The sequence below is a fragment of the Pristis pectinata genome, chromosome 4, assembly GCF_009764475.1.
Source record: "Pristis pectinata isolate sPriPec2 chromosome 4, sPriPec2.1.pri, whole genome shotgun sequence".
In the NCBI taxonomy this organism is placed as follows: domain Eukaryota; kingdom Metazoa; phylum Chordata; class Chondrichthyes; order Rhinopristiformes; family Pristidae; genus Pristis; species Pristis pectinata.
The window spans coordinates 15858447-16435162 of NC_067408.1; the positions used below are offsets into that span (position 1 = coordinate 15858447).

Here is a 576716-nt window from a genome sequence, read left to right on the forward strand (position 1 = left end):
TAAAATGATCATTATCTTCAAAAAATAGCATTAATCAATCTAATGGGACTAAGTACTGAAAGGTCCGTTGGGTGTAATGGACCCCATCCTGGAATCTTAAGAAAATGCCGACAAAGATCATGAATGCGCTGACTATGATATTCCAAAATTCCCTAGATCTGGAAAAAACCCAAAGGATTGAAAAACAATATGCACCTCTATTCAAGAAAGGAGGGAGGCAGAAAGCAGGAAACTACAGGTCAGTTAGCATCTCATTGGGAAAATACTAGATTTCATTATTGAAGAAGTAGTAGCAGAACAATTAGAAAATTATCACACGATCAAGCAGAGTCAACATGGTTTTATGGAAGGGAAATTGTGAGGATGTATTGAGCAGGGTGGGCGATGTAGAAACAGTAGGTATTGTGTATTTGCTTGCTAAAAGACATTCAATAAGGTCCCATATAAAAGGTTACTGCATAAGGTTAAAAAAAAGCACATGGCACTGGGGTTAATATGTAAGTATGAACAGGGGATTGGCTGACTGACAGAAAACAGAGAGTCATGATAAGTAGGTTGGCAATCTCTAACTGGTGGGGTGCCAGAGGGATCTGTGCTAGGGTCTCAATTATTTACAATGTTAATTAATGACTTAGATGAAAGGATAGAGTATACTCTAGCCAAATCTGCCATAATTCAAAGGCATCTGGGAGAGCATGTTGTGAAGAGAACATAAAGGGTCTGCAAAGGGGGATGAATAAGTTAAGAAACAGGGCAAAAAGCTGGCAGATGGATGTGAGGTTGTCCACATTGGAGGAAGAATGGGAAAGGAGAATGTTGCTTAAATAAAGAGACACTACTGAACGCTGATGCACAGAGGGATCTGAGAGTCCTCGTATCTGGAACACAGGAAGTTAGCATACAGGTACATTAAACAATAAGAAAGTAAATGCAATATTGGCCTCGAGTGGAGTATAAAGGTATGATTTCTTGCTACACCTAGAGTGCTATGTACAATTTTAATCACCTTATTCAAGGACAAATATACTTGCATTGGAAACAGTTCAAGACAAGGTTCAACAGGTTGACTCCTGGAGAAGTTGAGCAGATTGGGTCCACGTTCTTTAGGGGATTATAAAAAAATAGAAACACTGAAGGTATGTTTGACAACATAAATAATAAAAGGATATTTTTCCTTGTGGAGAAACCTTGAACTAAGGGCCATTTAAGCCAAAGTTTAGGGGAAATTTCTTCTCTCACAACATGGCAGGCACGGTAGCATAGTGGTTAGCATAATGCTTTACAGCGCCAGCAACCTGGGTTCAAATCCAGCCACTGTCTGTAAGGAGTTTGTATGTTCTCCCCGTGTCTGTGTGGGTTTCCTCCGGGTGCTACGGTTTCCTCCCATATTCCAAAGACGTACAGGTTAGGAAGTTATGGGCATGCTATGTCGGCGCCAGAAGCATGGTGACACTTGCGGGCTGCCCCCCCCAAATAAAAATCACTACGCAAAAGATGTATTTCACTGTGTGTTTCGATGTACATGTGACTAATAAAGATCTTATCTTATCCTACCTTGTGAATCTTTTGAATTCTCTGCCCTGAAGAGATGTGGAGACTGAATCATTGAAGTTATTCAAGGCTGAGACAGATGTTTGGATTATAAGGAAATCAAGAGTGATGAGTAACAAGTAGGAAGATGAAGTTGAGGCCAAGATCAGATTGTCTATGTTGTAAGTGAATAGGAAAGGAGGCTTGAGGAGTCAAATAGTTTAATGCTGCTCTATATGTACTTTAGTTTTATGATGTAGCTCAAATCTGTTTTATTCCTGTGCAAAATTATCATGCTTTTTTGAATAAAATGATTGTTTGATTTTTTAAAACAAGCAAGATTCACAATTATGGTGACATTTTAGTTGTTGATGGTGATTTTTTTCACTACTTATTAGCAGGAAGGTTCTTACAATAAAGCAGATTGTTTCATAATTTTCAACAGTTTACAAACAACAACCAAACTGAAATCTAGTTTAAGACTAGGTCAGGCTTTGAGTGAGAAAGTTAGAGGTTCAACTCCCAATACAAATAGTTGAGTGTATAACCTAGTCTGATATTTCAGTACATTTCTGAGGGAACGTTATCCTCTCATGGATGTTATCTTTCAACTGAGGTACTGTAACAGAATTATCTGTGCCCTAGCGGTTGAGTATAAAACAACCCAAGGTATGATTTAAGCAAGAGCACTCTCTCCTCCTGCTGACCTGATGCACCATTATCTCTCAACCAAGGGCAGAGAGTTATACAGCATGGCAACAGGCCCTTCAGCCCACTAAATCCATGCTGACCATAAAGCACCCATTTACAATAATACTATTTTAACTTTCCCCTCATTAACTTCCCCCAAATTCTACCACTCACTTACCATACGAGGGGCAATTTATACTGGCGAATTAACTTACCAAACCACGCCTTTGAAATGTAGGAGGAAACCAGTGCACCCAGGGAAAACCTACACAGTCACAGGGTGAATGTACAGAATCCACACAGAACTACCAGAGGTCAGGATTGAACCTGGGTCACTGGAGCTGTCATACAGCTGGTCTACTAACTGCACCACTGTGTCACCCATTATCTGGCAATTCAAATCACTGCTGTTAATACAAAGCTGCTGTTCAGAAACAGTGTAATACGTGTCCCAATGCATTGTTTGTGAACTGCTTTATGATATTGTGGTAGCATCTAAAATATTATATATGTACGACTCCTTATTAAGATGTTACCTGAAAATCCATTTTGGATACCATTGTTTTATGTTCATTGAAGAGGAAGATGTAATCTCAAGAAACAAAGCTGCTATAAGCAAAGTGAAAAACCAGAGGGGACTTGTTTACCATTGAAAAACACTATGATGCTGGAGGAACTCAGCAGGCCAGGCAGCATCCGTGGGGAAAAGCAGGCAGTCAGCGTTTCAAGTCAGGACCCTTCTTCAGGACTGAAATGTTAACCGCCTGCTTTTCTCCACAGATGTTGCCTGGCCTGCTGAGTTCCTCCAGCATCATAGTGTTTTTCATCTAGATTCCAGCATCTGCAGTCCTTTATTTTTCCTTATTAGCACTTCAGAAAAGAAAAACTGAAAGAAATTTTGGATCTTAAAATCAACTGTGGTGAACCTTCAGGAATTTGGTCCTAACACAACCTTTTGCTTACGAAACCAAAAGGAATTGTCTTGAGGGAAAGTCGAGAAGATTGGATTCTTTAATGCTGAACTGCAGAAATCAAACAGTCTCATTCTGAAGACAGACTTAACGTCCTTTGACACTTCCTGAAATATTTTCACACAATGGTTCTTATCAGAGTGAAACAGCCCTAAAGAAATTGCTCCGGGTAAGTTAATATGTCAAATTAGTGATGGGATTTGGTCTGACCTTTTCTGCATCCATGGTTAAATGGTATTGTCAAAGAATTTTTCACAAATGGTCATCAAGTTAGTGACTCCTACAGAAATTATATTGCATAAAAATAAGCAAATTCAAGTCACTTGGTAGGTTTGCTCCTAAGATGCCTATCATAGGCTAATAAATTCTGAACCCAGTTTGTTGATGTATGTAATTAAAAGGTCCTCTTTGATTTCTATTGCCATATCCAATCACGTGTTGAATACTCCATATTAATTATTTAACAACTCCAAAGAGACATTGGTAAGATTTCTAACACTGGAAGCTGAAGATTATTCTGAGGTCAAAGTTCAGTTGCTAGTCCTCTGTTTTACATAATGAAACAAGTCAAAAGCACTCTGGATATCAAGATGCAGTCTCACTCATCTATACCATACGGGAAGCAACAGCATAAGTAATGCATCCTCTTAACCTTCCACCACACCCACCTAAAGGATGCAAAAGTAAGTTCAGAATATTGTTTCAGTAATGGTTTCAGCATTCAGTTCATTAGTTTTATAATACACATGCAAATTATGGCAGGAGCAATCAGCCATACAGGATTAAATTGTTAATTGAATGGAATATCAATGAGTCAAGTAAGTATTGGCTAGTTTATTTTGATTGCCAGTTTACCAGTGTTGATATATTGACACTGTTGGATTTGGAACTAAACTTTCTATAAATTAATCTGGCTGAGTACTCACTGCCACATTAACCAGGAGCCAATGAGTCTGATGAGAAGGGTGGCCAATGCATTTGGGGGAAAGGAAGAAAGAGTAGTTCTGAGATCTGTAGCTTCAGAGGCTGAGGTGGTCACCTTTTGGAGAGGAACAGTATGTAATGAGGGAATTTGATGGAAGGTCGTAGGTCTGAAATGTTAGGCCAGATCTCACTTGACTCAGTCTGTACCTCCAGTTCACTTCTAGCTGGTTAACCATAGCTGCACCTACCTTTTGTGGCCATGTGGCTCCCAATGCCCTGATGGTCTTATTACTGTCACTGTTTCATGTGGCAAATGAGGCCATAGGTGTTGAAACAAAGGCCCTGCCCTCAGAAACCTCTGATGACATTTTGACAACTCATGTTGTCTAAAACCTTCTTCTCTATGATCAGATACAGTTAGACCTTGACAAACACTTACAGAACTAATTAAAAATATTAAAGTTAAAAAGTTAATAAAATACATTTATTTATGTAAATATAACATGTAAATTAATTCTGTAAATTAATTAAACCAAAATAAAGTTTTAAAAAACACATCATATGGTTTTTATGGGGTTTGGTGGCTCTGCTCAGATGAATGGGGCATGCTAGATGTATCAGCTACAGGCCTGCAGAAGAGCATGGTCCAGCTGTTACTCCCCCCAGAAATGTTGCTTGACTAGCTTAACATTTCCAACATTTTCTGCTTTCATTTCAGATTTACAGCATCTGCCTTATTTTGCTTTTGGAGTATGTGAAGCAGGGTCTGCTTCATCAGAGAACAGCCACAGGGCTGTGCACACAATTCCATCACCAATGGCAGCTCGCACACATCCTCATCTGGCCCTCAAAATCACTAGGACAACTAAAATATTATACCTGGGGCTTATTCCTGTTGTGGGTCAGCTGGACAAGCTTGAATCACCCGGGTGATGGATATAAACTTTGACAGAGACTTCTTCCTTTGCATTCTCCAACACAAGCTTGGAACTTACCTCAGCTGGATGGGCTTCCAGTTGGTAAAGAAGTAGGTGTCATGCATCGTCAGGTAGCACATCATGTAGATCACTGCTACTCAGCCCGATATCATGGTGCTTTTCTCCTGTGCTATCCACATCACTGCGTTAAAGGCTCCAGTACAGAGGTACCAGTTGTCTTCAGCCTCAAGGAGATTCCTGTCTGCTTCTTCAAATGGTTGAAGCAAAAGGCAGACAGGGTCTATGGGGAGATGGCCAGGTTTGAGAGTATTTTATTTTAACCTACAGTTCAAATGGATCTAGAACAACAATAGATCTTTTCAATTAATCTTCAAGTTACGAGATTCAAGTTACATGGTAGTGTGGCAGTTAGTGTAATGCTTTACAGCGCCAGTGACCTGGGTTCAAATCCGGCCACTGTCTGTAAGGAGTTTGTACGTTCTCCCCGTGTCTGCGTGGGTTTCCTCCGGGTGCTCCGGTTTCCTCCCACATTCCAAAGACATACGGGTTAGGAAGTTGAGGGCATGCTATGTTGGCACCAGAAGCGTGGCGACACTTGCAGGCTGCCCCCCAAACACTCTATGCAAAAAGATGTATTTCACTGTGTGTTTCGATGTACATGTGACTAATAAAGATGGAGTCTTATCTTAAAGAACTTTCAAAAGTCCTGAAGAATAAAAGATTGTCACAGATTAATACTTTGGGGCTTCTTGTTTGGACAGTAAATTGCAAATACAGATTCTTCTTATATCTTTTTCCATCAAACTTATAGGTGACCTTCAGAACTCAGAACAGGGAACAGTGAGTCGACCTTCCACCAGGGCTCTGGTATTTCTGACAGATTCACACATCAGTTCACATTCATTAATATTTCAATTAATTTGCACTCAAGAAAATTCGTGCTTGCATCATAATTTAATAAAAGGCAAACATTTGGAGAGAGGGAGCAAGAAACGGGAATACATAACAAACCGTAAGACCAGAGGGCTTTGGAGTACTTGTCAGAGGTCCCTGAAGGTAGCAGGATAGGTAAATGAGTTAGTTAAAGAAGGCATATGAGATGCTTGCCTTTTTTGTCCAAAGTATAGAACGTAAAAGCAAGGAGATCATTTGACAATTGGACAAGTCCACCTGGAACCCTGATGACCCAAACCAGCCACTCACACTCATCCACAAACCCTTCAGCCTGAGGAAAAGCAAAGCACTCTGAACAAGCTACCCTCACTTAGATTTGTGTGTGCCAGTGCAAGTTTTGCTGTATGTTAGAGAAGATGATTGAAATTCACCAGATACACTCAAGAGACATACATATTTTGATTGGAGAATGAAGCTAAGTGCTTAAGAAATATGTGGGGCAGCATGACCCAGGGTGTGTGGATGGTACATGAATGACTAGTGGCAATTCCAGTAATAAGAGGTATAATAACATCAAAGGAGAGGTGAAACAGTGACGGTGGGGGTGGATGTTAAAGTAATTGGGGAATAATGACATCAGTAGTTCTAAAGGCCTTTGATGAGATCCTCACATGATAGACCTATAATATGGACACATCAAATATGGTGTCAAAATGAGCATCCATTCCCTTCCCCCTCCCCCCCCCCACCCCCCACCGTCCCCCGACCTCCCATTCTCAATGGGATCTGATCTTTTATAAATCAGATGCAATTCTCAGTTAAGTAGAGTGGGGCAGGTTATTGCCTGAAACTGACAGGCTGACATCTGGGCCAGTGGGCAAGGGAATGAAAGAGGGAGGGCGTACCTATGAAATGTGAGAATCTAGCGATAGAACTTTCACGTAACAGTTCAAGTGAAGAGTTTTGGCATCCAGTGCCAGGGTCAAGAGGAAGAGGTGAGGTCAGGAGGTGGGAAGGTTCATGCGGTCCTTCTGGGCCCAAGGATGAGGCTGGAAGACAGGTGGGGTGAGCACACTTGGCCCAGAAGAATTTTTGGGAGGCACCTAACTGCTATCCTTGGAATCCTCTGTTGAATTCACCATAGACCGGGTCTCCCCAGATCCATTTGAATGTAAATGAAGCCCTGGATTGTCCCCTTCAAAGCTACAAAATTAGGAGCTGAGATATCATCCTCAGGCAAGTGAGTGGTCTCAGTATCCCTGGTTTGCTAGGGTGGAGGGGCAGGTAGTGTTGAGGAAGCAGGGAGTTGGCAGGTGGACTTGGACAAGTTGGGAGAATGGGCAAAGAAGTGGCAGGTGAAATACAGCATAGGAAAGTGTATGGTCATGCACCTTGGTGGAAGGAATAAAGGCGTAGACTATTTTCTAAATGGGGAGAGAATTCAGAAATCAGAGGTGCAAAGGGACTTGGGTGTCCTAGTGCAGGATTTTCTGGAGGTTAACTTGCAGGTTGAGTCAGTAGTAAGGAAGGCAAATGCAATGTTAGCATTCATTTTGAAAGGACTACAATATAAAAGCAAGGATGAAATGCTGAGGCTTTATAAGGCATTGGTCAGACCACATTTTAAGTATTGTGAGCAGCTTTAAACCCATATCTAAGGAAGGATGTACTGGCATTGGAGAGGGTCCAGAGGAGGTTTGCAAGAATGATCCTGGGAATGAAAGGGTTAATGTATGAGGAGTGTTTGATGGCTCTTGGCCTGTACTCGCTGGAGTTTAGAAGGATGAGTGAGATCTCATTGAAACCTACCGAGTATTGAAAGGCCTGGAGACATGGAGACGATGTTTCCAGTTGTGGGAGAGCCCAGGACCAGAGGGCACAGCCTCAGAATGAAAGGGTGTCCCTTTAGAACAGAGCTGAGGAGGAATTTCTTTAGCCAGAGGGTGGTGAATCTGTGGAATTCATTGCCACAGACGGCTGTGGAGGCCAAGTCATTGGGTACATTTAAAGCAGAAGTTGACAGATTCTTGATTAGTAAGGGCATCAAAGGTTACGGGAAGAATGCTGGGGAATGGGGTTGAGAGAGAAAAATAAATCAGCCATGATCAAATGGCGGAGCAGACTCAATGGACCAAATGGCCTGAGTCTGCTCCTATGTCTTTTGGTCTTATGGTCTTTGCTAATGCTAGTGATCCAATATTCCCATTCCATAAATGACATGTCAGAGTACAAGTAAGAGTATGGAGGAATTAATGCTGTAGAATCTCAGAGGATTTATATTCTGATCCCAGTACCCCCTGCACTGCAATAAATTCCTAATGTCATGATTCTCTGTGAAAGACCTTTATTATACAACCATTTCTGTCTTGTGAATTGCACAATGTAAGGTATGAGAAATATAAAACACATTGAGTAATATATACTTTGCAGATTAAAAACCTGTTAAAGTGACAAAGAATCAATAATTCCAATTATAAGAAACATTCCCTGATCCATAAACATGAAGGCTACAATATGTTAGTTGTGTTTTTTTTATATATCAGAAACATGGGAGAAGTACAAGGAGAGGTTTTTCACTTAAACTCTCCTGGTACACGGTATAAGTGCATGTATCAGGAATTAGTCAACCCCAAACCTGTAATTTTCCATCCAATGATGTAATGATTGTGATACGTGATCCTAACATGGATGGAACAGCTGTGGCAGAAAATCTCCACAACAGCATTCGTAACAAGTCTGATCCAAAGCATAAATTATTGAGATTAGTGAGAGCTGGCTGCAGTTCATTTTTGTTTATTTCAGTGTTCCATGTTCAACTAATGTACTTATTAATCTAGATCGATATTTTACGTGGGAATAGTGTGGGAGGGGACTTGTATATATCACCTACCCATTTTACAATTGGAGTTGCCTTGAACGAAATGTCAGATGCCACAGACTCAACTGGCAGCCCTGTTGACTGTAAACTGCAGCACTAACTTTATCATTAATAAAGAACTCAGTGTTTACTCCAGTTGACTGTAGCCAATTCACTCATTCTGTTTCCACTGCTGTGACTAGTGGGAATGCCTTCCATAACTGCAGCAACTTGTCAATGCTTTGTCAACAGCATGGGATCAATCTCCATTGCTGTCCTTAAAAGACAAGAAATGAAACTGCAAAGTGTGCAATAGTTGTGAACTAAACCAAGTACTTGGACTGTAACATGGTTATTTAAGACCCAGGCTAAAAGCCTGCCTTAACTTACAAGAAATGGTGGTTATGTAATAGACTTGCTTAAAATCATTTATGTTTGAAAATGTGCAGTTTTTCAATCCATCATAACAGGAGACATGAATAACAACATTCAAATTATGCCAGAAGTAATTAGTAAGATCACTGCTCAGACACTTTTTAGTCTGTCATACCAGTTTGTTAATAAAATGATTAATGAAGATAGAGCTTGTGCTGCAGATCTAGAATTTTGGATACTTAATTGCAAGATCTTACACAACATGTTCATTACTGCAGATTTTGTATTACAGAGATCTATAAATCACTCATTGTGGGGAAATCCTTCTGTACCAAAGAATTCATGGTAAAGTTCCAGCCTTTCTCACTCCAAACTTTCTTCAATGCAGAAGTTTATATATCTTGACCTCCTTGCCATTGGAACAAGATGTCACTCTGTCAAGCTTGTGTGGTAGCTGACTGTGCAATAATCACCCCATAGAATTCATGCATAGACATCTTCAGCTCCTCAGAACTGGAGTGAAAACAAGTCATTCTTGAGGTACTGCCTAGGAAAAGAAGATAGACTTGACTGAGGTTTGTTTTCATCCAGGCAACAGCACGTGTTTAGCGTGCTATTTGTTTTCCTTATTTACGATCAGTAGTCTCAGTTTGTCTACATGGAGTAGTTTCAGGCTCACATGCAGGACTGTTACTACTGCGGAAATGTTTGCACAAGGGGTCATCTTCCTGCTAGCAAATACAGTGGAAGTATTTGTATTTACATTGTTTGATCTTTCATCTATTCTGCAGGTTTATTTCCAACTAACAATCCCATCACCAGCTTCTAGAGTAAACAGTTTAAGAATTTTTTTATGGAACCAAGATCATCAAGTTTAGGTTTTAGTCTGCAAGGACCTATATTATCAAGAGAACTTCAAACACAAAGAATGCAGAATGCTAGGAGGTATTTTAGATTCACAGTAGCTTTTATCAGAATCTGCCTCTGGCTGATCATATCTTCTTTCTAAACCCAGGGTAGTGAGCTCAGCTAGAGTATCAGTAATGTCAGGGCACGTGATTAATTACGGGAGCCAACCTTGTCATTACCTGCCTGAGTTATCCATCAGTGGCTGCGCCTTCCACTGCTTGGGTTCTCTCTCTCTTTCTCTCTCTCTCTCTCTCTCTCTCCCTCCCTCCCTCCCTCCCTCCCTCCCTCCCTCCCTCCCTCATTAAACCTACCTCTTTGATTTACTTCATGATTACCTGTCCTGTTATCACTTTATGTGGGTCAGTGGCAAATTTTGTATGATAATTCGGGTGTCACAGTTGCAAGTTAGTGGAGCTACCTCGAGAATTAGAAAATCAAAATTTAATGTTAGGAACAAATCATGTCATTTTACTGCTTCATTTATGGGATGTGGGCGTCACTGGCAAGGCCAGCATTTATTGTCCACCTCTGATTGCCCCTGTTCAGAATGGCTTGTTAAGTCTTTTCAGCAGGTAGTTAAGTTCAACTGTATTTCTGTGGATCTGTAGTCATATATAGATAAGATCAGGTAAGAACAGGAGACTTGCTCCCTCAAAAACAGTATTAAATCAGGTGATCTTTCAATGCAATCTAGACGTTTCATTATCATTAGCTTTTATTTTCATTCCAGATTAATTTATTAGCTTGAATGTAAAGTTCTACAGTTGCTTTGTTGAGATTTGAAGAGGTCTGGATCAAATCAGGCCTGTGGTCATTAGTCCAAGAGCTTAACTACTGTTTAACCATTCCATTGTACATTGATATCTTTTGGTACTCCTACAGACTTGGGGACTTGGGAAACAAACTTTGGTTCTCACTGTGCTGTCAAATGGGAAGAGCTACTTGTTAATGTGTTGACATGAAGTCATACAGAAGGTGTGTCATTATTGCTCAGCAATATGCCATGGTAACAAAACAGCCTAAGGATACAAAAATTCAATGTACGTAACTGTAAGCAGGTTGACATCTCATCTACTGCAAATCTACTGTGTAGACATAAAAGTAATAATTTATTCATTAGAGCAGCTCCAAATTAGAATGTTCACCCTTGTTAATCTGTTCCCATGAAGATTTCCAGCGATAACTCTGCTGCAGATAGATAAAGAAAGAAAGGCTTCAAGGCTTCAATTTATGTGGTTGCTATCACAAATACAGGACGTCCTATATGTTTAGCTATACCACATTATATCGTAGGCACTGGTGTAGTGTACGAAGTGCAGCAGCCTATTTCCACACAGCAAATCTCTACAACAACAATGTGATTTAACTAGTGATACCCACATCCCATAAACAAAGCAAGAAAACAAAATTATTTGTTCTTAATGTTAAATTATGAATTCCTAACTCTTGAGGTAGCTCCGTAAGCCATGCTAGGTTTAATGAGGGAAAGAGAGATAGAGAGTTTTTCAGCGATGTTGATTAGAGAATAAATGTTGGCTGCCTCAGCCATATTTCTATGATTGATATTGGGATAGATCATGCTAAATTCTATAGAGAATCCTTGGCTAGCTGCAGTGTGTGCAGACTTCCATGCCTGCTTGGAAGTCTGCACACATGGAACAACCAGAGGTCAGATCTGCTGGGTGCATCTGGCCTCCCACTCCATCCCATAACATCAATGAATCCAGGGACATTTCAGAATTTAGGCACTTGAGTGGCCAGGCACACCTTGCATCTGGCTTCTCAGCTTTATTCTAGCCGTAGATGATACATCTGACACAACCCAATGTAATCACCTATCTGGATGGAAAAGATAGTGAAGATAAGTGGATTGATGTTTTTTTTAATATTTAAACCATTTAAATGTTTTAAGTGGATTTGTCATTTTCTAATTCACCATTTTTAATTGTTTTAATTATTTGATTTTTTTCCTTCAGTTGTTTCTAAATGTCTCTGATTATCAGAGATATTTGAAAATAACAAAAAGTCTTTGATAGCACAACCTGTCAGAAAGCCATCAGGGCAGAGCCTTAATTACCACCACCTGCAGGCTAGTTGCCATTCATGGACAGGGTAGGTAGGTAGGTCATGGCAGGGCAGGTAGACAGGGTGGTGAAGAAGGCTTTTGGCACGCTGGCCTTCATCAGATATTGAGTATAGAAATTGGGATGTTATGCTGCAGTTGTACAAGATATAAGAAATACAGTAAGATATCTTTATTAGTCACATGTACATCGAAACACACAGTGAAATGCATCTTTTGCATAGTGTTCTGGGGACAGCCCGCAAGTGTCGCCACACTTCAGGTGCCAATATAGCATGCCCACAACTTCCTAATCTGTATGTCTTTTGGAATGTGGGAGGAAACCGGAGTACCCGGATGAAACCCAGGCAGACACAGGGAGAACATACAAACTCCATACAGACAGTGGCGGGAATTGAACCTGGGTCACTGGCACTGTAAAGCATTACGCTAACCACTACACTACCATGCAGACGTTGGTAAGGCCACATTTGGAACATTGTGTTCAGTATTGTGTTCAAGGAAAGTGCCATTAAGCTGGAAAGAGCACAGAGGAGATTTACAAGGATGTTGCCGGGACCCGAGGGACTGAGTTATGGAGAGAAATTGAGCATGTAGGGACTTTTTTCATTGGAGCATGGGACAATGAGGGGTTATCTTATAGAAGCATATAAAGTCATGAGGGGCATAAAAAGGGTGAATTCTCGCAGTCTTTTTCTCAGGGCTGGGAAATCAAGAAATAGAGGGCATAGATTTAAGTCAGAGGGGAAAGATTTAATAGGAACCTAAGCTGCCAGAGGAAATGGTTAAGGCAGGTACGTTAACAGCATTTAAAAGGTATTTGGACAGATACATGGATAGGAAAGGTTTAGAGGGATATGGGCCAAACACAGGCAAATAGGACCAGCTTAGATGGGAATCTTTGTCGGCGTGGACCAGTTGGATTAAAGGGCCTGTTTCCGTGCTTTTTTGACTCTATGACCCTGTGGACCATTCTGTCTCACTGAACAACCACAGCAGTGATATCATTAGTGCACCAGGAGCCAGGTGACCATAAAAGATAAATGCAACTGTTGGGTGAGTGCTCTGGGATAAATGCAAGGCATGCAGTGGACCCAGCAAAATCTAACCCATTATGATCACAGGTTGAAAAGACAATCCTACAACACAGCAGGAACTTCACTACCCTGTTTAAGAATCTCTAAACAAAGTTCCTGGCAAATCCACAGAATAAAGCTGATGTTTGTCCAATGGGAGTGTAGTCCCTCTCACAATTACTCGTCCTACCTACTTACCTAACATCAGAGTTTTAGAATGGGGATTTGGGAATCTCAAATTGCACTTTAGAGTACTTACTGCTAGACCTTCATGCTCTAAATTCATGCAGTTTACCATCAGAGGAGAGTCTACCCAGTATAATAATGTTTGTCCAGCCATTGGCTTTGAGAGTTATCAGGAGCTAATGGCCTGATGTTCCTCTTTAACGAGCTAATCTCAGCAGGCCCTATTAGCAGGACCATGTGATGCGATGAAACTGGGTACAACTGTATTATCATTCTGACTTTCAATCTTAAAGCATCAGTTTCGAATCACCTCTTCCCTAAAAGGTCACTTGCTTTCTGCCGTCATAGGTAAGTCGTGTTAGCTGATCTGCCTGGATCATGTAATCCTTTACTAAATTACTGAATTATTGAAGAGGCAAGTTATGGTTGAAAACTGTTTTTCAAATGCATTACAATTTTGATGCAACAGGTGAACTTTCAGGTAAGGCATCTATTGGGAAACACCAAGGATCAGCTGGAGCCACAAGAGAGACTGCAGATGCTGGAAATCTGGAGCAACATACAAAAAATGCTGGAGGAACTCAGCAGGTCAGGCAGCATCTGTGGAGGGAAATTAATAGTTGAGGTTTCAGGCCGAGACCCTTCACCAGGACTGGAGCTGCAATGATCACAGAATGGGAGCAGTGAGAAAGAGTCTCACAGAACTCCCGTCGAAGATAGGATGAAAACTTCTTCAGGGTAGGCATACCTCGTGGTTTTGCAGCTTGTTCTCTTTTGCTCTCCATGAAAGCCATTTGAGAACAATTTTGGATGGAGTGTAAAACCAGCAGGTTATTACAGTTAATGTCTAACCAGTCCAGCCAGTTTCCCACACACTGAATTACGTTAAAAATAGACCCAATGGAGCCCCACTTTCAGGAAAATAAACTCTCAGGTCAAATGTCAAAATATAACAGACCCACTTGTTTGGAACCCTTCTGTTCCAAATCATCAAGACTCAATCTCTTCATAAACAGAACTCTGTTAAAGACGAAAGGACTAACAGAAAGAAGTGGAAATCAGATCTGCAGCAGCTGAGCTTTGTATTCTTACACTTTCTCTCCAATGAAATCACTTTCTTTGCCTCTGCCTCTGATCTCAATTTGGAAGCTACTTTCATGTGTGATTCCTTTAATCTAACTAATAGACATTAACTGTAATAATCTTTTTTCCTATTGGGAGAATATTCTACTCACAGTCTGATGTTCAGCAGAGCTTAAAGATGATTAAAACTGAGATGAGGCTGTGCCTATCCCCATGCTTTTAATTTTTAATTAACCTGTCTGCACACAGCAGATGGATTGTGAGTTCCTCTCACAGTACTGGAGGCGGCAAACATTACTTTCAAATGCCAATGTTCCATTTCTGTCTTAGGAAGAGATAAAATGAACAGTAATCTACTTTGGGGTTGTTACTTTCTCTCAGGGTGCCCTGATGGAGAAAATTAAAACTAACCTCTCAGAACCTCAGTGAGGAGGTGATAGAGAGGAGTTATAGGCAGGTGGTCACGCCAGGAACATCGGAATCAGGCAACTGGGTCACAGTCAGGAGGGGGAAGGGAAAGGGGAAGGGGAAGAGTCAGGTACTAGAGAGTACCCCTGTGGCTGTACCCCTTGACAATAAGTACTCTTGTTTGAGTACTGTTGGGGGAGACAGCCTACCTGGGGGAAGCAACAGTAGCAGCGTCTCTGGCACAGAGCCCGGCCCTGTAGCTCAGATGGGTAGGGAAGGAGTGAGGAGGGCCCTGTAGCTCAGATGGGTAGGGAAGGAGTGAGGAGTGATAGGGGACTCTATAGTTAGGTGGGCAGACAGGCGATTCTGTGGACGCAGGAAAGAAACTGGGAAGGTAGTTTGCCTCCCAGGTGCCAGGGTCCGGGATGTTTCTGATCGCGTTCAAGATATCTTGAAGGGGGAGGGAGAACAGCCAGAGGTCGTGGTACATATTGGTACCAACGACATAGGTAGGGAAAGGAATGAGGTCCTGAAAAGAGACTATAGAGAATTAGGAAGGAAGTTGAGAAGCAGGACCTCAAAGGTAGTAATTTCCAGATTACTGCCTGTGCTAAGCGACAGTGGGTATAGGAACAGAATGAGGAGGAGGTTAAATGCGTGGTTGAGGGATTGGAGTCAGGAGCAGGGATTCAGTTTTCTGGATCATTGGGGCCTCTTTTGGGGCAGGTATGACCTGTTCAAAGAGGACAGGTTGCACTTGAATCCCAGGGGGACCAACATACTGGCTGGGAGGTTTGCTAAGGCTACTGGGGAGAGTTTAAACTAGAATTGGTGGGGGGTGGGATCTGTACTGGAGAGACTGGGGAAGAGGTGTTTGGCTCTCAAATAAAGGAGGCTAGGATTAAGTACCATAGGCAGGTGATAGAGAAGGGACGTGTTCAGACAGGCTTGAGATGTGTCTATTTTAACACAAGGAGTGTTGTGAACAAGGCGGATGAGCTTAGAGCTTGGATCGATACTTGGAGCTATGATGTGGTGGCCATTATGGAGACTTGGATGGCTCCGGGGCTGGAATGGTTGATTCAAGTACAGGGTTTTAGATGTTTCAGGAAGGACAGGGAAGGAGGCAAGAGAGGTGGGGGAGTGGTACTGTTGATCAGAGATAGTGTCACGGCTGCGGAAAAGGTGGACATTGTGGAGGGATTGTCTACGGAGTCTCTGTGGGTGGAGGTTAGGAACAGGAAGGGGTCGATAACGGTGCTGGGTGTTTTTTATAGGCCGCCCAATAGTGACAGGGTTATTGAGGAGCAGGTAGGGAAGCAGATCCTGGAAAGGTGTGAGAATAACAGAGTTGTTGGTGATGGGGGATTTTAATTTCCCAAACATCGATTGGCATCTCCAGACAGTGAGGGGCTAGATGGGATGGAGTTTGTTAGGTGTGTTCATGAAGGGTTCTTGACACAGTATGTAGCTAGACCTACAAGAGGAGAGGCTGTGCTTGATTTGATATTGGGTAATGAACCTGGTCAGGTGCCAGATCCCTCAGTGGGTGAACATTTTGGTGATAGTGATCATAATTCTATCTCCTTTACGTTAGCACTGGAGAGAGATAGGAACAGACAGATTAGAAAGGTTTTTACTTGGAGTAAAGGGAATTATGAGGCTCTCAAGCAGGAAATTGGAAGATTAAATTGGGAACAGATGTTCTCTGGGAAAAGTACAGAAGATGTGTGGCAAATATTCAGGGGATATTTGTGTGGAGCTCTGCATAAACATGTTCCGATGAGACAGGGGAGTCATGATAGGATACAGGAACTGTGGTGTACGAAGGCTATAATAAATCTGGTCAGAAGGAAAAGAAAAGCATACAAAAGGTACAGAGAGCTAGGTAACGTTAGAGATCTGGAGGAGTACAAGGCTAAAAGGAAGGAACTTAAGAAAGAGATTAGGAGAGCCAGAAGGGGACATGAGAAGGCCTTGGCGGGCAGGATTAAGGAAAACCCCAAGGCGTTCTACAAGTATGTGAAGAGTAAGAGGTTGAAATGTGAAAGGATAGGGCCTATCAAGTGCAGCAGTGGGAAAGTGTGTATGGATCCGGTAGAAATAGCGGAGGTACTTAATGAATACTTTATGTCACTATTCACCATGGAGAAAGATCTGGGGGATTATAGTAGGGACTTGCAGCAGCCTGAAAAGCTTGAACACATAGATATTAGAAAAGAGGTGGTGCTGAAACTTTCAAGTTAGATAAGTCGCTGGGACCGGATGAGATGTAGCCCAGGTTGCTGTGGGAGGCGAGGGAGGAAATTGCGGAGCCTCTGACGATGATCTTTGTGTCATTCATGGAGACGGGAGAGGTTCTGGAAGATTGGAGGGTTGCGGATGTTGTTCCCTTATTCAAGAAGGGGAGTAGGGATAGCCCAGGAAATTATAGACCGGTGAGTCTTACCTCAGTGGTTGGTAAGCTGATGGAGAAGATCCTGAGAGGCAGGATTTATGAACATTTGGAGAGGTATAATATGATTAGGAATAATCAACATGGCTTTGTTAAGGGCAGGTTCTGCCTTACGAGCCTGATTGAATTTTTTGAAGATGTGACTAAGCACATCGATGAAGGGAGAGCAGTAGATGTAGAGTATATGGATTTCAGCAAGGCGTTTGATAAGGTACCCCATGCGAGGCTTATCGAGAAGGTGAGGAGACATGAGATCCAAGGGGACATTGCAGTGTGGATCCAGAACTGGCTGGCCCACAGAAGGCAAAGTGTGCTTGTTGAAGGGTTGTGTTCTGAGTGGAGGTCGGTGACCTTCAGGGATCTGTACTGGGCCCCTTACTCTTTGTGATTTTTATAAATGACCTGGATGAGGAAGTGGAGGGGTGGGTTAGTAAGTTTGCAGATGACACGAAGATTGGGGGTGTTATGGATAGTTTGGAGGGCTGTCAGAGGTTACAGAGGGACATAGATAGGATGCAAAGTTGGGCTGAGAAGTGGCAGATGCAGTTCAACCCAGATAAGTGTGAAGTGGTTCATTTTGGTAGGTCAAATATGTTAGCGGAATATAATATTAATGGTAGGACTCTTGGCAGTGTGGAGGATCAGAGTGATCTTGGGGTCCGAGTCCACAGGATGCTCAAAGCGGCTGCGCAGGTTCACTTTGTGGTTAAGAAGGCATATGGTGTATTGTCCTTCATCAATCGGGGAATTGAATTTAGGAGCCATGAGGTATTGTTGCAGCTATATAGGTCCCTGGTCAGACCCACTTGGAGTATTGTGCTCAGTTCTGGTTGCCTCACTACAGGAAAGATGTGGAAGCCATAGAGAGAGTGCAGAGGAGATTTACAAGGATGCTGCCTGGAATGCGGAGCATGCCTTATGAAAGCAGGTTGAGGGAACTCGGCCTTTTCTCCTTGGAGAGATGGAGGATGAGGGGAGACCTGATTGAGGTGTATAAGATGATGAGAGGTATTGATAGGGTAGATAGTCAGAGGCTTTTCCCCAGGGCTGAATTGGTGGTCACAAGAGGACATAGGTTTAAGGTGCTGGGGAGTAGCTATAGAGGAGGTGTCAGGAGTAAGTTTTTTTTACTCAGAGAGTGGTGAGTGCGTGGAATGGGCTGCCGGAAGTGGTGGTGGATGCTGATACGATAGGGTCTTTCAAGAGACTGTTAGATCGGTATATGGAGCTGAGTAAAATAGAGGGCTATGGGTAAGCCTAGTAATTTCTAGGGCAGGGACATGTTCTGCACAGCTTTGTGGGCCAAAGGGCCTGAATTGTGCTGTACTTGTTCTATGTTCTATGTTCTATGTTCTAAATGGGAGAGGGTCCTTGGTGTTGCAATGAAATCACAAAACACTTGAATTGACACTTCCTACTTCATTCATCATGGAGTCATTGTGTTGAAAACAGCACGGAAATAAGCCCTGTGGCCCGCCACATCCATACTGACCTTTTTGCCCATCTGCACTCATCCTATTTGCTCTCATTCGGTCTGTATCTTTCTATGCCTTGCCTAATATAAGTGCCTGTTTTGATGACTCTTAAACACAGGGATTGTACCTGACTCCACCACCTCCTCTGGCAGGATAGATAGATAGATAGATAGATAGATAGATAGATAGATAGATAGATAGATAGATAGATAGATAGATAGATAGATAGATAGATAGATAGATAGATAGATAGATAGATAGATAGATAGATAGATAGATAGATAGATAGATATCTTTATTAGTCTAATGTACATCGAAACACACAGTGAAATGCATCTTTTGTGTAGAGTGTTCTGGGGGCAGCCCGCAAGTTTCGCCACACTTCCGGTGCCAACATAGCATGCCCACAACTTCCTAACCTGTACATCTTTGGAATGTGGGAGGAAACCGGAGCACCCGGAGGAAACCCACACAGACACGGGGAGAACGTACAAACTCCTTACAGACAACGGCCGGAATTGAACCCAGGTCGCTGGTGCTGTAATAGTGTTACGCTAACCACTACACCACCGTGCCTGCCCATGGCATGTTCCGGATACCAAGACTTTCCCCTCAAATACCCTTTAAAATTCCTTTCACTCACAAACCTATGCCCTGTTGCTATTGATACCACTACCATGAGGAAAATATTCTGGCTTTCTACCCTATCTATGCCCCATATGATTTTATATACCTCTAACAGGTCACCCCTCAGCCTCCTTCGCTCCAGGGTAAACAAACATAGCTTATCCAGTCTCTCCTCATAGCTAAAGTCCTCCAATCCAGGCAACATTTTGGTGAATCTCCTCTGTACTCACTCCAATGCAATCAGCAGGATGATGTGGTAGCTACGACAGTAGAACAGGGACTATAAGACACAATAATCTGCATTATTGTTATTATTATTACTTCTCTTTCTCCTACTTCTTCTTCCCCACTGAATCATAACTTTTATTTTCATTGACAAACGCACTCCAAAGCTTGGGAGTTGGCCTCTCTGCACCAGATATTGGCCTGTCTTCAACCAGAGAGGTTCCACAAGCTGTTGCACCATCTGTCTCCCATCAAACACAAGACTCAGGTAGTGTAGCATAGCGTCATTTTGCCATGTTGGCTCCCGAATGGCCAGTGGGGTACAAAGGAGATTTAGGGCCTTTCAGTTGTTCCATACCTCTGACTCCTTAGGAAGTGCTTAATCAATCTAATGCCCCTACTGACCCCTGGATCAAGATCTCTAGATCTTTCCTGCCACAGTTCCTTGTGAATAGTCGCAGCTTTAGTGGTGGATACCTTGTTACTGAAAATCAAAGTAACTGCAGATGTTGGAAATCAGAATTAAAAACAGAAAACAGGGTCTGATGAAGGGTCTTCGACCTGAATCATTAACACCTTTTCTCTTTCCATAGATGCTGCCTGAGCTGCTGAATGTTTCCAGCATTTTCTGTTTATATGCCTGTGTTACTTGCAAGCTACGAATTACCACATTGCAGAAAGATAAGTCTTCTTATCATGGTTCAGTTGATCATGGGTTGGTTTCCACGAAGTGAAGCAAGCTCTTCAGCAGCTGAATGGGTGATAGCTCAAAGGCTGGTGTCAAATGCATGCTGTAGAAAGGTGAAGCATGTGAACGAACTTCACCCCTCAAGGCAATCAATAGGACCTTGAGGATTAAGAACTACTACTTGTTCATTTTTTCTTCTAATGTACCATATCTCCCCATGAAGACTCCTCACTTGAAATCAGATATTACAAATGTTAATAACTTCCCCGTGTGTTTTTCCAAGTGGCTATTTTGCTTGCAGGAGGCTTCAAAGCTAATGCCCTTTCAGCCCATTCCACCATGGAGAGCACACTATTGCCTGTATAACTGCATATTGGTGCTTTAAGGAAAGATCATAGTGAGCAAGTACAGGATTTCTTTGTGTTCCTATGAAGTAGCATTAATACTACTGCCCTTCCTAAGATAATAACTCAACAGAGAAAATTAAGATTTCTGATCACAGTAGCTCTGTTGCCAGCTGTTAGGAATTCAGGAGTTATGGAATTTGTGGATATGGCAGCCATAAATTCAAATGAGAAGCAGTCTTCAGGAAACCTGTTCTAATGTAAATTGTGAAGAGTACTCTGCTTGAAATGAAAAGGCCAGTTTTTTAAAACAAACAGTGCTGTCTACAGAGCACAGGCTACTCAGAGAAATGGTCTACAAACTGACATGACCATGAGACATTCTCATATGCATCAGCCAAGTGGAAGACAATGGGGAATGTTAATTGGCCTTCATCAAACCAGCCAACAGAAACTATCTAAGTTATTTTTGAACCATTATGACTGAATTCAAGGAAACTTCCACACCATCTAAGTTATTTTGTCACTTAACGCATCAAACAATGGTCATAGGCATATTTGCTCTGTGTATAATTAATTGGGACATTTGTGTACTCAGAAAGCCAGCCCACACAACACTAATTTTGGGTCCCTGGGTTATCTATCCTCAAAAGATTTCAGACCATCCATGTGATTAACTTTGTCCTGTCAAAGGTGCTTGAACATTCAGAGGTGTCTTGTCAGTTACAGCATGCTCATATTGTAAATATGTAATTTGGTCGAACCATCTGTTAGACACAAAATATTGAAGTAGGCAATGTCATTGTAACAATTGTATTGAAGTTGTATTGAATCACCTGCTGTTATCTTTGTTCTTAAGAAACTTGATGTACTTTGAGTTTGGGATACCTCTAAATGAGAGGGTTTCTAAGAGAATGCCCTCTTGTCATGATGAATAAAGACCCTTTATATCAACAAGCTTCAATCTCCGAGTGACTCAGTTCAGCTGTCACAAAACCAGCCAACAGAAAACTTCAGTAAAACTTTTTTTAATGAATTCTAATAGTACTCAGAAGAAACAAAATAAGTTTTTAAAATTCATCTGTGGGACATGGATGTCATTTGACAATGCTGGTATTTATTGTTTCTTGCCACTGATGTTGAAACAGGAGACATTTAAGAGTCGACTATATTATGGGTCTGGAGTCAGAATGGCACATTTCCTTTCCTGAAGAACATTATTGAACCAAGTAGATCTTTATAAGAAATCAGTAGTTTCTTGTTTATTGAGGCCAGCTTTTTTTTAAATATAAGTTTCTGAATTTACATTCCCAACTGCATGGTGGGATTTGAACTCAAGCCCTTCATCAATGTCCAAAACTTTGGCTGCTAGTCCAGTACCTTAGCATTCATTACATTGATTGCAATTGTTGATAATAATTCCATAAGAGGCTAAATGAAACAAACAAGTGTTCATTTGTTAGAATAATCAAACAAATCAAAGTCAAAATTGCACTCTTGTGAACTGCACTAAACCTATGGGCAGGGGTATGAAGTATCAAAGTAAGTTTTGATGCAGCTTTACAGACCTTTAATGAGACCACACCTGGAGTACTGTGTGCACTTTTGCTTTCCATATTTAAGGGAGAATATACTTGCAATGGAGATGGTGCAGGGAAGATTTCACTAAGCTGATTCCTGGGATGAAGGGAATTCTGAGACTCTACCCAAGAGTTCTGAGGAGGCAGACAATGAATATATTTAAAATGGAGTTTGAAAGACAACTAAATGGTAAGGAAGACAGTGGTATGGGGAGGAAACATCGTGAAGGTCAAGACTAGATCTGCCATGAAGACAAAAGAGACTGCAGATGCTGGAACGTGGAACAAAACACAGAAGAACTCAAAGTCAAAGTCAAGTTTATTGTCACATGCACAAGTACATGTATGCACAGGTGCAATGAAAAACTTATTTGCAGCAGCATCACAGGCACATAACATCAGATAAGCAGCATTCACAAGAAAAACATAAATTAAACATAAATTATACATAATTTTTACAAGAAAGAACACAATTAGAACAAAAAAGAAACAAAGTCCATTTTAGTGCAAAGTGGACATAATGTTGCTATACTGAGGTAGTGATTAGGGATGTGCAGGTTGGTTCAAGAATTGAATGGTTGAAGGGAAGTAGCTGTTCTTGAACCTGGCAGTGTGGGACTTCAGGCTTCCGTACATCCTGCCCAATGGTAACTGTGAGAAGATGGCATGGCCTGGATGGTGGGGATCTTTGATGATAGGGATCTTTGATGACAGATGTTGCCTTCTTGAGGCAGCACCTCATGTAGGTTGGTATTGGTATTGGTTTATTATTGTCACTTGTACCGAGGTATTGTGAAAAACTTGTCTTACATACCGATCATACAGGTCAATTCATTACACAGTGCAGATACATCGGATTAGTACAGAGTGCATTGATGTAGTACAGATAAAAACAATAACAGTGCAGAGTAAAGTGTCACAGCTACAGAGAAAGTGCAGTGCAATAAGGTGCAAGGTCATAACAAAGTAGATCGTGAGGTCATAGTCCGTCTCATTGTATAAGAAGTCAGCAAGATCAAGCAGCATCTGTGGAGGCAAAAAAGCATAAGTCAACACATCAGTTCGAGATCATGCATCAGGACTCACTAAATCCTCCAAAGATGCTGCTTGACCCCCTGAGTTCTTCCAGCATTCTGCTTTTTGGATCTGTTATGATCTTACTGAATGGTGAAGTAGGCTCGAGGGGCCAATTGGTCTATTCCTGTCTCTCTTCATAATGGCTTTATACAGCAGTACAACTTTAAGCACTAGTGATCAATAGCTCATTGTTGAAATTAGCTGCGGCATATTGCTCTAAAAGTTCAGTGGGTGCAGTGCTTTGCTGTGTTAACATATTTCCACAGAGCAATGGAATGCCATTCATTCCAATTCAAAATTTAATCAGAAAAATTGCAAGTATTTTTGATCTTCCTCTGCCACTGAGAATGCGAGCAAATTGGGGAGTAACTCATTGTGGGCTGCTCTTACCCACTATATAGATGTTGATTTCATGTTTATAAATGGCTGGGAAAAGTCCATTCATTTATTTAACCTTTGTAACCTTCATTCATCATTAATGTACTCTATGGTCACAGTGGCCTTATGAAGGTATATCTTGATTTTCTGTCCTACTACCTTCTCAATACACTTTTTTTTGTTAATACTAATTTCTTTCAGCTCCTCATTCACTCTGGACTTGTTCTTCTCTGATATTTCTGGGAGGTTTTCTCCATCTCCTTTTGTGAAGGCAAGCACAGAATATTTGTTTAATTTTTCTGCAGCTTAAGCATCAGTCTCAGGTGTAGGAAATATTCCAGCTGAGTTACAAATGATAAGATAATATAAGATATTTTTATTAGTCACATGTACATCGAAACACACAGTGAAATGTATCTTTTGCGCAGTGTTCTGGGGGCAGCCCGCAAGCGTCGCCACGTTTCCGGCACCAACATCGCATGCCCACAACTTCCTAACCTGTACATCTTTGGAATGTGGGAGGAAACCGGAGCACCCAGAGGAAACCCATGACGTAAAGGAGAAGGCAAAAGTTTCTGGAAAATTCATATAAAGCTATTTCAACTTATAGTCTGTCTCTAGTATTTTAAGGTCTTAAAATTTATCGATATAACTGCAGAAGAAATATTGCTATGATATTGAAAATTAGATTAATCCTGAGGAAAGCAATTTTGTGTAGATTTCAGGGTATCTTAGCAACATTCAAAATTAGTCTCCTCATTTTTTGTTCTCCTAAGCACTTTTCTGCCAGTATAATACTCCCCTAGGTTATATTAACAACATACCAAAATTCAACCGCAGTGAGATTTTCAATATCAATGGTCACAAAACTCACTTATTTACTCACAGAACAGTCAAGTTTTATTACCTCCACTTCCCATGAAATTCATATTAAAAGGCCTACATTCCAACTGTACACTTGGTCCTCATTGAGTTCTGTGACCTTCTCTGACCTGAAATATTACCTCACATGTGTCTCTTAAATGCTTTGCACGTGGTGGTTAGGTTCATGGTTACTTTTCTAGTCTCAGAATCATTGCAGACTACCACTACCAACCTCTGCTACACACTGCAGTTTGCTGTTCACTGCTGCACTAGGGGGATCACCCCAGCTCCATACTCAAGAATAGGAGATTTAATTTAATTTTTCTTCAGCCACAGAATTGCTTTAGGCAGAGACTTTTACAAGCCTCCTCCAAAGTGCAACCATTTATAAACTACACTTCTGCTCTTACAGATATCTCCCTGACAACCTCCTGCCACGTGTGACTGACTGTAGTCCTGGAGGATCTCCATAATGTTCATGCACAAAGAACATGCTTCCTGTGGCCAATCGATCCATCAGCATATCTGGACCTTTTGCCATCCATAAGCCTCATTCATTCATTCAGTTAGTGGCAACACTTCCAGAAACTGAAAAAAAAATGTTGTTTTTATTGTGATAAGTCCCTTTAAGAATTTGCTGCAAAGATCACACCTGGTGGTCTACATGCAGCCAGATGCAAGAACTTGCAACACATTAATAGACAACAATAATGCCAGCTTCAGCACCACGTTATACAATGGATCCCAACAATCCTGTTACATAACCTCACAATTGAAGTTCTTGCTCTTTAAATGACTGCCGCACAGTGTCAGGATAATTTACAGCAATGTTTTAATGCCAAAATAATGATATAGAATAATTTTTGGCTCTTCTAGAGATATATTTTTCCACTTGGGCTTGTGTTCCTTATGATTACTGCTGCAATACAAAAAATTTCAATATCGAAGCTTCCTTGGTTTGGTTGGCTGCATATTGTGGATATAAATATCTTAAAAAATGTAGGTGTAAAAATTGGATCCTGCAAGACCCTTCTAGCCAACAATCAAAGTCTGCTAGTCTGCTTCATGAGATCACCATGAAACTGATGAATAGGTCTGGTTTGTGGCAGTTTTACCAGCTCACCATGGTATATTACATGCTGTTGACATGTCCACAAAAGGGACAGGTGCCTTGAGGCCCAGCTTCACAGTGGTGTGTGTGTTCACAGCTACCTGGAGTGCAAGGTGCTCAATTTCACAGATGGCCTGTCTGAATTGCTTCAGCATATAGAATGCCACTAAAAAGCCAATCAAGTGGAGATAGGTAGAACTCCAATCTAAACAGCCACATGCATCAGCACTTTAGTTAATCGTTTAACAGAGAGCTGAACCAATATTGCACTATGTCAAAATTTCTTGGGTGGTATCCAATTTTTGTCTTATATCTAGCTATGTTTCATGGGTAATCCCACAGGCATTTCCTTCCTGCACCGCTCCTACAGGCTATTCTTGCCTCCACCACCACTACAGGCAATTTCTGCTTGCACCATCCCTATAGATAGTGAGTTCCAGGCTCTCAACACCTTTTAGGTATAGATCATTTTCTCTTCTCTCTTTTTCTTTTGAAAAAAATTCTCTTCAGCTTTCTTCATTTTACCTTAAATCTATAGCCTTTAGTTATTGGCCTCTCTGCTAAGAAAAATAGGTCCTCTAATAATTTTATTCACTATAATAAAATAAATTCAGAATAAATATCACCAATAGCTTGTCCTGGTCTAACCACATAGATGCCATAGCTGAGAAAGCTCACCAGCACCTCTGTTTCCTCAAGAGGCTAAAGAAATTTGACATGTCCCCTTTGACACTCACCAACTTTTATTGATGCACAATAGAAAGCATCCTGTCTGATGCATCACAGCTTGGTATGGCAACTGATCTGCTGGGACCACAAGAAACTGCAGAGAGTTGTGGACACAGCTTGGTGCAACATGGAAACCAGCCTCCCCTCCATGGACTCTATACTTCTCACTGCCTCGGTAAAGCAGCCAGCATGATCACAGACCCCACCCACCCCGGATATTCTCTCTTCTCCCCTCTCCCATAAGGTAAGATAAGATTTCTTTATTAGTCACATGTACATTGAAACACACAGTGAAATGCATCTTTTGCGTAGAGTGTTCTGGGGGCAGCCCGCAAGTTTCGCCACGCTTCCGGTGCCAACATAGCATGCCCACAACTTCCTAACCTGTACGTCTTTGGAATATGAGAGGAAACTGGAGCACCCGGAGGAAACCCACGCAGTTATGGGGAGAATTTGTGCAGAAGATACAAAAGCTTGAAAGCACATACCACCAGGCTCAATGACAGCTTCTCTCCTGCTGTTATAAGACAATTGAACAGTTCCCTAGTATGGTAAGATGGACTCTTGACCTCACAATGTAACTCGTTGTGACTTTGCACATTATTGTCTACTTGCACTGCACTTTCTCTGTAGCTGTGACACTTTAGTCTGCATTCTGTATTGTTTGACCCTGTACTACCTCAATGCACTGTGTAATGAATTGATCTGTATGAACAGTATGCAAGACAAGTTTTTCACTGTACCTCGGCACAAGTGACAATAATAAATCAATTCCAATTCCAAATGACAACTTATCTTTCTCCTCCTAAACTCCAATGTATGTGAAACCTTTCTTACTCCACTTGAAGTCCAACAATGGAGATGAGTGAAAATGTGTCAGCCACTGTCTCTCGCCTTGTCTCAGATTTATGCCAGTCCTGCTTAAATCTGGACTAACTCAGCAGAGAGTGGCCACACCTAGCCTGACTCGACCCTTTATTCTACCTGATTCCCTCCATTGAAAGGTATTTGATAAGTGGCAACCTTAGCTCAGTGGGCACTCTCACCTCTGTGTTGGAAGATCCTGAGCTCAAATACGTTGCCAGAAATTTCAAGATATAATGTGGGTTGTTGCTTCAATTAAATATTAAGGGAAGAGTGTAATACTGGCAGTGTTATCTTTCATTGGATATTAACTGATGTCTGTCTTCTCCCTTGTTTAAAAATGAGGGGCTTTATTCAACATTGTATCTTTTCTACATATTGTTCACTTAATGGTTCCATTCAAGCATTGCTTTATCAACTTTTAGAAATTAATATCACCATTAAAGATATTAATACAATTGCTATTACTCTTTACACTCTTACACTCTAAAGTCATTCCTTTACCACTTATGAACTTGAGAATCTAAAGCTCAATGTGCCCCTATGGAATATATTAACCTGTTGAACATTAAGAGCTGGACCCTGTATGCTTTCTCAGGTAACTCCTGAAGATGCCAGAGAGCTATTTAAAGAAGAACAAGAGACCACTCCCTGTGTCCTATTTAATACTTGCCTGGTTAATATTTGGCCTTCAAACAATATAACTAAAGCAGCTTACCTCATTAAATGCTGCAATTACTATTTGTGGGAGCTTGCTGTGCACAAATAGGCTTCCATCTTTTGCCTACATTACACAACTGGCTACATTCAGACATACTTCATTGGTTATGAAGTGCTCAGAATATATGAAAGCTCCGCATTAATGAAAAATCTTCATTTTGCATTGAAATTGACTGTGCAACGTTCATTGAGTAAAAAGTGGAGAAGATTTATTCCCATAATCATTGGCACACTTATCTGAAATTAAAGAAAGGTTTGCAGATATCAAGCAGTATGTGGTTTTCTAATGCCATGGGATCAGAATGCATTTGCAGTCTAAAGTATCTTTATTGCTCATTAAGCAGTGAAAGTTGGAAATTGATTTGTCTCTTCCACCATTCCACTGCAGATATTTCCAATTCCAGCTGAAAGTAATGAGAAGACCAGGCCCCGAGTGTGCTTCGAAAGTTATGCGATCTTAAAGTAATCCCAGCAGGATCAGATGCATATCTGTTCATTTTATTCTGAACAGATGTGATAATGGTTATAGGCATCCATTAAGGAGAGAGTTCTGCTTCGTTTACCTATCATCATGACCTAATATTTATTAACATGCATCGTGGAATGTGTGAAAACTTTGCTCTTTGTTCTCCAGAGTCCTTAAAACTATCTTGCGTACTTTGACTGAAAAATATGGGGTTGATTTAGTCCCATAGTTTGCTTATTTGATTTTGGTAGTTGTAACATCTTGTGAAGAGTAGTCATGGTATTAGTTATGGTTTCCTGGAATTTGGGTTATCTTAAGGCTTTTCTGATTAGGTAAGATATCCTTCTTAGTGAAATAATGTCATTCAGGAACTTTTTATTTTACAGAAGAACTGTAAAAGACAGGGAGCTTATTGTCTGTGTGATACCATCAAATGTATGTAGCTAAAGAAATCTCAACTGAATCATTCCTAAATAGTCCAGATGTGCCAGGAGTTTCAGCTTTAAAGGATATTACCAAGTATGTTCTCAAAATAAACAGCCTCCATATGTAACAAATTCCAGCTCAGGATTACTCTTTGATACATAAATATACAAATAATCCATCCAGTAAGTGCCACATAGCTGTGAAATCTTGTGCATTATAATGCTTACACCTCTCACTTTATCTGAAAGCCACATAATCTCCTAACAATGGTGAAAGGTCAGAGAAAATCCTAGCCAGGTACCCTGACTGGTTGCATCATGGCCTGGTACAGCAATTCCAATGCACAGGAGCGCATGACGCTGCAGAGAGTTGTGGACACAGCCCGCTCCACCACAGGGACAGCCCTGCTCACCATTGAAAGCATCTACAGGAGGTGCTGTCTCAAGAAGGCAGCATCTATCATCAAGGATCCCCACCATCTGGGTCATGCCCTCTTCTCACTGCTACTATCAGACAGGAGGTACAGAAGCCTGAAGTCCCACACCATCAAGTCCAGGAACAGCTACTTTCCTATAACCATCATGTTCTTGAACTTGCCTGCATAAACCTAACCCTACCTCAGCAATGGAACACTACAGACCACCTCTTGCGCTACCATGGACTTGTCTTCGATTGTGTGTTTGCTTTTTGCACTAAGGTCTTGTTTTTGCATAGTCCCTTTTTCATTGTATGATATAACTTCTGTACAATTTATGTACAATCTATGTTCTGTGTGTTTTCTGTACTTATGTGCCTGTGATGCTGCTACGAGCAAGCTTTTCATTGAACTGTACCTCACTGTTCTTGTGTACATGATAATAAACTCAACTTAACTTGGATATAAAGCCTGGAGATTTCCACACTGACACTTAAATGATTGACACCAGTCCAGGAAAGCCTCCTGACCCTGTCTTGTACCAAACTTTCTCAGTTCTGATGAAGGGTCTGGACCTGCAACATTTAATTGTTTCTCCTTCAGCTGGTGCTTCCTGACTTGCTGAATGTTTCCAGCATTTTCTGTGTTTTATACCTACCTTTTGCAAATTTACATAAACAACAGCTAAAAATGAAATAAAAACTTAATATGCTAGACATCCACAGCAGTAAGGTAGCATCAGTCGAGAGAGAAAAACAAAGTTGAAGTTGAATGCTATGAACACTCCAAAAGAAACAGAGAAAAATAGAATTAACATTTCATGTCAATGACCTTTCATTTCTTTACAGATGCTGCATGACCTGCTGAGTATTTCCAAAGTTCCCTTATTTTATTTCGGATTTCCCAGCACCCATATTAGTTGGTTTCTGAGTTAAAAGCAGAGACTTTGCCAAGGATTGAGTCACCGAAGCTTTTTATTTAATCAGTAATTCAATCTAAACAGCACAATAGAAACAGAGAAAAATACATTTTGCACAAAACTGATTAAGTTCTGAAAATGTTTTTCCATCTTTGTGATATCTGGCAAGTGATAGTTTCTCTATGGTGTAGATTACAAACAAAAACATGGGACACACTTCATAACTGGTTTAGGACTTCATCATAAGCATTACACTTGTAACAAACTACCAACATGATGGATTTAATTGGAAGTAGTGGATGATATGTTGGAATACTCCACAACAAGTTTGAAATGATGAATATGTCTGAAATTGGATCATATGGGAAGAGATTCAGGTTTTAGAAATGGTTCTTCTGGGATTGGATTAAAAGGGTTTTGGATATTGAAATTTAATATGATGGGGCTGAATTGGAAGAGATTTATGATATCAGAATTCACCATAACATCTGATAAGGTTGAGTAATTTCAAATTCAGTTCAATAGGATGGTAATGGATGTAATATTATGATGCTATATAGTTGAGTATGTCCAAAGGGGTTTCAACGTTTAGAATCTTAAGTAGATGTGAATGGACAAGGACAGGTTATGTGTGCCCGGTTTATATAGATATATACATATATATTTCTAAAGATTTAACATTTAATGTTATAGTATCAATATCCAGAGGATTTAGTGGTGCCCAGAGTTTTTAAATCAAGATACGTTTCGTGCAATTGACCAGCACTACATGAGCTGCCCAGATTTCAGTGCTTCTTGATAACATTGATATCAGGATAAGGCAGAAAAACTACAATATTAACAAATCTTATGAAAACAGAAGCACATTTGAACCTCACTGTATATTCTGTGTGCCAGTATTTATCAGGTGGACGCTGACAGAGCAGTGACTATGGAGAACAGCTTCAGGTGAGGGAATAGCTGTAGCCTTTCCACTCCACTCCTCTCTGTCTGGTGTGTTATTTTCCCTGTTCACCTTGCAGCTTCCAGCTGACGCAGCTTTCTTCAGTCATTAATGGCCTAGCACACTATGAACTCCAGAGTGGCATAAATCGCAACGATCGCTTGTTAAAAAAAATGCACACTTTAAACTTACAGGAGGTGAGAAATAAAGAAATCTTTCATGGGAATAAGCAGTGATTATGTGGAAAACAAGCATTAATGGATGCTGCTTAACTGTAGGATACAAATCAGTCAGATTAGCAGGCAATTTTCAGCAGTTTATCAGCAGCAGGCTTCATAGAGCACGATAATTAAAATAATTCTTCATTCAACCAAAAGAACCAAAACTAAGCACACATGCACTAAAGTTTACTGATCGCCATCCAAGAGGAAAATCTTCCCTTCATTTGTAAAGTCTTGAGCATTTGGAATTGTAACAGTTACAATCTTATTTCTAGGGAGCCAGGGTGTAAGGTGTTCCATGTCTGCAGTTTTTCTCCTTCAGTACGGTGCTGAGCAACATGAATAATAATTGAATGCTCACCACATCCCAACCCCATTCTGTCAATTCATGCCTGCAGCTCCATGACACGCACAGAGAGATTGGGCAATTTTCCTCTGGCAGCTAACTGTAGCATTAAGAAAATAGGCAGAATTTGGCTCTGGATTGAAGTACAGTTCCAGTATTTCCTGATGAGTGAAATTATCTACAATTGCCCTAACAGAGTTTGAAGCCCAATCACTTGAATCAATATAATCAAAAATAGATAAATGTGGGAATAGATTAAGGTAAATACAGAGATAGATTCAGGTAGATATAGATTAGATAATATATATATAGATTTAGACAGATAAGGTGGATATAGAACATAGAATAGTACAGCACAGCAACAGGTCCTTCAGCCCATGATGTTGTGCTGAACTAATTAAGCTAATGATGCCTAATTACATTAATCACTTCTGCCTGCACATGGTCCATATCCCTCCATTCTCTGCACATTCATGTGCCTATCTAAGAGCCTCTTAAATGCCTCTATCATACCTGCCTCCACCACCACCCCTGGCAGCGCATTCCAGGCACCCACCACTCTCTGTGTAAAAAAACGTGACCCGCACATCTCCTTTGAACTTTTACCCTCTCACCTTAAATACATGCCTCCTAGTATTAGATATTTGGAATTGATTTATTATTGTCACTTGTACCGAGGTGCAGTGAAAAACTTGTCTTGCATACCATTCGTACAGATCAATTCATTACACAATGCATTGAGGTAGTACAAGGTAAAACAATACAGAATGCAGAATAGATTGTAACCGCTACAGAGAAAGTGCAGTGCAGGTAGACAATAAGGTGCAAGGTCATACGGGGTAGATTGTGAGGTCAAGAGTCCATCTTATTGCAATAGGGAACTGTTCCATAGTCTTATAACAGTGGAATAGAAGCTATCCTTGAACCCGGTGGTACATGCTTTCAGTCTTTTGTATCTTCTGCCTGATCGGAGAGGGGGAAGAGAGTATGTCTCGGGTGGGTGGGGCCTTTGATTATGTTGGCTGCTTTACCGAGGCAGTGAGAAGTGTAGACAGAGTCCATGGAGTGGAGTCTGGTTTCCATGATGTGCTGAGCTGCGTCCACAACTCCCTGCAGCTTCTTGCAGTCCCAGGCAGAGCAGTTGCCATACCAAGCCATGATGCATCCAGATAGGATGCTTTCTGTGATGCATCGATAACAGTTGGTGAGTGGCAAAAGGGACATGGCAAATTTCTCTAGCCTCCTGAGGAAGTAGAGGTGCTGGTGAGCTTTCTTGGCCATGGCATCTACGTGGTTGGACCAGGACAGGCTATTGGTGATGTTCACTCCTAGGAACTTGAAGCTTTCAACCTTCTCGACCTTAGCACCGTTGATGTAGACAGAAACATGTGCAATGCCCCCCTTCCTGAAGTCAATGACCAGCTTTTTGTTTTGCTGACATTGAGGGAAAGGTTGTTGTCATAACACCATGTCACTAAGCTCTCTATCTCCTTCCTGTACTCTGACTCATTGTTATTTGAATTGCAGTGGGTCAAGGTTTTCTGGGAGGCTGGAGTTAATGTGTGACATGACCAGCCTCTCGAAGCACTTCACGATGGTGGATGTCAGAGCCACCAGGCAGTAGCCATTAAGGCATGTTACCTTGTTTTTTTTTAGGTACTGGGATGATAGTGGTCTTCTTAAAGCTTGTGGGAACCTCAGACTGTAGCAGGGAGAGGTTAAACATGTCTGCAAATACCCCCACCGGCTGATCTGCACAGGATCTGAGGACACGGCCAGGGACACCATCCGGGCCAGGTGCTTTGCGTGGGTTCACTCTCTGAAGACTGATCTTACATCCCCAGTAGTGACCATGGGTTCAGGTGCATTGGAGGCTGTCAGGTTAGGTGGTGACATATTAATCCCATTCTGTCCGAAGCGTGTATGGAATGCATTAAGTTCATCGGGTAGGGATGCGCTGTTGTCGGCGGTGCTGCCCGACTTCATTTTGTAGCCCGTTATAACATGTAAGCCCTGCCACAACTGACGGCTGGTCTGGGACTTGATTTTGGACTGATATTGTCTCTTGGCATCTCTGATAGCTTTAAGAAGGTCGTATCTTGATTTCATGTAAAGGTCAGGGTCACCTGATTTGAATGCTGCAGTCCTAGACTTCAGTCAGGAGTGGATCTCCCAATTCATCCATGGTTTCCAGTTTGGGAACACCCGTATTGTCCTCTTTGGCACACAGTCCTCAACACACTTGCTGATAAAGTCTGTGATGGTGATGACATACCCATCCAGGCTGGCAGCTGAGCCTCTGAACATGGACCAGTCCATTGAGTCAAAGCAGTCATGTAGAAGCTCATTTATTTCCTCAGACCAGCACTGCTTGACTTTCTGTACTGGATCCTCCTGTTTCAGCTTCTGTTTGTATTCAGGGAGAAGGAACACAGCCTGGTGGTCTGAGTTCGAAGCTGGGAGAAAGATACCAGCTGTCTCTCTATGCCTCTCATAATTTTATAAACTCCTCTCAGGTCTCCTCCTCTCAGTTTCAGTCACTCCAGAGAAAACAGCCCTAGTTTGTCCAACCACTTCTTCTAGCACATGTCCTCTAATCTAGGCAGCATCCTAGTAAGCCTCTTCTGCACCCTTTCCAACGCTTCCACATCCTTCCTATAATTCCTTCCAGAATTGAATTCAATACATCAGATGCGACCTAACCAGAGTTTCATAAAGCTGCAACATAACTCCCTGACTCTTCAACTGAATGCCCCGACTAATAAAGGCAAACATGCCATATGTCTTTTTTACCACCCTATCAACTTGTGCGGCCACTTTATGGGAGCTATGGACTTGGACCCCAAGATCCATCTGTATATCAACACTGTTAAGGGTCCTGCTATTAACTGCATACGTTCCCTTTACATTTGATCTCCCAAGTGGATAGATTTATTCAAATTTGTCTTCAATCACTGGTACTTTTACAGACTATAATATTCAAGTCAAGTCGAGTTTATTGTCTTGTGCACGACTACATTGAGGTACAGGGACAATGAAAAAATTTGCTTGCAGCAGCATCACAGGCACATAGGTTCAGACATCACATAGAATATAAATTATACATGAATTATACAAGACAGTGAAGAGAAAAAAGACTGTTCAAAACAAGACATTGGTGCAAAAAAAAAGTCAGAGACAATTCAAGGATTTATGTCCATTTTGTACAAGATAACTCTTCCAACCGACTCCATGGTACCATCGAGAGCAGCTGGCACACTCTCTGGTTTTTCTCTAAGGGGACCAGGGAAGTATTTATGGCTCGTCACTCATACTCTTCCCAAAGGCTCTCCACACAATATGCCAAGGAAAGTATGAGTAATTACAAAGAGAGATGTGCAATAGTTCTGAGAAGAGACTAGCTCCACAAACTACCTGAGGTTGAGTAGATAGGACATTTATTCATTGGCATCACTGAAGTGGTTGCAAATTCCAGGCTAGACTCATGTACATAATGTTGGAAAACAGGGGTGTAAGTTTGATAAGAGTGGGAGTATTATCTATCATCACCCCTGCCTCCTGAGACATTGAAGAGATTACAGTGGAAGAAGATGCAGCTTAAGGCTCAGAACAAGATTTTAACCCCTGTAGCTATGCCACCAGGAAAGGCTTAGTAATGACACCTGTTAAAGTCAGTGTGGCCTTGATGAGTTGGAATATCTATGCCTCTCAAGGGCCATCTAATAAAATGAAAGATGCTTCCAGAAAAAAACTTAGAATTCTTAATTTATCATCTTTTTACAGTCAATGCCATGCAGATCCTTGGGAAAACCTGCTGTCCTGGGCTTGTTACATTGATCCAATAAAACTCACTATAAATGCAGCAATTAACTTTCAAGTTGGTGAGTTATAGCTGTCCAAAGCCAACAATGAGTTCATCTCATGAAATGGGAATAGTGGAATCATCATCATTTGCATCCTTAATCCTGCTATCATTTAATCTGTCATTCTTTCCAGCCTATAATAAACATTCCCTTTTTGCTGAAGAATGAGAAACACGATGATGCTGGAGGAACTCAGCAGGCCAGGCAGCATCCGTGGAGAAAAGCAGGCAGTCAACGTTTGGGGTCAGGACCCTTCTTCAAGACTGGAGATAGGAAAAGGGGAAGCCCGATATATAGGAGGCAAAAGCAGAGCAGTGATAGGCGGACAAAAGAGGGGAGGCGGGGTGGGCTCAAGGTGGTGATAGGTAGATGGAGGTAAGAGATAGTGATAGGCAGGGGGGAGGAGGGGAGAGCAGATCCACCAGGGGATGGGTCAAAGGTGAGGTGAGGAAGAATAAAAAAGGTAGATAAAAGAGATAGGCTAGGAAAGGGAAGAAGAGAAAAAGCATGGTGGGGGGGGGTTTGGGGAAGGTGGGTGGGGATTACTTAAAGTGGGAGAATATTGGGCTTGCCCTTTTCCTACCTTCAGTCCTGAAGAAGGGTCCTGACCCGAAATGTTGACCCCTGCTTTTCCCCGTGGATGCTGCCTGGCCTGCTGAGTTTCCTTCATCATCATTGTGTTTCTCATCTAGATTCCAGCATCTGCAATCCTTTGCTTCTCTATTCCCATTTTGCCTTTACTTCCCGCACTTTCCCTGCACCTTAAAAAAACTTCTTTTTTTCTTTTATTTGTATACTAATGCACTACTTGGCTTCCCCCTTCACTTTTCCCTGACTGAGTCTGTCCTTCCAGTATCAGTCCTTGCCATGTTTTCATTATCTCTTCTGACCTTTCCCTCCGGCCCTTGTCACCCGCAGAAGTCTTAGTTGCACTGCCTGTTTAGTGAAAGGTCCTCAACCTGAAATCTTTACTCTCTACAGATGCTGCCATTCTTCCTCACCATTTCCAGTACTGTAATAGCTTTACGCTAACCGCTACACTACCATGCCTGCCCAATATATGTGTCACAATATTAAAGCCATGAAACTGTTTCTTTATAAAAGTTAGAAGAAAGTCTAATATTTGAAACACAGCATATACTGTCAAATATCCAAAAGTGCTTAGTATAATGAATCATTTTTTGAGCACAATGACATCACACATGGCAGACATTTTATGGGAACGATGTCCCATAAGTAGCAGAGAGATGAATAAGGGATAGTTATGAAATTTTAACCACTTCATTAATTTCCACCATCTGATTTACCCAGTACACTTTTGTCCTGCAATTTCTTCTTGCAATTCATAGGTGATGTCCCAATCAAATCAAAAAGGATACTAAAGTCGATACTCCCAAACAGAATAGAATGTGTAGTCACAAAGGATTGAGGATAAATTTTCAGGTGAGGTTTGTTAAATGCCCTTAATAACTATTTAAACAGAGTTTTTATTTCCCTTTGAAAAGGATGTCAGACACTACAATTATTTAATGCACAAGTGACTTGTTTTAACCAAAACACACAGTCAAGTTTTGCCTTTTTTTCTATTCATGATTATTCCTGGATTTCATTCTGTGTCACTGCCCTCTGCTGCTTTTGTGTAACATTACATTAAATGAGCATGCATTTTGCAAAGTCACCTTGTGCAAGATGCACCAGCTCCATGTTGTTGTTTAGTTAAACTTCATGATAATGTTGTTGCAAAGCCTGAAACTCATGCCAATTGAAATGCTTGCTTTCTATATCAGCTACATATCAGTCCAAGCACAGAGGTTACTTGTGTAGTACAGTGGAAATGACATTAAACCAAGCCCCTGACAGTCCTCTCGGCCAGGCATAAAATGTTCCATGGCACTGTTTCAAAGAAAAGCAGTAAAGTTATTTTAATGATCTAAGATAATATTTATCTTTAAATCACTAAAACAGGTTTATTTAACACCTCCACTTTGCTGTTTGTGGGAGTTTGCTGTTTGCATATTTACATTCTGTGACAACACTCAAAATATTACTTCATTTGCTGTAAGCTGGATGTACTTACAGGTCTTTCATTCCTTAAGGGTTTGACTCCATTATTTGCAGTGTACCTTGGTAGATGCATTTGTCATTCACAAGCATGCATCTCAGGAAAGATTTGTTCTCATCTAGATCACTTCTCAACCTTTTAAACTCAGGGAACACAACTTGTGTTTATGCAGCCTGTTCTCCTTCCCACTGTCGTATCCCTCAATATGACTAAAATGGGTTTGGGAAAGTGAGTATTGAAAATGAATGCAAATATACACCTGTGAAAGACCATCCCTTTCCACACACGAGCATTTGGGAAATTCCAGACTTGAGAGTGCTCTCCCAGTACAGCAATGGCTTGGGCCAGAACTTCTAACCTGCCTGGAATGAACATTAAATGTGCAGTGTACGACAGACCAACAGATGGGCCACGCAGCTGAAGTACCTGCTGTGCATGAGGACCAAGGCATCATGAGCAATAGAAGAGATGTTGAATGGTTAATGTGCTCAAAGGACTTTGGTATTGGTATTGGTTTATTATTGTCACTTGTACCAAGGTACAGTGAAAAACTTGTCTTACAAACAGATCTTACAGGTCAATTCATTACACAGTGCAGTTACATCAAGTTAGCACAGAGTGCATTGATGTAGTACAGGTAAAAAAATCAATAACAGTACAGAGTAAAGTGTCACAGCTACAGAGAAAGTGCAGTGCAATAAGGTGCAAGGTAACAACAAGGTAGATTGTGAGGTCATGAGGCCATAGGTCATAGTCCATCTCATTGTATAAGGGAACTGTTCAATCGTCTTATCACAGTGGGGTAGAAGCTGTCCTTAAGTCTGGTGGTACGTACCCTCAGGCTCCTGTATCTTCTACCCGATGGAAGAGGAGAGAAGAGAGAATGTCCCGGGTGAGTGGGGTCTTTGATTATGCTGGCTGCTTCACCAAGACAATGAGAGGTAAAGACAGAGTCCAAGGAGGGGAGGCTGGTGTCCGTGATGCACTGGGCTGTGTCCACAACTCTCTGCAGCTTCTTGCGGTCTTGGGCAGAGCAGTTGCCATACCAAGCCGTGATACATCCAGATAGGATGCTTTCTATGGTGCATTGGTAAAAGTTGGTGAGAGTCAAAGGGGACAAACCAAATTTCTTTAGCCTCCTGAGGAAGTAGAGGCGCTCACTTCCTCCACTCATTCTACAATGCCATGAGCAGCAGAGATTGGAGAGGATGGGGGGTGGTCCAGGGTATAGGGTAGGGTGAATGAGTTGATTGAAGCATCAGTGAAGGAATGAAATACCAATGATTAGGTTGCGACATTGGAGCAGGTAAAGTGAGCCCCGATCTGACAGAGAATGTGGTGTCACTGAAGTGAACCAGTGGCTTGCTCCTTCTGGTTTGTGATGTCTCCATCTACATTTTATAAATAACAATTATGTTGTTAACTTCTTCAAATGTTCAAAATTCCAATAGGAGATAAGCAAAGCATTAGCCTTGTTGGGACAGGGCAGGAAAGAGTATTGTGGCCAATTTTTCTGCCTCTAGCAAATGCCCTATTCCCTGTGTACACAGGTGAGGCAAAAGTGGTGGAGACTTGTTTCACGGAGTTTCCACCCTCATTAATTTTGCTGTGGAATTTTATTTCCCAAAGAGTGGTATAGTGCAACACTGTGGTTACTAGTTCAGTTCCACTGAGGTATTTACTGCATTACAATTTATTCACTAGTCTACAAAATTAAATTGCATCAAATTGTTAGAAAAAGGAAAAAAACATTTATGTAATAAGGACATGACCCAAAGATAAGACATCTATCAATGGAATGTACATCTGCAGGCATTAGTAAGGGATATTATGTCAAACCTTTGAAAGTTATTGAAGAAAGAGTGCCACAGATTATCAACAAGTGTAATTCCTAATGGTCTGCTTTGTATTGAATTTGGTCTCCACTGATGATTTGTCAGATTTAAATACTCTCGGCAATCTAATCATCTCTATTAACCTGTCACAAAGCTTGGCCTGAGGAAATAGTGATTTTTTTTTAGAGCCCTTATCTAGTTTGGCACACCAGCATACTGAGGGAGCACTGCATTACTGGAGTCCACTATCTGCTGAGACAGTAAACTAAACATCTATCAGCTTTTTAAGGTGGATGCCAAACATCTCATGCCATCCCTTCCAACAAAGAGCAGTGGCCAGGAGAAAGTAATGAATTATCCAATCATATATCTTGTTGCTGTTTTTGGGAATCTGCTGTGATCCAACTGTCCCCTGAATGTCTTACATTGCAACAGTGACCAAACTTCAAAAGTATGCCATTGGCTGTGGAAGGGTTTGGAATGAATTGGCATTATGCAAGGTACTGTCCAGATCATCTTTCTTACACATGGCTGTCTAAGAGTTGGTTAATCAGTCCAATACTTTTGAACAGAGTATCAGGCTGTTTAACCATCAAATCTGTATTAGGACAATGTTGTTACATGGTCCATGGTTTGAAAAGAGTTGCCACTGTCACATTCAGCAGAACTCTTAAAAAGCCATTTGCAATGAAATGACAACTCTGGCAGTGCCACGTACGTAATTTGAAACTCACGTATTTTAAGTGGCAGGTTGGAGGTTACTTGTTTGTTCCAGCCAGTGATTTCATTTCAAACCTTCCTCCAAACTGCCGTACTGTCAAACCCAACAAGGATTCTGACATCTGTCCACAAAAGTTTTCAGGAAACCAAAGGGTTAGTGAGGATATTTGTTAAATCTTTATAGAGAGGGAGATCTGGACTGTCATTCACATGAACAGCCTGTCTGTACTCAGCGGCTTCTCCAGATAACTGCATTTGGCTCTTGACTTGAGAAGCTTTCAATGTTCAGTCCTGAGTGTAATCTACTGAATGAAGAATGCTCAAAAAGGATTTTGTTTTTGATTTGCTACACATATTATTTGCCATGATTTGCTTCTCAATTGGCCTGAAGTTTTTGGAGACACAGGAGTCTGCAGATGCTGGAATCTGGATCAAAGAACAAACTGCTGCAGGAACTCAACGGATCGAGCAGCATCTGTGAAGGGAAAAGATGCTGGGTCTCCACCCGAAACATTGACTGTCCTTTTGCCTCCACAGATGCTGCTTGACCTGTTGAGTTCCTCCAGCAATTTGCTTTTTTTGTGCTTTTGGCGTGATGTTTTTGCTGTACAAACACAAATCTTTCTCTCATTTATGTGATCAAAACTCTTAAACAATTGAAAAGTTGATTTAAGGACGTTCCAATGCTTTGATAAAATGACTCAGTGAAAGGACCAACTTTCCCAGATTTTAACTGCAGTCTCCCAGCACAAGACATTAAATTCAGCTTTGAGTATTTAGAGTACATTGAATAATAAGTAAAGTATCTTTGACTGGGTGGATAACATGATAAAGTAACACATATACTGTTGCTGGCCTGGATTTTTTTGTTTCGATTTTATGTTAATCTATCCTTCCACTTTCTTTGTCAAATTATGCTGGTTGGATCGTACACAGCATGGAAAGGGGAAATGAATATTAAAGTTAAAACAGTCTTAGTGTAGGAACACGGACTCAACTACTATACTCCTACATCAAATGTTCAACATCATTACTGAGTTTAGAGGAAAATAATCCCCATCACAAAACTCTCTTACAATAAATATCCAAAGATATCATTGACACTTAACTTGTTTCACGAAGAGGATTTTCATGCAAGAAGGAGCTCTTTCATTGCTGAATTATAAGACAGGACATTAACACTGATATAAAGAAATTGTTCAATTAGAGAGAAGAGCTTATTGACCATAACACAGGAACATCTTTGTGGTGAATTTGTAGTATAATACTCCTCAACTCCTGCCTCAGATATGACCTGGATCCACTTCAATTTGCCTACTGTCACAACAGGTCAACAGCAGATGCGATTTCTCTGGCTCTTCACTCTGCCCTGGACCATCTGGACAAAAGGAACTCAAACGTCAGGCTGCTGTTCATCAAATACAGCTTGGCATTCAACACAATCATCCCATCCAAACTCATCATCAAGCTTCAACATCTTAGCCTCTGTACATCCCTCTGCATCTGGATACTCAACTTCCTCATCAATAGACCGCAATCAGTGAGGATTGGTAACATCTCCTCCTCACTGCCCATCAACACAGGTGAACCTCAAGGCTGCATCCTTAGCCTCCTGATCTACTCTCTATACACACATGACCGTGTGGCTAAGCACACTTCCAATATCAGTTCACCAACGACACCACTGTTGTTGGGTGGATCACAGGTGGTGATGAGTCAGCGCACAGGAGTGAGTGGTGCCACAACAACGACCTCTCGCTCAATGTCAGTCAGGAAAACTAAAGAGCTGGTGTTTGAATTCAGGAAGGGGAAGGAAGGCAAATATGCATCAGTCTGCATTGGGGGATCAGCTGTAAAGAAAGTCAGCAGCTTTAAATTTCTGGACATTAACATATCAGATGACCTGTCCTGGGCCCAGCACATTGATGCAATCACAAGGAAGGTGTGCCAGCATTTTTACTTTCTTAGGAGGTTAAGGATGTTCAGCTTGTCACCAAACACTCGAACAAACTTCGACAGATGTACTGTTGAAAGTATCCTGACTGGTTGCATTATGGTCCGGTAGACAATTCAAATGTGCAGGAACATAAGAAGCTGCAGAGACCAGTGGACTCTGCCCAATATTGACTGGCACATCCCATTGGGCAGACACATCCCTCCCCACCATCGGTAGTATCTACAGAAGGCACTGCCTCAAGAAGGCTACATCCATCATCAAGGATCGCCACCATCAGGGCCATGCCATCTGCTTGCAGCTACCATTGGGCTGGAGGTACAGATGCCTGAAGTCCTACCACTGGGTTCAAGAACAGCTACTTCCCTTCAACCATTTTGTTCTTGAACCAACCGACACAACCTTAATCACGACAGTTTAGCAACATTATGACCACTTTGATCATTTTGCACTAAAGTGGACTTTGTTTTTTTTGTTCTAATTGTGTTATTTCTTGTAAAAATTGTGTATAATTTGTTAATTGATGTTTGTGAATGCTGCTTATATGACGCTATGTGCCTGTGATCCTGCTGCAAGTAAGTTTTTCATTGCACTTGTGCATACATGTACTTGTGCATATGACAATAAATGACTTTGAATTTGAATATAATATGTAATTAATTCATGTGCCTATAGAATGCAATATAATATTTTCAGGTATATACTTGAGTCAATGACTATGTTTTGGTATGTATGCCTGAGCAGAATTAAATACACACACTAGCTTTGAAGTTCCTGGTATCTCATAGATATTATTGTAGTTAAACCTACTACACTCCCAGCATAGTCCACCCAAAAGTACTTAACAATATATGAGCAACAATGGGCTCTTCTGCCCCTTGAATCTGTTCTGCTACTAAATGAGATCTCATGGCAGATTAACTTTATCTGCTTACTCTCCCATCAAAGCAGATAGCCATTCTATAGCTGGTCTATTCAGTCTTAGCATGTTAAACATCATTGAATCATCTGTCAACTTTAACTCAGCAGAGTACATGGAAGGCATGATGGCAGTTATTTATCCAGAGAAGACCAAACTAATGATCTGAAGGCATGAGCTGACATCCCACTGCATTAGCTGGAGAGAAATTAAATACAAATAAATAACTAAATCTAGAATTTAAGAAAGCTTGCATCAGTAACTACTTGATTGTTGTTAAATACTTATTTGGTTTACTAATGTCCTTCAGAGAGGAACATCTGCCATCCTTAACCATGCTGGCCTATATGTAATTTCAAACTTAACAATGGAGTTGATTCTTAACTGCCTGCTGAATGGTCTATCAAGCCATTCAGTTCAGAGGCAATTGAGTTTTGGCAAAAATGCAGGCCTGGTATGTTGAGATGTTCCCACTGTGGAAGACTCTCGAACAAGTGCACATAATTACAAAATTAGGGAGCAGTCATTAAAACTGAGGTGTGTAGGAACATTATTTTCTCAGAGGGTGGTGAATCTCTGGAATTTGCTCATGTTCATTTAAAGAGGAAGTAGATACATTTTTGAAAGATTAGAGAACTAAGGACAATACGGAACTGGCACAGTAAAGGAGATGAGGCCTAGGCCAGATCAGCCATGGTCATGTTGAATTGTAGGGCAGGCTTGAGCTGCTGAGTGGCCTACTTCTGCTCATGTTTTCCTGTGTTCTTATGTTTCTTCATGAGTAATATGACCCTGCTCTTTTCCAATTCATTTTACCAGTTATAAATGATATTGTTATATCCTTCTATATTGAACAAATCTTCAGGAAACAAGTTGGGTCCCTGGGCACTTTTCTGTCCTGTTGATTAAATCCAAATGACCATTCATCTGTCAGACATAGTTAGATTTGCATATTCATCAATTTGAGGAAATGAAGATGATATAGAAACTACTCAAGACCAAGTGGGATTTGGGCAGGAATCAACAAAAATCTCCCTTTTCACTTCACATTTGATTTTGAATTTTCTGAAAGAAAGTTTAAAATTAAACTCTCATCATACCAGGAAGTCTCATCGTAGGCTGGGTCAGTGGCAGGTGTTGGTGGCGGTGGGGGGAGTGGTGGAGAGGGGTAGGACAAGGTGTGAAGGCTGCCTCTCCCAATCACCTGGACAAGGCGGGCCCTGAATTTAAATTGTGTCCCCACTTAACTGGCTGGATAGACACACACACACTCACTTGCACAAGTGCACACACACACACATACTCACATTCATGTGCAGAATTGCACAAACATATAGTTGCTTAAACACAGCACACAGATACAAACATGCACGCTTCTCACAAACACACATAATCACAATCTCACACACACATCACACAAACATACATGCACAAATGCAAACACGTACTCACGTGTGCAGTAGATACATGCTCACAAATGCTCTTGAAAATATATTTTCATATACTGTAGTGTGTGTACCCTACATGCTTTCTAAAGTTTGCTATCAACACCAACTTTATTTTAAAAAATAACTAACAGTATGCACAGGAGCTCCAACCTCAGTGAATTCTGAAGCATTTGCCTGAAATGAGTAAATAATGACATTATCATTGTAACAGAGGGTCCAAGGGATAAAAATCAGCTCCCACCAACAGCATTAGAATTTGCTCCACTATCATCTTGTGCTTGTTTTTATCTATCTGCTCTAAACTCCATAGAGTCAGAGTCACACAACACAGAAACAGGACCTTTGGCCCACTTATAACCATGCCAGTCATCAAGAACCCATCTACACTAATCCCATTTACTGGTATTTGGTCCATAACCTTCTATGCCTTGGTAGTTCAAGTGTTCATCTAGATACTTCTTAAATGTTATAAGAATACCAGTAACAGTGACAGGGTCATGACCAGATAACAGTATAGCAGTGACAGGAGTGTCTATGCTTGCCTTTGTTTCTGATCGGAAGGTGGCTGGATTGGAGGACTCTCTGAAACGCCAACCCTCAGCCATTCCTGGCCAATTCCTCTCCATGCCACTGGGAACTTATTCTCCCACTGCATTGGCACGTGGTCTTCCCTTTCAGAGATCCAGACTCTGCCAAGATTTCTCAGTCCACCTGCATCGTGGGATGGCAAGAGGCCACCAACCGAGTGAGACCCTGAGAAGGAATGGGGTCTCCGCTTCACGTTGGCACTTGCTGTGGAGATGGCCTTGAGGTGGTGTTTGAGGATGTGAGAGGAGTCTGGCATGTGCGGATGGTAAGGGGGAGATGGAAGTTTGATGAGGGGTGGGGGTGTTCACAGAAGGAGTACAGCACTGACCTTTGGTCTCATGGTGCAGGGGAGAGGTTGTTATTGAGGTTGCATTGCCACAGACAGCCATGGAAGCCAAATCATCAGGTATATTTAAAGTGGAGGTTGAAGGTTCTTGATTAGTAAGGGCATCAAAGGGAACAGGAAGAAGGCAAAAGAATGGGGTTGAGAGGGAAAAATAAATCAGGCACGATCAAATGGCGGAGAAAACTCGATGGGCCGAATGGCCTAATACTGCTCCTATTTCTTATGATCATTTCAAAAGATGTTAAAGCCAGTTATAGAATTTTTAAAACTTGTAGATATACTTTTCCTTGCAAGTAGCTGACATGGAAAACCTTGAGTTTGTATTTGGGGTGGGAATGGGTATCCATCCCAAAAAAGGGCACAGTTGAGAAATATCTTCAAGGGTTTCCCTGACAAATATTGGGGAAAACCAAACATTACATATCATCAGCACACATGGCAGCTGGTCACATCTCCATGCATTGATAATCGACAAGACAGAGAGCAGTCGACTAGAGGCCCTGGTTGCTGAGCTTCATTGGGAACTCAGCAGGCCTTTCATGGACAGTGAGAGGTGAACATTTGATGTTGAATCATCAGCAAACATTCAGATCACTGTACAGGGATTGGTGATGGAAAAAACAAAACTGGTCAGGACATCAGAGATGACTCCCTTCCTCTTTTCTGAAGCAATGTTACAGAAACTGAAAGGACCACCTGATAAAGCAGATGTGTTCCTAGCTTATCTCTCATAAAAGCCAGAGACATATTGCAGCATTCCCTCATCACTACACTGGTGTCTCAGCCAAGATTAATGATTTTTTTCCCTGTCTTTGCCAAAGCATATTTCACCAAATATCTTCAAGATAAATAACAAAACAGAAAAAGAGAAAAGACTGCCAAAATATTTGCAGAAAATACCATTGTCATGCAAGCTTTAACAAGTGATTTAGTGTAAAACCTTTTTCCTTTATGTAATATGTAAAATAATGCAAATTACACTATACCCTCAAACTGTATCTTATAAATCAGATGTTAACAATATAAAAACCCTCATTGAAATTCAGATTGGATGATATTTGTTACATGCTTGTACAGAATAAATTCTTGGGATGATATGTGAGAAGAAACAAAGCAAAAAATATATATAAAATAATTCAAAACAAATTACTATAGTATAAACATACATAAATCACCAGAAGAACTGTGTTTGCAATAATGTGACTAGCCATTCTCCCTCCAAAGTAGCAGCAATTTATTCAAAGAGACAGTTTGGATTTTAACTCTAAGTTATTTATGCAATGACAAGCAGGCCATGGTCCTAACCAACAGGTCACACATCTAATCCCAGTACAGACTGGGACCAAACACCAAAGGCCTCTTCTCAATTTCCCTCAATGGAACACAGCACCTTACCTCCAATAAGCTTCCTGTTCAAGTTAATGTGCAGGACAAATTGGTAAGTATTCAATATTTGTTGCCTCTGTACATGGATCAAGATCACCCCAACCCGACTAATCGAGTTACATTATGTAAACCACACTTGCCCTCATACTCATTTGGAGGTTTAGCACCAAAATATCATTGATGCCTTCACTGAAGCATACAACAGAATGGCCTTTACACTCAACATCTGAAGATAAAGGTCCTCTATTAACCTGCTGCTGCTGTACTATTCTCTCCCCAACAATCAACACCAATGAAAAGACTCTGGGAAATGTGGATCGACGTCCGTATCTGGGGCACCACTTCTCATCAGAGGGAGATATTGAGGACTATATTCACCCATGCATCCTGTGTGCCAGCACAGGTTTCAACCAAATAAGGAAAAGAGTACTCAAAGACCAAGACCTCAAACCCAGCGTCAAGTTGATGTTCCCATCAGCACTTAGAGTATTGCATGCAATTCTGGTCACCTCACTATAGGAAGCATGTCAAGGCCTTAGAGAGGGTGCAGAGGAGGTTTACTAGGATGCTGCCTGGATTAGAGGCATGTGCTATCAGAAGAGGCTGGACAAACTTGGGCTCTTTTCTCTGGAGTGGCAGAGGCTGAGGGGTGATCTATTGGAAGTGTATAAGATTATGAGGGGCATAGACAGGGTGGACAAGCAATATCTTTTTCCTATTATTGAGCGATCCAATACCAGAGGGCACGCATTTAAGGTGAGAGGGGATAGGTTCAGAACAGACGTGAGGGGTACGTTTTTTACTGAGAGAGTGGTGGATGCCTGGAATGCGTTGCCTGATAGGGTGGTGGAGGCAAATTCATTGGGGGCTTTTAAGAGGGGCTTGGATGGGCACATGAATGAGAGGAAAATAAAGGGATATGGGCATTCTGTAGGTAGGAGGGAATAGCTATGTCAGCACAGCATTGTGGGCCAAAGGGCCTGGTCTGTGCTGTACTGTTCTATGTTCTATGTTCTAAGTTTATTGCCTACCAAGCAGCAATGTTCACTGCCATCCTGGATGCTTCAGAAACATGTATTAGATTTGATTAGATTATTGTCATATACAGCAGAGTGCAATGAAATTCCTTGTTCGCATGGAGCACACAGGTTAAACAGTGTACATAGCAACAGTAGGTACTACAATAAATACAACAATGAGCACAAAACAGCAGAATGGTGCAAAGATTGTAGTGCAATCTGAAGTAGTGTAAAATAAAATAATAAAGTGACAATAACCGGGAGAGGTAGGGTTAAGGGTACGAGAACAGGGCAGCATCACCAGCAAGGGGGTGTGAAGGAGGTGATTGGTTCAGGAGTCTGATCGCATTGGGGAAGGAGCTGTTCTTGAGTCTGGTTGTCCTGGCTTTCAAGCTCCTATATCTTCTCCCAGAAGGTAGAAGAAAGGAAAAGGAATGGCCATGGTGACAGGTTTTCAGCCAGCAGCTCAAAGGAAATTCTTAAAATCCCTTGCAAGGATAGGTTCACCATCATCAGTGTCCTCTCCTGTGCCCACATCGCCAGCATCAATCAGCTCCAGTGAGCAGGCTACACCTTCCACATGGCCAGCATCAAGCTTCGGAAACAAAGACTCTGAGCATCATCATGGCAAGAGATTTCCAGGAGAACAGGGAAAATATTTCAAGGGTGTTCTCAGAACCTCCCTGAATAAAATAAGACATGCTCACTGCCCAACAACCAATTGAGATGGTGGAGGAGCATCCAGAAACCACTGAGCACCTTGAATCTCTGAGTTGGGAGCATGCAGAGACCAAATGTAAACAGTGGATGGAATGCTCAATATCCCAAACAACCCATTAGGCAGCCCTTGGCATTGAGGATGATTTACTTCTACTCCACTCTTGTGGTTTGTGAGCTGACTCATGAGGCCAAGTTGGAATCAGAGTTTCTTCCTCAGATGGGGCAGGTGGTGGCCATAGGGGCAGATAGTTTGTGAGGTGGGGTACTCCTTCCATCGCTGATGCACTGCCTCTGTGTACATCGCTGATGCACTTCCTGATACCTGGAATCAAGGTTCCAAACCCAATCTGACTTGTTTTTCTCCAATTTGAGTGGTCATGGGCCAAAGCTCCCCAGGGGTGCCCACCCATCAACTCTGTTAAACAACCCGCCCCATCTGCTGCTACACCAAGGACTTTCCAGTAATGCAGATCCCACACAGGACTGGAATACAACTAATTTTTCTTTGACCCCAAGGGATTGCCTAAGAAGAAGAAAAGAAGGTGCATGACACAACAGATGCCGGCCAGTTCATGTATTATTTTACCATCACAGTTCTGTCTTGGCCTATATATAAGAAGCTAATGTATAAAACCTAATTTAGTTGCAATTTCAAAACCAACAAAGTCTTTGGGTGTCGTGATGAAGTTACTTTTCACTCCTAGGTCATTGGCACTTAAAGGAAATGCGTTAATCCTGCTGAATGTTTATTACCATTCAAAGACCTCTTTTTGGGATAGATAGCCAAGAATTTCAAGCTTATTGGCATAATAAAAGGTTGGCAAATGGATTTCACTTAAGCAAGCATCTTGTTAACATCCCTAACAGCAGCTCGGTTTTGTGGGAGCACGGTTGTTACTTCCTTTATTTATCTGGAAATCTCATTAAGAAGTGAGATCTTCAGACAGGGCAGTAAACTGGTTGAACACACAAATGATCCTGTATGGTCTAAATAAAGAAAAGCTATCTCAAGGTGGTAACACTAATAAGTTTGGAAGATTGCAATGTTGCTCTGTAAGATGTAATTTAGGACCTAAGTGCAAACCCATTTATAGTCACCGGTTATCACATGCATGGTCAATGATGTAACAAATACAGAGGATTAAGCCTAGACTTATATGGTGACCCACTCCAGCACTTTACAGCAAATAGAATTCTGTGAATTTAATTGGATTCAATCTCACGCATGTATAGCAACTGGATCATGTCTACCTACAGAGAATAGATCTAATATATCTATATGGAGTTGACGTAGTATCTTAAGAAGCACCTGACCATGGAGGTTTATAGGCGATGACTCCTAAAAGGCATAGTTTATGCATTCCATGGAATTGTAGATTTTACACATTTGTTACAGTGGATCAAGTAGGTTATATCTCACACAGAGTGATATTTCATGATAGCACAGTGTTCTCCATCAATAGTCATTTATTAGTTTTGTAATCATAATAAATAACGTATTAGTGGAGCAGAATATCATCTTTGATCAGTGGCACTCAAATCGAAGTCAATGGAATCATGTGTGCAGGAGATGAACATGACCAGTGTCTGATGTATTTGTGGAGACACAACAGACTGCAGATTCTAGAATCTGGAGTAAAAAACAAACGGCTGAAGGGAAAACAATAATCGACATTTCAGGTCAAGACCCTTCATCTGGTATATTTGTGCACGTTTGACACAGGTCACCAAAGAAAAATTTCTCCCCTTTTAAATTTAAACATGTCTTACCGGCTTAACAATAGTTATATTTAGTAACCTTGTGTTAAAGGTGGATGTGAGTAATGGATAGAATAATCATCACTTGCTGCATCTGTCAACATTCCAGCATGCATAATTGGCCAAAATGCAAAATACTCTGAGCTAATGGTTACAATTTACTCCCAGACTTATGAATTAATTGCATTTGGAATCTTGCTGTTCAAGGGAACAGAATTACTTCTTGGGCTTGCTGAAATTCTAATACTCCCTGTTCAGCCTGAGTGCCTTCATATGGCTTCCATCAGCAGCATATTCCATCAGCAGCTTTTTCTTTACACTAGCAGAGCTAACAGAATTGACAAGAAAAATCTGGGAAGAAATGAAGCAATTTGTCTTCTACCTATGACAGTGCAGAGGGGCAGAGGGTACTGTCAGAGACAGATGGACTCCAGATTTTACAGGCACTAGGATTGTTATGTTGGTTTTCACGTTTACAACATCCTATCCCCACACCACCACCTGCTTTCTTCACTCATCAAATGAATTATCTAGGTCATGGAAATATTGAAATGTTCACTCACATTTAAAAATATTGGCTAGGAATTAATTGGCCCATAAAAATTGATGCTATGCAGGGGATGCATGCCAGTTTGTTTGAACCATTATTACATGATATTCATGCTCACATCTTTTGCAAACACTTAAAAGCATGATTTCAGATGCTTTATTCAATAATTTCAGGAGTTTTCTACATCCATTGAATCTGACCAGTGCTGGCTGACATCACACCCGAGCCTGTTAAAGTGGAGGCAGACGCTGACTTCAAACACTGCTGCAAGTTACCATGCTGCTTGGCCACCACATCCAGCAGCCATGGCAGTACAGGTCATGAGAATGGGCACCCAGTTTTATGGACATTAAGCTTAAGCTTTTAATGGAAGAGGCAGAAACCCCAATGGAAGTTATGCACGCTGGGAGACCCAGTACATCATGGACTTGTGCCAGTGGAAGGAGCTGCCAGAAAGATTGCAGTGATTCCCAAGAACCAGCCCACAACATCTGCAGTATGTACCATCTGCAAAATGAACTGCACTTGCTAACCTAGGCTGCACCAAAACTACCTGCCAGACTCAACAACCCTTACCACCAAGAAGAACAAGGGCTTCACAGGAACATCACATCAAAGGTGCCTACCATCACAACTTGGAACTTAATGATTATTCCCTCATCGACAATGGGACCAAATCCTGGAACTCTCTTGCCACAGCATTGTGGAGGCATTGCACTCATGCAGGTAAGTGGAAGGGTATTCCATCACTTTCCTGCCTTGCACCTTGCTGGATGGTGGAACAACTCTGGGGTATCAAGGGGTGAGTCATTCACTGAAGCATAACCAGCCTCTGACCTTTCCTTGTGGTCATGTTATTTGTATGCCTAGTCAGTTGAATTTCTGGTCAATGGTAACTTTCAAGATATTGATGTTGGAGGATCCAGCAACGATCATGCCATTGAATGTCAGGGATAGGTGGTTTGACTTTCTCTTGTTGCAGACAGTAATTTTCTGGCACCTTTGAGCATGAATATTACTTGCTACTTATGCCTGAATATACTCCAGGTCTTGCTGAGGAGTTGCAAATGGAATTGCACAATCATCAGCAAAATTCCCCTTCTGAACTTATGATGGAAGGAAAGTGATGAAGCCTAGGACACTGCCCTCAGGAATTTCTGCCACAATGTCCTGGGGCTGGGATGATTGACCTCTGACAACTGCAACCATCTTCCTTAATATGAGATATGATTCCAACTACTGAAGTGTTTTCCCTTTGGTGCTCATTTTGCATTGGAGCCACACTTGGTCAATTGTTGCTTTGACATCAAGGACAGTCATTCTCGCCATTGGAATTCAGTTCTTTGATCCTGTGTTGAGGTCTGGAATGGGTGGTCTTGATGAAACTCAAAGTGAGCAATGGTGAGTAGGTTCTTGGTGAGTAAGTGCCATGTGATAGCACTGTTGATGACAACTTTGATCACTTCTGCTGATGATTGACAGTGGACTGATTGAACAGTAATTTACCATGCTTCATTTTGAGATTTATTTTATAAATTATCCTGCAAACTGATTTATTGGCTTAGCATAAAGAAGGAAGATGTACTTAAATAAACTGTTATTCAAAAGCATATCTATGTCATTCATTCCACAAGCATGACAATTTTGTTTATCAGTTCCCATTTCCTCTACTTTCCTAGAAAACTCCACTGACTCCACTGGGACCTCAGATGTCCCAAAGAACTCTACAGCCAATGAAGTACTTGTCAGTTCTCTCACTTTCAAAATATTGTAAAACTGGGGATAACATTTAAATGTCTGAACTACAATGTGGTAAAACAATTTGAAAGCCCCTTTGTAAAACCTGCCTCACTTTTGTCCCATGCAGTAAAAACACAATGGCTAACAACTATCACACAAATGATGAAGGTAAAAATCACCACTACAACCTAATACTGGACTACAGTTCCATATGTGCAAGTAATGCACTGCAAGCCATTCTTCCCATATCATTTTTGAAGAAGCATATTGGCAAACTGTTTAACCATCATATCGTATCACATATAAGCCTGAAACCATATTCACAAGGTGTGGCTTTTCTGTTGCTTTTTTTTGTCTGCCAGGCAGAAGGAAAAAAGATTTTCCTCTGCTTCTACATCAAATCAGAACAGCTAACTCAATTTAGAAGATACAGACTAACATTGTAACTCTTATGAACTGTTGATTCAATACCATAGTGAATAGTTCACTTACCAATTAAAGTGCTAATTCCATTTAACCTTAATAATTCTGATTAGTCTAGGTAATTAAATGTTTTATGTCTGTAAGGCTATATATTTGCTCATTGTATTATTATAGTCAGCTTATAAAAATGAGCAAGACATAAAAGGAGCACTGGAAGAAAACCTAGATCCTTGATAGCCCATTGTTCAGTCTCAATTGGCATGTTGCCTGTTGAGACAACACCATGGCTGAGAAATTCAGTTGCTTAGTACACATTTTATGTGTTACATAATTAAACTTCTGTATAAAATTGATGACTGAACATGACTAAGGTATTATAACGTCAACGCTTTTCCTCTGTGAAGTTTGCATGATGCTTAGCCACATTACAGTCACCGTGTTGGATAAATGGATAGATTTTGGGGAACAAGGATATCCCCTATACCCTTTGTTCCTCATTGGTGATGCTGGAGAGCACATTAATAACCAACATGCCAAAAGCCTTCTTCACCACCCTGGCTACATGTGACTCCACTTTCAGGAACCCACATACCTGAACTCTGAGGTCCTCCTGTTTTACAACACTCCGCTGGGCCCTACTGTTTACTGTGAAAGTCCTACCTTGATTTGATTTTCTAAAAAGCAACATTTCGCACTCATCTGAATTAAACTCCATTTGCCATTCCTCAGCCCACTTACTCAGCTGATCAAGATCCCCCTGTAATTTTTGATAACTTTCTTCACTGTTAACAATATCACCGATCTTAGAGTCATCTGCAGCCTTATTAACCATGCCTTATACATTCTCATCCAAATCGTTGATACAAATGAAAAACAATAATGGGCCCAGTACTGACCCAAGGCACACCACTAGTCACAGGCCTCCAGTACGATAAACAACCTTCCACCATCACCCTCTGCTTTCTGCCATCAAGCCAACTGTGTATCCAATTAGCCAGTTCTCCCTGGATTCTGTGTGATCTAACCTTCCAGAGCAGTCTACCATGTGGAACCTTAACAACGGCCTTACTGAAGTCCATATAGACCACCTCTACTGCCTTGCCCTCATCAAGCTTCTTGGTCATTTCATCAAAAACTCAATCAAATTCATAAGACATGATCTGCCACACACAAAGTCATGCTGACTACCCCTAATGAACCCCTGTCTTTCCAGCTGCATGTATAGTTTATCCCTCAGAATCCTCTCCAGTAACTTACCTCCCACAGATAGTTTAGGAGGGTAATAAGAGAATCGGGATGGAGTTGAAGGTCACGTGCAAGAGAATAGATTACAGGGATTGATGAGGTTGCTCTGAGAGCTGGCATAGACTCAGTGGGCCAAATGGCCTTCTTTTACGTCATGAGAAAATGAAAAATATGTGCTACATCTGCAGCATGAAACATTGAAAAAGGATTTGTCACAGAGCCAAAAATGATGTTCAAGCCACTGGATCCCAAAGCCCTAACCTAAATCTATATTTCTCATTGCTGTCAATCAATGTAAAAGAAATCCTATGTTGGCTGCCTTTTGCCTTGAAAATCCTATGCAGTTTGTATTTTGCATTAAAAAATACAAACTAATACATATGTGATTTACTATCCTCTTGACATCTCGATCTAATATCTTCATCCTCTGTTTGACGTATACTGAAATGTTCCCGAGCTAATATTGTACATTGGTGCAACTGACTCAGCAACAGTCCAGGCCCATGAATGAATGAATACTCAAACACCCTTATGAAGGAAAAAACACGAGTAGCCTGGAAATTGCAGATTGCAGTCAATTTTTCAACTGCTATCCTTTAGCAAAAAAATAATATTATTGCGTTCTCTACCAAAATAAATCAAATCTGTTTTCAATGCTGGCGAATATGATGGAAAAGGATATGACACAGCCTACTTATACAGGAATATGAGCATCAGATGTGATTTTATTATCAGCGTTCTTGCCTGAGTCAGAAGTTACATTGCAAACACAGGCACATAAAGTCTTGCCTGACCTTCTAGAGCAGTGCTGAACAGCTGTACTGTCAAAAGTGTTCCTTTTTTAGATGAGATGTCAACCTAAGCCTATGTCTGATGGAGGTAAAAGATCCCACAACATTATTCTGAAAGAGAATAAGGGAGTTATCCCCAATATACTTTTTCATATTTGTTCCTCAACCAACATCACCAACAACAGATTATTTGTCCCCACTCACCTATCTTCCCCCTCTCACCTGGGCTCACCTATCACCTGCCAGCCTGTGCTCCTCCCCCTCCCCCAACCTTCTTATTCTAACTTCTGCCCTCTTCCTTTCCAGTCCTGATGAAAGGTCTCGACCCGAAACATTGACTGTTTATTTCCCTCCATAGATGCTGCCTGACCTGCTGTGTGTGTTGTATTAAATTGTTGATTCTGGGAGCTTGTTAAGCACATATTGGCTGCCATGTTTCCTTTATTACAAACACATCATTAGCTGTAAAGTACTTTGGAACATCCTGAAGAAAACATGAAAAGTGCTATATATTTAGTGCAAAGATTTCCTTTAGTTTTAAAGCTAGCAGTTTTACCTCCCCTACCTGATGGAAACTAAACTGTGGGAGTTAAGGTGGAGTGTAATTTCTATCCCATTCCTACCTAAAGGATTTCTTTGTAGCTTTTTTAATGTGTGAGTGGGGTGTTAATAAAATAATTTTGTACCTGTGATCAGCTTTTGTCATTGTAATCCATTGACATAATGAAAGTCAATGGCATTAACAAATATAGATCTCAAATGCATGCTCTGTGCATCTTCCCCACCATTCTCACCCCCACCCACTTCACCTCCAGAAGGTTAAGTAGGACTAGAAATGACCTCATTGGATTTGTTACTTCTCTCTGGGAACATCACAAATTAAATAATGTAGTACAACCAGGTTCCTGTGCCCATAAAGTAGCCCATTATTCCATCCAAATCAAACCCATTGTTCTGCATCAAGTCTGGATGTAGCAAGATTACATTATTATAATTAAATGTGCTTACCTCTCTCCAAGCTGGAAGTGAAGACTCAAAGCCACTCTCTAGCTATTGTAAGGTGTGCCATAGCCGAAATAATTTGAGAAAGCCTGAATCCAGTGACATTGTTGTTAATGGAGGGCCCAGTAGAAATTCACTTACCTGTAATATTTAGTACAGAGATGACAACAGAAATATGACATGCCAGTATAGCTGGATCCAACATGTTTTGTAACAACACACTGATATCTGTGCATCTATATCTGCAAACAAAAAATGTAAAACTCTCTTCTTTTCAAAGGAAGCTGGGAGAGCACTAATAAGAACTGGGCACTTGCCTGCATTGGAAGCAAGACAATATTTCATGCTTTCAGTTACTATGTGCCTCAATTGGCCACAATGCCACCAAACTTTTCTGCATGTTCAGTTGAGAACCATGGAAATAAATTGTATTGTATTATAGGGCCAGGTTCAGCAGGTAGCCTGGCAAAGCTGTGCCACACATGCCACTGCTGTACTGTAAAGTGTCAACACCTCCAGTCACAGCAACTGCAAGTTCTGGCTGCCCTTTCGATCGTCATGCCTGTTGAGAGAACTCTGGGGTTACCAAACATTGCCCTCCATTACTGGTGTTGACAGAAGTGGATATAAATTGAGATGATGGCAATGAGATTAAGCAGCATTCCTTTTCAGGTCATTTTGGAAACCAAAAAAGACTAAGTCAGTTATTTATAACAAAGCTACAAATACTAGGCACTATGGTTAAACTGGGAATGAAGTACATGTTCAAGGTACTTGAGAAGAAAATCAAACAAGGTAAAAGGACTTTAATATGGTTGCTTTCTGAATCCTTGTGCTTTGTTTTATACTAACCATCTGTGACTTTATCATTATAAATAGTAATGAAATGTTAACTAAAGTGAAACTGCTTCTGGGCCTAGAGTAAGCACACTACAGGGGTCAGAATAGGCACAGTGTATTGCAGCATCGCTCAACCCCTCATTCGTCAACAAGCCCAGACAACTTACTGCTTGTGTGGCAGTTCTGCAAACAGAGAATGGAACGAACCATTTCCACCCTGCAGGATCAGTTGAGGAGATATCAAAAAAATGCAAAAATTTAATTTAAATATTTATTTAAGAGCAGTAGCTGTAATGTGTTTGGTTTAAGTTACTTTGGTTGGCTATGGGTGGCAGCATTTGATCAGCTATTCTCCGTATTGTTGATACAATGTTATAGTGTAGAACTTGTCTCAAATCACTGTCTGACGAGAAGAAAAATTAAGAAGTTTTGGTCATCAGTTTAAATAATTGGTTATTCTCCAGTATTGTAATGATGAGTGAAAGAAAAATACTGAGACAGGAGCAGTTAGCTCATCAGTTGGTACTATTTTGGCAAAAGTCAGAAAATATCAGACCCATGCAAAATGGATGATTAAGGCTCTTAAATATCTAATTATTTGAAAAGATGTTGAATGGGCCCAGATACAAAACTCCACCCCTGTAATTGCTGATACTCTCTTGCTCTTCGACCATGAGCTCACCCAGACTTGCTATCACAGCCTTATGTCATTCATAGGCACTTGTCTCCCCCACCATCTTGTCTCACGTGGCATCCAGCTCTGTTTCCAGGCCTCCCAGTTTGGCCCCAGCAAGGATCCAAGGTATACCCCTTCCCTCCACCTTTTTATACTGGCCATCTCCCCTCTTTCTTTCAGTCCAGATGAAGGCTCTCAACCTGAAACGGCAACAGTCCATTTCCCTCCACAGGTGCTGCTGGACCTGTTGAGTTCCTCCAGCTCTGTGCATTGCTCCAGACTCCAGCATCTGCAGTCTCTTGTGTCTTTCAAATACACCTGCTGCTATGGAATAAGGATGTCAATGGTTACTGATGGCCTGGCACTTCAAATAGTAGTCAATGGGGATGTGCTATGAAGTGCCATAAAGGGCTAATCTCTTGGAAAACACTGCATCCAGCATTATCTCCACCTCAGTTGCTGTCAGATGACAGCTCAAGTATTGAGCTGTGTCATAACTTGTCTACAAGTGTTTCTGTGCCCTGTCTTGTGATCAGAAAACACACTAAACCTGGCATTCAAAGGTGGACAATGTTGGCACAATTGGGAATTATACAGCACACCTCAATAATTTAGTAAGTGTGCGGACACATCGGGGTCTATTCAGAAAAATTTACCTTTTTTTTAAATATAGTATTATATTGCCTGAAAGCTCTGAAAGCTCCTTATTCATATACATCTCTCACTTTCTTTCTAAGATACTCCTTAAAACCCATGTTTAATGAAGTTTTTGTCACCTTCTACAGTATCTCTTTGGTATTGGTATTGGTTTATTATTGTCACTTGTACCAAGGCACAGTGAAAAAACATGTCTTGCATACCGTTCGTACAGATCAATTCATTACACAGTGCATTGAGGTAATACAGAGTGCATTGAGGTAGAACAGGGTAAAAACAATAACAGAATATTGTATGTAGTTCTTTATGTAGTTCTGTAAAATATTGTTTGATAAGATGCTTGTGGAGCAATTTGTGACTTCACTATGCTAAAGGTGTTATATAAATGCCAGTTGATTTTATTATTGGTATTGGTTTATTATTGTAACTTGTACCGAGGTACAGTCAAAAACTTGTCTTGCATACCGATCGCACAGGTCAATTCATTACACAGTGCAGTTACATTGAGTTAGTACAGAGTGCATTGAGGTAGTACAGGTAAAAACAATAACAGTACAGAGTAAAGTGACACAGCTACAGAGGAAGTGCAGTGCAGGTAGACAATAAGGTGCAAGGTCTGTGAGGTCAAGAGTCCATCTCATCATATAAGGGAACCTTTAAAATCAAACAGCAGCAGAGAAGACCATTCAGCCTATTGTGCCTGTCTGGATTTGCATCACTGGAATGTGAGAGGAACATCTTCCTAAAAAACATCCTCACATAGTCACTGGATACTCTTCTATTTCTGATTTTCATTTTTGACTATTGGCATCCAGTTCAGGTGATGAGCAGGACTCAATCGTTCATACAGCCAATGACAAAATGAACTTAATTAATGTGACCTTCTTCGGCACTCAAGGGAGCACATTTCAGCAGTGAAGGAAGAATACTAATACCTTTAATTCTTGTTTACTTGGCCTTAGTCAAAAACCTCAGATCATCACATCACAAATGAAATACAATTGATTTGAACACTGAGGTGCATTAACTTGAAGACTTTATGCTGATGAGGCATACTAATTGCAGCCAAATAAATTAGAGGAGGTAGTTTTGTCCTTAAATTTTGTCATTAAATACCTTATACAAAGCTCAGAGAAGGAAATAAGCAAGCAGAAAGGACTGTGTACCAGTAACAGAGCTGCTCAGTACCAAATCCACGTGAAATAGATCCTCTCCATCTGAATTTCCTCCGCATACATCACTCAGGTGGAAACGAGTGTATAATGATCAATGCCCCCTTTGTTTCCTTGACAAGATTAGCTGCATTATCTGGGAAAGAAAATCATGGAGCCAAGATTTTAAGATCATGACTTTCTTCTAGGTCCTGACAAAATATGAGAATATGAACTCAGGCATTTTATAATGACTAAGATGTTGTTAATGAGCTTTATTAAATCTCCCCCCTCCCCATTTATAATTGTATTAGAATCTATGATTAGAACCAAGGCAGATATGTGATTATTGAAGGATAAAGGGAACAGTCTATAACCTCTAACGCCCAGCACCACACTTCAACAGAGGAAGACAAGAACTGGTGAAAAGAGTGATAATGTAAGTATGACACCAAATAACTTGGGCAAGCTCTTTGTATTCATATCAGCCCATTGTCACCATAATTCTCTAATATACCACATTTTACTAAGCATAGAGTTTTGTCATCCAATTTGCCAACATCTTTTAACGTACAAATGCTCAAGGCAAGTAAACTGTATAACAGCTGCATCAATATGCACATTCATACAAACATTTTCTTGTTTAATGAAATAAAATGAAAATGGATCCAAACAGAATCCAAGTGAAAACAAAATGACATTTTAACAGACAGGATAAATTTGTTGGTGTGAATGTGCATTATATGCATTAAATTATTACTTATAACAAGAAGTAAAGGAACTTATCACTGCCAGCTTTCTGCCAAACTGCCAGTGTTAACTTACTCTTAGTGAAAAAGGGAGCCACAACATCAAAATGGCAACTGAGCAGCAGAAAGAAAAGAAGGCAAAATAATGAACTTTGATGAATTTGCCCTATACTGTCTGCAGGTAGTAAACATAGACATTGGTTACCATATCCTTGTCGAAAATTAAGTCTGTGCACCTGAAAGTTCCTCAGCTTTAGCAACCTTGAGCATCCTCAATAAAATGATCCTGGGAACTCCTCAGTCATGAGTTTACCTCTAAAGGAAAACTGCAGATGCTGGAATCGGAAACAAAAAAAATACTGTAGAAAGAGAAACCAGCTAACATTTCGGGTCAATGACCTTTCCTCAAAACTGGGGGAGTGTGGAAGGTTTACAGTTTTCACAGCAGAGCTTGGGGGGGGGGGGGGGGGGGGAGTGAGGTATAAGGCAAACGACAATATGGAGATTGGTTAAGACAGATCAGATGACAAGGATCATGAGTACTGACCGTGAGCAAGACACTTCAAAGAAACGGAGTGAGAAAGGGACATAAGTATAATGATGAGAGAGCAGTTTACCTGAAGTTGAAGAAAAGCAGTGTTCATTCCAGAAGTTTGCAAAGTGACTAGGTAGAAGATAAAGTTTTGTTCATATAGTATAAAGCTTCACTATGGCAGTGGAAAACACCTCAAATAGACACATCTGTATAGGAGTGGAATTGAGAATTAAAGGGGAATGAAACAGGAAGCTCAAGGTCACTCCTGCAGACTGAGCACAGATTCTCCGCAAAGTAATCACCCAAGCCGCATCTAAGCCATAGAGTCATATAGCACAGAAATGAGCCCTTCAGCCACTACATCCATGTGGACCTTTTTACCCATCTATCCTAATTCCATTGTCCAATGTAGAAGAAGCCACATTGTGAACACTGAATGCAGTAGATTAGATTAGAAAAAGTGCAGGTGAATTGTTACTTCACCTGGAATGGTTGAGTCTCTGGAATGGTAGTAAAGGAAAAGGTGAATGGACAGATGTTACATCTCCTTCGGTTGCTTAGGAAGGTGCCGTGGCATTTATTGTTCAGAACAAATTACACATGAACTGGGGAGACAGATGTAGGCTGGATCAAGTAAGAATGGCAGGTTTCCTTCCTTGAGAAACAATAGTGAACCTGATGGAGTTATATTCAAAATCTAGTCGTTTCATGTCTACTGCTACTGAGCCAAAAATTGTTTTTTAATCCCAGATTTATTTAATTACTTGCCAGCTGCTTATGGTGAAATTCAAACTTGTGTCTCTGGATCAATGGTCCTGAGGGATAGCTGTAAGTCCCATAACCAGCCCTCTAACCTATTCTATTTTTAAATACACTCACACATGTATTTCCATCATCTTCCAGAAAGATAAATATTTGAGTGTTATTAAATCAACTGTAAATCAATAAAGATGCTTTTTTTTTACATTCAATGTATGAAGTTTGTAGTGAAACTTCAATAATTTCACAGAAAAGTAATGAAGTCAAAACAAAAAAACAATAAAGCAAATTGTAAATTATGGTGTTTCAGCTGTAAGCTAAATTTAGCATGTTTCAACCTGCTTTGCTCTCCAGATTTGTTCCAGCACAAGACAACTACAGCCTGCTTTTCTTCCATGTAGGTGGGACCCAAGTACTTGGCATCTGACCCAGCCTTAGCTCAGTGATTGGATATTTGAGCTGTCAGTCAAACAGGTATGCATTCCTGGCAGCTTCATTTTCTCCCATAACACAAAGACTTGCATTTACAGTATATACTGACTCTCATAACCATAGAACACCCAGAGGAGTTTACAACCAATCAAACTCCTTCTGTGCCACATAAAGATGCAAACCTAGAATAGTAAGCTATACTGATCAGGATTGACTGAACAAACTGGGACTCCTTTGAATGAAAACATTCAGACATAAATGTGAATTATTGCTGGCATGTCTTTAAAAACCTAAATTATTGTAACCTATATTACAACAGTGACCATACTTCAAAATGTACCTCATTAGTTGTAAAGTATCGTGAGACAACCTGAAGCCTTAAAGGATATTATATAAATGCAGGATTCATATCTTTTATCAAAGCAATGTGAATGCTGGAAATCTGAAAGAAAATAGGAATGCTGCAAGTTTTCTGACGATCAGTAATCCTTGTTTACTTTTTCCACAGAGGCCAGTCTGATCTGTTGTGGTACTCTAAGCATTTTCTCTTTATTTTCTTTCATTTATTGTGTTATGTTATTACAACCAATTCATCTGGATCTAATTGCAAACATATCAAATTTACTTTCATAACAACATCTTCATTTGTTAGACCATGTGAGTATGGAGACTGTGGGGAGCAAGGGACAGTTCTGCTTGCTGAATGTTGAGAAAAAGATGGTTCTGTAGAATCCTTAATTTCTAACACATGCTGCAGTTATATAGTTACCCAGAAAGATGAGCGGCACTGTGAAAGAGTAGCCCTCTTTCACTCTTAACATTTTTTTCCCATTTTTATACTAAACTCCACTTCCAACTATATTTTGCTGTTCAATTACCATACCTTTGGTTCATGGACATCCTGCCTGTGTTTTTAAATATCTGCGCAAAATTGAACTTGTTCCTGCAATGATATCATCAGTTCATTTATTTGCTTCTAATTATTTCTTACATTTTAAATTGTAGTCATATCAGATTGGCCTGTAAAGTCTTTCTATAAATGTAACATTTATGTGGGCTGTGTGATTGAATCTAAAATCTGATAAGGCTGATTCCGCAAAAGCAAAAACATTGAGGATTGTCCTGATTGGAGTCCTTATGTTCATGAAAGTATTTGATCAGGTGGATATAGACCAGAGGCCACAGGGAATGATGGATCTCTGGAATTCTCTGTCCCAGAGAGTTGTGGAGGCTGGCTCAGTAGAAGATCAATTTTGAAAGATCAAGGAATAGGGGATCTGGCACAGAAGAGGAGTTGAGGCCTGGGGTAGATCAGCAATGAGATAAGATATCTTTATTAGTCACATGTACATCGTAACACACAGTAAAATACATCTTTTGCGTAGAATGTTCTGGGGCAGCCCCCAAGTGTCGCCACTCTTCCAGCGCCAGCATAGCATGCCCACAACTTCCTAACCTGTATGTCTTTGGAATGTGGGAGGAAACCGGAGCACCCGGAGGAAACCCACACAGACACGGGGAGAACGTACAAGCTCCTTACAGACAGTGGCCAGAATTGAACCCAGGTCACTGGCGCTGTAATAGCGTTATGCTAACGACTACACTACTGTGCTCAGAATGAATCAGAATGAATGGAAGGAAAGTCTTTGGGAACTGGGGTGGCCTACTCCTGCTCTTACTTTCTTGTGTCTGTGTGATCTTTCTTTTTATTTGTGAGGCAGATCAAACCCAGAGACAATAAGTATAAAATTGTGACTTAGATATTCAAAAGGGAATTCAGGAGAAACTTCCATGACCAGGAAGTGTATGGAATGTGGAACTTCCTATCACAGATATTAAAGAGAAAAAATGCTAGAAATATTGTGGAGAGAGAAACAGAGTTAATGTTTCAGTACAATGATGTTTTATCAGAATTAGAAAAGTTAAAGTGATTTTCTCACTTTTCCAGTTCCAATCAAACATTATTGACCTGAAAACTCTATTTTGCTCTCCACAGATACTGCCAGACTAGCTGAGTGTTTCCAGCTCTTTTACTTTTTACATTACAGAGATTAGTTGAGGTAAACAGCAGAAATAGATTAAAGGGGAACCAGAGAACCATAAAGGAGAAAGGAATCAAATATTATGCTGATGGGGACACAAGAGACTGCAGATGCTGGAGGAACTCAGCGAATCAGGCAGCATCTGTGGAGGGAAATGGATAGTCGACTTGTTTGTTGTTCTTTATGCTGAGGAAGTTAGATGAAGTGGTTGGAAGGTGGTTCACCTGGACCATAAATACTGTTATAAATCTATTGGGTTTAATGGCTGGTTTCTGCACTATATAATCCATGTAACACTGTATAAAAAATTATATTTTAAAGTATGTTGTCTCATAAGTCTAGATATCCAACATGGTATGCTGGTCAAGAAAAATCTTGGAATAGACTGCTCCAGAGGTGGTTTAGGGCCTGAGCTCCATTTATTGAGTAAGAACATTGGTTTTAAAATGTTTTAGTTCATGCATTTCATTGAATCCAACCAAGGAGGTTAAACCGCTGTATTTCTTTGGACTTCTCACAAACCTAAATGAACAATTTATGATCATGCAGATGCCAAATAATATCTCTTACTAATACATAAAAAAAATCTTCTATCATCTCCCTTGAGACTTCACCAAAGAAATTAGTTCATACATTAATATACAGATTTTGCCACAGGAAGCATTGTTGTCAGAAGCAATAGCAACAGAAGTAATGTATCAGAGAGCAAAGAGAAGCATCAGCAAAAACAACCATTTTTATGCTACACAATGTTTAGTAATAAGCACAATAAACAGCTTGAATGGCCTCTCATCAATATAAAGCTCTGCTGTTATTATAAACTTTCACTATAATATGAGCATAAAACACATAATTATTACACTCCCATTATTAACAAACTTGTGGTGCATCAAAAACATCATTAAAAACTTATCAGAAGCAAGAGGCAATCTCTAATGTTAATTTTTTTTGCTGATTTTATGCTATCACCATGCACAACTGGGAAATTATGCAAATACTTCACAAAATAAGGCTGTAGGCAATTTGGAAGCTGAACTCAAATCAGCTTTGTGTTATCTTTCTGTGGGAGCTGGTTTCAGTGGACAGCACACACATTTTAAAACAGCTTGAGTCAGGTTTGGGAAACTTGCTTATTTTGGTATTTGTGAAGCCTTTTCAGCTGTCCAATTTAATGACAGTCCCTTAGGAGGTTTCAGTCTGTTCTAAGGCACTGTCACATGTCAATAGGAAACTACTGACATTTCCAGAAGGGACAAGCTTTAAAATTCAGATTCATTCAAATTTAATAAGATACAATTTTTCTATGCACTGAATATTTTTAAATGTATTTGCATAAATCTTGGGTAATGCAGATACTCGCTCCTTCATTACCACCTCATTCCATCACAGAGGTCTGTGCCTGTAGGCCATTCTAAATGCAAATTATGCATTGTGACTTACTATTGGAAGTCTTGCCATGCCTCAGAAAGAAAACCATGATAAGGGTGAGAACTATAAAAAGAAATTCTTAATTGGTATTTTTGATGTCTCTTGATGCATATCGCAATGGCAGTGCTCAGAGCTGGGGTCTGCATTTAGTAGCCATTTCCAGCACCAAATTCAACTGTTTAGACACTATGGCACAGTAGGAGGCAATTCAGCCCTTCAAGTACATTCAGCTTGTAACGCAATCCATTCAGATCCATTCCCCTGGCCTATCTCCTGTGACTTGCAATTTATTTCCCTTTTGAATGCCCTATTTCTCTCTGCTTCCTCCACTCTTACTGACAATCAATTCCAGACCACTCACTCGTTAAAGGGAACCTTTCCGCTCACCATCCTATGTCTTTTGCCCACTATTTGTGCGCCCTGGTCCTTGAACCATCTACTAATGGGAACAGCTTCGCTGGATTTACCACAATATTTACTCTAAACTCATCATGACTTTGTATCAAATATCCCCTCAATCTTCTTTTACCAAGTCCAGTCAAACCCTGGAAATGAAATCGCTCATTCCCAACATGAGTTTTTTATAACCTCTCTATGACATTCACATCCTTTCTAATGTCTGTTAATCAGGATGGGGTGCAATAGTCCAGTTGTGCCCTAATCAGTGTTTTACAACACTGCCCTCAATCTTAGGAAAATAATCTCCATTTAATTAATTGCGGCAATTTTAACTCTTCAGAAATTTTATGTCTCACACCCAACATTGCGTAAGTCATAAATTATGTGTTTATGTGTTTATTATGTCTTTTCTGTAAGAGACTTGTAAGCGCAGAGGTATTTTTCTGTGTTAATATAGATTTTTTTTAATGCCAAGTAATTAAAGATTGTTTCCATAAAGCGAGTTTATTTAAATGTTTTCATAAGCCTCAAAAACAGAAATTGACCAATCAGTTCTTGTCAGCAGTATTATTCATTTTACCCTGTTCACATAACTTAATAGCCACTTAACGAGTCAAACAACAGCTAAGGACATTAATTCAGCTCAAGAGACTGCAAAAACAGTAAATTAGCTTTTGTACAACCTGATTCAGAAATCCACTTAAGCAGGTTTTCATAAATTCCGTTACTCTCGCTGTCATTACAATGCTTAAGATGCCTGTACAATTATAGAAATTTGAGCCTGAACAAAATTAAGCACAAAAGGATGAATCATGGTAATTAGCAAAAGTCAGTAGGCACATTTGTTTCTGGGGCAAGATAAATTATGTTATATAAACGTATTTGCTAATTCTTTAAAATGTTTTACATGCCATTCTCTATGCATATGTGAGTAGGCCGAAGGTACAAATAACGGTGAGCCTCAGTGCTCAGGTCTCTTTTACATTGAGCCAACCAGCTGCACTCAACTATTCCGCAGCCCCAAACAGTTTTGTTTTTAATTTTATTTACAGCGTGGTAACAGGCCCTTCCCCCCAACGAGTCTGCGCTGCCCATTTTAATTGATTAATTGAGAATAAATGGATTGATTTGCAGCCTACATCTTTGAATGTGAAGAGAGACAAATGAGAAAAGAGGGAAATAAAAGAGGGTGTAATGGTGATACTGAAGGTCATCAGTGACTGTGAGGATCCACATATTGACCTGACACTATTGCAGAGACAACAAGCCAGCATTAGACATTTGAAAATGTAAAGAAACCCAGAAGACTCTTCTATGGCCCAAGTTGTAATGAAGAGGTGTTCAACAATCTTGTTCAGTGAATATGTAAACAAAACCTAGCCTGCCCTACTTTGTACCTTCATAGATAAACAATCTAATGTAGGAAATGGACCAGTTGGTAGAACAGTAATTGATTTAAACAGTGGAATTGTTGGCACAAATGGTAGACAATGGGAAAACGGAGACTGGTGGATGAAGCCAAAGAATATTTGGCACATTGTTTGCAAATGAATAGGGACAGAGTAGCAGCAAGCCTAAACAATGGGTCAGTTGATGCAGTGATACCTAAAACAGATAGTCAATCAATTAACACAGCTGTGATTAATATAAACAGTAATATAACTGCCACAACAATTGTTGAAGTGAAGACACAAACTTTGGTACAGTTTTAGACATAATCAACAGAAGATGCAATGATTGATTAAGCTGAAAATTCACCATTAAGGTGCTACCTAAATTGTAGGGTTATCTTCAAATAACTGCAGCTGAATTGCAAACAAGGCAGTAAAGTAATATTTGCTTTTGTTAATTGTGGGAATTTGAAAAGATCAATAGGCATATTCACTCTGGGAAAAAAGCAACTTAAACCACATAAACCACATTTTATATTTTTTGAAAGATTTACATCATTAAATTATGTCTGTGGAATGTTTTACCTCAGTAACTGTTGCTTTCTTTTTCAATACAGATTCCCCGGGGAACTGCAGTTTGTTGATCCAGTGAAGGGATGCAATTGTTTAATTTGCAGGTTCTGCTGCAGGAACAGGCATGTCTGGGGTTTGGTGGGCAGATGACAAGCCCCACAGTACTGCCCTGTGAGAGGCCTGAGATCCTGGGAACAGCTGAAAGGAAGTACAGCAGTCAAGGGGTAGATCAGAGGTGCCAAGACATCAGACATCCCAGACACCTTGGGAAGTGGCTGTGCCAAAGGTCAGATATCCAGGGAGACAACTGAGATGGAGGTCACGTGTCCGGGAAGCAGCCGAGTCGGAAGCCACATGACTTCATCCTCTGAGTGAAATTACTTTTGCTCCACTCACATTTCACTGCTACCTGGGCTAACTTATTTCTCTCTGTCTCAGATCTGCTGAAACGTTAGCTGCTTCTCTGAAATGTTAACTGTTTCTCTTTCCACCGATACTACCTGACCTGCTGAGTTTTTTCAGCATTTTCCATTTCCTGCTTTTAAATCCTATTGACTCAGTTTTTCTTTATGTCGGGTCCCACCACCTTACCATTAATGATCCCTTACCCAGACCCAGGAGCCTCATGTGCTGTTAACTGCCACCATTGAGTCATTTAAATGTATCCTATCACAGACATCCTATTTGTTCTACACATCCCTCCCCTAACTTTCTCTCCCACTGAAAACTAACTTGCCTCTCTCTCATTCCCAGTTCTGATGAATGGTCACAGACCCAAAACATTGACTGTTTCTCTTCCCACAGATGCTCCCTGACACGTTGGGTTTATCCAGCATTACTATTTTTGTTTGAGACGATTCAGCCCATTGCCTGATGTTAACTCACTTTCAATTTCAGCAATGTTGTCCTTCAGGAAGCACTTTATTCATCATTCACTATTGTTGTAATTGATTCAGGCAGTGGAACCTCTGCAGTGGTCAATGTGTAGAAGCTGACACTGTGATAACTGATGAGGACAATAGACAGACATTGGGAACTGAACAGGCATAGAAAACAATTACCATAATCATTGTTGATACAGATAATGGAAGTAATTCCCAAATTGATAGTTGTTGCAAACACTCATATTGATAGCTTACATAAAGCACAGGAATAATCACCACATTACAGTCCTGTTGCCACTAAAGAGCATATATCCATTGTGTTTTCAGACTTGTTTCTGAAGCCTGTGGGCAGGCTGTTATCTTCAGCCTCACCTGCACCTCTGAGGACATAGCTGTAAATGAGTTCAGGTATAATCATGAGTTCATGTCCTGCTGTTAACTTTCATGTCATGAAGGGACTTAAGCAAATCATTTTCCTAGCCAAGTTATCATCAGTTAGCTGTCAAACCTCAACATACAAATTTAAACAAGCTAAATGAAAAAAAAGTGCAGATGCTGGAAATCTGAAAACAAAACAGAAATTGCTGGAAACACTCAAAAGGTCAGACAACATCTGTGAAGAGAGAAACAAAGACAACTTTTCAGGTTGATGACCTTTACTTAAGTTTCACCTATTCTGTCATTGTTTGGTTTTAGCAATACCAAAGATAAAGAAGAACTAACTAAATATAGACAATAGAATCAATTGGCACAATGGTAATTGATAAGGAAAATGAAAACGAATGGCACAGTTGTAATTGATGCAAACAGTGAAGAAATTGCCACACTAATGGCCATAACATATTTGGAGCAGTTGGTGCACTTGCTGCAATGGTGATTTATATAGGCAATGGAAGAAGTGGTATAATACTAGCTGCTCTAGTCAACTTGCACATGCTTCATAACTTTAATATGTCAAGGTCCTTCATGAAAATAGAACGTGTTTAATTCCCATTGGAACAGGAAATCTGGTATACAAAATATAGGTGAAAAACAAAGTAATATAAGTTGTGGACATTCTAGCTCCCTTTCCCGGCTTCAATCACTTTTGTGGTTTGAACAGGGATTCCTAATCCTCTCCCCTTCAAAGTTGTCCTGAGATTTCTCATCTTCTTTTGTGGTTCCTTGGAGATTACAACCGGGGGAAAGTGTTGAGAATTATGTTGCATAAAACATTACGGTTGTATGGACTAGCTGGCCCTTTTCAGCCCATCTTGGTCATTTGATTGTAACATTAAAAGATGCTAACAGATATAAAAGAAAGAATTTACCAAAATTACCATTTATTACCAACGTTTCCTGAGCATTTACTGTTTTATTGTTGCCACAAATTGCACGAATGCAAAAGGAGAGAAATTGCCTGATATTTTATTGTTATAGAATATCTGTTGGGAACATTTTCAGCCAATGAGTTGGTGTAGAATGGAACATATTCTGGACTCTCAGTGAACAGTGGATTATATGAAACAAAGTCAATTTACTCAGAAAATAGATTCAATTGATGCTGGAGATTACAGCAACTTCAGTTAATATAAGCAGAGCATTTCTGTTTCAAAAAAACAGTGTGAATGGTTGCATGCAAATCACATGCATAAAATTAATTTCAGCCATTTGCAGCAGTGCATCCAACCAGTATGATTGACAGCAGAATTACCCAATCATCTTCTCTTTGTTTGGGAATGGCATTATGACTATATGCACTCTTATTGAGTCAGGTGGTGGAATCTCTGCCTGTGGTCACACATTTACCTGGGTCACATGTGAAGGGTCTACCTCACTTGCCCTTGACACTCTGGAGTCCAGAGGTGAGGTCTGAGTAGTAACTAGCCATCAAGTTCTGGTGCAGAAGTGGCCTGACTGCCTTTGAAAGTGGCCAAGCTGTTGAATCGGGTGGGTTGAGGTGGGGAAGTGGTGCTTTGAAAGCTGTGAAAGCTATCAGAGATTTTAATAATTTTAAATATCTTTAATATTCAGAGACATTTAAAAGTATTAACATTGAAGTAAACAACTAAAACTTAAACATTAATAAAACCTCTTTTTTAATATGTGAACTAAAAACATATTAAAAACTTGAATCTAAAACAAAATAAGTAAATAAGTTAAAAAAATAACTTCCTCCTTTGCATTATAAATCTTTTCCATCAAAATTCCATTGAAGTTAATGGGTTCTTGCTTTTTGTGTTGGGTTTCTCTATCCAAGATACGATTTCCTGGCGTAATCTCACCAGAGACTCCCAACGAAACTGGGCAGCAGCCATCCTGCAGAACGAGAGGAACCACAGGTTCAGACATTTGGTGTAAGTGCTTGGCTGAGGAGCCAATGGTCTGAAGCTACCATCACCTGGACTGTGACTGAATGCTATACGTCAGAATCCCACCTCAACAGAGACCGAGGGGCAATTGATGTCCTGATGAAGGGTCTCGGCCCGAAACATCGACTGTTTATTTCCCTCCATGGATGCTGCCTGACCTGCTGAGTTCCTCCAGCATTCTTTGTGTGTAATGTCATGGTCCACCCTTATTCCTCTATTACTATCAAGCCAGGAGATCAACCGTGGTTCAATGAGCGGTCCTGAATGGCATGCAGGCAGCAATACCAAGCATACTTAAAAGTGCTGTTGACAGTCCAGTGAACTGCAACACATAACAACATGCACGCTAAACATCAAAAACAGCATGCAATAAACAGAGCGGTGATCTCACAATGAACAAATTAGATAAAAGCTCTACAGTCCTACTACATCCAGTTGTAAATGTAGGTGGACATTTAACAGCTAACAGAAGGGTGAATCTCCAAAAACATCCCAATCATCGACAATAGTAGAGTCCAGTGTGTGACTGCTAAAGAAAAGGATAAAGCATTCACAAATATGTTCAGCCAGAGGTACTGAGCTGCTGATTCATCTCGGCTTCCACCTTAGATCCCCAGAGTCACAGAAGCCAGTCCCCAGCAAATTTACTTCACTCCATGTGGCATCAAGAAATGGATGGGATTACTGGATTCAGCGTAGACTATGAGGCCAGGCTATATCTCTGCTGCAGTTGCTTTAAATTCCTGGCATTAACATATTGGATGACCTGTCCTGTGCCTGGCAGATTGATGCAATCACAAGGAAGGCGCGCCAGCGTCTTTACTTTCTTAGAAGGTTAAGGAGGTTTGGCTTGTCACCGAACATTCTAACTTCTACAGATATACTATTGAAAGTATCCTGACTGGTTGCATTCATGGTCTGGTATGGCAATTCGAATGTACAGGAATGTAAGAAGCTGCAGAGAGTAGTGGACTCAGTCCAATATATCACAGGCTCAGCCTTCCCCACCACTGAATGACTCTACATGAGGCTCTGCCTCAAGAAGACAACATCTATCATCAAAGATCCCCACCATTCAGGACATGCCATCTTCTCACAGCTACCAGCGGGCAGGAGGTACAGAAGCCTGAAGTCCCACACCACCAGATTTAAGAACAGCTGCTTCCCTTCAACCTTGAAGGTTCTTGAATCAACCTGCACAATTCTCATCACTACCTCAGTATAGCAACACAATGACCAGTTTACACTTCAGTGGACTTCGTTTTTTTTTGTTCTGATTGTGTTCTTTCTTGTAAAGATTGTGTATAATTTATGTTTTCCTTGTGAATGTTGTGTATCTGATGCCATGTACCTGCGATGCTGCTGCAAGTAAGTTTTTCATTGCACCTGTGCACACATCTACTTGTGCATATGACAATCAACTCGACTTTGACTTTGTAGTATTGAAGTTTTGTGCCCACGTGTGTCCTGTACACAAAAAAACAGAACAAATCCTATCTAATTACTACCCAATCAGTCCACTTTCAGGCATCTGCAGTGATTGAAGCTGTTGATGACAGCACTAACTGTAGCACTTACCAATTACTGACTCACTGATACCCAGCTGCAATTTTACCAAGGACATTTGATTCCAGGCCTTATCAGAGCCTTGGTCCAAACATGGACAGAAGAGTGAATTCTAGAGATGAGGTGAGAGTGGGACTATTTTCCCTTTGATATTCTTTGACTTCAGTTTTACTAGGAAAGGACTCCTTTGACCTCAAAGCAGCATTTGATCAAGTGTGGTGTCAAGGAGTCCTTTCCTAGTAAAACTGAAGTCAAAGAGTATCAAAGGGAAAATAGTCCCATCGTTGGACTCATACAATGCAAAAAAATAAAATGGCTGTGGTTGTCAAGGGTCAATTATCTCATCTGGACTTCCTCAGGGAAGTGTCCTAGGCCCAACTATCTTCACTGAACGTTTCAAGAACAACTTCTTCCCCTTTGCCATCAGATTTCTGAATGGTCCATGAACCCATGAACACTACCTCATTATTCTTCTTTTTTGCTCTATTTATTTACTTTGTAATTTATAGTAATTTTATGTCTTTGCACTGCACTTCTGCTGCAAAACAACACATTTCATGACATAAGTCAGTGATAATAAACCTGATTCTGATTCTGCTGTGATATCAGTTCCTCCTATCAGAAGGTCAGATTACTGATTATTACATTATGTTCACTTGTTTTCAAAACCTGCATCATTTTTTCCATGTCTGTAAGCAAAAAGGCCAGGACAACATTCAGGAATGGTCTGATAAGTAGCACTAACATATAGATGGTTTGCACTATGAAAGTACAGACATTGACCATCTCCAACAGAAGAGAATCTAATCACTTATCTCTCAATAACATTACCATTGCTGAATCCCCCACCATCAACCTCTCCATAGACCAGAAACTCAGCTAGTCCACCCACATAAATACAGTAGCAAGTCAGTGGCTGGGTATGTTAAGACAAGTGACTCACCTCTTAATGTCTTAAGGCCTCACCAGCATCTACAAAGCACTAGTCAGCATCGTAAAATAATTCTCTCCACCTAACTGAGTGCACTGCCAACAATTCTTAGGAAGCACCAATTCCATCAAGGACAAAGCAGCCTGCTTGATTGGTAACTAATCAACCTGCCTAAACATTCACTCCCTGTTACTACAGAATCACAGATCACAGAATCATACAGCATAGAAACAGACCCTCTGACTCATTGTGTCTGTGTTGACCATCAAGCACCCATTTACACCAACCCTGCACTAATCTTAATTTATTCTCCCCACATTCCCATTAACTCACCCTAGAGTCCACAAATTATCTACACACTAGGGAGAATTTACAGTGGCCAATTCACCTACTAACCTGCACATCTTTGGGATATGGGTGGAAACCGAAGCACCAGAGGAAATCCATGCGGTGACAGGAGGAACATGTAAACTCCACACAGACAGCACCAGAGGTTGGCATTGAACACGGGTCTCTGGAGCTGTAAGACATCAGCTCCACAAGCTGCATTCGACAAAATGCACTGCAGTTACTTTCCCACACTGTTCCAACTGCACATCCCAAACCCACAAATTCTACCATCAAGAAGAACAAAGGCAGGAGGTTTATGGGAGCACCAGCACCTGCAGGTTGCAATCCAAGTCACACATCATCTTGACATCATCATTACTGGGTTAGATCCTGGAACTCTCAATCCAACAGCAGCCCAGGAATACATTCACAAGAGAAAGACAGCAACAGTTCAAGAAGGTGGCTCACCACCATCCTCTCAAGGGCAATTGGAGATGGGCAATAAATGCTGACCTTGCCAGCAATGCCCAGATCACAGAAATAAATAAAAAATAAAGCACAGTGACTTCGAAGGTGATCAATGGGATATAAAATACATTGGGACATCCTAAGGATGTAAACACAAGAGTTTGCTTGCTGTTGGATGCCTTAGTACAAAGTTACCAGGTGTTTAAGAAGTAGCAGTGAGCTAATGGGAAATGTTTGCAGATAATGCAGGCACAAATTGTGATCTGTTTATCTAATTCTTGGTACTAGGCAAAAATGCTGGAAATACTCAGAAGATTAGGTAACATCTGCGGAGAGATGTTTCATTCTATTATTAGATGTTTGCTTTACAAACACTGTGATTTTGTAATGCTTTTGAAAAGCAGAGACAGTTGACGTAGTTGTACATTTTAAAGATTTACCTAACAACAGGAAATATCAACCAAAAGATCCTCAATCCAATACCCATATTGCATCAGTACTGAAGAGCTTTACTAGTCAAGATAAATCTGATATTTATGCACAGTTACAAGGTTCTCAGCACTGTGGTGCAACGTTACTATAATAACCTTGACATCAAAAACTCTAATATTCAGGCAGTCTTTGTTGGGTATGGTCTTCCTAGGTTCATAGCACTTTAATAGCAGAAAATATCTTTTATAGAATCACTGAAGCAGGAGTGAAAGATTACACAGAGGCACTGCGACTGATAATGTGACAGGTATAGTAATGTGGATTCTGGTAATGGAGAAGCCCACCTCTCTGTACAAAAGTAGATTTCTGTACAAAAAGTAGAAAGTAGATTTCTGAAACTACTGTATGTCATGTGAGCCTACCAAGTCATAGTACAGCAAAGACACCTGCAGTTTTGAGATGCTTATGCCTGGCATGGCCTGGGCTCATCTGAGTACAGGAAGTATTTAAATCCTCTGTTGGCCATAAAGGACGAGATCGTTCAAATAGCACTGCAGTCCCAATAGCACTAACTGATAAACTAATTGGGTTTACTTTCTAGACAGGAAGTACAGGTCACCACTACGTAAGCAGGTTGCTTTTATACATTTTTTTTTCAATCTTTTTATTAGTTTTCAGATTAATACAGAATAATATATAACATCAATATTTGTACATGTAATACAAAGAGATCATGGCATAGATAATCATAAAGAACAACAAAATATAAAAAAATCTGTAGATCCAACAATCTCTTAGTAAATGAATATAATATAAAAGAAAGGAAAGAGAAAGATTTATTATATAAATAAAAAAAGAAAGAGAAAAAAAATCCCCAAATCAATAAGAAAAATTATAAATAATATATCAAGCCAAACTAATCTAAACAGAAAAATTTTTAAAAAAAGACTGGACTAAGATTTCTCAGTAGAAACAGAGCAATATTATGCCGTCAACTCCGTTCCTCTGTTTTTATACATTTCTGTTACATGTTTTATTTTGGTCTCATGAATGAAGACATCTTGCCCTTCACAAATCCACACTCTAACTCCCATCTGGTGCTGTATAGCAAAGGAACAGATGTTTAAAAGGGAAGCCTCTCTTACTGAATTATCTTGAATAAGAGCCAAAGTATTTATAATGACCCAGAAGTTCTGAATGCAGAGGCTATTAATCACAAAATAGGCTGTAATGTTCGGTAGGGCTTGTCACAGCATAACTTAAAACTACTCCTTTGAGGAAAGTAACAGCTCTGCCAATGGCTGTCCTTGGATATTTTTGCCACCATTTTTTTAACAGACAATAGCAGTAGATAATCATCAAAGTTTGCAGTTGTGTGATGCATGTGACAGATGTATTGTCTGACTCAGCAAAGTAATTACCTTCTTCAGTGCAATCACAAACAATCCTGGCACTTTTATTGTCTGACTGGGTTCTCCAAAATGCAGGATGTTATTGATGGTACAGATTTGGCTGGGTGGGCATTTTTCCCAAAGCCATCTACTTCAGGAAGAGAATGATGTTTTACTTCATGTTTCCCCACAGCATTATGCTGAATGTGCTTAAAGTAACTTGTCAGGTGTGAAGCACTTAGTGAAACTCTGTGGTTAAGAAAGGTATTATATAAATTTAAGTTCTTTCTTTGCTGACCTTCTTTGTACTCATAGGTGATCTGTAATCTTTGAAACATAGATCATGAGTCACTATATATTGATGAGCAAAGTGTGATACTGTGAGGCTGGCAAGATCTCTGTCCTCCCCTACTCCACTCCTGCTGATGTTTCAGTCTCCAAAATGAATGAAATGCTCATGTAAAATTATTAGGTCACTTTAGATTAGATGATTAAATGTGTCCATTGGCTCCCAGTGACCAAACAACTACAAGAACTGCTGTTCAGTCTCATTGCCTATTTTTGGTATCAGCCATGGCTCACTTGATTGCACACATGCCTTGGAACATTATAGGTTCAAATCCAATTGCAGAGACTTGAGTACAAAATCTGCACGAGCAATTCACTGTAGAACAAAGGAGATATCAGAGGAAATGTCTTATGAATGAGAAATTAAACCAAAGTCGTATCTGCTTTGTCACCTGGCACTATTTGAATAATGAATAGCAGGGTTCCAACCAGTATTCTGGTGAACATCTATCCTTCAACCAGCAAATAGAAGGATGATTCATTCTGTGGGATTGCACTGTATGGGATTTTGATTTGTGCATATTGGATGTGGTGATGCCCTCATTGCAATAATGATAACTCTTCAATAATTGGTTGTAAAGCAGTGGCTGTTGGTATAAAATCAGATCTTTTATTTGAACTCATGTAACTGTTGCAGGAACACTGGAAATAAATTTTATTGTCAACAACAGACCAGCTGCTCACTGTAGTACTCTATTTTTATTCCAGTATAGGTGTGTAACAGCACTTTATAAATGCAAGTCCTTCATTCTCATTGGAAGCAAATAACAGACATCTTCAAGTTTTTGGAATTCTAATGTGTAATATTCAATGCATTGCAAAAGTAGTGATGTTATGGTGAAATAAATTACAGCAAAGGCTTAGCAAAAAAGACTACAGACATACACAGAGTCTAACAAGCAGACTTCTCTGTTTCGCTGAGAAATATACTGAGGTTTGAGCTTTGCTTTGGATAAACGATTGGAAAGGATATTCAGAAGGAACTTTGCATGAAAATTACACAACTGTGCAAAAGCCATAGATTGATAATAATGGGGAAATTCAGCTATCCAATTATAGACTGGGCTAGGAATTACATTAGGGGTAAAGGGAAGATTTGCTGAAATACTGTATGTTCAGGAGAATTTGATTAGTATGTTTCTGTCCCAACATTGCTGGACAATTTTGAGAAATGGGCCAGTCTAAATGGAGGAAATATCAGAACAGTGATCATAATTTCATGAAATTTAGAATAGCTGTGGAAAGAAATATAGACCACAACTGGGTAAAAATAGCCAATTAGAGAAGGAGTAATTTCAATGGGATCAGAAGAGATCTGGCTTGGCTAAATTGGAATTCAAAGCTTGACAGGCAAAAATGTAATTGAATAATGAATCCTTTGAAGTTGGGATATTTCAGCCACAGTCTAACTACATGTCCATGAGGAAGAAGGGTCAGAAAATTAAAACCAGGGATCCCCAGATGACCAAAAGGATAAAGAATAAAATAGAGTAGAAAATAAGAGTATATGACAGGTGCCAGTTCTTAACAAAGGAGAGAACCAAGCTGATTACATAAAGTTCAAAGGAGCAGTAAAAGTGAGAGAGGCAAAGAGATAGCATGAGAAAAGACCAATAGCAAACATGAAAGGTATTTCAAACTATTCTACAGGCATGTGGAAGGGAAAAGGGTTGTAAGAGGAGAAGGGCCAATCAGAGATCAAGAAGGAAATTCATTCATGGGCTCAGACTAAATGAGTATTTAATGTCAGTTGTTTTTATCAAGGAAGGTGTTGTTGGAGCCTCAGCAAAGGAAGATATAGCTGACATTCAGGATGACAAGGAAGACATACCAGAAAGGCTAGCTGCACTAAAGTGCATAAATAACCTGGTCCAGATGGATTGCTGAGAAGTAAGAAAGGAAATTGCAGATGACTTGGTCACAATCTTCCAAACATCGATAGATTTAGCGTTGGCACACAGGAACTGAAAAATTCCAAGTAGTACCTTTAGTTCAGTAAGGACTGTAGGATAAATTCTGTAACTACAATGGTGGGGAAAGTTCTAGAAAGAATAATCAGAGACAGACCAGCTATCACAAGGACAAATGTGGACTGATTAGAAAAAGAACAGCTTTGATTGTGTTTGTCTAACTTAGAGTTAGCTGGACATAATTCGTTTTTAACAAATCCATAACATAATGTAGTAGAGAGGATTGATGAGGAAAATGCAATTGTTTCAGTATAAATGGACTTCCAAAGAATGTATAGTAAAAATATATACAGTGTACCCCCACGTAACGGAGAGGTTGCATTCCTAGAGAATCATCCATATCACAATTTTCCATAGCGTGAACCGTTTTTGTTCCCATTGACTCCCATGTTATAAGCGGAGATGCATTCCTACAGGAAGCTTTACTCTCAAAACTAATGCTCCCGTGTGTGCATGGTTTACAGGCAAGGGAATTCTGATTGTATTGTATGCAAAAGAAAAAGGGTTGTTGTTTAAATTAACTAGAAATGACTGTTACTTTGCTTGATAAAGTATCATTGTAGAAATATCAATAGAAGAGATTGCCTTGTCAGTTTCCAAAGCAAATCCCTTTAGTGACCTCCCACTATGAACCAGCAGCATGTGATCATTGTCTTTGGTGAACTAGTTCAGTTTTCTGTATACATTTTGTATTTATTTATTTTTCTTCACATAAATTCCATATGAATGAACTTTTTTTCTGTATCTCAATTACTTTAGAAGTAATTTGTGAATTCCAAATTTCCATCACCTGAACTGCCATAACACAGGAGTACACTGTAATATGATAAGAGGCTGGACATGAAGACTGAAGGGCATAAAATAAAAGAGGCTGTATTTGTGGGGAAAGTAAGTAATGAAAAATAGAGCAGAAGTGAAAAGCTGTTACTTGGATTTAAGGAAGTATACAGAGGAGTTCTCCAGGAGTACATACTGGGATCACACCTTTCCTTAAGATGTATATATTAATGTTTTGGATTGGGGATTGCAGGGCAGAATTCCTACATTTACAGCTAACATAAAATTTGGAGGCATAGTGAGCTGTGAAAAGGATAATCATGGACTTCATAGAGATATACACAAGCTGGTGAAGTGGGCAGAAAATGGAAACTGAAATTTAGTGTTGAGAAATGCCAAGAGTTACATTTTGATACAAAGAGTGATAATAGGTAATGTAAACTTAAGAGTGCAATTCTAAAAGAGAGTTCTGGGGATATATATCCACAGTTAATTGGAAGGGGCAGGTTGAAAAAGTGGTTAAAAAGTGTACGGGTTCCTGGAATTTATTAATGAAGGCATAGAGTAAAAGAGCAAAGAAGTTTTGACAAGGCTTGATATAACATTGGTTCATCTACATACTTGGTCCAATTCTGGATGCCACACCTTAGAAAGGCTTTAGAGAGAATGCAGAATAGTTAAGAACCAATGACCGTAGAATGAAGGTGACTGGCAAAAATCAAAAGTGACGTGAGGAACACATTTCTTTACGTAGTGGGTGGTTGGGATCTGGAAGGCACTGCCGTGGGTAATAGTGAAGATGTAGTGTTCAAAGGGAATCTCAACCAGTAAATTATCTGAAAGGAAAGATTTGTAAAGCTATAGGGCAAGGACAGGAGAAATGAGTAGTTAGATAGTTATTACAAAGAGCCATAGTAGACTCCATGGGCTGAATAATCTCTTTCCATGATGAAATCATTCTGTGATTTGGTGATTCAATGCCTGGTGATAGCTGAGACTAAAATATCTGTCATTTCTTAAATGTCTCCTTTGAAATCTTTTGGAAAACAAGAGGGCAGCATATTTCCTCATTCTGATCAACCCCTATCCATCTTTTCTTTTGGATTATATCCCTGTACTCCAAATGGGAATCCAGCACATTGCGGTGTGTTTTGATATGGTCCATGTAAAGTCTCTTTTTGATACAGTTTGGACTCTGCATGCATAAACATTGTCATTAATTTTCTATACAATGGTTTGTTACTTTGATTTGGATTACAATAACATATTTTAAGTCCTCTCCCAAATAAAAATAGTATAGCCTAAATGTTTTATACCTTTGGTTATGAATAATTCAATGTTACATGCGTAAGTTATGTTAGCCATGGGACTTCTGCTACAAATCTTCAAAATGAAAGGAACAACAGGATGTAGTTTACTGAACAATAATTTAATTACCTCTCCTTTTGTGGAATGTGTTTAATACCAAACTACTCACTACTGTGCAGAAGGCAATATTATTTGATTTAATAAGGGCCTCAGATGCTATTTTTTTTTCTTTGTTTGCCTTTGCTGGCAGAGACCCCTTTGCCTTTTTTTTTAAATTCAATTGCCTGTCACAAATATTTGAGAAAAAATTGGAAAAAAAGAGAAAAATTATTTAATCATACAGAGAAGAGAAAAACAAAATAAATGAGCAGAAGTGAGTTGATTCAAAAGAATGCTTCTCATGACCTTGGGACATCCTGGAACACTATGAGTGAATTCATTGTTGCAATAGGCAGATTATTTGAGAACAGCAATCTCCCACAAACAGTACTATGATAATCTGTTTTTAGTGATACTGAGTGAGAGGCAAATGTTAGCCAGTGTATTGGGGACAAATTCCCCTGTTCTTCGAAAAGTTTCATAGGATCATTTACATTCCTGAATGGCAGGTGAAGCCTATTTTAAAAGAAACCACCTCTGAGAAAGCAGCACTCCCTCTGTTCTGCTTGGAATATCAATCAAAGTGTAGCTTGAACTCAAATAGATGTCTAGAACATAGAACAGAGAACATAGAACAATTACAGCACAATTCAGGCCCTTCAGCCCACAAAGCTGTGCCGAACATGTCCCTGCCCTAGAAATTACTAGGCTTACCCATAGCCCTCTATTTTACTCAGCTCCATATACCGATCTAACAGTCTCTTGAAAGACCCTATCGTATCAGCATCCACCACCACTTCCGGCAGCCCATTCCACGCACTCACCACTCTCTGAGTAAAAAACTTACCCCTGACATCTCCTCTATATCTACTCCCCAGCACCTTAAACCTATGTCCTCTTGTGACCACCAATTCAGCCCTGGGGAAAAGCCTCTGACTATCTACCCTATCAATACCTCTCATCATCTTATACACCTCTATCAGGTCCCCCCCTCATCCTCCATCTCTCCAAGGAGAAAAGGCCGAGTTCCCTCAACCTGCTTTCATAAGGCATGTTCCGCATCCCAGGCAGCATCCTTGTAAATCTCCTCTGCACCTTCTCTATGGCTTCCACATCTTTCCTGTAGTGAGGCGACCAGAACTGAGCACAGTACTCCAAGTAGGATCTACTATGAACTGTATTCATGGAAGGGCCTACATCTGGATATTTTATTTAATATTCAAATTGTAAATAAGCATTGCTGAAATTCATTTTCATATGTAGCACACAGTTTCATAATTCACACCCTCAAATAATGTATAGAATCGTTTGAATGAAGTGAAACATGCCTACAGCCCAATCCTTTTTGTATCAGTGAGTATTTCTGATTGCATTTCTCATATCAGTGAGTCAGGCAAATTTTTGTAAATGGATGGGGAATTCTTCACAAGCTTTGTGCCAGGTTGGAATAGATTCTTTCCAATTTGAAACTAGTTTGTGCTGAATTCTTGGCCAATTTTCTGCTAAACTCTTGTTTTGTGCTCCAGAGTCACACTGGGAACCAGCTTGTGACTGTTTCAAATTAATTTCACAGAGGATTCCTGGCAGAAAAGAGATTTTTTTTTCAATTCTATCATCAATTCTGGACAATAAGATGAAAGAATTGTCTTCCAACTGATTATAAATCCACCTGCTCTGAATGAAAATTATAAAGGTGTCTTGACGGTATAATAAGCAAGCAAGGAATCAATATGCATCTTATAATTCTTTGAGGTTCATGAGATGGATATAAAGTTAAGTTGCTCTGTACTCTCTGTAGAACCATGTTAAGAGGAATATAAAAGCAGAAAAAACTTTCTGATTCTGGAAAGCTGAATTAAAAGCAAAAATTGTTGGAAACACTCAGCAAGACGGGCAGTATCTATGGAGGGAGAAACCAGTATATTGGGGAGAACTCCCACATTCTGATGAGAGATCAGCGACCTGAAATGTTAGCTAGGTTTCTCCCTCCACAGATGCTGCCTAACCTGCTGATTAGTTCCAGTGTTTTCTGTTTTTTTTATTTGAGGTAAATATCATAATTTTGTTAGCTTAGTGAATTATTAAATCTTTGGACTGGGTAATAATTGCGCAGTACCTTTGTAGAATGACATCGCTACAGAAATAAGCTAAGATCATAGCCCTGAAATTACTGATGCATGGTTTCTTGTTGTAGTCACTGTAAGCTAGACTGTTTTTCACAAACTTTATCTTTGTGTATCAAATTGCTGGAGTGCAAATTGGTAGGGTCAACAGAAAGTGTTTCCTCCTAAATTTAAAGTCAAGAAGGAAATGGAGCAAATAATGCAGAAAGAAAATGAGTAAAATGGAGTCAAAGCAGAAAAAGACATAAATAGGAAATATGAAAGGATTAAAAACATTAAGCACGTTCAAGGCTAAGATCGAAAAAAAATTGTGCTGTAAGCGTTTCGAAGATTGGGCAGGAAAATGAAGTTGAGGCCATAACCAGGTTAACCATGACCTTATTGAATGGAGAAGCAGGTTCAGGAGAAGGGATGTGGTTTACTCCTGATTCTGGTTCATATATTCTTGAGAGGGAAAATAAATAGAGAAAAAGAAAAATATATATGTTTAAGTAGTCTCTTTAGTTTAAGTACTCCCTGCAGCACCATGATCTCACTATTTCTATTGTTCTCTTTCTGGGTCCCGATGGTTGTGTATCTTGTTGGAATCGTTATTAAAAATCATTATCAAAATGAAATGGCAGTTCCCTAATGTCACCAACATTCCATGGATCATCCCATCTACTGCTAATACCATCATCTTTGTATTCATTCCCTCTAGACTCTTCTGGCTTGTGGTAATCCATTTCAGGGGTGTTGTAATTCTATTGTTGGCTCCTTCAGGAACTGTTGGATCATAGCACAATATCAAATGGCTCTGCACGTGGAGAAGCAACCAGTCAAAAAGTTCTGAAGTGTGATTGTTGTTTTTAATTCATCTCTGCCTACACAGAGCAGTCCAATTTGGATATCACAGGCATGCCCTTACAATGCACAGATCAGATCAAAGTACTCCAGTTTAGCACACCTAGTCATGGATAGTGGGGTCTAAGAACAACCTCATCCTCATTGATGGTGGGGCCCACCGTGTGAGTGCTAAAGTAAAAGCTGAAGCATTCAGTTCAATCAGAAAATCTGAATTCATCTCTGCTTCCTCCTGAAATCCCTACGTTCATAGATGCCAATATCCAACCAACTCAATTCACTCCACGTGATATCAAGAGAGCTGAGAGCACTAGATGCAGTAAAGACTATGGGACTTGAAAACACCCCAGCTGTAGTACTGAAGACCTGTGCTCCAGAACTAGTTGCATTTCTAGCAGCTTTTCCTGTACAGTTACAATATTAACATTAACCTAATAATATTGAAAACTTCACAAAAAGTAGGACAGGTCTAATCTCCAATCTAATTAATGCCAAAACAGTTTACTCCCAAGCATCAGCAAAATGATGGAAGCTGTTGTTGACTATGCTATCAAGTGGCACTTACTCAACAATAATCTACTCACAAACAACCACTTTGGGTTTCACCGGGACTATTTGACTCCAGACTTCATCACAGCCCTGGTCCAAACATGGACCAAAAAGAGGAGTTTCAGATGTGAGGTGAGATATCAAGGCAGCATTTGAATAAGTGCAGCATCAGTCCACCTTGGTAAAACCAAAGTTGATGGACATCAAAGTGAAAACACTCCAGTGACTAAAATTACACTTCACACTAAGGAATATAGTTGTGGTAGTTGGCTGTAAAACATCCCAGCCCAGGACATTGCTGGAGGAATTTGTCAGGGCTGATCCTGGGCCCAACCATGTTCATCTGTTTCACCAATGACCTCCCTTCCATCATCAGTCAGAAGTAGGGATTTTCGCTGATGATTCACAATGTTACATTGACAACTTCTTAGCAAATGAAGCAGCCCATGGCTGCATGCAGCAAGACCGAAAACAATACTCAGGTATGGGCTGATAAGTGGCAATGAACATCACTCCACAAAAGTGGCATTTGATGACAATCTCCAACAAGAGAGAGTCTAAACATCTATCCTTCATATTCAATGGTTTTACTTTGACTGGATGCTCTTCTATCAACCTTACGGACATCACCATTGACCAGACACGTAACTGGATCAGCCACATTAACACTGTGGCTACAGGGAAAGGTCAGAGGCTGGGTAAGCTGTGGTGAGTGACTCACCTTCTGACACCCAAGGCCTTTTCACCATCTACAAGGCACAGTTTTGAGTGTGGGGGGATACTCTCCACTGGCCTGGATGAGTGCAGCTCCACCAATTCTCGAAAATCTCAAAACTAAACAACCATCTGTGAAAGCTTATTTTTACAGTTTTTAAATCTCTAACATTCAAAGATATTTACAAACTATTGAACTGAAGTAAACAATGAAACAATTAAAACGTAATAAAACATTTAAAAATCATAATTTATTAAAAATGTTAAAGTAAAATAAGTCAACAAAAAAGCAACTGGCCTTCCCCTTTATGTAATAAATGTTTGCCTGACAATCCCCATTGAAATCAATGAAGTCTTGGATTTTGTTTCAGGTCTCGCCTGATCTGGGATCTGAGGGATAATTTCCCTGGTGTATTATCAGCGATTCCCAGTCTGATTGGATCCCGCCACTGAAGTCCATGCAGAGTCCAGCAGCAAAGCAGATTCATAAGTTCCATCTTCCGAATCTGTCAGTAGGTCCCAGACTCCCTCAAAACACATTGCACATGGGGATATCCAGGACATATGACATAAACAGGTAAATGCAGATGGCTCCAATTCAAACTGATGGCTAAGTTCAGGGCCTCTGAATCCTCCAATTCCAGTCACTTAAGTGATCTAATTTTACTTGTTCCATGCGCCTATGGCTTTGTAGGATCATCTCCAGAAGTATGAACATCATTCCTGCATCTGTCTGCCATCCACATAATAAATACTCAAGCCTTCTCCTATCAACACCCAAGGGAGCTTGCACCTATCCCCTCCACCTCACACTGCCCTGATGCATGGGGGGGGGGGGGGTGGGTGAAGGTGAAGTTGTTTTTTAATTATTGGTCCAGCTTTCCTTCATGCCCGTCACATGCACATTTCATTGATCGATGTCTTGAGACATAACTACTCCTGGTTCCTCATAGCTAGTTCAAAGTTCAGTGGGAGTCACTTCATTTCATATGTCACTTGCTAAAGTTTAACTAGTGCTTTCTCTCAAGGTCATGTTGGCTTGTCCTATTCACTGTATTGCAACCTAAGGTTTATCCTTGGTTACCAGTTGATGGTGTAGAAACTCATCCTCAGTCAGATGTACTAAATACCAAATACCATAACAAGCATTCTCTACTTCTAAAATTTAGCTCCATTGAAGTTAATGGAACCAAATTTCAGAACCATCGTACAGTGTACAACCATTATATCATGGGTTAGCATAAGCAACCAAGGACACATTTCTACCCCAATTTAATTTTTGTTGAGGTTTAGTTTCTAGCTTATCCAAAGTCATTTTCAGTCCACAGTGTTTTCTTATCTATTAAAATTTTCCTTGCAAGTAGTGATGTTTAAAGCAGATTTTTCCTTCTCCAAAAGTGTTGCATGTGCTCCCTCCAGCTCCACAGTTGACCACCACACACTCTGACTGGACTTAACTAAGTAATGCAAGTATTACTTAGGGGAGTTATCAATGGAGATGTGACTAGTGATAGCAGCTCCTTTCAATGGGGTATGAAAACTAATTATCTTCATTCTTCAGACTTTGATACAGGCCTCCAGTCTTCACTCAGATCCAAGCCCAAAGGAAATGAACTTGTACATCCTGGAATTCAAAAGCTGACTGCAGCTATTGTTCTCCTGCCCTGTCGTACTAGATGAAGTAAGTGTTTAGAGAGGGATGAGATGATCATTGCTTAATAATTTCAGTATGACTGAAATGTGCGGGATCTTTCATAACGAGATTTACATGAGCTATTTGCGTTTAGACCAACCACCAATGACTGGCTCACTATGGGGGTAAGGAAGTAGCTGGATTAAAACCATTGTCACATTTAATAAATGCTTTAACTACTCACAGTTGAAATTAGGGTAAAGAACAATAAATGATTGGGAAGGTTTAAAGAAGACTAATAATTCAAGTGTTTCACCACCGTGCTGAGCACACAGAATGTTTTAATTAATCATGTCTTTAGGGATCGGAATGGAGCCCTATACTCTAAGACTCTAATTACTAAATGAATATCCTTGTTGCCTTGCCCAGAGTGCTGATTCATTTGATTCCCTTTTCTCTGACACTCACTGTTCAGCTTGTGCAATGTCATTTTCATTCGAGCTGGTAATGGCACAGTGAAATACCACTGGAATTTGGATTTCAGAGAACTTCTCTGAAACCAAGAGATCTTTCAGGAATGAAAATAGCTCGAAAGCAGTGAGATGCTTTCTCCAAAAACTATTGGAAATCTCAAATAAATATTTTAAAAAGTTGCTGGAAATATTCAGCAGGCTAGTCAGCAACTGTGGAAGAAGAAATTCTGTTAATATTTCGGGTCGAAGACCCTTCATTAGAAGGAAGTGTTCTGATGAAGGGTTTTTGACCTGAAGTGTCAGCTCTATTTCTCTTCCCACAGATGCTGCCTGTCCTGCTGAGTATTTCCACCATTTTCTGTTTTTATTTTCTGATTTCCAACATCTGCATTTTTTATTCACTTTCACTTAGATTCAACTCCTTCTCTGAATGCAAGATAATCCTGTACTTGCAGACGTCCTTTACACTCTCCCAAATGTTTCACGGTACCTGAATTAGTTATGGCACTATGACTGCTGCAATGTAGCAAATACAGCAGCAAATTTGCACACAGCAATTTCCAACAAGCAGTAATGGGCCAGAATAAGAACAGAAGATGCTGGAAATGCTCAGTAGTTCAGGCTGCATCTGTGGGAAGAGAAGCAGAGTTAATATTTCAGGTCAAAGACCCTTCACCAGAACTGGGAAGGAGAGAAAAGAAGCTCGCTAAGCTGCAGGGAGGGTAGGGAGACAGGACATCACTAAAAGGGTAAAACTGTTGTGACTAAGCTGTAAACAAGGCTACCTGGTCAATGAGTGAATGCGAGCAGTTAGAGAGGGAGAACATTGACATAAGAATGTGGGAGTTGGGAAATGCAGGTCAGGAAGCCAAACCCAGTAGGTCAGGCTGGGTATATACTCCACTTCCAGGGAGGATAAAAGAAAAAAAGAGAAATAAAACAAAAAGCTGAACCAAAATCAGAGATGGATGACTGACAAAATGAGAAATCAAGTAGAATTCAGTACTGAGTCCAGAAGACTGCAATGTGCCCAGATGGAAGATGAGATGTTGTTCCTGAAGCTTGTGATGGGCCTCATGGTAACAGTACAGGAGGCCACAGACTGATAGGCAGAGTGGGAGTGGGATGGAGAACAGACCAGATATCGCTGATAGCTGAAGACTCTGCCTGGAGCTACCTTCAAGGTCTGTGACAGCACATAATGGCCTGTCATGCCTGTGATGAGAGAGTGGAAATCAGGAACTCAATGTGGTCAAAACAAGCACAAAAACCCAGGCTGATTCTTCAGTACAGTACTGAGTGGGTGCTGCATGACTGGAGATGCTATATTTTAGAAATTAAACTTAAGTCCCATCACCTCTGTCATGAAGTCCAGGGATCGCTCCTAATTCATATCTGACACCTCAGCTTTACACCAGTCACAGCTGACACATCTCACACAGCCCCTTTCATTTAAAAGAGGTCAACAACCTTCATTGCTAAGGTGTGACTTGTTTATCATTTATTGTACTTAAAATTAACTTCTCAATTCATTTACATAAATTGCAATTGTTTAAAATAAATGTATTATTTTCCATTTTTTACATCTTTTAAGAAATAATTTTTATATTTTAGAATATTGAAACATTTAGAGACAGTGAAAAGGCCTGCACCACCTGTCAATTAACAGTAAGGATGGGTGCAAATTCTTAGTTTGCATCACAGAGGCCTAGGTAGCACTCACAGGCCATTCTCACATGGGATAGCAGGAGCAGTGAGGGCTCCAGAACACTAGGGAGAACATTACCAGTAAAATGTAGGTGAGACCACAGTAGAGGGCAGGCACGATAGTGTAGCAGTCAGCGTAATGCTACTACAGCGCCAGCAATCCGTGTTCAATTCCGGCCGCTGTCCTGTAAGGAGTTTTGTACGTTCTTCCCGTGTCTGCGTGGGTTTCCTCCGGGTGCGTCCGGTTTCCTTCCACATTCCAAAGACGTATGGGTTAGGAAGCTGTGGGCATGCTATGTTGGCGCCGGAAGCGTGGCGACACTTGTGGGCTGCCCCCAGGACACTCTATGCAAAAGATGCATTTCACTGTGTGTTTCAATGTACATGTGACTAATAAAGATATCCTATCTTATCTTATCTTATCTTGTGGGAGGCAAAACCAAGCTGTGCCCGGGTCAGGCACGATCAGGTCTATTGTGATAATGATGCAAAAATCTGTTCTTATTTTAGTGAGGGTTAAATATTGACTAGAATCCTGGAAACAACTCTACTGCTCTTCTTCAAAGTAGTGACATGGGATCATCTGAGTCTTCCTAAGAGAGAGTAGATGGGGCTTAGGTTTAATTTCTCACCTAAAAGACAGCATCTCCAGTAACACAGCACTCAGTCAGTACTGCACTGAAGAAACAGCCCAGGGTTTTGTGCTTAAGCCTCTGGCCTTGGACTTGAACTTACAACCCTTCTGACTCAGAGGTGAAAGTGTTACCAATAGAGCTTGCTGGCTCATTAGCAAAAGGTTTCACCTAGTCAAAAGGAACCAGGACATTTACCCTTCTTGACTATGGGTCTTTCAAAGGTTTCAATTTCCTACCATTAACCAATTGAAATTTTAATTTATTCATTTTGCTCCTGGGTACTATGTAAAAGTTATTTTATCTTTCTCAGATTTCAGAACAAACTTGCAGGAAAACATAGCCTCATTCCAGACACATCCAATAGCATAACTTCCTTGCTTTTGTTTGATCAATGCTTCTATCAATGACATAAAGCAACCCATATACATTTCTTAACAGACTAATTAACTTGTCCTACAAGGTTTGTCCAAAATTACCTTTGCTCTTGATCATTTCAGCTCCATTAAAACCATGCCATTTTAGTTTTAGTTACCATGATAGAGAAGGAGGCTGTTCAGCCCATCATGTTGACCCTGGCTCCCAACAGAGCAATCCCACTCTTTCCATTCCCCCTCCTTATTCCCCAATACCCTGCAGTGTATTACCTCTCACATGCCCATCAACTCTCCTTTTTGATTTTTTGCCACTTACCTACAGTAAGGGGCAAGTTACAGTGGCCAGTTAACCAATTGGGGTATCTTTTGGGTGTGGGAGGAAGCCAGAGCACTCTGCAGGAACCTACACAGTCACGGGGTGCATTTGCAAGCTCAACACATGACAGCACCCAAGGTCAGAATTGAACCAAGGTCCTTTCGAGCTATGAGTCACCAGTGGTAACTGCAGTGTCACCTTGGTATCCTCTTGCAAAGTGCACCAGTTCACTCTTCGCTATGTTTAGCTTTAAGGGCCATGTGTCTGGTTATTTCACCTGGTTGTCTATTCTCTCGTGAAGTTGACACACATCCCCCTCAGTATATATTATATTTCAGAGTTTTATCTCCAGACACTAAAATGATGGCCATCATACCAGTATCCAGTTTGTGTATATAAATCAGGAAGAACAATGGCCCAAACAATGAGCCCAGGAGAACTGCCCCACTGCACAGCTCCCTTTGGTCTGAGGAACAACCTCTCCACCCTCTACCCTCTGCTTCTCACCAAGCTTTGAATCTGCACTCACTTTAATCCATGGGTTTTAACTTTATTTACCAGTGAGTGACACATTAATTCAGCTCAGTGTCAACAAATCCTTGTTACTTACAGAAGAAATGACTAATTAAAAAATGTAAATGGAAGCAGAAAGGAATCCTGATCATCAGACTCACATTGTATTCATGAATATAACTGAATGAATTTACATTAGATATATATTATGTGCAATGATCTGTTATAAAACTATATCCAGTTACCCTGACAACCAAGCAGAGATAAACTCAGTAACTACAGGCTACTGCATCTAAACCCTGTTGTGAGAAGCTTTCAGAAACATTGATCTAAAACAGGATTAATAGTCACCTGGAGGAAATTGGATTAATTAAAGCAAGTCAGTGCAGATTTGCAAGGAACAAATCATGTTAAACCAATTTAACAGAATATTTTGATGAGATAACAGATAGCATTGACGAGGTAGTGATTGGTGCACATTGACTTCCAGAAGGCTTTTAATAAGATGCCATATAACATGGCTATCAGCTAAGTTGAAGCACAAAGCATAAAAGGGACATTGATAGCATGGATACAAGATTGACTAAGTAACAGATGACAAAAGGAGGGATATAGTGGATGGTTGTTCTTTCAAACCGGAGCAAGGTCAAAAGTGGCTTTTTGGAAATGAAGTTGGAATTGGAATTGATTTATTATTGTCATGTGTACCAAGATATAGTGTCATAACAACAAACTTTCCCTCAATGTCAGCAAAACGAAAGAGCTGGTCAATGACTCCTGTTTACATCAATGGTGCTGAGGTCGAACGGGTTGAGAGCTTCAAGTTCCTGGGAGTAAACATTACCAATAGCTTGTCCTGGTCCTACCATGTAGATGCCATGGCCAAGAAAATGCACCATCACCTCTACTTCCTCAGGAGGCTAAAGAAATTTGGCATGTCCCCGTTGACCTTCACCAATTTTAATAGATGTACCATAGAAAGCATCCTATCCGGATGCATCGTGGCTTGGTTTGGCTACTGCTTTGCCTGAGACTGCAAGAAACTGCAGAGTTGTGGACACAGCTCTGCATATCACGAAAACCAGCCTTCCCTCCGTGGACTCTGTCTACACTTCTCGCTGCCTCGGTTAAGCAACCAACATGATCAAAAACTCCTCCCACCCTGGACATTCTCTCTTCTCCCCCCTCCCAACGGGCGGAAGATACAAAAGCCTGAAAGCATGTACCACCAGGCTCAAGGACAGCTTCTATCCCACTCAAGGGAGAACATGCAAACTCCACACAGACAGCACCAGAGGTCAGAATTGAACCAAGATTAGTAGAGCTGCTGTGAAGAAGTGTTAATGAATAAGTTTCCCCAAAGTCAATGCTTAATCATCCAGCTTCAAAGAGTTGATGGAACATTGGAACATATTACATCGAACACAGAACAGAACATAGAACGGTACTGTACAGGAACAGGCACTTGTGGCCCACAATGTCTGTGGCCAACACGATGTCAAAGTAAACTAAATCCCTTCTGCCTGTACATGATCCATATCCCTCCATACCCTGCACATTCATGTGCCTATCTAACAGCCTCTTAAATGTCACTATTTTATCTGCTTCTACTACCACCCCTGTCAACCGATTCCAGGCACTTACCATTCTCTCTGTAAAATAACTTGCCCTGCACATTTCCTTTAAATGATCCTCCTTTCACCTTAAATTCATATCCTCTGGTACTTGACATTTCTACCATGGGGAAAAAAGATTCTGACTGTTTACCCTATCTATGCCTCTCATAACTTTATAAACTTCTATCAGGTCTCCCCTCAGCCTCCAATGCTCCAAAGTTTGTCCAACCTCTCCTTATTGCTCATAGCCTGTAATCCAGAAGAGATCCAGAAGGAATTTTGCTTACCCTCTGTGAAATAAAGAATGGTGTGTCACACCAAGTGAGAGCACCAAAGTGAGAAAATGAAATCACAGAAAGGTATGAGGGAAGTAGAAGTAAAACACATACCCAATTCCTACTTACCAACTGTACTACCCAGGAATTTGAATTTTTATAGTTTATTTCACCAAGCTGTCATACATGGGGCTACACTATCTGTTGAATTTAAGACAGGCAGGACCAAATCAAGTTATTCTATATTGTATGAGATTATATGAGATTAAGTTCTTCTGAAAGCGATGTACATTCGACTGAATGATGTTCCAGGAAAAGACATCAGTCTGTCAGATTTCAATTTTAACTGAACATAGGCTGACTATCATCTATTAGCATTTAAATGGAAGATGTATGCCTGTTGAAATAGAAATTAAAGATCTCTTAACGTTGCTTGTAGAAATGCAAGGAAGCCAACAGTTGTCCCTCCATCAATGCTATCAGATTACTATCAAATCATTGATATCACTGGTGTTTGAAGAATGCTAATGTATCACAAATGAATGTTGTCTTCACCTTGACAGCAGTGAAGAGTTTGCAATATGTGAAGGAATAGTAAACAGCAGAACTTAAGAAAAAAGCATAAGAAGTGGGTGCAAGAATCCGTCACAAAGCTGATCGGGTCTTCTCTGTCATTCCATGGCTGATACTGTGGCAGATCCACTGCGGTGCACAAAACCAATATCCTTTGATTCCCTTAATGTCCAATACATTGATCCCAGCTGTTACGAACCAGCAACAAAAGAACCACACTGTCATGATTCAGTGTTAAAAACTACTTTATTGATAACTACTTATGATAATAAGAAAAATAAAAGTAAAAATGTTAGAATGTTAGAAGTAAAAATGTTGAACCTTGAACATTAACCCCAAAACTAAACTTGTCGTGTGTGTGTGGCAAATTCCCAAACTCCAAGTCTAGGTATGGTTCTTAAAGTTCAGTTCAGCAAGCCATAAGGTGAAACATGAGCAAAGTCTTCCTCAACAACCACCGTTGTCTGAAGATAAAACGTAAATGTAGAGAGAACATAGAGAGTAATTACGAAATCCAAATGTTCCACGATGGAACCCAAACGACACCTCAGTGTTTACTCGGTAGTCACTTTCTCACCCCGAAAAGCATCCGAATCCACACAAATTCCTGCTTCCCTCTACAGGTCAGCAACAACATGAACTCCACCGGACTACTCCCAATTTCCATACGTGGATTGTAGTGACAGACACAGTTATTGTTTCTCATCCATCGATAGAGAAAACTAACAGGCTGGTGTCTCTCTCTCTTTTCTCTCTCTCTCTCTCTCCACTGACTGACTTCTTCAACAACGTCATTATGTCCTTTATCTTCTGTTGACGTAAGCATGCCACACACACACACACACACACACACAAACCACTATGCTCTATCTTAAAGGGACATTCACCTAGTCCGTAACACAGCCTTGAATATATTCAGTGCATCCATTGTCCCCTGAAGTAGAGATTTCCAAAGATTTACAACCTATTCTGTAAAGAATGTTTTCCTCATTTCAGTCCAAGATGACACTGCCTGACTAGGCCTCTTTTCTGTCAATCCCTTTCAGAGTCATTAATCTCCTCTTCCAAGTCAACCTTGCTTAATCTCTCTTCATGCAACGGCCTCTGATCTCTGGAAATCAAGCTGGTGAAATTTCCCTGTACAGGTTCCAAGGCAGCTACCTATTTCTTTAGGTCAGGAAATCAAACTTGAACTCAGTAGCCCAAATGAGGTCTCACCAAAGTTCTAAGAAATCTCAACAAGATCTATATTTCTACTGTGTGGCAGTAAGGACCAACATGCCTTTTGTTTTCCTCATTGCTCACTGTGTCTACATGTTAACTTTTAGCTAAAGCACACTGATTCAAGATAATTGGCAAAATGAGGAAACCATATTTTATTTGATGAGTTGCTATGATCTGGAATGTGCTGCCTTCAAGGGTAGTGGAAGCTGATTCAACAATAACTACCAAATGAGAACTGGATAAATATTTGAAGGAGAAAAAAAAATAGGGCCAGGAAAAAAATAAAGCAGAAGCAGAGGCAAGATGGGCCAAATTGCCACATTCTTTACTTAATTACTCAAAGATTCCTACTACAATTGCCCTTCAAAGTAATTCAATGCATAGGAGGAATTGTGAGAAACCTTGAGAGATGTGAAAAGGTGCTGGATAAATGTAAGTTTGGTCTTTCCTGCTGGTTATTGAGGAAGTTGATAGCATTGAATAATGACTAGTTTTTCTAGTTTTTCTCCCCTGCAAGATTTTTTTTAAATTCCATTCACAACCAGATAGCTTAAAGGGTATAATAACCTGTGAGAAAAAAATCAAAGTTTTCTCATTTGCCCAATAGTTAACCAAAATTCCAGTTATAGAAAACAAAACGATTAATCTCCCAATGCACTACTCTCCAGAACTATTGGCTTCTCCATACAAGTGTTTCATTAAAAAAAAGTGTGTATAAAAGCCACAAGACTTTAAAGCACCTCAAATGAAGAGAAAAAATGTTGAAAATGTTATTACAAAGGGTCTTCAACTTGAAATGTTAACTCTTTTTCTCTTCCCACAGTTGTGGCCTGATCTGCTGAGTATTTCCAGCATTTTCTGTTTCTATGTTGAAAATAGTTGGGCAAGCTCTGTAGGCACAATGCCCAAAGTGAGAAAAAACACAAAATATTTTGCAACATAGTGCCTGATTTCAATAATATGATGTGATTTTTTTTTTCCAGACTTGATTCATCAATACTCGTGAGCTAAGGAGGCTCCAGAATCTTTGGATTTGACCCCATGGATTGGGGCAATGGGATATTGATGATGATGAAGAACATTGTAATCAAAGGAAGGAGCTGAGGGTGGTCAGCAGAATGGAGGAATCGGAAAAGCTGGGACATTTGCAAGGAGGGAGTGAAATCAGGTTGGAGAGCTTGTTTGATTTGTAAAAGGAGGAAGGTGAGGGATGATCCGGAGGGAGAGAGGAAGTAAGACAATTTGGGGAGAGGATTGAAAGGAAAAGGGGAGAGAATGGGCAATGGATCAAGGGAGTACACAGTCAAGTGAAGATGCAGGTGACTTGGAGAATTCAGGGACTAGGAGAGTAGTATGATTGGGAGAGGCAAAGTCAGAGGAGTCAATCAGGAGAAGGTTCAAGAGAGGGAGTGATCATGCAGAGTGTCTCAGCAAGTGTCCTGACGTGTTCCCCTGGGGTCCTCTTCACAGCAACAATACTGAGGGATGTGCAACAGTGAAGGTCCCTTTAAGAGGTGAGCATCCTCTTAAATAGTATCCATCTAAGTAGCACCTGAAACTGAAATCAATGCTATCAGAGGAAGCTGTTAGTTGAAGCACAAGCCCCAAAACACCAGAAAGCATTTTCTATAATAATGAGCGATTTATTGAGTCTTTCTAGTCCAAATGCTGACGAAATACCAAGATCACATCTTAGTGTTTCAGTGTGAGACTCCATTTTGGCCTCTTAAACACCTGAAATCACCCATAACATTACTGATCTGTGCCAAAGCTTCACACATGTGCCATACTTCAACTAAAGAAGAGGTCTTTTTTTTAGTGTCTCATCCTTGTTCCACTTCTGCTGGCTGAGCAGCTTAATTTTTACGGCTAGATCATGCTTAGAGGAAGAATTTTGAAAGAGCAGGTTATTTGTTAACTGTCCATTTATCATGAGCCAGCAGCCTAAGGGTGCTTCTTAGTACAAAAGATGCAATACCCACACAGCAAAATGCACCAAGCACAGCTAGCATAGAAATTTACAACAGTGCGATGTCATACTGCACCAAAGCACTTGCCCTAATCATTATTCCCTCGTAGTACAGTGAAGGGGTGGATCCACATATCGTTTATATATTGACATGCTTCTGCGTTGCCCTGATGTAAAGCAACCAGATTTCCTAGCTTTTCCCCAATAAGTACGCAAAGAAGGAAACAAAACTCTAAATGCTCTGATTATGTTATTTAAGTTCTTTAATGTGTAGATCAATGCATTTTAATACATATTAATCAAACTGCTTTTAATGCACGATAATTCTGCAGGAAATGATGAACACTTCTTTGATAAAATGACAGGTTCCGGAAACTTTAGCAGAAGGTAAATATGATTTGGGCCTCCAATTGCTAATTTGTGACTTTATGACTTCAAGGAGCTGGTGATTTATTTTTGTGGCTATGATATCAGCTATTGTGTGTTTGTTAACAGATTTTGTCAACAGTGTTGTCACAGGCAGGCAGAGGAGTTTGTTTGAAAAGAACTTCTGCCTTCAGGCATAAACCTTACCCCTGCATCACTGGCTGCTGTGGCTGCAGTCTGTTTTAAGGAATTAAGAGGAAAAAAAGATGTGCAGTAAAGTGGCGCTGAACCAAAAGATCAGGCGTAATTGTTCTGAATGTTGGAGCAGGCAATGGGTGTGAAAGGAGTTAAATAGCCTACTCCTTCCTCTACTTCTTACATTCTTATCACATACGAATGAACCACAACAATTCATCAGAGTTGTGAAACACGCTGCCCAGTGACCTTTAGAATAGTGCAGTATAAAAAGGAGCCATTTAGCCTTTTTTTTACTTATTCATTTTCTGAGATCTGGGCATTGCTGGCGAGACCGACTTTTATTGTGCAACTCTAGTTGCCCTTGAGAAGGTGATGATGGCCCATCTTCCTGAACTACTGCAGTCCTTCCGGTAAAAGTACCTCCACAGAACTGTTGTGTCAGGACTTCCAGAATTTAGACCCAAGGTTGGGGAAGGATCAGCAATATTTTTAAGTTAAGTTGAGTTTATTGTCATATGCATGTAAACATATGTACAGGTGCATGAAAAACTTACTTGCAGCACCATCACAGGTACAAAGCATTAGAGAAAAAAGATTCAAAAGAAAAATACAAACTAAATATAAATTATACAAAATTATATAACAAAGAACAATTAGCTCCAATAAAAATGTCCATTGTAGTGCAAAGTGGTCATAGTGTTGTTATACTGAGGAGGTGATTAAGGATGTGCCATTTAGTTCAAGAACCAAATGGTTGAAAGGAAGTAGCTGTTCTTGAACCTGGTGGTGTGGGACTTCAGGCTTCTGTACCTCCTGTCTGATGGTAGCTGTGAGAAGATGGCATGGCCTGGATGGTGCGGATCTTAGGTGATAGATACTGCCTTCTTGAGGATTTTGTAAATGATACACACTGCAGTTATTGTGATGCGTGGTGGAGAGAATGAATATTTAGGACAGTGGAGCTATCTGATTGATACCACTTCTCCTGTCCAGTTCCCCAATTTGTTCTCATTCTGATATTTACCCAGTTCATTTTAACAATTTCCATCAACATAAAAGGCAATGAAAATACTGACAGGTAGCATCTGTGGAGAGAGGGAAAAACAGAATTAATACTTCACATTGATGACCCTTCATGCATTCTATTTTGCCAATCATTTTAAATCTGTGCTCACTTTTCATTGACCCTTAGGCCACTGAAAGAGGTTTCCTTCTATTTTGTCAAAACCTGTCATGGTTTTAAAGCTATTTAAATCTCCTCTTGGTCTCCTCTACTTTAAGGAGAGCAACCTTGTTTCTGCAGCCTTTCCACATAATTGTATTCCCTCAACCCAAGAAACACCACCAAGGAGGGCAGTAGAAGCAAAGGAATCTGAAAATCAAAGCAAAGCAATATTTGGAGTTCTCCACACAACAACTTTAAGGAAGCACCATCACCAGCGTGACTGCACAAGATCAAGAAAACTGTTGTGAAAGATGGTTCTTTGAAGTCTTAAAGGACAAGGACTCTGGACACAGTCTTTGTAGTTTAAAAATGGTTTATTCACAAAGACAAACATGGGAACAGAATGAATGGGAACGGATGCACACTTGCGCACACACACAGGTGGCCGCGGAAGTGGGGAAATCGCAACGAGGGTGAGATGCGCACACACACACACAACAAACTTGTTACAAATGGTCAGGGAGAAACGCAATACGGTGCCTGAACCCCCTGCCTCTGGACAAGCAACGGGACTACACTACTGGGAATCTACTTAAAACGCTGCTAAACCCCGGTGGACGTACACACTCTTACCAGTGGTCCCTCGACAAGGTTTCATCCCCAGGAGCAATCAAAAAAGAGAGAGAGCCATGCACGTGTGGCATCCTTTATAGTGCTGGAGAGCTGGGTGGAGCTATCTCCGGTAATTCAACAAGTCCAATGAGTCATGGCCAGGTATGAGAGGTGAGCACGGTGACCAATGGCCAAGAGTGTGCTGCTAATGGCTGGGTGGAGCTAGACCCTGATTGACAGTGGTGTCACTTTCGACCAGTACTCAATGGTGTCACATGACAGCCATGACCTTTCACATTACAGAGACCCAACCTGCCTCTCATACAGTAATGCCTCTCACTTCCTGTGAACAAGGACTAAATGAACATATAAGCATCAATTGGCTGGAATAAGAGAAATAAAAGTAGGGAACATGCAAGCAATAGGGACAATAATGTAATATGCTTTGAGATGATCATTAAGAGGGAACAGATTTGGGGAAATAAAAAGGATGCTAATATTGACAAACAATGATACAGCACAGCAACTGGAAACACTTAAAGGTGTGTTTAACAGACAACATGACAAACATATTTCAATAGTGCACCATAAATGATTCAGACCACGGATGAATATAGACAATAAGGGAAAATATTAAGAAAGAAGCTAACACTAAGAAAAGCATGGCTGAGGTGAGTCTGATAGTGGAGAGATCAGGAGAGAAGTAAAAAAGAACAACCAGATAAACAAAAATAAAACAGTAAATGATGGAAATACTCATTAGGACAGGCAGCATCAGCAGAGAGAGAAACGGAATTAATGTAACAGGTTGCTTACTTTTCATTACAACTGGCCAATTCTGATCCAGACTGGAAGATCTGGTTATCTGTCATTGTTGAATTCAACAATGAGTCCAAAGGGTTGCAACATGACTAGTGTGAGGATGAAATGCAGTTCCTCAACTTTACATTTGGCTTCTTTGGAGCAGCATAATCTGCCAAAGACAGAGAGGTCAGATGGTGGTGGGAAGGAGAAGTAAAGAATTAAATGAAACTTAAATTAACAATTATCAACGTGCAACATTAACTCTGATAGTATCACTCCTGTCCTGCTGGCAATTTCAGCACTTTCTATTGTTATATTAAATGATATTTGTCGGGGAGACTGGTCAGGTGGACGTGAAATCAGAAATGATGTATGAGAGGATGTGGATTAATTTACTCCATTGAATTAATTACTTCTGATTGGTAAATCCAAGTAGGCACAGTGGAACTGAACTGCCGGCATCCACCTCTATGATACGCCTACACAGGAAGCCAGAAGCAGTCTACATTGGCATCAACTGGTCATCAACACACAATTGATTTTGATGTTGTAAAAATGAAGTATAGACATGCGACAAAGGAACTTCATGGGCCTGAAGCAAGAACACAGCATTAACAGTAGGATGAAAACCTACTCAAGGGTCACTTATTGGGGGAGTCTGCCAACGTACATCTGTCTCCAATGCTCCAACGAAACAGATACCTGTGCACTGTGCAGCAAAAGCTTGGTTTCTTTGCAGGTTAGGGAATTGTGAGGCCTACTATTGTGGGCCTGGCCCCAAGTATTTACCTCTGATCAGATTGACTTTTAAAAGGAATATAATTAAACATTTGACTTAAAAGAAACAGAAGGACTTTTGAGGAATGATCATTTTTTCCAATTTTCCAGCCATAATAATTCAAATGGTATAACATTGTAAAATGATTAGAATCTATAATTATGTTGATTTATTACCGAAACATGACATAGCTTTAATAGATTTCCCATTGTTTGTTGACGATACTTTAATTGTTAACTTGCTGACAAAACTTTATAAAAGTGCTTGTTACTTTCTGATACATTGATAAATGTAATTAAAAACCCTTAAACTACAGCAGTTGGTAAAACATGCATCTTAATTAACCTCAGAGAGAGGCGATCTTTTCAGTTTAGGAGAAACAAATGCTTAGTTAATCCATTGCAACCATTCCCACAATATTAACCCTCCAGTCCCACATTTGGGACAGCAGCTCTCTACTGCCCCCTTGCAGGGATGGGGTGTAACATCCATCTCCAGTGACCTGGTCTTGCCCACATTTGGACTCTGCATTAATGCCAATAGATCTTCAAAATCTTTGTCTCAACTCCTTTCACAGATGGCAGTGTATCTTCTTTTTGGGAAAAAAGTGGAAAGAACTCAGGATTTCAAGTGAAACAGGAGCTAAAAGGAATCCTCTGGCTCAGCAATGGATCTTTGTGCCTTTGTGTGAAGTGGTCACAAGCTACAACTGAGGACCAATGGGAATTAAAGATATTAAAAAAAAAACTTATTTGTTTTGATAAAAACAGGCCATTGTTGTTCCAAATGCCAGTCCTGAACTGGAAGATTGTATCTTCCAGATGTGAATCAATACAATTTTAGTGTTGTCAGAAAAAGAAACAAGAGGAATGTCAGGGTAAAGTGATTATTCATTTCATTGTCCAGTGCTGGTAACTGTTGCACCCATTAATATTGCCAGCAGGGGATGAATTCTGTTCACCTTGCGTGACTGTTTAAACAGAGATATGAAAAGATATGCTCCCTGGAAAATGAACATTCCTCTGATTTCATTAAACTTTCCTAACTCCACTTTCACAATGTAGTGTTACAAAAGAGAGGTTATTTGCTGCAGAATGGGTTACAACAGCACCACCTGCGTGGTGCATTTCATAGAGCCATCTAGTGCAGTCTGATATGTTTATAGTGCAGGAGGCACTATAATGAGTTGGGGTAGTACATCTCCTGTTGTGTAAGGGATCGCAATCAGTGTGATGAGCCTTCTGCATGTGTTGGCAGCCTTCCTGCATGGTGCAGCACTGATTTTCAGAAGGCTGTCCTCTTGCCCTGCATTCTTCATCAAGGACTAGCTTCCTGCTGCATAGCCATATGTGTCTGCTATAACACACTACTCAGGTGCAGAATGGCACCTATCTTTTGAATGGTTTAGCATTGACTGCAATATTTCTTTATAATTCCAAGCCACACAAGTTTATAGAAAGGTTGATTATGTTTTCATATTTCTTTGATGTAATGACACAGTTGATTGATAAGGGCAGCATGATAGAATATGGATATTTCAGAGCAGATTTGATAAGATACTTCACAAGATTGGATAAATAGTTGTTAAACCAAAGACTAGGACCAGTGGTCAAGGATCCATTTACAGACTTGTGTGAAAGAAGGTACACCAGGACTTAACCCCTTAAACCATGCTACTTATATTACAAATAAACGCTCATGATAGATATCTGCACTGTCATGTTATGGACAGGTAATCACACATTGTACCACAGAGTCATGCTAACCAAAAGGATATTTGGTTAGGTCACTGCATTAGACTTTTATATTTCACGTCCCGGTATTGGGATCTTTGTATGCGCCTATGTGTGTATGTGTGTGTAGGCATGTGCATGTTTGTGTATGTATTGGTATTGGTATTGGTTTATTATTGTCACTTGTACCGAGGTACAGTGAAAAACATGTCTTGCATACTGATCGTACAGGTCAATTCATTACATAGTGCAGTTACATTGAGTTAGTACAGAGTGCATTGATGTAGTACAGGTAAAAACAATAACAGTACAGAGTAAAGTTTCACAGCTACAGAGAAAGTGCAGTGTAATAAGGTGAAAGGTCACAACAAGGTAGATTGTGAGGTCAGAGTCCATCTCATCCTATAAGGGAACCATTCAATAGTCTTATCACAGCAGGGTAGAAGCTGTCCCTGAGCCTGGTGGTACGTGCCCTCAGGCTCCTGTATCTTCTGCCTGATGGGAGAGGAGAGAAGAGAGAATGTCCAGGGTGGGTGGGGTCTTTGATTATGCTGGCTGCTTCACCAAGACAGCGAGAGGTAAAGACAGAGTCCAAGGAGGGGAGGTCTATGTCTATCTGTGTGGTGTGTGTGTGGAAGTAGGTCATATATTCAAAGCTGATTAACCAGTGAACTTACTGGCCCATTTGTAGACACATAATGGGGTGATTGCACCTGTGTTCCCATCCCCAGAAATGTACCCAAGGTTGAACCATGACCCAGGTGGAATTGTGGCCTGTCACTTAAATAAGAGAAGAAAATCACCTAGAAAGTGAAAAACAAATTATTTCTGAAGAAGCCAAAATGTTTAGAAGAACTGAATTTGTGTGAGAAAGAAGGATAATTAGAGAGAGGGAATAGATGAAAGGCAACATGGCTTTTGCATACTGGTCCAGGAAATGGTGCAGTGAGCAGCTGCTCACGCTCACTGCTGTCCCCCAGAGGAAAATCGGACTTCCCTCCAGCATGAGTTTGCAGTCCACAGTTGGTTGCATCCCTTGCGGCAATCCCACGCCTGTCAGGTTTTAGCAATATACTGTGACCACTGGGAGTGCTGTGGTGGGATGGGCACGAACAAGCTCCATCCACTGAGCAGCTGAAACACGTCTCTGGCAACTGGATAAGCCACGCTCCTGCATTTACTGTCAGTCACAGCAGTCAAATCTTTGAATGTTTTTGATATTTAGAATTCAAAAGTATTCTGAACTATTAAAACCTATTGAAACTTCTATAAATTTTTCAAACATTTATCTGAACTTGCACCTAGACCCATTCATGTTTCACTTGGACGCTCACTGATCCATGTGCATTCTTAGCATTGCCTCAATTTAACCAAACTTGAGTTCTTCAGTACTCATAATGTCTTACGTAACTTCATTTAATTATTGTATTCCTGTGAAGGACCCTGAGATATTAGACTACTTGAAAGACCCTGTATAAATGCAGTTATTTGACACTTGGTAATCCTATCCCTCTCTTTTATAGTTCCTTTACTGTAGAACCTTCCAAAGCTAGCTGCAAACCTTCTGATATCCAGTTCCCTGCTGGCTGGGCTATGTATAACATACATGTAATTCAATGATATATCTACATAATACACATGTATGTGTGTGTATCTAATAATGTATCTAATATATATTTAGATACATGTAAATCTAAGATATGTACAGATTCCTGTGGTTATATTTACACAAAGTTTAACATGATTAAATGTGCAAATTAATATTTATGATTTGTTTTACATATGTTGTAAATAATCATGTATATATCTGAGGAAGTCAATGTAAGTAGGGCTGTTTATATTTTTATTTACACACTGTACATGTGCATGCATACATTTCTATCAATGGTGCATGTGTTTATATTTGAATGTGTATGTGTTTATAATGTGCGGGGATGTGTGCATGTATCAGTCGCTCTGTAATCATGTGTTCAGGGTGATGTGGGAGTGCGCTGCACCAATTTTTCCAGAAGCTGTGAAGGACTGTAACTAGTCTGCCACCAAGTGGTAGTCTTCAGGAGTGCAGATGCTGCTGTATTCCAGGTTACAGTCATTGAACTTCAAAATTAACTTAAAAAGAGAAAAGATATATTACAATTATCAAAGTCCTTAAAAACATGATTAATTAGTTAATGACAGTTGTGATTCATTTCAATTTATAATTTTAAATAAAAATAAGCTTTAAGATAATTGACAGAAAAATGCAGTTGGGAAAATCCTTTCCTGTGAAAATGACAAAAATGGATTTCATTTTTAAATTTCGAAAGAGAATTAGTTAAGCACCTTATGATGAGAATTTGTGAGGTTATGTTGCGGGAGCCGGAGAATGGAATTAATTTGTATCTCATTTTTTTCTCAAGTTTTCCTAATGATATACAGTATAAGGAAGCCATTCAGAATCAGAATCAGATTTATTACCACTGATTTATATGATGTGAAATTTGTTGTTTTGTGGCAGCAGTACAGTACAAAGACGTTGGCTCACAAAAATTCCCATCAATCCCATTCCCCACTTATTTCCTATTAATTATTCTCTCTCACATGTCCATTAACTCTAATTCTATCACCCACAAAAATTAGGTGCAATTTACAATGGCCAACTAACCTAATAACCAGCACGTCATTGGGATTTGGGAGGAAACCAGAGCACCCCCAGGAGGAACCCACACTGTCACACGGAGAATGTGCAGACTCCATACAGACAATAGTGGAGGGCAGAGTTGAACCTGAGTCACTGGAGCTGTGAAGCAAGAGCTCTAACCTTCCGGTGGGTCAACACAACCACAGTGGTCCAAATGGTCCAACTCTAGAATATGAATGTGGTGTAGATTTAAAGTAAGCTGCCTTGCTGGAACTGATGTACAGTCAGAAACTAGAAACCTGAATCAGAGCTCAAAAGGCATTGATTTGGGGTATCAGGTCCAGAGAAGCTCTGCCACATGCCCTGTGCTGTAAGCACCAACACAAACAACGAAAGCAGTGACTGAAGCAACCACAGCAACTGCAGCAGAAAGAGTGATGGCAGGACACAACAGGGGCTCCAGCAAAGCGATAATGGTGATTATTTCCAGGGGCAATGGGGAAGAACCAGAGAACAAGACTAATCGGTTCTCCTTTTCAAAGAGCTGGCAGGAGCACATTGAAAAAAACAGCCTTTCTCTTCCTACATCAGGTGAGTAGCAGTAATGTGCATCATCAGAGAGTGCAACTGCCAAGCAGGAGGTAAAGGAGCATATTTAACATGGGCACACACACTCTTTCTAAAATACTCCAATATATGTCAGCCTCTGGAACATTTTATAAATACTATCAAAAACAGAGCAGTCTGGTTAATGTTAGATTAGCTGTGATCCCTGCAGTTCCTGCCATCATTGTTTGTGCTGCTGTTGCTGTGGTTGTTTCGGGCACTGTTTCTGCTGGAGTTGGAGCTTTCGGTGAAGAGCTCATGAACCCGCAGACTCTCCGTACAAGGCACTGCCAGAGGCACTCTGTTACCTTCAGGCTCTTGGCTTTTATCCTGTTTTCCTAGCGGGAATGATGAAAGAACTAGAAGTATGGGAATGCTAAAATTAGGTCATGCAGAAGTAACTATATTCATCCACAGCATTCCCACCTCGTGTCATTTTAATGTACAGGTTCATAGAGCTATATAGCATGAAGACTCGCCTTTTGGCCCAACTTGTCCATGCCAACCAAGATGCCTATTCGCGCTAATCCCATTTGCTTGCATTTGGCCCATATCTCTCTAAACCTTTCCTGTGCATGTACCTGTCCAAATCTCTTGTAAACATTGTAATTCTACCTGTTTCCACCACTCACCCTGAGTAGCTTGTTCCATACACCCACCACCCTCTGTGTGAAAAACTTGTCTCTCAGGTCCCCTTTAAATCTTTCCCTTCTCACCTTAAACTTCTACCCTCTACTTTTAGACTCCCCTACCCTTAGACAAAGAAAGTGACTATCTACTGTATCTATGCCTCTCATAATTTATTAAGCCTCTATAAGGTCACCCATCAGCCTCCTTCTCTCCAGGGAAAACAGCCTGTCCTGTCTCTCCTTATAACTCAAGCCCTCCAGTGCAAGCAACATTCCTGTGATTCTTTTTTGCACTGTCTCCAGCTTAACTTTTTAAAAATTTTTTTTTTTTAATTTTATTTACAGCGTGGTAACAGACCCTTCCGGCCCAACGAGTCCGCGCCACCCATTTTAAACCCGTGCTTCTTTGGAATGTGGGAGGAAACCAGAGCACCCGGTGGGAACCCACGCAGACACGGGAGAACGTACAAACTCCTTACAGACAGCGACGGGAATCGAACCCCCGATCGCTGGCGCTGTAGTAGCATCGCGCTAACTGCTACGCTACCGTGCCGCCCACTTCTAGGATTACAGCTGCTTAGAGGTCACTCACAGCATTAAGATGTCAAATTTACATCTGGATGTGGTGAAAGGCACATTGATGTAATTTTAACTATGAATGCAGCAGTAAACATTGCTTTTGAGAGGAGTCAGTGATCTCAATATATCTGATCTACAATTTTAATTTGCTGTTCTGATACCTCACAGGAAGGAAAATCAAAGGCAGCCCATAGAGTATTAAACTCCAAGTGAAATGTGCCATAAGGCAAGGCCTGAAGACAAGTGTGATCCTTTTCTGGGGAATCTTTCGGATTTAATTTTTGTTCTCCCACCTCAGATATCATTAGTCTACAGTCTCACTTCCTGTTCACCAAGCCGCTCCTGCCTTATTGTGATTTAATCAATTGTAGTAATGTTGAGTGGGGCATAATATTGGCCAAACCACCAGGAACACATTGACAAGAAGGCAGTGGAGCCAAATACTTCCATAACAATTGAGAAGTATCTGGACAAGCAGTTGAATTGCCAACGCACAGTAGGCTATGGGCCAGATGCTGGCAAATGTGATTAGTATAAACAGGGCCTATTTCTGTATGACTCCATGACTCTTTTACTCTATACATAAATGAACTATTCAGGGATAATTTAGCTGCATAGAGAGATATAAGAAAAGATTGTCAGCAAACATGAAAAGGAGCCCAAAGATATTCTACAGGCAGGGAAACAGGAGAAGAGTTAGAGATGGAAAGATGGAGCTGGTTGGAGACGTGAAAGGAAATCAACTCATGGAGGCAGGGGGCATTGCTGAGGTACTATATATAAATAGTTACCTCATTCTTTACCAGAAGGTGCTGCAGGAGTCTCAGCAAAGGGATTCTCGAAGGGCTAAAGAGGAGGTAATAGAAAGTCTAGTTGCAACTATAGTGGCTAAGTCACCTGGTCCTGATGGGAGTCATTCTTGAACTGCAGAGAAGGTTCACCAGGTTGATTCCTGGGGTGAAAGGTTGGACATATGGTTGAGCAGATTGGGCATATACTCATAACAGAATTAGAGGTCACCATACTGATTGATATATAGGATCCTTAGGGAGATTGACATGGTGAAAGATTATTCTATAATTCATAAAGAGACAGGGTGGAAGTATCTAGAAGTAGGGGTCATAGGGGGTCATAAAATCAGGGCATTGTTCACCTCAGCTTCTCTCCTACTGAAAACTAATGTGTATCTTTCTCTGTGGCAGTTCAGATGAAGGGTTGAAGACCTGAAACATTGACTGGTTTTCTCTCCTTGGAAGTTTCCTGACCTGCCAATATTTTCTGATTTTGTTTCTGATTTCAATCACCTGAAGTCATTTTTGATTTTCACCATATATCATCCGACACCATATGGTGATTCACAGTTCGTTGACTATTTCTCTCTGCCACAAGTTACCCACTGATTTAGACACTAATAGCAGCCAATGATGTTAAATTCACTGTTATTTTGTCAGCAAACTTTGCTCTGTTGTTTTAGCTCTCAATAATTGTACATAAAATAACTCAAAAAAAAACACTCAACTATGGCTGCCTTTTTCATGCAATCAACTGAGAGTTATTGGTTGCAGGGTGCTGAAGTAACACTATCCTGCCATTCCAACCAAGCAAATAACATTCACAAGAATGTTCTCATTAGAAACAGTAGATGCTGTGTCAATGGGTGGGATGTGTATAGTGTAGGCTCTTCCATCAAGTAGAAGATAAAGGAGCCCGAGGGCACGTACCACCAGGCTTAAGGACAGCTTCTACCCCACTGTGATAAGACTATTGAACGGTTCCCTTATACGATGAGATGGACTATTACCTCACGATCCACCATGTTGTGACTTTGCACCTTATTGCAGTGCACTTTCTCTATAGCTGTGACACTTTGTACTGTTATTGTTTTTACCTGTACTACCTCAATGCACTCTTTACTAACTCAATGTAACTGCACTGTGTAATGAATTGACCTGTATGATCAGTATGCAAGACAAGTTTTTCACTGTACCTTGGTACAAGTGACAATAATAAATCAATACCAATACCAATACCATTAGGTTGAATGAGTTTAAACCATAGAAGGTTTAGAAGGAGACTATTTGGCCCATCATGTCGGTGCCAGTCAGAAAAGAACTATCCCACTTTCCAACTTTGCAGCACTGGGTCTGTAGCCCTGAAGGTCACAGTATTTCAAGTACATATTCAGGCATTATTAAATGTTGTGAGGGTTTCTGTCTCTACCACCTTTCAGGCAGTGAGTTACACAGAACACTGCCATCAAAATTAAAATTCCTCATCTCCTCTCTAATCCTTTTACATTTAGTTCTAATCTGTGCTCCCTGTTTTATTGTGACCCACTAATAGAAATGGATCATTCCTATTTACTCTATATAGGCTACTTGTAATTTTATATACCTCCAATAAATCTCCCTTCAGCTTCTTCTGTTCTAAATAAAAGAACTCTTGTCTACCTAACCTTTCCTCATTATCACAATTTTTATCATCCCAGCAACATCTTCTTAAATCTCCACTGCATATGCTCCAGTAAGGCAGCAACCAGAACTCTGCAGAGTAATCGAGCTGTTCTATCTAATGTTGGATACAGTTCTAGCATAATCCTCTCTTATATTCTACGCCTTGACTAATAAAGGAAATCAGCCTGTGTGCTATTTTAAACACCTTTTGGACTTGTCGTACCTTACATACAGATTCCAATGCCCAACTGTCCCATTACATCACTCAATACACAGCCACTTATGGCATTTTCTCTTGTCTAATTGTGCCAATAATTTTTAAAGTGATCTTAGAAAACAAATGAAAGACTCACCATGACTTAACACTGCTCTTTCACCACCAAACTATACATTTTAACCTTTATCTAGACCTCATTTCTAGGTTGTATCCCCAAGACAATGCTTTCTCACCCCACCACTATCCACTGGTAAGCGTGAGCTGTCTTGAACACTAATTCAGCACTCGTCATGCATACTGAAATAATGTTTGAGTCTTAAAATGCTCTACTACTGGGTGAGGAGGTGGCAAATTGAACCAGGGAATTGAAGTGGCCCATAATACACCATGCAAGGTTTATAATGTGATAGCCAGAATTTGGATCACTTCCGATTTAGAAGTTCCTTCGAGAAACTAACACTGTCAACAGAATGTGTCCATGATTGCATTTAATGCCTGCATATATCTCTTTATCACTAAATAAGACAGAGCATTATTTCACTCCTCCTTTTCCCACTGTCCAATTAAGTCTCCAATTTCTTGGTAACAGAATCATGGTCTTCGATCTGGTCCTTCATTTTTCTGAATCAAAAACAGAAATGTTGGAAGAACTTAGGCAGTCCGAAGCAGCATTTATGGAAAAAGAAACCAGTTAATGTTTCCTCAGAACCGGGGGAAGAGTGGAGGGTTTAAGGTTTTCAAAGCAGAGATGGGGGCACAGGGAAAGTGAGGTGTAAGACAAAGGACTATATGGAGATAGGTTAAGACAGATCAGGTGATAAGAAGCACACGTACTGCTTGCTGGGAGGCATTTTATAGAAACAAGATTAAAAAAAAGGCCATAAGCATGATGATGGGAAACGAGTAGCTTACCTGAAGTTAGAAAATTCAATGTTCATTCCAGAAGGTTGCAAAGTGTCCAGATGGAAGATAAAATGTTCTTCTGGTTTCCAGTGGGCCTCATCAATTCAATGGAGGAAGCTATAGATGGACATGTTAGAATGGGAGTGGGACTGAGAACTAAAATGGCATACAACAGGAAGCTCAGGATCCCTATCTTCAATTTTTCTGCTCCAGAGATTTCTTCAGGCATGACTTGTGTTGCCAGTTTATCAGAGATTAGTTTATAGCTGGTTGCTCTAGCTTCTTTCTATTGCCTGGGTCATTATCTTGCAGCCAAGCTGAAAAATGGTATTTCATGTGCACATGCTCAATATAATTGGCCATGTCTCAAATTATCCATGGAGACAAAAACCTCTAGGCAAAATCCGTGCAAGTTTACTGGATAAAGCTCATTAACTAGGATGTCCTGTAACAGCAGTGACTGTGGGGAGCTGCACAGAACTCATCTGTCAAAGTTTATCTGATTGATTATTCAAATAGCCATCTTGGTGATTTAAATCAGATGTTAATAAAAATGTATAGCTACTGTGAATCTACAAATGAGTAATACAATGTCTCATGTAGATAATTGCAAATGATTGTTTCTGAATATTGAAACTAGTCACTTGAAACTTCCTTCATGCTGCAGGGTACACTGACTTCATCATAAAAATCAAATCAAAGCATGTGAGCCTCCAATCAAGCAAGAAATATGATGTCATATTCACCTAAACTGTTATAAATGGCAAGCCCACAAGCCATGAATCAACATAAAAGATGATTAAATTGGGAAGAATGTCTTCTATCCGTGAGATTGCTTAGATTTAAATTACCTTTTTTTATTTTGTTACAGAATTTAACATCAGCTGCAGAAATAAAAAACTAGAAATTGGATTAGACAATAGCCTTTTGGTTTTTAATGTGTATATTGCGCACGGAAAGTGCCCATTTCCTGTCTAAGCCCCACCCCATCAGGACATAGATCTGGCTCTTCCTGTCATGATTCACCTTAATGTTGATGCCATTACCCCATCACATCTACCTTTATATGACAACATCAGCAACATCACTCAACTATGGAAATTGGCTCAAAAGTTCCTGATTTAAAACCTTTATTATTAATTCAAATACATCACACTAAAAGTTGGAAAAGCTGCATCATTTAAAGAATCTCCCCAGGATATCGTTGTGTTGAAAATCGTTCATCAGGTTATAAAACATTGTTGCCAATAGCCCTCAGTACAGAATGAGGCTTTTGTGAATTGATGAGGTGTTCACAGATCCCCTGGGTTGGGAGTAACTGGCTGCCATGATCACACAGGCTCAAGACCATCTGTAGCTCTGGAGCAAAACTGGCCCACCCCATGGTCAGAGAATGGTTCCTCCAGGAGGTACATGTGCTGTTAAACCCCTCCACCCACATTTCCAATGCCCGCCCCTTAACACTTGACTTCATCTCATTTCCTATGGCTGCTCTGGAGAGGTCACTTTAACAGCAGTGACCCATTTCCCACGGATCTCTATGTGGATGCTATTGCTGTTGCCTATCTAGGAAGCAGCAGTGTTTGTGAAACCTGTAGGTCTGGTTTTAATACCTCCTGCTGTGGTGCATGAGGATCACTCACACAGTCTGTCCTCAAGCAACCAGAAATGTACTTGTTTGATTGATCTTTGAACTCTGAGGGGAAAGTTTATTTCAACGCACTGCCAGAAGAGGTTGTGGGGGCAGATACATTAGGATCATTTAAGAGACACCTAGATAGAGACATGAATGATAGGAAAATAGGGGACTATGTGGGAGGGAAGGGCTAGATAGATCTTAGAGTAGGATAAAATGTCGGCACAACATTGTGGGCCAAAGGGCCTGTACTGTGCTCTAGTGTTCTATGTTCTAAAACCTTTACATTCGTGGTTATCACATTCAATAGTGTTAACATATTTTTTTAAAACCGTAGTACCATTACACCTTATGTGGCCACCTGGGGTGATCAACCCTTTCATTGTTTGAGGGGCTTCCCAATGTGACTCAGCCCCCTCCAAGTCTTGTAGCGGAAGGAGCCTAGATTGTGGTCCTTTCCCACAGAGCCTTCGCATTGGCTGCACTAAGCTTCAGTGCATCCATCAGCATGTACTCCTGTAGTCTGGGATGTGCCAATCGGCAGCATTTCCTTATGGACATCTCATTGTGCTGGAAGACCAACAAGTTTCGGGCAGACAAAAGAGATGATGAGTGCCCCTGGGAACAGCTCGTAGATCAGAGAGTTGTTCTCCACACCCTCTTAGCAAATCCACAGTCTATAGAGAGGTAGGTGACCTTACCTGATACTATGTGCCTGTAATGCTGCTGCAAGTAAGTTTCTCGTTGCATCTGTGCATACATGTACTTGTGCATATGACAATAAACTCGACTTGACTTTGAAAGGGGGTCTTGTTCATCTGACTAGTGTGGTCCACACATTCTCTCTCCAATTGTACAAAGCATGGAAACTTTAGATACATTTAAAGATAAGGTAAAGTATCTTCATCAATATATAGGTGTTTAGCTAAGAATTCTTGACCAAACCAAGTTGAGAAGCTGCATGATTAGCCATTTCTGACATCACTGCCTCTGCATGATTATCTTGTGCTTGTAGACCCTTGCCTTCAGTAACAGTCTGGGGTTTTCATGTCTAAGGTATCCTTTTGTCCATTTAAGGTCTTCATTACCATGGTGATACTGCTAGCAGGCTCATTATATCCAGCTACCACATTCTTCACAGGGGCCTTCTGGTCTTGCATTCCTCATACTCTGTTGCACAGACCAGATCTGACTTACTTTGTGAGGTAGAAATATATCTTTGTCTTGCATTGTGCTTCATAATGTAATATGCAAGTTAACCATTCAGGTCATGTCCCTGCATCCAACCACTTCACACTTACAGAGGATAAACCTCAAAAAAGATATATCAAAGCAAGCAGGTTACAATTTTAATTCTTTTTGGTGTCTTCCAATTGGGAATAAGGGCACAACACATTTGAATCTACCTCCATTAATATCCTTGGTAGGGCAGACCAACACCTAGCCGCATATTGTGTAATAAAAATGTCCTCATGTTACTTTTGGTTCTTCTGCCAATCATTTTCATTTGATATCCCTGAGTTCTTGACCCCTCTTCCAAAACAAACAGTCAAAATGGCTTAATGGGGAGTTACCGGCACATTAAGCTGCTTAGTCTGTGTAACAGTCACTCATAATTGCATTAACGGTAAGGTTAACACCAGAACAGGATAATCCTCTCTTACATTTTGACAATATTTATCCTTCAACTGACACCTCCCCAAAATAACAGATAATCATTTGTTATCAATGTCCTGTTTGTGGGAACTTGTTGGGTAAACATTAACTCACATATTTCTAACATGAAAATATAGACTTCCCTTTAAAACCATTCATTCCTGTCAAGGGCTTTGGAATGACTGAAGACCATGACGAGGGTTCTACAAATGCAAATCTTCCTTTTTTAATCAAATTTAATGTTTGTTTAGAATTTTTTACTTTTGTTTTCCCCCGTTCTGTCAATTAGATCCATTCCTGGGTGAGCTTGTTGGAAACGGGTGCAGTATTCCAGCAAGGAATATGGAGAAGAGGGTTGGTGCAATGACACAGCCTTGCTTGACTTCAGTCTGCATGGGGATTGTGCCTGTGATAAATCGGTAGGGGAGGACATGGCTTGCATGTCATTGTGGAGCAGACAGCGGATAGCACAAATTCAAGACTGTCAAATTTGATAAGGGTCTTCCACAATTCCTCTCATTTGACAGAGTTGATTGTCATTGCCCTCTGTTGTTGGATTGTCACATAGTGAAGATCATGTTCACTGTGCCTTCTGATACATTGAATCCACTCTGAGGCTCTTGGAGGTGCATGCTAGTCTGTGGGAGGAGATGGTGAAGGAGGATCCTTGTGATGACTTTCCCTGTGGCATACAATAGGGAGATCACTCCAAACTTTCAAACTTTGTTGTCCCCACTCAAGAAGCGAAGTCTCTTCAAGCTCAGTCATTGAGTTACAGCACAGAGATGATATTTGCCTCTGGGCACACTTGAAAAATAAGCTCCAAACCATCACTGAAGCTTATGAGATGACAGGCCTCTTGCACAAGACTGTCCCTAACAATCAAGATTAGACAATGCTTGATGAAATCATGATCAAATTGGATTATTTTTGTGTTCTTGGGACCACACCACTGCCAATTCCTTTGCCTTCCAGAGGAAGAGTGTTTGAAGACTGAGACCTTAAACCCAGCACCAAGCTATGAGCCCTGCCCTCCTGTATGCAATGGAGGCATTACCACCTACAGTTGTCATCTCAAAGCACTAGAGCAGTACTACCAATACCCTCCCTGCAAACTTGTTCAAGTTCACTTACAGGACAGATGAACCAATGTCAGTATCCTCTCCAAAACCAACATCCTCATCATTAAAGCTTTGATCATGGTCAACCTGCTCCAATAGGCGGACCTCACTGTCCATATGTAAGACACCAGTCTCCCAATGCAAGAATTCTGCCCCACTCCATCACTGCGAATCCCAGGACAAAAGAGAAGTGCACATTTAAGGATGTCCTCAAACCTCTATGAAAGAACGCAACATCCTCACTGACATATGGGAATCCTAGTCAAGCTGGTAAAGGAATCCTCCAATTTCCCTCCAATGTGAGAAAGTGGAAGCCAAGACCAAAGAGCAAAATGATCAAACAATAATCCAATAGACCCACCCAGCCTGTCAATTTCCACCTGCCCCCATGTGTGGCTGAGTCTGTGGTTACTCTATATTACTCATTAATCAGCTCAGAATCCAGAGAACTGGAATGGGAGCTTATCACCCTCCACCTCATGGGACATCTAAAGATGAATTCACATCTCCACTATTGTGAGTGGAGACGGAAAGAGTCTGGGGTCTACTTTCAGAACAAACTTTCTTTTTATTACAAGCTGATGTCAACAGGCGAGTCACTCGTCCTGGAACGAATGTTCCCTGATCCAAAGTTTCCATCATATGTTATTTCTTATCTACTTTTTCCCCTTTTATCTCTATCCCACATGTGCTGTGTGTACATAGAGTGAGGTAAGCCTTTTGCAGTGTCAAGCTTCAGCACCTATGTGCTACGTGAGCTGTCAAACTTGAGCACCTCGTGTGCCACATGAGCTGTGTGCAGTTCCATCTTTACCTTATATGTACAATCGCAAGCTTCCTTCCTGGAGTTTATGGGATTGTTGTTAGGCTGGTAACCAGGCATGAGTTTAATATAGTTCACTTTAGCCTGCACTTCATGGTTCCGGTTGGTTTGAACTGGTTCCAGACATTGCCTGCTACCAAACCTGCAGAGTCCCCCTTTATCTCTCTGCTACATGGTCATCCCCCTGTTCTCTGCAGAGAACATGGTGCTGCAGAGCCATTTCACCATTCCCTATTACATGAGACAAGACATTCCACTTCTAGTATATGAGTATTAGTGTGGCTATTGGAAATGAGTGTACAACGTGCTTTGACTTTTGAAACATTGTTATGCTAGCCACTGCTGTTGAGAACTACCTACCTTCAATAAAGGCTGTTCTGTTGTCAGTCACTTGCCTTAGTAAGCATCAACACCAAAAACCTTGTAGACACTAAACCTCTAAACCACCGTCTTGCTGGCAAACTGTTAATTCTTTGTTCATTTTCTCTGGTTCTCCATGTGTGTCAAAGTTAAAAACCCTGTTGATATCTGCATTATTTATTAACTTTTAAACACTAGCTTTGTTTGCATCACATTCTTTTGCAATGAAAACATGCAGTCATTAAAATTGAGACATAAGAGACTGCAGATGCTGGAAATCTGGGCCAACACACAAAGGGGGTGGAGGAACTCAGCGGGTCAGGTGTGAAGGGTCTCAATCCAAAGCATTGACTGTTCATTTCCCTCTATCAATGCTGCCTGACCCACTGAGTTCCTCCAGCTCCATTGTGTGTAGATGTAGTCATTAAAACCTCCTTTGTGGTGTTCTAAATCCCAGAGTTATTCCTTTTTCCATTTTCCAATGCCATTGCAAAAGGCAGTCAAGTTTCCATGCAATGTTTAAAACTCAATGCTCATAAGAAGTTCCTTTGCACCTTGATAATGTTATCTGTTATCGCTTTTAAAAAGAATTCAATATGATAAGTTGAGATAAATAAAACATCATACATTTTCAGTAGCTGTTCACTGCAGTACTACATAATGAGATGAACTAATCTGCTGGCCTGAACTGACACAAAGAGAACTCAAGCCAAATAAGTACTGAATATAGTTATTAACCAATTCTTTACTGTTCTATTGTCACCTGCTTTTTCCCTTCAATCACCAACAGATGGTTGATTACAGGAAGTAAGAAAATTAGTCATAAGAAATTAAATTTCTTTCCACGCATTTATCGGATTAAGTTGAGCAGAGGATATTTTCTGTGCTTTAAATAATTCAGATGCAGGAATTTAAGCTTCTTCTTTGCCTGTATAGGATCATTAAGAAGTTAGAAGGGCCTGCAGTCTCAATCTTTGTTTTTTTTTGCCTATATTTTTCTCACATTTTACCATACTAAACTGGAAAATGTGCACTACAAGTTTTATCCATGTCTTCTATTTCTCATGGTTTTGTTTCCTTAGCTTCTAACACATGGGAGCTATTGCATTACCCAATTATTCACTTCTCTGTCTTGGACTTTCTTGGACAGAGGAAACAACTGTGTATTAATGGTATGCACAGTTAAAGATCAGTTAACCACATCTATTTCTAACGATTAACATCAGTAATCTTTATTTAAAACACATACCACCAGGCTCAAGGACAGCTTCTATCCCACTGTTATAAGACTCTGAATGGACCTCTTGTATCATAAGATCAACTCTTGGCCTCACAATCTACCTCATTATGGCCTTGCACCTTATTGTCTGCCTGCACTGCACTTTCTCTGTAACTATAACACTATATTCTGCATTCTGTTATTGCTTTTCCCTTGTACTACCTCAATATACTGATGTGATGAGCATGTAAAACAAAGCTTTTCACTGTACCTCGGTACATGTGACAGTAATAAACCAATTTACCAAACTTAATTTAGTAATTTACCAATATGATTGTTAATTTGTTTGGTGTAATTAATTAATTGTACTTGTATCTTTAAAACCTAAATGTACCATATGATTTCACTTTTGATACATTGTTACACCAGGCACTCCTGAGGTGAGTTTACTGCCTTCAACAATTGTTCTACTTCTTTTATTTGCCTTTCCAAGTAGCAACACTAAAGGCGTTATACTGACATTGGGTTTGGAACTTTGCTGCTTGTTAGCAGGTCAATGATCTCATGTGAAGGAAAAAGAAAACAGGGTTATGTAAGTAGAACAGTGAAAGTGGCAAGCAGTGAACATGGCAGATATGTTGGTGAGCTCAAGAGATATGAGCCAACACAACCATTTGCCCTGATTATAGAATGATATCATCAAAGTGCCGGAGGAAGCCACAGTCAAAGATGAGAAGAGGAGGCAATACTGTTGCCAGTGGTGAGGCTAAAGAACTGAGATGTTGGTGAGCTGACTAATGTCCTGAACTGCAGGCATGGTCCCATATAAGGACATAGTGAAAACTTAAAAGGGACATTTTAATCCAGTGTCTCAGAGATTCTCGAGAGTTGCATGTCTGGCACATGCAACCAGAAACCAGAGGAAACAACTGATAAATATGATCAGGCTAAAAACACTGGAAAAGAAGTGCAATTTTATAACAGATATTGCAAGTTTATTTAATGTGCAATTAATAACTTAACTCCATGGGGCTCATTTTTGCTAATCAGACTTTTGTGTGAGATTTAATCAAACACCTTTGGAAAATCTGTGTGGATGACATCCATTATATTCCTTCCTCTATGATTTTATCAAAAACTCTTTTGGTCTGATCAAACATAATTTGCCTTTAACAAATCCATGCTGGCTCTCTTTTACCAACTTAAGGTTTCTGTCTGTGCTTACTGTTGTTTTTCCTGATTATAGTTTTTAAAAGCCTCCCAGCAACCAAGGTTAGTTTGACAGGCCTAGAGCTGCCTGGTATGTCCTTGTACCCTTTTCAACAAGGATGTCATATTTGTCATTTTTTAACGTCACTTGGCACCTCCCTTTTATCTAGGGAGGACTAGAAGCCCTTCTGCAAATTCCATCTCCCCTCTCTCAGCAATCAAGGATGTATCTCATCCAGACCTGATGAGAATAACTTTAGGAATATCTATCCTTTCTCTTGGATTCGACTGTTTTAATAAGTTTTTTAACATGTATAGTGTTTAATACACCTCAAGTGGCTGCACAAGGAATGGCCGCTTACTAGCTTATTGGTTCATCCATCAGGTGAATATGTGGTTTTTTCATTGGTTGGTTTGGCCACAATTACCTAATAGGTTTCCTGATTGGACTATTGTTAACTAAGGAGCATCTCTTATCTCAGGTATAAAAGGTGTCGCTTTTTGTTAATCTCTCTCTTGCTCTTCTCTCCCCTGGACAGAGCTCACCTTTTGTTCCTTTTGTCTCGGCTCATCAAAGCTAGTGCCATGTGCTCTGTGACTGTTTCTTTGTTTTAAACTTTTCCAGTAAAACTTTGTGAAGCGCCAAGTTGTCTTCAACCCATTCCTGGACTCCTGAAAGAACCTGTGGATTCAAAAATAACTGGATCCGACATTTCTAATACCTCCTTCTTATCAATCTTCACTCTATCATATACCTCCGCCATCTCCCCTTCTCTCCTAGCAGACCCTTGGAATCACAGACAACTTGCTTCCACTACAGTTCAGTTGGTTCAAGGTGGTTGATGAGGCCAGTGGGGACTCTCAGACTTGGCCACAGATGGAGCAGGCAGTACTTAACAGGGCAGGAAGGAGGATGGTTTGAAAGATGGTGCGCTCCTTCCACCATTTAAGTTGGACTTTATCATGCTCCCAATGAAAAGACACAAGTTTCTCAATGTTCGATCATCTGTTCCTTAGACCCTGAATGTTCCATCCCCTTTTTGAGTGGTTATGGGATGAGCCAAGGATTTTCAAGAGATGGGGTGGGGGGGTGGGGGGTAATGATTCACTTTATTAAGGAGCCTTCAAAAAGTTCTTTGAACCATTAAAGCTGTTTACCTCGTAACCTCTTGCTATGATGGAACTCCGAACAGAGTGTCTGTTTTGGGAGCCTGGTATAGGCATGCCAAAGGTGTGGCCTCGCCATTGGATCTGATTGAGTGTAATCAAGACCTCAGTGCTGGGAATGTTGACCCAGCAAAGGATGCTGACATTGGTTCACGAGTTGGAGGATTTTGTATTGACAGAATTGGTGATATCACTCCAGTGCTTTGAGGTACCTGACTCGAGAGTGTATAATAGGGTGAGAATTACTGCTGCCCAGTATATCATGAGCTTTGTGCATAGTTGCCACTTCCCTACAACATAGAAGAGAACTATTTAGCCCATTGAGTCTATGCCATCTCACAGAACAATCCCAGTCCTAGACTAATTTTTCCTGTGACAAATTCTCCCACAGTCTCATCATCCTCCCCCCACTAACACTGGCACAATTTATAGTGGATAATTATTCCACCAACCCATACGTCTTTTGGGTGCGGGAGGAAACGGGAGCACCCAAAGGAAATCTATGTGGTCACAAAGTTCACACAGACGGCACTGGAGGTCAAGACTGAACCTGGATCACTGGAGGTACGGAGGCAGCAGTTTCACTAGCTGTGAGGTCTTGACTTCCAAACAATTTGTTCCTCAGCAGGACCAACACTGTGCTGACACACGGAAAGCAATGGTAAATTTCAACATCAATATCTGCCTTCAGTTAAAGATGGTTTCCAAGAAAAGGGAAGCAGTTCACTTTTTCCAGAATGTCCTCATGGATCATTAGTAACAGGAGAGGGGCGGTGTTATACAGCGGGGGGGGGGGGGGCGGTGCGGGGGGGGGGGGGGGGGGAGTCTGCATTCAAGTGTTCCAGGTAAAACTCATATTGATCATCGATGGACAGGTGATTGGTAAGTATCACTTGATCGCATGGTCAACGACTCATTGCTGATGATTGAGAGGACAGATTGGGTAGCAGTTCACCTTTTTGGGAACAAGACATCCTTGGGCAATTGTCTGCATTGTTGGTTTGATGCTGATGTTTTAACAGTACTGGAGCAGCTTAGCTGGATGTGGGGCTAGCTCTGGAACGCAGGTCTACAGTACTACATCTGGGAGTTAGTCTGGTCCCATAGCCTTTCCTTTATTCCGTGCTCTCAGCCATTTCTTGACATCACACGAGGTGAATCAAATTGGCCGAAAACTGGATTCTGTAATGACAGGGATTGAAAGATGAAGCCAGGATGAATCCTACACTGGCACTTCAGGCTGAGCGTAGTCGTGAATACTTCAACTTTATCTTTGGCATTCACCTGCTGGGTTGCATCTTTGATGAAGCTGTGGATGTTCTTAGAACCTGCTCCTCCTGTCAGTACACTTGTACATACAGTATTACAACTTAGAAATTGACACTGTGATTTTGGAAAGTGCTGAGGGGCATTATATAGATGATGTGGGTGCTGTGGATACTGGAGCATTAAGCAACTAAATGCTGTTGATTAATTAAATGCCATGGATGTTTCTGGTTAAACCTATAAAAAGTTGAAAAAATATTTAGGTAAAATTGTCTAAGTTGTAGCCCTGTATTCAATTAATGTAAGTGAATGCAATTTCTTTCCCAAGATAGCACTGATTCATGAGCATTGCAAAAAATTGCTCTATAGCCTACATACTACAGAGAAAATTAATGAGAGCTTCAATTACTGTTGCTTTGAGCTGGAACATCCCATAAAAAAAAATAAATCCAATGTTCAAAACTTGTAATACAAGCCTGAGTACCTCTCCTGAGGATTTACTGAATCAAAGACTCAGAGTTGTAACACAGGAGATCACTATAGTCCAATAGCTCTAGAAGAGAATTCATGGCACTTTAGAACGCAGAACACATTCTATACGTTGGGCTTCTGATTCAGATGCACATCCAAAGCCATGATGAGTTTCTTGATCCCTCCCTCATTGAACACCCGAGTTATTCATAGTGCTCGATAATGCAGGTAAAGCTGCTCACTATCAGTTTCTCTAGGGGAATTAGGAGTAGGCAGTATGCACAGGTCTTGCCAGTGACATCCACATCTTGAAAAACTGAACAAGTGAACCAGTAAATGACACTCGGCACTTGATAAGCAAAAATTTCCACTACCGATTAGGAAGTTCCTGAATATTAGGAAGATCAACGCTGTTTCTATTATAACTTTGATCCCAGGCTATTTACTCCATATCTCCTGTGGCATCTCTCCGAAACTATATCAGTTGTTTGCAATCTCAGTGCTATGAATAACATATTTGTTTGGTCAGTGCCTTTTTACTAAGACCAGCTATTCTGTAACATCATCTCACTTCCATCCTGCTTCTGCTGATGAAACCCTGATTCATCCTTTTCTTATTTCTAGACTTGACTTGTTGGCCAATCTCTTTTTACTTCCAATAAACCTGATCTCTACCATCCATGTCCTGGCTTGCAAAATTCACTCACACTTGCTCACAGTTAAGCAATACTATAAATTTTAAATTCTTTCTTTTCAAATCCTTCTGTAAACTTGCCCCTCTATATCTGGGTAATGTTCTCCATTCCGATAATCCAAGATCTCCGCATTCCTCCAGTTCTTGCCTCTTGCTCATTCCTCAATCTGATGTCTATATCATTAGTGCCTTCAGCTGCCAGGTGCCTAAATCTTTAGAGTCGACTCATCCTTCTTTCTTTAAGACCCTCTTTGAAGTCTTTGAACAACCTTTTGATCAATTGGCCTAATACCTGCTTGTGGCTTGTTGCCAGATTTTGTTGGCAAATGCATCTATACTATGGCAATAAATATTATGTAGATTCAATTATTGTTGTTGGCTATCTGGATGAACTTTAGATCATCATCTGAATTGTGACCTACTTATTGGTAAGGTGGCCTTTTATCATTCTAAGTTGAATAAAAAAAGATAGACTCCATAATTCCAAGCAGTTTCTTCAAAACTATTTAAAACCTTTTATAAAAAAAACAGATTTGCAGAAGCAGAAGATATGGCCAACTGTTGTCAGAATAGAACATGACTTCATAACATAATGGGCATAATTTATATATGAAGCTCATGGAGTTATTACCGTTTGCATAGACATCCCACTTAATTAATACAAAAGCAAAATAATGTGGATGGTGAAAACAAAAGCATTTTCTGTGTTTTTTTATTCCTGCTTAGTTACAGCCCTTTATATTAAATAGTGCCCCATCAATAATTAATTGTGTTTGATGTTTTCAGTAGGATAAATATTTAACACTGCATGATGAATATTTAATATATTATCCTAACCAATATTCATCCCTCGATCAACATCATATTAAAGTCGAGAAAATCTAGTCTTTATTGTATCACTAAGGGAGCTTGCTGTCATCAAATTGGCTACTGTATTTTTTACATCACAAATGATTACAAAAAATCTCTTTGGAATGGCTCAAAATGGGGTTATTTTTATATAGTATTTTGAGTTAGTACTATTTAATAGTGGTTAATAAAATGGGCCACAGAATAGAACGCAGAGACGTTCAGTTTAGGACTATGGTTCCTTAAACCATGAGCTATGCGTTGAACAGTGCCATGGTGGAACCACCTTAAATGGATGGAAGCCAGTCACAAGAAGGCACAAAGAAAGTAGTCTGATTGCTTGTACTTGTTCAAATCAACACTGGCCACAGCTAAGCATATTGCATCAACTGAGTCATGCCCTCAGCACCTCATTGGTTCAGTGTAATGAGGGCTAATAATGTTCTAAGCTATAATTATTCCTCACCAAAGTCTCTGAGCCTTATTCAACTTAAAATATCAAATTGTTGTGATTTGTCCTTCCTGGTTTGCTCTTGATGAGAATTCATTCACGTGATTGATTGCTCAGCCATTGTTGTGGAGCACCAGGGACGCTTTGTACTGTTTTCTGAAAGCAACAAAGGTCCAAAAAGGGGAACTCCACATAAAGAGATCACTCGATCTCTGTGGCCTGGATCCATTCACCAGGAACCACAAATTCCAATTCTTATTTCTCTATGTTGGGTGAGCAGTATCATGGGATATGATCAGGTATTAAATATTTATGACAAGCGTTAACAATTTACAATACAGACAACAATAATATGAAATAGTACTGGTATTGATGGTAACATGAGAGCAAGTCACTTTCAGTCTTCCAATTAAGTAATCGGGGAGAGAAAGGTGAACGAGAATCATAAAATGACAAATATTTCCAAGAATTATAAAACAATCAATCAGCATTGAATTTGAATGTTACACAGTCAATATTAAATTAATCAACAATTTATTACTTCACATGAACACAACCATACTTATATCTGTTGTGTTTTCACTTTCATCAATTCTCAGTATTTATTCTTTGTCCTTCACCACAGGGGTGGGGAAGCCAAGCTAGGTGCTTGCATGTAGCGTTTCAATGCCCTCATGAAGTTTTGTTTGACCATGATAATGTGGTCAGTGACCTAACCACTACTGGATTCTGATATTAGGTTATACCCTCAAAATAGTATAACCTCCTTGAAGACCCATGTGGAGCAGATGGATGTCCCATTGCACTTCAAACATGTTTGCTGGTTCAGAGGTAGTTCTTCTAATTGCTTTACATTTTTGGGTACTCGTACCATTGTGTATATATGTAGGGCACCAGCAGTTGTGTTTAGAACAGTCTGGTGTTAATGGGAAATGGGAAAAGGGAGGGGGAGTGTTTTTCCTTCTTAGAGAAAGATGAATATGGCATGGCCATATTACAGCTTCATAAAGCACCCATTTAAGATTACTTTTCCTCAAAAAAATGTTACTCTTCTTCAGATCCCTGCTTTAAGCATCAAGATGATGCTCATCTTTGGACCAGTTTGTCCAAATTGGAGGCCTGGGGTACCAGAAATCAAAAAATGAGAATCCCCTGCCAAAGCTCCCAGCCAATTACAAAGGCCTTAGGCAACCAGTGGAGCTCAACAACCTAAGGCCATTCTATTAAGTCTGCTGTAGGTTGGGACCCAGCACACCCAGGTTTGGCTCAGTATGTGCCACTTCTCAGTATGGACCCAGCACACCCAGGTTTGGCTCAGTATGTGCCACTTCTCAGTATGGACCCAGCACACCCAGGTTTGGCTCAGTATGTGCCACTTTGGTTAAGAGTACATTGGGCCAATCTACCTTTATTCTCTTTAGAACTTGACTAACCTGCTAAGTTCTTCTAACAGTTCTCCACTGGAATTCCATTCCCCAGCTTTTGCTGTTGTTCCTTTTATTTTGTTGTTTTCCATCAGAATCAGATTTATTATCATTGACTTATATGTTGTGAAATTTGTTGTTTTGCAGCAGCAGTACAGTGCAAAGACATAAAATTACCATAAATTACAAAAATAAATAAATAGTGTGAAAAAAGAATAACGAGGTAGTGTTCATAGGTTCATGGACTGTTCAGAAATCTGATGGTGGAGGGGAAGAAGCTGTTCCTAAATCACTGAGTGTGGGTCTTCAGGCTCCTGTGCCTCCTCCTAAATGGTAGTAACAAGAAGAGGGTATGTCCCAGATGGTGAGGGTCCTTAGTGATGGATGCTGCCTTCTTGAGGTTCCATCTCTTGAAGATGTCCTCAATGGTGGACCTCTGATTGGCGATTGTTTAAGGGGATTTTAACCTTCAGCCATCAAAGCTCATTACTTCAACCAACCATCAGTTTCTCTATCCCACAACCTGAAGCAAAACTATTGTTTCAAGATCCACATGCAGGAGTTACTTACTTATAATGACAAAAAGGAGACCATTTGGGTCCCATCAGGTTCATGCCAGCTCTAGAAGAACAATCTCATCAGTCCCATTCCCTCTCTCTTTTGTTCCCTGTACCCCTGCAACTTATTGTCTCTCACTTCCCCATCATTTCCCTTTTGGTTCTTTTGCTACTTGCCTACATTAAGGATAATTTATCACACCTGTTCAGGGTATGGGAGGAAGCTGGGTAGCACCCACCAAAATATCCGCGTGTCATGGGGAGAACATGTAATCTCAAACGATATATTCTTTGGAATCATAGTTCAGTATAAGACCAGTGGAACAGTATTCACCACTTACTTTGCAGCTGGTTGCTCAAAGGCACAATATTCTGAGATAGGTTAACATCTGGGGCATAATCTGACTTCTGAAATGATTATCCTTTGGCTGAACTAGTGATTAAATCAACTACCTGGAGAAATAGCCAGTGCACGGAATTAAACAGTGGAGACTCTGTGAAATTGTTGCACACAACAAAACCCTGCTGCTTAGAAAATGCACTTCACCCTCTCTTGGTGGGATAAAAATGTGCTGCATATAGATCTAACAATCAGATCCACTGCAGAAACAGTGCAACATGGTCTGCTCCCCAGGATCACGTTCTAAGGCAGGACCTCTGCACTCCCTGTTAGGAGCTGCTTGGCAAGTTTGAAGCTGCTGGGGAAAGCACTGGACCATAAAAGACCTTATGCCATGGCAACCACAGAACAGCTGCATAAAAAGACTGTCATAAAAGTGAAGTAAAATATGTAGAGGAGCCCCCACAAGATGATCAACTCTGATAAAGTCCCATGTAGCAAATGGTGTCATATTACTGTGAGGTGCAGGGTGATAAATAGGGCAGAGATCATACATACAACTCTGATGAGACTTGTTTAAAAGACAGTTGAATGAAGGGACAGCCAGTGATACAATTTCCATTAACCTGAACACTGAAAAATGAGACTTTGTGCAAGACATTGATGTCACAATCCATCCACTTTATTAAGTCTCACACTGCAAATCTCAGCTTAATTCCAACTTTATCATTCTTCAAAGAAGGCAGTAGGTTGCACCCAAAAGTTCCAACTTGAGCCAGAATGGAGGAAACATGGGGTGCATTACTCATAACATTCTTATGCATGCAATTGACATTAGGAAAATGTCAAACATGCTCAGATGAATTGAGCACTGATATGCCTGAACCAAGTTCCTGAATGGTGTGTTTTAACCCAGAATTGATTGACCTAACCTGGGTAAAAGCATTTATCTGAGCAACTTCCAGGCTTGCATTTTACATTTTTATTTTTACTAACGATGCAAACATGGCTGTTAAAACAGCAAATGGGGAGATCAGCCTAATCCATTTGCACATCGTACTTAGGTCATAAATTGTAACAGGTAGTAATCAAGTCAAAGTGCAGCTCTCAAGAATGGAGACACAAGAGACTGCAGATGCTGGAATCTGGGGCAACAAACAATCTGCTGGAGGATCTCAGCGGGTCAAGCAGTATCTGTGGGAGGAAAGGAGTAGTCGACATTTCGGGTCGAATCCCTGCATCAGGACTGCCACAATCAGGGTTTCAACCCGAAACATCGACAATTCCTTTCCTCGCACAGATGCTGATCGACCCACTGAGTTGCTCCAGCAGGTTGTTTGTTGCTGCAGCTCTCAACAACACATGAAGAGATCTAAAAATAGAATATATATAATATACAGATAGATATATGGATAAATAGATTGATCTGAAACGTTAACTCTGTTTTTCTTCCAGACTAACCTGTTGAGTATTTCCAGCATTTTCCGGTTTTAATTAAAAGCTCCACCCCCAACCTCCCACCACCATAACCCTCCCAAAAAGTTCAGTGCATTTTCTAAGGCTTCATGTGGGATTGCTTGTTTAATTAACAGAGTTTGGAGACCTTTATTGAATTTATTAATGCTTTCATTGTGCACAGGTCAGACAAGGCTGCACTCCATTCTTATCACACCCTGGGCATCGTATAGCTCTGAATGACTCCTTGAATCGATTGGCAAACATTGAGAGTTTGCTTCCGTGGCACAAAGAGCAGGGGACACATCCTGCCCCATCACAGTGGAGGCACACGGGCTCTGATCCATCCTCCTGGAATAGATTTAAATCAGAATTAGACAGTGTGTGAATAGCCTTTCATTATTGACCATTATTTTTCTGTTTTATGCTTCTCTGTGCCATCTGTCATATGCTATTCAAAAATCTAAAGAAAGATTTATTCAAAATGACTCTATGATTCTGTGCTCTAACTGTTCAATGTTGTTTGAGGAAACCTTGAAGGGAGGTCTCCTTCCCCATCTTTCCACCTTCCATATGGGAAATCATTTGCTCTTCAGTCACTGATTCACTCATTTTCCTTTGGCCAGGAGTTTAGTCTTTGCAATCATTTTGCTTAAAAACTTGCTCTCCCCAATATAGCAGACCTGATACAAAGACTACAGGGGTGAAACAATAGCTCTGTTTCTTCTTGAGTATTTCCAGTATTTTCATTTTTTTCATGATGGGACTCCAAGATCTTTGACTTTGTTCTCCTGCTCACCTGCCTGCCACGTCAACAGTAGAAGACTGGCAGAAACCCTGAAGGTAAGAGGTTTTGCAAGAAACTGAAATGTCATTACTCAGCAATTCCCATCTTTTTAATTTGTTTTTCCAGGTGAATTTCATTTTTCTTTTGCTGCAGCAAGTTAGAAGTAAGGCCCAAATTAAACAGCTCCAACTACTAATACTGGCTGTTGGTTTGTTGATGATCAGCACAATTACTCATGGTCATCATTGCCCTAGAAATAATGTAAAATAGAACATCTGTTTGCAACACTTCTCTATGGCTTCAGACCACATAATGGTGGGTAATATTAAGACCCCTTGAAAAATTCTCCCTCTGAGTTACTTAACTTCTGATTTAGAACATAGAACATTACAGCACAGTACAGGTCCTTTGGCCCACGATGTTGTGCCGACATTTTATCCTGCTCTAATATCTATCTAACCCTTCCCTCCCACATAGCCCCCCATTTCTCTATCATTCATGTGGCTATCTAAGAGTCTCTTAAATGTCCCTAATGTATCGGCCCCCACAACATCTGCTGGCAGTGCGTTCCACGCACCCACCACTCTCCATGTAAAATAACTTACCCCTGACATTCCACTTATATCTTCCTCCAATCACCTTGAAATTCTGCCCCCTCATGTTAGTCAGTTTCGCCCTGGGACAGTCTCTGACTGTCCAATATATCATCTTATAGTCTTATATCAGACTATTAGTGTCGGATATTCCAACCCAGAAATAATAGAACACTGTGTTTAGTTTTGTGTTTTCTGAGGTTTGTAAAGAACACATTAATGGTAGAGAGAGTGTCAAACAATAAAAACTGTCATGGTTTGAAATACTGGGACCAAAACCACTGAAGCAAAAAATCTTTTGAGAAGATTCAAACGAAGTTATTAAAGTAATGAAGCATGTTGATAGACTGAATGTGGAAAATCTATTTCACCTGGTATGTGAGAAATACTCAAGAGGTCATCAGTTCAATTATAATTAAGAGGATGAGCAGGCAGACTGTGATATATCTTTGTAGAGAAGGTTACTGTGAAGTGCTTTAACCCAGGAGAAATTTAGTCATGATCAATTGACTGTTGAAGAGATAGTTTGAATATTTGAAGCTGATGAAGATGCGGGTCTGAGGGGATGGGGAGCACAGGTTAGTAAACCTCATCATGGATTATCTTATCAAAGTGCTGGCACATAAACATAACAATTGGGACTCCTTCCACACTGTAAATCTCTGTGATTGTATGAAATTATTTCACATATTTTAATTTTTGTCACTGATCATATAACATCTTATTGAGGTTCTATCTACCTATTAAATTGACTCAGAGTGAAATTAGTGAATTCATTGTGGTTTGCAAAGATATCTGTCAGCATCCTAGTTAATATTCCTTTTGTATCAACACTGCCCAAAACAGGTAATTTGGGCATTCATCTAATCATTGTTTCTGGGATCCTACTATGCCAAAATGGCTCCTTTTTTCCCTAGGAAGGAAGAGTAAATGCATTCATGAGTAAGTAATACAAATATACGTACAAACATACAAATTAGGAGCAGAAGTTGGCCTCACACCCCTCAGACTTGCTCTGCCATTTAATAAGATCCTGACTAGTTTGACTGTATCCTCAACTGACATCCCAATCAACCGACTGTAACCTTTCACTCCCTTACTTATTATGAATACATCTAGCTCTACCTTAAAAATATTCAAAGATCCTGCTTCCTTGTGGAAGAGTGTTCCAAAGGCTCACAACCCTCTAAGAGAAAAGATTTTATATTATCTCTGTCTTCAATAGGCAAGTGACCCCTTATTCTTAAGCAGTGACGACTAGATCTAGATCTCCCACGAGATGGTAAATTGGTAACTTTGTTTTGCACGCCCTCCATTTCATTTCTTCACATCAGTACATTGAGGTAGTTCAAGGGAGAAGCAACAACAGAATGCAGAATAAAGTGTTTCTCTGTAAGAGAAAGTGCAGTGCAGGAAGTTGATAATGTGCAAGGCCATGACGAGGTAGATTGTGAGGTCAAGAGCCCATCTTATTGTACAAGAGGTCCATTCAATAGTCTTATAACAGTGGAATAGAAGCAGACCTTAAGCCTGGTAGTACATGCTTTCAAACTTTTGTATCTTCTGGGAGGGGGGAGAAGAGAGAACGTCTGGGGTGGGGGGGGTCTTTGATTGTGTTGGCTTCTTCACCGAGGCAGCAAGAAATGTAGACAGAGGAATCATCCTCTCCACATCCACCCTGTAAAGATCCCTCAGAATCTTATGTTTCAGTCAAGTCCTCTCTCATTCTTCTAATCTCCATCAGATAAAAACCTAGCCTGTCTAATCTTTCCTCATAGGACAAAGAACCCACTCAATACAAGCATTAGTCTTGTAAAGCTTCATTGAATTGTTTGTAATGTATTAATATCATTCCTTAAAAAAGGAAATCAACATTGTACACAGAACTCCAGGTGAAGTTTCACCAACACCCAGCATGTCTGAAACATGGATATAACTGAAATGTCAATTATTGTTGGAATTGGTGTGTACCTATGCTGTTTATTCTGAAAGATCCCCTTACATGTCTGCCATTACATCTCAGTGATGGATCCGTTAACCTAATTAGCCAGTTCACTTTAGCTATCTCTACTTTCATTCCCTCATTTAAGTTTAAAATACTAGTATTGGACTCATTCTTCTCTCCCTCAAACTGAATGTATATTTCAACCTGTTACCTCCATGATGAGGCCATTAATTAATTCTTCCTCATTGCACAATATCAGCCTGCTCTCTGGTTAACTCCAGAACATGTTGTTCTGAAATATGAACTTTTCAATAAGGCTACTTTTGCCCATTTGTTTTTTTCCCTAATCTTAATATAGATTAAAATCCCATGTGATTAAACCAAATGGACTTGTAGAACATAGAACATAGAACAATTACAGCACAATTCAGGCCCTTCGGCCCACAAAGCTGTGCCGAACATGTCCCTACCCTAGAAATTACTAGGCTTACCCATAGCCCTCTATTTTACTCAGCTCCATATACTGATCTAACAGTCTCTTGAAAGACCCTATCATATCAGCCTCCACCACCATTTCCGGCAGCCCATTCCATGCACTCACCACTCTCTGAGTAAAAAACTTACCCCTGACATCTCCTCTATATCTACTCCCCAGCACCTTAAACCTATGTCCTCTTGTGGCCACCAATTCACCCCTTGTGAGACTTGTGATAAAGTCCTTCCCATATGCAAATCTTTGATCTAACCTCCAATCTAATTTTCCTGGCTCTTACCATATTAAGAGCTGACGGGAACTTATACCGTCTGCCACTATTCGATATGTCTGACTTTTGCATTAGCATCAGTTACTAAATGAAAGAAAGCAGAAAACCCATTGTTGGTGATCTAATTCTTTGATCACCAAAATCAAACCATCATTAAGATTGCAGATCATGATTAAAAGCAAAAAAAAAGCACATGATGAAAATCGAGCTCATCTGGGCTTTTATAATCGCTACTTGCCTGACACCTTATTCACAGTCTCTTTCCCAGGGTAGAGGTGTTCAAAACTAAAGGGTGCAGGCTTAAAGTGAGAAGGGAAAGATTTAAAGGTGACCTGAAGGGCATATTTTTCACAAAGAGGGCGGTGGATATATAGAACAAACTGCTAGTGGAACTGGTAGAGGTGGGTACAATTACAAGGTTAAGAGACATTTGGACAGGTACATGGATAGAAAGGGCTTAGAGGGATATGGGCCAAACAGGCAAATAGGAATAGCTCAAGTAGGCAATTTGGTTAGCATGGACAAGTTGGGCCAAAGGGCCGGTTTCCATGCTGTCTAACTCTATGATTCTATAATAGTCCAAAAGAAGCAAAATGTAATCATTGCAAATTAGGAGCTTTTATTTCTATTTATTACTGAATTGCTTCCAGTAACAAAATACCTAAGGAGTATACTGCATGCAACAGGTGATCAATGCTTTAAAATCCTGACTTTAACTATTCCATATTATGAATAAAATTACCTTCCCTTTTACATTTGCACCTTTCTTCCAGATAACATCGTTGTTGAAGAAGAGAAATGACAAGAGTCCAGCTGGGATTCAACCAAGCTGACAGCTGACATGAACATTAAGATAAACATTGAGGTTTTTATCACACAAGTTATCAATCTTTCACGAGAAACTTGTATCCATCTCCTGGTAGAACACATATTTGGAGATCTTTTATTAACCTGCTTCAAATTGAAAAATCCAATCCACAGGACATCAAGTTATTGAAATATTATTCTAACATCCTAAGTGGATGGCCATGTGAAGAATCAATTAGAGTCTATTGAAGAATATCTTGCATGAATAAGGTATCTATTTTAAGTGTAGATAACAGGTAAACACAGGACCAGCATCAATGTTAATACAATCTGAAAACTTTATAGCCTTTGAATATCAGAATAAGTCTAAAGGAAATCTATTATATTTTCTTAATATACTGTGAACAACTTATATTGGAATTTTTTAACTAAATTAATAAAATGGTACGAAGTACCTCAGCTGTCACTATTTGCTTTTTATTTTTTTCTTCATCTCCTCCCTTTCCATCCAGATCTGTTGCATCCTCGGGTGTCAGCTGAGTTTTGAGAAGTTTGCTGATGACCTCTTTTTGAGTTAACGGTTTCTTAATGATCCTGAGGTTGTTGGTGTAGATAATAATTTTTCCAAAATTCAATATGTTTGATGGCTAGAAATATTTAACAAAGGTTATATTGGAAATAAAAATTCTCATTTGATAGGCTTTCAGCTGTAATCAAGTCTAGGTCTTTCTGTTCATCAATGTTCCTTAGTCCCCCACAATATGCTATACAAGTCCTACCCCGATATGACTTCCCAAAATGCATCATCTGCTAGTGCTCCTTCCAACTTTGTACTAACGCGTTGTACATTGATAAAGATACATAATGATATAATCAACCAAATCAATACTTATAAACCAAGCAGCCGAAAATTTGAAGGCTAATACATGATCAGCACATTCTGTTAATATAAAGGAATCTGAATATTGTTGTGTGATGTATTAATGCTGAGTGTACTTGTGTGAAGTTCCTCTCCCCAGTATTGTAATCCCGACATGAATGTTGTTGAAGCAAGTATTTTCTTGACTCTCACTTTATAATAGAGAAGAATTTGAGAAAAATATCCTAAGCAGGCATATGATATTACTGTTCATTTTAATTTACCAAGCTAAAACTATAACAATAAAACAATAATGGGGTCTATGATACTGAAAATCATGAAGATATTTTAGTACGTGGAAACCCTTTGCTCAGGAAAGTTACCATATTGAGAAAGGCTACAGTAGGATGAGTATTTACCTGAGGTTAGTTAATGTACATTGAGAAAAGGCTACAGAGCTACAGAATGAACAGGTGAAATGATGGCCATAGTCCTAATAGAGGTGAGTCTTAATAACAAGTGGTTCATAGATTCATAGAGTTATATGCACATAAACAGGCCCTTCAGCACACCACACCCATGTCGACTTTTTCCTCAGCTGCACTGACCCCATTTGCTTATATTAGGTCCATAACCTTCTATGCCTTGCCTATTTAAGTGCCTGTCTAAATGTCCCTTAAATGTTGTGTAAATGGAAATGCATATGAAGTGACCCACACTCAATGATTTAGGATTGAGTGTGGGTCACTTCATATACATTTCCATTTACACAACAGCTTCTTCCCCTCTGCCATCAGATTTCTAACGGTCCATGAACCCATGAACACTACCTCGTTATTCCTATTTTTTTGCACCATTTATTTATTTTAGTAGCTTATATATTTTATGTCTTTGCACTGTACTGCTGCCACAAAGCAACAAATTTCTCGTCATATGTCAGTGATAATAAATCTGATTGTGATGAATAGTGATTGTATCTGACTCTCCCACTTCCACTTGCAGTGAGTTCCAGATATTAACCACTCTGAATATAAAACTTTCCCTTCAAATCCCCTTTAAAACCTCTACCTCTTGTTTTTGATACCCTTGCCATGGGAAAAAGATTCTGACTACCTACCCTATCTATACCTCTTATAATTTTATATACCTCTATCAGGTCAGCCCTCAGTCTCCTTCACTCCAGGGAAAATAAACACAGCTTATCCAATTGCTCCCAATAACTAACGTCCTCCAATCTAGGCAACATCCTGCTGAATTTCCTCTGCACTCTCATCAATATAGCCACATCATTCCTGTAGTGTGGCAACCAGAACTGCACTCAACACTCCAAGTGCAGTCTAATCAGTGCTTTGTAAAGTTGCAATATAACATCCCAATTTTTATATTGAATGCCTTCTCATATGAAACCACTCTATCTACCTGATTTGTCACTTTCAGGGAACTATGTGCTTGAACCCCAAGGTCCCTCTGTTCACCAGCATTCCTTAGCACACTACCATATACTGTATAGGTCCGACCCTGTTTGACCTCCCAACATGCAGTTGTCGGGATTAAATTCCATCTGCTAATGCTCTATCCAATTTTCCATCTGATCTATATCCTGCTGTAGACTTAGACAACCTTCCTCACTATCCCGAAGACCACCAACTTTCATGTCATCTGCAGACTTACTAATCATACCTCCTACATTCACATCCAATTTACTAGTATACATCACAAACAACAAGGGTCCAGCACCAATTCCTATGGTACACCACTGGTCACAGACTTCCAATCAGAAAAGCATCCTCCCAACACTACCCTTCAATCACCAATCCAAATTTGGATCCAATTAGCCAACTCACTTTGGATGCCATGTGCCTTAATCTTCTAGACCAACCTATCATGCGGGACATTGTTAAACGTCTTAGTAAAGTCCATATAGACGATGTCTACCACCCTGCCATTATAAATTTTCTTAGTTAACTCCTCAAAAACTCAATCAAATTAGTGATGCAGGATTTCCCCTGCACAAAGCCATGTTGACTATCCCTGATTAGACACTGCCTTTCCAAATTTACAGAAAATCTTTCCCTTAGGATTTCCTCCAGTAATTTCCCTACCACTGACGTAAGGCTCACCAACATATAGTTACCTGGCTTATCACTGCTGCCTTCTTAAATAAAGGAACAACATTAGCTATCTTCCAGTATTATAGATGTCATTCAATCCTGAGGATGTATCAACCCTTAATCACCCCATGACACACTTAACACCTCCTCCTTCTTAATACTGACCTGCTTCAGATTATTCACATGCCCCTTCCTGAACTCATTATCTTCCATGTCCTTCTCCTTGGTGAACAAAGATGTGACGTATTCCTTTGGAACCTTGCCCACATCAATTGGCTCCACCCGAAGGAGACCCACTCTTTTCCTGGCTATCCTCTTGTTTCTGATATATTTATCAAAATGAATAAATCTCAAGGGTGGAAATCTTGGCATATGTCCGTTCTCTAAAAGATCAAGCAAGGTGAAGGTGATATTGCTAAGGCTAACCTGAAAACTATACACCTACAGACTCAGTATTTTAACATAGGATTGTGCAGAATGTGACAAAAATTTAAGAATTATCTGTATAACAGCACAATATGAAACAGCCACAGAACAGGTATGCAATAATCCCTGATGATCTAAAGTTAGCACCACTGTCTTGTTAAGAAAGTGATGCAGTCACAGTACAATGAATGACTTACGCGAGTTGCTGTCAGGTTGGTGAATAGATTCTGACCATTTGTCATGCTGTACCTGTCTCCATCTCTGAAAACGTTTATTCTTTGTGCCCTCAAGCATGTTGTGGAAGGGGAAGTTTGGTGCCAGCTCTCCTGGATTTCAGCTTGCCCCATTCTGAAGTTTTCACTTAGTTGTGACTTCAGAGTCCTGTGAGGAGCCTCATCCTCTAGTTCCTCTGACTCTGACCCATCCTCATAAACCTGCTTCAGGACACGGCCACTGTAGGCAGAAGAGATGCGAAATCTCACTTTCCTGGGCTTGGGTTCAAACCTCTTTCTTAATTTACTGCGGAGTTCCTCCATTCACAACTTTAGTCAATTCAACTGTTAAATCTCCAGAAATAAAAAAAAACCTCAATGCTTGCGTCGTGTGCAGAGAGTGCTGTGGAGAAGCTTATTCTGCTCTCCTGCTAGCCTGTAATGTATAATTCAGTGGTGGGATCATATATACTAGGCTGATGCCAACTAATTAAACAATTACATGTGTGTGTAAGTATCTACAACACTGCAGGGCAATCTATTCTCAGGCAGCAATTAAAATGAGAGCCACTGTTGAAGCTGTACTGTTACATTCATTTTGTTAATTATACATCTGAGTAATAGACTTTCAGCTGAAACACACTCCATCAATGTGTACGTGTACATGTGTAATGCTTTTGAATTAACACCACTATTCCTGTATAGGTTTGGAATGTTCTACTGCTCCAGTAACCTTTGTTACATAGCCTACTTTAAAGTTTATGAATGAAATAAATTGATCTGTCTGACACTTGGATATGCTGTTGGAATTTTCCTTTTACATCTTCGATTTCTTCCAAAAACAGATTCAATCTCAAGAGTGGAAGTAACAGAAATTTTAGCAAATTCTACCAATAAAAATGGGGAAGGTTCCCAGAAAAAAATTCAGTGAGTGGAGGATAGTTGCATAGAAGTTGCGAACATAAAATCTTTCTCAGTCACTTACAGCAGGATTGTCACCCAAGTTAATTATCAGGAGAATCATCTTCAATCTGTCCTGTTGCGTATTGTCACTATACGTTAATTAATTGGTTTCCCTGTGTGCTCCGCAGTCCAAGCTGAACCATTGTTCTGGTTTTATTAAATGCAGGCACGAGCTCCTTCATTATCTGAAAAGCTGCACATTTCTAGGACAGTCAATCTCACCTCACCTCCATAAATCAGCTCTATAGTCCAGGTTGGGAATAAAGGTTGTAACAAGAGCTCCTGCTGAATAAACCAGGCTGAACATGAGCCAGCATCAGCGATCAAGTTATTGGCGAGCAAGTGGTGCTGGGAAGTGCCATTCGTGACATTTCTTTTCACTTTGGGTGCAGTCTGATTGGCAATAGTCAATCAAACTTCTACGGATGCACTGTTGAAAGTATCCTGATGCGTTGCATCCTGGCCTGGTACAGCAATTCCAATGCACAGGAACATAAGAGGCCACAGAGGATTGTGGACAAGGCCCAGTCCATCATGGGCAAAACCCTCCTCACCATAGACAACATATACAGGAGGCTTCAAGGAGCCCCACCATCTGGGTCATGCCCTCTTCTCACTGCTAGCATTACGCAGGAGGTACAGGAGCCTGAAGCCCCACCCCACCAGGTTCAGGAACAGCTGCTTTCCTACAACCATAGGGTTCTTGAACTGACCTGCACTGCCCTAACCCAACCTCAGAAACAGACCACCTCTTGCACTATCATGGACTTGTCTCCAGCTGTGGCACAATAATTTTTTTTCCCTTCACTGTCTTGTATAATTTATATTCTGTGGGTTGCCTGAACCCACGTGTCTGAGATGCTGCTGCAAGCAAGTTTTTCATTGTCCCTGTACCTCACCGTACTTGTGCACATGACAACAAACTCAACTCAACTGGATTTGTGAACAGGGGTTTGTAAACTGGGCAATGTTCCATAATTTCAGGTAGATGGCAGTGTTGCAGCTATACTGGAGAGATCGGCTGGTGCAGGACTGGAGCTCTGGAGCGATGTGTTCAGCACCTCAGCTGGGAGATGGTCTAGGCCTATAGCTTTTGCTTTATTTGATGTAATTAGCTGTTTCCTGGAATCATGGGGAGTGAATCAAATTGGCTGAGTGCTGACTTCTCTGATGCTGGAGGCCTCAGGAGATGGTCAAGCTAAAACATTCACTTGTGCTTCTGGCTGAAGGTAGTTGCAGCTGTTCGGGACATGCCTTTTATACTAATGTGCTACACTTCATCATTACCGAGGCGAATAATGTTCATGTAACCTCCTCCTTCCATTGGTTGTTGAATTGCCCATCACCATCCAGGGCTGGATTTGAAGCACTGCAGAATTTTGACTTGATGCTCTGGCTGTGGGATTGTTCAGCTCTGCTGTTTCTGTTGTTGATCATCTGATGCTGCTTTCTCATTAGGCTGGCACATCACCTTTAGGTATGTCAGGTGCTACTCCTGATATACTCATCTACGCTCCTTGTTGAACCGGGCTTGATCCCTGACTTGCCTGTGTCAGAACTTTCATTATGTAATCAAATTTGCAAGTTTTCTAATAAAGCCATTTTCTCCCCTCTTGCTTGTAACACCCAGATTAGTAATGTCAATCTTGAACTTAATAGTAGGTCATTGATCTGAAATGTTAACTATTTATCCCACGAGAAATACAGCCTGAGCTGTTGGTGCTTCTGTAGCGTTCTTTTGCTTTTCAGCTTTCTGATATTTGCTCTATATTGCTCTTGTGACAGTATTTCTATGTATGATTCATTTGCCAACCATGAACAAGTGTTGAGGCTTTCAGCAAAACCTCCACCATACAGCCAATTGCATTAATCAGCCCTGTAGCTGATTTCTTTCCTTGTGGCTGAATGATCTGAGACAGGTAGACAGCTGCCTACATCTGCTCTTCTCAGTCAGCAGTGATCCCTTTATACAATGCTTTTTGGCTTTGCACTTGCCACAGTTCACCTCCTTCACGCAGCTGAATGGCTATTTATATTCTGCCTCAGAGCTCCCTGGAATTAAATTGCGTGTCTGTACACAAATCTTTGTATACATGAAGGAGAAGGCATTACAAGTGATTCCAGCAGAGGGAACTCTTTGCCTGCCTCAAAATGAATCTTGTTTCATTCAGGAGCAATGGTATTATCAGTGCTCCCAAATGGGTGTGGTATTAGCTGAACACTGCTGGAAATTTTCTGTTACAAATATCTTTGCCTCTCCTGCTCCCAGAAACTGGATTATCCAACCTTTGCATCTCATAAGCTTATGTTGTATGTGGCAGTGTGCAGAGATTCTCCAATAGCAGTGAAGTAGTTAACGTTTGTCTTGTAATTCGATCAGTGGTGCAGTTTCTGTTCTGGATCTGCGTGGCGTGATCTCACGGCTGGATGTCTAATTAGGCTGGGGTTTCTTGGCAAGAAACATAACCCCCTCACCCCCAACCTTTTTTACTACCAAGAGAGCGCAGAATTTGTCTCTTGTTTTAGTTTGTTTGGAAATTAATGTGATCTACGTCCACTGACAAGGAAACTGCATGTTTAAATTGTATCAACACAGTGACAGCATATGAATTGGAACAGAAATCAAGATGCAAAACCAATCGAAGGAATCAGCTTTGCAGTGATTTGTGAAGATTATGCACAGGTGTCTGGATATTTCCAGCAGCCTGGGCTGACCCGACTTTGGAGAAAGGATTTGTTGATGTGATTTCCATTAAATCTATTCCCTGGAATGAAGAGAGATCTCACATTACTTCTTTCAGGCTTCAAGTCTTCCATACACTTCAAGTGACAGGTCGGTAGAACCACAAAATATATCTAGGTGACACTTAAGAAAGCTGTTGTCTGTGATAAATAATCCAGTATGTTGCAGCCAGGATTGTATCCGTAACAAGGAAATTCAAGCATTCTTAAATAATTGGTTGAATCAATCTATAACAAATAAGTAACAAGTACAGCAAGTGCATTTTCATTCAACATGGAATGAAAATTGCAAAGATTAGAGCTCTAATGTAAACAGAGAAAACATTTAGAAATTGATGCTGATGAGAATTTTGCCACTTCAATATTTTATACTGTATAAATATGAAAAGGTGTTCTTTCAATGGTTAGTTGCATAAAGTGGCAGAATGTACAATCTGTGATTTAACTCCCGTTTTAACCACACTGTCAGATAATGTGCTGAGGTGGAATCCAGGTGCTTCCAATAAAGAGGAAGCAAAGAAAAACCGGACTTAATTTCAGGGGCTTCTCTGAGACAGCTTCATAGCACATGGATCAAGTACAGGTTGATCCATTTGTCTCTTTGTATCAATGTGTAATGGGGAAAAATACATTAACAGATATTCTCAATTAAGATCACATGGACAAAATCAATAACAATGATGATGGCAGTTGAAATGCATCTCAACCTTTGTTGTTCATGATGAAATGTGTGACGCTGTGCCAAGTAAGAATGCTGGTTTTGGGGCGGTGGGTACTGTTTCCCTTTTTCATAACACGGCTCAATGGCAGACACCCATGCCTCAAGTATAACATGCCTTAGCTGCAGAATTATGCTGTCACTTGTACTGACTTACCAGCAAGGATCTGATGGCTAAAGACAACTTTACTGACATGGTCATGTTATACTTGTTGCATGCTTTAGATGCCACAACCTCTGATACAGCTGGGAACACCAAGGTTAATGAAACCGTATCTGTACACACGGCCCTAAAAACCATAATGTCATTCATCATTTATGTGGAACAGTTGGTTGTGTTGTTTCCAATTTCAAAGGGGACCAAAGTGTTCAGCTTACCTAGTTGCTATAGATCACCATGACTAGAATGCTGTATCATCAGAAGTATTCCAAGAAATAAACTGCATGACATGCTGGTAAAAAATGTATGTGGGTCAAAGAACTGTTGCTACAAATTGTCATGGCATGCAGTAGATTCTGGGGACCTGTGTTGGCTCCTCGTGTTAAAGTGAAATTGATACAACCCTAATCCACCATAATATGGGCGACACAGTGGTGTCGCTAGTAGAGCGGCTGCCTCATGGCGCCAGAAACTCTGGTTCAGTCCCAACTTCCAGTGCTCTCTGTGTATTGTTTGTACATTCTCCCTGGGAGCCTGTTGGGTTTTCTCCAGCTGCTCTGGTTTCCTGCTACATCCCAAAAATATGCAGGTTGATACGTTAATTGGCCACTGTAAATTGCCCCTAGTGTGTAGGTGAATGACAGAATTGGGGATGAGTTGATGAGAATGTGGGGAGAATTAAAAAAAAGGGATTAGTGTATGATTAGTGTAAATGGGTGATTGATGGATGGCATGGATTCAATGGGCCAAAAGGCCTTTCTCTGTGCTCTATCTCTCTATGACTCTATGATCCTATTTCATTGCTATCAGAGCACTAAAGCATATATCGTTTCTGTTGTGATCACATACACCTAGTAATCTTCATTAAGTTCCAATCAATTTTCTGTATCTGTCCAGGATTGGTTTTGCTTACTTTTTCTCAGAAGGAATTTAGTGACAATTTATACTGGGTTTAGGGCAGTTCAGTTTAGGGAAGCTTTGGTTTGCTTTGAGAATGAGTTGAGATTGCTTCAGTATTAACATAGGAACCTCACATGTAAAACGTTTTTCCATTTCTTCATTTGTCAATTTTATAAGGTTTGAACAAGACAGTGAAGCAATCTTCTAAATTCCAAGCTGCCCAAATCTCTTCACAGCTACCTACAACCAAGGGCTGGAAATCTTTTAGTCATAAATCTTCACAAGGTGGTAAACACCAGAATAGTGTAGTTGTCAGGCAATCATACAGATTTGTACTACCATCAGAAAGGTTTACATAAACTTAGGAGTGTTACAATGTCGTAAAGTATTCAAGAAGTGAAGATTGATTATGGTAGATGTGTGACAGGAAGTGATATGTATACCTTACGAAGGTTTTGCCATTTCGAGTATGCAACCACTATAACCTGACCATGTCAATAAAGTTGTTTTGAGCCATCAGACAAGCAAAGGCATTGAAAATTTATTGGAAGAATTTTGCTTGTACTTGATGCAGTAGGTAATGTTAAAAAGAACTGCATAAACCAGAATCTTTTATCTTCAGTTCCCAATGAATGCTAATTCCAGTGAAATATTATTTGTGGCACTCAGTCTTGACACCCCTGTACATGAAAGGAAAAGACACCAGGAATTCTCATTTCTAGTTTACATCCAGCAGCCCCTCGTTAGAAAGGTGATTTGGGTTAACTCCAAGACAATCTTCTGCTTTTCTCACATGAATCAAAATTCAGCAGGCTGATTTCAGGAGGCAAGTAAATTTCTGGTGTCCCTGGCTTCACAGCTCATTCTTGGAAGAGGGGGTTTACACCTTGGGAAACTTTAATTTTAAAAAAACTGCAGAATATTGTGGGAGGACCAATATTAATCAAGTGGACTGTATGACACACTTCTATAGCTTCTATCTCAGGAAATGAGTATCTTGTTTGGTTCCTTCACAGTATGCAGACGTCACTGCAAGGATGACATTTATTGCATAATGTGAGTGACCGTTTGGACTGATTAACTTGCTGGCCTTTTTATTGTCAAGCAACCACCTTTTACGGATCTGGAGTCAGATATAGGGTTGCCCAGATATTCTTCCCTGAAGGACGTTAATGGAGCAAATGAGTTTTTATTCCAATTTATTAATTTAATTCCAGATTATTGAATTAACTGAAGTTCAATTCTGCAGATGCTCTGGTGGAATTTGAAATCTTACCTTTTGATCATTAGCACATGTTTCTGGATTATAAATTGTGCAATCAAGCTCCTCCTGGTCTACAAAGCAGAGGAAACCACCAGTATTTGTCAGCATGCACCAGTCATTGCAAAACGTACCAGCAGCTCTTCAGCTAGAGTTTTGAAAAGACTTCTATTTTGTGTACCCATGAAGATCACTTTATAATAATGAATACATAAGCAAGTTCAAAGCAAATAGTCAGTTATAAACCTTCTTTAAGCCTAACCCATTTTCCTGCTTGATTTCCAGGGTGATTGTGTTTTGATGAGATGGTATTGTGGAAGTAGAATGGATGATCTGGCCTTGTTGGACCTGCTGGAATGCCCTGTCTGCTTTGAAAGGCTGGATGCCACTGCCAAGGTATTGCCATGCCAGCATACTTTCTGCAAGCCCTGTCTCCACAGGATATTCAACTCCAGGAAAGAACTCCGGTGCCCAGAATGCAGGACTCCAGTTACATGTAGCATTGAAGAACTGCCAGTTAACTTGCTGCTGGTTCGCCTGCTGGATGGCATTAAGTATGGGCAAAGCAATGGAAGGGTCATTCCTCCTCAAACGGCTCAGGATCCTGCAAATCAGGACCAGGGAAAAAGAAGCACAGACCCAGTGAATTTGCACACCAGTCTGGTGAACACACTTCCTGGTGTCAGGAGCCCGACAGATAAGGTAATACTTAAGCTACTTTATTTTTAGCATCCAGAAAGCGATTTATCACGTTTCTTTTCAGGGTGCGAATATCACCACACTTATTGCCTGTCCCTAAATATTCTGAGAGTCACTCATAGTAAAGGGCCACTTTTATTGAACAATTTCATTGATAACTGTTGCTTGAGGAATTTTATACAAATTTTCCTGGATTTCAATAAAAAACGTACCTCACGTCTGTTCTGAACCTACCCTCTCTCACCTTAAATGCATGTCCTCTGCTATTGGATTTCTTAATAATGGGAAAAAATATGGGATGTCTTGATAGCTTAGCATCGTGTTTGTGTCTTTAGTCCCCTTTGAGATATCCTGGGAGCATCAGTGAGCAATGTTCTGCATTCCTCTCCTCTGCTTTTGGTTGCCATGCTCTGATTGTCACAAATCTTGAAACAAATGTTCAAAATGTTGATGAGATGTAGTGTAAATTGTCATGAGAATGAAGTGAATATGCCTTTTATGTAGAGGATAGTTGTTCCCCGTCCTCTGCAATCCAATCCTCCCAAAACTACTGGTGTCTACAGCTGAACAGTTAATTTTAGAGGTTGCAGATGATTCCGTTAGGTTCAGCTATTTATACTTTATCTGGTCCAACATCAGTCAGATTCTTGAAATTATATTTTGATGGAAGAGTGGCAGTGCCCTGTGGGTTAACGCACAATTTTCTCATACCTGCCGCTGGAGTCAAATTAGAGTCACCTGAAAGAAGCAAAAATCTTCAGAGAATCAAACAATATAGGACATTGAACAGTACAACACAGGAACAGGCCCTTCCCTCTCGATGCCTGCGCCGAACACGATGCCAAGTTAAACTAAATCCCTTCTGCCTGTTCCTGATACATATCCCTCCATTCCCTGCATAATCATGTGTCTAACAGCCTCTTAAACGCCACTATCATATCTGCTTCCACCACTGTCCCTGGCAGCCTTTTCCAAGGACCCACCACTCTCTTGTAAAAAAAACTTGTCCTGCACATCTCCTTTCAAGAAAAATAAGTACACACAAAGCCATTTGACCCATCAGTCAGAAAAGGACTACTCAGCCTAATCTCATCTTTCAGTACAAAGTTTGTGGCTCTGTGCTTCTCTCTACTAATCAAAACGCTCATAAAATATGTTTGATAATTTCTCTTCATTGATGTAAGCTCACAGTATGATATATTGAAAACTGACTCTGATCATAAAGACTAATCAAGGGTTGATCTTCAGAGTGACAGACTTGAGACAAGGGAACCCTAATGTACATCTGATTATAGCGTAAGGGAGCTTAGATTCACATCCTTTCATGGTACACTAGAGCACTTCTAATGTAATTAAATATACCAAGGTGCTTCATGTGATTTCTATCAAATCAAATTTGATACTGAGCCACACAAGGAGATATTAGGATAGATATTTAAAAGCTTGGAGAAAGTAGGTTTTAAGAAGGATGACAAAAGGTAGAGAGTGGAAGGGCAGGGAATAATTAAGGGAAGGATTTCCAGTGTGCCAGGTGAAAGCCAATAAAAGCTCATTCATCACTGATGAGGTGATGAAAAAGAGGATGCACAAAACTAGAGGAGTGCAGAATGTCAGAGTTTTGTCGGGCAGAAGGAGATAAGGTGGTGTGTCATGGAGGAATCTGAAAATATCGAAGAGAACATTAGTTTATATTAATGCAGTTCAGCAAGCAAAAGGTGTGAATGGGATTTGGCATTTGATACATGAAGACAGCAGACATAAAAGCCTCAGGACTTAAAACATCCCAGACCTCAATCTGTGAACATCCCCTCTGCCTGTTATAAATATTCCGTCAATAATTATATTTAACCTCATCTTTCTTTAAACAGGTGTCCCCAGTTTCTTTAATTACTCCTTATCCTAACTCAGCTCTGACATTAGACTTTTGCTAAGCTGTTTGGTCCAGCTGTATGCCACAATATATGTTCCACTTGAGCCTCCTGCCAACTAAATCCATTAATATTTGCTCTTACTCCTTTCCAAGTCGCATTCTTATCCAGCTTCTCCTTAAACATCTCTGTTTCTTGTGATTACTTGTCTCTCATACTCACTGTTTTTTGTCTGGAGTATTGTGTACAGCTTTGGTCACCCTGTTATAGGAAAGACATTATCAGACTAGACAAAATGCAGAGAAGATTTACAAGGATGCTGCCAGGACTCGAGGGATTGAGTTACAGGGAGAGGTGGGACAGGCTAGGACTTTATTCTTTGGAACATAGAAGATTGAGCGGTGACCTTTATAGAGGTGTATAAAATCAAGGGGGCTATAGATAGGGTGAACACACGTCATCGTTTTCCCAGGGAAAGAGAACTAAAAATTAGAGAGCATATGTTTAAGGAGAGAGATGAAAGATTTAAAATGAACCCGAGGGGGTGACTTCTTCATACAGAGGGTGGTGCATATATGGAAGGAGCTGCCAGAGGAAGTGGTTGAGGTGGTTGCAATAATAACACTTAAAAGACACTTGGATAAATACATGGATAGGAGAGGTCTAGAGGGATATGGGCAAAATGTAGATAAATGGGACTAGTTTGGCGGGCACCATGGTCAGAATGGACAAGTTGGGCTGAAGGGCCTGTTTCCGTGCTGTATTACTCCATGACTCTATGACTTTTTTCTACTCTTGAATTCCCATTGCAACTGTCCTGGGAAGTTATTTGCAATGGGTTTATTTCAACATGCCAATCCAGCAGAAAATGCGAGGGAGTTTTCAATTACTGTCAGCTGCCTGCCCAGAAAGGCAGAGAGTAGATTTTTTTTTGTAGATATCTTTATTAATCACATGTACCTCGAAACACACAGTGAAATGCATCTTTTACGTAGAGTGTTCAAGTGTTGCCACGCTTCCGGTGCCAACATTGTGGCAGGTGGTTGGCAAATTGGTGCAGATGTTTGGGCGATCAGAGGTTGCAGTTAACATGATGCAAAGGTTCACCATCTGGCAGGAAACTTTTTGTGAGTGTGCTTGGAGAAAGTCTCACAGGATGGAAGTGGGCAGGGTGGACAGTGACTATATTTTTAAAGAACAGTGGGAGAAATCCTGCTTCAGGGTCTGAAAGCAGAGATATCTATTTAGTTTGGAGGCCCACTGTTGCCTTGACAATTGCTGACCTGCCTTCACCTGAATGGGAAAGTTTGAGCAGGTTTCTAGCGTTAGGCGCAGTAGTGTGGCAGTTAGCGTAAAGCTATTACAGCTCCAGTGACCCGGGTTCAATTCCTGCCACTGTCTGTAAGAAGTTTGTACATTATCCCCGTGACTGTGTGGGTTTCCTCCGGGTGCTCCAGTTTCTTCCCACATTCCAAAGACCTACGGGTTAGGAAGTTGTGGCGAGACTTGTGGGCTGCCCCCAGAACATTCTACGCAAAGATACATTTCACTGTGTGTTTCGATGTACATGTGACTAAAAAAGATCTTATCTTACTTATCTTAGAGACAGATTAAAATGCAATCAGAGTCTCAGTGAAGTCATTGGACTCTCTTTTGCATAAATGAGTAAGGCTCCTGCCTCAGGAGGATAAAGAAATTTGGCATACCCCCATTGACCCTCACCAATTTTTATCGATACACCATAGAAAGCATCCTATCCGAATGCATGACACAAGAAAATCTAAAGATTCTGAAATCTGGAACAATACACAAAAAGTGCTGGAGGAACTCAGCAGGTCAGGCAGCATCCATGGAGGGAAGTAAACAGTCCACACTTCGGGCTGAGACCCTTCATCAGGACTGGAGAGGAAGAGGGCAGAAGCCAGAATAAGAAGGTGGGGGGAGGGGGAGGAGCACACGCAGGCAGGTGACAGGTGAGTACAGGTGAGAGGGGGAAGGTAGTGGGTAGGGGAGGGGGAGAAGATGTAATAAGCTGAGAGGTGATAGGTAGAAGAGGCAAAGGGCTGAAGAAGAAGGAATCCAGTAGGAGAGGGCAGTGGATCATGGAATAAGGGATGGAGGAGGAGAGGAGAAGAGATGGGCAGGTCATCAAGGTGGGGGAAGGGAGCCATAAGAATAAGGGAAGACAAAGGAGTGGGGGAGTGAAAAGAAAAAGAAGGGGTCGGGTTACTGGAAGTTAGAGAAATCGATGTTAAGGCCATCAGGTTGGAGACTCCCAAGGTGGAATATGAGGTGTCGTTCCTCCAACCTGCGCCTAGCCTCAATGTGGCAGTGGAGGAGGCCATGGATAGACATGTCAGTGTGGGAGTGGGATGTGGAATTGAAGTGGGTGGCCACCGGGAGGTCCTGGCTGTTGTGGCGGATGGAGCGAAGGTGCTCGACGAAGTGGTCACCCAATCTGCGTCGGGTCTCACCGATGTACAGGAGGCTGCACTGGGAGCACCGGATGCAATAAATGACAATGTATCACAGCTTGGTATGGGAACTGCTCTGCCCTAGACCACAACAAAATGCAGCGAGTTGTGGATACAGCTCCGCACATCATGAAAACCAACCTCCCCTCCATGGACTTTGTTTACACTTCTCGCTGCCTCAGTAAAGCAGCCAGCATAATCAAAGACCCCTTCCACCCCAGACATTCTCCCTTCTCCCCCCTCCCATTGGGCAGAAGATACAAAAGCCTGAAAGCTTTTGGCTCAAGGACAGTTTCTATCCCGGCCATATAAGACTATTGAATGGACTATTGAATGATAAGATGGACTCTTGAACTCACAATCTACCTTGTCCTGGCCTTGATCCTTATTGTCTGCCTGCACTGCACTTTCTCTGTAACTGTAACACTTTATTCTGCGTTCTGTTATTGCTTCGCCCTTGAACTACCTCAATGTACTGATGTGATAAAATGATCTGTGTGGATGGCATGCAAAATAGTTTTTCAACGTACCATGGTACATATGACAATAATAAACTGATTTGCAAATTTACTTCAGCATTGGAACTGCAGTAAATAGTTAAAATAGTAACCAGTGGAAAGGCCAAATATGGAACTTTATAGACACTCATCAGGTCAAGCAGCACCTGCTGAAAGAGAAAGAGTTCCCCTTTCAGGTTTAGAACCCTTCATCAAACACTTCACATCTTCAACCTGAGAAGTTTCCTCTGTTTCTCTTTCCGCGGATGCTGCCTGACCAACTGAGTGTTTCTCGCGTTTTTGGTGCTTTATTCTGATTTCCAGCATCTACAGTTTTTTGATTTTCATCTATGATTGAATGTTATACAGATCTCCAACTTGTTCCATTTGGGTGAAGTCAGATAAAATCCGCCCCTCCCCCACATCCAATCTGTATCTGATTGGCATAAATGGTACACTTACAGGTAGCTGCAAAGTAACAGTATCATGCAAGTGTTCAAATTATTTTGTCCTCTGCCTGATTCAAGTGCTTTGGTATTATATCCTGTTATTTTTATTCTTGTGTTGCCTAGGTAACTGGATCAGACTATCTAGTTTGTGCAATTGGCAGGTTAAGTCCAATCAGTAGTCACTTGGGTCTCCCGAGTATAGCTTGTTCAAAGTGCATCTACGCAAACCTTTTACAATGCATGATCAAACTGAGCTCATGCAATTACAAAGTCCAGCAAAGCTAACTGTTTGCCTTCCCAAATAAATTATTAATGGACCAAAATTCCTAGGGTATCCAGATGCTGGCTCAGTACATTTGCTATTGATGTTTAAGGCAGTCATCAACAAGGGGAATTGGATTGTAAGATACATCTCAAGGAGAGCCAAAGATCACTGCATGTTAGAATCATTTTTCCTCATTATACAGTATATGTTTGAGCAGTGTTACGATGTGAGCATTTGCAGGAACTATAATGCATAATGAGGCAGAAGGAAAACTGGGCTGTCATCAATTTATTTTTATTGAGATAAGAGGGCAAAGTTGTTTGTAAAAAATGAAACTATGCTGCTCACAGTTGTAATTATAGAACTGTGTCAATCCTAATTGAAAACATGGTTTGTGTGCAGTGTCATAAGTAAAATTCAGCAGTTAGCCCCACTCTGGTTTTGTTAGGATCCTCAAAGCAATAAACACCTTCACTGTGCAAACTACCAGTTCAGCTCCATTTATTACAGTGGTAACTAGCCTCACTGTTGGCTACCCTCGTTTAACAGACACATGCCATGTTTTAGCTGTCTGCTCTGCTTTTATCACATTGCAATGGTACATTGGCAGAGTTGGTAGAGATTCTGCCTCACAGCTCCAGTGACCCCTGTTCGATCCTGACCTCCGATGTTAAATTCTTCTTGTGACCATGTGGGTTTCCTTCAGGTGCTCTGGTTTCATTCCACATCCCAAAGATGTGCAAGATGGTAGGTTATTTGGGCACTGTAAATTGCCCCTATTGTGTAGGGGAGTAGTAAAATTTGAGGAAGTTGATGGGAATGTGGGAGAAAAAAATGAGATTAGTGTAAATGTGTATCTGTAGATCAGCATGGACTTGTTGGGCCAAAAGTCCTGTTTCCCTGATATATGGTTCAATGACTCTGTGACTTATAGCACCAGATGCCATTGCAGTACCCATAAATTCTACAGGGCTAGTTTCATCAGATTCACCAAATGCCCTCACAGTGCTAGGTAATTAGATTACCCTTACATCAATACTTACTCTTGCAGGGTCAATAATCATTAAGGGGTTGACGGCCTCGAAATTATTTAAAGCCGGGAAAGATGCATTAAATCAGCAACCCAACAAACATGTATGTCGATCAAATTGGATCAATCAGTTCCCACATTTTAGATGCTAAGCACACAAAAGTTCATTTTATTGGTATTGGTATTGGTTTATTATGGTCACTTGTACCGAGGTACAGTGAAAAACTTGTCTTGCATACCATTCGTACAGATCAATTCATTACACAGTGCATTGAGGTAGTACAGGGTAAAAACAATAACAGAATACAGAGTAAGGTGTCACAGCTACAGGGAAGTGCATTGCAGGTAGACAATAAGGTGCAAGGTAGATTGTGAGGTCAAGAATCCATCTCATTGTATAAGGGAACCGTTCAATAGTCTTATCACAGTGGAATAGAAGCTGTCCTTGAGCCTGGTGGTACGTGCCCTCAGGCTTCTGTATCTTCTGCCTGATGGTAGAGGAGAGAAGAGAGAATGACGCGGGTGGGTGGGGTCTTTGATTATGCTGGCTGCTTCACCAAGGCAGCAAGAGGTAAGAGTCCATGGAGGGGAGGCTGGTTTCCGTGATGTGCTGGGCTGTGTCTACAACTCTCTGCAGTTCCTTTTGGTCCTGGGCAGAGCAGTTGCCATACCAAGCCATGATGCATCCAGATAGGATTCATCATACTGGTGTTCTATTTCCAAGTGAAGATATTGTGCCATTAGACCAACATTTCCTGACATAATCCATGTCCGAAGTTATCCTGGCATCAGATATGCATCAAATGGAAGCTCCAGCCCACAATCATTGTAGAACAGTCTCAGCAGAATGTGAGGCACATCACACGAGTTTGTTGCCTTGCTTGCTCTTTAAGGGCATCCTGCAGGCACTGCCAGAACTCATTGGAGAACTGAGCTGTCGAACTCACTGGTTGCTGCTCAAACACCTTTTCAGTTCTTAGGGTGTGCTGAAACTGTCAGTGAGAGTTTTCTTCAGCAATAAGAATGCTCTTTCAGTGGTGACTCAGCACAGACATTGCCAGCAGGTCTCAATACTGCTGGCATTGTTATCTTCATGGCTGATCATTCTGGATAGATCAGGCACCTTGGAGCAGGAATCAAAACCATGTCCAACTACAAAGAGGTTTAGAGGGATATGTATCAAACGCAGGTAAATAGAACTAGCTTAGCTAAGATAAGATATCTTTATTAGTCACATGTACATCGAAACACACAGTGAAATACACCTTTTGCCTAGAGTGTTCTGGGAGCAGCCCGCAAGTGTCGCCACGCTTCCAGCACCAACATAGCATGCCCACAACTTCCTAACCTGTACGTCTTTGGAATGTGGGAGGAAACTGGAGCACCTGGAGGAAACCCACACAGACACAGGGAGAACATACAAACTCCTTACAGAGAGTGGTCGGAATTGAACCCAGGTCACTGGTGCTGTAATAGCATTATGCTAACCACTAAGCTACCATGCCTGCCCTGGGTGTCTTGATCCGCATGGATGAGTTGGGCCAAAGAGCCTGGTTCCATGCTGTATGACTCTATGACTCTATGCCCAGAGAGCTTTCAGAACATCACATGCTACCCGTACCTCTCAGCCAGTCCCAACTGAGACCTTCGTCCATGCCCTCATACCTGGACCCTCTCCCAGTGGAGGTCAAGGTCACGTAGACCCTGAACTCCCTTGCCACAGGGTCATCCCGAGCAGCCACAGCAGAGCTCTGGCACGTCACCCATTTGCTGTTCATTGCTGCATCAGAGACTCTGCTGGGCACTGCACTCATTAATACTGAGGTGTGTAGAAATTTCTTCACTCGGACAGTAGTCAGTCTCTGGAATTCTCTGCCCCCAAGGGTGGTGGAGGCCAGAACATTAGATATATTTAAGGCGGAGATTGATAATTATTTGAAAGATCGAGGAACTGGGGGCTATGGGGAACTGGCACTGAAGAGGAGTTGAGACTAGCATAGATCAGCCATGCTTATATTGAATAACAGGGCAGGCTTGAAGGGCTTGGTATCCTACTCCTGCTGGTGGGTGTTGGAGAGGTCAACCTGGAAACTGGTGGAGAGCAGTGTGGGTTGGATGGTTGGAGACGATCAGTCTAATGATTGAGAAACAAAGGACTGCAGATGCTGGAATCTAGATGAAAAGCACTATGATACTGGAGGAACAGCAGGCCAGGCAGAATCCATGGAGAAAAGCAGACGGTCAACATTTTGTGTCAGGACCCTTCTTCAGGACTGAAGATAGGAAAAGAGGAAGCCCAATATATAGGGGGGCGGGGGAAGCAGAGCAGTGATAGGTGGACAAAAGAGGGGAGGCGGGGTGGGCACAGGGAGGTGATAGGTAGATGCAGGTAAGAGATGGTGATAGGCTGGTGCAGGGGAGGGTGGGAGGGCAGATCCACCAGGGGATGGGTCAAAAGTCAGAGGGAAAAAGAAGGGGTAGAAAGAAGAAAGATCAGCTAGGAAAGGGAAGAAAAGAAGGGGCATGGTTGGGGATGGAGGTGGGGATTACTTGAAGTGGGAGAATTCGATGTACATGCCATTAGGCTGCAAGATTCCAAGACGGAAAATGAGGTGCTGTTACTCCAATTTGCGCTTGGACTTCTCCTGGCAGTGGAGGAGGCTGAGGACTGACATATCTGTGATGGAGTGGGAGGGGGAGTTGAAGTGACTGACAATGGGGAGATGCAGATCGCGGTATCGGACAGAGCACAAGTGTTCTGCGAAACAGTAACCTAGTCTGCCTTTGGTCTCGCCAATGTAGAGAAGTATTTCCTCAATATCATCTACTGCACTCGGTGCCTCCCTTAATATCATCTGCTGCATTCAGTGCCCCAAGTATGGCCTCATCAGCCTGTTTATGGGTGGTAAGGAGGGCAGGGTTGGAGATGGCCAGCCTAATTATCAGGGAGGGATGTTGGAGAGGGTAAGCCTGGTGACTTAGGGGGGTAGAGAGGATTGGGTAAGTGACTGAGGAAGCGGAATAGAGGATGGTGCCATTGAATCTGCTCACATTATCCTGCTGTGCAATACAATCCAGACCATAGCCACACGCTGTCAGTTAAGTAGATCTTGAAACTTCTCCAGTTTTAAGATCTACGAATTTAGCACTGTGCATTTAAACTGTCGTCATCTCAATTTAACATGAGATCTCAAAGGTCTTAATCTGTGAACTAATATGCCAGCAGAATGTGGAATATCAGTACACCACAATTCATTGTGCCTCTGCTCCTGTACATGACTGCAGAAAGATTTATATCACAGTCAGTACCATCTATAACTACAACAGATTATTGTGTGCTGTATAGTGTGGAATATCTTCTTTAAAGCTGATAGCTATAATCACCACTTCAGATTGTTGACTGACTCCTTGTATATCCACAGTCCACCCACACATACCGTGCAGTATTGAAAATGAACAGCTTGGATTGTTAACATTTGTCATTGAGGTCGCTACATTGTGCCTCACAGAGGAAGCACTTGGAAAGAACCTTGGATAATGGTTGTTCCTTTTATTCCATTATTTTCCCACTTCACTGCCACTAAAGCTATCCCTAGATTTGGTTATTCGTGTTGAGGAGTTTCCAAGGCAACCAATGAAATCTCTTGCCACTCTCCCTGGCTGGGAGAAGGAGAGGATGTAAAGTTTCTTTGAGTCTGAGGTGTTCAAGAGTGGATTACAAAGATTCATCAGCTAAATTCCCAACCTGGTGTGATAACACCTTGTTAGCAATTTGACACTGCCCTACCTGACAAACAAAGGAGAGGTTTTCCTCACTGTGCTTGGAAAGAAGGTGTTTATGGTACAAAAAACAAACTGCCAGAGGAGCTCAATGGGTCAGGCAGCATCCATGGAGCGAAATGGACAGTCGACATTTCTGGTTGACACCCTTGATCCTTACTTACTGTAGAACGTAGAACATACATAACTCTTCATTTTTCTTACACTTACTGTGTAAGTATTAAGGAGGTTATTAAGGAGGTTCTTATTAAGGAGTTTATAAGAACTTATTAAGAAGGTTCATAAGAACATAATAAAAGCAGGAGAAGGCCATTCAGCCCCTTGTGACTGTTCCACCATTCAATAAGCACATGGCTTATCTTTTACCTCATTGCCACTTTCTTGTGCTTCCCCTAATACCCAGAAATCTACCATTCCCTGTCTCCATAGACTTCCAAAGATTCACCACCATTTGGATAAAGAAATGTCTTCTTTTCTCTGTCCTGAATTAATGAGCCCTCATTGGAGAGGCTGCAACCCTTGGTCCTGGACCCCTCAGCCAAGTGAAACAACGCTCCATCTACCCTGTCAAGCCCTGAAAGGATTTGGTATGTTTCAGGGAAATCTCCTGTTGTTCTTCTGAACTCAAGTGTGCAGCCCTAGTCTGCTTAATCTCTCCTCAAATGATATACCCGCCATCCTGGGAATTAATCTGGTAAATTTTCGCTGCACTCTCTCAAGTACTGCCTTCCTGTGGTCAGGACACCCGAACTGTACACAGTATCCCACATACAGTCTCACAAAAGCCTAATATATTTGGAACAAGACGTCTCTACTCTTGTACTCAAATCCTTTTTCAGTAAAAGCAAACATACCACTTGCCTTACTAATTGCTTGTTGAACCATTAGGTTAACCTTCAGTGAGACGTGTACAAGGACAGCCAAGTTCCTCTGCACACCAACACTTTCAATCTCTCACTATTTAAAAAATATTATATTTGAGGCAGGGGAGCAGGTAAAAGTCATAGAATCACTGAGACATACCACAGGGAAGTAGGGCCATCAGCCCACAGAGTCCATGCTGATCATCAATCACCCATTTGTACTAATCCTACATTAATCCCAATTTTTTATTCTTTCCACATTCTCTTTAACTCTCTGCAGATTCTAGCAGTTGCCTACACACTAAAAGCAGTTTACAGTAACTGATTAACCTACCAACACTTGTGATGTGGGAGGAAACTAGCTGTGTCACTTTCCCACCCCAGTTCTCACTGCAATGTTAACTGAAGAAACATAGGGACGAGAATTAGGAATTTGATCCAGTGAATAGTGGTAGAGGCTGATACAATAAGGACATTTAAAAGACTCTTAGATAGACACATAGAAATATGAAAAATGGATGTGTAGGGGGGAGCGGTTAGATTGGTCAGGGAGTATTGGTCGGCACAACACTGTGGCCCGAAGGGCCCGTACTGTGCTGTGCTGTTTTATCTATGTCCAATGTTAAATACAGTGCATTAGTGCAGTTATTTGCACAGGATGTTCTCTTACTGCAATATGAATGGTAAGAGGCCATAAGGGTCTGTTTTTACTTTATTTAAAGTAGAGGAGTTCATTTACAGTGTTTGGAGTAATGGGGTACTTGTTCCAATGTGTGTATTTGTACTCTCTTTCACATATTTGTCGTAATGGGGCACTTTTGATATTTTGAATTTGCAGTTAGTATTGCCAATCAGAGGGAGATTGTCAGATCAGACACTCTGTGTTCACAATTCACAATGTGGAGGCTTTTGTGCTCTTGCCTTTGATGTGTTGGCTGCACAAGCGCATGATGTTATCAGACCTTGGACTGTGCAAAAGCACCATTAAGGCAATCATATGCATCAGCGTAGGCGTGGCAGGGACCCACATGTGGAGCTTTGTGAACTGCTGTTGTTGCTTAATTACAAGTTCTGACAGAGATTATATAAACAGGTGTTAAACACATCAGAAAAATAATGCTAATGAATTTACTTCCTTCATTATAATTATTTGTATGCTAGTTGTACTGTGGCAGTGAATAGACAGAGATCTCCACAGGAATGTCACCCTGTGTGTTGTCAATGGGCTGATTACAAAGCACTTAAATGCTAATGCTACCCATGCATTATCAGAACTGAGATACCAGCCTTGTTATCGTATTGAATGTAAGTGCATGAAGTTACTGTAAAATGGTGACTGTGGCATTAGTTTTCATTTTCATGTATACTATATTAAAGATGACAGTCACAAGTGTTATCACATCAAACTTGTATGTCACCCAGGGAGCAGCAGTGTTGATATGACATTGGGTGACAGTACATTCCTTAACTCTGTAGAATATTGGATGCTTGTCATCATGTGTGTGTACCATTTAATGTTGAATGACAGGTCTGTTCGAAAATTGTGGAGTGTTCATGCCAAATGTTTTGATCAATTGGAATATATCACCGGTGAAACAATTTCACCTGATAAATTATGTACCTTTGGTGGGAAATGGATCAGCGGAGACAGATGGATATGGGAAATGAGAAAAAGTGAATATTGAAATTTGCACTAAAGGAATTAAGAGTGTGGAATCAGAGAACTTAGAACATTTCTAAATAATTAGGCAGTCAACATGATTTATCAAAGGAAAATTCTGTTTGATAAATCTTACTAAAGATTATTTCTCAAATGAAAAGAGTGCAAAAAATCGGGAGAGCAATTGTTATGTTTTACCACAAATGGATTGGAATATAATGTTAAGGAAGTCTTGCTGCAAATATGCAAGGTCTTAATGTGACCTCACCTGGAGTACCATACAGTTTTGGTCTCCTTCCCTAAGGAAGGATATATTTGCCCAAGATGGGTATGGTGATGACACAATGTTTAGATTATTGGATTAGTAACCCAGAGATCTGGACTAATAATCCAAATATATGAATTCAAATCTCACCATAGCAGCTCTGTAAGTTAAATTCTATTCAAAATCTATAACTTAGAAAAAGAAATAATATCTTAGTATTGATGATCACAAAAGTACCTGCAGGATTGCTGCAAAACCCACCTGGTTCTCTAACCTGTCATCCTTAACCTGAGAAGACCCACAGTAATGTGGTTGACTGAATCAGCCCAGCAAGCTGTTCAGTTGTATTATAACTGTATGTTAAAGCAGAGAAAGTTTAAAGGCAACTGGACCTTTATATTGACCTCGGTAATGATATTGACCCAGGTAACAAATTCTGACAGAGAAAATTCGCCCACAGCTCTATCGACCTTGCAAACTCTTCCTCACAAACATCTGGGTCTGGTGTCTAAGTTTGGACAGCTGATGTATAGACAAGTCAAGCAACAGCCTGATGCAGCCAAATCACAGAATGATTCCTTACAATGTGTCAGACTCCTCCATTACAATCCATCAGTACAAGTGGGAGGCAGTAGCCCTTGGAACCCTTATCTCCAGAGCCCAGGATGCCTCAAGGTATCAGGTCAAACATGCGAAAGGAAATCTCCTCCTGATTCCCACCTAGTGTTCCCCTTGATGAATGAGTGTTTCTCCATATTTTGGAAGAGTGACTGGAAGTAACAAGGACACAGATTGAACTCTGGTTGAAGGACTTAAACATTCAACATGAAGAATAGCTTGGTAGAAACACCGCTGGCTGAGTCCTGAAGGACCTTGCTGCCAGATTGGGTCTGCAGCAGGTAGTGAGTGAACCGATTCATGAGCTAAACCAATGTGACTTGATTCTCAGTAACCTGCCAATGATAGATGTACTTGTCCATAACAGCACTGTAGAAGTGACCACAGCACAGTCTTTGTGGAAACACATCAAAGACCTGCCACATCATGTTGTATGGCATTATAATCATGCTAAATGAGATGGACAGAATAGATCTGGCATCTCAAAACTGAGCATTTATGCAGGGGAATGAGACACTAAGAGCCACAGAAATATACACCACCATTTGCAACTCCTCAACAAATGAATCAGTCCATGCCCACCTGTAGCAAGACCTAGACAAGTGGCAAGTAAACTTCATGCTACAAAGTGCCAAGCAATGACCATCTCCTACAAGAGACCATCAAACCACCTACCACTGATGGTCAATTACATCACTATTGACTGGAAATTCAACTGGACCAGCCATTCTGTGGCTGCAGGAACATGTCAGAGGTTGGGTATGCCATGGTTTGATTCCTCTCCTCAAACCACCAAGCTTTTCCATCAGCTACAAGGCGCAAGTCAGGAGTTTCCTCTCGCTGCCTCAGGAAAATAGCCAACACAAACAAAAACCTCTCCCACCCCAGTCATTGTCTCTTCTCCCCCCTCGCATCAGGCAGAAGATACAAAAACCTGAAAGCATGTACCATCAGGCTCAAGGACAACTTCAATCCCACTGTTATAAGACTATTGAACAGACCTCTTGTACAATAAGATGGACTCTTGACCTTGCAATCTACCTCATCATGACCTTGCATCTTATTGTCTATGTGCACTGCATTTTCTCTGTAACTGTAACACTATATTCTGCAATCTGTTATCGTTTTCCCTTGTACTATCTCAATGTACTGATGTGATGAAATGATCTGTATGGATGGCATGCAAAACAAAAGTTTTTCACTGTACCTCAGTACCTGTGACAAAATTAAGCCAACTACTAATTACCAATTACATTACTTTTGCCTGGATGAGTACAGATCCAGCAATGCTCCAGATCTTTATGCAGGACAAAGCTGCCCAGTAGAATGAAACTCCACCATAAAAATCCATTCCCTCCACCTTCCTGCAATGGGTGCTTTCTACCAACAACACCAACTAAATACCTGCCCTACGCCATTAAAAAGTACGAGGGCAGTAGGCACACGGAAACACCACTACCTTCATGTTTGCCTCTGAGTTGCACGTAATCCTGACTCGGAAATATGTTGTTATTCCATCAGTGTTGCAGTGTGCCAATCCCAGGCCCCCTTCCTCAATTGCACTGTGCTGGTACCTTCAGCAGAGGGTCTCCGGCAGATCAAGAGGGGGCTCACCACATCTTCCCTGGGGCTGGGCAATGAATGCTGGCCTTGCTGGCAATGTTCATGTCCCAACAAATGAATGAATAAAAAAGGATTGCAACAAAGATCCAAAATCCAGATCTAGAGTCTTTTATCAAGGAAGTGATGCAAAATAATAATAGGACTGAACAGAGGCAACATGGATATATGAATGGGAAATCAGATTTGATGAAGCTAGATTGTAACTAGCAGAAAAGCTAAAGGAGATCCAGTTGCTGTGGTGTATTTGAATTTTCTGAAGGCCTTTGATAAGGTGCCACATCAATAAAATTAGAGGACATGGCTTCTGTTATGTTTGTCCTCGTCTTGTAATGTACTGTGCTGCTGCTGCAAAAAGCTTATTTTCATGGCATTTACAGCCTGTGTTTACTTATGCCTATGACAACAATTAACTTGAACTTGAACAAGAGTAACAACATCTTACTGCAATGATATAGGGTCCTGGTGAAACTCCACCTGGAATATTGTGTACCTGGTCTCCATAAGTAAGGAAGGATATACTTGCAATAGAGGGAGTGCAGCGATTAAATAGACTGGGCCCATAAGAAGAATTCTCATTGAAACATTCAAAATTCTTGGGGACTGCAAAGGGCAGAGACAGCAATGATGTTTATGCTGACTGGAGTGTCTAGAACCAGGAGTCCCAGTCTCAGAATAAAATCTCAGCCACACGGAACAGAGAAAAGAAGAAATTTCACAGTAAGTGCAGCAAATCTTCTCTCCAGGAGGGCTGTAGGGGCTCGGGCATGAGATGTACTGAAGATAGAGATCGATAGATTTTTGGATATTAAGAGAATCAAGGGATTTGATTAGTACAGGAAAGTGGCATTGATGTAAAAGATCAGCCACGATCTTAGTGAATGACAGAGCAGGCAAGATGGGCTGAATAGCCTCCTCCTACTTCTATTTCTTTTCTATTACATGGATACAACTGCAGATGCAAGAAATCAGGAAACACTTAAGGTAATGGCTTCCACAGAATCTGCAGACAGGGAAAAACTGTTAACATTTCAGATCAATGACTGTTCATCAGAAGTATTCCCATGAGTTTGAGAAGTGTTTGATGCTGGGAATAGAGGAGAGGAAAGGGCAATTGTTACGCTCATCCACCTGCACGAGATGATGCCATGGAGAGGGGAACCGATAGTAGGGATGACGGAAAAGTGCACCAGGGTGTAATGGAAAAAACAGATTCTTTAGAATGCTGAAAGGGGAGGAGAACAGATATGTATTTAATGAAGGCATTGCCCTGGAGTTGCTGAGAGTGGCAGAGGATGATCAGTTGAATGTGGAAAACAAAACAAATAAAACTGCAGATGCTGGAATCAAATCAAAACAGAAATGCAGGAAGAACTCCATCAGTCAGAAAGCACCTGTGGAAGGAGATAACACTTCAGGTCAGGGACACTTTCTCAGAAGGTTGAGGCTGGTGCATTGTAAAATCAAGAGAAGGGGAACCCATTAATGGTCTTTCTGTGGACCCAATGATAGTCAATTAATACTATTGATATATGAGCAATGTGAGACACCCAATCAGTGTAATATGCTTGAGAGCTGGACATACAGCTGACAAAGCTCTCCAGCAATATAGTTTCCCTTGTGTCATACCTGAGTCTGTTGTGGACTAGTTGACATAGATTAACTGTAATGATCAATCACCAATTCCACTGTCATTTTATGATATCTGTCATCAAGGTAGAAAACCAGTAGGACTGTGATCATCTTTTGTCGAACAATGTCTATGTTCCCAAGGTACAAAGGTACCCTTTGTTCTTTGGATCAAGGATGTTGCGGGTGGTGCGGAGATTGTGGAGGAGATAAAAGAAATGATTTTTGAAAAAATTAAGTTATTTCAAAAATATGTAAAAATCAAACAAAGGCAGTCCGTATCTGAGATGAGATTCCCTAAAGAACCAACAAAGTAATATTTCAGCAAGGCTATTCCTGGAAATTAAACTGTACCCAAATTAGCAACATAGCCTACATAGATTGTAGACAGTTAACAAAGCCAGAGTATATGTCCGTACAACACATTGTAATAAGCAGCTATATAGTTAACCCGCATAACCTTTTACATTGCTGGCAATCTGAGAACTTGTTTGGACTTTAAGTGTTTTCGTGACTGCAAGGATAAAGATTTCATTGTCAACAGTATTACCAGGGCAGAATTCAATTAGTCTATCACTGGGGCCTCGAGAACAGTACCTGCCTTTCTCTTCTAAAATAAAGACACTGTTTAATGAATGATGGATGCAAATGATGAAGCCAATAATCCAAAGCCCACAGGCTTCTCACAAATCATAGAATAGATTTATTTAAAATCAATGCCTTTAGCTAACTTTTCTGGAGCTCTCATGGTCTGAAACAGTGGCAATCAAAGTATCATCTAACCAGTGAAATTAGAGTTGTTGAAGTTTGCGGCAAAAAGGAGGCTGTTCGGCTCATCGTGCCTGTGACAAAATTACATTGTGTGAAGATAAAGGCACTAATCTATTTGTCTGAATGTCTTGCCATATTTTATACATCAATAGTACTGGGGTAATCCCTGTTCATCAGCAGCACAGCCGATTATGACAATCCTCTGAAGTGTCCTAGGAAGGCACTCAGATATATTAAAACTGAACTGCCACCTTCTCAGGGTAACTAAGGACAAGCAACAAAAGTCAATGATTCTCGTATTCCTGAGGGCAGACTAAAACAATGTTGATTGTATTACATAAACAGTCAATATTTGCACAATTAACTCCATCATGAACACAGACAGCCCTGTAATATACACAGTCAATGGCATAATAGATCTGTTACTGAAATATGTGACATCAAGGCAAAGTCAAAGTTGAAGTCAAGTTTATTGTCATATGCACAGGTGCAATGAAAAACTTACTGCAGCAGCATCACAGGCACATAGCATCAGATACACAACATTCATAACAAAAGCATAAATTAAACATAACTCACAGATAATTATTACAAGAAATAACACAATTAGATATGAAAAACTAAATCCATTGTAGTGCAAAGTGGTCATGGTGTCGCTATATTGAGGTAGTGATTAAGGTTGTGCAGGTTGGTTCAAGAACCAAATGATTGAAGGGAAGTAGCTGTTCTTGAACCTGGTGGTGTGGGACTTCAGGCTTCTGTAGCTCCCACATGATGATATAAGATAAGATTTCTTTATTAGTCACATGTACAACGAAACACACAGTGAAATGCATTTTTGCATAGACAGTTCTGGGGGCAGCCCGCAAGTGTCGCCACGATCCGGCGCCAACATAGCACAGCAACCAAAGTGGCATGGCCCAGATGGTGGGGATCTTTGATGATAGATGTTGCCTTCTTGAGGCAGAGCTTCATGTAGATACTACTTGTGTGGTGGGGATGGGTGTACCCGTGATGTATTGGGCTGAGTTCACTACTCTCTGCAGCTCCTTACATTCCTGCATCGTACCAGACCATGATGCAGCCAGTCAGGATACTTTCAACAGGATAGGCCCAGGTCAGGATCATCTGATATAGTAAAGCCCAGGAATTTAAAGCCTCTGACCCTCTCCATCCCCGATCTCCCAATGTAGACTGGTGCATGTTCACCCTCCTTGCCCTTCCTGAGGTCAACAATCAGTTATCTAGTTTTACTGACGCTGAGCAAGAGGTTGTTGTTGTGACACCACTCAACCAGATGTCCTATCTTGCTCCTGTATGCTAACTCCTCACCACCTGTGATTTGTCCAACAACAGTGGTTCATTGGCAAATTTATATATGCATTGGAGCAGGGCTTAGCCACACAGTCATGTGTGTATAAGGAGTAGAGCAGGGGGCTAAGCACACGGCCTTGAGGTGCAACTATGCACCTGTGTTGATGATCAGTGAGGAGGAGATGTTACCAGTCATCATTAATTGAGGTCTGCCAATGAAGCAGTCATACCCATTTGAATCCACAATTAGTATTCAATCAGTTATGGTGCTCAACATGGCCCAGTCACACTAAGGTAAAATAAGGTAAGATTTCTTTAGTAGTCACATGTACATCGAAACACACAGTGAAATGCATCTTTTGCATAGAGTGATCTGGGAGCAGCCTGCAAGTGTCGCCACGCTTCTGGTGCCAACATAGCATACCCACAACTTCCTAACCCGTATGTCTTTGGAATGTGGGAGGAAACTGGAGCACCCGGAGGAAATTCACGCAGACACAGGGAGAATGTACAAGCTCCTTACAGACAGCAGCAGGAATTGAACCCGGGTCACTGGTGCTGTAACAGCATTATGCTAACCGCTATACTACCGTGCCTAAGAGAGCTATTCATGTTATTTATACAATAAAAATCAAGAGGTATTGGTATTGGTTTATTATTGTCACTTGTACCGAGGTACAGTGAAAAACTTGTCTTACAAACTGATCTCACAGGTCAATTCATTACACAGTGCAGTTACATCAAGTTAGTACAGAGTGCAAGAGGTCCAATCTTGCTGTGTATTCATTGGGCACCAAGAAAGCTTTGCTAAATTAGATCAGTATTGGACAATAAGGTCTGTTGTAAAGTCAGTGAAAAGTATGAAGCTGCCTTGTTGGTTTTGGTCAGAGCTGGGATATTCAGGTTCTTTCCACTGGAATAGTGAATCTTTGATAAAAATGAGGTATTGTAACAAATTGTTTATGACTCGTATGTCTAGGGGCTTGGATTAATAATCTACCAACGTAAGTTTGAATCCCACTTTTGTAGTTGGTGAGACAAACAATCTGCTGGAGGAACTCAGTGGGTTGAGCAGCATCTGTTGGGGTAAAGGAACTGTTGACATTTTGGGTCGAAACCTTTCATCAATTCCTTCACCTCCCACCCTCCCCACCCACCGCAGATACTGCTGAACCTGCTGAGTTCCTCCAGCAGATTGTTTGTTGCTCCAGATTCCAGCATCTGCAGTCTCTTGTGTCTCCAGTAGCAGATGAAATTAGATTCAGTTAATTACATAAACCTGTAATTAAAGAGCTGTTATCAATAATACTGAACAGGAAGTCAGAATAAAACACAAATAATTTAATAAAGAAAACCTATTCTTTTTACCCATTCTGGCCCAGGATCACAATTAAAAAATAAACACTTAACTGTCCTCTTAAAGGACCTAGCAAGCCACTCAGTTGCATCAAGTTGTATCAAAAAAAGACTTAGCCCAGGTGGACGAGTCATTTTCAGCCTAGTCAGCAGTTCCAGGTATGACAAAGTCACAACCCATTGCGAAACCCTGCAAGGTCCTCTTCACTAACATCTGCAAAATGTTACAAAGTTGGGAGAACTGTCAATAGAACAGTGCAGGCTGACTAGCAGATTCAAACCCATCTGCAGATCCTTCCACCACCATTTCCCAGAGGCAGCAGCTCAGTTCGGAGTCCTCAGCTTTCAGACCTTACCATAATATCATGGGTTAGGGAACGCCTGCTAATGACCATCTAACCTTTTCTCAATGTATGATTTATTAATCCTGTAGCTGTGGCTATTTAAGTACAGGCAAGGCTTCCATTGCCATGTGTTAGTTACAACAAAATAACTCACGCTTAACTTGTGCTTATGAGGAAAATGTCATAATTGGTGTCTCTTCCCTGTTAACATTCTTACACTGCTGTAAATTGGCATGGGACCACTAAACTGTGGAACATCTTTTCATGTTTGCATCAATTTCAATGCCATTTTACAGACCACTGTATATATAAGCAATGTCACACAAATAGGCACTGGACATTTGGTGCTATGAGAAGCACCGTGGGTCTGTCAGTCAGACTATTTAAACCTTATCCTGAGCTACATTCTCAACAGACACCCTATGCTATGCTCTCATCAACAGATGTATGACTTTCAGAATAAATGGATTAGCTTCTCTTCACATGAATAGGTGACGGGGATAGATAGGCAAGGAAATATCATACCTTTCCTTTAAAGGAAGATTTAAAGAACTTCTGGAAAGAGTAAACAGATCTACTCATTGAAGTGTTGTATATTTTTGTGGTCTTTGCCAGATTCAGCTGTTGTACTGCATCTTTGAAAAATATTTCTTAAATAACAATTTCAAAGCTAGCAGAGATGTAAGTCATTCCAACAACAACTGCAGAAATTCTGCTTATTCCAGCTCTTAAATAATGGACTTCCTTTAGACATGAAGACATGTTGATGCCCTTCAGCATTAAAATGTTCTTTTAGTGCATGACAGGTTATAATGTTTGTTAAATGACAACACCATTTAGCAAAGTGCTGGTAGAAATCAAACTAGTTTAACCCTTTGGCACTTGGGGATAGAAGATACACTTTATCCCAGTTGTGCCTCAGTGAGAAACACTTTTGATTCCAAGACAGAGATTGTGGGCTTAAGTCTCATTCCAGAGCCTTGAACACAATTCTAAGCTGACACTCCATTGCGGTGCTACAGGACTGCTGCACTGTTGGAGATGACGTCTTTCGATTACAACGTTAAACTGAGATCTGGACTACTCCTTCAGATGTAGTTAAATGTTCAACCGCATAAAGTTGAAGAAAAGCTGGGGAGATCGCTCTGAAGTCCTACCTAATGTTTACTCTTAAACAACATCACTGAAACGTCATCTAGCCTCTAGAATATTCTTATCTGTAGGAGTGTGCTGTGCAGAAATTGCTGCTGCATTTCCCACGTTGTTACAGTGATGATGTTTAAAAAATGACTTCATCAGGTGTAAAGCAGTTTGAGTTCCTGAAGCAGTGAAAGGCACAATATAAACATTATTTTTTGCATTATTAACTTTCAAAATGGTTTATTCAACAGACTTTTGTCAATAGCAGTTAATGTTGATTGTATCTGAATAAAAAAAAGGGACTGATTTTTCCTAGTTTTCAGATGTCATTCAGTGCAGAACTGAATTGTGATGACTGGCTAGATGCAATGTTTATTCAGTCAATTGTGACCATAGTCATGGTGGCAGGGGAATCAGTCTAAAGGGAATTGTCTCAGGGTCTTTGGACTATAAGATCACACATGATCAGTGCTTCAGATTGCTTTCTAGCAGCTTCTATTGCAAAGAACCACATGTGGATGTTCACTGCTGTTAGAACCCAGCTATGCAGGATTATTCCACAGAGTTTATTGGGCTGGTGATGCCCACTATTTCAGACTCTACATAAAGAACGGAAATTTTATTGGGCACTAAATATGGCCCAGAAGTGCACCCTAAACAGATGTCACTACCTGCAGAATGGGTAGGGGAATGCAGGCAGGGAATAGGGATGGGGCCATAACCTCTAAGGACAAAGCTCTCGGAAAGTTTAGCTTACGCTGCCCAGAACAGAGATCCGTGGATTCAGCCAGTTCTAAACAAATGTGGATTGTGTAATATTGAAATGATATTCAAGAGCTTTTACTCAATTATTTGTAGAGATCAAAGAAAGCAGCAAATTGACTAGAACACCCATAGAAAGGGAGGTAACAGTGTTAGAGTTAAAGGCTGATTCACTGTACTTGGAAGCAGGTCATAAAGACCTCCAGGTTTCTGTTCAAATTCATGTTTTCAAGTTCATATAAAATCTGATTTGGAAATGCCCTGGAAGAATACTATTCTAAGAGGGTCTGTGTTTTCAATGTAAGGGACTGTGCACTAGACATGTCCTGATTTTTTTAGTTCCAGAGGAGCTTGTTCTGAAAAATAAAACTTGTTCTCACTGTTGTGGTATGTGCTGAAGGCTTGCAGAATGGTGAGGGACTGTAAAGCAGCAATATGGTGTGGCATTTATTCCATTCTGTCAGCAAACTTTGTCACTCCCAGCCTGTCAATAAGTGTCCGAGCATTGAGCTATAAATTAGAACCCCCTTTTCTTAATAAGACATTAGCTGTCAATGCAGGGAACACTGCAGAAACTGTGACTGGAGAATGTCAGTAGAGTAGAGACAGCTGTCCCTGCAGGCATATGCGATGACAGCTGGTGGAATTGGTCACAGTGACTAACCTGAGCCTGCAGTGTATTAGATTCATGCACAGGTCTTATTTTCACAATGTGGCCTGACCTGTGATCTTATTTCCCTCAGTGCCTTGAGCTCACTAGAAGAAACACTTCCATGTATGTATGAAGCTACAATCATTTGTAAGAATATTTCTGCTTGACTTAGAGGTGGCACTATTCAGCACAGAGATGCATGCAGATGTGTTTATAATACTGATACTGGGATTAGCTCTTTGCCCAGAACCTTTGATCACACATTTCTTTCCACTTACAGCTCCCATGTCAACTATCTCTATACTTTTAAGTGGTTAATGTAGCAGCATTGTTTCAGCTTATCATTTTACAGGAGTGTGGTAAGGAGATCACAGATGGAACTTATTGCAGCCAATGCAAAGAGCACCATTATATAGCTCCTGTTTATTCAGCAAGCTGTGCATCTGAGCAGAGTTCCTGTACATTTAGTGAAAGTGAAGGTTCCTCAAAGTAAAACTGCACACACAGCTCATGTGTTCAGCAGAGTAAGGGTGGCTCATTGCCAAGTACCTTGACTATATTCTGCAAGATAAAGGCCACTCACTGTATAATTCAGCAAAAGTAATTCATGAACTCTCCTATAATGCTCCTGCTTTCCATTAATAAGGGATGCTAATGCTGTTATTTTGTGGACTTCCTGAATGTTCAGCAGAATAAAAATTGCATATTATTTGAAAAGATGCAACTTTCTCAATCCCTGTTTATTTCAGGATTGTATGTTGTCTGGTTTTAGGAAGGATTATTTCAACCATGCCTGTCAGTTGGAAAGTGAGCAGGCAGGGAATTAAAATAGCCTGGTAGGCTCATCCACCAACCTATTGATCCTCTTACACCGTCTTCTATTTTTAACCAGAGGGTGAAGAACCACTACTGGATTCTTTTTCACAAATACAAATTGTTTCCATTGACAAAGTTGTGACCTAGCCATTAGTTTAATGAGTGGCTTGAGGAGTGAAACCATTGTAGGGAACTGCCAGGTTGGAAGTTAATTGCTCAAAGAGAGTGAAAGGTGTAACTAGACAGTTTGCGCAACATTTATGCTTTGGAAATAATTGGCAATGCAAGCAGAAACTAGACAAGCATTAAGTTTTATGAAGCACTTCTCTGAATTTCCACTCAAACTCATATTGGCAAACACCATATCAGCATTATTGAACAATGTTTTAAATTGTAAGTTCTAAAATAAATGCTTTAAAAATATTGCTAGATATATTTAAGAGTACTAACAATGAGTATGGGGTTATAACAAAAATAAACATCAGCTGGAACCAAACGTTATCAAATAATAAAAATTTACTTTAAATAAACTTATGCATAACCATTCGCTAATTAGTATCCAGTAACCAGCTTCTTAGTAACTCAAAAGAAGTATTCAAAACCTTCAGAATCAGAATCAGGTTTATTATCACTGACTTACATGTCGTGAAATTTGTTGTTTTCTGGCAGCAGTACAGTTCAAAGACATAAAATTACTATAAACTATAAAATAAATATATAAATAAATAGATACATTGATTGATTGATTGATAATGTGGGGAAAAAAGGAATAATGAGGTAGTTCATGGGTTCATGGACTATTTAGAAATCTGATGGCGGAGGGGAAGAAGCTGTTCCTAAATCTCTGAATGTGGGTCTTCAGGCTCCTGTACCTCCTCAACAAAAAGAGGGCATGTACTGATGGTGAGGGTCCTTAGTGATGGATGCCACCTTCTTGAGGCACCACCTCTTGAAGATGTCCTCAATGGTGGGGAGGGTTGTGCCCGTGATGGAGCTGGCTGAGTCTATAACCCTCTGCAGCCTCTTTCGATCCTGCACATTGGAGCCTCCATACCGGGCTGTGATGCAACTAGTCAGAATGCTCTCCACCATACATCTGTAGGAATTTGCAAGAGTCTTTGGTGACATACCAAATCTCCTCAATCTCCTCAAACTCCTAACAAAGTAGATCCGTTGGCATGCCTTCTCCATGATTGCATCAGTGTATTGGGCCCAAGATAGATTCTCCAAGATGTTGATGCCCAGGAACTTGAAGCTGCTCACCCTTTCCACCGCTGACCCCTCAATGAGGACTAGTGTATGTGCTCCCAACTTCCTCTTCCTGAAGTCCACAATCAATTCCTTGGTCTTGTTAACATTGAATGCGAGGCTGTTGTTGCAACAACACTCAACCAGCCAATCTATCTCACTCCTGTGCGCCTCCTCATCGCCATCTGAGATTCTACCAACAACAGTAGTGTCATTGGCAAATTTATAGATGACGTTTGAGCTGTGCTTGGCCACACACTCATGAGTGTAGAGAGAATAAGGCAGTGGGCTAAGCACGCATCCTTGACGTGCACCTGTGTTCATTGGCAGCGAGGAGGAGGTGTTATACCAATCCACACTGACTGTGGTCTCCCGATAAGGAAGTTGAGGATCCAGTTGCAGAGGGAGATACAGAGGCCAGGTTTTGAAGCTTGTTGATTAATACTAAGGGGATGATGGTGTTAAATGCCAAGCTGTAATCGATAAACAGCAGCCTGACGTATGTTTTGCTGTTGAGTAGGTGCTCCAAACAGAGTGGAGAGCCAGTGAGATTGCATCTGCTGTAGACCTGTTGTGGCGGTAGGCAAATTGCAGCACTGAAACATTATTATTATCCTTATGCCTAAAAGACTCACTGTAGTATTTAGACACTCTTTAATCCCACAAACAAGCACTATCAGCAATGGTGATTGATTTGATCAGGGGTATGGCTGAGCTTATTGCAGATCCAGCCTCGAGCACAGTGATTTTTAAACTATGATGGAAATTTAGTTTCTGTTGAACATAATTTGCATTTAAAATTCCACAATCTTTCTTGCTGGTTCAATTGATTTCAGCTTGAAAAGACTGGGCAACCAAGCAGAAACTAGAAATTCACATTTATTAGAACCATAGAACCATAGAACACTACAACACAGATAACAGGCCATTTGGCCCTTCTAGTCTGTGCCAAAACTTTATTCTGCTAGCCCCATTGACCTGCACCCAGTCCATAGCCCTCCAGACCTCTCCCGTCCATGTATCTATCCAATTTATTCTTATAACTTGAGAGTGAGCCCGCATTTACCACATCAGATGGCAGCTTATTCCACACTCCCACCACTCACTGTGAAGAAGTTCCCCCTAATGTTCCCTCTAAACTTTCCCCTTTCACCCTAAAGCCATGTCCTCTCATACCTATCTCTCCTAATCTAGGTGGAAAGAGCCTACTCGCACTTACTCTGTCTATACCCCTCATAATTTTGTAAACCTTTATCAAATCTTCCCTCATTCTTCTATGCTCCAAGGAATAAAGTCCTAACCTGTTCAATCTTTCCCTGTAACTCAACTCCTGAAGACCCAGCAACATTCTAGTAAATCTCCTCTGTACTCTTTCAATCTTACTGATATCCTTCCTATAGTTAGGTGACCAGAACTGCACACAATACTCCAAATTTGGCCTCACCAATGTCTTACACAACCTCACCATAACATCCCAACTCCTATACTCAATACTTTGATTTATGAATGCCAGGATGCCAAGAGCTTTCTCTACAAACCAGTCTACCTGTGACGTCACTTTCAGGGAATTATGTATCTGAACTCCTTAGTGTCCTACCATTTACTGTGTATGTCCTACCTTGATTTGTCCTTCCAAAATGTAACACCTCACACTTGTCTGCATTAAATTCCATCTGCCATTTTCTGGCCATTTTTCCAGTTGGTCCAGATCCTTCTGCAAGCTTTGAAAGCCTTCCTCACTGTCCATATTCATATTATATTCATAACATACTCTTTGCTATGATTGCATGTGTTTGCTGCTTATTCACTGTGGATAGTGATACTTGCTGTGTAATTAAAGGGCATACCCTATAATGTTCAGTGACATTGCACAGAAACAACATAATTAACAGAATGATAAACTAATTACATTACAGCGTACCAAGGGAAAGCACTTATTTGAGTGTGCACTGGAATATTAATATTTGAAAAAGCTCAGTTTAGGCATTACTAAGTGTGTTTCAGAATACTACAAACACTCTATGAGGAGGCCTGTTGAAGGCCAATATCCAAACATTTATCACCCTGCAAAGATTTTAAAATTAAAACCAAGATTTTCTTAGGAACTGCTCCCTTTCCATGACCGAAGACCTAGGTCCACATGTAATGCAGCTTCCAACCAATTTCCAGCAACATTATTGTGGTAGTGTGGGTGTGGTTCCTGGGAGATTGCTGGCCAGAGAGTTCTTGAAATTAGACTTTGTCATAAAACAGAACACTGGGAGTGAATCAACGGTCAATGGCTTGAAATGACCTGCAGTTCCTGTAAATCTGGGATTAGATCATAAGAGCAACAGAAATAAGAATTATCTGGCTCTTTGAACTTGCTCCATCATTCATTAAGATTATGACCAATCCCCTACCTCAGCCCCACCTTCCAGCACCACCTTCACTTCCCTTGATTTTCCAGAATTCTATTGGTTTGTGTTTTGAATGAACATAATGACTGAACCTCCACAACCCCTCAGTGTAAAAGAGTTCCTAAAGTTCACCATCTGTGAACAAAGAAATTTCTCCTCACCTTAATCATGAACAGCCTACCCCTTATTCTAAAACTATGACCTTTGGGTCCTATACTCCTCAGCCGGGGAATACACCATCCCTGAATCTAGCCTGTCAAATCATTAAGGAATTTTGCATGTTTCAGTGAGATCTTCTCTCATTCTTCTACACTAGAGAATAGAGCCTCAGTCTACTCAGTCTCTCCTTGTACAGAAAACTCACCATCTCTGGACCCAGTCTAATGGATCTTTGCTGCAATCCCTCCATGGGAGGTACATCGTTTCAAGTGTGATCTCTTCAAGGCCCCATACAATTGCAATAAAACTTTCCTACTCCTGTATACCAATTATTTCATAATAATGGCTAACAAACCATTTGCCTTCCTAATTCTTTGCTGCACCTGCACGTTGTCCTTCAGTGAATTGTATCCACACACATCTTTGTCATTTGAACATCAATACTGGCCAGTCTCTTGCCAGTTAACAAATATTCTGCTTTTTTGTTATATGGATCAAGTGGATAACCTCAGATTTTTCCTTATTATATTCCATTTGCCATGTATTCTCCCACTCATTCAGTTTGAGCCAAAGTCATACTACATCGTCCTCTATGTTCTCACCTAGAATTATGTTGTCAGCAAAATTGGAAATACCTCTCAGCCGAATTGTTGATATAGATTGTGAAAAGCTGGGGCCCAAGCACCAATCCCTGCGGTACCTCATCAATCACAAGCTGCCGACCTAGGATTTATCCATTTATTCCCACTCTTTGCTGCCCAATAACCATTTCTCAATCCATGTAAATTATATTACCCGCAATTCCATGTCCTTCAACCTTGTTGACCAACTTCCTTATCCAAAGCCTTCTAAAAACCCCAAATACACCATATTCAGAATCAGAATCAGGTGTATTATCACTGACATAAGTTGTGAAATTTGTTGTTTTGCGGCAGCAGTATAGTGCAAGACATAAAGCAGATAAGGGTCCCCCTTATCTGTTCCACCAGTAACATCCACAAAAAATTCCAGCAGATTAGTCAAACATAATTTTCCTTCATAAATCCATGTGGGGTCTGCTCAATGGTATTACTTATTTCTAGATGTTCTGTTATTCCAGTCTTCATTGCATATGCGTTAAGATTTGTTTCTCATTTGATTTTTTTATGTATTCACTGATTCAATTCCTGCCTTCATAAAAGATAGATGAATGACATTTTTTTTAATCTTAGTCAATTTTTTTTTATTTGGAGAAGAAGTTTACACAATCTTTCACACTCTATAGAACAGAAGTTATAACATGCATTTCACAGTGCACGCAAGTACTTGCAGTCAAGCCTCATGCCTGGGTTCAATATATTGCAATGAGGAACGCTTGGTGATGGAGCTGGTATTATCCCTAGGCAAGGAAGTTTGAGGGTCTGGGTGTTTCGATAGATCATAAAAACAGGAACCTGAAGAGACTGGCCTCTCCATTAATATATGCAGTTTAGTCTATCAATGAAGTGTTACTGCTTTTGACACTGCTTACAGAGAAATTCCATTATTGTTCATTGTAGGTGCCATGTGCAAGAGCTTTGTACACGTATGGAGGCCAGAAGCCAGGAGACCTGAGCTTCAAAAAAGGTGATGTCATCCTCCTGCGCCGGCAAGTGGATGAGAATTGGTATTATGGAGAAATTAATGGAGTGTGTGGGATCTTCCCTCTCAATTTTGTTCAAGTTATCCATCATTTACCTCAGCCCCCACCTCTCTGCAAAGCTCTTTATGACTTCACTCTCAAAGAGAAAGAAGAGGAAGTCAACAAGGATCTCCTGCCATTCCTCAAGGTAAGACATCTCAAGCTAAATTCTACATATTTTAGAGCTTAACACTCAACAATATCCAATATCTTCATAATAGTGCATAGTTTTTAAAGGTGACATTCTTCACACAACAGCTTTAGATGGGACAATGTGGGTGAAATTGGTCTATGATAGTATTATATAATGGTCATTGGGAAATCATCAGTCCATTTTATATCCTATCTGAATTTTCTTTCCATTGTCTCTACTATTCCTTTATCTTATTAAGTCATTTTATTTGGATTCTGAGACCAAGCTGCTTGCACACGTGTGTGCCTAAGTTCCAGTGAGCAAGAAGGGACAAAAATCATTCAAAGAAATATGGACACACACAGGTACATTCCATAACATTAAGAAAGTGCACATGCTTCTCCAGGAGCTGAGAAATATAAAGTCCTGTGCACAACCCTGATTACAATGGTATTTTCTAAAGTGACTGCATGTTTTTTCTTCCATTCATTCACTGGATATGAACATAATTTTTATTGTCCATCTCTACTTGCCCTTGAATTCAATGGTTTGTATTTAAGAATCAACAACTTTGCTCTGGACTCACATGGGATAGTAAAGGGGAATAATGGTTTGTATGTGTTCTAGCTAAATCCTTCAATGTTATGATGCACAAATTAATCAGATCAGACTGGTTAAGGACTGTGGATTTTCTTAAACCAGATGTGCTTTTATGACAATCTATTAAAAATACATAGCATGGAATTCAGCTCCCAGGAGCAAAGCTTCTTTCCCATCTCCTCAGAACCAGATGAATGAGTCATCATATGCATTTGTACTTCCTGCCAAGGACACCGTAAATGATATATCCACACTAAGAGAACCAATAGGGCACTTTTCAACTATAAGTTTAACGGAGTTTCAAACATGTCTTTCAGAATGATATTTTAAAAGTGATCCGGAGAGTTGATGAAAATTGGGCAGAGGGCAAGCTAGGAGAAAAAGTAGGAATATTCCCAATTTCATTTGTTGAGGTAAGTGTTACTGGAAATTCCATTAATCATTGGTAACTTTTATGAATCCTTTATATATATGCAGTGATTATGTCAGGAATGTGAATTCCATTTAAATAGAACCAACTTCATGAAAATTGGTTTTAAAGAAAAATATAGGAAGCAGTTGGTTAAATTATATTGGGGTTCATTATCACATTGTGACATTTAAAGGTCACAATGAAAGTTGTTTGTGGCCCTTCTCGATGTTTTTGTTTCCCAAAGAACATAAATTCATTTTTAGGACACTTGTTTAGCTCAGTCTCTTATTCTGCATCAAGTTAAGTGTTCTGATCATCTCAGAACAAATTTAAGGGCACATTTTAATTTAGCTGAAACAACTTTGGTATTGGTATTGGTTTTGGTTTATTATTGTCTCTTGTACCGAGGTACAGTGAAAAACTTGTCTTGCAATCTGTTCGTACAGATCAATTTCATTACACAGTGCATTGAGGTAGTACAGAGAGCGCTGGGGTAGTTATTAGTTAGATCTTACAAATCTAACCCACACTCACAATCAAAATGAAGTTACAACCTCTCCGGGCATCCATTTCTAAATCCACTTGAATCTTATGAAAGTTATCTGACCTATGTTGTGCCAATCACAACCTTTAGTCATCATGGAGACACAGGACACTGCAGGTTAGAAGCTGGAGCATCAACTTTAGTCAGCAATTAGAGATGCAGTTTGGAGCCCTGTTGAGAGATACACATTTCATGGCTAAAGACATTATTTTTATTTGGATAATTTTCTTTCGTAGAGCATCCTATCTTCCATGCCTATTTAAGACAATCTTCAACTGTGATAGTAAAGGGGAATAATGGTTTAGGTGCATTCTGGCTAAAGCCTTCAAGGTTACGATGCATAAATTAATCAGGTCTGGCATTTGAATTCTAACTGGAATCAACCATATTCAGTAAAAATTGCTTTTGATTCAGAACAAGGTGGTGGGTGGTGAGACAGCTCAAAGGAGCTCCACAGTATCTCCTGCAGAGCAGAATGGCATTGATTCTCCTTGTAGTCAAGAAAAATCTGACAGAGACGGATGTACAAATCAAATTCCTGACTTCCCTATTTTGGCACAAGTGTTAACTCATTTATAAAAGCAACTGCTCTACTAAAATTGTAGAGAGAAGAATGTTAAACAAGTGAAATGAGATATTTTCACTCCATGACAGCCAGGAGCAAAGACTAGGTGTCTTCTAACAGAAATTTGGGTCAGTGATAGGAAGAGTCTTTCCAATTTATTGCAAATGGTCTCTTGGTGGTCCCATTTCTTAGTTTCATTGCCAAATTTAGGAGCTGCCAAAAGACTCTATGGAAAGTAGTATGTTGTGAGCTTCAGCAAAATCAACACAAATTCTGCTCACAATTATTTAGGAAGAAAAGCGCTCTGGGCCCTTTTAAAACTGATAATGGTCATAGGTCAATGCAATTAAAGAAATGGTTGAGGTACTTGAACAATAGTTCACAAGACAAGGGAGCAGAAGCAGGCCATTTGGCCCATCGAGTCTGCTCCAATAGTTATTTTGCATCAGGATTTTTTGCAGAGCTATACAATCAAAAGACACTAGTGCTGAACCAGGGATGTGGACTCCATAAAATTAACATAAACAAAGTAATAGTAATGAAGAAAACTTTGGCATTAAAGATTAATAAAAATCCTCGGAACCAGAAGGTTTCTACTTGGGCTTTTAAAGGAAAATGTAAGAACACTGAAGATGCCCTAACTACAATCTTCCAAAGTTATTTATTCAAGAATCAATTTTTCAGAAAATTGTGCAAGTCAATTATTTTGGTATTTAAGAAAGATGAGCATCAGGCACCTGGAAACAAGTGGATCAGTTAACCCAAAATTTATTGTCAGAAAATAACTAGAGGTGCTCATTAAGGACAGAGTGACCAAACACCTTGAACATTTTCAGTGCATCAATAAGACTCACTGTGGAATTGTAATGGATAGGTCTTACTTACGGAACCAAACTGAATTTTACAAAGAGATAACTAAGTTGGTTGAAGACTGTAAAGTTTGAGAACAAATTTCATTATGTTCCTATGAAAGATTGTTATCTGAAGTTGAAGCTTATGGAATTGAAGGAAACTTATTGACCTATAAGTTAGAAACTTGGCTGAGTAGCAGGGGAATGAGAGTAGGAATAATCCGTGGTTGCTCAAATTGGCAAAATGTGACCACAAGTGAGCCATGGAATTAATGTAGAGCCCACAACTACTCACTATTAGCCATTTAGGGTAGAAAGCTACAATATTCAGGTTTACTGTTGATGAAGGATAGACAGCATTGTAAACAGCAAAGATGGAACAATATAATAAAAATATATTAACAGATTAAATGAATGGGTAAAATCGTGGCAAGGATGTGTTTCAATGTTGTAAACATGAGGTCATCACTTTCAAAACTAAAAGCAATGCAACACCAAAGGAACTTGGTGTGTGTGTGTGTGTGTGTGTGTGTGTGTGTGTGTGTGTGTGTGTGTGTGTGTGTGTGTGTGTGTGTGTGTGTGTGTGTGTGTGTGTGTGTGTGTGTGTGTGTGTGTGTATACATAAATCATTAAAGGCCATAGACAGATCCTAGTATAATCAACAAGTTAATGGAATACTGCCTTTATATCTAGAGATGTGGAATTTAATGGGGTGAAGTTGCGCTAAAGTTATATAAACCCCTAGTTACCTCATAGCCACTGCTACTGTGAGCCAAAATAAACAACAAAACTTGGATCAGATGCATTGGCCATGGAATAATACCTGAACTCCAAGGGTTAAATGAAGAAGAAAAAGTACAAGTTACTGCTATTTTCCCTGAAGTTTAGAAGATTAATGGTGACTAATATCAAGGAGAACTGATCAGCTGGATAGAAAGAAACTATTTTTGTTGGTTGAGGATTTAAATACAAGAGGGCACAATCCAAATATTGGAATCAACATGCTCAGGCTCAGGACTGCCACTAGACAAGGGTGTGAGCAGGACGTTAAACCTGCTTCAAAAGGGCATCAATCATACTGGTGCCCAAGAAGAACAGAGGGAGCTGCCTCAATGACTATCACCTGGTAGCACTCACATCTACTGTGATGAAGTGCTTTGAGAGGTTGGTCATGGCTAGACTTAACTCCTGCCTGAGAAAGGACCTGGACCTGCTGCAATTTGCCTACCGCCACAACAGGCCTACAGCAGATGCAATCTCATTGGCTCTCCACTCGGCATTGGAGCACCCAGACAACAGCAATACATACGTTAGGCTACTCTTTATCGATTACAGCTCAGTGTTCAACACCATCAATTAATCAACAAGCTTCAAAGCCTGGGCCTCTGTACCTCCCTCTACAACTGGATCCTTGATTTCCTTATCAGGAGACCACAGTCAGTGCAGAACAGTAGTAACATCTCCTCCTCGCTGACAATCAACACAGGAACACCTCAGGGATATATGCTTAGCCCCCTGCTCTAACTCTCTCTACACTCATGACTGTGTGGCTAGACACAGCTCAAAGGCCATCTATTAATTCGCCGATGACACCACTGTTGTTGGCATAATCTCAGATGGCAAATGAGGAGGCATACAGGAGTGACATAGATCAGCTGGTTGAGTGGTGTCACAAAAACAACCAGGCACTCAATGTCAGTAAGACCAAGGAATTGATTGTAGACTTCAGTAAGGGGAAGTCGGGAGAACATACACCAGTCCTCATTGAGGGGTGAGCGGTGGAAAGGGTGAGCAGCTTCAAGTTCCTGGGTGTTAAAATTTCAGAGGGTCTATCTTGGGCCCAACACATTGATGCAACCATGAAGAAGACACGCCAGCAGCTCTACTTCATCAGGAGTTTAAGATTTGGTACGTCACCAAAGACTGTTCCAAATTCCTACAGATGTACAGTGGAGAGCATTGTGACTGGTTGCGTCACAGCCTGGTATGGAGGCTGCAATGCGCAGCATCAAAAGAGGCTGCAGAGGGTTGTAGATCCAGCCAGCTCCATCATGGGCACAACCCTCCTTGCCATCAAGGACGTCTTTACGAGGCAATGCCTCAAGAAGGCGGCATCCATCATTAAAGACCTTCACCATCCAGGACATGCCCTCTTCGCATTACTACCATTCAGAAGGTGGTACAGGAGCCTGAAGATCCACACTCAATGTTTCAAGAGCAGCTTCTTCCCCTCTGCCATCATAACCATGAACACTACCTTGTTATTCTTCTTTTGCACTATTTATTTTTTTTGTAACTTACAGTAATTTTTATGTCTTGCACTGTACTGCTGCCGCAAAACAACAGATTTCACAACGTATGTCAGTGATAATAAACCTGATGCTGATTCTGATTCAGTTTTTGGAAAGGCAAGCAAGCAAGTCCTTCATGTTACAAAGCGAAAATGTGTGAGCATGTGTCCTTAAATTCAGATGTACAGTTTTTTAGATGAATATTGTTCAAGCCTTGTTTGCCTTGCATTTCGCATACCCCTGCAGTTAGGAAATGTTTTACATACAAGGGAATTAATTTCCATGAATGGCAATTAATGCTAGGTTGGCTGTTAATTTTACAACTGTGATTGAAAAAATTAACCAAATGTGCAATTCAATATGAAGGAAAGGTGAATTGGATCACATCCCAGTCATAATCTTTTTAAAGATCAAACAGGTTTAAGACGCTAAATTCTGATAAAGTATCCAAAAAAATCTAAAAGCAGTGAAAATATGTCTTTTAAAAATAAAATATTAACATTAAAAATGTAAATGTATTGAAAAAATGTAACCCTATTGCCACTTACATTTTACTGATCGTACTGTAAGTATGTGGGCCATGATTCAATGAGTTTCTTTATGTTCTCTTCTGCAGATGAACTCAACAGCAAAACAGTTACTGGCAACAAGAAAACCAGATGTGAAAAGTGTCAAATGCCAAAGCAGTCCATCAGCTGCCAATTCCAACACAACCATCAGACACACTGAGACTGGGAGGACGGGTCCTAAAGAGAATCGTTGCCACACAAGTGCCATAAATATGCTCAACAGAATCTCCCACATGTCACCATCCCACCAGCCGCTGCAGATTAGTTCACCTGTACTGATTAGCTCGAGTAACCCAGCAGTCGTGGCACAGATTGCAGAAAGAAGGACTCCATGCAGTCCCATCGCCCAGGTACCTCTTCTGTTTTAACTTATTGTTCTTGTGGCCAAAATAAAGATGGCATATTTAAGGTAAGATATCTTTATTAGTCACATGTACATCAAAACACACAGTGAAATGCATCTTTTTGCCTAGAATGTTCTGGGGGCAGCCCGCAAGTGTCACCATGCTTCCAGTGCCAACGTAGCATGCCCATAACTTCCTAACCCGTATGTCTTTGGGAGGAAACCGGAGCACCTGGAGGGAACCCACGCAGACACGGGGAGAACGTACAAACTCCTTACAGACAGTGGCTGGAATTGAACCCAGGTTGCTGGCTCTGTAAAGCGTTATGCTAACCGCTACACTACCATGACTGCAGCCACACAGAGCAAAGCTTAACCTATTTTGTGTTCTTTTAGAAACTTATTACAGATCAGGTCTTTATTTCATGTGGGTTGAATATGAAACCTATATCTATCCTCCTAAGCTTGTCAAAAACTGATACCTCATGTAAGTTGGGTCTGATAAATTCCATTATATTGCTTCATATTCAAGTTCAACTTGTAATTTCACAGGGTTGAGTGGCAACTGCAATGATCAAGAAGTTTATTCATTCATGCACATTAAGGCCGGTGCCAAGGGTATTGTTAACAATGACCTCCAGTTTACCATGAAGTCCTAGTATCTGGTCAAATTTCTGGAGTGGTGCAGGTGACATGAAATGGTCACTATTCTGTTTCACTGTGGGAAAAATATAATTGATTTTCAGGTACATGATACTGGGGAAAAACAACCATATGTAGCTGAATTACAAGTCATGTGATTCGTTGCCAGCTTACCTGAAGTGCTGAGGTACTGAGTGACATTTTATATCTCACCTTTCCTCTCTAAACATCTCTTTCGTTGTATAGCATAATGTTTAACCCAACAAAAATCTTGCATCAAATGGAATTGAATGTGTCTGTGCATAACTAGTTGACTAGCCTTACGCTGGAATCCTGATGAAATAATTCAATAAAATAAAATGAGAGCAGAAAATGCTGGAAACATTCAACAGGTCAAGCCCGTGGAAGGAGAAACAGTCAACGCTTCGGCTCTGCGACCCTTTATCAGAATCAAAACATTAACTGTTTCTTTTTCCACAGATGCTACCTGACCTGCTGAGTTTTTCCAGCATTTTCTGTTTTTTTATTTCAGATTTCCAGCATCTGTAGTTTTTTTATGATTTTCATTTTCCATAGAATAAAAGTTGTCACAAGGACTGCTGTGATCTGGATAGCTACTGGCATTGTGTGCTGGTGGTTGAGGTGAGCTGTTGGTCAGGTTGTAGTATGTGTCAGAGCTCAGCCTTGGATGCCTTTCTGATGTGTGGCTCCCACCATCATTGCTGCTGGAAGATCTGGCCACCTCTGTTGTTTATTGCAGGTGGATGGTGACTTTCTCCTTCTTGTGCTGCTTCATCAACCTAGCACTCCAAATGCACCTCTTCTTCCTCTAACTAAAAAGTAGGAAAAAATTTACAATGGGAAACCCAGGATGAACTGTCAGAAAAGGAGCTGAGGTCGGGGGGAGTGGAGGGGGGTTGGGGGGTGGTGGAAGGCAATCCTGTAGCGAAGAACACAAAGACGGATGTAGGAAAATAGAAGTTAATTAAACCTATTACTGACTAATTGGTTATCAAAAACAAATTGATCATTCTGCAAAATTTGTTTCACACACCCACTTGTCCCCATTAGGCTTCTGTTAAAACCAGATTGGAATTGGTTTATTCTTGTCACAAGTTCCATGTTACAGTGAAAAACTTAGTTTTGCATGCCGTCCATACAGATCATCTCAAAACATAAATACATCGAGGTAGTACAAGGGAAAAGCAATAACATGATGCAGAATATAGTGTTATAGTTACTGTTATGGAGAAAGTGCAGTGCAGGTAGACAATAAGGTGCAAGGGCCATCATAAGGTAGATTGTGAGGTCAAGAGTTCATCTTTAACATACAAGAGGTTAATTCAAGAGTCTTATAACAGTGAGATAGAAGTTGTCCTTGAGTCTTGAAATGTGCTTACAAGCTTTCAGTTGGTTAGCAATTGGGTAGGATTGTGGCATCAGAGGCTTAAAATTTTTGCTTCCTCCTTGCTTCTAACCCAGTCCTTGAGTATTAAAATTCTCCTCAACTTCTCAGCAGAGCCTACAATGACCACCTCTAGAAACCTTATATGCTTTCTAGGTTTGTATATTTTATAGCAATGAAAGATGTTGACTGGAAATATGAGCTGCTGCAAAGGGAGTTTGAGGGAAAATGAGGAGCCAAGATGCTGTGAGTTCTGAAGAAACGGGAATGTCCTTTCATTTAAATCGCTGAAGCTGGCAATCACAATTAGTAAATCTTTGCTAAAGTTTTCATCAATGCACAGGGTCAATGGTATACATTATGCAGTCCATATCAGCTTCTGTTTGCAAACTGAAAAAAATTGCAGATGTTTGAAATGTTAACTTTGTTTCTCTCTTCACAGATGCTGCCTGACCTGCTGAGTGTTTCCATCAATTTTTGTCTTGATATGCCTGTGTATATTAGTATGTTTGGATGTGATACCTCACTTTAGCACTCAGGAGGTGGTCCCAGGAAAAAGAGTGCCAATCCAACCATGCTAAAAGGGCTTATTATTGCAAGTTATATAAAGACATGTTACTGTGCTGCTTGGGACCCTTGGCAACTCTGCTGCAAACCTGACACGAATCCCTGCCAGCAGCCTAATGCTCTTGCAGCAATGAATCACCCACTTCTCAGTGTGAAAGCTGGGCCTGGGCAAGCAGTGCGGTGCTAAGATTCAGGAGTCAAGACTGCACTCTGGCTGGTACAGTGAGTGTGACCACTGCTGGTGATTGGCAGCACCTCCTCCATGGGTTGACAGAGTGCCCTAATCCTACGGTTTCTCTCATCATCTCCTGTGTCCAAGCCCAGGAAGTCTGAGAGAGAGACGTCCATCACAATCAACATGAGGTGATGTGAGATATTGTAGGATCCAGGTGGTCTGTCAACACATGGAGGAGACACTGTGAGAACACAGTGTACAGATGCTATTTTCAGTTTCTACCTTCACACCCAGATGTCCACCTGCATCACAAAAGCTTTCCAAACTCAAACCACTCTATTTTAGTCAGTTTCAATTGTTTTATATTGAGTCGATATTGAGATAGTGGTTGTGCCAGTCCTAATCAATGAAATTTTGTATCCAAGATAAAGATCATAGAATCATAGAAACATATAGCATAGAAACAGGACATCATGGGCCAACTCATCCATGCAGACCACGATGGCTACCAACACTAATCAAATATGCCTGCATTAGGCCCACACTCCTCAATGACTTTCCTATCTAAGTACCTGTACAAATGCCTTTTCATTGGTGTAATTGTACCTGCTTTTATCTCCTCCTCTGGCAGTCCTTTCCAGATAACCACCGCACTCTGTGTGAAAAACCTACCCCTCAGATCTCCTTTCATTTTCTCCCCTCTCACCTTAAACCTGTGCCCTTTAGTTCTAGAATCCCCTGCTTTGGGGGGAAAAGACTCTGATTATCTGTCCTATCTATGTCCCTCATAACTTTATAAACCTCTACAAGATCACCCCTCAGCCTGTTTCAGTGAGAATAAGTGAGGCCTATCCAATCTCTCCTTATAACTACAGCCTTCCATTCCAGGGAACATCCTAGTGAATCTCTTCTGCACTCTCTCCAGTCCAATCACATCCTTCCCATAGTGTGATGACCAGAACTCCAAGCATGGTCAAACCAATTTTTTGTAAAGTTGCAACATAGCATCCCAACTTCTCCATTCTATGCCCTGACTTATGAAGGCAAGCATACTAAATGCCTTCTTCACTACCCCATCCACCTCTGTCACCACCTACAGCGAGCTACAAACTTGCTCCCCAATATCCCTCTGTGCATCAACACTCCTAAGGTCCATACCATTTACTTTATATGTCCTACCAGGATCTGACTTCCCAAACTGCACTTCCTCATACTGGTCTGGATTAAATTCCATCTGCCACCACACTGCCCAACATTCCAGCTGTTCTATATCCTCAGACAACCATCTTCACCATTTACGACTTCACCAGTTTTTATGCCATCTACAGACTTACTAATCAGACCACTTACATTCTCATCCAAGTCGTTTATATATATATTACAAACAATAGATATTAATAGAGAGATAGACAAAGAAATATAAAGATAGAAATAGAAAAGGAGATAAATATAGAAAGATATAAGATAAGACGAAGAAAAGTAACAATAGGAATAGAAATGAGATGGAAAGATGGATATGTGGATGCAGAGTTGAATCCATCTCAGTCACACTCACACTCACACACACACACAATCACACATGAACTCACACAGATGTATACAAGAATGGTGGTGATGCAGTGGTTAAGATATTATACTAGTAGCCCAGAGGCAGCCTCAACATTACTGACAATGAGAAAAGGCTCGTGCTCATGTTTCCTGGAAATCAATGGATCTCTTTAGTGGAATGAAGGCTGGGAGCAGAATAGGCTGATTCTGGTTTGCTAACTAAGTTCACAGCAAAGCAGTTAAAGAGCTTAATAGCCCATGAAAATGTTTTGAAAATGTTGGATGGCGCGCAAAGAAAAATTTGATTATGAAATGAAAAAACATCAAAAGTGGAGGAGAATGAAGACAGTCCCAGAACAAAATTAAATGACAAAATGATTAATGAGGAAAATGGCAGAAAACCAGTGGAAATCTAGCGGTGGAAGTCTGTTCTCGTTCCCATGCACTAAATGCACGACATGACAGCAGCTGCACATTGTACTCTAATTCCAAAATGCCATTTCATTGAAGTCATTGCAACTGAACTCTGAGGCACAGCCACAACTGGACAGCAAGCATAGTGCTAATGATTGCCACCTAAGTTTAGATTAAACTAATTTTCTTTTTATTTCCTTACAACAGAGAAGGCAGCCATTTGGCCCATTGAGTGTATGCCAGGTCTCAGAGCAATCCCATCAATCTCATTACTTCGTAATCTCCTTTCTCAGATACACATTATTTCTCTCTGATTCTCCTTCCACTTACCCTACACTAGGAGTAGTTTACAGTTGCCAATTAACCTACAAACCAGCATATCTGGGATGTGGGAAGAAACCAGAGCACCTTGGGGAGACCCAAACCTTACAGGGAGAACCTCCAAACTCCACACAGACATCAGCAGAGGTCAGAATTGTACACAGATCAGTAAAACTGCGAGCCAACAGCAAATTTGCTGTGGCACTATTGCATTCTAAATTCATTCCAGTATTGCAGGGAACCAAGGAAACATAAAAGCAGAAGTAGGCCATTTAGTCCCTCGAGCCTACTCTGCCATTCAAATGATCATTATCTATCTCAATATGCTTCTCCCTCCCCATACTCCTTGATAATTGTTGTTTCCAGAAATTCATCTGCTGCCTATATTTAGTGAGAGCAGGAAAAGAGTGACATGGAGAGAGAAACAGATGCTGCTTGACTTAGTGAGTATTTCCAGATTTTTCTGTTTTTATTTCAGATTCCCTGCGTCTGCAGTTTTTCAGCTTTCCAACCCGAGGTAGGTTTATGAGAAAAGTTTAAGCAAATGGGCTATCAGTCCTTGGAGTTCAGAAGAAATGAGAGGTGATCTTATTGAAATATGTAAGATGGTAAGAGGACTTAATAGAGTAGATGATTAGAGAATGTTTCTTCTCATTGGGGAATCTGGAACTAGGGGACATAATTTCAGCTGAAAGGGTCACTTATTTAAAATAGAGATGAAGAGGAGCTTCTTCCCTCAGAGGGTCAAAATCTTTGGACTTCTCTCACCCAGAGAGATGCAGAAGCCGAATATCTGAGGTGTTTAGACCACAGCGGAGGCTGGGAAATGAAGTTGAAGTTAAGAACAGATTGCTGAGAACTTATTGAATGGTTTATAAAATCATGAGGAGCATAGATAATTTGAGTGTCACAGTCTTCTTTCCAGGGTAGAGGGGTCTCAAACTGGAGGGCATAGATTTGTGAAAGGAGAAAGATTTAAAAGGGATCTGAGGAGCAATTTTTTCATACAGAGGGTGGTATGTATATGGAACGAGTTGCCAAAGGAAGTAGAGGCGGGTACAATTACAACATTTAAGTAACATTTAAACAGGTACGTGGATAGGAAGGATTTAGAGGGATATGAGCCAAACCTGGAGAAGTGGGACTAACTCAAGTAGACAACTTGGTCAGCATGGACGAGCTGGGCCAAAGGGCTTCTATCCGTCTGACTCCATGGCAGGGTTGTATGGCCCATACCTGCTGTTTTTTCTTACATTCTTAAGTAACTGTATTTCAGAAATAGAATTCCACAGGCATATGTTACTTTCTATGTATAGTACATAGAACAGAGGCCAAATTCCTACTCATTTTCATATAAAGGATTTGGAGAACATCACCTCCATCCCTGGAGCATTAACTGAATGCACTGCTCCATCTATCTGAAATACGTAGGGCTGATTTAAACTAGATCTTCTGCACACAATTCCCCTTTCCTGCACTGAATCTAGTCACCTTCTCCATGCCCTGGGTCTTTTCAATGTGTGCTCTAGGCCTCCATCTGAATTGAACCAGAATCTAGTAAAATTAATCAAAATCTGTATCCCATTACATGTATAGAACTCTGATTGCAATCTCTGGGTACAAACTACACCACCAGATCCAAACTCCTAGCTCCAATCAATGAACAGCTCAGCAGCTTTCCAGAATTGGTGAGCCACAGTAGCCCATTACTGCCTGGTGAAATGGGAAAGAAGAGTTCGCATGCAGTTCATACCTCCCATCAGCAGGGGAAGCAGTCCAGTTGGACACTGCATTTTCCTTCTGGTAATAAGAATCGGCCCTTATTTTCATACCTAAGTCCAAGAGGTTTAAAAAAATAAATGAACATTGGATTAATACATATCATTCCTTTTCTAGACAACTACTGCAATAGAATTCAGCTTCCCTTCAATGTTCTGAATGATACAAGACCTTGTGCTCTCTGAATAAATTTTTACTTGCTGTTTATAAAGAAAGAACCAGAATAAAATGCTCCATTAAACATTTATTTCACTTCTCAGTGCATGTACGAATATTAATCCATGGTCACATTTTAAAGTACAAGACTTCACTTGTCACACATGCAATACCCTTCTGTAAATAATATCTTGTAATAACTGCTGTGACAGCCTTGAGGTTGGGTCAAGATGACCTAATCAGTCTCAACAGCAGAAACCAAAACTGGAAAGTAATCACACAAGGAACAGCAGCCATGGATTTGATTTTTCATTTATCTGTGCTACATTAACCTTCCTTGCTTTGAACATATTGAGCTGGATCACACTGATGACTAGCAAGCAAGTCTTTACAGAACCGCCAACTAACTGCATTTCTCTTGCCAGCACATTCCAAGCTTCTGCACTGCAACACAGGCATTTTGAATCTACAGGTGAATCTGACCTCCGACTGTGTCCCACGACTGACCACTGAGTTTTGAGGGGTTCTGTAATGACATGATTGGGACATTTGCAAAAGGCAGATGAGAGAAAATTAGTCTGAAGTCATTGGACTAACTTAACAATGGCAAAAGACAGATTTGCTGGACATGGTTTGTTTGCACCTAGATCTAAACTGGAGCAATAGGAGAGTGTTCAATATAGCCTATAACTGCATGGTTGAGAAATTGTATTATATACTAGCTTTTTAGCATTAATAGAAATATGTAAAACCATTCCACTTAAAATGTCTAGAATTGGAATTGGAATTGGTTTATTATTGTCACATGTACCAAGGTACAATGAAAAACTTGTCTTGCATACCGTTCATACAGATCAATTCATTACACAGTGCATTGAAGGAGTACAGGGTAAAACAATAACAGAATGCATAACAGAACAATAATACAACAATAACAGAAAGTGTAACAGCTACAGAGAAAGTGCAGTGCAGGTAGACAATAAGGTGCCAGGGAACCGTTCAATAGTCTTATAACAGCAGGATAGAAGCCTGGTGGTATGTACTTTCAGGCTTTTGTATCTTCTGCCCAATGGAAGAGGGGGACAAGAGAAAATGTCTGGGGTGGGTGGGGTCTTTGATTATGCTGCCTGCTGTACCAAGTCCATGGAGGGGAAGCTGGTTTCTGTGATGTGCTGGGCTGTGTCCACAACTCTCTGCAGTTTCTTGCAGTCACGGGCAGAGCAGTTGCCGTACCAAGCCGCGATGCATCCAGATAGGACGCTTTCTATGGTGCATCGCTAAAAATTGGTGAGTGTCAAAGGGGACATGCCAAATTTCCTTAGCCTCCTGAGGAAATAGAGGCACTGGTGAGCTTTCTTGGCTATGGAATCTATGTAGTTGGACCAGGACAGGCTATTGGTGATGTTCACTCCCAGGAACTTGAAGCTCTCAACCCTCTCGACCTCAGCACTGTTGATGTAGATAGGAGCATGTATACTGCCTCCCTTCCTGAAGTCAATAACCAGCTCTTTTGTTTTGCTGACATTGAGGGAAAGGTTGTTGTCATGACACCATGTTACTATGGTCTCTATCTCCTTCTTGTACTCTGACTCAGCCACACAATAGGCCTTTACAAAGAGTCTAAATTTCATTTGAGGTTCCCGCTGCAAGATTGTTTTGCCCCAAGACAGCTGACACCATGCAGCAGCTTAGGAAAACAAAGCCTATATGTGGTCCAAGGGAGGTCCTTGAGAGACCACCTACCAGACCACATCCAACAATGCATGGCTGCAAGAAAGGAGAGGTCTCTCTCAACCCCACTTTAAAGAATGAAGTTTGGCATCCATCGCTGAAAAAGTACTCCCCTGTTACTGTTGCCTTGGTCCTCCCTATCTTTGCCCTCAAATATTGCCACCAACCTCCCGATCACCACCTCTAGATTGCCGTCGCCCCTGCCCCATCACCTCCAGTCACCACTACTTCACCATTCCTGCTTGCTCCCACTTCCCATTTGTACCTCTCCTCCCCAACCACCAACCATTTCACTTTGCTGCAGCCATTTGGAATCTGGACAATTGACTGTGACGGATTCCAATTTTCACTGGTAAGCTTCTTGTTGCTTTCGGCAGCATGTCGAACCCCAATGTCGCAGGCACCCCGAGTCAATCCCAACATCAGGTAAAAGATTTTGCAAAGTTAATAGGAAAATTCAAACTGTGTGTTTCCATTTTAAAAACCTTTTGGCAATTTAACAAACTGAAGGCAGGTGCTGTATAATTTCTGATCGTATCAAATTCCTCTTGTGTTTTAATTAGACTCTAGATGGCTCTGAGATTGTAATCCCCTGCTTTATTACAGCAGAAAGTCATGCTGCTGGCGAGTTCTCAATATAAAATCAGCCAGCCCAATCTCCTTTCATCTGTTTCTGTTTGTGCCCACCCTGACTCACACGCAATTCTTGTTTACATCCAGCCTTGGGCTGTGGAATACTCGAATGCCTTCAAACAACACTTGAAACCTTCAGACTGATTCTTAGATTAAAGACAATGTCCCCTCTTCAAGGATGTGTGGGCAATGGACCAGAAATATCTAAAAATGCATAAGGACTGCATAGCAGACTTTTCACCCGCTTGTAGAAACATGTCCAACAAATTCTAAATCCTCTGGATGCTTTTGGCTCTGATGTATGCAGCCATGATCTGCATCACTCATCATTCAGATTGTGTTACTGTTAAAGGATTAAAATAAATGGATAATATCAGATTTTCTCCCCTTGTTAAAGCAAGGAAACCTGTTCCTTGAACCATTAGAAATCATGAACATTATCAAAAAATTGTTTTTTTTTTGAAGGATTACATTGGCTAAGTGTATTATCTTGCTTGTCAAAAATATCTCGAAGCACTTCACACAACGAGTTTCTCTGAAATGCACAGACTTGTTTTGGCAAACAAGGGTAGTCACTTTTTACCCAACAAGTCTGCACAAGCAGAAATAAGATAAGTAATTAGTTACTCTTGAAAAAGCAGAAGAACTGCAGGTGCCTGAAATCCAAAATGTAAACAGAAACTGCTGGAAGTAGTCATCAGGTTAGGCAACATCTGTGGAGAAAGAAACGAGAGATAACATCTCAGACTGGTCATCTTTCATCAGAACTGTTAGTCTCCATTGGGTGGTGTCAGCTGAAGGGGGATTGTTGATCAGGACACAAGGAGAAGTCCCAGCACTTCATCCAAAACTGCCAGAGAAACTGTATCCGGATATCAATCCACTCGACATCCAAAGACATTTCAGCAATGTCACAACACTTCAAATGTAGGGTCATCCATGAACTTATTGAATGATGGGGCGGGTTTGAAGGACCACGTGGTCAACTCCTGCTTCTATTTTACATGCCCTCAATACTAAATTGCATGTCCAAGGCTCCTAACTATCTCAGTCAGAATCCATACCAGCTTAGCTATGTTAATGCTTTCCTCCATTCATGAGTTGCATAGTTAAAGGCCATATTTATAGGTTGGACAATGTACAACTCTATGCTCTGAGGCACAGAGTATGTGTGAGATGCACAGCAGAATGCAGGGAAAACAACAATATCTGATACATCCTGCATTTATAGATCAGATTGTGCATAAAGATAAAAATCTCCATGTGTTTCACAAACAAGGCAAGAAATGAGTAAATGAACAGTGAGCTACATGAAAGGAGAGCCTGACAGAAATGGGGGATGTCAGGGAGGCAGAGCTGAACTGTAATTAGAACAAAAATATATTCTGAAGGTGCAGAGAGACTGCTAAAGTTTGTAGATGGGGTTTGGAGAGGGCTATTCCACTGAAACATACATACATACACATTATGTCTTCCCCCCTTTACTGGCTGGACTCATCATGGTGTTATTTAATATATTGCTATTGATATGCTGCTGATTATCATTATTATTATTATTATCATGGTTCATTTGCACACTGCCTTTTTTTATACTTTATATTTGTGTAAGTATGTTTGTTTTATTTTATAGTTATAATTGCTCTTATTAATTTACTGTTTTGGTTTTTATTAGGCAAGGGAGTGCCATCGTAATCTCGTTGTGTTGTTGTTGCAACAGTACAATGACAAATAAAGAATTCTTCATCTTGAATTCTTCTTCTTCTCAATTCAACCTATTCTAATTCATTTGTAGTTCAGTATCTGCTGAAGCCTGGTTTCTCCCTCCGTCCCTGACATATTCAGGTGTGAATATTTGTAACTTGTGTTTTCTATCTTCTTTCAGACGCAGCATGGCCCTTTTGAAATTGGTGTGGCTGCCCCAGGTACCAGTGATACCAGTTCCCAGTATCACTCTGAAATGGTATATTTAAAGCCACAGGTACCCACGTAAGTACCAAAGACATGTCTGTGTATAATATTTCCCAGCCAAGGCAAGATTATTGAACCTCTGATCTGTCCATACTGTAACAACAATGACATGTTCCACTTGGTTTACATCATACATTAAACTTGTAAGGTTCACAAGACTTTAGCAATTAACAAGTAAGGTGATAGACTCATCACTGATACCTCTGATGTCTGATAGCTATTGAATACCATTTCTTCTTCTACCTCACTCCCCGCAGGAGCTCAGGTCAAAGCCTGCTTATGATATGTTTTTGCAGCAGGACTGAATTCACCTCGAATACCAGGCTGTGAAATTTCACAGCAGAGGGGTGAACAAGATGGTATTTGCCACCAGAGCATCCCACCTCCCAAAGATCTGGACACTGGGAATAAATTGGCATGTGGTTAATTTTAAGAAACAAAATGGTGCCTAGAGCAGGGTTAAGATCTGGAATGATGCCAAGTAGTTCTCCTGTTTGTCCTTTTAAGGAAAGGAGCTAAGTTAGAGATGAGACTCTTTGAGTCTGCCATCATCAAACCCTACAAGTCTTCCATCCTCTGTCAATCTCAGAGGGAATCTAGAATCCTTTATTTCCAATGTAGGCAACAACAGATACCTCCAATGGTCAATGCTAGAAGTAGGATAGTCACTCGGGATGGGGGTGAGGAGAGAGTTGTGGTTCTGTTTTGTATGTTCCAAAAGACGTGTCTCATTGAGCTCCCATTTGAGACATTATTTTATTCTCATTCTCAATCAGAAGATCAGAAGAACTGGAAGCACGGAAGGATGAAATATTTCACTTGTATGGGAAGCCTCCAGATGGATGGATTAGAGGGATGTCTGTGCAAATAAGCAAAACCGAGAGCCTACCCAGTAATTACACTGTGCCTATTAGCAGGTAATTAATAAATCTCTTAACTGTGGCTCTTAGTGCAGATGGAATTTATGATTAACAGTTAGATAATAAAGCATTTTTAAGGTCAGTAAAGTTAACCCTCAGCTTGAAAATAATACAAACACATTTGTTTTTGAACAGATTTCCCTTTCTCTGGTACACAACCATTTCAGAGTGGCCATGTTACTGGCAATACAAAAGCAATCGTGCTTTTTTGTAGTCTACGTTAATTGGCTCTGGCCCTCATTCATTACAGAAGGAAGCTCAGTAATTCAAAGTCTGTTACACTAAAACTAATTATTAATTTGCTCATTCCTTCATCATTCATGTTACACATGGGCCAGACATGTAAAAGTGGTGAAAATCCAATTTGCTCTCATGACTAATACATCCCACACCTTTAGTAATGTCACAGCAGGGGAATGAATGGGGACAACTCGAAGGAAATCTCTTTTTAAGCCTTCAAGAGGCCAACTCCTTACATGATATATTACCTATTAAAACGGGCTCTTCCTTAGTTGATAATCCAGACCAACCTCTCCAGGTTAGGTGAATCAGCTGCTCTCTCTGAATTTAAAATTAAAATGCTGAAAGAAGACTTAGATAAAGATGCATTACATTGGATGCATGAGTATCAGAGCTAATCCAACAAAACACAAATTGTGTTGGTGGGGTTAAAGTCTCTAATATTTGGGTGTTTGGGTGTTTAAACCTCTTATGAAGCCAGCAAGCCTGGTAACAAAGAGGACCTGCTGAAATTAATGGCTGGACTTCTTATCTTTGGGATCCCTTGCCTTTCTGGCTGTAGTCCAGGCTGTTTGTTTGGCAGCCTTCTGGGAGCTGGGGAGGGAGGGAGAGAGCCTTGGAGATGCTCCCTACTAATCAGGAGGCATTTGGGGATGGGGATGGTAGTGGGGAAGGCCAGGCATTGTGGCAGAGTGATAATTGCCAGGAAGGCTAAAGTCTACCTTGCAGGAATGAGGGGAGAGCTCCTGCTTCTTCAGGCCACAAGGAATACTGAAAAAATACTCCCTTTCATCTCTGGGTTTCCCAATTCTTGTGACAGCAGTGACTTTTTAAATAAAGGATGCAAGAAGTCTGATTTTCATACCTTAGTAAAAGTGTCCTCCTCTGCAATTGGAATCCACGATATCTGTAGATTAGGTATTGGACATCCTATCATTCTCTTTATTTAAGTTCTGAATTAAAATGCTGGAAATACTCAGCAGGTCAGGTAACATCTGTGGAAAGAGAAATCGAGTAAAGTTTTCAGGCCTGTGACTCTCCAAACCCACGATCTTCTTATGCCTAACATGGGAGATAATATCAGAGTCATACTATTGTAAATGGACTGATCTAGACGGTGTTATATTTTTGCAGAAACACTTGTGTGGTCACAGAGGGGAAAGGTTCCAACGGATTGCCAGCAACAACAAACACTCAAGAAAGAGGAGCGGCAACTGATGCCACTTTGAACTCACAAACAAGTCCTAATGGCAGGCGGGTTGCAGTAACATCACCTCCTGTTGCCTCAGGGGGTACAATAGCAAGACGTATATATGGGACTAGTTACAGGGGTAAGTTACTAACACTGTATAATAATAGGCAAACTCTGAAGGGGTCTAACAGTGCAGCTGAACTCTGCACCTGTTCTGGCTGAAACTTGATCCAGGGCTGCAGAGTACCCAGGCATTTCCTATGGATTGCACATTTTTCTCCCACACTATTACAATGAGTTTTTTTCCCTTTGTGCCAGTAAGAGAAAAAACACAGCAGGATCAAAATATGCAAACAGTGAAATTGTTGAGATTTTTTTTCTGAGTAGTAATTGATACAACAATTCCACCTGGTTGTGGCTGGCATGCCTTACTAAATGCAGCTATCGAAATGGGCCCCATGTAAAGAAAATTACAGGCCCGGTGTACTAGGATTGCAGAAGTTTGGGGAATATACACCCATTAAAGTACCAGCTTCTCAGATATTAATAGAATACCAATTAATGCAGGGGTCCGAGCCAATATTTATCCCTCAGTCAACATCACTGAAGCAAATGACTTAGTAATTATCACCTTTCTATTTGGACTCTTCTTGTGTACAAATTGGCTTTATTCCCTACATTACAACACACTTCAACTGTACTTTCTGGTGGGATGTTTTGAAAGTGCCAACCTTAGAACATAGAACAGTACAGAACAGAAACAGGCCCTTCAGCCCAGGACGTCTATGCCAAACATGATGCCAAATTAAATTAATCCCTTCTGCCTGCACGTGATCCATATCCTTCCAATCCCTGTATAGTCATGTGCCTATCTAAAAGCGTCTTAAGTGCCACAATCTTATCTGCTTCCACCACCACCCCTGGCAGCACGTTTCAAGCACTTGCCACTCCCTGTGTAAAAGAAACTTGTCCCGCACACCTCCTTTAACTTTTCCCCCTTTCACCTTAAAGCTATGCCCTCTGGTGTTTGACATTTCTGCCTGGGAAAAAGATTCAGCCTCCGATGCTCCAGAGGAAACAGTCCAAGTCTGTCCAACCTGCCCTTATTGCTAATACCCTCTAATCCAGGTAACATCCTGGTAAAGCTCGCATGAACCCTCTCCAAAGCCTCCACATCCTTCCTGTAATGGGCAGACCAGATTGCACACAATACTCCAAGTGCAGCCTAGCCAAAGTTCTATATAGTTTCAACATGACTTTTTTACTCTTATACTCAATGCCCTGCCAATCAAAGGCAAGCATGCCATGGAACCATAGAACACTACAGCTCAGAAAACAGGCCATTTAGCCCTTCTAGTCTGTGCAGAAATGTTATTCCACTAGTCCTATGTATCTGCTCCCAGTCCATAATCCTCCAGACCTGTCCTGTCCTTATCTATCCAATTTATTCTTGAAACTCAAGAGTGAGCCCACATTTACTACATCAGATAGCAGCCCATTCCATACTCCCACCACTTTCTGAGCAAAGAAGTTCTCCCTAATGTTCCCCCTAAACCTTTCCCCTTTCACCCTAAAGCCATGTCCTCTCGTAATTATCTCTCCAAATCTAGGTGGAAAGAGCCTACTCGCATAAACTCTGTCTATACCCCTCATAATTTTATAAACCTCTATCAAATCTCCCCTCATTCTTCTGTGCTCCACAGAATAAACATAGAACATAGAAACATAGAAGAACTACAGCACAATTCAGGCCCTTCGGCCCACAAAGCTGTGCCAAACATGTCCCTACCCTAGAAATTACTATGCTTACCCATAGCCCTCTATTTTATTCAGCTCCATGTACCTATCTAACAGTCTCTTGAAAGACCCTACCATATCCGTCTCCACCACCGTTTCCGGCAGCCCATTCCACGCACCCACCACTCTCTGAGTAAAAAACTTACCCCTGACATCTCCTCTATATCTACTTCCCAGCACCTTAAACCTATGTCCTCTTGTGGCCACCATTTCAGCCCTGGGGAAAAGCCTCTGACTATCCACTTGATCAATACCTCTCATCATCTTATATACCTCTATCAGGTCCCCCCCTCATCCTCCATCTCTCCAAGGAGAAAAGGCCGAGTTCCCTCAACCTGCTTTCATAAGTCATGCTCCGCATTCCAGGAAGCATCCTTGTAAATCTCCTCTGCACCCTCTCTATGGCTTCCACATCTTTCCTGTAGTGAGGCAACCAGAACTGAGCACAATACTCCAAGTGGGGTCTGACCAGGGACCTATATAGCTGCAACGATACCTCTCGACTCCTAAATTCAATTCCCCAATTGTTGAAGGACAATACACCATATGCCTTCTTAACCACAGAGTCAACCTGCGCAGCCACTTTGAGCGTCTTATGGACTCTGACCCCAAGATCCCTCTGGTCCTTCATTAATACTATATTCTGCCAACATATTTGACCCACCAAGATGAACCACTTCACACTTATCTGGGTTGAACTGCATCTGCCACTTCTCAGCCCAACTTTGCATCCTATCTATGTCCCTCTGTAACCTCTGACAGCCCTCCAAACTATCCACAACACCCCCAACCTTCGTGACATCCGCAAACTTACTAACCCACCCCTCCACTTCCTCATCCAGGTCATTTATAAAAATCACAAATAGTAAGGGTCCCAGTACAGATCCCTGAGGTACACCACTGGTCACTGACCTCCACTCAAAATACGACCCTTCAACAACCACTCTTTGCCTTCTGTGGGCCAGCCAGTTCTGGATCCACGCTGCAATGTCCCCTTGGATCCCTTGTCTCCTCACCTTCTCCATAAGCCTTGCATGGGATACCTTATCAAACGCCTTGCTGAAATCCATATACACTACATCTACTGCTCTCCCTTCATCGATGTGTTTAGTCACATCCTCAAAAAATTCAATCAGGTTCGTAAGGCAGGACCTGCCCTTGACAAAGCCATGCTGACTATTCCTAATCATATTATACCTCTCCAAATGTTCATAAATCCTGCCTCTCAGGATCTTCTCCATCAGCTTACCAACCACTGAGGTAAGACTCACCGGTCTATAATTCCCTGGGCTATCCCTACTCCCCTTCTTGAATAAGGGAACAACATCCGCAACCCTCCAATCTTCCGGAACCTCTCCCATCTCCATCGACGACGCAAAGATCATCGTCAGAGTCTCTGCAATCTCCTCCTTCACCTCCCACAGCAACCTGGGGTACATCCCATCCGGTCCCAGCGACTTATCTAACTTGATGCTTTCCAAAAGTTTCAGCACCACCTCTTTTCTAATATCTACATGCTCAAGCTTTTCAGGCCACTGCATGTCCCCAGTACAATCTCCTAGATCCTTTTCTGTAGTGAATACTGACATAAAGTATTCATTAAGTACCTCCGCTATTTCTTCTGGATCCATACACGCTTTCGCACTGCTGCACTTGATAGGCCCTATCCTTTCACATCTCATCTTCTTACTCTTCACATACTTGTAGAACGACTTGGGGTTTTCCTTAATCCCGCCCGCCAAGGTCTTCTCGTGTCCCCTTCTGGCTGTCCTAATCGCTCTCCTAAGTTCCTTCCTTTTAGCCTTGTACTCTTCCAGATCTCTAACATTACCTAGCTCTCTGTACCTTTTGTATGCTTCTCTTTTCCTTCTGACCAGATTTATTATAACCTTCATACACCACCGTTCCTGTATCCTCTCGTGACTCCCCTGTCTCATCGGAACATGTTTATGCAGAACTCCACACAAATACCCTCTGAATATTTGCCACATATCTTCCATACTTTTCCCAGAGAACATCTGTTCCCAATTTAATCTTCCAATTTCCTGTCTGAGAGCCTCATAATTCCCTTTACTCCAAGTAAACACCTTTCTAATCTGTCTGTTCCTATCTCTCTCCAGTGCTAACGTAAAGGAGATAGAATTATGATCACTATCACCAAAATGTTCACCCACTGAGAGATCTGACACCTGACCAGGTTCATTTCCCAATATCAAATCAAGCACAGCCTCTCCTCTTGTAGGTCTATCTACATACTGTGTCAAGAACCCTTCATGAACACACCTAACAAACTCCACCCCATCTAAACCCCTCACTGTCTGGAGATGCCAATCGATGTTTGGGAAATTAAAATCCCCCATCACCAACAACTCTGTTATTCTCACACCTTTCTAGGATCTGCTTCCCTATCTGCTCCTCAATAACTCTGTCACTATTGGGCGGCCTATAAAAAACACCCAGCACCGTTATCGACCCCTTCCTGTTCCTAACCTCCACCCACAGAGACTCCGTAGACAATCCCTCCACAACGTCCACCTTTTCCGCAGCCGTGACACTATCTCTGATCAACAGTGCCACTCCCCCACCTCTTTTACCTCCCTCCCTACCAGCCCCGGAGCCATCCAAGTGTCCGTAATGGCCACCACATCATAGCTCCAAGTATCAATCCAAGCTCTAAGCTCATCCGCCTTGTTCACAATACTCATTGTAATAAAGTCCTAACCTATTCAATCTTTCCCAGTAACTCAACTCCTGAAGACCCGGCAACATTCTAGTAAATCTCCTCTGCACTCTTTCAATCTTACAGATATCCTTCCTATAGTTAGGTGACCAGAACTGCACGCAAATCTCTTGTGCTGTCACTTCAGGGAGTTATGGAATTGGACCCCAAGATCCTCTGTATATCAATGCCAATAACGATCCTGCCATTAACTGTGTATCTTCCCTTTACATTTCACCTCCCAAAGTGCAACACCTCACACTTGCCCAGATTAAACTCCATCTGCCATTTCTCCAAATAAAAAGGGCAGGCACAGTAGTGTAGCGGTTAACATAACGCCTTACAGTGCCAGCGACCCGGATTCAAATCCGGCCACTGTCTGTAAGGAATTCGTACATTCTCCCCGTGTCTGCGTGGGTTTTCTCCGGGTGCTCTGGTTTCCTCCCACATTCCAAAGACGTATGGGTTAGGAAGTTATGGACATGCTATATTGGCGCCGGAAAGTGGCGACACTTGGGGGCTACCCCCAGAACACGCTACACAAAAAATGCATTTCACCATGTGTTTCGATGTACATGTGACTAATAAAGAGATCTCATCCTATCCCACCATATCCCTTGATAACTTTCTTCACTGTCCACAACTCTACCAGTTTTTTGTGGAGTCGCTGACAATTCTCAGCTTTCATCAGTCATTTCTCAAGTGGTGTACAATAATATGAGTTAATTTTTCATTGCTTCTTCTGTGATCGAGACAGAAAATTTACAGCAAGTTCAATCATTGCCTTTCTTTGTTCTTTTAGCAAATGCACATCGGCCAACTCTTGCAGTTCCTCCGGTACAGAGTCAGAGCACAAATAGCAGGTGTGTTCCGGCTGTGGTCATTCAAGCCCAACCTTTCGCATCCCACCAGCTCATGCAGGCCGTCGCTGCCCGCACAGGCCTTTCGAGCGCAGCAGCTCGAGCAAGCAGACCCAGTCTGCCCATCAGGCCCATGGTCAACACTGCCTCAACGACACCTCCCAGTGGCAAAGCATCAGCAGCACAAATCCAGGAAACTTCCAGTTGTAACGCTGCAGTGCGGGGATGTGTACCAGTGTCGAATTTTACACCATCACACTGTCAAGATGAGGACAGAAGCAGCCTGAACCAGGTGGGTTTTATTAGTGTTACCATGGATGGGTTAAAACAAAAAGGAGAAGACTTGACTCCTGTTTCTGGTAGTATTTGGGGAGGGAGAAGGAAACAAACACGGAGAGGATTCATGAACAGGAAAATTAAAGCGTTGTGAGTGAGGAAACGTTAGGTGTAAATAAGAGGAGATATCAGCTTTGGTTTGCTCTGTCTGAACAGGATGAGAGGGAAAAACAGAGTGCAGAGCTGTCTCATTAAATGGCCTTTCTCCATGTAAGCAGAAGGGCAACTGTGAGTTCAAACTGTGAGTTAGTGAGGAATAGAGACAATGGATGAGCTGTAAGCTCAATCCACTGATATACCAAAGGGAAGGAAGAATGGGAAATATACAAGAGAGGGAAGAAGATGCAAATATCAGAAGAATTTCTAATGCAATTTTATGATGCCTCTTTTCTTTACGTATTTCCTCACAACAGAAGGGTTCATTGAATCTATGCCAACGGCACTTGTGTCTCCCCCTATTCAATTATCTCTACAGCGGACATAATTCTCTCAGCTGAGTGAGGATAGGCATCCTATCCCATTGTTTCTAATCATCCCAGTTACTTTGTGCTTCACAATCCTGTGATTTTTTAAAAAATTGTCAAGGCATTAATTAACCACCATGTGTCTATTAAGGGAAAATAAACTGCATCAAACGCTAAAGAGGCAAAGTATTTATCAGAATATAGAAAGGTTTGAAGTGATAGTCTATGGTAGAAACAAAGAGGAGAGACAGCACGAATTAAATGGCATAGTTCTGAAGGGTGTACAGGAACACAGGGAGCTGGGTGCATGACTTCTTGCAACAAGGAGATAAAACTGAGACACTGGTGAATAAAGCATAGAGGATTCCAGGATTCATAAAGAAATGAATGGAGACCAAAGCAGAGGAGTTATGTTGAGCCCACATAAAACATTTGGAATATTGTGTCCTGTGATAACACTGTCATCAAATTACTGGACTAGCAATCCAGAAATTTGAGTTCAAATCTCAGTTTAGCACTTGTGGAAGTTAAATTCAGTTAATAATCTGGAATTAAAGACAACTAGTCATTAATAATAATGATCACAATGCGAACCTACTAGATTGTCATACAAAGTTGAAATAAAAAAACAAAATGCTGAAAAGATTCTAAAGGTCAGGCTGCATCTGTGGGGAGAGATAAACTGAGTTAACATCACAGTAAAATGATCTTAAACCAGAGATTAGCTGGCAAACCCTGATACAAACAGGGAAGTTTTATTCCTTGAAGTTATTCAATTCAATATTGAATCCCAAGGGCAGTAACATGCCTAGGGTGGAGGGTGAGATGGTGTTCCTTGAACTTACCATGGGTTTTGTTGGAATAGAGTAGGAGACTGATGTCAGAAGGGGATGGAGAATTAAAGTGGCAGATGACTGGAAGGTCAGGGTCACTGTTGCATCTGCAATGTAAAGGAGACTGCATTATGAGCACTGATTGCAATTGACTAAATAAGTAGTTGAAGTGAATTGCTGCTTTATGACTTTCTGGAAGCGAGTGAGGGAAATCAGATATGTGAATTACATGGACCTTGTCACTGCATCAGAAAGACCTCATTCAAAAGCAGATAATTCTCTTCTACTGCTATGACAAATAGATTCTTTTCTTTGAAAACTGGTGTATCATGATGCAATTTTGCAATGAATCTCATTTATTATTTCTTTTTTTCAGGCTCAGACTGGTCTTGGAGCTTCTGTGCCTCAATGTGCAGCTTCATCCACAAGACCTAAATTCCAGGCTGCCACAAAATCAGTAAAGCCGGAACAGGTCACAGAGGAACCAGTTCTACAAGAAACCCTTGCCCCCATCGTTTCTCACAACAGAGCTGGTTCATGTCCAACAGGAACTGAGGAGAAGGTTCAGATGGTACACAAAAAGACAGGCTCCTGGGATTCTTGTTATCGTTGCACCCCTCCATCTCCCCTGCACAGCTCCGCTGTGGAAGAGTGTCCAATATCATCACAAACTCATTCAATGTGCTTCAATAGGTAACACAATTTCTGAGAGTGGTGGTAATGAAAAAGGGGAGTAATTTTATTCATGCTAAGGGAAGTAGAAATATTAAATTCCATCAGTCCCTGCTGGCCACTATTTTCCCACCTTATAAAAATGGAAAATTGTCAGCATTTCAATCCAACTGTTTGATATTCACAGTTGGAAGCTGAATCCTTTCAATGATGGAATGGATTTGGAGAACAAGCTGTCATATTTTATGATGTCAGAATATTGGCAAAGTGGAAATGAGGGAGGCAGTTTAGCTCATCTTTATAGAAGCAGCTTTTATTCCCCATTACAACATGCAGCTGGCTCATGATTAACTCCAGGGTTGATACGCTATATTAACCTGACATGAATTACTGCATAAGTACACATCCCTATCCCACCGGAAAAATCAAGTAAAGGCCATGCCTAGACTGCTATAATGCACTAAAATTAAGTCATCCACTGGCACATAAGTGGGTAGTTTTCCTCTCCTCTCCGCCTTTATCAACTTTTGTTGTTTACCACATTTACCATGTAACTTTATGATTGGAAACATAATATTTTGCTAAAAGGTTCAAGCAAGCTCCATCCTGCAGACTGTGCTTAATGATTTAATGGACCATCAGGCAGGGTTACACACTCAGTTAAAACTGCATGAACCTATTGCGATGGTGATTACAAAGGCCACCAGCTGACTAAATTATGCAAGTTTATGTGTGTGGAAGGAGGTGACGTACGTTTCAATGAAGCAATAGAATTCTTTCACAGTGCTTTCCTGTGAAGAGAGAGTCAGAGTTCATCTGTTTTCATTTAAACTGTCACACTGCACCTTAAGTTGGAATGGCTCCTGATGCCTAGATCTTACTCTGAAGAATATTTGTTATAGAACAGCTTCTTCCCCTTCGCCATCAGATTTCTGAACGGTCCGTGAACCCATGAACACTACCTCATTATTCCGTGTTTTTGCACTATTTATTTATTTTTGTAATTTATAGTAATTTTTATGTCTTTGTACTGTACTGCTGCCACAAAGCAACAAATTTCACTTCATATAAGTCAGTGATAATAAACCTGATTCTGGTTCTCATGTCAAATACCTTAAATCCGTATCTTCTTGTTGCCATGCCAATTCCTCCTTAAAACCTTTCAAGGCTTTGAACACCATTATTAAATTTCCTCATAATTTTCTATATCTCCTTGGCAGTCTTCCTAACAGGTCCAGCTATCCTCAGAGACTTGTCTGCATCTATAGTATCTTTAAAACTGTATGATTTAATTCATAATCTCCTTGTTCTTCCAACCAAAATGAATCATTCCACACTTCTGTGCTTAATTTCCTCAACCGTCTGTCTGCCTATTTGAACAGTCTATCTAAATCTCCTGAAACCTGTTACTATTCTCCACACTGTTTACTGCATTTCTGATTAGCTCATCGTTATCACATTGACGCTAGTGGTTTCTTCCTGTGCACAAAAACTGGCTCTCTAAACATAACAAATTCACTTCAAAACATGGTACATTGGTTGTAAAGTGCCTTGGCGCATCCTGAGTTCATGAAAATGCCCATATAAATGCAAGTCTTGTCTTACTTTTATTAAGAACATTGCACAAGAAACAAGAGTGATTCTAAGCCGTCATGGCCAATTGAGCCTGCTCAAGCGTACAATAGATCACAATTAGTCTTTGACTTCACCTTTCCTATTCTATCACAAAATTCCTTAATTCCTTTAGTGTTTAAAAACCTATTCAATTTTTTCAATGACAAAACCTATAGTTTTTTTGAGGTGAGAATTCCAAAAATTCATCAGTTATTTTAGAAGCTAAATAGAAGCTAACATAATGTTTCCCTTTCTAATTGCTGGCTGTACCTGCATGTGTTTCATGAGTAATGCCCAAAATCTCTCTGAATCTATACAGGTGTCTCCCCTTTCGAAAGATACAGCTGAACATAAGAATTGGGAGTGGAACCAAGCTACAAGGGTCCTCAACCCTATTCCTCCATTTCATGAGACAATGGCTGGTCTGATTGTAACATCAATTCCACATTCCAGTCTTCCTGCAGTAAACTTTCACACCCTTGCAAAACAGGGATCTGTCTACCTCTGCCTTAAAAATATCCACGGGGCACCACCCTTTGAGGAAGGGAGCTCCACAAACTCACAACCCTTTGGGGAAGAAAAATCCACATCATCTCTGTTTTATTTTTAAACATTCACCCCAGTTCTGGATTCTCGCATATCCACTCTGTCAAGATCCCTGAGGATCTTATGTTTCAGTTAAGTCACACCTCACTCTTTTAAACTCCAGCAGCTACAAATCTAGCCTGACTAATCTTTCCTCATTATACAAACTGCCCATTCTAGATTTTGGTACACATTTTCTGAAATGCTTCCAGCACATTAACATATTTCCTTAATTAAGGAGATCGATACTTTGTATAGCACCCAGATGTGGTCTCACCCATGCACAATATGTGAAGCATAACCTCCCTGCTTTTGTGTTCAATTCCACCAGCAATAAACAATAAAATTCTGTAAGCAAAAGAGTAAAAGTTTTCTGCAAATCGTGCAGTAAGGCATGCAGATCGCTCTGTATCTCAGAGCTCTGCAGTTTCTCACCATTTAGACAATAGGATTCTTTATTATTTTTCCTGCTAAATTTCATATTATACTCCATTTGCTAAATCTTTGACCACTAACTTAACCTATCAATATCCCTTTATAGCCTCCGTATGTCCTCTTCATGACTTACTTTCCAACCTTTCTTTACGGCATCAACAAATTTAGCAACCATGCCTTTGGTACCTTCATCCAAGTCATTAATATCAATTGGTAAAAATTGAGGTGCACCACTCATTACATCTTGCTAATAAGAGAGTGACCCATTTAAGCTTCCTCTCTGTTTTTACCTTCTATCCTTGCTAATGTATCAGCTCTTATATCATGAGCTTTCATTTTCCATAATAACCTTTGATGTGGCACTTTATCAAATGCCTTCTGGAAATCTAAGTATAGTACATCCACCGGTTCCACTTCACCCATTGCGCATTAATTCTATGTACTTTTCTATTCATTAAACCAAAGTGGATAATTTCACATTATCTTGCTTTATAGAGCAACTGCCATTTTCTTCTCCATTTATTTATCCTATTGTTTTTTTTTGCAGAATACATATGGCCCCTCTACCTCTCTCACAGCTTGTTCTCCCACCTTGCTTTATATGATTAGCAAGTTTAGATATACCACCTAGATATGTCACATTGTTTTTTCATTGATGTCACTCATACAGCTGACTGTAAATAGCTGAAGCCTAAACACTGATTCTGTTTGTAATTGGCTATGTAAATAAGTTTCCACCTGAACCAAAAACTGTACAATATTAGTTTTCCATTACAACTAATTTCAAGGAGTCCACATGAAGAAGGGAGAGGAATGTAAAAGAGAAAATACGGATTGAGTTTTTGATAAAATCCAAAACATAGCTCCATTGTTAGTAAAACTGTGCAGTGGTCAGATAAGCCAACTGATTGAGGAGAGAAAGGGGCTCCTTTGTGACAGAAGGAAGTTTAAGCTCAGCTACATATCTGCTGCCTTCTCCTCACCACCCCACTACTTCTTCTTCCCACAGATGTCGAGCCGTCCTTTCTTATCCAGCCCAAGGAGAGGTGGAACTCGGTCTGGAGCAGGGGGACATTGTTCTAGTGCACAGGAAACGCCAGGACGGCTGGTTCCAAGGGACACACACGGAGAGTGGGAAGACAGGTCTTTTCCCAGGAAGCTTTGTAGAAAGTTTACAATGAGGTTGAAATCAAAAAATTGCTTGAAATTGAAAGGAAGTGGAATTTTCTCAATAAGGCAGCTTGGCCCAAACTCGGTGTATGGTGATGTTGCCAATGAGTTTTCACACACAATGTACTTAAACACGTGCAGTAATCTACAGGTTCTGGGAAGAATCATAATTAACTATTTTCCAACCGTGCACATGACATCTTGCATAACAATAGTACCAGGAGCCAATTCTACCCACAGTACCTCTCAAATAGATAGCAGCCCTCTTTCAGTCACAACATCGGAACTCCCTTTTTTCCAAGGTTCATGCACTGTGAGCACAGCTGTGAGTCAACTAAATATCTTTGGAGCGCACACACTAATCCAATCAGATGGTCAATCTGAATAAAGCGGATCAAAACTTGGCTTTAACAGTATAATAATCCTCTTCATAAGGCTGAATTTGGAACTCATTCAATAAGTGTTATTGAATGACGCTTAGCTATTGATAGCTAATAGCCTGTTTTGACAATGGTTTGTCTCTGATAAATTAAATTGATGTGTTTATATTGAGCACTTACTGGAGGATGTGTGTAATGCCAGTGTTTATTGGGAGGAATGGTGTCTATAACATTGTTTTGGGAAAGATATATTCCAGTTATTATAGATATCTTTTTCAATGATTAATTGTTGTAATTTTGGCCATTTTTCAGTAGCACTATTCTTCCTGCATTCTATCAAAAAAAAGTAAAATCACTCTAAGTCTATCAACTATAGCATGACTTTTCTAGTCCAAACCAATATGAACTAAAGGTGAGACAATTGTTCATTTAGGGAAAATCATAAGGCTTAATTGTATTTAATTTTGAGAGATAACCTGTCTGGATACATTTATCCATGGGAAAGGCTTTATTTATTTTCATAACTTCTCTGAGAAGGTGAAGGGATGACAATCATAGGAAAGGCCCTGTCAGAATGATGTCAAGTTCCATGGATGTTGTGAGATAGATGCTTTTAAGCACTCCTAAATTCGTGGGAGGAAAAGAGAGTACATTCCATCACAGATTTGATGTCTACCTTGTAGATGGAGGGCAGCCAAAAGGTGTGCCTCTAAATGCAAGGAATTCAGGCTCCATCTTGTTATAGCAGACAGTGTCTAACCACTTAATGTTAAATCAAATGAACCTCAAGTATGATTTGACAATAAAAGGAAGTTTTACAGAACAAGCAGCAAAACAGTTCATGCATTGAAGAATACCTTTTCAAATTAATTGGATAAAGGTCTGATTACAACAAGGTTGAGTTTGTGAGGTCAGTAAAGATGAAAGTGTTTGAAAGGTTTTGATTTCTGAGGTGTGAGGAAAATAACCAGTAAAGTGATTGATCAGGTATGAAAGAGGAGAAAAGGAGTTTTCTTTAGAAAGCATTACAAGTATTCAGTTTGGAAAAATTCATATTGCCCAACAGGTCCATATCAGTTTCACAAAGACCACTTCCTATCCCATTAGATCTCTCTCTCTCATGTGTTGATCTAACTTCTCATTATATGTGTTTATTTTGTACTCTGCTATTCCTGGTGGTGATTAGTTCCATATTCCAGCTATTTCCCAGTTTTTCTGGAATTCCCGCCTGATTATATTAGTGATCCCATTTTTATAACCATTGGTTCTGCTCTCTTCCACAAGTAGAAATGTGTTCTACACCTACCTTGGTTATTACAATATTCTCATCTACAGGTATCTTCAAAACCTTAGATTTGAAAGAATTTGATTAGGTAGATGTAGAACATATTTCTACTTGTGGAAGACAGTAGAATTAATGTTTATAAAAATGGGATCACTAATATAAACTAACAAGGTTTTGGTCAGGTCACCCCTCTTTTCTATAGAACCCCAATTTTTTCCTTACCAGTCACTGCAGTAAATCTTTTTACACCTTCTGCAAAATCTCAATAAACTTTCTGTAATATGGAGACTAGAATTGAACATAGTATGTCAAGTATGGCCCAACTAGCATTCAAAAAATAGCTTATCCTAATCTCTTTAATTTTCAGTTCTATCTATCCCTTTAGAAATTAACCTCAGAATCCAGTTTGCTTTTCTTCCAAAGGGCTTGTTAACCTATGTTGCTGCTTTTAGTGATATGTATGTCTATCCTCCAAATTCCTGTGTTTTTCCATCTCATTGAAGAACCCATTTAGCTTGTCAAATTTTGTTGCTTATATCCTTTGAAGTGCTTTGGTGTGTTTTATTACATTGAAGATGGTAGATAAATGTAAACTGTCAGCATTTTGATTTACTTTGGAGTGAGGGGAAAATTTTACAGTGATCTTACTTCACAAGATTACATGGGTTGGATAGATGCAGGAGATTAAACATTTAGACTTAAACTTTTTTTCATTAAACTGTGAAGAAGATTGAGTGAGGTGCAACAAGGGCTCCTGGGATAGTATTAACTATTCCTCTCCCAACAATGAAAGTAAATATACCTTCAGTACCTGGAAGAAATGGATTTAACCATCTGGCCTTCCTTCATTCTATACTTTCTTACTGGTATCACAAAAATGCTTCGGTAAATTTTGGGCTGGAACATGGAGAGAAATAATTTTAATTAATGGATCATGTGTATATTTTTGCCCATTTGTATAGTTGCTCGCTAATATATGTAAATTGGCTGGGTGTACATTCTGATCAAAGCATGATCAGTTAACATTGAAGTCTGGGATTTTTCCAGTGTATGAATAATTACTTTCTTATTAGAACTCAATCTGCTCCTCTAAAGGAAGTGGCTGTATTATTCCCATATACATTTACTGCCCTCTCAGAGGGGCTTCCAAGACGTAGTATAATGGTAATCTTTTCCTTCTCTTTAAAAAGACCTCAAGTAAGCACAGTGTGCTTGAACAAAAGAAACATTGAACCAATCTGAAGTCAAGACGGGGTCTAACCCTGTCTGCTACATTGAATAAAGGACGGCGCTTCAGAATATAAAAACAGGACTGTTTGACAGAGATATCATTAGGAATGTGTAGCTTCTGTGTACAAAACAAAGAAGAATACTTAGAAACAGCGAGTAATCACTTTTCATTGTTGAATCTTCTCATGATGTTGAGAGCCTGAAACCACAGCTGCAGGAGCTGCATGGAGGCCTGAGGGCTGCCCAAGAGTGGGCTACTTGTTTTGTTGTTATTATTTGGCTGAACTCTCAGCAGCAGGCGTCACCCCGTTACAGCAGCTTGCTCATTTTGACAGTGACCTAAAGGCAAGTCCAGGGAGGGAGAATGGGACAGTTTTCAAAATGGGGACCAGGAGCAGGGCTGGGGTTGGGGGAGGTAGGAGGTGGTGTTGTGCAGCCATATCTTGAGCACTCTCGAGAGTGTTAGCTCCTCGGGAACAATTCATGATTTTTGATTAAGATTGGCCAGTGATAGAAGAATCTTGAGAGGATGCCTGGCCTAGTTCTTATTCTGCACTTTTTTATTCAGGTGACCTAAAACATCTGAAAAATGGCTGACATGTTATGGTTCTCCCATGTTAGATCTCAGTTTCCCATTTTATGTCTGTAAAACGGCGGGAATAAAGGTTAAATCACCAGACTAGTAATCCTTGAGATGTGGACTAGAGGCCTGAGTTCAAACCCTGCTAGTGGCAGTTGAGGAATTTAAATTGTTAATTAAATAACGTGGATTTTTTTATGAAAAGGCTTGTATCAGTAATGGTGCCCACGAAGCCCCAGGATTGTTTTAAAAACCTGGTTCACTAATTCCTTTCAATTAAGGAAATTTGCCGCATCCTGTATTTTCTCTTTTGGTGCGCATGCACCAAAGTCACAGCGCAAAGCTTGCAAGTTGATCATGGAATGGTCCTGAACTATGCATAGACCATCTCTTAGCAGTGAACCGACCAAAAGTCATTGCATGGTCTGTCTTTTGCCACCATCTTTGATCTCAGGTACTACATCATAGCCCCAATTCACATTCTTGGCCAGCTGAGTTGGAGGTGGTTGGTCCATTTCTCCTCTGTCTCCACAGCAAGTTGCTCAGTCATCTTAATGCCTATGCTGCTTATGAATAACTGCAAAAGCACAAGTCCTTCTAGATCCAATTTCATTCACGGTGTTCAATCCAGGATAAACACGACTCGAGCTTTTTGAGTAATCAAGGCTGGTTGTCCCTTCTCTAGCACAAAGACACTAAAGTCAATTGTAAAGTAACTGAAATCAGAAACTCAGCACACAATTGGCAACAAAACTTTAGTTGAATGATCTGCAGAAAAAGGTTGTAAATTTCTAACTCTTCAAAATCCAAAAATATTATTTTTGACTATTAATAATCAACTCAGTGAAATTTGACTGGAAACTACAAGTATATTATTGATTATATGTATCAAAGAGATATAATTATCTTTATCCATTAGTTTCCAGATGCAGAGATGTAATTGTAAATACACATTTACTGAAAAATTGAAGACAACTCTTATGCTGTGACTTGACTGAAGGGTTTCTTTAATCTTTGAAGTATGATACTAACACCCACAGCTCATGGCGGTTCATTGAAATCCTAAGGATTTATCCCCTCACACTTGCAACAGTTAGTTGGAAGTATATTATAATTGAGGTGCATGTTACTCTAAGCAGAAGTACTGATTTCCTGGTTATTGGTGAAATTTTATTGTTTAATATTACAGAGTTTAACCTTACTAAAAATATCCCATCCATATATCCAGAGTTTGTAATAAAGAGGTTCAACACACATTATGTCTGATAAAATTACTGGGGTATATTTGCAGCATTTTTGTGAATTACTTACCATTATTTTTATCAGCAATATTTACAAGGTCTAGCTTTTCAATATTTTGGCGACTCTTGTTACTTGATAAATGGGTGCCTTTATTAGGTAGTCCAACTAGATTCTGTACAGTCACTTCTACCCAATCATTTTGAAAAGTATTTAGGTTCCAAATGACTGGTACCATCAAGCACAAGCCATAAGGAATAGATAAGTTTAATCCTGAGCAATCAACATGAGTTAGAAACTCATTTGAGGACACTTAGGGAGATAATTTTGGCATGCACAATAAAAATTGAGTGTTAAGTGTACTGACTCTCAAAGTGGGGTCTAATGCTCACCTATTACATTCATGCTGTCAGTAGGTTCTGGGTTTGAATACCACCCTGATGCTTGATCTCATTATTTAGAATGAACTCCAGCGAAATGCTGAGTAAATGCTGCATTGAAGCAGCTTTGTCTGCCTGTGCATGTCAATGTTGATCATTAAATATCCCATAGCACAATGTGAAAGGGACTAGGAAAGTCTCTCCATCTAACATGAGCAAAACAACTGTTAGTTGGATATTCATCTCTCACTGTTTGGGACAAACTGGTGCGTTTGTTTCTCTAGCTTTCCATGGTCTATTGTGAGGCGATAAAGCAGTATATCAATGCATGAATTTCTTTCACTCTGATCGGCTCCTGATCTGGGCTATATTGACCAGGGAGGTGCACATGTCCGTGCAGCAGTGGTTAAATTGGCGATAATAGTTATGCCTGGACTATCTCTAATGCCCTCCAATGGGAACTGGCAGCTGTTTCGGAGCACAAAGAAATGACTGCAGCCCAGAAGATGAAATAATGATGAAAAATAACTATAATACATAAAAAATAATGGAGTAGGAGAACCCACACAAAATACCCATGTGAAAATAAATGTTTAAAAAAACTTCGTAGCTGAAATGCCACTCCTGTACAGCAATTAGTTAAAACATTATAAGACAGCAAATCACTTTAAGGATTACCAATCTCAGTTTGATCATTAAAGATATGTTAGCACAATGCATCAATCTCACTGTACTTTTGGTGTCACTGTGTATGACATGTAATGTTCCTTATGCCATTCACATTTGTTATGTAACGGTGTATTGTCTGTATGTTTAAAATGTAAGACAATCTCTCTGTGTTATTTGGTTCACCTTGAGTGTAGAAGCATGCAGGGGCAGGTGCACAATGAAAGCACTGCACAATATGAACCCTTGAAGGGCGTGGCTATTGTACAAGAATGTAGTACTTTTCAGTTATTTATGACGTGGATTTTTTTGTAATGTGTTGATGGAGTCCTGGGTGAAGGAGACGGTAATAAAACAGGGTTTCATTGTGCAGAATAAAAAATATTATTTTTGTTCTGAAACTTGACTAGATGAAATGAAGGTCTTCAATTTTATTAAGGCCTTCAGTGCATACAGACCAGATCTAGGAATAATAAATGATCACCAAGCCTAACTTATGCTCCCAGCTTCAAAACTACTTAAGATAGGAGCTTCATGGCATGCCTGCAGCAAAATTCTATGATATTTAAATAAGTTTTGAATGTTTATTGTTAGGGGATGTCCAATGGGCCAATGGTAGAAGCCCCCTGGTATTTATGATGAGTCTAGAATGCAGATTTGCAAGTAATTAATTCTGCAAAACTGGCTTTATAATGCAAGCTGCATGTGAAATAAAAGCAGAAAGAGTTGGGAATACACAGCAAATTTATCAACATTCATAAATGTGCCTTTAAATTCTGATGGAGAATACTGACCTAAAACAGAATAACTTGCTTTTGCCTACTATAGTTTCTGCTGTATATCTCCTTGCTTTTAGTTTAGACTTCCACTTCTCACTCAGTGACACAATGTTCCAAAAAGCTCAAATCAATCCTTGATTAGCCTCATGCAGTTTGAGCCAGTGGTAGAACAACTTTTAGAAAAAAAATCACTCACCGGATTAAACAGGCTTTCAACTGGATGAGACAGTCAATAGCAAATTTGGTATCAGTGTTACCAGGCACGTTGTTGAAAATCTGGTATAATATTACAGCCGTAAAATCACAGCACCAAAGAGGCCATTCAGTCCATTACATTGATGACAGCTCTTTGATAGAGATGTAAAATTTAATCTCATCCACCTATTCTCTTTCCCCATAGCCCTGTATTTTTTCTACAAGTTTTATCTAATCTCCCTTTTGAATGTTTCCAACAACCTTAAAGACAATGCAAAACAGATCACAACAAGTTCTGTAAAAAAATGTTTCCTCTTATTGCCAGTTCTTTTGCTAATCATCCTAAATCTGTGTCCTCTGGTTATGGATCTTTTTTACAATGAAAACATGTTCTCTCTCTGAGGAATGGGATCTTTTCTTCCTTATTTACAACTCATAATTATGTCAGGAGTCTGATGACTGTCTGTCTCTGCATGTTCAATTTCAGAGTCATGGATAATAATTTGGCTCAGAATAATTACAGATGAGAAAATGGATTCAGCACATGTTCTTTCATCACTCCAGGGAAATATTTACTCACACAAAAAGTGTAATTCATTTGTTCCTTAAACTGTTCCAGGATCTTTTTCCTCCTGCGCTATATCCAAACTATTTATAATTTCCTAATATCAGTTCTGAAATTTAAAAAAAAGAGAAAGGCATTGAAGAATACTGAAAGTGGAAACGTAGGCACACTGATTTCCTGAGGTTTGGTGATTTAGCTGCTCTCGCCCAGTGTATGCTTGTCAAACAGGTACTCGGCCATGCCGTTATGGGGCTCCCCCATGTGAATCAGATTGGTGATCATGTCGCCAAGCTTCTTTATGGCCTCCACCTGCTCATCAAGTAGTGGGTTTCCAAGAAGTCGCACATATGAGGGTCATTCTTGTTAGCAGCAAGTTTGTGGAGCTCCAGGGGAGACTGGTTGACGGTCTTTTCCAGGTAAAGGACACACCGCAGAGCCTCAGGGCCATTGCTCCACTTGTCTTGGTCAGGTTTTGAAATGTCCTGGAGAATAACACATCCTCCAAGTTGGTTTTGGAATTTTATCATTTTCTCCACATGCTCCCGCTCCTCGTGGGACTGATCCCGGAAAAACTTGGCTAAGTTCTTCAATGTCACATCATCCTGATCGAAGTAAGCAGACATAGACAGGTAAACTTAGGAGTGGGTTAGGTTCTCAATGAATACTTCTCTTCAGTATTCACCAAAGAGAGGGGCCTTGATGACACTGAGGACTGTGTTGGTAAGGATAATGTTTTAGAGCATGTAGATATCAAGAGAGAGGATGTGTTGGAGCTAATTAGAAAATATTAGGACAGATAAGTCCCTGGGACCTGACGGAATATTCCCCAGGCTGCTCTGTGAGGCGAGTGAGGAGATTGCTGAACCGTTGGCTAGGATCTTTGAGTCCTCGTTGTGGTACCAGAGGATTGGAGGGTGCCAAATGTTGTCCCCTTATTCAAAAAAGGTAGTAGGGATAGTCCATGGAACTACAGACCAGTGAGCCTTACATCTGTGGTGGGCAAGCTGTTGGAAAGGATTCTTAGAGATAGGATCTATGATCATTTAGAAAATCATGGAATGATTAGAGACAGCCAGCTTGGCTTTGTGAGGGGAAGATCATGTCTCACAAGCCTGATAGGGTTCTTTGAGGAGGTGACCAAGAAGATTGATGGGGGTAGTGCAGTAGATGTGGTCTACATGGATTTTAGTCAGGCATTTGACAAGGTTCCACATGGTAGGCTTCTTCAGACGGTCAGAGGGCATGAGATCCAGGGAGGCTTGGCCGTGTAGAATCAGAATTGGCTTGCCTGTAGAAAGTGTTGTGGTGGAGGGAGTGCATTCAGATTGGAGGGCTGTGACTAGTGGTTCCCACAAGGATCGGTACTAGGACCTCTGCTTTTCATGATATTTATTAATGACTTGGATGACGGGGTAGAAGGGTGGGTTAGTAAGTTTGCAGACGACACAAAGGTCGGTGGTATTGTGGATAGTGTGGAGGACTGTCGAAGATTGCAGAGGGATATTGATAGGATGCAGAGCTGGGCTGAGAAGTGGCAGATGGAGTTCAATCCGGAGAAGTGAGAGGTGGTACACTTTGGAAGGACAAACTCCAAGGCGGAGTACAAGGTTAATGGCAGGATTCTGGGGAGTGTGGAGGAGCAGGGGGATCTGGGGGTTCATATCCACAGATCCCTGAAAGTTGCCTCACAGGTGGATAGGGTAGTTAAGAAAGCTTATGGGATGTTAGCTTTCATAAGTCGTTGGATCTAATTTAAGTGCCGCGAGGTAATGATGCAGCTCTACAAAACTCTGGTTAGACCACACTTGGAGTACTGTGTCCAGTTCTGGTTGCTTCATTATATGAAGGATGTGGAAGTGTTGGAAAGGGTGCAGAGGAGAGTTACCAGGATGTTGCCTGGTTTGGAGGGTATGGATTATGAGGAGATACTAAAGGAGCTAGGGCTTTATTCTTTAGAGAGAAGGAGGATGAGGGGAGACATGATAGAGGTGTACAAAATATTAAGAGGAATAGATAGAATAGACAGCCAGTGCCTCTTTCCCACAGCACCAATGCTCAATACAAGAGGGCATGGCTTTAAAGTAATGGGTGGGAAGTTCAAGGGAGATATCAGAGGGAGGTTTTTCACCCAGAGAGTGGTTGGGGCATGGAATGCGCTGCCTGGGGTAGTGGTGGAGGCAGGTATGTTGGTCGAGTTCAAGAGATTGTTGGATAAGCATATGGAGGAATTTAAAATAAGGGGATATGTGGGAGGAAGAGGTTAGATAGTCTTAGGCATGGTTTAAAGGTTGGCACAACATGGTGGGCCGAAGGGCCTGTATCGTGCTGTATTGTTCTATGGTTCTATGGAAATTACCTTTTGCTAGTTTGGACCTGTACCTCTAATTCTTCTTCCCTGCTTTACAGTAATTGCCTGGGCTAACTTTTGCAAACCCTCAACAACCTTGAATATCTCTGTAAGATCACCTTGCAAACCAGCTATATACTTCTCTTAAGCTCCTCCAATCTTAACCCCTGACACTAGAAATCAATGTTTTTCTGACTGGAAATATATGTGGTAGAGAAAACATTGAAAGCACTTCTTGTGTTTTGTTTGTATTATACTTTAGTCACAGCCAATTCTTGGCTGTTGGAGAACTTATGCTGAACAGCAGCCAGTCAAAGGCTGATGAACTGCACTGTCACAGTCTGGCAAAGGCTGTCAGCAGGTGAAATAGTTCCTTCCATACACAATTTAACAGGCATCACAATCCTCCTGTCACTGGCATTCAGCAGCTTCCTTCTGCCAATCCGCTTAGCATCGTAATCGCCTGCTGCCTGAAGCACAGATGGTTACCATGGGGACATTTAGCCAAAAGAGGATAGGGAGAGGAAACCTGAAGACAAATCATTTTAAATCAAAACGTACACACACACGCACTGAACGGAGGATGTACACTGGAGATCTGTGAACAAGGACATTCATGTTCCTAAAATTATAGGAACAAAAAAATGGTTTATTTGCATCCCAAGGTTGCAGTGCTCCCAGATACTCACTGATGCTGCAGAGAAGAGAGTCCAGGTAGCTCCACATCTCACCCTGCTGACAGCTGATGGTTACTACAGCTATTGAAGGGGATGCTCGTAGGTAGCCCTTAAACATGTAATTCTTCCTGAAGTCTCCTGAGCACCAGCAAGGATCTGGTTTTGTTACATTTACAAAACTCAGGTACTACTGGCAAGACCAGCATTGATTGCCTATCCTTATTTGCTTTTGAAAATTAGATGTTTCACCACCACCACCTTGAATCATTGGTCGCTAGTGGTGAAGGTACTCCTTTGCTGTTTATTAGGCAGTATGAAGTATTTGTACCCACTAACAATAAAGAAATGGCAATCTAGGTCCAAGACAGGTTAAGGTATAATGTGGAAATTAGATTGACGTCATGGTTTAATGCGATATAATTAGGACATGATTTTTTTGCTTTTATTTTTGGTTAATTTCAGGATATTTTGGATTTTATTTATGCTTGTCAAAATGGCTTATTTGGGTTATTTAAAAAAAAAGTCAGTTAATAAAATCATTCAACTTACAGAGCAGCTTTTTGAATGTATTGAGGGCTTTAATAAGCAATGGTGCTGGTATGAGGGATTTGTATACCGATGCAATTTCAGTGTCAGCCATTACAATATTTCCAATAGGGAACTTGCAGCTAGATCACTCCATATCTCAGGTCTTTGATCAAGGGTAATGGCTTTCTTTTAACAACTTATCAAGCTTGCAATGCATCACAAGTCATTCTCAAAACCACTGGCATATTCCTGCTATAAAGGCTACAGACCAAGTGCTGGTAATTGGGATTGATGTAGCTGGGCACTTGATGGTTGGCATGGACAAGGTGGTCCAAAAGGCCTGTTATGACTCTATGTAAAGTTGGTGTTTGTGTAACAGTTCTTGCTGCAAAGGTTCTTTTGTGAAAGTTCACTAGTGGACCTTTGTTTTTTCTCCTCATTTCTGGCCTCCCTTAGACTCTTCAGAGGTCACTGTCACATCTTTGACCAATGCATCCCAAACAAATGGGTTTTAAAGGGAGGCTATATGCATGTTTTGTAAGCTAGAGTCAGCATTCTGAGAGCAAAATGTTAATTCTGCATGGCTGCCATTTATTAGTAGCAAAGTTCAATTGTAGCTGAAAAAAATCATTTTTGTTACACTTTGGGGCCACTTTAAATTATTGCTCAAGAATCTAAAAATATATAATAGCTCTTTAACCTTAGAGCCTGCTCGACCATTCAATAAAATGTTTGATTTGTCTCCAAAGTCCATAAACCTGACTTTATTAGTGCCTCTGGGGTTAACAATAATCTATCCATCTCAGATTTTAAATTAACTACTGACTTAACATCTGCTAATGGGACAGAAGAGTTCCATTCATCCCTTGCACAAGGTGTCTTCCAATTCTAGGAAATAGAAACTTAGTTTACATAATATCCCTCAATTTAACCCTTGGAGTCTAGATATTATTTTGGGATATTTGTACAGAAATGAGGACATTTAATGGGTCATTGCAAAGTGATTTGCACTCACTCTAATAAATGTTATTAAAAACCTCAGCCTATGCATTCAGCCTATCTACATAACTTTTCAACTTTTGTCCCCTCCCACCTAAATTTCTGCACTCACTTTGATGATAATTATTTACTTAAAAAAAATCACTTGGGTTAAAGGCCTTAACATCTCACTTTAAGTATCCTTGAATGCTGTTTTCCAAAACTGTGACTGATCATATACTCATTGAAATGTGCAAAATTCTTACTGGGCCTGCTAGAGTAGATGTAAGGTTGATGGAAGGATGAACATAACACAGGTGAAGAAATTTCGTTGCAGTTCTTGAGCCACGATGGCTGTGGAGGCTCAGTTGCAGGCATACAATTTTTGGATATTAAGGGAATCGGGGGAAGTGAGATTAGTGAATGTGGGCACTGAGGTAGTAAAGACCAGGTAGTGTAGCAGTTAGGGTAATGCTATTACAGTGCCAGCGACCCAGGTTCAATTCCCACCACTGTCTGTAATGAGTTTGTACGTTCTCCCCATGTCTGCGTGGGTTTCCTCTGGGTGCTCTGGTTTCCTCCCACATTCCAAAGACGTACAGGTTAGGAAGTTGTGGGCATGCTATGTTGGCACCGGAAGCATGGCAATACTTGTGGTTGCCTCCAGAACATTCTATGCAAAATTGCATTTCACTGTGTGTTTTGATGTACATATGACTGATAAAGACATCTTATCATAGTGGGGAATTTGGTCCCTTGTCCCGATCTTTACCTCAGCACCCACATTCTCTCACTAATCTCACTTCCCCTGATTCCCTTAATATCCAAAAATTGTATGCCTGTGACTGAGCCTCCACAGCCATCATGGTTCGAAAACTGCAATGAAATTTCTTCTCATGTGTGTTATGTTCACCCTTCCATCAACCTTAAATTTATTCTAGCAGGCCCAGTAAGAATTTTGCACGTTTCAATGAGTATATTTCTCATTCAACTGAACTCAAGAAAGCATAGTAGGAACTTGTTTATGCAGCATCTGAAAAGGGAAATAAGATCTAATGTTCTAGGCCAGTCATATCAGATAAAAGATTTCCAAACTGTTATGTTTGTTCTTCCAGCTTATTTACTTCCATCACTGGTAGGTTCCAAGAGAACAATATTCTACAGTTGCCTGGCAGCCTGTCTTAATTCCCCAATTTTTAATACAAGTTCTTGCCTGCTTACAGGTATAAAACCTCTGGTGGTAAACCTCAGTTAAAGAAACAGTATAACAGAAGTAGTATTAATTGCTTTATTCCATTCATTTACAAATTGACAACTAAAATGCAATAAAATATAAAGGGCAACACCAATAGAAAAAGTATTACAACTGACAACCAAGGTGAAGCCAAGAGCTTTATTCTGTTGTGCATCAATGTACCAGATAGATCAAGGTATCACCCACATCAAGTTTTAACCCATTGTCAGTAAGGTGGATTTTCTTTGTAGTCAGGTCGATGTGAAAAGATGCTTTCTCGGAAATGGGAACTTTACCTACAGATTCCTTCCCAAGGACTGGGACCTGTCGGGGACCCAGTACTGGGTCTTCATACCTCATAAGCTTCACTTTTGTAAGATCTGAAACACAAAATGGCAAGTGGTTTTAGTTTCAACCGGCAAAGTGTCAATGTGCAATTAAAAGTTGGCACTTTGGTTAAAAAAGCAAGATGAATAGGTTTTCTCTTTTTGTTGCTTTATCAAGTTTAAGATCCCCAGCATATCCTTCTGGAAATGTCATTTAGTTCACAACTGAAACCAATTAATCACAGTAAATATTAAAATACTGAATAATAAGCTAGACTAAAAGCTTTTTATATTAAAATTTCTGCTGTTTTTCAAATAATTGCATTGAAAGTTATTTTAGGTTTCAGCATCTCTTGTTGACTTAATCCCAGGTACATGGTTAACTGGTGCAGCTTTGCATTGGAAAAATAGTACAAAGAAAAATGAGACTAGGATGGGACAGACAGAGTGTAACAATCAGGAATGCTACAAGGAAGGTGAAACTCTGTGACAACACAACATTGTCATTCCTGCACTGAAGTTATAATCAAGAGCAGGCATAATGTCTATTTTTTTTTAGCTTGACAGCTTAACAAAAAAATACACCAATATACCATATCATGTTCTGGAATATACTGAAAGGATGATGTGTACAGACTGGAGAGAGGATCACATGGAGTTTCAACTCTAACAGACTCTTTGGGCTGAATGGCTTGATTCTGTCTTGTAGGTGCAGTTCACACAATCTGAACTTCTCCTCCTTCAGTCATACAAATCATTGATGAGAATGTCGGGGGTATGATGAGTAAGTACGCGGATGTCACAAAATTGGTAACAAAGAAATCTGCTTAAAGATACAGCAGGACTTAGATCAGTTAGAAAGTTGGATGAAGCTGTGGCAGATGGAATTTAATCCAGACAAGTGCAAGCTAATGGACTTTGGGAGGTCAAATTCTGTTAGGACATATAAAGTAAAATGTCAGGAACCTTAGGAGCATTGATGTACAGAGATACCTTGGGGTTCATGTCCATAGCTCCCTGAAAGTGGTGACTCAGATGGATAGCATAGTGAAAAGAGGCATTTGATATACTTGCCTTCATAGGCCGAAGCATTGAGTACAAGAGTTGGGACGCCATGTCGCTGCTGTACAAAACATTGATTACACTGCGCTTGTAGTATTGTGTACAGTTCTGATTGCCACAGGAAAGATGTGGTAGCAACAGAGATTGCAGAAGAGACACACCAGGACGTTGCCTGGAACGGAGGGCTGTAGTTATAAAGACAAATTGGATAGGCTGGGTTTGTTCTCTTTGGACCCTAGGAGGCTGAGAGGTGACCTTGTAGAGGTTTACAAAATCCAAGCATAAAAACATCTGATTAAAGAGTCTGATATCTTTTTTCCATGGATGTAATCAAATAATTATTTGACTATTCATATTGTACATTATTGACCTCCTAGTTTCTGACAAAATTAGGGTGTAGAGGAATTTCCTTTTTGATGAATAATCATCTGTCTTGACATAACTGCAGATTTCTATAAACATGGATTTCAACAGCACGAAGGCAAAGTTCTTAAAATACAAGTAGTGATCATAAATTTTCCTTAAATAAAACTACTCATACAAAGTTGTTCTGCACAGCTAGAATGCATGACAACCAAGGATAAATCATAGTAGCATGGCACATCTCCAGTCATCTCTTTATACCAGGGGTTTAATCCATGTCCTTTGCCCTGAAAAAGGGGATAGAATGCGGTTTGGGTTTAACAAAAAGTGCATTTGAACGTGTAAAAATTGGGGACAAAATTTAAAGTACTAATTGCTTCATGAGAAACTATATCTAGGAATTAACAAGGCTGTTACATTCAGTGATACCTTTAATACCCCTGTCAATCTTCATTAGCCTTCGAACAACAGTGTCCTTTTTATCACCCTGCCGGATCTCAATCCTCGTTGAGAAGTGTCCATTTGCTGGCTGGGGATTTACCAAGGACAGGGAAACACCAGGCTGTGAATAAACACAAGAACAACAACACAAGAGTTGGATTTCAAAAAGCTATAAAATTTCAACATTCTGCCTGTACATTTCCTCAAAAAGGATAAAATATACAGCCGCAAAGGGACAGTTCAAGTTCAGAACACAACATTCATTAACAAACTACGTTGGCTCACCATCACACTAAATGAAAGGGACATGACATAATTTCACACCAACTTGCTTCCCCTTTCAAAATGTTCTCATTTTTGTCTAAATGGAACATTGTCAAAATCAACTATTTCTCTCAAAATAAAATCAAAATTAAAATCAGAGGAGCTCATTCAAAGGACTGAGCAATGTGCCCTCCTATCCTTTTAACCAAAAATTGTGTATGAGCGGAGGAAGATTTCATTGAGACTAGAATAACGAGCTTCTTCTAAAATGTGCCACATTTACAAGTTTATCTCTACAGTAGTTTGAAAAAGTCTCAAGAGAACACAAAAAGATCACCACCTTGATTACAAAGGATGAGAATATCCCTGCCGTTTGGTAGGAAAGAGGCTCTTAACTGTGGTCCTTTCACTCCATATTTGTGAATAACTCAGAACAGGGGATCATCCTTGGTACAGCTATTGTAATAAACAACAATTCAAGAGCTGGATTTCAAAAAGCTACACACTTCAAAATTCCACATGCACATTTCCTCAAAAAGGATTATTAAAAACAATGGCAAAAGGATAGTCCAAGTTCAAAATACAGGACTCAGTAACAAACCATGTTGGCCAACCATTACATTATACGGAAAGGAACATGACACAACTTCATACCAACTCACTTCCCCGTTCAAAGAATTCCCATTCTCATCCAAAGGGAGTGTTGTCAAAAACAACTTTCTCTCACTCTCTCTCTCTCTCTCAAAATGGGTCTACGGTAGAAATGTGTAGAACACTTCTGCTTGTAAGAGGCCCTATCTGTTGTAACTCCGTTCAAAATAAATGCAGGAACTTTCAGTTAGCATCTCTTACCTCTGTTCGAAATGCACAGAAAGGCTTTCCTGGACAGCACTCTTCTCGGATTTTATCATCTGCCTCTGTTGCAAAGAATACATCAATACGGTCCAACTGTGATGCGAAGGAGGAAAGGCCACATTTAAATACATTTTCACAGGTGATTAGAATTCAAGAGAGAAATTATAACTCACTGTGCCCAAACATATCTATAACACAAACTTCCTAAATGGATTCCACAAAACTCAACAATTTCTGGAACTGTCTTAAATTAAACCATGCACCAAGTTTGGAAAACAAAATGCCACAATGCATGCCAGGAATATGCTTCATTTTCAACCTCTGAACTTTCATTTTAGTCTTGCATCTGTATCTCCAACTCTATGCTCACACTTGAATATTCTCCACTTAGGAACTTACAGGTTCATTATGCTGAGTATCTAGAGTCGCAGAATCATAGAGTTGTATAGCAAAAGAGGCCCTTTGGCCAGCCATGTCCATGCTGACCTTTTTGCCCCAACAGAATCTCTGGTACAATTATCCAGTTGCCCTCATTAACTGCTAGTTTTCCAGAGCCCGTGCATTTTATTCCCTTTGTATTTATCCAAATCTCTTTGAATGTTATCATTGAAATTCCTTCAATCACTTACTTTCTCAGTGCAGTTGCATTGCTACATCTCTTGTAATATATTGCTTCTTTCTGCTTCAGAGATTCTTCTGTCAATCATCATAAATCAGCGCCCACTATTTATTGACCCTTCTACATTTAGGATGATGAAAGCTTCTGCGCCCTACCCTTGTACACAGAACTTCAGCAGTCTAGTATCCATTTATCTCCTTAGGTTTAATTTCAGAGTGCCAGATAATAATTGGTAGATGCAAGTTACTCTTAATGTTTAATCACTACTAAAACCCAGAGGATGAATCTCTACCAGTGAGTAGAAGCTTTGTGTCAGTGCTTGTAACCCAAGTATATTCCCTTCGTCTAATCTCTCTGCAATAGTAAAAGATAGCCTCATGGCAATTGAGAAATACTTACTTTTGAACTGGTAATTCCATTGGCAAATGGTATCAGAAATCTTGCAATCTTTCTCCACTTAAGAAATGTTGCTTAGTTACAATTTTACCTTCCAAACCTGCTGGAGGATTATCTCCACTATTCAGTGCACCAACTCTCTACCCGCACATCACCTTGTATTGCATGAAAGCACACAAATAGCAGGCAACATGCACTTGAGGCCCTTTCATTCACCCATGATTAGCTATCATTATATTTCCTCAGAAACAATCAGACTATGGACATTCTTTACTGAATTTTTATGGCCAACATCAGCTTGCCTCCAAAGAGTTCGTTAAGTAGACAATGTTTTCCATCAAGACACTTCGCTCATCGAATTCCAGCTCCAAGTCAAGAACTCGAGGCCCATTCTTTTCCAGGTTTTCCTACAATAATAAAATAATCAATTAATATTGTGAATTAAGATATTATAAAACTAACTGTTGCTTCTGGAACTGAACAAGGGAGATGTAGTTTCAGAGAGTTTGGGATATGTGCAGCATAACAGTTTTAAGAAGAGTGATAAAAAGAAGTGGGTAGCTTGCTTCTATGTCCCTACATCCCTTCTCTTAAAAATAAAACTACATACCTTAATCCACAGGAGTGTGAAAGGAACACGTACACTGCAGTGAAACCGGCTACGTTATACAGGGATTAATATATTTACTATAAGTGTTGGACATCGAAGTCTGTTTATCTCTGTATAAATTATTAATTTTTGTTAAATGACCTCACCCAAAATGTCAGCTCTTACAGATGCTGATGAGCCAACTGTCTATTCCTTGCACTTCTGCTTTGAGCAGGATTCAGCTTTCTCTTGCCTCTATTGTCAATAATTTTATATTAATATTACAGAAAAGTTGAAATCCAAGGAGGTAAGTCAGCAACGACAATGAGTCAAACAAAATACAAGCAGTCCCCAGGTTATGCAAGGGTGCCGTTCCTGAGAACTGCTGCAAGCTGATTTCTTCAAGTCAGAAACATCCATTTTCTATCACTACCCATATCATAATCACCATACATACACTTGCTATAATTCTTTCATTTCATGTAATAATCACTAACACCACCCTTAATTAAACTAATGAAATATTGTATGCAGTCATTTGTAAATATCATTAAACATTTTATTTCTAACTTGAAAAATGCTTTAAAAAATGTATGGGAGAATTTGTGTAAAGTCAAATTTCCCTAAGTCAGGTCACTCATAACCTGGGGAGCCTCTGTATGTGTGTACAGTGTGCCCTGGAATGGCTTTAATATATCAAAACAAAGATAGTCTTGGTTGCTGCCCTAAAACATCAAAATTTTCTTGTTCTCAATGCCCAAAGCTTCAGTGGCATGTTACTGGGCTTTGTATATTTTCATGCATAAAAGAGTGCCTGTCCTGTATTTTTCTGCCAAAGCAGGACATAGCAAGTTGGCTTGTGGTCTTCCGAGGCTTGGGGTGAGGAGGAAGATTAGAGCACAGCATGTGGGCTAGGATCAGACCAGCCAGAAGAGATTGAGAAGGAAGCTATTCTGCAGCATTATGATTGGCCCAACCAGTAGCATTGACATTAGTAGTGAAGGCTTGGTGGGGTGAGATCGGGGATCAGAAGCACTGGCTTCAGCAGTGATGTTGGTAAAGGACTCAAAAGCCGCAGCATTTTGGGGAGATGCGTAGGGAAGAAACAGTGTTGGAATTGCAAATTGGGTGTGTTCAGTGTGCTTTGGCGTTTCCCCAATGTCTATCAAGTTGGGCTCCATGGAATTAAGATGGTGTTCTCCTGGGAGTTCCCTAATACAGCTACCCCCCTCCTCCTCCACCCAGATTTTCAAATTCCCTGAAAAGCTCCTGAAGGAATAATGAATGATGTCGTCCCTTGTGATGTCACGTTAGGTCTACATCATTGACTCACTACCAGAAGCTCAAGAAAAGCTCCAGGAAATTGAATTTCTAGGCAATAATTTGAAAGAATGATGGCAAATTACAAAAAAATTAGGACTATTGGAAAATACTACACACATCAATATGAGTCACCAATGAATCAGTTGGTAGCACTCTAGCCTCCAAACCTAAAAACTGATTCGTTAACATGGAAAAGCTGCAATGTCAGTGATATTCTTTTTTCAGATGAGCTGTTAGATCAGTATACATAAAAGTGATATCCTCAGGGGGTGGGGGGGGGGGCGGGGCGGTTGGTGGAGAAGCACTTTAAATTGTAGACAGGTTTCACTACTTTATAGGCGATACACACCTTGTCAAGCTACAAGTTAATAATGAATGTGGTCATAAATCCCGCCCTTTTGATCCACTTTTGGGCCACTGAGTTAATTACAGTTGTGGGACATGAAGACACCATCACGTGTAGCAGATAAGACAGTGAAATGAAATCAGCATTTGGGTGAATGACAACAGAAAGTGCCTGGTCCAATTTCCTAAAGGGTGGAATTTCAACAGGAAATGGTCACAAACATTTGTTTCTGTACAGTTTATGCACAAGTGCAAATGGATTTTGTCTAATACGAGTTCAATGCTTAATTGTTGTACAATTGAGAAAGGAAATATAAAACCAAACTTAAAACGTACATTTATCTAGGTTCATCAAAAATTCTTCAGGCTCCATTTCAATCTGTATCAGAATATATAAACAGGTGATGTTTGACACAAACACCATGTCCAAACATTTACCTTGATCATCGCAACGAAAGGCATGACTTTCTTCATATATTTCTTCAGCTCGGGCAGGTCCTTCAGTTCACTGGCAATGATTTTATTATCTGGCAGCTGACCAGCATTTTTCTAAAAAAATTTATAAAAGACGGAGTCAAAGATTTTGAAGGGACTTTCATTTGTGTGGAATACCTAAAACACTCAAAGTAGAGTTCATTAGCTGCAGGGCATCTGTATCAAAATTTAATCCAATTATTTTTACGAAGAGAATTTTCAACTTAACTAAAATCAATTATCAGACACCGTTAAAATTATAGTTTAAGCACCAAGTCAGCCACATGAACAAAAATCTCAAATTGAAAATTGTTCAGTGCCGATTAAACTGGTTAATTATAATCCAAGGTGCCACTATGTTAATTTCTCTTTACTGGCATAGAGAGAGCATGAGATCATGATCTCCAGCCTCACTTTGCAAAGAGGCTTATTTATACAGAAGCATGGAATAAAAGAATGTAAACTCATGATGTACATTCATCACTACAGAATCAGAAAATTTATTGGTTTCACATCTGAAATTCACTGCTAATAACAGCAGTGTTTTACATCTGTAGTTAGTAACTGATACATAGTCCTCAGAGGAAAGAAAAGCACAGCTTCAAGCAGGGGAAGAGAGGAAATGTAGCATCTGACTTCACTAGCATAATAATATACAATATTATATAATCCTCCTTTATACAATATTAATGGAAAGACCATTAAAGAGATTTAATTAGTCATTTGTGTCAAAATAGAAAAATAACAAATGAATGGTATGAGAAGATACTGAAAGGATTAATAAATGCCATTAAAATTGCAAGAAACATTAAAACTTGCCTCATAATGTTTGCGCAGCAGTAGAAGGGTAGTGTGTTGCCATGGAGGGTAATTTTTTGCCACATAGATATTGCAGTGAGATGGTTTCTGTGTTTGTTTTGCCTCTCCCTTCTGCAAGGAAATATTTCATAGCTGTTATATGTAATGTATGCAGGATCAGGCATTTCCCATAACACATTCACCAACTTGCATACATCCCAAGCGTCAACAGCCCTTCTTCAACATAAAGGCGCAATTCCTAAGGATGGTGGCATAAAAGGTGGCTGAAAAACAGCGCCAGGAGTGTCAAAAGGAAATACAGAAATAGAGTTTATAATTCAAAACTAATTTAATTTTGTTGAAGTGCTCTCTTTTGTATTTCTCAAACATTGCTTTTATTATAATGGGTTTATCAGGGTCGATTCAATTACACCCATAGATGCGCAGGAGCTGGAGTTTGTTCTTTTAGTGCAACAACCCCTCTTCAAATTATGTTGGAATAAGTGAGAATACATGTGAGAAACAAAGGGGAGGGGAAAAATTTCACTAATCTCCCTGTGAAGTTTCTTATCATCTCAGCGCTGAGTGGCCAAACCCTCATTTTGAGGATGTGACTCTTGGTTCTAGACACCTCAACCAGGGTGATTGTCTTCCCTACCAAGCCCTGAAAAAGTTATGTATGCTGCAAAGAGATCAGTTTTCATTCTTCTGTACAGGACCAGTCTGCTTACTTGACAAAACTCCATGCCAGAAATCAATCACTGCTCTCCCTTTATTGCAAGCATATCCTTCCTTTGGTAGGGAGCTGAGGCCTGTACACATTATTGCAAGTGTGGTCTCACTAGGACTCTATGTAAATAGATGAAAACTAAAATGCTGCAGACACTGGAAATCTGAAATAAAAACAGAACATGGTGGGAACACTCAGCAGGTCAGCCAGCATCTGTGGAAAAAGAAACAATGTATGTGTCAGGTACCTTGTCAAAGGCCTTCTGAAAGGCAAAATAGATCATATTTACTGATTTTCCTTTATCTTTTCTTCTAGTTATAACCTCAAAAACTTCAATAGGTTTGTTGAAGATGATTTCCCTTACATTAGCTGGGCAATATGGTCTATTACACACTAATATGCTGACCTACTGTGATTCTGGGAGTTCAATTTCATTTCCACATGATTCAAGCAAATTTGCATGGTGGAAAGGATCCAATTGCCCATGTAGCCTTAAGCTGGAAAATTAATTTGATGAGTGTAATAGAGAAAAACTACACAAAAGTTAATAACTAGCTCTTAGGACAGAAGTATTGGCTTCTAATTTTTTTCGTGATCTTACAGGTCTCCCATGACATTTCTACAGGCAAGTTCTGAGAATGCACTACTTGAAAACTGAGGCATAAATATTACAACAGATAACATCAGGGCATTGGTTTCAAGTAACTGAAGTTAAATTCTATTTATTGATATTGTGGTACTTATTCTGGAGTTTTAAGAATCAAATTATATAATAATAATAAAGTACAGTGAGTGCCCCATTTCTACTGTTATATCCATTTTTAAGCATATCTGATAAAAAAAAAATCAATACTTCTGACAAATATTTCCTCCTTTCTCTCAAGAACTATTCAAAGTAGATGATGTTTGATTGTTAAATTGACAGGATGAGCACAAACAAACATCAATGAATGAGGGTGGGACTACCAGAGTGGGGATCACCCATGCCACTACAACACAAATTGTAGTTTAAATAGGCACACTTAGGTCTTGGCTGGCACTGTAATTTTGCACATGCAGTTCCTAAATTCTGCTGGGCTATGACACGAAATGATTAGATTGCAAACTATACACAAGGAAAAAAGATCACCCAAACCGTTTTTACCCCTGAGCAATGAAGCCATTAAATGAGCATTAGCGGAAATCTGAGATCCATGTTTAGCTGGCCATCCCAGAATGGTAGTTGGGAAAGGGAGAACAGCAAAGGATTGCCTTGTGTTTTGTAACTGAATTCAGATGTTTTGGCTGCATACAGTTAAAAACACCATATGCAGCCAGTAGTGATGATTGAGCAGTTCACTGGTTAATAAAGACCAGGGACCACACAGACAGACGGATTTTATGCTTGCAATTTTTATGTAGCTATCTTTCACTGCTTTTATTGGGAGAAGCTGCTGTAGCTTCAGATAAAAATTGTGTTTATTCCTTTGTTTTCTGAGTGAATTGACCAACTCCTGTTCAATATAGACCCAATCTAGCCTCCCTCGAAGCCTGAGACAGCATAGTGAATAGATACTTATTACTTTAACAGTAATAATTACTGATGTAAAGTCTCCATACTTTTCCTTTTCCAGCAACCATGTAGTTCTTGGCACGGAGACGAATGTCATGTGCAGTTTCCATCAGATACTGAGATGAACGAATGAGAATTTCATCCACAGCTCCAGCTACTGGCCATCTTGCATTCATCAATGACTCGGTCTGAAAAAAGTTATTTCAGGTTTTAAACAAGCAATGCAAATAGATGTTGGCCACATTCAAAATTTTTAAATGAAGGCAATGCACAAAAGTTATTTCAGGTTTTAAACAAGCAATGCAAATAGATGTTGGCCACATTCAAAATTTTTAAATGAAGGCAATGCACAAACATGACTGAAAATAGAAAATGGAAATGTATTGAAACAAATATCTCTAAATATTCATTTTGCAGAATGCAAAACAAATACATCCTGAAAAACAAAGGCTGGGGTGCCTGATCGGCCACTTAGTTGAAACTTAGAATTGTCATTTCTGGTTGGAAATGTTGTGAATTCAAGCACCACTCCACCCTTTTTTGATGAAAAATTTAAACAAGACTGACTTGAGTGACTGCAAATGTTTCTGTGACACTATTTTCTTCCTACATTGGCCAACAGTTATCCCTCAACAATACTACCACCAAAAAACTCCTTTGAAGACACAGCTTTATGCAAAGTAGCTGTGTTTCATTCAAACTTTTCATTATGATCCTTACATGATATAAATATATTACTGCGTCTCTTCAATCTGAACATAGTTAAATTAAGATCTCACAAGTGAGCCACGGGTTACCAGACTGTCCAGTATTAAAACTTAAATTGGGCTCCCATGTGCATGTGGGAGTCTGATTTCAATAAATTTAATGAGAATCCCATCTTTCGGAAAGGGACATAGACCTGTATTGCTGCCTTCAGTCATCAAAATGGCAGATGTTGATTACAATGACAAGTTGGAATTATCGAACATGGAACATTATAGCACAGTACAGGCCCTTCGACCCACAATGTTGTGCCGATGTTTTGTCCTGCTCTGAGATCTATCTAACCCTTCCCTCCCACATAGCCCTATATTTTTCCTATCATTCATGTGTCTATCTAAGAGACTCTTAAATGTCCCTAATGTATCTGTCCCCACCACCTCTGCCAGCAGTCTGTTCTACGCACCCACCACTGTGTAAAAAAAAACTTACCTCTGACATCCCCCTTATACCTTCCTCCAATTACCTTAAAATTATGCCCCCTCATGTTAGCCATTTTCGCCCTGGGAAAAAGTCTCTGACTGTCCACTCGATCTATGCCTCTTATCATCTTGTAGACCTCTATCAATGTTGTATTCTTAGACCTCTATTATGTCACCTGATTTTTTATTCTTGATGGTGCCTATCTATATTGATGCTTGGACAAGTTGGGCTGAAGGGCCCATTTCCCTGCTGCTTTACTCTATGACTGCTCTAAACAAGTTACAGCATGTCCATCTTTACACATAAATCTCATTAAAATGAAACAGAATTTAGAATGCGTTAAAGTAAAGCATTTTGAGACATCAAGTATAAATGTATTGCTTAACTAATCTATAGCTTATTTTAAAACCTCAATTAGTCCAAATATTATCAACTTCATGGAATTTAGTACATTTTTTGGATCCAGTTTTTGTATTGTGACCAGATGTATACAAAATAGAACTTTATAATAAACACACACACACACACACACACACACACACACACACACACACACACAGTATTAGTTACTTAACAGCTTTATCTAATAACAGTACCTTTCCTAGAAGAGTCCAGATGTGCTCACAAAGGTGTGGGCATATTGGAGCCAGTAGGAGGGTCTGAATTTCAATGAACTGGAAGATCAGGTCCTGGTGCATTCCTTCCACAGCAACTTCACGGTATTTGTCCTTTGCTGCCTGGAATACAAATTGCAAAAATCACTTAAAATCTTAGGTATGTATCCTTGGGGCTTCCATTAAATCACACCTAAGGATAATTTATTTGCAGTAATCAAATATACCTGAAATTCAAAGAAGCCAGTTTTTAAAGCATCCTTGAACATCATCTTCTCATAATGCTGCTCTGTCTTCAGAATTCCAGCATTCATCTCACTAGAATAATAATTTATAGTAGTTTAGTCATTTGTGCATAGAATCACTTTCACTAGATTTAATAATTTGCCAAACATAACTCTGCGACTGTGCGCTCTCATCAGTAATAGCAGTGAAAAGGCCATCACCATTGAAATACTGAGGCATAAAACAGTAATGAATTAAAAAGTAGTAGATAATAACCATACATTAGTTAGGGAAGAGGATGGCCATTCAGCCCATCTTAGATTATCTATTGTAGTGGACTGTGCACCTTTAGTGTCTGCATAATTTGACTATAGATTGCTATTGCACCCATTACTCAATATGCAATCTTATTCAAAGGTCCACAAATTAAGCTTTCAGTTGATTCATGAAAGGTGCCCTGAATACATTTCCAGTACACTTCCAGGATTTTATTATTGTCACTTTGTGCAAAGAATTTTTTTTTCTGACACCCATCCTAAAATTACTAGTTTGAATCTATTCCTGTTTGAACAATTTCAATTAGTTTTACCAAAGATTTTTCCACACACGTCTCTTCAGATTAAAATGCCCAGGTTTTTCTTGATATTTTATATAATTCAGTTTCTGACACAAGGGATCAGCTTTGTATCTTTGCATTGCCTCCTATGCTTGAACATCTTATTGATTAGCACTGACTATAGCCTGATTGAAACACTGTAGTTTGGTCACAATCTCTTCTAATATGGTTTACAACCACCTACTAGAGCTAACAGTCAGGCTTGATCAAAAACTGTTTATATATGCATTCTAGCCATCATGTGGCATAACCTATATTAAACATCATGGTAGCATTGTATAATGCTCCAAAACCAAAGAACTGCAAATATCCAAAACTCTTAGTCATAAAGTCCTTTGTCAGGATTGTCGTCTTTTACCAAAACGTTTTCAGAACTACTGCAAATGATTAACAAGGAAGTCTTCAAATGCATTAAAGGCCAAGTGGTACCTGATGAAGACCCGATCGTTGAAGGTGTTAGCTGGTCCGCTGCGGAGGCTCTTGCGGTTTGCAATCATCTCCTTCACCCATTCCACCCAGGTGTACAGCCGCAGAATACCTGCATCAGCCATTGTTTCTACAAAGTTTGCATCTTCCACTGTGTCGCCAGAGTCAGCAAGGGCAAACCGCATCCCTGGGGACAAGTTATGGCAGAGGAGTGAAGCATATGAATAGCTCATGACTATTCATATTTAATCACATTATGGTAACTTGAACATCAACCTATCACAGCCTGACAGAAGTAGAATATAAACAAAAATGAAGTTTATCTCACCTAATATAAGCTAAGTACATCTGGTCTGCAATACTTAAATTGGGATTACATTGCTACATAGCATGAGTGGCAATATACATGATTCACACTTACAGTTACCTCATCAGAATACCTTGTTTCAGCTTAAAGGAAATGTATGAGCTGTGGTTGTGGAGAAAAGTTATTCTAGATTTAGTCTACAATGTTAGCAATTCTTGTGTACAGTTCATCAGTAATCTCTATTTCCTTCTGAACTGTTTAATTCAATAAATGGCACCACTATGTTTCTTTCAGCTGTTTTGCTAGTCATTCTATTATGGGATCTCCAAAACTGGATATAATATTCCAACTATGTTTTGTGTTTATTCAGCAAGTTTTCTGGGATTGTTTTCAAACTTGACTTATGTAAAGTTCCAAAAGTGAGTCTGGGGTAGAAAACAAGAAATTTAAATAGTACTTTTATGTTTCTTTGAAGTGTAGTAATGCAGTAGTCAATTTGTGCATAGCAAAGCAACAAAAAGCAATGCAATAAACTACCCGATAATCTGTTTCACTGAGGTCAGTTGAGCAAGACATATGGCATGATACTGAAGAAAAATTTCATCTCTCTGAAAAAAGTACATTGAGATTTTTTGTTTTACTCAAGTGGGCAAGAGCTCGATAAAATGTTCCATCTGAAAGCCAGACGTGTTGATATATCTTTGAATTTTTTTCCCGTCCCCTTCTTCCTGTGACAGAGCTCGAAATAGACTGTCTGCTTCAAGAATCAAGTGTCAGGCATGCAAACAATGTGGCATGCCCAATGGAGTTGGCTGAGTGTAACCAGGATCTTAATGCTGGGGTTTCTGGCCATTGCCCCTGCACAATCACCTACTGGAGCTTAAAAAGCTTCTGATTCTCACAAATTAAACTCACTTGAGTTAGACAACTGGTAGAGAGGCTACTTACCATCTGTAGAGAATTTGTCCATAGCTTCAGACAGGGTAAGGAAATTCCCTGTTGACTTAGACATCTAATGGGAGACAGAAATAAATAATCGAAAGTAAAATATATTTGCATTTAATCCAGGGAAATAATGCAATTAGAAACATAAATTATAACATACCTTTTCTGAATTTAGTAGCAAGTGTCCATTTGCTCTTACAGCTCGAGGCCACTTTGTACTGCAATTTAATGACAAAAAGGCTAGTCATTTAAATAAAAAATGCCTCTCTCAATATACATCTCCAGAAATTAGATTTTACTTTCCTAACACTAACTTTTATCTGGTTAACAGGAGTGGTAAAGCCACAAGCAACTCATTACTAGACAAAGTTCCACACAAAGATAACCTGTATTACTTACTAAATATGTAGGCTTGATGCATGCAAATAGGCTGTAGGTGAAACAGCTTGTACCAGTAATCATGTTATTTCTTAATGATGTGATCTCACCTGTCATCTGTCCACATGGCTACATGGTTATACAGGTAGTACGAGAGATGATTTGGAACCAGGTCTTTCCCGGAGACGCGCAAATCCACTCCATACCAATATTCAAATTCCATTTTCAGTTGGTCTAAACTCTTTTGAGGAATTTGAGTTTTCGGGCGTGGAGCATCCTTCAAAAAGATATAATCCCAAACTTCTCTAGTCATCTGTTCTGGTCTAAAGACATAAAGATCAAATATATCAGTGCTGGTAGCAATCTGGTATTATGGAAGTAGTTTGGAAAGAATGCATTTTTATCTACAATACAAATTATTTTATGACAATTACTAATTTATTAGTCACAGTCATCAAGTCCAAGGTTGGAATCATTATTAGATTTCAGAGATGGAAGAACAATCCTAATACAGAAAAACTCAAATAATCTGGCATCCGATTGTTTGGAAATCCTGATGGTTCAGAAGACGGCTCACTCATTAATCCAGAGTGCGAGTCAGGGGTCCAGAGTGCGAGCTAGATGTGCAGCCAGAGCCAGAATCCAGGCTGCGTGTATATTTTCCTCTACCTTTAAGCTAATTGCATTCACTTGAAAAAAATTATGCTGCCATGTAAAATGTAAAAAAAATGTGAAATAGAAGTGTGCTTGGATATTAACTTTGAATCATCTGTAAGGCTAGCATCATCTTATTAGAGATGATCTGTAATTCATATTATTAAGTATACATGTATTATTGACTTGAAGCAAATGATGCAAAATTGAAGAAAAATTGTTCTCCATGTTACTGCAACTGTGATGTAAATTTTAATTCATTACTGAAAAAGAAAACTGATTACTTGTGCTACTTTCAAATTAAAATCTGGAAGCAGGTGCTTGTCCAATTATCATTGGCGGATTACATTCACCGTTCATAGAGAATCAGTCATAGTTGCCAAATAATATTTTGATCATGCAATCTTATAAACAATCTGCATTATATTGTAAAATATGAAGTTGTTCATTAAATTTGCTTTAAAAGTTTATTCTCACCTGATACCCAGTGGACCAGACGTTTGACCATTCAGAGTTCCCCCTTGCAATAGGTGAGCTACTGTGTAGTAAGCCATATAAATGGTGGAATCAGAGAGAGATTCTATCAACCACTGGTCATCCCACGGTAAACGGGAGCCTGAAAAAGTAAATGTATCATTATTTAAAAGCTTTGGCACTCCTAATTGTACAGCAAGATATTATAGTACTCTGTGAATGAAAAACATGATGATGCTGGAGGAACTCAGCAGGCCAGGCCAGGCAGCATCCATGGAGGGTCCTGACCCGAAACGTTGACCGCCCGCTTTTCTCCATGGATGCTGCCTGGTCTGCCGAGTTCCTCCAGCATCATAGTATTTTTTTTATCTAGATTCCAGCATCTGCAGTCCTTTGTTTCTCTTATAATACTCTGTATTGAGTAAAAAAAAATGCAAAAGGGACACAGGAGAATGGGAAAAAATTAAGGTTGACATGAAATGGCAAAAAGCACAAAGGGTTTATACAGGGAGGCTTTGAGAGTGGAAGGAGGGATATGACTATGAAATGTCAAGGTTGGGGGTGGCAGGGGTGGGGGGAAGAGAAAGGGGGAGAGTGGCGGGGATTCACCAGCTTCAAGAACAGCTACTTCCCTTCAACCATTCATTTCTTGTAACAACCGGCAAAACCCTAATCACTACAGTTTAGCAACACTATGACCACTTTGATCACTTTGCACTAAAATAGACTTTTTCTTGTTCTTATTGTGTTCTTCCTTGTAAAAATCGTGTACAATTTAATTTATATTTTTCTTACTTGTACGATTCTACATGCCTGTGATGCTGCTGCAATTAAGCTTTTCATTGCACCTGGGCATACATGTACTTGTGCATATGACAATAAACTCGACTTTAACTTTAAGAGCATCAATGAATGGGCATAAAATACTTCCATGCCAAAAATACCCACATCTGCCAAAGAAATACAAATAAAGTTTGTATCCACAAAGTATAATATTTGGGATTAAGTAGTGCAAATAAACAAGGGGACCACATTTAGTTACTAGTTTAATCTTTCATTGTTCAGGTTTTGTAAAACCCAGCATTGTATCAGCTATTCATTATTTCCCAATTTACTTTGTCTTCTATTTTGCTCTTATTTATCTTAATGATATAAACAGCAAATTATAATTCATAAAAATGAAAGTGTATTCAAAGGTAACTACATAGAAAAAAATTGGTAGAATTACCTCAACACCATAAAATTACAAAAATGTTCCACTGGGTATTGTTGCAATGTATGGTTCACCTTAAGGACGACAAAATACTCACGACATACTTCACGAGCTATATGCTTCTAGTCCAACAGTTCATTATTTTTGTACAGTATTTATTTGTTACACTAACCCAGGCCATATGTTCTTGAGCAGGCATGATCTTGCAGCCAGTTAAGGCTAGCTTCAAAATTCCTCCTGGTTTCGTCACAGAATCTGTAAAAATAAAAAAAAAATGCATATTTCTTTTTGAAATTTAATATGAAATGTTTTATAATATTAAAGGCACAATACAAACAGGAACTATGAGATGGATTAATAAAGGCACCTCAGGCTGCTACAAATTAATATGCTGCAGCTTACAACCAGATTTATCAAACATCATAGCCTTGATCTTTTCTCAGCACAAATTTTCCATGTCAATTTAATTCTAACACCTTATTTTTCAATCCCCTGAGAACTGGCGTTTTGTATTAGGATACCGTACCAGGCCTTGAAGAGGTGCTGCCTGGAATCCTCAAATTTCCAATGATATATCTCAGGAAGGGAGGAAAACTTTAGGACAAAAAAATAACCCCCATGATTGATAATACATCATTTTGTTCAGCTTTCTTAGTGTCAGCTGTTATTGATATCAGCAGAGGAACTAACATGTGCCTTGGGATGCTAGAGAATAGTTGAAACTTGATGGTTAGGGTAGGGGAATAAATGAAAACAGTAGATTCCCATTTTCTGTATCAACCACAATTTGATCTTGAAAGAAAATTAATAAAAATGCAGATACTGGAAATCTGGAATAAATACAGAAGTACTCAGCTGTCCAGATAGCAGTTGTTGAAAGAGAAACAGACTTAATGTTTCATTAAACATTTACTAAGTTTGTGAAAAACAGACTGTTGGAGGGTCAGAGGGTTGAGCAGCATCTGTGCAGGGAAAAGAATTGTCGTCATTTCGGGTCAAGACCCTGCATCAGGACTGCTTACAGACACTGCTTGACCCATTAAGTTCCCCCAGCAGTTTGTTTTTTTGCTCCAGATTCCAGCATCAGCAGTTTCTTGTGTCTCTGTTAAATTTGTTTGCCTTTCCTCAGATGCTACCTGACCTGCTGAGCATTTTCGGCACTTTGTTTTTATATTAGACTTTCAAGTGTAACTAAAAACTGGCTGTGATCAGAGAGCCAAGAACATGCCACAGACAAGTTAAAAATATGAATTTGGATGTTTTCATGTTTCATCTTAAATAGCGTAAATCAGCTTGACACTTCCACATATTGTGAAGGAAAAATCTTAGCAATTTACTGATCAGGTTTTTCTCAAGCACACTGTAACAGTGATTACAGTCTCACTGGAACTAGGTCAACTAACTGCTGTTAGTTTAAAGTATATCCAGAAAAGGCCTCAAAAGGAAAAAGATCAAAGCAAATGATAAAAGCGTTAACAGAATGACACATACGTTTCCAGCTTTGACAGACACCCTGTCGCTTGTTTCTTCCAATTTTCTTCACCATAATCCAGATACCTATATTGAAAATATAAATCATAAATTAAATGAGAGCAAATTTTTAGACAAGGTGATGAGTAACTAGAATTCTCTCTGAACAGAGACAAAGACAACCACATCAAGCAAGATGGGCAGAGTGATGAACTTATTTACCTAATAGAAAACATAAAATTCAATGAGCTGTTTCGAAGCAAAGTTACTTCCTCAGAATCACTACTCAAGCAAAACATTGGGCTACATATAAAAAAATATTCAGCTCGGGCCTCGATACTTGAACATTTTCCAGATATCCTAACAGGCACGATAGTGTAGCAGTTAGCGTAACGCTATTACAGCACCAGCGACCTGGGTTCAATTCCGGCCGCTGCCTGTAAGGAGTTTGTACATTCTCCCCGTGTCTGCGTGGGTTTCCTCCAGATGCTCTGGTTTCCTCAGACATTCCAAAGATGTGCTGGTTAGGAAATTGTGAGCATGCTATGTCGGTGCCGGAAGCGTGGTGACACTTGCAGGCTGCACCCAGAACACTCTATGCAAAAGATGCATTTCACTGTGTGTTTTGATGTACATGTGACTAATAAAGATATCTTAGCTTATCTAAACAACACACAAAATGGTCACTTCATGGGATGTCAGAGAACTTCAGTTATTTGCAAGTTCATCCAAAAGGATGTAGTGGGGAAGAGGTGGAATGTCAAAAAAGTTGAAAATATATACTTGCCATTGATCACACAAAGCTACAACACACTCATCAGCAGACCTTGATATAATTTGCTTCTCAGGTTCCATGTAGATCATAGCTTCTCCCTAGGAGAGTTATTAGAATTTTATCTTTAGTTGAGGTGACAAGTGGAGTGCTGCAAGGATCAATGTTTAGGCCTCCATATCAATAACTTAGATAGGGGTGGGGAATAAATCTAATATGTCCATGTTTACTGATGATGCAAAGTTCGGTAAGAAATTAAGCTGAGGCTACAAAAGGGAGGATAATTGAGTGAGCAAGTATACAGAAGATGAAATATAATATGGCAAAGTAAAATTATATACTTTGTTAAAATTGAAAAGCTGATTGTTTTAAATTCCAGATTTTGGTATTCAAAAGGGCCCTGGATGACCTTGATCAAGAATGACAAGAAGTTAATGTGCTGGTACAACACGTTATTAAGAAAGCAAATCATGCCAGAGTCTTTATTACAAAGGCACTGGAGTTTAAAGTAGAATATTATTCCATCTATATAGTGTCTTGGTGAGACTACAGCCAAGGTGCTCTGTATAGTTTTAATCTCCTTATGTAAGAAAAATACATTTCCTTGAAGGAGGTCCAGTGAAAATTCAATGGACATATTTCTAATACAAGGTAATTTTTGCATAAGAGAAAGAGATTGGTTGGAAAATTGAAGTGTTACCTTTTCATCTTAAAAGGGATGAACCTACAGGATGGCAATGGGAAGAAACTTCTCTACTTAAACTGCTGTGAATCTTTGGAATTTTATATCCCACAGTATTGTTTTTCATTGAATATATTTAAAACTGTGGTAGATGAACTTTTGGAAACACTGGAATCAAGAGATCAGGGGACTGTGTGAAGAGCTGTTGACGAAGATCAGCCAAGAACAGACTAAATAGTTTGAGGCCAGAAACCCTAGTGGCTTAAATCTGATACTTTTAAAAAATACCCTTGTGCATTAAGGCCTATGTAATTTTAGTCCACTTTTCTTCTCATTCTTCTCCAACCTTCATAGCAGCTTCCATCAATATTATTATTCCGATAGTAAGTGACCATTACCAACTTTGTATTCCATTCAGACCTAATCAAAGAAGAAGGTCAACCGGGCAAGCAGCAGCTAGCAGTTAAAAGCTGATATCTCAGCACCTGTTACAGTAATTCAATCCAATAAACTGGCAACTCAACAGTCACTATATTTCTGATCTGCACAGTTAAGTTGTTGCTGAATAAATTAAGTGCAAAACTTACATCGTCTATCATTTTCTGTTGAATTAGCTTCTTGACTTCATGCACCTTCTGTCCTTTGAACCCATCCACAAGCATTATCTACATCAGAAAAAGGTTTGTGAATATTTAACCAGTTGTTAGCTTGGCCTAATTTGCCCTTAAAGTTTGCCCTTTAATTAAGATGATTGAGAGTTCCATGAAGGCTTGATCTCAAGTCAAAGCAATTACTCTCTGCAAGGTAGTGATTGCAGAGGTACTTTCTAATGGTTACACAAATTTACCATACAAGTAATGATACACCAGTACCCTCTGCCCTAAAACCCACAAATCATTCTGATGCTGACCACACATGGGTAGCACATTGGCGCAGCTAATACAGCTTCTGCCTCACAGCTCCAATGATCTCAGGTGCTGTCTGTATGGAGTTAGTGTGCTTTCCATGACCGCAGGTGTTTCTTCTGCATGTTCTGATTTCTTCCCACATCCTAAAGATTTGAGGGTTTGTAGATAAATTGGCCTTGTAAATTGCCCTTGGTGTGAAGGTGAATGGTAGAACCTGGTGGGATGGAGGAAGGGGTGAGGGCTTGATTGGAACATGGGATTAGCCCACAGAACGCTTGATGATCAGCGCGAGCTCAGCGGTCTGAGGGGCCTGCTTCAGTGCTGTATAACTATGACCTGTGGCATTGCAAGGATAATGCCTGTGAGACCTACTAGTACATAAATAAATAAAATGAATCACTGATGGTAACTTAAAGCTCCGAAGGTCACTTGGCCCATCATATCCATATCATTTATAGTAAAAATCAAATAAAGTAACTATATAAGTGCTTAAATATATTACTCACCCCTTCATAAAAACCTTTCAGATAAACTCGGTCTTTGGCCTCTGCAAGTTTTTCCCTATCATTCTGACTTTGAATCTTCAATTCATCGCACACAGTTGGTGCAGAGAGGTTTCCATAGCCTGGGGTTTCAATAATAGGAATCTACCAAAAAAAGCACAGAAAATAGGACATTTTTAAATGGCACTGAAACTTTAATGCATTGCATGTATTCATCCTGATGATAATGATGAGAAACCTATAGATCTGTTATTTCAAAGCTCACGAGGACCCTCTAGTGACAGGCTTGGTTACTTCAATATTACAACATTGGACATACAACAAGGTTTCACCCAATAAACTGTTTCTAATTGATTTTCAGGCCAAGTTTAGCAGAGCTGTTAGCCTAACTCACGGTATAGTTTTATGTAGCTCAGAAGGGTTAGCTGGGAGCAGAACAAGAGCCAAGAATTATTCAAAGAATGGATCTCATTTTAAAATAGAGAATATGTATCACATCTGCACAAACCATCACCTTGATTATGCCATCAAAATAGACAATGCTAGAGCTACAAGCTAGACCAAGAAAGGGGTTACTCAATGATCATCAGGGATTTGGGGATATTCTCTTCAAACTGGTAGATGAGGTAACCTACATTAATAGTAAATTAAAAGCTTGCTATTTTGAATAAAAACTACAATAAAGGCAGACTTACTTTGGATCTTAAAAGAATGCAAATAACTTAGATTCTCTTTTATTGTTCAATTTAAGAATACTCACTGGTTCAAATGGTAGGACCTTTTCATCAGAGATTCCATACTTCTCTCTCAGTGCCTGAAGAAACAAAAAAAATGCTTTAATTCTTTCAGAATTCAGCTTGCAATAATGGCAGTATATTAGATGAAAATGTTATGGACTTGACAGTGTAGTTATGACTTCTTTTGGATGAAATTGCCTCCTCTCATGAGCTGTTCAATCGTCCACACACACAACTAGATGTGACACAGACAGCAACATTTACTTTTGCAGTTTAGTAAATATTTGGCCTATGCTGTACTTTCAAAAATTGGCACCTCATTTTTAGACTCAGTTAGTGCAGCTCCTCATACATTCTACAGCAAACCAAGGTTGGTCTCCTGGCCCAAGGATAATAGTCGAGAAAGGAATATGCTGATAAGAAGACAGATTGTGAAGGACAGCTGCATCTGCAATATGGGATCAGCTTCTGTGCGGAACTCTCATCAACATACTGCTCACCAGCTGCCAGTATCCACAATCCTCAACCCCACAAAGATTAATAACTTGGATGAGGGGGTAGAAGGGTGGGTTGGCAAGTTTGCAGACGACACAAAGGTTGGTGGTGTTGTGGATAGTGTAGAGGATTGTCGAAGATTGCAGAGGGACATTGACAGGATGTAGAGCTGGGCTAATAAGTGGCAGATGGAGTTCAATCTGGAGAAGTGTGAGGTGGTACACTTTGGAAGGACAAACTCCAAGGCAGCGTACAAAGTTAATGGCAGGATTCTGGGTAGTGTGGAAGAGCAGAAGGATCTAGCGGTCCACATCCACAGATCCCTGAAAGTTGCCTCACAGGTGGATAGGGTAGTTAAGAAAGCTTATGGGATGTTAGCTTTCATAAGTCGAGGGATCGAGTTTAAGAGCTGCGAGGTAATGATACAGCTCTATAAAACTCTGCTTAGACCACACTTGGAGTATTGTATCCAGTTTTGGTCACCTCATTATATGAAGGATATGGAAGTGTTGGAAAGGGTGCAGAGGAGATTAACTGGGATGCTGCCTGGTTTAGAGAGTATACATTATGAGGAGAGACTAAGGGAGCTAGGGCTTTACTCTTTGAAGAAGAGGAGGATAAGAGGAGACGTGATAGAGATGTACAAGATATTGAGAAGAACAGATAGAGTGGAAAGCCAGCACCTCTTTCCCAGGGCACCAACGCTCAATACAAGAGGGCATGGCTTTAAAGTAATGGGTGGGAAGTTCAAGGGAGATATCAGAGGAAGGTTTTTTACCCAGAAAGTGGTTGGGGCATGGAATGCACTGCCTGGGGCAGTGGTGGAGGCAGGTACATTGGTCAAATTCAAGCGATTACTAGATGAGCATATGGAGGAATTTAAAATAGAGGGATATGTGGGAGAAGGGGGTTAGATAGTCTTAGGCGAGGTTTAAAGGTCAGCACAACATTGTGGGCCAAAGGGCCTATATTGTGCTGTGTTGTAAAAACTTAACAGCAACTCACTGTTGAGACCAAGCCCATGAACAGGGCAAAAGAAAATCTGCAGGCATAGATGTTCCTTTTCAGTGCAATTTCCCCCTTGAGATTCACTCCAAACAGCAGTAAAATCAAATGTAAATTACATTCAGACAGCCTACAGGTATTTTATGTACAAGTACTCTTCACTGAACTGTACCAAATCTCAGCACCTAAAAATTGGTGGCAACATAATTCAAGGACTTCCACAAAATATTTACTTGAAATGTTGTGTCCTTTGAAAACTCTGCATGAGAAAATGGCTATTAACTTAAGTAGCGGAGTTATACAGTTCCAACAGAACAGTGATCAAGCAAGGAATTAATGTCTTCAGCACTGGAGGATGGATAATCAATAATAAAAAGGGGGAAAAAAAAGACAACATACCTTCTTATTCTTTAGGTCTCGGAGAGCTGCAATGTCATCTGGAGCATCGGATGGAACACTGGTGACGATGCCAGAGCCTGTAGAGTGAATAGAAATATTTCACTAGTGCAAAAATGAAAAATCTTTCAATGAACCTGTTGTTTAAATATATGTTTTTGAAATTCCAAACCTGAACCAGTTCTATAAACTCACTTCAGGTATAAGAAATGGAATACCTTTATCTTCTTTGATGGTGAGCATAGGGAGAGCATAGATAATATTGTAGGATGTCAAGGGAGCACTCAATGACACACCAAGGATATCCTGGAGAGAAATTTAAAAATGATTTAAAACTACTAGAATAAATAAACAAAACCCTTCCCTTCTCAGCGCTTTTTTTCTAAGATCATATGATATTCAGGATTTAATATCAGAGCATCCAGAAGGTGACATTTCGTTCAAAAGTCTGCAAAAATCACCAATGTGCAAGAAGTATTTACCTCTCCAATTAGTTCCATCACCAAAGGCACTTTTCCATTCTCTTTGGTAAACCCCTGGAAAGACATATTCCTTGCTGCCCGCTGTGTACAGATAAATATGTCTCCATTCATTATTTCAAAGGCAATATACCTCATGTCGGGACGAACCCAACAATTAGTTTGTCCAAACATGGTCTCTGGTCTCAGAGTAGCAGCCACCAGAAAGACGTTTTGACCTTTAAGGCCACTGCAAAATAGAAAACAAGACTGATTGCCTGAGGTAGATCACAATTACATTTTTTTTTGCCACATTTAAAGCTGAACTTTGTTCCATTATTCTCTCCACAGCTTCAGATTTTAAATGAATTTCATGCCATGCCAAGAACAACCCACTCTTTACAACATCCATGGAAACATCCAATGACATTTTAATGGCATTCACAAATAAACTCAGTATTTGAAGCATGATTAGCAATGTCAAGCCCAGGATGGAGGAAGTCAGTTCAACAAAGAAACATTTGCAGGAAGAATTCTCAATTTTTTTTTAAATCACGGCCACAGCATACAAATGGAGAGTGACATAATCTACTGAAAGTACTTAATGGTAGACTGCATTAAAATTTCTTGATAAGTTTATAAATGGAGAAATGTATGCCCGTTTAAAAGACAATGTAATCAATGTGTATTACCATGCAAAAAAATGGTATTCATAAATGTTAGCCTCATCAGCGTTGTAAAATGTCTTGCTTTTGGGGAAAAAATATCTAATTTGTTACAAAATCTACATATGGGCCCTTAATTATGGATAGTGACCAATGTCTTGAAAGCTGATCAACAAAAAAATGTGAATGCTTCTCAACTCTCATTCAGTACGATTTGCATCACCTTTGTCTGAAAGGACAACTAGCTAGAGACTAGAACTCCGGCAGTTCTCAATGACACTCCATGCTGCTTGATGTTTTGTTTAGGTTATTCATCCTATTTTCCCCCCTTGCTTGTTAGCTTGCTTCACCAAATTCTTAAATATCTTATATAATGGTATATTGCTATTGCCATTAAAAACAGGTCTGGCAGCATTAACTTGGTTTCTGAGACGGAGGGTTGAATTCAGAGACTGATGAGATAAAATGGCATTGGTTTATTCACAAGTGAAGATTGTACCTTAGTTTTGTTGGATAAGGCTCAAGGATCTTCATTTTGATTAAAGTATATTCCTGAGGTCCCACGCCCTGCAACAAAACCACAAAATAAATGAGGTAGAAATAAAGTGTTTAAGTGTTGCCTAGTTCTTTGGTTTATTGCAAATAGTGACCGTCTCACTTGGGAAGGACATCATTTCAGACTTCCGTGAATTCTAATGCTATTCATAATTCAAAGCTAGAAAGATTTAAGGAGATTGTGGAAGGTTCATGATAGATGACAAAATACTTGAAGCAATTGCCTTGGTGAAGGATAGGGTGTCTCAGCCACATATATAATAAATTGGTCAATGTATTTTAATGGTTTCCAGAATCAATTGTGATTTACTTCTTGCTGCATAGAATACATAATGAAGTTTTACAATGCAGAAGGCAACTTTCAAAGAAACTATTTTTATGAGTATTTCCTGACACTTCATTTGGTTAGAAGACAGACTAGCGTTGATAGGTTTTTGATTTGTACTGTCATAACATACAAGTGTGCACAAAACTGATGTTATAAAATTGAGGGTGGTGGGGTGTGACAAGAGAAACTATTCAATGACTAATTGTTGTTGAAGGACAGCTTTGTGACTATGCCCAGCTCTGAAATCATTCTGCTTCCATCATACAGATTTACAGGCCATGAACTCTAAGGCCAATTACCACATAAAATACTTTTACTCAAGGTTTAAAATTTATATTTGGCAATTAGTGTCAGAGATCTTACTTTTCTAGGCTCCTAAGCTGTGAAGTATATAATTAGTGTAAATATATTGATATGCCATTTAATGAATAACTATTGTTTTCTGTTCATAAAATTTTTATCAAGTTATAGCTGAAGACTAGATGGCATATAATCTTTCTAAAGCTGAAGAAAATATGTAATAGCACATGAAATTTTCAGTAAAGGAAATAGTACCAGTGACAAGGAGATTCTGTCATAATCTTCTATTCAGTGCAATTACCAAGACAATGTGAGAGTATGTGCTGGTGTGCCATTCTGATGAAGGATCTGAAATGATCACTGTTTCTCTTTCCACAGATGCTAACTAACCTGTTGAGTGTTTACAGAATTTTATGTTTTTAAAAGGCTTTTCCAAATTGAATATCAGTGGAACCCCATTTTTCTGCTACCTATTCCAATATGAAATTGCAATCCCCAGCAATTGCAAAAGCAACATTTCCCACTATATTCTTCCCTTTCTCCATTACAGCCAATTGCAAAACAGAAAGGTTGACACTGCAGAATACAGGTGGCATTTCCTAAATGATCAGAATTATTGATCTTGGTCAGACTTCCTCCAATCATGAACTTTATGTGGAAGCATTAAATGTGTTGTTTTGACACACTCTATTTTATGTGTAATACACAAATATTTAATTCAGCAAACATAATAAATATTCATACAAGGTGTAAATTAACCACATCCTAGGGCTCCTTACTAAAAGGAGGGGGTCCAAATACTAGATAATTTAAAAACTAGTTTACAAGTAGGACTAGTTTTGATTGCCATGCATCTTGCCTTACTTTTTTTTAAAAAAGGGATGACTGTGACCAAAGATAATAAAATTTAAAATGGGTATTAATTTAAAAGTGTATCTTCCATAGCATTCCTCACAATTAGTCACAGGTTGACTTGGAATTTGGAGAGATTTAGGTAGAATGAAAATAAATGAGTGGTGGTAAATTGTATTTTTTTGAACAAAAATAAGCTTACGGTGAATTTTTTTGATTGGATCACTGTTGCCTACATCCTTACCTCTCCAGTCTGCCGATCATGATCCATGCAGGGTTGCCCATCCTTTGGAGAATAAATAGTGTATCTGAAAAAGATGACTTCATAATTATTTTCTATTCACAACATCGCAGATTTGAAGGGAAGAATTTTAGATAGCTGCTGCAGTATGTTTCTTACGCACATTTCAAAAGCACAATACAAAAAGGAAACAAAAAAAATAAAGCTATTGGGCATATATAAATTTCAGTATTTGATATTATATTACAATACTAGTGAGTGAGATCTGCTAGACACTCAAGATGTGAAGCAATAATATTCAATAAACAGAATCCTTTGGAGTTTGCTTCTTGGTTTCTTGCAGCTTTTGAAAAATCAGAAATTGTAAAATATACACTCCAAACAAAGGGGAAATTAAAAAAAAATAAAATAATTACACAAGGAAAGATAAAAACAAAATGCCATTTAAACTTTAAGGCAAGGCCAGTTAGAATGTGTAGCCCAAGTAAGTCTTCCTTATCTAAACATTGTAGTAAAAGGTACAAGTAAAAGAACTGTAATCTCAAATTTAAATTGGAGGTATTATGATACAGCAACTACTGAAAGTTGACAGCAAATTGGTCAGGATAGCAAACCAGTCGTGCCAGATAATGAAGTCAATATAAAAAGCTAAGGAAAATGATGGATGGGAGGATTAGTCTTGGTAATTAAGAAGGAAATTATTTCAATAATGAGAAATAAAGTGAGAAGCAAGCAGCAGTGGAGACTTTACAAGTAGAATTAAGAGTTGGGACTGGAGTGGAGCACAAGTAACAGCTCTGAAGAAGTAAAATGAATGATAAGAGATTAGACAAGCATGCAGGAAATACAGATTGCTTTTAATGAGAGAATTTTTCTTCATTACATTTGAATAAGCAGCTCAGTTTGAGAGGAAGTGGCAAATTTCTTCAGTGCATTCAAGATAGTTTGCACCAACAGTATGCTCCAAAATCAACAAGGTGAAAGGTCATCGTAATCAATTTCAGGTTAACAACCTCATCAGCACCAAGAATTTTCGGGGGGAATCTACATGGAACAAGTCTAACATGGGAACAATTGCTGAGGCAAACGAGCCAGGTATGAAGGAAAATTGTGCTGAACTAATCAAATAAGGAGATCAAACTGCAATCAATGAAGGTGAGCAAGGTAAAAAGATGACTGGAAACCTTGGAAAGAAAACCAGAAGTTCTTCAAAACAGGAAGAATTCCTAGAACTGGCAGTAAGTTAAATAATACAGAATCCAAATACTGTTTGTAGGTGGGTAATGGAATCTTGGGGTGGGGGTTGGGGAGAGGGTGGTTGATAGGAATATGGGTAGAATAAAAGTGGAATTAGTGTAGATGGGTGCTTGATGTACAAAGATGAACCAGGTTGACAAAGGTGGCCAATGAAAATATTAAATCAACATCTAAAGCACACGGAGTGCCAAAGGCTGGTGGAAGACCAGAGGATTAGATTTTTTTCGGGAACAAGCAGCAGACAACATAATAGCTAATAAGGAGGAGAAAACTGATTATGTGAGTAAATGGGCAAGCAAAGTCAAAACAAACTAGAGCTTCTATGGATACCTAAAATGGATGAGGGTAGCTAAGGAAACAATTGGATACCTGGAGAGTGAAATTGGGGAATCAATGACAGGAAACAGTAAGTAATTTAAAATGATACTTTGCATCAGACTTCACAGTGGAGGACATTGCAAATATCCCAAGGATAATAGATGAACTAGTTTCAAACAGGAGGGAAGAACTTGTAACAGTCCCTCTCACGATGGTCAGAGTATCGGAAAAAACTATTAGGACCCAATGGCCTGCATCAAAAGGTTTTGAAGAAAGTGGCTGCAGAGATAGCAGGGAGATTGGTTGAACTTTTTCCAAAATTAATCGAATTACAGGAGGCTACCAGTGGACTGGAAACCACAAGTGTGACAGTTCAAGGAGGGTGGAAGATAAAATGCCCAAAATTTTAATAAAACAGGTCATCCATTGTAACCCTTTGATCCAATTTTTGCCATTAAGTTAATAATACACGCTGCTCAGATTGATGTGATTATAGGTGCAAAATATAACAGAAATAATATTAGCATTACAGTGAAGTGTACTGGGAATTACTTGGTCCATTGTCTGGAAATGGTTGAAAACACCATAAGACATTCTCAAAATAGAACATGATGAGCTATTTGAGCATAAAAAGTGGGTACAAATGTTTCTTTATTAAAAAATAAATCACATTTCTAGGTTAATGTAACTAAAAAGGTATTCCATTTTGATTAGCACCAACTGAGAAAACCATACCTTTTTCCAAACTTGACCTTCTTCTTTTCTTTTAAAGTCACAAATTGCCACTTGACAAATGAATCATAAAATGGGTTTGCATCTGTTGTGATGAAGGAACGTCGCCAATCAACCTGTTAAGAGTTCATATAATCTAGAATTAAATTCCACAATGCTGAACTACAAACAACAAAACCTAAAACCACCAGACCTTGTGAATATATATTATTTAATATAGAGTAAACCCCATTTTTCATCTGAGCTCAAGCTGGAAACTCTTACTCCCACTAATCAGACAACCAAGAATCTTCAAAAGGTCAAAGTTTATTGATCTTAGCTATTGGAAGTCAAGGTTTTCTTCTTACTGGCATTGATACATGCCTCAGATCAAGTTCACCACAGCAGTCAAGGAGAGAAGTTCTTTCATTTTTTTTTCCGATTTGGCAGCTCAGTTTAACCAGAGAAGAAAATCCCCAACAGCAAAGAGGATCTTTTTTTAATTTCCCCAAACAGGTGCTCAGAATTGAGAATGAATGTCAATTATTGGCACTTCACATTGCAAAGCCTCCATCAGAAAATACGTAGTGAATATCCCCACTGATTATGGTACATTATCATTATAGCTGACAGTAGAATTTCATTCTCTTCTGATGGATTTAGTTTGGAACCATTAAACTAATTAGGCTACACACTTCCCAGACACTGGGTAGCACAACGTCATCTTTATCTGTTGAACTCTGTGGCCATAAAGAAAAGCAATAACTGAAATGCAGAGCAGATGCAGAAACTCAAGCCCCATTCAAACTTAACAACAGAAAATGCTGGGAACACTCAGCAAGACTGTGATGCTATCTGACCTGCTGAATGTTTCCAACATTTTCTGTTTTTATTTCAGATTTCTAGCAACTGCAGTCTTTTGACCCCATTCAAAAACGCTTTTCCTGGGTCAAGCACCTTGCTCCAAGTGAGATGGAGACTATGGCCAACTTTCCAGATCTTCCTGATCTACAAAAATGGAGAATTTATTACAAGATATGAAGCAGTCATTTTCTGTTGTTCCAAACTGAGCATTGATAATTAGATTTATATTTTGGATTATCTGGGTTTAATCAATTGAAAACAAAATAACGCAAATGACGTGGGAAGTAAATGTATGCTGTTAGATGGGTTTATTTTTGGCATACTGAGACTCAAGACGGACCTTTAATCCCATTCTCTTAAGATCCAGGACAGCCAAAACTGGAAAGTAATCAAGCCAGTGTTCAGCTTCTGCAAATTTCACAATTTCTTCATTAGTCAGGCTCATTGATTTCATGATATTCCACTGGAACTTGGCTTGGCCAGCTTTAGCAGCAGCTTTACTCTGGAAGGTGGGAACAGGAAGAATAAAATGATCAGTGAAATCGTCCAATAGGAAAGCAAATTTGAAAACACAACAAGTTAGATTCAGAATCTTCTGAAGTGAAGCTGGTAACATTGCGTACAAGCTGAATTCAATGGGAGTTTGAGGGTGTGTGGTTTTTGTCATGGTCAACCCTGCTACTCTTGGCTCTTTTAAAAGCCATCACTATAAGAGTCGATGCAAAATTAATTTTGGGGGGGGGGGGGGGGGGAGGGGGTGGCGGTGGAGGTGGAAGGGAGCAGAAGATGATCAATGACAAAGTAACCTTTGCTACTTCTTTCATCCTTCTCTCCTAGAATACAACCCAAATTGAATTGATCACCAATATTACTTATTTACACTTCCATAAAAACACCAGTCCTCACTGGTGCGGAAACCCTCATTTTAAATTGATCAACATCATGATCAAAACTCCCCATGGCCTCCTCTTTACCCTTGTAACCTCCAGCAGCTCTACAACCCTCAGAGCTTTCTGTACCTCCAACTCTGATCTCTTCAGGATCCTTGAGATTATTTAACTAGAACAATGTTACCCATGCCTTCAGTTGTCCTGGCCCTATATTTGGAAGCCCTTTAAGTTTTTGGATGCATATGCACATTTTGAAATATGAATAAATACAGGTGGTGATAATGGAAAATCAGTATTCAGTACACTCAGAGTGGTCTTCTATTAAGATTCCTGGGTTAGCCTACAGTTAAATATCTCCCAGTAACAGCATTTCCCAGATTGTATAAGAAACAATAGCCATGACGGAAATGGCCAGTTTTCAAATTCAAGACTGTAGACCTGAACTACATAACAAAGTACAGATATGATTCTATAATAGTCTTCATGTAAATGACTACTTTGTGTCCTCCCCATAATCTACACCAAAAGCTAAGTTAGAGAAACATAAGACAAACCCATTATAATCATTATTAACCTATTATTAATAGTTTTCAACCATACATTAAAATATTCTTAAAATACAAATATTGCTATTTGCCTATACAAAAGTAAAATAAATGTGCGCCCATTTTGGTGGTCGTGTTCCATGATTAGACTGTCTGCTTTCAAATACTTCTTTCTCCAAACCAAATTTTGGGATGGTCTTTACTTTGGAGAAGAACATGGCTCTAATCAGGAATTCAACATACCAGTTGCTTAATACAAAGATTAAGAAGAGATTTGTGCCAAATTGGAACAAATAAAATATCAAGATTGAACATTTGCTACTAAAGACTAAATACGCAACATTGCCTACCTTCTTCCCCTTTGCCTTGTCTATAATGATTCCTTCTTGAGGTTTCGAAGGCTTTTCTTCCTCCTCCTCCTCCTCTTCTGGGAATTTAGGTGGGTAACCATATAATTCCAGCTCTCGCTTCAGTTTGTCAGCACAAGCCTAGAAATATTTTCATAAATGCAGAGAAAAGCCTCTCATGAAGTGAGCTGGGTATCTAAGTGACACTTGAATGTTGTTAGCCAGAAAGTGTTAGAAATTCACAGCTAAATTAGATGTTGATTTAGGTTTTCAAGTGGAATACCATCATTCTCTTCCGTACTTTAAACATAGTAAATCTGAAGATGGTTTATTCTTAATTTTTGTTTCTAATTTAAAAGCTGCAATATTTTCACTAAAGTAATACATAACTTTTGGGGAAAAAAAACTGCAGACACTGGAAATACAAAACAAAAATAGAAAATGCTTAAAGTATTCAGCAGATTAGGCCACATCTGTAGGAAGAGAAATAGTCGACATTTCACATCTCTGACCCAAAATGTTCCCAGAGGTCTGACCTGTTGAGTACTTCCAGCATTTTCTGTTTTTGTAACACATACCTTTTCTCTCGGTGGGGCAAAAAAACTATTTTGTTTTAGGCAAACAACCCCCTCCCCTCCCCTTTTATCCCCCTCTTCTCCTTCCCTCCCCCCAATCCTCCTGTTCTTATCCCCCTCTTCCCCCCCCACCCCTTTCACCCATCTCCTGCCCCCTTCCCTCTCCTGGCTCCATCCACCCACCTCACACACAGGTTCCGCCCCCACCCCCCCCCAACCCGGTTCCAACTGTCGTTCACTTCTCCCTTCTCCTCTAATGGTTCCCATTCTCACCTCCTTTATTTATCCGAATCCAGCTCTGTTCGCACTTTGTGTTCCTGCTTACAGGCTATTAAACCATCACAGGATATGCATGTTTTAGAACATTATAGCACAATACAAGCCCTTCGACCCACGATGTTGTGCCAACATTTTATCCTGCTCTAAGATCGATCTAACCCTTCCCTCCCACATAGCCCTATATTTTTCCTATCATTCATGTGCCTATCTAAGAGACTCTTAAACATCCCTAATGTATCTGCCCCCATCACCTCTGCCAGCGGTCCGTTCTACACACCCACCACTGTGTGAAAAAAAAACTTACCTGTGACATCCCCCATACCTTCCTCCAATCACCTTAAAATTATGCCCCCTCATGTTAGCCATTTTCACCCTGGGAAAAAGTCTCTGTCCACTCAATCTATGCTTCTTATTATCTTGTACACCTCTATCAAGTCACCTCTCATCCTCCTCCTCCTCCTCTCCAAAGAGAAAAGCCCTAGCTCACTATGCTTTCCAATCCAGGCAGCATCCTGGTAAACCTCCACTGCACCTTCTCTAAAGCTTCCACATCCTTCCTATGATGAGTCGACCAAAACTGAACACGATACTCCAAGTGTGGTCTAACCAGAGTTTCATAGAGCTGCAACCTTACCTCACGGCTCTTGAACAAAATCCCCTGACTAATGAAAGCCAACACACCATACACCTTCTTAATAACCCTATCGAGCTGCGCGGCAACCTTGAGGGATCTAAGGCCGTGGACCCCAAGATCCCTCTGTTCCTCCATGCTGCTAAGAGTTCTGCCATTAACCTTGTATTCTGCCTTCAAATTTGATCTTCCAAAGTGTAACACTGACACTTTTCTGGGTTGAACGCCATCTGCCACTTTTCAGCACAGCTCTGCATCCTATCAATGTCTTGTTGTAACCTACAGCAACCTTCTACATCCATCTGCAACCACCCTCCAATCATCTGGCACTACTCCTATGGCTAGTGAGGACGCACAGATCATCGCCACAGGCTCTCGCTTCCCGTAATAACCTTGGATATATCCCATCTGGCCCCAGCGACTTATCTATCCTAATGTTTTTCAAAAGTTCCAGCACATCCTATTTCCTCACGTCGACATGCCCTAGCGTATCAGCCTGTTGTACACCATTCTCACGAACGTCAAAGGTCTCTCTCACTGGTGAATACTGAAGCAAAGCTTTCATAAAGGACCTCCCCTACCTCTTAAACTATTCTTAAGCTCCCCTATTCTTAAGCTCCCTCCAGGCTACCTTGTAACTCTCCAGAGCCCTGTCTGATCCTTGCTTTCTAAACCTTAGGTAAGCTTCTTTATTCCTCTTGACAAGATATTCTACGCCTCTTGTCAACCATGGTTCCTTCACCCTACCATCCTTACCCTGCCTCAATGCAGTAGACAAGGTTGGTGGAGATGCACGTGAACCTTTGCCTCACCTGGAAGGACTGTTTAGGTCCCTGGATGGTGGTGAGGGAGGAGGTGCAAGCACAAATGTTACATCTACTGAGAGGGCAGGGGAAGTGCCAGGGGTAAGGAGGGATGGGTGTGGAGGGATTGAGTGGACCAGGGAGTCATGGAGGGAGTGGTCCCTGCGGAAGGCGGAAAGGGGTGCGGAGGAGAATATGTGGCTGGTGGTGAGATCACGTTGTAGCTGGCGGAAATGACGAAGGATGATCTGCTGGACGCGGTGGCTGACAGGGTGAAAAGCAAGGTCCAGAGGAATTCTATCTCTGTTCTGTCTGGGAGGAGACGGGGTGAGAGAAGAAGTATGAGAAACAGAGGCGATGCGAGATCGGGCTCTAACCACAGCAGAAAGGAAGCCACGCTTCCTGTAAAAGGAGGACATTTCAGATGCCCTGGAACAGAAAGCCTCATCTTGACAGCAGATGTGGCAGGGATGGAGAAACTGGGAGAAAGGAATGGCATCCTTACAAGAGGCAGGGTGGGAAGAGGCGTAGTCTAAGTAGCTGTGGGAGTCAGTGGGTTTATAGTAAATAACAGTGGATAGTTTGTCTCCCAAGATGGAGACAGTGCAATCCAGAAAAGTATCAGAAATGGTCCACATGAATTTAAGAGGAGGGTGGAAGTTGGTGGCAAAGGTGATAGAACTGATGAGTTCTTACATGGGTGCAAGCAAAACCAATGCAGTCATCAATGTAATGGAGAAAGAGTTGGGGAGTGGTACCGGAGGAGGTTTGGAACGGGACTGTTCCATGTAGCCAGCAAAAAGATCAGCATAGCTGAGGCCCATGCGGGTGCTCATGGTTACACCTTCGATTTGTAGAAAGTGAGAGGAGTGAGAAGAAAAGTTGTTTAACGTAAGAACAAGTTGAGCCAACCAAATGAGAGTGTTGGTGGTGGGGAACTGGTTGGAACTTTGTTGAAATAAGAAGCGGAGGGCTTTTAGACCTTCCTGATGGGGGATGGAGGTGTATAAAGACTGGACCTCCATACTGAAGATGGGACATAGGGGGCCGGGGAATCGGAGGTTGTCCAAATGGTGGAGGGCATACAAGATGACCTGAGTGTAGGTGAGAAGGGACTGGACAAGGGGAGACAGGATGGAGTCGAGTTTGGTGGGGCAAGAGCAGGCAGAAACAATGGGCCTACCAGGACAGTCCTGTTTGTGGACCTTGGGTAAGAGATAGAAGCAGGAAGTGTGGGGTTGGGGCACCGTCAGGTTAGAGGCTGTGGAGGGGAGATTTCCTGATGTAATGAGATCTGTGACAGTGTGGGAGATGACGTCCTGGCATTTGTTGGTAGAGTCACCGTTCAGGGGTTGGTAAGAGGAGGTATCCGAGAGGTGTGATCTGGCCTTTGCGAGGTAGAAGTCAGTCCGCCAGACTACAACAGCATCGCCCTCGTCTGCGGGTTTGATGACAAGGTTGAAATTGGTGCAAAATGAATGGAGGGCTGTGTGTTCAGAGGGGGTGAGGTTGGAGCAGGCCAGGGAGCAGAGAAGGCGAGGCAGTTGATGTCACGGCTGCAACTGGAGGTGAAAAGGTCGGGTAAAAGGCCCAAAGGGCACATCCAAGAAGAAGGGAAGTGTTGGAGACGTGAATTATTGTTGTCAATAATTGTTACGTGTACCTGAGATTACAGAAGTATTATAAAAGATGTTAGAGGAAAAAAAATTGGGGAAGTGCATAGTTTAAAATATAGATTGAAGCAGTTAACCTATGCCTTGCTAGTGTAAACAACACTGCCTTAAGCCTCAGCTTTCTTTCTTACATATTTTAATGGAATACATGAAGGTTAATGTGATCCGACTTGCTTTCATTTTTTTTCATCTTTAGGCAGTAATTTTAAATGCACAAGCTGCTTTTCATTATAAAGTGGAAATCAAACTTCTGTGTTTTTGGTGAAACTGAAAATAATAAACACAGCCCAACTTCAGCCTTTGCAGCAATTGATTGATGGCTAAACCTTAAAAAGAATTTTCTTCCTCTGATGTCACTTCTGTGTGGTCAAACCAAGAATGACCCAGAGACAATTCCTTTCTTACCCATTGAATCATAGCCAGAAAATGATTTGCTAGGGTTGCTCTTCCCATCCAATGACATTTAATTTTCATCACTATGCTTCTGCTCTGCCAGATCATTGCAGGGTTGATTACTCTCACCAGTACTTTCCTTGTCCCCTCTACTAGTTCCCATTTATTTCACACCATAATTGATATACAGTATTGCATCTGTGGAAACTTCCTCCATCAAAATATTAAGAATAAACACATTGTCCTTCTCACCACAAATTCCATTCCATGACCACAGTTTCAAACTCTCTTTCAATTACCCCACAGTCTTGCCCCTCTGTTCTTGTAGCTAACTGAGACCCACAAGCTTTACAATCTCTGTGTGCCTCCAATTGTAAAATTACCTACATATCTGTCTTGGCGCAGGCCCTGGAATTTCATATCTAAATCTCAGCACTCTTCTGGCATTCTCTTATCCTTTAACTAACTCCCTAAAACCTCGTCCTTTCATCAGTATATGCCTCTTTCTATGGTGCTGTGTTAAATTTGGATCGATAATTCTCCTGAAGAACCAAGGATGCTTTGGTGTATTAAAAAGTGTTAGATAAACGAACGCAACATCTTTGAGTTTATATTGTAACATATGAAAATCAGGAAGCTTAATACAATACTAAATAAACACAATGAAAATTGACTGATGAACACTAATGGCTAAACCTTAAATAAAAACCAACCTTAATGGGCATGCCAGTACAATGTAGTCCAAAAGGAAACAAACATCTTTTCCCCTTTAAACGTTGAAATCCTACAGAAAACTGGAAATGAGGGTTGGGGGATGGGGAAAAAATTACAATGAATACATAAATGTATGTGAGTACATGCTCTTATCTTTTCAATAGAATAGTTTTTCATTTTTAGTTTAAAAATGCTGTATACTTGAAATGCTTCTATGTCCTACTCCTATTTGCAATTAACTCTTTCCTTTTACCAACAATTTTATTTTTCCCACCTCTTTGGAAAAAAATAAAACTTACCAGAAACATTCCTTCTGATGGTTTGTTTAATTACAGTGGTACATACTGTCACTTCAACAGTCACATAGCAATGCCTGTGTTCCTCTTGGCATTATCCAGGAACAAAAATATACAATATATCGAAAGTAGACCAATAATTTCCTTAATTCCAATTTCATGCAAACATGAAAGCATTTGAAGCAAAGGCTCCCAAACTTTTCTTTATTGTGTACTTCCATCAAATTTACCAGCTTCCTGCACATTTTATACTTTAATCCTACAGTTTAACGGCAATTATCATCTGTCTACCTTCTGTTCATGAATAACAGGACAAATCTAATCAAATGATTTATCGCCCAGTCTATTCTCAACCATCTAAGTGATGAATGGTGTTGTTGATGGTGCTATCAAACATCATTTACTCCCCAATAATCTACTCACCAATGCCCAGTTTGGATTTTGCCTGGACCACTTGGCTTCAGATCTCAACTCAGCGTCGGTCCAAACATGGACCAAAGAGCTGAATTCCAGAGTGGAGATGAGGCGAGTGCCCTTGTATCAAGGCAGCACTTGGCCGGGTGAGGCATCAAAGCACCTTGGTTAAACTTATTACTGGGCAATAGGAAAACCTCACACAAAGAAAGATGTCTCTGATTGTTGGAGATCAATCATTCCAAGACATTACTGCAGTATTCCCTCAGGACTTGTGTCCTGAGCCCAACCATCCTCAGCTGCTTTATCAATGACCTATCTTCCATCATAATGTTAAAAGTAAGGATATTCACTCATGATTACACAATGTTCAATTTCATTTGCATCTCTTCAGTAAATGAAATAGCTCATGCCCGTAAGCAGCAAGACAAACAACATTCAGGCATAGGCTGGTAAGTGGCAAATAACAACTGTACCACAAAAGAGCAAGGCAATGACCATCTCCAACCACAGAGAGTCTAACCACATCCTTGAATATCCAATTACATTATCATCACAGAATCCCCCACCATTAATGGGGGGGTTACAATTGATCAGAAACTCAACTGGACCAGCCACATAAATACCATGGCAATAAGAGTTGGTCAGAAGTTGTATATCCTGTATTGAGTGACTTACCTCCTGACACCCTACAAAGCCTTTCCTCATTTTACATGACATATCAGGAGTGTTACAGAATACTCTCTACTTCTGTGGATCAAGACAGGTCCAACAACTCTTAAAAAGTTCAGCAACTTTTCAGAACCAAACAGCCAGCTTGACTGACAGTCAATCACGTCCTAGACGTTCATTCCTTCCATCACCTCCTACAGCAGCACCCTCTCCCACCAAGGACAAAGGCAGCAAGTGCATGGAACACCACAACCTGCAGGTTTCGCTATAAGTCCCACATCAATCTAACTTGGAAATATTCTGCTGGTCCTTCACCATCAATGGATCCAAATCCTGCAACTTCTTTGGCAACAGCAGTGTGGGAGTACATTCAGCAGAAGAACTGCAGCAGTTCAAGGAGGTGGTTCACCACCAACTTTTCGAGGGCAATTAGGAAAAATTAATAAACTCCAGCCATGTTGGCACTGGACAAATGCAAAAAATGAATTTTAAAAATTAGATTATTGAATATTAAGCAAGTCATGGGATTTGGGTTAGAGAAAAGTGACACTGCAGTTACAGATCATCTATGATCTTACTGAAATAATGAAAAATGCACAAAGGACCAAATGGACTAAGCTGGCTTCTATTTAATATATTCAGTTTTTACAGAATAGCTGTCCTCACTTACTAGCAGTTTGACTTACTTAAAGGAAAATGTCAACCATTATTTCTGCACTTCAACCACAAGTGACATGGAGAAGAGCTTTCAAATAATTTACATCATTGCACCACAGGAAACAAAAAAGGACTGCAGAACAATTTTTTAATATAGTGTATATATCTGGAAACAAAATGAAAACAGATGAATCCATATACAATTTCTGAGTAATAGAGAGGAAAATAAATCATACCTCGCACTTAGATAAAGAAAAAGTGTGTCCTAGATGGAGACGTCCATTCATGTACGGATAGGGAAAAGTAACAAAGTACTTTGGCTTGCTGTAACAATTTAAAAAACACAGAATTGGAATACCTAACTGTCAACATCCTACACAAGCAAGAGCATGATGTACAAAGCATAAGCTACAATGTCTGGAAAACCACATGCCTCATATTTTAAATATATCAACTTCTGGAATCATAATGGAATTTACAATTCTCACATTTAAGAGTGGAACTGAATAAGCCTAGCTGAGACACCTTTTGTTAAACTGAATGGAAAATAATACTGAAGTTGCAACTATAAATCAATATCATTTTTAACTCTCACACCTGCTCATGATGGAATTACTTTATGATCAGTGAAAACCATAATTAATGTACTGTGACTTATAGGTGTGTTAAATTTGAACACAAACTTCTCCAAATGTAAATATATACACTTGAGAGCCTGTAACACTTTCTAAAATACTTAAAAGTTCAAAGAGTAAACCAGCAACATCTAATGGCTCCAATGGCTTTGCAAAGTTGTGTATGTCTGTAAATTTAGCAATCATTGAAGGATAAACTACGATCGCCAACAACGTAAACTACAACCAAAGGATTCCCTTTTAATTTTTTCTCCCCTACTCCTGCTCTTCCAAGTAAACTATTACTGATGTGCATTTCCACATATCAATTATCCTCCACTATCTTGCCCAATTTCTTCTTCTTCTTCATGAGTGCTTGAAAAATTTATTCATAACAAATTAGCTTGTACTCCTCACTCATATTCAAGCATGTTCTTATACATTTTTGATGTATATGAAGCCTACAAATTTACTCAAAGAATATTTTCCACCACTTTTTCCTAACAGCCCACATCAGAAGAATGAAAGTATAGTTGAAGAATGCTGCTTCCCCTTCAGTTCCAATTTCACTGGAGGATTTGGTGATGTGATTGTTGACTTGATCCAAAATAAAAAAAGAGACCAAACCTAGTTAAGTGGCAAGTACAAAGATTCAAACTAAATCAGTTGTAGCTTACCTACTCTCTGGACTCCCTGGCTCAACAGCATCAATCTCAAACAATTTATTTTCATCCCATTTTTTCTGTATGTCCTTTTCAATTCTCTTCAGGTAATCAACTTTAGCTGTTCCCTTGCGTTCCTAAAGAGATAAAAATTTTAAAAAGGTGTTAAATGTCATTCGCTTCCCATATAGAACATAGAACAGTACAGCACAGGAACAGGCCCTTTGGCCCACCATGTCTGCGCCAACCACGATGCCAATCTAAACTAATCCCATCTGCCTGCACATGGTCCATATGCCTCGATGCCTGTTCACATGTCTAAGTGCCTCTTAAACATTGTTATCATATCTCCTTCTACCACCTCCCCTTGCAGCACATTTCAGGCATCTACCACTGTGTAAAAAAAACTTGCTTTACACATATCCTTTAAACTTGCCCCCTCTCACCTTAAACATATGCCCTCTAATACTTGAAGAAGGGACACAGCACACATATTAGATTATACCTCCAGTTTGTGTCAGATCGTCAACATCCAAGTTTTCTCACTGCCTTCCTTGCAGACTCATGTACCTGCTGCTTTGGTAAGTAATCAAGTTGGGTAACTTCAGCCTTAGGATCACCACTAATTCAGAAGGCTGTTCAAGTTCCACTGCAGGCTGACACATCAGTGCGGTAACAAGAGGCCACTGCATTGTTTTAAGTCCTAATGTTCATGTGCCATTTTTAACTAATGCTTCACCTTCCATGTCAGATATATGTAAAAGATTCCATAGCATTATTTGAAGATGGACAAGGAGGCTTTCCTCATCTCCTGTCACATCAACTAGTGCCAACAGTTATCTGATAATTTACCTCGTACTTTGCTTTGTGGGACCACGCACTATCAAATCTATATTTAAACAATGATCAATGATCACACTTCAAAAAGTGCTTTGTGTTGTCTCCAGATTGCAAAACAAAAGCCTTATATAAGCATGCTTTCTTTCATTTAAACATGCATGGGATAAAAATTAACATAAAACTATCTTGGGGTTCTATGTATCAGTTTTTTTAAAACCTGTTCCCCAACTTGCTTTTCCCTTCCTGCTTCCTCTTTCAGACCTATTATCACATCTTTTTCTTATGGCTCAAAACAGAGTAATTCAATGTCGATGAGGTTTGTACATGGCTGAATAAAGGAAAGACCTTAAAAGAAATAATTATAGGATTTCTTGTAAATGTTTCAGCGATAACATTATTACATGGACATTCAACAGTATGCAGAAGAGGACTAATACATTCTGAATTTCATACAGACCTTTCAAATCATAGTTATTTTTCTGCAAGCTGGGGATAACCCAAAGGACTTTTCTGAAGTGTATTGGTATTGGTTTATTATTGTCACTTGTACCGAGGTACAGTGAAAAACTTGTCTTACAAACCGATCTTACAGGTCAATTCATTACACAGTGCAGTTACATCAAGTTAGTACAGAGTGCATTGATGTAGTACAGGTAAAAAAAACAGTAAAGTGTCACAGCTACAGAGAAAGTGTAGTGCAATAAGGTGCAAGGTCACAACAAGGTAGATCGTGAGGTCATGAGGTCATAGGTCATAGTCCATCTCACTGTATAAGAGAACTGTTCAATAGTCTTATCACAGTGGGGTAGAAGCTGTCCTTAAGTCTGGTGGTAAGTGCCCTCAGGCACCTGTATCTTCTACCCGATGGAAGAGGAGAGAAGAGAGAATGTCCCGGGTGGGTGGGGACTTTGTTTATGCTAGCTGCTTCACCAAGACAACGAAAGGTAAAGACAGAGTCCAAGGAGGGGAGACTGGTGTCCATGATGCACTAGGCTCTGTCCACAACTCTCTGCAGCTTCTTGCGGTCTTGGGCAGAGCAGTTGCCGTACCAAGCCATGATACATCCAGATAGGATGCTTTCTATGGTGCATCAGTAAAAGTTGGTGAGAGTCAAAGGGGACAAACCAAATTTCTTTAGCCTCCTGAGGAAGTGTGCTCACATCAAGGCAATTATTATAATCACTGTTACCTGGGCAAACACTGTAACCTCTGGGAGATGAAACCTCTGGGAGGCATCAAAAGCCCTGGTTTGCACAATGGCGTATAAGAACTGTGGCTGCTGCTGAACATGTTTGTACATTTAGTGCAATACACTGAGTTCTGTATTTTCTTTGTCCAACTCTGTTTTGCACTAACCCTGCACTAATTTTGTATTCTGTATATACCATTTTTTGAACTATTAGTACTTGCAAAATTTTTTTGTCTGCGTTTATTGTATGTCCTCTGTTCTATATATGTCCTCTGTTGAGAGTGTCTGGGGGAAACGACATTTAATTCCTCCATGTGTTTTTATAGCATATGGGTGAATGACAATAAAGTATAACTTGAACTTGATAAGGGCCTACAAATGACAGCAAGCTAAACTACATCAATTTTTTATTGATGTGCATTCATAGAATGTGGGTATCACAGACACATACTGTCCATCACTAATTGTTCTTGAACTCAGTGTTGCTTTATAGTTGGAAGTCACATCACATTACTGTGTTTGGGCCACTAATAGGGAAAAAAAAATTTACATATTTTACCCCCAGAAAGAACATTAATGAATTGGGTGGAATTTTACAACCATGATTACCATTACCGATATATTTTTAATTCTAATTTTACACTTCTTTAACTAATTAAGCAAAACAACTGGATCGGAACTCACCTCAGGGTCAATCGTCAAGGCCAATGAATTACAAGTGACAGAACCACTGTGCCACGTAATCTTATTTAAGATTAGTGATAACAAATAAGAACGCTAGCCTCAAAACCATACAAGCTTTCAAGAAACCTGCAACTGTGCCATCAAGCCAAGAAACCTGAGGGGCAACTTATTCACGCAGACGGTGGTGAGTGTATGGGACAGGCTGCCAGAGGAATTGGTTGAGGCAGATACAATAGTATCACTTGAGGAGCACTTGGCAAGGTACATGCAGGGCCGGGGCTTTGAGGGATATGCGCCCAACGCAGGAAACTGGGACTAGCTGAGTGGGAACCGTAGTCAGCATGGACTCGTTGGGCCGAAAGGCCTGTATTCATGCTGCATTGCTCTATGACTCTATGAATATGGTTTCTATTATAAACGAATAACGTTTGCGGCAAAAGCAATCATCAATTTTTCACTGATGTGTCAATCTTAGCATGCATCCTGATGGCAGTACAAACTAAGCCAACGTGACCAATAACTCCAAAAAAATACACACACACACACACACACGCGCAAAATCCAGGCAAACACTCAGAATGTGCCGATGCAAGGCCTCCATCCCTCCCCCCCCCCTTCCTATCTGGGATAATACATTTGCAGGGTAACCATCACTCAGGCTGATGAAGCCGTGTTGGAAAGCAGCAGGGTGCTCAAACCTCGAGGGGAGCCCGGCCAGCCCAGGGTTAACGCGGCGGCGGGCGCGGGTCAGACGCCAGCCCCGGGCTCGGAGCTCCCGCCCGGGCCCCCCCACCACTGCCCGAAGCCTCTGGCTGCAACGCCTGCCATTCACCACCATGCCCCTTCGCTGCCCCAACCTCCGAGACGAACGCATCATAATCGACGGCGGCGACACGACACTGACCGTCATGGTGGTGGAGACACGCCGGACAACCCCAGTCACCGCCTGCTGAAAGTTTCCCCTCAGCCGGCGAGCACGGACTGCGCCGGCGCGGCGTGACGCGAAAGAGGTGCGCTCTGGGAAATGTAGTTCCCTCCCCGCCGTCCCCTGGGCCAGGTCACGTGCGTCGCCTACAACCCCCAGAATGCACCGCCTCACACCCTCGCCCCGCCCACTTTCTCCCCCTTTCCATCGCCTCGGTGGCTGGAGATTGTCGGTAAGGGGGTTCGCTCTTCACAACTGCAGTGAAATGCTCTAAAGTGACTTTGTAACTGGATATTTACGGAGTTTTTAAACGGACTGGGCTGAAATTGTGAGAGGGGACATGTGCATCTTTATGGCAGTGTCGTAAAGTGACCCCCTGCTCCCCCCTCCGAGTCCTGGTCAATGAAGGAATAAACCTGAAAGAATTTAAGATTCAGACCAAATGAGCATTATAAACCTTCAACTTTTTTTAAGTTAACTAAATGAACATATTTTAGATTAATAATGCAATTATTATTAAATGCAGTGATTAAATAATTACAGGACAAGTCAGGGTGTGAGGGACGTCCTGTATGTGGGTGGGAAAGGAGTTGCATTCGTCAGCCTGAACAGTATCCTGTAAGGTGTGTTTTGTGGGATGTGTGAGAAAGACAAGAGAGGCTTTAATTGATTATGACTTACAAAAATGATATTGTTAGTCGATGATAAAGGAATAACTATGGTATGACAACAATAATAATGGTTTTCAGCAAATGGGTCTGGTAGAGATTATGAGACATTTTATATGTTGAATAAATTCAAGAAATAGTAATGACTGTTTTTGTGAAAGTTGGTGACAATTTATTTATATTAAAGCACAGTAATACTATATTGATGGTTCAGTAACTTTGCATTTTCCAGTACAATATTTAAAAAGCTTTTTAATGCACATTTATTTTTAGGTCATGTCAGTTCATTTTGAAGAAAGAAGTGGGATTGTGCCCTGCAAGACCCCATGGGGTGAATGGTATCAAACTATGGATGAAGTTTTTATCGATGTCCATGTCCCACTTGGAACATCTGCAAAAGACATTAAGTGTAACCTGGGCAGTAAAGAGATAGCTTTATCTGTCAAGGGGACAGTCATATTGAAGGTAAACATCCCTTAACATTTATGGTTCTGTCAACCACATTGAACTACTTTCATTTTACTTTGAAATTATAACCTAATTGCTGCTTTTTAAATTTTAAAATAAACTTAGCTGTATCTCACTTTTCTGAATTGCCTTGTTATCCCGTTACTTGTAATTTGGAGGTAATTCAACTGTGTGGCTTGTGACAACTTAAGTTTTAATCGGAATAAATTCTTCATTAAAATATTAAGAAAAGAAATACTTCCATATGTTTTTCCCCAGTGATTCTGATATGTATATTGCATTTTTTCAGATGTTCTTATCTTAAAATCCCATATTTTTGAACCTATCATTTCATGTTGCTTGCATAAATTATTCATGACCTGTTTTTGGAATGGAAGCTCTGAGCTCTGCTTGGTTTCATACTTGACAAAAATGAAAGCGAAACTGGCTGAAGGTTGAATGTGATTATTTGTACAAGTTGGACATGTTGAGAAAAACAAATTATGCTGACAAGAAACTGACAGTTTGAGCAAACTACACTACATAAACTATTATTGTTCTTGGGTTGGAAACTGCACAGATTGTTAACACTTGAATGTAAAGAATTTATTTGCATTTAGGGACTTAAAGACCAGGAAGCTGTTATTTTTACTACATCAGATCCTGACTTTGTGCAGCACACTGGATAACAAGTGAATCTTGCTTTTTCAGGGTAAACTTTATGGTTCTACTGTTGCTGATGAAGGAACCTGGACATTAGGTAGGCAGTAACTCTTGAGTACAAAGTGTTTCTTCTTGAACAATAAGCTTTTTATAGTGCTTCAGTATAAGAACACGTCTGATCCTACCACTATAGTTAGATTAAAAAAATAAAGATAAAAGTGTAATTTCAAGAAAACTCTTTATTTTTTTTTCCATCTCAAACAAAATTTACTCTGCGGTAGAGGATAATAAACAAGTATCTATTGTGCTGATGAAAAGTAATCGAGAAGCTGGGAACTGTTGGCCTTCATTACTGGAAGGACAGTATAATGCTGACCCTTTGGTACAAGATGAGATGCAGAAGAAACTCACACTGGAGAGGTTCCAACGGGAGGTGAGCAACTCTATAATGTATTGCTTAGTTATTGAGAGGAAACAATAGATAGCAACAGATGTGTCATCGGATTACTATTGCCTAGGATCTTAAATGTTAAATTGCTCCATGTGTATGCTAACTACAAAGCTTCTGATGGTAACAATGCTAGATTTGGTCTGGGGAGTACAGTAATGAATTTCTAGACTATCTATATGATTTGCAAAACAGTAGAGTGAGTGATTTTTTTTTTAATTTCTCTGGTCACACCCAAAGTTTCTGTTACTATGACTGAATGTGGCAGCATTTTGACTTCGACTGAAGAAATGAGTGGAAATAGTAATTTAATTTTTGAAATCAAGAGGCAGCACTAATAAATGAAAATACCATTCGAAATTGCTGGGCTAATTGAACTTATGACTGCTGAAAGTAAGCACCTCTCAATGATGTTAAAGTTACTGTCCCAGTTTCTTTCACAGCCTCTGATGTGTGAAATGAATCAGAACTCCTGATTAATAACCTGTACAACACAGCTCAGTTCCAGATGAAATAGTGGCTACAGTTCCCCAAAAAACAAGCACATGATCAACAGTGGATTTTAATGCACTGTTCAGGGAATTAAAATCCACGGAACAAATATTTGAAGAAGTAATTTCCTGATTCACTTGCTTTGTTTCTGGCCCTTTAATGTGTTCTTTCATAGGCCTTGCGGAGAGATCAGAACATAGAAGTGATAGAAACAGAAAAGCTCACAACCTACCTCATCATGGCCCTTGGATTTTATTATTTACCTGCACTGCGCTTTCTCTGAAACTGTAAAACTATATTCTGCATTTTGTTTTGGTCTTGCCTTTATACTACCTCAATATACTTGTGTTTTGAAACGATCTGTATGGGTGGCTTGCAAAACAAGGTTTTTCCACTGTATCTCAGTATATATGATAATAAACCAATTATCAATTAGAGCCATGATAGCAGCATGCTGGATGCTGCTTGATCTGCTGCGTATTTCTAGCATTTTCTGTTTTAATTTAATGTGACATTTGGGGTAGACAGAGTGAGGAACAGAGAAGCCAAGGGGGCATTGTGATGGGGTTTGGAAACTGGAGGCAGGAGATGTTGGATTTCAGAGACATGAAGGATTGCCACCAAAAAAATTTAGTTATGTTGGCAATGAGGTAGGGTCTCTGAGGAGTGCCTACATAGACCAATCAGTAGGAGGTCCTTGACGTAAATCATGCACAAAATGTATTTTCTTCAAATAAGCTTGATTTTGAGCAGAAGTTTTCCAGAAATAGTCAGAATTATACAGCAAGGAAACAGGCTCTTTGGTCCACTGCATTCTGACCATCTCCCATCCATTTACAATAATCCTACACTGATTCCATTCTTTTTATTTTCCCCATATTGTGTGGAATACATTTATGATATTAAAGGAAATAAATTATATTGAAGACAATGGTGTAAATGAAACAAATAATCAAAGTGGTGAAACAGTGAAAACTGAGATTTTGTTTTATGTTCCTCCTTCTGACCATCTTCCTGTGATGTTAATTGGGAATTCACCAGCTGGCTAAATCTTAAGATGTTTTTATTTGAAGATGACAATGCAATCTATGATTCATCTTGTTATAAAAGCATATACATTTTTTAAGGTTTAAGAGTAAGCATCCTAATGGGAATTCGCTTTGTTCCTACATAGCATCCTGGCTTTGACTTCAGTGGGGCTGACATTTCTGGAAACTATAGTGGTGGAGGTCCAGATTTCTCAAATTTGGGAAAGTGAAGACAACTCAAAGAACTGAAGAGTGTGATTGACTTATTTCTGCAGGGCCAACATGTGGACGTTCGGAAGACCAGTGTAAAAGTCGGGTTGTTGAAGTGCCTGAGGGAATTAATGGCCCAGAAATTGTGGAGATAAAAATAATGTGTTTACAACTGTTGTCCGTGCAAGAAAAGAACCATAATTTGTAACAGATGTGGATTGATTCTTGAATCACCACAAATGACACTGATTTGTGCTGCTCTGCCATCAATCTCAGGTCATTAAGCTCTCAATGAGTTTTAAGAAACTGCTGGATTTGTGCTGTAAATACAAATTTAAAAATGCCAAAGTAAGTTAAAGCTGCAGCATAAGGAATTTGTTAATGGGATAGTTAATAGACCTAACCATCACTGGATCTCAAAAGATGAAATAAAATAACAATTGAAACTCTTGTCTCACTCCTGCAGGTAGTAAATTGTCCCAAAAGTTTTCAGATATCAGGCTTTTTAAAAACTCTCATATTTTACCTTTTTATTTCCTGTTCCATATTGAATTTAACTCCTCATTGACCTTTTTTTTCATCTACCATAATTTGCTCTGCTCCTTCCAGTGGGACTCCTAAAGGGATTAACCCAAACAAAAGTGATCCAAGTAAAATTAGATTTTTGTTTTGAGAGGGTGGATGTGTTAAACACCAAAATCATCAGAAAAGAACAGAGGAAACATCAGATTTAGCTAACAGCAACAATAGATTCTCGTCGCCCTTGGCTGCGGAAGGTTGAGTGAACATTATCCACTCCTTCCATTGGGCCATTTGTATGTGGATACAGCCATAGAAAAAAGGAGGATAGCCAGAATCACTGTTCCCACCAGACATTCCTCTTTCTTTCTGACCAAATTTTCATTGTTTGGAATTTATTGTCCCATTGATGTCACCACACCACTAATGGTCTATATTTCCAGCAACCTGTGATTTTTAAAAACTAATTGGTCTAATGTTAATGTAAAATTCCAACATAAGATGCAGGCTATGAGAGACTCTATCCAGCAACTTCTGGGCCACTAGGTACATGAACATTAAAACGTATTTTATTGCTTAAAAAAACAAAATTTTGCACAAATGTTTATATGTTGAATTTAGTTTCTGTGCTTTGTTATATGTGATAGAATTGCAGATAGCAAGATTAATAGCAAAGTGTATTTATAAAAATCTTGGAGCAATATTTTCATTCACGGTCTTGTTGCTTTGTCTTAAGAGTTATCTTCCTTATGCAATGTTTCTGCTCTGCACACATCTCATAAGGAATTTACTAAAATTATTATCCAACTTATTAAAACCTCATCTCAAGGAATCTTCAAGAAGAAATTAAGATTTTTTTTCTTTGATATTTCATTTGGTGAGCTCAGTGGCAAAGCATCTGTTGAGATGTTGGTGTGAGACATTGAATTCCACTTGATAACATTGCAGATTTCCTTCCAAGCAGGAATCTTGCTCCTTCACTTTTCATATTGAAGTAAATTGGCATTCTTTTTTAAGCAAGATATGTTTCAATTCCTAATCCACTGAGAAAATCAGCTAACTAATAGAACATAGAAACAGTACAATACAGAATGGGCCCTTCGGCCCACGATATGCCGACCTATACAAGCACCTACTCCTTGATCAATCTAACCCTTCTACACAGCCCATAACCCTCCATTTTTCTTACATCCACGTGCCTATCTTAAGAGTCTTTTAAATGTTTCTATTGTGTCAGCCTCTACCATCACCCCCCAGCAGTGTGTTCCAGGCACCCACCAAGATAAAACCTATCTCTTACTTCTCCCCTAAACTTCCCTACTCTGACCTTAAAATGATGTCCTCTGGTATTGGCAGTTGCCATCCTAGAGAAAAGGTGCTGGCTGTCCACTCTGTCTATGTCCTTCATAATCTTATACACCTCTGTCGTCACCTCTCATCCTGCATTGCTCCAAAGAGAAAAGCCCTAGCTCGCTCAACCCTTCCTCATAAGATGTATTCTCTAATCCAGGCAACGTCCTCGTAAATCTCCTCTGCACCCTCTCTAAAGCTTCCACATCCTTCCTATAATGAGGTGACCAAAACTGAACACATAGTCCAGGTGTGTTCTAACCAAAGTTTTATAGACCTGCAATATTACCTCACGGCTCTTGACTAATGAAGACCAGCACACCATACACCTTAACCACCATAACAACTTGTGTGGCAATTTTGAGGGATATAGGGACTTGGACCCTAAGATCCCTCTGTTCCTCCACACTGTTAAGAATCCTGCCATTAACTTTGTACTCTGCCTTCAAGTTCAATCTTCCAAAGTGTATCACTTCACACTTCTCCATATTAAAATCTATCTGCCACTTCCCTGCCCAACTGATGAAGGTATTCCCCACATTGCTGTTGGAGAGGGATTCCACGGTTCATATCCAGAGACAATGATGTAACAACGATATATTTCCAGGTCAGGATGGCTCTGACTTGCAGGGGACCTGTAGGTTGTGGTGTTGCTCTGCACCTGCTGCTCTTGTCCTCTGATGCACAGGGAGTATTGCTGCCTCAAATCTCCATCAACATGGGTTCAATCCTGACCTCCATTACTGTTTGCGGGGAATTTGCACATTCTCATTGTGACCATGTGAGTTTCCACTGGGTGCTCTGGTTTCCTCCCATGTTCTAAAGGTGTGGAGGTTGATAGGCTCATTGCCTGCTATGAATGGTAGACACAGCAGACACTGCACTGGTGGTGGAAGGAATGAATGGCTAGGATGGTGGATGGTACCAATCATGTGATGCTTTGTCCTATGTGATGGCAAGCCTCATCTCTGCAATTTAATTCTTTCTCCATGTTTGGATCAAGGCTGTGAAGAAATCTGGAGCTGAGTAGTCCTGGCAAAACATAACTTGGCATTAGTGAGCAGGTTATTGGTAAGTTTTGCTTGATAGCACCAGGCAACACCTTCCATCATTTTGCTGATTGACAATAGACTAATAGGGTGGCATTTAGCTGCATTGGGTTTCTCCTTTTTCTGAACGTGACATACAGTTATCTGAAGGATAACTTGTTCAGTGGAACAAAAAAAATTAGAGCTTGCGTCAAAATATGGAATCCAAGGTTGCCAACTTAAAAGTAGATTTAATAATTATTTGAGTAAATTTATTTCACTGAGCTTCAGGTTTGTTGGCTGATGAAAAATTGAGTCACTGGTCAGTTTTTAATAAACATTTGAAATAAAAATAGTCCAATTGTATATAACAACATTTGAATAAATTGACCTTGTAACTTGACCAGTAACTTATTGAAAACTGAGTGTAGTGATTTTGACCGTTCTTTTGGGCTTTTGGTTCAGGATTACTCCAGATTAGGTGAATTTATTTTTGCCTGCTGGCTGTAAATACTCTATATAAGGTAAAGCTGGGGAGGCAGAGTCAAATTCCCAATGATAATTTGCATTTAGCCAAAGACTAGTAGTAGTAGATAATGCTTAAATATTACATTACCAAATGCAGACAAATTTAAAAATAAGAATTAAAATGGCTAGTATTGGTGATGGTGACCATATGTTTTGCTCTTTTGCTGAAGTATTACTTTGTGGTAACATACAAAACGGTATGTTTCCACAAGTAGCAATGTGATAATGACTAGGTGGTCAGAGTGGGTAATAAATGTTAAAGACACCAGTGATAACTGTGTTCATGGAAATATGCTGCGGGATCCCTTAAAAGGGCTTGGATTTAACATCTCAGTGCATAAGGTAATATCTTCAGCAGCTTAGCGCACTGTTGGAAGGTCATTCTCTACCCCAGAGGGTTATTGTGGCAATGTCATTGGAAATATTTGAAAAGGAGGTGCATTTCTGAAAGATGGGGGAATTCGGGGCTATGGAGAACTGCCACAGAAAAGGAGTTAAGACTTTGGGCAGATCGGACATGATTACATTGAAGGCAGGCCAGGCTTAAGACACTAGGATCAACCAAAGCAATAAACAATCTGGTGTAAGAACTCAGCAAGTCGAGCAGCATTCCTTTCCTCCTACAGATTTCAGCATCTGCAGTCATTGTGTCTCCAACCAAAGCAATGATATTGCAATTCATGCAGGGAGGAAATATGAATATTTAACCAACTATTTTAAGATTTCGTTTCCAGAAGTGGTTACCAACCTATTAAAATGAACATAAACATTTAAGCAGTGGACTCAGGTTTGCAACAGTTGGAGCCAAATGAATGACTTTCACCACCAATGCCACAGCTGGGTCGTGACATAAGACGTAGCTCAGAGGGACGGACGTGACATCATCACGTTGGACACCGGACCCGGCGAGGAGCAACGGTGGAGGAGAAATGTCTGATCTGTTCGTGAAGCCAGGTAAAGTGAGAGAGAAGCGGTCAGCGGTGGACGGACAGACTTAAAACAGGCGTGGGTTGTGGGAGGGGAGAGTGGTGGGCGGCGAGCGGCGGCCGGCGTGTGGGACCCTCGCCGGTGCTCCATCTACGTGGCGTTCGTTGGTGCCTAGCACTGGCTGCTGACGTAATGATGTCCCGGGTCCGGGCAGGGGTTGTTGCTGTCAAAGCCAATGGGACACTTGGAGGCACTCATTACAGAACCAAATGGAAGCAGTGAATATATGTTCATCATGTAATATGAAACAAGGAACGTTTATAGAAGTAAACATTATGGTGGCAAAGTAGTGAGGTTGCTGGACAAGTATTGAGAAACCTGGACTATTGATGCAGGTTCAAATCCCACCAGGGTAACTGGGGAAGTCAAAATCAAATGATTCATAAAATCTGGGATTAAAAAGATGTGAAACTACTGGATTGTCGTTTTTAAGTAGAAGAAACCACGACTGATCCATTGAGGACCTGTATGGGGGATTAAATTCGTTAACCTGTTTTGCCCTTCATGTGTTTGTGGACCTTAGGCAGGAGGTAGAAGCAAGCTTTCCAGGGTTGGGGCAGTACAAGGTAGAAAGCTGTGAAGAGAAGATCTCCTGAAGAAATGGGGTCTGTGACTGTGTGGGATATTCACTGGTGGGATCATTGACCAGGCAAGAGGTATTAGGAGGTGTCTGAGAGCTTGTGTTTGGCCTCTGCGTGATAGAGATCAGTGTATCGGACCACAACAGCTTCATCCTTGTTGGCAGATTTGATGATGATGTCAGAATTGGTTCTTAGTGGGAGAGTTCTACAAGTTCACGAAGTGGTATATTAATGTGAGTTGGGGAATGGAAAAGTCAAGGCGATCAATATCCCATTGGTGGATAGCAGTGGTTAAATTGAGAGAAGGTAAGAAGGCAGAAGGAGAGGCCTACATGGATTGGGAATTCTGGACGTGGGAGAAAGGGCCTGCAGTCTGGGGTGAGGATTCCTGGCTAAAATTATGAATGGAGATGGGGCAGCAAAAGAAGAGTTTGAAGTGATGTTGGGGATGTTGGGGATGAAGCTGAGGTCTCTCCTAAGGACTGACCTTTTGGAATCAGAAAGGGGAAGGTCAGAGAGGATGATGAAAACATCAGGGCAAGCGGCATCTGTGGAGAGATAAATGTAGTTTACCAGACTAATTAAGAGTTGCAGGACTGTCAATAAGTGTACAGGTGATATACTGAGTGGAACAGTGGTGCAGCAAAGGGTGAAACAGTGCTGCAGCTAGTAGAGTCACTGCCTCACAGCACCAGATTTCTATCCTGACTAGGTGCTGACTGCATGGGTTTCCTGCAGGTGCTCCAGATTCCTCACACATCTCAAAGATGTGCGTATTGATAGGTAATTGACCACTGCAAATTGTCCCTCGTGTGTTGGTGTGTGGTAGAATGTGGGGGAAGTTGATGAGAATGTGGGATTAATGCAGGATTTATTTTAATAAATAGTTGAAAGGTTGGTGCAGACTTGGTGGGCGGAAGAGCTGTGTCTGTCTGTGACTCCAAGACTATGAAAAGTAGCCAGGGCATCAAAAGGTAACGGAAATTGGAAATGCCACATTAATAGCTATGGAGATAAAATAAAGTAAATTTACAGGAGCAGTTCATTATTTTTTTAATAATCCCTGAGAAGTTCTGAATAAGATCCTTCTTTCAGATGATACAGAATATATGGATTACTCATCGCATTGATTTTCTTACCTGAAGGATGTTAGTGAACCAGATGAGTTCATGGTGACCAATAATCTGTACTAAATTGGTGGCAAGTTTAATTGGAAGAACTGATGACCATGTTGTGGCAAAAATAGCTATATCGGGAGCCAATTTAAAGGAATAGAGAACTTATTGTAATGGAGGAAGTATCTTGGAAGTAGAAGAGTAAATGCTATTGTCCTCTGGCAATTGGAAACAGTTTGTGATGTTTGCATGCGTGTATCATATTCAATTAATTTCTTGCAAAGAATACATCCATTTTCCTCTGTAATCAATGAACAACTAGAAAAATCATTTACCGTTGTTTTAAAGTGTACAGTTTCAAAAAATGAGGGTGGGCATGGTAGTTTAGCAGTTAGCATAATGCTATCACAGCGCCAGCAACCCGGGTTCAATTCCGGCCACTGTCTGTAAGGAGTTTGTACATTCTCCCCGTGTCTGTGTGGGTTTCCTCCGGGTGTTCCAGTTTCCTCCCACATTCCAAAGACGTATGGGTTAGGAAGTTGTGGGCATGTGGGCGTGGCGACACTTGCGGGGTGCCCCCAGAACATTCTACGCAAAAGATGCATTTCACTGTGTGTTTTGATGTACATGTGACTATTAAGGATATCTTATCTTATTTTCATTCACTTTAAGTTGTAGAGCAAACAAAGTTCTTGTGAAAGAATTGAAAAATTGGAAAAGAAACAATTTTGCAAAGGCCTGTGCATTTGTGCAAATATTCATAACTTTTATGCTGTATATTTCAGTTTAAGAATAGTTCTCTTTGATTGTTTAAAGTCATTTTTTGGCATTGTATATCACCTTAGGCTGACTTGCTTAACTTTAAGCATTGTTTTTAATCAGGAAATCAGGAGCGAGGCTGGAATGATCCTCCTCAGTTTTCATATGGTTTGCAGACTCGAGCACAGATAGGTCAAAGGAAACCATTTCTCACAAAGAGAGTAACAGCACCTCAGCTCGATACACCAAAAGGTGAGCATCAGTTACTCGATGATGCATGCTGCCAAAGATTTGGAACCAATAGAAAAAACTTTGTATTACAGTTACATCAAATTGTGATCATTCTGAGTTCTTTTCGTGTAATCATAATTCCACTTTTGACTCTGTGTTTCCCAGTTTCTACAAATATTTGGATTTTTATTCGGATTGTAACTTGCCAGGAATGTTCTATTGCTTGGGCATTCCCAGTATAAAAATGGCTTTAATTTTAGCTAATATGTTTAATTATGGTTTTCATACACTTCACTGCTCCAATCAACAGAATGATCAGGCAGACCCTACATATGCTAATTTTTAGTCTGCCATTAGGAGACACATAACAGTAAAGTAGATAATTTTCTTAATTTCCCTTTATCCCAAGAGAGCAAATATCTGTTTACTGCTCTGCATTTCCTCTGAACCATAATTGGTAACTCACCATGTGGAAGAATGCACATCCTGCACTCCAGGCAATTCCCTGACAGCTTAATATAGAATATTACTTAAGTCTGAGATTAATCCAGTCCCTCCTTAGAATGTGGCAGAAATTACTTTTATATTAAAAAAAATCACTGTATTTTATTGGCTGCAGTGGCACGGTTATTTAATAATTTTTGTTTTAAATGGCCGCTTATTAAATATTGTATTTTTCCTGTAGTTTCTGGACCCACTGGAATTCTTCCTGCTTTGACCCCATCTGACAGTTCCATAACCAGCCAGAAAAGGCTGCCACCTCCTCCAAAACTTTCCAGTTTGTCTAATACTTGCCAACCTGTGCAAAGCACAGCAGATGTTTCTGATTGCAATATAAAGGTGGAAGATGTTTTAGCTCCATTGAATAAGATGCTGGAGGTTTGTAGGACATCAGTTAAGGTAAGCAATGAATTCCTAGAGATTACTTTGAGGGTACATTGGAACAGGAGGAGGCTGCTGAGCCCCTGGAGACCATGAATGATATGACTGCACATAGTGTAGCATGGTGATGCAGCAATTAGTGCTGCTGCCTCACAATTCCAGGGACTTGCTTTTGACCCTGACCTCGAAAGCTGTTTTAATGGAGTTTGCACCTTCTCCCCATGTGCAAACTCCCCATTTATCTCAAAGATATGCTGGTAGGTTAATTGGCTACTGTTAATTAAGTCCTAGTGTAGGTCAGTGCTAAAAAGAATCAAAAGGGGTGTGTTTATGTTAAAGGTTGTTTTAGCTGTGTATGGAAATTAGATACTTATAAAAGAACCCACAAAAGTTGATGAAGCGGTATGATATCTTATGGAAAAGTAGGAAATGAATCACAGACTAATTGTCGATGTGCAGATTTCTATTTTTCAGATTATAGAGTGAGGAAGTGGAGTAAAAACCTAGCATATTCTCAGAAAGAGAAAGGCACATGACTGATTCAGTGATCACTGCTCTTTAAAATCTTCAAGATGTGAATTTATTCTGAACCATAAGACTGAGTTTAAGTTGACTGTCCGCAATGACAAAATAAAGCCAACATTTAAAAATTTTTTAAAGCAATATTTTGATAACAGCTGGTGTTACAACGAATATTTTGAATGATAGGAAAGCATTTCATAGGTGGCCAAAACACATGATAACTGGTAGTTTTATTTCTAAATATTCTGTGTAGAAGCAAGTTTGTGATGATATTGGCAGACGACTAAGAATGCTGCAAGACATGTGGCAAAATGGAAAGCTGTCTGTGTCAGTGCAGAAGAGGATGTATCTGCTTGCACAAGGTAATCAATTTATTAGGTCTTGGGTTTTATCCATGTTATTATGTTTAATAAGTGGAAGTTTAAGGCTTTTGTGTAATTGCATGCTCAGCTTCTACAAGTGTAAATGACCTGCAATTCATTGTGTAAGGGAACACTATTTAGCTTGACTCAGTGTGGCTCAGATTTTTTTTATCAGGGCAAACTCTTGTTACTGTGATTTTAGTAGATCCCCCCAGTACCAAGCAGTTCCCAAGGTATTCTGGTTCTCAATAGCAAGGTCTTGCATGTATAATTGTCATATGGGGCATCTAGAACAAACCTTGCCCACAAAATTCAGGAAAAAAAATTTGGCTTATTGCTCAGTCAAAATCAGTGAATGTTTCTGACATTTGGAAGCATTCAAACTATTAAATATATAAAATATTTCCCTTTTTAAAAGTTAAGCAGCCAAAAAGCTTAGATATTCTTTAAAAACATTTAAAAAATTTAAATAACCTCAAAGTTAGACTTGCTCCTGTTAGCCATTCCTCTCCATTTAAATCAATGGAGAATCTTTTTCTGTCGCCGGGATATTTGAGCAGATTCCTCAGTAAAAGTGCAGGAAACTACCACAACTTTATACTCCAGTGCTGGGCTCCATGAAGAGTTCAATGTTGGAGTATTTTCTTGAGAAGTACCATGAAGAGCTAACAAAAATATCTGGACTTCTACATTTACACAGTTATTAGATTAATTACTGATGTTTTCCTGCAAAATCCATCACTTTTTGTAGAAGATCATACTTGTTAGCCGAGTTATTTCCTAAGGCACTGGATGGATTAATGATACTTTATCATCTGCCAGATGATAAGATCTGTCTTTACCTCTCACTGTCTTCGTGAAGCAGCCAGTGTAATCAAAGACTCCACCCACCCAGGTCATTCTCTCTTCTCTCCTCTTCCATCGGGTAGAAGATACAGGAGCCTGAGGGCACGTACCACCAGACTTAAGGACAGCTTCTACTCCACTGTGATAAGACTATTGAACGGTTCCCTTATACAATGAGATGGACTATGACCTCACGATCTACCTTGTTGTGACCTTGCACTTTATTGCACTGCACTTTCTCTGTAGCTGTGACACTTTACTCTGTATTGTTATTGTTTTTAGCTGTACTATATCAATGCAGTCTGTACTAACCCAGTGTAACTGCACTGTGTAATGAATTGACCTGTACAATCGGTTTGCAAGACAAGTTTTTCACTGTACCTCGGTACAAGTGACAATAATAAACCAATAACTGTTCATAAGAAGATAAAATCAGAAAATATGTCATCTATGACCTGAAACATTACCTCTTCCCACAAATGTAGCCTGACCTCCTGAGTACTTCTGTTTTAGTTTTTCAGATGTTGGTCATAATGTGGGCAAATGGGAGTAGTGTAGATGGACAAAAAGGTTGGCATGGACGTGGTGGACTGAAGGGGCCATTTCTAAGTTGTACATTTCTATGACTATTATTGCAAATTTAGTTCAACTTTGATGGTTGACCATGTGAATGAAGTAGGACAGTGGATGGTTGGTGTGAAATGATGTTGTCCCGATATTTTACGCTGCTCTAATATCTAACCCTTTCCTTCCACATAGCCCCCCATTTTTCTATCATTCACGTGTCTCTTAAATGTCCCTAATGTATGTACCCACACAATCTCTGCCGGTAGTGAATTCCACGCACCCACCACTCTCTGTAAAAAAAACCTTACCTCTGACATTCCCCTTATACCTTCCTCCAATCACCTTAAAATTATGCCCCCTTGTGACAAATGGAATTAAATTTTTAGGTTGAAGATCCTTCAACAAGTTAACCTTGTTTCTCTTTCTACAGATACTGCCTGACCTTTCTAACACTTTCTGTTTTTATTTAAGATTTCCAACATCTTCAGTTTTCAATTACTGTTGAAGTATTATTGAACTCTTCAATTGTAAGGTTGATCTGAATATTATATAATGAGATAGAATTGTGACTTGTCTACAGCTGTGCAAATAAAACATTTCTATGTAATATGACAGCTTGTAAATTATTTTCCTTTCCATTCAATTGTTACTGATGTCTGAAGTCACTTACTATCCATTTCATTATGGATCATGTCCTAATAGTGTTTCTCTTACAGAAATGGAGCACTGCAAGTGGGATTCTGCTGATGAAATTCACAGATCTTTGATGGTTGACCATGTGAACGAAGTAGGACAGTGGATGGTTGGTGTGAAACGTCTCATTGCTGAAACCAAAGATCTACCATCTGACATTATATCCTGTGCTGACAAGGGTTGTGAATCAGGGAACTAAGATGTTGAATCTCTTTACAATGATATGACTAACCACACTAGTGAAAATGCAGTCGAGGAAGAAAGTTATAAGAATGTGACTACAAGAATAAAAAGAATGCTTGTTTATGGTGCCTGCATTGAGCAGGAATGAAAGCATGTATTCAGGCTGTACAGTTTCACAAGACTGTTCAAGAGTTTAAAAAGCACTTCAGTTTCCAGATAATGGACTAAGCTTCTCCATGACTTATCCAGTCTACAGTCCCTGAGAAAAGCTGTGGTTTCAAACTCTTTTACAAGCACTCTGTTTGGAAGGCAAATATCAGGTGTAGACTTTTTTTTCATCTGCCACAGAAAATATGGTCAGGTCTTTGCCATAAGCACCTAATGGACTTCTAGAGAGGATTTTTGTATTTCACATGGCACATTTTACCAACATCTGTTGAAATGAACTTACAATGTAATTTTATTGCATGTGATTCAAAAACTGTGACCGCCTGCTATGATTTTATTTTTTGAGAACAATATTAAATATTCAAGATGAAGGGTCAGCTTGAAATAACTGGGTTTGCTCTATGTGTGTAAAATCTTTTGGTTTATAAAAAAACTTTTTTTTTGGTACACACTTGCATTTATTAGGAATGTGCCATATATTTATTAGGAATACTGGATGATTGATGTGAGGGGAACAGCTGCGTGCTTGGCCTGCTTGAAGGTGCACCATAAAGGTTTTTGAAGTTCAGACTATAAAATGCTTTATGGGAAAATCCACCTTTAATAAGTGCATTCATTGGCCTCTTTCTATGTTCCATTTCTATCTTGAAGAAAGTCTTCCCAGAGATTTATTCTCTCATCTTAAAACTGCATTTTACTCTAAAGAACATAGAACAGTACAGCATGGGAACAGGCTCTTCACCCCACACTCTGGTTTTCCTCAAGCATTTCCTGATAATTTAATCTACAAGCTGACTTTCGCTGCATACTTCTGACAACTTCACAGCTGTTCTAGCAATCCAATTGCATAATTCTTGCTGTGATTGTAGGTAACTTGTTCCCTTGTCAATGGTCTCCGTCTTCAATCATAGCAAAGAAAGATAGCTGTCCTTAGTTGTCTGTTCTATTAAGTATTACAATACCTGGATTATTTTTTCCCCACTCATTCCTCCTATGGGAGGGAGTATGTCGGGTCAGGGTCAGAATCCTGAACACAAATAAGGTGCTCTTACAGTTAAAGATTTTTTTTATTGTAATCATGTCCTCACTTGAGTTAGATAACAAAAGAACAAGATGGGGATCGGGGTGAGGTTAAGTATGAAAAATCTTGTGCCTTGGCTTACTAAGAATAGGGAAAAGAATAAGTGTACTTCCATTTTATGACAGTTTCAGATATAGATGCAGGCAATGGGACAAGCTTAGATGGGCATTGTGGTCGGCAAGGACGAGTTGGGCTGAAGGGCCTGTTTCCATGCTGTAATACTCTATGACTCGATAATATTGGTTGTAATTTAGTCAAATTTATGGTGTTCTGGGGTGGGGGTGGGGGTTGGGTTGGGGGTTCACTATGATGAGGAAGGTAACTATCTGTGCAGATGCACTCAAACATTTATAGTGGGTTCTTGTCTGGCAGTTCCACCAGTAGTCTGAATTTTGTTTTAATTATTACAAAGAGGGAGGCTTCACAGTCTGATCATGTCATTGCACTTTTCTGTGAATGGGTCCAACAGTGATTATTGAATGCTCATCAATTCTAAACTAATTACATAGAAAGTCATCATTAGATTGTTTAATATTTTTGAATGAGGTGAAAACTTAAGCAGGGATTTAATCAAAGCACAACAATTTTGGGGACTCAGTCGGGCAATCCTTTCAATGTAAAAGTATTTGTGTCTGCAGAATTTTCTTCATGATGTGTTTAGATTTACATGACAGATGGGTTTACTTCTGCACTGTCTTAAACTCCCAAAGCTTGATCATTCTAATACATGTTTTTTTGACTGACCAGTCTTATTCTTATTGTTCTTATTGTTTCTGTTCATTAGGTATTTGAAATATTTTTGATATCTTAGATTCATCTTTAAATATATTTTAATCACTGAACTGAGCGTTGACTGTTACTACCTTGTAACAATAATATTGTGGCCATAACATTTTAGGCTGAAGTTCATTTTTATTTATGCTCATAAAGTACTGTACCTGAGTACCCCAGGTGAAGGAGTGAAGAAGAATTAACAGCAACAGATATTTAGACAGATGGGTAACTTTTTTCTTCTCTACTGCTCGCAAACCTCGTTTCATTTTGCAACTAGACTTTCCAGAACGCTCTCTACTATACGGGCTTACTTTGAAATTAATAATATTTTTATTTCACGGTCAAGATACGGGGATGTGACAATACCGTGGTGGTGGGGAAAAGGTGCAGTGAGTGGGGGCGATGGAAGCTGGGAACCTTTTTCCTGGGTTGTAGTGGTTGCTCGGGAATGTTTAGACGTTGGCGCCGGATGCACTTGTCCTCAGGGTGCAGACAAGATGAATAGCGTGATTTCGCGGCTCAACTCACTCTTCACCTTCACGTTGATGGTGATGGCGACGCTCACCTTTCTGGTGTTCCTCAGCACAGCGTTCCAGCAGCGCCGGGTACCCGTCAGCATCCGTGTGAGCTCAGTCTCCATGTGAGTCTGTTCCCGGCTCACAGGCTACAGCAGGGACCCAGGCTCTTCGTTTGCAATCACCTTGTGTGTGGGCTCAGTACCAGTCCTGGCATGGAGGGTCGTCCCAGGGTGGAAACTTGAGACACAGTGCTTCCAGCCGCATACAAAAGGGTTAATTACGGGGAAAGGCAGGGGTTGCTCACTTTAAGACAGAAGAGAGCGAGGGAAGATTTAATCCATCAAAAGGGGGTGCACAAGGTTGGGAAAGAAACGTGCCCCCTCCATAACTATCAGAAAGACAATTTGTCAAATGACGTTACTGGTGCACATGACTTTATTGGTGCAGGTGCCCTTTTGCCCCCATTCTATTATAGAGGTGTATTGCAAGCTCTGCCCAAGCCTGGCAAATTTAAAGTCCACCTGGATAAGATAAGATATCTTTATTAGTCACGTACATCGAAAGACACGGTGAAATACATCTTTTGCATAGAGTGTTCTGGGGGCAGCCTGCAAGTGTCGCCACGCTTCCAGCGCCAACATAGCATGCCCACAACTTCCTAACCCGTACGTCTTTGGAATGTGGGAGGAAACTGGAGCGCCTGGAGGAAACCCACGCAGACACGGGGAGAACATACAAACTCCTTACAGACAGTGGCCATAATTGAACCTGGGTTGCTGGAGCTGTTATCGTGTATAAGTGAATAGAAGGGTCCTAGCAGAGCAGTCATAAAGTCGAGGGCATGAATTTAAGGTAGAAGAATGAGGGGAAAGCAAAGTGGACCAATTTCTGGAACCTACTGCCAGAAAGGTTGGCAGAGCCAGAAACCCCCATCCCATTAATAATACAGATGCACTGGGATTTTCATTTCTTTGCTTTCAATTATTCATGCAGGTTTCTAGGTTAAGCATCCAGTAACAGTCACTCTGCTGCCATATCCAATTATAGATTGTATTGTGTTTGATTCTTTACTTAAAAGAATACTGTGTTTATTTAGAGCTGTATGTGTGGTTAAAACATATCAATAACTTACACAAACACCTGCAGAGGTTGGGGTAAAATGAAAGAAAACAGTGATGTGAATCACTAATAGGCTGATTATGATAACTTGTTCCACTCTGCTGTTAGACAGGGTGTTGAAGACTTTTGGCATGCTGGCCTTCATCAGACAGGTCATTGAGTACAGAAGTTGGGATGTTATGTTGCAGTTGTACAAGACGTTGGTGAGGCCGCATTTGGAAAATAGTGTTCAGTTTTGGTCACCCTGCTATAGGAAAAATGCCATTAAGCTGGAAAGAGTGCCGAGGAGATTTACAAGGATGTTGCCGAGACTCAAGGGACTGAGTTATAGAGAGAGGTTGAGGAGGTTGGGATTTTTTTCATTGGAGCGTAGAAGAATAAGAGGTGATCTTATAGAGGTGTATAAAATTATGAGGGGGCATAGGTAGGGTGAATGCACACAGTCTTTTTCACAGGATTGGGGAATCAAGAACTAGAGGGCATAGGTTTAAGGTGAGAGGGTAGAGATTTAATAGGAACCTGAGGAGCAACTTTTTCACCCAGAGAGAGGTCGCTATATGGAATGAGCTGCCAGAGAAAATGGTTGAGGCAGGTACATTAACAATATTTAAGAGGTACTTGGACAGGTACATGGATAGGAAAGGTTTAGAGAGATATGGGCCAAGAGTGGGAAATGTGACTAGCTTAGATGGGAATCTTGGACCAGATGGCCCTAAGGGCCTGTTTCCATGCTGTATAACTCGATGACTAATGAATAGAGAAAAGAAAATATGTAATAGTTTAAGTTTAATAACTAATTGACACTTTATTTTCCTGATAGAATTCTTCTGTAGTTAATGGAATAATGCAAAATATTGAACCTGCTATACAATATTTCCATTACTTTTATGTACTGGGTGGCTGAAAATTCCCTGGCAATCTCTGCAGTAATATCACAATTGTTACTCCTCCAGTGTGAATGTCATAATGCATAAATGGTGACGCCACATGGATTTGATTGCTGAGTTCAGATTACCACACCAGTCATCAGTTTCAGCAAGGTTTTTGATGAGCTTTGCTCTTACCATTTACAATACCTAAAGTGATTGAATGAATTACTGTTTGGTGGCATCTGAGCAACCTACTACGAATAAACTACATTGTTTTTATCAGCAATATTTCAGAGCAGGCTAAATGACTAATTAAATTAATGTATCACGGGTTGTTGCCAATGTGTTGCATGCAGATCTGGGAACTATTTATCTCTGTCTTGCTGCAGATGCAAAGACATCCAAAACCACTGCAAATCTCAAAGCCTCTTCACCCTGAAAATTCATCAAAGTACTTTAATAGTTTGGCACTTTTAACAAATTTTCAGTTGCCTTTTCTATATTTATGCTCTAATGGTGTAAAATTGAATATTATCTAGATAATGATTATATGTTTTTTCTTACAATCATAAAATAATATTTTGTGGCTTATGTTTCTTTCAGAATATAAACAAGAAACTCAGTATGCAGGGTGAAAAGGTGAAGCCTCAGCTATTGTTAATATAGTGTTAGATAAGTGCATCATGGGTTGCATGTAGTTTGGAGAACTTAGTTTCTTTTTTTTATTTTCTGTTTCAGAAAGAAATATGAAGATTACACAGGAAGTTTTGATTTAGGATCTATAAATTTTAGCATCTATGTCGATATCCTTTTAGTACATGATTCTCTATTAAGTTTGTGAAGATGAAGGTTGTTAGTACCAAATATTGGGAACTCTCTTTTTCTGGGAGATCTAGATTAAAAACAATGTTAGATGCAAAAGAACAGGGTTCATCGTTCAGTTTCCTTCATCCTTGTTAGTCCATTTTGCAATGATAATGGTATTGGGGTCAAATTGCAGCAGTCAGTCTGCAACAGACCCAAATAGTAGAGTCTACCATAATCAATCTCCAATATCAGAAACAACATAGTTAAGCATCCACACCAACATCAGTCATGGAATCTGTTGGAGTAAGCAAGTAAATGTAAACAATAACTCAGAACTTGATCTAGGGGATAAAAACATTGATGAGAAGTAACCAATGGAATCTAGGGAAGAATGCACTTTTTGAAAAGATGATGGGACCAGGTTCCTTCATGATTTCTGGAAGTACTTTGAATAAATATTTGATAAGGGGAAGTTTGCAGAGCAGTATGGAAAGTGTAGAGGAGTTGGATTAATTTCCCTTTGAAATAGCTGGCACTTGCACCAGGGGCAGAAAGCCCTTCTTGTGTATTCTGAGATTCTCTGAGGTGAGAAAACTCCAAGTGATAGAGCACTTGTGGAACACAGCTCCCAGGTCTTCTGGATCTTTCCAAGTATGCTGTAGTTACCAATTGTCATATCTAAAATCAATCCTTTAGATTCCAGTTTATTATCCTTGGAGAGAGATAACTCATTTGCATTTGATAGAGAGTTTGATAAGGTAATGGGGTGTCATTGAGGGAATTGGAATTGATATGATGTATATTGACTTCCAAGAGGCATTTGATAAAGTGCACTTAGTAGGCCTGTCATCAAAATTGAAAGTCTTCAAAACTCTCCAATACCTTTTTCTCTAATCCCATTCTTCTAACTCTTCAGGGTTTTCTCTTAAAATAGATTACAGGAACAGTCTCTCTTGGCTGCTCTTGTACACCAAGGCAGCTGTTTTGATAGAGCCATGGTTAGTTCCAACAGATGAAAGGCAAAACAGAATGGATGCTATTTAGCAATCATTTGATATGTTTTTATTTGGTCAATAACTGTTCTATCAAAACATGTTATAGTGTAGGGATTTGTTCTGCGTGTTTATCAGAACCCATGTTTCCTTTAACTGTATCTACATCTGGGGCCAGTATTTAACTGGAACGTCAAGCATCTTTTCCTCTATCTATCAGCAGAATATGCTACAGAGAACAATGTAAGTTCAGTTTGCACAGATATAGTATATTGATGCTATGTTTTCAATGTGTTACTTACATATTCTGGTATTAATGCATTACTTGTTCCATTTCAGTAATGTGATTCCTATGTATATTGAGCAGCAGTATGTTATTGTCTTATTGCCCTTTAGTTTACATTTGAGGTGTAGTCTCAGGAAATTCCTTCCTACAACTATTTTTAATTTCTTGAAATTTGACCATTCTTATTTTGTTTTTGTTCTGAATTAACTTATGGCATAGGCATTGAATCAAGTGGTTCTGTGGGATAAAATCATCATGCGGGGAGAAAATCCTAGACTTGATTTTCATGATATGAGACCCAAATATTTATTCTTGGATGATGGAAATGGCCTGAAGTAAGTGAAAGTATTTTTACATTTTTCTTATAGGAAATAGAAAGAGAAAGAGAACTGCTCAACTATTCAAACTTTCTTGCCTGTTAATTGCATTTCACTGTTGTAGGACTTGAAGACCTCAGAGGGTTGATTTTTAGCCTGTTGCTTTACCTGAAAACATTTTGATATTGGCAGTCTCTCCAACAGCCATCATAACTAAGAGCTCTAGAATTGCCTCCTTTACATCCAGTCCTCTTTAAGAATATCTTTAAAATCAACCTATGTGAAAAAAGCATCTTTTTGTCATATTCCCTGTTTCCATATCATCTTTATAACACTTACGTGAAGTACCTTAGACATTTTTCTATGTTAATTTTGCTATTTCAATGCAAGCTTTTAAAGAAGAGCAACGGTTATTTCTCAATAATAGCTGAAAGTCAATGGAAATATGCAACAATTGGTTTGGTTAAAGTGCAGTTCCAACTTCTATGCCATGTTCTATACCTAGCAGATAATCTTGCTCCTATGTTATGTAGGCGAGCCCCACGTTACGGGGATATTACCTTCCCAGAAAACCGTCCATATCACAATTTTCTGTAACGTGAAGCCACATCATCTGTGCATGCCAGAATCAGAATTATTATCACTGACTATATGACGTGAAATTTGTTGTTTTGCGGCAGCAGTACAGTGCAAAGATGTAAAATCTATAAATTACAAAAATAAATAAATAGTGCAAAATAAAAAGGAATAATGAGGTAGGGTTCATGGATTTTTCAGAAATCTGATGGTGGAGGGGAAGAAGCTGTTCCTGAATTGTTGAGTTTATGTCTTTGGGCTCCTGTACCTTCTTCCTGATGGTAGTAACGAGAAGAGGGGTGTCCCAGATGGTGAGGGTCCTTAATGATAGATGCCACCTTCTTGAGGCATCGCCTCTTGAACATGTCCTCCATGGTGGGGAGGGTTGTATCTGTGATGGAACTGGTTGAGTCTACAACTCTCTGTAGCCTCTTGCGATCCTGCGCATTGGAAGCTCCCTACCAGGCTGTGATACAACCAGTCAGAATGCTCTCCACTGTACATCCATAGAAATTTGCAAGAGGCTTTGGTGACATACCAAATCGCCTCAAAATCCTAATGAACTAGGGCCACTGGCATGCCTTCTTCATGATTGCATCAATGTGTTGGGCCCAGGATTGATCCTATGAGATGTTGACACCCAGGAACTTGAAGCTGCTCACCCTTTCCACCACAGAAATATACTTCTCCAGATGACCTAATTACTAGCAAATGGAGAAGGAAGGTCAACTGAAACAAGATCATTATTCCACGTTTCATAATGGAAGTTAAAATGGCCCATTATGAAAACTATGCTTCAGGAATTGTTAGATGACTGTGATTTAGACTGCAGTTTCTCTTCATGATTCTTTTTTTGCTGTGTTCCCTCCACAAACCCCTTCCCCACAGAGGAAATAAGAACGTCTCCTTGTTTCTTTCATGGAATATTATTCCAAATGCTGGAACCTTGTTTCTGATTCCTGCCTCCAGTCAAACTGTAATTCCATTACCTGAAAAGTATGAAGAAATCAAAAATTATTGATTCAAAAGAAGGGAGTGGATGCAAAGCTGAACTATCAGACTCTATATTTGATAAGACACTTTGATTGCCACATGTGAACATTTTGTAATTTAACTAAAGAATGCACAATTTGTAATAAAAAAAACTTCAAATGAAAATGTACTATATTTTCTATATTTATTAGTTTATTTTTGGTCAAATTTAATTGTTTAATTCTCTTCCATCACTAGATAGCATTCTGTCCTTGGGATGTTACATGAAACAGTGTGAATAATTAAAAGTTTTTACAGTTATTACCTTTAGTTAAAATCTTAATTTCGGTATACTGACTTCTTTGCTTTTGTTTTTCGTAAGGTCTCACCTTCCTAGATAGGGCATGGCAGGAATAAGAAACAGTAGCAGGCAACATTAGGAGTAACTTGGGCCTGCCAGTTGAGGGAAAATAGCAGCAGCTAATGAACAGGTGGTCTCAAAGTTTGCCTCAAAGTATCTCAGAAACAATGTTGTATAAAACTGTGAAATAGTGGTTTGAAGCTTAGCAGCTCATTGAGATACTAATGTATTTGATTCCTTGTTGTTCCCACATTGTACAGCAAGTACGTGCAAGGCTGCATGATGAAAGGCAACCAAGGTATGTATTTAGTCTTGTGAAACAGCTATTGAACAAATTCAAAGGCAAGGTTTGGTTCTGACAGAATATTACGGATGAATCAAATCTGACCCCACCTTATCAATGGTGCAAATGCCAAAAGTGTCTGCAGTTTCACTGAGAAACTGCTCAAAAGTTACTGGCTAAAAATTTTAGCCTTGAGGAGGCATTGGACAGAGGGCCAAACATCTCACAAGAAAAAAATTATCTGATGCTGTTTTCTCTAGCAAGCTTACTGTTTTGCCATTAACGAGCATTAGGATGACCCACAATAGGTCTAAAGATGACTTGAGCTCAAATATAGATGGTGGTCAGCCCTGAATATTATGCTTTCTTGTTCCCAAAGCCATGTTTCTTAATTGCACTCCAATACTTGTTTGTGGCTCAGACACAGTGAGTTACAGAGCTCCGCTACCTTCTGTGGGACAATTTCTTTCTTCTTCTCCCCTCTAACCCTTTTACTGCCCAATCAACAGCAAAATGGAAGACATTGTCATTGACAATGCCAGGAAGCAGCACTTACTCACAAATGCCAAGTTGGGTTTCACCAGAACCACTCAGCTCCAGGCCTTGTCACAACTTTGGTCTAAACATGGACTAAGGAAGTGAATTCCAAAGAAGAGATGAAAGAAACCAGAGAGCTAATTTACAGAGGTGAGGCAAGAGTGGTTGCCCTTGATACCCTGGCAACATCAAAGAGACCCTGGAAAAACTGAAGTGGAAATAGTCCAACTGGTTGGAGTTGTACCTTGCACAAAAGAAGATGCCTGTGGTTGTCAGCCCCAGGACCTAAATGCACCGGTTGCTCTGGGCAGTGCAGTAGGCCCAGTTGTCTTCAACTGCTTCATCAACAACCTTCCTTCCAGCTGAAGTGGTCTGAAATAGGGATGTCCGTTAATGATTTCACAATGTTCATTTCCATTCACAACTATTCAGCAAATGAAGTAGTCTGTTCCTGCATGCAGCAAGACCTGGATAACATTCAGTCATGGGATGATACAATGCAAGTAAAAGTTTGCCACAAAAGTGTCAATGGCCATCTCTAACATGACAGAACCTAACTATCTACTCTGGACATTCAATTACATCATTTTCACCAAATCCCCTGCCATCAGTATCCTGAGTGGGATCACCATTGACCAGCAGCTGAAATGGACCAGCCACATAAATCCACACAAAAGCAGGTAAAAGGCTGGATATCCTGGGGCAAGCCTCTCACCTCCTGACACAGCCTTTTCATGATCTAGAAGTTCGGATTGTGATGGAATATTCTTCACTTGCCTGCATGAGTGCAGCTCCAATGACTCTCAAGAAGCCTGACACCTCCAGCCAGGACAAAACGGCTTGCTTGATCGGAACCCATCACCCTGAACACTCCTTCCCTCTACCATCAGCACACAGTGTATACCATCTACAAAATGCACTGCAGTTACTCACCAAGGCTATTTCAACAACACCAGACAAACCCACGATCCCAACAAAGAGGGATGAGGGCAGCTGATGCAGGTTCCCTTCTGTTGTACATTGCTGGGTCTAAATTCTGGAACTTCCTAACCAACAACAACCTTTACCTGGAGCGTTAAGAGACTGCAGATGCTGGGATCTGGAGCAAAAAAAAACAAGCTGCTGGAAGAATTCAGGTTAAACAGCAACTGTGGAGTGAAATGGACAGATGACTTTTCAGGTTGAGACCCTTCATCTGGACTGTTAACAACCTTCACCTGTAGGACTGTAGTTGTTCAACAAGGTTTATTGTGAGCACTGAATGTAATGGATGAAATTGGAAGAAGTTGGCTCACCATCACCTTCTCAAAGGTGATTAGGGAAGAGCAATGAATGATGACCTTGTCAGTGACACCCCAAATCTGGAAATGATTGAAAAATTTGTTTGTGTAGGTGCAGCTGATTTGTGCTGAAGAATGTCAGGGGATTCATGTGTGAGGAATGGTGAGTGTAAAGTTATCTAAACATATGATGGTAGAGTAATACAACATGGAAACAGGCCCTTTGACCAAACTGGTCTACTCTGACCAAAATGCCCATCCAAGCTAGTCCCATATCCTTCTAAACTTTGGAGACGCAAGAGACTGCAAATGCTGGAAATCTGGAGCAACACACAAAGGTGCTGGAGGAACTCAGCAGTTTAAAAATAGTACAGCACAATATAGGTCCTTCGGCCCACCATGTTGTGCTACCCTTTAAACCTCGCCTAAGACTATCTAACCCCTTCCTCCCACATATCCCTCTATTTTAAGTTCCTCCATATACTTATCTAGTAATCTCTTGAATTTGACCAATGTACCTGCCTCCACCACTGCCCCCGGCAGCGCATTCCATGCCCCAACCACTGTCTGGGTAAAAAAACCTTCCTCTGATATCTCCCTTGAACATCCCACCCATTACTTTAAAGCTATGCCCTCTTGTATTGAGCATTGGTGCCCTGGGAAAGAGGTGCTGGCTGTCCATTCTATCTATTCCTCTTAATATTTTGTACACCTCTATCATGTCTCCTCTCATCCTCCTCCTCTCCAAAGAGTAAAGCCCTAGCTCGCCTCATAATGCATACTCTCTAAACCAGGCAGCATCCTGGTAAATCTCCTCTGCACCCTTTCCAACGCTTCCACATCCTTCCTAATAATGAGGCGACCAGAACTGGACAAGGTACTCCAAGTGTGGTCTAACCAGAGTTTTATAGAGCTGCATCATTACCTCGCAGCTCTTAAACTCGATCCCATGACTTGTGAATGCTAACATTCCATAACCTTTGCTAACTACCCTATCCACCTGTGAAGCAACTTTCAGTGATCTGTGGATCTGGACCCCCAGATTTCCCTGCTCCTCTCTACTACCCAGAATCCTGCCATTAACTTTGTACTCCGCCTTGGAGTTTGTCCTTCCAAAGTGTACCACCTCACACTTCTCCGGATTGAACTCCTGCCGCTTCTCAGCCCAGCTCTGCTCTGCATAGATGCTGCCTGACCCACTGAGTGCCTCCAGCGCCTTTGTGTGTGGCTCCTTCTAAACCTTTCCTATCCAGACACCTGTCTAATTTCTTTCAAAAGTTTTTGTCCCTGCAATGTTATTCATTTTATATTTAAAAAAAAGAACAAAGTCAGTCTTCCCAAGTTTGCATGAACTAATTAAGGAGTTTGTGGTTCCCGCTGCAGTTTACATCACCAACATGGCAAACCCATGGCTTCAGCAGCACTGTGGCTGGTAGTGCGCATGCGCCCTGGGTTCAGCACCAGGAGTCCGGCGTCCCGCAGTCGTCACGCCGCGTCTCCACGTGCTTAAAACGACAACGGTGATAGGCCGGCTGCCACCAAAGGCAAATTGACGCCGCGATCGGATTGGCGAACTGCAACGTAGCAACGGCGCCATTTTGTATTTGGAGCCGAGAGGTACGGAACTGGAATGCAAAACCTTTGAGCAAAAGCCCCGGTGAGGTGAGTCAGGGCGGCGGATAGCCCGCCGTCGCGGGTGGTCGGCGCCGGCCAGGAGATTGCGGCGCCGAGGCGGTGAATTTGCCGGGATTTGCCCCCCTTCATTCCCCGGTGTGGGGCAGTGTTGGCAGAGACACAGGACAATAAGGCGGGCGCTCATTGGCCGCCGGGCTGCGCGTTCGTCAGTAAGTGAGCAGCAGAGCGGCCGCGGTGGCGGCAGCGGGAAGGGGGAACGGAGAGGGGCGGCTGTTGCTGCGGCTGCGGCGGCCGGCCCTCCACAGCCGGCCGGCTGGCTGGCTGACCGGGCAGCGCTGAGCAAATACATCGACCGATGGGAGAGGAAACAAAACCCACGCAGGCTCTCGCACCCGAAACGTCGACCATCCCTTTGCTTCCACGGATGCCGCCTGCCCTGCTGGGTTCCTCCGGCAGCCTGTCATTTTGCTCCAGTTTCCAACGGCTGCAGTCTCCAGGAGAGGAGGGAGCACGGGAACTGCGGCATGCAATGGGGGGAAGGAGGAGGAGAAGGAGGGCGTAGTCTCGGGGTTCAGCATGCTGCGGGGCGGGTGCACACTAGGGGCAATGTTCGCGGGAGAGAAGGAATGCCTCAGGACAACTTCACTAGGGGCAATGACCGAGGGAGAGAAGGAATTCCTCAGGTTTGTGGCCTCAGGACAACTTCACTAGGGGTAATGTCCGAGGGAGAGAAGGAATTCCTCAGGTTTGTGGCCTCAGGACAACTTCACAAGTTGCAATGATGAAACCCACAAAGCGCTGGAGGAACTCAGCAGGTCAGGCAGCACCTATGGAGGGAAATGAACAGTCGACGTTTTGGGGCTAGGCCCTTCATCTGGAAGAGTAACCACTGTTACCTGTGTGTTCAGCCCCTTATTTGTCATCACCATTCCCCCACGCAATTTGTTTACTAGAGTGGAGATTTCTAATTGCTCCTGTCATTTTGTTTGGCTTAAACATCCTACGTTACTGGAATAATTATACTTAAATTAAAAAAAGTATTTGATTGATCATGAATGTGGGAATTGGGGGAACAAGTATATCACTCAGACCTTCAAGCCGATCATAGCTGATCTGATTGTAACTTCATCCCAGCATTTCTATATACCAACTGTAACCTTTCACCCACTTACCAAATATTTAAAAACATGCAAATAACTTGCTTTCACTGTCCTGTGATGAAGAGTTCCAAGGAATCATGACCAGCTGAGATGAAAAATAAAATGTCTCATCTGTCTTAAATGGTAATCCTTATTTTAAAACAGTGATTCCTAGTTGTATATTTTCACACAAGAGGAAACAGCCTCTCCATGTCTTCCCTGTCATGATTCCTCAGGATATTGTATATTTCAATTAAGCTCCCTGTCTTCTAAACTTCAATGGATACAAGAGAGAGATAAGATTTCTTTATTAGTCACGTGTACATTGAAACACATAGTGGAAAATGTGTCTTTGTGTAGAATATTCTGGAGACAGCCTGCAAGTGTCGCCACTCTTCCGGTGCCAACATAGCAAGCCTTCCCTGTTGACCACTTCCTCATAAAGCAATCTATGTGCATTCCAGCTGTTAGTCTAGAACGTAATAGAAGCACTCGGCAGGTCAAGCAGTGTCAATGGAAAACAGAATAGATGGTTTTGGTCATTGACTTTTCATCAGAACTAGAAAAATGGGAAAAGCAAGTTTTTTTCAGTTGCTGAGCTGAAGAGCTGTCTGTGATGGGGTGCAGACCAAAATTATCATGGTAACAATTACTGGAAAAAGTAGTAGTTAGGGATGGAAGAGAAAAAGAAACAAATTGAACTACAGATTTACAGCTTCATCAGTGGAATGGGGGAAAAAAAGGACCCGGCACCAGAATTTCAATATTATGTCCTGAGGACTGCAGTACATGCAGATAGTCAATGAGGTGCTGTTCCTCGAGTTTGTGTTGGGTGTTGTTGGAGCACTGTAGGAGATCAAAGACACAGATCACCTTGGGATAGAGAATTATAACATAACATATATCTTTATTGGTCACACGTACATCGAAACACACAATGAAATGCATCTTTTACGTAGAGTATGCTGGGGGCAGCCCATGAGTTAAAGTGACTGGAAGCTCATGGTCACCCTTGTGAACTAAACAGAAGTTCTGCAAAGCTGTCAGACAGCCAATCTGTGTTTGGTTTCTCCAATGTAGGTGAGTGTTTATAGTGGCTACCAAATGCGATGGATGAGATTGAGAAAACTGTCAGTGAACTGTTGCCTCATCTGGAAGGAGGCTTTTTCCCTGCATAGGGAAGTCTAAAAATAGAGGGCATAGGTTTAAGATGGGAGGGGAAAGGGTTAAAGGGGCAAGATTTTCACACAGAGAGTGATGGGTATATGGTAAGAGCTAGGAAGTAGGAGAGGCAGGTACAATTACACTGTTTAAAAGACATTTGAACAGGTACATGGATGAAAAAGGTTTAGAGGGATGTGGGCCAAATGGGATTAGCTCTGGCAGACGCCTTGGTTGGCGTGGATGAGTGGACTAAGCTGCCTGTTTCTGTGTTGTATGACTCTATACTGTATGAGTGTTTTGGTCCCTGGATGGTGGGAAAGGAACTGATAAAGGAGTGGGTGTTGCAACTCCCACGGGAAAGTGCTGTGAGGAAGGGAATGGTTGACGCAGATGGAAGAATAGACGAGGGAATCGTAGAGTCTTTTCAAAAGGATGAAAAGCAGGGAAAGAGAAGTGAGTGTGATGGTGGAAAAGAAGATAAAAGGAAAACATCTTAAAGGCACTAATGTGGAAAGTTTCATCATCGGAGCAGATGTGACAAAAACTGGGAGAATGGAAGGAGATGTAATCAAGATAGGTGTAGGAGTTGGCAGGTTTAAAATGTATATTGGTAGGTAACCTGTCCTATGAGATAGCGATATCAACGAAAGAAAAAGTCAGATATGGATCTTGTGTAAGTGAGGAGGGAAATTGCACGCAAAGATAATGAAATTTGTGAGTTCTATTTGATTGCACGAAGCAGCATCAGTATAGTCAGTGCATCGGCAAAAGAGTTGAGAGAGGGCACCTGAACAGGATAGAAACAAGGACTGTTCTAACAAAGTGACAGGCAGAGCTTGGGACTATGCAAATTCCCAATTTGGAAGATGGAAACGTAGTTGGCAGAAGATGATATTATCACTTTGCTGAAAGAAATGAGAAAAAAATAATTTACCTTAGTCACAGTCCATAGAATTGCCTCCTGTTGAATGTCATTTTAATTCTCCATCCCACTCTGTCCTATCTATTTGTGGCCTCATGCACAGCTCAACCTTGAGGAACAATAACTCATCTTCCAGCTGCAGCCTTTCAAACTCAATATCAAATTTTCCAACTTTAGATGACTCATTCTTTTCTTCTTGCTGTCTTTCTTGCCAGTTATCCTTTTATGATTTTTGGCTCAGCTTTTCTCCCTCTATTAAGGTAGCCTGGCCTGCTATTAGCAACACACAACAACAGACAAAGAAATATAATGCAAGTAAAATAAAAAAAAATGCAGATTCTGAAAATCTAAGATAAAGACGGAAAATGCCAGAGATATTCAACAGGTCAGGCTGTATCTGTTGGAAGAGAAGAAGTTAACATTTCAAGCTGGCAGTTAACATTTCCCTTTGTTAAACTGCTGATGTTGTGACATGAGCTGCTGAGTATCTCTGGTACTTTCTGTTTGTTGACTTGTTGAATTTGCTGCCACTTCTCTTCCAGGAATGTCTAACTTGAAGTTCTACTCTGCTCTCTGACGTGGTTTCCGTTGTCTCTCTTGCCTTGTTCGTCTTCAGTGATATCTCTTTCCTTTCTAGTTCTAATGAAGGATCTTTGATCTGAAACTTTAATCCTGTTTCTCTTCCCACAGATGTGGCTGACCTGCTGTGTATTACCAGCATTTTCTGTTTTTGTTAAAGAAAAATGTCCAAGCCTGACTGCCATATTAACTTATTTGGTCTCACCCTATTGGAGATGTTCCCTTTGTTCTACCCATCCCTCCCCCACCTTTTCTGCAACTGAAAACCAACTTGTTTTTTCTTTCCCAGTTCTGACAAAGGGTCATGGATCTGAAACATTAACTGTTTCTCTTTCCATAAATGCTGCCTGACCTGCTGAGTGTTTCTAGCATTTCCTGTTTTTATTTGAGATTTCTGGAATCTGCAATTTATTTTAGTTTCATTATCATTCATGACTTCGATTTCTTTTGGGATCTTGATAGGAGAGAAATCTTGTTTCAGGAAGAATTTAAATGTGATGTTATGGGAAAGATGAGCACAAATTTGAGATTACATATTCAAAGACTTAGGACAGGAAAGAAGTTGGACATCGGGTGGTAATTTGTAGTTATTTGAAGGTGCGGGGTGCGATTGCAAATTTTCAGGACACATTGCTGCTACATGAGGGAAAGAACCCTTGAGGGTATCACGTAGCATGAGAATTGGGAAAGGAAGATGGGTAGTCAGCTGCTATATGAAAATAGGGTCATGGGAGCAGGAGCCAAGTCTCATGGAAGCACCATAGCTATAAAGCCCGTACAAACCTATGTAAAACCGTAACCTGACTAGACCTAATTTGATATATGTTGCGTAACTAAAGTACTTCCAGGTCAGGAAAAGGAGTGTTGTGCCACTTTGCCAGGAGTGGAGTTGCAACAAGTCTAATTTACTGAATTACTGTGATTTGGGCAGTAAACAACTGCAGCTCACAAAGGGGGGATTACTTGACTTGAATGTTCTTGGTCCTGATGGGAAGTTTAATCCACATAAATTTTCAGGTGAGATTAAGCTGATAGTGAAAAATCAATACAATGAATTTTGGCTCAGTGAGTCAGAGGATTGTGCATTCAAGTAGGACCAGATTATTTTATCTGAATTGATACTTGGTGATACAGTGGCAACATTGTGTTCTTCAGTGCACTTTAGTTGATGACATATAGTAAATATGGAAGATTCCTGAAAATTATTTGAAGAGTCAAAAAGAGTTTTCCATATGTTGATCATCCTTTCTCTTGATCTAACAATAATTAGTGGTGGAACTATTAATCGAGGAAATGTCTAGCATGCCTGCATTTTCTTCCTTTGCACGCTGGAATTCAAGATATTGTATTTTGATCAGCATTCTGTGGAAACTTAAGTTACAAAGTGTATACTGTTTCATGGTAATCTTATACAATTAATTGCAGCAATAAAATTTCATCCTGGCACATCAGTATAAACTGAACGGCCTGGTGTTAATCTAATGAATACAGAATTGCTGCTGTGATTTGGGTTTTGAAGTGATTTCACAGCATTTTCTGTGAGTTAGTTATATATGTATAACCCTTGGTTAGCTGGCTTTTCTGTTGCCTTAAGCTCCTCTATCTTTGTCTCTTCCTCTCTCCTCAACCAGACTCAAATGGCTATAGTTCAAAAATGTTGGCTTCATTTCATTGTTCACACCCTGATGGATAGTTGAACTTGTACGATTTATGGATTTCCTTAAATTATATAAAAGAATGAAGCTGTTGCATTTCTTTGTTGCCAGGCCTCAAGTTGTCCTAAAGTTCTTTGTAGCCACTGAACTACTTTTATAGTCTCTCTTGTGTCTCCATTTTAGAGTCTTGTTATATTTTATAGGCGATACCACAGACAAATTCCCATAAACATTAACATAATAATGATCATATTTGTTTGAGGAAAACATAGTGGCCAACATTCTGGGAATGATTACCATGATGTTATTCCAGCAGAATCTTGTGTGATATTTTGCATCGACCCAAGAGAATGAGCGTGGCTCGACTTAACGTAACATCTGAAAGGTGACACCTATGACAATGCATGACAGTACACTTCCTGTATTGACTATGATATTTTGTGCTCAAGTTTCTGGAATGTGACTTGTATCCACTGCTTATCACTCAGATGAGAATCTTACTAGCTCAGCCATAGCTGACAATTCCAAACAAGTTTCCAATGTGCTTCATTGGGAAATCTTGGTTCTGTTAATTTGAAAATGTGTTCTGTCAATTGTTCCTATTAAGTACAAAAAACACCCGTGTGTTGTATCTTGCATCTATAACACAATGCAAACTTAGTTGCTATTACTTTTGCTGATTGCCACTTTTGGTTCTAGCTTTGACAAGTGTGCGCAATGAATGTGCACAAGCTTATATTTTTGTTTAGATCATTGGGTTATCAATCTTTTGTATTTTTATCTTAAGGAATGGATGCCCCATACGATGGAGCAGAGATAACATTAGTAACAGAAGAAATTGAAGGCTGCTACAGCTACACAAAAAGCTTCCAGCCCAAAAAGAAAAAGAAATGGAAAGATCAAAGTGATGATGGAAGTAAAAAAGGCAAGAAGCCCAGGTAAAAAGAAGAACATTTTACATCCAAAAAGAATTCATTGTCGCATATTCTACATATACTAGTTCTGACTGTTGTTGATGTGCCTCATTTGTGTGGTCTTTGTTCACTGGTTTAAACCTGCTGATTAGAGGAAACATTGAAGTACTACTCCCTGCATATAGAATTGTATGCTGTCATTACCTGGATTTTTTTTTAACAACATCAACAATGTGTTCCAAAGATCTACTTTATCATGCAATTTACTTTCTATTTCCAATTTTGATTTTTATATAACAGCATCTGCATCAACATTTGGTTTAGTGCCAGCTAATTTCAAACTTAGTTAATTTTGTTCCAGTTCAATATTAGTATCAAAGTAAGCTTCCATTTGTAAATATCTTTTAAAACTATGCCTGGATTTTCCTGAGTTAGTCCAGTGCCTGCACTTATCTTTTATATTTTCCATTCCCCCAGGCCTGCCTTCTCCAGATCTGGAAGACCAAACTTTTGTGCCAGAATGGTCTTGCAATTCAATGATAAGGCCATGAACATTGTAGGGTCTTGAAGTAGTGGGACTGTAGGGTTGTCATAGAGCACTACAGCACAGAAATGTGCCCTTTGACCCATGTAGTTCATGCCGGCCTGGCTTTCTGCCTGGTCCCATCTACCTGCACCCGGACCATAGCCCTCCATACCTCTCTCATCCATGCACCTATCCAAACTTCTCTTAAGTGTTACAGCTGAACCTGCATCCACCTCTTCCGCTGGCAGCTCATTCCACACTCGCACCATCCTCTGAGTGAAGTAGATAAGGTTTCTTTATTAGTCACATGTACATCGAAACACACAGTGAAATTGCATCTTTTGCTTAGAGTGTTCTGGGGCGCAGCCCGCAAGTGTCGCCACGCTTCCGGCGCCAACATAGCATGCCCACAACTTCCTAACCCGTACGTCTTTGGAATGTGGGAGGAAACCGGAGCACCCGGAGGAAACCCACACAGACACGGCGAGAACGTACAAACTCCTTACAGACAGCAGTGGGAATTGAACCTGGGTCGCTGGCACTGTAATAGCATTACGCTAACCGCTACACTACCATGCCTGCCCCTCAGATTCCCCTTAAGTATTTCACTGTTCACCCTAAACCTATGACCTAGTCTCACCCAACCTGAGGGGGGAAAAAGCCTGCATGCATTCACCCTATCTATACCCCTCATAATTTTGTATACCTCTGTAAGACCTCCTCTCATTATCCTGCACTCCAGGGAATAAAGTCCTAACCTATTCAACCTTTCCCTATAACTCAAGTCCCGGTAACATCTGTGTAAATATTCTCTGCACTCTTTCAAGCTTATTGATACCGTTCCTGTTGGTAGGTGACCAGAGCAGCACACAATACTCTAAGTTTGGTCTCACCAACTTCTTATACAACTTCAACGTAACATTCCCAACTCCTGTACTCAGTGCCCTGATTTATGAAGGCCAATGTGCCAAAAGCTCTCTTTATGACCCTATCTATCTGTAATGCCACTTTCAAGGAATTATGGATCTGTTTTCCCAGGTTCCTTTGTTCTACTGCACACCTCAGTGCCTTATCATTCACTGTGTAAGTCTTAGTCTGGTTTGTCCTCCCAAAGTGCATCACCTCACACTTGTCTGCATTAAATTCCATCTGCCATTTTTCAGCCCATTTTACCAGCTGGTCCAGATCACTTTGCAAGCTTTGATAGCCTTCCTTGCTGTCCACTACACCCCCAGTCTTCGTGTCATCTGCAAATTTGTTGATCTGGTTTACTCCATTAACATCTAAATCATTAATATAAATGATAAACAGCAACGGATCCAGCTCCGATCCCTGCGGCACACCACTAGTCAAAGGCCTCCAATCAGAGAGACAATCATCTACTACCACTCTCTGGCTTCTGCTAAGCCAACGATAAATCCAATTGGCTACTTCATCCTGAATACCAAGCGACTTAACGTTGTGGAGCAACGGCCTTGCTAAAATCTATGTAGACAATGTCCATCGCCTTCCCTTGATCAACTTTCCTGGTAACCTCCTCGTAAAACTCTATTAGATTGGTTAGACATGACCTGCCATGCACAAAGCCATGCTGACTATCCCTAATCGAGCCCTGTCTATCCAAATACTTACATATCCTGTCCCTCAGAATACCTTCCAATAATTTACCCATGAATGACGTCAGGCACACTGGCCTATAATTTCCTGACTTATTCTTAGAGCCTTTCTTAAACAATGGAACAACATTAGCTATCCTCCAGTCCTCTGGCTCCAAGCCTATGGCTAAGGTTGTTCTAAATATCTCTGCCAGGGCCCCTGCAATTTCTGCACTAGCCTCCCACAAGGTTCACGGGGACACCTCATCAGGCCCTAGGGATTTATCCATCCTAATTCGCCTCGAGACAGCAAGTACCTCCTCTTCTGTAGTCCAGATACGGTCCATGACCTCACTACTCTTTTTCATCAGTTTTATGGACTCCATGTCTGTCAGACTTGTGCCAGAAACCTGCTCTGAAATTCCTCTGGAAGACTTGGATAATGAGCAAAACCATGTCACCAATTTAGCAGCTGCCAAATTTTCAGAAACATTAAGAACTTTTAAATTAGTAATTTAAAGTTATAAAATGTATTATTTTTCTTAGAAAATGTTCAAATATAAATGCTTAATAATCAGTTTAAAACATTAAACAAATTACAAAGAGAGGCTATCCTGGAGAGAGTGTCCAATGTAGCCATATGGGTAGAACTTTGGAGTAAGTGAGAGGTCATCACTTTGCTGGGGTTATATCACATGCCTCCCAGTAGTCAGCAGGAATTAGGAACAGATATGTAAGCAAATTGCAGAAAGGTGTTAGAGCAATAGGATTATATTAGTGGGAGATCTTAACTTCCCCATCATTGACTGGGATTGCCCTGGTGCAAGTGGCATAGGTGGAATTTGTTAAGTGCGTCCAAGAAAGTTCTTTGAAACTAAATGTAGAGAATCCTACTAAAGATGGGGCAGTAATCAAAATTGGGCAGGTGGTGGAATCGTCAGTTGCCCAAACATTTTGGGAACGATGATCATAATTCTGTAAGTCTCAAGGTAGTTGGGGAAAGGGATAAGGTTGGTTCTCAAGTTAAGGTCTTGAATTGGGGCAAAGACTGATTTCAGTCGTGTAAGGGAGGACCTGGTGATAGTAGATTAGGAGCAGATGCTTGTGGGTAAAACAACAGCTGACAAGTGGGAGCCTTTTAAAAGAGAGTTGGTAAGAGTTTGGGGCCTGCAGCTAGGTGAAAGGCAAAGATGGCAAGATAAGGGAGCCTTGTTTGACAAAGGATATTGAAGGTTTGATCAGAAAAAAATCATATGGCAGGTAATGAGTCTTGATGAGTATAGAGTATTTAGGAAAGAAGAAATTAGGAGAGCAAAAAGGGGCCATGAAATATCCTTGGCAAGTAAAGTTAAGGAGAATCCCAAGACATTCTAAAAGTATATCGGGACCAAGAGGGTAGCCAGAGTTAGAGACAGTTCCCTGAGGGACCAAATAGATTATCTCTGTGTAGAGCCAAGTAATGGTTAAAGAAGGTCCTAAATTAATACTTAATGTAGTATCTAATATAGTATAGGATATAGTTAATAATGCAATATAGTCTTGTGCAGGAATGTGATGTGATGCATTTTGAAAGGAAGAATCAGAAGAAAAAAATATGCGAAACAGATGGTTGATAGTCAGCACGGAATCGGTAGCCAAAGGGCCTGATTCCATGAAGTTTCTATCTATGACTCTCTAAAAATTTAAAAGGAATAGAGCTGATGAGTGACAGATATTCTGATGTGCAAGTCTTTGAATTGTGTGGACCAAAGAAGTCTCTGGGATTCCAACAATCTAAAATATAGCAGAAAAGACACCTGTGCTAAAATTATAGTAATCATTTAGACCAAATTTTCAGTATATTTTAGGAAGGATGTTGAGGCTGTGGAGAGGGAGCAGTAGTGAACAAATAGGAGGAGATGTTTATTAGTGGAGACTCTGGAAACCACAGCTCTTTTCATTAGAACAAAGAAGGTTTAAGGGAAGATCAAGATGTTCTTTAGGCTGAAGGGTTTAATTGTTAGAGTGTTAGCTCGGTAGCAAGAGCGAGAGAGACCATTTTCACCAGCAAATAATTAGAGGCTGTAAGGTTAATGGAAAGGATTGCAAGCATTTTCTTCTTGGACACAAAGCTTTGATCTGACATCTAATAGCCCACCACAACCATTAGTAGGAATGCAACTTGTACACAAAATTTAAAAGGAAGTGAATGAACATTTTAAGACATGAGTGAATGGAAGAGGAACAAGACTTAGCGGATACTTTCTGAGAACAAGCATATTGGATGAAATAGCTTAATTCTATGCCATTAAATTTCAGTGATTCTCAATCTTGAGTGAGATATATTGTCATTCTGCTTGTCAAACAAGGAAGGCATGTAGAAATTTAAAGTATTTTTTTGATAGTTATGTTTTTGAAGCTAATCATTTGGAATATGTTTAGATAAAATTGCTAATCACTTTTATAAATAGAGGTTTTTGTTGCACCACAACCAAATCATTATCTTTATTTATAAGTTATGTGGCTCATATAGTTGTTGGCAAGCTTCTTCTGTAAGAAGCTGAACCATGGAAAGTAGGAAAGTCTCGAGGGCAATCCTTAATTTGCTGAACAAGCAAGTTTCAACTGAGATGTCTGCCTACTTAATGTGTATACAATTCAGCTGAGATTCGCAAAAAAGACAAGTAATATATTTTGTTTCTCAAAAGAAATCTATTAAAGTACATAGGTATTTTTGAATGACCCTCCTTAGATTTAGAATTTTTAAATTTTTGTCTCTCTTTTCACTTGAAATAATGATTTGATCTTTCTGATGTTTTCCCATGAAGCCAGAAAACATTTTTTCCAAATTTTACATGTTCTTTGTAATACCAAGATACATTTCAGTGAGTGTTTCTATGCAAGATTGTGTTTTTAAAATTTTTCTTCTTGTCTTTCAGGCCAGCTTATTTGCTGTACTATTATGATACTCATTTAAAAGTGCAGCAAGACTTTCCTAATTTGCCACGGTCTGAGATAAACAAGAAAATCAGTGAAAGCTGGAGGCGTCTCAGTGTTGCTGAGAAGAGTATTTACCTTGAAAAGGCAAAGCTGGAAAAAGAAGGAATAGATCCGGTAAAAGCTTTTTCTTACCTCCAAAAAATAATGTGCTGTTTAAGAAATTTTTCAGGGTACATTTATAAAATCCTTTCTAAAAACAAGTGTACTGTTAAGGAGTTCATAGTCAGCTCTTTGTGATGTTGTATCATCTGTAAATGTAAATGCACATGCATTCCCCTGTCTTTTGTGTTTCCCTTTTTTGGGCAATTGAAGTAGCTGATGGTGGGGGAATGTTTGTAGATACATTATATCTTGGGTCAGTGATCAAAGCATCGTCAATGATTGAGGGCTCTCAAGTGAATCAGTGATGATTGTGGTGGTGAAGGTGTGATGGGAGTGTAAAATAAACATCATTTAGGGTGATATTTTTAATATGTAACTTTATTTTGAAATCACAAGGAAGAATTTGCCTCTGGGTACAGAAGCTAAAGGGTGAAATCTAAGTGAGGAGCTTTCATTGAGCTTAGGATTCTGCAAGATACTTCCTTGTTTCAACCATATTGTAATTCCTACCTTGAATTTATCTGGTGATGGAAATTTAAATGAAAGGCAGGTCGAGTGGAAAACTTCTGATTTGCACAGTTCAGCAATGTAAAAATGCATGGAAGAGTTCAGAAGTTGTAATTTTGATAATTTCTATCTTGCTGCAACTATGTTTGGCATAAGGTATATAATGAGCTGTGATCATCCACCTTCATTTATGGCTTTATGTAATTAATTGAAGCAATTAAATATTATTTGGCTCAAGACTTGTAATTTAGAAATCTTTTTGTTTTGGAATATATTTTCTGTCAAATCACTGTAAGCAGAATTGAGAAATTATTTTGATAATATTTCTTTATGTTAATGGTATTTTACACACCAAAACAAAACACTGAATTTTACTTTCTGCAACAAAAAAATGCATTGGAATACCAGTTACTTTATTAAAATAACATGAATCAAATCAAAGAGAAACTAAATGTTTCTATTTTTCCCCCAAGACCAGTCTTCCCAGGAGCTAACTACTATTAATTAGTCTTCGATCAACCTATGACATCACATGAACCGTTCACAAGTCAAGCATCAGATTGAACATTTGCTGCCTTTTTGTGTTTTGTATTGTTAAGTGTGTTGTTGACATTAGTAAAATACATAATTTCTAGCAAAAACTGAAACCATGTCTCTTTGGATTTTATTTTTATGCAACTTCTATCGGAACTTCTGTTAAATCCAAACCTACAGATAATTTGAATGAAAGGTTGTTTTTAATTGGAAGTGTTAACTTCTGTTTCTCTCTTTCTGCAGATGTTGCCTCACCTGATGGGTATTTTCAGCATTTTTCTTGCAAACTTCCATCATCTTGATTATTTTTTATTGTGTGAATAATTTGTACTTATTTTGTTTCAACTATAGAACGATAAGCTGATAAGTGCATCAACTGGTGTCCCTCCTGCCGATATTCCAGGATTCCGCAAAATACTTCCTCGTTCCAACTATATTATAATTCCTACCTCTAATTTATCTGGTGATGGAAATGGTCAACAACTACTGCAATCTCCCACACCAAGGGGAGATGAAGGAAATTCCACCTGGCAGACTATTACCCATGACTCTATACAGAGTCTATTTACAGTTACAGACTCTTGCCATGTTGAGAATACTGAGGAGAGCATTGCAATTGATGGAATTACCGATGAAACCACTGCGTTCATTCACACAGAAACAATGCAGGAGATTGTTGCATCGGAGATGCTATCACAGTTTTCTAACTCCGGAGATGATAAAGTGACAGGAGAACTTACCACCAATAAGACTTCTTTGGAATTAACTCATCCCTACGATTCACCTTGTGTTGTCATCGAAGGAACACTGATAAGTACAAGTGACAGTGTTTCAGAAAATGCAACCAGCTGTAGTAACCAGCAGACAGCGGAGACTAATCCTGTCATAGCAGTATTATCAAATCAAAGCAAGTCAGCTGCAAGCCTTAATGCTGCCGAACAAACTATTGGCATTAATAGCAAACAGGTAGGAAACTGAGTGTGCTCTTTAATTTCCCCTTGCACTTCATCTCATGTATGTCTTTTAGGTTGAAGGTGAACTATAGGTATGAGAGTTAATCCCAATTTATTCCACAATCACCAAAGGCTATAAAATTTCACTAAATTTGAGTGATTATTTCTAAAAGGGATTAGTATTTACTTGTGTGTTTATCTATGTCTCAAAATCAAATATCCATATTTTTTTTAAAAAAAGGAAATTGACCACTTTTGATGTTATTCTCCATTTCTCTTTCTTGATTTCATCGCTTTATGTGTTATTACCTGGAGGTATTGGTGATGAGTTGGTGGATCAGATCTTTGAGAGTTCGAGCCAATATGTTTGTGATGTATGAAAATGTACATGTGCGGGTTAATAAGTTTGCAGATGATACGAAGATTGGTGGTGTTGTGGATAGCGTAGAAGACTGGCAAAGGATACAGTGGGATATAGACCAGTTGCAGATGCGGGCAGAGAAATGGCAGATGAAGTTCAACCCGGCCAAATGTGAAGTGTTGCACCTTGGGAGATCAAATGTAAAGAGACAGTACACTGTTAATGGCAAGACCCTTAACAGTGTTGATGAGCAGAGGGATCTCAGGGTCCAAGTTCATAGCTCCTTGAAAGGGACTACACAGGTTGATAGGGTGGTAAAGAAAGCATATGGCATGTTTGCCTTCATTAGTCGAGGCATTGAGTTCAAGAGTCAGGAAGTTATGCTGCAGCTTTATAAAACTCTAGTTAGGCAGCATCTGGAGTATTGCATTCAATTCTGGTCACCCCATTATAGGAAGGATTTAGGGGCTTTGGAGAGGGTGCAGAAGTGGTTTACCAAGATGCTGCCTGGATTAGAGGGCATGTGCTCTGAGGATAGGTTGGACAAACTTGGGTTGTTTTCTCTCGAGTGGCGGAGGCTGAGGGGAGGTCTGATCAAGGTTTATAAGATTACGAGAGACATAGAAAGCCAGTATCTTTTCCCCAGGGTTGAAATGTCTTCATACCAGAGGACATACATTTAAGGTGATGGGGGTAAGTTCAAAGGTGTGCGTGGCAAGGTTTTTTTTACACAGATAGTGGTGGGTGCCTGGAATGTGCTGCCTGGGGTGGTGGTGGAGGCAAACATGACAGGAGTGTTCAAGAAGCTCTTAGATAGGCACATGCATGTGAAGGAAATGATTTGTCTAAAACTGTTAAATTCATTATTGAGTCCTGAGGGCTGTGAAGTGCCTGGACAGAAATGAGGTGCTGATCCTTGAGTTTGTACTGACCTTCGCTGTAACAGTGTAGGAGGCCAAAGAATGGGAGGTCAGAGTTGGGTCAGCCCACACGATTGTCTCTCGCCATGATTCTCCATCCCACTCTCTGGACCTCTGTCTATGGCCTTCTACACTGTTACAACAAAGCCCAAAGTAAACTTGAGGAATAACACATTATCCCTCTTTGAGACAAATTGTAGCCCTCTGAACATTCCAGCTGTTGTACAAGGTCATCCACTGTAACTTCAACTCTGTTTTTCTCTCCACACAGATAACCTGATCTGTGACCAGCATTTTCTTTTTATTTCTGAATTCCAGCAATTGCTGTTTTTACCTTCATTCACCTTTATTTACACTCCTCCAGACAGATCAGCTATGATTAACAAAACATTCATTTCCCTCCATTAGATGGCACCAAAATAAATTGTGTCATCCAGACAACCTTGGACCCTACTCTATCACAGGCAATTCATTTTTTTTCAATTGAAAACACTTATTTCTCACTTTTCCATTCCTGATCTTTTCCAGTCCTGATCCTGCCTTTGAGGAGTATAATTTTTTTTTTGTAATTTGCTATAGTTGTTTTCTGGTTTATGGAGCCTTTCAGAAAAAACCCATCTGTGGAATTATAAATTCCCACTTTATTGACAAGTTAAATGATCATGTGCTCCAATCACTGCTCATTTTGGAGTATACCCAGTTGTTAAGAATTCTACAACAGATCTGTGGAAAGATCTTTTTCCATTTCATTTCTTAATCCAGAGTTTAACACAATTTAGCCTGTTGTTTTGGAGTTAAGTGGGAGGTTTTAATTTAAGACATTAAAACGAGACCCCAACTGATCTCTTCAGTTGGAGGTTGAAGATACAATGGCACCATTCAAAGTTGAACCATGTCTTGGGAAATATTTTTGCCTGAACGCTACCTGATAAAAGATTATTTAGTCACTGCAATTCCTGACAATTCAACAGAAGACCCTCAAATACATTTTAATGGCTATAAAGTACTTTGAGATCTAGGAAGATGTTGGGGGAATGCAGGCTTGTTCATTTGTGATAAACATCATGCCTCTTGTTACGTTGATAACTAAAATTGGAAATGAAGGATAGAATTGTCTCTTTCAAGGTATCTGGTCCCAATTATGTTAATCTTTATTGATGATTCAATAATTGAAATTACTGTCTTCAGTAAAGATCTCAATAGAAGTGTTTAGTGAATGTACGTAAAATTGAGTGTCAGTGTTTTAGGTGGTAAGTTGGGCTCAGAGAAAGGCAGACACTGCATTTTGCAATACAAGTATAATACCATGTATTTTGATATCACTCATTTATTGCCTGTGAATTTCTGGACCAGATCTTGGATCAGAAATCAACAAGAATTTGAAGAATTGAGACAAATTTAGGAAGAGTTTATTATTGATCTGTGACTCCAAATTTAAGGTAGTGTACTATTTGTACACTATGAAGTAATGGCCTGAATGCATTTTCTCCACTAGGATTCAACAGAAAATGTTGCACCATCAACAACGCAGTTCTTAATGTTGCCATTGACAAGTAAGCAGTCAGCAGCTGTTCCAGCTAAAAAGGTAGGATGGAACTCAATACTACAGCTTAATTAGTCTATATTATTTTTTAATCATTAATATGATGGAGTTATTCCTGGCAAGACTACAGTTTAATCCTTGTTCCTAATGGTCTTGAAGATGGTGTGGAGTTATCTTGAACGGTTGCAATCTAGTGTTGTAAACTGAACAAGGATTTCAACAAGGCCTTGGATAAAGTCCAGTGGCTTTGTTATGATTTGGTTATACCCACTGTGCTCTTAGGCAGGATGTTCCAGTATTTTAGCACCAGGATGAAGGAATGACTATATATTTCACAGTCAGGGTCAAATGTATGGTGGTGCCTGTTACTCTTTTCCTTGTAGGTATTGGAGGGTTATGGGTTTCGAAAGAAAATATTGAAAAACCTTGGAGATACTGCAGTGCATCTTACCAGTGGTACAGGCTGCAGCCACAGTTCACTAGTGGTGCAGGGAGTGAACGTTTAAGGTGGGACGCCAGTTAAGCTGATTGTTTGTCTGGAATGTTGTTGAGTTTCTTGAATATTGCCAGAGTTGCACTTGCCATGATAAGGGAATGTGTTCCAAGACCTTCGTGACTTGTATATTTATAGCTGTCAGAAGGCTTTTAGAGTTGGAAGGTGCTGTCCAGCCTCTGAACTGCTGTTATAGCCATAACATTTTTATGGTTGATCTAATTAAGTTTATAATCAGTGGTGACGTCCCAGGAATTGTTGGCTAATTTGTGATAGGTAACGTCATTGTGCAAGGATAGTGATCAGCATGGTAAAATCACTCATGCCATAATGTTGTCCAGATCTTGATATATGTGGGGAATTCATTTTTACATGGGATGTCACAAATAGATCTGAATGCTGCAGTTATAAGTAAAAAAAAAGCTCTGACCTTTTTGGAGGGAAGGTCATTGAATAAGCATCGTTGAAGATGGTTGGACCCAGGACGCTGTTCTGAGGATATCTGGTAGCAGTCTGCTGCATCTAAGCTGACAGCCCAACAATCACAACCACCATTCTTTGTGCTAGGTATAATTACAGTGAAATGCTTTCCCTGTGATTCCTATTAATTTTAATTTCACCGGTATTCCTTCACGCCACTCTTAGTCAAATGTGGCCTTGATGGTTAAGGCAGTCACTCACACCTCTCTTCTGTAATCCAGCTCTTTCATCCATGTTTGGACCAAAGCTGGATTGATCTGCAGTTGAGTGGTTGTGCCAGAACACAAGTGTGAGTATTGCTGAATAAATTCTGCTTGCTCAGACCTATGGAAGTACCTTTCATCAGTTTATTGATTCAGAGTAAATTTCGGGTTTGGTTGGTCATCAGGAGGAAAAGGCCCTTCAGCCCAACACACCCATGCTGACCAAGATGTCTATCTGAGCTAGTCTCATTTGCCACATTTGGCCCATGTCCCTCTAGGCCTTTTCTATCCATGGAACTGTCCAAATGTCTATTTGAACATTGTAATTGTGCCCACCTCTCCCACTTCCTCTGGGAGCTCGTTCCATATACCCACCACCCTCTGCGGAAAAAGTTGCACCTCAGGTCCCTTTTTAAATTTTTCCTTTCTCACCTTAAATCTATGCCCTCTAGTTTTAGATTCCCTACCGTGGGAAAAAGATTGTGATCATCCATCTTATCTGCTCCCCTCATGATTTTATATACCTCCAGAAGGTTAGCCCTGAACTTGCTACACTCCAGTGGGAAAAATGGTCCCATCCTATTGAACCTCTTCTTGTAACTCACACCCTCCAGTCCCAGTAACATCCTCTTGAATCTTTTTCTGCACCCTTTCCAGCTTAATGACATCCATCCTTTGGCTGGGTGACCAGAACCGCACACAGTCTTCCAAGTATGGTCCCACCAACAACTTTTACAGTTGTAACATGACTTCCCAGGACCTGTACCTCTGTGCCCTGAATCATGAGGGCAAGCGTTCTCACCACCCTGTCTACATGTATTGCCACGTTTGGGGAACTGCCTATACCCTGAGGTCTCTTTGTTTCACAATGCTCTCCTGTTCCCTACCATTTACTGTGTAAGTCCTGCCTTGGTTTAACTGACCAAAATGCAACACTTCATACTGGTTCGAGTGAAATTCCATCTTCTGTTCTTTGGCCCCACTTATCCAGTCAATCTAAATCCTGTTGTAATCTTAGATAACCTTTCTTCACTGCCCACTACACCACCAGTTTTGTTATCATTTGCAGACTTATTAACCACGTTACTGACATTGCCAATCAAATCGTTAATATAGATGACAGACAACAGTGGACCCAGCACTGATCCTTGTGGCACACTGCTAATCTGACTTCCAATCTGAATAACGACTCTCCACTACCATGCTCTCACTCCTTCCACTGAGCAGGTTGATTAGTTTTTTTTTGGAAAGAAGAACGTATCTGGGTAATTTCCCACTTCAAGTAGCTGCACTTGAGCAGCTTGACATGAAGCATGACTAGTTCTGGAGCATAAAATTGCAGAAAGAAATCTGTCAGGTCCACAACCTCTGCTGTATCTTGTCCTTTTAGCTCTTTCTTGACATTGCATTGAATGAATAGGAGTGGGTGAAGATTGATGTGAGGCTTGAGGATGAGGCGTTACCATCACTGAATCCCTCACCGTCAATATCCTGAGGATTACCGTTGGCCAGAAGCTGATCTGGAATAGCCATATACACATTGTGGCAACAAGGGCAGGTCAGAGGTTAGGAATCCCGTGGTGAGTAATTCACCTCCTAACTCCCCAAGGCCTATCCACCATCTACAGAGCTCAAGTCAAGAGTGTGATGGAATACTCTTCACTTGCCTGGACTAGTGCAGCTTCAAAAACATTCAACACAATACTATACGGGACAGCAGCCCACTTGATAGGCACCCCATCCACAACATTTCACTCACTCCACCATTGCACAGTAGCAGCAGTTTGTACCACCTATAGGATGCACTGCGACAACTCTCAAAGACTCCTTAAACAGCACCTTCCAAACCTACAACCTGTACCAGCTCGAAGGACAAGAACAGCAAAAGCATGGAAACACCACCACCTGGAAGTTGCCCTCCGAGCCACACACCATCCTGACTTGGAAATAATTGCCATTCCTTCATTGCTTGGTCAAAATCCTGGAACTCCCTTCCTAAACAAGGACTGCAGTGGTTCAAGAAGGCAGCTCACCACCACCTTCTCAAGGGCAATTAGGGATGGGCACATAAATGCTGGCTTAGCCTGCAAAGCCCACATCCTTTGAATGAATAAAAATCCACTCCACTTCTGGGTGAAAATGGTTGAACAGGTTCATTTTTGATTTTTGCTGGGCCCTCCCATCATTTTTCTTGGAGCTTTCTCCAACTATGAGATGTTTGTTCATTTACTGTTGCAGATGGATGTGGCATGATAACAGTGTTTTGAGTTGCTTCACTAATTGTGAGATTGTTCAGTTTATAGCATGTCACTTCTGTTGTAAATTCATCAGGCTGGCACCAAATTTTTAGATTGGCCAGATGGTGCTCCTGACCTGCTCAGCTGGACCCTTTTTGAATGAGTTGGTCTCCTGCCTTGGTGGTGAATAGAGTCACAGAGTTGTACAGCATGGAAAAGGGCCATTTGGCCTAACTCGCCAATGCTGACCAAGTTTCCTTCCTGAATTAGTCAAATTTTCCCGCATTTGTCCATGCCCCTCTAAATCTTTCCTACCATGAACCTGTCGAAATGTTTTTTTTAAATGTTGTAATTGTACCACCTCCACCACTTCCTCTGGCAGCTCATGCCATATACCCACCACCATCTGTGTAGAAAAACTTGTCTATAGAGTCCCCTTTAAAACTTTCCCCCCTCACCTTAAGCCTATGCCCTCTAATTTTAGACTCCCCAATCCTGGGGAAAAGACTGTGACCATCTACCGTACCCATGCCCCTCGTGATATTTTATAAATCTCTATCAGGTCACTTCTCAGCCTCCTTTGCTCTAGTGAAAACAGTCCCAGCCTATCCAGTTTCTCCTTGTAGCTCAAGCCCTCCAGTCCCGGCAACATCTTTGAATCTTTTTTGCACCCTCTCTGGCTTCATCACATCTTTCCTATAGTATGGTGACCAGAACTGCACACAGTATTTCGGGTGTGGTCTCATCAACATCTTGTACAGCTGTAACATGATGTCACAACTCTTGTACTCAGTGCCCCGTCCGATGAAGGCAAGTGTACCATGAGCCGCCTTCACCACCTTATCTATTTATGTCGCCACTTTCAGGGAACTATATACTTGTACCCCTAGATCTCTTTGTTTTGCAACACTCTCCAGTGCCTTGCCATTCAGTACGTCTCTCCTGCCCTGGTTTAACTTCTCTAAACACATCACTTTGCACTTGTCTGAGTTAAATTCCACCTGCTACTTTTTTTGCCTAATTTTTCCCAGTTGATCTAGATTCTGTTGTAATATTAGGCAACCTTCACTGTCCACCAGACCATCAATTTTGGTATCATTTACAAACTTGCTAATCATGTCACCTGCATTCTCATCCAGTTGTTTACATATATGACAAACAACAGGGGACCCAGCATTGATTCCTGTGGCACACCACTGGTCATAGGCCTCTAATCTGAAAAACAGTCCTCCACTACCACCGTCTGACTACTTCCACCATGTCAATTTTGTATCCATTTGGCTAACTCACCCTGGATCACATAATCTAGCCTTCCAGACCAGCCTATGCTACGGGAATATGCCAGTCTATGAGATAATATTATAGTAGAATACAGTTCACCTGCTGATGATGGCTCAGCACATCATGGATGCTTAATCTTCAATCTATTTCCCTTGATGGTGGTGCAACAGCACATGATGGGGGTGTTGTCAGTGTGAAGATGGGATTTTGTCTTTGCAAGGACTGCTGTGGTCATTTCTACCAATACCATTGAAGAGCTATCTACAACCGCTATCTAATCATATATTATGAGAATATAATTTTAGGTTTTAAAATAGGTTACTCTTGTGTTAGGTCCTGCAAATTAATATTTCCCCCTTTTTCTTTACTGCGAAGCTATAATATTTTAATGATAGGTGATTGATATGACCTGGAAGTTTATCAATGACTATTTCAATAACATGTCTACTGGATTAAATATCACCTTGTGATATGAAATGATAATGATTTCTCTGTTGGACCAGCTGTTTATATTTGAGGGAAACAAATGCAAATGAAAACCTCAATAATGAGCTATTTCCTGTGGTAAATTATATTTCTGTAGAATATGCAGCACAGAGCAGGCATAGTTGTTCTCTGCTGATCTTTATTCTGTAACTGGTTACCCACATTCCAGCTACTGCGTGCCAGTCTTTCAGCATGACCAAATATCCCAGTTCTTGCATGCATTTATCTGGTTTCCTTTAGAAAGAATTTAACTTATTTGCCATGATTTCTGTGCTGAATTTCACTTCTCATCTTTGATTTAATGTGTCAAGTTAAATTCCACCATGAAGTACATAATATAAATATATTTAAATTTTTTTTCTCTAATCCTATTGTGAAACCAAGGAGAGTTAACAACTGGAGTAACTACAACTTTTGGCTTCATGAGCTGAAATGCTTTGGGAAATTGCAAAAGCATTTGAGGAAAGGCATATGGGGTTTCTTTTGCTTTTCTGTAATTGTTACCAAAATCACTTGGACTGGAGAGATAATCTAAATCTTGGATCTAGGCCTTTCAGCATACAAGTTGAAACACATTTCTACATGCAAGGCATGGTTGAAGTTTGGAACTCTTTTGAAATGCCAATTGAGACTTGTCATTTATTTATTTTAAAACGGAACTGTTTTGTTTTATCAAAAATGTTAGGGATATAGCATAGAGACAGGCATATGGAGCTCAGACACAATGTCTTGATCTCATTGAATGCTGGAATGCTTCTGAACAAAGGTACCTATTCTGTTCCCGTGATGAAGTGAGTGGAATGCAGCTCGCTGTATGGCAGATGGTATGTGAACTGTGGAGGGATAAACTGAATAAAATAACTGCTGTTCTTCAAACCTGACCAAACAAAAGTAGTCTTGGTTAAAAAAAACAAGCACCTTCCTGGTCAAACATTCGCATCATGTGTGCTAGCTTCTTCATAGTGGTGCAGCAGTTAGTGCTGCTGCTTCACTGTTCCAAGACCCTGGTTTAGATCCTGATCTCAGATGCTGTCTGCATAGAGTTTGCACATTCTCCCTGTGATTATATTGGTTTCCCTCACGGTTTGGTTTCCTCCTATATCCCAAAGACATGTTGGTTGGATAATTGGCTACTGTAGATTGCCCTTGCAGTAGGTGGGAGACAGGGCAGTCGGGGGTGAAATTGATAGGCATGTGAGGGAGAAGTTTGCAGGGAGATAAGTTGAGGAATAGAATGGGTGGGTGTGCTCTGAGAGCCAGCATGGTTCGATGGGCCAAAAGGTCTCTCCGTGTCATGAGGAAATATGAGAAACTGAGGAATAAGAAGTTTCCATAACAGAAACTGTTTTCTTAAAACCTCATGGAAACAGGGCACCTCACCCTGTTATCTTTTTATTTCTGACTTTGGAGCTAAGATTACTGGGAATGTGCCACAGTAATAATGGTGTTTCAAATTCTAATTGTTTTGTTGCAGTCTATCTTCACCCAGAAGACAACGTATACACGAAGGGGCCGTGGCAGTTGTCCAAATCCTACTTGTTTATTTACCTATGTCACAAGGCACAAACCTCTACAGTGCCCAAATTGTGGAAAGTGGCTCGGAGGGAAATGGATCCCAAGGTAATCTAGTAACATTTTTGACAATGATCAAATCTAGCTTCGCTCAGCATGGCCATCAGGAACATCTGTAACAAAACAAAGTTCACAGTAATAACTATCTTTGAAGCTACTTCATTATTTAGTAAACAGGGAATTACTTGTATATTTTGAAGTTAGATTAATTTATTGTTTTGACAAAATAGAGTTTCCTGACTTGTTTGTGCCATATATTACTTATAGAAATTCCTGATGCATATACAAAATATTTCTGAGCTTTTACTTTGGTTGTTTGAACTGCTTTCATTTAAGGAAGAGTCTTGATGCATATGGTTGCTACCTCTGGTTATGAATCGAGCTTGAGAGCTCCCCAGTGTGTTGGGGGGGTGTTTGGGGAGAGTTCTATTCGTTGATAGACTTCTATTTAAAGATCTTTTAAATAGACTTCTATTTGTTGCTCAATGAACCTTTAAGGGAAAAGTTGAGATAATATCTATGTATAGATTAAATAAATTGCTATTTTAAGGAACTTAGTTTTTACTTGTGGACCGACAATCTTTTAATTTGTTTGTGACAGGGTAAACAACCGCAGGTGTTAAATGTGCACGTGGAATGTAATCAAGAGAAGCAGAGCAAGGTACTTTGTCAGCATACCTAACTTCCTGTTTCTCTCTCAAATATTCGTTCTTTTTCTTTAAATTATCAAGTGAATTGTGGTTCATTGAATTCAGGAATTTGTAGCCTGCAAGGAAGGTTTTCAAAATCTACGTTGTAGCTTGGTTTTATATAAATCACTTATGGCAATGCGAGGGATCGAAGTGAATAAATGAATAGAAGAATTTTTAAATATTCAAAAGATTTGGGAATTAAAGAAAATTTTCTTAAAACCCAAAACTAATGTTGAATACTAGTAAAAAAAAGTATAAAGGCTCTCAGAGTCTCTAAATAGTTGCAAAGAGTTTTGAAACATATTAATATCTTTTGCAGGATTCCACTGAAAGAGAGCGGGTTGTTAGAAAATTAGATAACTCTGATTTCGCAAAAAACAAACCAAGTTTCTCTATGAAGTTATAAATAGTCTTAAAATTTCCAACCTATGTCAGTTTGTTCAGTATCCTTAGTTAAATATAATAAATGTGGTTAAAATTAATGCTTTGTTTTTATAACAAAATCTTTTGTTAGCATGTATCTTTATAATCCTGTAATCATTAGATGTTCATTACTGAGCGAGAAATTTTATTTGGGAGATAACAACTGGACATGCCTTTCCGTTTTAGAAATATTCCATTCTAAATTAATTGAGCAGAATTCTTTATTTATATAGTTTCTTGCAAATTTCCTCAGCATCTTGTTTGACTTAGGAAAAGTAGAAGCATAAGTAGAGTTCTGAATTGATGTTGCATAACAAGCTGTCATTCCTTACTCTCTTTGTAAATGGACAGGAAACAGTAGATGTATGCACAAGGACACAGCCCAGTCCAGTTTGGAAAGTTCACAGGCAGTAAGTCAACTTCTAAATGTAGCTTCAGAAGATCACAGAGAAGAGGAGCAACAACCAATGCAAGCTAGTTGGCAGCAGACTGTACACGTTGAGCCAAGGGATTCGGGTGCACCAGTGCCCACTTTGCAGAATGAAGAAGTGCCCCTTCCAATACAGCTTTGTAATACAACGTTAACTGCTGTGGACCATATAGTGGAAGCGCACCCTGAAGATGCTGTAAAGGAGATGGAGGCTCCAAACCACCAAGCATCAAATGAAAGTAACACTGCCATCAATAATTCCCATGGAGTTAAGATCGCAAGACCAGGATCAAGGTTAGTTTTTTTTTTGCAAAATGAATAATGTACATTTCTGAACTTGATTTCCACATAAGGTTGTTTGCATCCAAGTCTGAATAAGATCTGGGTGTTTAGCGTGTAACCTTGTGCCAAAAATAACACATAGCCAGTTGAAATGTAATAGCCTTAATTTTGTTGTTGAAAAAGAGTCTTCTGTTATCAGCTTGCAACATCAAATCCTGGACACGCACTGTGCATTGATGGTTTCCTACAAACATTTAATCGTGTAATTTCATAACTTGACATCTGCAAAGAGTTGTCAGATAATTGTGTCAATACAAGTGCAAGCAGTTTAAGCTTTCAAAGGCATTGTCCATGATTTGTTCTTTACGTAAAAATATGTTTTAAAATGTATAGGAATTGTAAGCACTTTTTTCTTTCTACGGATTTGGGGAAATTTGTTGTTATAAAAAATACAAGGAACCTAACAGCAGATTTAGAGTCACAGACTTACTGAAGGTTATACATTTACTAAAGTTCACCTTAAACACCATTTTTAGTAATGTCCAAATGCTAGTTAGAACATAAATCCACAGTGAGTGTGTTCTGGTAATTCAATATGAGGCTACCCTTCACATGAGACACTCTTCACAGATGACCCTAGAATATAAGTATTGGCATGATACTCAACTGTGTATAAACTCTGACAAGACAGACGTGAGTGTACTTGCCAACAGGAGTAGCTGAATGAATTTTAGGAATAAAGGTCACTTTCACGGTCCCAAGAACAGAAATGATACAAAATGTGATTGTATTTATATCCTTATAAATTTGAAGTAGACACTTATAAAGGTTCTATTTGCAAAGTATGGAGTCAATGCTTTTATTGAGATGAATGCTTTTGGTGGCAATCAGATCATTTGCTGACTTGCACCAGTCTCAATATGCAATCTCTTTTCCTTTAAAACTAAAATTTATCATCAATCGAAACAATTACAGTACAGATCTTTGTTAAAAGCTGACAGTTCCACTCTATATTGCTGGCTTTTGCCTACATAACAGTGTGGATGTTTGGACCACCCCAAGTGAAGGCAGAAGTCCTGAACTTCTGCACAGCTGAACACTGCTCTCAGTACAACTGCGCTATGCTGTTGAACTCTTTATAGGGTCAAGTGGAGGAGCGTAAAAGGCTGGGAATCTGCCTACTGAACCTACGCCAGGTTATCCTGGCAAAAGTCTGTTGGAAGGAACAACTATAGGAAGGTAAGTACAAGGTAATTTTCTTTTTTATGTGGATCTAATTGTTTCCTAATGTTTAATTTAAACATTCTCTATTTTTAATTTGTCTTTTTGATTAATCATTTGTAAATGTCAGAAATGTTAAATCTCCTTGAGTATGACAGCCAGTATGCCTTATAGAAGTTATCTTCATCTGCATTTCCCTCATTGATCTTCTCTGTAACTTCATCAAAAAACTTCGAGTTAGTTGGATGAGTTACCTTTGACAAATTGATTTTGGTATACTCTAATCAGACCATTGTTATCCAAGTGACTGCTAATTCTGATTATTATGGCCAGAACATCCTATCACCAAGAGTAAACTGGTTTGTAGTTATTGGGTATATGCTTATCCCCTTTTGGCATTTGTACTTTAGAAATGATGCAGAGGCTTTAGGGAGGGTGCAGAAGAGGGCGGCACGGTAGTGTAGCAGTTAGCGTGACGCTATTACAGCACCAGCGATCGGGGTTCGATTCCCATCGCTGTCTGTAAGGAGTTTGTACATTCTCCCGTGTCTGCGTGGGTTTCCTCCAGGTGCTCTGGTTTCCTCCCACATTCCAAAGACATACGGGTAGGTTAATTTGGGTTTAAAATGGGAGGCGCGGACTCGTTGGGCCGGAAGGGCCTGTTACCACACTGTAAATAAAATTTAAAATTTAAAAAAATTTTTAGAGATTTTTCCAAATGATTCCAGGGATAAGGGACTTTAGTTATGTAGGTTGGCTGAAGAAGCAGCAATTGTTCTCCTCTGAATAAAGGACCTTATGAGAATACCTCTTAATGGTATTTACAATTAAAAGGGGTACAGACAGAAATTGTTACCATAGACAACATGGATGGAAACCGATAGGTAAGGACAAAAATTTTTAGAGCTATAGTGAAAGAGCACCACATTGGTCAAACTGAATTGTTCTTTAGGGCTCAATGTAGATTATATTGACTGACTAATTACCTTCCATACTATATATTTTTATGATTCAGTGGAGTATTCTGTCAGCTATCATCCAAACTTGTATTATTACAACAAAGTAATATTGTGGTGAAAAATGCAATGCATGAATGTTTGAAGTGCTATAACCTCTACTGCAATAAAACATGGATTAGAATTTATCTGGGTCATTTTGTGCTTGTGAACAAAGCCATTCTTTTATCTTTCCACTATTCCTTGGGTGCACATCAGTGGACTTGAGCCTGAATTATTGCCATTCCGTTCCACAAACGTTTACCACAAATGATTCAGAACACACAATTGAGAGGTTTCTTAAGCCTATTCCTACTTCTTGCAACCTCCACGCCCCCCCCGCCACCCACTGCTGCCATAAATAAAATTTTTGAATTGAGCCTCCATTCGTGGAGAGAAAATTCCAAAGGTTATCATCATTCCTTCACTTCCCCACATTCAGTGCTGCTGTGAATGTGGTGATGTTTTGGCGTAGTAGGAATTTAATTTATTAACTTGTAATGCATTGGGTATATTATTTTCTGCATTACTTTAAACAGATATGAGCCCTTTCAAAAGACTTCATAGCAACAATGTAAGGAATTCATGAAAATGTGTTAATTGTGTCACTAAAAGTTCCAAGTGTCGGAGTAGTCCTGTTGAGGTCCAAAAGGAATGAATTTAACCCAGTATGTTGTTTCTTCTTTTCTCTCCAGTATTTCTAGACAAGGTTTACAAGTACGGCGAAGAACTAAAGCTAGAGGGCGAACAAAATCCACCTTGTTGACTGGTGCTGCACGGTCACGACCACCACGTGTTATCCTGCCAGCAGCTCCATCCACTGCAGGTATGTAACACTGTTAATATCAACATTTTAACTACACTACACATTATAAATTTAACTTCCTTATTATTTAACAATAACCTCAATACCTATTGTGCTTTTAATGTAGTAAAACCAGCCAAGACACTTAGTATCAACAGAAGTTATCAATTCAGATAAAGGAGATATTGATGGTGTGAAAGGCAGGTTCAAAGGAGCACCCTTGCAAGAGGAAAGGGAGATATTGTGGCAGGAAATTCCAGAACTGCAGTGCTCTGGCAGCTGAAGATACATCTGCTGATGATTGGAGGTTTAGGAAAGGTCAAGATGCTTCATTTGGAATGGAGCAGATATCTTGGTGGGTCCCAGGATGGTGGCAAGTCCACAAAGAGCTTTAAAAACAAGGATGAGAACTTTAGAATTATGGTGTTACTTAAATGCAAGCCAAAATAGGTCAGCGTGTATAGCGGTGACTGTTGAATGACGTTTGATGCACATTAGAACATGAGCTTTAGTGTTATGGATAATCTAAAGTTTATGCCAAGGAAAAAATAGGAAAGACAAAGTGTTGGAATAGTCAAATTCAGAGGTAACAAAAAAATTGGATGAGAGTTTCAGGAACAGTTGAGCTGAAATAGGGATGAAATAGGGGAGTGTTATGGTGACAAAAATAGAAGATCTAAATGATCAGATAGATATGAGAACTGAAGCTCATCTTCGGTTAAGTACATAGTTTCTACACCTCATACAGCTGTCAGGGAGAAGGATGGATTTGGAAGCTAACAAATGGTAGGGGCTAAAGACAAAAGCTAACAGGTTTAATCTTTAATTACTGTGGAAGAAGTTTCAGTTCTTCTGATACTAGATTTTGACCAAACTGACTGGCACTATTGTAAAACTTGCAGAGGAACAGTCTGGAGATGCTCAGTGATGTCAACAGCACCTGCATGCTATATCCGTGCTTTTAGCTCGCATCTAGTGCAGGCGGGTCATGCAGAAAGTAGTCCTTCAAGGCATGAAGCCTGCTTTATCATTACTTAAAGTGGCCCCTTCTGAGTAATCCATTGGAAGCCACCTCAAAGTAAAATTTGCTTTTGTCTTGGCAGCTCTCCCTCAGGAACTTTCTCTCCTCACAGTGACCCTATCTGGCCCTCGAGGCTAGTTTTTTCGCCTTTGTACGTTTAAAGTTATTGCTGAATATAGTTCCTTTACATATTAAAGTGCATTTCAATTCATCATAACTCTGTGTTTAGAACAAGTCTTTCAATCTCCCAATTGAGGGTAATACTTTAAACTTTTGTCATCTGATTACTGACATTTTATAGATCCATAGAACAATACAGCACAATATAGGCCCTTTGGCCCACCATGTTGTGCCACCCTTCAAACCACACCTAAGACTATCTAACCCCTTCCCCCCACATATCCCTCTATCTTAAATTCCTCCATATGCTTATCTAACAATCTCTTGAATTTGTCCAAAGTATCAGCCTCCACCACCACCCCAGGCAGTGCATTCCATGCACCAACCACTCTCTGGGTGAAAAACCTCCCTCTAACATCACCCTTGAACTTCCCACCCATTACCTTAAAGCCATGTCCTCTTGTTTTGAGCATTGGCACCCTGGGAAAGAGGCGCTGGCTGTCCACTCTATCTATTCCTCTCAGTATCTTGTATACCTCTATCGTGTCTCCCCTCATCCTCCTCCTCTCCAATGAGAACAGCCCTAGCTCCTTTAGTCTTTCCTCATAATCCATATTCTCTAATCCAGGCAGCATCCTGGTAAATCTCCTCTGCACCCTTTCCATTGCCTCCACATCCTTCCTATAATGAGGCGACCAGAACTGGACACAGTACTCTAAGTGTGGTCTAACCAGAGCTTTGTAAATCTGCATCATCACTTCGCGGCTCTTAAACTCAATCCCCCGACTTATGAAAGCTAACATCCCATAAGCTTTCTTAACTACCCTATCCACCTGCGAGGCAACTTTCAGTGATCTGTGGATATGAACCCCCAGATCCCTCTGCTGCTCTACACTGTCCAGAATCCTGCCATTTACCTTGTATTCCGCCTTGGAGTTTGTCCTTCCAAAGTGTACTACCTCACACTTCTCTGGATTGAACTCCATCTGCCACTTGTCAGCCCAGCTCTGCATCCTATCAATATCCCTCTGCAATCTTCTACAGCCTTCCACGCTATCCACAACACCACCGATCTTTGTGTCATCTGCAAACTTGCTAACCCAGCCTTCCACCCCCTCATCTAAGTCATTAATAAATATCACAAAAAGTAGAGGTCCCAGAACCAATCCCTGCGGGACACCACTAGTCACAGCCCTCTAATCTGAATGCACTCCCTCCACCACAACCCTCTGCTTTCTACAGGCAAGCCAATTTCGAATCCACATGGCCAAGCTTCCCCGGATCCCTTGGCCTCTGACCTTCTGAAGAAGCCTACTATGCGGAACCTTGTCAAATGCCTTACTAAAATCCATGTAGACCACATCCATTGCACTACCCCCATCAATCTTCCTGGTCACCACCTCAAAGAACCCTATCAGGCTTGTGAGGCAAGATCTTCCCTTCACAAAGCCAAATGCTCATAGATCCTACCTCTTAGAATCCTTTCCAACAGCTTACCCACCACAGACGTAAGGCTCAATGGTCTGTAATTCCCTGGACTATCCCTACTACCTTTTTTGAATAAGGGGACAACATTTGCCACCCTCCAATCCTCCGGTACCATCCCCGTTGACAACGAGGACTCAAAGATCCTAACCAACGGTTCAGCAATCTCCTCCCTCGCCTCATGAAGCAGCCTGGGGAATATTCCGTCAGGCCCCAGGGACTTATCTGTCCTAATATTTTCTAACAACTCCAACACATCCTCTCTCTTAATATCTACATACTCTAGAACATTACCCTCACCTACACTGTTCTCAGCATCATCAAGACCCCTCTCCTTGGTGAATACTGAAGAGAAGTATGGCAGTGGAAAGTATTTCTCTTTATTCATTTCAAACACAGTTATTTTTTTTGGTATGTCAATTACATCTTTTTGTAACTTGTTGTACTCATTAAAAAAAAATCTAGTAACTTCCCACATGACTACAGTTCTGCAGTCACAGTAATAGTCAGGTAAATCTCTATACTCATTCCAAGGTTTTGATATCCTTAAAGTGCTGTCCAGAATTGTCACAATCCTCCGGAAGAGGTCCTTGTCAATAATGTTCCAATGTACTGTACTTATAGCTGCACAATCAGGGGTCACCTACATTCGAGTGGTCACGGTGCCTGTCAGTCAACCAGAGACAACGGAATCCTCAGCATCTTCTGCAAGTAATGGAATTACAGGTATAGAGATACTTAAAATAATAGTCATACAGCACAGAAGCAGGCCCTTCAGCCCACCATGTCCAGAGTGCCCATTGTACCTGTCTACACTAATCCCATTTACTTGCATTGTCCATAGTCTGCTATGCTGAGGCATGTTAAGTACTTGTCTAGATGTTTCTTAAATGTTGTGAGAATGTAGTGTGAAGTATTTGGTATCTTATTTTCTAGTCATCATGCTAATACAAAAATATCAAATTTATTCCATGACATCATGTGTCTCAAGGTTAAAAGCTTAATTATTTTTGTTATGCTATCTGCTTTATTCTATTTGTATTCATTGGTTAATCTCCAGATATGGCTCAAAGTTTGAGATGATAGTTCAAACTGCTAAAGATATGTAATTTAGTGTACCCATTCAATGTACTATAATCTCAAAACTCAGTAATTGCTGAATGTAAATAATTCTGTCACAGTATGTTCTGAGCTAATTGGCGCATACAATGAAAAGGATGAAATCTGCCACTGCTGGAGTTTAACTTTTCTACATAGAATGTAAATGATTGAAAAGAAATACACTGTGCCTATTGGTAATTTGGAGAAATCTTGAATCTTTTTTTCCATAATGAAGCTCTCTGAAGATGATATTGTTGAAGTAGAAGGTTAAGAGTCCCATCACAATTTATTCCTTCACTAATTCTGATGTTCAAGGTTTAGTTTAGGATGAAAAAAAATTTAAGGCAAATATAAGGCATCCACGTGCTAGTTACACAGAGACCTAGGAGCATGTTGTCTTGTTTTGTCATCATAAATGCCTGCACAATGGAAAAACTATCAAAAGTTATTACAAAAATAATTCTGAATTTGTTTGATTAGAATATGCTGAAAATTGTCATTAATTTTTAGTCAGAAGTTCCTCTTCAAAGAGCTTGATGAGTTCTGCGCCCCCATCAGGCCTGAAACCCAGCACCTTAAAGCAACTGGGGCATTCTGTATTGCATCCGAACTATGCGGATGGAGAAGAGCAGGCAAGTGTTTTATATTTAATTTTAATCTTTGTGATATCAGGGTGACTTGGTAAATATGCCAAATCGTGGAAATTGCCTTGCCTCGTACACTAGCCTTGATTTTAATCATTTAAACTGGACTTCAGCTATTTGCAATTGAAGGTGGAAGGGGTAGTTATAGTACTTGATGAATTTCAGCTGAATATCCTTTCACATAGTCAGAAGCTTGATTGGGTATAGGTTGAAGGCTTGAGATATCCCTCTTATGGAAGCAGGACCTATTTTAATTTTGAGTCATTCACCTCACTTATTGTAGAACGTAGAACAGAACAGCACAAGAACAGGCCCTCCAATATCTTGTGTTGAACTAATTAAGCTAATGATACCTAATTAAACTAATCCCTTCTGCCTGCACGTGGTCCATATCACTCCATTCTCTGCATATTCATGTGCCTATCTAAGAACCTCTTCTATTGTATCTGCCTCCACCACCACTCCTGGCAGTGCATTCCAGGCACCCACCACTCTCAATGTAGGATAAAAACTTATCCTGCAGATCTCCTTTGAACTTTCCCCCTTTCACCTTTAAATGCATGCCCTCTAGTATTGGACATTTCGACCCATTATAACTGCAGAAATCAGAAATGCCCACATCATCAAACCTACCAGTAGAATTGGCTGGAGGGAGTAGTTGCAAGAGGGGTAATGGAGGCATTGTTTGCAAAGTATAATGATGGATACCCTGTGGACCAGATGGAATAGAAATTCTCTTGGCTTTGCCATGAATTGAGACTCAGACTTCTCTGGAACTAATCATGTGCAGGAAGCAGAACTCTTGGATCTCAGAAATAAAAATAGTAAAATCTGGAAATGCTCAGTTGGCCAGGCAGCATCTGTGGAAAGAGCAACAGAGTTGGCATTTCAGGAAAAAGACACTTAATCAAACCTGCAGTGGTAAATCTGTTTTTCTTTCCACAGATTCTATCTGACCTGCTGCTTGTTCTTGGCATTTTCTGTTTTTTATTCAGATTTTTGGCACTTGGAGCTTTTAAATTTTCATTTACTCTTGGATTATTGGCTCTGTTCAGAAGCCTCATTCCCACCCAACCTCCTGTCCTCCCCTCTCCCCGAAACTGTGACCCAATCTCTACCAGTTTAGGAGCTGCTGCAGCACTTACTTTAAAAAAAAGCAGCCCATGAGTTAAAACGATGCAGGGCCCACCCTGCTTTGGGTTTTCTTTCTTTACTTAAATCCTGCCTAGTCCACATGCAATCCAAGGTTAAAAATAAGATATTATCTCAACTTTACACTTACTGGACACAATTACACATGTTATTTTGGTTGTGACAAGCACTCACTACCAAAAATAATCTCCAGGCTGTGGCGACTCACCGTCTAGTCGGGCGAACCGGCTCGGCAGTCGGGTCGCGCGGCGTCGGAGCGACGAGGCCCAAGATGGCGGCAGGCCTCGTCTTTCCGAGCGACGGGGAGAACCCGCGCGCGGGAAAGTCCTGATGACGTAGGACTTACGTCATTGCCGGTTTTTTTGGGCGGGAGTTTTTCTCCCTTAAAGGGCCCGCGCAAGGCAGGAAAATAAACCAGTTCTGTTTGGCAATCCTCCGAGTAGAGTCTTGTTTTATTCCGCGGTAGCAACCGCTACATTGGTGACCCCGACGGTCCAAACGGCTTTTGGACCCGCGAAATGGACGACAGCGCAGCAAGCCAACGCAGTGGCCCCTCAAGCTGCCCACCTTTTGGACACTTCGGCCCAGCGTCTGGTTTGACCAGGCCGAAGCGCAATTCCACCTTCGGCAGATCACCTCCGACTCCACGAAGTACTACCATGTGGTTAGCTCTCTGGACCAGGAGACAGCCGCCCAGGTTGGAGACTTCATCCAGTCGCCTCCGGAGGAAGATAAGTACCCGGCTTTCAAAGATCTTTTGATCCGGACCTTCGGCCTCTCCCGTCGTGAGCGCGCCGCCCGCCTGCTTCATCTGGATGGCCTGGGGGACAGATCCCCATCCGCCCTAATGAATGAGATGCTGGCATTGGCCGAGGGACACAAGCCATGCCTGATGTTCGAACAGGCCTTCCTCGAACAGCTCCCCGATGACATCCACTTGTTGTTAGCTGATGCCGACTTCAGCAACCCCCGTGAGGTGGCCGCCCGGGCAGATGTCCTGTGGAGGGCCAAGCGCGAGAGCGGTTCGTCTGTCAGTCAAATCACCAGGCCGCGAGCCCAACGCTCGCCTCGCCCGGCCCCAGCAACCGAGCAGCCACGCCCCAGGAACGCAGACGACGACACGGGTGACCAGCTGTGCTTCTACCATCAGAGGTGGGGTGCGGAGGCCCGTCGATGCCGCCCACCCTGCAAGTTTCAGGGAAACGCCAGGGCCAGCCGCCGCTGATGGCTACGGCGGCTGGCCGCCGACAGAGCCTCCTCTTCGTTCAGGACAAGAAATCTGGACGGCATTTCCTCGTTGATACTGGAGCGGAGGTCAGTATTTTGCCCCCGACAGGCCGCGACACTCGTGACAGGCCACCAGGTCCTCTACTCAATGCCGCCAACGGTACAACGATACGGTCTTTCGGCACCCGTACGCTTCAATTACACTTTGGCGGCAGCCGTTTTACCTGGACCTTTACCCTTGCCACCGTCGCCCGACCACTCCTAGGAGCCGATTTCCTTCGGGCCCACAACCTGTTAGTCGACCTGCGAAGGAAGCGGTTAGTCCACTCTAGCACTCTCCGGACCTATCCCCTGGGAGAAATCAGCCCACCAGCCCCGCGCCTGGACTCCATTTCCCTTTCTGGCGATGATTTCGCCAAGCTCCTAGCCGAATTCCCATCGATTTTGGCACCTTCGTTTACAAATTCTCGGCCCACACATGGGGTACGACACCACATCATTACCACAGGGCCACCCCTTCATGCCCGAGCACGACGATTACCTCCAGACAAGCTCCGCCTGGCAAAGGAAGAGTTCCATCACATGGAGGAGCTGGGGATTGTTTGCAGGTCAGACAGCCCCTGGGCCTCCCCCCTGCACATGGTCCCCAAAGCCACCGGAGGGTGGAGGCCCTGCGGCGACTACCGCAGGCTGAATGACGCCACCACCCCGGACCGCTATCCCATCCCTCACATCCAGGACTTCGCAGCGAACTTACACGGGGCCCGCATCTTTTCCAAAGTGGACCTTGTTAGGGGATACCACCAAATCCCGGTCCATCCGGATGACGTCCCCAAAACTGCGATTATCACCCCATTCGGCCTGTTCGAATTCCTTCGGATGCCGTTCGGCCTTAAGAACGCCGCGCAGACCTTCCAGCGGCTGATGGACACGGTAGGCCGAGACCTGGACTTCGTGTTCATTTACTTGGACGACATACTGATCGCCAGCCGTAACCGCCAGGAACACCTTTCCCACCTCCGCCAGCTGTATTCCCGCCTCCGCGATTTCGGCCTCACGATTAACCCGTCCAAGTGCCAATTCGGACTTGACTCTATCGATTTCCTCGGCCACAAAATCACCAGCGATGGGGCAACACCCCTACCCGCCAAGGTGGATGCTATCCACCATTTTGCCCGCCCCGACACAGTCAAAGGCCTACAGGAATTCCTTGGGATGGTCAACTTTTACCATCGTTTCATCCCTGCAGCAGCCCGTATCATGCGCCCTCTGTTCTCGCTGCTGGCTGGTAAGGGCAAGGACATCACCTGGACTGACGAGGCTGCGGCTGCTTTCGTTAAGGCCAAAGACGCCCTGGCAGACGCCACGATGCTGGTACACCCTAGGACTGACGTCCCGACTGCCCTCACGGTAGACGCGTCCAACACCGCGGTGGGTGGGGTACTGAAACAGCTACTCGAAGACCGCTGGCAACCCTTGGCATTTTTCAGCAAACACCTTAGACCGCCCGAACTGAAGTACAGCGCTTTTGATCGGGAACTTCTAGCGCTGTATCTGGCGGTCTGGCATTTCCGATACTTTCTAGAAGGCAGGCCTTTCACCGCTTTCACCGATCATAAGCCTCTGTCCTTTGCCTTCTCCAAAGTCTCCGATCCCTGGTCAGCTCGTCAGCAGAGACAATTATCCTACATTTCCGAGTTCACAACTGACATCCAACATGTCTCCGGAAAGGATAATGTTGTTGCTGATGTACTTTCCAGACCAACCATCCACAACCTATCCTTGGGTGTCGACTACACGGCCCTGGCTGACGCACAGCAAGCCGACGACGAACTGCCCAGCTACAGAACCGCAGTCTCGGGTCTGCAGCTCCGAGATTTCTTGGTTGGTCCAGGTCAGCGGACCCTACTTTGCGACGTTGCGACTGGTCAGCCCCGCCCTATAGTCCCTGCAGCCTGGCGGAGACGCGTTTTTGACTCGGTACATGGGTTGGCGCACCCGTCCATCAGATCTACTGTCCGACTGGTCGCCAGCAAGTTTGTCTGGCATGGCCTGCGCAAACAGGTCAGTGAGTGGGCCAGGACTTGTCTGCACTGCCAGACGTCAAAAATCCAGCGACACACCAAGGTCCCACCACAGCAGTTCGAGCCTACCCGTAGGAGGTTCGACCACATACACGTCGACCTCGTGGGCCCTCTGCCGGTTTCAAGAGGAGCCCGGTACCTCCTTACCATCGTGGACCGGTTCACGAGGTGGCCTGAGGCAACCCCCCTGACTGACATCACAACTGATTCCTGCGCCCGAGCGCTGCTCACAACTTGGGTCTCACGTTTTGGCGTTCCGGCCCACATCACTTCAGACAGAGGCACCCAATTCACTTCCAGTCTCTGGGCTGCATTAGTGAACCTGCTAGGGACGCAGCTGCACACCACCACGGCCTACCATCCTCAATCAAACGGGTTGGTGGAACGTTTTCACCGCCATCTAAAATCGGCCTTGATGGCCCGCCTGAAGGGTCCTAACTGGGTTGACGAGCTGCCTTGGGTCCTGCTCGGCATACGCACTGCCCCCAAAGAAGACCTCCGCGCTTCATTAGCTGAGCTTGTATACGGGGCGCCACTAGTTGTCCCCGGGGATTTCATACCTGCCCTTCAGGACCAAGGGGAACAACCCCCAGCAGTTCTACAAAGACTGCGCGAGAAGCTCGGCGCCTTGGCCCCGATTCCCACCTCATGGCACGGTCAAGCTCCATCCTGCCAGCCCAAGGAACTACGGGACTGTAAGTTTGTTTTCGTTCGCAGGGGCACACCTCGGGCGCCATTGCAACGACCATATGAGGGACCGTTCCGAGTCATACGGAATAACGGATCCACTTTTATTTTGGACATTGGAAGCAGGGAACAGGTTTTCACGGCGGACCGCCTCAAACCGGCCCATTTGGATCTGCAACAGCCTGTCGAGGTTGCCACGCCACGACGCAGAGGCCGCCCCCCTAAGCGGCAGCTGGCACAGCCCACGGACCTTGGGGACTGTCTCGCCGGTTCTGGGGGGGGGGGTTGTGTGGCGACTCACCGTCTAGTCGGGCGAACCGGCTCGGTAGTCGGGTCGCGCGGCGTCGGAGCGACGAGGCCCAAGATGGCGGCAGGCCTCGTCTTTCCGAGCGACGGGGAGAACCCGCGCGCGGGAAAGTCCTGATGACGTAGGACTTACGTCATTGCCGGTTTTTTTGGGCGGGAGTTTTTCTCCCTTAAAGGGCCCGCGCAAGGCAGGAAAATAAACCAGTTCTGTTTGGCAATCCTCCGAGTAGAGTCTTGTTTTATTCCGCGGTAGCAACCGCTACAAGGCTAACAATCTTTGTTTGTTCTACACGCTTAAAGGCAATTTTTGAGCACTTTACAGACCCCTGTTAATTCATGCTAATTTCAATATGGGCAGTCCCACCCTTCAGTTGTACTGGTAAATTACTATTTCATACCCTGCACTCTGAATACATTGAGTCCAGGCCATGAACATTTCTGTTTTTCCACTTTGAGTTTATCTGGTTGAGGGACAACATTGAAAACAGTTAAAATTAATAAGAGATGCAGTGTATTAACTGCAGTAACAAACAAAAAATTCTGGTTAAAGAATCCAAAGCAAGTGAACATAATCTTAAAATTAGAACCAAGCCAAAATACTTTTTCGTACAAATGTCAGTGTAAAACCTGCGTAAAGCAATATAACATTCAGATTAATTGTACTTTGTTAACTACCATTCGCATTGTACCAATACTGACAGATTGCCTGAGGAATAATGAGTAGTGAGGATAATTGACAAAAATGCAAGACCAGATGCCATTTTACTTGAGACTCCAGCATTCTGTTAGAGCTGGTAAGTCACCTTTTTCAGACTTTGATGAATATTAAGAAGTTTTGTTTTTGCTTTTAGGCAGAATTAAAAGTTTCTGCAGAGAGTGGATCACCTCAAGCCAGTGCAGTTTCTGTCCGAACTGTGTGTCTGAATCTTCCAAAAACCAGCAAAGCGAGTGCCTTTGTAAGTGTTACATTCACTATGAAAGAGGATTAGAATTTTTGTTTTAAATATTTACTAAAGGAACTCGGGCATTTCTAAATTTACATTCTCTTAACTACTTTCACTCTTCATATTGTATAGATTATTCTTGAATTTTGGTTCACTCTTCATTTACAATTTTAAACATAATAAAAAAAATAACCATTTAGACCGTTTTCTCAAGTGAACAGCATACCTGAGAAAGGTACCAACCATATTTGTAGTTAACCATCACAGATAAGTTTCAGACCACTCATATGGGGGAGGGGGGCAGTGGGGAGTGGTGCAAGTAAAGGAAAGCAATTAACATACAGAAGTTGCAATCTAGAAATTAATTATTTGATGGAAAACATCTATTGCCTGGAAAATCTTGAAAGCATATAGTTTACCTTAGATGCGAGAAATTTATCTCCTCATCTTTTCTTCAATCTTGAAGCTGTCTCTGAGAAAGATAAAGAGGATTTGTTTTCCAATTTTAAGTGTAAGCCAAAACTGAAAAGGATGGAAAAGAGTTAAGTACAACAAAAGTTGTTTCTTGCCCATCTCAATGGAAAAGTGATTGTCAATTTACCAACTCCACTTGAGTGTAAACCTGGTGTCATTTGTGCACCATGTGGAGGATAAACAAGTGTATGGATGTGCATACTTTATGCAAGTGTTCTGGTATTGTTATCTTTAGTGTGGCTGTTCTTGTAAGAAATTTTAACACTTCCTGTTGGGAATTTTTGGAATAATTTCCCTTATCATAATTCTCACTGTATTCCATGGTTAACAAATTTCAAGTATGCATTGTCAGTAATAAGTTTAATTGTGTTTTTTAGGACCTGGGTTTGGCAACCTGCAGAGGTAAAGGACGATGTAAAAATCCCAGATGTACATATGTATACATGAATAGGTACAAACCAGGAATTTGTCCAAAGTGTGGCTATGACTTCACAAGAGACAAACAGGATATAAAGCCATCAAAACCTGTTGTGAGTAGTATTTTCAGAGTATATACAATAATAACATTATCTTACATGTGTTTATTTAGAAACAATATGGTTTGTGTTGCACTGTAAATTCTCTATGAAATAGTTCATGATTTTAATTTATGATTTACTTTTTGAAGTGATTTATCTTTTGGGGCTGAAGGAGCTCTCAGTTATGTTACTTGTACAATTGCCCCAACCTCAACATACTATTTTTTTTATATAGCAATGAGGCTCAGATTGTGCTGACTGATGGCAAATAGTTCCCAAATGAATCGCTTGCTATGAGCCATTCACGTCTTCACACTTCCTGGACATGTTCAAGATTCACTGTGGGTCAGATGCTGACAATTTAGTTATAAATACTAATTTTTTTGTTACTTGTTAGTGTTTAAATGTTCTTCTAATGAAATCTATTTTTTATTATTTAAATTTATTTATAATTACATTTATTTTTCAAATCAGTTTAAATTTTATTTTTACATGTCTGATTGTGGGAGACAATTAAAGAATTAAAGACCTTGATAGCCAGCAAGCTGTAAAAGGCCACCTGGTGTTCCAGGAGTAGGTGGTGGGTGCTCTATTGTCTGCACCATCATTGGACTTGACATTGAGCCTAGTTGTGGTATTCTGTCCTGCTAAGCAGAGGGTTCACATCAATATCTCTTTTGACATCATCTTTATACACTGGATTACTGATCCTGTGAAACAATGTACTTATATACTTTGAATTTTATTTAATCTGTTAATATTTTGACCTTTCAATTAAATTTATTTTTGTTCATTAATAATTATTTTCTAAATCATTAAATTGCTTTGAGTTTTTTTTTATGTCTCTGATGATGAGAGATAGTGTAGTCACAATACCATTGAGGAAACACAGAAAATTCATGAAAAGCCCTTGACAGCTGGTGAACAATACTTGAGGTCCATTTGCCATCTGGGGTCCTCTTCCAAAATATCAGCACATCACAGACAAAGTTCTTGCTTGTGGGGACTGCAGGCAGTGAGTCAAGGTATTGGTATGGGTTTATTATTGTCACTTGTACCGAGGTACAGTGAAAAGCTTGTCTTACAAACCGATTGTACAGGTCAATTAATTACACAGTGCAATTACATTGAGTTAGTACAGAGTGCATTGATGTAGTACAGAGTAAAGTGTCACAGCTATAGAGAAAGTGCAGTGCAATAAGGTGCAAGGTCACAGCAAGGTAGATCGTGAGGTCATAGACCATCTCATTGTATAAGGGAACCATTCAATACTCATCACAGTGGGGTAGAAGCTGTCCTTAAGTCTGGTGGCACGTGCCTTCAAGCTCCTGTATCTTATACCCGATGGAAGAGGAGAGAAGAGAGAATGTCCCAGATGGGTGGGGTCTTTGATTATGCTGGCTGCTACACCAAGGCAACGAGAGGTAAAGACAGAGTCCAAGGAGGGGAAGCTGGTGTCCGTCTCTGCAGCTTCTTGCGGTCCTGGGCAGAGCAGTTGCCGTACCAAGCTGTGATATATCCAGATAGGATGCTTTCTATGGTGCATCGGTAAAAGTTGGTGAGAGTCAAAGGGGACAACCCAAATTTCTTTAGCCTCCTGAGGACGTAGAGGTGCTGGTGAGCTTTCTTGGCTGTGGCATCTACGTGATTTGACCAGGACAGCCTGTTGGTGATGTTCACGCCCAGGAACTTGAAGCTCTCAACCCTCTCAGCACCATTGATGTAGATAGGTGCATGTACACCGCCCCCTTTCCTGAAGTCAGTGACCAGCTCTTCTGTTTTGTTGACATTGAGGGAAAGGTTGTTGTCATGACACCATTCCACTAAGTTCTCTATCTCCTTCCTGTACAGGCAGTGGGCTGGTTCTAGGCCACTCCGGCCTCTTATCATAAGCTGAACCTCCTCTTCTCAAGCAGATGTGAAAATTCCTATAGCACTCTTTCATGGAAAAACAGGGGAGTTATCCACAGTATTTTGACAATATTTATCTATCAATCAAAAGCACATGAATAGACAATATTGCCTTTATCATATTCTTGTTTGTGGGAAATTGCCATACAGAAATTAAATGTTGTGTCACCTACAATACAACAATGACAATGCTTAAATTAGTTTTGGCCTGTATACTACTTTGGAATGACTAAAGTACAGGAGCCCCCTGAGTTTTAGTTTTTCTCTTTCAATTTTTCACCTTCTGAAGCCATTGATGATAATCCAAAGCATGGATTGTTATCAATTGTGATTATCTCTGTTCCATTTTAAGCTTTTGTTTTGACAGGGACTGAAATTTTGAGGGGTGAAGTCCTGTCATTTCCCTCAAAAGGGACTCCAGAAAGTGGGGGCAAAAATTGTAAACCAGCCAAATGATTATTTAAAATTGTCCAGGCTCTTGCCAACTGAAGGATCTTGGGGTCCAAGTCCATAGCTCCCTGAAATTGGCTGCACAAGTCAATAGGGAGGTGAAGAAGGCATATGGCATGCTTGTCTTTATTAGATGAGGCAATAAGTTCAAGAGTCAGTAAGTTATGTTGCAGCTTTATAAACTGGTTAGGCTGTATCTGAAGTATTGCATTCATTTCTGGTCACCTGATTTATAGGAAGGATATGGAGGCTATGGAGAGAGTTCAGAAGAGGTTTACTAAGATACTGCCTGGATTAGAGGGTATATGCTATAAGGAGAGGTTGGACAAAGTAGGGTTGTTTTCTGTGGGGCAGCAGAGGCTGAGGGAGGACCTGATGGAAGTTTATAAAATTATGAGAGACATAGATAGGGTAGACAGCCAGTATCTTTTCCCCAGGGTTGAAATGTCTAATACTAGAGGGCATGCATTTAAGGTGAGAGGGGAAAAGTTCAAAGGGGATATGCAGGGTGAGTTTTTTATTTTAGAGTGGTGGGTGCCTGGAATGTACTGCCAGGGATGGTGGTGGAGGCAAATACGATCAAGATGTTTAAGAGGCTCTGAGATAGGCAGGTGAATATTGTAGAGAATGGAGGGATATGGACTGTGTGCAGGCAGCAGGGAGTGGGAGCTGGATTGGAGAGCATGTCTTATGAGGATAGGTTGAGCGAGCGAGGGCGTTTCTCTTTGGAGAGAAGGAGGATGAGAGGTGACTTGATAGAGGTGTACAAGATGATAAGAGGCATAGATCAAGTGGACAGTCAGAGACTTTTTCCCAGTGTGACAATGGCTAACACGAGGGGACATAATTTTAAGGTGATTGGAGGAAGGTATAAGGGGGATGTCAGGGGTAAGTTTTTTTACACAGAGAGTGGTGGATGCATGGAACGCACTGCCTGCAGAGGTTGTGGGGGCAGATACATTAGGGACATCTAAGAGACTCTTAGACAGACACATGAATGATAGAAAAATAGGGGGCTATGTGGGAGGGAAGGACTAGATAGATCTTAGAGCAGGATAAAATGTTGGCACAACATTGTGGGTCGAAGGGCCTGTACTGTGCTGTAATGTTCTATGTGTAATTACTTTAATTCAGCACAATATCGTGGGCTAAGTGGCCTGTTCCTGTGTTGTACTGGTTTATGGAACAGAAAGAAGCTAGTCACCTGCAATTTTACCTTGTTCTGTGCAAGAGGAAAGTTAATGCACCCAAGGTCATTGGTGTGCTTCACATTTCATAAGGAATGGGTGCAGGACTAGGCCATGTGGTCATTGAGCCTGCTCTATCATGCATAAAGGTTATGGCTGATCTTCTGTCTCATCTTTCCTGCCATTACACCATATCCCAAAATCACAAAAATAATAGGAACCAAACAATTTTATCTCGCTACATATAAGGCAGTCTCTGGTGTTTGATTTTCGAGCAAGTCCAAAAGACAAGATAATGAAGGATCCAAAGAAAGAAACTTTTCTTTTATTTCCTGTGTGAGGTCAAGGGAAAAAGTATTAAACTTCTTGAGCTTGGAATGTCAATTGTTTGTGGGGAATGTGTCCATTGAGATAAGACCGAGCCAGAAAATAAAATTAAAAGATGAAAAATGTCAAATCAGTTGTGTGCAGCATTTTGCTGCTCTTTGTTTGGCTTTTTGTCTTTCATGTATATTGTTTTAAATTTTAATTTCAGATAAATAATACCCTTTCCTTGGGTCTGCTGAATCCAGAGGAAGGGCTAACTCAGGCCTCAAAGGACCTACAGCGTCAGACTACATTACTTCTGCTCAGGAGAACAGTTCAAATACCAGAGAACGAGGCTGAACTTCATGAAATTTTCAGTTTAATTCGGGAACTCAACAGTTCACGTTTGGTCTTGTCTGCGGTGAATGAAACCATAACACTTGAACAAAATTCATGGCCTAATTACTTTGAATCTTCAGCCACCATCTGTGGCCTGTGTGATAGCCAGTTGTTCAAGGGTGGATACAAGTAAGGACCTTTTTACTACTATTTCATTATTAAATTGCTCATGAGTTATATGGTTAAACAGGACATTCAATTGGCAAGCCTTGGAATTATAAGACTGATCTGTATCTGTTGATCCTTTTTTTGCTGGACTTCTGCAGGGAATTGGACAGTGCAGGGGCCAGCTGCTTCCCCACATGGATATGAGATTACTGTTTTTACAAAGCTGTTAGATTGCTATGAATTTGAAAATCATATTCCTCATCTTCATGGATCTTATACCCAGCATGTACATTGAAAATTATGCATACAACTGCACTTCATAAATGCATTGCAGTTATTTTGTATTATACTAAGAGGTCACATTTTAGTATCAGGAAAAATAGTATTTATAGTGCTAACTGACAGTGCAAACAGCTATAGAACTATTAAAATTTTTTATATTTAATTTGAACTATGAGGAGATGGAGCTCAGTTTATCCACTTATAAACAATGAAAATTGAACATGGGCATAAATTATGTGAAAGGCTATTATAGCTCCTTAATACAGCAGATGTAAAAGCCAGTGATAATTCTTCTGGTCCAATTGTCCATTTCCAACCACTTTTTAAAAACAAATGTTCTCTTAAAACTTAATTTGTTTATGGGTAACAGGTTTTCATTCATGCTTTGTAATTATTCATTAGATTGGAGAGGGGACAGTTTTGTGCTCCCAAATTTCATTTAAACTGACAAACATCCATTTTTGTACAAAAACAGAAAATGTTGAAAATACTCAAGCAGGTTGCATAAGATATGTGGAAGTAGAAACAGAGATAATGTTTCAGGCTGATGGCTTTTCATCATAAACAGTTTTATATTTGCTTTGTTGCTCTTGCAGAGAAGCCTAGTTTTGATAGCTGAAAGCGTATTGAGTCGCTGCGAACATGCTCTATTCCATCAGCCCACCCCACATGTTGTCCCTGCAAGTTGATCAGAAAATCTGAAAAGGAAAGTAATATAAAACCAGCTGGTGCTTGGCTCTTGATGAACAAAATTGGGCTTTTTTGCCATTAAGGACAATGGTGATGTAAATATAGCACATGATCTTGTTAGTACAGCGCGTACTTGGAACAGTAGTGGACTATCAAAATTTTGGCTAGCAATCCTGCACTGTGCCTCAAATTGACAAGTGGTCTGATATTAAACATTTAGCCAATTACTGAACCGCACAGGTTCAGGGTGGCAAGTCTGCCTTTGTTCTCATGAAATTCAGGAAAATTGAGTGGCATGGTAATTAAAAACAAAAAGCCACCCCAATTGTTGAGATATGCTTTTATTTAGTGCAGCTTTCATAAACTAATTTTGTATCTGAGGCAAATCAGAAGCATTTGTTCTGGTACATCTTACAGCAAAAGGTCAGTCTATTGTGCAGGTTGATTTGTTTTTTTTGCAGCCTAATAATTGCTTGATCTTTAAAATATCCACGCTCCAAATCTCTCTATCGTGCCTAATTTTGATCACTTTGCGACTGTCAGTTGTGTTTTCAGCTGTTGAGGTCCAAAGTTTTGGTATTCCTTTTCTCAATATTTCCTCTACTACTTTTTACTCATCAAGATGCTCATCAAAACTTATGCAAAGAATTTTGTTGTCTTTCCGAACATTCTTTTGGTAAAAAATCAAATTTTATTTGATAAAATTCCGACGTATCATCTTGGGATATGTTACTGCAGTAACAGCACTGATTTGTTCTAGACAAGTGTACAAGTCTGGCTACACTGATTCAGGAGGAGGGGCATCTCAAAACAGAATGTGACCAAAAGTGAAGGGTTTTATGGACATTAGGAACTTTAATCTACAGAAAATTGATAAAGCCAGGTTTTCAAAAAATGATCTTTCTATTAATTTGGAATCCACAACAATTGTTAGTAGTTAATAGAAAGAGGTTTGTGAATATGCAAAATCAGCCTTTTTTCCCCCAACATTGAAGGGATGGTCCTTGGATTTAAGGAGAACTTGCAAAACACTCATGTGCCACTCCTTTTGTTTCATTGTGATCTCTGTCTGAATAATGTTGGCAGAAGTCTGTGTTAACTTGACCAACATGTCCTTACAGCAAGGCGGAGGAAGAGCAGAATGACACAATAAATAGGAGAAGAACTTCCAACCAAATGTTCAAGTTTAGTTATGCTTTTGTTTTTTTTAGATTTTGCTCAAGCACATGTTGCATCCTAGGGAAGTATTATTCCCAGATTACGTGACTAAGAGTGTTATTTTTAGCAGAAGGGTCTGCCAGTTGCACTCTTACTCTGCCACATCCTCTTTCCTTTTTCTCCCAAATGGTTACTGGTGGGAAATGTTTCCCCACCACCCACCATCATCGTCACGCTTAACAAAAGGATTCTGTTGAAAGCAACAGGGTCTGTGACTCTCGCCAGCCTGGATGGCAATGTGGGTAACTGGATTCCATCATCAGCCATTGAAGTATTCTTGGGAAGAGATTGACATTAAACCACAAGCATTTTGGTGGTAAATAACATGCGGTCATCACAGTGTCTGGATGGCTCATTTCCAATGAATTTTCTCCTTTTAAAACAAAATGGATAAACAGCAGGAATAAGTGGACTTGTACAAAAATGTCAGTATTATTTTTTAAACTGTTAGTTATGTGGATTCTTTTAAATGTTCTCAGAACAATCTTGTGTTCCAACAACTAAGCAGCCCATATGTATATATGAGACTCAGTATGTTGCTGCCAACATGACATGTGTGGGTTATTTAGAGCCACAAATACTATCTATGATCCAAACACCCAAGGCCCCACCCAATGAGAGCAAAGAATGAGGATGAATTCATCAGGGACAGAGAGGCAGTCAACGCCTTCAAAGACTTCCTTCACTGTGACTCTGATGTTAATGAGATATAGACTCCATTCCACTGCACCCTTTTCGAGAACCTTGCTGTTTCTGCTGAGTAATAAGAAGTCAAAAAACGCGTACCCCAACTCAGAAATAACAATGCCTTGTGAGCAGATTGCATCCCCACTGAAATCTTAAGATTTGTTGGTGCAGAGCTTCAGATGCAAATCCACAATCTTATCATCCACATCTTAGAAGAGGATGTTAAACTTGGAGATCTTAGAGATGCTTTATCATGACCACCTTCAAGAAAGGAGGCAAGCCCAACTTTAGTATCTGCAGAGGGCTCTCCCTGCTGTCTGCCAGAGGGGAAAGTCATTGCCAAGGTCATCTTCAACTGCCTTTCTCTAGTGGCAGCTGAGCTGCTTTTTGAATTGCAGTGTGGATTCCACCCATCTTCACCATGTGACAACTGCAAAATGTAAGGAGTAGCATCGGCCGCTACATGTTCTCCTTCAACCTCACTAAAGACATTGACTGCATCAATTGAAAGGGATTATGAAGTACTCTCCAAATTTGGCTGCTTGTGGTTATTCATCTCTATCTTACGCTTGCTTCACATCAATTGCAAGCCATGATACTAGCCACCAGGTCTGCAACAGAACCAGTATCATTAAAGACTGGTGTCAAACAAGGTTAAGTTATTGACCTAACATGCCTCTCAATCTTGCCACAGTGCTGCACCTCACTTCCAACAAACCACCTAGTGGGAATGGAGCTCTTCGTCAGATCTAACAGGAATCCATGTAACCAATGTATTTTTTAGCAGTCGAACTGTGGAATGAAAATTATGCCTGACTTTACATTTGCATCTGCTTGAGGCCGAGCTCCAAGGTATCCTTGACTCATTCACCAAAATAGATGAGAGGATGAGCCTTCGACTTGGCACCTGCAAGACCAAGGTCTTCCACCAATCTGCTCCCACTACACTTTACTGCTCTGACAATAATGGTTCACAATAAGATCCTGGAAAATTTGGATCACTTGCCATATTTCAGGAACTACCTCTTGGCAAATGCAGACATTGATGAAATTCACCACTGCCTTTAATGCATTGGCACTTTAGTCCATTGAGAAAAAGGTTATTTGAAGATCAGCATGTCAAAACTGGCACAACCTAATGGTCTGCAGGGCTGCGGTGATGCCTTCACTTTTGTAAGCTTTGAGGCCTGGACTACCTACATCATGTATCTCAAGGCACTGGGAAAAAAAAATACCACCACACTGTCACCACTATCTCTTCTAAATTCATTGCAAGGATAAGCAAGCAAATATCAGTGCCCTTTTCCCAAGCCAACAAGTCTAGCATGGAAACCCTAGTTACTCTCATTTGGCTCCTCATGTTGTTCACTTGCCTGACACCCAGGTTCCTGAAACATAATCTATTCATAATCTCTGTCGCGGGACGAGATTACCAGGTGGATGGAGAAAACAGTTCAAAGGTGTGCTCAAAGCTTTGCTGAAGAAGTGCAACATCCCCACTGACCCTTGGGGTCCTCTGGCATATAACTATTCAAAGTGGAGATGGAGCTTTCAAGATGGTATTGAGAATCTTGAGGTTGTGTGTTAGGAGTACTCAAGAGCCCTGGGTAAATGGTAGCACACTACAAACTATCTACCAGCCTGCCACATCAGCTACCTCCTGCCCCACCTGTGGAATTGACTGAGGTTCTCATATTAGCATTATTAGCTATCTCAGAATCCACAAAACCAGAGTGGAACCAGGTTAACCTCGACCCTGAGGGATGTCTAAGAGGAAGGTTGTTGGGAATGTTGACATGAGTAAAGTTAATTCTGTTTTCAGGTTATTTTTTTTTATAAAACATCGAACTCATGATATATTTTAACCTCATTGAACTGAAAAAACAAAATACCAGCTTCCAAATTGTTCTGTAATAATTTGAGTAGATACCAGTAGATGGCAGTATGCTTTTTATTCACTTTAACAAGAAAGTATGGGGCTACTAAAGTTCATTTCTGTACTTCAGTTGCAGCTCTGTGATCTGTTTGGATGTCTACCATGTTGTATAAGTACATGCACTTTTGTTGAACTCGGTCCAGTAAAAGAGTATTTGGCTGAGTATTTTTGGACTCTGTCCACAGCACTCCTTTTGGAGACGTAGCTGCTAGTTCATACTGCAATTTTTATTTAATTGTAAGTCTGTATCTAATACAATTCTTGAAGAAAGTTAGAAGGTAACTTGGAGCTTAATAATAGGGCAAATGAATGTTTTACATGTACCAAACACACAAGGCAATGTTCCTATTGCCACTTACTGTAAAATATATATTGATCTCTCACCTTTTGAATTTTTGATTTATTGCTCTTCTTTTAGTTTCCATTCTCTGAGCAAATGGTTGGAATAGATGAGCAGGAATGACCTGAAGTGGCTTGCTTGTTTAAATTTTTTCTTCATGAGGTAGCAAGGAACAAAGGAAGGATCCTGTCCTTTTTTCCCCAAAATGTATTCCAGCGTTTTATACGAGGGAAGTTGGAGGAGAGGAGGGAACGCTTAGGCCTCTGTGCACCCAGATTGTGAGTTGGGCGAGCAAGTTACAAGCTAGGGCACAGTTTGTGACATAATCTGTCAAACTGAAAATATCAATTTACTAAATAATTTTTATACTAACACTTGAGTTTTAATTAGGTTTATTGGCACAGTGCATCAGAGTGTCAGTTGTGCTTTGTTAAAGTTTTGAAGTTAAATGAAGTGATACTGTGCCCACTGAAATTGATGCTTGAGTTTAAATAGGGTAGTCTTGATTTGCCTTATTAATTGTGTCATTTGGTGGCTTGGGAAGATGGGGGGATGAGAGGAGGGGGAAAGTAGTGAATTCCCTACATGCTATTTCCAAAGAATATACCCAATTCTGATAGCTTGTTCATCATTCATGTGCTGTGTGTTTCAATATTCTTGCAAAAGTTTGCAAAAAGAATCTGAATTATAGCTCCAAAAATTTCTGAACCATGATTTTTTTTCTTGTTATAGTTCAGTAGCTGGCCCTGAGGAATGCTGGCTGCTAACAGAAAGCCAGTTCCAAGTGGTTATTGTGCAAACAAAAATCTGCATGAATCCCCACTGTCTTGCACTTCATAACTTCACTGACATCAGCTCAGGTAAGAGATTTATCTCTAGTTGAGCCTGCTAATCTGTTCTTATACAATTACCCAGGTCAATTCTGGAATATGCTGAAATAATATTCTTTGTGAGATTCTAGAAATAATTTTATATTGTACAAAACCAGCATAATTTACATTTTGATTATGACTGGTGCATTTAACTGCTCACATGAAGCAGTTCTGCGTGGAGATAAGTTTGCTGAAATCAAGCTCATGTATGTTCTGTCGCATGCCACTTGACAAACCCTGCTTTATAAGCTGCATGTTGTTCTATTCATTTTGAGGCAAGGTAATTTCTGGTTTTTTTTGTTTTAAAATTTACCCTAATCATGAGGCTTTGTGTCAGAGTTAACCCCATCCTACTTAGCTATTTTATCATGTTCTAGAAGAAAACTATGAAAGGAAAGGATCGGTATATGAGATTTTTTTTCTCTCTGGTGTATTGGAAAAATTCATACAGTGAAGTCATTTATTGTTCTGTCCCATAGCTAGTTGTATGATAAGACAATTCTAGCAGGAAAATAAACTGAAAGATAAAAAAGGATATTTCCATTAATATTTGATGAATGACTTGTAATGACAATTGACTGAGTAAATATTTGGAATTTTATTTAATTATTTAATGTCAATCATGGGTTTTTGAGTTTATTTTTAATATCTAGGAATTCCATTCTGGTTTCAATGACAGTTGGTTAAAATAAATTTAGCTTCAATTTAAATACAAGCAAATCACTGAAGGAGCAATTAGCATGCATTGCAATACACCAAATATCTGCTCTATCTTATTGCTATGCCTATTAACTTTTCCCTTTTTGGATGAACAGTTTCATTTGAAGTTAGTCACATGCACATGTATATTTAAGTAACAGCACATTTATGTAGCTTCTTCCACAAGTCCGGGGTATCCCAAAATGCTTTTTGGGTTAAAAATAAATGTTAAAATGCAACCACTATTGTTTTTCATGGCTTTGGCCATCTGACACAACTGAGAGTTCCGCACTAGAATTAACAGTGTCAGCCTTGGTTGAGGGCTTAAATCTTGAATTAAGGCTCTTGTCTGCTAATTTGGTATCAGTGTGCCTGCTAAACTAAGTTTACACCAGAATCTGGAAACCCAACCCAAGCCCTGTGGCACTCTATGCCAGTCTTGGATAATATTCCAAAAAATTGTCAGTGTTCAGATTATGGCATATCAACTCCGACTCAGTACCATCCAGGTCAGGATGATTTGCTCAACGCCACTGCCATATGCACATCATGGTTAAGATTTTTATATTTACGGCAATGTATTGGTCATGGTGTAGTCAGGTTCAGGTTGTGTTTTAATTCTGTACAAAGCAGACCTCTGGTTTAAACTACATCTTTGTTTGCCTCACATTTTTAATCCATTTCTCTAAATGTCATTCTAATTATTTTCCCGTCTGCATTTTTTCCTTAGTTCCTTTTTCTCACCTCTCTCTTGATTTGACATTGATTAGTTTGAATTGAAAGTACAACATCAAAAGAGGTCCTTCTATAGATTCGATTTGTGTCAGAGTTCATCCTTCACAGATTACACCTAATTAATGTGCCTGCACTGTATCCATAGCCCCTTAATTGTATGTTCCTTTATTCTCTCTTTCATTATCTACGCATCTCCTGTCACTAAATCTTCAAGTCCCTCTTTGTTTTTACCTACATTTTAATGAAATTCTTTTCTTTGAGCATGAAAACCAGTAAGGGGCGAAGCACAAAGGGTTTTCTGATTTGTTTTTCTTTTGAAAATTGAGTTGATTTGACTAGTCATCCACCTACAGCATTGCACACAAGAAAGCAAGAGTATAGTTTTTGGGTGAAGCATAGGGCATGGAAATAATTAAAGCAGAGCCATAGAGAGATGCAGCACGGAAGCAGAGTCCACGCTGACCATGAACACCACCACCCCCCCCCCCACCCCCCCTCCCCACCATTTACACCAGTCCTACATTAATCTTATTTTTTTTATTCTCTCCTCATTCTCATGAACTACCCTAGGTTCTACCATTTACCTACACACCAGGGGGAATTTACTGTGGCCATGGACTATGACCTCATGATCTACCTTGTGACCTTGCACCTTATTAAATGTTTTTTTTAATTTTATTTACAGCGTGGTAACAGGCCCTTCCAGCCCAACGAGTCCGCGCTGCCCATTTTAAACCCAATTAACCTACCCGTACGTCTTTGCAATGTGGGAGGAAACCGGTGAACCCGGAGGAAATCCACGCAGACACGGGAGAACGTACAAACTCCTTACAGACAGCGACAGGAATTGAACCCCGATCGCTGGCGCTGTAATGGCGTCGTGCTAACCGCTACGTTACCGTGCCGCCCCACGGTATTGCACCACACTTTCTCTGTAGCTGTGACACTTTACTCTGTACTGTTATTGTTTCTACCTGTACTATATCAATGCACTCTGTACTAACCCAATGTATCTGCACTGTGTAATGAATTGACCTGTACGATTGGTATGCAAGACAAGTTTTTCACTGTACCTCGGTACAAGTGACAATAATAAACCAATATCAATTAATCTACCAAGGCCTCAGGGCTTTGGGATACAGTAGGAAACCCATGCAGTCACAGGGAGAACTTGCAAATTCAACACAGCACCCAAGATCAGGATTAAACCTGGATCTCTGGCAATGTGAAGCAGAGGATCTACTAGCTGTGCCACTTTGAGAGCTGAAGTTTCCACTTTAAAGTCAGGCCTTCTGACCTTTTTATATTTTCATTTCAAGCCTCTATTTTAACACTTAACAAAAATAGGAAGAGGAGGCCACTTGGCTCCTCGTGCTTGTTCCACCACTCAATGAGAGCATGACTGATCTTTGTTCTTGTCTACAGTAGTTATATATCCCTTGATTCCATTACTATCTAAACATATGTCGATATCTCTCAAATACACGCAGCAATTTGATACCTTCGAATGTTTAACTGTTGTTGTGTAAACTTCAGAATCAGGCTTACTATCACTAACATATGTCTTGAAATTTGTTCTTTTGTGGCAGCAGTACAGTGCAAGACATAAAGACATAAAAATTACTAGAAGTTGCAAAAATAAATAAATAGCACAAGAGAGGAATAACGAGGTAGTATTCATGGACCATTCTGAAATCTGATGGCGGAGGTTAAGAAGCTGTTCCTAAAATGTTGAGTGTGGGTCTTCAGGCTCCTGTACTACCTGCTCGATGGTAGTAACGTGAAGAGGGCATGTCCCAGGTGGTGAGGGTCCTTAATGATGGATACCACCTCTTGAAGATGTCCTCGATGGCGGGGAGGGTTGTGCCCATGATGGAGCTGGCTGAATCTACAACCCTCTGCAGCCTCTTTTGATGCTGCGCATTGGAGCCTCCACACCAGCAATGATGCAACCAGTCAGAATGCTCCAAATCTCCTCAAACTCCTAATGAAGTGGAGCCGCTGGCATGCCTTCTTCGTGACTGCATCAATGTGTTAGACTTCAAATGCTTTGTCAATGCAGTACATGTCCATGGAGTGCATAATTGCAGAGTAACAGTTGCCAAGGTTATTTAAATTTAACAGGCATATTAAAACTTTAATTATTATGGACAGAACTTTCTATGGGTGAGAGTGAGCAGGAGGGAATAGTTCAATTTTGGAAATGGTTTCAAAAAGACAGTTTTCAACTTTTTCCTTTTTTTGCTCCTGAGCTTCCACATCCAAGAGAAACTCATTATAGTTAGTCTCTCTGATAAAATACCTTGGTGGTACATGAGACAAGCAGATTAATGTGTCAAGTATTTACTTTGGAAGGAAATAAAGGATTGTGCAGGTGTATTTCAAGCAACCCCACGACTTTTTAAAATGAAAATGGTTGCCAGTGGACTTTGTCACAAGTCCATAAATTCCTTTAGTAATGCCAACCTTGTGTTTTCGGCACTGTTTTAATCCATGACAATGATGTATTAAAATTTTTGTGGCTGTAGTGCTTCCTGCCCATTTTTTCCATCATAAACTTTTATGTCTAGATTTATAATGGAAACTGCTGACGCAATTACCTTGCTACAGCATCACACCAAACCATGGGTGGGAGAGGGAGTGGTATTTAGTTACAGTACAGCAAATTTAGAAAGGCAATTTTCATATCAAATTTGGCTATGTGAATATTTATAACAAAAACAATATTGGAATACATGATTTTACAGTTTTTCAGTGATCTAATAAATTTGCTTAAAATTCTAATGACTACAGGAAGAACGTAACAAAGATAAACTTTATTGATAAATTTGTATTTTCCACCCCATCACACTTCACACTGATTTCTTGCATCTCATTGCCACTGACAATCCCATCACTGAAATGAACTACAGTCACTTCTGTGGAAGGGAGGTTGAACCACAATGGGAATCTTCATTTGTGCACAGATGGGTTTTATAAGTTAAACTTGTGAAGTGGATCATTAGTCCATACTCCATTCCTCTTGATTCGCTGCATAATCTACGGTTCTGAACTAAGCAGGTGTACAATTGCTTCTTGGTATAATTCTCAAAAATATATTTTTCTTAGATAAATTTCCCCTGCTTCTTGTTTGTTGGATTAATGCTGATTTGGACATTACTTAAATTTGAATTCTATAAAAAATAATTATCTGTTATGCTTCCAGGTTTATTTAACATTGGAAACAAGCTTTTGGTCAGTTTGGACTTGCTGTTCAAAATAAGAAATCGTATTAAGCTTGGAGAAGATCCTAGAAATGTGACCGCTCCCATATTGGACTCTGTTCAAAAAATCACAGGTAAATGTAATATTAAGTCAGAATACTGTAGTTGCTAGAAATTTAAAACAAAAACAAAATGCTAGAAGTACTCAGCAGGTCTGATTGCTTCTCGAGAGAATTAACATTTCATGTTGGCATTTCATCAAAACAGTGAGTGGGGCTTTCAGATGAGAAGGAAGAAAAGAGAGAAGTCGTGAGATTTGTTGGAAAGCGGGGAAAGTTCAGTTACAAGAATGGATCACAATGAAAGGTGAAATGTTCTTGTAATGTGACCAAAAAAAGGATATTTAAAGTCAGCATAAATGGGAAAGGTAGAATTATTATCCGATATTACCCAAGAAGTTTACCATGGATGTCGGATATCTAAACAGTAGGAAATGCAGGAAGTTCTAATAAAATGAAATTATTAAACTCTTTGGGAGGCTGAAATGAGTCTAATTCAAATACAAGGTACTGTTTCTTGATATTAAATTAAGCTCCCTTGGAGTAATGTAGAAGGCGGAGGACAGAGCAGTGGGGGGGTCACCAAAACATTCAGCAAAGTGTTCACTCAATTCATCAAAGCAGTCACATGTAACTAATACTGTTTTGTGCTTCATGTCATTTGGATTTCATTGTTATAAGTTAGCTAGATTTTGTATAACGTGGTCTAAAATACACAATTTCCTAAGCATTGTAACCTTTTACTTTCTTTTGCTACAAGAGATTTTTTGATGAGCAGTGTACATGGGAGCTCTCCCTTTATTTGGTGAGCTTTTGTTTTTAAGTATTTGTAACTCTTGGAAAAGATTTGCTTTGAAATTAATCAGCCATGATCTCAAAATGGCGGTGCAGACTCGAAGGGCCGAATGGTCTACTTCTGCTCCTATTGCCTATTGTCTATAATTTGAGTGGTTTGGTTCGAAAACCACTTTTTAAAGCCTGAGTGCTTGTCTAAAGTAATTGGTGAACTAATGTTGAAGTGCAAATAATTTGGGTAACATTGATGAACAATGAAAGTAATCTTTATTTTTGATACAAGATAATGAAACTAGCACACAATTTAATTGTAGAATGGATAGGTTACACAAATGTGAAGATTACATGCACTGGAAGAAGGGAACTGCATCTGCCATACTCTGGATTGAGCCAGGGTGAGCTTATATCAAATCTGACAAAAAATACAAACTAAATCTTTAATAGAAATCCAACAAACTGAATTTTCTTTTCCTTCACCTTAGTAGCAATTGATTTTATTGCTGAGTAAATCCTTGGCATTTTCTGCTCCATATCTTGGAAATTTTTTAATGCATTCAATGCATTTGTTCTGGTCTTTCTTCCTTTAAATCAATCTGTTTCATAATTGATAAGGAATTCAATGAATTTTAGCATTGAACAAAATTTCTTACAAATAAGTTATAAGGATGGTTAATGTAGAAATGAAATTGTCAGGTGTGCATTTAGCTGACACTAATCTATTGTTGCACAATATATGGCTAACAGTCCATGTGTGGCTTGCATTATCTCTCTCTGGCATGGCCTGAGGCTCCAGCAGGATGGTGAAGGATCATTAGTCACAAAGTCCTAATGGCGGACTAGGCTTTCTTCCCTCTGCATGCCAAACTTTTACCATTCCAAGGTAAAAGGCAAATGTCCTTTTATGAAATTTGACAACTCACTAAAACATAAACACAGAGCACATAATTAATTAAACCTATCAACTGCCAACTTGTATCAACTTGTAACTGCCTCGTGGTCCTGGTTAAAAGCACCAAAATAGTTTCAGGCCATTAAATTTTGCATGTCTCAATGATCCAATGACAAAATGATGCTATACTTTGTTCCTCATTTCCAAAAGCTGTCTGAAATGATCAGCAATTGATTGATCGCAATAAACTTTATTTTCTGTCAGGCAGACATCCAGCACATTGCCCCAACTAAGAATGAAACATCATAGGGCTGGTCATCCTACATCTTCTCAGAAACATTTCTAAAGTGAGACAGGTAGAGGATGGTAGATTTCCAGATCATTAATTGTATATGAAACGTGACTTTTGTTAATGCCTTACCAATAGACAAACCACTTGTAAGCTACATATGTGAGAGGAGTTAAAGGGAAATAAGATCTGGTCGCCCCATTGTAGAAAGGATCTAGAGGTTTTTGAGAAGGTGCAGAAGAGGTTTACCAGTACATGCTGCCTGGAGTAGAGGGTATGTACTATGAGGAGAGGTTGGACAAACTTGGGTTGTTTTTTTTCTTGGGAGTGGTAGAGGCCGAGGGGAGACCTGATGGAAGTTTATAAGATTATGAGGAGAGTAGACAGCCGGTATCTTTTTCCCAGGGTTGAAATACTAGAGTGGATGCATTTAAGGTGAGAGGGGGTAAGTTCAAAGGAGATGTGTGAAGCAAGTTTTTTTTTTACACAGAGAGAGATGGGTGCCTGGAATGTACTGCCAGGAGTGGTAGTGGAGGCAAATATGATAAAGGTGTTTAAGAGGTTCTTAGATAGGCACATGAATATGCAGAGAATGGAGGGATATGAACTTGTGTAGGCAGAAGGGACTAATTTAGCAGGCTTTTAATTACTAGTTTAATTAGTTTGGCTCTTCTATAAGATTGAGAAAACGATCCAGATTGTTTTCCATGTTCCCAAACTTGGATAATTATATTAGGTCCCTGACTAGCTTGAAAGAATCTTGCCAGATGCTGTGGGCATGGTGTCAAGCTGTTGTTGGGAATTTCAGTGAGGACGCTAGGTGGAGTTCTCAGTGAGGAGCCCTCTCCCATTTGGACACCACAGTGTCTACAAGTGTGTTATTTACTCAGTGTTAATGGGAAGAACAAGTAAGTTTTCAGTACAAAGACTTAAATATGCTGGTGGAGAACAGCCTACCTGGTAAACACAAAGTATTACAGTTCAGAATTTTATTGACTTGATTTGAAGTGCTTAAAGATGATGTCCTCAAAGTGATGGCCTTCATGAGTTTGGTGTGTTGTGCGGGTGGGTGGCAGTCATTGCTGGGAGAAGTGGACAAAGCATATTTCCGTTGCCCAAAGAATTGAGGTTGAATTAGTGAAACAGTGACATATTTAAGGAACCTTCTGAATACAGACCCAAAATGTTCTTGAGTCTCCTGAGCCATTATAGAACAACACCATTATAGTGACTTCAGGTAACCTATGCTGACAAGACATAAACCACAAGTCATAATTCCTGCATTTTAAATTGGGAATTAAAGCATTGTTTGATAACAGTAAGGAACAAAAACGTTGTGGCTGCAAACCGAGTTCCCACACAGCAGATGATGCCTGCAGCCATGAAGGCCAGCAAATCCATCCCGCCAGTCTCCCAAATTCTTGTTAGTATGCATTAGTCTGTACAGGCTGTATATAAGTCACACATTCGTAAGCTGGGGAGGACCTGTATCTTGACTACATCAGGTTAAAAGTGACCAATGAAAAGGAAGATGTATTTGATGTCTTGGTAGACTTAAAAGTTGGATAAACCCTCAGAGTCTAATGAGATGTATCCCAGGCTGCTTGGGAGGCAAGGGAGGAGATTGTTGGGACCTTGACAGAAATTTTGTAATCTGCTCTGCCCAGAGAAAAGATGCCAGATGATTGTAAACTAGCAAATATAGTACCTTTTATTCAAGAAGGGCAGCAGGCAATTGCAGGCTGGTGAGTTCAACATCAGAGGCAGGTAACTATTGGAAAAAAAATTTCTGAGAGACGAGATTAATCTGCACTTAGAAAGGTAGGGATTAATCAAGGGTGGTCAGCATGCTTTATTGAGGGGAGATCCTGTATGACCAGTTGACAGAATTTCTTGAAGAGGCCTCCCATAGTAGCCTGGGTTCCACCTCATTAAGCCCTGGAGATGTATCCACATTTCAGCCCACTAAGCCTCCTTTTTAATAGTTAACTTTAACCAGGTATAATCAGTTAGGCCTTTAAGGGTTTACAGGAGAGATTATTCCAAAAGCTTGGAGCCCATGGGGCAGTGATGGAGGCAGGAGTTGAGGGTTGTTTTTGTTTGGAACCCTGTAATAGTAGTTTACCCAAGGGGATCTGGATGCATTACCCAAGAAGTTGGTGGAGGAAGGTACTGTCACAACACTTAAGTATTTAGATGAGCACTTGAAAAGCAATTGCATAGAACACAGTAGGACAAGTTCATAAAAAGTGCATTGACTATGGATAGGTGCTTGATTGCCAACGTAGACACAGTGGACTGAAGAGCCTATTTAGATGCTATAATATTCTATGACTAAAATAAATCCTGCAAGTGGCCCTTCATTATTTGCTTTGTCAAGTTAGCTCTTCCTTTAAAAAAATGTGTAGACCACTATATTGGTATGAGATCAAGGCAAGCTGTTAGGTTAAACTGAGCAACTTATTCTGGATCTAGGAACTGGACACTTTGATATTGATGCGTACTGTATAGGCCATTGTCCCATTCCTCAGAACAACATCACTCATAACCAAAGCATCACACAGCATTTTAAGGAAGAGTGAAAGTACTTCCGATCAGTTTAAAGCCAGTATTTTTTTAAACTATGTTGATATTTTTAGTTCCATGATTAAAATCTTGCAAGTAACAAAAACATATGGTAATGGTTGATTCATACAGAATTGTACTAATTTTAAAATCTAAAACTTAAACTATTTCACAAAGACCTTGTAGAGGAGAATCTTGACTTTCTTTATTGGATCCTCCTTGGAATTTGGAGATGCAAGTTCCAAAATTAAAAGTTTTTTGCCAACCAGATGCTTCACTCTGAGCATATAGTTCTGTTGTTTCCCACATGACTGATTTTAAGCTACGTGTCCAGATAACAGCTGTTCATAACATTTGTCAAGCTGCATTTAACATGCAATCTGTCTGTGTTGCACTAAGTGTACTGCACAGAGGGAGACCAACTGGTCTGTCCTATCTTTTATGCAGCACATGATCATTTCCATATTCATCTTGCCCTTGCAGTGTATTTTATATTTATCGTGCTCCATTCTTTCACCGTTTATATAGCATGTTCTGCATCCTAGTATCTAAATTTCCAAGCACTTCACATCTGTTGTGTACTTGTTGAAGATTAGCCATTGCTGTAATGTAAGAGAAACCGCTTTCGTTTTGTGGTTGAGACAGAAATATTGACCAGGATGTTGAGGAGATTGCTGCTGCTGCTCGTCAAAATAATGCTGTCAGAACATTCATCCATCGCATAGTGCTGACAGAATCTCGGTTTAACATCTCGTTTGAAAGTAAATATGTCTGGCATTTTGGCATTCCCTCTACTGCACAAGCGTTAGTTTAGAGTACATGCTCAGTGTCAGAATTATGACTTGACTTTGGACTTGAATCCTAAAGTGTTCTTTTTTCCAGTTAGCCTCATTTTTAGATCTTATTCTTAACATTCTTTCTCCAAATACCTTCTCCTTGAGCTAGCTGCTGTAAAGAGGCTTTCAAGGACTCTCAAGATCTGAGCGCATACCACCCCAAAAGGCTATGCATCCACTTTAAGCTCCACAGGTATAATAGTGAATGTTTTCTTGATGCTGGATTCAAAATCCCTGTGGATTAATGAATCCCTAGCTAAACAATTTTTTTCTTTGTTTTCCTCCTTTTAATTTTTTGATACACACCAATAAAAGCAACATTGTAGGCATCTTGTTCTTTCTATCAAGAAGTTGCCTCCTTGGATCTCTGCTGCACCCACTGTTGAAATGGTCTTCAATCTAAGCAGACCACTGCTAGATTGCTAGGATCTAAGAATATAAAAGCAAGGATGTAATGCTGGGCCTTTTAAGGCATTGGTCAGACCACATTTGGAGTATTGTGAGCAGTTTTGGGCCCCGTATCTAAGGAAGGATGTGCTGGCACTGGAGACGGTCCAGAAGAGGTTTACAAGAATGATTCTGGGAATGAAAGGGTTAATGGACAAGAGCTTCTGGGCCTGTACTCACTGGAGTTTAGAAGGATGAGAGGGGATCTCATTGAAACCTACCAAATATTGAAAGGCCTGAATGGAGTAGACGTGGAAAGGATGTTTCCAGTAGTGGGAGAGTCTGGGACCTGAGGGCACAGCCTCCAAATAGAAGGACGTCCCTTTAGAACAGAGATGAGGAGGAATTTCTTTAGCCAGAGGGTGGTGAATCTGTGGAATTCATTGCCACAGACGGCTGTAGAAGCCAAGTCATTGGGTATATTTAAAGCGGAAGTTGATAGGTTCTTGATTAGTAAGGGCATCAAAGGTTATGGAGAGAAGGCAGGAGAATGGGGTTAAGAGGGAAAAATAAATCAGCCATGGTGGAATGGCGGAGCAGACTCGAAGGGCCAAATGGCCTAATTCTGCTCCTATGTCTTACAGTCTTATGATCTGACAATAGGTCATTGACCCAAAACAAAAACTTTGTTCTTTTTATCTGCAGATGCTGCATGACCTGTTGTATATTTTCAATATTTTCTGTTTTTATATGGATTGTTTGGATCCACCCTAAATCTTAAGTGCTTGCTATCTTCTGCTCCTTGGTCTTTCCTTTGAAGTTGAATTTAATGCAGCAGATTTATCACCAGAATCCTTATTAATGTCTGTATAATTTAGGAAGAAACCCTTTTCCAAACAATGTACCATTTTTGATTGGAAGCTTAGTTGTTAGTTATTTACCCTTGGTGTCGATGGAATGGTAGGAGAATTGGGGGCAGTTAATAGGCATGTAAGAGGGAACAGATTAGGGGGTAATAAGTGGAGTAATGGGATTGCTCTGAGAACCAGCATAGATTCGATGGGCTGATTGGCCTCCCACATTGTGAGAAATGTAGATTTTAACATGTAGCACTGTCCCGTCAGTTCACTGCTGTGCATCAGACAACCAGTTCCAGGATTTATTTATGAACAAATTTATCAAGTTCAGTGCTTTTATTATAGTGTTTACCCCCCAAACTTTGAAGATGTCAGATTCGATGCTTTAACTGGTTGCTTTTTAACACAGTGCAAATGTACTCTTCAATGTCACTAAAATAGGTGGTATCGTAGACAGTGAAGAAGGTTATCAAGAATTACAGGGGGATTTTGACCAGCTGGGTAAGTGGGCCAAGGAATGGCAAATGGAGTTTAAATTGGATAAGTGCTAAGTGCTGCATTTTGGAAAGTCAAATCAAGGTAGGACCTTCACAGTAAATGGTAGGGCCCTGGGGAGTGTTGTAGAACAGAAGGACCTTGGAGTTCAGGTAAACAGTTCCCTGAAAGTGGAGTTACATGTAGACAGGGAAGAATGCTTTTGGCACGCTGGACTTCATCAGTTGGGGCACTGAGTATAGAATTTGGGAGGTTATGCTGCAGTTGTACAAGATGCTGGTGAGATTGCACATGGAGTATTGTGTTCAGTTTTGGTCACCCAGCTATAGGAAAGATATTAGTAAACTGGAAAGAATGCAGAAAAGATTTACAAGGATGTTGCCAGGCCTCGAAGGACTGAGTTATAGGGAGAGGTTGGACAGGCCAGGACTTTTTTTTTTGGAGTATAGGACACTGAGGGGTCATCTTATAGAAATGTATAAAAGGGGCATAGATAGGGTGAATGCCCTCAGTCTTTTTCCCAGAGTTGGGGAAATCAAGAACTAGAGGTAAAAGGTTTAAGGTGAGAGGGGAAAGGTTTAATAGGAACTTGAGGGGGCAACTTTTTTTTATGCAGAGGATGGTACGTATATGGAATGAGCTGCCAGAGGAAGTGGTTGAGGCAGGTACAATACCAACCTTTAAAAGACAGTTGGACAGGTACATGAATAGGAAAGGTTTCGAAGGATATGGGCCAAACGTGGGTGAATGGGACTAGCTTAGGTGGGAATCTTGGTTGGCATGGACCAGTTGGGCCAAAGGGCCTGTTTCCGTGCTGTATGGTTCTATGATGTCAAAAGGGAATCTTGAAAAAATGTGCTTGGTTATAAGACTCTTACTTAATTGTTTAACACTTCAGTTTTAGAGAAAGTAAGGGAATCCAGTCATATTTCTAAAGAATTTTGAATGATAGAAAAATAGGGGGCTACAATATGTGGGAGGGGAGGGTTAGGTAGATCTTAGAGCACGATAAAATGTCAGCACAACATTGTGGGCCGTAGGACCTGTACTGTGCTGTAGTGTTCTATGTTCTAATTATGTATTAGATTGACAGTTCCTTAAATGGACTAATATTAAATGTTTGTGAATTTTAAAAAAATCAAAGTTTTATCATGAAGTCATTTCCAGAAGATCAAAGAATTTACCAGAGAATCAATATATTGTTGCACTTGAATTGCTGTATTTGTTGATGGGCTTTTCATTTACTAAGAACGTTTTAGTCCATGTTTGTGTTAATAAAAAAACATGAACTATCCAGCCACACTTACCTGATTGTCAGAGAATACACTTCAGATTCCCGATTACAGTCTTCTATCAAACTTGCCACAATCATGCTTACTGGCTGTAAGATCAGTTCTACCAGGTTCAATTAGGACTTAGAACCCGTATAGTAAAAAGGCGAAATGGCTGAAGATGAATATAGGTTTAACATTAAGATTTGTTTATTAGTCACATGTACATCGAAACACACAGTGAAATGAATCTTTGCGTAGAGTGTTCTGGGGGCTGCCTGCAGAAAATTAGGGTTATCATCTCAGATGTTGTCTGACTTATTTTTCAGAGAAAACCTTGTCTGAGGAGCAGCTGAATCAGCTTCAAGAGCTTCTGTGGAATGGGTATTGGGCATTTGAGTCTCTCACCATTCGTGACTACAATGACATGATATGTGGGATCTGTGGAATAGCACCAAAGCTAGAAGTAGCGCAGAGAAACTCTGCAAATGTTCTCGCACTAAAAAATGTTGAGGTATGTTGAAACATTATGACGTATTCACTTAGGTTTTTACAGATTTTTTTTATTCTTGTAAGGATACGTGATGTCCTCTAAGGTCCTTGTTCAGATAATTGATTGACAGTATTTCCCTCCTGCATTAATAACAATGTAAAGAAAGAGCTCCCAGTGCCACGTACTAACAAGTTCACAAATAGCTACAAAAGTGGAAATGAATACATGGCTTGGGGAGATAGTGCAAGGGGCAGATTTTTAGATAAGGTTGCTGAAAAAAGCTAGAGCACACAGAATTTGGGATATTATACTAGTGTGGGTTGAGAGTTGGTTAACACAAAGTTAGATGAAAGCATAAGTGGGTCCACTTGGGTTAGCAGGCTGCAACTAGTGGAATAGTGTAGGAGTTGGTGCTTGGGCCCCAACTATTCACAATCTTTATCAATTATTTTGGTGAGAGAACCAAATATAATATTTCTAACGTTGCTGATGGCACAAAATTAAGTGGGAATGTAAGTAGTGAAGAGGATGCAAAGCAGCTTCAAGAGCAAGCAGACAAGATGAATGAGTGAGCAACAACATTGCACATGGAGTACATTGTAGAAAAATGTAAGGATTTCCGTCAGGATACTATGTGCAATAAAAAGGATGTACTTGCTCTGGAAGGACTGCAGCAAAGATTCACCAAACTGGTTCAAGGAAAGGCAGGTCTATCACATGCGAGGGACTGAGTTGGCTGGGGCCACTATCCATTCAAGTTGAGAAGAAAGAGAGAGAATCTTATTGAAATGTACAAAATGCTTAGAGGGCTTGCCAGGGTAGTCACAGGAAGGATGTTTCCCTATCTGAGGAGACTAAACTAGTGATCACAGTCTCAAAATAAGGGGTAGGCTATCTGGGATTTAAGGAGAATTTCTTAACTCAAAGGGTGGTGAATCTTTATACCTCTATCTCTGAACACCATGGAGGCTCGGTCATTGATTTCTATCGATCTGAGTTTTGTACAGGGAAAGGGCAAGAAAGTGGTGTTGAAGCAGAAGATCAGCCACAGTCTTGCTGAGTGGCAGAGGTGGTTTGAGGCACTGAATGGCCTACTCCTATTTCTTGCATTTCGGCTAAAGTATTGGTCCTGTTGCACTCAATTACACCGTTTCTCCATATATACTACCTCAAATTCTCATTTTTATTAACCATTTTTGTATTCCTTTTGCAAATATTAGATTAGAAGTACAAACAGGTAATCTAATTTAGGATCTGGACCATAAATATGAAAACCAAAATAACTGCAGGTTCTGGACTATAATGTAGCTTGGACAAAGTATCCAATGTCCATGGATACTTTCCAGCAAGGATTATAAATAGCTGGTGCTCATTAGTGGAGATGTGCCTCAGGAAGGCAGCATCCACCATCACCACCTGGGACATGCCCTCTTCATCTTACTACCATTGGGGAGGAGGTACAGGAGCCTGAAGACCCACAATATTTCAGGAACAGCTTTTTTCCCTCCACCATCAGATTTCTGAACGGTCCATGAACACTACCTCGTTATTCCTCTTTTACACTATTTCTGTAACTTATAGAATTTTTATGTCTTGCACTGTACTGCTGCCATAAAACAACAAATTTCATGACATATGTCAGTGATAATAAACCTGATTCTAATTTTTACTTCATAGATCAGGGACCAAGAAATTTGTCTTTCTATTATGGCATCTACCAAGACAATTCAGATTAAAGATCGAACCCCAAGATTTTACGAGTGTGCACATCATCCAGTATGTGTTTACGTATTGAACCACAGGGCAACCCCTCTCTGCCCTTATATCTGCTGGAGGAACTCTGCAAGTTGTGCAGCATCTTGGGGGGGGGGGGGGGGGGGGGGGTGCGGGGGCGGTGGCGGGTGGAAGAGCAAGAGCAGGTTAAGCAGAGTTTCAACCTGAAACGTCAACAATTCCTTTCCCCTCACAAATGCTGCCCGACCAGCTGAGTTCCTCCAGCAGGTTTGTTTGTTACTCCAAATTCTAGCATCTTCAGTCTCTTGTGTCTCCTTTTCTGACTTTAACTTTACATTTTACTTAAAGGTGCACCTAAGCTATATTGTGCTGGCTCAGTCTGCCACCCAGTATTTTGATCTATTTTCTGCTCACATCTGCATTTACCTGGGCTGGATGTAGCTGGCATACCTCAGCATGATCCAGCCCTTTAAATCAGCATGCTGGGGATGCAAAGCATACAGGCTTAATGGAGTGATATACTAAATTATGTTTTGATCTGGCTTTCATTCTGCTTTCTGTGACCTCTCTTCCAGTTTACCTGGCCTGATTTCCTTACCTCAGATGAAGTGAATGTGGAGGATTTTTGGTCTACAATGGAGAATGAAGCCATCGAACAAGCAGTGTTTCCATCTAGTATTCCAATCACAAAATTTGATGCTTCCATAATTGCTCCATTCATTCCACCACTTCTGAGAGGGCCTGTGGTGGTTAATAGTGAGAAAGATAAAAACCCTCAGCCACAGCCAGTTGTTGGTAAGATGCTCAAGTTCTGCATAGGTTTGAGTCTGCTGTTTCTATGCACAATTTCCTGACCTTGCTAAAGGATGAGGCGCTAACCAGTGGCTCAAAGTTCTTTTCAGGGAGGGGGCTAAACATCAGGAGAATAATATATTTATACACCCACAATTCATTTTAGTTATAGATTGGTTTAAGTTTCTAATTCTCAGTGGCTAACTGAATTATTGCTTGATAATAAAGATTTGATTATGATGTTATCAATGATCTTTCATTGTCATTGTTGGACACCAATAGGATTTGAACTTTGAGATTTTATTTTTATACTGTTTGGACATGTAATTTCTGTTTTTATTTCTGTTTGGCAAAATCACTCAATTTTTGGTCTTTATAAAGTACAACTAAGTCAAAATAGGTCATCATAACAGTTCTAGATGACTTCAGGCTTTACCATAATTACTACTTTGACAAGATCCTCATTTTCTCTTGTAGTCATGAACATCTTATATTTTTGCCTATTTCCACCTCTGCTTTACTCTTCCAGCATTTTTCACTAATCATGCCACTGAGCAGCACATTCGACAAATAGGTTTGAAAAGCCACAAAGGGCACACTTAACAAAATGAGTTGCATTTTAAAATTCTACAAGGTTGACATTTATTGCTAGCACGAAGTCTTAGAGATGAAAACAATTGAAAATCTATTTTCTGGGAGGACTTGGGGAAAGTGTGTTCAGTTTTTATTAATTACAACCCATAGATTGAAGCCCTGCACATTAACGGTATGAAATTTGCAGCTCCTTGCTGTCCATCTGATTTGAACCATTGGTGAAATAGATTGATACTTCCACAGTATTCTCAGAACTGGTCTAATTTATACGAAATATTTAAACAAATACGCTAATTATAATTTTACTCTCGATGTTTCATTTGATCTAAAATCATATGGAAACTTGTGTGCTTGTCCTGCCATGAATTACATGCCATTATTGCTTTCATTAGGAAATCCAAGAGCATTGGTAAGACTGTTGCATGATGAAGTTTTCAAACCCGAGGAGCTCAACTCCTACAGTGAAGCAGAACTAAGAAACTTGCTAATGTCATGTGACATCCCAGTTCATCCAGGTGACTCCAAGGTAAGTAGTATTTGTACAGGCCATCCCTGGGTTAAGAACGCTTAACTTCTGGACACTCCCTACATACGAATGAGCTATTATTATTAAATTATATTATTAAATTCTAAAGTCCGACATACATAGATTCGCTCCTGTGAATGGCAGATCAAGTTTCCTCTCTCTCTCTCGCTCTCCACTTTTAGTAATTGTTCTTTCTTATCTGTCTTATGTGGTTTTGATGTTATTCATTATGATACTGTGGACGTATGTTTACCATATCAAGTGATTTTTGTGTATTTTCTGACTTATGGACAAAATCAACTTAAGGGTGTCTGTAAAATCGGAACCAATTCATTACCCAGGATGACCTGTACGTAAAGAACAGGAAGCTAGAAATTTTGACTTATCCAGCTTACCTCACTGCTACTGCTCTTCTCCACCCCTATCCATATACCCTGCTTTAGAATGCACTCAAGCTAATTTTAATTAAAACAAATAAGTTTGCTGCTTCATGTAAACTCTGAAATCTCCAAGATTTCATTTTGAAAATGATTATTGCATTATTTATTGAATTCAAGATGAATCATTGTGGTAGGATTGCTGAATTAACATCCAAAGTAGTAGTACTTCAAAATGAATCCATTGATCATGAAGAAAAGTATTTTAAAATCTGACTGAAATTAATGATGCCCAATGTTTAATTTGACAGTAGCTACCATGAAAAGTGTTATTATATGCAGCCTGCCCATTATGTTAATATGTTGGCTTTAATAATTATCAAGGTCATTGAAAGTGATCCCTCCATTTTGGATAGGATGCATATAATTTTTTGATGGAAAATGTGTTTTTTTTTACTGAGTCTCCACCATAAAATAAGAATTGATGAAATTCAAAGATTAGTATTAAAAAGATATTAATGTATTATTCAGTTTTTATGTCCTCCAGAAAATTTGAAGGAAGAGCCTTGGTAATCCGAACTTCGACCTTGTGTTTTCTTTAGCATCTATGCAATTCTCATTCCTTCAGAATTTGTAAATTTTAAAAAAATCTTTTTGATCAGTGCAATTTCAACCTAATTTCTGCACAACATTATAGTTGATCTGTACAACTATTTTAAGAATTAAATTTTTATAGATCTGCATGTGAAATAAGATTTGGACAAGATCCTTTTATAGATAGTGTTCAATAGATCAAGATGTTGACTTTTACTCTCATACCACTTGTTAAGTTTTACTTTATCTCAAAATCACTAAAGTTATTTCAATTAAATACTTAAATATTTGAAGTTAAATATTGACATGCTTAAGTAATTATTATTAACTAAAATTATTGATGCTTTCTTAAAAATCAAATGAAGCAATAGATTAGTAGGTCCACTGTGATCAAAAAAGTAAGTTAATCATGATTTTCTAACTGCATGTTATAGGTTGAATAGAGCAATTGCTGTGCATTTTGTATTTGAAATTGGAAGGCTAATTCACTGCAGAGACTTCCTTGTCCATGTCCTTTCTAGACTTGTCATCTGACCTATAAACAAATTGGTTATCTTTACATTGTCTAGCTGGCTATAAAGGAAAAGTTTTAACTAGGTTCCTAGATTTTGTTTGAATGCACCAAATCTCAACTCTGGCCCTTGAAATTTAGCCAGTACTTCACATCTGTGCGATGAATATTGCCAAAATCCTCAAGTAGTTAGTTTTCCATAGTGCAGTCTCTTGAGAAAATGTCATTCTTAACAACAGTGACATTTGCCGAATTCCTGTCTGCTTGTCCAAGAGCTAAGTATCAAAAGACTAACAAAGGTTCAAATGCAGAATTAAGAATGATCCCTACGTGCTATCTCCTTGATTGCCCTTGAGAAAGTGACGGTGACTTGCTTTCTTAAATCCATTGCAGTCCATCTGGTGAAGGTACTATTGGCTAGGGAATTCCAGGATTTAGACAGCAATGAATAACCAATCATATATTTTCAAGTCAGGATGGTGTGTGACTTGGAGGGGAACTGCTAAGTGGTGGTGGTGTTCCCATGCATCTGCTGCCCTTGTCCTCCGAGATGGAAGAGTTTGCAGTACCTTGGGAGGTACTGTCCGAGGTCTCTCGAAGCATCAACACTTTCCAATCTTTTACCATTTAAAAATACTGAAGAGTTTTGTTTCCACATTGTAGTGCATCTACCATGTTGTTATTCACTCACTTGGCTTGTCTACATCCTCTTGCAGCCTTTTTGCATCCTCATTACTACTTGCATCTCCACTGAATTTCATGTCATCAGCAAAGTTGAAAATGTGGCATTTGATCCCTTCAACCAAAGCATTGGTGTAGATTGTGAATAACTTGGACCCAAACCAGTGGTATTCCAGTGGTCACAGCCTGCCAACTAGAGAAGAACTCCTTTATTCCTACTCTGTTTTACTGTTTACCACGTCTCAATCCATGTTGAAGTATTACGATCATTTCTGTGTGCTCTAACATCATTCTGCACCCTGTGTGGAACCTTACTGAAAACTTGAAAATCCAAAGACATCACATCCACTTGTTACCCACCCCCTATCTATTCTACTGGATGCTTCCTCAACAACTTCAATAGATCAGTCAAGCATGGTTTCCCTTTCATAAATCCATTTTGACTTTGCTGAATCATATTATTGTCTCGTGCCTTGAAAATACGTCATTCATTATAAGTTCTAGCATTTTCCCAACTACCAGTGTCAGGTCGGGTAGTTTCCGATTTTCACATTCTGTCTGTCCTTTCATAAATGGAGTCAGAATTGCAACCTTCTGATTTGGAGGAACCATTCCAGAATCGATTGAATTTTGGAAAATAATAACCAGGCATCCACTATTTCCATTGCCACCTTTTTCAGAACTGTAGGGATGTTCTGGGAGCTGCCTCCTCCCATTTGCTGTCTAACTGCTCACCACTATTCATTAGTAAATGTGGCAGTTCTTCTGAGCTTTGATCTGAACCAAGGGTTTTGGGATTGCTTAGTTTTGTCTACAGCATGCTGTTTTTCAATTAGCACATCTGTTGTCCTGTGTTGCAACTTTGCCAAGTTGGATGAATATTTAAATATGTTGTTGGAAGTATTGGATCTGTTGAACAATTTATAAAGCACTACACAAGCATGCCGTATCTAATCAGATTCCACAAGAGTAAGAAATAGTACAATTTGGATAGGTTCATAGCAAGAGAATATGGGAACTTTACCGAGATGTATATAAGAACACAAAGTACTGTAAATAAGGACAGTGAGTTGCAGGTAAAGATATCAAAAAAGGATTAAAATGGCCAAAGAAGTTCAAAACTGGCTATTAAATATTCCTGAATATATCTAGTTCAGAAAAGATTCACATCTTGCCGTGTTGATTCAGAAGGATAGTGCAGTAGCAGAGAGACAGGATGTTCTTGATTCAAGGACAGAGACCATATGGCTAGCATTAAGAAATAAGAGGTACCGTTTATGCTATTGGTTTTACTATAGGTCACCAATGAGTTAGAATTGGATGGAGGAGTGAATTTATCTGCAAATTTATAGAGTGATAATGGGGATTTCAACTATCCTGATAGAAATAGCAGAAGTAATCATGAAAGGGGTGGGGGGGGGAGTATGCAGGTGAGACCATTATCATTACATTTCCAGTCCACATAGAAAAGAGTCATTCCAGGAATTGATTGTAGAAAATGTGGTCAAGTGGAGCAAGGGTCTGTGGGAGAAAATATGAGGAATAGCGATCATAGTATCACAATGTTCAAATTAACAATGGAAAAAGATGAGGAAGATTCCAGAGTAAAAACATTTAATTTAAAGAGTTCCAATTTCACTAAGTTTAACATGGATCTAGCCAGAGTAAATTGGAATCAAAATTTGGCAGGGGAACCATAGTTGAACAATGTTCACCCTTTTAAAAAAAGAAATGACTTGGGAACTGCTTTGGTGAGTTCAAACGAGGGAGAAAGCCAAATAACTAAACCTAGGGCTCACTGGATGACAAAACGTGGATGTATGAAAAGGTTGAAAGTGTAAGTGCAATTCAGACCAAATGTAGAAAGATTGGAGAGGATGAGAATACTTAAAAAAAGGTAACAGCATAGCAATAATACGTGAGTATGTAACTAGTTTGCTTAAAGGTATACAAATGAATGAGATGGCTGCAAAGGGAGAATAGTCATTTAGGAACTATGAATGTAGAAGAAATGGTAACAATAATGTGAGTACTTTTCATTTGTCTTTACTAAGGAAAATGCTGCTGCTGCCAAAGTAACAGTAAAAGATCAGCTGGTTAAAATACTTTGTAGGATGAAAATGGAGATGTTAGAAAAGTGGTTATAGTTAAGGATCTGCTTGAGGTGTATTCTTGATTGCCAAGGAAAATAAGGCTGAAACTGCAGTGCTACTGGCTGTAGGTGTCCATTTCTCCTCAGCTGTTTCCAGGGCATTGCTAATGTCTACATCCTCCATCAAAAATATATTTATAAGGTAAGATTTATATATTAGTCACATGTACATCAAAGCACACAGTTAAATGCGTTTATTTTGCATTACTGAGAATGTGCTGGGGGCAGCCCACGAGTGTCACCACTCTTCCGGCGCCAACATAGCATGCCCACAATTTCGTAACCTGTACGTCTTTGGAATGTGGGAGGAAACCAGAGCACCCGGAGGAAACCCACGCAGACACGGGGAGAACGTACAAACTCCATACAGATAAACCCAGCAACTGCAGGCCAATTTGGTTTCATCTTGGTGATGAGAAAGCTGCTAGAAATGATGTTCAGGGATAAAATTAATTGACATTCAGACAGTTAAATGCAAGTAATGACTTAAAGGAAAACAAAAATGGATTTGTTAAAATTGTATGATGTGTACCTAACTTGATTGTGTTTTTGATAACAGGGTGAAATTGCCTTAGGAACAGAAGAATTGTGGTGAATGGTTATTTCACAAATAGAGGCATTGGGTGGAATAAGAAAGAGGTTATGTTGGAGACCAGAGGAATTTGCCTGGGGGGTTGTTGGAAGCATTCAGTCATCACTTTCAAAAGGAATTAGATACGTACTTGAAGTTGAAAAATGGTGCAAGACAGCAGGGAGAGAGTTTGGGAATGGACTGACTGGATTACTCTTGCAGAATACCAGTATGGACTCAGAGGGCTGAAGAAACTCCATGTAATGGTTCTGTAATGCTAAGACTAGGGGCTGAAAAAACAGATGTTCTTTGGCTGCTTGCGAAAATGTTCAGAATATTGCTGTCTTGGTGCCAAAACAGACAGCTGACTATGTTTTTACTTCCTTGTCATGTTTGCCTGGTATATATTTTGCAGGAGCAACTGTGTTCTTCTTTGTTTGCTCTATATGCCTATGTATTGGATGGATCAACTTCAAAGGATCAACCTCCATGTGATGTGACAGGAGGAAAAGTCTATAAATTGTGCCTACATCAGGTAAGGTGGTAGAAAGCAGAAATTCCTGTATTAGTCACTGAAATCTTATTATAATACCTTTTTTTTTAAATTCTGATTTTTGCTTGCCTTAAAGTCTTCCTGTTCAACACTAAATTTCACACAAGAAATTAACAACAGTATTTGTATGGTGTTTTTGATGAGGTAGAACATCCCAAGGGACTTAGCATTCTACAAGTGCTGCAATGTATGTCTTTTATCCCAGATATCTCGGAGAATTGTAGGCCTCAGGGTGATTAAGGAGTGGAAGAGTGAGGCCATGGAGGAATTTGAAAATTTATATTGTACATTATAAGATTTAAGTATGTCTTAATTGACGTCCATCCATGTCTGCAAGGGTAAAAGGTGAATAGTATGGTCCAAACTAGAATATGGGTTACAGGTAGAATGAGAGAGAGAGAGAGCGGTCAGGTGTGCACTGGAATAGTTAATATAATAAAAACAGAAAATGCTGGAAATATTCAACAGGTCAGAACACATCTGTGTAAAGAGGAATTGAGTTAACATTTTGGGTTGAAGACCCTTTGTTTGAAGGGTCCTGACCTGCTGAGTATTTCCACCATTTTCTGTTTTTAATTTGGATTTCCAGCATCCGCAGTATTTTTGATTTTCACTTACACTGAGTGAGGATTTCAATAGCAGAGAAGCTGAGGCAGGAGCCAGAGACAGAAAATTATGATCTTGGTGATGAAACTTATGTTTGATGACAAACTTATCTTGGGGTCAAATGTTGCACCAGATTTATGGTCTTCTTCAGCTGCTGTCAGATTCCAGTGGCAGAAGTTTCTTCTCATCCAGTAGTAGTTGCTGGACGAGCAGTAAGACAGGCAGTGAAGGTGTCAAGAGACTTGGTGAGATGCACCTGGTGCCATCAGTATGTGTACACGTACTGTATTTTCAAATACTGTTGCCAAAGGGTGATGCATTGATGGGAAAAACAAGGCCAAGGATAGATTGGGGGGTCACCAGAGGCATCTGTGAGCATGGGAAGAGAAGCCATTGCAAGAGACACATTGATAAAATTGGAACCAGGCAAGTTTGGTTCCACTTGGCTAAACAACATTGGAGAGGCGTAGAAAGTGGAGGATGTGGTTAACCACATCAGATGCTGTACAAGAATGTGGTGGGATATGTTTCCACCTATACAATTACATAATTAATGGCTTTGGTAAGAGGTGTTTTGCATTTCTGGTATTTTCTGTGGCAATGCTTTACATTGAAGCCAGCACAAATTAATTGGGCTGCTTTTTAAAAGAAATATTCTATAATTTGTAATATTACCTGGATTTGCATATGTGTCAGACCATAATGGCTGGATAAAGTCTTTATAAAATTATATCTGTATAAAAGCACTTAATTTGGAATATTATGTGCATTTTTGGACAAGACACACTGAAGGAAAGAATTTGAGTTTCAGGATGGGTTTTGAGTAAATTAACTGGATGCTGCCAGAGGAAATATAATCTCAGACTAAATATAATCTCAGACTAAATCTTGAAACAATTTTACTTCAGTACCAGGCAGCAGCTTGCAGAATGATATTATAGACATGTTCAGAATGATTAAAGGTTGAAAGGTGGTTATTAGCAGTGACTAGAATTTACCTTCCTATGGATTTACTATCCAGAAGTAGAGAGAGTAAGATTGAGGGAGCATGGTTAAAAAATTAAATATAAGAAACATAGAATGAGGGGGTTAAAAGAAAATATACTACAAAAAATATACCTCCGGAGTTAGTGGTTGAAGGAAAAGCTATGTCAGCTTTGCTAGGTGGATGGAGGTAAAGTATATGAGGGAAAATGGGATTTGGGTGTATAAATGTTATTAAGCTAATTGTAATGATCAGGAGGGTAAATACAAATCTGGACTAATGGGGTCAAATGCCCTTGAAACTGCTATTAGATCCAGGTACAGTAAAATGCCAATAATCCAGCATATCTGGGACTCTGGTAATGCCGGACTACCAGATTTTCCAGACTTTTGGATGTTACTCCTATTAACACATTTTTATTTCACTTTTTTACACATTACATAGTGGTACAATAAATCTTCCAGTGAACCTGATGAGTTTAAAGGGAACAGGAAATATATAAGTACTCTGGATCTCAACTCCAACGCAAGCGTACCCATGTTCCCGATCCCTGCTGTTGCACACTCCAGCTTCAGCCACACATCCAGCCCACAGACCCTCAGCTCTGGCTGCACACCCCACTTACAATCTGGATTCCCGGGCTTGGATTCTGGACTAATGAGTGAGCCAGGTGCTGGACCATCAGGATTTCTGCACAGTCAGGTGCTGGATTCTTGGAGTTTTGTTAAATGTGAACACCCTCCAACTGGTTTCAATCAGGAAAAATGGCAGCAGTATTTGCATACTAGTATGCCCTTTAAGTACGTAATAGACTAATCATGCATTATGGGGATTACAGGATTCTGCATGCATTTGTTACCTTTGTGTTGTATTGTAAAGTTTTGCCACTTTTCTCTCAGCATAAAATATAGCACTAATCTGTTTCCATACTTGTGCCAATTCTGGCCTTATTTATACTGAAGGAGTGTTTAAGCAGATGAGAATTTTTACTTTTGTCCAACCCATCTCCCCAGCTGAAGTGAGTAATCTCTACATGGTATCAACAAAATGTGGGATTTTCTTTGGGAGAAAAATATATAAATTAGTCCATACCCGTGTCAAAGTATGGTATGGTGGCTAAATTTTCCATTTGTTTTTAATCAGCAAGTATGCTGTTTTCTCCTACTTGGAAGTAAAGGAGAATGATACTGGCTGATGAACACTGTTTTCTCCTTGTGCAGTTTCCTGTGGAAACCACCTAGTTTCCAGTAGGTGTTTTGAATGTCATGAATTGGACTTGAAAAATAATTTCACAATTAAGCTCTGTTGTTTTTTTTTCTTGACACATCAGTATCATTTAAGTATTTTCATTGACCTAAGAAAGCCTTGGATGAGTTGTCATCTAAATTTCATGCCACAGTTCTCCACAGCATTCTCACACCCTGCTCTATTTGAAATTATTATTGGACATTAGTGGGAATTCAGTGTCCTTGTATGTTTCTGTGGGAATTTGTTTTTATGAAAAGGCCTTCATTTGTTTCCTCTTTGGATTATAAGTACAAAATATAAAAAATGTGCATTGTAGTATTGAATTCACATAAAATCTCAATGGCTTCTTTGGCAGGCATGCACACTATTGAGGTTAAAGATATGCATGTTTAATGAAAAGTAACACCACTCTCTTTCCCAACACAAGTGATTGAGGACATCCAATCATGGCCGCTTGTGTAGAAACATGCTTAGAAATTTAAAATAAGGCAGTAGAGGAAAATTGTTGACTCTTGTTGCAGCTTTAGTGTGGGTGTGCAGTTTTAATATGGGCATCTCCTGGGCTAATTGGCTTGTTCTCTGCCATTTGATGCTTTCTTATTCTTTGACCAATCCAGAATATTTTATTAATGACAGTAGAGGAGGAAGGGGATCTAGATGCCATCATACTTAAGAATTGTTAATTGATTTATTATTGTCATATGTACTGAGATACAGAGAAAAACTTTGTTTTGCATGCCATCCAGACAGATTCCAAAATATACGTACACTAAGGTACTACAAAGGGAAAAACAATACAGAATGCAGAATATAGTGTTACAGTTACAGAGAAAATACAGTGCAGGCAGACAAATGAGGTGCAAGGGCCATGACGAGGTAGACTGAAATATCAATAATTTATCTTTACAGGAGGTCTGCTCAAGAGTCTTATAACAGTGAGATATAAGCTGACCTTGACCCTGGTGGTGTGTGTTTTCAGGCTTTTGTACCTTCTGCCCGTTGGAAGGGCGGAGAAGAGAGAATGACTGGGGTGGGAGCGCTCTTTGATTATGTTGGCTGCTTTCCTGAGGTAGCAGAAAATATAGACAGAGTCAATGGAGGGGAGGCTGGTTTTTGTGATCGACTGGGCTGTGTTCAGAATTCTCTGCAATTCCTTGCTGTACAAGCCAGGAGAAGTAAGGGTGTTACGCATTGGATGGGATAAACATAGTACTAAGGGGTTTAGTGTCTTCAAAGGTGATAAATAGCTAGGCCTGGATGAACATATCCCAAGATGTTAAAAGAAGTAAGGGAGGAAATTTCAGAAGTTCCAACATAATTTCCCAGTCCTCCCTGGCTACAGAAGTGGTGCCAGAGGATTGCTAATATTGTACAGTTATTTAAAAAGGGTGGAAAGGATAAACCAAGTAGGTACAGGCCATTAAGTTTAACTTCAGTAATGGTGCAAGTTATTGAAATCAATTCTGAGAGACAGTACAAGCTTAATTTAGAAAGGAATAATTAATTTGGGAGAGGTCATATCTGAATATCAATTGAATTTTTAAGGAAGAAGTAAGGAAGTGTGATGAGGCAGTGTTTTTGATGTGATTTATCTGAACTTTAGTAAGGCTTTTGACAAGTTCCTGCATGGCAGGCTGATCAAAAAGTAAAAATCAATGAAATTCATTGATTAAGTTAGGTTGCTGAAAGCAAAGGCTAACAGTCGATTCTTTTTTTTTGTGATTGGGAGGCTGTTGCTAGTGGGATTCCAGAGCTTCAGTAGTTGTTCCCTTTTCTGTTCTGGTACAGATTAATGATTTGACAAATGTCAGGGGCTTGATAAATAAATTTTCAGATAATACTGCAAGGAAGATAGCCTTAGACAGCAATAAGATGCAGATTGTCTGGTCAGTTGGACCGAAAAGTAGCAAAAGGAGTTTGACCTACAGAAGGTAATGCATTTGGGGTCGTGCAACAGGGCAAAGGAATATATAATAAATGGGAGGACATTGAGAGGTGTGGAGAGCCGGGGGGGGCCTGATAATGGAGCTCAGACAATTCAATTGGAGGAAAATTGCAGATTCTTGTTGCAGTTTTAATGTGGGTGTCCCATGTGGTGATTGTGTAAATCTAGCATGTACTCTGTACGCATAATGTTGAGACGTGATCATATCATGATGTTTCAAATGAGAGGGATTTGACAGAAGCCTCTAGGTAATTAAGTACTGAGCTATTTAGAAAAGAAACTGAGAACATTTCACAAAGTGGTGAAGCAAATACAATAGTAGTGTTTAAGAGGCTGTTAGACACATGAATATGCAGGGAAGGAGGGATAGGGCTCATGTACAGGCAGAAGAGATTTAGTTTAATTTAGCATTGTGTTTGGCACAGACATCATGGGCTGAAGGGCCTGTTCCTGTGCTGTACTGTTCTGTGTTCTATCATAGATTTTTGTTGTGCAAGGGATTTGCTGGATCTGGAGAAAAGGTGGGTAAATGCCATTGAAACGTAGATCAGTCGACTCAACCGGCAGTGGAGTCTCAGAGCTCTGTCGCCTTTTCTTCCTCATAACAGCAGAGACTACAACCATGTACGCTGGCAGTGAGGAAGGTCCATTGTCCACTGAGACTCCTTGACAATTTGCCTTATTGTTATAAAGCTGCTTCTGCAAACTATTTGCCAGCTCAAGGGAGCTAGATGTAATAGCTTATATTCACTGGTAAGCTCACAGATGTTGAGCTTAAAAGGCCAATGTAAATGTAAAAAGCTCTTATAAGTGTGAGAATGGCTCAGTAAGCTCATACTTTTGATGCTTTGGCTGCATTATTGGAAATGTCTTTCATTACCACCTTGGGATAAATACCTTCACAGTCCAGAAATCAGTAATATAACCAGTGTTGTGTAGTGAGTGACTAAACAGAAGTTCTTTTTTGATGTTTTTAAGTTGCTTTGGGCAAGTTCTTGACTGGTATTAAAACTTGGCTAAAGTTCCCTTTCAAAACAAAATGGAAAACCTATCCCATTTAAATTGTAGGAAAATAACCAAGTTCTGACACCTATAATAAGTGGCTATCAAGGATGCTTTATTGAAAGGCATGGCAATTGCAATGTTAATTGTGTAGAGTTCCTTTCTTTCTGTGGGATATCTGACTTTTGACTACAATTGATGTCATTGTTAAACTATGGGGAGGAGGAGAGGGCATGAGCAGTCGGGTGGGGGGGGGGTGGGGGAAGGAAGGGAAGAATAAATGTTCATTTCTGTAAGTGTTTTTCACGTCCACAATATCTGAGAGCACATCAGTTTTTACAAAATTCCCAATATCATCACATGCAACTATAATGATGTGGTGTGGGTTGAATTCCTCACTGGTGGTGTTTGAGTACCCTTCTGATTAGGCAGAAAGCAGCTTGTTTTAACAACTATCCCAAAAGAAATGAATTGTACTGTACACCCAGTACTGCTACAATATGTCTCTTTAGATTAAAGAGTTCACGTTTTGAGGGAGAGCTTGAAACCTGCAACCTTTGATACAAAAGCAAAATTCAAGACGACATGGTCAATGTTCCTGCTGGCTCCGCTACATTTGATGTCCAGTCCAGATCAGTGCTAATACAATTTAGCGGCTTGGAAGTGGGCACTAAAACCATAATATGTCATAATGCACACTGCTCTTTGAAACTGCTGAAATTTCCACTTTCCAACTGGCTTTTGTAATTGTTAACCACCTGAACATCTGCCTAAAGAACTGACAAGGGAAAAAAAACTTCCATATCATTTTCTGTTGATAAGAATTGTCCTGTTCCTCAAATAGTCCTGCAGAGTGCCATATGTCCACTTGAAGATTCCAATCGAACATCATTGAAACGATCTTATCAGTTGGATGACACCTCCCACAATAAAGTATTCCCTTAGTGATGCTGTGAACACACATGGAACTACTTTTTCATTGTATGCGGGAAAAAAACTCCCACTGCTGGCATTAACCGAGCATAGGTTAAGCATTACTTTAAATAATTTGTAAAAAGACAGCTGACAGGATAAACCTTTTATTGGTATAGCCATGGTTAAGTGACAGTATTGTTGAGTCCAAACTGAAAGATCAGAGCTCCATTGACCTGGGTTTGATCCTGACCTCTGGTGCTGATTTGTGGAGTTTGTTGGTTTTCCTTTTACCGCATGGGTTTCCTCTGGGTGCTCCAGTTTCCTCCTACATCCCAAGGATGTGTGGTTGAGGTTTAATTGACCACTATAAATTGCCCCTAGTATGTAGATGAGTGGTAGAATCTGAGGGGACTTAATGGAAATGTGGGGAGAATAAAATGTAAATTGGTGCTTAATGTCAGCATGGACATCAAGGGTCTATTTCCATACTGCATGATTCTAACTCTATCATGAATTAAAATTAAACTCCAGAGATCTAAACACATACCTAGGCTACCATTCCAGTGCAATACTGAGGTGGTGATGTTCTTTCATAAGTGTGCCTTTTACCTGAGCCATTAAACTGAAACTTTGCATGCCATTTTAAGGGAATATAAAAGATCTAATGGCATTATTTAAAGAAGAGCAGGGGAGCTTTTCCCACATTTATCACGTAATCTTTTGGTTATCTAGACATTTATTCTAATATTATGTGAAAATTAGCTGCTGTAGCTCCTGTCACTATAACAGTAACTACAGTTCAATAGTGTATCATTGGGATGCTTCAGTGTTGTGAAATATGCTGTCAATACAAGTCCTTTTAATTCCTCATTTCAAATTGCTAATTTAGAATTGCTGGCCACCATTTTCAGTCAACCTCTTAAATTTTTTAACTAGGTGGTTTGTGGATCAAAATACCTTGTGAGAAGAGAATCTGCACGTGATCACGTTGATCTGCTGGTATCCTCGCGCTACTGGCCCCCTGTGTATGTGGTGGACATGGCTCCACAAGTTGCATTAAATGCAGATGTGCGGTATCCAGAAATTACAGGGCAAATGTGGGAACACAAGCAAGGCTGTTTCTCGGATCCATTGGAGCCACCAAAGGTTTGTACTATGTCTACTTATTAGAGTAACCTAAAATCTAATGCATTGTCTGTGAATAGTTTTTTGTTTGAAAACTCTTTCTTGCATATTGCTAAACAGATTGGAACACAGGAATATAACTGATGTCCCATGGTTCTTAATTCAAACTCATTGGATAATTCTACTTGTATGAATTTTGCCTTCTTTTTCTTTTGCTACATATTTTCACATCTTGAATTTTTTCCGAAGTCCTCCTTTCCATCTCAGTTAAGGAGCCCCACACCCTCTCATCTGCACATCTACTCTCACCCTACCGTTAGCTGCTGACAGGTAGCAGGCTCTATAATTCTCTCAGCAAACCCCATTACACCTTCCTCTCCATTAAATCCTCTTTAAGCTTATCTCTTTGATATGGGATTGACACGTCTGCTTAGACTTTTCAATGGAATCTTTGGGCTGAGATTTGAATCAGCTGCCTCTCTTTCAATGGCAGGAGTAGCACCACATGGCCACAAGAGGTAGCTTAATGGGTGGCACATTTATCTGCAGAATATAACACTTTGATAGGTATTCATTGGCTATATATTTTGGGATATATCAAAGATAAAAGGCAACATATAAATGAAAGGTCCTTTTATTTCCACTCTTTGTTGGTTATGATTGTCTATTATTATCCTCCTGTTTATCCAAAAGAATCCAAAGGTCCTGTGCCCTTTGAGCCAAGTGCTATCATGTGTATATATTAGCCAAATACATATTGTTACTGCTTTTGGAAAATGGGTAACAAGTAATCTTGTTGGACTTCACTGCTGAATATGCTATTACTTGTCAACAACTTTTTTTCCAGCATGTTTCCTGTCCAGAGCTACTCGATCAACATTACACTATGGACATGACTCTGTCAGAAAGCAGCATTCAGCATCCTATAACCAAGTCCAGTGTCCATAGAATTGTATACAATGATGCAGATCAGAACACAGAGAGGGATGCGATGACAAGACATCACTCTATCAGCCTTTGTAATGAGCTTGAGCCATATAGTGACATCCTCAAAACTATTCCAAGCAGTAAAGTGGATAATGTTCGACAAAAATCAATTACTTTTGAAAATGCTACTTACTACTATTTATACAATCGCTTGATTGACTTTCTCACTAGCAGAGACATTGTAAACCAACAAATTAATGAAGTCTTGCAGAGTTGTCAGCCTGGAGAGGTGGTGATTCGAGATAGTTTGTACAGACTGGGGATAGCACACCTTAATACAGAGAGCGAGACTGAAGAGCTGGTTTAACAACTGATTATTGAAAATAGTTAAGGAAAATGATTTGTCAAGTAATGTATTTATTCAGTACTCTATTTAATTAAAATATTATGTGTTTGTGATTTCTTATCCTCTTTTTGAAAGCTTTTGGCTCATGGCAAAGAATACCTTTGATCTAGGCTCTTCCTCAGGTAAAACTACCATAAAAGAATCTTGTCATTTAAATTTAGCACTTTGATCCCATCAGGTAAGTATTACTACCAGTGAATGGAACTGCTGTCTTTTCAGGTTCTGAAAGCAAGCATCAAAGCTCTGAGGTAATGCAACAGAACTAGAGAAACAAAGGACTGCAGCTGCTGGAATCTTGATGAAAAATATGATACTGGAGGAACTCAGCAGGCCAGGCAGCATCCTTGGAGAAAAGCAGGTGGTCAATGTTTCGGGTCAGGACCCTTCAGGACTGAAGATGGGAAAAGGGGAAGCCCAATATGTAGGAAGGAAAAGCAGAGCAGTGATAGGTGGACAAAAGAGGGGAGGCAGGGGGCCACAAGGTGGTGATAGGTAGATGCAGGTAAGAGAGAGTGATAGGCAGGTGTGGGGGAGGAGGGGAGGTAATGCAGCAGCCCCCTGCAGAATATGCCTCACTCTGCTTTATCAACACACACCAATCCCGTCCTCTGAAGAGCACTTAGTATGACATCTGTGATATTTTCTTCTCATCCTTGCACAACGATCATGACACTTTTGAAATTACTTCATTGGCTGGAAACTGCTCTGGGACAACTTTTTTTTGTGGTCGTTCTGCTCTTTTGGCATTCTAATCGGCACTTATACTTTAAGCAATTATTTCTGAGATGAGTGCTTTGCTGGCAAGGCCAGACTTTTATTGCCTACTGCTAATTGACCTTGAGAAGGTGGTGGTGAACCACCCCTTTGAACCCATTGCAGTCCAGCTGGTGAAGCTACTCCTATAGTGCTGTAATTAGCAAATGCAGTTATTTTACCATCTTCAAAAATCTTTTGTTTGTTCATATTGCAAGGTTAGACTCCCAATGCAGAGGCAGTTAGATAATAAGATAAATGGAGTCTTCACATTTTGTATGTAGCATCATTCATGTATTGAGGTACAGCCCTGCTGCCTTCCCATTGATTCTTACTCATAAATATACCTGCATGTTTTATAATATTTTGATGGCCAAGTCCGTCTCTTAAAGTGGTTGCTTAGTGATTCATCAGTAACATCAACCCTCATCTGTGAAGATGGTTCATTCAATATGTATGGAAGAGTAGTTTTTATTTGCATCAATGATTTTGCTGATTATGCATTGATGCCACTTACACTGAAGGCAAAAAGTTCAGTTTAAGATAAGCTTTAGAGTTTGTCTAGAATTTCTATATTCTTGAGTTTATAAATTCCTTAGTCCATATAAGATGCTGGTTGATATGCATAACTTAATACACATTAGAATAGAATATTGATTCCTCCATATATATGTGAGGTCATCTCACCAAAAGAGAATTTAGGAACAGTACCTATTCCCAGCCAAAGCTGTTTGATTCCAGTGTGTTATATAAAGCATTTGTTGATACATTGTGCATGATATGTTAACACTCTTAATTAGAATCTCATGCAAGAACCTTCATGAAATGCATGAATGCATAATGAAATGTTAACCAGTCTTTTGAGTATCTTATTTTTATCAAAATAGTAAAAATAAAAGTGTCATTTACTGCAGTGTGCAGTATTATACCAAGAATTTAAAGCCAGTGGGCAACAGCTGCATTCAACATCATCTTCATTTGAAGACTGGATTTTACTTTTGGCAGCTTGTTATTTGGCATTTTCAGATGATGCTTCAAATATTAATCAAATTGTTCAATGATTTTTTTCCTTCAACTTCCTAGGTGTTTACTTTTTTTTAAATGCCATCTCCTGTGTGCCAAGTGCATTCTTATGCATGCCCCATACTTTCCTACGGAATCATCTTTTAACTCCATCCCTCGGCATTGTGAATGATAGAAATGTTCTCAGGTGCATCTATTTCAATGCAAGAAGTATTGTAGGTAAGGCAGATGAGCTTAGGGCGTGGATTGGCACGTGGGATTAGGACATTATTGCTATTAGTGAGACTTGGATGCAGGAGGGGCAAGACTGGCAGCTTAATGTTCCAGGGTTCCGTTGTTTCAGATATGATAGAGGGGGAGGGATGAAAGGGGGAGGAGTGGCATTACTAGTCAGGGAAAATATAACAGCTGTGCATAGACAGGACAGCCCGGAGGGCTCAGCTACAGAGGCCATATGGGTGGAGCTGAGGAACGGGAAAGGTGTGGCCACACTTAATAGGGTTGTATTATAGACCACCCAATAGTCAGAGGGAATTGGAGGAACAAATCTGTAGTGGGATAGCAGACCAACGTAAGAAACAGAAAGTTGTAATAGTAGGGGATTTTAACTTTCCACATATTGACTGGGACTCCCACACTGTGAAAGGGCTGGATGGCTTGGAATTTGTTAAATGTGTTCAGGGAAAGTTTTCTAAATCAATATATAGAGGTAACAATGAGAGAGAATGCAATACTTGATCTCCTATTAGGGAACTAGACAGGTCAGGTGACAGAAGTATGTGTAGGTGAGCATTTTGGGTCCAGTGACCATAATGTCATTAGTTTCAAGTTAAGTATGGATAAGGACAGGTCTGGTCCTCGAGTTGAGGTTCTAAGTTGGAGAAGGGCCAATTTTGTGGAAATGAGAAAGGATCTAGGAAGAGTGGATTGGGATAAGTTATTTTCTGGCAATGATGTGTTCAGTAAGTGGAAGGCCTTCAAAGGTGAAATTCTGAGAGGGTAGAGTTTGCATGTTCCTGCCAGGATTAAAGGCAAAGTTAACAAGCATAGGGAACCTTGGTTTTCAAGGGATATTGGTGATCTGGTTAAGAAAAAGAGAGAGATGTATAGCAGGTATAGGCAACTAGGAACAAATGAGGTACTCGAAGAGTATAGAAAAAGTAAGAAAATACTAAAAAAAAGGAAATCAGGAAGGCAAAAAGAAGACATGAGGTTGCTTTGGCAGATAACGTGAAGGTAAACCCAAAGGGTTTCTACAAGTATATTAAGAGTAAAAGGATAGTAAGGGACAAAATTGGTCCCCTAGAAGATAAGAGTAGTCGTCTATGTGTGGAGCCTCAGGAGATGGGGGAGATCTTAAACAGTTTTTTTGCATCAGTATTTACTCAGGAAACTGGCATAGTGGATATGGAAGGAAGGGAAACGAGCAGTAGTGTCATGGAACATATATAGAGACTAAAGAGGAGGAGGTGCTTGCTTCCTTACAGCAAATAAAGGTAGATAAATCCCCTGGGCCTGATAAAATATTTCCTCGGACATTGAGAGAGACTAGTGTAGAAAATGTCCTTAGCCAAGGGTGAGGTGCCGGAGGACTGGAGGGTAGCTCATGTTGTTCCTTTGTTTAAAAAGGATCTAAAAGTAAACCAGGTAATTACAGGCCAGTGAGCCTGACATCAGTAGTGGGTAAATTATTGGAAGGTGTTCTGAGAGATTGGATATACAAGTATTTGGACAGCCAAGGGCTGATTAAGGATAGTCAGCATAGCTTTGTGCGTGGTAGATTGTGTTTAACAAGTCTTGTAGAGTTTTTTGAGGAGGTTACCAAGAAAGTAGATGAAGGAAAGGCTGTGGATGTTGTCTACATGGACTTTAGTAAGGCCTTTGACAAGGTCCCACATGGGAGGTTAGCTCAGAAGGTTCAGACACTAGGTATCCATGGAAAGATTGTAAACTGGATTTGAAATTGGCTGAGTGGTAGAAGACAGAGTGGTAGTGGATGATTGTTTCTCAGACTGGAGGCCTATGACTAGTGGTGTGCCTCAGGGATCTGTGCTGGTGCCATTGTTGTCTATATCAATAATCTTGATGATAATGTGGTAAATTGGATCAGCAAAGTTTGCTGATGGTACTAAGATTGGAGGTGTAGTGGACAGTGAGGAAGGCTTTCAAAGCTTGCAGAGGGATCTGAACCAACTGGAAGAATGGGCCAGAAAATGGCAGATGGAATTTAATGCAGACGGAATTTAATGCAGACTAGTGTGAGGTGTTGCATTTTGGTAGGACATACACAGTAAATGGTAGGGCACTTACAGAAGAACAAGGGATCTGGGACTTCAGATGCATAATTCCCTGAAAGTGGCGTCGCAGGTAGACAGGGTAGAAAAGAAAGCTTTTGGCATCCTGGCATTCATAAATCAAAGTATTGAGTACAGGAGTTGTGATGTTATGGTGAGGTTGTATAAGACATTGGTGAGGCCAAATTTGGAGTATTGTGTGCAGTTCTGGTCACCTAACTATAGGAAGGATATCAGTAAGATTGAAAGAATGCAGAGGAGATTTACTAGAATGTTGCCAGGTCTTCAGGAGTTGAGTTACAGGGAAAGATTGAACAGGTTAGGACTTTATTCCTTGGAGTGCAGAAGAATGAGGGGAGATTTGAGAGAGTTACTGTGAATAGGCTCTTTCCACCTAGATTAGGAGAGAAGTATGAGAGGACATGGCTTTAGGGTGAAAGGGGAAAGGTTTAGAGGGAAATTCTTCACTCAAAGAGTGGTGGGAGTATGGAGTGGGCTGCCATCTGATGTAGTAAATGTGGGCTCACTCTTGAGTTTCGAGAATAAATTGAATAGATACATGGACAGGAGAGGTCTGGAGGGTTATGGACTGGGTGCAGGTAAATGGGACTAGCGGAATAACATTTTGGCACAGACTAGAAGGGCCAAATGGCCTGTTTTCCGTGCTGTAGTGTTTTATGGTTCTAATAACTTGCATCCACTCTAGTTTTGTGGGTTCTGAGGTGGCTAATGAGGCCAGTGTGGGAACCACAGACCTTTCCAAAGATGAGGCAGATGTTGGCCAATGAAGCAGGGGAAGTGGGCAGTTTGTGAGGTGTATCTGCAGGCCCTCACTGTATTCTTGATGCATGGCCTTAACGTTCTCAACAATATCCTGAATGCTCTTCCTTCGACTTAAGCAGTCACGGGCCAGAGATTCCCAGGAGTCTGTTTGTGTTGCTGCATTTCTTCACGGCGGCTTTGACTACATCCTTGAATCTTTTCCCCTGTCCACCTGGTAAACTCTTCCTATGGTAGAGCTCAGAATGGAGTGCCTGTTTAGGAATCTGCTGTCAAATGTGACCTATATGGCTTGTTCAACATAGCAAACTGAATGTTACTAGGACCACAATTTTGGTGATGTTAGCCTGGGAGAAGACAAATTGGTTTGCTTGCCATCCAGTGAATTTGGAACACTTTGTGGGGGCAGTACTAGTAGTATTTCTCCAGTGCCTTGATGTGCCTATTATTAGTAGTCCAGGTCTCAGCAGTATACAGGAAGGCAGGGATCATTGCTGCTAAGTATACCATGAGTTTTGTGCCAATTCTGAAGTCTTGATCTTCTAACACCCTTTTCCTCGATCAACCAAAGATTAGCATGTTGGAGATTGTGGTGAATTTCTTCATGAAGAGTTGATTCTATGTGAAGCAGGCATTGTTTGTAATAACCATCAGCAGACTGGCAAACTTTGAGCTCAGAAGGGGGGAGAAAACTTGGCTTATCGAGTCAGGAGCTACTAGAGTTCAAGCTTTACTTAGTCAAACATTTTATTAATTTGAGTGCCACCTCACCTCTTTCACTCCCTCCCAGAAAAAAAAGCATGTTTCCTTGCTGTGAGGAATGCAAGATTATTTAAGTTGATAATTGTAAATAAGTACTTCATGTACTTCAAGTATTCATCCCTGCTCATCTCCATTGCCAGTGCTGAACACGTACAAACACATTTACAAATATAATATTTTTATTTTTTAAAAAATTTCATGGTTAAAAAACATCCAATACAAATTAAAACACAGAATTAAATTGAGCCAGCAATAAATATACAATTAATTTGTTTTTTATAAAGTAAATTTGTTTAATAGAATTGTTCACAGCTTCTGTATAGATAATTACCCATAGTATAACCAAGAACATGGAGGGATTTTCTTTTCCTTTATATGTTTGGAATGATGCTACTAATTTGTGATTGTTTTTAATGTGTTAATAACAAACCTAATAGGCAGTGGTATTAATCATTGCTGACTTTTGGGCTGAGATACAGAATGGATTCTTGGTCACAAGTTTGAAATCAGCTGGTGCAAATCTTCCTCACGTGCCAGAAGATAATAGAAAGGAGTGGTATCACAAAGCACTGGTTATGAAAAAAAAGGTAAAACAAAAACATTCTCGTAAACTTGTTGAATTTTAATTCTGCAGGAACAACTTGCCCTCATATTGCCTTACCCAGTGAATCATTATTCACATGGGAGCCTTCAGGTGAGTTTGACACGATTGAACCCCTAAAGATAACTGACAAGAACAAAGACCAATCTTTGCCCTTTAGATTGTCCTTGCAAGAGTGACTGAACCAGGAAAAGCAACCCTAGCCAAATCCCTCATTTCTGGAGGGTTGAAGTGTAACTCAGTCCAGATCTGAAACTGAACCTTGGGACACCGTGATCTGTTGAACACTGCTGCTCACAATGAACTCTTAAAACTTCCCTTTTTTAAAAACTTTTTTTTAAAAAAGTGAACTAAATTGTCAAGGATACAATTAACAAGTGCTAAGCACCGATTTCAAACAGTCCTACTCCCACTTTGATTGAGACCTCTTGTTAGATTCCTTTCTTCCAATTACTCCTTCCCACTGTCCCTCTCATCCCATAAGAAAACAAAATTATATTGTTATTCAGAACTAACCCTTATCAGCCTATTTCTGACTCCTTGATATTTCCAGAAGCTAGTAACAAGCTGAATTAACACAACTTTAAATATATAATTGTGTCATAAATTTCTATATTATATTGCAAGTAGTGAAATGAAATTACTGCTGTTCGAGGTCAATGCAGAATAGCAACCCTCAAGTCTGAAGACACTTGTTATCTCTTGTACTTGGAAACAAAGAACCCAACTGATAGATGCTAAATATTTGGAAAAATATATCCTGGAAATATACCTCTTGGAAATGAACCTGACAACTAGAGTGGACAGGTTTAAGATAATTGGCCCAGCAAGTTGTGTTCTGGAATACAAAAACCTGAAAGTGATGAAAAGATTCAACAGTAACTTTTGAAAGGAAATAGGAAAAATGCTTTACCAAAGAATTGCAAGGGGGGTGGGATGTGGTTGGGGAGAAGCAGGAAAGTGGAACTAATATTCAAAGACAGGACCTCGTGTACTGTGAAATCCTACCATCCAATGTGGCAGGTCTACCAGCAACTGACAAGACAACTTCCATTGTTGCAGGTCAATATCATTTTTGCCATTTTTATGGCAAATCAAGTGTCCAAATGAAGATGGTGAACTCTTAAATATTTAAGCTAATAAAGTTCCATTTCATACTCCTAATTTTATGGAGACTGGGAGGAGATAATACATGAAGTAGGAATGCACAAGCAGCTAAGTACAACTGTTAAGAGATTATTGACATGATCTTCCTGTTCAGAACTGATTAAAGCAAATTACTTATGTGCTATATTTTAAATTGCAAAACTACCCCAATGATAGAAACAAAGTAGGAGCAGGAGAAGACCATTCAGCCCTTTGAGTCTGTTCTGCCAGTCCATACAATCATCTCAATACATATTCTCACTCTCTCCCTGTACCCCTTTGGGGTATTTCACAAATGCACCACTCTCAGTTAAAACATTTCTCATCTCAGTCCTAAGTATCTTGCTCTCTATCCTGAGACTGACCTCCCCAACACAAAGGAGGCATCCTTCATGTATGAAGTTATCGGTGCTTTAAAGATTTATTAGACATAGTTATGCACGTTCCTCTCGGCTTCATGTTCCAGAATCACCCGAGATTAGTTTTCAGCATTATGGATTTCAACCACATTGTATCAGGAAACTGCTGACCAAAGGGGAGGGGAAATTTGTGAAGTATCAACTATGTGGCTGTTGTACATCTTCCTAGTGCTGGTTTTATGGATAATGTGATTGGGGAAAAAAGGCAAATATATTTAACATGAGTGTTAACCATTAAGGAATTAAAATGCAATCATAGATATTTACAGAACCAAAGCTTTTTAAAGTGAACTTTATAATCATAGAATAACCAGTCAGGTGAATTTACTTCCAAAAGGGGCAACTACTATATCAGATATATAGCTTGATAATCCATGCCAAGAAAGTGGTTACCTTAAAAATTGGTAAAGAGAATGTGGAACTTTCTAATTTCTAGAATCCATCCTTGCACATTTCTATACTTAAGTTAGATATGGTTTTTAACTGGTCTGTAGCTTGTCTATAATGAGAAATGTTACATGGCTGTCTAGACGTAATAATGACTGTGGTTAAGTTTTCTGTCTGTTGAATGAAGAAATTGAGTTACGCTAGTGGGCTTGTTTCAATTGTTAGAGAAATTGCAGCAGTTTAATAGATTCTGTTACACCTGATAATTTAAGTGCATCTCCCATTCCCACTGCAGAAATACTCAGTAGCTAGTTCCAAATGCACCTTATGACTCATAAGCCGAGTAGGAGAAATTGCCCAACTTGATTTATTGTCCCCCTTCCTATTGCTGTACGTTATGTCTCAGCCTTTTTCTCCTTTACTCATTTCATCTTCCACATGCACACAAGCTGTGCTTGAAAAATCAAACACTTCTCCTAACAACAATAGTTATGTTGCAATTTATATATTTTAGATTATAAATGTATTTTGAGAGACAAGAGGCTGCAACTTTTTTTTTGGCTTTCAACTGGTAAACTCACGATATTGCTCAAGCTATTTTGCACATCCATAATGGCATAAAATCAGTATAAGATCTACAAAAAAATCATATCTATTTCTGAAGCATTAGGACTCATTTCCAGTAGCATAAACTCCCTGTGTCAATAAAAGCATTGTATTGTTTAGCACAAAACATTCATGCTAAAATCTGGTCAATACTAAAAGTCTATTTTTCCCTACAACTGATTCATTCTTATTTGTACCATGAAGTAATATTAACTTAATAGAAACACACATCTATCTGGGCATTTGCTTATAATATTTATCCTGCCACGATCATGACATTGGTAATCATACCAATTAATTGTGCGTTATGAAAATGAGCCAAACTTGTTTTAAAGGACCAATACCCACTTTCTTCACACTGTCTCATAGACACATTTCAGTGCTCAGCATACCTACTAGATTGTGTAGAATCCCAAAAGAAAAGTACTTTGTAAGTGCTGCAGGCTGGAGAATTAAGTTCTTCATTGATGAAGCAAGGCAAAGTTGAAAGCAGTTTGTGCATCAGTCTTCAGTTTGATATTCCTTCATGTATAGTGGGAGGCAACTGCAGACGTAATGACTGAAGTAAAGGCCTGACTGGCATTGTTTCACTTGGGTTCTGCAAGGCAACCTGTAGCACCTGTTTTTTAATAGATAATTAACATTCTATAACTAATTTCAGACCATTTAGATAAATTAATAGATTCAATATGATTTGTTATTAAATCTACACACATGGATTAATTAATGGCTAGATGCGGTAAATACAGAGAAGCCATTCCCATTAAGACATAGCTTGAGGGCTGGAAGGGGATTTAAAAATCTGGGCAAAAGATACAAGGAGATTGCAAGGAAAAACTTCTTTACTCAGAGTAGTTAGGATTTGGACTCTGGCAGTTAGTGTGGAAAACAGAATCAATTGGTAGCTACATAAGAGATTTTCAGAATCCGAGACCACTCAGTGCTCCAGTCTTGCTACTGATCTTGATTACTTCCCAGATTATATTTTATTTCTTTACAATATAGAAAGAGCACATTTGGTCCATCAAATCCATGCTTCTCGGTACAATGCCATTTCCCCACGTATATCCCCATAACCTTTTCTCTCATACATGCCCATTAACACCCCTCCAAATTCTCCTACTGCCCACTTACACCAGGGCGCAATTAACCTTCCAACCCTCATGTATTTATCATATGGGAAAAAAGTGGAGCACCTGGGGGCAACCCATGTGGACTCAAGGAGCACAGATAAGTTCCATCCAGATAGCACCAGAGGTCAGAATTGAACCTGGATCATCAGATCTGAGAGATAGTTCACCTGCAGTGCCACTGCATCACCCAATGTCACTCTTATGGGTGACATCAATTAATCATGCACATCTGGAGGCAGATTTTCCTTAGAATTATCTATTTTGTAATAAAGGTTCTTGCATTAGAGTGCAGCCCTTCAATGTAAATGAAGAATGGATACCTTTAATATGCAGGTCTTTTGTCAGAAGCATAACGTTATTACAGCACCAGTGACCCAGGTTCAATTCCAGCTGCTGTCTGTAAGGAGTTTATAAATTCTCCCCGTGTCTGCATGGGTTTCCTTCCACATTCCAAAGACGTATGGGTTAGGAAGTTGTGGGTATGCTATGTTGGTGCCGGAAGTGTGGCGACACTTACGGGCTGCCCCCAGAACACCATGCAAAAGATGCATTTCACTGTGTGTTTCGATGTACAAGTGACTAATAAAGATATCTTATCATTTTGTGGGATTTTTGCCTCCAAATTAGAACACAACACATCCACGAGCACAAAAACCTAGGGGATGCTATATAACCATGCGTGTTATCATTTGGATGAGAAGTTAATCCATGGTACTGTTTTGAAGAACAGCAGGGTATCCCCAGTGTTCTGGCCATTGCTCACTATTACATTCTCATCTCCAGAAAGCACATGACACTTTGGTTCTCTAGCTGTTCCTATTTGATCTCATATCCAATGGCTTTGCACTACTTCAAGATTCATTCCCACCACAGGAATCCCCCAATCTAATGCCCTTCCATAAATATTTTTTTTGTCTTTGAATTTACAGTGGCATGCAAAAGTTTGGGAACCCCTAGTCAAAATTTCTGTTACTGTGAAAAGCTAATTGAGTAAAAGATGACCTGATTTCTAAATGGCATAAAGTTAAAGATGACACTTTTTTTTATTATTTTAAGGTTACTTTATTTCCATCTTTTACAGTTTCAAAATAACAGAAAAGGAAAAGGGCCCAAAAGTTTGGACACCTTGCATGGTTAGTACTTAGTAACACCCCCTTTGGCAAGTATCACAGCTTGTAAACACTTTCTGTAGCCAGCTAAGAGTATTTCAATTCTTGTTTGGGGTATTTTCACCCATTCTTCCTTGCAAAAGGCACCCGTTTTTCTCCAAACATACCTTTGCTCATTGCGGCCAAAAAGTTCTATTTTAACTTCATTAGTCCACGGGACTTGTTTCCAAAATGCATCAGGCTTGTTCAGGTGTTCCTTTGCAAACTTCTGATGCTGAATTAAGTGGTGAGGATGCAGGAAAGTTTGGAGGAAAAAGGTGTAGAATTTCACGAAAAGAACACCTCTCCAACTGTTAAGCATGGGGGTGGATTGATCATGCTTTGGGCTTGTGTTGCAGCCAATGGCACGGGGAACATTTCACTGGTAGAGCGAAGAATGAATTCAATTAAATACCAGCAATTTCTGGAAGAAAGCTGAAGGTGAAAAGAGGATGGCTTCTACAACAGGATAACGATCCTAAACACACCTCAAAATCCACAATGGAATACCTCAAGAGGCACAAGCTGAAGGTTTTGCCATGGCCCTCAGTCCCCTGACCTAAACATCATCGAAAATCTGTGCATAGACCTCAAAAGAGCAGTGCATGCAAGACGGCCCAAGAATCTTACAGAACTAGAAGCCTTTTGCAAGGAAGAATGGGTGAAAATACCCCAAAGAATTGAAATACTCTTAGCTGGCTACAGAAAAATTGTTTCCAAGCTGTGATACTTGCCAAAGGGGGTGTTACTAAGTACTGACCATGCAGGGTGCCCAAACTTTTGCTTCAGGCCCTTTTCCTTTTTTGTTATTTTGAAACTGTAAAAGATGGAAATTAAAAAGTACTCCTGCTTAAAATATTAAAGAAATGTGTCATCTTTAAACTTTATGCCTTTTGGAAATCAGGTCATCTTTTACTCACTTAGCTATTCACAGTAACAGAAATTTTGACCAGGGGTGCCCAAACTTCTGCATGCCACTAATATGTTAATTGATATCTTTAAAACAAAAAGCACTACAGGTATTAGCTATGAAGAAGTGATTAGCTAATCTTTAGTCACCTGCATGTCTGTGGATCAAACTTCTTCCCTTTGCGAAAGCATGAAGCTACTGACTCCGTGCATTCACAGGTGCATTTATTGATGTTCAAGGGTTGATGTTTTGGGCAGTTCTTCCTGCACACACACTCACAGGCATCTGCATCCCATTCCTTCTGTGGTTCACACAGACCATGGTGCTGCATGTTACTGCAAACACATCTGCAGCTGCTCTCATCAAATTCCTTGTTGGGGCCACAGCTCGACATGGAAAGCCTGTTCGTGCAAATACAGCTGCACGAATCTTCATCAAACACCATGTAGGGCCCACAAAAGTCATCCATTTCACCCTTATCATCTGTCAAGTATGAAGAAGAGACGTCAGCAACATTCAATAATTTTATGTCCAGCACTTCAGATAACCTGTTTCATTTTTGTTTCTCTCTCCCCCTCCCCATCAGTCCAGTTAAGAACCAATGATTGGTTGTTCCCAGCTTTCTGCAAGCACCTTCCTTTATTTGACAGGCCAATGTGCAGGAACAACCGACAGAGGACTAATCCTTTAGTTATTTCCTCTCTCTGTCCTGTGATTCCGCTTGGTTGGATGTGTAAGTTTTGTCTCCTGAACCTGCATTTCATACCTCCATTAGACAGTACATCTTACATACTTTTACATAAGCTGAATAAGTAGCTAAAAAGATTTTACTACTACTTTTTCTATTTTTTTATAATTCTGCATCAGATTGACAGATCACCCTTGGTGTGTCTACATACAGTGCTGTGTTACAATATGCTATTCACATATTCTTACTTTTCATTTAACTGCAATGTTCTGATAATTGCAGTCATTTATTTTGACTACAGCATAAATTCCAAGGATACCCGAGTATATTACTTTATATCTTACTGCAGCACAATAAATATTATAATTAATAATGGCATATAAATGTCAAGTTTCTTTCCAATGAGTCTTCCAGTTTTACAAAATCTGCTGAAGCAATAGCCCATTAATACTACACCAAGCCATTTCCTGCATTAATGTTTCAGGAATCTGTTTACACTCTAGAACACAAGCAAATAGGATCAGGAGTAGGCCACCTGGCCCCTCAATCCTACCCCACCATTCAATAGGATCAGACCTCAGCGCCTCTTCTGTGTCATAGTCCTGAATTCTGGTTGATAGTGATTCATAGATTCCTACAGTCATACAGCACAGACACAGGCCCTCTGGCCCAACTCGTCCATGCCAAGATGCCCATCTAAGCTAGTCCCATTTGCCTGCATTTGGGCTGTATCTCTCTAAACCTTTCCTAACCATGTACTTGTCCAAGTGTCTTTTAAATTTTGTTATTGTACCTGCCTCAACCACTTCTTCTGGCAAAATTTTTGTAGCAAATTGAACGAGCTCCTGTATTTCCACATTATATCCCTCTGTCCTGCTGTCTTCCACCCACAGCTTCATCCATACCCTTTTGAGACCTCTTTGCATCCTGAATCCCACTTAGTTTTGTGTCTTCAGTGGACCTGGAGACTCTCTGTGGCTCCCTCAGCCCCACTGTCAACCAGTTTATTCCCACTCTTTGCTTTGTCCATTGACCAATTCTGAACCCACGCCAGTAAATTACCCCAACTCCACTTAACATAGAACAGTACAGCACATATGGGACCTTTGGCACATGATGTAGTGCCGACCTATATAAACCGGATCCACATCCTATCTATCCCCCTCGCAACTTCACCTCCCATAACCCTCTATTTTTCTTTCCTCCATCTGCCCAAGAGTCTCTTAAATGACCCTATTGTATCGGCCCCCCACCCAGCAATGCATTCCAGGCACCCACCACTATTTGTGTAAAAAAAACCTTCCTCTGACATCCCCCCTGAACTTTCCTCCATGCACCTTAAAACAGATGACCTCTAGTATTGGCCATTACCACCCTGGAAAAAGATGCTGGCTGTCTATTCTGTCTTACGTCTCTCATAATCTTATATACCTCTATCAAGTCTCCTCTCATCCTTCATCTCTCCAAGGAGAGAAGCCCTAACTTGCTCAGCCTCTCCCCATGAGAGGTGTTCTCCAATCCAGGCAGCATTCTTGTAAATCTCCTCTGTGCCCTCGCCAAAGCTTCCACATCCTTCATATAGTGTGGTGACCAAAACTGAACACAATACTCCAGATGTAGTCTAACCAGGGTCTTAAAGAGCTGCAACATTACCTCTCTGCTCTTGAACTCAATCCCCCGACTAATGAAGGCCAGCACAGCATATGCCTTCTTAACCATCCTATCAACTTGTGCAGCAACTTTGAGGGATCTACGTACTAGAACTCCAAGATCTCACTGTTCCTCCACACTGCTAAGAATCCTGTTATTAACCATGTACTCTGCCTTCAAGTTAGATCTTCCAAAGTGCATCACTTCACACTTCTCCTGATTGAACTCCATCTCCCACTTCTACACCCACTCTGCATGCTGTCAATATCCCATGGGGCTATGACAACCTTCTGCATTACTACACCACCGACCTTTGTGTCATCTGCAAACTTACCAACCCACCCTTCCACTTCTTCATCCAAGTCATTTATAAAAAAAAAATCACAAAGAGCAGGGGGGTCCCAGAATGGATCTGTGGAACACCACTATTCACTGACCTCCAGGTCGAATACTCCCCCTTCAACAACCACAGAGGGTGGCCTTCTGTGGGCAAGCCAATTCCAAATCCACTCAGCCTATTTTCCCATGGATCCCATACCTCATGACCTTCTGGATGAGTCTACCATGGGGAACATTGTCAAATGCCTTACTAAAATCTATATATAACCACATCCATTGCTCTACCTTTATCAATTTGTCTTGTCATTTCCTTGAAAAACTATTAGGTTAATGAGGCACGACCTGCCCTTCACAAAGCCATGTTGACTATCCCTTATAAGACTATGCATCTCCAAATGCTCAAATCTTGTCCCTAAGTATCCTCTCCAATAGCTTGCCCACTACTGACGCAAGACCAACTGGTCTATAATTCCCAGGATTATCCCTTCTGCCTTCCTTGAACAATGGAACAACATTTGCCATCGTCCATTCCTCCGGTACCACTCCTGCGGCCAGGAAGGACTCAAAGATCACTGTTAATGCTCCAGCAATCTCCTCCCTCACTTCTCATAGTATCCTGCGGTATATTGTATCTGACCCCGGGGACTTATCTATCCTAATGCTTTTTAGTAGCTCAAACACTGCTTCTTTCTTAACCTTGACATGCTCCAAAATATTTGCCTGTTCTATGCTAACCTCCCTTTTAAGTCCCTCTCCTTTGTGAACACGGAGGTAGGGAAGGTTCTGAATGAATACTTCATTCGCCTCCAGACACATTATTCCCCCCTTATCCTTGAGTGGTCCTACCCACACCCCAGTCATCCTCTTGTTCCTTACATGTGTAGAACGCCTTAGGGTTTTCCTTAACCCTACTTGCCAAGACCTTCTGAAGCTCCCTTCTAGCTCTCCTAAGTTCCTTTTTAAGCTCCTTTCTGGCTACCTTAAACTTTCAAGAGCCCTGACTGATTTTTGCTTCCTAAACCTTAAATATGCTTCCTTCCTCTTGACTAAACCTTCCACATCTCTTGTTAACCAAGGTTCCTTCACCCTACCATCCTTTCCTTGTCTCAGTAGGACAAACCCATCTAGAATCCCATGCAAGTGGTCCCTAAACAGTCTCCACATTTCTGCAGTGCATTTACCAGAGAACATCTGTTCCCAATTTACACTCCTAAGTTCCTGCCAAATACCATCATAATTTGTTCTCCCTCAATTAAATACTTTCCCATAATGTCTGCTCCTATCCTTGTCCATGGCTATGCTAAAGGTTAAGGAGATGTGGTCACTATCCCCAGAATGCTCACCCACTGAAAGGTCTTTCACCTGACCAGGTTCATTGCCTAGTAACAGATCCAGCATGGCCTCTCCTCTAGTCGGCCTACCTACATACTGTATCAGGAATCCTTCCTGTACACATCTAACAAATTCTGCCCCATCTAAACCTTTTGTACAAAGGAGATGCCAATCAATATTGGGAAAGTTGACGTCACCCATGACAACAACCCAGTTATTTTTGCACCTTTCCAAAATCTGCCTACTTATCTGCTCCTCGGTGTCCCAATGGCTATTTGGGGGCCAATAGAATACTCCCAATGAAGTGATCGCTCCCTTCCTCTTTTTGACTTCCATCCACACTGATGCAATAGACAATCCCTTTAGTCTGTCCTCCCTTCCTACAGTTGTGATACTATCCCTAATTAACAATGCCACCTCCCCACCCCTTCCACCTCCCTATCTCTTTTGAAACATCCAAACCCTTCTGTACAGGTCATACCTGCCCCAGAAGATATCCCAATGATCCACAAAATCTGAACCCCTGACCCTGCACCAACTCTTTAGCCACTCATTTATCTGCCTTATCCTCCTATTCTTTCCCTCCCTGGTGTGTGGCACAGGCAACAACTCCGGAGATTACTACCCTTGAGGCCCTGTTTTATGATTAAAGATGAATCTTTACCCAAAATACATGGTTGAATAAAAACAATTGATAACCTGGTTCTGAATTGCTGGCAACTAAACTGAAGACCTCGTGTGTGGTGACACATCTGCAGTAATGGGGATCCCATGTGAGACCGTGTGGACATGTTTCATTCTCCGTAACGCATCTATGAGGGAGAAACATTTGGAAGTTATCTGCAAGGTACATCAAGTGTCTGACTTCATTTTCACTTTCTACAGCAAGAGATATTAAGAAAGGAGAATTTACATTCTTGCCATTGGGAGGAGTGCTGTTCCCCAGACAATGGTAGAAATACTGCACCCATCTCAGCAGCCTCTTCTTAGTGTCCAGAAGTTGGCTGAGGAACATTGACTGGCTATTCACTGCCAGCTGAATTGTTGGCAAGTCTTGCCATTTGAAAGAAGGCAGTTGCTTTGCAATGTGTGTCATTGGATAGCAGGCAGAATCAGCAGTCCTGTTTAAACTTTTTTTTAAAAACCCCTGTGATACTGAAACTGATTCCTGAACCTCACCACCATGCTAAACAAGGTCAGTCAATCCATTATGGTTTACAGTGCCACATAAGGCAGGTGCTTACTCTTGGCATCTTGGGAAAAACATCACTAGATAATTTGTTTAATTTTCCATTCATATTTTACTGTTTACCCTTGTACACAAGGCGGGAAAGTGAAGAGATCAGAAAGGCTGTAAATCTGGTGGTCAATTGCATCGCTTCAGTTTCCAGTCAGTCAGGTCAAGATGGACTTCTTGAGTGGAAACAATGGGCACATAAGAAATAGAAGCTGGAATAAACCACTTAGCCACTCACACCTGCTCTTCTATTCAGTATTTTTCTGTACCCATACCATATCCCTTAACATCCAAAAATCCAATTCATCTCCGTCTTGAATCTACTCAGTGACTGAGTCTCAGTCCTCTTGGGTAGAGAATTCCAAAGATTCACTACCCATTTGCTGAAGAAATTTCTTCTCACCTCATTCCTTTTTTTTTCTAGACCTGTCAAGTCCCCCAAGAATATCACGCTGGATGAAAGATGCAGGTCTCAGCTGATGAGAATGTCTTGAGCCAGTTCCTGTCACTGTGATCAATTAGACCTTTTATTTCAGCAAGTTGGTTCTAAGGCACTGTTAAGATATGGTTCATTGCCTGGAATGTATCTAAAGGTCAGATTTCTTGCTATCACAGTGGGGAAAAAAGAACAGCTTGTTCAATTAGTCAGAAAGAGCATTGCCTTTAGCTGAAATGGATGAAATCAGACATTCAAGCATCCACTGTTACTAAATGACCTTCACAATGTCTAAACTGCTTCTAATAATCCACATCCATTCAATGAAGAAGCCTATAAAACTCAGCATGAGCAACTTCTAGAAACCGAGTCAAAAATCTATTAGGCTAACATAGCAATCAATATCTGTCCATGGGGAGTAAATAAATGCATTCTTTGTTAATGACCCTCTGTCAAATTATGAACAAGACTGGCCTTTCAGGGAGAGGAAGTTGAAAGAATATGGGTAAATTTTGAAGTTTGCACTCCAGGATAAGGACTTCAGCTATTGAGTCTGTATGCACAAGTTACCATTTCACTTCCGAAATATGTGGACATCTTTTACGGTATTGCATCAGATGCCATTTCAGTACCGTTGTTAGCAAGTGCATAGTTAACATCCACTATAAGTAGGCAGGGTAAACAGACTTATTTCAGTCAGTACACAATGTTTATGTGATACCAACAGCACCTAGCAGCATGAATGATCCCAAACCAGTGCAATTTAAAAGGGATCTTCAATTGCTTTCAAGTTACTTTTTAATTAACATCTTCAGGCTGTTGTCACAATTATACAAGGGTTTGGTGCTTTCCAGAGTTCTTTCAAACTTGTCTGAAAAGGTATCTTCTGATATCAACTTGAATGAGTCCACTCTAGTATTAAGGTAACATATCCTTGTTCTAGATATTCCCACCAGAGGAAATAGTTTTGGTCTGTTTAACCTTTCAATCATATTTAACAATCCAGTTGGGTCATTTCTTAAATCTTCAGCATTCAAAAGGATATAATTTGCTTATGCAACTTACTCTTCACTGTCGTAAAGCCCTAATGGAGAAATGGGGATACTTTTATATAGAATAAAATAATTTTATGAGGCAATCCACACAAAATTAAGAGGTTTTGATTAACAAAATTGGGAAAAATCTCTACTTTCCCAATAAAATAACTTTTAAAATTATGAATAAATTTATCACACATGGTAAGTTATGAATAAATTTAAGAAAGTAAGATTGATAGAAGTGTTTAACAGGAAAGTCAACAGATGTTTGAAAAGAAAATTTAATAAAATTTATGGTGACTAAAACTGTGTGGATAGCTCCTTTTTAAAGTGTAAAGCCACTGTCTTTGATGTAAAATTCTAAGATTGAAAAACCAGGGCATGCTTTGTTAAATGATTGAAATTGTGAAAGTCCATTCACAATAATGGATCTATAGAGAAGAATGTTACTGTTTTCTCAGGTTTGGTTTTACTTCACCACTGTTTCCTTTCAGGGATGCAGTCCAATTAAAATAACTTGGAGAATCTGCTAATTGAGCAAAGAAACCTTTAGCAGCGGAACCCATTTTTAAGAAGTTGGCTCTCAGCTGGTTCCTAAACATTCCGACCTATTTACAGCTGATATAATATTCTCAGAGGAAGAGAGCTGCAGGTCTCTTTCTATCAAGGAAAATCAAACTATGCAATTAGTAAGGAAATACAACAATCTCAAGAAGTGCAAATACAGAGTTAGTGATTTACTGTGACCTGTACTGAGACTGGGCTTGTATAGAGGATTGGAATTTCACAGAAAAGGGCTGTTCTCTCAAACTCAATGCCCAACAGAAATCAGGCACATCTAAAATCATGTGCATGTATTAACCATTGAGGTCCCACTTTATTTTTGCAGCTTCTCATTTTGGCACACTTGTCTACGATGATGAGAGAAGTCCTGGCAACAATTCAGGCAATACTTTCTCAAAGATGCAAAGCAGCCTTTAATAATGAAACCACTCTAAGTCTGAGACTTCCATGGGCAAATGTTTGTAGCTGTCCTTCTGACCAATGCTGGAAGGGGAAAATCAGGTCTAGGAGAGGCCAGACATAGAAAGCAGTCTTCCTTATTCTTGACTCTCACTTCAAGGACTGGCCTCATCTGTCCTGGGATGTCATCCCCAACACTCTTCTCTATCCCCTGATCTCCACCCCAACACCACCACCGCCCCACTCCCCCAACCCGCACACCAATACTCTTCCATGAGGCCATTCTGAGTCTCCTATGTGCAACCTTACTCTTTTCAGACAGGAGATTGATGGGCTCCCATTCTGATGAGGCCAAGTTAGAGTCTCCTGGGCCTCACTACGCAAAGGCAGAGTCTTGTCATCCCCTACTGACTCCTTCTTTGAAAATAATCACTGACTTGAACAAAAATACACTGGGTTTAATGACAATCCTATAGCTTTGTGGTCAATTTTCATTCCAGGTTTAATTAGCAGACTAGAAACCGAGATGCCTGGAATAACATTCCAAAGACACTATTTCAAATCCCACCATGGCAACTGTGCAATTTAAATTTAGTTACTAATCTGGAATTCAAAATAAAAAACAATTGGATTTACTAATGAGGATGGTAAAACTCAGATTGTCTTAAAAATCCAACTGTATCACCAATGTCCTTGAGGGGAGGGAACTCAGTTGACCTTACCTGGTCTGGCCTATATGTGACTACATCCACAGTGATGTGGTTGACTCAAATGCCGTGAAATGGTCTAGCACACCACTCAGCTATAGCCGAGCTGCTACATTAAAGCAAACTGGACAGACCACATGGCATCAACTTAAGTCACATAATCAGACCTGACAAAGTCAGCTGCGGGTCTGTCGAATTTGCAGTGTCCTCCTCACAAGCATCCGGGTACTGGGTCCCACAGACGAGTCAAGCAACAGTCTGACGTACATGTAGTCATTGAATCACACCTTCCATCCTCCTCCATCAATCACAATCCTTGGCTACATTCTGCCACAAGAGCAAGACAGAATATCCAAGGAGGCAGCAGCGTGGTGTACAGGTGGGAGACACCAGGCCCGGGAACCCTCAATATTGACTCTAGATCCCATGAAGTCTCATGGTATCAGGTCAAGCATCAGCTCGGAAACCTCCTCCCAATTACCATCTACTGTCCTCCCTCAACTGATGCAAGAAGCCCTGAAAGCAGCAAGGGTACTCTGGATGGGGGACTTCAATGTCCTTCACTAAGAGCCCCATTAAATGGGCTGGCCTTGTCACGAAGGATATAATAACCAGATCACTGATGGTACTAACATGAGGAATAGTTCCATTTGACCTTGTCCTCACCAACTGAGCTGTGGCAGACATTAAAGCATTGGTAGAAGTGATTATTGTCCTTGTGGAGAGAAGTCCTGTCCGCACACTAAGGACATCTCCTATTGTGTTGCACAGCACTGCAATAGTGCTAAATAGGGTGATCTGACAGCTCAATACTGGGCAGTCTTGGGATGCTGTGGACCATCGACAGCACTAGAGGAAAATTACATCACTAGAATCAACAGCCAGCACATCCTTCACTCCATTCTCACACTGAAGCCAGATCATCAACCATGGATCAATGAGCAGTGCAGAAAAGCTTGCTGGCAGCAGTAGCAGGCACACCAACAGTTGGTAATGCCAGCCTGGTGAACCTGTAACACTGGACTATGTGCATGGCAAAAACAACGTGCAAGAGCTAAGCTTCCCATAATCAACAGATCAGATCAACATACTACAGACTTACTACATACTGTCATGAATGTAGTAAGTCTGTAGTATTTTGATCTGATCTGTTATTAAACAGATCACAATTAAACAGATAATGGTAGGAGGAAAATCTCAAATGGTGGTGAGACATGACATCTGGGTGCCAAAGGCAAGGCTGAAGCATTCACAGCCACATCCACCCAGAGGTCCCAAACTGATGATCCATCTCAGCTCCCTCCCAAGATCCCCAAAATCACAGAAGCCAGTCTTCAGCCAATTTGATTTGTTTTGTGTGATTTCCTAAACCTAGACAATGGACTGAGGAGTGGCAAGTACCATTTGTGTCACAAGTGCCAGGCAATTACCATATCCAACAACAGAAAGTCGAACCACCTACCTTTGACATTCAATAGCATTACCATTGCTGAGCCACTCACCATCAATATCCTGGATGTCAACTTTGATCCAAAACTCGACTGGACCAGCCACATAAATACTGTGACTACAAGAACAGGTCAGAGGCCAGGTATCCTGTAGTGAGTGACCCACCCCTGACATCCCAAAGCCTTTCCACCATCTACAAAGCACAAGTCAGGAGCAAGATAACATACTCTTGCCTGGATAAGTGCAGCTGCAACAAGTCTCAAGAGGTTTGACTCCCCATCCAGACCACTTGACAGTGATGCCGTCACCATCCTGAACATTCAATCCCTCCACCACCGGTGCAGTGGTTGCAGTGCATATCATCCACAAAAGGCACTGCAGTCACTCACCTAGGCTACTCCATCAGCACATCCTAAATGCAGGACCTCCATGGTGAAAAAGGACAATGGTGGCAGGTGAATGGGAACATGACTATGATCAGGACACATGACTAATGAGCAAGTCTGTGGGTTGTCCTTGATCTCCTCCCTCTCCCAAAGCTTCATCGCGTTATTCTGGTACAGGAGCCCGCTGTTTGCTGCAGTGTCTACTGTCACAGGGCACTTCAAACAAATGACTGAGAAGACAAAACTTTCTCTTCCTACATATTCACCCCCTCCATCCTCAATCCACTGACTTCTTTCACATTCAGACACTGACGTCTTTGAAGACCGTGACATGACGTGAGATACATTCTTCCTATGTAGGCTACCATTACCGCTGTTGGTATTGTTACAAGCTGCAGGATGCTCCAAACCAAGAATAACCCTATTACAAATTAGAAATAAAATTGCTGATAGAACGTGGAACATAGAACAGTACATGTACAGGAACAGGCCCTTCAACCCGAAATGTCTGAACTGAACACAATGCCAAATTTAAACCAATCCCTTCTGCCTGTCTATGATCTATATCCCTCCATTCCCAGCACATTGGTATGTCTATCCAAAAGCCTCTTAAATGCCACTATCATATCTGCTTCCACCACTACTCCTGGCAACCTGCTCCAGGCACCCACCACTCTGTGTAAAAAGGCATGCTCCTCCTATCTCCTTGAAACGCTCCCACTCTCACCTGAGCCCTGGCTAGATAAGACCACACGAATCCTTACCTGGTTGGGACAACTTGAAAAGAGCGTCTGATAATGGAGTGGGAATGTCCAAAGATATCTCGCTTGGGCTGGCAACTGCAGGCAGTGTGATTGATAAAGCTGATCACCACTGGCTTGGAAAGTCCGACTTGTGGTATTGTTATCTCCATCAACTAAAGTAGTTAAAAAAAAACATAAAACCATTGGTTTTTTGATGGTTTTGAACGTAAATTTTTAATTTGGGCTTCAGTGGGAAACGAATGCCATCGAGCACTTTGAAATTAAATTAAAATTGCCCAATTCATCATCATACTCTCAAATTAGCCATTTTAAATTTTCTTTTCACTTTTTTTTGGGTGAAAACTCCCCACTTCTTTGTTCTTTATAGAATATGAATAAATCTTTCCAACAGGCAAGTCAAGCTACAAAAGATCTCAAAGTCAAATAAGAGTTACTTACTGTCTTACTCACGAAGGATGTGCTGACGTTTACACACTCTAGTCCTTCACTGTTGCAGCAGCCTCCACATCTGTGGACAGACACACAGGGAGGTTTGTAGAACTTGTTTGTTGCAGTCCCAAGCTCTTTCCCCAAATCCAAGCACACTTCTCTAGGCTTACACTGAGTCTTTTCCCATTCAAGTTCAATATCTGTCAAATGATTTGGTTGAGTTATTAGTTGATTTTGAAACATGCATTTAAAGGATACTTACAACAGCAGATAACTTGTACTGAGTAAGATCTATTGCGCAGTTGGGGATTAGTGGGGAAACTGATTGGTGAGAGTTTAATAAAACACCCTGGCAACTTGAATGTTGGTTGGGTTTTCAAGTATTATTACAAAATTCCTAATCTTGTAAGCTAGTCTCACAACAAGTTTGTTCTGCTTTACCAGGATATTTTGTATAATTATTTCCTATATTGCAATAGTAACATTTCAAATGTACTCATTAGCTGGAAAGACCTTTGAAGCACCTGGGGTCCTTTTTTGATGTAATTTTGCTGTAGTTTGAAACAATTCCAGTGCACAATTATATGCTCTATAATTTAACACATTTAGTGTTTAACAGAATGTCAACTTTACATATTTCATTTCAAACAGGATGTGCTCAAAATTCCACCTTCCTGCAAATTAAATTTATTTCTAATTTTATGTCATACTAGATACCATTCCCAAACTCAAAGAATGCAGAAGTGCTCCATAGGCAGCTGTTAGCTGGTCCTTATTTTCATTCATAGACAGTAGTGTAGGAACAGGCCCTTCAGCCCATGTCTGTGCCAAGCACGATGCCAAATTAAACTAAATCTCTGCTTCCTGCACATGATCCACATCCCTCCATTCCCTGCATATTCATGTATCTATTTAATAGCCTCTTAAGTGCCACTATGGTATCTGCTTCATCTATTCATCTACAGGATAACTCAACATGTCTCAGCCACTAATCTTAGAGAATGTGGCTTGTGATTATGCTCCCCTTATCAGAATAGCTTGCAATATAGCCTGCTGTGTGGGGAACTGTGGGAGATGGAAGGACATAAGCCTGGGTAATAGTTTTCAATTTCAATGCAGAGGAGCACCAGAGATGATGCTATATTACCCACCTATTATCAGTTCCAGGCTTTCAGATGACTTGTTAAACAAAGGGCACTTATCCTCTCAAGTGAGAGTTAAAAATCCTAGGACGCTATTTTAAAGAAGGAATTCTCCCTGGTACTTTGGCTGTTTGTGGGATTGTGATATGAGCAAAATCAGCTGTTATATTTTCCTATATCATGACTTCACTGCAAATTTCCTTCAAGTGCAAAGCTCATCTGGGATGTCCTGAGGTGGGGATAAGTACTTTGTAGATCAAAAGCGAAAAAGGGAGGATCTGAAATAAAATCAGAAAATGCTAAAAGGTCATTAACCAGAAATGTTGACTATGTTTCTCTCTCCACAGATGCTGCCTGACCTAAGTTTTTCCAGCATTTTCTGTTCTTATTTCTTAACTTACTGGACCTCATAACAAACAAAGCCTCATTGTTCCTCACTTTTTAAATCTTCTTCTTTCCATAATATTGTAAATGCTGCTGCCTCCTTCCACTCCTCTTCTTCAATCTCTCTGCGTGCATGCTTTATCATGGGGGATTTCCTCTGCAGGCACTCATGGATCTTCCTGTACTCCGGGTAGAAGATGTCCATTAACTCTGTGACGCTAGATGCAGACCTCAGCTGGTCCTCCAGTTCACTTGTTGCCTGGCTCTGGAACAAGGAGAACACAGTGAATCTAACACTGATGGAGGCAAGGAGGGAGCTTTCCATTGCACTCAAGGAGCAAATACATAGCCCTGGGATCAAACTGCAATTGTTACCTTACCCATTCCTATTTGGTATTGGTTTATTATTGTCACTTGTACTGAGGTACAGTGAAAAGCTTGTCTTACAAACCGATCGTATAGGTCACTTCATTACACAGTGCAGTTACATTGAGTTAGTACAAAGTGCATTGATGTAGTACAGGTAAAAACAGTAACAGTACAGAGTAAAGTGTCACAGCTACAGAGAAAGTACAATGCAATAAAAGGTGCAAGGTCACAAGGTAGATCGTGAGACCTGGAAGCAGCTCACTTTAGATAAAGGTCCTTAGTTCTGGACATTTAACATTGAAGAAGCAAGGCAAAGATCAGGCAAATCTAGAACCATTGATGAAGTAAGAACAAAAGCAGGGTGATTGCACAAGATTGTGTCGTACAAACTTCAATAATAATAAAAAAAACTGCAAATGGTGGAAAGCTGAAACAAAAGCCGAAATAGATGGAATTACTTGGCTGGTCAGACTGTTCTAATGAAAGGTCATCCAGTTGAAACATTAACAGATGTACCGTTGAAAGTGTCCTGACTGGTTGCATCATGGTCTGATAGGGTAATTCGAAATGTGCAGGAACACAAGAAGCTGTAGAGAGTAATGGACTCAGCCCCATACATCATGGGCACATCCCTCCCCACTATCAAAAGTACCTACACGAGGTGCTGCCTCAAGAAGGCAACACTTATCAAAGATCCCTACCATCCAGGCCATGCCATCTTCTCACAGCTACCATCAGGCAAGAGGTCCAGAAACCTGAAGTCCCACACCACTAGGTTAAAGAATAGCTACTTCTCTTCAACCATTCAGTTCTTGAACCAACCTGCACAACCCTAATCACTACCTCAGTGCAGCAACAATATGACCACTGCACAAGTGGACTTTGTATTTTTTTGTTCCAAATGTGTTCTTTCTTGTATAATATTGTATAATTTATGTTGTTAATTTATGCTTTACTTGTGAATGTTGTGTATCTGATGCTATGTACCTGTGATGCTGCTGCAAATAAGCTTTTCTTTGCATTTGTGCATACATGTACTTGTGCACGTGACAATAAACTCGACTTTGACCTTGAACTGTTTCACCCTCCAGGGTGCTGCCTGACCCACTGAGTATTTCCAGCATTTTCTGTCTTTATTTCAATTTTTTTTTAAAACAGCCTTGAGTTTCAGAGAGCTGTGAGGCAGAGTCTGTGAGTATACTTAAGATATCTTTATTAGTCACATGTACATTGAAACACACAGTGAAATGCATCTTTGCACAGAATGTGCTGGGGGCAGCCCGCATGTGTCGCCATGCTTCCGGCGCCAACATAGCGCCAACTTCCTAACTTGCACGTCCTTGGAATGTGGGAGGAAACCAGAGCACCCAGAGGAAACCCATGCGGACACAGGGAGAACGTACAAACTCCTTACAGACAGTGGCCGAAATTGAACCCGGGGCACTGGCGCTGTAATGGCATTGCGGATGGATTTTCAAATAGTAGATATATCAAAGGATAGTGGGAAAGGGCAGGAAAGTGGACGAGGAATGTTGGATCAGGCAGGGTCCTGATGAATGGTGGAGAAGGTTTGAGGAGCTGAATGGCCTACCTAGTTTCCTCCTTTTTATGGTCTTGTGCAAGGGTTAGGTTTGTACCAGCAGCACTGAGCAATTGAGTAACCAAAAATATCACAGATGTTTAAAAGCTGAGACAAACACAAAGGACATTGGCAGCACTGGTCAGGCACCACCTTTGGAGTAAAATGATTTAAATATGGACGGTTCTTCATCTTAGTGACGAGCAGCATTTAAAAGGGAACTAAAAAAGGATGGAAGGTAAAAACAGCAAAGTGGAGAGCACAAGATGGTTAAATGGTAAATGACAACAGGAGGTACAAACAAATAACCAAAAATATAAATGTCATAGCTTTAGTGATAGGGTTTGGGGAGGGGGGGAGGGGGGGGTTGGTGTGGGAGGTGTTGCAGTTAAGTGAGGGGGTGGGGAAGTGGAAAGGAAAGCCAGAAATATGTTCCAGGAAACTAGGAAGAGTTAAAGCAGGTCAACAAGTGTGCAAGCTCCATCAGCAACACCATGGCAGAATGATGATCGTCCACCCAGATTACTAACCTATTCCTTCCCCTCACTCTTGGAACTCCTGTCAGACATTGACAGGACTTCCAGCCAATGAGAAAACAGCAGCTATGGTTCGTTCCTTAAGTTAGCATGATTAATATTAAAGCCATAGGGCTGCGATGTGACTTAATGAGGCTACACAGAGATATAGGTATGCAAGCATCAACGAAGATTTTGCCCACTGGCACTTTAAATATTTCCCCAATTAGTCTCTGAGGTAGCCTTTTAAATAATAGCTTCTGGCAATATATGCAAGAAATGACCTCTTAACCCCAACTATAATGCTGCATAAACAGCAGTACGAGTTCTCCATCTAGATATGGAAATATGGTAACAGGTTTCTAAATAATTCTGGATTTTAGTCCAATAACTGTACAGTACCCCTGGATATTTATGAATTGCATATGTTCATATAAAATTTTAATTTACAAACTTAAAAGGTGTGCACAGTGGTTTGTGCTGTATCAGTCATTCAAGTTCAGAATCCATTAAAAGCCAATCAGTCGACATTAAACATAACCTCCTGTCAGCCAGCCCAAGAACAGCAGACTGACATCATCCTGATGGTCAATTATCTGTAATGAATGGGGCCAAGAGCCGACAGGCTGGAATGAATAGTAAAAGATTACAAAAAAAGGGGACTTGCCAGAAAAGTTTTCACTGATGATGTCTCTTTTTATGGCTCTCTAGTCACACATTTCAAGTAACTAATAAGAGAGGGACATGGGGAAAAGAGCTAGGGCATGGAACAAGTTGGATGATAGAAATATAGAACAGTTATGCATAAAAAAAAAGTGGCCAGTCAGCCCACTGAATCTGTGCAGACTTCCAGTCAAATAATCCAGTCAGTCCCATTCCCTTTACCTGGATTGCTGCAACTTATTTTCTATCAGGCAGCTATCCAATTCCATTTTGAAAGCCCTGTCTGACACTTTCCCCACTACCTTTGCAGAAAGTGAGGTCTAGATTTTAGCCTGCACAGAACTCCGCATCCTGTACATTTCCCATCACATTAAACCAGCTTCCCTAGCCCTTGAAGCATCGACGGATCAGTACACTCCTCTCTATTTACCCTATCGGAACACTTCATGATCTTGTACCCCTCCATCAAGTCTCCTCTCAACCTTCTTTGTTCATAGGGCTTGCTTCAAAAAGTCGACAGACACTAGTCAGGTCTCTGTGCTGTGAGATTCTAAGCATGATCATTTTTGGGAGAAATATACTTTGATTCCAGAGAACAATAATTCCATTTTTCAACACTCCATGACAATGCAGCCCTGTGGGTAATGCAATAATATTACTGGGTGACTAACTGTTCCCTTTTCGGAGGAGGGCTATGACTGTGTGTGTGACAGACCCCATGAAAGGAAAGTCCTACTACTATATAAATGACTATCCTATAAAGTGTAGTTCCATTATGATGTTTTCACAATAGTGGTGCGTCTGGGGTGCATCTTATACTCACTACTGTCTGGCGACTTAGTTGCAAGAACTAAGTAAATTGTCCTGACATCTGTAGTGATGTGAACCTTTAATGATATACAGCTTTTTAAGTTCCAATTGCTGAAAACAACCCAACAGCATGTAAATAACATGGAGTCTATCAGCTAAGTAGTAACAGGGCTTAAGTATTCAAGGGAGATTCTTAGTGCATGACTGACTTTCACCAGACAGCTAAACCTCATCCCTCAGTGGCTATGCAAACCTACAATGATACCATGTTTTAATATGTATCTTACCAACTCCTTATTGCATGATAGTGTGTTCTTCAAAAGGGAACTGATTGAAACCAGAATGTGTGATCATATTACTGAGTAATAACCAATACTAGAGTGCTACAGTCCTATTATAGTTGAGCTAACCGATAGTGGAAAGTTATAGCATAGTGTGAGACTAACTCTTCCCAGACTATTGCAGTTTTTTTTAAATGTTAAGCTAACAAACCCCATGGTACCTTATGCTGTTTAGGTTTCTTTTATTATTTGTCACTGAAAAAATATGGCATCACCACTGAAGTGTTTCAAGAAGTTCAAAATGGTTGTTCACTGCCTTTTTCCTCATAGGCAATTAAATACTGCCCTTCTTACCAAGACCAACTTCTCAACTCATTAAATTAAAGAAAGGTTCACTCTAATGCAGATGTTGGTAGCATTGCCTCGAGTCAAAAGGATGCATATTCAATACCCACTTCAGACTTGAGCACGCGACACTGGTAGGTACTCAAGGACAGAGAGAATGCTGGACTCGGAGATGCCATTTTATGCATACACTGACCTCAACCTTCAGCTAGTGTTAGAAAAATTCCCCAGATGATCTGGTGATTTACTTTCTTGCAGCTGCTTGCAAATCTGTTCCCACGTTTCCTGCATGCCAACACTGACTAAATCTCAAGAGTAATTCACTGTGGATAATGTGCTTTGATGTATGCAGAGAAAGTTGGTAAATAAATGCAAATGATTTTTCTACAAAACCCATCCTTACTGCCTGAGCATAGTTGACCTTGGGAAAAATGCAGTCAAAGCAAATTCAGTTTTAATGAAATATTTACTTGGCTGCAGAAGAAATGCCCTGTCAACATCATGCAGAATCTACTTTTTTTCTTTTAATTTTTTTTGAATGTGTCAGTTGCTGTGACATCATCCTTTACATGGACTGTTCCTCAGACTTCAGCAGGGAGCAGGATGACCAGACATCTGAACAACTAGGAGATCATAATGGCATAATATCAATCAGTTTCTTGGCTCTGATCACCAGAACTGCCAAAGGAAAGAGCATCAGTGCCAAACTGCATAAGGGATTAGCTTCAAACTCCATGCAGATGCCATTTTTGAGCCAGTGATTGTACAGTACCTTCTATTTAATTAAATAACATTAATCTTGATGTAAATATTATCAGCATATTTGGTCAAATTAATGGCTCCTTAGTGAAATTCTGATGTTTAAAGGATCATATTCCTAAAGATATACATTTTCATTTAATTTCTTGATAAACTTGTTGCAATATCAGCTGTACCTCAGCTTGGATTGCAGAAGATAATGTCAGCTCTGAATCAGAAGTTTTATTCAATTCCCACTTCAACGATCTGAGTACTCCTACTGTGGCCATAACCAAGTAAAGTGTATGAAGTTTCAGTGACTATTGAGAATGGGTTCTCTTCCAGTAAGGATTCTCTCTGAAAACGTATTAGTGTGACAACATCTGGTTTCTTTATGCAAGAGTCTTATAAAGAATGCGGGAGAATAAGCACGCGTTACTTAGCCCTTGGGTTTGCTAATTTAAAGCAGGACACACGTCTGTGTCATTATTTGAACAAATCACTGCTGAACAGCACCACTTCCACCACTAATTGATAACAGACTGAGCAAAGCAAACAAGGAGCAGACTTTTTGATTCACCAAACAACTCAACTTTTACAGCAGTGCAGCAAAACACTTGCACACGTGGATGGCCAATGTGGAAAAATGGAAACATCAGCGAGACAAAGTGAATCGGTCTTCAGAGGCTGGAATCGAGAAATTTCATGGTCCAAATGAAAGGAAATTTACTGTGGATATACACATTGGTGTATCCCACCTGGGGAGGTTTAAAACAAAACATATTTTGGAATAATTTTCCACTGCCAATTCTTAGTTTTGTTGATGAAGAGAAATAAAAAGGAGGGACCTTTCAGTTGCCCTGAATGTCACAGCGACTCCTTGTCATAATCAACACAAACACAGCTCCACACAGTCACAGAATCTCTCTGAAACTAATCTCTCAACTACAGGATTGTGACAGAATGTTCGCCACTGAACCCACCGAGTGCAGCTCCAGCAAGTTCTCAAGAAGCTCAACGCCATCCAGGACAAAGTAGCCACATTCAGTGACAGCACGTCACATTAAAAATTCATTCACTCCACCACCAGCACACACTGCCTGAAGTCTCAAGTGCTGTAGTTACTTGTCCAGCACGTCCCAACTGCTCGACCTCCATCACCAAGAGGGACAAAGGCGGCAGGCACAATGGAGCCTCCAAGTCATCCCTCGTCCTGACTTAAGGATACATCGCTGTTTTATCATTGTCACTGGGTCCAAATCCTGGAACTCGTCCAACAGCACTGTGGAAGTACCTCCACTAGAAGGGATTACAAAGCTTGAAGAAAAGTAGCTTGCTATCACTTTCTCAAGGGCAAATAGGAATGGAGAATAAATACAGCATTGTCAGCAACACACACATTCTGCACACAAATACAAATCACTGACACAGGTAGGAGAGTACAGACAGCTCCCTATTCACACATTTATAAATAAATGTTTTCCCAGTCAGTGGAGTAACGTCCAAACATACAGTCACAATCTTTCCAATTCAGCTCCACACGGTCGCCGCCAGCGCCACACAGTGACAATCACCACTTGTGCTGCACAGTTCCACACCATTACTGCTTGCCCCACACAAATGCACACCATCAATACCTGTCTCACACAGCTTCAGCTGTCTATCCACAACAGCTCCTGATTATCACTGATGTCAAACTAGTTTACCTTTCCATTAACTTCTGCAACCAAGATGTATTGTGCATTACTTTGGAACCAATTGGTGATGTTGGCTAATGTTTGTGCAGCCCAGGAACTTTTTAAATTCTGCCCAGGCTTGAGCCCCAAACTGGATATTGCAGCCTCATTGGAGAACATTAGCACACTATAGGAGACAGCAGTTACAAATAATAAACCCAGATGATTAGCTTAAAGAACAGGCACCACAAGTTGTCCCCACTGGTGAGAGTAACGTGTCTCACTGGGTAGCTACCAGGTGGCTGGTACCAGATCACCCTATGCCACACTATTAAAGTGTTGGCCTGCCACAGTGCAGCTACTAGGACCTTCGAGATTTTGCTCAACAGGTGGATAAAACCCATTGCAGCAGCCGACAAAAGGAAAGAAGTTGTCTCTTCTTCCATTGGCAATCTGGAACATCAAAACAATGTGCACAAAACTGAGTGACATACAGCTGGTCAACAAGACAGCTGGGATTGACATACAACCTAATGGGCTGAACACTGACATAAGGCATAAGATTTGCTGCGTGCTGACCACTAAAACATTATCGGACAAGGGAAGAGTTTGGAAGGAATAAAAGAAGTTAGTGTGGGCTTCTCTGCTGCTGATAAATGAACCACGCTTAACTGGAAGTGCCAGATAGATGATCCAACTGGACCTCCTCCTGAGATCCCCACCATCGCAGGCAGTGCATCCCAGCCAGTCCAATTCACTCCACGTGATATCAAGAGATGTCTGAGAGACAAAAATGCAGCAAGGACTGTGGGACCAGACAACATCCCAGCTGTAGTATTGAAGACCCGCACTGCAGAATGAGCTGTGCCTCCAGCCAAGCTGCTTCAGTCCTGTTACAACACTGGCATCTACCCAACATTGTGGAAAATTGCCCAGTTGTGCCCTATCCACAAAGAATGGGACAAATTACTGCCCAGTCAATCTACTCAGGAAAGGGGGTGGTGTACATGCACCTATCTACATCAATGGTGCCGAGGTTGAGAGCTTCAAGTTCCTAGGAGTGAACAACACCAATAGCCTGTCCTGGTCAAATCACATAGATGCCACAGCCAAGAAAGCTCACCAGTGCTTCTACACCTCAGGAGGCTAAAGAAATTCAGAATGTCCCCTTTGACACTCACCAACTTTTATCAATGCACCAGAGAAAGCATCCTATCTGAATGCATCACGGCTTTGTACGGCAACTGCTCTGCCCAGGACCGCAAGAAACTGCAGAGAGTTGTGGACACAGCCCAGCAAATCACAGAAACCAGCCTCCCCTCCACGGACTATACCTCTTGCTGCCTTGGTGAAGCAGCCAGCATAATCAAAGACCTCACCCACCTGGGATATTCTCTCTTCTCTCCTCTTCCATCAGGCAGAAGATATAGGAGGCTGAGGGCACATGCCACCAGGCTCAAGGTCAGCTTCTACCCCACTGTGATAAGACTATTGAGCATGTGACCTCACAATCTACCTTGTTGTGACCTTGCACCTTATTGTCTATCTGCACTGGACTTCCTCTGTAGCTGTGACACTTTACTCTGTACTGTTGTTTTTACCTGTACTACCTCAATGCACTCTGTACTAACTCAATGTAACTGCACAGTGTAATGAATTGACCTGTACGATCAGTATGCAAGACAAGTTTTTCATTGTACCTCGGTACAAGTGACAATAATAAATCAATATTCTTAATCATCAGCAAAGTGATGGAAGCTGACATTGACTGTGCTACCAAGTGGCACTTTCTCACCAGTAACTCAGTCTCTGGTGCTCTCTCAGCTCCAGACCTTATCATAACCCTGGCAAACTGAAGTCAATTGGCAAAGGGAAAAAACTCCAGTGGTTCGAAACATACCTCATACAAAGGAAGATGGGTGTGGGTGGGTCGATTATACCATCCCTGGGACATCATGGCAGGAGTTCCTTGGGGCAGTGTCCTAGCCCCAACCATGATGAGATGCTTCATAAATGGCCTTCCTTCCATCATAATGTCAGACATGGGGATGCTCACTGATGATTACACATTGCTCAATTCCACTTGTAATTCCTCATCAAAAACGAGAGTTCATGTCTGCATGCAGCAAGACCTGGACAACATTCAGGCTTGGGCTGATAAGTAGCAACTAAAATTCTTGTGATAAAAGTTCCAGACAATAGCCACCTTCTTGCAGCTACCATCGGAAAAGAGGTACAGAAGCCTGAAGTCCCACACCACGGTGTTCAAGAACAGCTACTTCCCTTCAACCATTTGGTTTTTGAACCAACCAGCACAACCCTAATCACTAGAGTTTAGCAATGATACAATACGATTTCTTTATTAGTCACGTGTACATCGAAACACAGTGAAATGCATCTTTGCGTAGCGTGTTCTGGGGGCAGCCCGCAAGTGTCGCCATGCTTCCAGTGCCAACATAGCATGCCCATAACTCCTAACCCATCTATCTTTGGAATGTGGGAGGAAACTGGAGCACCCAGAGGAAACCCACGCAGACACAGGGAGAATGTGCAAACTCTTTACAGACAGCAGCTGGAATTGAACCCAGGTCGCTGGTACTGTAATAGTGTTATGCTAACCTCGACACTACATGCTAAGACCACTTTGATCACTTTGCACTGAAATGGACATTTTTTTTGTTCTGATTGTGTTCTCTCTTGCAAAAATTGTGTTTAATTTATTTATGTTTTTCTTGTGAATGCTACTTATATGATGCTATGTGGCTGTGATGCTGCTGCAAGTAAGTTTTTCATTGCACCTGTGCATACATGTACTTGTGCATATGACAATAAACTCTACTTTGACTTTAGACTTTGATCTCCATCAACAGAGTCCAAGTACCGACCCTTGACAATTGATGACATTACCATTTCACGTCCCTCACCATCATTTTCCCCGGGGTCATCATTGACCAGAAACTCAACTAGACCAGTCACATAAAATTCTGTGGCTACAAGATCAGGACAAAGGATGCCTATCTTGTGGTGACTGACTCACCTCCTGACACAGCAAGGCCTTTCTACACCAGCTACAACACACATAAGGAGTGCACTGGAATACTCTCCACTTGCCTGGATGAGAGTTACTCCAGCAACTTCCAAGCTCAACACCGTCTTAGACCAAACAGCCTGCTTGATTGGCAACACATCCACCATCAGTACACACTGACTGCAGTATCCACCATCTGCAAAATGCACTGCAGTTACTCACCCTCACCACCCAAATTTGTGACCCCCACCATCAAGAAAGCCAAGGGAAACAATGGCATGGAAACACAATCACACATGCATTCCTTTCCAAGTTGCATGGACTTAATGCTCAGCATGGATGTGGTTGGCCAAAGGCCTGTTTCTGTACAGCATGAATCTATTACTAAATATTAAAAACAACCTCCGAACATGTCTTTTCTACCTGCCTCTCAAACTAGACAGGGCCAGTTAACTCAAGAGGAGTCTGTACTTCAACAGTGTTGCTCCACCACTGAGACAAAGGATCAATTCCATGAGGAGCTTGACACTGCCACTAGAAAAATCCCCAACTCAGATCATTATCCCCTCCTGGGTGACTTCAGTGCTGCAGTCAGGGTGGGTTGTGAGTGATAGCTGTCGAGCCTCAGACATCAAAACACAGGGAATTTAAGTGAAAATGGACAGGAACTACTTCAGCTGTGTTGTCCTTGGCTAGGAGGGCACAGCGGTGAAGGTAGTAGAGCCACTGCCTTGCAGTGCCAGAGACTCGGGTTCAATCCTGACCTCTGCTGCTATCTGTGTGGAGTTTGCATGCTTTTCCTGTGAACACATGGGTTCCCCTGGGTGCTCTGGTTCCTTCCCTCATCCCAAATGTGTGTGGGTCGGTGGGTTAATATAGGCGACTGTAAACTGCCCTTCGTGTATAGGTCTAACCTCGAGGGGGAGTGGGGCTAGAGGAAGGAGTTGATGAGAATATGCAGAGAATAAAAGATAGGAATAGTGTAATATTAGTGTTATCTATGGGTAGTTGATGGTCAGCATAGATATGATAGGTTGAAGGGCTTGTTTACGTGTTGAATATCTCTACGTCTCCATAACCCTCTGAATCTATGGGCTGTGTTGCCATCATTAGCTCTGCGTAGCTGATATTTGCTTTCAGAACAAAATCATAGCATAAGGTGTCCTGCAGACATCCAAGGTCAGGACATTGGCAGAGACAAAAAATCCTGCAGATGCTGGAATCTGGAGCAATACACACAAAGTGCTGGAGGAACTCAGGTCAGGCAGCATCCATGGAGGGAAATAAACAGTTGACATTTCGGGCCGAGACCCTTCATCAGGAATGGAAAGGAAGAGGGCAGAAGCCAGAATAAGAAGGTGGGGGAAGGAGCACAGGCTGGCAGGGGATAGGTGAGTCCAGGTGGGGGTGAGTGTAGGGGAGAAGATGTAATAAGCTGAGAGGTGATAGGTAGAAGAGGCAAAGAGCTGAGGGAGGAGGTATCTGGTAGGAGAGGGCAGTGGACCATGGAATGAAGGATGGAGGAGGGGAGGAGAGGAGATGGGCAGGTCATCAAGACGGGAGAAGGGAGCCACAGAAATAAGGGAAGACAAAGAAGTTGGGGGGGGTGGGGGGGAAGAAAAAGGGATGGGGTTAGCAGAAGTTAGAGAAACCACTGTTGAGGCCATTGGCACTAGCTGGAGCTGCTCATTACAAGATCTTGTATCAGCACAGAGGTAGTCGAGGGGTTGTACGGCCTCAGAAACCATTTCCGGTTGAATATCAAGGGAGAAGTATCTGCCCATGCTGTCCTGACCAGAGGGCAAATCTGGGCTGAACACATTTACCCCAATCCCAGAGTGGTCTTAGATACGGAGATCTCAAATCTACATGATCTTCTCAGTTTGATAAGAGATGTCACAAACAAAGTTGATCATATATATTGCCTTCACCAACCTCAGGAAGCCAATCGATTGTGAGCAGGGTTGGTTTGTTCCAGCTGTGAAAGAGATCTGACTTACCCTAACCCTAAGGGAATGAAGATGTAGGCCAGATCAAAGTGGAAGTTAGCAGTGAGGGTTACTTAGATGATGAGAAGAACAAAGAGGGACAATTGCCCTGGTGCTGATAAACTGACAATATAATGCTAAACCTTCTGTGTGATCTATTCCTTACCTGATAATACAAGGGAGAAGGTCATACATAAGACGACAACACTGCCACCCTTGAAGATCCACAGGATCAATCAGGGTTGGATTCTGGTGCTGACATTTTTTGACATGTTCTTACTGCTACTAACATACACCTTCAACTCAACTCAGAACTGATGGAAAGCTGTTCAGCCTTGACCATGAGAGCCAACACAAATCAGGGAGTTGTTCTATGCCAATGGTTCCATACCAGCATCCCATACTGAGTAACGTCTCTTTCAAGTGACAGACTCTCTCAAACCTTGAAAGATTTTAAATTAGCCGTAAGAAGACAAGCTGTAGCTCAGGACTCTGCCATTGCCACCAATAATTAGTATTGATAATGCATGACTGGAGGTTGTTCACTTACTTCGGCCACATAACCTCCATCAATCTGTTAAAATGAAGGTATGCATTGCAAAAATTGCAACTGTTACATTCATGTTGAGCAAAAAAGTGTGACAAGTAGCAACCCAACAGACATCAAACTATGAGCCTACCAAGCCTACGCCCTTGACAACAGTAGTGAGGCTTGGGAAATATCTGGAAGACATGAGAAAAGGCTGAACAGTTTCCACCTTAGTTGCCATGGACACCACCTAGGCATGTTCTGGCAGGTAAGGGTTATCAAAACACTGAAACACACCATGTGTATCAGCATACATACATTACTAAGCCAATGTCATTGGAGATAGATTGGCCACATTCAACAGACAGGGCAGCATTCTTAAGGGCATTCTGTGCAGTTAACTGGGTATTGGTATCACCTCTGCAACAAGGGTAACTAGTAATCATGTATAGAGATGGTAGGCATCCACTAGGACATAGCTGGCAATGGTTGGGACCTCTGGAGGCTGACTGTTTAGGAGGACGTCAGCTGAGGAGAGGAGATACAGAAAGCTCAGTTGGCTGAGAAGGTCTAGAGGAAGGTCAACAAACTTTGCACCTTCTCAGCCTATGGCCTTCACCTACAACAGGTACAGCAGAGACTGTCACAGGGACAACTAAGGTGTAAACCATGGTCCTACAGGACATAAGGCTGCCACCACTATAATGAAAGCTTATTGATAAGTTAATTGTTATATTGACATGTCACATTCTGGGAAACAGCTTCCAAACAGCAAAGTATTCAAGTTCATCAGATTATATAAAACTCCTGAGTACATTAATATTAGTCATACAGCATGGAAACAGGCTTTCCGGCCCAACTGATCCATGCTGACCAAGATGCTCATACAAGTTAGTCCCATTTGCCAGTGTTTGGTCCATAACCTTCAGAACCTTTCCTGTCCAGCTGTCTTTTAACTTTCAACTGTCTATTACATAGGATTAATCTACTAATATCTGCACAAAAATGGTAAGCACTGTAAATGACTGTTGAATAGTTATACATAAATTTCCCCACCATATTACTACTTGGTCTGGTGAACATGCACACTATTTGTTTCCTAGTCTTGGCAGACTTGACAGGGAGGAAACACAGTGCCACCTTTTTTGTGCTTCTAGAGTTACAACTATTTTTGTCTTGTGCTTTGGCAAAGTCCTTCATCCCTGTCTGGGATCTGCCTCCCTGAAACTTTGGCAATTGCTGGTGTTGAAACCTGCTTATTTTATGGAGTTAGGCAGGAACTTTGGAATAAGTGTGTGGGAAGCCAAGCAGAGTTTTTGGAGAAAGAACTCAATCTCAACTAATGTGCTAAGTCTGGGATTTAGCAGAGTACACACTTTGTACAATTCCAAAATCCATTTCTTTAGTTGCATTATTTTAAAGAATCATTGATATCTTTTCAAAGCTTCATCTCAGATTGTGAAGAGGAAAGCATGTGTGCAATGTGCAACAGGTGTCTGGCCTTTGGATGATTTTTTTACTCTCCACAGGGTGTCACCTGGTCCCTTGCTCCCTGTTTCCATGCAATGTCCACAGTGTACTAGTATCCAATGAGTTGGGGTTATTGACTTGGAGACATGAGCTGAACTCGAACCACAGCAGTTGGAGAATTTAAATTCAAGTAACTGAATAAATCTGGAATGAAAAACTAGCCTGATGACCATGAAACTATTTGATTGTTGTTTAAAAGAAACATCTGGTTCTCTAATATTCTTCAGGAAGGGAAAACTGCCATCCTTCCTTGGTTTGGCCTGTATGTGATTCCAGACCCACAACAGTGATTCTTCACAACCTTCTTTTAAAAAGTGCAGGTTAATGAACACAACCACCAGAAGAAAATGTCTTTTATTTTTTATTGCCCTTCACTAACAAGCCATGAACATAGTGACCCCAAGCCAGGCAGTCATTTCAAGGGAAATCAGCAAAAGGCAGTAATAGGTAGCCAGGCCAGCAATGGCAATGTCCCATGAATGAAGAACATAGAACAGTACAGCACAGGCCCTTCAGCCCACAATGTTATGCCAAACTTATTAAGCTAATGACACCCAATCCCTTCTGTCCACATATGGTCCATATCCCTCCTTTCTCTGCATATTCATGTGCCTATGAGCCTCTTAAATGCCTTTTTCATATCTGCCTTCACCACCACCCCTGGCAGCACATTCCAGGCACCCACCACTCAAGTGTAAAAAAAAATCCCACATATCTTCTTTGAACATTCCCCCTCTCACCTTAAATGCATGCCTCTAGTATTAGACATTTCAATGGTGGGAAAAAGATACCAGCTGTCTATCTATGCCTCTCCTAATTTTTTTTAAACTTTTATCAGTTCTCCCCTCAGCCTCCTGCACTCCAGAGAAAACAACCCAAGTTTCCCCAACCTCTCCTTATAGCACATGCCTCTAATCCAGGCAGCATCCTGATAAAATCTCTTCTGAGCCCTCTCCATAGCCTCCACGTCCTTCCTATAACAGGGTGACCAGAATTGAATACAATACTCCAGATCTGGCCTAACCACAGTTTTATAAAGTTGCAACATAACTTCTGGACTCTTGAACTCAGTGCCACAACTAATAAAGATAGGCATGCCTTATGCATTCTTTACCACCCTATTGACTTGTGCAGCCACTTTCAGGGAGCTAATTAATAAAAAATAAAGCAGCTTAAATCTGAAAAATCAGTAATATAACAAATTGTAGTTTCATCACCGGAATACCTCCCTGCTGCTATTTGAACAATTCCAGACATTTTAACTCCACCTAAGATGGCACATAGAATCACAATTAACTTCTCACATGACAGTGAAGCACTCCTTCAGCTATACATTGAAGAGCAAGTCCAGACTACGCGCCTCTGGAATAGGGCTTGATCCCATTATCCTGCACTGAAATAACTTTATAAGGAGAGAGTGAGAGTTCCAGACCAATAATTTTATAACAAATTTCCAGCTTCTAAAGGGTTTTACTTTTCCCCCACAGTGTCTTCTACTGCTTATTGTTATCAATCCACACCTCGCTAAAGAATTAAAGGGTTACGTGGAGGGAGAAATAATACAACAAACAGGGACTGTCACAAGATCTGGTTGATTCTGGATACATATTACTTTGTGGATCCCACCCTTTAAAAAAAAGGTCAAAAGGGAACTGGATTTGAGGGGGAAAGATCTGCAGGGTACATGACAGGATTAGGAGTGGCATTGACTCTAGTACTCAAGCACATGGGCAGATTAGCCTCCTAAAGTGTTGTGATAATTCTGCAGTTGTATGTGATCTGCCTCAATTTTTCTGATGAGGTATTACTGTCGTTCATACATCAGGAATAGCTATAGAAGTGTTAACGATATTCTGAGCTGGACTTTTTAATGTTCCAAACACTGAGGGAATTTAAGGTTGGACACTTCCCAATGCACCACTATTGTTCTTTCATTGGTCAAATAGCAACCTATAAGAATATTGCTCAATTTGGCCATAATACCACCAAATCCTTTTACTATTCCTGTGTGGCTATGAGAGATTAACACTACAATGTGGTATGGTGTAATTAATGGGACCTCCTATGCAGAGCGAGGTTTACCGTGTGCACATTGACCTGCTATACACACCGTTGTGTCAAACAGAGGGAGAATTCTGCTCATTCATTGCAGTTATCCATTGAAGAAGAGGGTCAGAGATCCAAATTGAGGAAAGCATGGTTAACATTTAATTTAATTCATTTAATTGTCCTATTCAGACTCCATCTCTCTTCCAACCTGCCTTTTACTCAATAATAAAGTTAATCTAACACAGTAGTGTAACAATGGATCAAGACAAATAATTGCTGATCACTCCTTACCCATGACTTCCAAACTCAAGAAACAAATTCGATCCAAAGTCCACACATCAGCAGCTACGTTAGAACATGTCACCAGCAACACAAGTGGCACACAACTATTAATCATCCTGAGCAGCCAGGGATAGAAAGTCCACTGCCACTTACCACTTGCCATCTACAACAACATTTGGTGCCTGCATGGAGAGATTGCTAGCATGGAGGCAAAAGGCAAACTGAACATTAAAAGCATGTCATATTTAAATCAATATACATGGAAGTGAGTCTGTGTGTTTTTCTTGGGTAAAGTCATGAACACACAATTAACTAATATTGAAGTTGATTGGCCAAAATCGATGCCCCAGTAGGTAGGTAGTTATAAAAAGCAACTGCCCATCAGAAATAATTAGTCCATAACATCCTTTGAAAGAAACCACTTGGATATATCTGGCTTCGAATAGCATTAAAAGGTTATAAAGAACAGGTTTAAGCAGCCAAATACATGAAGAAAACATTATGGTCTCATTCCATTGAAAACATGGGAATGCCATCAGAAGAATGCAATTAGCAGAGGCCAAATAAAGTAGATTGTAATGTTAGACTGATATCCTGCAGCTTTCACAAGGATCAAGGAAAAGTTCAGAGTTTAAAGTGTTTAAGAGGTTTTCCTTGTGGTTGTTCACCTCCCTCAGGAGATTAAAAGGCCAATCTCTGATTGGAGGATGTGGAACAGCCCATTATTTAATTTTAATTTTAATGCTGCAGCCAATTACAGAATACTTTCAGGAGAGTCCTCTACAGAGCCAGCTGTTAACAGTTTGTTGGAAAGACAGACCGTAATTGCTTAAATAGTTTAAGTCCCATTTCTTCTACTCTTAAAGCTACAGCAAGTTTCAATTAGACAACACCTTGTCATGACCACCAAATATTCCTTCTCCTATATTTAAACCACCTGAACCAGATCAGTCTGCAAATATCCAATATTTCTGTGAATCAGACTACCTCAATTAGATGACACTAATCGTTCCTTGGTATTGATTACTATGCAAAACACCTGAGAATCACCAAAACTGGCAGAAGGTCAGTGGAGTTAGTAAACAAAACACTGCAATAATCTGGTTTAGTCAGTGTCAGCTTCTACTCACACTTTGCAAAAGTTTCCAGCCTCAAAAATACTTCCAAGTTAACTTATTACAACACTTAAATATCTTTATCAAAGTAAATTGGGGATTGCTCTTTAGAACTTTTCCTTCTTCCTTTCCTCTATCTTCTCTCTGCACCATACACAATGATTAGGTAGTTGCTTTCAACCAGCAAGGTTAAGGTAAATGGGAGAGATAGCTATAGAATAATGACTCTCCTTGTGTCTTCTCCACCCAATCTAGGGAAAGAACTGTCATGGAGCAATTAAGGTGTCCGCTCCACTCACCAGATAACATTGCTGGGAATCCGCATGAATTTTCTTGTTGGTCACCATGCAGGAACAATAGCTGGTATAATCACACGCATTATAAGCAGCACACCTACAATTCAGGGCTGAATGGTTGTGCAGTCTCCTGAAAAGTTGCCAGTGGGGAACTAATTATTGAAGCAGCAACACCATAATAACTTGATTCTCAAAACTACAGCAGTGTTCATCCAACCTGGCTATATACTTAGAATGGTACAAATGATATAGTAACCAACCCCTTTTAAAGTCTTGCCAAGTGAAAGACAATTAAGTTAAGGACTCATTATATGCTGAATCATTAACACACTCCATCATTTTCACATCTTATAAACCAAGTTTTTTTTGTGTGTCACCACTGTCTCTGTAGTATGGAGCAAATCCCATTGAAATGCTGATTAGCCAGTTACAACATTATTTGTGAAGATATTGGGGTAGATTCATCTCTCATACTCCTTTGCTTCTTGCTTTAAAAGTAGGTAAAAGGTGATAAGTATAGTGGTATCCATTTTTTTCTCCAATTCATTCACACAATAATTGGCATCAAGGGCAAGATCGCTGTTTATTACCTATCACTAGCTCCACCCAGGAAAGAGGTACTGAAGCGCCTGATTGAATAAATTACAGAGATTTCAAACAACTGAGTGCCTTGTTGGTCCTTTTGAGAGACCAGTTAGGAGTCAATTACATTGCTGTGAGTCTGCAATTGTATGTAGGCCAGACCAGATAAGAACCTTGAGTGAACTAGATGAGTTTACAATCAGAGATTTAAATTTAAGTAGTAATTAATTAAATTGAATTAATGTCTGTAGATCATTAGCCCAAGCTTCTCTATTATAACCTTCTAATAACTGTTCCCATTTATCTCTTTGTTAAGTCCACTATCTCCTCAGTGGGATATAGTCCCACAGCAAATATTGGTCCTTCATTTCCTTGCCATAATGGCTGTTCGATTTAAGCCTTAAGGCTCAAGGTGAGGTGTCTAACTGTGGAAGGTGCACTGCACAAGGTCATTCTGTCTTGGCCTGATGTCCACATATAACACAGCTTCCTGTAGATGTCTCCCTTAACCGTCAGAAATGTAAACATGAGCAGATTTCTCTTGCTGAATCTACACTCAATTGTCAGTATATTAGATGAAAAATAGGTGCTAAGATGTCTAATTCGTCTTAAAACATGCAGAATGTTTGCTGAGACTTTAACAGCTTAAGGTGCCTTGTGGTCATCTGGGATACACATTTGAACTAAGCATTGACCCAGTGTTTGTTTAAATTCAGGAGCTTGCATCTGCTTAAGGGCCCTGTGCCAAGTTGGATTAAAGCAGATGCTTGAATTTGCTGTTTATACTGTGGTTAGTTTCTTTAGAATGTGGCAGCTAAACCAGTAATTCTTAAAGTGACCTCTGAAGGCTGGTACGAAAGGGTGTCTCTCCCTAGTCTGCATTAAAACAGCTTGTGTCTTAACTGGCTAATGGTTCCCTCAACTCTGAGCTCCCTCTGGGGAGGTGACTGGAATTTTAGGCCATCAGGAGATCAATTTTGCATGGTCAATCTGTCAGCCTTTATTAGCATATCCAATTTCTGGACAAATAATCTCAGCCAGGAGAGTGGTCATAGCTTTCCTCATTTTACAGGGAATCATCAGATGAGAAAGGAACCAATGAATGAGATAAATTTCAGGACAAAAGGCAGCTATGTTTCCAATGTTACTTTGGCAGTGTTAGTTCCACACTGCACATTATAAACTCCAGTTCCATTTCTTCCCTCTCTCCTCATACGTTCAGATTAATTGAGCTTCATCTTGCATTATGCAATCTTTCCAACAACTTCCCTTATGAAAAAAATTCCTATTATGCTCCCAGTACTTACAAGTTTATACCCCCTTTTTAACTGGGAAGTAGTTTTCACTCTGTTGCCTTAAAACTTCCAAACGTTTTTCATTAGAGCTCCAACTCTGATCAACCTCCTCCATTCCAGTGAATACAACTAGGTCCTCATTGCAGTTGTATCCACTCATCCTGGTATTACTTCAGTGAATATTATTGCTCTTTCTCCTTTGGTATCAAGGATGACTTGCGCCTTCCCCAAAATTATTTATCTATATTACAAATATAGATTAGAAATATAGAATCTATACAATCTATAGAAATATAGGTTATTAGAAATAAAGGTAGAGGGCAGGCCCAGTAGTGTAGCAGTTAGCTGGGTGACCTGGGTTCAATTCCCACCGCCGTAAGGAGTTTGTACATTCTCCCTGTGTCTGTGTAGGTTTACTCCGGGTGCTCCAGTTTTCTCCCACATTCCAAAAAATGTACAGGTTAGGAAGTCGTGGGCATGCCGTGTTGGCACCGGAAGCGTGGTGACACTTGCGGGCTGCTCCCAGAACACACTACGCAAAAGACTCATTTCACTGTGTTTTGATGTACACGTGACTAATAAAGAAATCTTAAGTCTAATCTTAAATAAAATAGATTCCCAGGAACTATGCCACTAATTATTTCATCCTGCTCTCTATTTTCCCTTTCTTCATCTATGTTGCAAATTTACCTCCAGTAACATTGATTTTAACCATTACAACTTCCTATATGTGGCCCTTCCCTAAATACTTGCTATGCTGTATTGCATTTGTTAAGACTTGGTAACGTGGTTAAAGAATTTCTTTAAGGGAGTTAGTGAAGCCACCCTTTACATATTCACACCCACTGTTGGTGGCTGGTTTTCATTGCTCCCATTCACTGGTTCTCAATCCCACACCTCTTCTGCTCCTTTAAATATTTTGTTATTAGTCATATGTACATTGAAACAAAATAGTGAAATGTGTCTTTTTGCGTTACTGAGAGTGTGCTGGGGGCAGCCTGCAAGTGTCGTCACTCTTCCGGTGCCAACATAGCATGCCCACAGCTCCTAACCTGTACGTCTTTGGAACGTGGGAGGAAACCGGAGCACCCGGAGGAAACCCACACAGACACGGGGAGAACGTACAAACTCCTTACAGACAGCAGCAGGAATTGAACCTGGGTTGCTGGCGCTGTAATAGCGTTATGTCAGGGGTAAGTTTTTTTTTACTCAGAGTGGTGAGTGCATGGAATGGGCTGCCGGAAACTGGGAGGCTGATACGATAGGGTCTTTCAAGAGACTGTTAGATAGGTATATGGAGCTGAGTAAAATAGAGGGCTATGGGTAAGCCTAGTAATTTCTAGGGTAGGGACATGTTCGGCACAGCATTGTGGGCCAAAGGGCCTGAATTGTGCTGTAATTGTTCTATGTTCTATCTGGTACACTACTGTGCCACTGAAGGGCCATGGTTTCTTGACTTCCCATTCTGTTTTTCAGGAAGGATGTAACATTTGCCGAGTTCCAGAGTTTAGGATAAGCTCCTGCTGGTAAGGGTTTTTGAAAATGAACCCCTCTTACAGAACCAATGAAGGAACATAATGGCACAAATGATTTCCTTCCTCTTAGTTCTTTCTACCCATGTGGCAATCTCTGGGGAAGACAGAGGGCCTCACTAGCACCTTTCTACTATGCTAAAATCATCACAAGTACAAGAAAAGGCATTTGGCCATGTTACAGTATCCTGAAGCATTATTTCACTGATCATCAGTCCAGTTTAGAAAGAGTGTCATCCACTGACATTCAGAACTATAGTAACAAACAAGCTGCTGGAGGAGCTCTAGGGGTCAGGCAGCATCTGAGAAGGGAAATGGACAGTTGACATTTCAGGTGGGACCCTTCATCTGGACTGGGGGACTGGGAGAGGAGATAGGAGATATAAAGTGGTGAAGGGAAGGGGTGAGGCAAGAGCTGGCAAGTGATAGGTAATTCCAGGTGAGGACAGGTGATTGGCAGATGGAGACAAGTGGGTGACCTTCACCTCTTTATAACGGCTATCTCCCCTCTACACTCAGTCCAGATGAAAGGTCTCGACCCAAAACGTTGACTGTTCATTTCCCTCCGAGTTCCTCCAGCAGCTTGTTTGTTGCTCCAGATTCCAGTATCTGTAATCTCATGTCTTTAGAACCAAAACCAGCCTCAACCATGGTAATAGTTAAAGCTCTACCATTATGAAAAACAATGCAAACCCCATCCTGGGCACAGCAATAATGAAAGGATTAGCAACAATTCCAGTTGCTGCATCAAAAGAATTTTTTTCTGTGGAATCCTGGAATTAAGTTTCACTGGTGTCATTTTTTTATTCACCGTGACCAACATTTATTGTTATTTAATACGTGGCATGGTGGTAAGGAATGAAGTCAAAGATTAAACTGATCTAAAAATCACAAGATGTTAACTTATCACAGTAAAGAAAATTAATTTTTGTCCTTTTTGAGGTCAGTCATCCAGGACTGAAACATGAAACCTGTTATTGTTCAGAGAGACAGGGGAGACTGACAGCATTTGAACTGTCTTCTGTCTCTCCCCTTGGCTGCAAGTTACTCATCAAACCTTTCTGACCAGAACTAATTAACTTGCCCGCAGGGCCTGAAAGAGAGCGGAAGTCCACTCAATGAGAACCATCAGTCTTGACGTATTGAGAAGTTCTGACAATGAATTAGATAAAAGATGCTCACCGGTGATTAATTACTTCTGGTGTCTGTGGAAGCCAAGTGCTCCCCCTGCGGGCTAGTGGGGAGGCAAAGACAAAAGGCCAAAGTGAGAATGAGTCACTATGCATGTTCAAAATCAACGAGCAGAGGATCTGGGAGCATCTTGTCCCTCTGTCCTCTGAGCAGGGATGAGCACATGGCATACAGGGAATCAAATGGTACACTAACTACTAAAATGATTTGAAATGCAGGCAGACTGGGAATTCGAAATCTCAATTACAGCACCACACAAATATCCAAGAAATGTTGAAGGCACAAATTTCTGGGTCTCTACAAGAGGCAGGCACACAGCATTTTTTGGATGGCTTCTAAATCAGTTAAATGCTAAACAAACCTGTCGGTTGGCCCAAGTTATTGTAACAGACATCTGCTGATAATTTCATATAAAGAAAAGCTTTTGACAGTGTTCTCTAACAGTCAACAGGCTACTTATGGATTAGATTTTCATCATTTAATTTCAATTTGATTTGACACAAGATGTTCGGCACATGATTAAATTTAGTAATCCGGTTTATTAATTTCATGACTTTAAATAAACCTTTTTAACTTGGATTTGAACTTTAAATCTTTTTAGGGAGGCATTTCTAAGCTGGAATTTAATACTGTTAAATACTTTGCACTTAGTATTGGCAGCACATACTACAAAATAAGGCTAGGCATAGGTCAGATATAGGTTGAAGCTTGTTAAATCTCACCCTTTGAAAGGGCTGCCTTGGTGACAGTATGGCAGACCCATTTCAGTGGCATGCAGAAATTTGGCACCACTACTGTAGTGTAGCAGTTAGCGTAACGCTATCACAGTACCAGCGACCCGGGTTCAATTCTGGCCTGTCTGTAAGGAGTTTGTATGTTCTCCGTGTGTCTGCGTGGGTTTCCTCTGGGTGCTCCAATTCCCTCCCACATTCCAAAGACGTACGAGTTAGGAAGTTGTGGGCTTGCTATGCCGGCGCTGGAAGCGTGGCAGCACTTGCGGGCTGTGTTACAGACTAGGTTACTATTGGTGAATGTCCCTTTAAGATAGAGCACAGTGGTGTATGTGTGGCGTGATGACGACAACAGACGATAAGGATGTAATGACGTTTTTGGAGGAGACACACACACACACACACACACACACACAGACACAGACCAGCCTGCTAGTCTCTATCGATGGCTGAAAAACAATAACTGTGCCTGTCACTATAATCCACGTATGGATTTTTAGAATAATCCAGTGGAGTCCAATTTGTCATTAACCTGTAGTGGGAAACAGGCATTTGTGTGGACGGCCACGTCTCGAGTGCCTTTCAGGGTGGCAAATGCTTCGGAACAAAGCAGTGGCGTAGTCACCTGCTGAGTAGACACTGAGGTGTCGTATGGGTTCCATTGTGGAACATTTGGATTTCGTAATGTCTCTATTTTCTCTCTACATTTTGTCTTCAGCCAACGGTGGTTTTGCAGAAGCCTTTGCTCACGTTTCACCTTACAGCTTGCTGAACTGAACTTTGAGAACTATTCCTGGACTTGGAGTTTGGGAATTTGCCACACACATACTTCGCGTTTAGTTTTGGGGTTAATGTTTAAGATCTAACATTTTTACTTTTATTCTTTCTTATTATCATAAGTAGTTATTAATAAAATAGGTTTTAAACACTTATACATGACTTGGTGTGTTTCTTTTGTTGCTGGTTCGTAACAGCTGCCCCCAGAACATTCTACGCAAAAGATGCATTTCACTGTGTTTCAATGTACATGTGACTAAGAAAGATATCTTATCTTATCTAATATATTCTGTAGAAATAGAGTTGTAGAATCATACAGCACAGAATCTTCAGCCCACCGTGTCTATGTCATGCATTAACTTCCCATTTGTACTAATCCCATTTACCCGCACTAAGCAGGGTAGCCACTACCACAGATATGTTTGGCACTACTGATTGGGGATGCATTTCTAAGCACCACTGTTGATGACATTTTTCATAGGCCAATAAGGGAACAGCAACAACCACAGCCATTAAGAAGTTCCAGCATTATAGTTCACTTTGTTCAAAGAATCTCAGTATACGTTCCTATTAAAATCTCTGCCCCATCCCATGGTGCACTGACCTGATTGTCCGAAGGTGCTTCCGGTTTATAGAACATTAAACAGTACAGCACAGGAACAGGCCCTTCAGTCCACGATGTTGTGCCGAACTAATTAAATTAGTAATTAAAAGCCTATTGAATTAGTCCCTTCTGCCTACACATATTCATATCCCTACATTCTCTGCACATTCATGTGCCTGTCTAAGAGCCTCCTAAATGCCTCTATCGTATTTGCCTCCACTACCACCCCTAGCAGTGCATTCCAGGCACCCACCACTTAAGTGTAAAAAAATTTGCCCCACACTTCTCCTTTGAACTTATCCCCTTTCAGCTTAAATGCGTGCCCTCCAGTATCAGGCATTTTGACTCTGGGAAAAAGATACCGGCTGTCTACTCTATGCATGCCCCTAATAATCTCCCTTCAGCCTCTGCTACTCTGGAGAAAACAACCCAAGTTTGTGCAACCTCTCCTCATAATAGATGCTCTCTCATCCAGGCAGCATCCTGGTAAATCTCTTCTTTACCCTCTCCAAAGCCTTCACATATTACCTATAATGGGGCGACCAGAATTGAATGCAATACTCCAGATGCGGCCTAATCAGAGTTCTATAAAGCTATAACATAACTTCCTGACTCTTGAACTCAATGCCTCAAGGGGATTTTTGAAGCCCCTTCCCTTCAAGGAGCTAAACATCAGAACACATGAAACAGGAGCTGGAATAGGCCATATGAACATGTTCCTTCATTCCATGAGATCACGATTCATCAGATCTTTCATTTTAACTCCACCTTCCTGACTGCTCCCCATAAACCTTGATTCCGTAATACTTTTATCTTCCTATAAAAATGTCCCCAGATTTTTCTAGAAAAATCTTCCCATCTCGGCTTTGAATCTACGTTAACTCAGCATTCATACCCACCGGTGAAGGGAATTCAAGAACGCCCCACCCATTGAGAACAGAAATTTATCCTAATCTCAGTCTTAAATGGGCAACCCCTGACCCTATGGCTATGCCTCTATTGATGGGTTTCCCCACCAGTGGAAGTACAACTCAGCATCTCCCCTGTCAGGCCCACTCAGAACTTTGTGTTTCAACAATAATCACCCTTTGTTCTTCTAACCTCTATTTTCAAACCACAGTAATAATTCTTTGGTAATCAAAACAAAACTTGAGAATCCACCAGGCAAGAGAGTGGATCAGTCCAACTAGTTCTCCCAAATCCAGAATAGATACAGATATTGACACTGAATCAATGGTTTCACTCTTGCCTGAGTCAGAAGGTTGTGGGTTCAAGTCCAGAGACTTTACCACAAAGTACAGCTTGGCTCTCCAGTGTGGTGTCAAGGATGCCCTGCATTGCCATTAGTTGCCCAATGAGGTATTGACTGCCTCTATAAAGTGGAGGTACAGGTCCTCCCCAAGTTAAGCCAGGGTTCCATTCCTGTGAATGGTTTGTAAACTGGCTACACATCAAAATACTTAATTGGCTGTGAACCATTTTCTCCACATGGAAAAAGGTGCCTGCAGCCCCACAGCAGCTAGCAAATCCATCCTGCCGGTAATTCAAACGTTCATTAGTATGTATGGACCGGACATAGGTCAGTCGTTCGTAAGCAGGGGACGACCTGCATACGATCTCATGGCATTAAGTGGAAAAATACTAGAGGGGTTATTACCAGTGATGTAGAAAATATTTCTCAGTCAACATCACCAACAAAGAAATAATTATTATGAAATTGTACTTGTAGTATCTTGTTATGATTAAAATGGCAAGGCATATCCTGCATTACAACAGGACTTAGTGGGCTGTAAGATGCCTTGAATTACTCTTGGGATGTAGAAAGATTACATGATGTTCTATTTTTCACCACAGCTACCATTAGTTATAAAGTCATGGAGTTATACAGCATGGAAACGAGTCCTTTGGCCCAACTCACCCATACCGAATAAGATGCCTACCTGTAATGATAAGTTTAGTTAGCAGAAGACTAAAATGAATTATTTAGTAGACTGGATTTTCTGCCTAAATAATGAGTGAAAATTCCAGTCCAATGTTTAGTGTGGATTTGGGCAAAAGATGGGATGTGGTTCAAAGTAGGATGTTGTAAATGGAAAACCATTAATGTAATTCTTGTATTAAAGAGAAATTCTGGAAATACTCAGCAGGTCAGGTGGGGGGGGGGGGGGAGGTGAGGGGAGGGCAGAGGGGGATATGGAGGCATATTGATGGCCTCCAGTTATTCACTTCCCCATAAGTAAAACCAGACTCACTGCATCTGCTCTATCAAATCCCCTCATCATTTTAGGGATCACTATTAGGTCAACACTCAGCCTTCCTTACTCAAGGGAAAAGAGACCCAAATAAAAACAGAAAACACTCAGCTGCTTAGGCAGCATCTATAGAAAGAGAAACCAAGCTCTATTCTATCTGGGCCTGCACCTTTCAAGTAATAAGTGAACTCTCTATCCGTCCAATCAAATGCAGTACTTCACACTAACTGTGTAAATGTCATTTGCCAATTATTTGTTCACTCTGACATTTTATCAATGTCCTCCTATAATTTGTTGGAATCTCTTCAAATATCCATTCTGCCCTCCCTCCAAATCTGATATTACCTTCAAATGTATAAGTTGTGTTTTTGATTTCTGAGTCTAATCAATTAACGTTTATTGTGAATAACAGTGATCCCAGCACTGACCCTTGAGGAACAGCACTAACTACCTTCTTCGACTATGACTCACACACTGCCTACTGTTCTGAAACCAGCCAGAAATCCATTCTAGTACTTGGCCCTGATTCTGCATTCTCTGACGCAGGGTGCCTTATCAAAGGCCTTTTGAATATCTAGATAAATTATATTTACAACTTTATCATTACCTCTTTTACCTCAACAAGTTCAATGAGGTTGGTCAAACAAGATTTCCACTTTTGAAATATATACTGACTATTCATTACTAAACAACTTCTCTTTAGATGTTCTTCCATTCCCTCCTTTTCCTACTCAGCTGGCTGATCTATAGTTCCCTGGACATGTTCTCTCTCCTTTCATACAGAAAGGAGAAAGGTTAGCCTTTTTAACCAGACCTCTGACACTAAATTTTTAAAGAAAGTAATTATAAAAGATATGAATCATTTGATTTTCATTAATGTATTTAATACATCTCCAGTTTGAATTTTAAATGTACTTATTTCATTACTTATCCAACGACTTGTCCACCTGTTCTGCCTCGCTGGCCAATGACAAAGTGAAATAATTGTCATCTCCCCCATCATTAGCCATGGTACTGTCATGTTTATCTTTTAATGGCATTATTCCCATTCCAATTATTCTTGTTTTATTCGTGTGTCTATAAAATATTTTGGAATGTATTTTATGTTCCAAGATAAATTGATTTCATGGTTCCTCATTGCCTTCTTAACTATTTTAATGACTTATTTCCCAATCCCTTCATATTCCCTCTTCTCATGTACTGATGTCCATGTCCTTAAGTGTACTTAACTCTCAGTTTAACTCTATTTATCCACAGAATCTCACAAGTCTTTAGATTGTTTTTCCTTTTCTGTAGATTACATTTTTCCTTCACTCTATCGAATGCCACGTTTTCCATTGTTCTACATTACTGTTGATAACAGGACAAAAAGGGTTAATTTGATAAAGCGATTACACAAATGACGGTTTGATTCCCTGGTTGGAAATTATTCCCAATGGTTGAAAACTCTTGGATTAGGAAGCATAAGAATGGATCAGAAACAGTTGAGTATGTGTGAGTGGGAGAAGATTGGAATTCTCTTCCATAAAGAATTCTTGGCTACACAGGTTGATAAAAGTGGCATATGGCATACTTGCCTTTATTAGTCAAGCCATTGAGCTCAAGAGTCAGGAAGTTATGTTGCAGCTTTATAAAACTCTGGTTAGGCTGCATCTGGAGTATTGCATTCAATTCTGTTCACCCCATTATAGGAAGGCTTTGCAGAGTGCAGAAGAGGTTTACCAGGTTGCTGCCTGGATTAGAGAGTACATGCTAGGAGAGGTTGGACAAACTAGGGTTGTTTACTCTGAAGTGGCAGAGGCTGAGAGGCATCTTGACAGAAGTTTATAAGATTATAGAGGCATATATAGGGTAGACAGCTGGTATCTTTTTCCGAGGGTCGAAATTCTAATACTGAGGGGCATGCATTTAAGGTAAGAGGGTGTAAGTTCAAAGGAGAAGTGCCGGGCAAGTTATTTACACAGAGTGATGGGTGACTGCAATGCTAGTAGAGGCAGATAGAGGCATTTAACAAACTCATAGGCACATGAATGTGCAGAGAATGGAGGGACATGGACATTGTGTAGGCAGAAGGGAGTAGTTTAGGTAGGCATTTAATTACTAGTTTAGTTAGTTTGGCACAACATTGTGGGCTGAAGGGCCTGTTCCTGTGCTGTACTGTTCTATGTTCTAAGTTGCAGCTGTTGTTAGATCAATTGTTAATTTTAAACCTGAGAATAATAAATTTTTTTATTAAGTGTTAAGGGATATGGAGCAAATATAGATATAATCCTACTCCAGCTATCTATAATTTCATTGAAAGGCATATCAGGTTTAAAACAGTCCTTTGTTCTTATAACTCCTGAGTCAGGTAAGAGTTTTATCACTGAGTCAAGAGTGTCAAAATAAAATTGGTTAATCTTCTGATCATTCCTGCTGCAAAAACTCACTAAAGTGATTCTGCAAAACGCATAAATTTTGAAATCTATGGTTCTGGTCTGAAGAAAACTAAATAGACTTTAATTTATTTCCATCAAGCAGGAATATGATTAAGTTCCTTAGAAATCTGGAAAAACAGAGCATTACAGATGTAAGGAGGCATTTTTAACTTGCCCTATTAAGTGCAGAAGGAATGAAGACACCTTTAACTTGCACAATCCCACCCAGCGAACATTTGAGAATAGTGGATTTGAGTTCTCTCTCTCAACAGTGATGCAATAGATATATGGGAGAGACTTTGAACAGCGTTACTAATGCTGTGCAGGTTACAGGCTTCAAAAGCAAATGTGTTTGGTCGCAAAAGAATTCAGTGTTTTTTGGGTAGAATGTGGTGTAAACGACGAGGAAACATAATAGCTCTGGTTCTGCTGTTGGCCTGGAAATGCCATCTGCAGAAAATACCTTCACTGCTGACTCGTTTTACTCTATTCCAGGTCAACAAGACTCCAAAGACCTTTTCTTTAGATAACTTTATTTAAATTAACCAGGTTACAGGATGTTACTCAGGCAACTGACCAGCGTCAATAACAGCAAGCATTTCCATGATATCTTGAACATGCTGAAACAATGAATGGCTCTTCACGGAAACATAATCAACCAAAATTTGGCATAGAGCCATTTAAAAGAAATTAAGGCTGGAGGTCAGAGGTTTTGTATTAAAGAAGAATATGATAGTGAGATACAGAACTTTATGAAGGGCAGGAGCAACTAATTAATTCAGAGTGATGTAAAGTCAGACTGTCCTGTGGAAGAGATAGGATTGATGTATCCCTTAACCACAAAGAGAAGTTGCAGTGTAGGTCAAGAAAAATCAGCTTAACCTTCAGTGAACAGGAAATTTTAAACAGGAAAGACTAAAAAATAAAAACAAACAAATAAACAAAGGTAAAATGATACCTTGGGCAGAGAAAAAAAAAGCAAAGTTACAGGTGAATAAACTTCAGGGAATGTTGGAAATCATTGAAGGTTATTCATTTTTGTCATAGACACGATATTAAGCGGTAAAGGTATTGTATTGGAAGTATGGTACTACAATGGTAAATTGTATTTTGAAGGTACTATGATTTTGGTCTAAGCCAGTTTCACTATGGAAAGCAATCATGTCCTTCTGGTAATTAGAAAAGAGCTAAATATATTGATTATATGCAGTTCATTGAAGAACACCATGAAATAGTCACTCCAAAACCAGTGTGCTGGAATAGTAATTGGACTAAAACAAAAAAAGATAGATATTTCTCTATCCAAGGCAACTTTCAAAAATAAGAGTACAGGAAACTCTGGCTGGACACTTCATTTTATTCAGCTTAGAGACAGTAGTGCAAGATTGATTAGTTACTGCAAGATTGGATAGTAACTAATTTATTCCACTTTTTATTAAAGAGAAAGGTCATGTGTATGCTCCTAGGAATGATGAGCTGGTTAACATGACATCGAATTTATGAAGGAAGCAATTCAAGTTCATTTAAAGAAAGTCCAGCCAACAGAGGTTCAAATAAACCAAGAACTAACAAATTTGTCGGAATATTTTGAAACTGCATTAAAATTGAAAGCATTTTACGTATATATATTGAGAAGGTAACCACGAAGGTAATTTGCTAGAGGGCTGATATTAATATAAAGCCTGAGGTTACATAACGGGCTTTGTGCTGTGCAATAGTTGGCAGTCCCTTGCAGAGCTAAAGGCCAGCTGAAGTTCACAGGTTAGTTCACTCCTGATTCTGGTGCCCACATGTAGATACACAGATGTCAGGATTGAGCTGTACATCAGATGCTGGTATATCTGATGTCCCACCCTACTGTTGGAATCAGCACTATGACCAGGAGTGGCCTGAGCTGGGAAGCCAGATGCATTTCCACAAGCCAAAAACAAACTGCTGGAGGAACTCAGCAGGTCAGACAGCATCTGTGGAGGCAAAGGGATAGCCAATGTTTCAGGTCGAAATCCTGCATCAGGACAGGTTCTTGACCTGAAACATCAACTATCCCTTTCCCTCCACAGATTCTGCATGAGCCACTGAGTTCTTTCAGCAGTTTTTTTTTGCTCCAGATTCCAGCATCTGCAGTCTCCAGTGTCTACATTTCCTCAAGGATGCCTGGAGTGTGTTGAACAGCCCTCAACTGAAAAGTTAAGTGCAGGTGATTTTGTTTCTTATTTTACTTAATATTAAATGTCTTCAGATTTACTCTCAGTTAAGTGTGCTTTCAAGTAATTTATTAGTTATTACTTTTATTGTTTTCAAGTCTTTCAATCGTTTTGAACATTTTAAGTGTCCTTGATCACTGCGCTGGCAAAAAGCCATCATGGCAGCCCAGGATAGGGCCTCTCGCAGTGTGGTCTAATCATCTAGAGGATTAGGAATGTCAATGAGGCCTGGAGCTTAACTGGACCTGCAGGGCAGCAAAAAGTACAGTGGTACAAATAGTGTGGTTTGAACAGAGGTGGCAAATTAAATTGAGCACGACTGGACCCAGTAGGAAACAAAGGAAAATGAAAAGCAATAATAAATGCAATTGGATAGGTGTAATCAGCAAAGTCAACATGGAGAATGACTGGATGAGCTCTTCCAAGATTTTCTATTTTTGTTACAGAATGCAGTTATTATTTCATTCACAGCATCACGTATGTATCATTGCAAATCTTACATGTGACATTATGACAAAAACCCCACACTATCTGGCTCCAGAATGGTGATGACTGCTCTGTTGTCCTCATTACAAAATAACCTGCCAAAATGTTTTAGATGAGTTTGGTTCAGGGAGCAACATTAGCCTGAAACCAAGAAAGCTTTCTGCTTCTCTTTGAATAGCTCTGTGGGATCTTTAATATTGAGAACGACTGACATAGTTTTGCGAACTGAAGGCCAATCCGGTGATACAATTTTTCCTGAGCTTTGTACTGGAAACTCAACTCAGAACATAACGTTAAACCACTGTGTGGAAGATAAATCGACTACATTTGATCCAAAGAGTATTCTATCACCAAACAGCTGCACAAGAACTTTTTGGTTTCAATGGGATTAATTTTCTGTGGAAGTCCATGTAAAAGAAGATTTCCTTCAAGTATTACCAGATATTTAATATCTCTAACAGTAGTGTAGAAACAAACCTCAGGAATATTGCTACAGAGTTACTCCTACTAAAACAAATAAAATGCAAATAAATCTTAAAGTTGGTGTGTAATGTTCTTGTAATTGCTGAACAGATATTAATGTAATTTCTCTTTCCCCTCTCTTTGGTAAGCAATTGCCAACTATTGGGTTAATAGATCTGTTAAAATATCAAATAAATTTAATGTGAACATTCATAAGATAATAATTTTCACTTCATAGCAACTTAAACACCACAGTGATTTTTAAGTTAACTTTCTTTCACTTGGTGACACACCACTTTGAGCCATATTTAAAAGGCATTTAGACAGACACGTGAACAGGCAGGGAAAAGAGGGATACAGACAATTCACAGGCAGATGGGATTAATATAGATCGGAATCATGGGCAGCACAGATGTGGTGGGCCAAAGGGCCTGTTCCTGTGCTGTACTGTTCTGTCACATTCGTTAGCAGAGCAGCACTTATCAGGAAAAAAAGCAGTGACAAAATAAAAATATATTTTTCCAAGACTTAGCATAGCATTAGCCTCATTCATTCTGCTACAGTGCATAAGATATCTTTATTAGTCACATGTACATCGAAACACACAGTGAAGTACATCTTTTTGCGTAGTGTCTGGGGCAGCCCGCAAGTGTTGCCACGCTTCTGGCACCAACATAGCATGCCCACAACTTCCTAACCAGTTGGAATGTGGGAGGAAACCTAAGCACCCAGAGGAAACCCATGCAGACACAGGGAAAACGTACAAACTGCTTACAGACAGTGGCTGGATTTGAACCCAGGTAAAGTGTTACACTAACCGCTACACTACTGTGCTGCACTACTGTGGTTAAAATACAGCTTCATTCAGAGACTGATAATCTGCACTGTTCTATTTTATAGAACTGGTTGGCTTCTGCAGATCAGTCGGATGCATTTCCTTCATAGAGATTTGCAAAACTGAAGTAACCCATTTATGAGATTATATTACTTAATTTAACACAGCATCTGTGAAGTAAGTATTATTTTCTACTGCATATACCAGCTGGCTAAGCTTAACAATCATTGTAAAAATAGCTAATGTTGCTGGTACTTCTAATTAACATCAATGTCAAGGGCAGTATAATTCTACTGCCTTCCAAAGGCACAATATAACCAATGGCTGAATTAAACTCAGAGGTTCAGTGGACAGTTTTAGGGCATGTGATGAAGTTTGCTTGGGGTTAAAACACAAGGGTAAATCCACAAAAATGGTTTGAGACAAGCAAACAGGCAACTAGCTTGCTTAAAAAAGTGTAATGACATTCCAACAAGATCTTTACTGAGCTAAAACCATGCTTAATTCTAAAAAAAATTAGAGAATGCCCAGCCTCCAAGAAGTGACATCATTACATAAGATATTGAAGAGGTAAATTAATAGAAAATAATGACATCTAAAGCAGTAAACAGTGCATCATTTTGGAACCTTTGATGATGATATACTGACAGTTAACAATAAACTGCCAGTGAATAATTGCCAGTGCACATTCAAATTATATATACTGTATTAGTCCTTCACTTTGTCACTCTGAAATATGATACCATGCATCTTTTTCATTGACATGATGCAAGCTTAAACAAAGGACACCTAAGATTACCTTCATCGCTTACATGTGTACTAAGTACAATTGGCTTTAACACCTTTTGCTTGTACCCAGGGCTAGTTCAGAATGTAAGTTGGTGTAATGATGTTTTGTGACTTCAAAAATCCCATCCCTTTTGCCTCTGCTTTCATACAAGATCCTTTACAGAGAATTCCTGTTCTTTGCCTTACTGTCAATGGGAAACATTAACTTGAGACCAGAAAAAAAATAATAATATAGTGCACCTTCCAAAGATTCATCAATGTTTAATATCTGATTAAATATTGGACGTGATCAATATGTCCATGTTTAAGAAGATTTATTTGCTTCAATTATTCAGGTAAATTGGTCCTCTAATTTTACTAATGCTGCTGCATAAAAAGCTGTATCATGTCATTTACCTTCCAACCTTGAGTGTTTTTTTTTTGTTTTTCTGCTGGGCTTTGATGATATTACAAGATATACCTATTAGCAATTTTTCCCTTTGGATTTCTAGACATTATATTGACATCTAAGAGGTGTGGAGAGAGGGACTACCTTGGATTTCAAGGATCTGATCAAATGCTTGTAGCATCAAATAGTTCAAATAAAATTGGAGTCAGTGGGGATCAAGGAGAAGACTTTTCATTGGCCAGGGCTCATATTTAACTCAAAAGACAGAAATGGTTGTTGGATATAAATCACCTCAGTCACAGGACATCACTGCTGAAGCTCCTCAGGGCAAAACTATGCTTCTGAGCCCAACATCTTCCACTGCTTTATTGACCAGTTATAAGGTCCGAAGTGATGTCACAGTCCAGTTCCATTAAAAATCTTATAGGCAATGAAGTTGGCCAAACCCACATCCAGTAAAACACAGACATTGATCACACCACACAATGGCCATCTCCAACAAAAAGGTATCAAACACCTATCCTTGACATTCAGCATCATTACTATTGCCAAATTCCCTACAGTCACCAACAATCAAACATTTAACTTGACCAGCAATATAAATAATGTGGCTACAAGACAGATCAGATGCTGAGCATTCAAATGGTAAATGGCACATCTTTTAATTCAGCAAAACCTTTTCATAATCTATGAGGCACCAGTGAGGGGTGCGATTACAGTTGGTCTGCAAAGATGGGTGCATCTCCAATGATGCTCAATGGTATCCAGGACCAAAGAACCATAGGTATCTATACCTTCATCATATTGCTGCCTGTGAAACACTTTTCAGCCCAAATTATCTGCTATTTTTCATATTTTAGAACAATTACTCTTCTCCAAATTACTTCATTTGCTTTGAAATTCTTTAAGATGATCAAAAGTTGTTAAATAATACCTTGCTACGCAATTCTTCCTTTGCATTGAAGGAATGGACCCAACTTCTCTTATATACTTTCAAATCTTAAATAGATTCCAATTTTTGGCTTACATGATCAACTGTAGAACATTGTAAATAAAAGATAAACACCAACTATACTGAATAAGAATAAACTAATTCAAAGATGGAAGTGAAGGATATGTTACTGTCATACCACTGTACGAAGATTACTTGTATGAACAAGATCTTATTGTCAATCATGCTGTATAGGAAGAATAGCTTAGGCCCCAAGGTTTTGGAAGACATACATAAAAAAATTCCAAGGAACACAATCCTAAATTGGAAATGAAAATATGACAGTGGTCATATTTTAATAAGAAAGTTTAAAACAATATTCCAGCAGTACCTAAAATGGAAATAGAAGCCTTCTTACAAGAGAAAGTGACTCAAAAAAGGAAAAATTGAGCTTATATTTTCCATAGCGCATTTAGTGACCTCAGAACAACTCAATCTATGTCACATTTGACAACCTCAGGACAACCTGGTCTCATTATAGCCTATGAAAAACTACTGTATAGTCAGTCATACAATATTGTATAACAATAAAAACAGAAATATGATAAAACATTGCATAAAGAATGGAAATTTTTCTTAAAGGAAGAGAAAAAGGAAACAGCCAGCAACAGTCACAAATCATGAATAGTCACAGAAGCTGATAACGAATAGATATTGTTCAGTAAAGATCCCTTTACCTGCACGGACTTATTGTGCATTAAATAAGAACATTTTCAGTTCCCAAAGTGGACCTCCCACAGTCTGAATGGTCCCAATCTCCCCAGCTTTACTCTTGATGTTCATCCAGACAACATGAACTGAAACTGCTATGAAGTTACATTGTTAACTCTGTACTTAAGGCAGAGGAGTTCAACATGGACTCATTGGCCGAAGGGCCTGTATCCATGCTGTATTGCTCTATGACTCTAAAAGTTGACTTGATCCAACAGCTGCTGAATTAGGGAACGTTCAGCAACGTCCCCTTGTATATGAAATTATTCAACTTGAATTCTATAATTTTAAATTTATTTTCCAATTTCTTTCACTCTTTAGCCTTTCACCAGTAACTCCGGTCTAGCAGTTGCACCACTGTGAAAGAATAGTTTCATTCTTGCGTTTAGGGTTGACAGCACTGCTTTGCTGTACATGAAGTGCAGATGGGTCAAGCCATACAATCATACAGAATCTACCAGAAATAATCTCTCAAAATCCATCCTGTGGTTACTCCAAGGCTGCTGGTAGATTATTCTCGTGGAAATTTTAGAAAATGAAATGAACATGTGAACATCCACGCAAATAAAAAAATTGGAGGGGACCACCAGGTCTTTTGAGCCTGCACCATGCTATTATGGTGTAGCATAAAAAGCACCTAGACTCATGCAATCTCCTGCGAGAGGCAAAGAAATACTGAGAAAGAAATCCTTAGCCAAGTAACAATTAGTAAAGTTTCCGTAACTCCACAGTGACTTCATTGGGCTATACTTTAATTACATGAGACACTTCGGAAGGCCATTGACTGAAGCATCAACTCTATTTCTCTCTCATAGGTGTTGTTTGACCTGTTGTGTATTTCCAACATTTTCTGTTTTTACCTTCCTTGCCTTGTGAATACTATCTTGGCAGCTACTATAAGAAATTATCCAGTGCCCTCTGTAAAACCCACAGCAAATCTACACTTATAAGACACGTCAGAAACTTGTTACAAAGATCAGTAACTCTTTATAAACAGAAAATCCTCCAGACATCTAACCATTTTGTCTGTTTAGGTAACTTTTACGCATATGAACCGGTGCTTCATAATGCACCTAATTCAAACAGTTTATCCACATGAACGGAATCTAATTCATTGCTTTAAAAACTTCTTTATAGCCTTCAAGTTTACTATCTTTAGACCCAGCTTTCTAAACCCTTCCTAGTAACGTTATTTATTGACTTTATATTAGGCATGTCTAGTCGCCCTCTCTATTACCTATTTTGTGAGGGAACCAAAACTGGATACAGTATTCAACATGTTATTCAAGCTGTTACACAAGGTCAATAAGGTTCATTTTGCCTTATGTTGGATTGTCTTTAGGAATGCAAACAACAATCAAAGTGAGGCCCTGTCCCACAGGATTTTAATCTTAAGTATATGGCACCTTGTCAAATTGCCTCAAACACTAAAAACAATCTCAGATAATTACTCACTTGCTACAAGGGAAAAGTAAGACTTTAGTTTTTCATAGAAAAGTATGCAGGATATGGACCAAACAACACAATCAACAATTCTGTAATTATATAAATGAAACAGAATTTGATTTAATTATTCTAAACTAGAAACCCTGGCAAAAGGAAAATAAGAATCCAATGTAAAGGTTTCTTAGCAATATTTTAATAATCTAAATTCAAACATTTTGAAATTAGTGTCCTCATAAATAATGCAGACATGATTATGGATTTTCGTCAGTAGTCTATGTTTTGAACTGCCTTTAATTACAATGGTGCACACATGGGGTGCAGTGGCTGAATTATCAGATTTATAACCCAGAGGCCTGAATTACCAGAAAACAGTCTGTCCTCATATAAATTAAATCCTACTATAGCAGACATGGAAATTAATTTCAATTAAGAATCTGGAACTTTTGGTTTAGAAAAAAAAGTCATTCGTAATGACGACAATGAAATTGCCAAATTTAGTTCATGATTTTTCCGCAGTTACAGAAATCTGCCATCCTTACCCAGATTGGTCTATTGTGACTCCAGACCTGTGGTAGTGATCAACTCTTACCTGCCCCTTAAAGTGGTCTAGCAAACCACCCAGTTGTATCATAACTATTATGTTAACAGATTGAAAGAGTGCAGAGAAGATTTACGAGAATGTTGCCGGGTCTTCAGGAGTTGAGTTACAGGGAAAGAATGAACAGGTTAGGACTTTATTCCTTGGAGCGTAGAAGAATGAGGGGAGATTTGATACAAAATTAAGAGGGGTATAGACAGTAAATGCGAGTAGGCTCTTTCCACCTAGATTAGGAGAGATAAGTACAAGGGGACATGGCTTTAGGGTGAAAGGGGAAAGGTTTAGGGAGAACATTAGGGGGAAATTCTTCACTCAGAGTGGTGGGAATGTGGAATGAGCTACCGTCTGAGGTGGTAAATATGGACTCTCAAGTTTTAAGAATAAATTGGATAGATACATGGATGGGAGAGGTCTGGAGGGTTATGGACTGGGTGCAGGTCAATGGGACTAGCAGAATAAAGTTTCGGCACAGACTAGAAGGGCTGAATGGCCTGTTTTCTGTGCTGTAGTGTTCTATGGTTCTATGTTATATGGTTCTATGGACTGAAGCAGTTCAAGAAGGTCATTCACCGACACTTTCTCAAGGGCAATTGAAGATGGACAGTAAATGCTGGCCTGACTATTGACACCCAGATCCTGAAGAAATTGAATAAATAAAAAGTGTTTTTTCACCAGTTAGGCCACAGTTTGAGTACTGTATACAGGTCTAGCCACCACGTTGCAGCAAAGATATGATTGCACTGGGCAGGGTGTTGAAGACATTTATGAGGGCTGGAAAATTGTAGCTATGAGACATCATGGATAAGCTATTTTCTTTGGAAGACAGAACGGAGGTTTAAGTGAGGTTAATGAATTTATGAGAGGCATGGAAATGTAAATAAGAAGGACCTATTTCCCTTAGCAGAGGGGTCAAAACACCATGGGCAGAAATAACAAGTAGTTGGTAAAAGGATTAGAGGGGAGATAATGAAAGATTTCTTTCACCCAGAGGGTGACAGGGGTCTGGAACTCACTGCCTGAAAGAAACTAATCACATTTAAAAACTATCTGGATCAGCATTTGAAGATGTTTGACCTGCTAGGTTACAGATCAAATGCTGGAAGATGAGATTAGGCTGGGTAGCTCTTTTTTCCCCAATCAGCACAGACAAATCGGGCTGAGTGGCCTCCTTCTGTGCTATAAATATTCTCTGATTCCATGGAGCCAGAACCTGTACACAAACTAGTGATACAGTACTTGTTGCAGAACTAGGTTGTATTGTATAATGGTGTGAGTTTTGAGTATGAAATGTGTAATGCAGGTGGAGACAGTTTTGCCCTCTACTGGTGAGGGGGAGGGGTGGGGATAGTCGGAAAAGGGAAAATGATTCCTGTTTTTAGGATCCAACCTCTCGGAGCCCGACTGAGAACGTCGCCCAGGGAACTGGATTTACATTTGGAGGAGAAATCTGCAGGGCTCTGCGGAAAGTGCAGACTACTTGGGCAGGCTGAATCCCTCACAGAGCCAGAGCCGGCCGGTTGGCCGGCCAGAAAGCGACACAGTCCTTGACTGTGCCAATGGTGTGACAATCAGGCCACCAATGTAAAGACGCAGGGAGCTGGTGACAGCACCCACACTCTGTGTAGCCAGAAGAATCAAAATTCAATATTGTAACAATTTTACACCCCGGCCTATTTTAACAAACATTTCCTTACCACAATCACTACTTAGATGTTATCTCGAATCACTCTTAAGAGTCTCTTGAATAGGCATCGCCCCCTTTACAAATATATAACACTTCAAAGGCAATGCTGCAAACACATTTCTCTAACAAAAACAAGTTACAGTCCCAGCTGGAAAGTTACAATGTTTAATTGCTATATACTTCATCTTTACCTCGCTTTCCACTTCATCCTGGTACTGGTCATAATAATCCTGGCTGGACTCGTAGGCAGAGCAAGATCCCAACAGCAGGACCAGCAGGAAGCCTGACACGCTCCAGACTCGCCCAGACTTCTGACAGATCCGGGGCAGAAACTCGTTCAAGTAAAGGCACATTGTTTCTTTTTGTTTGCTTTTCCTTCTCTATTTATTTTTTTAAAAAGCATCAATATCTGAAATCAATTTTTTAAGGGACCGAATTTTTTTTTAAAAAGGAAAAAAATAAACGTTCTGCAAATCCTGGTTCTTGGTTATAACGAGAGAACAATTGAAGAACGCCAAAACGTCCTTGTCGCTGGTGCTTTTATAAACAAATAATAATCTGCGAAGTCTACGCCTTAAGTTTTCAAAAACAAACCCGTGCGTCGTTTTAATGTGGAGCCGCTTATCTTGGGATGAAAGTGGTCGCAACGTCAGGGGCGGGAAGTGCAATAAAAGGCTGAATAAAAAAAAGGTGGGTGCTCGTGTGAGGGCGGTCCGCCCGCGCTCTTACTTCATTGCCTGTCAACATACTTTCCCCCGATCAAAACTATGCTAAAGCGTGTCAGTGCAAAAGAAAAATGGAAATCCGATCTCGTCTGCAAGTCGCCTCCTGGGTCTCCTGCTGCGCTGAAATTGACAACTGAACTTGGTGCAGGGGGAAATGAACATGCGAAATACTACTCATGGCTGCAACGTTTCACATTAGATGCTGGGAAGAGGGGTTGATCTAATAGGTCTATTCTGGGGCCGGTATGGGTACGACGGGCCGAGTGTCCCTCTCACCATATGGTGCATTTCAACGCAAGAGACTTATGTTACCATTTTTTTTAAAGCTAGGACCCTCTTGGGTGCTGGGGACCAGCCGCCTGTTGGAGCACAAGGGGCGGATCAACAATCACCATATGACGCCGAGGGCATTGAGGCAAAACTCATAAGCCACACTTTCCTGCAAAGAGAGGTCGCCTGCTGTTTCTCCACGTTGACAGCCTTGTATTTCCTACTGAGTCAGATTCGTGGTAAAAAAAGAATCTTCCCCTCCCTTGCAAAATACTGTGGAGGCTCACTCTGGAAGGGCACCGGAACAAAACCAGATCATTAAAAAAAATATCTATGGGCAGAGGCCCCTTTCTGACTGATGACCTGGACATTAAATGCACCAGTCCTGATGCAGGATTTCAAGCCGAAATGTCGACAATTCCTCCACCCCACCCCTCCCCTCCCCTCCCCTCCCCTCCCCTCCCCCCACAGATGATACTCGACCCACTGAGTTCTTCCAACAGATTGTTTGTTGCTCCTGATTCCAGCATCTGCAGTCTCTCGTTTGTCCATTAAATGACGATCTCTAATTCTTCACAGATGCTGCCTGGCTCCCAGCGTATTTTCAGTTTATTTTTTTTATATTCCTGGAGTGCTATAATGTAAAGAATCCCCAAAGGAAACAAATACATTTCACTTATAAATATCCAATTGTTATTGTTAATATCATGTAGCCAGTTTTAAAGACAAAAGGGGCAGTGCTTTTAAGAACAAGTTCAATGGAGTATTTGGATTGGACCTTGATTATTTTAGCAAGTTCATAATACCATTAAAAATAATCGATGTAATTCCTTGTGAAAATTAAAAGCATTCATTGTCAGTGAAATAACTTTAGTATCCTTTTTCCAGATAGTCTGGTGGTATTAGAATATAAACATATCATTCAAGGATATTTTCATATCTTTTGTAGATGTGGGCAATGATCTTGGTAATAGACCCACTGGATTTTAAATGTTGGGCATCATTTAGCTCTAAGCTGCTATTATACATTATGCCATATAGAGAGAATTCAGTATTAGTCTCCTTATTTAAGGAAATGCATTGGAAGCAGATCAGAGAAGGTTTACAAGATTAATACCAGGAGTGGGTGGGTTTGTTTTACAAGGAAAGTTTGGATGAGCTAGGTTTGTACCTGCTAGCATATAGAAGACTTAGGGGGCAACTTGATTGACATATATGGTCCTGAGGGGTCTTGACAGGATGTGGAGAGGATGTTTCCTCTGAATGGAAAAGTTTGAACTAAGGGGTCATTGTTTGAAGATGAAGGGTCACCTATTTAAGACAAAGATGAGGCTTTTATTTTCCTTTCAGTGGGTGGTGAGTTTTTCAAACTCCCTCAAAGGGAAGTAGCAGGCAAAGGTAAATGAATACTTTATAAGGAAGGGGTGAAAGGTCACCAGAGGTAAAGGAAATGTGCATTTGAGGATACAGTGATCTTACTAAATGGCGGAGCAGACTTGAGGGGCTGACTGGCCATCTCTAGCCCCTAATCTGTACGTAAGTATGTCTTCCACTTTTTGGTTTGGTTTGGTTTATTATTGTCACGTACCAAGATACAGTGAAAGACTTGTCTTGCATGCTGTTTGTACAGATCAATTCATTACATAGTGTATTGAGGTAGTACAGGATAAAAACAATAACAGAATGCAGAGTAAAGTGTCACAGCTACAGGGAAGTGCATTGCAGGTGGACAATAAAGCGCAAAGTCATAACAAGGTAGAATGTGAGGTCAAGAGTCCATCTCATCATATAAGGGAATCGTTCAATAGTCTTATCACAGTGGGATAGAAGCTGTCCTTGAGTCTGGTGGTATGTGCCCTCAGGGTCCTGTATCTTCTGCCTGATGGGAGAGGAGAGTAGAGAGAATGACCTGGATGGGTGGGGACTTTGATTATGCTGGCTGCTTCACCAAGGCAGCAAGAGGTATAGACAGAATTTTACGTAGACATGAATCATGTTGGTGTTCGGCACAGGGGCGAGGCAAAACCTGAAAAATGCAGGGAAGAAATGTTGAAACTAAACATGCCAGTGTTTCTATGAAGCGGAGAAGTTTCTGCAAGAGTTTAAATAACAGAAGTCTTCAAAGCACGAAACATAAGTTTTCCTCCATTTCATTTAGTCAAAACTATAGGAAGTGGTCACCTCCTGACTTGTCCTTTATGGATGGGTTGAATGGCACTGGTTGAGAGAAGAATGGAGATCAGTTGAACTTTTGCCTCAATTTATGCTTTAGGTTTGTGTCTTGGCCAATGACACAGTAACATGTCAGCTCGTCATTACCACATTACTGTTGTGGGGGGCTATCCATGTACAAACCTGTTTGTTGAGTTTCTGCAGTGGTGCACTTCAACAGTGCTTCCTTGACTGCATTCTATCTTGGGACACACTGAAAGAGATAACGACGCAGGCCCTTTCTCCTTCTTAGCCCCCACCTACCTCTGGTGTGAAAGTGGGCTCATCTGCATTTCCTCATGAATGAAAATCAACAACATTTGACCTCAAACAGTCACTGTAATGGCAGTGTCCTGTCTAACAGCTTCTCCAACTTATCAATTATGTAGTGTTTAAGGATGAAACATTAGTAGCATTGATATATTGTAATGGAATGTGTTCAATTGCTTTTTCCATGAATGAAAACAAAATAACATGTCCCAATTATATTCACTGTATGTTATGAATAAAGTATATTTTTGGGAGAAAATAATTCAGTGTTTTCCTTGAAATTTAAACCTATTTTGTGCCTTTTTATGACAGGCATTCCTTTCTTTTTTCTTATCTCAAAGAGGTGATCCACCATTCTTCATGTGTCAGGCTAAACAAAGGATGTTTCCGTTCCTTATTCCTTAGGAGAAACACTGTATTTTTTTAAACTCCAAACATCTCTGAAACTATAACAGCCCCTGGCTGTTCTTAACTTCTCTTGAGAACTTTCAATGTAACTATCAGAAGTCAAATTCTATTGCTAAAGCTGTAAGTGTGGGAAAATTGATCCATTTTGCCAAAAGCAGTCATTAAAACAATACATTCAACAGCTAAAAGAGAGGAATTTCATTTAATCTAAATGGTTAGGTTGTAGATACACCCACACATGTTTCACTCTTGCTACTTATGAACCCCTTTATTAAATTACTGCTTCCTTATCTTTCTCAAATATTTAGTATTCTGCATTAATTATACAAATGATACTACTAGCTGGCCAGCAAGTTAGATTTTATCTTTCTCTAAGGAAATACAAAGACTTAAAAACACAAATAAATGTACTAATGACACAGACTGATACCACATATTGGAGTCACAGACCCAAAGACCTTTGGTTTCTCCGTTGCCAAAGAGCTGCCGGTTTACATAGTGCATCAGATGTTATCACAGCTGCCATTTATTTTCTCCTCCTTCTCCTTCTGTCACACAATCCTCATCGTCCTGGGTGGGTGGGCAGGTGATTTTCACGCTTGCCTCTGGCATTGTCACCTTTTGATCTGTTGCGAGACAAGGGTTGCTGGCCCCGGCTGATTTTCACTTCTTGGAATCTCCCTGCTTTCCTTTCAGTGCAAGAGTTTATGGCCTTCACTTGGCGTTTTGACCGGTCTGCTATAGTCTAACTCAGATCAGGAATTTGCAATTAGACATAAACCACAGGCATGGTGTGTTTGAACTCAGATGAACCTCTAAAGTTGCTCTCAGGAAAGGACATGGCAGTTATCCAGATCAGTACTTTAAATGTGAAGTGTTGTTCTTTCTAGGTGCTTTTTGCTAAAACTTACTTTGTTATTTAGTCCTTGCCAGACATCCTTCTCCTTGTTTGGGAACACTTGCTTGTATAACAGGTCAGCTGCCTATACTTGCCACCCATTTTCACCACGTGAGAAAATCTTCCTCGGCTGAATCCAGCCTCCTCATTGCCATCCTGCAGTTGAACAACAAGGTTGTGAATGGTGGAAAATCCTCGAATGCCATAATGAACAAATGCTGTCCACAAAACTCTTCTGGAGTCCACAGGACTTCCACTGAAAGGATTTCACACCTGGCAAAGTTGTGCCCATAAAACTCCTCTGAAGGACTTTGGCAGCTGCCAAACCCCCACCCCCAGCTCTGCCAGCTGTCAAAGCTGTCCGGTATTTAAATGTGTCTGTCTGACTTTCAGACATCTAAAAAACACAATAGAGAATTTAAAAATCATAAAAATGTTCAAAAATTGAAAATAAATCAACTCAAAACATTTAATATTATCTGTAAATAATCAAAAGATTAAAGAAACTAAAGTTAATTAAGAAATAAAAGGATACATTTTTCTGTTTCCTTCTTTTCTTTCAGATTAGGATAAAGTGGCGCCACGGTGAACCCACAGTGAATTGGCTTCCTTTCAGATTAGGATGCAGAGATCCACAGTGACTTGGCCACGTGGATTCAGAATTGAACATAGAACATAGAACACTACAGCACAGTACAGGCCCTTCGGCCCATAATGTTGTACCGACATTTTATCCTGCTCTAAGATCTATCTAACCCTTCCCTCCCACATAGCCCCCTATTTTTCTATCATTCACGTGTCTACCTAAGAGTCTCTTAAATGTCCCTAATGTATCTGCCCCCACGATCTCTGCAGGCAGTGCGTTCCATGCACCCACCACTCTCTGTGTAAAAAACTTACCCCTGACATCCCCCTTATATCACCTTAAAATTATGTCCCCTTGTGTTAGACATTGTCGCACTGGGGAAAAGTCTCTGACTGTCCACTTGACCTATGCCTCTTGACTTGGCCATAGGAGACAGAGGGTAGTGGTCAATGGGTCTTAACCTGGCTGGAGTTCCAGGACTGGTGGTGTTCTGCGGGGATCCGTACTGAGACCGCTGCTGTAGTGTAGCGGTTAGCGTAACGCTATTACAGCGCCAGCGACCAGGGTTCAATTCCGGCTGCCGTCTGTAAGGAGTTTGTACGTTCTCCCCGTGTCTCCGTGAGTTTCCTCCAGGTGCTCCGGTTTCCTCCCACATTCCAAAGACGTACAGGTTAGGAAGTTGTGGGCATGCTATGTTGGCGCCGGAAGCGCGGTGACACTTGCGGGCTGCCCCCAGAATACTCTACGCAAAAGGTGTATTTCACTGTGTGTTTCGATGTACATGTGACTAATAAAGATACCTTATCTTATCTTAATATATGACTTGGATGAAAACATGGATGGGTGGGTTAGTAAGTTTTCAGATGATATGAAGATTTCTTCCTTTGTCTTGTGAAGATTGGTGGCATTGTGGATCGTGTAGAAGGTTGCCAAGGATACATCTATATATAGATCAGTTGCAGAGATGGATGGAGAAATGGAAATTGGAGTTTAATCTGGGCAAGTGTGAGGTGTTGCACTTTCGGAGATCAAATGTAAAGGGAAAGTACACAGTTAATGGCAGGACCCTTAACGGCATTGATGTATAGCGAGATCTTGAGGTCCAAGTCCATAGCTCCCTGAAAGCGGCCACACAAATTGATAGGGTGGTAAAGAAAGGATATGGCATGCTTTATTAGTTGAGGCATTGAGTTCAAGAGTCAGGAAGCTATGTTGCAGCTTTATAAAACTCTGGTTAGGCTTCATTTGGAGCATTGCATTCAGTTCTGTTCACCCATATAGGACAGATGTGGAGGCTATAGAGAGGGTGCAGAAGAGGTTTACCGGGATGCTGCCTTGATTAGAAGGCGTGTCCTATAAGGAGAAGTTGGACAAACTTGGGTTGTTTTCTCTGGAGCGGCAGAGTCAGAGGGGAGACCTGATAGTAGATATAATTATGAGAGGCATAGATGGAGTAGACAGCTGGTATCTTTTTCCCAGGGTCGAAATGTCTAATACTAGAGGGCATGCATTTAAGGTGAGAGGGGGAAAGTTCAGAGGAGATGTGTGGGGCAAGTTTTTTACACACAGAGTGGTGGGTGTCTGGAATGCGCTGCCAGGGGTGGTGGTGGAGGTAGATACGATAGAGGCATTTAAGACACTCTTAGATAGGCACATGAATCTGCAGAAAATGGAGAGATATGGACCATGTTCAGGCAGAAGGGAATAGGTGTTATTACCTTAATTAGTTTGGCACAGACATTGTGGGCCAAAGGGCCTGTTCCTGTGCTGTACTCTTCTATATTCTATTGTCACATAGCCCAAAACCCCCCATTGGAATCAATGAGCCCACCATCAGAGCAGAGTCACAGAGTCATGCAGTTATACAACGTGCAAACAGGCCCTTCGTCCCAATTCTTCCATGCCAATCGAGGTGCCTGTCTGAGCTAGTCCCATTTACCTGCTTTTGGCTCATATCTCTCTAAACCTTTCCTATCCATCTACCTGATTAAATGTCTTTAAAACATTGTAATTGGACCAGTCTCTACCACTTCCTCTGGCAGCTCGAACCATATACCCACCGCTCTCTATATGAAAAATATACCCCTCAAGTCCCCTTTAAATTTTTCCCCTCTCACCTTAAATGTCTGCCCTCTAGTTTTAGACTCCCTGACCTTCATAATTTTATATATGTACATCTGGAACATCCTATGCTCCAGGGAAAACAGCTCCAGCCTATCCAGCCTCTCCTTTTAACTCAAACCTTCCTGTCCCAGTAAGATCCCTGTGAATCTTTTCTACACCCTCTCTAGCTTAGTGACATCCTTCCTAAAGCTGGTAAGCTGCAGTCTTACCAATGTCTTGTTCAGTTGTAACATGATCTCTCGGCCCTTGTACTCAATGCCCCAACTGATGAAGGCCAGTGTGCTGACTGCCTTCTTCACCACCCTATCTACCTGTGTCGCCACTTTCGGGGAACTATGTACTAGTTCCCCTTGGTTTCTCTGCTTCACAACACTCTCCAGGGCCATGCCATTGACTGTGTATATCCTGCCCTGGTTTAGGCCTGTGTATTTAGATTGCAGGTGATAAAAATTAAAGTCAGGATGGTTATGAGGAGAAGAGGTAAGAAAATGGGATTGTAGAAAGACTGAGACTCAAAATTAGTAACAAAAGCGAAAGGGCAATAATATTAATGGGAAGACAATAAAGTCAACAGAGGATATGGTATAAAGGAGGCAGCTTGTAACTTAAATTGAGTGAAAGGCAGAGATACATATTAGGCATTTTGCCTTAGTTTGCACGGAGGACACATAATGAGAGACAATATTACAGGATATTATTCAGTGAAGGTACCAAGGAAAGTGGATACCACTGGTACTTGATGCTTATACTTTTAGTGTAAAAAGAGCTGGATGATGACACATGTGACATTATTTTTCAAGAGGGAATTAAGGGCAAATCAAAAAATTTGGGGTCAGTATGTTTTACTTTAGTTCTTGGTCACCGACAGAGCGTTAATGAGGAACTAAATTAATAGACAAATAAAGGAATATGATATAATCGTGCTGGCAGATATGGGTCAGAAGCAAAGGGCTCATCATTACTGATCCACTATCAAATTCTTCGAAGGAATGCCAGCACAGTAGTGTAGCAGTCAGCGTAACACTATTACAGTGCCAGCAGCCCAAGTTCAATTCCATCCGCTGTCTGTAAGGAGTTTGTACATTCTCCCCGTGTCTGTGTGGGTTTCCTCCGGGTGCTCTGGTTTCCTCCCACATTCCAAAGACGTACGGGTTAGGAATTTGTGGACCTGTTATGTTGGCGCCGGAAGCGTGGCGACACTTGCTGGCTGCCCCCAGAACACTCTATGCAAAAGATGTATTTCACTGTGAGTTTCGATGTATATGTGACTAATAAAGAAATCTTATCTTAAGATGCAGGAAATGAAATATATTCAAATGTAATTCTATAAATTACCACAAGGTTGCACTGGAGAGTGTGCATAGGAGATTTACGAGGATGTTACCAGGACTGGAAAAATTTGGTCATGAGGAGAGATTAGAGAAACTTGGGTTGTTTTCTTTGAAACAGAGGAAGCTCCTGGGAAATTTAGCTGAGCTGTACAAAACTACAAGATGCTCAGATGAAGTAAACTAAGGCCTATTTCTCTTAGGAGAGGGATCAAAGACCAGAGAGCATAGATTTAATGTAATTGGTATGAAGCTTATAGAGGAGCTGAGGAAAGAGTTTTTTCACTTAGAGGTGGTAGAGGTCTGTTCCTCACTGTTTGAATGAATGATAGAAAAAGACTTTTCACATTTAAAAAGCACTGTTACCTCTTGGGCTACGAATCAAGTGCTGGATGGTACAATTCAGCTAGGTAGCTCTTTCTCAACTGGAACAGACGATGGGTTAAATCACCTCCTTCTGTGTTCTAAATGTTCTATGATTCTAAATGTACAAATAGAGTGCAATACTGCATGGTTATGTGTAGGAGAAATTACCCAGGTGTCATTTAATGAATCTACCCCATAAAGTTGTGAAAATAAATTTTTGTGATCCATCACCTGAAAACTGTAATCATCAAAGCTGCCATACCATTGTGAAGTTCGCAACTGCCCTTCAACAAAAGATCTTGCCACTGATTTTTCCACAGGTTCTATTATGAAGGGTCGCTTCCATTGCCACTATAAGAAAGCAAGATTTTGGGAGCACCTACACCTCTATATTTTGACAGAATTAGAATCAGGTTTATTATCATATGTCTTGAAATTTGTTGTTTTGTGGCAGCAGTACAGTGCAAGACATAAAAATTACTATAAGTTACAAAAATAAATAAATCGTGCAAAAGAGGAATAACAAGGTAGTGTTCATGGGTTCATGGATCGTTCAGAAATCTGATGTTACAATAACAACTTTTAGAAGACAGTTGGACAGGTTTAGAAGTTTATGGGCCAAACACAGGCAAATGGGATTCACGTGGATGGGCATTTAGGTTGGCATAGTCCAGTTGGGCTGAAGGGCCTGTTTCCATGCTGTATGATTCTATGACTCTATTTCCCTCTGAGCTGCACGTGATCCTGGAATAATCCTTCATCCATTCTGGTTAAAAACTGGAATTCCTTCACCTGTGTTAAGCTCTGCCACACAACGATTTCAGTGGGCTGCAACCTATATCATAACAGTAGACTGTATGTCCTTTAAAGGTAATATTTCAAACTGAATAGAGAAGCAGGGAAACCTTGCCAGACAGATCCAGGGTCAGCAGTGCAGCTTAATGAGGTAAGTTAAAATGCATGTGGAAAATTTGATTTCACAGAATACAAAAACAAGAGGTTCCTGTAACTTATACAATAGCTAAGGCTATATTTGGAATATTGTGGACAGGATGGATAGAAACGCAATGTCTCCTCTGCAGCACTGCATCACAACAGTGTTAGCAGCAATGCATTAATACAGCTATAAAGAAGGATGAGAAGCTAAAATTGAGGTTGAAGCATGATCTGCCAGACACCATCAAGATTATGAAACCATATGTTGAGTGACATTATAAATCATTGTTCTTATGAACCTTAAGCAGTAAGAAGAGGTCAAAAGATAAATTGTTTTGAATAAAGTTTAAAATGTTGTAAACAGTCTTGGCAATGAGATTTTCATTGCCAGTAGTCATTAACATGAGACAGTGATGTTGGGACTTCTGCTGTAAGCATTGTTTACACACTGTACACATTAAGAAACAATCTGCTTGGAAGGAAGTGCAGACCTGATTGGGTCAGGATAACAAGCTCCATTCCCGAAAGGACATTAGTGTAGTATTTGGGTTTTGAGGAATTCAGCAGCTTTTGTGGTCGTTTTTCTATGGCCCACAAATTACTTGTTGTATTACATGCACTGTTAACTTCAGTTTCACAAACTTTCATAGCTGGATTGAAGTCCTGGAACGGTCATAAATCTTTATTCTTCAGGTCAGCAATGATGATAGGACTTAATTAACTTGGTCTATTGTACATAGATCTGAACTAGCCTGGTTGCTACAATCATTCTGGAAAGTTGAAATCCCTGGGAATCTTTAGGTCTTAGTGTAATGCCCCCTTACATTTTCTGGCTATGTTGGCTTAAATAGAGGAAACAAGGGTATTTGACAAATTGTTTAGCAGTTTTATTCAGGAAGAATGTTTTAGGTGTAGCCACATATTGATGAACTAGTCAATAGGCTAAGGGGATCAAATGGAATTCACTCCTTAGAAGTGTGATATTGCATTTGGGGAGAGTAAAAAAAGGTAAAGGAATGTGCAGTAAATGGTGGATTTCTATGAAGTATAGACAAACAGAGAGATCTTAAAGTGCATTTTCACAACTCCCTCAAAGTAGTAAAGCAGAGAGATGAGGTTGTTAAGGAGGTCCGGACCTCCCTGCCTGAGTAGGTAGTGGAGGCATAAATCCTCAACACATTTAGCAAAACCTGAACAAGCACTTGAACTGTAACCCCAAGATTATGGGCCAAAGTTGGAAGTTGGGTTTAGCCTACCAAGCTATGTTTTTCGGTTGACATAGTTACAATAGGCTGAGATGACCTCTTTTTCTGCTGTGAAGTTCTATGTTTCCAACCCTTTCTGTGAAAAATCAATCCTAAAATTGGCTTCCTTGGTTTCCCTCAGCTTCTCGTTCCATGTATACAGAGCCAGGAAAATATTTGCAGTGGTTTCTTGAAATGTGCCCAGACATCAGAGCTGTCTTTCTTGGATGCTCATTCTGTGTGTCACAAAATTACAGCTATGAATTCGCAAGACATATGAAATATTATTTATGGACAATAAATGGCAACCCACATTAGCGGCACATAAATTTGAGGTCTAGGATTTATTCGCAGTGCAGAAGCAGAACTTGTGGGACGATGTAGAATTGGGTGCAGTTTCAAAGGTTGCCCATTTAAGACAGAGTTTAGGATTCTGCACCTCAAAGAGTAATGCAGCTCTTGGACTCTAGGGAAGTCAGGATTTATGGAAACATGCAGGAAAATGGACTTGAGACCAAAATCAGATTAGCTGTGATTTTATTGAATGGCAGAGCAGGCTTGAAGGTCTCTGTGTTGCTTCTGCTCCTATTTCTTACAAGAACAGATGCCCTTTTTAGGGTCCAATTAAACAACATCAGTGTTCATGCTCCACATGATCTTTCTCCCACTCAGTTAATGACTTCATTTGTTTCTTTTCCCCACTCTTTGTTAATCTAGGTTCCCCTTAGTGCACTTATGCTGTAAAATTATACTTAATGTCAGCGTTTGATAAAATAATTGGCTCTATTAGAATACAATGTAATGAATCCAGTCATCATTTGAATGGTACAAGCTCGACAATGTAATCAGCAGCACTAACAGCTGTTAGTGTAAAGAGGTATATGCATTTCAGATTTGTCTCTGATTAAATGGAAATACTTCATCCAATTAGTGGTGCATTCTTTTCATGCCCATGTAACCAACTTAGTTCTTGGAACCCACATAGAAGTAATTACTGGATTCGCAGCTGAAAAAACTCCCCTACAAGAATCTATGGAAATTAGCCCCCTCACCAAAAGAAAATATTATGAATCTAAACAGTAGGAAAGATTCCTGTAATATGCATTTTTATTGAGTAACGGCCTGTCGATCACCATTTCCTTTCCTCCATTAGCTGACATGGAAGTCATTCAAGCCACAGGAACAGCAAGGAGAGAAACTTTAATTGTTTCATTCTATATACTATACTACATTCAAAGGAAGCTCCCTTCATCTAGATCGATACCGTAGACTGTTATTTGCATGTCTTACACTATGATCTGGTGATCAAATACAAAATATTATACAGTAAACAAGTGGTGCCTGTTTCAGTCATAAAAATATCTGAAATGGCTGGAACCCAATATCATAATTGCTTCTGTCTTATGAAAGTTGGCATTGGTAAGTAAATGGATTCAAAATGGAATATCACCAACCTTTATAAAATGGCATTATTTATTTAAAAATGAGTAAGAAGGCAAACTTTTATCAATGTTTCTGACTGCTAATATAGAGAAATAAATATCAGAACTGCTCTGGTTTGAGTGCCAGTACAAGAAGGAATATGTTTCCCACATGGAGCAGGTACCGAGTGATTTCCGGTACTAGACTAGTAAACCAGGTGGGTGCTTGATGTTGGCAATGGATTTGGTGGGCCGAAGGCCTATTTTTGCACTGCATGACTCTATGACTGTATGAATCTATAACTCTAGATTCCACACATTCAGCTGTCTTCATTTTAAATTATTGTTTGTCCAAATACAAGCAAAATGATTAAAACTCAACTACTTCACTGATAATTATTTTAGAAAGTGAACCTATCACTCTGTTACATGGTGTATTTATTCTTGCAAATTAGTTTCCCTCTCCATTTAATTTTAGAATGCAATGGAGAGCCTTTGACATGAAGCTTTTTAGTTCTTCTGGGGAAAGTGCTCCCCTGACCCACCATCCACTGCACCTGCACCCCCCCCCCCCACCACCCCCCAATGGTCACAGGTAGAAAATTCTAAGATTCTGGTATTACAAAGGTAGAATTACAGAGCGATACAGCATGGTAACAGGCCCTTCGGCCCACTGAATCCACATCTATCATTGGTATTGGTATTGGTATTGGTATTGGAATTGGTTTATTATTGTCATTTGTACCGAGGTACAGTGAAAAACTTGTCTTGCATACAGGTTGCGTACAGGTCAATTCATCACCAACCCATTTACACTAATCCTAAATTAATCCCATTTTTTACTCTTCCCACATTCTCATCAACTCCCCCCAGATTCTACCACTCACCTACACACTAGAGGAAATTTATAGTGGCCAGTTAGCCTGCCAACCCGCACATCCTTGAGAATGGAGGAAAATGGAGGAGCACCCATGCAGTCACAGGGAGAATGTGAAAACTCTGTACAGACTGCTCCTGAGGGCAGGATTGAACCCGGGTCTTTGGTGCTGTGAGGGTGAAGTTCTGCAACATATGCCACTGTGCTGCCCACAAGACAATGGTGGAAAATTTTAAAATTTCAAATTTCTCAGATGTACATCCAAATACAAATTCAACAAGTAAAAATCATCAATTTACAGAATAATAGAGGACAGAGTTCTGTTCAGATTAGCATGGTTTCAGCCTAGCGGAAGTACGTATATGACTTTGCCAATCAAAATGCCTACCCTGATATCAACTGCAATATATACACCAAATAACAGGAGGACAACAAGAATGAGAATGCACCAACATCATTAAGTTTCCAGAAAAATTCTTTGGGGCAGGCCATACCACAAAGATCTTCCTTGGAAATAATTTTATACCATCAGACTTCAAAATATTCTTCAAAAAAATGTCTAACCCTACTACTGTATTGCCTTTCTGAACAGCAACGTGGCAATTACAGGATAAAGGTGAAATAAAAGAATGTGATAACTTTTGCCAGGTCAGGGTGGTTTGTGATTTGGGTGGGAATTTGGAAGTGAGAGTGTTCCAGTAGGTTGAGGTGCTGTCAAAGGTAGATTTGTGAATGGGTGCAGTGCATTGTGTTGACTGTAAATGCTGCAGCCATGGAGAGAAAATGATATAGTGGCTGGAAATTGTGTACACTAGCAGAGTACTGATCAAAGGCACTGAATGTGACTCTGGTGCACGTTATTGCAGATTCTGCCTTTTTTAATGTGTGAGTTGACTCCTATTACTCTGTATCTACTGTATAGTTAAGTATATGATATATTTGTAAGAAAGTGGAAACCTGGGATTTAACAATGGCACTAAAGCATCTTGTGACCTGCACCACATCTCTAGATGTTTTTCTTCAAGTTTTTCAAAGTGGATTGAAAAAGACAGAGCTTGTTGCAAATTAGTATTATTAATTAAGTTGCCATACAACACAATAATTCAAATTAATTTCAGTAAAACATCGCACTGGGTAATGATGCAAATTAATGAACTCATTAAGGTATTCTATTTTAGTTGGTTATCATAGTTAACTTAAATAGAATAAATCTTCTGCAGACTATCCTCCAGCCCAGGCCAGAATATCGCTTGCTGCAGCTTCTTGTCTCTCTCTGTGCCTTCCTTTCTCTTTGAATTCTTACTCTTGGGATCAAATCCTCTATAGACCTCACCCCTCTCTATCTCTGCAGCCTTCTATTTCTGGCTGTTTTATTTGTTCCTAAATCCTATCCCCTACTATTGGCTGCATTGACATGAATATCTGAAATTCCATCTCTAAACTTCTCTGCCCCTCCACCATATTTTTGCTTTTAAGACATTTCTTAAAACTTATTTCTTTGATTAAGCAATTGCTCACCTCCCTAATACCTCTTTATGTGACTTGGTATCAAATTTACTCTGAGAACTGTTATGTGAAATGCTTCGGGAATTTCATCTGTTATATTAATGTAAGTTGTTTACGTTGTTAATGAGCTGCACAGTATTCTGTGCTCTTGTTTTTGCCCAGTGTCAGTTTTTAATTAAAATTGACTTCTTACTCCTCTCCATCCTGATGGAATCTGCTTGTCAATGCTGCTTCCTGGGTTCTGGTTACTAGGATTCTTGCAGCAGCAATGTTAAATTATCTTTATTGGCCCAGTGAACAAATTCAAATGTGCATTTGAAATCTCACCACTGGCCATCACCAATTGATTTCAATACCTTGAGTGTTTGACTTAATTTAGTGGTTCCAGTTTTATACTTTATCACTTCATGGTTTCCTGTGGCAACATATTCTGAAATATAAGACTATGTAAAAATGTGCAATTATTTGTGACTGGAATATCCCTGGTACACTCCTGGTCTGTCTCTATTCCTTCTCTTTCACCCTCCAAGTATCCCAAGCACCCATACTTTTCCTCTCCTTTCCGGTTCCTTATTTCTTACATGGTCTCCCCAGACTATCCTTCCAGCCATTGGAAAATATGCTTGTGAACTGCAACCCAAAAGTCATCCACATGTAAAGTGTGGGCAGGACTTAACAAGTGAATGCAGCAGTCAGAACTACCCATTAATACATGTTACAGTTTACAGCAGGGTGAATGATGGGCCCTCTGCACACACTTAAAACACTGGTCAGCTATCTAAGTGGAGGCTATCTTCCGTTTTGGAGGCTGGTGCACTATTGTGTGCCTGGTAGCTGGGCTGTCACATATCCAACTATGGCCAGTGGGACAGGAGGCGTTCATGTGTGAGAAGCAATCCAGTGAGTCAGCTGTCTGCATTAGATAGGGAAAGTCCTCCTCTTCCAAAAACAATACTTAGTGGGATGCATTTTCTGACAAGTAACAAAGGTCTCTGGTATCCAATTTCCTCCATAATAGCGTGAACAGTAATAACCTTACCATTGTCTTCATTGCAAATTACAACCCAATACCTTCCTCTATTGGGTTGCAGTTCACAAGCATATTTTCCAATGGCTGGAAGGATAGTCTGGGGAGACCATGTAAGAAATAAGGAACTGGAAAGGAGAGGAAAGGTATGGGTGCTTGGGATACTTGGAGGTTTGGCTGAACCATCAGGTGAAAATGAGCAGGGAGCACATGGATCCAGTTGTGGTCCGAAAGGGCAACAGGGATCCCATGACACTCCAGGCTTTTCAACTGCTTTAATAACAGAGTCTACCAAATGGTCAGACTAGATCCCAGAGGCAGCCATTCCAACAATGGTATCCCCTGGATCAGGAGTGGTGAAGGGGCAGCAAACGTTTCTTATCATTTCAATGGCTGCATCCTCCTGCCTCTGCTGAGCAACACCAGTGAACATTCACGGTCTCGTCTTCTGCACACCTGCCCCGGTCACTCCTACAACCTTTTGCCATTTGTCTCATGCAGCAGTCCGCTCTGATTGAGAATAATCGTCACTGAAAGACTCTTTAAGAGCAGCAAGAGCAAAATAACTTCCAGAGGGACAATGGCAGAGGAAAGAAAAGTCAGAAGGATTTTCTCGCTATTTATGTGAATGAATCAAGTTATGGTAGAGGCTGTGCAGCAGAAGCAGTGGCTGGTTTACTCTACATTTTATCCATTTACACCATCAATCAATTCAACATCAGATAGAGAGCATGTCAGATAAATATACAGTACCTTGACCTGAGGCTCAAGGCATGCAGGAGAGCATGAGACTGCCATTTCCACCAGCACTGTCACCTCCTGTTTTTCTGGACACTCAGTGTGAGCTTGCATTGTACATTTAAAGTTAATGGCAGCTTTGAGCTGTGGAGCAGCATCTGGTCTGCAGAGAACCAGTCAGGAGAGCGAGACTGCCCCAATGCATTTAGCCCATGACCTGAAACGGCCATCAGTGAAAAAGAGGAAATCTCTATCCCATCCAGCTGGTTAGATTCCAGCTCAGACTCCACAGATGAATGGAGGTTATTATGAAGTACGAAGGCACACTCAGACATTCACAGGCAATTCTGAAGACAGATTTGTTTATTTACTTCACTTGCTTCACTATTTTTGAGGTCATTCTCTCTCGACTTCTGAAATTCCCCAGCCCCATTGTTCTGCACAAAGTTGATTTTCCTCAGGCTGACATAACGATCAAACATTGGGGCTTCACTTGATGGCTCCACTGACAGTTCCTCTGAGACTGAAAAGTCACTGGGTGGGCAAGGAGAGGAAGAGAACTGGAGGCCAAACACTCTGTAACACAGCTTGTTGTTTCTGTCTCTCACTCTCAGGTTACCACACATAGAAAGCTTCCACTCTGTATGCATTGTACACAATTATACCCATGAAGCAAGTTATTGTCAGATATTTTGTTTTATCTTCCTGACCTGAAGGTGCTGATTTCCACAGGGGATTGTCATTTGAGCTCAAGCAGCCTGCCAGTAACTCACATAAATGACCATCTTGTGTTCCTAGGTAGTGAGGCTAGCCTAATGTCAAGTCATCAATTGGAAGTAATTAAAAAATATATGTATGGCTTGTGTCTATTTTGTGCCTGTCAAGACCTCAGGATGCTCTGAAGACTTCAAGGTGATTTTAAGGTGCAATAAACAATCTGCTGGAGGAACTCAGCAGGTTGAGCAGCATCTATGGGAGGACAGAAATTGTCAATGTTTCAGGTCGAAACCCTTCACCAGTCCTGATGCAGGGTTTGACCCGAAACGTCAACATTTCCTTTCCTCCCACAGATGCCTCTCGACCCGCTGAGTTCCTCCAGCAGATTGTTTGTTGCTCCTGCTTCCAGCATCTGCAGTCTCTTGTTTCTCCATTGATTTTAAAGTGCAGTCACTGTCAAGAAACAAGGAACAGGCAGTCAAAAATTGTAATTTGCGAGTTCCCAGAAGTATTGAAATGCCGGAAATGCTTGTCAGGTCAGGCAATGCCTGTGGAGAGAGGAACAGAGTTAACGTTTCAGGTGACTTATCCCTGTTATCATTTACATCCAAATGGGCAGTTCAGAGGTGGTCAGCATAGGATTTGGACATTCACTGTTGAGAGGTTGTCAATCTTTTTTTTTGCCTTTTGATCAATGAGGTAAATTTTGCCCAGGGCAAAGGACATAAAACCTCTTCTACACATCCATAGAACAGTTCCTTGCAATCTCTTACACCAGTTGGAAGGGCAGGTGGGAGCTTAGTTTAATGTATTTTCAAGAAAATAGCACCTCCACCAGTGCAGCATTTTATGTCTGTCCATATAGGATTGAAGTGCAAGCCTAAATATTGTACCCACGTTTCTGGAATGGGGTTTGAACCCAAATCCTGCTGTTTGATAAGCAAGATTGCTATCCACTGACCAATATTTTTCAGACTAACCTTCCCAAAAGATCTCATAACCAAAAGGGCTTCTGTGTCTCATGGAGAGCAAGGTGCAAACTGCACTGTGACAGATCCATTGGTACTGGTATTGGTATTGGTTTATTATTGTCACTTGTACCAAGGTACAGTGAAAAACTTGTCTTGCATACCGATCGTACAGGTCAATTCATTACACAGTGCAGTTACATTGAGTGAGTACAGAGTGCATTGAGGTAGTACAGGTAAAAACAATAACAGTACAGAGTAAAGTATCACAACTACAGAGGAAGTGCAGTGCAGGTAGACAATAAGGTGCAAGGTCACAACAAGGTAGATTGTGAGGTCAAGAGTTCATCTCATCGTATAAGGGAACTGTTCAATAGTCTTATCACAGTGGGATAGAAGCTGTTCTTGAGCCTGGTGGTACGTGCCCTCAGGCTCCTGTGTCTTCTGCCTGATGGAAGACGCGAGAAGAGAGAATGACCCGGGTGGGTGGGGTCTTTGATTATGCTGGCTGCTTCACCAAGGCAGCGAGAAGTGTAGATAGAGTCCATGGAGGGGAGGTTGGTTTCTGTGATGTGCTGGGCTGTGTCCACAACTCTCTGCAGTTTCTTGCTGTGCCGAACATGAAGGATACAATTAAAGAAGACTGAAGAGACTCAAAGAAAAATCAGATTCTTGATCTGAGCATCTGAAGTGTAAGTGAGCCTTTTCTCTCTGAAAGAGAGACAAGTGGACTTCTGCTTATTGCTCCAGCAATACTACCAACCCTCTTCTGGTTGTTCCTGGAGTACCTGACTTCATTGGTAGAAGGTGTACAAATGATTCCTTTACCAGGATCTTGTCCCTGTTATCACTTAAGATAAGATAAGATATCTTTATTAGTCGCATGTACATCAAAACACAGTGAAATGCATTTTCTTTTCGTAGAGAGTTCTGGGGGCAGCCCGCAAGTGTCACCATTCTTCTGGCGCCAACATAGCACGCCTACAACTTCCTAACCCGTACGTCTTTAGAATGTGGGAGGAAACCGGAGCACCCGGAGGAAACCCACACGGACACGGGGAGAATGTACAAACTCCTTACAGACAGCGGACGGAATTGAACCTGGGTCACTGGTGCTATAATAGCGTTACGCTAACCGCTACACTACCGTGCCTGCCATTTACATCCTGCCATTTACATCCAACTGAACAGTGCAGAGACAGTCAGTATAGGACACAGACATTATTTGGTGTGAGGAGGTGCTCTCCCCAAATATGTAACTGTTTCTGTCACTATTCTTCCTAATTTAATGGGATAGTGAGGAAAACCAGGTTAAACTATTCAGCCAAAGGAGGCATTGTACACCAAGACTGATTCGGTCCTCAAGTTATATGGCTTTTTAGTTCTTGGAGGGGTCTCTGCACAGTGATAGAGTCGTAGAGTCAAACAGGCTCTTGGTCTATGTGACCATCAGCCTCCTATTTACACTGATCCTGCACCAATCCCATTTTTTATTCATCCCACATTCCCATTAAGTAAGACCCCTCCCCCACCCCCACCCCCCACTACACTGGAAATTTACAGTAGTCAATTTACTGCAGGCAATTAACCCATTCACCCACTTGTCATTGGCATGGGGAATAGTCTGGAACACTTGGGTGGAATGCACACAGTCAACAAGGAGAACATGCAAACTCCACACAGACAGCACTGGCGAACAGAAGTAAACTCGAGCTCGAGTTGTGAAGCATTTGTTGTAACGAGTTGCGTTAATGTACTTCTGCATTGAGATAAGGAGGTTCTTGCTCTGATAGGAACAGAGGATGCCATTTATTCCCAAGCACATTTTGCCATTCAATGAGATAATAGTTGAACTGCAACCCAATTCCCAATATCAAAATTCATTCTCTGTACACCTTTGATTATCAAAATCTATCAATCCCAGGTTTAAAGTAATTGATTGAAAACACCAATTGCCATTTGTGGAAGAGACTTCCTGCTTTTTTACATCTTTTGCATGTAGGTGTCCTTCCTAACTTCTTTCACAAAGGCCTGGGTCTAATTTTTATAATATGTCATGTAATCCTAGACTTTACAACCCTGAGAAAATAGCTTCTATCCACCCTATCATGGTTCCTTATCATCTTACGTAGATAATGTGTGGCCTCTTCCTGCTCTTAATTCATATCTATTCATGACTTGCGTTTGAATCAATTAATTAGGTAGGAAACCAGTTTAAAAGATGATACAGGGTTAAAATTCTACGGTGTTTTCAGAAATAGGACTTTTCCTTTCCTGACCAGAACTCTTCTCCACCAAGCTACCAATGTAACTACAGGGGCTTCTATATACTTTACTCTTCTCTGTCTTAATGGGTTAATAATATGGACTACATGAGGTTCCAAAGTATTGTCCAAAGCACATTTTTGACCTACTTAAATATGTTTGTCATTGTAACTGTGAAGAAAAAAATACAAGAACCACAATGGTGTACCTATGAGTGACCAAAAGGAACTTATTCAATGACAATGATGACAATTTTCACCTTAACTAAAAATTATTCATTCCCAAGATCCATATTATTCTCCTCACTGACAGGCCTTGAAGGCAGATCTGTTCCCAATCCTCTGCCAATGCTGTTATTGGCAAAGAGAGCTCTGTTTGCTTTCCCTTCTCGCAATTTTTCAAAGTAACTTATTATAAGATAGCTTTGAATTTTCAGCATTCCTGCAGCAGAACATAGCATGACATGAACTTGGAAGTGCCCCTGTCACAATTTTCCATCCCATACGGTGTGGGGTTACATCCGTACTTGATTTAAAGCACTGATGGATTGTATTGCAGTTTCAATGAACTGTACCATATTTTGCAAGGATACATTTCTTTCCATGCTGGCAGAAAGGAAGAGATAATTGAAGTGACAGTCAGTCTAGGTATGCTCACATAATTGCAAGATTACAAAACTTACTCCACTCCACTTTACCCTTGGCAAAGCATGGAGGAGCCTGTGGAATCATCAAAGCAGTGGACTTAATTGCTTACCAATTTTCTGCCTATCCAGGCCACTGTGACTTTCTTGGCTGGTGCTCATGCTCCCAACTATAAAACTCCATTGCAGCACATGTCATTCATTAGGGCATTCTTTCATCTTCCAGTGTTGTACAAAATTGCACCCATGAGAAGAGATTAAACAATAAATATGGAGAGAAAGTAAATAAAGTGGAAAAAAATCATTTATTCAAAACTTTTCAGGACATTCAAACATGCTTTGAACAAATAAATAATATTTGTAGTGATGGTATTTAAACAGACCTGGCACCTAATTTAAACACAGGAAGATCCCACAAATAACTATATTTTGGCAATAATAGTTGATGAATGAAAATTGGTCATTGGTAATTGGATTATTATTGTCACATGTACTGAGATACAACAAAAAACGTTGTTTTGCAAGCCATCCATACAGACAATTTCAAAACACAAATACATTGCAGTAGTACAAGGGGAAAAGCAATAACAGAATGCAGAATATAGTGTTGCAGTTATGGTTACCGAGTAAGTGCAGTGCAGGTAGACAATAGGGTGCAAGGGCCACGATGAGGTAAACTGACGAAACTAACTGGATGACTGCTCTTGAGTTTGATAGGTGCCACTCAAAGTTTTACAATATCTCGATAGATAGAAAGTCCTTGATTTAAATCTCACACAAAACCACCCTTCAGTGATACATTGTTGTGTCAGCATGGAATAGGAGGTCAATCAACATCCCTTTGACTTTAAGATTACTGCAACATTAAGCTGATAAAATAGCCACCCACAAGTACCATAAGCACACACAATCAAGAAGAAAGTCCAGCATAAAGTACAACTAAATAATTTGTTTGCATGGTAGTGTAGCAGTTAGTGTGACGGTATTACAGCGCCAGCGATCGGAGTTCAATTCCTGTCGCTGTCTGTAAGGAGTTTGTACATTCTCCCCGTGTCTGTGTGGGTTTCTTCCGGGTGGTCTGGTTTCCTCCCACATTCTAAAGACATACGGGTAGGTTAACACGGGTTTAAATGGGCGGCGCGGACTCATTGGGCCAGAAGGGCCTGTTACCGTGCTGTAAATAAAGTTTCTTTTTATAAACTGTGCTTGCCACCAAGTTTGAATTTTAAATTGCAGAAATATTTATATTAACTGTCATATTTGCACCAAAAGTTTCATGAACTGAATGGAAAATCTTCAGTTTTAATGAGTCTGGGTGTGCACCACAACCTAAAAGTAAATCCACCAAAACATTTTAAATTGAGATTAATGTGCTATTGATATTGAAATTGAGGTTAAATGTGGCTTTGAATCAGGTGAGATTTGGCCACAAGCTGACTATTATGGATTTTACAGGGGGTATATTGGCATTGTTTCCTGCTTAGTTACATGAATTTTTGGCAACTATTATGCTTGGATTAGCAGCTGTGTGCAGTGGGAGGGGACGAGAAGTTATTTGTTCAGTTGGAATTCACTCTTTTTATCTGAGTTATGCTTGGAAAAGGAAAGGCATTTATCTGGAGTTGATTATGATGCTGATTATATAGCTTGGGTGAGGGATGAAGGATCTGGAATGCGTAGGGAATCAATATGGGCTCTGCAGCTTTTCCATAGGAATCTTGCACAAGTTTCAAAGAGGACTGGCAACCTTCTGGATCCATTTACCTGGTACCATTGCCCAAAGGGCTGTGTCCAATAAAGAAAAATAAACCAGTCTTTTCTCAACCCTATATCAGTTCACATTTACCTGATTTGAGTTACCATAACGACGACAAACTGATGTGATATGTTTACGATTTTACACACATAAAGCATGCACGCCAGGACCCCGTCAATAGCTGTTGGCTGAATATCTTGGCCTGACATAGAAACAGAAGAGGCAATGGTTGGAAAGGGTTGCCTCAAACAAAAAGTTAATCACAGGACCGACAAATGAATTCCCAATCCTATCACTCTTTTGCCATCCTGGTGCATAAAATGTCTAGATTACCATTAAGGAGGATGATCACAACAAAGAGAGAGTTAAGGCATTGGATTTGTTTTCCCACCTTTGTTCATGGCAAGACTCTCTAATCATTGCCTGAACCACAATGTTGACAGTTGCCCTGTCTGCACATACAGACAGCTGGAATTGGTGAAGCATCACTAGAAGCAGTGCCTCTTAAAACTTGTTGAAACCTAAGATGTGTATGAAAGCCATGCACCAAGTAATGAATATACCCTGAGCCAAATCCTTCTGGCTGTGAGAAATAATTCCATTTGGAACTGCCAGTATTGAGTGATTCAAAGTGAGTTAAGTCATGGACTCCCGCGGATGTATTTACTGATTCAGAGAGCTATTAGTTCACCTAGCTAGAATTGATCACCTATCACTGCTCTACTATATATTGGGCTTCCCCTTTTCCCATCTTCAGTCCTGAAGAAGGGTCCTGACCCAAAGTGTTGATCACCTGCTTTTCTCCACGGATGCTGCCTGGCCTGCTGAGTTCCTCCAGCATCATATTGTTTTAGCTAGAATTGATGCTGGATAAAAATTCCCAATGATTTCAATGGGGCTTCTAGGTCTGCAGATTAACAGACAAAGGGCATGGCAAGTCTTATTTTGCCAATTATTATAGATTTGCTTAATGCTTTTATTATTTTATTTATTCTTTTATCATTTCTTTTTCTTATTTCTCTGTCGACACTGCTCGCTGCCTCAGTAAAGCAGCCAACATAATCAAAAATCCCAGCCACCCATAAGCCCATAAGACATAGGAGCAGAATTAGGCCATTCAGCCCATCGAGTCTGCTCCACCATTCGATCATGGCTGATTTATTTTTCCCTCTTACCTCCATTCTCCTGCCTTCTCCCCGTAACCTTTGATGCCCTTCAACCCATCAACCTCTGCTTTAAATATACCCAAAGACTTGGCCTCCACAGACGTCTGCGGCAATGAATTCCACAGATTCACCACCCTCTGGCTAAAGAAATTCCTCCTCATTTCTGTTCTATAGGGACATCTGAGGCTGCACCCTCTGGTCCGAGACTCCCCCATAACTGGAAACATCTTCTCAATGTCCACTCTATCCAGGCCTTTCAATATTCGGTAGGTTTCAATGAGATCCCCCTTCATCCTTCTGAATTCCAGCGAGTACAACGGTCAAACGGTCCTCATATGTTAAACCTTTCATTCCCAGGATCATTTTTGTAAATCTTTGTAAATTCTTGCAAAGCATTCTTATAAATCATTCTCTGGACCCTTTCCAACGCCAGGATGTCCTTCCTTAGATATGGGCCCCAAACTGCTCACAATACTCCAAATGTGGTCTGACCAACGCCTTATAAAGCTTCAGCATTACATCCTTGCTTTTATATTCTAGTCCTCTCGAAATGAATGCTAACATTGCATTTGCCTTCCTTACTACTGACTCAACCTATAAATTAACCTTTAAGGAATCCTGCACCAGGACTCCCAAGTCCCTTTGCACCTCCCATTCACTCCCCATTTAGAAAATAGTCTACACCTTTATTCCTTCTACCATAGTGCATGACCATACACTTCCCTACGCTGTATTCCATCTGCCACTTCTTTGCCCATTCTCCCAACCTGTCCAAGTCCTTCTGCAGACTCCCTGGTTCCTCAAAACTACCTGCCCCTCCACCTATCTTTGTATCAACCGAACACTTGGCCACAAAGCCATCAATTCTGTCATCCAGATCATTAACATATAACGTGAAAAGTAGTGGACCCAACACCGACCCCTGTGGAACACCACTAATCACTGGCAGCCAACCAGAAAAGGCCCCTTCTTTTCCCACTCTTTGTCCTTTTCCAGTCAGCCAATCTCCTATCCATGCTTGTACCTTTCCTGCAATACCATGGGCTCCCATCTTGTTTAGCAGCCTCATGTGTGGCACTTTGTCAAAGGCCTTCTGAAAATCCAATTAAGCAATGTCCGCTGTCTATCCTGCCTGTTACTTCTTCGAAAAATTCCAACAGATTTGTCAGGCAAGATTTCCCCTCAAGGAAACCATGCTGACTTTGGCCTATCATGTACTTCCAAGTACCCTGAAACCTCATCCTTAATAATGAACTCTAACATCTTATCAACCGCTGAAGTCAGGCTAACTGGCCTATAATTTCCTGTCTTTTGCCTCCCTCCCTCCTTAAAGAGTGGAATGACATTTGCAATTTTCCAGTCCTCTGGAACCATTCTTGAATCTAGTGATTCTTGAAAGATCACTACTAATGCCTCTGCAATCTCTTCAGCTACCTTTTTCAGAACCCTGGGGTGTAGTCTATTTGGTCCAGGTGACTTATCTACCTTCAGACCTTTCAGCTTCCCAAACACCTTCTCCTTAGTAATAGCGACTAAACTCACTTCTGCCCCCTGACCCTCTCGAGTGTCTGGCATGTTGCTGGTGTCTTCCACAGTGAAAATTGATGCAAAATACTTAGTTTGTCTGCCATTTCTTTGTTCCCCATTACTACCTCTCCAGCGTCATTTTCCAGTGGTCCAATGTCCACGCTTGCCTCTCTTTTACTCTTTATATATCTGAAAAAACTTTTGTATCCTCTTTTATACTATTGGCTAGCTTACCTTCATATTTCATTTTTTCTTCCCTTACTGCTTTTTTAGTTGTCTGCTGTTGGTTTTTAGAAGCTTCCCAGTCCTCTAGCTGCCCACATGTTTTTGCAATATTGTACCAAATACAATTTGCTTTTGTGTTGTCTTTGACTTCCCTCGTCAGCCACGGTTGCCTCATCCTCTCTTTAGAATGCTGCTTCTTCTTTGGGCTGAACTGATCCTGCGTCTTCTGAATCACTCCCAGAAACTCCTGCCATTGCTGCTCTACTGTCATCCCTGCCAGTGTCCCCTCCCAATCAACTTTGGCCAGCTCCTCTCTCATGCCTCTGTAGTTACCTTTACTCAACTGTAATACCAATACATCCAATTTTAGCTTCTCCCTCTCAAATTACAGGGTGAGTTCTACCATATCACAACCTCTGCGTCCTAAGGGTACCTTTACCTTAAGATCCCAAATCAAATCTGGTTCACTGCACAAAACCAAATCCAGAATTGCCTTTTCCCTAGTGGTCTCGACCACAAGCTGCTCTAAAAAGCCATCTCGTAGGCATTCTACAAATTCCTTCTCTTGGGATCCAGTACCAAACTGATTTTCCCAATCTACCTGCATATTGAAATCCTCCATGACCACCGTAACGTTGCTCTTTCTATATACCTTTTCTATCTGCTGTTGTAATTTGTACCCCACATCCTGGCTACTATTCGGAGGCCTGTATATACAGTAACTCCCATCAGGGTCTTTTTACCCTTGCAGTTTCTTAACTCTACCCACAAGGATTCTACATCTTCTGATCATATGTCACTTCTTGCTAGGGATTTGATATCATTCTTTACTAACAGAGCCACCCCACCCCCTCTGCCCACCTGCCTGACTTTTCAATAGGATGTGTATCCTTGGGATGTTTAGCTCCCAGCTCTGATCTTCTTTCAACCACGACTCTGTGACACCCACAATGTCAGACCTGCCAATTTCTAACTGTGCTATGAGCTAATCTACCTTATTTTGCAAGCATTCAGATATAACACCTTCAGTCCTGTATTCACCACCCTTCTTCTCAACTTTGTCTCTATGTTGCCTGAAATTAAATTCTTATCCCGGACATTCTATCTTCGCCCCCTCCCATTGAGCAGAAAATATAAAAGCCTGAAAGCACGTACCACCAGGCTCAAGGACACCTTCTATCCCGCTGTTATAAGACTAATTGAATGGTCCCCTGATACGATAAGATGGACTCTTGACCTCACAATCTACCTCGTTATGGCCTTGCACCTTATTGTTTGCCTACTCTGCACTTTCTCTGTAACTGTAACACTTTATTCTGCATTCTGTTATTGTTTTCCCTTGTGCTACCTCAATGCACTGTTGTAATGAAATGATCTGTGTGGATGACCTACAATACAAAGTTTTTCATTGTACCGCGGTACATGTGACAATAATAAACCTATTTACCAATTTACCAATTTAAGTGTTTGGATGTGTTTTTACTTCATTTCATCTTAAGTTCTTTTTACCTTTCTTAGGTTATTTACCCCATTTTAATAGAATTTAAATCTAATGGATCCGAATTTGGGATCAGCAGTAAAGCAATATTCATGGCTGCTAAACTGGACTCCCAAAAAATCCTGTGGGAACCTTACCTTTCCAATAGCCATTGCTGTCATTTATCAGTTAAGTGAATATCTGATGCCCAGCAGCTATAAGGTTCAACTTTTTCACCAACTTACCACATTAAAGACTTCTCATAGGCAGCAAATCAGAAAACAAACAAAAAAAGCATTTTAAATGTAGTGTAGTGGTTAACGTAATGTTATTACAGCACCAGCGACCCAGGTTAAATTCTGGCCGTTGTCTGTAAGGAGTTTGTACGTTCTCCCTGTGACTGCGTGGGTTTCCTCTGGGTGCTCCGGTTTCCTCCCACTTCCAAAGACATACAGGTTAGGAAGTTGTGGGCATGCTATGCTGTTGCCGGAGCATGGCGACGCTTGCAGGCTGCCCCCAGAGCACCCTATGCAAAAGATGCACTTCACTGTGTGTTTCAATGTACATGTGACTAATGAAGATATCTTTTATCTTATAAATAGAAATTAGAACATTCACATATGATTAAGGTGTAAGCTTTTAAACATTTTAAAGATTTGTTTTAACTTTAAATGTGCTTATATTTTAAAATACTTGTGTGAGAACATTACATTATATTTATCATGGGTTCAAGCCCCATGCTGGACAATGGATAGGTATTTAATGTTTGCTTTTCCAACCAGTGATTATGATTTGGTTAATCATTAAAATCTCACAGAGCTCATGCAACAAGCATAATAGTTTCAGGGTATTTTACAGCTGGACTTGTTCGTAAACAGTTTAAATTCACATCAGTTTAAGTGATTTCATTGAATCGCAGTGGAGAAGCTGCAAACATTGAAACTGGTGGAAGAAGAATGAAGCATTATGCATTTTCAAAAATCCCAAATTTGCTGTTAGTTTCACAGAGTAAAGATGGTAAACAATGATAGCTTTGCCATTAGTATTCTGCTATATTAGTGAGCAAGTGACGGCGCAGATACTGAGATCCTTGACTACCTTATCGCGAGACCACAGTCAGTGCGGATCAGTAATAACATCTCCTCCATGTTGAAAATCAACACAGGCATACCTCAAGGATGCGTGCTTAGCTCACTGCTCTACTCTTTCTACACTCATGACTCTATGGTGAAACACAGCTCAAACACCACCTATAAATTCGCCGCTGATGACACCACTGTTGTTGGTAGAATCTCAGATGTTGATGAGGAGGCATACAGGAGTGAGATAGATCGGCTGGTTGAGTGGTGTCACAACAACAGCAACCTCCCACTCAACGTCAGCAAGACCAAGGAACTGATTGTGTACTTCAGGAAAGGGAACTTGGGAGAACTCATTGAACTCATTGAGGGGTCAGCGAGGGACAGGGTGAGCAACTTCAAGTTCCTGGGCGTCAACGTCTCAGAGGATCTATCCTGGGCCCAACACATTGATGTAATCATGAAGAAGGCACGCCTGTGGGTCTACTTTGTTAGGAGTTTGAGGAGATTTGGTATGTCACCAAAGACTCATACAAATTTCTATAGATGTATGGTGGAGAGCATCTTGACTGGTTGCATCACACCTGGTATGGAGCCTCCAAGGCAAAGGATTGCAAGAAGCTGCAGAGGGTTATAGACTCAGCCAGCTCAATCACGGACACAACCCTCCCAACCGTTGAAGACATCTTAAGAGGCGGCGCCTCAAGAAGGCGGCATCTATCATTAAGGACCCTCACCACCCGGGACATGCCCTCTTCTCGTTACTACCATCAGAGAGGAGGTACAGGAACCTGAAGACCCACACTCAATGATTCAGGAACAGCTCCTTCCACTCCGCCATCAGATTTCTGAATGGTCCATGAACCCATGAACACTACCTCATTATTCCTTTTTTGCACTATTTATCTATTTTTGTAATTTGTAGATTTTTGACTTTGCACTGTACTGCTGCCGTAAAACAACACATTTCACATCACACGTCGGTAATAATAAATCTGATTCTGATTCTGACAGCACAACACGCAACAACAGCACAGTAGGACCAATGCAGTATTGCCATGAAGCTAGAATGGAGGAAGGTTTGATTTCTATATATTTTCTTAAATGCTCAGGATTTTCTTGTTTATAATTCTGAAATAGAACTTAGCTACTTTCGCACAAAAATGCAAAAATAATTTAAAGGAGCATTCCATCATGTTGGAATGAAATGAATTTAAAATGAAATGCAGATGTTTTACAAATTTCCATTTCACTAATTCCCTGGAAGGATTTTGATTGAAAACAGAAGGTAGTTTTTTTTCTCTATGATAAAGCTTATTTTCCCGAGCAGTTCAAAATTAATTTTACCTTGAGCTTATTTTTGTCTCCCCATTCCTTTCAGTTTTGACGATTGGCACTGGACTGCACTGGAGAAGGGCAGGCAGGGTTGTTAGCTTCAGGGTATCTGCAGGGCTAATCCTAAAGGCTGGTTGGAAACAGATGACAGTGTTTTTGATGGATCTCACTCCATTCCTTTCATTCTTTACACACTGATGCAAAATCAACAGTTCATTGAAGTGTACATTTTGGTCAGAAGCAGATGACAGTGTTTTTGCTGGAGCTCTCTCCATTCCTTATGTTCTCTACAATCTGACACAGAGTCAACAGCTCATATAAGTGTACATCCAAGAGAATTTATTTTGTGCCCCACACTCCTACATATTGTACATTTCTGCACACAATGAGATAAAAAATAGTTCTGGTTCATTTTTTCAAGACATGCGAAATTGTTAGTAGGGGATGTGGTTGGTGAGTGGAAAGTGCCTATTCAATTTCTTCTCAAAAGCCTGATTGATTCGGTTTCAACCACCCAGACAATTGGTGAATTCCAGATCATAACCATTTTTTATGTAACAATGTTGTTCTTCATGTTGTCCCTGTATCTATTGCATTTTAAACCTATATCTTCTGGTAATTGAACGAACAGTTTACCTAAATCGGTCATCCTCTTCTTACACACCACAGTCAAAATCTCGTCTCAACCTTCTCCGCTCCAAGAACTATAAGTTTGGATTCTCCTGTCTAACTTTGTGGTAGACATCTTTCAGGGAGGGAGATGGAGAATTTACAAAAACAGATTCCCTGTGGAATGAGTGAATCTTGAATTCATGCACTGGGAGTACACCGAAGAACGTAAGAAATTAAGCAATAGTAGCAGAAATTGGTCTTATGGCCTCTGAGCCTACTTTGTGAAACATTAAGATCATGCCATTTCTCACATCATTTAAGAAGCATTTAGACATGCACTTGAATTACCCAGGCATTGAAAGCTATGGACCAAATGCAATGAGTAAATGGAATGAGTATAGATAAATGCAATAGTCAGCGTGCTGGACATCTCTATGACTCCATGCCCTGTTTAAATACCAGAACCTTGCAAACTATTCAACTGTGACTTGGTTAGGCACATCTGTGTTGGAATGGGTGCAAATATTTTTTTAAAAAATTTAATATGACAATAAAAAGTAAAAAAAATAATGAATTTACATGCAAAAGTTATGGAAATTAATTAAGACACACTAAAATTGAGCCAAATAAAAAACACATTTATCCCTGCATTTGTCTTTTCAGATTAGATCAGTGACCCTGTTCAGATGAGCAGGATTATGCTATTTTATAATAAAAACAGGCTCCATCTGTGGGAAGAAAAATGGAGTTACCAAGGCTCTTCAACCTGTAATGTTGACTCTGTTTCTCTTCCCATAGATAAAGTCTGACCTAGTGAGTATTTCCACCACTTTCTGTTTCTAGATGAAAAACACTATGGTGCTGGAGGAACTCAGCAGGCCAGGCAGCATCCGTGGAGAAAAGCAGGTGGTCAATGTTTCGGGTCAGGATCCTTCTTCAGGACTGAAGATAGGAAAAGGGGAAACCCAATACAGAAGAGGGAAAAGCAGAGCAGTGATAGGTGGACAAAAGAGGGGAGGCGGGGTGGGCACAAGGTGGTGATAGGTACGTAGATGCAGGTAAGAGATAGGCAGGCACGGGAAAGGAGGGGAGAGCAGATCCACTGGGGATACTAGGAAAGGGAAGAAAAGAAGAGGCATGGTTGGTGGGGGGTGTGGGGGGTGGGGTTGAGGGGATTACTTAAAGTGGGAGAATTCAATGTTCATGCTGTTAGGATGCAAGTTTCCAAGTCGGAAAATGAGGTTCTGTTCCTCCAGTTTGCGCTTGGACTTTTCCTGGCAGTGGAGGAGGCCGAGGACAGTCATATCAATGATGGAGTGGGAGGGGGAGTTGAAGTGACTGGCAACGGGGAGATGCAGGTCACGGTTATAAATGGAACGCAGGTGTTCTGTGAGATGGTCACCTTGTCTGCGTTTGGTCTCGCCAGTGTAGAGGAGGCCACACTTGGAGCACCAAATGCAGTAGATGATATGATATTCTATTTTAGATTTCCAACATCTGCAGTTTTTTTGACTTTTAAGCTACTTATAATCATATATCTTCCTATCTGTTTTTCAAAAGATGTCCTTAAAGTGCCAGTATTATTATGGGAGAAAAATTAAATCTATTTATTCCACATGGCAGGCACACAGCTAAGAGGTACGGTGTCCTGGGACATCCTCTCTTCTCTCCTCTTCCATCGGGTAGAAGATACAGGAGCCTGAGGGCACGTACCACCAGGCTTAAGGACAGCTTCTACACCACTGTGATAAGACTATTGAATGGTTCCCTTCTACAATGAGATGGACTATGACCTCACGATCTACCTTGGTGTGACATTGCACCATATTGCACTGCACTTTGTCTGTAGCTGTGACACTTTACTCTGTACTGTTATTGTTTTTACCTGTACTACATCAATGCACTCTGTACTAACTCAATGTAACTGCACTGTGTAATGAATTGACCTGTACGATCAGTTTGCAAGACAAGCTTTTCACTGTACCTTGGTACAAGTGACAATAATAAACCAATACCAAACCAATACCAAGCCCTTACCTCAACATGACTGCAATCCGCCTCCTGGATTCAATTCTGAGTCCAGTGGTGGAGCAGGTGATCAGATGTATCTAACCTCCAACTTGTTCCTGATTTCTATGTTACAACTTGCAGGCACAGAGATCAGGAACACATCCATTGGCACTCTGCAGATAACAAGTAGTTTTCTCTAGAAACACTGGCTAGCTATCTGTGAGATGAGGCCCAATCTAACAAAAGAAATGTAAGGAGTTCAGATATGGGGGGGAAGATGTGTCATTTCGATCACTGCACTGATGAGCTCAAATATAACCAGGTTGGAAGAGAGGTGAGTCAACGGTAAAATTAGAGTGTGGGTTAAAGTCAAAGTCGAGTTTATTATCATGTAAGACCATAAGATGATAAGATATAGGAGCAGAATTAGGCCATTCAGCCCATCGAGTCTGCTCCATCATTCAATCATGGCTGATTTTTTCAACCCCATTCTCACGCCTTCTCCCTGAAACCCTTAACCCCTTTGCCAATCAAGAACCTATCAGTCTCTGCCTTAAATACACCTGATGACTTGGCCTCAACAGCCCTATGTGGCAATGAATTCCACAGATTCACCACCCTCTGGCTGAAGAAATTCCTCCTCATCTCAGTTTTAAAGGGATGCCCCTTTATTCTGTGGCTGTGCCCTCGGATCCTAGACTCTCCTACTAATGGAGACTAATGCACAAGTACATGTATGCGGAGATGCAATGAAAAACTTACTTTCAGCAGCATCACAGGCACATAGCATCAGATAAACAGCATTCACAAGAAAAAACACAAACATAAGTTATACAAGAAAGAACACAACTAGAACAAAAAAAGTCAATTTTAGTGTAAATTGATCATTTTCGTGCAAAATCATCATCAACTGAGGGCAAATTATTATTAAATAAAATCTTGATGAGGGTCATCCTATTCCACATAATGGAGATCTGGTTTGCAGATTCCTCATTATGCCCATTTAAGACTAAGATGAGGAAGAATTTCTTCTCTCAGAGCATTGTGAGTCTTAAGAGTTCCTTGACAAAGAGAGCTATGGGGCAGAGTCCTTGAATATATTTAAGGCTGAAATTATCTACAAGTTAGATAGTTTTCCAATAAATAAGGGAATCAAGAGTATAAAGAAAGGGCAGGAGAGTGGACGAGGATTGTCTGACTAACCATGATACCATTGAATGTTGGAATTGAGTCTCAGCAATGAGTGGCTTTCTCCTGTTCCTGCTTCCTATAACATTATAGTCTTAAAAATAACATTGGGTAAAGTGCAGGGACAGATTGCTGCTCCAGCATAATGATATTTGTAAGAGGTATCCTGTCCACATTCTCCCAGCCTCCAATTCAACACAAAACTGTATCTCATGTACAATTCTACCATTAATATATTTCAAAGTAAAGTATTTAGAAAACAAAAGAATATTAAGATTACCGGAACTAATTTGTAACTGGTATCTGAAAGGAACTTTGATGGTGTGGAAATGAATTAAAGATTTATTATTGTGCAATTCAACCAGCAACTCCTGGCAAAGAAATTATCACCGGTCATTAGCTTGCTTGTGTTGGTCCTAATTTAAGATCACACAGACTCATCTTTCTCCCTAACTACTTTTGACTTTTACATTAATTGCCCATTAAACTTGCTACAAAAAGTTAAGACTGCTAATTATTCACCATAAGCAACCTCTAAAGAATGTTGATGACTGCCAATTAATTACTCTTGCCAGAAGTCTGATTCTTACAAGTGAGGTGCTGTTTTTGGAGACTTGCAAAATCTGTTCCCACCCTGTCACTTGTAAGGATGCCATTCCCTTCTCCCAGTTCCTCTGCCTCCACCGCATCTGTTCCCATTCCACGACATCAAAGATGTCCTCCTTTTACAGTAACTGGGGTTTCCCTTCCATCATCATCAATGCTGTAGTTACCCATATCTCCACTGCCCTCAACCCCTCCCCCTGCCGACATAACAGGGACAGGGTTCCCCTTGTCCTTACCTACCGCCCTACGAGTCTCCACATCCAACACATCATTCTCCACAACTTCGGCCACCTCCAATGGGATCCTACCACCAGGCACATCTTCCCCTCACCCCCTCTATCTGTGACTCCCTTGTCCACTCGTCCCTCCCCACCAATAATCCCCCTGCCACTTATGCCTGCAACCACACCAAGTGCTACACTTGTCCCTACACCTCCTCCCTCACTGCCATTCAGGGTCCCAGACAATCCTTCCAGGTGAGTCAGGGGAGTCATTTATTACATCCGGTGCTCCTGGTGCAGCCTCCTGTACGTCAGTGAGACCTGATGCAGATTGGGTGACCGCTTCGTCGAGCACCTTCACTCCATCCGCTGCAACAGCCAGGACCTCCCGGTGGCCACCCACGTCAATTCCACATCCCACTCCCATACTGCCATATCTATCCATGGCCCCCTCTACTGCCACATTGAGGCCAGGTGCAGGTTGGAGGAACAACATCTCATATTCCACCTTGGGAGTCTCCAACTTGATGGGCTTAACATTGATTCCTCTAACCTCTGGTAAACCCACCCTTTCTTTTTCTTCCCCCCCCCCCCACAACTCCTATGCCTTCCCTTATTCCTGTAGCTCCCTTCCCCTATTCCTGTAGCTCCCTTCCCCCACCTCGATGACCTGCCCACCTCCTCTCCTCCCCTCCTCCATCCTTCATTCCACGGTCCACTGCCCTCTCCTACCGGATTCCTTCTTCTTCAGCCCTTTGCCTCTTCTACCTATCACCTCTTAGCTTATTACATCCCCCTCACCCCACCTGCCTACCTTCCCCCTCTCACCTGGACTCACCTATCCCCTGCCAGCTTGTGCTCCTCCCTCTCCCCCCACCTTCTTATTCTGACTTCTGCCCTCTTTCTTTCCAGTCCTGATGAAGGGTCTCGGTCCGAAAAGTCAACTGTTTATTTCCCTCCACAGATCCTGCCTGACCTACTGAGTTCCTCCAGCACTTTTTGTGCATTGCTAATTTTTTTCTTGTTTCTCTTTTCAGTTTCTTTTATTCGCACTTCTTGTGTTTCCACTGTGTTGAAATCAAAGCTTTTCACATTGATCTCTCATTAAATTCTGGTCCAGAAGCTCAAAACTGTACTTCTCACTCCCACTGTCTTTGTTTACTGCTTCATCTCCTGGCCTTTTGAACTCCAAGGTACGTACCACTATGCCATTGATAGCTGTTTTACTTTCTCTTCCCCTTTGATAGTTTTTGCTCTACTCAGTGGGCCTTAGCTTTTCACCTCAGTTTGTCAACAGGGAAAAAACAATTGAGAGCAAGCCATGCATTATAAGTACAGAGCATTGGCTCTGTTATTCTCTTGGTTATAGTGGTACAAGTAACTTCAATGTGTAGTTAATGTATCTTAACTTTAGGGGTACTTCCATACTGCCTAATATCTATTATAAATTGTATCCTTGAGATTGTAACGTTAGAATAGCTTTGTAATCTAAACAGGACATTTGATTTTTTCATCCAGATTCTTCAAAGAGAGATCCAAAAAACTAAGATGAGGCCAGATAGGAACTGTTAGATTGGTTTATTTCACTTCACTGTTAAATGATGTACAAAGCAACAGTTGTATGCCAACTCATATAGTTCAAACAATGTAAAATACTGTGCAAATTCCCCATGTTCCCCTGGGTTGTGATACTTGGCTAAAATACAACAGGTAACTACTCTCCTGTACTCCAAGCTTCTCACCTCCTTTCTTTCTTTCTTTTTCAATCTTTTTATTAATTTTCAAATTAATACAGATTAATACATATAACATTGGTAATTATACATGTAATACAAAGAGATCGGGAGGACAATCATGATACATATAGATATAAAGAATAAAAAATATATTCAAGGTCCCACAGTTTCTTGGTAAACGAATATATCACAAAAAAAATCAAACAGAGAAAGAAAAAGATTTATTATATTAAAAAAAACAAATTAAAAAAATTATAAGTAATAAAACGAAACAAACTAAAAAAAATTCAAAAGAAAAAAATACTGGACTGATATTTCTCGATGAACAAAGAGCACTATTCTGTCGTCAACTCCACTCCTCTGAGTTCAAAGATTACTCACCTCCTTTAAAAGGCTTGATCACTTGTGTTTCTAAAGATAATTTTAGTTAAACATCTATTTAGTTGGCATCTCCCTAGAGCAAGGGGTCTAGATGGGGTGGAGTTTGTTTGGTGTGTTCAGGAAGGTTTCTTGACACAATATGTAGATAAGCTTACAAGAAGAAAGACTGTACTTGATTTGGTATTGGGAAATGAACCTGGTCAAGTGTCAGATCTCTCAGTGGGAGAGCATTTTGGAGATAGTGATCATAATTCTATCTCCTTTACGATAACATTGGAGAGAGATAGGAACAGACAAGTTAGAAAAGCATTTAATTGGAGTAAAAGGAATTATGAGGCACTCAGGCAGGAAATTGAAAGCTTAAATTGGGAACAGATGTTCTCAGGGAAAAGTATGGAAGAAATGTGGCAAATGTTCAGGGGATATTTGTGTGGAGTTCTGCATAGGTACGTTCCAATGAAACAGGGAATTTATGATAGGGTACAGGAACCATGGTGTACAAAGGCTGTAATAAATCTAGTCAAGAAGAAAAGAAAAGCTTACAAAAGGTTCAGAGAGCTAGGTAATGTCAGAGATCTGGAAGATTATAAGGCTAACAGGAAGGAGCTTAAGAAGGAAATTAGGAGAGCCAGAAGGGGCCATGAGAAGGCCTTGGTGGGCAGGATTAAGGTAAACCCCAAGGCATTCTACAGGTATGTGAAGAGCAAAAGGATAAGACATGAAAGAATAGGACCTATTAAGTGTAACAGTGGGACAGTGTGTATGGATCTGGAGGAAATAGCAGGGGTACTTAATGAATACTTTACTTCAGTATTCACTATGGAAAAGGATCTTGGTGATTGTAGTGATGACTTGCAGCAGGCTGAAAAGCTTGAGCATGTAGATATTAAGAAAGAGGATCTGCTGGAGCTTTTGGAAAGCATCAAGTTGGATAAGTCGCCAGGACACAGGTTACTGTGGGAGGCGAGGGAGGAGATTGCTGAGCCTCTGGAGATGACCTTTGCATCATCAATGGGGATGGGAGAGGTTCCGGAGGATTGGAGGGTTGTGGATGTTGTTCCTTTATTCAAGAAAGGGAGTAGAGATAGCCCAGGGAATTATAGACCAGTGAGTCTTACTTCAGTGGTTGGTAAATTGATGGAGAAGATCTTGAGAGGCAGGATCTATGAACATTTGGAGAGGTATAATATGATTAGAAATAGCATGGCTTTGTCAAGGGCAGGTCATGTCTTATGAGCCTGATTGAATTTTTTGAGGATGTGACTAAACACGTTTATGAAGGAAGAGCAGTAGATGTAGTGTATATGGATTTCAGCAAGGCATTTGATAAGGTACCCCATGCAAGACTTATTGAGAAAGTAAGGAGGCATGGGATCCAAGGGGACATTGCTTTGTGGATCCAGAACTGGCTTGCCCACAGAAGGCAAAGAGTGATTGTTGACTGGTCATATTCTGCATGAAGGTCATTGATCAGTGGTGTGCATCAGGGATCTGTTCTGGGACCCTTACTCTTCGTGATTTTTATAACTGACCTGGATGAGGAAGTGGAGGGATGGTTTAGTAAGTTTGCTGATGACACAAAGGTTGGAGGTGTTGTGGATAGTGTGGAGGACAGTCAGAGGTTACAGTGGGACATAGATAAGATGCAAAACTGGGCTAGGAAGTGGCAGATGGAGTTCAACCCAGATAAGTGTGAAGTGGTTCATTTTGGTAGGTCAAATATGATGGCAGAATATAGTATTAATGGTAAGACTCTTGGCAGTATAGAGGATCAGAGGGATCTTGGGGTCTGAGTCCATAGGACGCTCAAAGCAGCTGCACAGGTTGACTCTGTGGCATACGGTGTATTGTCCTTCATCAATCGTGGAATTAAATTTTGGAGCCGAGAGGTAATGTTGCAGCTATATAGGACCCTGGTCAGACCCCACTTGGAGTACTGTGCTCATTTCTGGTCACCTCACTACAGGAAGGATGTGAAAGCCATAGAGAGGGTGCAGAGGAGATTTACAAGGATGTTGCCTGGATTGGGGAGCATGCCTTATGAAAACAGGTTGAGTGAACTCGGCCTTTTCTCCTTGGAGAGATGGAGGATGAGGGGAGACCTGATTGAGGTGTATAAGATGATGAGAGGCATTGATCGTGTGGATAGTCAGAGGCTTTTTCCCAGGGCTGAAATAGTTGCCACAAGAGGACACAGGTTTAAGGTGCTGGGGAGTAAGTACAGAGGAGACGTCAGGGGTATTTTTTTTTACTCAGAGAGTGGTGAGTGCATGGAATGGGCTGCCGGCAATGGTGGTGGAGGCGGATACGATAGGGTCTTTTAAGAGACTTTTGGATAGGTACATGAGCTTAGAAAAATAGAGGGCTATGGGTAAGCCTAGTAATTTCTAAGGTAGGGACATGTTCAGCACAACTTTGTGGGCTGAAGGGCCTGTATGTGCTGCAGGTTTTCTATGTTTCTATGTTAAATCATTCCTGAGAAATTGACAGGATCAGATCAGTGGCCTGTTTATATACCATCTAAATTTACTTTCAGTTATCTACAGCCTGATGGATCCATAGCCAACATAAATGCTGGTTCAGGTATAATATTTTGAGGGCACACTATATTTATCAGGACTTATTGGTATTAAGAATAGTGGACATGATTCTTCCATGAAAATTCCCTTGGGACAAACCTCCTCCTAAAATAGCTTTGTTGGAATCTTTGAAGTTTTCCTTTTCACTACCAGACATTCAAGTTTAATATTTCATTCAAATGTTATTGCCTGAAACAGTTCATCAATCCTTCAGTTCACTATAAGAATATTAAGATGCATAGGACTTGAAACCAGAGTTTTATTCTTTCATGAGATGTGTGATATTTGGCTAAGTCAGCATTTATTGTCCACCCCTGATTGATCTTCAGCCTATGGACATTTCAGAGGGTAGATAACCACATTGTCATGGCCCCAGATGTATAAAAAATCAGATCAGGAGTTTTTGTCTATTAAAGGATAACAGTGAACCTATTTTTGAAATTGAATGTTTAATAATCCACAAGCAAATTCATCATTCATTCTTACTAATGTTTTTAATCCAAATTAATTAATTAATGGAAGTTACATAACCAACTGTTGTTGGATTTGAATCTTAGACATGGAATTAATAGCCAGACTTCTAGATTGCTAGTCCAGTGTCATTATCGTCATGCTATCATGATCTGCTTTTAGATTAAGAAGCGTAAACTTGTGGCAATAAATATTCTATTTGTAATGTTTGTATATTTTCCCTTACATTAGATCTTCTAATCATACTATTATCCATTAATTGTAGCTTTGTTCTCAGTTTTTCTCTCTAACATACTGGAAACTGGTAATTTAAACCAGCAATAAGTAGACTTAATAAAAAAAACTTCCAATGCTGATACCATTCCTCTTGCTTCTTCCGGAGAGACATGCAGATGCCTGGAAAATGACACAGCTAAACAATGCTGCATGAACATAAATGTAGCTGGTTACATATTACAACTTTTAACTGATACTGCCCAATATTAGGTAGGTCATGTACTATACAGTGGATGAGCAGATTATCCTTTTAACTCCAAAATGGATAGGTTAGAAGGCAGTTGAACTGCATTTGCTAGTCTCAACCTAGCTCCAAGTTGCAGCACAGCCATGCCAACTATGCAAACAAAATGACTCTTACTGATAGAGGGACTCCATAATAAAATTTTATTCATACATTGAGCTGTCCTCCTCTGGTTGCAGACTTGAGGTACTTTATTGGGGAAAAGGGGAAAAGAAAAGAAAGTGATAATTTGTAGCTGTGTCTGTTGTACCCTCTTTGGGGGGGGGGGGGTCTTGATTGTCAAAAACGGTTAAAAAATACCTTCCCCATGAACACCACTTTGCTCTTTCCCTCAAGGAGAGAATAACTAAACAAAATGAAGGGAAGGTATAAACTGGTAAACCAGGAATGGGATTCAAAATCCCTAATGCTGATGAAGCTGCAACAACTGAGCAAGTCTGAGAGTGTTATTTCCTGCCGAGACCCTTCGTGATTGTATTACAAGTTCACAGATTGTTCTACAGTAATTCTATGTGTTTATAAGCCAGGAGCAGAATCAGATCTAATGTAGAGAAGGGTCTTTGTAAATGCAGACCAAATATGATCATAGCATTTCAAATTGCTTTTTTTCACTCATTCCAATTAAGATTAAGTCCTGACTCAAAAAATTGTCCTGAGCCAGGAGTTTGATACCTTTCCAAATTTTTTTATGTTTATCAGATTTCTATTGAGCTAGGTTATACAGTGTTACACATCTATTGCATTTTTAAAATACATTTTAATTTATATTATTCTTTGCATTATTTGTGTTTTTGCATTATCAACGGAGATGTGCTTCTCTATTGTATAGCACAGTTGAGTTCTCTGTACTGTTAAATCAATGACATAATAATCTCATAATGTATCATAAGATTATATTTTGACAAAAGGTTAATTTGATTGCATGGACTATGGTGAAACCAAGCAAATAATGCAAACAATTATGTGCATTTTCCTTTATATGTGCCCCCTGCATTATTCTCTGTACTATTGCTGCCTATATTTTGTCCTGTTGACTCTATACCATTGCTAACATCTCAGTAAGATTATCAGGAGTACAAACATGTAATGTTAAAAGGTTTCACAACCAAGTGATGGGACCATTTTGATAAAACTGAATTGGATGGCCACTTAAATGATCCACTGAGTCAGCCATTATGATGAGTAATAGGATGCATATGTAGCCCAGAACTGGTAATTACCGAAGATCTTCTTCAGTGAAGGACATCAGTGAACCAGATGGATATTTACAATCATCCAACTGCTTCCTGGTTACTTGTATCAATAACAGATATTGGGCTCCAGATTTAAAAAATTGAGCTCAAGTCCTCAATCTGAAGTTGAATTTACACTCTCTGAACAATTTTCCTGGGCCTTTAGATTACTAATCCATAGTATACTTGTATTTGATTTATATCATGCTTGAAAATCAGCCTTCAGTGTAAAACTAGAATAATTCTTGGACAAGGCAGTAACAATAGTTTGTATGAAAGATGGTGAGTTTATTATATACACCGTTCTATACTTTCATGAGTAGGACACAAGCCTTGGTTTCTGGTGCTTCTTGGACAAAGGCGGCATTGTTTTTGGTCTGCTTTCCTCTTTCCCGTCTTCCCATGTACTCCTTAAGCCTGTGTGAATCTTTCTTCCATGTACCTAACCTTTCCCTCATTCCTCAGACAAAGGCAGCTCAGACAGTGTCCACAGATAGTCCGTAACAGAGTTCACTTAATTTCTTTGACTCTAGTGGTAAAAAATGCCACAACCTGTGAAGATTACTTAGCTCCACCCAGGTCAGCACCTCATGGTGGTTTGGTCATTGATAATCAATAGCTCCTTCACACTCATCATCCACCAGTTCCTTTCCCATTCTTTGTGCAGGCCTCCATGAATGTAGTTTGAATCACTTTTTTGACAATGGTGTGTCCAATGATTTTGGAAGTGTCTGTTGATCTCCTTGTATAATACCTCATAATTATTTATTTGCTCTTTGGTTTGTATTTCTTGGGGACATCATTTTGTGAACAGACTAACCCTCACCGAAATCTCTCTCTCTTTCTCTCACTCTCAGACGCACACAAACTCATGGGCAGACAAACACACACAGACACACACGCACAGACACAGACACACACACACACATATACAGACACACACACACACACACACACACACACACACACACACACACACATACACATATACAGACAGGTACATACACAAACACACATCTACTTGAAATTTTCAGCAAATTCCTTGGAGCAAACAATTCCATCGTCTTCGCTTGTTATTCATTTGCAATCTTAGATATATTTATAATAATAAATGGATGATGGCATCTCATCATTGAGCTGTCATTTTTGAACCATGTAAGACCTAATAAGTGGTCTTAGTTCAATTCAGTTTAGGTATGAATCTGTAGTTCGCAAGTGTATGGTAATGACACACAAATGAGCAGTTCAGTGTAGGAAGGGTCATTAAAGTTGAAACACTTCTGAGATTAGAAGTGAGCAAAAATTTCCTCATCCTGCCCTAGGTTAACATAAACATCTCTCCTCTCTGCACCTTATCTCTCAATCATTTTACTAGCTGGAATTATTTTTTTAATACCAGCTTTCTAAAGACATTTTTCAAATAGCATGAATAAAGCATATAATTTTTGAAGAAGTGATTTATTTGTTAATGGGGAGCTTTTTTGTAAATATAGTTTGTTTGGATGGTCATTGCAGTACCTGATGTGTGACTGAAGTATAAACCTCGCTGAAATCCTACTCATTGAAAAATATAGGGGAGTAAAATAAGTAAACTTATTTTTATAAAACACTGTTGGCTCTTCCTGTCTAAAACATGGTTTATACCATGCATTCAGTTGTATTTTTAGCTGATCAAAACCAGCTATTATATTAGTACATTGGTTACAGTGGGTCATGGATAGGAAAAAGCTTTTGAGAATCTTTGTGCAAAAATGGATATTTCCAGGCAAGGACTAATTTAAAACACCAGAGACAGCAGACTCTAGAACCTGGAGCAACAAACAATCTGCTGGACGAACTCAGTGGGTTGAGCAGCAGCTGTCAGTGTTCTGTGTCGAAACCCTGCATCAGTACAATGGAGACACAAGAGATTGGAGATGCTGGAGCAAACAACTATTCCTTCAGGGAATAATTTAACACAGGAAATCTGCTAGTCTGTGGTTGCTAGTGTTAAAATCATACTTAAGGATTGCCCACCATTTGTACTGAACTCCTCTTTTTCATTCCATTGAAACCTAACATGCATTTGGACCTACTGACCAAAGTTGAACTTGTACCAAAGGACAGGTTTTTGAACATATTCAAGATTGTCACAAACACTCCAATGAGATAATCCTTCATTGTTGATCACTTGTTGTCATAGAGTCATTGAACCTTGGAGTTATACAGCACTAAGCCAGTCCCTTTGACCAGCAAATTCATGTCAAACATCAAGCATCAAACACATGGCTCATTTTTTCATTTTCCCACATTTGCATCAACTTCCCCTACTAATCACTAAGGGCACCCACAAGTCTTTGGGAAATTGGAGGAAACCAGAGCACCCAGAAGAAACGCGTGCAATCACAGGGAGAACATGCAAACTCTGCACAGACAGCTCTGGAGGATATGGTCAAACCTGGGTCACTGGAATTGTGTGTCAGCAGCTCTACTACCTGTGCCATTGCTGTACCAGAAGCCTTAAAAACTCGTGGATCAAGAAAAATCAGGGATTATAAAGAAAACTCAATAAGAGTTCTGAAGTGGATGGATTTTAAAATGTCAGCACCTCATGACCAAAAGCAAAAATACGAGAAGTACACAGCAGGGATTATTTTATTTGTTGAGTGTGTGTGTGTGTGTGTGTGTGTGTGTGTGTGTGTGTGTGTGTGTGTGTGTGTGTGTGTGTGTGTGTGTGTGTGTGTGTGTGTGTGTGTGTGTGTGTGTGAGAGAGAGAGAGAGAGAGAGAAAGAGAGGGAGAAAGAGAGAGAGAAACAGTTAACAGAGATAATCTTCTATCAAAAATGGCGAACAAAAACTTTTTATCAGCTTTATTGTACATTCTTTACAACCTGGAGTTAAGGATCACCCTGTTTGAGAAGTGGAGTGAGACACCCCAGAAATTGTAGTGTGTGTGAAGAATAAATGACATCAATGACAGAAAAGAAATCAGAGTTCTTTTAAATCTGTCTCTCCAAAACTTTGTGATAAGTATAGTAATATAAAATGGGCAATAGAGAATCAATGGCTTAGTTTATACCTCTCCTGGTTTATTTTCCCCACAAAGACAATAAAAGACTCCAAGTCCTCCTTATGCCACTTACAATGCACGTTGTTCATAAGTCCTCAGTGATTCTATTATTATTAATGATAATTTTGCTTCTGTTGATTTCTAATTCCTGCTTCAGAAATATAATTTAAAAAATCTATAAATGGATCATATAATGATGGGAAGAATTAGTGAGTGAGTCTCCTCAGAGTACACTGTGGTTAAAAGGTCACAATGAAGGAATAGCACGGCGCAGAAGTAAATGGGAGCTGTATGATTCAGTAATGTTGAAAAGTCAGAAAGATTTTGGTCTCCCCCCTCCCCCCCCACCCAACCTCAACTGTTTTGTTTCATGACCTGCTGCATGTTCCTGGCCTCACTGGCCTCACTGACTTCCACATTGCAGCACACAAAATATCCTCGTGCTTGTCTCATCTCTATTACAAGTTCCATTCCCTCTTCCCAAAATGACTCAACTTTTCCTTCCTTTAGATCTGCTGCCATGCTTTAAGTGACAGCATGTTTTTCAGCATTGCCCTCTGTAGAAAAAGGCTGTTCTTTTCCTTGTAGTCTGTCTAAGGTAGAGAGTGGTTAATAGTGATTGAGAGCAAAAAAATCATAAAAATGTAAAATGATTTTCATAAATATAACATGCATTTATATAGCACTTATAGTGCAACAAACCATCAAGTGTGCTTCAAAGCAACACTGTCAAACAGTGGTTTAAGAATGGAATTCCAGGACGTAGAGCCTTAGCAAGCTAAAGGTGCAGCTGTCAATGGACAGCCAACTTCCATAAAGAAATCAGGCAATCTCTTCTCCATCGAATGTGGAATTGTTGGCTTCCAGTTGACCTGAAATATGTGGTAACCACTTCACAGTAAATGAGTTCGTGTTTTGTCTGTCCTAAGGGAGTTAGGGGAACAAATTTAAACTACCATTTTATGGTTTCAGTGATTCTAAATGACTACTCAGCCAAAAATTATTCAGAAACCAATGTTTTGCTTAATTAAATCCATCTTCTTACAAACAACAGAATCTGTCTGCAATTATATGATGCTTTATCATGCTCTTGAGGTACATGTAAAGTGCTTTGTGGTTAAAAGAAACAGGACATGGTCTCTCACTCATCATAATTTCTCCTTTCAGTTTACTTCTCTGCTTATGCAACCATGAAACTCCAACTGTGTTTGTTTTGGTACACTAGACCTAGAAATTCGATTGCACCCAAAAGGGTGCACTAGGTGAGTGTACAGCACAAGAACAGGCCCTTCAGCCCACCATGTCTGCGCCAACCATGATGCCAATCTAACGAATCCCATCTGCCTGGACATGGTCGATGGAGTCCCCTGAGTGTAACCTTATGGCTGTCATATTTTATAAGCAGAAAGTGCCCTGTAGTTTGTGTTCCAAAATCAGAGCACAAGAGACTGCAGATGCTGGAATCTGGAGCAAAAAATGATGACCTCTTGATTACCTCTTTGAAAAACTCATGTCAGACACAATTTCTCATGCACAGAGCTATGCTATCTATCCCTAATTAGACCTTGCCTATCCAAATGTTGATAGAACCTATACCTCCAGTAGCTTACCCATCACTGATATCAGACTCACCGGCCTGTCAATCCCTGGCTTGTCTTTGGTGCTCTTCTTAAATAATGGTTCTGCTGAGGAACAGAATCAGAATCAGAATCAGGTTTATTATCACTGACATATGTCAAAGGGATAAATTAGTGTCCAGCTATGATAGTGAGGTGGTAGAAAAACTGGGGTTGAAGGTTGTGGGTGATTGGGGGTATGTTCCAGTGAAGTGTGGAGAGAAAAATCCAAGAGTTGCAGAGTATTGGACTTACCTGTCAGAACTCTCAGTCCTACACTGCACTTAGAAGGCCGAGTTCTATTGAGGTGCTCAATGATTGTCGCTCTCAGGACAATGTTGTTCAAGATCCCCAACGTTATTCCAAAAGGTCATTGTATGAGGAATTACATTATCCCATATGCCTGTGTCATGGATTTCGTGATGGAAGTATGACAGACCCCCAGAATTATCCAGTGAAGTTTCTGAAGTGACGGAAGATGACATAGAAATGGTTTTCAACTGCATATCACTCTTGGAAAAAAAGTTTAAGGCAAAAGTATTGGGCAATTGAATTACCAAGCATTTACGTGCACTGTAACTTCACAAACAATCTGCAGTGTTATTTCCTTTGTGATCTGCTCCCAGGTCTTCCATCAATATCCCACCTCAAATCAATTCAAAAACTTCAGTGAGCTGGAAAGAGGAAGATGGTGGAAACATGTTCACCTTCTATTCTATTCAGAAGCTATGTAAGAGGGAAAAGGTTTGAGAGCTGACAGCCTTGGGGACAAGGTGAATGTGATTAGGGCTACTTGCTCATGTCAAGGGTAAACACTACTACAAACTAATTGGGTTGAATGCCCCTCTTTTATGTAGCTACTTTGTTATTTCTATGATGCCACTGAAGGATTTTTGCCTATTCCTGCACTTAATCATTCATTGCAAACAGCAATCTCAGAGAAAAACAACCACAAAAATGATGCATATGATTTTTAATTTCTTTAGTAAATTACCATAGCAGCATTATAAAACATCTTATTAAACCTGTAAATCATCTGACCGCTGTATCTACTCGTGACCACATTACAATATTTTCATCATCTTCTGTCTGTGCTGGTCTGTGCTGTCTCTGGCAATCTTTACCATTTATTGAGACTGCAGTGTATATTTTTTTCAATAACTGGGAGGAAATTGCCCCACAGTCTTACTTCTGAGTTTAGTTGCTTTCTATAAATCAGTTTAGGTTTTCGCTTTTCTCACTGTTCAAAGGGAGAGTCTGCTGACAGGAGGAGATTTCACTGGGCAGAAAACTCAGAAATAAAAGTCATAGAGTTAAACACGTGGAATCAAGCCCTTCTGCCCAACTTGTCCATGCTAACCAAGGTGCCTTCCTGAGCTGGTCTGATTTGTCTGCATTTGGCCCGTAAATCTTTCTTATCCATGAACCTGTCCAAAAGACTGTGGGACAATTTTCTCTCAGTTATATATACTGCAGTCTCATTAACTCATAAAGATTGCCCAGAGATAGTGCAGACTGTCACAGACTGAAGATGATCAAAGTACTTATTGTTCTAATCTCTGGTGTGAGACCTGGCTCACTTGTTTAAAGTGCAATCCAAGTCTGTCCCTCACCATCTCTCTCTCAGTCCTCTGTGCTGTAATATTACTTCTGCTTTCAAGTGAAGCAAGTTATATTCAAGGCCATTTCAACTCTTAACACTTGACTCATGAATGACTGGGAAGAATTGTTGTTGGAATAGACCATGTCCCAAATGCTGATAGGGTCAGTTGGACAAAAACTTTAATAAACACAGAAAATGCTGGAAACCCTAAACTGGTCAGGCAGCATCTGTGGAAAGAGAAACAGGATGAATGCTTCCAACAAAGGGTTTCTGACCTGAAACTGATTCTCTTTCCACAGATGCTGCCTGAGTGTTTCCAGCATTTCTGTTTTTATTTCAGATTTCCAGCATCTGTAGATTTTATTTTAATTTACATAGGAAAGCCTTATTGTCACTGTGAACAAGATGAGCAAGTTGTATTACAAACTGACTAGATGGCAAACATTTAATATTTCAACGCTGGCTGGTTAAACAAGTGGTTAATATATGGATGGAACATTAGAGAATGAATAATGTGTTTGTCCTGAAAAGGAAGTTGAAGGAGTTATAGGATTTGAACATTGGATTATTGATTAAAACAGACAAAGCAGTAAAGACCTGGTGGATGAAGAGTAGAAATATAAATGAGCTGCTTTCTGCTGAGTTAGACAAAACCCACAATATGAAGAAAGCTTCACTCAATGACTAAGCATCAAACACTTGGCAGTACAGAATGTTCCACTTGAAGTATTCCTGAAATAATAGGCAGAAATTGAGTCCTGTGAATTACTTTCTCTTTGTAAACAATGTGAGAGCACTATTTAACAAGTTAACCTCTGTGTCAACAAGCTGAAAAGTTTGTGGATGTTTTATATAGTGTTGCATTTGCTTTGAACTTTGTATCATTATAAGTCTTTGACTCATTTCAGTCTTTGTACCACTTCTGTTGTATGGCTGGTAACAAGTGTAATTTGACAAATAAATATTTAAGCCAGACACTTGTGACAGCAGCGGGAGAGTTTATTACTATGATACCTCCTTCATGTTTGTGTATAGTCCAGGGAGTTGTGCATTCCATAGGCTACCCAGGAGTTCTATACATTACATAGCACCTGACATTTAGGCACTAATTGTGTAAAATTGGTCTTACGTAGAATAGAGTTATAGGGAGAGGCTAGACAGGCGAAGACTTTATTCCTTAGAGCATAGGAGACTGAGTGGTGATCTTATAGAGGTGTATAAAATCATGAGGGTCATAGATTGGGTGAATGCACTCAGTCTTTTTCCCAGAGTTGAGATATCAAGAGCTAGAGGGCATAGGTTTAAGGTGAGAGGGGAAAGATTAAAGAGGAACTTGAGGGACGACTTCTTTACACAAAGGATGGTAACTATGTGGAATCAGCTGCCAGAGGAAGTGGTTGAGGCAGGTACAATAACAACTTTTAAAGAATAGTTGGACAGGTATGTGGATTGGAAAGGTTTAGAAGGTTATGGGCTAAACACTGGCAAATGGGACTAGCTTGGATGGGGCCTGTTTCTGTGCTCTATGACTCTATGACTCTAGGAGATCCTGTCAGCATATATTTCCAGTTTAAAGACTGCTAATTGTGAAATTGGAGCAGGCAGTTCCATCCACAATCCATGACAGCATACCTGACCTTCTCCAAGGATTACACATTAAACAAATAATATCATTTTCAAGTAATGCACATTTCTGCACAAACCATCATAAATCAAAACTCCACACTGTGACTGATTGGAACAGAGTCAGTAGACCGAGGAGCACATGACGTTAGGTTTTTGCTTTCCTCACTGTTTAAAGACAGACTCTGCTGACAACATGAGATCTCACTAGGCAGAATAGAAAGGTTTTGGAACTCTGAGGTACAAAAAACAGCAGTTGTGAGAAATCTGAAATCAAAGAGATTGTTGGAAATACTCAGCAGATCAGGTAGCATCTGCAGAGACAGAAAAATTGAGCTAAAGTAACAGATGAATGTATTTACATAAGAACTGGCTGGTTCTGACACAGCCTCTCACAGTTCCAGCATTGTTCTTTTCTCTCTCTACTGCCCTCTATTTACTCTCCCCTGGACAATTTGGCTGTGATTAAACACATTCCTATTGTTTACATAGATCTGCATGTTCCTTTGAGTGAACATGCAAGATGTCTTGCTCCTCCCCCCCCCCCCCCCCCCCCCCACAGTTTACATCTCCTTCATCACTGTTGAAGTGTCTGTTGTTGGCATCTGGTTGCCATGGAAAGGGTAGCTCTAAGGGCTGATGGTCTTCACTGGTTGCTGCAGTGAGGTCTTATCAGGAATTATGTGGCTCCTCTTTTAGTGCTTGCTTCAGGATGTAAACCATCTTAATGTTGCTTCAAATAACTTTTTGACCAACTTTGTGTATTTTTTTTTGACAGGACCCAAGTTAGCATTATTCTGTCATGGTCTGGGTAGATGTAGGCTCAGAGAGATCCATTACTTATGTTCAGAATCAAAAGGAGCCAATTTCTCCATCAGATTATTCACTTCACCCAGTCCGGTCTCTACTACTACAATACTCTCCCCTTATTAACTTATGAACCTCTGTTTTCCATTAACTCCAATTTGCTGCATATATCAAATATCCCCCAACCTTTATTTCAATCCTGGCTTGCCAACTAGCAGTACATTAAATTTCAGTATCACCTGATCTGAAAACACAGCATCAGTTTCCAGTCATTTATGTTGATATCACACTGTCCTACCTCTGCCATATATCTTTGACCCCACCATTGTCCTCAAATTTACAGACTGCTTAAACAATGTACACCACTGAATGCACAAAAATTTGCTCTGACTAGACATTGAGAAGACCAAAGCCATTACCTTCCATCCCTCTGTCACAAACTCTGTTCTTTTATCTCATCACTGATCCCTCCCAGCAATTGCCTGATCCTGAAGTAGGCTGATCTCAACTATGCTTTCATATTTGGCTCTAAGATCATCTATGGGCCATATATCGATGTCATGATCTACATTCACACCTGATTTAAAAATCATACCCCTCTATTCAAACTCTCCATGGGTCTCACCCCTTTCTATTTCTGTTATCTCCTGCCAGCACTGAAACTCTCAAAAAACCTTTTTCCCACTTGATCATCCCTAATTTTAATAAGCTAACTGTTGGTGACCGTGCCTTCAGCTGCTAAGGTCTTATGCTCATGAATTTCATCCCTAAATCTCTCTATCTTTTCTCGTTCAAAAGGCTTCTTAAAACTTTTGATTGAGCATTTGAACATCTGTTCTAGTCTCTTGTTATGTAGCTTGGGGTTAAATTTTATTCAATAACATCCCTGTGAAACATTTTAAAATGTTTTTCCAATGCTTTAGGTGCTATATCAACGTAAATTGCTGCTGCTGTTATCTCAGTGATGTTATCTTAATCCATAAATCTGATTATTTGATCCATGGTATTCCTAGTTCCACTTGCCTGAGTTTGGCCCATATCCCTCTAAATTTTTCCGATCCATTTACCCGTCTAAAAGGCCATTAAATGTTGTAATTGTACCTGCCCCTACCACTTTATCTGGCAGCTCATTCCATATACCCACCACCCTCTGTGTGAAAAAGTTGCTTCTCAGATCCCTTTTAAATCTTTCCCTTCTCACCTTAAACCTATGTTTTAGACTCACCTACCCTGGGAAAAAGACTGTGGCCATTTACCTTATCTATACCCTTCATGACTTTATAAACCTCTATAAGGTCACCCCTCAGCCTCCTACACTCCAGGGAAAAATGTCCCAGCCTATCCTTTCCAGTCTCCCCTTATAGCTCAAGTCCTCCAGTACCGGTAACATCCTCATTAATCTTTTCTGCACTCGTTCCAGCTTAATGACATTCTTCCTATACCCAGGTGACCAGAACTGCACACAATGTTCCAAGTGCAGTCTCATAAACAATTTGTACAACTGTAACATGACATCCCAACTTTTGAACTCAATGTCCTGACTAATGAAGGCAACTGTGCCAGACATCTTTTTCATCACCCTGTCTACCTGCATCTCCAATTTCAGGGAACTATGTACCTGTACCCCCAGGTCATTCTGTTCTACAACACTTTCTAGGGCCCTACCATTTACTGTGTAAGTCCTGCCCTGGTTTAACTACCAAAGAGAAACACCTTACACATGCCTGAGTTAAATTCCATCTGCCATTCTCTGGCCCATTTTCCAAATTGATAATAATCCCCTTGTAAATTTATATGGCCCTTTTCACTGTCCATTACACCACCAATTTTGGTGTTGTCCGCAAACTTACTAACCATGTAAACAACATTGTTATCCAGATAATTAATATCGATGACAAACATCAGAGGACCCAGCACTAATCCCTGTGCCACACTACTGGTCACAGGCCTCCCATCTGGGAAAACAACCTGCCACGACCCTCTCCCTCATTCTACCAAGCCAATTTTGTATCAAATTGGCTAGCTCACCCTGGATATGTTTAAATCCCTTTTCTCTGGATCCAAGCCCAAGGCCCTGAAGGGAGGAAGAATGAAGCATGGGCAGATCGATTGGGCTCACTGGCCTATTTCTGAGTTGTAAATTGTTTATAATGCTAAGTAACTCACTTGCTTACTTTCAAAATTTATTATGACTATCCATTGACTTGATGGAAATGGATCAATTGTAATAGCCATGAACTGTGGGCCAAGACTGTAGTCCCTGTGCTAGTAAACTAAACTGCCTTTGCTTTGAATGATTAGGACACACCATCATTCTTCAGTTGTGGAGAAACCTTATAATTCAGCGACATTGTTCATTCACTGTCCTCTATAATGGCCAAGCAAGGCACTTAGTTCAGAACAAGTTGGGATGGGCAATAAATGCTGGTCTGTCATTGAAACCTTTTTTTAAAGATATCTTTATTAGTCATATGTACATCGAAACACACCGTGAAATACATCTTTTTTGCGTAGTGTTCTGGGGGCAGCCCGCAAGTGTCGCCATGCTTCCAGCACCAACATAGCATGCCCACAACTTCCTAACCTGTATGTCTTTGGAATGTGGGAGGAAACCGGAGCACCCGGAGGAAACCCACACAGACACGGGGAGAACGTACAAACTCCTTACAGACAGCTGCAGGATTTGAACCCAGGTCGCTGGCACTGTAAAACGTTATGCTAACCGCTACATTACCGTACCTGCCCTAGAACTATGAGTGAATAAAAAAAATGAACAATGCAAATTAGCACAATTTAGTTCTGTAGAGTCTATGACTTATTTTGTTCCTGGAACCGCCAAGAGTAATTTCTTATTCTGTACTCATCATTGAAGTGTCAATGTCTTGTAAATCAGTTTATGAGCAAAGCCCTGGCTTCATTTTTTTCTCTTCAACAGAAAAATATTTGTCAAACAATTTTGTTTGTAGTTCATGTAAGAATAAAAGAAATAAGAGGAGGAGAAGACCAAACAGCCTTTGAGCCATTCAGCAAAAGTCATGGCTAATCTTTCATTTTAACTTATCTTAAAATTTTACCCGTTGTAGTGAACCTTTCTTTTTCTAGTTTCACTATTGATTTTACAGAATATTCTAAAATATTCATTTTAGAATATTCTGTAAAATAAGATGAGATATTTATTCATTAGTCACATGTACATCGAAACACACGGTGAAATGCGACTTTTTGCATTACTGAGAATGTGCTGGGGGCAGCCCGCAAGTGTCGCCACTCTTCCGGCACCAACATAGCATGCCCACAGCTCCTAACCCGTATGTCTTTGGAATGTGAGAGGAAACCGGAGCACCCGGAGGAAACCCACGCAGACAGGGGGAGACTGTACAAACTCCTTACAGATGGTGGCTGGAATTGAACCCGGGTCGCTGGTGCTGTAATAGCATTACGCTAACTGCTGCACTACCATGCCGCCTGTAGGTGGGGCAATTGGGAGGGGGATGAAATCCATCTTCAGTGGTGTGCAAGACAGGCATTAGTGTACTAGCCAGACGTAATGCACAGTTTTCGTTTGTATTGATTTCCATGGAGAGGAGAACCAATCAGAGGAGAACCTGATTTAAGGGGGCACAATGACACAGAATTACGTGCTGCTCTCTCACGGCTCCACTACCTTCTGTGCTATCAGTGTGGTTTACTCGTTTTCCCTGTGATTTCCTTGAGTGCTCTGGTTTCCTCCCGCATCCCAAAACATGCTGGTAGGTTAATAATGGATATCAGAAGAATGAAGTGGGGGTTGATGGATATGTGAGAGAATAGGTTATAGAAAAACAAGTGGGGGAGTAAGACTGATGGGCATGGTCTTAAAGTAAGATAAGGTAAGATATCTTTATTAGTCACATGTACATCGAAACACACAGTGAAATGCATTTTTGCGTAGAGTGTTCTGGGAGCAGCCTGCAAGTGTCGCCACAATTCCAGCGCCAACATAGCATGCCCACAACTTCCTAACCTGTATGTCTTTGGAATGTGGGAGGAAATCGGAGCACCCAGAGGAAACCCACTCAGACATGGGGAGAACGTACAAACTCCTTACAGACAGCAGCCGGAATTGAACCCAGGTCACTGGCGCTGTAATAGCATTACGTTAACCGCTACACTATGTACCTGCCTCATGTCAGCATATAATGGGTGGGTCAAATAACCTCCTTCAATGCTAGAAGAAGATATGGTAAAAAAACACTTGTGGACATTAAATTTAAAATGGCAACAGGAGAATTTTTCTCTCTCATTCTGATTCATTAGGTTTCCTACCTTTTTTTGGTTAATTTTCTCCCTTGCCTTCTATGGTTTAGTTGGTTTAATGGTTCCATTCTTGTTCTAGCATCTGACCCATATAGGCCAATAAAAGGAGGTAAGACTTGTATTTTCACAGCTCCTGTCATGGCCACAGGTCATTCCAAAGTGATTTATAGTTTTCAAATAAAAACAAAAAGTGATGGAAATGCTCAGCAGATCAGAGAGCATCTGTGGGCAAAGAACAGAATTCACCTTCATCAGATGAGATGTCACTGAGCTGAAACGCTAGGGTGAACTTTACTGGGCCAATCAGAACTACCAACTTTCAGACATTGAAACATCAGAAAGTCTCGGACAGCTGTGCACGTGATACTGGATGCAGAAGTCTAAGTGACAGATTCCTCCCCATCCAACTCTGTGTTCTGTCACTGGACTCCAAGTGATGTTGGATCCAGACCCAACTAATTTCAATTAGCTTTCGAGGCCTGCCATTTAGGTATGTTTTTTTAAAAATTAACTTTGTTCTGTTCGATATTTTTAATTATTTCTAAGTGGTAACTTCATTTGAAAAGATATTAATTTTCAAAATCATTTTCAACTTTAATAGTTTTTGAATACCTCTGAATTCCAACAACATTTTAAAACATTTTAGTCCTGACCAGCTTTGGTATCTGGCCAAAATCCACCCTCTGTGCACTCTTTCAATCTGTAATTTGATAATAACCTGTTAATCTGATTTTGTGATGTTGATTGAGGAAGAAATATCAGCTAGAATACCAGGGATAGTTCCCATGCTCTTCAAATAGCTCCATGTGATCATTCATATCTCCTTGAAAGGGCAGTCGGTGACTTGTCTTACTACGTCATCAGAATGATGACAACTGCAAAGTGTCAATTCACTGGAATGAGTCTTGACCTCACAATTTTCTGACTCAAAAAGATTGTGTGGTATCCATTGGGTCATAACTGATACTGGTCACTACTTACGTGTGAGTCCTGACAGTGACTATATGTAACATGGGTAGTTTACATAATAACAGGCATAAGAATAGATGCATTGTACCAATTGTTCTCTGTCTCATTGTTACAGTATTAATACAGAACTTGCAAGAACCACTGTGGTAGTAGTAGGACTGCTGTTTATCTCCACATAAGTTCCTTGTTTAATGAAGCTCTTTGTTAGTGTAGCTTACCAGCTATTTTTCAATATCCTTGTGAGTCACTGAGATAAAGATACAATGATGAAAATGGCTCGAGGGTCAAGGTCACAGAATTATGGAGAGATACAGCACAGAAACATGCCCTTTGGCCCACTGAGTCCATGCTGACTGTCAAGCACCCACTTTTACACTAATCCTACTCTAACCCATTTTATCTTCCCCACATTCCCATCAATTTCCCCCAGATTCTGCCACTCACCTACACACTAGGGGCATTTCAGCAGTCAATTAACCCATCAACCTGCAAGTTTTTGGAATGTGGGAAGAAACCAGAGTATCCAGCGGAAGCCCATGTGGTCACAGAGAGAACGTGTAAACTCCACACAGACAGCACCAGAGGTCAGGATTGAACCCAACTAGTTGGAACTGTGAGGCAACAGCTCTATGAACTGCACCACTGTGCCACATGGTCAAAAAACTAATTTGATTTCATCATTAACAATCAGGAATAGGGGATCTAGACAATGTTGTCATTGAATGTTTTCTGATATCTAACTGAGAAACTCAACAAAGAAGAAGTTCCAGAGAATTTCTCGTTTTGGTTACCTCAGCTATTCACTGGATGAAGCTCAATGATCATAACAATTATACCTTTACATTGTACTACATTGGATGAGGTGATGGGGGCAGGGGTGATGAAGTGGTGCAGGATGGTAAGCTAAATATCATGGATTGAATAAATCCCCTTTACGATCTAAAATGGCATCAGTAGCAGCTGTGCATACTTCTGACATGAAGTGTGCAGGATGTCACCTTCGTTTAAGTGTAAGGACGTTAACTTTACCTCCCGGAAACGTCTGAAGAGCAGGGGGGTCACAACTTTAATCATTGTATACCTTCCTGTCTCAAGCTTTTGATTAACCTGACAAAACTGTAAACACTTCAAGTAACAACTTGGATGTTATCTCCCAGCTGAGCTGTTTAAAGGAATCATCAGCTAGTTGTCAGAGAGAGTCACAGAATCACAGAAGGCACAGAAACAGGCCCTTTGGCCCAACTGGTCCATTCCAACCAAGATTCCCATCTAAGCTAGTCCCATTTACCCACGTCTGGCCCATATACCTCCAAATCTTTCCTATCTATGTACCCATCCAAGTGTCTTTTAAACGTTGTTAATGTACCTGCCTTAACCACTTCCTCTGGCAACTCATTCCAAATACGGACCATTCTCTGAGTGAAAAAGATTCCCACAGGTTCCTATTAAATCTCTCCCCTCTCATTCTAAATCCTCTAGTTCTTGATTCCTCAACCCTGAGAAAAATACTGTGTGCATTCACCCTATATATGCCCCTCATGATTTTATATTTCTCTGTAATACTACACTCTGATGCATAAACTCCCAACCTCCTCAACCATTCTTCAAAACTAAGTTCCTTGAGTCCCAGGAGCATCCTTGTAAAGTTGTGGGGTGCTAGTTTTTATTATTATTTCTCTTGGCTTTTTGCTACAGCACCACTTGTTTCTAAAGTTTTCTATGGATGCTTCATGTTTCAGAAGTTTATGGATGGAAGAGTGACAGGTGCTAAAGTCTTAAAGCTTGTGTTGATTCCAGGAACGGTTGTACCGGGAGACATTTGGAATCAGACAAAATTGGTCAGATGAACAGAGGAAATCCCTTTGGTATGGGAAAGGGTACAGAGGAGATTCACCAGATTTTTGCCTGGGATGGAATGTTTCAGTCATGAGGAGATGAGAATGTGTATAAGGCATAATGAAAGGTCAGGAGAGTAAAATATTTTGAGCCCTGAAAAGAGAATTTAAGGGTACATCACTATGGCTGTAATAGACTGCTTGAAATAGCTGTGCTTCACTTTGTAGTGCCTTGCTTCAGAGATTTTGCTTGCTTCAGCTAGATTTCTTCAGTCTTGAGATATGATTATACAGTAAAATCAGTTCTTGTCTCAGCAAGTCTGCACACTTGACTCTTGCTCCACTAAACTAACCCTGAGCCCACCATGAGAAACCTTATGTATACAAAGATAATCGGTGGAACAAGATGGTCTGAAAAGATTAAGGAACAATAGCTTTTGTAGAAATAGTAACTTTTTAAAGTAAATTCCTTTGTAACCAATCATGATGTAGAAATTAAGTGCCATGCTGCCTGACTAATGCATGATCATTCCTTGTATGGTAATTGTTTGTACCTCTGAAAAAATATAAGAATGTATGTAGATCAATGTATCTCAGAGACCACCCGGTCCGGGACGTAGGTGCTTGGCTTGGTGCTCTCTCCTCGGATCAAGTAATAAAGAGATTGAACGAGAACAGTGGTCTTTTGAGTCTTCTCTCTAACTGAATTCGACATAGAGACTGGGTAGGCTGGGTTTTGTTTTCCTTGGAGTTAAGGAGACTAAGGGGTGCCTGACGGAGGTGTACAAAATTATGAGAGGCAAAGGTAGGGTAGACAATAGGAAACTTTCCTTATGGCAGAGCTGTCTAAAACCAGAGTTCATAGGTTTACAGTGAGGAGTAAGAGATGGAGAGGGGATCTGAGGAAGGATTTTTTTCACCCAGAGGGTGGTTACAATCTGGAGTAAACTGCTGGAGAAGGTAAGGCAAGTACCCTCACAATAGTTAAGATGCATCTGGTCAATTGAATTGCCAAGGCGTGGTAGGCTGTGGACAAATGCTGGTTAATGGCATTAGTGTAGATAGATACTTGATGGTTAGCATGGACATAGTGTACCTCAGGACTGTTACTGTGCTGTATGACTCTATAGCTCTATGACTGCAGCAGAGGGAGGGGAGGGCTTTTAGTAGGAGGCCATAATTCTACAGGGTATGCAGGGAGCACTTGTTCTGCCTGAATTACTAAGAAACATAAGGTTTTAACTAAACAAGTTGTAAGCAACGATACTTACATTAACTATATTTCTTTCTAAAGTTGGTCATAGAGTTGTACAAAGACATAGTACAGAAAGATGCTCTTCAGCTCACCTAGTCTGCACAGACCACCCATTTTACACTCACCTTACAGAAATCCCCATTTATCTATTCTTGCTACATTCTTGTCAATTCTCACCAGATTCTACCAATTACCCATACACTAGGGGCAATTTACAGCGGCTGATTAACCGATCAACCAGTCACTATTTGGGATGTGGAAGGAAACCGGAGCACCCGGAGGAAAATCATGTGGTCACAGAGAGAATGTGTACCCAAGGTCAGGAATGAACCCTGGTCTTTGGTGCTGTGAAGCAGTAGGTCTACTAGTTCCTGACCTTCACATTGCAATGCATAGGCACTAAAGTCAAGAACAAGGTTAGCCACACAGTTCTTCTAGCTGACAGCACTCTATTGCACTCTATAGCCATAGCATGACCCAGCCCACAATTTTATTAGGTTTCCAATAATGATTGTAATATAACATGTAATTTTCAGAAACAGTGCTGGATTTGTCTCACACTTTTTTCTCCATTCAACTGCAAAATGTTTCCAATTGGTGTCTAATTATTGGATATGCATCCAGGGTCTGTTTCACTTAGTACAATAAAATTCTGGACACTATTTTCACAACAAAGATTCATACATATGAAATAGTCATAAACCTGACAGGGAATTAAGGATTTTTTTTCTGAGAGAGCGGTTAAAATGTGGCACTTGTTGTCATGGAAAGAAGTGAAGGATGGTGGAGAGTTATGGACCTGAAACATCAATTCTATTTCTGTCTCTACATGTGACTCCTAATCTTCTGATTATTTCTAGCATTTCCTGCCCATGACATTTTAATAACAGAATGAATTTCCGTTGTCTCAAATATGATGTGGGTGTATATTAATGGTCTGAACCTGCACACCAGATGACTTCTCAGGGAACTGGGCAGACAATTGTACAGTGATCACCTGGCACAAAGACTGCACTACCATTGTTTTTATCTTCAGACCATAGCTCACCCCAATGACGTCCAGAACACAGGTGTCCGATCCCCGTTGCTTTCACTATTTCCCTCGGAGCCTGATCTCTGCTTAATCTGAGCAGCCACAGTATATTACTAATGTCTAGCTGCCAAGGGAATGCTGATGTCTTGTGATTGCTGCAATACAATGTGTTGAAGGTTACACTGAACTTAGTCTGGTTCCATCAGCAAGCCCCATTTTATTGTTTATAATCCACACTAACTCTGCTTCAGAAATCTTTTTCATCTATCTTGTGAATTTTTTTAGCAGTACTAATTTGGCAATGATGTTAGAAATAGCTGAAATCTAATTTCTAGGTCATCAGCTTTGTCCTCCATTGATCTTCAACTAAGTTACAGGGTAATGTTATGACAAATGGGACTGTATCCAAGTTTGTGCCCATAATTCCATCTGTCACTGCGGTTCAGTACTAAATGAGTGCTGTATTTTTAGGTTGTGCTGTGTTTCAGATGATTCATCAAACTGAGATATGATGTGGCTTTTCAGAGGACACTAATGAGTCCACTGTGCTCAGTAAAGGCCAAGGAATATTCCTTTCGTCATCGCCAGAATTCCGTCCTCATGCTACACTCTCAAATAAATAGTTTATTGATCGTGGCTGATTGTGAGCCCTTGTTGTAAACAAATTTGCTGGTAATGAAGTAAATAATTTCGTGACATGTAAAGTGATACTTAAATGCAAAGGGGTAGGAGTTCATCTTCATCACTTTTATTAAATCCTCAATTTGGGAGCAACTGTCCATTGTCTTGCTTCCAAAATGTCACTTGAAATTAATGGAATGAAGTTTCAAAAGCAAGATATAGCACAAGACCATTACTTTGTCTTTTGTTTAGTGCATGCAGCTGAGGATGGATATTTTCCCCAAAGATTTGTTTTGACCAGGCCTCGTTTGGGATGACACTGACTTGGAATACAAGGCCATGTTATATTAAACTGTGTGCCAGTCTGCATGTACAGGTTGACATTAAAGGACTTTTGACATTACTTGAGAAAGAGTGGGAGTTATCTTCAGCTCCTAGCTAATAATCAATTACCCATCTAGAAAAATGACAAAAAAAAGGTTCATTTCATTTCCCTCTTTGTCCTGCATAGTTGTTTGATGCGCTTGCATGCACACCAACAATGACTGCACTTCAATCGTTACTTACTGGTTGTGAAGTTCTTTTAAGATTCTGACAATGTGTTGAAGTGCAAGATTAGCAGTAGTTCTTTCATTTGAATGTGTTTAAACATGTTTTGTGAGTGCTTTGCTGTATAATTGAGTGCAATGTAGCCTCTATTGCCTCTAGAATTAATCCAAGTGACCCCCTTGAAAGCACCTGGAGTACAGTATTTGGTCTGTTTCCCTTGATGATTTATTGCAAGACCATTGAGGTCAATTGAGTGTAAATTGCCAATTTCTAAATCTTATCACTCTTGGCTGAGCTGGGTGATCTTCACAGACAATAGGGAAAGTACTACAGCGAGTAAAAACAAACATTTGTAGAAAGAAATGCTTCTGGTTTACAGACAACACATGAGACCAATGAACAGGACACCTGATGGCCATGAAGCTGTCAAAGATAAAGTAACAAACTGCAAGAATAGAACCTGAGCAGTTTACTTCAATCACTGAACTCTAAGGTTTGAACACTGCAAATGATTTACAAAGTTTGCCAAGTGATTCCAAACTTTTCTCTCTCAGCAGAGTAATCTGGTTCAATGACATTTTTGACCATGGTGTGGTTCCATACCTGGTACTGGGTAGTCATTGGCTGGTCCTCTATACTCTCCTGCTCCATTCACTCTGTTATAGTCCTCTGGTGAGCTTTTTGTTAAATTCCCCAGTATTAAAACCCACTTTGCCAACTGTAATGTGACTATACAATGAAGAAACACATGCAATGCAATCTATGAAAGAGCTGAATAAAGCAGCCACTCTATCAATAGTGGAGGAATGAGATGGCCATTTGAAAATTAGTTTGAGAACAAATAGAAGAACCAAAGTCCCCGAGGACTGAATAGTTTCCCATTTTCATCCCTGCATCCAAACTTAAAATATTTTTGTTACTAAAAGTATCACCAATGTGTGAACAGTGTTCAGATTGCAGCAAAGATCTGGCAGAACACAGACAGCATCCACTTGCATGTTTTTATGGGTGGAAATGTAAGGCTTTACATGAGTGCAGGAGGAAAGTGCTTTCATTTATATGGGGCCTTAGTGAGATTGCACCTGGAGTATTGTGTATATTTTTGCTTTCCTTGATTAAGAAGGGATAGACTTGTCATGGAGGGAGTGCAGCCAGGATTCATCAAAAGGATTCTTGGGATTCAAAGTTTGTTGCATGAGGAATAATTGAATAGATGAGGGCTCTATCCTCTAGAATTTGGAAGAGTGAGAGGTGCCTTGAACATTCATGTAGGGCTTGATAGGGTGGATGCAGGGAAGATACTTCCTATGGTTGACGAGTCAAGGATAAGGGGTCACAGTCTCAAAATAAGATGCAGATTATTTAGGATTGAGATGGAGAGAAAATTCTTTATTCACAGGGTGGGGAATCTTCAGAATTCTCTAACTAGGAAGACTGTGGAGATTGAGTCATTGAGTTTATTTAAAACAGAGATCGATATATTTTTTGATATCATAATTGTGGGATATGGGAGATTGTTGGAGAATGGAGCTTGATAGAAGATCAGCCATTGCCTTGATGAATAGTGAAGCAGGGTCTAAGGGCCAGATGGCCTATTCCTGCTCCTGAATCCTACATTGTTTTGTCCTAATTGCCACATAATCATAGATTCAGAAAGTACAGAAAGAGGCCATTCAGTCTATTACAGTTCTGCCAGCTCTTTATCAGTTTCACTCATGTACTCTTTGTGCATATGTCTGTAAAATGATATTTCATAGCATCACTGATTAACTCAGGTGCACTTTTGGGAGGGCAGTACTTTGTTGAGTGTGTATTGCAATCATGCTGATATTTAGAAGCATCAAAGAAACAGGTCTGTCGATTCAGTACAACAGACAGAAACTCTCGCAATTGTACTAGGAAGTGCTAGGATACAAAATCAAGCTTGTCATCCAGGGTTACGCACAGAGAAGCTTTGGCAATAGAATGACAAAGTAACTATGCCATATGATAACATCCAGATAATTGAAATGTTGCAATCGTTTCCAGTACACATGACAGCAAACCACATCTTTGGAACAAATTAGGTGCATCTGGACCTTGGATTATGGATGAGTGCAAAGTTTAGAGCAGTGCCTGAACTGTGGAAGATGCTGGAAAACACCACTGAACTTTCCGTACATCAGAGCAGAAAGTGGATTTGTTTTTTGAGGTGATCTCAGACGACTATGTTCCTAAACCAGCCAGATATTGTCCAGTTCTAAAACTCAGCTCTTTAATTACTAGATTGGCTGGTTGACTCTGATAGTTAAATTGATGAGTTGTAGAATTTGCCCAGAGCAGTTTTAGCAGATAATCAGCATACCAAGTGGACACAAAAGGCACAAACCAGAGGGTCGTTTGGTTGCAAAAGGCCTTGCCAGGGAAATCCATAAACAGTTGTTATATCTGTTGTTCAGCACATGGAGTTTCAAGTCCCTTGCAAGTAATTTCCAGAATGGCCATATCAAACCCAGTTGATGTACTTTTCCAGCAAAACTGAGCTAAAAACATGAAATTGTTTGAAATGCTTTCAGTTCTGCAATGTTAATTCTCCTTCTGTGACTGATTCTGCCTGAATTACTGTTCTTTTCCAATATTTATAAAGTCAAACAGCACAACTGGTCCATGCCAAATGAGTTGCCCCATCCAAGCTAGTTCCATTTGCCAGCATTTGGTCCATAACCTTCCAAAACCTTTCCAATCCATTTACCTGTCCAACTGTCTTTTAGAAGTTGTTATTGTACCTGCCTCAACCACATACAGAACCATTTATTCTATTTTTTCATTCCCATGATAGTACTTATTCAATGGCAGTTTATCTCCTTCATCTTTAATAATTCAAGACTTTTTTTGGATAACAGCTAATATATTCTGGATTTGCATTTTATACTGATTAACGTGACATGTAAGAAAACTTGATGATGAGTCAGATAAATGATTAGGGATTCAATTCCTACTCACAAGACTTCTTCCTATGAACTGCAGTCTGGAGAGGGAAAGTGTAACATCCAGAAAAATAATAAAAATTAAAATACCCTTCATCAAACAAAATAGGGTGGTCTTACCAGTTCTTATCTGTGAGCAGATTATTTTTTTGTCTTTGAGATGCTTCTTCATACATAATCAGAAACCCCTCTCACCCCAGACATTCTCTCTTCCCCCCCTTTCATCGGACAGAAGATACAAAAGCTTGAGAACACGCACCACCAGGCTCAAGGACAGCTTCTATCCCACTTTTATAAGACTCTTGAATGGACTTGTACGATAAAGATGAACTCTTGACCTCACGATCTACCTTGTCATGACCCTTGCACCTTAATGCCTACCTGTGCTGCACTTTCTCTGTAACTCTAACACTATACTCTGCCTTATGTTATTGCTTTTCCCTTTGTACTACCTTGATGTACTCAAGTTTTGAAATGACCTGTATGGATGGCATGCAAAACAAAGTATTTTGTTTCTTTGAGTTTTTGTTTTTTCCACTTTTTTTAATTTTGAAATTTGAATTTCATTTTTTAATTTTAATCTTAAAAAAATTGAAATTTCTGTTTCAGTACTTATGATAATAATAATTGCCAATTACCATACATGGGTAGCATGAATAGAAATGTATTAGTTATTTTTTTCATGGTCTGTGATGAGGGTAGTGTCACTTTAAGACCAACAAGCGTGTTATTCCGTTGGCCGGCTTCATTGCATATTTGGTATTGGCAAGGCAGGATTTGAGAGGGTGTCAAGCCAAACAGTTGGGCTTGATAAGCCACTGTGTAACCAGAGGAAAGCATGCTTCCTGCTTTCTTATTATTACCTTGCCATTGGCTGCTATCATTCACAAACATGTTCATCTTATCTCTATGTAGCAGAAGTCATGCAATGACATCACACATGGTGCAATACATTAGTAACTTTTAACTTTGTGCAAAACTGTGTCAAATGTCATGCTATTGAAGTGATTGCTGGAACATAAACACATAATACTGGTAATATGTCATTTGTTCCAGGAATGGAGTCTTGGAACGTGATTCAGTGATTGTGTTTCCAGCATTTTCACTTTTTTTTAGTCCACGAGTGGAGAGTTCATTCTGTTAGCATAAATTGATGAGATGGAGTGCATTGATCTCTTCTGACCCTGTGCATTCCTCTGTTCAAATTTGTAATCTGTATGATACATCCATACTTTACTGCAGAATTTAACCTGTGATATGCCTCTAGTTTGTAATAGACACTGGGATAATTTTAACCTCTTGAAGGAGGTTAAATTGGGGTTTGGATTGAAAATTGTGGTGGGGCATGCTTTCAAAGGTGATGCCTTTAAAAATACTGAGTGGGCCAAGAAGGCTAATTAGAATTCTAGACTAGGATTTTAAGAGGATGTCAAATCTGAAAGTTTGGCAGCACCAGACCATCATATGTACATTATCTGTTAGGATTAGTTCCTGGCAAATGTAGCATTGCAATTATCAAATATTAGCTTAAGGAAACAATAAATATAAGGAAATAGTTCATGACCTAGCTGAGAAATAATTAGATATTTGTAGTAATTTATATAATGTACACTGTATTCAATGTGAGCAGCTGATGACTGATTTCCTTCAAGCCAGCAGGGATTGAAATGATTTTGGGGGATTTATCTGGTATCACTGCTTTGATCTTGTGCAGATACCATTTGCAGACATGTACGCTCAGCAAATATAAAGATAATAAATAAATGTTATAAATGACAAAACTCAGTCTCTTTTTTGTATGATATGACAATACTTTAAGGATGTGTGCTAAGTTTCTGACAGGCATTTGAGCTCTGTTGAATGTACAAAGTAGAAGAGTCTTGATTCTTGATGCAATCACGAAGAAGGCACACCAGTGGCTTTACTTCATTACGAGTTTGAGGAGATTCTGTATGTCACCAAAGACTCTTACAAATTTTCTCAGATGTAAGGTGGAGAGCATTCTGACTGGTTGCATCACAGTCTGGTATGGAGCCTCCAAAGCACAGGAGCTGCAGAGGGTTGTAAACTCAGCCAGCTCCATCACAGGCACAACCCTCCCCACCATTGAGGACATCTTCAAGAGATGGTGCCTCAAGGAGGTGGCATCTATCATTAAGAACCCTCACCATCTGGGACACCCCTTCTTCCCATTCCTACCATCAAGGAGGAGGTACAGGAGCCTGAAGACCCAAACTCAGCAATCCAGGAACAGATTCTTCCCCTCTGCCAACAGATTTCTGAACAATCCATGAACCCATGAACATTATCTCATTATTCCATGTTTTTACACTATTTATTTATTTTTGCAACTTATTTATAGATTTTTATGTCTGATTTCATTAGGTAGTTAAGAGTTAACCACATTGGGATAATGGCCAGACAGATCAGGTAAGGACAGATTTCTTTTCCTGAACCTAAAAAGATTTTTGTGTTAGAGTTCTTACTTCAATAATTTAATTTCTAATGACCCAACTTGTGTAGTAGGATTTAAACACATATCTCTGGATCGAATTCCAGTCTCTTTGACATTGGCAAATATGCATTTAATTCCTAACATGATTAGATTCAAATATAGTATTATAGTGACTTACCGCACCAGCATCGAACCAGCTCCCGACATCGCGAACGTTGTCGGAGGCCCCGATCCAAGATGGTGCGGTGCCCTCCTTTTTCCCCATTGTCGGGCTAGGAAAGCCCGCGCGCAGGAAGGTCAGGTGATCAACGTGTGACGTCAGCACAGGAACTGTAGCGTGGGAAGTTTTCGGATTTTAAAGGCGCACCGCGCCCCTGTCATTCATTCGACTTCTGATTTCAAACCAGCGACTCTGTGTCTTCATTTGGTAGTGTGTAGCTAGCCGCTACATTGGTGACCCTGACAGGCCTAAACGTTTTTGGACCCACGATGTCTGCACAACAAGAGGTACAGGCAGTAGCCCTTAAACTGCCCACCTTCTGGACCCTCAGGCCTCGTGCCTGGTTCAACCAGGCCGAGGCCCAGTTCCAGATTCGCCAGATCACCAGGGACAACATCAAGTACTACTGCGTGGTGAGCGCCTCGACCAAGACACCGCAGCCCAGGTTGAGGACTTCATTCAGGCGCCCCCGGAGGAGGAGAAGTACGATAAGTTCAGGACCCTCCTTCTTGAGACTTTCGGCCTTTCCCGACACGAACGGGCGTCCCGCCTCCTCCACCTCGACGGGTTGGGTGACAGACCCCCCTCCGCGCTCATGAACGAGATGTTGGCCCTGGCGGATGGCCACAAACCCTGCCTGATGTGTGAGCAGACCTTCCTGGAGCAGTTACCCGACGACATCCACCTGCTCCTGGTGGATGCCGATTTCAGTGACCCCCAGAGGGTGGCTGCTCGGGCAGATGTCCTTTGGCGGGCAAAAAAGGAGAGCGGGGCATCCGTCGAGCGCATTGCCATGCCACGTACCCAGCGGCCAAGCAATCGAATGCACCCCACCCACCACCAGGTCTGAGACACCGACCGACCAATGGTGTTTCTACCATCAGTGGTGGGGCGCTGACGCCCGCAGGTGCCGGCCACCATGCAGGTTTCCGGGAAACACCAGAGCCAGCCGCCGCTGATGGCTACAGCAGCTGGCCACCCGGATAGCCTCTTGCATGTGTGGGACAGGTGTTCCGGACGTCGTTTCCTAGTGGACACCGGAGCCGAAGTCAGCGTCATGCCTCCCAACAGCCACGAGACTTGCAACTGCACACCAGGACCTGCCCTCAGAGCCGCCAACAGTAGTGCCATTCGGACCTTTGGCACCCGTTTGGTGCACCTCCAGTTCGGCACCTGCAACTTTACTTGGAAGTTCATCCTGGCCGCCATCGCGCAACCACTCCTCGGGGCAGGCTTCCTTCGTGCCAACAGTCTGCTGGTTGACCTGTGGGGTAAGTGTTTGGTACATGCCAGGACCTTCCAAACGTTCTCATTGGGTGAGTCCAAGCTACCGGCCCCACACCTTGAGTCCGTCACCATGTCGACCAACGAGTTCGCCAGGGTCCTGGCAGAGTTCCTGTCCGTACTAACGCCCCAGTTCTCCACCACCTTGCCCAAGCACGGCGTTCAGCATCACATTCCCACCCAGGGCCCTCCCCTCTATGCCCGAGCCAGGCGGCTACCTCCGGACAAGCTCTGCTTCACGAAAGAGGAATTCAAAAAAATGGAGGAGTTGGGGATCATCCGCAGGTCAGACAGCCCATGAGCCTCTCCGCTACACATTGTCCCCAAGGCAGCCGGAGGCTGGCGACCCTGTGGCAATTACCGATGCCTGAATGACATTACTACCCCGGACTGGTACCCCGTGCCGCATATTCAGGACTTCGTTGCCAACCTGCATGGGCGGTCCATTTTTTCCAAGGTCGACCTCGTCCACGGGTATCACCAGATCCCGGTGCATCCGGACAACATTCCAAAGACGGCGCTGATCACACCTTTCGGCCTCTTGAATTCGTCCGGATGCCCTTTGGCCTCAAGAACGCTGCTCAGTCCTTCCAACGACTGATGGACGTGATTGGGCGCGACCTTGACTTCGTCTTCATATATCTCCACGACATCTTGATCGCCAGCAGCAGCCGCCAGGAACATTTCACGCACCTCCGCCAACTCTTTTCTCACCTGAGGGATTTCGGCCTGACCATCAGCCCAGCCAAATGCCAGTTTGGTCTTGAGTCAATCGATTTCCTGGGCCATTGGATTGACAAACACGGCGCCACGCCCCTGCCTGCAAAGGTCGACGCCATCTGCCATTTCGCCAGACCCACCTCCATCAAGGGCCTGCAGGAATTCCTCGGTATGGTAAACTTTTATCACCGGTTCATACCATCCGCGGCCCGCATCATGCGCCCGTTGTTTGCTCTCCTGTCGGGCGGAAGCAAGGACATTGTTTGGTTGGAAGAGGCTCACACCACGTTCATTGAAACCAAGCAGGCCTTGGCGGACGCGGTCATGTTGGTGCATCCTCGCATGGACGTCCCGACTACCCTCACGGTCGACGCCTCCAGCACAGTGGTCTGAGGCGTTCTAGAGCAGCTTATCGAAGGGCGTTGGCAACCACTGGCGTTCTTCAGCAGGCACCTTCGACCACCAGAGCTCAAATATAGCGCCATCGACTGCGAGCTGTTGGCGTTGTACCAGGCCATCAGACACTTCCGATACTTCTTGGAGGGCAGGCCGTTTACAGCTTTCACCGACCACAAGCCGTTGACCTTCGCTTTCAACAAGGTCTCAGATCCCTGGTCAGCACAGCAGCAGCGGCACTTGTTGTATGTCTCAGAGTTCACCACTGACGTCCGCCATCTGTCTGGGAAAGAGAACGTGGTCGCGGATGCATTGTCACGACCCACCATCCAAGTTTTGTCCCGGGGGTGGATTTTGGCGCCTTGGCAGAGGCACAGTGAACAGACATGGAGATGCCCAGCTATCACACCGCAGTCTCGGGCCTGCAACTGCAAGACCTACTGGTAGGCCTCGGTGAGCGCATCCTGCTCTGCGATATCTCCACAGGTAGACCCCACCCCATCGTCCCAGCTGCCTGGTGCCGACGGGTGTTTGATTCCATCCATGGCCTCGCACAACCATCCATCCGGACTACTGTCCGGATGGTGTCCAACAAGTTTGTCTGGCATGGCCTGCGTAAACAGGTTTCCGAATGGGCCCGGTCCTGCACACACTGCCAAACCTCGAAAGTACAGCAGCATGTCAAGGCCCCCCTGCAGGATTTTCAACCTACCCGCTGGAGGATCAACCATATCCATGTCGACCTGGTCGGCCCCTTCCCAGTTTCCCGAGGAGCGCGGTACCTCCTCACGATTGTTGACCGTTTTACCCGCTGGCCTGAAGCCATTCCCCTCGCAGACACCTCCACCCAGTCCTGCGCATGGGCCCTTTTGTCAACTTGGGTGGCCTGTTTCGGTGTCCCGGCACATATCACCTCAGACAGGGGAGCTCAATTCACCTCCAGCCTGTGGTCTGTCGTCGCCAACTTGTGGGGTTCCTGGATCCACCTCACCACTGCCTATCACCCGCAATCCAATGGGCTGGTGGAGAGGTTCCATTGACACCTGGTCGGCACTCATGGCCCACCTTAAGGGGCCCAACTGGGTAGACGAATTCCCCTGGGTCCTGCTGGGGATACGCACCGCGCCAAAAGAGGACCTGCATGCCTTGTCCACGGAGATGGTCTACGGAATGCCCTTAGTCGTCCCGGGCGAGTTCCTACCAGCCCCTTGGGGGCCAGAGGAAGAACCTGCCGCAGCGCTCGACCGGCTGCGCAAGTGGCTTGGAAACCTGGCCCCGATACCCACCTCGCGACACGGACAGGCCCCGACCCGTATGCCGACTTCCCTCCAAGACTGTAAGTTTGTCTTCGTCAGGAGGGGCACGCACCGAACACCGCTGCAGTGGCCGTACAAAGGGCCATTCCAGGTCGTCAGGAACAATGGGTCTACATTCGTGCTGGACATTGGGGGGTGCGAGGAGGATTTTACAATTGACTGGCTGAAGCCAGCTCAGTTAGACTTGGACCAAACCCGTGGTGGTCCAGCGAGCACGATGCAGGGGCAGGCCACCCAAGTCATAGTTTATTTAATTCTGGTTTTTGCGATGGTATCACCGGTTCTGTGGGGGGGGGGGGTTATGTAGCGATTCACCACACTGGCATCGAACTGGCTCCTGACATCGCAAACGTCGTCGGAGGTCCTGATCCAAGATGGCGCGGGGCCCTCCTTCTTCCCCATCGTCGGGCAAGGAAAGCCTGCGCGCGGGAAGGTCAGGTGACCGGCATGTGATGTCAGCGCGGGAACTGTAGCGCGGGAAGCTTTCGGATATTAAAGGCACACTGCGCCGCTGTCGTTCATTCGACTTCTGATTTCAAACCAGCGACTCTGTGTCTTCATTTCATAGTGTGTAGCTAGCCGCTGCGGTATTTTCTTTATATTAGGGAAAAGTGGCTGAAGAGAGAAAAAATCCACAATTAAATGAGGATCAACTCAGAAGAAGCACACGGTAACTTAAAGGTAATGAAGAAGTAGTCAAGTTTTGTGTTGAAGAGACAACAAGATGACTGTACTGAACAGGAAAATGAAAAGAAACAAGAAATGGGACAATGAGAAAGAAATTTTGTCCTTGTCTCCCTGAGTAGTCTCTCCACTGGACCCTTTGGTTCCAAGATACTTTATCCCTGAGAAACTACTGTTGAAACTTGTTAAAAGGTCACTGCTGTTATGTAAAGAATGGGGCTGCTAATGTGTGCACAGCAAGATCCCACAAAAAACTGATAATGACCAGTCACTTTTAATAAGCTTCATTGAGGGGCAAATATTGGCCAGGGCAATGGTCTACAAAACATTTCCATGCCAGAGACCCAAGAGATTCTGCAGATGCTGGAATCTGGAGCATCACACACAAAATGCTGGAGGAACTCAGCAGGTCAGGCAGCATCTTTGGAGAGAAATAAACAGTTGATGTTTCTGGTCACAGCCCTTCATCAGGACTGGAAAGGAAGGGGGCAGAAACCTGAATAAGTAGGTCAGGGGAGGAGGAGGAGAACAAGCTGGCAAGTGATAGATGAGTCCAGGTGAGAGGGGGAAGGTAGGTGGGTGGGGGAGGGGGAAGGAAGGGAGTGATGTAGGAAGCTGAGAGGTGACAGGTAGAAGAGGCAAAGGGTAGAAGAAGAAGGAGGAATCCAGTAGAAGAGGGCAGTAGGCCATGGAATTAAGGGAAGGAGGTGAGGAACAGATGGGCAGGTCATGAGGGCGGAGAAGGGGAAAGAGAAGGGGTGAGGGGGCCACAGGAATGAGGGAAGACAAAGGGGGGACGGGGGGTGGAGAGGGGAGGGGTTACCGGAAGTTAGAGAAATCGAGGTTGAGGCCGTCAGGTTGGAGACTCCCAAGTTCGAATAAGAGGTGTTGTTCCTCCAACCTGTGTCTGACTCAGCTTGGCAGCAGAGGAGGCCATGGACAGACGTGTCAATATGGGAGTGCGATGCAGAATTGAAGTGGCTGGCCAATGGGAGGTGCTTGCCTTTGCGGCAGTGAGATCCCTTGTTTCTCTCAGAGTCTGTGGATGGGGCATTAGTTTAACCTGAAAGATGACACCTCAAACTGAGAATCTGGAAACATATGATTTTGTATCACTCCTCAATTAAATCAGTCAATAGGGGAATGTGCATTCCTTTTTCAAAGAATGTGCAGAGGCAGCTTGGGCTGCTCAATGGTTGTGTGATAAGGTTGTATGAAATAACTAGCGTATCATGAGAAATACCCTTGTGTATGTCTATGGCTTCTGAGAGATAATTCACTCCATATTACAATAGAACTCCTGAAGCATTTACTTATTCTAATCAAACTTAACCTGGACATCACTGAATTAGACGGCCTCAAACAGCTTTGAAGCAGAGTTGGGAAGTAGAGTGGACTCTCACACTGCAAAAAACAATTTGCAACATTTAGATAGGCTTGATTGAACAGCTTCATTGAAGAATTATTCACCAATAAACTTCACTTGATTCACATCGCCTGCCGGAGATTCAGAACAGACACAAGCTTCACATTCTATGACTAGTTCACACAGTGTCCTGTTCAGAGTGCGCTTCAAGTGAAAACTGTATGGGCTCAGTTGATGGTTGTCCCTTTAAGTCCAGTCACTATAAATAAGCATTTTGAAAAAGAAAACTGTGTTTCAGATCCTTGTGGCAAAATTAAAAAAAGACAAGTTTATTTTGTAAACTTCCTCAACTACAGGTCCACAAGCTGGAAGAAGAAATGATTCAATGATTCTTTGACATAGTTTATGCATGACATTTTAAAATTTGACTTCTGGGATGTTCAAACCACAGGAAGTTTAATTAATAATGCCATCATTAATCCCATCAGTCCCATTTTCCTGCAACTTATTTTCCTGTAACCCTGCAGATCATTTCCTGTCACATGCCCATTAAATTTCCTTTGGTTCTTTTGCCACTTACCTGCACTCAGAGATAACTTACTGCAGTCAATTATCCCACCAGCACATCTTTAGGATGTGGGAGTAAAACAGAGCACCCATCGAAAACCTGTACAATCACGGGGAGAACATATAAGCTCCACAAAGGCAGCACACCAGGTCAGAATTCAAACTCAGATCACTGGAACTACAAAGCAGCAGCACTAACTGCTGCCCCCATCTTTTTGCTTGGTGGCCTTGTATTAGAACAAAGATTGGCTATGGTTGATCAATATTTTCATTAGAAAAATTGTTTGGATTTGGTCAGTTTAGTTTTTGTGAATTATGCTGGTACTTTGTCCCAGAGTGACACTTCTGTAAACTTGTTATTTTCCATTATCAAGATAGATTGACAAGACAAGGTAGATACCAAGAGGCTGCATCCTCAGGGCGAGCGATGAAAAATAAGGAGCCAATCATTTAGGACCAGAATGAGGGAAAATGTCTTTACTCAGAGTTGAAAGTCTTTGGAAATCAGAGAGGTGTGGATGCTCAGCTTTTGAGTTTGTTCAAGATTGAGAGTGATAGATTACTGGATTCTGAAGGAATCCAGGGGATTGAAAGGAAATTGAAGCTGAGATAGAAGACCGATCATGATCTTACTGAATGGCAGAACATGCTCAAGGAGCCGTGTGGTTTGACTCAGCTTCATTGTTTATGTTTTTATATTGGTATTGGTTTATTATTGTCACTTATACCAAGGTACAGTGAAAAACTTGTCTTGCATACCGATCATACAGCTCAATTCATTACACAGTGCAGCTACATTGGGTTAGTACAGAGTGCATTGAGGTAGTACAGGTAAAAACAATAACAGCACAGAGTAAAGTGTCACAGCTACAGAGAAAGTGCAGTGCAATAAGGTGCAAGATCACAACAAGGTAGATTTTGAGGTCATAGTCCATCTCACCATATAAGGGAACCGTTCAACAGTCTTATCACAGTGGGGTAGAAGCTGTCCTTGAGCCTGGTGGTACGTGCCCTCAGGTACCTGTATCTTCTACCTGATGAAAGAGGAGAGAAGAGAGAATGACACGGATGGGTGGGGTCTTTGATTATGCTGGCTGCTACACCAAGACAGCGAGAGGTAAAGACAGAGTCCAAGGAGGGGAGGCTGGTGTCCGTGATGTGCTGGGCTGTGTCCACAACTCTCTGCAGTTTCTTGTGGTCCTGGGCAGAGCAGTTGCTGTTGAGATTCAGTCATTAAAGTTGCCTGAGTCTTTCTAACAGGTTAAACTGAGCCTCATTCCTGCTCACAAGTAAATATTATTACGTTTAATTTTTTCCTTACACCTCTTTGCACCTGCAAATGGCTCTTCAAAATCTATGATCACACACGTTGGATTTCCTCACTTGTTTCTTCTCATACCTGATGTACATATTTTGTCATATTCATTCAGACATTCATTCAAGGACCGTGGAATTTACTAGTGATGCTGGCATTTATTGTCCATCCCTAATTGCCACTGAAACAAGCAGGCAGTTAAGATTCAATTACACTGGTGAGCCTGGTTAGACCCTGTAATGGATTTCTTTCCCTGAAGGACTTTGGTGAACCAGTTGGGCTTTTATAGCAATCTAAACATTTCTAAGTTACCAAAACTAACCCTATATAATATAATATATTTTTATTTAATTACTTGAACTTAAATTCCCTAACTGCATTTGTGGGATTCAAACCCATGTCTTGAATCAATGCTTCAGTCCTCAGGAAACATCCAGTAATTTCATCATTATGGAACCAAAACTGTGACTTAGGAAATTTCCTATCTAAAGAACATCATTGTAAAATTCCTACTCATGTGTTAAATTCATCTAAAAAAGCAAGTATTTATATTTTGTGAGGGATCCAAGCAGTAGAAACATGATATCTTGTCCTGGAGATCAGATCTGATCAGTGGAAACAGTGAAATGCTTATTGCAGCAGATTCCACAATGAGACTGCATGTGTCTCCTGATCTTTTTAAAAGGTGTTCAATGTCTCCAATTCTACATGTTTAGCAGTTAGCACATGTGCTTAATGGAGTGGATCTTCATCAATGAATGTTCATTTACCCAATCTTTCACTGACAATTTCAATCAATATTCATTATTATTTCCTTTCACCTTGCAGACCTAGAATACTAAAGACCTCCTGTTAAAGTGTAGTCAAAGAGTCATTCTATTTCCTTTAGATTTTATGCTTTCAACACCAATGAGGTGGTTCTTTCTCTTACCTCTTCCAATTTAATTTGAACTATTGATGCTAAATAGCTCCCCTGAGAAGCTTGGTTCGTCCCTCGAGACCAAAAATTCCTTCATCCCTCACTGATGAATGAAACTACAATTCTGCTTACACTTTGAAAACTGCCCAGATCCTTCGGAATTCTGTCCCGCTATCATGCTCACATTTCTGGGGGGAATATACGGAAGCCTGATAAGTGCACAACTTTGCTGCAGAAGATCATTTGCTGCTCTTTACACGTCAAGCCAATGTTTCTCCAAATGTTTCTGATTTGGTCTCTCTAGACTGTAGCATCCTGAAATCTCTTCCTCATAGTTGGGAAGAAGAGTGGCTCTTCCTCACAGTTCATTGCAGCCCATGCTGATGAAGTCAAGACACATTATATTTTAATTCATCCCTTCCAGTCACCTTATAACTGAAACCCCACCAAATCCAGTCCACACCCTAATTCCCACTTGTAGCATAGCTGCAGGAGGAATGGCTGATTACTTCAACATTAATGGGGCTAGAACGTTATGTAGGCATTGTTTAGTAAAAGAGAGGTTATGTACAGAAACTGACGGAAGAATGCAACTTCCCAACATGCTATGAGTGAACCTAAACTCAGGCACAGTGGTGTAACAGTTAGTGTAATGTTACTCCAGCTACAGCATGAGAGACCCGGATTCAATTCCAGCCACTGTCTGTAAGGAGTTTGTACATTCTCCCTGTGTCTGCGTGCGTTTCCTACGAGTGCTCCAGTTTCCTCCCACATTCCAAAAACATACAGGTCAGGAAGATGTGGTCTTGCTATATTAGCGCCGGAAGCGTGGCGACACTTGCGGGCTGCCCCCAGAACGCTCTAGGCAAAAAATGCATTTCATTGTGTGTTTCAATGTACATGTGACTAATGAAGATATCTTATCTTAAAGCAATAAGAACAGATAGAGCTGTGAGAGATAGAGAGTGTCAGGTCTTAGACATCTAGTGGTTTTTGAATGTACACATTACTACCGTTCACAATATTGCCATAAAGTAAAGGCTATTTATATCTGTATTTTGTCCTTAGAAACTTTTAGAAATACGGGCATAGAGGAGCTGTTTGTGATCAAGGAAGGATAAGGGAGAATCCTAAAACGTACTGCTTTGTAACCACTGAAATTTTACTTGACCACCTGGAAAATAATTGAGATTTTTTTTTTAACATTTAAGGTTCTATCAAACAGCTGACACAAGGACCAGACAAGAAAGGGGAAGGGAGATGAGGTACTGGAGCTAAAAACAAACTGCTGGAGAAACTCAGCAGGTTAGGCAGCATCTGTGGTGGGAAATGGTCTGTCATCATTTCGAGTTGAGACCCTTCAATCCAGATGAAGGGTTGAGACCCGAAACCTCGTGTGTCCCTGTCCTTCTACAGATTCTGCCTGACCCACTGAGTTCCTCCAGCAGTTTGTTTTTTGCTCCAGATCCCAGCATCTGCAGTCTCTTGTGTCTCTAGAGCTGAGGTACCTGTTAGCTTCAGGCCAAGAGGGGAGGGGGGAGTGCAAAACCAGTGTTAGATCAAAGGGTGAGCTACAGTTTCTGTTGTTTGTGCCATGGGATTTTAACTTCAAGTGAGAGTTTTCACAGAGTTACTGCTGTCAGGAAAGTAGACCTGATCATTCACCAGCAGATGCTGACAGATGGACCAATGAGCCAGGGTGTGTTGGACATTATTCAGCACTGATAAGGTGGAGAAAACAAACTTTTTTGCAATGCTCCAATTTTGTAAATAAAAAAGACTTGTTTTTTATATAATGCGAACTGCAGTCAGGACAGAAGCTGCAGTAAGGATAAGGGTAAATTGGTTATTCACAGAAAATGGTTTCTTGTGAGATCATTAGCAGATTGACTACTTGAATGGTTATGAGTTTAATACAGGGTTTAACATGTAGCAAGGAGGGGTAGAAAATCAGGAGGGACATGCTAGCATCAACTTTATAGTAATATCACTCTAATCTCTTAATCTCAAATAAAGATTTCTGGTTTGTTGACATTTTAAAAAATCCACACAGGACTTTTGTACAGCCACTGATAATCATGTTGTTGGCCTGTTGTAAACATAGATTCATCACGGCTTGGTACAGCAACTGATCTGCCCAGGACAGCAAGAAGCTGCAGAGAGTTGTTCACACAGCCCAGCATGTCACGGAAACCAGCCTCCCCTCCTTGGACTCTGTCTTTACCTCTCGCTGCCTTGGTGAAGCAGCCAGTATAATCAAAGACCCCACCCACCCGAGTCATTCTCTCTTCTCTCCTCTCCCATCAGGCAAAAGATACAGGAGCCTGAGGGCATGTACCACAAGGCTTAAGGACAGCTTCTATCCCACTGTAATAAGACTATTGAATTGTTCCCTTATACGATGAGATGGACTCTGACCTCACAATCTACCTTGTTGTGACCTTGCACCTTATTGTCTACCTGCACTGCACTTTCTCTGTAGCTGTGACACTTTATTCTGTACTGTTATTGCTTTCACCCTGTACTACCTCAATGCACTCTGTACTAACTCAATGTAACTGCACTGTGTAATGAATTGACCTGTATGATCGGTATGCAAGACAAGTTTTTCACTGTACTCAGTACAAGTGACAATAATAAACCAATACCAATACCAATAGAGGCCTGGGGAAGACTTAAGTCCAAAACAATCAACCAAAGTACCACCTCACATTTTTTGAGGTTTGACTCTCTCATTGTTCTGTCCACTTTACCAACTCAATGTTGTTCTGTAACCAGACACAACCCTCCTCACTATCAATAACAGCACCATTTTGTTTTATGGAACTTACTAATCATACCTCCTGCTTTCATATCCACATTGTTAATGTCTGAAAAAAACTGCCAGTGTCCCAGTGCCAATCCCTGCAGTACACCACTGGTCACAGACCTCCAACCACAAAAACAACTCTTGCCCGTTACCCTTTGCTCCTATCATCAGTCAATTTCAGATCACATTTTCCAAATTTCCCGGGATCCCATGGGCTCTTACCTTTTGGACTAATCTCCCATGTGGGACCTTTTAAAGGCCCTACTGAAGTCCACGTGGACTATATCAACTACACGACCCTCACTTAGTTACAACAATTGCAATCAATTACACAGACAGGATTGACAAAGCCATGAGGATTATCGTTAATTAATCATCACCCCTCCACGAACAGATTAAATTAATCTTGTGTCTCAGATTTTTTTTCAATAATTTCCCTACCACTGATGTTAGTCTCAATTCCCTGCTGTTCTTCTTGAATGAAGGTACCATATTTGCTCTCCTCCAGTCATCTGGCACCTCTTTTGTGGCCAGAGAAGGTTTGGAAATTTCTGTCAGAGCCCCAGAATCTCCTCCCTTGCTTCTCATAGCAGCCTGAGATACCTCATCAGGATTTTGTGGATTTATTCCTCCTCTAAGCTCACAAAGACGATCCATACCTCCCCCTTTTCAATGAAGACTTGCTTAAAAATTCCACCATCTCTCTCCTAGAATTCAACAACTACAATTTCCTTCTCCATAACAGATACAGATGAGAAGTATTCACTTAAGACCTTTCCTTTGCTCTCATGCTCCACGTATAGATTGCCACTTTGGTCCCTAGTGGCCCTACTCTTTCCCTTGGTTCCCTCTTGCTCTCAATATCCCTTTGAAATGCTTTGGGCTTTTCCTTGTCTCTCTTTGCCCTCCTAATTACTTTTTTACTTACCCCTTTTCACTTTCTATACTCCTGCTTTCAGTTCTCCATACCTGCCATAAGATACATTTTTATAATCCAACTCTTAATATCCAGAAACCAAATTCCAGAAAAATACCAGAGTACTCTGAATGAATAACAACAAAGAGAAAAGATTTATATTTCTCCCCCTGGAGTAATCACTTATAACATAATCAGGCCAACAACGAATTAGATTGGAATTTATTGCAGGATGTCCAGACATGTTTTTAGATGGTTATGTTGCTTTGAGGTATGTTGCTTAGGTGTCACTATTTGGTTAGAGCAAGTCCTTTTAGAATTCTTTAGTCCTAAAGAATCCCGTCCTGTGAACAGCTGGCTGTTTAGGAAGAATGATGTGTCACATGGTCTGGGCTTGTTGAATGTCACATGACTGCAACACAGTAGATAAGAAGTAGCTGGTGGTTTCCCATCTAAAAGGTGTTCATTAGCTGAAAGACAAATCATAATGGTTGTTGTGTAAGGGAGGAGAGGCATGCTGTTGGTGCCTAGCATGCTGAAAAACATGAACTACTTGCTTATGGGATGGGAGGGCATTGTCATGGGGCAGCAGTGATATTCAGTTACAAGTATTCAGGAAGAAGAGGATGGGCAAAAAATGTAGATATATTTTCAAGCTCGTTTTATCATGTATGTATTTTGTATATCAATAGGGAAGTCAGGAGGGCAAAAAGAGGACGTGAGATAGCTTAAAGGAGAATTCTATGAGATTCTACCAGTATATTAAGAGCAAAGGGGTAACTAGGGAAACAATAGGGCTCCTTAAAGATCAACGTAACCGTCTACATGTGGAGCAACAGGAGATGGACGAGCTGTTAAATAAGCATTTCTCATCTGTATTTACCATGGAGACGGTCACTGAAGCTAAGGAATTAAGGGAAATGAATAGTGAAATATTGGAACATATCCACATTACAGCAGAGGAGTTGCTGGCAGTCGTAAGGCATATTAAGGTGGATAAACTGTATGCTAGGATATTGTGGGTGGCGGGGGAAGCATGTTGTAACTGTACAAGTCATTGGAGGGACCACACTTGGAATATTGTGCGCAGTTCTGAATCAGAATCAGAATCAGGTTTATTATCACTGACACATATGTCATGAAATTTGTTGTTTTGTGGCAGCTGTACAGTACAAAGACATAAAATTACTATAAACGTTACAAAAATAAGTAAATAGTGCAAATAAAAAGGAATAATGAGGTAGTGTTCATGGACCATTCAGGAATTTGATGGTGGAGGGGAAGAAACTGTTTCTGAATCATTGATTGTGGGTTTTCAGGCTCCTGTACCTCCTCCCTGATGGGAGTAGTAAGAAGAGGGCATGTCCTGGACCATCCTTAGTGATGGATGCCGCCTTCTTGAGGCGCCGCCTCTTGAAGATATCTTCGATGGTGCCCGTGATGGAGCTGCCTGAGTCCATAACCCTCTGCAGCCTCTTGCGATCCTGCCCATTGGAGCCTTCACACCAGAATGTGATGTAACCAAGTCAGCATGCTCTCCACCGCACATCTATAGAAATCTGTAGGAGTCTTTGGTGACATACTGAATCACCTTAAACTCCTAACAAAGTAGTGCCACTGGCATACTTTCTTCATGATTGCGTCAATGTTTTGGGCCCAGGATAGACCTTCCGAGCTGTTGACACTCAGGAACTTGCAGCTTCTCACCTTTTCTACTGTTGACCCCTCAATGAGGACTGGTGTGTGTTCTGGTTGCCCATTTAGAAGGAGGGTATCATTAAACTGGAAACGATGCAGAAAAGATTCACGAGGATGTTACTGGGACTGAAGGGCTTGAGTTACAAGGAGAGGCTGGATAGACTGGGAGTTTTTCTCTGGAGTGTAGGAGGCTGAGGGGTGACAGATATATAAAATCATGAGGGGCCTAGATAAGTTGGATGGTCTTTTTCCCAGGGTAGGGGGGGTCTAAAACGAGAGGACATAGACACGGTGAGAGGGGAATGATTTAAGAAGGACCCGAGGAGCAACATTTTCACACAGAGGGTGGTGGGTATATGGAATGACTGCCAGAGGAAGCTTTAAAGGTGGGTACAATTACAACATTCAGAAGACATTTGGACAGGTACATGGATAGAAAAGGTTTAGAGGGATATGGACCAGACACAGGCAAATGGAACTAGCTCGGAAAGACATCTTGGTCAGCATTGATGAGTTGGGAAGAAGGGTCTGTTTTCATGCTGTATAACTCTATTACTCTATGACTATGATGCTACTAGTTAGAACCATAGAAAACTACAGCACAGAAAACAGGCCATTCGGCCCTTCTAGTCTGTGCCGAAACATTATTCTGCTAGTCCCATTTACCTGCCCCCAGCCCATACCCCTCCAGACCTCTCTCGTCCATGTACCTATCCAATTTACTCTTAAAAGTTAAGAGCGAGCCCGCATTTACCACATCAGATGGCAGCCCATTCCACACTCCCACCACTCTTTGAGTGAAGAAGTTCCCTCTAATGTTCCCCCTAAACCTTTCCCCTTTCACCCCTAAAGCCATGTCCTCTCGTACTTATCTCTCCTAATCTAGGTGGAAAGAGCCTACTCTGCATTAACTCTGTCTATGTCCCTCATCATTTTGTAAACCTCTATCATATCTCCCCTCATTCTTCTCCGCTCCAAGGAATAAAGTCCTAACATGCTCAATCTTTCCCTGTAACTCAACTCCTGAAGTTAATGAAAGAGGATTATATTCTTTTGTATCAACAATAGTTTGAAAATATTATAGCACTGATATAACCCCAGGGGTTAACAATCCCCACCAGAAATATGGGGGCAGGAAGCAGGCAGACTGTTGGTTCTTGCACAACCATGAATGAACTCTACAACACCTGATCACAAACAAATCTAGTTCTTCGTGGTTCAGCTAAGGGAGGAAAAGAATAACCAAGCCAGGCATTAAGTCAGAAATAAAAACAGAAAACACTCAGCAAGTCAGGCAACATTATGTTTTGGATCTTGATTTTTTTCCCATCAAGATATTTTATTTATAAAATATATTGTTATACAGAAACAGAGTTAACATTTCAGGTTGAAGACTCTTTGTTAGAAGTGGGAAAGACAGAAATCAGGTTTAAGTTGCAGAGCGGGGAGGGATGGATAAAACAAAGGAAATATCTCTGATGGAGTAAGGTTAAGGTTACTGTGGGGATAAGCTGTTAATGAAGTAACCAACACACCTCCTGCATCTTTGCAATTTAAAATATGTTTGATTTCTAACTTTTCCTAAAACTGATGAAAGGTCATTAACCTGAAATTTTACTTTGTTTCTCCATTGATGCTACCTAACCTGTTCAGTATTTCTAACATATTTTGTTTTAGATTTCCAACCATCCACTTTCTTTTTCAATCAAAAATTACCTAAATGTGAACTGAATGTGTAGCTGAGAAGAGCAATGCTTCACACCTACTCAATGAACCCATGAACCTCATTGTTCGTCTTTTGCACTACCTATTTATTTTTGTAACTTATAGTAATTTTTATGTCTTTGTCTTGCACTGTACTGTTGCCACCAAAACAACAATTTCACGACATATGTCAGTGATAATAACCTGATTCTGATTCCAATTCCTTCTCTGTAGAACCATAGAACCATAGAACAATACAGCACAATATAGTGCCTTCGGCCCACCATGTTGTGCTGACCTTTAACCCAAGCCTAAGACAATCTAACCACTTCCTCCCACATATCCCTCTATTTTAAATTCCTCCATATGCTTATCTAACAATCCCTTGAACCTGACCAACGTATCAGCCTCCACCACCACCCCAGGCAGCGCATTCCATGCCCCAACCACTCTCTGGGTGAAAAACCTCCCTCTGATATCTCCCTTGAACTTCCCACCCATTACTTTAAAGCCATGCCCTCTTGTATTGAGCATTGGTGCCCTGGGAAAGAGGCATTGGCTGTCCATTCTGTCTATTCCTCTTAATATTTTGTATACCTCTATCATGTCTCCCCTCATCCTCCTTCTCTCCAATGAGTAAAGCCCTAGCTCCTTTAGTCTCTCCTCATAATCCATGGTCTCCAATCTAAGCAGCATCAAAGCTTTCCAAAGCTTCCACATCCTTCCTATAATGAGGCAACCAGAAATGGACTCAGTACTCTAAGTGTGGTCTAACCAGAGTTTTGTAGAGCTGCATCATTACCTTGCAGCTCTTAAACTCGATCCCACAACTTATGAAAGCTAGCATCCCATAAGCTTTCTCAACTACCCTATCCACCCATGAAGCAACTTTCAGTGGTCTGTGGATATGAACCCCCAGATCCCTCTGCTCCCCTACACTGCCCAGAATCCTGCCATTAACCTTGTACTCTGCCTTGAAATTAGTCCTTCCAAAGTGTACCACCTCACACTTCTCTAGATTGAACTCCATCTGCCAATTGTCAGCCCAGCTCTGCATCCTATCAATATCACTCTGTAAGCTTCGACAGCCCTCCACACTATCCACAACACCACCGACCTTTGTGTCATCTGCAAACTTGCTGACCCACCCTTCCACCCCCTCATGCAAGTCATTAATAAATATCACGAAAAGTAGATGTCCCAGAACCAATCCCTGTGGGACACCACTACCCACAGCCCTCCAATCCGAATGCACTCCCTCCACCACAACCCTCTGCTTCCTACAGGCAAGCCAATTCTGAATCCACATGGCCAAGCTTCCCTGGATCCCATGCCCTCTGACCTTTTGAAGAAGCCTACCATGTGGAACCTTGTCAAACGCCTTACTAAAATCCATGTAGACCACATCTACTGCACTACCCTCATCAATCGTCCTGGTCACCTCCTCAAAGGAAACCCTATCAGGCTTGTGAGCAAGATCTTCCCTTCATAAAGCCATACTGTTGTCCCTAATTAGTCCATGATTCTCTAAATGCTCATAAATCCTATCTCTTAGAATCCTTTCTAACAGCTTGCCCATGATAGACGTAAGGCCCACTGGTCTGTAATTCCCTGGACTATCCCTACTACCTTTTTTGAATAAGGGGACAACATTTGCCACCCTCCAATCCTTCGGTACCATTCCCATGGACAACGAGGACTCAAATATCCTAACCAACGGTTCAGCAATCTCCTGCCTCGCCTCGCGAATCAGCCTGGGGAATATTCCGTCAGGCCCCAGGGACTTAGCTGACCTAATATTTTCTAACAGCTCCAACACATCCTCTCTCTTGATATCGACATACTCTAGAACATTACCCCTTACCAACACTGTCCTCAGGCGTCATCAAGACCCCTCTCCTTGGTGAATACTGAAGAGAAGTATTCATTGAGAAACCTCACCCACTTCCACAGCTTCCAGGCACATCTTCCCACCTTTGCCTCTAATCGGACCTACCTTTACCCTCGTCATCCTTCTGCTCTTCACGTAAGAGAAAAAAGCCTTGGGATTCTCCTTAACCCTACTCGCCAAAGCCTTTTCATGTCCCCTTCTTGCTCTCCTCAGCCCCTTCTTAAGTTCCTTCCTTGCTAATCTATATTCCTCATGAGCTCTATCTGATCTTTGCTGCTTACACCTTATGTATGCTGCCTTCTTCTTCATAACTAGTTGTTCCACCTCTCTTGTCACCAATGGTTCCTTCACCCTGCCATTCCTTCTCTGCCTCACTGGGACAAATTTATCCCTAACATCCTGCAAGAGATCCCTGAACAAGCTGAACATCACCATAGTACATTTCCCTTCAAAAATGTCATCCCAATTTACACTGTCAAGTTCTAGCCTTATAGCCTCATAATTTGCCTTTCCCCAATTAAATATCTTCCCGTCCTCTTTGCTCCTATCCTTGTCCATGACACTGCTAAAGGTTATGAAGCAGTGGTCACTGTCCCCCAAATGCTCACCCATCGAGAGACCTGTCACCTGACCTGGTTCATTACCTAAAACTAGATCTACTATGGCATTCCCTCTAGTTGGTTCTGTCTAACATAACTGTGACAGGAATCCGTCCTAGACACTCTTTACAAACTCTGCCCCGTCTAAACCTTTGGCACTAAGCAGGTGCCAATCAATATTTGGGAAGTTGAAGTCTCCCATGATAACCACCCTTTTATTTCTGCATCTTTCCAAAATCTGCCTCCCAATCTGCTCCTCAGTGTCCCTGCTGCTACTGGGGGGCCTATAGAATACTCCCAGTAGAGTAACTGCTCCTTTCTTGTTCCTAACTTCCACCCATACTGACTCTAGAGTGGATCCTTCTACATCATCCACCCTTTCTGCAGCTGTAATAGTATCCCTGACCAGTAATGCCACCCCTCCTCCTCTTCTCCCCCCCTCCTCCTCTTCTCCCCCCCTCCTATTGGATGAACCTCAAACCTACTCATTCTTGTGCTGGCTGGGTTTAAGTTGTTTGCCCAGTTTGCATTACTGGACTGACATAAACCAATTTCTAGATCATAATGTGAGTATCTTCATCGATGGGTTGAACAGCCTAATTCTGCTCCTATACGTTATGGTCTTACCACAAAATCTTGATGATGATACCTGATGGTATATATGCACAATTTAAATAAACCGGATAAAAAAAATCAGAAATCAAGAATGAAATGCACTGAGAGAAATGCATTAACCTCACTCAACTTGTGCTTCTGGCAATCCAGGAACTGCTCTGGATTTGTGCCAACCACACCTTCGTCTAGATGGGCTGAGAGGGCATTACCGTTTTTAAAATCTCTGCACTGTGACAGTAAATTGCAAATGTAGCCGTTCATCAGTCAGAGATTTCCAGCATACAAGGAAACATTGTAGGGTGCAAATAACCAGTGACAAAGGATGGACGTAACTATAGTATTATCATGTTATGTTATGATATCCACTCAGAGGATGCTGTGTAAAGGTTGAGGCAAGTGAGGTAACTAGACTGAGACAATAAACAAGCAGCATAATACCTCCATTTTCCTCAACAGTGCTATATATTTTGAAAGACCAATATTGATGCTAAATTGTCAGAATTTACATGTATGAGATCGAGTTAACTTTCACTGATCCACGTCACATGGAAATTTCTCAGCTTCACTGCATAAATGCTGGTTGTGCAGTGCACTCTGTCAGTTATCAACAACAGTACTGTGTACAATATGGGAAAGAAGACTGTCCTTTAAGATTTCTTCAGTGAGCTGAAGCAGAAAATTTTAACCTTCGCAAATGATAAGTGATGAAGTTTACTCACATCCACTTTCATCTTGTGGTATTTAACTCCATTCCCATTTTTCTTTGAAAGAGCAGTTTTATTTTCACTCAAAGAACATTGAGATTCAAAACATACACAGGATGAAAAAAATGCAAAGCATTAGAGTTTTAGATGTACAGTAGTTGTTCTCAACATTATTTTTTAAACAGTCCAGCTTCTCACCTGATGAAGATGTCGGCAAAGAGCATGGTAAATTATACTAACTCATATGCTGACAATTTATTCCTCATATTCCTGAACTTCTAATTAGTATAGGTTGAAATTGTCAGAAGAGGCTTGACCCAAAAGCAGAGCAGTGGAGACTATTTAGCAGTGAATGATGACTTGCAAAATAACAAGCCACGAGGGTCCACAAAACAGGAGAGAGAAGAAAGTAAACACCACAGGCAACAAAGGTAACCTTAGGCAGGGAGAGTAAAGCGAGGAACAACTGGTTGGAACCGGCTGGTTTGATGAGTGAACAAGGACTGTAGGTGAGAACTGCGGTTAAATAGGCTGCAGGTGCCTTGGTGAAGCAGCCAGCATAATCAAAGACCCCACCCACCAGGGTCATTCTCTCTTCTCCCCTCTCCCATCAGGCAGAAGATACAGGAGCCTGAGGGCACATACCACCAGGCTCAAGGACAGCTTTTATCCCACTGTGATAAGGCTATTAAATGGTTCCCTTATTTGATGAGATAGACTCTTGACCTCACAATCTACCTTGTTAAGACCTTGCGCCTTATTGTCTACCTGCAGTGCACTTCCCTGTAGCTGTGACACTTTACTCTGTATTCTGTTATTGTTTTTACCCTGTACTATCTCAATGCACTGTGTATTGAATTGATCTGTATGAACAGCGTGCAAGACAAGTTTTTCACTGAACCTTGGTACAAGTGGCAATAATAAACCAATACCAACACCAATACCAGGGCGATGAGTCTGGAACGAGCAGCAGGTGAATCCTATTTGCTGGGTGGAGGCTGAGAGATGCTTGCATGTGCAGGCTGGGAGGTGTCCATGGGAGTAGGTCTGACAGAACCGAGTAGAGCCATAAGTCAGAAACTGGAGATTGTATTATGCCAATGCATAAACCATTCTTCAACACTGGTCTTTTGAGGCATGGCTTTGTCTTGCACAGGTCAACCATTTTGAATTGATATGTAGTTGTTGAACTGCATTTTATAAGGCTTTATTTATTCTGGAGAGGCTTTTTAGCTAGACAACTATGCAAAACAGCAGACAAGGGACAATAAATAACTATGCATTCTTTAAGAAGCTGTCTTTCATCATCAACAAATGCAATCAATCAGCACAAACACATTAACATGTCATATCCTGATCAGTAAACAGAGCAATTAGCACATCATTTAAATGCAATCAGAAACTGCATTCAGTCAATTAATCAGACCACTGGCAGCTCTCCAGAACTACCATTTTTAAGTCTAAGCCACAGTGGTGAAAACTAACTTAATTCCAAGAAAATCGTGATCACCGTTGTTTTTAATGAAGATGCTTTGCTAAGAAAATCTACTATTTTTAGGCAAGGGTAACAATACGTTTGGGTAGAAGTCCCGGTTGAATTGGGAACATATTTAAACATGAATCATTCCCTCATCTCTTTCTTTACACTGTTCAAGAATTTCTATTTTAGAGTCATGGAATCATGGAGTTATACAGCACGAAAACAGGCCCTTTGGCCCAATCCGTCCATGCTCAGCCAGTTGCCTACCTGAGCTAGACCCATTTGCCTGCATTTGGCCCATATATCTCAAAATGACACAGTAGTGTAGCGGTTAGTGTAATGCTATTACAGTGCCAGTGACCTGAGTTCAATTCCACCATTGTCTGTAAGGAGTTTTGTACATTCTCCTCGTATCTGCGTGGGTTTCTTCTGGGTGCTCTGGTTTCCTCCTGCATTCCAAAGACGTACAGGTTAGGAGCTGTGGGCATGCTATGTTGGCACCTGAAGAATGGTGACACTTGCAGGCTGCCCCCAGCACATTCTCAGTAACGCAAAAAAGATACATTTCACCTGTGTGTTTTGGTATACATGTGACTAATACATAAATATCTTAAAATATCTTAATATCTATATCTTAAGTATCTTAATATCTAGATCTACCTTTCCATGTACCTGCCCAAACATCTTTTAAACATTGCAATTGTACCCGTCTCTACCACTTCCTCTGGCATCTCGTTCCATATATCCACCACCCTCTGTGTGAAAAAGTTGCCCCTCAGTCCCCCTTTAAATCTTTCCCCTCTGACCTTAAACTTATGCCCTCTAGTCTTAGACTCCCGTACCCTGGGTAAAAGGCTATCGACATTCACCTTAACCTATGCCCCTCATGATTTTACAAACCTCTGTAAGATTACTCCTCAGCCTCCTATACTTTAGGGATAAAAGCCCCAGACTATGCAGTATCCCCTTGTAGATACCTGGGAAACTGGTTCAGTCAGTCTGAATATAATGAAACCAAACAGTAAAACTAATGGTGTGGGCAATTTTTATAGCGCAAATATCCCAGGAAATGATGACAGGCATGAGTGGCTTATGCCTTCATATACACAACACCATAATTACTTGGGGCTTTTGACCTACTCCACAGACTGATAATTTGAAACAGCTAATTAAATATCCTAACACCATTCTTTATTAAAATTAGTGGCACTGTGGAAGTTGCTGAATTGGTGTTTGCTTTAGCTATCTCAAAAAAAGTATTTGCTCATTAGGTTTTAGCACAGTTTAACATGAAAGTCATGCTATATAAAACTCCTTGGGGTAGAAAGTCATCTTCTGCTGTATGTGCTAAATGCACGATGCATGCGTTCTTGAACTCCTCTTCTGAAATGAATTTCTATTGAGCTCAAAGACTTGACATCCCCACTCCAACTGTGTATTCAGACTTCACTCCCCTCTGCTGTCCTCCATGGCTTTTTGGAAATTTCTCCTCTTCTGCCACCCATCTTCCACCCGCCTTCCCCCAGTCGATCATCTCCTTGTCCATTTCCCACTATCTTCTTCCAATCCCCTTTGCCCTGACCACACAATTTCCTCCCTGGCGCTCTCAACAAACCTCTCCTTGCATCATCTCTCTCATATGATTTCCACCCTCCTCTCTAAAGAAAAATCACCCTTCCCTCAATCTTCATCTCAGCTCCTCCTTCCTGGCTTTCTCCTACCACTCCATCCCACAATCATCTCCCTGATCATCACTCTCCATCATTGCCCCTGACCTTTCCCCACAACCCACTCTGCATAAACCCCCTGCCCCTACATTCTACTCCCCTTTCAGTATTTTAAGCCACTGTGATCTTCTCTCTGATTTTGATTCTTTGCTCTGGATTTCACTAATGATTCCCTGCATTTCCACAATTCTATCTCCCCTCATTTATTCACTCCAGTCCTTTCCTTAGAACCGGAGGCATTTGAAAACATCTCAAATAGATTCAAATACTTAAAAGCGTTATTAAAATAATAAGGTTAAAACACCTTCAGGTATTAGAGATCTATTTAAAACATAAAACTATACAATAAAGGAAAATAACCAAGTCACTTGCTTGTACGTATATTTTCCATCATAACTTGTGTAAAGCTGAGGGTCCAGATGGAAAGTGCATTTGGCCTCCCAGCCAGGATATTGGTGTTCCACGCCTGGACTCAGCACTGAGTTCAACATTAGCTTGGGAAATTAGATGCATTTGCATCTGATCCCCATATTGTCAATGTGCAGGTGCAGAAGTCAGAAACCAATTGATCTGTGAAGAAGACCTCTCTAATGATTCTCCCTTTAAAAAGGAGAGCATGCTTTGAGCCACTAAGAACAGATCTGGACCACAATCATAAATGAAGTAAACTACAGATTGCGATGAACTAAAACATTTCATTCTGTTGGATGTCGCTGTGGAAATACAAGCAAAATGATTCTCCTCCTCATCATCTTTACTTCCCCCTTCAGATTAAATTTCAATTACACTTCTCTTTTTTAATTTGCACACTTCACTGTTCATTTTATGCACTTCTGAAGGATATACATCTTTAGCTTTTTTTTGTATCTCCTGACTTCCATTAAAAGGAAGTAATATTTTATCCTCCCAAGTTCAGCACAGTGTAGTTCATAAAAGTCCTATTTCTGTTTCCTGGGTTTTTATCAGTAGGAAAAAGTTTGAGGCATGCAATTATCTCAACAGGCTGGACCCTTTTCCCAAGATCAACATGTCCAAAATTAAAACTGGCCCATCTATAAAAATCCAAAAGATAAAGGTGAAACCTGATAGATGGGAATAATGTTACTTACCAGTTCTTCTCCAAATGACAACCTGTCCAGAACTGGACATATATCATTGTCATAAACGTGAGACTCCCACCCCCCGCCAAATAGCACTACAAGAGCATCATTATTAGTGCTGAAGCATTTCAAGAGCCCTACCATCATCTTCTCAAAGACAAGTAAATGTTGGCTTCATTAGTAGCACAAATAAATATTAGAATATAGAACAGTACAGCACAGAAAAGGCCCTTCGGCCCATAATGTTGTGCCGACATAACTATTCCCTCCTACCTACAGAATGCCCATATCCCTCTATTTTCCTCTCATTCATGTGCCCATCCAAGCCTCTCTTAAAAGCCCCCAATGAACTTGCCTCCACCACCCTATCAGGCAACGCATTCCAGGCATCCGCCACTCTCTCAATAAAAAACGTACCCCTCACATCTGTTCTGAACCAAGCTCCTCTCACCTTAAATGCATGCCCTCTGGTATTGGATCTCTCAATAATGGGAAAAAGATGTTGCTTGTCCACCCTATCTAAGCCCCTCATAATCTTATACACTTCCAACGGATCACCCCTCAGCCTCCGCTGCTCCAGAGAAAAGAGCCTACGTTTGTCCAGCCTCTCCTGATAGCACATGCCCTCTAATCCAGGCAGCATCCTCGTAAACTTCCTCTGCACCCTCTCTAAAGCCCAAATAAAAACCTGCATTAATACAACATTTATTTAGATGTTAGCTTGGATCATGGATTGAAGACTGGTGTGGATGTGTAAAGCATGTCTTTTGAACAGGTCATTTTAATGGGAACTACACATTTAAATTTGTAAATTTAATCCTCAGCATGACATACATGAGAGGTGGGCTTTTCATTAACCTAATTAAATCAGAATCCTGCAAGGTTTGCTACTGTTTATCTATTTCCAGAAAACATGGTAGTCAGAGAATGACAGGAGCCTCTGGTTCCATCGGATAGTTGTCCTTTCTAAAATGCTTTGTGGGACAGAGGGAGCAGCAGTGCTCACCCCCACTGACAAATCAAAGAAGGCTTCACCTTCCACATTGTCAATCTCAGCTTCTCTCTCCCTAGAAATGGTCACCAACATCCCTCCAGTCCGTGACTGTGAAGGAGCATCTCTGAGGCTCTCTGACTCTGATCTTTTGCCCCTAGTTGCCCTCCCAACCACCAGCCTCACAGCTGGGTGAAACAAAAACACAGCCATGAAATGAAAATGAGCCTCTGCTTTTTACTTTTCAGGAGCTCTGCCATCCTGGCTATTTTGTAACCTTATTTGTAATCTCCCTGCTTTCCTGTAAATATTGGGGCCTTGATACTTTGGTCATTTGGAAAGAAGTTTCAATAATGCCACATTGCTTGAAGCTGGGCAGGCAAAGTGTTTCAGATCACATCCATATTTGTACTTGATGAGAACAGTTAATAAGAGACACCTTCTCCATCTACAGCAACACATGTTCATGCAGTATGAGAAAATTTCTCTTTATCATAAATCCCCTTTTACATGAAATCTTAATGTCCACCAGCACTTTCTCTGATGGAACATCATCCACTGCTCTAATTGTTTAAGCCCTTCACTAACCATCCAAGCCTAGAAACAGTTCTGATGTCTGTTTGCCTAAATCCAGATAAGTACCTTCTCTGTTTTTCTCTTCAAGGAATGAGCCATTTGATTACATTAGTGACATAGTGTCATGACAACAAACTTTCCCTCAATGTCAGCAAAACAAAAGAGCTGGTCACTGACTTCAGGAAAGGGAGCAGTGTACATGCACCTGTCTATATCCATGGTGTGAGGTCGAGAGGGTTGAGAGCTTCAAGTTCCTAGGAGTGAACATCACCAATAGCCTGTCCTTGTGAAACCACGTAGATGCCACGGCCAACAAAGCTCACCAACGCCTCTACTTCCTCAGGAGGCTAAAGAAATTTGGCATGTCCCCTTTGACACTCACCAATTTTTATCAAAGCGCCATAGAAAGCATCCTATCTGAATGCATCATGGCTTGGTATGGCAACTGCCCTGCCCAGGACTGCAAGAAACTGCAGAGTTGTAGACACAGCCCAGTGCATCACGGAAACCACGTTCCCCTCTATACCTCTCACTGCCTTGGTGAAGCAGTCAGCATAATCAAAGACCCCACCCACCCGGGTCATTCTCCCTTCTCTCCTCTCCCATCAAGCAGAAGATACAAGAGCCTGAAGGCACATACCACCAGGCTCAAGGACAGCTTCTATCCCGTGGTAATAAGACCATTGAACAGTTCCCTTATACGATGAGATGGACTCTAGGCCTCACAATTTGCCTTGTTTGACCTTGCGCCTTATCATCTACCTGCAATGCACTTCCCTGTAGCTGTGACACTTTACTTTGTATTCTGCTATTGTTTTTACCCTGTACTACCTCAATACACTGTGTAATGAACTGATCTGTACAAATGGTATGCAAGACAAGTTTTTCACTGTGCCTCGGTACAAGTGACAATAATAAACCAATACCAATACCATTAATTGAAAATCAAAATAAATACTGCAGATGCTAGAAATCTGAAGTAATAACAAACGGTGCTGGCAACACCCAGCCAGCAGCACTTGTGTGGATGTCTCAGGTCAAAAATCCTTGATCGGATGAAAGGTTTTTGACCAGAAGAGTTTGCTTTGTTTCCCTTTCTACAGGTCTGTTGATTAGATTTATGTTCAGCATTGATTGACATCTTGTTGACAGTGACTTGGTCTCCATTAGAATCGACAGCCATGCACACAATACCCATGCGTCGCGTAGTGACAGGATATATCAGTTTCAGTACATGCTGGTTCTGCTGCCTACTCAGTGCTATAACACTGTAATTGTATTTTTATTTCCTGTTTCATTTTTCCTAATAACTGTTCTGTTCAATTTATGTGTTGAGAACTCGAACAACGTTGAACAAAATGAGACAGGACATGAAGCAAGAATGTATGCTCCACATGAGGTGATTTATTAAACTATCTGTTCTTCACAGGGTGCTTTCAATGGTTACATTTCATTGCATCTGTCAACACCCTACACTGATCATGAAAATGACAAGATACTTGAAGATCCAATACCTTCCCTCCATGGAACAAGCTCTTCCATAGTTTTGCTTTTCCTCACATAAAATAATTACTAATGTTCATATTGTTTTCTTTTGATGTCTGATTGAATGTTTTGCACTGTGCTCTTGGTGCTTAAAGAACTGCTTATTATGTGAAACTCTTATGCTCATTAAAATAAATAATTAATCGTCAACGAGTAAAGGCTATCCCCTGTGTCAAATATGCATTCAATTTGTGTTTTACCTTGCATTTGTTTAAAAATTTAATTGCTTTTCAGTCTTTCATCTTCTACGTTCAATTTACTTCTGAAAAGCAAATGTTTCCTAAAAGTTCTTTAATGCCATCGTATAAACAGCAGCTTGAATGTAAGATTATAAGATAAGATATCCTAATTAGTCGCATGTACATTAAAACACACAGTGAAATACATCTTTTGCGTAGAGTGTTCTGGAGCAGTCGGTTCTTAAGATGGCCATTGAAATGTGTACATGGTCCGTTGCAGTGAAGAGATAGGTGGTGGAGATGGAGTACAAAGCCTTTGGTAAATTCCTCTTTCTCCATGTGGTTAATTGAATTCATGTTTTCTGTGTGTTGCCACGAGTATAGTACAGCCAAGCCCAACATCTTCCCATGTGAGATTTCTACTTCTACAGGCATTTTCACTAGAATTTTTAATGGGATGATTTCTGATGTTTCTTTGTGTTTTAAGACTTTAGTTTTCTCTTTGTTTTCGATATCTTTATTAGTCACATGTACATCGAAACACACCGTGAAATACATCTTTTGCGTAGAGTGTTCTGGAGGTAGCCCGCAAGTGTCGCCACACTTCCAGCACCAACATAGCACGCCCACAACTTCCTAACCCATATGTCTTTGGAATGTGGGAGGAAACCGGAGCACACGGAGGAAACCCACACAGACACGGGGAGAACGTACAAACTCCTTATAGACAGCAGCCGGAATTGAACCTGAGTTGCTGGCGCTGTAATAACGTTACTCTAACCGCTACACTACCGTGCCTGCCCATGTTTATACCCTTAGGTTCAGTGCCTCTTCCAGTCATCTCCACGACTGTTGCTAGTATCCTAGCAATGGGAAAAGAAAGGACAATGGGATTGAATAAATTGCTCTACGGGGATATAGCATTGACTTTTTGAACTAGTTGGTCTCTTTCTATGATTCAGTGATTCTATGATTCTTGATCAAGAGGAAGGAACTGGTACTTTACTGATAGTTCACCTTTTCACCTTCCTTTTGTTACCCTCGTCTCCTTCAAATGTAAATCCTCTTCAGTCAGGAGAATATGTCGATGTGCCTACTAACTATTATATTTTATAATTTAAGCAGGATCTGGCACTTTTGAGTAGGTTGAAGGGAATGGTAAAGAAGTCACTTCTTTCATCACCATTTCACAGCCAACTAGATTGATGCTGCTAACTTTCACCTTCAACATTCTCTATGGTAAAAGCTCAAAGTTGTTTGCCATTTGAGCTTGGCATTTGAATTAAGGTTTCCTCCCCTTGGAGAAGATACAGATTATGCTTGGCTTGCAAGTCACCAGATGTTTTTGCATGCCATTTAGAAGCTGTTACAACATGCTTTGGAACTGCAGCTAAAATAGGAACAATATAAATCATGTTCATATACTGACAAATTATAGCCACAACAGTCTGCTTTTCTTTCTGCTTCTTGGCATGGAGATTTTCATTGCAAAGTTGTGCTTTAATATTACGCATTTATTTTTAATAGTCTGAATTCTCCTCTTAAGGCAAAAGTATTTTTTTAAAAAATCATCGAAGCAGTGCAAATTAAATTTCACCCAGACTGACATCTTAATGTGGAAGAGGAGTATTTGCTTAGGAAGGGAGGATTGTAAGCTTTAGTCACCTGTCAAGAAGCTCACATCATTGTTATTGCTGTTACTGAGTACCGAAACATTTCTTGCCCTGCAGAAATCTGTTCATCGTGGACTTTCCAAAACCATTAACAATTGTGTTTTAACCTCTTCATTGCTGTAATGAGGGCATCGCTGAGAAGGCCAGGATTCATTGCCTACCCCTAATTATCTTTGCAAAGATGGTGGTGACCCGCCTTTTTGAACCTTTGCAGTTCTTCTTGTGAAGATACTTTTATAATGTTGTAGAAGTATATGTGGAGTTCTAGGATTTGGATCCAACAGTGAAGGAACATGATGTATTTCCAAGTGAGAATAGTATATAACTTGAGGGGAATCCCTCAGGTGATGGTGATCTCATGGTCTTTCTTCCTTTTGTCCTTCTTGCTGTGTGAGTCATGGTTTTGTGATGGTGTTGCCAGGGAAGGCTTGGCAAACTGTGTTCATGCTGCACTGTTGGTGGAATCAGTGAACGTAAATTGTAACTATTAAATAGTTTATTATTGTCACATGTATCGAGATACAGTGAAAAACTTTTGTTTGCATGCCATCCAGACAGATCATTCCGTACCTAACCACACTGAGGAAGTACAAAAGGAAAGACAACAGAATGCAGAATATAGTGTTACAGTTACAGAGAAAGTGCAGTGCAGAGAGACAAATAAAGTGCAAGGGGCATGAGGAGGTAGGTTGAGAGATCATGAGTTTATCTTTATCATATAAAAGATCATGAGTCTTATAACAGTGGGATAGAAGCTGTCCCTGAGCCTGATGGTACATGTTGTCAAGCTTTTGTATCTTCTGCCTGATGAGTGGGGGGAGCAGAGAGAATGTTCGGTGTTGGAGGAGTCTTTTATTGTGTTGGCTACTTTCCTGAGGCAGCGGGAAGCATAGACAGAGTCAGGATGAGTGCACTAGTTCATGCTGGATTTATTCAGCTACTTAAGGACTGCTGGAGCTTTATTCATCCATGAAAACTGAGATTATTTAATTAAACTCCCAACTATACCCTATAGATAGTGGAAAGGTTTTGGAAAGTTAGGAAGCGATTTATTCACCACTGAATATCCAGATTTCTATTTGCTTTTTTAGTCACAGGATTTATGTGAATGGTCCATTTGAGTTTCTGTCAGTGATGACCCCATGATGATGAGGGTGGGGGAAATGGTGATGGAAATGACAAAGACAGGCAAATGTTGTTCTGACATCAGTGACAGCCACTTATATCTTAACTCTGGAAACTAAGGGTAGAAATAGCTATAAATGGGTCTTTTTCTCATTAGCAAGAGTGCCACAGTGGTTTACGGCAGCAGCTCAGCATCGCCTCCTGGAGGGCAAGCAGGGATGCACGATGAACCTAAAAAATGTAAATATTGCACAAACTAGCAAATGATAAGTTATGGCAGATCCTCAGCTAATGTGAACCTCATCAACTGTAGTTTCTTTATAATTAAAATCGTGTAATATATTTGATTTTTTAAAAGCAAGACTTCAATTGTCTTCAATGAGTTAACTCAAAGCTTGATTAACATGGTGTTAATAGATGGAAATGTACTGTGTGTCACAGATGGCTGTATAATTAGGTGCCTAATGAATTTCTAACACCTGCTTTTGGTATAACCCCAGAAATGACACTGCATAGATTACAATGTTAACTGGGTACAGAAGCCTGTTGTTCCTCATGCAAGATTATATAGAAGAAACAGTTGAGTTTCTAAAGGCATATGGGATGTGTGAACCTGTCAAGACCCTGCAGATTTGATGATAATTAAATGGTATTCATCCTAGCATGGTCTTCCTATTGTGACATAGTTAGAGATTCTTCATGAGTCCTGGCTCTGCAATGATGTGTAGAAATTGACATATGTCACCTAGAAATTGTCCACCTTCTGTACAAGAAGTTCCATAATTTATACAGCTGTTTTAGCTGCCCTAGATTCTAGAAAATCTCATTGCTTCCCACTTCACTGACACAATTTGTTCATTGCGGTACTGGTTACAGCTCCAGCATAAAGATATAAGAATTAACACAGATGTTCACAGTCTGTACATAACATTAATAATTGAATGAGCATTCAGATGCAAGGGGAAGGGGCTCTCTATACTCCTGGGGATGAGAAGATTTACCTGTGTTTCACAACTGGATTCAGTCCCATACCTCACCACTGCAATTGACATTAGTTACTTTACTTTTTATAAATGACACTATGTCTTGTATTGTAGGGGAAACACTAGAATATATTATTAAGGAAGTGGTAACAGGCCATTTAGAAAATAAAAATAGGATCTGGCAGTCAACGTGACTTTATGAAAGGGTAATCATGTTCAACTAATCTGTTAGAGTTTTTTGAGGTTTTAATTAGCAGAATAAATATGGATTAATCGGTTGATGTTGTGGATTTGGACTTCCAGAAGGCCTTTGATAATGTGTCACATGGGAAATTATAAAAACAAAATTAGACCACATGGTATTGGAGATAATATACAGGATTGGTTAATAGATATAAAGCAGAGATTAAGAGTGAATAGGTTATTTTCATGGAAAACAAATAAAAGTGTACATGAGGGAGTCTGAAGCAAAAACAGAAATGCTGGAAGTAACTCAGTCAGTCAAGCAGTGTCCGTGGAAAAGAGGAAACAGTGAATATTTCAGTTCAGGGACCTTTCCTCAAAACTGGAGGAATAGTGCAGGGGGTTCAGTTTCACAGCAGAGCTGGAAGGTGGGTGGGTGGTTGGGGGAGGAGTGAAGTGTAAGACAAAAGACCACAGGCAACCCCCCGTGTTACAGCTGTTCAGGTTACCAAAATTCACCCTTACAGACTGCACAAATCACGACCAAAAATTTGAGATACAGAATAAAATTCACTTTCATGGAATTTGTATGAAAAAAGAAATCAATACAAGATTTTTTCAACTTGCGTTTCTTAACACATGTGCAGATGATATGGCTTCTTGTTACGAAAAATCATGATGTAGAACATAGGACATAGAACATTACAGCACAGTACAGGCCGTTTGGCCCACAATGTTGTGTCGACATTTCATCCTGCTCTGATATCTATCTAACCTTTCCCTCCCACATAGCCCTCCATTTCTCTATCATTCATGTGTCTATCTAAGAGTCTCTTAAATGTCCCTAATGTATCTGCCCCCACAACCTCTGCCGGCAGTGCGTTCCACGCACCCACCACTCTCTGTGTAAGAAGCTCTCCTCTGACATCCCCCTTACATCTTCCTGCAATCACCTTAAAATTGTGTCCCCTTGTTTTAGATATGTCCTGTTTACTAGGAATGCAGCCTGCCTGTGACAGGAGTACTGACTGCTAGCGAGGCATTTTAAAGAAATGTGGTGAGAAAGGGCATAAACATGATTATAGGAAACAATGAGAGAGCAGAACGGAACGGGACAGCACAGGAACAGGCCCTTCGGCTCAGCATGTCTGTGCCAACCACGATGCCAATCAAAACTAATCCCATCTGCCTGCACATGGTTCATATCCCTCTATTTGAATTAGCATTAGAATTGGAATTGGTTTATTATTGTTACTTGTACCGAGGTACTGTGAAAAATTGTCTTGCATACCCTGCCTGTTCATGTATCTGTCTAAGTGCTTCTTAAGTGTCACTATCGTGTTTCTACCACCTGCCCTGATAGGATGCTCCAGGTACCTTCCACTGTTTGTGTAAAAAACTTGCCTCACACATTTTTAAACCTTCCTCCTCTGATCTTAAACATATGCCCTCTAATATTTGACGTTTCCACCCTGGGAAAAATACTCTATCTACCATATCTACGCTCTTATAAATGTATACTTCTATTAGGTCATGCCTTAGCTTCTGATGCTCCAGAAAAAAAACAATCCAAGTTTATCCAACCTTTCCTCATAGCTAATACTCTCTAATCCAGGCAGCATCCTGGTGAACCACTTCTGCACCCTGTCCAAAGCCTCCACATCCTTCCTGTAATGCGGTGATTAGAACTAGAACTTCTGTCTTTTATACTCAAAACCCCAACCAATGAAGGCAAGTATGGAGAATGCCTTCTTTATCACTTATCTGCTTGTGTTGCCACTTTCAGAGAACGATGGACTTGAGCTCCAAGATCCCTCTGTGTAGCAATGCCCCTGAGAGCCCTGCCATTTACTGTCTACTTTCCTCTCCCTATGACCTCCCAAAATGCAACACTTCACACTTGTCTGGATTAAATTCCATCTGCCATTTCTCTGCCCAAAGTTCCAACTATATCCTGCTGAATCCTTTGACAACCTCCCTCACTATCCACAAATCTGCTAATTTTTGCATCATCTGAAAATTTACTTATTGGTCCACCCAGATTTTCATTCAAATCCTTTATATATATTACAAACAACAGAGGGCCCAGGACTGATCCTTGCAGAACACCTCTGGTCACAGACCTCCAGTAAGAATAGCACACCTCCACGACTACCCTCTGAGTCTATGACCAAGTCAATATCAAATCCAATCTACCAAGTCTCCACGGATCCCATGTGGCTCAATCTTCTGGATCAGCCTACCATGAGGGACCTTGTCAAAAGCTTTACTAAAGTCCATGTGTACAATATCCATTGCCTCACCTTATCAATCTTCTTCACCTCCTCAAACAACTCAATCAAATTTGTAAGATATGACCTCCCCCACACAAAGGCATACTGTCTATCCCTAATAAGTCTACTTTTTTCCAGATGCGAGTAGATCCAATCCCTAAGAATCTTCTCCAATAATTTCTCTACCACTGATGTAAAGCTCACGGACCAATAATTTCCTGGTTTGTCTCTACTGCCCTTCTTAAACAGAGGAACACTGCTTTTTCTACAGTCCTCTGGGACCTCATCTGTGACTAAACAGGATAATATCTCCGTCAAGGCCCAGCAATCTCCTCTCTTGCCTCTCTCAATAACCTGCGATAGATCTCATCATGCCCTGGGGACTTATCCACTTTAATGTTCTTCAAGAGTTCTAACACCTTCTCCTTCTTGATATCAACATGCCCTAGAATATCAGGATACCCCTCCCTGATCTCATTCTCTTCCATGTCCTTCTGCTTGGTGAATACTGATGTGAAGTACTCATTTAGTCCCTCACCTAATTCTTCCAGCTCCAGTCATAAACTTCCTTCCTTGTGCTTGAGTGGTCCTACCCTTTCCCTTGTTACCCCCTTGTTTTAAATGTATGCATAAAATGTCTTGGGATTCTGTTTAATCCTACTCACCAAAGACATTTCATGGCCCCTTTTAGCCCTCCCAATTCCCTGATTAAGCTCTCTCCTGCTTTCTTTATATTCCTGGCCCTGTCCAATTTCAGCTTCCTTAACCTTACATATGCTTCCTTTTCCTTTTTGACTAAATTTGCAACATTTCTAATCATCCAAGGTTCTTTAACCTTGCCATCCTTGTCTTTTACCTTCACAGGAACATGTTGATCCTGAACGCTGTCCAGATGGTTTTTAAATGACTCCCCGATGTCAGATGTGAATTTACCCAATAACAGCTGCTCCCAATCTACTCATGCCTAAGACCATTATAATTAGCCTTTCCCCAGTTTAGCACTTTCTCCCAGAGGTCTTGTCTTATTCTTATCCATAACTATCTGAAAACTTATGCAATTATGATCACTGTTCCCAAGATGTTCTCCTGCTGAAACACCGATTACTCGGTCAAGCTCATTTCTCAATACAAGGTCTAGTTTAGCCCCCTCCTTGGTTAGACTATCTACCTACCAGGTCAAAAAACCCTCCTGGATGCACCCAACAAATTCTTCCCCCTTTCAGTCTCTGGCACTAAGGGAGGCCCAGTCTTAAATTCCGAGGAAATTAAAGTCACCCACTGCACCCACCTTGTTGCTTTTACACCTTTCCATAATCTACACAAATCAGATGTGACAAGGAATTAGGAAGGTAAATAGCCTTTGTTGAACAGGATCTTGAGTTCAGGAATAAGGATATGAATGTAGAAACATAGGAATATGGAAACAGGAGCAAGAGTAAGCCACTGGCCCCTTAAGCCTGCTCCAGCATTCGATAAGATCATAATTGATCTGATTTTAAGTTCTACTCCACATTTCTGTCCATCTGGAATAACCTTTTATCCCCTTGTTCATCAAGTAAGTATCAAACTCTGCCTTAAAAAATACTCAAAGGCTCATGACTTCTGAAAGAAGCAAAATGCCCCTGTCTCTGTCCTGAATGGTAACCTCTTATTTTCAAACAGTAACCTGTGATTCTAGATTCTCCCACAAGAGGAAACATGTTTTCCACATTCACCCTCTTATGACCCCTCAGAATCTTATATGTTTCAATCAAATTCCCTCTCAATTTTCTAAACACTGGTGAACAGAAGCCCAGCCTATCCAATCTTTGCTCTTAACCTCTTGATTAGTCGAGTAAACCTTCTCTGAGCTGCTTTCAACTCATTAACATCTTTCCTTAAATAAGGAGGTCAATATTTAATATCACAGTTAAGTACACTCCCGATATAATTGTCATGTTCTTATTGTACAGGGGTCCTTGTGAGATCACATGTGAGACATTGTGCACAAGTTAAGTCTTCCTGCCTTAAAAAGGATATATTTGCAATACATGGAAAGTAACAAAGGTTCACCAAGATGATTCCTGTAATGGTAGGGTTGTCATTAGAGGACAGGTTAAGCAGACTGGCTCTATACTCTCTCGACTTTAGAAGCATGAAAGATGATCTCATTGAAACATACAAAATGCTTATGGGATTTGACAGGCTAGATATGGGTTTGATGTCTCCCATTGCAGGCTCCAAATAAGAGGTCAGCCATTCAGAACAGAGATAACGAGAATTTTTTTTCACCCAGAAAGCTGGAGACAAGAAGGCTGGAGAGGCTCAGTTGTTGAGTGTATCCGCAACATAGATTGATACATTTTTGGATATTAATGGATTCATGAGATATAGAGTTAGTGCAGGAAAGTGACCCTGAGGAAAAAGCTCAGCCATGATCTTACTGAGTGGCAGAGTAGGCATATCTACACCTGTTATTTCTTATGTTCAAACATTCCTCGACAACAATCCTTAATTACGGAAAGTGAGTTGTTTGAAGCCAAGTTTATAAAGTGAAGAACAGTTATATTAGAAACATAAGATTTTATTTTGTAAATACAGCTGAGCCCATTTAAAAAGGTGGCATTTTTTGTTAGGCTGTTGTTCAATGTTACTGAGGCAAGCCAGCATTTCCTTATGGCAAGCTGGGCTTTTACTTATTCATGTGCAATATACTGTGCCTGGTCTGTAACTATCTTAGCTCTGTCTCAATTAAATTGAAGATGTATCCCAACTTTATCAGAGTTTTGTACATGGCTACATCTGCTAATATACTTATATTCTTTGGTAATGGCTTGTGAAAAAGAGAGGTAACATCTACTTTAGATTAAGCATAGAGTTCCATAGGTAGTGGCACACATGCTGCAACATTCACAGTTTTGTTTCTTCACATGCAGGGCTGAAATCTTGAACTCTTCCTTTTGCCTTAAGATTACCCATTGTGTGTTCAGAGTGTCATAATATCTTGCTGATCTGCTGATTGCAATGATATGTCAAATCTCCACGGGAGTTCACTGTGTGGTGAGATTTTGGAACTCAAAAGAAAGAGGTGCTGTGATCATAATTTAGATTTCCTGGTAAGTTCTGGTGAAAAAAAGAAACAAGAACTGTCCAGGTATAGTTATGTAAATCCACCGTCCATTTAGTGCTTGGTCCAAAATGGAGTCAACACTTCCTTTCTGGCAATCGGATTTGGTTTGAAGTAAGACTGGAAATGCATATCCATATCCCTCTCAGAAAGTTCTGGTATTCCTGCTGGGCTATCACTGATCCCTCAGCATCAAAGTATAAAATGCACAACCAGGCCTTGGTTGTTGGCTAAAAATACTCTTTAAAACCCCCTGTACGGAGGCTAGCAGGAGAATTAACCCCACCTTTCGTATTTCTTGCTGTATCTTTACACCTACTGTTGGCTCACTTGATCTTTGAGCTATCCTCATGAAGCAGTCAGAGGAGGGGGGAAACCAACTTGAGAGACTGATGTCCCACCCATCTGTACCCACATACTCCACTTGATAACCAAGGCAACGTATGACCTTGATTCCTGAACAAAACACAGAGGCAATGACTCAACCAAGTGATCTGGGCATTGCAAAGCAAAGTTATTGTGAGGAAAGCAATGGGTAAAGGAATGTGCTGAAATGGATTTGGCATTGGTATTGGTTTATTATTGTCACTTGTACCGAGGTACAGTGAAAAGCTTGTCTTGCACACCAATCGTACAGATCAATTCATTACACAGTGCATTGAAGTAATGCAGGGTAAAAACAATAACAAAATACAGAGTAAAGTGTCAGAGCTACAGGGAAGTGCATTTGTTGAAGCTGCATATAAGAACCTCTGGTTTAGCTTCCTTTAGAATATCAAACAAAATGGAAAATGAGCAATCATATTCTCACAAACAATCCTTGTATAGTAAAAGCAAGTCAGTATATATTTTATCAGTATTGATTCAAGAGGCAAGAAGGAAAAAGGCAAGTGAAAATTACCATAAAACCCAAACACTCATCCTATTCAATTCTGTCACAGGGCTATCCTTCCAGACAGTGTAAAAGATTTATCTTCAGGGATGGTTGCATGATGAACACTAGGGGCTATCCCACAATGAGCATGCTCCTTTATTCGGGCTGACTTCATTCTCCAGCCAGTGAAGAAGAATTAAAAGGCTGAAACTGTGTTGATGACATGCAGGGATATGACAGGATTCAGCAAGTGACCAGCTGGGGAGAGAACAATGGTGTCTGCATCATACAGCTGTTTTATGCAGGAGGATTACTTTGAAATGGATGTGAGTGAAGATGCAGATTCTGGGTAAAAGACGGTGGTGCTGTTTATCCATGTAGTGTAAAGGCAATCACAGTGGCATTGAAGCATAGGATTCTCTGAGTTACAGCATGTAGAGAATCCATTCAATCTATTATCCTGCAGCAACCCTGTGAAAGGGGTTCCCAGATAGTTTGACTCACTTAGCACTTTCCTTTAATTTTTTCCTTTCTCAATATTCATACAAATATTTTTTTGAAAGGTATAATGGATTTTATTTCCACCTCTACCCCGACTTCCAATGTCAAAGTCGAATTTATTGTCATATGCACAGGTGTAATGAAAAACTTACCACAGCAGCACAGGTGCTTGGCATCATATAAGCAGTATTCACAAGAAAAACATAAATTAAACATAGATTATACCCAATTTTTACAAGAAAGAACACAATTAGAAAAAAAAAACGAAGTCCCTATAAATCGTGTGCAAAAAGTTTCTATTTTCATCTAGCTGTGCAGTCTAGCACATGTCTGGTATAAGTGCATGTCCATTATACAAATACCAATCTGCAGCTATCTCATCATTCATTTCTCTTCATAATTTACTTTGCTCGAGTTTTTTTGAAATCTGCACTCCTTAAATCAGAATATTTTGTATGTTAAAATAATTTAAGGTAACATCAAGGGGAAGTAATTCTAAGGGTCACAGATGCTTAGACACAAAATGAATGAAAAGTAATAGCCATTCTTCTCCCTTGGTTGAGCTGTTAAATTCTGGCATTGCTTATGTATATAAATTGTTGCATACCTATTTACATGATTAAGCACTAACTGGCATTCTTGCCATGCAGCTTGCCTTGGGGACACTATGTCCCAAGAAGAGTCCCACCCTTCTTGTACTCCACTTCCAAGTGGCCTCATGTGAGAAACAAGGGTGAGGGAGAGAGAATGAAATTTAACGTTGGTAGAAGAACTAAATGGACATTAGCAGTTCAGGGACTCTACACTCAACTCAACCTTCCATTTTATTTAAAGTTATGGGCATTTAATGGGTAATGGGCCACTAATTTGCCATAAGTTGCCATTTATTAAGCTGGAAAGAGTGCAGGAAAGATATACAAAGATGTTGCCAGGACTTGAGGGACTGACTTACAAGGAGAGGTTGGACAGGTTAGAGCAACACACACAAAATACTAGAGGAACTCAGCAGGTCAGGCAGCATCTAAGGAGAGAAATAAACAGTCAACGTTTCGGGTTGAGAATCTTCATCAGGACTGGAAAGGAAGAGGGCAGAAGCCAGAATAAAAAGGTAGGAATCCATAACTCCAGATTATCCACCAACATCTTTCACAAACCCACTGACTCCCACAGCTACCTTGACTACACCTCTTTCCACCCTGTCACTTGTAAGGATGTTATCCGCTTCTCTCATTTCCTCTGCCTCGGCTGCATCTGTTCCCCTGATAAGGCTTTCCATTACAGGACAGTGGAGATAAAACTTTAAAAAACTTTAAAGCTTTAAAACTTTACTTACAGCACGGTAACAGGCCCTTCCAGCCCAATGAGTCCATGTCGCCCATTTAAACCATGTTAACCTATTAACCCGTGCGTCTTTGGAATGTGGGAGGAAACTGGAGCACCTGGAGGAAACCCACGCAGACACGGGGAGAATGTATGAACTCCTTACAGACAGCGGCGGGAATCTAACCCTGATCGCTGACGCTGTAATAGCATCACACTAACCGCTACGCTACCGTGCCGCCCATCCGGAGGAAACCCACTCAGACACGGGGAAAACGTACAAACTCCTTACTGACAGAGACAGGAATCAAACCCGATTGTTGGCACTGTAATAGCATTACGCCAACTGCTACGCTACCGTGTGTAGTGTTTGTTTTTCAGTAAACAAGGTTTCCCTTCCACCAATATCAACGCAGCCCTCACCCCCATCTCCTCCATTTCCCGTACATCTGCCCTCACCCCATCGCCCTCACCCCATTGCCCTCCCCCCGACATAACAGGGACAGGGTTCCCCTTGTCCTCACCTACCACCCCACAAGCCTCCACATCCAACACATCATTCTCCACAACTTCTGCCACCTCCAATGGGATCCCACCACTAGGCACATCTTCCCCTCCCCACCCCTCTCTGCTTTCCGCAGGGATCGCTCTCTCCGTGAGTCCCTTGTCCCTCCCCACCTTGTCCCTCCCCACCGATGACCGTCCCAGCACTTATCCCTGCAACCGTGCAGAATGCTGCACCTGTCCCTATACCTCCTCCCTCACCACCATTCAGAGTCCCAGATAGTCCTTCCAGGTGAGGCACTTTTTAACCTGTGAATCTGAAGGTGTCATTTATTGCATCCAGTGCTCCTGGTGTGGCCTCCTTTACATCAGTGAGACCCGACTCAGATTGGGTGACTGCTTCGTCGAGCACATTTGCTCCGTCCGCCACAGCAGCCAGGATCTCCCAATGGCCACCCATTTTAATTCCACTTCCCATTTCTATCCTGATGTGTCTATCCACGGCCTCATCTACTGCCATGTTGAAGTCAGATGCAGGTTAGAGGAGCAACACCTCATATTCCGCCTTGGGAGTCTCCAATATGACGGCATCAACATCGATTTCTCTAACTTCCGGTAACCCCTCCCTTCTGTTTTATTCCCCCCTTCCCTCCCCTTTTGTTTTCCCTCATTCCTGTGGCCCACCCACCCCTTCTCTATGCCCTCTCCCGCCCTCATGACCTATCCACTAACTCCTTCCTTTTTCCCCACCTCCTTCCCTTTCTTCCATGGCCTACTGTTCTCTCCTGCTGGATCCCTTCTTCTTCAGCCCCTTGCCTCTTCCACCTGTCACCTTACAGCTTCTTGCATCACTCCCTTTCATCCCTCATCCCCCATCCACCCACCTTCCCCCTCTCACCTGGACTCACCTATCACCTGCCTGATCGTGCTCCTCCCCCTCCCCCTACCTTTTATTCTGGCTTCTGCCTTCTTCCTTTCCAGTCCTGATGAAGGGTCTCGACCTGAAACTTCAACTGTTTATTTCTCTCCGTAGATGCTGCCTGACCTGCTGAGTTCCTCCAGCGCTTTGTGTGTGTTGCTCCAGATTCCAGCATCTGCAGGATCTCTTGTGCTTTGGACAAACTAGGACTTTATTCCTTGGAGTGCAGGAGACTGAGAGGTGATCTTATAGAGGTGTATAAAATCATGAGGGGCATAGACAGGGTGAATGCATTCAGTTTTTTTTCCCAGTGTTGGGGAATCAAGAACTGAAGGGCATATGTTTCAGATGAGATGGGAAAGACCTAGTATAAACTTGAGGGGCAACTTTTTTACACAAAGGGTGGTATATATGTAGAATGAGGTGTCAGAGGAAGTGGTTGAGGCAGGTACAATAACAACTTTTAAGATAAGATATCTTTATTAGTCACATGTACGTTCAAACACACAGTGAAATACATCATAAGTACATGGATTGGAAAGGTTTTGAAGGATATGAGCCAAACGCTGGCAAATGGGACTAGCTTGGATGGGCATCTTGGTTGGCATGGACCATTTGGGCCGAAGGGCCTGTTTCCATGCTGTATGAATTCTATGAAATGATTTTCACCCACAGGATGAAAATTAAAAATACTGCAGGTACTGGAAATCTGAAATAAAAACTGAAAATGCTAGAAACATGCAGCAGGTGAGGCAGCATCTGAGGAAAGAGAAACTGTTCATGTTTCGGATCAGCTGAAGGGTCCAAGATCTGAAACATTAACAAGAGTGTTCTGTGAACCACCAGACTCCTTCCAGATATTGCGAAAAATCACAAACAAGTTCTTTAAGCTGCTTTAGGCCTTGTGTAGCAGCGATGTCTAGTTTCCTTCCTTGCAATGGGCAAGTATCCAGTCAGAGCACTGCAATGCTAATGAGACTGATCCTGGAATTACAAGTAGGATCAACAAACTAAAGTTTAACAGTTAACCTACCCCCACATCTTTTCCTGAATTTTAATACAATGTCAAGCCTGTAACAGAGTGTTGAAATATGAAATATAGAACATAGAACAGTACAGCACAGCATAGTACAGGCCCTTTGGCCCACGATGTTGTGCCGACCTATATAAACACCTACTCCCTGATCAATCTAACCCTTCCCTCCTACACAGCCCACAACCCTCCATTTTTCTTACTTCCATGTGCCTATCTAAGAATCTTTTATATGTCCCCATTGTATCAGCCTCTACCACCACTCCTGGCAGTGTGTCCCAGGTACCTATCACTCTCTGTGTAAAAAAACTATCTTTGACATCTCTCCTAAACTTTCCTCCTCTGACCTTAAACTGATGTCCTCTGGTATTGGCCATTGCCACACTGGGGAAAAGGTGCTGGCTGTCCACTCTATCTCTGCCCCTCATAATCTTATACACCTCTCATCCTGCATCGCTCCAGAGAGAAAAGCCCCAGCTCACTCAACCTTTCCTTATAAGACATATTCTCTAATCCAGGCAGCATATATTGGTGGATGCATATGATAAGTAGAAAATAGAAGTTAAGAATAAAAGAAAACAATTTTTATTTTGAGATTTTGGTGAGAAGATTTAGAAATGCCATAAGACCTTAGGATCATAAGACACAGGAGCAGAATTAGGCCATTCGGCCCATCGAGTCTGCTCCACCATTCAACCACGGCTGATTTTTTTCTTAACTGCATTCTCCTGCCTTCTCTCTGGGAAAATGGGGTTAAGAAAAAGATCAGCCATGATTTTTTTTAAGGTAACCCTTAACCCTCTTACCAATCAAGAACCTATCGACCTCTGCCTTAAGTACACTAATGACGCAGCCTTCATCACCCTCGGTGGCAATGAATTCCTCAGATTCACCTCCCTCCAGCTGAAGAACTTCCTCTTCATCTTATTTCTAGTGGGATATTTCTTCATTTTGAGGCTGTGCCCTCGGATCCTAGACTCTCCTACTAATGGAAACATCTTCTTCACGTCCACTTTATCCAGGCCTTTCAATGTTTGGTAGGTTTCAATGTGAACACCCCTCATCCTTCTGAACTCCATTCGAGTACAGGCCCAGAGTCATCAAATGCTCCCCTTATTTTAAGCCTTTAATTCCCAGGATCATTCTTGGGAACCTCCTCTGGACCCTCTCCAGGGCCAACACATCTTTCCTTAGATATGGGGCAAATGCCAGTGTTTTATTTTTAAAAATTCTGAACCAAATTATATTAAGGAAACTTAATCTCACAAGTGTTAGCTTATAAATGTAAGGTACACTCTATATGAATAGGCTGAGTGACTGCAAGGAGGGAACGGTTGCGCTGGGAAAAAAGCCTATGTCCCAGAAAATTATTCTTGGTTGTTAGCAGCCAACCTTCATATAGTTGTGACTGTTTGTTCAACTCCACTTCCAATGGAACTGAAGTTTGGAAGTGGGTATAATGCTGCGATTTCACTGTAAATTTTTATTCCCAAATCAGGACAAGTTTCTAGCCTGCGCCTATTTTAATTTGGGAAGAACTTGTTCTTGGTCACCACTGCAAAGGATGATTCAGAGCATTGACCACCTGTGGCAGTCACATCACCGAACTCATCTCTGTTGACATCAGTGGAACCAGATGTGTGGTGGGTCCAGCTGTTGACCAATCCTCCTGCACATTATTGGAAACCAAAGAGAAATTTCTCCCCCCAGACTACTAAGCTCGAGCTGTTCAATATTTAAGACTTTATAATGCTAAGGAAAAGTAAAGCAAATGGAGATACAGGCGACCCCTCCATTGTGGGTTTGTTTCTAGAAAATGGTCCATTTCTTGATTTTCTGTAACACAAAGCCATGTCATCTGTGCATACATCAAGAATCACACGTTGAAAAATGTATTTATTTGCTTACTTTTCCCTCACATAAATTCTATTGGAGTGAAGTATATTCCGTGTCTCAAATTTTTGTGTAGTGATATGTGAATTCTGTCAGGTCGAATATCTGTTACCCAAATGGCCATAATGCCTTTCGTCTTAATTGCATTCAAAAATCTTGTCTTATAAATCTTCATACTGAAATTGCAATTTATAATTCCAGCTCCAGCTGTCTACATGACCTGTCCAAATGAGAGTGATGGCTTGCTGCAAATCTTACCTGAAAAATGGCTATGTAATATTGCTCTCCTGTAACCACTGCAAACAGGGCTGAACCTATTAAAATGTCATTGTTCTCTGGATTCTTGCAAGCAGACAGAGAGAGGAAGCTCCCAGTGTATCAGACACTTAGTTTAAATGTTTTATATTGGAAAATAAGTGGCTATCCATTATAATTAAAGTGAAAGACACTTGGAGACACAATCAGAGTGAAAGGAAGAGAATACATTTATATGAGCAGTTCCAACATTTCCTGCTTTTATTAGTTTCTCAAAAACCATGTGGAATGCTTGAGATGGGAGTAGTTCAGTGCTGAAGTTGCTATTTTAGTGGTGAAAGCTTTGCAACTAAACATGGTTAGTTCTGACTTCTTTGCTGCCTCATTACCACTACCTCTTGACCCAAGTGCTGTCTTTACATTTTCAACAATCAACTCTCAACACCTTATCTTGAGTACCAGCTATGGCCTCAACTAATGCCACACAAAATACCATTTGCTTCTCTAACTCTATTTTGAACCCAGTGTCTGACCTCTCAACCTCCCTGTTTTATACCCAGACTGACTGTGCTGCCAATCTTTTCCCTTCCTTTGGCAAAGCTTTCACTCTTACCTTAAAAAAATTATCATCCTGTTCTCTTTATAATCCTGCTGTAACCACCCACTCAATTCATTCTCTCCCATTTTCACACAGGACATTTAGGTGCCATGTATTAGGTTCATGAATCGGGGCAAGCAGCAAAGCAGGAAGCTGTGAGTGGAGATAATGGGTTGCTGAAGGTGGAAAGTTGGATTCCACGGGGTTAGTGATGGACTTCTATAGTGCACAGTTAATATAAATGATTAAGACTGGTTAAAATATCACCAAATCATTAACACTGAGGACAACAACAGTAAATCACAAGAGATTAAAGCCTGATCTCAATGAGTTTTGTAATAGCTTCTGTTTAGAACAAGTGGTCTGACATTTAAATCTGCATTGAATTCCGTTTGTTACGACTGTCTCCATCTATTTTTATTGCATATGCACAGAGGATCCCAAACTTATTTGACATCTGCTGAGACAATTGAGTTTTTCATGAAATTCCTTTGCATCATGAACAAAAGGTTGAGCATTTCCAGGCCAGGGTGAAGAACAAGCGAAGGCTCTCAATATAAGTTCTTTGGGGTGATGTTAGAGTATTGCTCCCCCAAAAGACTCACACAATACTCTTGTGGGTTCCCTCTGAAGTCAAAGTCAAAATCAAAGTCGAGTTTATTGTCATATGTATAAGTACATGTATGCACAGGTGCAATGAAAAACTTACCTGCAGCAGCATCACAGGCACATAGCATTAGAGACACACCATTCAAAAGAAAAAACTTAAATTAAACATGTTATACACAATTTTTACAAGAAAGAACACAATTAGAACAAAAAAAAGTCCATTGTATTGCAAAGTGGTCAAAGTGGTCATACTGTTACTATACTGAGGTAGTGATTATGGTTCTGTGGGTTCATTCAAGATCCGAATCTCTGAAGGGAAATTGCTCTTCTTGAATCTGGTGGTGTGGTACTTCAGGCTTCCGTACCTCCTGCCCGATGGTAGCTGCGAGAAGATGGTATGACCCGGATGGCGGGGATCTTTGATGATAGATATTGCTTCCTTGAGGCAGAGCTTCATGTAGATACTACCAATGGTGGGGAGGGATGTGCCAGTGATGTATTGGGCTGAGTCCACCACTCTATGCAGCTTCTTACTTTCCTGCACATTTCAATTGTCCTGTGCATTTTTGTTGCTGAGGAAGTTCTAGACCAAAGATTTGGGAAATAAATCAGGGCAGAGATTTAACTTGTTCCAAACAACTGATGTGTTATTTCTTGGAATGATTAATCCACACGATGGCACTAGAGGCACACTAATTTGTTTCAAGGCTCAGTGTAGTTTGGGCAAGGGTAACATTCAGCAGCAGTGCTCTGCTGAGAGACCATCTACAAGGAAAGTCAGATCAAGAAAAATAAACAAGCTTTCACCTTTTCATTTTCTCTCATGATTCTCTGCCACAGGAGAGCCTGAAGTGAGAGTTGTATTACTGAGTTACTCTGAGGCTGATACGTTGATGCATTACAAACAACAGATTTATTACTTTTTAAACAGGGAAAGTTGATGCAGCACAATGGTTTTCTCACATGGCAATAACAGTCTGAATTACAATGCTTAATAATGATTGAATGGGGAACGTGATGAAAATTAAAATAGGGAGTACTGACAATGCATTATGTTCATTAGTGTCTGAAGAAAGGAATTTATTGTTTGGATGCTGATTTGGTTCCAACACAGCACCCGATGCATGTGTACATGCCATATGAGCTTTGTTGGTTGCCATACTGGGACAGTTGGTAACAAAGCCCCCTGTAGATTAGAGTTTGTCAGCTCCATGCTCGCTGAAATTGCACTCCTGCTGCCAATACACAAAGCATCTCGTTGAATTTGCCCCTTAGCCTTCTGCCTCTGGCTGTCTATCACTGCTCTTGTCTGAATGTGCAGGACTTGTGAGTGTGATCTTGACCCTCACCACATGGGTACCTGGGCTACCCATCCCTTACCTTTGCTGTACAGATCCTACCTCTAACTTCATGCTACAGTACTCAGCACCTGAGCTAGTGCCTGTGAGAGTTAGACTGAGTGAGATTGTACCTTCCATCTTTGACCGTCACTGTTCAACCACTGCCTGCTTGTGTGGGTTTGTTATATGAGGGTTGGGAAATGGAGAAGGAAGGGGGATGGATAAATGTGCCTGTTTACACCATCTGCAGCTCATGGAGGATCATGAGACATGATGGAGGGGGATGTGGAATCTGAGGAGGAGGGATTAGGTGTGAGCACATTCTCATCTTCAGTGATGCTGGACACTGCTTAAAGACTCTGCCATGGCCACTCTACATTTGTCTAGTGCTCTCCCCTGCATCCACTATATCCCCTGTTTGTTGCTGCTGCTGGCAGTTTTCAGCAAACTTGTTCCCCTGGAAGAGAGGAAACGAGTTGATGTGAGTTGTGCATTGTATTTCTATGATGTGGCTGTTCTGGTTGTACAGCTGTGGGCTACAGTTGTGAGTCTTGGACTGATGGCTAGTGTGGGTGTTCAGCTAATCCCTGAATGATAGAGATTGCTGTGAGTAATATGATGGGGTAGTGGTGTAGCAAGGAGAGAGAGTGGAGCTGGTTGGAATGATGGGTTTCAGGTCTGAATTCTTTTACTGTGTCCTGATGTAGGGTTTCGATGCAAAGTGTTGACAATTCCTTTCCCCCCACAGATCCTGCTTGACCTGATCAGATCCTCCTGCAGATTGTTTGTTGCTTCATGTTGGAGCATCTGCAGTCTCTTGTGTCTTCCTTCACTCTGACCTCATACTTTGGGATACCATTCTAGGTCCTGGGGGCTGCACACCTTCCATTCAGCTCCATTCATGCCTCAGTACGATGCAGACAGTAGAGACTCCCCTCTCTCTTTCTCTCTCTCTCTCTCTCCCGTCTTACCAACCAAAAACAATACTGGAAAATCAATGGACCTACCCTCACGCCTGCTCTTTCTTCCATTCCAGAAAGGCAGCAATGACCTCCATCACTGGCATGGCCTGATGCTGCTCCCCTTCATGAGGGCTTTAATCATCATGCACTGACTTGAACAGGTGGAAGCCACTCATGAAATTGGTCCATGTGGTGACGTATTAAGATGATGGTTGGTGTCATCTGCATAATCACTGTGACATGCAGGCAATGTGAAGTTTATGCATGGCTTCCAGTGGGCCAAATGGGGGAAGGGAGATTAGTTACAAGGCACAATTCGAGGACATGTTTCCCACTTTAGGCCCTCCCCTCCTTGGACTCTGTCTTTACCTCTCGCTGCCTTGGTGAAGCAGCCAGCATAATCAAAGACCCCACCCACCCGGGTCATTCTCTCTTCTCTCCTCTTCCATCAGGTAGAAGATACGGGAGCCTGAGGGCATGTACCACCAGACTTAAGGACAGCTTCTACCCCACTGTGATAAAACTATTGAACGGTTCCCTTATACGATGAGATGGACTCTGACCTCACGATCTACCTTGTTGTGACCTTGCACCTTATTGCACTGCATTTTGTCTGTAGCTGTGACACTTTACTCTGTACTGTTATTGTTTTTACCTGTACTACATCAATGCCCCCTGTACTAACTCAGTTTAATTGCACTGTGTAATTAATTGACCTGTACGATCGGTATGCAAGACAAGTTTTTCACTGTACCTCGGTACAAGTAGCAATAATAAACAAATACCAATAAACCAATACCAATACAGATTTGTGACCACATAGAAGGAGACCATTTGGCACATTGAGTCTGTGCTGACTCCTGTTCCATTCCTTTGCTCTCTCCTCATTGACCTAGGCAAGTACCTAACCAATATCTTTTTGAAGGTACTGACTGATTCTGTTCCCATCACCACTGCAGGCATGAATTCCAGATCATAGCTAGCCTATGTGTTTTAAAACAAAACCTTTTCTCACATGGAGACACAAGAGATTCTGCAGATGCTGGAATCTGGAGCAATAGACACAAATGCTGGAGGAACTCAGCAGGTCAGGCAGCATCTATAGAGGGAAATAAACAGTCGACATTTCAAGTCGAGACTCTTCATCAGGACTCATCATGTTCTGATGAAGGGTCTAGACCTGAAACATCGTCTGTTTATTTCCCTCCATAAATGCTGCCTGACCTGCTGAGTTCCTCCAGCATTTTGTGTCTATTGCACCTTTTCTCACATACCTCTTGTATTTTTATGCCTAAAACTTTAAATGTGTCCTCTGGTGTTTGAACCATCCAGTAACGGGAACAACTTTGCTCCAGCTACCTATCTAAACTGATCATTACCTTGTACACCTCCAACAGACATCCACTGTTCTTGTTTCCAAGGAGAATAAGGAGAAGTAAGCTCATATCCGACTTTACTTGGCTTCTGGCTGTCAATTAGCAAATAACATGTGTGCAGCTGACAGAGTGAGGATTCAAATCAATCACTGTGGAGAACCACAGAGTGTGAGTGTGGTCAGTGTGAGATGCCACAGAATTATCAGGTTTGTCAAATACTGAAGTTTATGGCACCCAGGCTCCTTGAGTGAAACAGTAGAACTTGCTCTCTCTTGTGACGCAGCAATGGAAGAACTTAATGCACAGGATGAATGGAAGCTTAAAACATCTCTCATTTTAACAAAATGACTGTGCCACAGTTTGTACCTTCCAATGGCTGTGAAAACACTTTGGGAGTGAAATTCATCATTTCAAAAGTAACTGCAAAAGTAGTTAACCAGTGGCTGTGAAAGGCACCATAGAAATGCAATTCTTTCTTACTTTACACACAACAGGAAAGAAAATTGGTTGGAGAATTTGGTAGAACCCCATGTTTTTCTTTCTGCCCAAGATAAGTCCTTCCTCTTTTATCCTGCCTTCAGAACCATATGGCAAAAGCATGGCCTCTCTTATTAACTGGCTACTCTGTTTGGCAATAGTTTAGCACCAAATCCAGTTTGCTACTGGTTTGTGTTATTTTGATGATAAGAACAGTGATCTAGGGGTTATAACCCACTGCTCTGGACCAAGCCCTTTGATGAACTTGATTTTCTCTGATTTCCCATTCTCAGTTCATTTGCTTATGTTTTGTCAGCACTTTCCCTCTTTCCTTTGCATTACATTGTTGCATTCCTATATCCCAGTTTGACTGAGTTGAGGATTTATAGTCTTGGTGATGGCATGCTCTTTGCTAGAGCTGTGTGTCTGAAATGAAAAAAGAACTTTCCATTTTACACATTGTGACCATCCTTTACCTTGACCAATGTAAAATTCACTTAAAATACTTTCCCTTCAACAGCAATAAATAAGGTTAATGAAGCAATGGCAAACTTTCCTTGTGATGCCAATCAGTCACTGGAGATAGATACCAACACAACAACACACACTGACAAATTTCTAATACTGGTGTCACTGAAGTGATACAGTTTCTGTCCTCCGATCCCAGTTACAGGTTCTGTCAGGGGACTGTCCTGTGCAGGGCTGTACCATCCAACTAGCCCAGGATAGGAAATTCAGGGGTATCTCTCTCTCTTTCTATGCATGGGCTCCTGTGGAACCACTGAATGCCAAGTAGAAATGGGGCAAGGAAAACTAGTTAAACCTTCTAAGTTCTATTACCCAGAGTCTGTTACTCTATAATAATAACCATTTCAACCTTATATCAGGCTTTAAGCTACTAATTGTCCAAGTGATTGTGGAGCAAAATAGTTCAAGTTCAAGTTTGCTTTGTTATGATGGGATTATTATGTTGTTGCAATAACAGTGATGGAATAACAGACCATCTCCAGGCAATGTCCCATGGTGAAATAAAGACACAACAATCAAATGAAATGTACAAGGATTTTGAGCATTTATTTTATTTTAAATTAGTATTGAGTGTGCTCCTACACACCTCGACAGGGCTTGAAGTTCAAACTGATCATGGAATCAGACATCATATCAAGGCCTGATACCTGAGGAACCTCAGTGTGGAGAGGAAAAACAAGAGGCTGCAAGTGAAAATATCTCTGAAACAAAATCCGTTGACAATTTCCATTGATATTCAGCTGATGTCTGAATGCAGAATAATTTAAGCAGGTCTCTGACTAGGGAAAAGACAGCATAAAATTGCTCCTAAACTTCACAGATTGTTTGCCAGTCTCTGCTAATTTAATTGATTTGAGCGCATGAGCCCTCTTGCGTAAAAACATCTTTACAAGATTTGAGAAGTTGTTCCTCGCCCCTGTGATCATCTTTTACCCCTGACAGAGTGTAAGGTTGAAACTGGCAGCTGTGTGGCTTATCTCACTTTGATTCTTGGCTATTTTCTGGGTGCAGTGTGTTAACAACAGATACTTAGACCTTGGGATGATTGCTATAAAGCTGCCATTTTCTATATACTTGCATGGTCAGTTAACACTAATGGTAACTCAAGTTACCAATTCTGTAAAAGCTAACCAGGTGCTTGATATAGAACATAGAACATGGAACATAGAACATGGAACAGTACAGCACAGGAATAGGCGCTTCAACCCAGGATTTTGTGGAAAACTAATTAAGCTAATGATGCCTAATTACACTAATCCCTTCTGCCTGCACATGATCCATATCCCTACGTTGTCTGCATATTCATGTGCCAGTCTAAGAGCCTCTTAAATGCTTCTGTTATATCTGCTTCCACCACCACCCTAGGCAGTGAATTCCAGGCACCCACCACTCTCTGTGTAAAAAAACTTGCCCCACACATTTCCTTTGAACTTTGACCCTCTCACCTTAAGTGCACGCCCTATGCCCATATTACAGGGCTTTCCTTGGCCACACAGTAGGAGCTCTGTGAATGGTTAAAAAGTTTCCCCATGTGCTCATTGCTATATCCCTCAATACGTTTTTACAGCCGTCACTCTAATTCCAGCCACTCATGGGCCTCCCAGCAAGAAGAAGGCAAAGGATTCATAAATATTTAAACTTCAGAGACCACCAAAGTCATTCAGATGCAAACGCAATCTCCACAGCGACAGATATCCTGGCAGTCGGTGGAACAGGCTGTGTCCCTATTTCAGGTCCACACCAGCACTCCAAAGCAAGTTCCGCACTCCCAAACTTGCCTGTCCAGCTCTAGATTTTTCCAAACATTTTACCAAACATATTCAACCTCTCTCTGCTTCAATATCAGGTTCCCTCCTGTTTTAAGAAGACCACTACCACCCTGGTACCAAAGAAAAGCAAGGTAACATACCTCAATGACTACCGACCAGTGGCTCTGACATCCACCATCATGAAGTGCTTTGAGAGGTTGGTCATGGCACACATCAGCTCCAGCCTACCAGACAACCTGGACCCATTGCAATTAGCCTATTGGCGAAACAGGTCTACAGCAGATGCCATCTCCCTGGCCCTATACTCAGCTCTGGAGCATCTGGACAGTAAAGACACATATATTATACTATTGTTTATTGACTACAGCTCTGCCTTCAATACAATAATTCCAAGCAAGCTTGTCACCAAACTCTGAGACCTAGGACTCAACACCTCCCTCTGTAACTGGATCTTTGACTTTCTAACAAACAGACTGCAATCAGTGAGGATAGGCAGCAATACCTCTGGCACGATTATTCTCAACACTGGTGCCCCACAAGACTGCGTCCTCAGCCCTCTACTCTACTTCCTATACACTCATGACTGCTCTAACTCCATCTACAAGTTTGCAGATGATACCACTGTTGTAGGCCGTATCTCAAACAGCGATGAGTCGGAGTACAGGAAGGAGATAGAGAGCTTAGTGGAATGGTGTCATGATAACAACCTTTTCCTCAATGTCAACAAAACAAAAGAGCTGGTCATTGACTTCAGGAAAGGGGGCGGTGTACATGCACCCATCTACATCAATGGTGCTGAGGTCAAGAGGGTTGAGAGCTTCAAGTTCCTGGGAGTGAACAGCCTGTCCTGGTCAAATCACGTAGATGCCACAGCCAAGAAAGCTCACCAGCGCCTCTACTTCCTCAGGAGGCTAAAGAAATTTGGTTTGTCCCCTTTGACTCTCACCAACTTTTACCGATGCACCATAGAAAGCATCCTATCTGGATGTATCACGGCTTGGCACGGCAACTGCTGTGCCCAGGACCGCAAGAAGCTGCAGAGAGTTGAGGACACAGCCCAGCGCATCACGGACACCAGTCTCCCCTCCTTGGACTCTGTCTTTACCTCTCGTTGTCTTGGTGAAGCAGCCAGCATAATCAAAGACCCCACCCACCCGGGACATTCTCTCTTCTCTCTTCTTCCATCAGGTAGAAGATACAGGTGCCTGAAGGCACGTACCACCAGACTTAAGGACAGCTTCTACCCCACTGTGATAAGACAAGTGAAACTGTTCCCTTATACAATGAGATGGTCTATGACCTCACGATCTACCTTGTTGTGACCTTGCACCTTATTGCACTGCACTTTGTCTGTAGCTGTGACACTTTACTCTGTACTGTTACTCTTTTTACCTGTACTACATCAACGCACTGTGTACTAACTCAACGTAACTGCACTGTGTAATGAATTGACCTGTACGATCAGTTTGTAAGACAAGCTTTTCACTGTACCTCGGTACAAGTGACAATAATAAACCAATACCAGTACCCCCAACCACTGACATCCCCACCAACCACCCATCCTAACTGCTTCAGTGGTCAACTAGTGCCATCACAGTCTTTGACCTGCTGTACCTTCCAGCCAGCCTGTGTGACCAATGGCACCTCTGCCCCAGACAATCAATCGCACCAACTCAAACACCTGTTGGGACTCCTACTACCCTGCTTTTGATCCCACTTCCAGGAAAGTTGGCAGCCAACCCATTGATTGGCAGTGATCCCCACCCATGAGAGCTGCTCAGCCAGATTCTGGTGCTGGGCTTAACTGACTTCTTTTGCATGCCCCTCACAGTGCATGATATGAAGGGAACGTCCGAACAAAGGTTGATTCAGTGGTGCAGAATGCTTGGGGCTTTGTGTGTATCTGAATTTACCTACCATAGGCCCGTGAATAAAAAAGCCCTTACTGTGAACCTCTCAATAACGGAAATAGTGAGAGGAAGAGGAAAGAGGAGATACTTTCTCTATTAGTTGATAGAATCTGGACCACCCTGCCCAGAAAGGTAGTCGAAGTCAATTACTTGAGGTTGAAGAACTTACGTGCTCACAAATAAGAGATGCAAGAAATTCTGCAGATGCTGGATGTATCGGGAGCAATAGACAAAATGTGCTAGAGGAACTCAGCAGGTCAGGCAGCATCCTTGGAGGGAAATAAACAGTCAACATTTCGGGCCGAGACCCTTCATCAGGACTGGAAAGGCTTCACCTGTGAGTCCAAGGGATTCTTTTATTGCATATGGTGCTCCCAGTGCGGCCTCCTGTACATTGGTGAGACCCGACGCAGATTGGGTGACAGCTTCGTCGAGCGCCTTCGCTCCGTCCGCCACAACAGCCAGGACCTCCTGGTGGCCACCCACTTCAGTTCCACATCCCACTCCCATACTGATATGTCTATCCATGGCCTCCTCTACTGCCACGTTGAGGCCAGGTGCAGGTTGGAGGAACGACATCTCATATTCCACCTTGAGAGTCTCCAACCTGATGGCCTGAACATCGATTTCTCTAACTTCCGGTAGCCCCACTCATTCTTTTTCAGCCCTCCCCCACTCCTTTGTCTTCCCTTATTCCTGTGTCTCCCTTCCCCGCTTTGATGACCTGCCCATCTCCTCTCCTCCTCCCCCCCATCCTTTATTCCATGATCCACTGCTCTCTCCTACTGGATTCCTCCTTCTTCAGCCCTCAGCCTCTTCTACCCATCACCCCTCAGCTTATTACATCTTCTCCTGTACCCCCACCCACCTACCTTCCCCCACTCACCTGGACTCGCCTATCACCTGATCTCACCTATCCCCTGCCTGCGTATGCTCCTTCCCCTCCCCCTACCTTCTGATTCTGGCTTCTCCCTCTTCCTTTCCAGTCCTGATGAAGGGTGTCGGACTGAAAAATCGACTGTTTACTTCCCTCCTTGGATGCTGCCTGATCTGCTGAGTTCCTCTGGCACTTTTTGTGTAAAGCTCACAAATAAGAAGTGAGGGCAGGAGGCTGATCAAGGCTGTCTTTCAAGGAGTCAACACAGACGTGTCAGGCCGAATGGCTTTCTCTTGCATGGCAAGTTTCTATGACCTGGAGTTGCAATGAGAGTAACAGTGGGGCATTACTGATTACTGCAGTAATGGAACAACTGTCACAGCAGCTTCTGATGCCCAGAAGAGACACAAGAGGCTACAAAATGTGGGAACCTGGAGCATAAAGCAAACTGCTGGAGGAATTCAGCAGGTCGCGTAGCATCTGTAGGGGGAAAAGAATTGTTGATGTTTAAGGTTAAGGTGTCCTGCATTTCCTGATGCTGAATCTTGATGCAAAACATCAATAATTCCTCCCCTCCTCCCCCACAGATGCCGCTTGACCCATTGAGTTCCTCCAGTACTTTGCTTTTTACTGAAGATATCCATAAATTTCTGTTTGTGTTCTGTTTGTGTCCCCCTGTTCTTCCATAGTGTGTGCTTGTTGCAACTTTATCCAGTGCAATCCTCAGAAGTCAGTGAAGCGATAAGAACTTCAATTATTTAATAATTATTCGAAAGTCATCAACCCTGAAAATGTTGTTCCATGTTGAGTGAAGTGTAACTTATTTTTTAAAACTTACCTAGTTATAATTACTGCTTAACAATGTCTCTGCCTCCAAAATATTAATTTTACATGTGAGGAATCAAATTCCTCCAGATAATTATTACAGATGAAGAGATTTTACAGCAATAAAACTAATTTATCAAACTTCAGTTCCATGTGTGTGCCACTGCCTTAACTTCACCCTCTTTAAAATGTTTAAATTGTTAGTTAAAAATTAGAAGCTTTGACTACTCAGAATGCTGACTGTGAGAATTCCTTAATCCGAATGGCTGCTTGGTCAGCATGATAGTGACTCCCACAAAATGGATGCTTCATGGTAACTGAGGTCAGGAATTGGATAATCGGAATTACTGAAAAGCTACTGCAGGGAAGAGGCCATTTAGCCTATCAAGAACATACCAGTTCTATGTAAGAGCAATCCAACACATCCCCCTCCTCCTCCCTCTCCCTCATCCCTAGCCTTCAATTGTTTCCTTTTAAGTACCTATCCAGCTCCCTTTTAAGATAAGATAAGATAAGATAAGATAAGATAAGATAAGATAAGATAAGATAAGATAAGATAAGCTTTCTTTATTAGTCACATGTACATTGAAACACACAGTGAAATACACCTTTTGCATAGAATGTTCTGGCGTCAGCCCACAGGTGTCACCACACTTCTGGCGCCAACATAGCATGTTCACAACTTCCTAACCTGTACGTCTTTTTGGAATGTGGGAGGAAACCGGAGCACCCAGAGGAAACCCACACGGACATGGGGAGAACGTACAAACTCTTTACTGACAGTGGCGGGAGTTAAACCCTGGTCACTGGCACTGTAAAGCGTTATGCTAACTGCTACACTACCGTACCTGAGATTAAATCTGCCTTCACTACCACTCTGGCAGTACTTTCCAGAAACATCCCCCTTCACCGTCAGGCCTGACTATCTGAAGGTGCTGGGGATCTGGTTTGGAGGAGCTGGGGCGTGCAACAAAAATTGGCGGGAGCAGATTGGGAAGGTGAAGCAGAAACTGGGACTGTGGGAACGGCGCTCCCTATCGATAACTGGAAAGAACTTGGTCATCAGGTGTAAGATGCTCTCAGGGCTGCTGTACTTGGCGCAGGTGTGGCCTGTTCCTCGCTCCTCTGGCTTGGAAATCACCCATGCTGTCTTCTGGTTCATCTGGGGGTCCAAGATGAAGTGGGTCCGACGGGTCACCGTGCACAAGTCCCTGGACAATGGGGGTAAAGGTGTCCCCAATGTCGCCCTCATTTTGATGACCACCTTCGTCTGTGGCTGCATCAGGCTATGCGCGGAACCCAAGTACATGGGCACCAAGTGTCACTACGCACCGAGGTTCTACTTGTCCCTGCTGTTGCAAAAGATAGACCTGGACCCATGGCCACATGGCGTCCCAGTCAGCTGGACACTGCCGCACTACCTCTCCTTCATGGAAAAATTCTTCCAGACCAACATCTTTGACCACAAGTCCATCAGGCAGTAGTCAGCACGGAACATCCTGCAGACACTGCAGGAGAAGGACTCGGTGGACTCTGTGGGGTGGTTCCCTGATCAGACTGTCCAGACCATCTGGCAGAATGCCTCATCGCCAGAACTCACCAACAAACACCAAGACCTCGCTTGGCTGGTGGTGAGAGGGGCCCTCCCAGTCAGATCCTTCCTGTATGGTTGGAACCTCACTCCCAGCACGCGCTGCCCCTGGGAGGACTGTGTTGGGGATGAGACAGTTGTTCACCTCTTTGCGGGCTGTGGGTTTGCGAGGAGGGTGTAGTGAAAGGTGCAAGGGTCCTTGTCACGGTTCATCCCCAGCAGCTGCGTAACAGAGGATTCTCTGATCTATGGGCTGTTCCCGTGGACACACACACAGACGGACATCAACCGCTGCTGGAAGATCATCAACTCGGTGAAAGACACCCTTTGGTCTGCCCGAAACTTGTTGGTCTTCCAGCACTGCGAGATGTCCGACTGGCACATTCCAGGCTGCAGGAGTACGTGCTGAGGGACGCACTGAAGCTGGGTGTAGCCAACGCAAAGGCTCGGTGGAGAAGGACTACAGTTTAGGGTTCTTCTGCCACTGGAGAGGGAGGGGCGGGGTCAGGCGAGAAAACCCCTTAAATATTGTAAACATGGGACTGGGTAGCCCCTGGGGAGCCACACGTGTGGCATTGGTGCTGTTTTTTATATAAAGAGGTAACACTAATGAAGGATGTGTACAAGAATGTAAAAACTTGCACTGTTTTATAATTGCATATACTTTGCCTTTTATTATGAATTAAGTTTATTTTGGAATAAAAAAAATTCCAATCGTAGCTTTTCTTCGTATCACATTTGGTTCTCGTGCCAAACACCTTCACAATAGATCATGTTGTCTTCACCATCTGGAACAGTCTCCACTTACTTTGTTCTGACTCTTCAGGATTTTAATTACCTCTCTGTTCCAAGGAAGACAACTCCAGCTTCTAGAGTCCATTCACTTCACTCAAGTCCCTTACCTCTGTGAGTTATTCTATTATATCTTTTCTGCACTCTCTCAAATGCAATGAAAGTGGAGTATTCAGAACCAGACACAATGCTCCAGCTGTGGTCGAACCAATGTTCCACAGATGTTCATTATGGCTTCCTTGGTCTTGGACTCTATGTCCCTATTTATAAAGGCTAGGGTCTTAATGGCTTTTTAACACTTTTTCATCTTGCCGTTCTACTTTCAACATGTTAAACATACAGACCCCAGATCACGCTGTTCCTGTATACCTTTTAGAATTGTGCCCTTTAGCTTATATTAAGCTTATGTTGCCTCTCCTCATTCTTCCCTCTGAAATATGATACTTTACATTTTTCTGCAATGTTTCATCTGCCATGCATCCATATATTCTACCAGCCAGCCCACATTTTGCCTTTCTTTATTGTCCTCCTAACTGTTCACTGTACTTCCAAGCTTTGTGCTGTTTGTAAATTTGGAAAGTGTCCTGTACAACCAAGTCCAAGTCATTACCATTTATTAAGAATAAAAGTCCTCAGACTGACCCCCAGAGTATACTTGCCCCAGTCCAAAAAAGAACTACCCGCAAGTATTCCCTCTTTCTTGTCACTTAGTCATTTTTATATATCCTTCACCCTTCAACCTTTTTATTCCATAGGCTTCAATTTAATATGTGGTATTATTGATCCTCCCTGTTATCTCATCAAAAGAAATCCATCAAGTTAGTTAAACTCAACCTGCCTTTAACAAATCCATGCTGGATTTCTCTAATCCCCATCATGAAGATCACAAGGTCTTTGAAGAAATCTTTAACCTTGTTCTATGCTTTTACGTATATAGAAGAACAGAACCATGATATTATTGGTCGTCATCTATTCAAATGCTTTTAAATGTCAGAAACAAGAAGTTTCAATATCAACATTGGCTCTTGAATTCTGCATAGATCTAACCTTAGATATATTCAGTCTTTATCACCTTCTTTCACATAGCCCCTATTGTCATTTAATCCCTCCTCCTCTTCAACCCATCATAGGTCTTTTATTTTCTCCTTCCCTTAGTTGCTTCTTAAGATTTGTTTACCCGTAACTTTTCCCATTTGATGAAAAGTCATCACCCTGAATTGTAAACTCTGTTTCTCTCTCTACAGATGGTGCCTGACCTGCTGAGCATTTCCAGTATTTTCTGTCTGATTTTACTTCAGTTAAGCTAGATTTCTCCTGTATTCTACTCTGGAATGTGGAAGAAGGATGGGGATAAGATTCTGTCCAATTAATACTGGAGCTATGAGATCCTGTGTAGTTTCAGCGTCACTTTCATAGTTCACAATTTGCAAGAGTTTGTGATGATTTTAGAAGGCTTGAACACATTCCAGATGGTGCTATCAGCTGGAATGTTTTAACTTGAGGAAAGACTGTCTGACTAACGATAAATAGGAATCAGAGCACTGCAGTTGCGAGAAATCTGATCAGCTCCAAAAAAAAAGTGAAAGCAAATATTACAATAAGTATATAGAAAAAATGTCTCAAATCACCCAATGTGATAGAACATAGTCTCAGGGTAAAGTGTCGGCCATTTTGGACTGAGACGTGGAGAAATTACTTTGATGGTTATAAAATCATTCTGCATCCCATAGCTCTGTGAACATTCAGTCATTAATTATATTCATGGCTAAGATCAATAAATCTTTGGACATTAAGGAATCAGCAGAGAAAGTTGAGTTAAGGTTCACCATCACAGTGGAAGATGGAAGAAGCTCAAAGGATATTTGACCAACTCCTCTTCCTACTTCTTTTGTTGTTATATTCTCATGGAATGCTGATAACTGCTTTGGATAAGGTGATGGTAAGGTAGCAAGATATAATAACACCCAAGAGTAGGATGTGTTATAAATAACAGATCAGGGATGGGCAGATTGCTTTTGAAGTTGGAAAACCTCACTCATTGCAGAGGTGAGCTCCATCACTTCAGCACCAGTGAGTAAAGTACAGGCTCAGTGGACATGCATATTGACTCTGAGGCTGAAAACCATCATGGAGAATCTGACCAGATTTGGGCCGAGTACTTTGTTGTAAGTTTAAAATTCTGCTTTGGAGAGGTTAAAGTGGGTTCGAATCTGCTCTTTCACATCTCCCAGTTAAATCATTTTCAGTTTTGAGTTAATGCTCCTATTTGGGGTTGAAAGTATCTGCCCAGGAGAGTATCAGTGTGAATACTGCTGTTTGGGGAGAGTGGGTTGGGGTGGGGAAAGATGTTAGTGGTGGCAGGAGAATGAATGAATAAATCAGTCGGAGGAGACACAAGAGATTGCAGATGCTGGAACTTGGAGCAACAAACAATCTGCTGGAGGATCTCAACAGGTCGAGTTCTTTTCATCTGTGCGAGGAAAGGAATTGTCGATGTATCGGGTCAAAACCCTCCATCAGGACTGGTCAGGGTTTCTGATGTCCTGAAGTCCTGATGCAGGGTTTCGACCCAAGATCTCAACAATTCCTTTCCTCTCACAGATCCTGCATGACCTGCTGAATTCTTCCAGCAGATTTTTTGTTGAATAAATCAGTCATATATGCATTGATTGTTATCGATAACCCAAGATGTCTCCTGTTTCTTTGTAACATATCGAGATGGGCATTACATCAAAGCCTGGAGATCTGTTGTGAAAGAATCTCATTCTGAGCATCATGTAACATGACTTAACATCAAAGTAGAAGGTTTTGACTTTAGTGGTAAGGATAAGTAGGGATTTCTTCAGAACAGTTAATAGACTTTGAGGAATGAGGTCACAGGACAGTTGGAAGTCAAACATTAACAGAAACCATGCTTAGTCAACATGAAAGTGGGTTAGTCAGTCCTTAAAGTGATGGTATGGTATGTCAAATCCAGCAATGATTCATCTTTTGTTGAATTCCCAGTCCTTGTCACATGATCAGCATTTTTATTTCATGGGATAGGTGGAGCAATATTCACACAAAGTAGTGCTGGAGCAGCTACTGGACATCTGGTCCTAGAGCCCTCTTGGGTAAAAGCAATTTATGGGAGAAGAGGTGTTTTGTAAATATGAGAGAAACAAAAACCCATTCAAGACATTTTGCTGTAACTGATATTTTCCAAAGCACATTTAATGCTGACATATCATATTTTCGGTTATTCGATTTTTTGTTTTATTTGCAGCAAATGCAGAGAAATGAATACAAGTTTAAGGAAAATCCATTGAAGAAATTATTTTTAAAATGCATTAAACTAATTTTGAGGACATAAACTAAAATAAACAAAAATAGACATCACTGTTTATTGTTTTCTGTACATACTTGCTGATGTGATTCAGATTGCATAATTCTGGAAAGGAGTTTTGAAAGGACAAATATAGTTTGTGTTGTTAATGATCAGGAGAAAGAGTACTAGGAAATATAATTTTCTAATTGTGTTCTTTATTCTTTTTAATACTAAATTATTGACTGAGGATTATTTAATTATACAGCAGCAGATCTCCAGTCTAAGTTCCTTGGGACTGATTATGAATCAGTGATGCTTTTGTACACTTGAAATAATTTTGCAAGAAACATCTTCAGAATCATCCATGCTTCAGTTTTAAGCCCAGGTGGCGGAAGGTGTGGATATCAATGCTGAAGCAAAGGAATCAGGGGTGTACAAGAGGCCAAATTTGTGGGTACAAAGTGTTCTCAGAAAATTACAGAGCTTGAGCTGATTACAGAGATGGGATAGAGTGGAGCAATGTCAGGTAATGAATATGAGAAAGGGAATTTTAATACTGAGGTGTTGCTGTACCCAGATCAAATGAAAATCACAAGATCACAAGATCACAAGATCACAAGACAAGGGAGCAGAAGCAGGCCATTCGGCCCATCGAGTCTGCTCCAAGGAAAGGGAAATAGAAATGAGAAATGGGGAATGGGGGAAGAAGAAGAAGAAAAAAAACTATTCTAATCCCAATTACCGGCCTTATCCCCATATCCCTTGATATCCTGACTATTTAGATATCTATCTATCTCCTCCTTGAACGCCCCCACTGATCTGGCCTCCACTGCTGTACGTGGCAAGGAGTCCACAAATTCACCACCCTCTGGCTAAAGAAATTTCTTCTCATCTCTGTTTTGAAACTGTACCCTCTAATTCTAAGATTGTGCCGTCTGGTCCTGGACTCACCCACCAAGGGAAACAGCCTAGCCACATTTACTCTGTCCTTTCCTATCAATATTTTAAATGTCGCTATGAGGTCCCCTCTCATTCTTCTGTACTCCAGCGAGTACAGTCCAAGAGCTGACAAACGCTCCTCATACGTAAGCCCTTTCATTCCTGGAATCATCCTCGTAAATCTCCTCTGAACCCTCTCCAGCGTCAACATATCCTTCCTAAGATGTGGGGCCCAAAACGGCGCACAATATTCCAAATGAGGCCTCACTAGTGCCCCGTAGAGCCTCATTAACACTTCCTTACTTTTATACACTATACCTCTCGAAATGAATGCCAACATAGCATTCGCTTTCTTTACCACTGATCCGACCTGGTGGTTAACCTTTAAGGTATCCTGCACGAGTACCCCCAAGTCCCTTTGTACTTCAGTGCTTTGGATTTTCTCTCCTCCTAGATAATAATCTGCCCGCTTATTTCTGCTTCCAAAGTGTACAACTGCACATTTCCCTACATTGAATCTCATCTGCCATTTCCTTGCCCATTCTCCTAAACTGTCTAGGTCCCTCTGCAACCTTCCTAACTCTTCAATACTCCCTACTCCTCCCCCTATCTTGGTTTCATCCGCAAACTTAGCCACAAAACCATTTATTCCATCATCCAAATCATTAATGTACAAGGTAAAAAGGAGCGGTCCCAACACCGACCCCTGCGGCACATCACTAGTAACCTGTAACCAACCAGAACAAGATCCTTTTATTTCCACTCTTTGCTTCCTGTCAACCAGCCAATGCTCCACCCATTCTGTTATCCTACCCGTAATTCCATGACCTCTCATCTTATTAATCAGTCTCTTGTGAGGCACCTTATCAAAGGCCTTTTGAAAGTCTAAATACACAACATCTATCGTCTCTCCCTTATCCACCTTGCCTGTGATTTCTTCAAAAAACTCCAATAGGTTGGTCAGGCAGGATCTTCCCTTCACAAAACCATGTTGGCTAGGACCTATCCTGCCCTGCGCCTCTAGGTATTCCGTAACCCCGTCTTTGAGGATAGATTCCAATAACTTTCCCACCACTGACGTCAGACTAATAGATCTGTAATTTCCTTTATGCTGCCTCCCTCCTTTCTTATACAACGGAACTACATTTGCGACCCTCCAGTCCTCCGGAACCACGCCTGAATCTATCGATTTCTGGAAAATAATCGCCAATGCCTCCGCCATCTCTAAAGCCACCTCCTTCAGAACCCGGGGATGCACCTCATCCGGTCCGGGAGACTTATCAGTCTTTAGTCCGTTTAGTTTTCCTAGCACCTTCTCCCTAGTAATCTTAACTGAACTCAATTCCATTTCGTGAGACTCCTGACTAACCGGCACATTGCTGATGTCCTCCACGGTGAAGACCGATGCAAAATATTCATTCAATTCCTCTGCCATCTCTCTATCGTCCATTATAATAGCTCCTGCACCGTTATCAATTGGTCCTATATCAACCTGTGTCTCTCTTTTACACCTTATGTATTTAAAAAAACTCTTAGTATCCTTTCAAATGTTATCCACCAACTTCCTTTCATAATTCCTCTTTTCTTTCCTAATGACCTTCTTAGTTTCTCTCTGCAGGTTTTTAAAAGCTTCCCAGTCCTCTGTTTTGCCACTAATTTTTGCTTCTTTGTACGCCGCCCCTTTTGCTTTTATTTTAGCCTTCACCTCTCTCGTTATCCACATTTGTGCCTTTTTTCCCTTAAAAACCTTTTTTCTTGGAATATATCTATCCTGCAATTTCCTTATTTCCTGTAGAAATTCCTTCCATTTCTCCTCTGCCGTCCCTCCAGCCAGCTTACTCTTCCAATCAATTAGGGCCAACTCCTCTCTCATACCATTGTAATTTCTTTTGTTCCACTGAAATATTGATACACCAGTTGTCAGCTTCTCCTTCTCAAACTTGAAACTAAACTCAATCATATTGTGATCACTTGTTCCCAGTGGTTCCTTTACCTTTAGTTCCCTAATCACCTCCGGTTCATTACACAGCACCCAATCCAAAACAGCCGATCCCCTGGTGGGCTCTTAAACAAGTTGCTCTAGAAAAACGTCTCTTAGACATTCCACAAACTCCCTCTCCTGAGTACTACCGCCATTCTGGATTTCCCAGTCCACCTTCATGTTAAAATCCCCCATAATTATCTTCCCATTGTCACTCTGGCATGCTTTTTCTATCTCAAACTGCAACTTATCGTCCACTTGCTGACTGCTATTAGGGGGCCTATATATGACTGCTACTATTGTCCTTTTACCCTTGCTATTCCTTAGCTCCACCCACAAGGATTCCACCTCCTCTGACCCAATATCCTTCCTTTCTATCGATTTTATATCACTACTAACCATCATGGCCACACCTCCCCCTCTGCCTACCCACCTATCCTTCCTATACACTGTGTACCCCTGGACATTCAGTTCCCAATCACATCCGTCATAAAGCCATGACTCGGTGATTGCCACAATGTCGTATTTATTAACCTGTAGTTGTGCCACTAGGTCATCTACCTTATTCCTAATGCTACGTGCATTTAAATACAGTACGTTTAGTCCGGTATCTGCTATTAATTTTGTTGTACTTCTGTTGTTCAGCAGATTATCCTGGCTTTCCACCTGTCTATCCTTCTTACCATATTCACTACATACTACCTTAGACATGTTCCTATATACCTCATCCCCTATCCTAACATTCTGTATCCTAACATCCTGACTTGTTGTACTTCTATTATTCAGCAAATTATCCTGACTTCTCACTTGCCTGTCCTTCTTGCCATCCTCATTGGACTTGTTTCTATAAACTCCCTCCTTTACCTTAGCATCTTGTAACCTTGTTTCCATCCCCCTGCCAGATCAGTTTAAACCCTCCCCTACAACTAAATCAAACATTCCTGCCAAGATATTGGAACCTCTGGAGTTTAGGTGCAACCCATCCTTAGCGAATAGGTCATGCCTCCCCCAAAAAAGGTCCCAATTATCCAAAAATCTGAAGCCCTGCCCCCTGCACCAGTCACTCAGCCACGCATTCATCTGCCAGAGCTTTCTATTCTTCCTATCATTGACACGTGGCACAGGTAGTAATCCTGAGATTACTACCCTTGAGGTCCTACTTCTCAACCTTCTCCCCAATGCCTTGTATTCCTCCTTCAGGACCTCTTCTCTTTTTCTACCTATGTCATTGGTACCTACATGTACCAAGACTTCTGGCTGCTCACCCTCTCCCCTCAGAATATTCTGGACCCGGTCCGTGATATCCCGTACCCTGGCACCAGGGAGGCAACACACCATCCGAGACTCATTGTCGCTATCGCAGAATCTGCTATCCGTACCCCTTACTATAGAATCCCCAATAACCACTGCACTTCGCTTCCTCTGCTGGACCACAGTACCAGGCACGGTGCCAAGGTCCCAGTTGCTGAGGTCTTCCTCTATCAGATCATCCTCTCCAACCAAATCTAAAATGAGATATCGGTTTTTGAGGGGGACCGCCACAGACGTGCTGTCTACAAACTCTTTATAACTCCTATCTATTTCCTGCTCGCTCTCCCTAACCAACCGAAGGTCATCGAGCTGCAGCTCCAGACTCTCAATCCGTTCCTTGAGGAGCCGCATCTCGGTGCACTTTGCGCAGATGTAGTTATCAGGGAGTCTGGTAGTCTCCCAGGGTCCCCACATCTGACACTCCAAACATAAGACCAACCCCAGATGCATCTTGCTGAATACCACTGAGTTCAACAAATAAACTAATAACTTACCCCCTCTCTATTAGTCTCGCCTCTTTCCCGCTCTCGCCGAAGCCCGTTGAGCCAAAGCCTAGCCCACTCTGCTCCCTCTCACTCAGCTGCCCGCTCCGACGCTGCCTGCTAGATATGTTGGTCTGCTATTTAAATCGCCCGCGCGCTGCCGAGTGACGTCACGCGCCTGCGCAGTCACTCGCCACTATCCCGAACGCTAGAAAGAAAAAAAATCGGTCCTCGTTAATTTCCGGCACTCTCCACTCTCTGGTCGCTGGATCCAGCTGATCTATCCAATATCCCCTTGGTAAAAGCTTTGACACTCTGAATTATTTTCCAGAAATGAATCGGTGCCACACTTGGAAAAATGACGTTCCATTTTGTGAAGTTGTGTTGCTGGCAGTTCCTTTTTGATTTTATGATTGAAATAAATCATTGTACAGATTTCTGGCTCAATCATACATGATATTTTTTTCTGTCACAGAAACATTGGGATCTTCATAAGCTATATTTTTTCTCTGTGAGATTTTGCATTTCAGCATCATTATCAGTCATGCATCACCATGCTTGGCAATATTAGTTTGATGGTCACATAGTAGGACTGGGTTCCAGAAGTCTGGACCATTGATTTGGAGGAATAAATTCAAATCCACCACCACTGTAGTGGAACTTACACTTTATTGTTCAAAGAAATCTTGAATAAAAAGCTGTTGTAGCTACCAAAACAGACATCACGGCCCATTTCTCTAGCTCTTATATTCCTCTTCATGAATGATATGGGCATGCAATGAAATCATAGACTCCAGATCTCAGACAAGCTCTACTTCTTCTGGTGCCCATGTGTCCCACTGCTCGTGAAGTCCAGCACTCTCTCTGCCAGAGTCATTTCCTGAGGTGGGCCCTCTCCAGTTCTGGAGCACTAGCTACCGGCTCCTGCCAATCTTCGTCTCCAATAGAGAACATTTGTGAAAATGGTTGAGTAAACAAGATATTGTGGCTTTCTTGGAAGATTGTGTGGCATAGTCAAGGGTGAGATTGAGAATCTCAGAGGCAGGGGAATGGGAACCACAGCAACAGGGCAACAAGTGGTAGGGTTGAGAGTAAGAAAGGTGGTACGACAAGTAAAACTGAAAGGAAGGTCGGCAAGGGACAGGCTAATAAACACAGTGGGACTGATGGGCTGAAATGTGTTTATTTCAATGCTCAGAGTATTATGTGTAAGGAAGATGAAATTAGAGCCCAGATCATTACATGGAGTTATGATGTTGTTGCCATTACGGAGAGCTGGTTGCATGAGAGACAGGACTAGCAGCTCAACGTTCCTGGGTTTTGTTGTTTAAGACCTGATAGAGATGGGGGGGTGGGTGGGAGAAATAAAAGCGGTGGACGGGTTACACTGCTGATAAGGGAGAATGTCACAGCAGTACTCAAAGAGGACATACTGGAGGGCTCGTCCACAGACGCAATTTGGATGGAGCTCGGAAATAACAAAGGTGCAATTACACAGATGAGATTGTACTATGTGCCTCCCAATAGCCACCAAGAGGTGGAGGAACAATTATATAGACAGATTATGAAAAGGTGCAGAAACAGCAGGGTTGTCATAGTGGGAGACTTGAACTTCTCCAGTATTGATTGGAACTTCCTTAATACAAGAGGCTTAGATGAGGGGGGATTTCTTCAGTGCATCCAAGAGGGGTTCTTGAAACAGTATGTGGAGAATCCAACTGGAGGAGAGAACATACTGGACCTGATTTTGGGAAATGAGCCAGGCCAGGTGACAGACCTGATAGTGGGTGAACATTTTAGGACCACAACTCATTGTGTTTTAAGATATGAGTAAGGATAAAATTGTATCTTGTGGGAAGGTACAAAACTGGGGGAGGGCAAATTACGACAGGATAAGACAGGAGCCAAGGGGCATTGATTGGGAGCGGCTGCTCTCAGACAAGCCCACATCTGACATGTGGGAGTTGTTTAAAGACCAGCTGATCAGAGTTCAGGATTGGCATGTTCTGGTAAAGAGTAAGGACAATGAAGGTAAAGTAAGGGAACCTTGGATGACCCGAGAGGTCCTAAATGTAGTCATGAAGGAAAAGGAAGCATACGTAAGGTTTAGGAAGCTAAAATCAGACTAGGCCCTTGTGGAATATAAAGACAGCAGGAAAGTCCTCAAGCAGGCAATTAGGAAGGCTAGAAAGGGCCATGAAATGTTCTTGGTGAGCAGAATCAGTAAGAATCCCAAGGCATTTTATACTTAGATTAAGAAAAAGAGGATAACTAAGGAGAGGGTAGGTCCACTCAAGAATAAAGGAGAGCAATTGTGATTGGAGTCAGAACAAGTGGCTGAGGTACTAAATGAGTACTTTGCGTTGGTATTTACCAAGGACAAGGATTTGGAGGATAGTGAAAACAGAGTGGGGCATGCTAATGTGCCGGGACATTTTGAGATTAAGGAGGAGGTAGTGCTGGGTCTTCTGAAAAGCATTAAGGTGGATCAGTCCCCAGGGCCTGATGGCATACTGTATATCCCAGATATTGAAAAAAGCAAGTGAGGAGATTGCTGGGGCTTTGACAAAGATCTTTGTGTCCTAACTAGCAATAGGCGAGATCCTGGAGGACTGGAGAGTAGCAAAACTTGTGCATTTTGTTACGAACCAGCAACAAAAGAAACACCCTGAGTCATGTATAAGTGTTAAAAACTATTTTATTAATAACTACTTATAGTAATAAGGAAAATAAAAGTAAAAATGTTAGAGTGTTAGAAGTAAAAATGTTAGATCTTAAATGTTAACCCCAAAAACTAAACTCGTAGTGTGTGTGTGGTAAATTCCCAAACTCCAAGTCCAGGAATGGTTCTTAAAGTTCAGTTCAGCAAGTCATAAGGTGAAACGTGAGCAAATGCTTCTTCAATAATCACTGTTGACTGAAGACAAAACGTAGGTGTAAAGAGAAAATAGGGAGTAATTACAAAATTCATATGTTCCGCTTTGGAACCCAAACGACACCTCAGTGTCTACTTAGCAGTGACTACTCCACCGCTTTCTTCCGAAGCATCTGTCACCCCGAAAGGCACTCAAATCATGGCCTTCCACACAAATACCTGTTTCCTTCTACAGGTCAACAACAAAGTGAACTCCACTGCTTTGTTCCAAAAATCCGCCCGTGGATTGTAGTGACAGACACAGTTACTGTTTTTTATCCATCGATAGAGAAACTAGCTGGCTGATGTCTCTCTCTCTCTCTGACTGACTCCGACTGTCTGCTCCAAAAACGTCCTTATCTTCTGTTGACGTAAGCACACACACACACACACACACACTGTGCTATGTCTAAAAGGGACATTCACCGGTAGTAACCTAGTCTGTAACACTTTGTTCAAGAAGGGAAATAGGGATAATCCAGGTAATTATAGGTAGGTATAGTAGGAAAGATATTGGAGAGTATACTTAGGGGTAGGATTTATGAGCATTTGGAAAAGTGTAGCCTGCTTAGGGACAGTCAGTATGGCTTTGTGTGGGGTAGGTGCAGGTCGTGCTTTACAAATTTGATTGAGTTTTTTAAGGAGGGGACAAAGGTGCTTGATGAGGGTAAAGTAGTGGACGTTATCTACATGGACATTAGTAATGCATTTGATAAGGTCCCTCATGGTGGGTTGATTCAGAAGATAAAGATGCATGGGATCCAGAGTGAATTGCAAGTTTGGGTTCAGAACTGGCTTGCCCATAGAAGAGAGTGGAGTGGAAGGCTGTTATTCTGGCTGGAGGTCCGTGACCAGTGGTTTTCCGCAAGGATCAGTGCTGGAACCTCTGTTGTTTGTGATATATGTTAATGATTTGAATGAAAATGCAGATGGGCGAATTAGCAAGTTTGCAGATGATGTCAAGTAAGTGGAGTTATGGACAGTGTAAAGGGCTATCAAAGAATACAGCGGGATATAGATCAATTACAGATATGGGCAGACAAGTGGCAAATGGAGTTTAATCTGTGCAAGTGTGAGGTGCTGCACTTTGGGAGGTCAAATGGAAGCAGAAAGTATACAGTTAATGGTAAGCCCCTAAATATCATTGAAGTACAGAGGAATCTTGGGGTCCAAGTCCATAGTTCACTGAAAGTGGCTATGCAAGTGGATAAGGTGGTAAAGAAGGTGTATGGCATGCTTGCCTTCATTAGTAGGGGTGATGAGTATAAGAGTAAGGAAGTCATGATGCAGCGATACAAAACTTTAGTCAGACTGCACTTGGAGTACTCTGTGCAGTTCTGGTCGCCTCATTATAGAAAGGATGTGGAGACTGTAAAAAGGGTGCAGAAGAGGTTTACCAGGATGCTGTCTATATTAGAAGGTAGGAACTATAAGGAGAAGTTGGACAAACTTGGGTTGTTCTCCCTGGAGAGCCGGAGGTTGATGAGAGACCTGACAGAGGATTTTTTGGAAATTATGAGAGGCATAGATTGGGTAGACAGTCAGGATCTTTTCCCCAGGATAGAAATGTCAAATACCAGAGGACATGCTTTTAAGGTGAGAGGGGGGAAGTTTAAAGGTGATATGAGTGGCAAGTTTTGTTTGCAGAGAGTGGTAGGTGCCTGGAATGGGTAACCAGGTGTAGTAGTGGAAGCAGGCAGTTTGGTGGAGTTAAAGAGGGTTTTAGACAGAGACATGAATATGAAGGGAATGGAGGGATATGGATGATACACAGGAAGAGGACATTTAGTATAAATTGGTGTCAAGATCCGCACAACATCGTGGGCCGAATGGTCTGTCCAGTGCTGCACTGTTCTACGTTCTAATGCTATAGAGTCATACGGCATGGAAACAGGACCTTTGTCCCACCAAATCTGCACTGACCAACACCCATTTGCACTAATATACACTAATCCCATTTCTTTATTCTTCCACCTTCCCATCAATACTTCCAGATTATCCACTCACCCGCACACTAGGGACAATATACAGTGACCAATTAACCTACCGATCCACAAGTAATTGGTATCGCATGGAGAGTGATAGGGGGAGAGGCTCATAGCGATGGATGGAAGGAAAGGCAAAGAGGTATTCAAGAAAGATAGCAGGGGCATTGAAAGGGAAAAAGGCAAATAGGGAGCAGCAGGGAATGGGAGAGAAAGAGGCATAGGGTCACACACATACAAAGAAGAGCAGGAAAAGGAGGAGAAAGGCATCACAGCAGGTAACAGGGAGAGGCAGAGGGAAAGGGAGAGGGAAAGAAGAAAGCACCTTCTGTGTGAGAGGGAGAGATTGAGGGTATTGCAATGAAAGTTGCAAACAGACTGTGAATGCAGGTGAAGGCAAGAGCTGTAGGCATAATGAAGAAGTTTAATGTTGCGAAGAATCACTGACCAATATTGTGAAATTGTGATCGTTATTTTAACATGACAATATTGCTCCTAATGAAGACTTCCCTGGCTACCTCTTACTAATTAGGTCTACAGATAGTCCTGTTGGAGGAGTGGGTATAATTCCTGCAGGTGATAGAACCCACCAGCTGCTCCAGGTCCTGCAAACAAAAGCTGGGAGCATGCATCCTGCCTTCTAGAAGAACTGATGCAGCCATCTGCATGTAGTCAACACTCTCCAGTAGCTGGAAGAGTGTTAAAGGTGTTGTTGCATAAGTGTGCTTTTAAGGATTGGCTGATGAGGTCTTAGCACTGTAGTAAAATGCCTTCAGGTGAAATGTTCAGTAATATCCGCTGTTTCTGAAACAGTAGTGTTACATGAGGTAGTCCGGCAATGTTGTTTTAAAAACTGAGTTATTGAATAGAGAAATAATTTTCAGGCTTTTTAACGCAGCGTTAGGGTGTCATGCAAAGCCTTGTTAATGCTATGAAAATGGCACTGATAAATTCTTCACCCCATGTATTGATAATTATAACCACGACACTACCAGACTGTTGTAAAATTCACTATATTTATCAGAGAAGGAAACCTGCTGTCCTTATCCAGTCTGGCTTAAATGTCCCTCCAAACACTCCAACATAATCAACTGTTACCTTCCTCTGTACTTCAGGGACAATTAGTAATGCTGGCATTGCCAGACACATCTACAATCTATGAACAAACTAAAAAATAGAAAACACATCTTTAATCCTAAACACAGAGTAAGAATTCTTCAGAGACAGCTGGAGGGACTGTCGTTTCTATGTTTTACTAAAAACTCCAAACAAACTATTGTAATATGCTAAATTACTGAAAATATCGCTCAAAATGGTAGTTGTTAGCTAAAGCTAGAAAACAGACTGGCAATAGCCACTGGTCCATGAATGAGAAACAAATGTCTGGGGAAAACTGATGCTCTGCTTAATACCATATGCTAAAGCCTGAATGGGAAGTCCAATACAATGGGAGTAAGTCAGTAAAGATGTAACATATTGGAAGCTTCTACTCTGAACAATGTCATGGTTGGATTAACTGTGTGTTTGTCTGCAGTCGGACCTATATTTAGCTGTAGGTTGAAGCTAAATATTTGTCCAAATACCACAGAGGTATTGGTTCTCAAAAGCTTACTGTGAGATGCCCACCAGCTTTTCATTCCTTGAGGATTTCTCTATAAAGCACTTTGTTTGATGTTTTCTTGCTAAATTGATCATCGACACCAAACAATTGCTTGTGTATTGCTCTGGAACAGAAATAAAATGTGGGGCATTACGGGTTTTTAGATACCCAGAGAACTTGTTGCATCTCCTTCATGTGGAACACAAAGAAAAAAAAGTGAGAGACCCAATCCTCACCATCTTAAGCTAACAGAAATATTTCTGGACACTTCCAGACTCCAACCCTCCTCACATCCACACCACTCCCAAATACCTTGCCAAGTTGCTCAGGTTCAGATGAACTACTGGTCAATGAACAATAAAAGACAGATTACAATACCACGTACGCTATGTAGCCAAGTATGCTATATTTTTGTCTGATTAAATGTTCACATGACATAATTATTTCAACAGAGATATTAAGTACTAGTTTTAAGCAGATGTTAATATTTTCTTTTACTTATTAAACTTTAAATATACTGGCACCTTTGTCAGAATCTCTTACTAAAATGTCTTCCATTCCACCCCCACATTACGGGGAACATCCCTACTCAAAGTTTCAATCACCTTCACACATCAGATTGAATGGGCTATTAATTCAGGGATCATTTCTGGGATGTCAGGACCACAATATTCTTTTAGCAAACAAGGAAATGTTTTACTTTGCAGTGAGTTCCTAATCTTGGCCACAACATCAGAAGCAAACGGAGGGGGAGCACTTTCTCAGATGGGTAAATCCAAGCAGAATCCAATCAAACTGTTAGTCAATCCCGATAACAGGGCGACATTGCTGGAGGCATGATACAACTTAAAACTGGGAATGGCTTTCTGGACATGAATCTATCTCAGTGGAAGATCCTTTGTCTGAGTATCAAAGTACTGAAAATATCTGAAGTCCTGACTTCATAAGCCAAGTGAGTCTTCAAGAAATATTTATAAATGTTAATTAATCCAATAAATAAAATAAATGTTTTATTTCAATCTGTATAAAGATTCATAGTATTTATTTTCTTGTATAATATTATATACAAGTATAATATTATTACATACACCTGGGCTTAAAACTGAAGCACGTCTGCCTTATATCCTTTTGTTCCTCTCTCCTCTAGATGTTTCTTGCAAGCAGCCTCCTTGACCATGTATTTAGACACCTGTCCTAATATCTTTTTTTTCCTTAGTAATTTTTTCTGTAATTATGGTCCTGTGAAATCATTGGGCAATTTTCCTACATAAATGCAAATTACCATTGTCTTCACTGGCTAGTTTGAAGGAGCAATTTGCAAACCCAAGTGTAATTCCAATACTTGTTCTAAGTTTAAAACAATCAACATTGCAGCAGCTGTTCCACTCCACTGGATTTACTTTTACACTGAAGTCAATTTTACACCCCAGCGATTTCAATAGAAAAGAAGATGGGTGTGTATAAAACTGGAAGTGATTTGCTAAGACCCATTTTGCACCATCGGATTTATTTGAGTAGTGTTTTTTTCTCCATTTGCAGGCTTAATTACCTTATTATTTCTACTAATATATTGGAATGAAAATGTTGCAGTCAAAACACTGCTTCCACGCAGGTGGCAGCAGAAGTTTCTCACTCAGTCCAGGTAAGATGTGCGCTAGATTGTGGAGGGGAGTAGTAAGGGTGGGAATTACACAGGCTCTGGCCCCAAGACTACAATTCTACCTGAATATGGGAATGGTGCCAAATAATAGGTAAATTACAATCGCTATATCCCTGTTGAAATTAGCAGCTACAGACCAATCAGCCTAATGTTGGTGGTGTGAAGACTATAACCTAGGTTAATTTAATAGATATTAGGGAAAATATGGGCCATTAATTGAAAACCAGCATGAATTTATTACGGACAAATTTTGTTTGACTTAAGAGGGTTGCGTTTTTTAAGGAGGGAGGATGAAAGCATTGTCTTCTATCTCGTCCATGGGGCTTTAAATGGGTGTTTGACTATGTCAACTAATAGACATTTTTGCAAAACTGAAGCCAATGTGATTGAAAGGATAGTAGAAGTCTGGATACAAAACTGGCCAAGGCACAGAAAGAGGAGTAGAAGTGAATTGTTGTTTTTCAGTCAAGCGAGAATTATGATGTGATGTCCCTTAGGGGGTCATTGCAGAGAGCACTACAAGTGATCTGAGCGGGTATACTTTCCAAGTTGCAGAGTGCATGAAACTTGTAAATGAAGGATAGCAAAATAATTCATGAGGATGCAGATAGTCTGGCAGAATTAGTAGATACATGGCAGAAGAATTTTATTGAGGGAACTGAATTGATTCATTTTTGTTGGAGAAATGGAGAGGCCAAATAATCTAAATGATTAAATTTCCAAGTGAAGCTGTTTGTACACAGGTCTTGGAACATGACAAGTCTGGTAAAAAGGCAAACAGAGTCTTCATCTTTATAGAGTCAGAGAGCAACAAAGCAAGCAGGTTTTGGTTAGGTTTCGGAATGGGGTGCTAAACTTAGATGAAACAACAGTTAGGTCCCAGCAAGAGTATTTTTTCCAAATTTAGTCACAATAGTTTAGCAATCTAGTAAGGCCTTAGACTTGGGTCAGGAGAGAAAAGTCAAAGCCAAAGTTGAGTTTATTGTCATATGCACAAGTGCAAGTGTGTGTTTCGATATACATGTGATTAATAAAGATATCTTAAAAGTATGCACAGGTGCAATGAAAAACCTGCATGCAGCAGCATCACAGGCACATAG

General features: G+C 40.8%; 9 protein-coding genes across 11 annotated transcripts; 5 read left to right on the forward strand and 4 right to left on the reverse strand.

Moving 5' to 3' along the window:
- Positions 1-126722: 126722 nt before the first annotated feature.
- Positions 126723-135379, reverse strand: LOC127569169 (glutaredoxin domain-containing cysteine-rich protein 2). The gene is made up of 3 exons (XM_052013559.1): positions 135041-135379; positions 131903-132094; positions 126723-126902 (listed from the first exon to the last, which is right to left on the reverse strand). Exons 1-3 carry the CDS (start codon positions 135377-135379, stop codon positions 126723-126725), a joined length of 711 nt encoding a protein of 236 aa, XP_051869519.1.
- A 6744-nt stretch (positions 135380-142123) lies between these two features.
- LOC127569170 (E3 ubiquitin-protein ligase SH3RF1-like) lies at positions 142124-203805 on the forward strand. The gene is made up of 11 exons (XM_052013560.1): positions 142124-142501; positions 172016-172285; positions 173188-173283; positions 178150-178452; positions 189699-189802; positions 190292-190440; positions 190533-190701; positions 192079-192275; positions 197455-197804; positions 199522-199838; positions 203461-203805. Exons 1-11 carry the CDS (start codon positions 142124-142126, stop codon positions 203630-203632), a joined length of 2505 nt encoding a protein of 834 aa, XP_051869520.1. The 3' UTR covers positions 203633-203805.
- A 7307-nt stretch (positions 203806-211112) lies between these two features.
- LOC127569171 (ferritin heavy chain-like) lies at positions 211113-214062 on the reverse strand. The gene is given in 3 exon segments (XM_052013561.1): positions 211113-211237; positions 211240-211554; positions 213999-214062. Coding segments are annotated over 3 exon segments (504 nt in total).
- A 2662-nt stretch (positions 214063-216724) lies between these two features.
- Positions 216725-261263, reverse strand: lars1b (leucyl-tRNA synthetase 1b). Its single transcript, XM_052013761.1, has 32 exons — positions 261158-261263; positions 257556-257677; positions 256501-256588; positions 254225-254305; positions 249161-249298; positions 247716-247877; positions 246536-246648; positions 244229-244292; positions 242449-242516; positions 241309-241534; positions 241045-241132; positions 240830-240906; positions 238954-239007; positions 238197-238337; positions 237370-237447; positions 236116-236201; positions 235350-235415; positions 234031-234113; positions 232649-232787; positions 231628-231840; positions 231300-231357; positions 231143-231206; positions 229891-230074; positions 228848-228938; positions 228603-228743; positions 226869-227009; positions 224561-224671; positions 223706-223816; positions 221313-221417; positions 219993-220088; positions 218865-218997; positions 216725-217064 (listed from the first exon to the last, which is right to left on the reverse strand). The coding sequence occupies exons 1-32, from the start codon at positions 261161-261163 to the stop codon at positions 216859-216861; spliced, it is 3534 nt and encodes a 1177-aa protein (XP_051869721.1). The 5' UTR covers positions 261164-261263; the 3' UTR covers positions 216725-216858.
- A 90-nt stretch (positions 261264-261353) lies between these two features.
- nudcd2 (NudC domain containing 2) lies at positions 261354-266485 on the forward strand. 3 transcript variants are annotated; one of them, XM_052014275.1, is made up of 5 exons: positions 261354-261410; positions 262120-262311; positions 263005-263053; positions 263238-263389; positions 265071-266485. In XM_052014275.1, the coding sequence occupies exons 2-5, from the start codon at positions 262123-262125 to the stop codon at positions 265152-265154; spliced, it is 474 nt and encodes a 157-aa protein (XP_051870235.1). In that variant the 5' UTR covers positions 261354-261410; positions 262120-262122; the 3' UTR covers positions 265155-266485. The 3 variants fall into 3 exon arrangements, with proteins under 3 accessions (XP_051870235.1, XP_051870236.1, XP_051870234.1); XM_052014276.1 differs by lacking the exon at positions 261354-261410 and adding an exon at positions 261719-261801; XM_052014274.1 differs by lacking the exon at positions 261354-261410 and adding an exon at positions 261797-261899.
- Positions 266486-269291: 2806 nt separating this feature from the next.
- Positions 269292-276902, forward strand: sra1 (steroid receptor RNA activator 1). Its single transcript, XM_052014246.1, has 5 exons — positions 269292-269513; positions 272125-272253; positions 272918-273132; positions 273890-273998; positions 276128-276902. The coding sequence occupies exons 1-5, from the start codon at positions 269489-269491 to the stop codon at positions 276301-276303; spliced, it is 654 nt and encodes a 217-aa protein (XP_051870206.1). The 5' UTR covers positions 269292-269488; the 3' UTR covers positions 276304-276902.
- A 1878-nt stretch (positions 276903-278780) lies between these two features.
- Positions 278781-284944, forward strand: LOC127569715 (signal peptidase complex subunit 3-like). The gene is made up of 5 exons (XM_052014528.1): positions 278781-278950; positions 281555-281619; positions 282782-282858; positions 283121-283236; positions 284683-284944. The coding sequence occupies exons 1-5, from the start codon at positions 278808-278810 to the stop codon at positions 284813-284815; spliced, it is 534 nt and encodes a 177-aa protein (XP_051870488.1). The 5' UTR covers positions 278781-278807; the 3' UTR covers positions 284816-284944.
- Positions 284945-288815: 3871 nt separating this feature from the next.
- Positions 288816-371308, forward strand: hmgxb3 (HMG box domain containing 3). The gene is made up of 23 exons (XM_052013562.1): positions 288816-288889; positions 295109-295259; positions 300275-300449; positions 301830-302444; positions 305208-305297; positions 311910-312054; positions 312607-312668; positions 313019-313085; positions 313474-313846; positions 316746-316876; positions 320106-320207; positions 321093-321218; positions 327538-327638; positions 328478-328630; positions 332702-333000; positions 338865-338992; positions 343644-343775; positions 352414-352598; positions 354887-355106; positions 356090-356223; positions 361525-361644; positions 369300-369509; positions 370336-371308. The coding sequence occupies exons 2-23, from the start codon at positions 295111-295113 to the stop codon at positions 370780-370782; spliced, it is 4164 nt and encodes a 1387-aa protein (XP_051869522.1). The 5' UTR covers positions 288816-288889; positions 295109-295110; the 3' UTR covers positions 370783-371308.
- A 5384-nt stretch (positions 371309-376692) lies between these two features.
- LOC127569476 (vascular endothelial growth factor C-like) lies at positions 376693-436133 on the reverse strand. Its single transcript, XM_052014172.1, has 7 exons — positions 435686-436133; positions 395781-395991; positions 394210-394400; positions 393772-393923; positions 387492-387604; positions 382933-383266; positions 376693-380211 (listed from the first exon to the last, which is right to left on the reverse strand). The coding sequence occupies exons 1-7, from the start codon at positions 435845-435847 to the stop codon at positions 380094-380096; spliced, it is 1281 nt and encodes a 426-aa protein (XP_051870132.1). The 5' UTR covers positions 435848-436133; the 3' UTR covers positions 376693-380093.
- Positions 436134-576716: the final 140583 nt, after the last annotated feature.

Coding starts and splice junctions, on each gene's coding strand:
- LOC127569169 (XM_052013559.1), bottom strand. CDS start 135,379: ATGGAGGAACTCCGCAGTAAATTAAGAAAGAGGTTTGAACCCAAGCCC. Junction 132,095..135,040: donor CCAACCTGACAGCAACTCGC/GTAAGTCATTCA, acceptor AAATATTTCTAG/CCATCAAACATATTGAATTT. Junction 126,903..131,902: donor AGCAAATAGTGACAGCTGAG/GTACTTCGTACC, acceptor AATCTATTCCAG/GAGGATGGATCAGAGCCCGT.
- LOC127569170 (XM_052013560.1), top strand. CDS start 142,124: ATGGATGATCTGGCCTTGTTGGACCTGCTGGAATGCCCTGTCTGCTTT. Junction 178,453..189,698: donor CATGCAGTCCCATCGCCCAG/GTACCTCTTCTG, acceptor ATCTTCTTTCAG/ACGCAGCATGGCCCTTTTGA. Junction 189,803..190,291: donor TTAAAGCCACAGGTACCCAC/GTAAGTACCAAA, acceptor TGTCCTTTTAAG/GAAAGGAGCTAAGTTAGAGA.
- lars1b (XM_052013761.1), bottom strand. Junction 238,338..238,953: donor AGGTCCTACCATTTGAACCA/GTGAGTATTCTT, acceptor TTTTTTTGGTAG/ATTCCTATTATTGAAACCCC. Junction 231,358..231,627: donor GCCATGTGGACAGATGACAG/GTGAGATCACAT, acceptor ATTAAATTGCAG/TACAAAGTGGCCTCGAGCTG.
- nudcd2 (XM_052014274.1), top strand. CDS start 261,864: ATGATATTGTTAGTCGATGATAAAGGAATAACTATG. Junction 263,054..263,237: donor TGAAGGAACCTGGACATTAG/GTAGGCAGTAAC, acceptor ACTCTGCGGTAG/AGGATAATAAACAAGTATCT. Junction 263,390..265,070: donor TGGAGAGGTTCCAACGGGAG/GTGAGCAACTCT, acceptor GTTCCTACATAG/CATCCTGGCTTTGACTTCAG.
- sra1 (XM_052014246.1), top strand. CDS start 269,489: ATGTCTGATCTGTTCGTGAAGCCAG. Junction 273,133..273,889: donor TTTGTAGGACATCAGTTAAG/GTAAGCAATGAA, acceptor TATTCTGTGTAG/AAGCAAGTTTGTGATGATAT. Junction 273,999..276,127: donor GATGTATCTGCTTGCACAAG/GTAATCAATTTA, acceptor TTTCTCTTACAG/AAATGGAGCACTGCAAGTGG.
- LOC127569715 (XM_052014528.1), top strand. CDS start 278,808: ATGAATAGCGTGATTTCGCGGCTCAACTCACTCTTCACCTTCACGTTG. Junction 278,951..281,554: donor CGTGTGAGCTCAGTCTCCAT/GTGAGTCTGTTC, acceptor TTTCTGTTTCAG/AAAGAAATATGAAGATTACA. Junction 283,237..284,682: donor GATGATGGAAATGGCCTGAA/GTAAGTGAAAGT, acceptor CCTTCCCCACAG/AGGAAATAAGAACGTCTCCT.
- hmgxb3 (XM_052013562.1), top strand. CDS start 295,111: ATGGATGCCCCATACGATGGAGCAGAGATAACATTAGTAACAGAAGAA. Junction 313,086..313,473: donor TTTCGCAAAAAACAAACCAA/GTTTCTCTATGA, acceptor GTAAATGGACAG/GAAACAGTAGATGTATGCAC. Junction 369,510..370,335: donor ATCCATTGGAGCCACCAAAG/GTTTGTACTATG, acceptor CTTTTTTTCCAG/CATGTTTCCTGTCCAGAGCT.
- LOC127569476 (XM_052014172.1), bottom strand. CDS start 435,847: ATGTGCCTTTACTTGAACGAGTTTCTGCCCCGGATCTGTCAGAAGTCT. Junction 395,992..435,685: donor AGGATGAAGTGGAAAGCGAG/GTAAAGATGAAG, acceptor TCCTTGTTCCAG/AGCCAGGCAACAAGTGAACT. Junction 394,401..395,780: donor GAAAGAAGAAGATTTAAAAA/GTGAGGAACAAT, acceptor ATCATTTGACAG/ATATTGAACTTGAATGGGAA.